Below are 576,716 nucleotides of genomic sequence, written 5' to 3' on the forward strand. Positions count from 1 at the left end.
CTTAGGATCGAGCCTAAACCTCAACAAATCGTTTATGTGAGAATGCTCCCTTGCTCATTCAACACCAATTATCAGACATTGAGAAAGAACTAGTCGACGAGAGAGCTAAAATGTTGGACTTAGAAGTTATGGTAGATGTGGAGGATTGGGTCCTCGATGGGGGCACACCAAGAGCCCATCACAATTAGTACCTTCACAGAGTGGATTTATACTAGAATATCATACACTTGCTGGTAAAGGTCTTGTTCGATCATACTGAGTGCATGGGTGAACTCCTCCTTCACACGTAGGAGGTCCACCCGCTTGACCAAATCATGGAAGATTGACTATAATGATTGGAAATAACACTACTCCAAGATATATATCTGCCACCTCTTGGCCTTCCTACTCGTCCTACTCGTGCTAGTTGATTGCATGGTCTCTTTATGGCACAACATCGCCATTGTTAGTAAGCCTAGTATAACCTTCATTTTATAGTTCTTGTGCATGATTAGATTCTTTTTTGACCTGGTTATCATTGCTTTACAACCAATTTGTATCTTTTGTAATGATCTCGGCTACCACCACTGAACCCATGGGTTTTTCAACATTATAGTCTGATTCACGACGATTCTTCTAAACTTGATTTAGGCTCAGGAAAGCTATAGTTTGTCAAGGATTCACTCCTTGGCATGGAGAGTAGCGTTGGGGAAAGAGGGAAGGTTCCAGAGGAGGGGAAGATACCACAGCTTTAGGAAGACACGAGTCTGTCGTGCCAATAGGTGTGGATCGAGGGGAGGAGGATAAGGTGACATGTGAGGAGGATGTTGGGTGCCCAGTCATATGCAAATCAATGGATGAGAGGTCAACGCTAGGTGAGTTACCTAAAAGAGTAGACTGATGTTTCTATAAATTCTGATCCGATCCACCATTTCCACAGGCGTGTCAACCATCTACCTCCCGATTAACACCACCCCTTCCATGAGCACGCCCACCTTCAACCTCCCTTCTACTGAGTCGCTAGGGACATCGAGTCATGAGATGCCTCGTGTGATGACATATAAGGAAACGAAATGGAATTCTCCTGTAATCTAGTCTCTGATGGGTGTGGATCTACTCTCAGGCCAAATCTATGTGCACTGGGAGTCCTCTAGAGAAGCTCAATTCTATCAAGATCCAAGCGACTCTTTTTTCTTGAGCCCCTAAACACTTTGGATCAGCGTATATGAACCTTCCAATAAAATTCCCAATGTTCGTCAAAACCCTTCTAGCCCATAATTCAACGGGAAGCCCAGGTTGCTTTACCCAGATCATTTTGTTCCTTGGAGTGTCCCTGAGAGGATTGAAACCAATGTACCATGGGTGGAGAAAAAGGAAACTACATCCCCGAACCCATGTTATTTGATGAATTTTATCCAAATCCTCTTGATGCAGGAAATGGAAACTATAACATGAGTTCATAAGCCGGCTGACAGTAGGAGTGTAGCCAAGAAACATCTTCCAATGAGCATATACCCATTCTTGTATCTCCTCTTCCTGAAGGTCCGAGAAATACCATCGTACCACCAACGCACATTTTTGCAAGCTAATCACTCAATCCATAAGGATTTCATAACAAAAAAATAGAAGCTTTGTCTGAGGAGAAGTCCTAATCCACCTGATTTGATGCTTTTCCTTAGCTGCTAAAGGAGGAGTGTGATGCAATTCAGGGTGTGGATGAGCTGCACAGTGTACAAGTGAACGATCCTCGTCAGGAGATTATACTTGGGTGTAAGTCGCGACGGGATGGGAAGAAGTTGCATGGGCGAAATATGACAAATGAATGTCGGGAGGGGTAATGTGGGATGTATATTTCCTACAGGATGTTGCCAAATTTGGTTTTGTTCTAGCCTTTGAGCATCCATTTGATGTTTTTCAAAAAAAAAAATTGGAGTTTGTACAAATAAGAGACTTCTATATTTTTTAGCTCTCCTCACCATTACATTATATTTTCCTGGAAATCCAGATGACGAAGCCATAACTTCTCAAAGTGAAAGGGCCTACTGCAAGTTCTAGGTTGAATGTCTATACTTAGGCATATAGGCCAGTGGTTTGAACCATGAATAGATAATATAGATGCTTCGAAAACGATGTTCTAGACCATGATAGATTATGTGACTAGCAATCGATCCAATTTTGAGGCCACTTGTTGTGCCCCTCCTGTATCATTTATCATCGCAAAATCTACCAAATGCAAGCATGTCATTATGTTTGGGAAGAGAGCAAAATATACCTGAGGCCACCAACACCCATCGACCAACTCGATTGAAGTTTTCCTCTAGATATTTTTATCTTAATTCATAAATTTACTTTTCAAATAATTTTCTATTTAAATTTATAATTTATTTCTTTAAATTTCTAATTAGTTTACTCTTTTTATTATATATATAAAATAACATATATATATATGAAATGATATTTTCTTGCAATATAATTTTCAAGCAAGATTATGATTTAATTGTTATTTAGAATATATTTTTTAGTGTATTAACAAAAAAAATTACTGAGATAAGACCATTTCATTTATTAGTTAGACTGTGTGTGAATTGGGGTTATTTCAGGTGTTGTAGGGGGAAGGTATATTGATTTCATGCCTATGCCAGGCTAATATAAATGGAAATGCCACATTATAAGCAACACACACACACAATGTTCCACCTACAGATATGTAGAGTGTTGGGCATCTTACAAATTGAGTGCTCCAAAGAAGTAGAATGTACGATTCATAAAAAGAAAAGGTTCCTTCTAATTATTTTCTGAGGTTGAGAGTTTATTTTTATTTTTATTTATTTTATTTATTTTTTTTTACAGAAAAAAATTCTATATATAATCAAATGGTCAAGTTAGACTATAAACTCATATAAACTTCTATTATGTCATAATAAGATTTGTATTTCATTTTTTTCATGGATTTCTCATAGTAAATATTTCTAGGTACACAAGTTGAAACACAATCTCAATTATAGACAGTTGTCTTTATATAATTATGGCACACCATAATTATGAGAGAAGCAAAGTTTAGGTTAGGCTCCAATTTTATTCATTTCAATATTTTTATTAGTTAACTTTATTTTTCAGGCAACCATGTTTTCCACCTCCCTTTCACACTAATGTGTTGACTAATTACAATTTTGACCAGCCATGCTTGACATGTGGTTGAGTGTTATCATCTTTATTTATGCTAAATGTCATGCAAATGGATGTCATATTCTTCATTGTTGATATATGGATGCTACCTTGTCATACAAATGAATGTAATAATCTTCACAATGGATACGTTTTCAATACTTGACCTTAAATTAGCCAAATACATGGATTTTCATTTTTCACATTTTATAGACATGTTGAAGTAGGGATTCATTGGCTTCGATCATTTAAACATGTCAAACAAGTTTTTTTTAAGAAAAAACTTTTTACTTCTTTTCACTAACTATGGAGACATTTGATTACTATTTTATTTAGGATTAAGAAGAAGTACATAGCTATAAAGGAAATATTATGTCCATGGAATTTATGGACTTAAAAGAAAAAGCATAAAAAAAAATTGAATAATAATAGTACAATTATAAATTTTATAAAAGAAAAAGAAGTTATTTTATAACATATTCACTTTTATAACATATTCACTTTGCATTATGTTTGACGTTCCTAGTTTATATAAACCTAAATAATGAGTTAATTTTATTCAATTAAAAACATAAAATTAAATTCAACAAATATAATATTATATGTTGTTCAAGGAAATATTAATAAAATTGGAATAATTTCCTTTTGCTTTTGAGGAGACAATTTGGGCATGTTTCATTGCTTAGAGTATGTTGGATTCTTTATTTCTCAAATTTCAATAGGTCAAATTTTACAATTGCAATAGTTGAATTTTATCAACACTATGACAACAATATACAAAGTAATGGAGCGAAATCAAACTATAACTTGCAATTCCACCTTAAATATTTTTCTTAATAGCATAGCCTCTTATTGAAAGATTTTATCTTTTTCCTTAAGTTGTAAGGATCTCATTGAAATGTTCTTTGTATAGATATTTTGATTTAATTAGTAAGACATGTTATTAAACAAGAACAAAGTAAGTTGCTATGAAAGAAAATTAATAACTTCACCCAAAGCTTCAAAAGTTTGACCTTAGAAATGTAGATTCCTCGAAACTTATAAAAATTTGACCAATAAAACAATAAGCTCCAAAATTGTGAAGTTGCATTCAAGCAATATTCTTTCACTGAATGAAGTAGATGCAAGAGACTCATTTTTCAATGAATTAGGCATTCTATTTAAGTTATTTCGGAAAACTCTAGTAGAACATCTGAGCAAAGGAACTACCTCAACAAACAACAAAATTTCTCTTAGCAAAGAACACACCAAACAACAAAATTTCTCTTAGTTGAGAACAAAACATAGTGGAAATCACAATGAAAAATCAAACAAAGCACTAACTTGCACTAAATATAGATAACAAAGATTCTTTAAGCTTTCATCATTGATTTACAAATATAAATCCCAAATAAAAAAATAAAGTTTTCTTTTCGTCTTTACTTGAGTAGTTTACATATAAATTATAGGGAAGATTTGAAAATAAAATAATAATCTGTAATAAAATCTCAAGAATAACTAGCCTTTTAAAACTACAATTTATCCTTAACCTACCTAAAAATGTGTAAATTAACTAATATTTTACAATAAATCTATATAATGAAGATTTGTTTTGAAGTTTTAAATGAGTTAATGTTAATTTAACAATAAATCACAAACCAATTAATCACAAAATTCTTTATGTAAAAATATTTACTTGAACCTTTAATGATTTAATAAAATACAGAACCATTAGTTTGGACTAAGACACGAGAAATAAAATTTTACTATGCTCCTAGTTATTTAATTTACATAGTTTGCTGTAAAACCGGAGAGAATGATTTCCTTAAGAAAAAAAAGAGGAACGTTTTGAAGCCTTCAGTTATTATTTAATTTAATCATAGAAAGCCTCGACGTTTTTAATAATTTGACTCACAATAGAATGAAATAATTTTACATATTTCACATTAAAATGAAAGCTATATTTATTTAACAATCTGAAATAGGTTTACATGCCTCACATTAAAAAATATTATTTTAACATAATGAAATAGGTTTACCTTGAAGGTATAGTAAGTGTACTACACTAATTTCTTGCTGAATTTGTCATTCTCTTGACTTGAAATTGGAGTTTTCGTCAATGCAGAGGTGAGAGCCCAGCACCGTGAAATTGGAGCTAAATTTCAAAAAATCCAATGAGAGCATTAACTTATGGATATCAAAAGTTTAATTGAGGTTTAGATTAGCAATTTCTTTATTTTTTTTTTATAAGGAAAAAAGTGTTGGTTTTTATTGTAAATACTAGTAAATCAAGTCACTATAATCTCTTAATACATGGTGGAAAAATAGGGGCAATATTGTGCCAAAAACTACAGTCGGATTAGTCTCAATTCCCATATTCATAAACATAATAATACTTTTATCTAACAACTTTCAAGTTTGATAGTTTAGATTTTCCATTCATGCAAGTGTGTTCAACCAGTGGATTGTAGATTTATCTAATTGTGTAATTTATGCTTGACAAAATATTCCAAGAAAGTAGTCTTCCTATTTTCTGATTGGTGAATTGGAGCATAGAGAACACAATAGATTAGTTTTTCTTTACATGTTCTTGCTTTTTGCTTAGTAGGATACTCATTACATAAGTTCATGTCTCATTGAGTCTTTTTAGTTCCTTAAGAACAAAATTGATGAGAAATATAGTATATCTGAGGTATGCAAAATAAAAAACAGGAGAGAGTGTCACCTTGTGTCAATGTGGGCTATGAACCATGAGACCATCCAGATTAAGCCAAAAATAAAGTAGACAAATGACATGGATTAACAACGGGGGAGGACGATGCCACCCTCAGCAATCATGTTGTTGTCGACCAACAAAGTGAAATGTAGCAATCCCACCGCAGAAGAAATGTCAATCTTTGATAAAGCATTTGCAATGGAGTTGTGTCCCCTATTGATGTGTTGAAAGGTAATGTGATGGAATGACAACTTAAGATATTAAATCTGGTGAATCCAGCCCTGTAGATTTGGATGAGAGATAGCAAAAATACCCTTCATGTTGGTTATAAGAGCTTGTGAGCCTCCATAGATATGGATGCTTTGGATGTCAAGAAACCTTGCAACCCATAATAAACCACATAGTGTGGTGATTTCAGCCGACATGTTTGTGCCACTTCCCCCTTACCAGAATATTTTATATTGTTGTTCTGTATTCACGCGAAGCCACGACCCACATCCACATGAGCCACCTTGTGCAGCGCCATCAAAATAACCTACAAGGTAAGTGATGTGTGGAGCATATTTTCTAGAACCTACAGCCTTAACCAATGTCTGCTTTTGCTTGAAGGACGTCATTTAAAAAGCAATTTTGTTGACAATATTATTTATATTGAGTGGCATATCTTAAAAAATGATGGAATTTCTGGCCTTCCAGATTTCCCAAAAACATACAAGGGGAATGACAAGTTGATCCCTGATTCTCCCGCTCCACTATAGCAAACAAGGATATATATAGTCATGGACAAATATAGCGAAAGTAAATTATATTTAGATTGTGAACCATACCTGAGCAATGATCGAGCAATCCAACAGGATATGGTAATTTGTTTCCGCTGCCTTCCTGCAAAGTACACATCGACTAGGTCCGTATACACCTCTTTTCTTCAAGTTCTCCCAATTCAGAGTCTTGTCCTTCCAATCAAACCGGGAATATAATATAATTTTGTACGGGACCTGTGTTTTCCAAATTTTTTTGAACTAGCATATGTGTTGTAGATTGTATGAGATACCAATAATGAAGAGGCATGTGTCTGCAACAGATATGGACCCCAGTGTAGTAGACCATCCCATGGGATTTGGTCTCCTCCATAATTTTTGCGTATGCCTGATCTGCATAAAACTTCAGAACATCTATCCCATGCCATGACCAAGACGCCTATGAGAGCAATTTCCTCATTTTTATTCCAGATAGGAAAGCTGTCGTTCCATGTTTTAATCGTCTGAGCAAGGTAAAATATCCTTCTGGTATTTCAACTAGAAATTAAATAACTTGTACGAAAAGGATCCTGCTCCACAACTTGAATGTGATCTCTGCCTATAATAATGTTGTTCCCCGAGCGAAATGACCAGTAACTGTGATTTAGGAGCCATATTTTGATTTTGTTGAAACTTGCCCAAATGGAAGATCTAGTCTTTTTCCCGGTCATGCCATATCGCATGCACACTTCCGCCTTAACGTCAGCGAAGTGTTTAGCTCGAACGATGTCTCCCCACATACAATAGCTCGAATGAGGTCTCCTAACACATATATTAAAATTAATTTTAAATACATTATAATAATAACTTAAAAGTTTTTTGTTAAGTTGCATTGATTTTCCAAATGTTACTCCCTTGTATTAAACATAGCCAACTATATTATAATTTGTCAATAAAAATTTGATGTTGTACCAAAAATTGAAAATGAAAACTAATTATATTCTTTAACCTAAAAGACACTTACTAATAAAATTTAAAGCCATGACCTCGATATCCTTACTATGAATTAAAAATATTTTTATATTTATATGAGAAATACATTTGTTTTGGTTTTTTGAGGAAATGCTTAAATCACAATGTTTTTAGCCACTCTGATGGGGTGACCCATCCCTGTGCATGAAGCCGTGAAGACATATATCAATACATCTTCAAGTTCTATGAGAATGACACAGATAACGAGGTTCCAACTGGAGCCATCTTACAGGTTTAAAGTGCAAGGTGTGGACTTGTGCATTGGATCACAAGGTGGGGATTGCATTGAAGCTGCCCCGAACAGAGGCATGTTGGGTATTTATTCTTGATGTATGGATAGGGTGAGTTGGGAAAGGTAGACTATTCTTGATTGAATTTATACCACTCTCCTGGTTAATTGAGGGATGTAGAATGGAAAATGCTTTAACGGTTCCAGTGTTTTCAATCTGCAAGTAGAAGGACTAGGCTCCCCTAGCTTTAACCCTTTGTCTTTGAAAGCAGTGGGTTACCCTCAACACTCCACGCATATTCCTTATGTTGGATGCCGAAGAAACAATTCCCTTTTCCTTGATTGCAACAATCCGCACTCATAGCTTTGTATATTGTTGTCCTCATCGATACTTCTCAGTTTCAACCTTCGGATATAGTTTTTATTACTTGTAAAGAGATAATTTTTGGCTTGTGAATCTCTATTTTAGAGCTTTCCCCCATTTCATGTATCTCCCTTTTTCTCTCTCAACTCATATTCCCTCGCCTCTCTTAACTGCTCCTTCCACCCTCCGCTCTAATTGATACTTTCTCACTTTTCATGCATTCTCACAAATGTTGAGGGAGAGATTCTATTTGAGAAGAGGAGGTGCAGGCTGAAGTCGTACAAACAACTCACGTGCTCAAGCCAAAGCCTAAGCCTCAACAAATTATTTCCATGAGCATTCTCCCTTGCTCATTCAACATGAATCATCACACATTGACCAAAAACTAATTGACGAGAGAGTTAAAATGTTGGACTAAGAAGTTATGGTGGATGTGGAGGATTGGGTCCTTAATGTGGGCACACCAAGATATTGTCACAAATAGTACCTTCACAAAGTGGATTTATACTAGCATGTTAAACACTTGTTGGGAAAGGTCTTGTTAGACCATAGTGAGAGCAGGTATGAACTCCTCCTTCACATGTAGGAGCTCCACCTTCTTGACCAAATCATGGATAATTGACTATAACGATTGGAAATAACGCTACTTTGGGATAAATATCTACCACCTCTTGGCCACCTTGCACATCCTGCCTGTGTTTTTTTATTGCATGGTATCTTTATGGCACAACGCTCCCACGGTGAGTAAGCCTAGTAACACCTTCAATTTATAATTCTTATGCATGTTTAAATCCTTTTTTTACCCTGTTATCATAGGTTTTGTAGCCAATTTGTATCTTTTGTAATGATCATGGCTACCGCTAGCTCAACCCATGGCTTTTTGGACATTATAGTTTGATTCATGACAGGTCTTCTAAGATTTATTTAGGCTTAAGCAAGTTAGTGATGGTCAATGATTCACTCCTTGGCATGGTTTGTGCATATATATTTTCTTAATATAAGATTGTGAATTTACTAAAGAAATTCTTAGCCATTAGAGGAAATATTATGGCTTAAACATATCATGAAAGAAGGAAAAAAGATATTTCTCCAATCACCCAAATTAAATATGATATGCCTACAATGAATGCAATACATTCATTTTTTAAGTTGATGGTAAAAAAATTGACACTCTTAGACCTTATTTAATATGTCGAAAACATCTCGTGGAAGACTATGCATTTTCTGTGTCATCTTCTGGAGCACATTTTGTCTTTCACAAGCCCATCTTAAGGAATGACAATGTGCACTACAAATCCCAGTCCTCTGACGTTACTGCGGAGAAAAGTAATGAGTGGATAGAAACTAAAGATTGCATGAATGCAAGTGGGGTGTACAAATTGGTAGTGTGTATGTATAGCAATGCTATAGTAGATGGCGGTTTTATGAGGAAACTATGCTCTCCAGATTTCTATAACAGGTGCCCAAACATCGAGCTATCCTTCGATCATGTTGTAGGGGGCAGGTATATCCTTTTCCTACTTGTGCGAGGTTAACATAAATGGAAACCACCACATTATAAGTAACATATGCATAGTGTTCCACCTACATATATGTAGAGTGTTGCTCGTCCTACAAATGGAGCACTCTAGAGGAGAAGTAGAATGCCCGATTCAAAAAAAAGAAATGAGTTAGCACAAGAGAAAGAGAGAAGTGATGGAGCCAATTTATACCACTATTGAAAATGGATCCATGTCAGTTCTAGATTAATCCAATGTTGTACATTGATCCACTAGGACAAAAGCCAATTATATAAATTCAAATTTAGGGGTCGATGGGATTATAATTAGGATCCCATGGGATATTTTAATATGAACAATAAATATTCAAGTTTAGCGATAGGATTATAGTTTCAATCCAATGGTTTTCAAGATATCCAAAGGTAGCACACATGGGAGAGGTTTATGTATAAGATCGACTTGGCATTTAAAAAATAAAATATGGCAACAATTCCATGGAAAATCCTTGGTCAAGGTGAAATGAATTGTGTTTTAAATTTATTTGGAGTTTGTAAAAGTAAACATACTGAGCCTAGCTAACACAATATGTGTTTTATGGTTGTGAGAATTAACAAGTCGAACAACTATTTCATGAAAAAGAAAAACTCCAATAATAAAATTGAACCGAGATGAAAATAAAAACATCAAAAATGAAAGGAAGTGGACGAGTGTAGCAGAGACAATGTTTTGCAAGTAGGTATTTTTTAAGGATTTCAATATTATGCCTATGTATAGTATTATTGGCGATTATTCTGATTTGACAAATTATACATCTAGAATGTAGGTGAATATTCAATAAAAAAAACATGTAATTTTCTATTAAAACTGGTAAATATTTGATTAATTTCATCAATGTAAACAAATATATGCAAAAAAGGCAATTTTTTTATCAAATTGGCAAATATTATTTTTTTTCTTTGGAAATCTAAAAAATTAGCCAATTTGTGAAATTTTGCCCCTAAATTGCCCCTAAATTTTCCCCTCTTTTCAAGGCAATATGGCTATAATATTGGTTGAGGCAAAAACACAGGTTGGAGTAGTAGTTGAGATTAGATGGTGGACAAATATAGGTAAATGTGTGCGTAGAATAATAGCATAAACATTACCGTATTGTTATGTGGGTGAGTCACACCTATTCTAGAAAGTCTATATGTTATGTTCTATGTTGATGTAGTGGTCCTAGATAATGTATGTAACTCATAACTCCATAACTTGTAGTGCGTATTTTTTGTCTCATTTGATGTAAAACTATCACCTCGTTGCAGAGGAGAAATTTCTATATATTTTCGTTGAACAAGTTGGAATATGATGCCACCTCATACTTGTTCTTCATGGACGCCTTAGAACGTTAGTTGTAGATTTGGATCAAAGTAGCTATGGCCATGAAAATCAATCCAATTTGGGATTCATGCCATTTTCCTATTGTGGAGCTCATGTTTTTCTCTGATCCAGTTGAGGTTGATCAAGAAAATACACACTCATAGGAGAAACAAGTTGATGATGTTGAGCTGTAAATTTTTTCTATTCAATCATCCCTCAACCTAAACCCTTTTGCAAGCATGGAATTAAGAGAGTGGGATAACTTAGATAAATTCAAAAAAACCTTAGAAAAATGATATTTTGGTCAAGGTAGGTTGAACCCTTTTGCAAGCATTAAATTAAGCAAGTGGGATAAGTTAGATAAATAAAAAACCTTAGAAAAATGATATTTTAGTCAAGGTTTTGGATGTCATGTTCAATTCATACTCAAAACAATGCTCATGAACTTAGACATTTTAAAACATTTTCCAAATGGTTTTGATTGAAAATTTACATTTTCTTTTTGAAAATTTAATTTCAATATTTTTCCAATTATGTAAATTATTTTTAAAGATGAGATAAATATGGATATTCATAGTTTTTCTACCTTTAAAAACAGAAGCAATTAGAGTGCATGCATTTGTTATCGTATGTGAGAGAGAATACAAAATGAAGTGCATTTATGTTAATATTAAATGCATTTAAATGTATATTAATACCAATTCTAAAGTGCATTTATGTGAATATTGCGAAGTAATTATAAAATCATATGTATTTTATATATTAATTTTTTGTAAAAAGTGCTTTGCATTTTCTCTCTGTAAGGACCTATATATATAGTTATTAAAAGATTAAAAAACTCTATATATAAAAAATGGTATCATTATTTATTTTATAATAATTTTATTAATTAACAAATTAATAATAATGATAATCTAATTTTAAGATTATGGTATGGTAAGTTGGACACCAAACTTTTATATAAGACCCCCTTGTTTGTGAGATAAGGGACCTATTCCTACCCAACAATTTGACTATGAAATTTATTGAAAGTGTGCATACTCTAACCTCTTTGAATTTGAAGAGTACAAGCTCTTAGCCATTAGGCCCACTCAATTTGTAAAGAATTTCAATTAAAATTATCTTTTGATCTTGAATTGAGATTTAAACTTATTTTTATGCACTAATAGCTAGTTTTTCTCACACATAAATATGCATGTTAACCTCCAAGACCTAGAGGCCTTTAGCAAGAGTAAAAATCTACATTGTATGTACCACTAATGGATTCTCTAAAGAGGTGTGATTTTTCTTAAACAAAAATAATGAGTCTGGTAATATTAATATATAATAGAAAATAATAATGGTCCTTAGCATTAATTGGACACTAAATTATAATAGATTTTACACCTAAAATAAAGTAGAAAATCATTTGTATCAAAAGTTAAAATGAATATATGTAACAAATGATTCTTAAAATCATTATAATGATTCAATTGGAACTAATAGCCTTTGAAAAACATGTAATATTTTAAAAAAAATCAAACATAATAAAATTTCACATAACATATGATTGCATACGCACTGAGCCAATTTCCATATCAAATTTGTGTGCATTGCTACTCATCATACCACGGTGAAAATACCCTCCTCATTGAGACCTAGACAATATACATTTTCTCCACATTGAAAGTAATTCCATTCTAAATGTCTAATACACCTATTCACATCCAGATTATTCCTTTTAATTTCATTTACTTGCAGATCACATATTTCTATCCATGCTTGATTTCCTTTAGGAGGATGTGAAATTGAATAACCTAGAGTAAGAAGCTTAAGAAAAATTGTAAGGTGAAAACTAAGTGGCAATTGTGAACTTCCACTACTATTATCCTTATTGGTTATAAGGGAAACCAATTCTTGTTTGATGAAGTGAGATATGCCATAAAATGTTTCTATGGTATTCCAGCTCATGTCACTAGTTTGGATACTATAAACATACTTCCTCATAATCTAACTCTAACTACACCCCACTTCTTTTTCAATTCAAGCCTAACAAATTACTTTTGTAATTCACATATAACATTACCTTGGTCAATACTCTCACAATACTCTAAGAAGAAAGTTTATTTCCATTGAGGGTCTCACATTGCGATCACTTCTTGGACCTCATTGCAATATTATTCTCCTCACCATTTTCAGTGAATAGGTAATATTGAACAAACAAATTGTCTCTACCTCTAACAAGATTAATGATAACAGTTTTGGCTTGTAAAATATATGAATTCACCATCATGTACTCGTCCTTATTTTCATAAGTTTTTATTCTATTTTATCTTGAATCTAATTTTGTGCCTCAGCTATAAAAGCTTCAAGAAAATAAATTTCCATAAAAACAACTAACACAAAAATGCCTTAAACTATTTGTGCATAATTAATCCAAAACATAAGAGACTATTAATAAACCTCTAAATAATATGATCCTAATTTCAGGATTTCAAAGATGCAATGGGGTCCTTGTGATTTTAAATTCTATTATGTCATTGATAATATTTTCATTTCATTATTTCATGGGTTTTTTTCCGAGTAAATATAACTAGGTACTCAAGTTGAAACAAAATTTCAATGATAGAAAGTTGTCTTTATATAATCAAGGCACAACATCATTATGAGAGAAACAAAGTTTAGGCTAGACTCATAGTTTATTCAGTTCAATATTTTTATTAGTTAATTTAATTTTGCAGGCAACCATGTTTCCCACCTCTCTTTAACACATATGCATTGTCTAATTACAATTGCGACTAAACAGGCATGACATGTGGTTGAGTGTTATAATCTTTATTTATGCTACATGTCATGCAATATTCTTCATTGTTGATATATTGATGCTACCTTGTCATACAAATGAATGTAATATTCTTCACCACAGATATGTTTTAAATACTTGACATTTAATTAGACAAATATTTGGATTTTCATTTTTCACATTTTTTAGACATGTAGAAATAGAGTTTCCTTAGCTCCATCATTTAAACATGTCAACGGAGAATTTTTTTGAGATTTTCTTTTGTTTTTTTAACTAACCATGATATCATTTGATTAATATGTTTTGTTTAGGCTAAGAGGATGTGCAATAATTATTATTTCGTTGTAATATATTTTTAAAGAAAAAACAAAAACAAAAAACAAAAATGAATAATAATAGTACAATATGTTATAGAAATTGAAGAAAAATGAAATTATTTTATTATACTTTTCATTATGTTTCGTGTTCCCTCCACATGCTATCCTAGAATGCTCATTTATATAAACATAAATAATAAGTTATTTTTATTTAATTAAAAATATGAAATAAAATTTTACAATATTAAAACACTTAGTAGGGAAATATTAATAAAATTGGAAGAACTTTCTCTGCTTTTGACTCTTGAATAGAAAATTTAGGTATTTTCCATTTCTTAGAGTATATTTAATTCCTTGTTTTTAAAATTTCAATAGGCATTGACTCTTGAATAGACAATTTAGGTATTTTCCATTGCTTGGAGTATATTTAATTCCTTATTTCTAAAATTTCAATAGGCATTGACTCTTGAAAATACTATTTAGGTATTTTGCTTAGAGTATATTTAATTCCTTATTTCTAAAATTTCAATAGGCATTGACTCTTGAATACACCATTTAGGTATTTTCCATTGATTAGAGTATATTTAATTCCTTATTTGGGAAATTTCAATAGGCAAAATTTTATAATTGCAATAGTTGAATTTTATCAACACTACCACAACAATCTACAAAATAACGCAGTTAAATCAAACTATAACTTGCAAATCCACCATAAATATTTTGATTAATAACATAAGACTTTATTATATTTTCTTTATTGAAGTTGTAGAAATCTCATTCAAACATTCTTCTTCATATAGCTATTTTGATTTAAATAGTATGACATCTTATTAAAGAGAAACACGTAAATTGCTATAAAAGAAAATTTATAGCATCACCCAAAATTTCAAAACAACTTGACGTCAGGACTGTAGAATCTCAATCTAACATGGAAGCACTATTGTGTTTTAGCAATATATAAAAGCAAGTTTTAAATGGAATATTCTTTTCCATAATGAAATCAGTGCAAGAAACTCATTTCTCGCCCAACAACACAATTTCTGTGAGCTGAGAGGAAATCGCAGCTAAAATCCAGCCAAAGAACTAACTTGCAATAAATATGGATAACAAAGATTTCTTGACCAACCAACACGAAACCGCAGTGAAAATTTCAACGAAAGCACTAACTCGCAGTAAATAGGCCTAACAAATATTTCTCGAATGAAGGTTTTGATGAGTAATTTACAAATAAATCAAGATGATTTCTCTTCATTTTTATTTAGGTAGTTTACATATAAATTATATAGAAAATTTGCAAATGAAACACTAATTTGCAAAAAATTTCAAGGATAACGATCCTTTTTAAGGTTAGAGTATGCTCTTTATGGGTAAATCATACAGAAAAATGAGCAAATTAACCAATATTTTGCAGTAAATCTATATAATAAAAAAAAATAAAAAGCTCATTAAGAAAGATAAGAAGTTATAAAAAAATTGACATAGAAACCAATGATAAATAATTTAACTCACAAGCAATAACTTACAACATTATAGATTCCGAGGATTATTCTTTTCATATTTCTCACATTAACTTACAGTCTGACATTAAAATGAAAGCGATATTTCTTTCCGCAGACTAAAATAGTTTACCACACGAATTTCCCGCCGAATTAGTCATTCTCTTAACAATTTTGCGTCAATGCAACGAGAAAAGTTTTCTTAAGGTGAGATCCAATCACGGCGAAAATTCAGAGAAAACACTTGCTTATGGATATCAAAGGTTTCCTTGATCTGGTTCAAATCAGAGATCTACAAATAAATCACAATTTAAATAGTAAAGGTTTTTTCAATTTTCATTTAGACAACTTTAAGAATAAATTATATGGAAAACATGTAACCATCCAACATAAAAATCCAATATCTCCTTCGGAGGTAAATCACATTGAAAATGTGCAAATGAACCAATTTTTTTTTTGCAGTAAATCTAAATGATCTAATTTACGGACAAATCACAAAAGTCCCTGCAAGTGTTTGCAAATTTCATTGATGAATCATACAAGGTCCAATAGGTTATAGTAAAACCAGAAAGAAAATAAAAAATAAATAAATCTATTACGCCTTTAGTTACTTGATTTACAGGTTAAATTGCAGGTGGTGGCAATAATTTGTAGCAAACTCAGAGTGATTGATTTCTTTGAGCATCATTTTTTATTTAAAGATAAAACGCATAATAGTTTATTGTAAAACCAGATGGAATGGTTTCCTTAAGCACCGGTTACTTAATTTAAGATTAAACCGCATAACACAAACAAGAGAGGAAAGATTACATTAAGCTTTCAGTTATTTATGAAATCCCCAAATCTACCCAACAAAGATTTATGAAATTTTTATCAATTATTTAATTTACGGATAATTCACAAAAAAAAAACCCCAAATCTACCCAACAAAGATTTATGAAAATCTTATGGACTTATGCCCTGATCCTACGTTTTTGAGAAATTCAAAGGAATCTTTGCCTCTGCGACTACCTGGTAAGTTTGATGCCTAGTACTTACAGATGATCGCAGAGCAACCAGGAGGCGAGGTGAAAGCGGGGGTGACTTTCATAATAACGCACCCTGACATAGTCTCTTTTCTCACTTATCATAAATACAAAAGAAAACAGATCACCAGACATACACACAAATGCAAAAACACTCCACACAGACCCCACACAATATATAGAGCACAGGGTGCACACAAATTAACACACAATATACAGGGCGCCTTTTAACACACAACTCTGTCGCCAGAAAGAACACAGAGCGCACACGAATTACAACACAGGGTGCCTTTTAACACAACTAACACAAGAGAGACAGAGCGCTTGTGGTAGGAGATAAAGAAATGGAGAGATGAGATCATGAGAGTGCAATATTTCTTCAACAGAATGAAATAGGCTTACACATTAAAATGAAAACAATGTTTCCTTTAATAAAATGAAATAGCCTAAAATGGAAGCACTATGCTTTTAACATGGTGATTTCCCACCAAATTCGGCATTTTCTTGACGCGAAACTCCAACAGAAGACATAAGCAATGCAACCAGCAAAGCTTTCTTAAGGTGACCGCAAATCAGGGTGAAAATTGCAGCTAAAGCTCAAGAAGTTTGCTATAAATTCCAAGATAAAGATCCTTTAAAAATAAATCATGACATTGAAAATGTGCAAATGAACCAAAATCTTGCAACAAACCTAAATGATTAAGATCATTCCAGCCGTGAGCAAGTTATGGACAAATCACAAAACTCTCTCCAAGAGATTGCAGATTTCTTTGAACCTTTAATTGATTAAATAAATACAAATAACTCACCCAAGGCCCAAATAAATCACGCAAGGCCTAATACTCTGTAGTGAAACCAACCAATCATAATTTATTAAACCTTTAGTCATTTGATTTACAGGTAAATTGCAGACGGTGGGAATAATTTGTAATAAAATCAGAGAGAATGATTTCTTTAAGCACTGGTTATTTAATTAACAAGGAACACGACAATAGTTTCATGCAAAACCAGAGAGTATGGTTTCTTTAAGAATCTATTACTTAATTTAAGATTAAGTCACAGAATATAAAAAAGAGAGAGGAAAGATTTCTTTATGCCTTCAGTTATTTAATTTAAGGATTAATTACAGAAATCGCCGAAGTTTGAAGTAAAGGAAAAGCAGAGAAAGAAAGATGTCTTTCAAAATCAGAAAAAGAATTTGAAAATTAAGTTATGTATTGCAATATATCCAGTGAACAAAGATCTATGCAAATTTCATGGACTTATACCCTGATCCCACAGAAATTTAAAGGAATTTTGGAAACTGCCATTACCTCGTACCTCGTAAGTTCGATCTCTAGTACAGACAATCGGTGAGGTGAACAATTTTGGAGAAGCACGGTGTCCTCACTTTCATAATAATGCATCCTGATCACTTTCGCCCTCTCCTCTCAAAGATTCAACAGAAAATACATCACCAAACATACATACAAATGCACAAACATAGCACACACATGTCACACGATATACAGAGCGCACACAAATTAATACACAATATAATATGCGCCTTTAACACACAACTCTAATACGAGAAAGAGCACAGAGGGCACACAAATTACAACACACAATATTCAGGGCGCGCACAACTCTAACTCGAGAGAGAGACAGAGAGCGCGTGGTAGGAGATAAAGAACTGGAGATATCATGCTCTTATATATAATTAGAGTAGCCTTCGTTTGATGAAATGCAGCCCTTGGATCAACAAAAAGCTATTTTATGATCCTACGGAAGCAATTGGTGTTCAGAAAATTTCAAGTTGAGCCCTGGATATGTCAGTATTTAATTCAAGTTGAACCGTTGCATGGCATTGTTATGATCAAACAGGATTGATTTAGGAGATGCTTTTTGGGATGATCCCTGCTGACAGCTTGCACTATTTTAAATTTTATTTGATTTCTTACATTGTGTTAATCGTGGAATTTCGCAAAAATTAATCAATATAGTTGAGTGGTTCTCTTTATTATATAAAATAGAAAATGGCATCGATATCCTTACTATCAATTCAACGCATTTTTTTAAAAATGAATTGAATAACCATCCATTCCATAATATATATATAGATAGATATAGTTTCTTTCAATATTTTTATTACGAGAAAAGCAAAGTTTAGGTTAGGCTCCAATTTTATTTATTTCAATATTTTTATTAATTAATTTTATTTTTCAAGCAACCATGTTTCCCACCTCTCTTTCACACATATGTGTTCACTAATTACAATTTTGACCACCCACTCTTGACATGTGGTTGAGTGTTATCATCTTTATTTATGCTAAATGTCATGTAAATGGATGTCATATTCTTCATTGTTGATATATGGATGCTACCTTGTCATACTAATGAATGTAATAATCTTCACAACGGATATGTTTTCAATACTTGACATTTTATAGACATGTTGAAGTAGGGATTCGTTGGCTTTGTCATTTAAACATGTCAAACAAGTTTTTTTTAAGAAAAAACTTTTTACTTCTTTTCACTAACTATGGAATCATTTGATTACTATTTTATTTAGGATTAAGAAGAAGTACATAGCTATAGAGGAAATATTATGTCCATGGAATTTATGGACTTCAAAATAATAATAATAATAATAATAATAAAATTATAAATTTTATATAAAAAAAGGAAATTCTTTTATAACATATTCAGTGTGCATTATGTTTGGTGTTCCTAGTTTATATAAACTTAAACAATGAGTTAATTTTATTCAATTAAAAACATAAAATTAAATTCAACAAATATAATACCATATGTTGTTTAAGGAAATATTAATAAAGTATGAATAATTTCCTTTTGCTTTTGAGGAGACAATATGGGCCTGTTTCATTGCTTAGAGTATATTGGATTCTTTATTTCTCAAATTTCAATAGGTCAAATTCTACAATTGCAATAGTTGAATTTTATCAACACTATGAAAATAATATACAAAGTAATGGAGCGAAATCAAACTATAATTTGCAATTCCATCTTAAAAAAAATTTCTAATAGCATAGGCTCTTATTAAAAGATTTTATCTTTTTTCTTAAGTTGCAAGGATCTCAATGAAATATTCTTTGTATAGATATTTTGATTTAATTAGTAAGACATGTTATTAAACAGGAACAAAGTAACTTGCTATAAAAGAAAATTAATAACTTCACCTAAAGCTTCAAAAGCTTCACCTTAGAAATGTAGATTCCTAGAAACTTACAAAAATTTGACCAATAAAACAATACGCTACAAAATTGTGAAGCTGCATTCAAACAATATTCTTTCACTGAATGAAATAGATGCAAGAGGCTCATTTTTCATCGAATTAGGCATTCTATTTAAGTTATTTCCATAAAACTCTAGTAGAACATCTAAGCAACACAACTACCTCACCAAACAACAAAATTTCCCTTAGATGAGAACACACCAAACAACAAAATTTCTCTTAGTCAAAAACAAAACACAGTGGAAATCACAATGAAAAATCAAACAAAGCACTAACTTGCACTAAATATAGATAACAAATATTTCTTCAAGCTTTCATTAGTGATTTACAAATATAAATCCCAAATTAAAAAATAAAGATTTCTCTTTGTCTTTACTTGGGTAGTTTATTTATAAATTATATGGAAGATTTGAAAAGAAAACAATAATTTGTAAAAAAATCTCAAGAATAATTAGCCTTTTAGATTACAATTTATCTTTTACCTACCTAAAAATGTGTAAATTAACTAATATTTTACAATAAATCTATATAATGAAGATTTGTTTTCAAACTTTACACGAGTTAATGTTAATTTACCAATAAATCACAAACCAATTAATCACAAAATTCTTTATGTAAAAATATTTACTTGAACCTTTAATGATTTAATAAAATACAGAACCATTTGTTTGGACTAAGACACGAGAAATAAAATTTTATTGTGCCACTCGTTATTTAATTTACATAGTTTGGTGTAAAACCGGAGAGAATGATTTCCTCGCTGTTTGCACTACAACCAGAGAAAGAAATAAAAAACATTAGTTTTTAATAATTTGACTCACCAACAATAATTTACAAGATTCCAGATTCGGAGCAATATTAATGAAAGCTATATTTATTTAACGGTCTGAAATAGGTTTACATGTCTCACATTAAAAAAAAATAAAAAAAATCTTTTAACATAATGAAATATGTTTACCTTGAAGGTATAGTAAGTGTACTACACTAATTTCCTGCTGAATTTGTCATTTTCGTGACTTGAAATTGGAGTTTTTGTCAATGCAAAGGTGAGAGCCCATCATTGTGAAAATTGGAGCTAAATTTCAAAAAATCCAAAGAGAGCATTAACTTATGGATATCCAAGTTTAATTGAGGTTTAGATTAGTAATTTATTTATTTTTATTTTTTGAGAAGAAAAAAGTGGTTTTTATTGTAAATACTAGTACATCAAGTCACTATAATCTCCAAATACATGGTGTAAAAATAGGGGCAATATTGTGCCAGAAACTACTGTCAGATTAGTCTCAATTCTCATATTCATAAACATAATAATACTTATATCTAACAACAACAGATAAATTTAGCATATATTTTATGGACAATAATTCGAGAAATATAGTATATCCAAGGTATGCAAAATAAAAAACATGAAAGAGTGTCACCTTGTGTTAATGTGGGCTATGAACCGTGAGACCATCCAGATTAAGCCAAAAATAAAGTAGACAAATGGCATGGATTAACAACCATGGAGGACAATGCCATCGTCAGCAATGATGTTGTTGTCGACCAACAAAATGAAATGTAGCAATCCCACCGCAGAAGAAATGTCAATCTTCGATAAAGCATTTGCAATGGAGTTGTGTCCCCTATTGATGTGTTGAAAGGTAATGTGATGGAATGACAACTTAAGATATTAAATCTGGTGAATCCAGCCCTGTAGATTTGGATGAGAGATAGCAAAAATACCCTTCATGTTGGTTATAAGAGCTTGTGAGCCTCCATAGATATGGATGCTTTGGATGTCAAGAAACCTTGCAAACCATAATAAACCCCATAGTGTGGTGATTTCATCCTGCATGTTTGTGCCACTTCCCCCTCACCAGAATATTTTATATTGTTGTTCTGTATTCACGGGAAGCCACACCCCACATCCACATGAGCCACCTTGTGCAGCGCCATCAAAATAACCTACAAGGTAAGTGATGTGTGGAGCATATTTTCTGGAACCTATAGCCTTAACCAATCTCTGCTTTTGCTTCAAGGATGTCATTTAAAAAGCAATTTTGTTGACAATATTATTTATATTGAGTGGCATATCTTAAAAAATGATGGAATTTCTGGCCTTCCAGGTTTCCCAAAAACGTACAAGGGGAATGACAAGTTGATCCCTAGTTCTCCAGCTCCACCATAGCAAACAAGAATATATAGAATCATGGACAAATATAGGGAAAGTAAATTATATTTAGATCGTGAACCATACCTGAGCAACGATCGAGCAATCCAACAGGAGATGGTTATCTGTTTCCGCTGCCTTCCTGCAAAGTACACATCGGCTAGGCCCGTATATACCTCTTTTCTTCAGGTTTTCCCAATTCAGAGTCTTGTCCTTCCAATCAAACCAGGAATATAATATAATTTTGTACGGGACCTGCATTTTCCAAACTTTTTTGAACTAGCATATGTGTTGTAGATTGTATGAGATACCAATAATGAAGAGGCATGTGTGTGCAATAGATATGGACCCCCAATGTAGTAGGCCATCCCATGCGATTTGGTCTCCTCCATAATTTTTGCATATTCCTGATCTGCGTAAAACTTTAGTACATCTATCCCATGCCATAGCCAAGACGCCTATCAGACCAATTTCCTCAGTTTTATTCCATACAGGAAAGTTGTCGTTCTATGTTTTAATCGTCTAAGAAAGGTAAAATATCCTTCTGGTATTTTAACTAGAAATTAAATAACTTGTACAAAAAGGATCCTGCTCCACACCCTGAATGTGATCTCTGCCTATAATAATGTTGTTCCCCGAGCGAAATGACCAGTAAGTGTGATCTCGGAGCCATATTTTGTTTTTGTTGAAACTTGCCCAAATGGAAGATCTAGTCTTTTTCCTAGTCATGCCATATCGCATGCACACTTCCGCCTTAATGTCAGCGAACTAGTTAGCTCGAATGATGTCTCCCCACAGACATTAGCTCGAATGACGTCTCCCCACAAATATATTAAAATTAATTTAAATATATTATAATAATAACTTTAAAGTTCTTCGTTTCATTGCATTGATTTTCCAAATGTTACTCCCTTGTATTAAATATAGCAAACTATATTATAAATTGTCAATACAAATTTAATGTTGTACCAAAATTGAAAATGAAAACTAATTATATTCTTTAACCTAAAAGACACTTACCAATAAAATTTAAAGCAATGACCTTGATATCCTTACTATGATATATATATATATATATATATCAATTAAAAATATTTTTATATTTTATATGAGAAATACATTTGTTTTGGTTTTTTGAGGAAATGCTTAAATCACAAGGCTTTTAGCCACTCTGATGGGGTGACCTGTCCCTGTGCATGAAGCCATGAAGACATATCTCAATACATCTTCAAGATCTATGAGAATGACACACATTACGAGGTTCCAACTGGAGCCATCTTGCAAGTTCAAAGTGCAAGGTGTGGACTTGTGCATTGGATCGCAAGGTGGGTATTGCATTGACGCTGCCCCGAACAGAGGCATGTTGGGTATAGGGTGAGTTGAGAAAGGTAGACTATTCTTGATTGCATTTATACCACTCTCCTGGTTAATTGAGGGATGTAGAATGGAAAATGCTTTAACGGTTCCTGTGTTTTTTCTCTGCAAGTAGAAGGACTAGGCTCCCCTAGCTTTAACCCTTTGTCTTTGAAAGCAGTGGGTTACCCTCAACACTCCATGCATATTCCTTATGTTGGATGCAGGAGAAACAATTCCCTTTTCCTTGATTGCAACAATCTGCACTCATAGCATTGTATACTATTGTCCTCATCATTACTTCTCAGTTTCAACCTTCCCATATAGTTTTTATTGCTTATAAAGAGATAATTTTTGGCTTGTGAATCTCTATTTTAGAGCTCTCCCCCATTTCATGTATCTCCCTTTTTCTCTCTCAACTCATATTCCCTCGCCTCTCTTAACTGCTCCTTCCACCCTGCACTCTAATTTATAATTTCTCACTTTTCATGCGTTCTCACAAATGTTGAGGGAGAGAGTCTATTTGAGAAGAGGAGGTGCGGGTTGAAGTTGTACAAACAACTCACGAGCTCAACCCAAATCCTAAGCCTCAACAAATTAATTTCATGAGAATGCTCCCTTGCTCATTCAACATGAATCATCACACATTGACCAAAAACTAATGGACAAGAGAGTTAAAATGTTGGACTAAGTAGTTATGGCGGATGTGGATGAATGGGTCCTTTATGTGGGCACACCAAGATATTGTCACAATTAGTACCTTCACAAAGTGGATTTATACTGGCATGTTAAACACTTGTTGGGAAAGGTCTTGTTTAACCATAGTGAGAGTAGGTATGAACTCCTCCGTCACATGTAGGAGCTCCACCTTCTTAACCAAATCATGGATGATTGACTATAACGATTGGCAATAACGCTACTTTGGGATAAATATCTACCACCTCTTGGCCACCCTGCACCTCATGCTCGTGTTGTTTGATTGCATGGTATCTTTTTGGCACAACGCTCCCACAGTAAGTAAGCCTAGTAACACCTTCAGTTTCAAATTCTTATGCATGTTTAAATCCTTTTTTTACCCTGTTATCATAGGTTTTGTAGCCAATTTGTATCTTTTGTAATGATCATGGCTACCACCAGCTCAACCCATGGCTTTTTGGACATTATAGTCTGATTCATGACGAGTCTTCTAAGATTGATTTAGGCTCAAGAAAGTTAGTGATGGTCAATGATTCACTCCTTGGCATGGTTTGTGCATATATATTTGCTTAATATAAGATTGTGAATTTACTAAAGAAATTCTTAGCCATTAGAGGAAATATTATGACTTCAACATATCATGAAAGTAAGGAAAAAGGGATATTTCTCCAATCACCCAAGTTAAATATGATATGCCTACAATGAATGCAATACATTTATTTTTTGATTTGACAGTAAAAAAAATCAACACTCTCAACCCTTATTTCATTAAAGGCATTTGAGGTGGGATAGTGTGCCAGACACATCCCATGGAAGTCTACGCATTTTTTGTGTCATCTTCTAGAGCACATTTTGTCATTCACAATCCCATCTTAAGGAACGACAATGTGCACTATGAATCCCAGTCCTCTGACATTATTGTGGAGAAAAGTAATGAATGGATAGAAACTAAAGATTGCATGAATGCAAGTGGGGTGTACAAATTGGTAGTGGGTATGTCTAGCAATGCTATAGTAGATGGCGGTTTTATGAGGAAACTATGCTCTCCAGATTTCTATAACAAGTGCCCAAACATCAAACTCTCCTTCGATCATGTTGTAGGGGAGAGGTATATCCTTTTCCCGCTTGTGCGAGGTTAACATACATGGAAACCGCCACATTATAAGTAACATATGCATAGTGTTCCACCTACATATATGTAGAGTGTTGCTCGTCCTACAAATGGAGCACTCCGGAGGAGAAGTAGAATGCCTGATTCAAAAAAAGTTAGCACAAGAGAAAGAGAGAAGCGATGGAGCAAATTTATACCACTATTGAAAATGGATCCATGTCAGTTCTAGATTAATCCAATGTTGTACATTGATCCACTGGGACAGAAGACAATTATATAAATTTAAATTTTGGGGCCAATGGGATTATAATTAGGATCCCATGGGACATTTTAATATGAACGATAAATATTCAAGTTTAGCTATAGGATTATAGTTTCAATCCAATGGTTTTCGAGATATCCAAAGGTAGCATACAAGGGAGAGGTTTAAGTATATGATCAACTTGGCATTTAAAAAATAAAATATGGTAACAATTCCACAGAAAATCCTTGGTCAAGGTGAAATGAATTGCGTTTTAAATTTATTTGGAGTTTGTAAAATTAAACATATTGAGCCTAGCTGACAATATGTGTTTTATGGTTGTTAGAATTAACTATTCAAACAACTGTTTCATGAAAAAGAAAAACTCCAATAATAAAATTGAACCGAGATGCAAATAAAAACATCAAAAATGAAAGGAAGTGGATGAGTGTAGCAGAGACAATGTTTTGCAAGTAGGGTATTTTTTAAGGATTATGCCTATGTATAGTATTATTCGCGATTATTCTGATTTGACAAGTTGTACACCTAGAATGTAGGTGAATATTCAATAAAAAAACATGTAATTTTCTATTAAAACTGGTAAATATTTGATTAATTTCATCAATTTAAACACATATATGCAAAAAAGGCAATTTTTTTATCAAATTGGCGAATATTATTTTTTTCCTTCAGAAATCTAAAAAAAATGCCAATTTGCGAAATTTTACCCCTAAATTTTTCCCTCTTTTCAAGGCAATATGGCTATAATATTTGTTGAGGCAAAAACACAGGTTGGAGTAGTAGTTGAGATTATATGGTGGACAAATATAGGTAAATGTGTGCATAGAATAATAACATAAACATTACCATGTTGTTATGTGAGTGAGTCACACGTATTCTAGAAATTCTATATGTTATATTCTATGTTGATGTAGTGATCCTAGATAATGTATGTACCTCATAACTCCATGACTTGGAGAGTGTATTTTTTGTCTCATTTTATGTAAAACTATCACCTCGTTGCGGAGGAATTTTTTTTTATTATATATATTCGTTGAACAAGTTGGAATACCATGCCACCTCATATTTGTTCTACATGGATGCCTTAGAACGTTAGTTGTAGATTTGGATTGAATTAGCTATGGCCATGAAAATCAACCCAATTTGGGATTCATGCCATTTTCCTATTGTGGAGCTTGTGTTTTTCTCTGATCCAGTTGAGGTTGATCAAGAAAATACACACTCATAGGAGAAACAAGTTGATGATGTTGAGCTATAAATTTTTTCTATTCAATCATCCCTCAACCTAAACCCTTTTGCAAGCATGGAATTAAGAGAGTGGGATAACTTAGTTAAATTAAAAAAACCTTAGAAAAATGATATTTTGGTCAAGGTAGCCTGAACCTTTTTGCAAGCATTAAATTAAGCGAGTGGGATAAGTTAGATAAATAAAAAAACCTTAGAAAAATGATATTTTAGTCAAGGTTTTGGATGTCATGTTCAATTCATACTCAAAACAATGGTCATGAACTTAGACATTTTAGAACATTTTCCAAATAGTTTTGATTGAAAATTTACATAGACATTTTAGAACATTTTCCAAATGGTTTTGATTGAAAATTTACATTTGCTTTTTGAAAATTTAGTTTCAATATTTTTCAAATTATGTAAATGACTTTTAAAAATGAGATAAATATGGATATTCATAGTTTTTCTACCTTTAGAAACATAAGCAATTAGAGTGCATGCATTTGTTATCGTATGTGAGAGAGAAAACAAAATGAAGTGCATTTATGTTAATATTAAATGCATTTAAAGGTATATTAATACCTATTCTAAAGTGCATTTATGTGAATATTGCGAAGTAATTATAAAATCATATGTATTTTATATATTAAATTTTTGTAAATAGTGCTTTGCATTTTCTCTCTGTAAGGGTATATATATATAGTTATTAAAAAATTAAAAAACTTTATATATAAAAAATGGTATCATTATTTATTTTATAATACTTTTATTAATTAACAAATTAATAATAATGATAATCTAATTTTAAGATTATGGTATGGTAAGTTGGACACCAAACTTTTATATAAGACCCTCTTGTTTGTGAGATAAGGGACCTATACCCACCCAACAATTTGACTACTAAAGTTTATTGAAAGTGTGCATACTCTAACCTCTTTGAATTTGAAGAGTACAAGATCTTAGCCATTAGGCCCACTCAATTTGTAAATAATTTCAATTAAAATTATCTTTCAATCCTGAATTGAGATCTAAACTTACTTTTGATGCACTAATAGCTAGTTTTTCTCACACATAAATATGCATGTTAACCTCCAAGACCTAAAGGCCTTTAGCAAGAGCAAAAAACTACATTGTATGTACCACTAATGGATTCTTTAAAGAGGTGTGATTTTTCTTAAACAAAAATAATGAGTTAGGTAATATTAATATATAATAGCAAATAATAATGGTCCTTGGCATTAATTGGACATTAAGTTATAACAGATTTTACACCTAAAATAAAGCAAAAAATCATTTGTATCAAAAGTTAAAATGAATCTACGTAACAAATGAGTCTTAAAATCATTATAATAATTCAATTGGAGCTAATAGCCTTTGAAAGACATGTAATATTTTAAAAACAAATCGAACATAATAAAATTTCTCGTAACATATGATTGCATACACACTGAGCCAATATCCATATCAAATTTGTGTGCATTGCCACTCATCAAACCACCGTGAAAATACCCTCCTCATTGAGACCTAGACAATATACGTTTTCTCCACATTGAAAGTAATTCCATTCTACATGCCTAATACACCTATTCACATTCAGATAATTCTTTTTAATTTCATTTACTTGCAAATCACATATTTAAATCCATGCTTTATTTTCTTTAGAAGGATGTGAAATTGAACAACCTAGAATAAGAAGCTTAAGAAAAATTATAAGGTGAAAACTAAGTGGCAATTGTGAACTTCCACTATTGTAATCCTTCTTGGGTATAAGGGAAACCAATTCTTGCTTGATGAAGTGGGATATTCCATAAAATGTTTCTATGGTATTCCAACCCATGTCACTAGTTTGGATACTGTAAACATACTTCCTCATAATCTAACTCTAACTTTGCCCCACTTTTTTTTCAATTCAAGCCTAACAAATTACTTTTGCAATTCACATATAACATTAACTTGGTCAATACTCTCACAATACTCTAAGAAGAAAGTTTATTTCCATTGAGGGTCTCACATTTCCATCACTTCCTTGGAACTCATTGCAATATTATTCTTCTCACCATTTTCACTGAATAGATAATATTGAACAAACAAATTGTCTCTACCTCTAACAAGATTAATGATAACATTTTTGGCTTGTAAAATATATGAATTCACCATCATGTACCCATTCTTCTTTTCATAAGTTTTCATTCTATTTTATCTTGAATCTAATTTTGTGCCTCGGCTATAAAAGCTTCAAGAAAATAAATTTCCATAAAAACAACTAACACAAAATGCGTTAAACTATTTGTGCATAATTAATCCAAAACATAAGAGACTATTAATAAACCTCTAAATAATATGATCCTAATTTCGGGATTTCAAAGATGCAATGGGGTCCTTGTGATTTTAAATTCTATTATGTCATTGATAATATTTTCATTTCATTATTTCATGGGTTTTTTTCTGAGTAAATATAACTAGGTACTCAAGTTGAAACAAAATTTCAATGATAGAAAGTTGTCTTTATATAATCAAGGCACAACATCATTATGAGAGAAACAAAGTTTAGGCTAGACTCAGAGTTTATTCACTTCAATACTTTTATTAGTTAATTTAATTTTTCAAGCAACCATGTTTCCCACCTCTCTTTAACACATATGCATTGTCTAATTACAATTGCTACTAAACAGGCGTGACATGTGGTTGTGTTATAATCTTTATTTATGCTACATGTCATGCAATATTCTTCATTGTTGACATAGTGATGATACCTCGTCATACAAATGAATGTAATATTATTCACCATGGATATGTTTTAAATACTTTACATTTAATTAGACAAATATATGGATTTTCATTTTTCACATTTTGTAGACATGTAGAAATAGAGTTTCCTTAACTCCATCATTTAAACATGTCAACCAAGAATTTATTTGAGATTTTCTTTTGTTTTTTTAACTAACCATGATATCATTTGATTACTATGTTTTGTTTAGGCTTAAGAGGATGTGCAGGAATTATTATTTCCTTGTAATATATGATCTTAAAGAAAAAACACAACAACAAAAAAATAAAATAAAATGAATAATAATAGTACAATGGGTTATAGAAATTAAAGAGAAAGGAAGTTATTTTACTACACTTTGCATTATGTTCCGTGTTCCCTCCACATGCTATCCAAGCATGCTCATTTATATAAACATAAATAATAAGTTATTTTTATTTAATTAAAAATATGAAATAAAATTTTACAATATTAAAATACTTAGTAGGGAAATATTAATAAAATTGGAAGAACTTCCTCTGCTTTTGACTCTTGAATAGAAAATTTAGGTATTTTCCATTTCTTAGAGTATATTTAATTCCTTATTTCTAAAATTTCAATAGGCACTGGCTCTTGAATAGAAAATTTAGGTATTATCCATTGCTTAGAGTCTATTTAATTCCTTATTTCTAATACTTCAATAGGCATTGACTCTTGAATAGACTATTTAGGTATTTTCCATTGCTTAGAGTATATTTAATTCCTTATTTCTAAAATTTCAATAGGCATTGACTCTTGAATAGACCATTTAGGTATTTTCCATTGCTTAGAGTATATTTAATACCTTATTTCTGAAATTTCAGTAGGCCAAATTTTATGGTGGCCTAGCCCTCTCGGTGACTTGGACAATACAATAAGTTTGATTGATTTCAATTATTAGTGCTCTGATTACTTATCTGTTTCGACAGTACTTGAGGAGATGGGTCTATATGTTACCACGTATGTTTGGCTTGCTAGAACAGGACACCTGTTCCTTTCTCGTTTTCTGTCCTCCCGCTCAATGTGTAACCCTAAACCCTACTTGGCTTGGTCATTTTCATTTGGTAAGTAAGAGTCTCTGTGCGACTGTATTCTGGTTGATTTCTCCCGAGGGTTATGAGCTCGTCATTCTAGCACAACGTTGGTCCTCTAGACTGTAACTTGCTCAATGGTAAATTCGATATGTTCTGTTATGCTCTCTGATGGGTTCTCTATTTGTTTGTTGGTCGTTTTGATGGCTCTGGGTCATTTTCCAATCCTCTGTGACTGTAAGTGGTGGCCATTGTAACTCTTTAGTTTGTTCTTCATTGGTAGTTGTTAAGATTCAAACATTCCTGGCTATTATTGTGGTTTTTTGGCTTTACCGTTGACCTAGTTTTGTTGCTTGTTTGCGCGGTCAAGTAGCGGCCACAAGGTGACCCCATTCTTGGCCTCGGTTCGTCGATTGTTCAGGTATGCACTCTCTCTGAGCTTCAGTGCATTTTTCGCTTCTCTTTCTGTTGCTAACAGTTGCGCCCCCTTGTGGTAAGGGTCGCTTACACCTTTGCTACTTGTGCGGTTTCTTCTCCAACATTTTCGAAACCCTTCCTCCCTGGTAAGCAAAACTTCTTTTAAGTAACCCTCTTCACGTTTCTTCTCCGCATGGGCTTCAACTTGTTGCCTAATCTTTTTACTGTTGGTGTTTGTAGGTGGAGGGAAATCATTGGGCACCGGTTTAGGCTCCTTTGGCACTCCACTAGACCAGGTAGGGTCTCTCCACAGTCTTGCTATCCGTCGACTATCTTTTTGTTATTTAAATACATTCTCGTTGCAACTGCTAGTAGTTTAGGTTGTCTGGCTGTAGGTTCCAGTTACTGTAATTTTGGTTGAAAGTCCAATTCTATAAATGAATTTGAGGGTTTGCAACTCGAGTATGTTTCCAAGGTTTGTTCCCGGGTACTCAACCTTCACTGTGTTGCTGTCCGGTTGATTTTATGTCTATAATATATTCGAGAATTCTGAACCCAACTCTCTATTCGCCTTGTATTTGAATCTTAACTTATCTTAGTTGGTTTCATGGCTTGTTTATTATGTGCCTGTAGACTTTAATAATGAATTTTACTTTTATGGAAAGAGATATAGTCTCATATATGAAATAGTGGACTTGTTACCTGGTTATGCGCGCGGTCTTCACATTTCTAGGTTCTGTATTTAGTGGTTGTGACACTCTCTGTTTTGTTGCTTGTGCTTTCGTTCAGGCGTCACTCGCTCTTGTTGTCTTTGCTCGGCCTTACGGTCTGTCACAACGTTTATTCAACATACGAATGTTTCATTTTGCCTTTTGAGATGTAATCAGTATCTTGTTTGGAAATGCACTCAATGAATTCAGTTAGAAACAGATAAATATAAAATAAAATAAGAAAAAAAAAACAAAACAAAAACTAGTTGCACATGGAAATCGGATTGTTGTAGAATAATACTTTTTAAATTATTTGTTGCTCTTCTATTATGGTGGGAATCCACCCTAAAATGATTTTCCTGTTTTCTTTTATATGACTTGTTAAACAGTGTTAGAAAACTGTTAACAGTTACATACAGTTACTCCAGAAACTGTCAATTTTTCATGTATCTAAATTCTAAGATTAATTAAAAAGGAAAATAGAGTTTTGTTTTTCTTCTGTAATCAAATAAAACAAAACCCCTTAACAGAAAAACAAAACAAAATCGAAACTGATGCAATTTGGAAATTAAAAAAAAACAGTTTAGGTACGATGAACTGTCAACCAACCAGCCTGTAACCTGTAAGACAAACACCTGTCATCTTGTTTACCCTAAGCTGGATGCTCCTGCATCAGGCTCCCGGGGTAACAAAATGTGATGGCTCTGTTCCATGAGTTCCTCAACACAATAGCCTTCTCGTTGTATCTGTGCTATGTTCAGCCACGAAATTTCCTCAATGGGACGGTTCTTCCACTTGACAAGGTACTGAAGGTACTCTTTCCTGCGAGTGTGTTTGGCCACCTATGTGTCAAGAATTCTCTCGATCTCAAGGGGCTGAACCATAAGAATTTGCCTCATCCAAGAACCATCTTCAATCTGGGTGTCCCGTTCTGGTCGTGCTGCACTGTCGTCTTCATGACTGGCAGAAAATGGAAACAGATCTGCCACATTGAAGATGGGCGATATGACTATCCCTGATGGCAACTATAATTCATAAGCATTAGCAGAGAATTTGCGAAGAATTTTACAGGGGCCAATCTTCTTGTATTTCAACTTGTTATATTCGCCCTTAGGAAAACGTTCTTTACGTAAATGCACAAGGACTTTGTCCCCTACATTAAACTGTACTTCCTGTCGCTTTAAATCTACATGTCGTTTATATCTCTGACTGTTGTCCTGCAATTTTGACTTTAACTGCTCGTGTAAGTCGTTCATTTCCTTGGCGAAATATTCCCCGTCAACACTCTCTCTTTCTAATTTTCCCAGATCTCGTAGCTCATTCACTCCATGAGGATGCATGCCATACAAAATTTGAAAAGGACTATAAATTGTGCTGTGATTTGGTGAATTGTTATAAGCGAGTTCCGCCTGAGAAAGCACACGATCCCACATTCGTGAGTTCTCTCAAACCAAACTTTGTAGCAGGTTTCCCAAGCTCCTATTCACCACCTTCGTTTGTCCATCAATTTGTGGGTGATATGCGGAGCTAAAATTCAACTGAGTGTCAAACTTCTTCCACAGTGTGCACCAAAAGTTCCCTGTAAATTTCACATCCCTATTCAATATAATGGACCTCAGTAAGCCATGCAACCTAACGATTTCCATGAAAAACAAGTGTGCTACGTGAGTGGCATCACTGGTTTTTCGACAAGGAATGAAATGCACCATTTTCAGAAACCGATCTACTACCACCATCATCGATTCGAAACCGTGTTGCATCCTTGGTAGACCCAAGACAAAATCCAAGCTGATTAAGTCCCACGGTCTACTTGGAATAGGCAATGGCATGTAGAGTCCTGCATTTTGGCTGTGTCCCTTCGCCAATTGGCACCCTTTACACCTAGTCACATATTGCTGCACGTCACGTCGCATCTTTGGATAGTAATAAAAGTGTCCTAATTGTTCTAATGTTTTGTCTAAGCCGAAATGTCCGGCTAGACCTCCACTGTGCTTCTCCCGAATGATATTCTCTCTCATCGAACAATCAAGAATGTATAATTGTCCCCCTTTAAAAAATAGTTTCTCCTGTAAATTATAGTCCAACCATGGACTATTGTTTCTCAGCAAAGGATTCTTATAGGCTTCATAAGCCTCTTTGAAGTCCACGTCGATCTGATACAAGTCTTTCAAATGCTCAAAGCCTAGCACTTGTATCGTACTCTCCTGCAAGAGCAACGCTCTTCTGCTCAACGCATTTGCCACCTTGTTGGCCTGCCCGCTAATGTGTTTCAACACAAAAGTGAAACTCTGTAAATATTCAACCCACTTGGCATGCTTATTATTTAGTTTATGTTGTTTCATCACGTATTGCAGTGCAGAGTTATCAGAAAATAAAACAAACTCACTCCCCAGCAGATAGTGTCTCCAGTGCTTCAGTGCTTGGACGACAGCATAGAATTCATTGTCATAAGATGAATACTTTTGCATGCTCTCATTCAACGTTTCACTGAAAAATGCAACAGGTTTGTCTTCCTGACTAAGTACAACTCCAATGGCCGTACCACTTTCATCACAGCAAACCTGGAAAAGCTTGTTAAAATATGGCAATCTTAGGATTGGTCTTTCGGTAATCTTCTTCTTCAGTAGCTGAAAGCTTTTCTCTACTACCTCGGTCCAATAGAAAGGCTGACTCGCCTTTTTTATAGTATCCAACATAGGTGCGTAGATCTCACTGAAATTCCTTATACTTTTGCGATAACAACTTGCGAACCCATGAAAACTATGTACCTCAAACAAACTTTTTGGGGATGGCCAGCTAATGATTGTTGCAATCTTCTCTGGGTCCATCTTCAACTCGTTCTCTGCAATCACAAAACCCAAATAAACCAGTTCCCTTTGAAGAAAAGCACATTTTTTTAGATTTATCGGCAACTTATTCTGCTGCAATTTCTCCAACACACTTCGAACATGTTGGAAGTGTTCCTCTTTAGTCCTGTTGAAAATTAATATATCATCAAGATACACTATCACAAACTTTCTGATGAACTCTTTCAGCATTTCGTTCATCAATCGCATAAAGGTACTAGGGGCATTACTTAATCCGAATGGCATTACTAGCCACTCATACAACCCTTCATTATTCTTGAAGGCTGTCTTCCATTCATCCCCTTCCCTAATCCAGATCTGGTGGTAACCGCTCTTCAGATAAATCTTTGAGAAGTATGCTACCCCGCTCAGGCAGTCCATCATATCATCCATCCATGGCAGTGGAAACCTATACTTGATGGTAATCTTGTTGATGGCCCTCGAATTTGTGCACATTCGCCATTCTCCTCCTTTCTTGGGAGCGAGAACTGTCAAAACTGCGCAGGGGCTCAAACTCTCCCTTATCAACCCTTTATCCAGCAATTCCTACACCTCTTTTTTGATCTCCTCGTTATCTTTGGGGCTCATTCAGTATGCTGCCTTGTTCGGTAGACTTGCTCCAGGTATAAAGTCAATATGATGACTGATACTCCTCTTAGGAAGCAGTTTATCTGGTAGATCATCCACTATGAAATCACTAAACTCCTGCAACATCTCTTGAATTTCCTATGGTAAATCTCAAATTTTAGTGTGTAGTAACACTGTCTTTGGCCTCCTTACTACTGCATAATTCACGTCGATGTCTTCGATCTGCTTTAAGAATTCCTTTCCTCCCACCAGTAACGCTTTTACACAACTAGTTTATGTTGTTTCTTCCTCCTTGATGGGCACACGTGTGTTCTTAATCCCATCCTTGAAAAACTTGTAACATTTTGTCTGCCCATCATGCACTACCTTCCGGTCATACTGCCATGGCCTTCCTAGCAGTATATGACATATGTCCATTAGCATAATATCACAAACAACCTTGTCCTTATACCTGCCAATATGGAACTCAACTTCACACTGTTCGTCAACCAACAGTCGATGGCCTTTTTGCAACCACGATACCTTATAGGGAGTGGGATGCTTTAGCCGCTTCAAACCCAACTTCCCTACCATCTCTGGGACAACCAGATTATCCATGCTCCCACTGTCGATAATCAACTTACAGCATTTTCCATGCGACTTACAAAATATCCGAAATAATGCCTTCCTTTGAGTTTGTTCAGCTGTCTCTTTTGTTGATTTCAACAACACTTTATTTAGAACTAAGGCTTCCCCTATTTCCGACACATTTTCTGCTTCCTGGGGGGGTGCCTCTGCTTCCTCCGGCTGTGCAACATACGCTCCTCTATGACCAGCTTGTTCCACTTCCAGACACTCAAAAGACCTGTGCCCCCACTTGTGGCACCTGTAGCACTGATAGGCAGCTCCTCTGCCTCGGCCATTTCCTCTTCCTCTCTGATATGGCCTTCTGCCTCTAGTGTGGTCCCCTTTTTCTGTTGTCCCTAAAGTCTTGGAACTGCTACCCTCTTCACTATTATTGGTAGTTCGTCCTCTGCCATAGGACTGTCCTCTTCCTTTGTCGGTTCCCCGTCCTCTCCTAGCATTTTGTTTTCTGGTGATCTTCTCCTCTACCTTCATGGCACTCTGGTAGGTTTCCTCTATATTTTTTGGGGAAGAATGCTTATCTCACCCAATATTTCCAATCTCAGACCATTTACATACCTTGTTGTTTTTCCGAGGTGTCCTCCATGTAACCAGCCCTTAAATTTACCCGGTAGAATTCTTCAGTATACTCTCGCACTGCCATCCCTTTTTGCCTCAGATTCTACACTTGCCAATGCAGTGCAATCTGGTAATCTTTGGGAAAAAATCTTCCCTTCATCTTGGCAACCATTCTTGGCCATTTCTTTATTGGTAACTTGTTCATCATTCTCCTTTCTACTTGGACACTATCCCACCACAAGGCTGCGTGTCCTTTTAGCTTGGTTGTAGTGAACTTAACTCTTCGATCTTTACTAACCTCTTCACACTCGAAATATTTGTCCAATTTGCTAATCTAGTCCAACAGAACTTCTGTGGACAAGCTGCCATTGTAATTTGGAATTTTTGGCTTAGGCTTGCTGCTAGCTAATAGGACCGACCTCAAAAATCTAATTTCTAGTCCTTCTTCATCCGATCCATCTGTTGCAACTATAGCTTCTTCATCACTATCATCTCCTACCTCCGGATCCCTTCTCCTCCCTACTTCAACTGCCTCCAAACGGGCAGTAAGGATCCTGATTTCCTCCCGCAATCCTTCCTCTGCTACTCTCCAAGCACCTCTTCCACGTCCTCGCTTTCCAACTTCCATTTCTCAGGAAATCTCCAAAAACTCTGCTCTGATACCAAAATTTGGTGTCCTAGCCCTCTCGCTGACTTGGACAATACAATAAGTTTGATTGATTTCAATTATTAATGCTCTAATTATTTATCTGTTTCGACGGTACTTAAGGAGATGGGTCTACATGTGACCGCGTACGTTTGGCTTGCTAGAATAGGACACTTGTTCCTTCCTCGTTTTTCGTCCTCCCGCTCAATGTGTAACCCTAAACCCTACTTGGCTCGGTCATTTTCGTTTGGTAAGGAAGAGGCTCTGTGCGACTGTATTCTGGTTGATTTCTCCCGAGGGTTATGAGCTCGTCGTTCTGGCACAATTCTGGTCCTCTAGGTTGTAACTTGCTCAACGGTAAATTCAGTATGTTATGTTATGCTCTCTGATGGGTTCTCTGTTTGTTTGCTGGTCGTTTGATGGCTCTAGGTCGTTTTCCAATGCTCTTCGACTGTAAGTGGTAGCCATTGTATCTCTGTAGTTTGTTCTTCACTGATAGTTGTTAAGATTCAAACATTCCTGGCTATGATTGTGGTTTGTTGGATTTACCGTTCACCTAGTTTTGTTTCTTATTTGCACGCTCAGGTAGTGGCCACGAGGTGACCCCATTCTCAGCCTCGGTTTGTCGATTGTTCAGGTATGCACTCTTTTTGAGCTTCAGTGCATTTTTCGCTTCTCTTTCTGTTGCTAACAATTGCGTCCCCTTGTGGTCAGGGTCGCTTACACCTCTGCTACCTGTGCGGTTTCTTCTCCGGCGTTTTCGAAACCCTTCCTCCCTGGTAAGCAAAACTTCTTTTAAGTAACCCTCTTCACGTTTCTTCTCCGCGTGGGCTTCAAATTGTTGCCTAATTTTTTTACTGTTGGTGTCTGCAAGTGGAGGGAAATCGTTGGACATTGGTCTCGGCTCCTTTGGCACTCAACTAGACCAGGTAGGGTCTCTCTACGGTCTTGCTATTCGTTGACTATTGTTTTTTTATTTAAATACGTTCTGGTTGCAACTGCTAGTAGTTTAGGTTGTCTGGATATAGGTTCCAGTTACTGTAATTTTGGTTGAAAGTCCAATTTTGTAAATGAATTTGAGGGTTTGCAACTCGAGTATGTTTCCAAGGTTTGTTCCTGGGTACTCAACCTTCACTGTGTTGTTGTCTGGTTGATTTTATGTCTATAATATATTCGGGAATTCTGAACCCAACTCTCTGTTCGCCTTGTATTTGAATCTTAACTTATCTTAGTTGGTTTCTTGGCTTGTTTATTATGTGCCTGTAGACTTTAATAACGAATTTTACTTTTATGGAAAGAAACATAGTCTCGTATATGAAATAGTGGACTTGTTACCTGGTTATGCGCGCGATCTTCACGTTTCTAGGTTCTGTATTTAGTGGTTGTGAAACCCTCTGTTCTGTTGCTTGTGCTTTCGTTCAGTTCTGAGTCACTGTCAACAATACTCTCGTGTTCCCGTCACTCGCTCTTCTTGTCTTTGCTCGGCCTTATGGTCTGTCACAACGTTTATTCAAAATACAAATGTTTCCTTTTTCCTTTTGAGATGTAATCAGTATCTTGTTTGGAAACGAACTCAATGAATTCAATTAAAAAAAAAAAAAACTAGTTGCACATGGAAATCGGATTGTTGTAGAATAATACTTTTTAAATTCTTTGTTGCTCTTATATTATGGTGGGAATCCACCCTACAATGATTTTCCTGTTTGCTTTTATATGACTTGTTAAACAGTTTTAGAAAATTGTTAACAGTTACATAAACTGAAACTGATGCAATTTGGAAAAAAAAAAGAAGAAGTAAAAAGTGTAGGTACGATGACTTGTCAACCAACCAGCTTGTAACCTGTAAGACAAACACTTATCATCTTGTTTACCCTGAGCTGGATGCTCCTGCATCATTTTATAATTGCAATAGTTGAATTTTATCAACACTGCCACAACAATATACAAAATAACGCAGTTAAATCAAACTATAACTTGCAAATCCAACATAAATATTTTGATTAATAACACAAGACTTTATTATATTTTTTTTATTGAAATTGTAGAAATCTCAAATTCAAACATTCTTCTTCATATAGCTATTTTGATTTAAATAGTAAGACATCTTATTAGCTATGGCCATGAAAATCAATACAATTTGGGATTCATGCCATTTTCCTATTGTGGAGCTCGTGTTTTTCTCTGATCCAGTTGAGGTTGATCAAGAAAATACACACTCATGGGAGAAACAAGTTGATGATGTTGAGCTGTAAATTTTTTCTATTCAATCATCCCTCAACCTAAACCCTTTTGCAAGCATGGAATCAAGAAAATGCATAAACATAGCACGCACAGATGCCACACAATATACAGAGCGCACACAAATTAATACACAATATAATATGCACCTTTAACACACAACTCTAATACGAGAAAGAGCACAGAGGGCACACAAATTACAACACACAATATACAGGGCGACCACAACTCTAACCCAAGAGAGAGACAGAGGACGCGTGGTAGGAGATAAAGAACTGGAGAGATCATGCTCTTTTATATAGTACGAGTAGTCTTCGTTTGATGAAATGCAGCCCTCGGATCAACAAAACGTTGTTTTATGATCCTACAGAAGCAATTGGTGTTCAGAAAATTTGTTGGGTCCCTATAATACTAGTGATTACCCCATTACTATTGTAGTTGTATCCCTTATTAATATTGTTGTGCCCCTATTTCCCCCATATTGTTATTACTGTGCCCCATAGAATCCCTCTATTGTTATTTTTGGGGCTTTATATTATTATTGTTAGGTCGGTTGGGTTATATTGTGACTCATTAGACTCCTATATATAGAAAGGAGGTTTTGTCATTTGAATCATCCAAGAATTGCTCATTTATGTAATGTAAAGGAGGTTTCCCCCTCGAAGAGGCTGAATTCTAAGGCGTGGAACTCTCTTTTCTATCTTTTTGTGAGCTGGTTTCATAACATTTGGAATCAGAGCTTTAGATTCTAGGGTTTCACTGCTCCAAACAAGTCATCGTGGAATTTTTGCTATAACTTTTTTTCTGTGATTTTTCAGAAGATAAACAAAAAACCCATTTGAGAAGAAATCACGCTGAATCTCGGGTCTGAATTTCAGAGCTTTTCGCACTATATTTACGGAGATATGATCTGAGAAAGATGGTCTTTTTGCAGACTCCTGAATTACATTCCAAACAGGTGACCTGGGGAAAATCGTCATAACTTTCTCTCTGAGCATCAGATTGATATTTCATAAGAAGGAACAGAAAGAGGACGGACTTTAGTTTCTTGTATATCTTTTTTAGATCCAAAGGTCAAAAAAGTTACTCGTGGCACGTCGTAAAAGTTTGCTCTACTGAACTAGTCTATAATCAGGTTATCTTGGGAGATTGTGCATAACTCTTCCTTGGAGAATCCAACTTGGATCAGACTGGTGGCATTGGAAAGAGTATACATAGGGCTACTACAGGTCACAATTTCAGAACTAGATGATCCGAAATTGCAGAGATAAATCAGATTCAATATCAAGCTTCTACAAAGTGAAAAAAGGTGTGTAGTTTTTTTTAAATTTTTGCATAAGCTTGGTTTGAAAAATTAGTTTGAATCGGTAATTGATGCCCCGAGGAAAGAAAATTCAAACACCTAGTAAGAAACCTGAAAGCTCTAGCATGACTTATGAAGAAGAGGAAGAAATGCAACATGATATATCAAAATTATGAGACCAAGTGCAACAAGTGTCACTTGCACAAAAAGCAACAGAATCAAAGATGGATGGTTTAAGGAAAGATGTAGAAGCTAAGATGGATGGTTTAAAGAAAGGTGTAGAAGCTAAGATGGATTGTTTAAAGAAAGGCGTAGAAGCTAAGATGGATGGCATGGAAGCTAAGATGAATGGCATGGGCGCTAAAATTGATGGCATGGATGATAAGATGGAAGAATTGAAGATAAATATGAATAAGTTGCTACAAGAAATGGTCACTAATGGTGAAAGGGTAGTAAAGGAAACTCATGATGAGAACAAAAGAAATGTTAATCATGATTCCATAGACTCTAATGTTGGATCGAAGACCCACCATATTCAAAAAATCGATATGAGGAAGTTTGATGGCAAGGATCCCGCAACATGGATATTATAGATGGAGCAATTTTTCGATCTCAATAATGTGCAAAACACACAAAAGGTACGTATTGCAACTTTATATTTGGAACCAAATCAGTTTGTATGGTATCAATGGCTTTGCTCTCATAAACAAATTATCACTTGGGCAATTTTTACAGAAGAATTGACAGCACATTATGAGGATACAAAAAGCAACACTTTTTTTAGCTAATTGATAAGTCTCAAACAAAAGGGTTCAATAATGGAGCACATTGAGGAGTTCCAAAAATTGAATATAAGGGTAAAAAATATTCCAGAGGAGCATAGGATTGATGTGTTCATAGGGACTTTAAAGGATAATATCCAACATGGTGTTCGCCTTTGGGAACCTGATTCATTAGAGAAGGCATTCAGGTTAGCAAGAAAAATGGAAAGCAAAATTATGGCAACCAGGAAGCATACCACTCACAACTATAAAGATGGAAGTGTTGTTGCCCCTAGTCTTCCACAACCTATAAGGTTGACATCACAATAATTGGAAGAAAAAAGAGCAAAAGGGCTTTGTTACAGCTGTGATAGAAAATACACTAAAGGTCATAAGTGTGTTGAAAAGAAATTATTCTACATAGATTGTGAAGAGGAAGAAGAAAAGGAGAAAGAAAGGTCAAAAGAAGAGGATATACTCCAGGAACAAAGCCTAGATAAAGAAGAAATGAATCTGACCATATCTTGTAATGCATTGGTAGGAATTACCACTCCTAAAACCATCAATATAGAAGGACAAATCAAGAAGAAAAAGGTAATAGTGTTGATTGATTCAGGAAGTACCCACAACTTTATTCATTGTAAGATAGAAAAAGAATTGAATGCTTCTTATATCCAGCACCAGAGTGTCAAGTGATGGTTTCAAATGGAGGAACAATAAATTGCTCCAGAAAGTGCCATAATATCAAGCTATCCACGAGAGAATATGTATTGACTAGCCCAATGCTTTCCATTCCAATGGGAGGTGCTGATGTTGTACTAGGAGTCCAATGGCTACAATCCTTGGGTACAATAGCTTTTAATTTTCAAGAACTTTTCATGAAATTTTCTGTGGAAGGAAATGAAGTTGAATTAAGGGGTATTGTAGGGAAACTGGGAAAGATAATTAGCTCTAACGGTATGACAAAGCTTCTAAAAAAGGAACAAAGAGGTGTAATTGCACAATTATGTTCGCTAGATGTTTCCACATTGGAATCATCTATTTCTCTAGATCTCCAAAAAGTCTTGGACAATCATTCCAAGGTATTTGAGATTCCCAAAGGTCTCCCACCTATTCGTGATCATGATCATGTTATTCATCTGATTCCAGGAAGTGTTCCTCCAAACATCAGGCCGTACAGATATCCCTATGCCCAAAAGAGTGAAATTGAACGTATGGTTGCAGAAATGCTAGAGGCTAGTATAATTCAACTGAGTCAAAGTTCTTTCTCTGCTCTAGTAGTATTGGTGCACAAGAAGGATGGATCATGGCGCATGTGTCCGGAATATAGGGAGCTCAACAAGCTCACTATTAAAGATAAGTTTCCCATTCCAGTCATTGATGAATTACTGGATGAATTGCATGGATCAATTTACTTCACCAAGTTGGATCTTCGTTCAGGATATCATCAAATCAGAATGAAGACTGAAGACATTCTGAAAATAGCAGTTAGAACTCATGAGGGTCATTATGAATTTTTGGTCATGCCTTTTGGCCTTTCCAATGCACCTTCAACATTTCAAGGTTTGATGAATTCCATTTTCAAACCATTCCTTAGAAAATTTGTGTTAGTATTTTTTGATGATATACTAATCTACAGCAATTCTTGGAAGGATCATGTTGAACATGTTGACAGGGTGTTACAACTATTGGAGGAGAAACGATTATATGCAAGAAGATCCAAATGTTTCTTTGGAGTTCAAGAGGTGGAATATTTGGGTCATATTGTATCTCGTGAAGGAGTTAAGGTAGACCCTAGCAAAATTAAAGCCATTAAGGAATGGAAAATCCCCACATCCATAAAGCATCTGCGAGGATTTCTAGGGTTGACAGGGTATTATAGCAAGTTTGTTAAGAATTATGGGAGAATAGCAGCACCTCTAACAACATTATTGAAGAAAGATGCATTTTCATGGACTCCAGAAGCAACAAAGGCCTTCAAGCATCTTAAAGAGGCAATGTGCCAAGCACCGGTCTTAGCTACACCAGACTTCACAAAAACCTTTATTGTGGAATGTGATGCTCCAGGAAATGGAATTGGTGTTGTTTTAATGCAAGATGAAAGACCCATTTCTTTCGAAAGTCGTCCAATCAAGGGAAAGTTTTTACAAAAAGCTATTTATGAGAAGGAAATGTTGGCAATACTCCATGCACTTAAGAAATGGCGACCCTACCTAATGGGAAGACACTTCAAGGTAGAAACGGATCATGATAGCCTTAAATACTTTCTAGAACAAAGATTATCCTCTGAAGAACAACAAAAGTGGGTCACAAAGATGTTGGGTTTTGACTTTGAAATCATCTACAAAAAAGGGAAGCAAAATGTGGTGGCAGATGCACTCTCAAGAAAGGATGAGGATGTGGAAGCATTGTTATGCGCCATTTCTATTATCCATCCAGATTGGATAAACGAAGCAAGGGAGGAATGGAAGAATGACGAAGAAGTGTGGGCACTTATTCGAAAGTTACAACAAGACTCCAGTACATCTGATACATTTAGCTAGAAAAATGATTCGTTATGGTACAAAGATATCTTATACCTCTGTAAGAATTCCCAGCTAAAAAAAAAGATTCTTATGGAATTGCACACTTCTCCCTTAGGAGGGCAATCAGGATTTTTAAAAACTTACCACAGGGTTAAGAAGGAATTTTTTTGGGAGGGCCTTAAATCAGATATTCAAAAGTTTGTGGCGGAATGTTTGGTTTGCCAACAAAATAAAGTTGAAACAATTAAGACACCGGGTCTATGACAATCTTTATCCATTCCAAGCCAACATTGGGAGGAGGTTTCAATGGATTTTATCACAGGTTTACCCAAGTCTGAGGGAAAGAGTGTCATCATGGTGGTAGTTGACAGACTTACCAAGTATGCACACTTTTGTGAATTATCATATCCATTTAAAGCCAGTATAGTTTCTACCGCATTTATGGAAACAATTCAAAAGCTACATGGAAACCCAAAGATTATTGTAAGTGATAGAGATCCCATTTTCACTGGAAATTTTTGGTCAGAATTATTTTCTTGTCTTGGTACTCAGTTAGCTCATAGCTCATCTTATCATCCTCAATCTAATGGGAAAACTGAGATAGTAAAAAAAAATTGGAAGGATATCTTCGTTGCTTTGTATCTGATAAATAGACACAATGGGTCAAATGGTTGCCTCTGGCTGAATGGTGGTATAACACTTCCTTCCATACAACAACAAAAATGACCCCATTTATGGCACTTTATGGTTATCAACCACCATCCATCACATCATATCTAAGAGAAAATTCTAAGGTTCAAGCAGTGGAACATCACATCGAACATCAACAACAGGTCCTCCAACTCTTAAAGGATAACCTCGTGTTGGCACAGAATAGAATGAAACAACAGGCAAATCAACATCGCAGCGAAAGAAGTTTTGATGTATGTGATTGGGTATTCCTACGGCTACAACCATATAAGCAAATGTCCCTCAAGCAAGCTAAGAAGGATAATAAATTATCACCAAAGTATTATGGTCCGTACAAGGTGTTGCAAAAGATTGGTACTATGGCATACAAATTGGAGCTTCCTGCAGCTTCTTGATTGCACCCAGTCTTCCGTGTTTCATGTTTAAAGAAGGTTAGAGGTGACAAGCTCCCAGTTCAAACAATATTTCCAGAACTTGACGAGGAAGGAAAAATTATATTGGAACCAGAAGCAGTCACAGAAACAAGAACTCGATAGTTATGAAATCGATCAATTTCGAAGTATCTTATCAAGTGGAAGAACTTATCCGCTGAAGATTCCACATGGGAGTATGAGAATTTTATACAGAAGCATCCAGAACTACTGAAGTGTTGAGGACAACACTTTTTTGAAGGAGAGGGGCATGTTGGGTCCCTATAATACTACTGATTACCCCATTACTATTGTAGTTGTATCCCTTATTAATATTGTTGTGCCCCTATTGTCCCCATATTGTTATTATTGTGCCCCATAGAATCCCTCTATTGTTATTTTTGTGGCTTTATATTATTATTGTTAGGTCAACTGGGTTATATTGTGACTCCTTAAACTCCTATATATAGAAAGGAGGTTTTGTCATTTGAATCATCCAAGAATTTCTCATTTGTGTAATGTAAAGGAGGTTGCCCCCTCGAAGAGGCTAAATTCTAAGGCGTTGATCTCTCTTTTCTATCTTTTTGTGAGTTGGTTTCATAACAGTCTCACTGACAACCCTACCAAGATGTGGTATGTAACCTCTTGCATGACCATCTTATCCATGGAAAACTACAGTAACACACGCAGAACCTTCTCTTCGTTGTACATCTGGATGAAGGTGCCAAGGGGTGAGGCATATGAATATGCTTTGTTAACCAATGCCTCCATTGCTTCCTGTGACATGAAAGGCAGATACTACTCAAAGAATAATCTTATACACCGGGGTGACGAATTGGTCTAATAGCTGTAGTATAACTCCATGGAAGTTGCTGTTGGAGAACAACATGCAATAGATGTGCAGAGAGGTTTCTAAAGGTGTCGATGCCTAATTCAAGCCAGGGAACTATTGACGGGTAGAGATTGCATCAAGAATGTAGGGAGACATGGATAGCTTTGCCTACTAACCCTTGGACAGATGTCGGGCATTTGCTACTTGCCCCTTCAGCTGGAGAGCCAACATGTCGGACCAATTGAAAGGTCTTCCTTCATTCGCTAGCAAATCCAACACAATCACCCAAATCTATTAGAATGTCTCTGTACTCTCTTGGCCATATAAGTAGCATGCGAAGATGACCAAGAACTGATAAGCCTTCTGCAGTGCCTTTGTCTTGTATACCTGGTTGGGTGTCATCCTGAACTTAGATGACTCTCTCACCCAGCTCTTCAAGATGTCTCTTGAGTTTGTGTTATTGTTTGGATTGGTGAAGAGTGCATCCATTTTGTTCACTGACTGCGGCAAGTGATACATCTCCTAAAATTTCTCTGCCCTGAAGGTAGCAAGTTCTATTCCACTGACACTACTCAGTACCATTGTCTCTAGATCAGTATGCGAGACAATCCAGTGGATCATGTCCACGCATGGAAATGTGGGATACTTGCATGCAACCCGGTACAAGCCAGACTTGTGTATGTTGACATAGACTCTACGGTCCTCCAGATTCTCCTCAAAGGTGCCTGAAAATATGTCATTGATGTCTTTCCATGTGATCTTGATCTCCTTGTCTATGAACAACTTAGTATCTTCATAGATGGGCAAGCTCATAAACACTTGCTCGACCACATCTCTAGTTGTGCTCTTTATGGTGTCCTTTGACCCTGCTCTCTTAGAAGCCATTGTACTTGTATTGCTGAGAAACTGATGAACACCTATGATACCTGGACACAGATAAATGCTCATGGTAAGCAAAATGTTAGTTGAAAACCAAAAGAAACTCGAGGACTGACATGCAACACACCTGGGTGACTGCTTGGGAAAATTGCGCAGTTTCTCTAGGAGAGGCTAGGAAACTGGCTGCTGGAACTGCGCAAAGCACAGTCTAGGTTGCCAGTGAGCTAACTGACTATTGAAACTTTGCAGAGCACAGTCCAACTTGGCCTACTGAGGACTAGAACATTCTGGGGGCCAACTGATGCACTATCTCTCAAAACTGCGCAGAGCACAGCCTGGGAATCCAGTGTGAGGCAACCTCTATGCAATTCCTGGGAACAATGCAAGGCCTTCATCTGAGAAATGTGTAGTGCAAGCCGAGAAAGGCAAGGTGTGGGCCAAGGCAGCTCAGACCTACCGACGGGTGACTGAAAAATTAGTAAGGACTTAAATCATGTGCAAATATGGGTTCATACATGAGTGAATAAAAATGCATGCAATCAGTAAGTGTGAGATTCAATAAAATGGGAAAACAACAAAGTATGTGAATTGAGTTGCTACAACGACACCATTAGTGAAGAAACATTATCATGCATGCGACAATAAGGAAATGCATTGTAAAACTTGAAACAACGCTTCTACAAGCTAAAATTCATTGAAATGACAACAAGCATTCAATAAAACCAATAAAATAACATTCATACGAACTGAAATGTAAAAAGTGACATAAAAGAAGAAAAGACATGAAAAGTTGATTTACCTAGAAAAAGTTGTGATGAGTGTGCCAAGAATTCCTAAATTCGTTGGGAATGCCAGAGCTCCAAGATCGAAAGTGAAGAGTGATATTTCAGGCATCGAATAAATAATTTTGACAAGATCAAGGCTTATGACGTGCATGCCACAATTCTAGGAAAAAGTGACACTTGGCGGGAGGTTTCTAAAACGGATTTTGCATGTAACTCCTAGCTGCCAGAAATGGATCCCTAAAATCTAGGGATGTTTTTTGCTTTTTTATTTTTTTCTTTTTCGAGAAAAGTTTCCCATGCATGCAAGGAAATATTGCATAGTCCTCGAGGGAACTGGTCAACCTGTGAGCACATGCAATGGTCAACAAGCCATGGGATGACTTCTGCGAAGTTTCTAGGCTAAGTGGCTCTAGCTGCCCCTCAAGTTCTGTGCAACTTTTTTACTGAAGCCAAGGCTTCCAGTCAAAACTGCGCAAATTCTAAGAGCAAGGCCAGTGATGAGCTTCTCTATGCAATTTTCTTGGGGAAGGCAGCCTGCCTGCTCTGTGCAATTCTGGAGAGTAGTGTTGGCTACCAAGATGCACTGCGCAATTCTAGAGAGAAAGGTTGGTTGCCCTCCAGTGCTGCACAACTCTCCAAGTCAGCACAAGAATTGGTTTGAGACCAAGTCATGGGAGATCAACTTACAGGTGAAAGACAAATAAGTTAGCAAACACAACTTTTTATGCCAAATAAACTCAACTAAGATCATAAGTACCTAGGCAGTGCAAGGCATGCTACTAAGGATGGTTTATAGGGAGGCTCCAAAATGAAGATAAGGAAAATTTTTGGAGGGAATGTTGTAGCCGATACAACATTGGCAACACACTGGTACAAATATAGCTCTCCGAATGGACCTTGTTTCAAGGAAAGCAAGTATAACTCCTCCAGAAGTATTGTTCGATTCTTTGATCATCGTGGTTTCCACACTAGCTTGAGTGAAAGATGTGGCACCTCCCATTCTCTTGATCGGTCAGAACACATTCCAAGACAAGTCAACTTAATTGTTTCGATTGGGGATGAGGGGTATATTGATGCACAAGCAATATAGTTGTTGGAGTTTAAGCTTCATCTCTGGTGTTGCTCCACTGCTAGTAGCCTCGACAGTACCCCGACGGAGTCATGTAGGAACGAAAGCATCGCTCTGCTACCAGTGAGCCTAGTTAGTACCCCAGCGGAGTTACTTGCATCACCTCTTTGCGTAGGAATCCTTTCTCTTCTTTCACCTTATTCATTTTTCATTTTCAAAGAACTATGGATAGGCACTTATTTATTTCAGAGGCGGAAGAGGGATCCTAAATTATTGAGAGCGAAAGAGATTGTTCCTTCATAGAAGTATGTTATATATACCTCTGTCATACATATTAAGGTTTCCCCCCCCACCTTACTCTACTTGACTGAGCTGACAAGGGTTAACCCAAAAACAACCGACTAGAGTAGGTGGTACTAGTTAGAGTGCAAGTGTTGTGTTTTCACCAAGATTCACTTTGAACAGAGAGTATTTTCCATTGGTGTATCATTGACTAAAGAGAACAGGTTCTTCATAAAGAGAGAGGACAATAGATAACCAAGTTTTGATATTTGTACAATTCCTCTTATACATTACCCTACTTGTCTTAAGAGTCGCACACAGTTTCATGCGAACTAACCTACAAACGTAAACAAGCAAACAAAACAATAAAGAAAAGAGAAGAAGCAAATGAAAAAGAAAAGTGAGTAATCAAAGCAAGCAAGAAAGCAAAGAAAGAAAGAAAGTAAACATGCATGCAAGCAAACAAGACATAAAGAAAACACTACTCCTACTCCTAGCTAGCGGTGCATGGACTTGATCACGTGAAGTGATATTTCCAATGCAGCCACTGGTGCATTGGTTGACCCACTTTGGTGAAGGCATGCTCCGCAAAAAGGATATTCATGCGAACCAACAAACATGAAAGATATAAAAATGAAGACCAACACACTCTCAGTTTGAATGCGTCCATAGAAAAGAAAAGAGTGAAAGCACAAGACAAACATTCATCAAACTTAACATGGTGTTGTGATACACTACATGCAGATGATAAACATGCACACTCTCTTGACTGTGACAGACAAGAAAAAATGAGAAAGAGAAACAACTTATTCTTTGCAAGTGTGCTCGCTGTATATGATTCCTCCAATGCATGAGCAATGGGATCATGTGATTCAGGTGGAGGAAGTGAAATCTGTGTATTGGATTGATCTTCAGTGCATACATATGAGTAATGAGGAGCCTTGGCTGTTTCAGAAATTTCCTGATCGAAAGTGAAACTAACCTCAGGACAGCAAGGGCCTAGCATAACCATCAGCTCGGGCTGAAGTGCCTCGATAGCCTGTGAGGTTTCGACTTCATCGATAGATAGATCATCATAAATGGGTGGCTTGGATAGATCAACAATGATTGAATCAATATCATGATCGAATACAGGAGTAAAGAGATCACGACAGTTGTGATCAGAAAAATCAATGAGTTCATTGACATCCTCATGATTTGATGAATAATACAGAGGGGTAGATGAGAAGCAAGAATGTTCACCCTCTACGTTTCTGGGAAAGGTAGATGAAAAATCAAGTGGATTCTCAATGAAAGATTTATCCTCTCTACTATCAAATGATGGATTGACATTAGGTGTGTTCTACAAATGATCAGAAGTAGATGCATCCGGGGATGAATTTACACAAGGAAAATAAGAAATAACAGAATCACCAAAGATGACAAGAAAAAGCGAAGGAGGCACGAACAAAAGGAGATCATCCTTCACCGTGAGTTCATGTTTAGATTCCAAATCATACTCACCATAAATGACAATGTAGGTTGGTTGTACAGCATCAACTTTGTCAATATCTTAATCCTTATTCACAACCAGTGTGGAGTCTGGAACGTAAGAACACAAGACAGTAAAATCTGGAGGATCAGCATAACGCAGGGACAAAATTTGAGGTAACAAGTGCATATGACAACCCATGGGACTCCCAACCAAATCTGTGCAAAATTTGAGAGTAGGTGGGGTGGGGGGAGGTGATAATTTAACAAACTTGTGTGCACAATATCCCACATCACTATGTGCTGGTGGAGTTGTTTGATGAGAGGAAGGCGGAAAGTCACTTGTGACAACAACCTTGTCTGCCTATATTGCGCAACTCCATCACCGAAGTATGTTGAGAAGGGGTTGAACTTTATTTTCGCTCTTGGATTGATCGATATGGTACAAACATACTTGAATCTTTCAAAAATATATTGGAAAGACATCTTACTGTTCGGAGCTTCAAAAGAGAGAATACAGAAGCGATCCCAAAATTCCATTACAGATTTGTTGTAACCTTTTCTTATCAAGTGCTTCATGATCAAAATGGTGAAAAAAAAATTCTATTTTTTCACTAAACCGTTTGAATGAGTGCACAGATCCATGAGGCAGTATGCCACACCATAGCAATGGGTAGTCGCGAAGTGTGTGTGCAAGCAGCATACAGGCCATAATTTCATTAGGATCTTCCAATATCTGCATGAGTGCATGGAATACATCTAAGTGCTCAGGACATGCTACTTCGACTTCATCATCATACGTTATTTGTGATAAGTCATCCTAGAACTCCCTCTCCACTTCAAAGATATATCTGTTGGACACACATTTCGGAGGGTGAACTATAACAAACTCCATGATAGATGCGTGAAGATTCAAAACAAATTGTGAGGACTCAACTTGTCATCTGGAACTTCTTCTAGCACCATAAATGTTGACGGTTTTGGACCCGCCAACATGTCAGGGGATCTCCCCAGTAAGAAGTCCCAACTAGACCTCAGACCGCTTAGAGTAGGAGTCCTATCAGTGGGTAGTACAGTATCGCCTTGACTGCGATTACACGTCGAGGTAAGAAAGATGTCTTTGTTGGAAGTAAAGGTGTGACCTTGCAACAACTCAGGGAAGATGCATGGAAAGGCTCTAACACATGGAAGGGGAGAGGAGTGCACCCCTTATAAACCTGTAATAGTACGTAGCTTGAAAGGGAATACACGATCTAAAATACATCACAAGATGGAAAGCAGAATAGTCGACAATCCAAAGTGATGAGTTAAACCAACAACAAGCTTTGATAAGATTCATACAAACATATACGAAATATTCCATACATACATGCGTAAGTTACAACTTCATACATTGTTAGAGTAACCATAATAGTCAAACTACAATAACAATACATGCATGAAACGCGTTAACTCTATTATATTAAAAGAGTGAAAGATATGATCATACATACAACCATGACAACCACTAGCCCCAGTAGTGGAACGTTACAGTCACTGTCGCATGCTCCTCCAAAGAGATGTACTCACTCTGCATTATGGAGAAGCCAAGGCTCATTACAATACACTTCAAGCTTTCTCTAAGTTATACCTATCAGAATCTTAGCTCCCAAAAGCCTCTACAATGAGTTATGAGGTTCTATATATAGCAAAGGGTGGGGTGACCCTTGACATTCCCCTTTGTGACTCTTCAACTACCCTTATGACTCTTCAACTTACACATGATTGTTTACATTCTACTATTGACACTTGGTATTTCACTTTACAACATGTTTACAATACATTCTATACATGTACCCATGTGAGACAAAAAGGGGGATGAGAAATCCATACAATACATCACTAAGACTTGGACAGTTGTGGGAAGACTAACTCCTCGACATCCTCTTGGTGATCGTTGGTGGTGAACTAATGCCAAGCTTGTAGTCTCCTATGGTCTCCACAAACTCCATGGTGACATCCTTCTGAAAGCAAACTCTTGCCTCCATAGCATCTGGGTACACTATTTTGGCACCTCTGTCCAACTCGTCATGTAGCATGCACACCATGGTTTGGAGTGCAGCCGGACCAACAATATACTTGTGCATAGTGTCTGCGCTCATCTGCAAATCTGCGTTGGTGGCTATGCGCATCAATTGCTCGAAGTACATGTCTAGCTCCAGTCAGACTTGGTTCTTTGATTTCACCTCGGTGAGTGCGCCAATGGATGGGATCTCATGCATGCACATAATGACATCCATGCTCCTGAACACTCGTTCATGTGAAGCATGTAAGTTGGTGATGAGTTGAGGGAGTTCCTCATAGTTCTAGATCTGACTCTAGATGCGTTCTTTCCACTCCACTACCTTTGGCTTCATCATCTTTGGCAAGTAGAATGGGGCTCCCTTGTACCTCATTATCCATATATGTACGTGATCAAGAGCAGTGTGTATGTCTGTCAGGATGCGTGCTCTCCTAGCACAACACTGTTGTCAAATATTAAGATGGACAATTGACTTATGCATAGTGACAAACCTAAAGTACAACTTCTGCATGATTGTCTCGAGAGACGATACTTCATAAAGTATCACCTTTTTCCACTCTTCCTAGTGGATTTTGTAACTTGCTCTTCTCTCTGCTTGGCCTCTTGCAATTCCTTAGCCATGCACTCGTTCTCAACTATCAAGAATCTCACACTTGAGCTGGTGGCTTCAGCATATGCCTTTGTAGCATTGACCAATGCAGCTGGATGTCTGTGCACATCAGACACGATCACTTGTTCTTGAAAATGCACAGGAGATGCATGGACATCTGGAGTGGGCACTCTACGCGACTGCACAACCCTGTGTTGTGACTTGTCAAAGGATATGTTGTGTGTGTCTGCTTCCAGATTGTCCTCAAGGATTTTAGTGTGTCCTTGATCACTTGGGACTTGCTCTGCTCCCAGATTTGGTGAAGCATGTGGCGTGACCTCTGGGTTCTTGGGCATGATTTATGTATCCTGATCTTGCTTCAGCTAAACCAAATCTGTGTCCATCTACTCCAACATCTATTCAATCTCTTGAGCGAAGTCCTGCTCCTGCGACTTCTCACCCTGTTTTCTATCTACCAGTTGTTCTGATTCATTAACCTGTATCTATGCAGTGTCCTCAATGTGTGCACTTTGTGCTTCCTGATGTTCCTATTCTTCTTGCGCTTCCTTCTCCATTCTGTGCAGCTCTTGTTCTTCCCTTAGTTGTTACTTCACCTCCTTTAACTTCTTCTCCGCCTCCTCGAGTCTCTGCTTCTCCCTCTTTCTTTGCGTAATCCTTCTATTGTGTTGTCGCTTATTTTCTTGAATCTCCATAGTTGCTCTTTCTACAAGTGGATAACTTGTAGCTTTTCTCCACCTCTGTGTTGTCAGAAATCTTCCTTTTTCCTTTGTCCAGCACAAGTTTGTTGCTCTCTGCTACTGTTGTTGTTGCTGTTATCTCAAGTGTTGCTGCCTTGTGCACTACTAACCATTCTACAGCCACTCTGACTGGTTCATTTAGTCTTGAGGAGTTATAGTAGTATCTCCATGGATCTTCCTCAGGCCAATGACATGCCTTGTGGATCTAAGGATGATACATTGTCGCACTGTGTTCCTACACCAAGCAATTTGGGTCATATGGATTGAAGCTTCTGGTGCCAAAGGTGAATCTCTTGAATTCCTCTGTCTCGTCCTCAACATGCTTGAGACTCTAGATATCATACAACCTGATCCGCAAAGGAAGAGGGGCCAAGGTTCCTTCTTCTTCCTGTGCAGTCTCGCTGACAACCCCGTCGAGATTTGGTATTTGCATGACAAAATTATCCATGGAAAACTTAGGTAACACATGCGGAGCCTTCTCCGCATTGTACATCTGGATGAAGGTGCCAAGGGGTGAGGCATACCAATCTGCTATGTTAACCAATGCCTCCATCATTGCTTGTGACATGCAAGGCGAATCGTGCTCAAAGACCATCTTGTACACCGGGGTGACGAAATGGTCTGATAGCTGTAGTATAACTCCACAGAAACTTTGCTCAGAGAACAACATACAATAGATGTGCACAAAGGTTTATGAAGGTGTCCATGCCCAACCCAAGCTAGGAAACTCTTGATGGGCACAGATTGCATCAAGCATGTAGGCGGATATGGATAGCTTTACCTGCTAACCCTTGGGCGGATCCCGAGCATTCACTACCTGCCCTTCAGCTAGAAAGCCAATATGCTATACCAATTAAAAAGTCTTCCTTCGTTCGCCAATTGATCCAACACAATCACGCAAATTCGTGGGAAGGTCTCCATACTCTCCTAGCCATATAAGTGGCATGTGAAGATGACCCAAAACTGATAAGCCCTCCGCGGTGTCTTTGTCTTGTATACCTGGTTGGGTATCATCCTAAACTTAGATGGATCTCTCACCCAACTCTTCAAGATGTCTCTTGAGTTTGCGTTGCTGCTGGGATTGGTGAAGAGTGCATCCATTTTGTTCACCGGCTGCGACAAGTGATACATCTCCTAAAAGTTCTCTACCCTGAAGGTAGTAAGTTTTGTTCCACTGACACTACTTAGTACCATTGTCTCTGGATCATTGTACGAGACAATCCAGTGGATCGTGTCTGCGCATGGAAATGCAGGATATCTGCATGCAACCGATACAAACCAGACTTGTGTATGTTGACATAGACTCCGCGGTCATCCAAATTCTCCTTAAAAGTGCCTGAAAAGATGTCATTGATGTCTTGCCATGTGATCTTGATCTCCTTGTCTATGAACAACTTAGTATCTTCATAGATGGGCAAGCTCAAAGACACTTTCTCGACCACATCTCCAGTTGTGTTGGTGTCCTTTGACCCTTCTCTCTTGGAAGAAATTATACATGTACTGCTAAGAAACTGATGAACACCTGTGATACCTCGAGACCAATTAATTCTCATGGCAAGAAAAATATCAGTTGAAAACCAAAAGCAACTCGAGGACTGACATGCAACACACCTGGGTGACTGCATGGGAAAATTGCGCAATTTCTCTGGGAGAGGCTAGGAGACTGACTGTTGGAACTGCACAGAGCATAGTCCAGCCTGCCAGTGAGCTGACTAACTGCTGAAACTGCACAGAGAATAATCCATCTTGACCTGCTGAGGACTGGAACTGTGCAATACGCAGTTTCAATCAGCATGACTGCTGCATGGGAAATTGCACTGCGCAATCCCGGGGGCCAACTAAGGAACTGTCTCTCAAAGCTGTGCAAAGCACAACCTGGGATGCTAGTGTGAGGTAAAATTTATGCAATTCCTGGGAGTGTCAGGCGGAAAGAGTCGATTGTGCGGACACAACCAACCTCCCTAGGAGCCTAAGACTCTCTAGTGACAAACAAGACAAACAAGAGCAATCCTTCTCTAAACATGCATTTACTATATGGGAAATCAAGTGTTTAGATCCTACCTGTAACCCAACGATGTTGTAGCAGTCCAGCTCCGCTGATCCGAATGAGCTCCTCCTTCACTTTGAAACCTGCATACACTAACAATCAAACGATTAAATAGCACTTGATAATCTCATAAAATAAAACATATTTAACACATAGACCAAGGAGTACATGAAACAACTCATAAATAACAAATTATTGAGAAGAATGGACTCATTTGCATTAATAGGTAACAAAAGGAACAAATACAACCTGAGCCTTGGTGTTGTGAAAGTCCCTCCCAGGGTCCATCAAGAGTTCTCCTTTACTTTGACAAAGCTCACCCACTTCAAAATAGAACAAGCAAAGATGGCAATCTCTCCTCACAAGCTTCTAAATGGGAGTCCTATTTCCAGCAGCATCTACCCATAGAAATGTATAGCTTCCAAACCCCCCCTCCTTCTGGCCCAATGCCTGTATTTATAGTGCTCAAGAGGAAGTTAATCAGGTCCACCATCAATGGGATAATCCCCTCTTTGGATGGGATAGCTCCCTTATTGATGGGATAAGTTCCTCTTTGGTAGGGGTGCATGAACCATCTGGAGGCGCTCAATACACGTCGAACAACCTTCTAGAATGCTCTAGAAATGACCACAAGTAACTTTTTAAAGATGAAACTTGCGCATTTTGACCTTTACAGGGGGACGCACCTGCCCCTTTACATACAGAGCGTCCAAAGACGCAACTTTTGTGAACATTGGGTGCGTACCCGCAGGTAAGGTTGAGAGAACCTGCGTACCCAGAGATAAATACATTTATAAAGACTTTCTCTCTTTTTGGAGTTTGACATGGAGAGAAGAGGCATAAGACTTGCCTAAGAGGATAGCATGACTGTTGATAGAGCCATACTAACTGTAAATAGCCAAGGTGACATTTTTTAGTGTAACAGATTGCCCCCTAAAGTGCGAAACCTGTAATAGATTAGGGTTTTGTATTAACTAGGAAGGGTGAAGCGCTTTATCATTTCAAGGATTATCTCGTGGAGAGCCTGGTCAGAACCTGCAATTTTCAACACAAAATACATGTATAAGATTATATCATCACTGAGGTAGGCATTCCCATACTCAGATCAAAACTTTAACTAACAGACTAACTACTCTGATACAGGAATGATCTTGCAGTACATCATAATCATAGACTTTTGTAGACACAGTATGGGCGCAGCCATCTGTTTATGATTAGTCTACTTAGATAATGAATACAAAACTCCTCGCAGCTTGGATGGTGGAAACTAGATCCAGGGTCTTCATTTCTACTTCCCAAATTGGCACGATTCTAGCCATGCGAATAAATGAGTTGATGTCGAACATGGTAGAAACCACTTGATTACCAGTCGATGATGAAAACTGTTAACAAGCACGAGAGAGACCACTAGTAATGTCAATGGTTCTCAAAGTACCCAGTACAATCCATGAGATGTGAATAAATGAGTTGATGTCGAACATTTCACGGAATCCTTCGATCGAAAGTCGATGATGTAAACTGACGTCAAAGGCGAGAAACCTGCCATTGATGCATGCAGACTTCAAGGTACTGACGATTTATAAGTCATCTCTCTAGATAATGTGCTGATGTCGATAGAAAGCGACCCGTTGCAGGCAAGCCCACAACACGAAGTCATTGTTCAAGTTGAAGAAATGTTGCTGTAAGGACTGACTTAGGGATGGTCAAATGGATGACAAGTATTTTGCAGATGAAAGTTTTTGCTTGCAGACCTCTTGAACACATAACGACACGACAGATGGCTCGGTGATAAACGACTCAAAGTTAATCCCTGGAACCCGGCTGAAGACTTTCAATGTGGTTTGATCAACTGTGAGGTAAAGGATTTCCCAACCCAGGTGAATGCAAAGTGTCGTGTCCAAGAGTGGTAATAAAGTTTCTTCTGAGACAAAAGATAACAAATAGGCTCATTCTTCTCTCTTTTCCCCCACCATTTCTGGCAAGTACCTCTTTATTTTTTAACAAGCTTGAGGAGGATAACATATGCTTGATTATAAGCTCATCCTTCGGATGAGTCCAACCTAGTTTTGATTCGAACCCTAGGAAGGAGTGGTTCGTTCCTGTTTGTAATTGAACAGGTCCTTTACTGTGAAATGTTTAACGAGCCCAGTATAGGAGAAACTCGGCGTTTTTCAATTTTAGAGAGTCTGAAAAACTTAAGAAGACTCCAAGTTGAACTTTTTCGTAGATTTGTGTCCCTCAAGCCCGAAAAAGTATAAAATAATACCTGGGGGAACCGCTTGATCTTGCGACCAAGGAGTACTTTCATAATTAGTGCCACTGACCTGAAAAGTAAAAAGCGATCAAGGACACGTCGTTTTATTTCCGTATCGAGTTTGAAACGACAAAAACCCGGCAATCTTTTCCTAATTTTACGGTCATAAAAGAGCTATAAGGGGACCGTCTTTTAATTCCGTTTTAACGAGTGTAAAAGAAACGCTCGGCAATCTTTTCATATTTTAGGAGTCAGAAAAGGGCTTAAAAGATGACTCTGATATTTTGGTTCGTGAAAAATGACAATTTTCCCTCTAAATCCGTTTGTCCTGCACAAAAACGACACATTACTCATACCTGTTTAAGATAGGCAAAAATACATTGAAAAATATCCTTCCATGGTGAAAAACGAACAAACCTAGCATTCATTCATCCAAAAAACCTATAAAAAGACTTTTTACCATGTCATTTTTACCATTTTACTGCTGAGGTTGAAAAAAGGGCTTTTGGCAAGAAACTTCTCGTGGTCGCTGCGGAGAATCCGACCGTCAGAATCGAACGCCGTCTCTTCCAGGTATTTCACAACATCCTCCTCTTCAATTTCATCCGATTAAAATTTTGTTTTAGGTTTTAGTTTTGATTTTTGGGGGGTTTTGGGTTTCAAAATTCGCTCTGCGGGGTACGCAGGTGCCCTTAGGGTGACCTGCGTCCCCCGACTTTTTCCTGTACAGGAAAAAGGTCGGGGGATGCAGCCCACCTTCAGGCTAGCTGCATCCCGACGCTCTGTGTCCTAAACGCGGGGTGCGTCCCCCGCGAAAGGCGAAATTTGAAACCCTAAACTCCACAAGCAACCATTTGAAATTTCCCAAATCAATTCTAATATTTGTTTCTTGGTGTGTAGGGCACTCACCATGTTGGATTGGAGAGAAAGAGAGCACGAGGACGTTGATTTAGCCGCAATTGAACATCAACCTTCCATTGATGCCCTAAAAGCATGCGGACTATATAAATACTGGGCCATACCTGGCATGAGGGCTCAGGTGAGATTCTTGGAATGGTTGGTTGAGAGATGGAACATTCATGAGCAATGATTTTACATCGGAGGGCACCAGCTCGAGATAGAGCCCTCTGACATATACTTTCTCACTGGCTTGCCAAATAGAGGCGAGCAACTCAATCTAGCCGGGACTAGGCCGGGTGGCCAATCCCTTGCTAGTCTCCGGGCAGATTGGTGCACACCCAATGCACACCATGCGAAAGGCGTAGAAATCAAACACATCTCTTTGCGTGAACTCAAAGTTATCGCTTTCACGGTTACCAGAATTTGCGGTGCAGCCGCTTTACATATTGCCACCGGGTCCCAAATGCGGATGGCGATTGACTGTTTCCAAGGCACCATTTTCAACTGGTGTGAAGCTGTGTCGGCTAATATGAAGAGCCAACTGACTCGGGCAAAGAACGGACAACTAAAGACCTTTGGATATGGGCCTCTAGTTGTGAGCTTTGCCTTAGAGAGAGTTCCGATGCTGATCCCTCAGCAACTCACTGTTGAAAACTTGGGTCCTCGGGAGCCAAAGCTGATACGATGGGTTACGGTGATGGCCCGGCATCCTGACGAGGGCACGGCGATTGTTCGATTCTCTGATAGTTATTTTCACTGGTTAGAGGACCAGGTTTTTTCGATCCAGGACTTTCCGTATGCCGGAGTAGATTTTCGAGGTGATCCGGACATGGTTCTTCCACAGGGAGAACAATGGGATGACAGAGGTACTTTATTTTTCACAAGTTTTCAAATTATGTATTTTTTTGTTTTTTATATATATCGTCTCAAAACTGACAGTAAAAATTTTCAAAATGCAGATGTTGGTCCACAGCGCCCAGCCAACCTCCAGCCTTTTGAGAGGAGACATCCAGTTGCACCGGTACCGGCCCCACAGGACGCGGCTGCAGAGTCACTAGCTGAGTTGGAGCAGGATCTAGAGCGTCTGACGGTGGATATACCTGAGACTACCATAGATGATATTCCTATCAGACTTCAGCGCTATGTAGTCGCAGTCACTGGACCGTTTAGGAGATTTTTGTGTAAGGTAGCCCGTGCAGTGGTGTCGTATAGGGAGCACCACCAGTGATTGGCTAGTCACTTTGTAGACACATGTGACATTTTTGACTTTTTGTACTTATCATTTTGCCGATCATAAGGTGTTTTTCAACCTATGATCGAAGACGATGTATATTTTTTGACACACTCCTATCTATATATATATCACTATTACCGGCTTATCTTGTTTAACATATATGATGAAATGTTTTTAAATTTACTTGCATGATTATCGTAAATGTCTGTCCAACATTCGAGAAGCAATTGCATCTGCTAATGTATTTAAAGACCTTGGAATATGCTGATATTCAATGTAATCAAATTCACGTTCCAAGAGACGCACTCTCAAAAACAACCTTAATAACACAGGATTTCTAATGGCATATACTCTATTAAGCTGCAATACAACAAGTTCAGAATCTAACCTCACTATCAAACGTCGAATTCCAAATGAAATAGATTCGGATAGTAATTCAACCACTGCACTGTATTCTGCAATGTTGTTCGTTGTTTGACCGAGGCTTACCCCATGCATAGAAACTAACTCGTCAGAGGGCGAATAGATAACCCAAGCTGCGGAAGAGATATTCCGTGTACTACGACAAGCACCATCAGCAAATCCGATGTATGTTTGGAGAGGCGTTGACATCTTCATATCAAGAGTAAAACCAAGATAAGCCAGAATAACGACGAAAAACACACTCTCTAAGCTAAGCACACTGACTAAACTAACAAACACGCTAGCTAGAAAGAAAATCTAACCTAACTAAAAATTCTCCATACCCACCATTTAAGCATAATACCTCTTTAGGTAAAGTCCATTTCTGGGTTTACCCAAAGAGTCCCCATCAAAATCTACCAGCTCATAAGCCCCTTTTGCTAGCTTTCGCTTTACAATGTAGGGTCCATGCCACATAGGAACGAATTTTCCAGCACCTAGCTTATCGTTAGCTTGATCATATAATAGCATTAGGTCTACCTCCGAAAAACTTCGAGGGGTCACATTTCTATCATACTGAGCTTTCATTCGCTTCGCGTGAGTCTCGATTGCCAATGTAGCGTCACGTCGAGTCTCATCTAATTTAGCTAAGTACAATAAACGTTTCTCCTCTTCGGAAGTAGCTGGAAGTAATTCGACAGCCATTTGAAGTGATGGGATTTCGCATTCAATGGGTAACACAACTTCCAAGCCATAAACTAGCTGGAAAGGAGTGAACCCTGTTGAAGTTTTCACTAAGGTTCGGTATGCCCATAGCGCTGAAAATAACATGTTGTGCCAATTCGACCGATGAATACCAATGGTTCGTCGGATCATGATAACTAGAACTTTGTTGATAGACTCAACCAAACCGTTGGCTTGCGGATAATAAGGAGTAGAGCTATCGTGACGCAAACCAAGCTGGCTTGTAAGCTCAGTCATCATGATGTTTCGAAAATGGCTCCCATGGTCAGTAATGATTGCTTGTGGGACACCAAACCTAGTTATAATATGATTGAATACGAAAACTGCAGCTGTTTTGCCGCTTGCGTCGAATGTAGGCATCGCCTCGGCCCATTTAGTAAAATAATCAACCGCGAGGATGATATACGCATGCCCCCCGGCCGAGTGAGGGTTACAAGTAATAAAATCGATACCCCATTTGGCGAATGGACCAACGGCAATTATAGGGTGGAGAGGAGCAGGTGGTGCGCGCATCTTGCGATCAAACACTTGACAGTTGTGGCATTTCCGGACTGCAATGATACAATCTTTAAACATAGACGGCCAGAAGTAGCCAGCGCGCAACACCTTCTGAGCTGTGGCATACCCAGACATATGACCGCCACATGCTCCAGAGTGACAAGAACCCGCTCAGCCTCTTCGTGAGTTAAACAACGTCGAAAAACTAAGTCTGCCCCCCGACGATAAAGTGTATCTCCAATAATCTTGTATTGCTGGGATTGAAACCGAATTTTTCGACGTTCCGACTTTGAAGCTTCAGGCCGAAAGGTTTGGGTTTGGAGATAGATGATTATATCCCCATACCACGGATCTACAGTACTGATAAGAAACAAAGATTCGTCCGCAATGGACTCCTCTGCCACAGTTTCTGTGTCAGCACGCGGGAAATCACACATCAATTCCGCAAAAACTAAGGATTTCTTAGACTTGGACTTCTCAAACTCCAAGTCGAACTCTTGCAGGATAACGATCCATTTAGAGTACTTGCCCCCTAGCAGTTGTTTTGTCATAATATAAATCATAGGGTTGCAATCCGAAATAACTGTAGTTTTACGGAGAAGAATGTAGTGACGAAAACGCTGGACAGCTTGAACGGCTGCCAGGGCCAATTTCTCCACATGCGAGTATTTTAGCTCAGTGGGATTTAAGGTCCTACTAAGATAATATATCACATGTTCCGCTCCGAATTCATCTTCTTGAACTAACACCATTCCAATGGTGGAATGCGAAGCTGCGAGGTATAAGAAGTAGTCTTGGTTGTAGTTGGGAGGATGCATCAACGGTGCATGGGTCAACGCGTGTTTAAGTGCATCAAAAGATTGTTGGGCAATCTCATCCCAAAAGAATTGAGCGTTCTGTTTCAACAACCGTGTAAAACCTTTAGTGACCTCAGCGTAGTTTGAAATGAATCGGCGTAAAAAGTTCGCTTTCCCTTGCAAACTTTGGAGTTGGCGCAAACTCGAAGGAGGAGGCAATTTGATGATAGCTTCGACCTTCGAGGGATCGACGCGAATGCCGGCTTTTGAAACAACAAATCCCAGCAATCGACCTGTTTCTATACAGAAAACACACTTGTGGGGATTCAACCGAATTCGATAATGCCTACACCTCATAAAGATTGCTCGTAAGTGGACAAGGTGATCAGCTCGGTTTAAAGAATGAGCAGGCAAATCATCGAGATACGGTTGCACAATGTGCTTGATGTGATGAAATGCATAAGACATCGCCCGTTGAAAAGTGGCCCCGGCATTCTTAAGCCCAAAAGGTAATTTGCAATAAGCAAATGTCCCCCATGGACAAATGAATGTCGTTTTTGGTTGGTCGGCAGGTAGAATATTGATTTGATTATAGCACGAAAAACCATCCATAAAGGAAAACATTTCACTTCCGGCACAATCATCAATAATTTGATCGATATAAGGCGTAGGATAGTTGTCTTTTGGACAAGCTCGATTTATATCCCTATAATCGATACAGATTCTTATTGTTCCTTATTTCTTGTTGACCGGAACAATATTCGATACCCAATCCGTTAACGGGATCGGATAAATGAAACCTGCTTTCAACAGCTTTTCGACTTCTGCTTTAATCGCAACCGCTTTTCGAGGGTGAATCTGACGCAACCGTTGTCGGACGGGTTTAGCATCTGGGTAGGTCTTTATTTCATGAACAACAATGGCAGGATCGATTCCCGGCATTTCCTCGTAAGACCAGGCAAACACATCGCGGAATTCTTGGAATAGGGCCTTGTAAGTTTGGATTTCATCTTCTGTACATGCGGCACCTATATGAATGTTCTCCTCAATTCCGGGCTTCACTGAAATATCAATGGGAATAGTGCGAGAAATATTCCCTAAATTCAACTCTGAATCAGAATGTTTCGTTGTATCCTGAGCGTCTTTGACATATTCAGCGGTAAAGATAGATGAAAAATCGTTTTCAAAAGCATCATCCTTAGGTAAAAACGAAGATCTGTGATGGAGATCTTCCCATGGTAGATCGTCTACACTTAGGATTTCGCGAAGTTGCTCGTCAGATGACACGACTTCGGGAAACGTTATCCGTTCTAAGGTTGAGGTGAAAAGTGATTCTTCACTGACCACATTCATTTGGTCGACTTGGGTTGAACACGAGTCGGTAAAAGACATGACAGCTTCATAAGCAATTTCATATGGACTCAAAGGCATAGCATCACCGAATGAGTCTATCTCAGATTCAGATGGGACAATCCAAGGATCATCGTAAATAATGTTTTCTGATGTAATCATATGAATTGATGCAAATGAAGGGTCTGCGTTGATTGGAGGGAGAGGAAAAGTTCCCAGTAAACCGGAATCTTTAACTAAACCTACGCCAACGTCCCTATAAGGGATTGTCGTCTTACCGACATGCTGGATACTCTCTGAAGAGGCTGGGTCGGATGAAAAGTATGTCAGCTGATCAATAGTCACGATCTTACCGTTATATGGAAACTTAATTACTCTGAAGACCGATGAAACAACCGCTGTCATAGCATATGACCAACTTCGACCCAAAAGAAGGTTGTAGTCTAGAGGGGCATCAACCACCTCCACATCCAGACTAACGGTTTTACCTTCTACCCCTATAGGCAATTCCTGTAGAATACCAAACGGACGGAACCCACGGCCATCAAAGGCCTTAAGGATGGTGGGGGATTGGTTCAACGAAGGAGAACCAAGCGATCTCCAACATTGAATCGACATAATACACGTAGAAGCTCCCTCATCAATCACAGTCCGATGAATAGGCCTGTTTTTGACTATCACTGGAATCTGGAAAGCCATTTGATGGGGGAGACGCGGTGTACTATTTTCTAGATCGAAGATTATCAGGTTCGGGTCCTGAACATCAACAGCTCCGATAGCCGATAAAAGTAATTTTCGCTGTGCTGGGCATGATTGCAGCACTTCTAAAGCCGACATTGCTGAGGGTGAAACAGCTAAGTCCTCAACAATGTTGTAATTCTGGGCCGCTCTCGCATGTGGATTGAAAGCAGACCTTCGAAGTACACCCTTGGCGGGCGGTTTGATTACTAGATCCGGGTTAGGTTTCTCGATCTGTAGTGGATCGGAACCAGGAGCTGAGGTTGATGGGTTAGAGTGAGAAGATTCTGCTTCCTTACCATCAACAAGAGCCTTACTACCATAATCTTGCGATCGAGTCGCAATCCTCACATGAGACATCATCAAAATGGGTTCTTCACTGGCATTCGAGGAAGAACCTATCATCTTATTCCCCTGCTCCGGAAATGGATTTTTTAACACAGCAGGAGTGGGAGAACCTTTGACTATTTTCACAACCTCGGCCCGATGAGGGCAATCTCTCGTAAAATGATCCTCTTCACAAATAAGACAAGGATATCGAGGTTTGCGCTTTTCGTCATTGGTTTCCAACTTTTCCGTTTTCTCCTTCGGAGCCTTATATGCTTTAGCCTTCTTCTTTCCTTTCTTCTTTCCACCGTTTTTTTATTTGGCCGTAGATGACTCTACAACATGAATATCGGCGGTAAGTTCAGGAGAAGACTCTCCTGTCGGGGAATCAGGCAAAGTGATTATAGGAGTAGTTGAAGCCTTGGAAGACTTCTTCTTGCTCTTTGTGTTCACGGTACCAATCATACCATCAGCGGCATGAGATCCCGAAGGAGCAGCAGCGATTTGATTCGACTTTGGAAGATCCGGAATCTTCTCGTGTAACGTACCCGACTGAGTGTAAACTAAGTCAAGGTATTGCGCCTGAGCAATGACTTGCTCCTCAGTAACTACTCCGGCCTTAGCTACATCTTCAGTAATCTTTGGTAATAATGATTTGACAAACCATTCAACTAAGATTTGGTCCGGGATAAAAACTTTCACTAGCCTTCTTCGACGTCTCCACTCATGAATGTGATCAGAAATATACGTGGACGTCGATTGTTTTAGTGAAGTTAATAACTCCGTGCCGTTATCGTATCTGACCGGCAACTGAAAGTGAGTCAAGAACGAAGTAGCTAACTGGCTAAAATTGTAAAAAGAGGCCCGTGGTAACTCAATGTACCACTTGGCCGCGAGACCAATGAGTGTACGCTGGAAAAGACGTAAGCGGATCGAATCATCCGAGATAGAATTTGAAGCACACCAGAGGTGGTAAGTCATCACATGATTGGACGGATCCTCTCCAGACTTACCTTCGAACTTGGGTATATCACTGGGCAACTTATTTGGCATTGGCGGCCAGAACTGAAGATATTGAATTGGATCATTCGTTAGGCGCGTCAAGTCTGGTAAATCCAAAGTTGCGATAAATGGTAACTTCCTGTTAGGATCTCTATAACTCTGGGTCACAAGACCAGTCCCAGGAGGAGGATATCCAGGATAACTAGGAACAGGAGTCGCATTTGGGATATTATATCCTCCTGGAAAACCAGGATTAACCGGACCGTACTGGGGTTGTTGAGGTTGTTGATAAGTGTACCCAGGATACGGTTGATACTGGTAAACTGGCTGTTGGACAGCTTGCCTAGGTTGGTACTGTCCCTGGTACGGTTGGTGAACAAATTGAGGTTGAGTAGTGACAACCGTACTTGTACCAGGCTGACCTGTAGGCATCTGGACCGTGGTTTGAATCGTAGATCCAGACAACGGTAAAGATGTCTGAGGAGTGGTTACGGAGACAGTAGAAACCGGAGCCGTCGATACTCCAGAAGTAAGTATGGTAGATGTGGCGGTAGTTGCAGCAGCCGTTTGAGATGGAGTACTAGGTGCAATTGGCGGCTGAGTAACTACCGAAGTTACAGAAGTTTGAACATTTGACTGGACAGGTTGCGGTTGCTGGGGTGGACCAGAAACTACGGGTTGTCCAGCTTGAGGTACCAACTGCATACTTGGCTGCAACACCTGTTGACCCTGTGATGGATCCCATACTAACATTCCGGGGTATTGACCCGTAACAGGTTGAGGATACTGAGATCCATAACCGGATTGAGGATAGGATTGATAATTGTAAGGTGCAGTTCCCATACTTGGAACATATGACTGACCTTGAGGCGGTTGATAACCTTGACTCGAGTATTGACCTTGAGGTTGATAACCTTGAGGTAAATATGGATACTGGGGTTGACCTTGACCTTGAGGTTGGTACCCTTGAGGTTGGTACCCTTGGGGTTGATACCCTTGGGGTTGCCATCCTTGAGGTTGCCATCCTTGAGGTTGATATTGATGCTGAGGTTGACCCTGGAGTACATATTGAGGCTGGGGTTGACCTTGAGGCATGTACTGCACCATAGGTGCATACTGACCTTGAGGTTGCCCCCCAGACACGATTTGTGTACCTTGAGGTTGCCCCCCAGGCGTTAACTGAGGTTGCCCCCCAGGCGGTAATTGGCCACCTTGAGGTTGGGAAACGGGAACTGAACCTGACATCATGTAAATGTCTCCTACACCCAATGGTATATTACCACTGTTTCCAGCTAATAACCCATGATCAATGGGTTGAGGGGATGCCCCCGCAAAGGTACCAGAAAGAGATTGATACCCGGTGGGAACAGAAGGACCGCCGTGTAAGAAAGATTCAGGACTTTGAGTAAACACAGACGACTGACCAGACATATTTACAGGAGTATAAATACCTCCAGGTGGAAAAGGAGTACGAGGTGTAGAAAAACCTACCCCTGAGTTGTCTAAATAATTGGTTAACGAAAGGTACCAAGTAGTAATTCTAGGAGGACTGTAAAAGATAGATTCACGCTCCCTTAGATCAATAGTAAGTTGATCTTCAAGGTTAGAGACACCTATTTCTTGCTCTGGAGCAAGTTCTTCGATAGCAATCAAACCAGTAGGAAGATTTTCGGTGATAACTCTTTCTATTCTTGGTGAATCTGGAACACTAGAAGTCGGAGTAACAGGTTCAGATATTTCAGGTTCTTCACCTGTATCACTAGCAGACGAAAAACTACCAACAAGTTCAGAAACTGTAACAGCTTCGGGATTATAACCTATCTCTAAGCCTTGGTAATCTGAATGGACTACCAAGGAAGATTCTCCTTCTTCAGGTGAACCTACTCTACTGCCACTAGGAGGAGTTACAAGGACCTTTAAACCTTCTAGATTACCGGGGTCGTCTCGAGGAGGTGATCCCCTAAGTCTACGGGATCTTCTCAACAATTCGGCCACAGAAACAACTTCAGGAGACTGGCCCCGAAGTCTACGGGACTGTCTCGGTAATTCCGCCACAGCTAAAAAATTTTAACTACTACACACGAAAACAAAGTAAAATCTCAAATCAAACCACCTAAAGTCTCTAAAGAACCAAACAAATTTGAATCACACGCCTAAAGAATCTAGGGCGTCAAACCAAGCACAAACAGTAGCCTTCCAGACCGAAAGCGCTAGTTGGTGATGAAGCCCAACATCGCTGGATTCAGTACAGAAGTGGCGGGTGGAACAGTTACCCCGGCAACCTGCTTAATGAATAGACCGGCACAAGTTCCTCCACTTTAACCGTCTCGAGTGAAGTGAACCCCCCGGAAAATCCAAGTGAGTCTAGCCGACGTCTGCTCCAGGTACAATGGGATCTTCCCTCCACCGTCACCTCGGTAGAATCCTAAAGATAATGGTCACTAAGGTTACCAACCGCAACAAATGCACCTGGGGGAACAGTCTACACTCCGACAGCACGCAAGGGCAGAGTATCAAGCTCAATCCCCTTGCCGGTTCCTTGTCAATAATCCAAGGTTTACCGACAAGTGACCCCTGGCTCCTCGACAATGGTTAATCCGAGGTTTACCGTTTGTAATACGTGCGTGTCTGGCGTCGTTCCCAACGAGGGGGGATTGATCCCCTCACTGGTTCGGACACGAGCTCGTGCTTCTCCTTTAAGAGGAGCTTTCCCAGAGTACAAATGAGACAATTGGATTTATTCTATCACAAGATAAGCTACTTGTTTGGTTTTGTTGTCTTGGAGAGTTAATTACTCACCTACTCTAAGACACTAGCATGATCTAAATTGGTGTTTCAGAGCCCTAGTAAATAAAAGTTACTACGTTGTTTTTACTTTAAGCGTTAATTTTATGGTTTTTCTTAAAGACAAAAGGTAGCGGAAGTGAAACCAATGGTGTGTAGACTCGACTCAAACCACTACAAAGATGCACCTAAGATGATTTACGTTACTTTCCCTTTTCCAATGAAATTCTTAACTAAGAGAGTTGAGAGATGCAAATTTTATAGAAAACAATTTTCTTAGTAAAGACAATCAAAGAAACAATTCTCTTTATCTTTCCAAGCATACAAACATGACCACTCCTTACGTGCACGAAAAACTCTTTTTCTTTCAAAACTCTTCAAAGCTACTTGAAACAAAACTTTTCAAAGGAGATGTTTTTGTATTTTCTCTTTTTAATAAATCATATAAATCTATTTTAACGAAAATCAATCTTAAAAGCTATAAAATCTATGAAAACTTGACTCACAAGCAAATCAAAAGGAAATTTACTCTAAGCAAACCTGACGAGGCAAAAGCCTACAAGGATGATTCTAGGTTGTTTTACTTGACCAAAATCAAATCAAGGACCAGCTAATGCAGAATCAAAAGACTAGTCAAAACAAAACTCAAATCTTTTTGTTCTTTTTGTAAAATGGAATTCAAGACTTAATCAACAAGCACTTCGAAATTTGCCCAAGAGACCAATCAAAGGTAAGTTGCTCTCACAGGTAGACTTTATGACAGGTCTGACTTCTAAGAATGCTGACAAAACCAGAGAGATCTAAGGCTTGACAACTTCTACCGCCAAAGTCACTACAAGACCTACTCAAAAATCAAACCCTAGGGCTTAAACTTCTATGAAATCCACTAAAACACTCAATGCTATCGAAACAAGTTCAGGTGAAGATCTTTGACAAGAGACTAATGGATCTGGGCAGTAAAAACTAAGAAAAAGCAAAATCTAAGAGAAAAAATGCAAAAAATGGAATTTTCTCAAATTTTAGCAGGGGACGCAGGCAACCCGTTAAGACAGGTGCGGGCCCGCTCTGTGCACACAGCGACAGTGCGTCCAGGGACGCACTGTGCAATACTCAGAGGGTGCGTCCTACTGGAAAATTCAAGAAAAACTAAAATGAATCTAACCCTAAGCTAACCCGCCCAAAAACAAAGTCACAGAGCCAAAAACCAGAAAAATAAACCAATTTTCTCAGAGCAAAGTTCATACAAAGGAAAAGACTTTCACATCAATGGAGTCCCCAGCGGAGTCGCCAATTTGTCAGGCGGAAAGAGTCGATTGTGCGGACACAACCAACCTCCCTAGGAGCCTAAGACTCTCTAGTGACAAACAAGACAAACAAGAGCAATCCTTCTCTAAACATGCATTTACTATATGGGAAATCAAGTGTTTAGATCCTACCTGTAACCCAACGCTGTTGTAGCAGTCCAGCTCCGCTGATCCGGATGAGCTCCTCCTTCACTTTGAAACCTGCATACACTAACAATCAAACGATTAAATAACACTTGATAATCTCATAGAATAAAACATATTTAACACATAGACCAAGGAGTACATGAAACAACTCATAAATAACAAATTATTGAGAAGAATGGACTCATTTGCATTAATAGGTAACAAAAGGAACAAATACAACCTGAGCCTTGGTGTTGTGCAAGTCCCTCCCAGGGTCCATCAAGAGTTCTCCTTTACTTTGACAAAGCTCACCCACTTCAAAATAGAACAAGCAAAGATGGCAATCTCTCCTCACAAGCTTCTAAATGGGAGTCCTATTTCCAGCAGCATCTACCCATAGAAATGTATAGCTTCCAAACCCCCCCTCCTTCTGGCCCAATGCCTGTATTTATAGTGCTCAAGAGGAAGTTAATCAGGTCCACCATCAATGGGATAATCCCCTCTTTGGATGGGATAGCTCCCTTATTGATGGGATAAGTTCCTCTTTGGTAGGGGTGCATGAACCATCTGGAGGCGCTCAATACACGTCGAACAACCTTCTAGAATGCTCTAGAAATGACCACAAGTAACTTTTTAAAGATGAAACTTGCGCATTTTGACCTTTACAGGGGGACGCACCTGCCCCTTTACATACAGAGCGTCCAAAGACGCAACTTTTGTGAACATTGGGTGCGTACCCGCAGGTAAGGTTGAGAGAACCTGCGTACCCAGAGATAAATACATTTATAAAGACTTTCTCTCTTTTTGGAGTTTGACATGGAGAGCAGAGGCATAAGACTTGCCTAAGAGGATAGCATGACTGTTGATAGAGCCATACTAACTGTAAATAGCCAAGGTGACATTTTTTAGTGTAACAGGGAGCAAGGGAAGGAATTCCATCCCAGAAATGTACAGTGCAAGCCAGGTAAGGCAAGGTCTGAGCCAAGGCAGCTCAGACCTGCCGACAGGTGACTGAAAATTAGTAAGGACTAGAAGCATGTGCAAAGATAAGTGCATACATGATTGAATAAACATGCATGCAATCAATAAGTGTAGGATTCAGTAATATGGGAAAACAATGAAGGGTGTGAAGTGAGTTGCCGCAATGGTGATCGTTAGTGCAGAAAAAATGTCATGCATGCAACAACAAGGAAATGCAATGCAAAACTTGGAACAATACTTCTACAAGCTAACATGCATTGAAACAACAATAATCATTCAATAAAACCAAGCAAAAAACATTCACATAAACCAAAATGTAAAAAGCAACAAAAGACATGAAAAGTGGACTTACTCAGAAAAAGTTGCGATGAGTGTGTCGAAAGTTCCTAGATGCGTTGGGAATGCTAGAGCTATAAGATCGAAAGTGAAGAATGAGCTCTGAGGCGTCGAATAAATAGTTTTGACAAGATTGAGGCTTATGATGCACATGCCACAATTCTAGGAAAAAGTGACACTTGGCATGAGGTTTCTAAAACTACTTTTGCATGTAACTCCTAGCTGCCAGAAATGGATCCCTAAAATGTAGGGATGTTTTTTTGCTTTTTTTCTTTTAGGGAAAAATTTCCCATGCATGCAAGGCAAGATTGCATAGGCCTGGAGGGAACCGATCAACCTGTGAGCACATGCAACAGTCAGCAAGTCATGGGATGACTTCTGTGTAGTTTCTGGGTTAAGTGGCTCTGGATGCCCCTCAAGCTCTGTGCAATTTCTGGACTGAAGCCAAGGCTGCCACTCAGAACTGCACAAATTCAAAGAGAAAGCCCGATGATGGGATTCTTTGCACAATTTTCTTGGGGAAGGCAGCTTGCCTGCTCTGCGCAATTCTAGAGAGTAGTCTTGGCTGCCAAGATGCACTGCGCAATTCGAGAGAGTAAGGCTGGTTACCCTCCAGGGTTGCATAGTTCTCCAAGCTACCACAAGAACTGGTTTGAGACCAAGTCACGGGAGGTCGGCTTGCGAGTGAAAGACAAGCAAGTTAGTGAACACAAGTTGTTATGCCAAATAAACTCAACTGAGAGCATAAGTACCTGGGCAGTGCAAGACATGCTACTAAGGATGGTTGGTAGGGAGGCTCCAAATCGAAGCTAAGGAAAAATTTTGGAGGGAATGTTGTATGTGCTACAACGCCATCCTTTCTTTAGGACTCTCTCTTCCACCCATACAATGTCAACCTATTGGAATTCAAGTACCTTCCTTAGGTTACATGGGCACTAGAAGTCTCTAGAAAGGGGGTAGATAGCCCATACACTTAGGGTGGTTTGGTACCACTTCCCCATTCCTCATAACTGATGGAAGTTTTGGCAATTCAATTAACAAATCAAGAAAAATCATGATGTTTAATTCAAGAATATAGGAAACTTCCCAATTCGCCCTTACACCTTTCCCCTTCAAACTCCCCTACTAGGCATCGAGATCTATGTTGCTTGCTCACCCCCCACCCCCACCCCGCATCCCACTTCTTCAGTTTTAACTATATATATATATATATATATATATATATATATATATATATATATATATATATATATATATATATGTATGTATAATATGATTGTTTTGGGTCTTTGACCCATTTACATTTACTTTACTCTATAAATTCAATATTAGTGGAGATTAATAACTAGGGTGTTATAGTTTGTGACTTATGAGACTAGCTTGTGGTCTATGAAATCATGACGCAAGGCATCTAAGCCACCAAAATCACCGAGGGATCACACTTAGCCTCGACCATGCCAACTCTAAACATGGATGGATTTATTTTGGTATCTCATCCAGACTATTGGGAGTTTCAAACCTTAGCTACCCTACATAACAAAACCCTCAAAATTGAATCACATTAATAGGATTTGTGAGTATTATTATAGAGATTAAGTGAACTTGTTTTATTGTATTTATTAATTAAAAAAATAGAATTTAGTTGTTGCAGTTAATTTTAGTAGTTGAACACTGTGAATTACAATTATGAGGTGGTAAAACAAAATGATCATTATCAATGTGGTTTAGTTAACCCCCATAGTTAAATTTCTTTGTGGAAATAGAATTGGTCATTGGATTAGTGTTGGATTGGTAGGGAAAACACACTAGAAAATAATAAAAGGGTAAATCGAGTGTTTAAATCACACCCATTCTAAAGCCACTCTGAGATACTTTATTTATATTTTTTTAATTCAAATATTTTATGTCAAGCAAAAATTATAGCAATTTCACTATGATAATATATCATAATTCAGTCTTAGTACTTTTATAATAGAATAAAAAAATAGAGCTAACTTCCAATATATAGCTATACATTGTTGGACACCTAATCCACTAAGGGTTTGGGTGTGTAATATGAAGAGTCATTGGAGTCCAAAAGACCTTGGAAGATGAATCCAATGGCCATGGAAAATATATTAATATATATCAATGTAGATAGAATGCATTCAAAGTTTTATCTTCCTTGTCTTGTCTATTATCTTTTACTGTTTAACATGGTATCATAGTGCATGTCTATCAAAAAAATTATATTTCGGTATGAACCATTAAAAGCTCTATTCTTTATGCAGTCGCTTTTCATAACCAAGAATTTATTTTACTCCCACCTATATGTGTAACATACCTCTATGTGGTTGTGAGTAATTTATGCAGTCGCTTAACGACTTGGGTGTGTTCTACCCATTTGTGTGTAGGTCTTCCCAAACATCTCTCTTACTCTAGCGTGCATTACTTACGCCTAGACCTATACCATGACATTGTTCGCGGCCTCTCGACCAACGCTCTGCTCTGATTTCTGCTAATTAATATCGTTGCCCTATTCCCCGATAAAGGGAAGCCCTAGTTGCAACAACCATGAAATTTGTTCGAACCACAATATATCTCCTCTAACTTATGCAGTTGAAGAAAGAGTGCTTTTAGTGTTGTTAAGTCCAGGTTGAACCAATGATTTGGTTTATATACAAGGTGGTAAAATAAAGTTGTTGTTCGATATTGAGTGGGTATGGTTGAAATTCCAGTTGGAATGCGAGAAGATAGATCCTCTACATAGTTTCCATACCGTTTGTTGGGAGTTTTCTTTTCCACTCCAATGGCACCTGCTCTCATGCTTAGAATTTCTCTTAGTTGAATAGATTGAATTCATTATATGTTGCATTGAATTGGTATTTTCCTTGTATATTCACTACATTATATTGGTAAGACTTAGTTCATTTGTTGTATGTTGCTTGTATAATACATTGAAAAGAATATTTCATGGTTTTGATACCATTAAGTTGGGTCAAATATGTAGGTTTTAATTTTGTATAGAAATTACCTACAAACGAATTCTTAAAAACAGAAAATATACAATGGAAAGAAACACAAAACAAATACACAAATATTTTCCCCTAGATCCTAAAACCAAGACGACTAGATTGATTTTTTATAATGTTCATTTCAAAGTTATAATACATATAATACATGTCGAAGCATTCATAAACCCCAATCCATTAACCCTAGATTAGAACATAACCATATTTCCCCTGACCGGATCTAGAAAATACAATGGGCAGAAAACCATCATGCCTAAAACCATTTGCAAAACGCATGCACAAAATCATAGGTAGGTCTACCCACCTAATATAAGGTCCAAAAAAAATTTCCTAGTGTGCTGCGCTGGACCCTGTACAAGGGAGCTGTGCCCAGTGCAACGAACAATGATTTGATAATCACCCTATGAGTGACCTCAGTGAAAGATTTATTAAACAGAAAGGTATTACAGACTCATGTGATGGTGTGTGTTCTGTGTTATTGAAACAACAGATCGATCAGATTGCCAATACACAAAAAATAAGTGGAAAGACAGCAGATAAATATAGTAAGCAACACAAAGACAAACAATTTTTAATAAGGAGTTCACCCTATTCTCCAGGGCTATGTCTCCGGTCCAGCTTCAGTGGTGGCCTTGTTTTATTGTGTCTTTCAACAGAGAAATTACAATACAGGGACTCAATATGAGTTCTCCTAAAGCAGATTTTGCTTGGCAGGGTGGTTCTTGGATTCCCCAAGCCACTCGGAGTACACAGACTCTTGTTCTTCCTACCAGCTCTGTGACCCTTGGTCTACAGTGGAAAGAGCCAATTGTGATGCTCAATCTAGACAGATTCCTCTATGCGAAAGCTTGATTCTTCAAGCTCTCTGGTGCTCGATGTTGCTTGTGGTCAGCTCAGCCCTCTGTCTCCTCTGCTTGGCTTTACTGCTCTCTGTGCTCAGTCCTCCTCTCAGGGTTCACTGTTCACTATCGCTCTTGGTCACTTGGACTCTTCGCTCTCTCTTGATCTCCATTTAGCTGTCTCTGTTCATGGCTTTAGCCATTCGACCTCCATGCCTGTTCGGTTCCTCTCCCGCCTGCATCGATTCGCCTACCGCCTGCGTACTTGGAGCTCCCTGTTTGGCGTCAGCATGAACACTCAGGAAGTAGCCACGTGTCCTCATTGGAACAGTGCCAGCCTATTCATCGATTCATTTCTTTGGTTATGTCGTGGATACATTTTTTCTCCACCGAGGCGGTCAATGAATTCCAAATCCCCTTAAATCGCGGCTTAATTCCCTTTCGATTCCGCTTCTGTCTATCGAGTGCAATCTCAGTCGTCCGATCTGGGCTCCTCCAGATCCAACGTCATACGCACGTCGAGCGCGATTGACTTGCTCGACTGATAACATGCGATCACGACGGTTTTTCTCTCACCTCCACTGCCACGCATCGATCGATGAGTGGGATCTCTCCACTCTCCTCCAAAACCTCTTACTGTTCAAGGGCGCCCTGATCAATATCGCCAGTTTTTAGGTTGTGGGTCCCACCTTCGTACGATGGTGCTTTTTGTTTCTCCGCCCACGTTCATCTGGCTCCCAAAGTGACCAAGTGCTTAAGGCTCTACCATTTCATCCCTGTTCGCCCAACGATGCTCAATTAGCGCTAATCGCACATCGAAAATCAGCTCCTTTTCCCTTTCCGGGGCTACATCGACCTCCTGCGCAGTCTCCATGGGCCTCGGTCAGCGCACTTTGACCGAGGTCCTCGTCGTTCCATGCCAGCTGCCATGGCCACCGGTTCAGGGTGTTTTCGATTGTTGTTTTGGATTTCATTCGAGATTTGTTTCGTCTCGATACAGTCATGGTTCTATGACAGTCATTTATGGATCCGATTTGGATCAGGTTGTTGCCCCGCCTATGACCCCCACACCCCGCCCCCTACGCGTGCATCTAGTGATGGAAATAATATAACACACACCCAAAAAAATAGTGGAGTTGCCAACATGCATAAGGGTTGTGGTGTCAAGTGAACTTAGAGGGAAAGGTTATTCAAGTCAGAGAAAAGGCCCTAGCAATCCCCAATAAAGGGGCATACTAAAGGATTACAATAAATGAAGGAATACTCAAACCACTTCTTGGTTTGTTTTAAATATATTTTGGATGGTTGTTATACATTTTGTATGTGATAAGAATGTTGGGACACATTTTGTATATGTGATATTGTCACATTATATCATCGCATATCGTGGAAGTGTTTGAAAATATTATACCTTTCATTTACTAAGTTTCCATTATTGTGAACTGGCTCAAATTAGCGAAGTATTAAAGCTATTGAATACTTTGATAATATTGACTATTGAAATCACGGTAAAAATTAGCAAGAACACCCTTTTGATGTTAGAATTTATTTACAGAATGCACAAGAAAAGATCAATTTTTTGCAACTTGAATCTCAACTACAACAAGAGGAGCTACAATAGTGTAGTCATCATTATGAACTTGTTTTTGTTGAGAAAAATCTCTTTTTTGGGACTGAAGTTGGATCCCATCAATAGCGAGATATTGATAAAAAGAACTAAAGTTGAGATTGATTCAGTGCCCAATTCAAGATCATATTTTCATGCATATGAAAAAGTTCAATTTTTCACTTCCTAATCCCATCATCAGACCTTGGGAAGAGCTTGTTAGTAGCAAGCACAAAATCGTTCTTGGATATGAGCAGGATGTGTCCTTTCATATTCCAGATTATTCCAAGACCATCAAATTTTATAGTGCTATATTTCTTCACGACAAATCATCTTCAGTTTCTCCTCTTCCAGATTCACCAAAGATTGCCAAAACTGTACTCGAGTTAGCTATGTGAAAGATGTTCTAGAAACAAGCCTCCTGCAAGGACGAATATTCACCTTGGATGGATCGCTTCTTTGTAATGGGCTCCAATAGCTAAGCTATTTCGCTCTTACCACATGATTTACTCTCGAGTATTGAAAATTCTTACAGTTGAGTTTTCTTCATCTTCTCACCTTGTATTTGATAGGGGGGGGGGATTTATGGTCATCTACAAGCTTTGAAGTTAAATAAATCAAGCTTGAGCCATAACCTGAACCTGCTTCCTGAGCCTAGAGCTAGAGTTAGCCATACCCATATTCAGAGTTGTAGCCAGAGACAAAGAAGGTCCTAAGCATGACTTTGGTTGGTGGCCTTCCTTAAACCACTGCAAGTTGGGACCTCAATGGTCTCCATTTTCAAAGCAGGTTGAGACCTCAATGGTCTCCCTTTTCATAACACTTCCTATAGTATAAGAATTTAGCTTCTAGCCAGATTTGTAAGAGTTCCAGGTAGCTCACTAAGCATTCCAGTGTTGGTGGTCAACCTTAAACCACTATCAATTGAGACCTCAAATTCTCCCACCTTATACCATCATCTCAAAGAGCACATTCAACCTATTTTTGTCATGCATTGTTGTATTTTTGTATTATAATTCTCTTCTTGGACCTATATATACCCCTTCGAATTAGGGGGGGATGTTGGACACCTAATCCGCTAAGGGTTTTGGGCATGGAATATGAAGAGTCATTGGAGTTGAAGAGACCTTGGAAGATGAATCAAATGGTCATGGAAAATGTCTTAATATGTATATCATTGTGAATAAAATGCATTCAACGTTTTATCTTTCGTATATTGTCTATTATTTTGTGTTGTTTAACAAGCATGATAACTAGTTCAGTAGAAAAACAACACATTATAGCTTATTGGTGTATATTATACACAATGAACCTAAAAATATGAACTTTGTAAAAAATATCTATTAAAAAAAGGCATGTTGTTTGGTTTCTTCTTCTAATGTCGCCTTGAATGGATTTGAGTCTTGATTAATAACTTCCACTTCCTCAAGGAGCTAATACACTATTTCACCCTTGCCCTCCCACAATTTGAATGAACTAATTTCACTTGATTTGATGCTCCAAATTGCTCACCCTTGGTCAAATTAACTACCATATTCTAAATCAAATTACATCATGCCTCTATAACATTGATCTAATGTGTCTGTTACACCAGGGTTCACAAAATTGTTGTAATTTGGGTGGTCACTTGGTGGCATTTCTCATGAATTTTTTTTATGGCATAAAGGATTGAAATTTTATTTCCCTAGATAGAATTATCATGGTTTCACAATGCATGCCTTACCTCCTAGAGCTTCGTATAATCCATTTTAATAAAGAAATAATCCAAGCCTCTATGAATATATAAAGACTCAAGATTATTAGCGAGGCCTTTTCCCTGATCCACTAACAAGTACCTTGCATTGAGTATGTGTTATATTATTTGAATGGTTAGATTAATGTGATGCAAATTGCATTGGGCGCATTGTGTGGGGGGGTGGTTGCAAGGTGGGGCAGCAAGCAGTCCCTTCCTAGGGATTTAGGAGTAAAGGCCCCAAAGGGAAGAAAAAGAAGAAGGAAGGAGGTTGTTTTTGGCCTATTATTGGTGTTTTTCACTAAGTGGTATTTCAAACCATTGTAATATAATTCTAGTTAAGGAACTTCATCTTGGTAAATGAATTATGGTTTTGGATGCTACATGATCCTATATATTTTATTGTAAAAATATAATGAGAGTTAAAGGTGCAACTCTAAATATTTGTCGGTTTTCCCAGTTAATATTTATAGGGTAAATTTTGAATAATGTGTGTGAATGCTTTCTTAATTTTCCATTTTATAAGGAATTTGTGTATTTATTTAATAAAAGGTATAAAACATACACCTCGATACCTATAATAAATTCTAGCTCAATTTAAGAAAATTGAAAAGAGAAACACTTAAATAAATATTTAATAGAGGAATCCAAAGTGATGATATAGGATTTAAGAATGAACTACTTGGGTTAAAAATAACAGGAGACAAAATAAAACTAACCACCAAAAACACAAAGAAAACTCATTCCTTGCATAGAAATCCCAAATTCAGTCTTGACAAGGGCCAAAACTAAAAGATGGCACACTTGAAAGGGATATATCTCCCAAAAAAAAAAAAAAAATCCTTTGAAAACAAAATAAGATCCCTAGAGGATGAAACTAAGACAAGCACTAAAACTCCATACCTGAAACTCAAGATAATCACATTCATTGCAATTTCTTTAAAAATAATTGGAAACAAGGATGGAAACTTACTCATTATATAGAGGACAATTAAAGGAAAACTCACAAGCTCGACTTGGTAACCATAAATCAATGAGCCCAAGCTTGAACATATAGATGAGGATCTTTGTGCGAGAATGTAAAACAACATATCCATATTCCTACAATGAAACATAGATTTATAATTTGCGAATTCAAATGTGTAAGGTAATATGTCGAGGAAAGAGAAATAGTGGGAGGTGTTGCTTCTCATAATGCATTCTACCATATGATACCTTACATTAAGTCGTGTGCCTCTTTCATTAGATAATACATGCCTTGTATTTTATTAAAAAACCATGGTATAGATTGGGTCGATACCTTACCATTGACAACAATATCCCCTCTTTTATTAAAGTAGCTTGATTAGTAAACTTATCTGCTAAGGTATTGTTTTCTCTTAAAATATGATATAATTGCACAAGGTTGAACATGTCATTTTACCTCTCTAGTATTCTTAGTTGAGGTCATTCAAGTTGATCATATAGATCATCTTTATTACTAATGGTCTCTATCAATTTCTTGTCCTTTGAATGAGGTAGGAAGTATTGTACCGTCAATGAGCTTTTCTTTGACATTGTTTAAGTTAGATGTTTGTCTAATGGTTAAGTTTGTAAATTTATGTACCGATGCATCTAGTATGTAATCCATGAATATATAACAATTGGCCTTTCTTGAATTTTTCTTTTGTGTAAGGTATTCACCCGTAACAACCATTGAGCCAATTGGAAATTCATTGCATTCACCATTAGTTAATGATCATGAAATTAGGATATAATTGAACAAATTAATGAGCAGACTCATGATATTTTCATCGTCCTTTCAAGAATCCATCCTAGGAAACTGATGTTGTTATGTTTTTTGCAAAGGGTTCCTATTATTTTTATTTTAAATATTTTTGTATTTGTACACAACTCATGTTTAAGTTGTCAATTTTTTTCTAAACCTTCGTGGATAATCATGTTAAGTTGTAAGCACGTGTCATCTATGTTTTTTACTTGTTATTTTTTCTTATCTCTTGCTCTCTATGGTGCAGAATCTGCTTGTTTGGGTTGGATTTTATGCCTTCCCCCTCAATATTTTTGTATTCTCATGGAAAGATTGATTTTATGCTCGAAACCTTATTTTTTCCAATTGTATTTGGCAATGTAGTTTTTCTTTCTTCACTGTTTTTTTGTGTATGACAAAATGTCTCAATCCATTTATGAACAATTGTACTCACAGGCGTGCTCTCAACGTATAGCCACTTGATTGGTGATATTCTGACAAATACACTCTAGAAGTGTATATGCAAAATGTAAATTCATCATTTAATTATGAATGAAATTATGGTTCTTTTTATTCATAAAAGAAAGATGATGATCATGAGTTGAAGGTTCACTTCCCCTCTATGCATCATGTTAATCAACCATCAATGCCCTACTCCTTTTATTTTAGAACAACCATTGCATAATGCATCATGTAATAATTCAATGCATGATCAAGTACAAGTGTGTAGGTGTTGGATAAGATAGATAAATTGTAAATTATCATATATAATTACCACAATATCTTGAATTACTTCCAGTCGTAGCATACATCGTTGCACAAGATTGTAGACACAAGCATAATCTAGTGAAATAGATGATTGATCATTCTCTAATTGAGTTGACGTAACAATTTTACAATTTGTTTTGTTGTAAGTGATTCACAATCCCATGCATCAACCTATTATTTTGATTCACAATCATTCCCTTTATCGCTGCTACATGGTCCATGAAAACAAGGGAGATTTCACATCCATATTTTGAAGACATAGTTGTTTGAGCTTCGAATTGAATGAACTCCACAAGTTCCATGTATTTTGTTGCAATGATATACATCTAATCGATCTACATCCACCATGTCCCAATAAATTATCTCCACTCCTATTATTGCAAAATCTAGCAACCTTGTGCAAATCCTCACTAGGTGACCTAGACAATGTGCAACTCATGGGAATGTCACCACTCTCACCTTAGAAACTACTCCCCTATATTTAGTGAAGGACACAATCCAACACAAGGGAGGCTTCCCCAATAGGGATTAGGGATCAAGTAACCCAAGGATCTTAAACTAAGATTCACCTAAGGATATTACATTGTAAATCCACCAAATGAATGTATAAAAATTTAGGATTTGAGGTAGATGAAGGAGTAAATTCCAGATTTGGGTTCAAGGGAGTTATGGGTCAATCTAAAGGCTAAGGTTAGCCTAATTAGTCTCACATAGGTTTCTAGAACACAATGAATCTAGAAAATTCTCAAAGATATTAAAAACTGTGGTTGTAAACCAAAAAATTGCAACAAAATTATAGTTTATAGAACTAAATTTAGCCATGAAACTAGTGATTTGAAAATATATTGCAATTTGAAACGATATATTATTTTAAGGTTTTTCTTTTTGTTAGTGGTTGTATGAATTGTAGAGTATATCTCTTCACGGGGTTCCCAAATTGCAAGAAAACTAATGTCATTGGACATTGCACATTTTAGAGCTTCAATTTAATAGGCTATAAGATTTATTTGATGCAAGAGCATCATTTAAATTCCTATTTTTCTCAGTATAATAAGATCTAGAGCTCTCTAGAATAAGCTACATATGGATGAGATGGTTTCTTTCATATATTATGTAATGTAACAAATGTATTGAATAAGCATATAATTTGAGAAGTTGAGAACTTTTAGGGATAATAGACATATTCAACGAATACGATTTGATATTTTTTAGGAATGGAGGATATGAACCATTCTCTCATGGTTCAAGCAATTCCTTATTATTTGTATAAATACTATTGTTGTGAATTGAATGGGTATGCATAAATGAAATTATAAATTGTATTACTATTTATGAGGAGGGGTCTACATTAGTTGGTATTAGAGTTTGGTTGGCTTTTGAAATTTTTGGATGTGCGTACGAAGTGCTCGTATGTGTAGGTTGGTGGTGGAGATGAGTTGATTTGCAGTGCAATAAATACAAAGACGTTATTCTTAACTGCATGTTGGATGGAGTAGACCATCTATTGGATCACTCAAACATAGTACAATCATGGTGAGATAAGAGAGCATATGTTGTGAATCAAAGCATTTGAAGAAAGATGTGAGAGTACTATTTAAAGGAGATGAGTAATATGCAAAGGAGATAAGCTACCTATGTGAAGTTTGTGGAGCATATGTAGAGCTATTAGTTTCAATAGGGAGACGAAACAAGCCTAGTCTACATGCTACACATCACCTAAGTTATTCATTAGTTTACAAAGGTGCATACTTGCATCATGGATTTCAGCATAGATTTGTAGCAGTTGGTCACCCCATAAAATTAGATCTTATGAAATTTTATTTTATCTACCTTCTTCATTCATCTAATGTATTGACAACAAAGAGCTTGATCGAGGTGGCATTATTGCTAAAAATGTGAGGTACGATTATGGGGAGGGGGGCAAGTGCACCTTCGTCACCCCACTCCATAGAGGGGGGAGGTGTGGCTATCCCATCCTCCACTTAGCCATCAAAATCAATCATCGATGAAACTTGCAGGATGTCTTTCACTTCTTCCATCACTAGATTTGATAGGAAGCTAGGAATTAATTTTAGTTGTTATGGTTGTTTTCACATTGAAGCAGGGAAGTAATCTTCCCATTTTTTTAGAAACGGTAAAGGTGACTTGCCACCTTGAGCATCATTGTTATGGACCTTATAATTGTTTCCATTTCATAGTACATGGAAGGCCCAGGTCCCCTTGACCTAGCCTCCCCTGTGCATCTTTCCTTGGAACCCAATTGGGCCTACATTATTTTGAAAACCTTCAGAGATTCCTTGTGGTTTTCTCTTCAAGCGAAAGGGGAATGGGAGGAGCACTTGTTTGTGGGGATATACTGGAAGTGGCATGACACGAACTTCTCTCAATGTCGGTTCTTGAGTAAGAAAGCTCAACTTTAACTTACTCTCCACTAATCTTAGTGTTGGGTGCTCTGTAACAATACTCCTATCCTGCATTAGTTTGTTTTGTCTCGAATTTTTATTTGGTTTATAGTTCAAATCCTTTATATGCTCTATTATTTTAGTCATATCATATCACTTAGTGCTCACCTCCTCTAGCCCGTGTAGCAGGGCCCTCTTTTGATTTGACATTTCCTAGGAAGTCTTATTGTGTCTCCATTCCTATCTAGACCTTACCTCCATTTCACGAGCCCAGTATTAGCCTTGTCACCTCTAACTTAGCCTTGTTGCACAAAATCGACTCTTTCTCCTTCCCTGTTTACTCAATCGACTATGTTTCTCTTTTGTGGCTCCACTTCATTCCTCTCATCCACCTTTTCGTTTTAGTTTTCCCACCATGCCCCAACAACGAATGACAAGCTAATGAGGCTGCTCTAGCAAAGGGAGAAGGAAGTTATAGGGCTCATTTTCGAGCTCATTCTACTACATAGAGATATCATGAACATACCCTTGATCATATTCAACTTGCCATGGACCATAGATCTTTTGAGGCCATGGCAAACATAAATGAGCACACGGATGTAGGAATTCTCACCTCGATTGATGATTGGCTTCCAGATCCTCACCATACCTATGGTAGAAAAAATTAGCACCTTTGTACCATGGAACTATACTATTATATCAAAGCCCTTATTGACAAAACTCTTGTGGAAAGATATGGCGCCAAAAGGGAGCTTTATTTTAAGCTAGATGCCATTTAAGAAAAACATAGAGAAATGTCCCTAGAATAGAGACACATGGCCCTTCGGCTAGTTAAGATTGATGCCATACTTTCTACAGGCAGTGATCCTATTTCACTTGGCACTCTGGCATTGATAAATGTTTCCACTTCAACTTAAACAGTGTTAGGAATTTCGTTTTTGTTTGTGGCACATCATCTATGAGCCTTTTTAAGTTTATTGTTACCATGGGTTATGATCAACATAATTGCAATTTAATTCTATGTATCTCCATAGCAAAGTTGAGGCTCATTATATGTCATGGTTAAGCTACAGTTTATGTCAGTTTCATGTCTCTTTTTGGACAAAAGAATTGTTTTTTTGCCACTGGTCTAGTTTCCCAAGTGGCAAACCGCGGCGAAAAACCTAATAATATAATGTACTTTTATGTCTAACCAATAAAACCTGAAAAATACTAATAATAATAATAAATAATAATGCATCGACAACATAAAATTATGTTTGGGCATGGAGTATTCCTTGAAACTCCTTTTTCTTGGCTAAGAGCTCATCTTCCTCAGACCTAAGGAAATAGGTTAACGACCCAAGACAAGAGGCATATGGTAGGAGTGAAATCTTGCCCCTTATGGACCACAAGCAGTTTATTCCAAAGGACGTGACTTTCCTTGGATAATGGTGATGAGTCAACCTACATTCGCGGATAGCAGTGAGTGATGGTTGTCCTCACTACTAGTTTGACAACTAAGTTATGATACGTTTTCCCACTCCGTAAAAAAAAACCACAGATTTATGTTTCTTTCTCTTCAATGATGCCTATGGTGACTTTTGAAAGCATGAGTTTCTTTGGAACACAAACCGAGAGAGAGCTTGTTGAGGGCACAAGAAGAATCTTTCCGAGATTTGTGCATGGATCTACGTGGAAAGCATTACTTGCACAAAGAACCTGAGTAGACTACGTGTGCAGAGTTGGAGCTGTGTGATGTCTCTACCTTGGAGAAACCCTATAGAGTGTGAAATTCGGGCCAACGAGTAGAGATTTTATAGAAGATCGAGGCAAATTTGATGCCAAAAATCTAGTACCAAAATGTATCAATTGTATCTCTTCCTATGAGCATTGACATCATGGAAATGATTTGTTGTCAACAAACATAAATCTAAAGGTAATGAATTTGTTGTAGCTTCATAGACTATGATTTGAAATAGGGACATTTTGATCTCTCAAGGGTTTGTGTGTTTCCTTCATATGCCACTAAAATCCAAGGTTCTGTTATGTTAGTAATATTAATCTGAATGTTCAAAGGAGGGGATTTCTAGCGAGAACTTAGCAATGGCATACAACAATAATAACATCAATAAAAAGTTCATTTGTTCATTTTTCAATGGCATACATCTATTTTGGATTTGTTATCAATTGTTGTGAGGCCTTTCCTTGATAATTTTACTCAATGATACCAATAAAGTACTCATAGAGGAGAATGCACTCATGGAAGGCTTCGGTAAGAGCAGGATTACTTGAGGATCATCAAATGGCGCAGACAGTAAACACTGTCTATAGTGTAGTCTCTAGTAGTGTTACTTTTGACTTTGGAACTTCTCACCATGCCTAATTATGTCTTTTTCATATATATATTGGCTATCTCCAAATTTAGCCACGTCCCTGTAAGGGAGGTTGTTACTGGTGGTTTCACATCGATTTCCTTAGGTTTCATTTAATGCAATGAAAAGAAATCCAATTGCACAATATCTTATTTTCTGAAGCAAAGGTTAGATTAGTTTGTGTTTCCTTCTGGTTAGAGGTGGGTTGTTTGCAAGTAACAATTTTGTGCAGAATTGAATTTTGGTTTTAGCCAAAGTCTTTCTTGGAGAAAAGTAGTGTCATGACTTTGTGAAGAGTCAAAGTCACCAATAAAGTAAATCTTGGTAAAGAGTTCATGTTGTTTATAAAATTAAGTCGTGGAAAAATCTATTAAGTTGTAAAAGGTGATATTAAGTTGTGAAAAGTGATAAGTGAAGTAGAAATTTGAAGTCAAAGATTTGTTGATGTCATCTTCTTGTTAAAGTCAAGTTGAGAGTTTGAACTAAAGTCCAGTGAAAGCTCTAGTTATGGAGAGGTCATCAATATGTTGTATGCAGAATGATGCATGATCAATGTTACCTCACATCTGATGAGCCCCAATTTTGGTGCAATTTGGGCTCATTTTGGCCTATTCTACTTGCTCAAACTATTCATTTTTTACTGCTTATGCATGCATTTCTTAGTTTATTCATGTTGTTTGTAGGAAGAAGGGTAGGCACTTTATCTACGTGACTAATGCATTATGATTCCAGGTTTTGGCATTAAAAGGGAGCAAGAGACAACGAAAAAGGAGATAAAGAGACAATGAGGTGGCACTACTGGTTTTTAGGAGAGGATGTCCACGGTCTTGGGACATTCCTCGTGATTCCCACCAAGAACTCTGAGCTCCAATCCATCTCCCCTCCGAGCCTAGAAGCAGCCAGCTGTTCTACAGGAACAGCAGTTATAAACTGCTCTACAGGAACAGCAGTTATGATCGTCCTACAGGATCAGCAGTTAAACTCTAGTTGGACAGCCGAGCTCCTAAAATCAAGGACGCTTGTTGGATCATCATTTTTGTATAAGTGTAGAGGCCTTAGCCTTGGATAGGTTGTTGAAACTCTCGTATTGCTATTGTAATTTTGGAGCACAGTTCAGTTTTCGTTCCTTTTTGTAAGCCAATTTGGCATGACATCAGATTATGAATAAAGAAGGCAGTTTGTGATCTAGTTCTGAGTTTCTTAAGGAGACTATAGCTCTCAGGTTAGGGCCCAACCTGAGAGCCATAGATCCCCTCTGCTGTAGTGTTGTTTCCATTTCATTTCAGCACTTTGAGCTTTTCATTTGCACATGCAATTCGAATTACAGGTTGTTAAGTTGGTCTTTTTCATGAGTTAGACAGGATTTGCTTATGGTGAGTTTGTTTACAGTTGTTTAGTGTAGCAGAGGATAGATATAGTCCATTGGAGCTCCAACAAAAAGGGTTGTTAAGGCTCACTGCCATCTCATCTGGGATTGGGGTGCAGTCCATGACTAACCACCAAAAACACGCATTTCTTTATTTCATGATTGCTGCAAACACAGTCACGTTATGTTAGATGCTTCCTTGTCATTCACACCTGCACCACACTCCTTTACCACAGCTTCATGCACATTCTCCTTCGCGTTTTGGATTGCTGTTCATTGAATTTACAAGCACAGGTAGTTTAGGTTAATGCATTTTCGGTTTGGTAACAGTCACAAGCATTTGTTTCACTTGCACTGCCCTCTCTCGTCCATTACTTCATTCTCCATCTTGATCACGCATGCAACACATCTCCTCGACCTTTACCCTGCTCTGTTATCTCCCAAAGTCTTCCACTCCTCACGTAACTTCATTTCCTAGCCTCTTGTTGACCTAGCCCTCTATCTTCCAACCTACTCCCTACACTCATTTCTCATCTCATTCCTCCACTTCTAGAGCCATCACCAGCCTCATTCCCACCTTGCACATCTCCCCCTACCATTCCATCACTCCTCCATCTCTTCAAACACTCACGGTAGGTCATCCTGTAGCAGTTTATAGACATCCTGTAGAAACCTCTAAGTATCCTGTAGGATCCCCTGCAGACATCCTGTAGGAGGCCACCCACTCGGTTGCTGAGCTTCTGAATGTGAGGAACCTCTGTGGATGGATGCTAAGGATCCCTAGGGACCTCTCCTAGCCTTCCCAACCTGTCCCACGTTCTCCTTCCTTCTCCATTCCATCTGCACAACCAAACCCTAATTAGCACACAATCACAATCATTCCACACACTTAAAGGAAAAATACAAAAACATGTCTTTTATGATGCAAGCAGCTTAGATCCATGCATTTTCACTGATTAGAGGTAACAGCAGCATTGGTAGAAGTTTCCTTCACATTCTTTGCATTATAGAGGTTAGACTAGTTAAATTAGGGTTTCCTAGGTTTACATGCTTTGATTTGCTTTCAGTTCATTTTTGTCAAGTAGATTAGTCTCCTTTGAGCTAGCTTTCGTCCATCATTGATAAAGCTTCTTTTGTGAGCCTATAGAAGTTGGCATGAGCCCTAGCGGACTTGTGCCAGCTGACCAAGTGACAGCTGCGACAAGAGCTAGTACTTGTGCATACAGCACCGTCGCTTCCAAGTTTGTACGAACTACCGGGTTGATAAAATGAGAGACAAGAAGCCCCAGGAGTTGTAGCATTATTGCTACAATACTGGAGCTCACCATCTTTTTGGCGCCGTTGCCGGGGAAGCGTCAGAGTATTAGTAATTGTTTCTTTTCTTCTACTTTCGTACTCTTACTTCTGCTCAGTAGTTTATTTCATTTCCATTCTGCAAAAGTAGCTTAGCATTTCCTGCTTTCCTAAGATAGCATTTCCTGCTTTCCTAGATTAATATTTCTTGCTTTCCTAGACTAATATTTCTTGCTTTCCTAGAGTAATTTTTCTTGCTTTCCTAGATTAGCTTTCTAATTCTGCAATTTCATTTGAGCAATATAGTTAGTTGTAGATCACTTTGTTTCAGTTTTGCAGGTACCAAAGAAAAAGCAAAAGCACTCAAAAAAAGAAAAGTCCTTTCCATTTCATGCCTCGTAGGAACCGAGATAGATCAGGCAAATTCCTACCTAACACCCCCACCACATCACTTAGTCACCCTTCACTCTTCGGTGGCGACAGTGATCCAGAGGAAACTATAGGTGAACATCCCGAGACATACCAAAATCCTATAGAAGAAGAAGAGTTAGAGACCACTCCATCCGAAGCTATGGCTGACAATAGAGAAGATGAGAGAATAGAAGGAGCTTTCCCCATCCGAGAGACCAATGGAGAGATGAAAATGAAAAACATTAGCCCCTCTGCTTTGCCTCACTTCCATGGACTGACCATTGAGGATCCTGATACCTTCCTATTTGAGTTTTCTGTCCTCTGTAGAACCTATGACTATACTGAAGATGAACAAAAGCTAAAACTTTTCCCTTCCACTCTCAAGGATGCAGCATTACGCTGGTTCATGGGTTTAGCTAGGAATAGCATCGCTACTTGGGCTCGGATGCAGCAAGCCTTCAATACCAAGTATAGGGATTATTGTAGGTCCAAGGAAACCAAGGGAGAGATCTTTCGAATGACCATATGGAACGATGAGTCTTTAGAGGATTATGAGGAAAGGTTCCAACTTAGTTACAAGCGGGCCAGGTGCACACTTGACCCTGAATCCCTTAAGTTGGTTCTGCTCCGAGGAGTACCTGAAGAACTCTTAGATACCCTTCACATGTTAGCTGGGGGGGACATTTACCAACTGCCTTATGAGGACATCAAAACTGTGTTTAGAAATCATTCTAGGGCAGCTAGGAAACGAGGTAGAGGAAATCTCCTCTCCACTGGTGTCCCTTTCTCCAAACATGAGTTTACAAACCAATTAGAAGATCTTAAGAGTGAGGTGAGACAGACCATTGCCATGCAGCTGGACACATTCAGGATCCAGCAGAAGAAAGAAGAAGCTGAGAGAGCCCTGGCTGTCTTCTGCCCTAGGTGCACAAGAAGACATCTTAAGAACGAATGCCCATTGCATTCGGTAGAAGTGTGTTTTGTTTGTGAGGAGGACCATCCTACCAATCAGTGTCCCACCTTACCTGGGTTTAAAGCCATGTACCAAGGGACTGAAGCCCCCACTGAACCTCTCTACTTCATCAACCAAAGGAGACCAGAAGGATCTAGACCCTATCAGCAGGGAATGCAAGGGGCACCACAAGCCTATTACAACCCCAACCAATCGACTCCTATGCCTTCCTGGGGTCCCCCTGCTCATCCTTCTTGGTCCATGCCTCCTCCATGGTCTTATCCACCTCAGTATCCTACTCAACCCACTACTCACTCATATCACTCACATGCCCAGTCACAACCTCAGTGGAGTGCACCTCAGTCGGGGTGGAGGCCCCAATACAACACTCCTCCTGCCATTTTGCCTCCACCACCAGTTCAACCTCAGCCTTTACCTCCTACTCCTCCAAGGCAACCTCAAATGCCTGCTCAACCGAACCCGAACCCCAACAATAGACAGGCTCAGCAGGTATATACTGGGGAGACCTCATGCCCTACCTATGCTGTGGAGATCCAGGAGATCAATCTTAGATCTGGAAAGACTCTTCCAGATCGCCAACCTCCTCTCCCAGAGGATGAGGAAGACCATCAGGAAAGTGAACCAAAGCCTTTTCCACCCTTTCCTGAGAGACTTACAGCCACTACACAACCCAACCCGGAAGAAGATGAGCTTCTGGGAGAGCTCAAGAAGTTGTGTGTGAAGATACCCCTTCTCCAGGCCATCAAGGATGTTCCAATCTATAACAAGCTGGTTAAGGAGAAGTGTTTCAAACATCCAGGCAGACGGAAGAAAGATGCTTCAACTATCAATGTCATAGGACAACTGTCTGACCTTATGCTAGGACAAGTCATCTGCCCAAAGTACTTAGATCCTGGAAGTCCTGTAGTAGATGTCCACATCAATGGCACCATCATACCCCACACCCTGATTGATCTGGGGGCTGCCATTAATGTAATGACCAGGGATACCATGCTCAAGCTCAATCTTCAAGGTTCCTTGAGGAAGACCTCGACAGTACTGCAATTAGCAGATTGCTCCACTGTGACTCCCGAAGGGATTGTGGAGGATGTCTTGGTCTCTATTGACTCTTGGGAGTATCCTGCAGACTTCCTGGTTCTGCAACCAAAGGCAAAGCTTACGGGATATCCCCTAATTTTGGGAAGGCCTTGGTTAGCCACTGCAGATGCCTATATCAGTTGTCGTGCCGGAAATATGACCATCAAAAATGGTCCTATGTCCAAGAAACTTGTCCTATACCCTCCTGCCCAACCCTCTTTGGAGCATGACTTACCACTCTAGTTGGAAGAAGGAGAAGAAGACGAGGTGTATTCAGCACCTCTGTGTACCATAGAAACCAATAGAAGAAATCCCCCAACCGAGGATGATTTGATCGAGAACTTGATCCAAAGCCCACCTACCAGTGCACTACCTTTAGAAAAATTGGTGGAGGATGCCCAAGCTAGCACCTTAGTGGATCTTTGTACAACCAACCCTGTCACTCCTAGAGTTAAGAGTGTGGAGTTCGGCCCTGAGAGAGCATTGAAAATCAGCTCCTCCCTATCTCCTTCTCAGGAAAAGGAGCTGTGCAACCTGTTGGCCAGCCACCTAGATGCTTTTGCTTGGAGCTATAAGGAGATGAAAGGAGTCCATCCCTCGGTCTGTACTCATCATATATACATCAAAGAGGACTGTAAACCGGTTAGGCAACCCCAGAGGAGAATGAATCCAGCCCTTAAGGACATTGTCAAGGAAGAATTGCAGAAACTGTTGGATGTCGGATTCATCTACCCCATCTCAGATAGTGAATGGGTGTCCCCTCTAGTGTTGGTTCCCAAGAAGAATGGGAAGTGGAGGATCTGTGTAGATTACCGTGAGCTGAACAAAGCTACCAAAAAAGACCATTTCCCTCTACCTTTCATAGATCAAGTGTTGGATGGACTGGCAGGAAAGAAGTTCTTCTCTTTCCTGGATGGGTTTAGCGGGTACAATCAAATCCAAATCAGCCCGGAAGACCAAGATAAGACTACCTTCACTTGTCCTTGGGGTACCTTTGCCTACCGAGTCCTTCCCTTTGGGCTATGCAATGCTCCTGCTACTTTTCAGAGAGCTGTCTTGAGCATCTTCTCGGAGTTGGTCCATGATGCAGTGGAAATATACATGGATGACTTTACTCCTTATGGGGCCAACTTCTAGGAAGCATTGTCCAACCTGGGGAAAGTCCTAACCAAATGCACCGAGATGAACTTGTCCCTCAGCCCTAAAAAATGTGAATTCCTAATGACTGAAGGGACCGTGCTAGGCCATACCATTTCTTCCCAAGGATTGCAGGTGGATCCTAACAAAATTGCTCTCATCAAGAGGGTTCCACCTCCTCAAAAAGTAAGGGATGTCCGGAGTTTCTTGGGATTAGCAGGATACTACCGGAGATTCATTAAGGACTTCAGCAAGTTAGCCTCACCATTGTTTGGTCTGTTGGCAAAAGATGTGGAGTTTAAGTGGACTGACGATTGTCAGAGGAGTTTGAATGAGTTAAAGGACAAGTTGGTGTCAGCACCAATCTTGAGAGGTCCAAACTGGGCCCTACCTTTCCACATCCACACTGATGCCTCGAAGAAAGCCATAGGTGCAGCTTTAGGACAAGTTGAGGAAAAACTTCCATATGCCATTTACTTTGTCAGCAAAAACTTGTCCAAAGCAGAGCTGAATTACACTGTAACCGAGAAAGAGTTCTTAGCTGTAGTCCATGCACTAAACAAGTTCCGTCATTACATTACCGGGTATCAAACATTTGTACATACTGACCATGTTGCTATTAGATATTTGACGAATAAACCAAATGTGAATGCTCGTATTATTAGATGGTTACTTTTATTGCAGCAGTTTGATCTAACCATTGTTGATAAACCAGGAAGAGAAAATGTTGTTGCTGACTTTTTATCTAGATTGGATTTGTCTGCAGGTGAAGATGGGACGGTGGATGACCAGATGCCTGATGAGCATCTGTTTGCTATCTCAGTACTCTCTCCATGGTTTGCTGATATAGCGAACTACCTTGTTTCAGCTCAGTTCCCTCCGCACCTCTCTTCAAAAGAGAAGAGCAAAATCATCAGAAAAAGTGCCTCATTCACTTGGATTGGGGGCAACCTGTTCAAGCTTGGCCCTGATTAGATCTTAAGGCATTGTGTAAGGGAAGAGGAAGTCTTTGACATCCTCCTCACCTGTCATGATGGGCCTTGTGGAGGACATTTTGCAGCAAAGAGAACTGCCTTCAAGATCCTGTAGGCAGGCTACTATTGGCCCACACTTCATCAAGATGTCAGAAGATATGTCAGCCAGTGTGACCAATGCCAAAGGATGGGGAAACCAACCCAAAGGGATGAGATGCCTCTCCAACCTCAAGTGACTCTTGAGCCATTTGAGAAGTGGGGCATGGACTTTGTGGGTCCAATCAATCCCTCTTCGAGGCAGAGATCCTACATCATTGTGTGTACTGACTACTTGAAAAAGTGGGCAGAGACTAAAGCAATCAAAGCAGCAACAGAAGAGAAGGTGGTCGAGTTCTTAAGAGAGAACATCTTCTACAAGTTTGGCTACCCAAGAGAGCTGGTGACCGATCAAGGGAGCCAGTTCACATCCAACTTGGTTGAAGATCTACTAGCTCATCACAAGATCAAGCATAGGACTTCCACCCCCTATCATCCTCAAGCAAATGGGCAGGTGGAAGTCACCAATAGAGCATTAGAAGGGATCTTGACTAAAGTGGTGAGCAGCAGCAGAAAGGACTGGGCAGATCGCCTGGTTGAAGCCACATGGGCTTACAACACCACTTGGAAGACCACCACCGACTTCACACCTTATGAGCTGGTCTATGGGAAGAAAGCTTTGCTGTCCATTGAGTTTGAGTATAACACTTTGAGGATGGCAGCTCAGCTGGACCTAGATCTCAGCCATGCACAATAAGAAAGGTTATTGCAGCTGAATGGACTGGATGAGCACCGCATGCAGGCCCTCCTTCACTCAGAAGTGGTTCAACTTCAGAGGAAGGTGTGGCATGACCAACATCTCCATGACAAGCAATTTCAGCCGGGAGATTGGGCTTTGTTGTATGACTCCAGATTCAAAGATTTCAAGGGGAAGTTGAGAACCAGATGGCTAGGACCATATGTAGTGGAACAGTGCCATGACAATGGATCTGTCCTCATTCGAACCATTGATGAGGAAGCCATTCCTATGCTTGTCAATGGGCACCGATTGAAGATCTACAGAAGACCTCTCTCAAGACAAGAGTTTATCAGCACTATGGAGAAATCTGTTTTGGTCATAGAGAAGGGTTCTGCCTCCACTTTGGGCATACCCTGAAGAGAAAAAAAAAAAAAGAGAAAAAAGAGAGAAAAAATAAAGATCCTTGGGTGAAAACCTCTCTGAGGCGCCCAAGGCAGGCAGTAGGGGTGAAAACCTCATTGAGGCGCTCCTATTGTCTTTCAAAAAAAGAAGAAAGTTAAAAAAAAAAAAAAAAAAAAAAAAAAAAGATCCTTGAGTGAAAACCTCTTTGAGGCGCTCAGGGCAGGTAGCAAGGGTGAAAACCTCTTTGGGGCGCCCCTGCTATCTTTTCAAAAAAAAAAAAGAGAGAAAAAAAACAATAAGCACAATAAAAGTTTTGCATGCAGATGTTCTATGGAGGAGAAGAAGCCTCTCCACTCCAAGCCAGGGGCCTTCATCATGCTATCAAAGGACGTCATCAACACCTCCTCCAAGAATAACAATGCTTTTCAAGGTATGTGCAATTTTTATCATGATTTGGATCTTCTATAGGAAGATACAGTTTTCTACAGGAACAGACTGTCTTCCTACAGGAAGACGCGGATCTTCTACAGGAAAGTGCAAAATTTCTACAGGAAGCTCTGTGTTCTACAGGAAACTTCCTGTAGAAGGTTGCGACGGCCGAACTGTGTTTCAAGTGAAGATCTAGCGACTGAGGAGTGGATTGAACGCATGCATGCCACTGATGGCACCCCTGAACATTGCTATTATCTTGCACCACCATCCTCATCGCCATGCAACCAAGATCCCTGCAGCAGCACAACAAAGCAATGAGTTCTCGTGAAAAAACATCTGTCAAAGAAAAACCAAGCACCGAGAGCCATACCACATCCACGTTATGCATCAGAAGCGCTGGGATCGTGATCGAGAAGCCAGAACCGCCAGCATGCAACATGTACCCAAGGAGAAAGGACTGTGACAAGACCCCTCGCGGGGATCCTGTAACAGTTCAACCTGCTTGAGTGAATACCGTCCACGGCACCGCCATCCGAGATAAAACACGGGCGCATGAACGCGAGACCATCCACTCCAGCGTCAGCAACCGGTAGCCATGTGCCTCCGGGTCTGTGTAAGCCGCGTGTAGCAGGTAAATCCATCGTCCACAAACTGGAAATCATGTGCAGCCGCGCGCAGGTAAGTGTTCTAATCCTTCTCTCCATCAAATCGCATGGATATTACTTTGATTTGTTTTGCATGGCATAAAGGTGAATGGTTGAGCGGCCGTAAGGACAGTTGACTGGCCACATCGGCTAGTGAAAGGATAGTCAGATGATGAGGTGGCAGCCACGACAAAAGACACACGTAGCACGCACGTGAAGATTAGTCCCGTCAACCGTGAAACGAGTTTAACCGAAAAGGGCGGCGGCAGATCTGTGGGAATGAATGCGGCAGCAAGCGAATGTGCAGGCGGATGATGGGTGACGTCACCCAACGGTCCGGCGGGGACAGCTCACCCCCCGCGCCACGAGCTGCGCCGATTCAAAATCTAATCGGCTCGATTAAGCGTGTATATCCATCAACCTCACTTCAAAACTCGAGTAGCTCCTCTGATTCCCTCTGCATGTTGATACGCCAAGCTCTCGGCTACCTGAACGCTGGTAAGGCACCTCTCGACCGCTGTCCAACTATAGCTCCCCCCGAAGTCTGCGCACTGCTCCTACAGGAACAGTTTCTACAGGAACGCAGTCCTACAGGAAGCAGTATCTACAGGAAAGCAGTCTCTACAGGAAGGTGAAGTCTTCGCGTAAAAAAAAGGTGGCGGAAAAGAGGTAACCCTGAAACTCCTTCCGCAATTGATTTTCAAAGGTGGCAAGGTCATTATTCACAGTCTGGTCATAAAAAAATATTGGATTGCCGTGCCTATACTATCGCTTCTACAGGATAGCAGTATAATTAAACTGTGGTCTGTGAATTCATTGCATGCTCTGTCTATAAGACCGAATTTCCTTTGTATCTACCGCCTTTGGTCAAAACCACTGTGTTCATCATGCCTGGTGGGTTTATCAGGCGAGAGCCCACTAATTCAAATACATTGAGGAGAAATCAGGCAGTGGTGGAGCTCTTTACACAAGCACAGTGGATGTCTTTTTGTGATAAGTTGCAGGGGTACGATGAGGAAGTGGCCGAGGAATTCTTGCAGGCCCTGAGGCCAAAATCCAAGGTGCTGGCCACAGTCAATTTCAGAGGCCTAAGCCTCAAGATAACCCCGCAGTCCATCAGTAGAATCACTGAGCTTCCTATGGGTCTCCCGTGGGATAAAGAAGAACGAAAACAAAGCCAGCAAGCGAAGAAGGAATTCTTTCCACCTGAGGAAGAATTCTCTGAAGATAAGAATGGAGGAATAGTTTGACACCACCTTGGAACGAGGTCAGCTTGCAGATTATGAAATATATTACATGTGAGGGGCGCTATAGCATCGTCTACGGGTACCATTTCCAATTGCTGAACGAGTTAAGGCACCGAAGTGAGCTTCCTGTAGAAAAGAAATTAAGCATTCCTTATTTCCTGTTGCAATCTTTAATGGAATGTGCTACGAAGCTGAAGGGTGGCGTCCCAGATCAGGTGGCACACCATGGGCTGATCAAGTTGCTTGTAGAGGATGCACTGCACTCCTATAAAGTTCCCCTCTCCTGGGAGTCATTTAGAAATCTAACACGATATGGGGACATCAAAATGCTGGTCGAAGATAGTGGCTCCTCCAGCAGTGAAGACAAAGAGGCAGTGGCCAAAGAAAAGAGGGAACCAGGTCAGAAGACCCCTGCCACGGTGCAGAGGAAGGAACAAAAGAGGAAGCAAGAAGAAAAGGAAGACGAAGAGGAGGGTGACACACCTGTTTTGACAGCAAGAGAACAGAGGATGAAGAGCAGAATGGACAAAGCGGAGGTGGTCCCTGTCAGCCCAAGCACCTCGTCAGCTCCTGCAGTCAAAGCCAAAAGCAAAATCCATGCAGCCAAGCAAGAAAAGGTGGTGACAGTTGCATCTACAGGGAAACAAACGCAGGCTTCTACAGGAAGCCCCAGAACAACGCCTACAGGAAAGCAGACGAAGGCTTCTACAGGAGGCTCAAAAACAGAGAAGGGATCTTCTACAAGAGACCCACAGAGCGTAAAGAAAGAGTCTTCTACAGGAGGGCCGAAAGTGGACAAAGTAGGGTCTTCTACAGGAAGCCCAAAACTGCTAAAGGAAAAAGCTTCTACAGGAAGCCCGAAAGAAAAAGAAAAGGCTCCTACAGGAAGCCCAAGAGCTAAGGAAGATGCTCCTACAAGGAGCCCAAAACCGGTCAAGGAAGGGTCTTCTGCAGGAAGCCCGAAACCAAAGGAGGAGGGGCCCTCTACAAGGAGCTCCGAGAGAGCAAAACGCAGGAAAGAGAAGGCTGGCATTCTCGAAAAGGAGGCAGCAGCGGCACTGGCTGCCCTCAGCACACCTCCAAAACCGAAAGAGAAAAGGGAGAGGGAGACCCCTCTACCACCTGAAGCCAGGAGAAGTGTTCGGATAAAAACAGGGAAGCCACAGCAGCAGTCCAGCAGCCCAATTGTCATTGAGGACACCCCTGCTTCGCCCAAAGAAAAATCCCCCTCTAAAACATCAGCTACCCCCGAAAAGGGGAGCCCAAAAATAACTTCCTGGACATGAAAGATAGGCCAGTCGCCTTCCGAAGCCCGACTCAAGGAAATAGGAAAGGGGAAGGAAGCATCACCCTCGTCACCACCAAGGGCAGAGAAGGCAGGGCCATCAAAAGCAGAAAAGAAAGAGCCTGTTCCGGTCCCGAGTCCTCGGCCAAGGACAAGGAGCAGGAACAAGGTTGCTCAAGGATGAGCAAATGGTTCAGCTGGGGGGTGATGATGAGCCCCAATTTTGGTACAATTTGGGCTCATTTTGGCCTATTCTACTTGCTCAAACCATTCATTTTTTACTGCTTATGCATGCATTTCTTAATTTATTCATGTTGTTTGTAGGAAGAAGGGTAGGCACTTTATCTACGTGACTAATGCATTATGATTCCAGGTTTTGGCATTAAAAGGGAGCAAGAGACAACGAAAAAGGAGATAAAGAGACAATGAGGTGGCACTACTGGTTTTTAGGAGAGGATGTCCACGGTCTTGGGACATTCCTCGTGATTCCCACCAAGAACTCCGAGCTCCAATCCATCTCCCCTCCGAGCCTAGAAGCAGCCAGCTGTTCTACAGGAACAGCAGTTATAAACTGCTCTACAGGAACAACAGTTATGACCGTCCTATAGGATCAGCAGTTAAACTCTAGTTGGACAGCCGAGCTCCTAAAATCAAGGACTCTTGTTGGATCATCGTTTTTGTATAAGTGTAGAGGCCTTAGCCTTGGATAGGTTGTTGAAACTCTCGTATTGCTATTGTAATTTTGGAGCACAGTTCAGTTTTCGTTCCTTTTTGTAAGCCAATTTGGCATGACATCAGATTATGAATAAAGAAGGCAGTTTGTGATCTAGTTCTGAGTTTCTTAAGGAGACTATAGCTCTCAGGTTAGGGCCCAACCTGAGAGCCATAGATCCCCTCTGCTGTAGTGTTGTTTCCATTTCATTTCAGCACTTTGAGCTTTTCATTTGCACATGCAATTCGAATTACAGGTTGTTAAGTTGGTCTTTTTCATGAGTTAGATAGGATTTGCTTATGGTGAGTTTGTTTACAGTTTTTTAGTGTAGCAGAGGATAGATATAGTCCATTGGAGCTCCAACAAAAAGGGTTGTTAAGGCTCACTGCCATCTCATCTGGGATTGGGGTGCAGTCCATGACTAACCACCAAAAACACACATTTCTTTATTTCATGATTGCTGCAAACACAGTCACGTTATGTTAGATGCTTCCTTGTCATTCACACCTGCACCACACTCCTTTACCACAGCTTCATGCACATTCTCCTTCGCGTTTTGGATTGCTGTTCATTGAATTTACAAGCACAGGTAGTTTAGGTTAATGCATTTTCGGTTTGGTAACAGTCACAAGCATTTGTTTCACTTGCATTGCCCTCTCTCGTCCATTACTTCATTCTCCATCTTGATCACGCATGCAACACATCTCCTCGACCTTTACCCCGCTCTGTTATCTCCTAAAGTCTTCCACTCCTCACGTAACTTCATTTCCTAGCCTCTTGTTGACCTAGCCCTCTATCTTCCAACCTACTCCCTACACTCATTTCTCATCTCATTCCTCCACTTCTAGAGCCATCACCAGCCTCATTCCCACCTTGCACATCTCCCCCTACCATTCCATCACTCCTCCATCTCTTCAAACACTCACGATAGGTCATCCTGTAGCAGCTTATAGACATCCTGTAGAAACCTCTAAGTATCCTGTAGGATCCCCTGCAGACATCCTGTAGGAGGCCACCCACTCAGTTGCTGAGCTTCTGAATGTGAGGAACCTCTGTGGATGGATGCTAAGGATCCCTAGGGACCTCTCCTAGCCTTCCCAACCTGTCCCACGTTCTCCTTCCTTCTCCATTCCATCTGCACAACCAAACCCTAATTAGCACACAATCACAATCATTCCACACACTTAAAGGAAAAATACAAAAACATGTCTTTTATGATGCAAGCAGCTTAGATCCATGCATTTTCACTGATTAGAGGTAACAGCAGCATTGGTAGAAGTTTCCTTCACATTCTTTGCATTATAGAGGTTAGACTAGTTAAATTAGGGTTTCCTAGGTTTACATGCTTTGATTTGCTTTCAGTTCATTTTTGTCAAGTAGATTAGTCTCCTTTGAGCTAGCTTTCGTCCATCATTGATAAAGCTTCTTCTGTGAGCCTATAGAAGTTGGCTTGAGCCCTAGCGGACTTGTGCCAGCTGACCAAGTGACAGCTGCGACAAGAGCTAGTACTTGTGCATACAGCACCGTCGCTTCCAAGTTTGTACGAACTACCGGGTTGATAAAATGAGAGACAGGAAGCCCCAGGAGTTGTAGCATTATTGCTACAATACTGGAGCTCACCAACATCCAACAAATTATGTGAAGTCATTAGAGTTTGTTGATAAGAGCCATTAAAGTCTAGCATGTATTGATGTAAAGAGTCAACAATGAAGTCATGATAGTGGTGTGCCAAGGTCATAGGTGTGTTTTTGGACCTTGATAAACTCCAACAAGAAACATATCGATGAAGACATTGTAGGTGAAAGATATGGAGACTCCATGAATGAAGTAGAATGATGAATATGTTTACTCCATGACAGAAGCAAAAGGCAAAGGAAAATGCAAACGAAGAGCAAAAGACTTTGGTCGTAAGAATAATCCCTCAAGTGAGTGAAGCTTGAGTACAAAATAGTGAGGAGTGGGTAAAGCTCAGAGAGAAGGTTGAAAGAAATTAAGAACCAAAAGAGATATCAATAGAGTAGGTTTAGAGGAAAACCTAGGTGAGGTATTGTGTTAGTAGGGTGAAACAGACTTGCTACAAAGGAGAGGCACATTGTAGCCTATAGTGAAGGTGAGCACAATAAATATAAGGAAGTGAAGGGCTTGGTAGAAGTCACTCGTCGTAGAGAAACGAAAGAAAGAGAAGAAAAAGTGGGAAGGAGAAGCTTACAATGATGGCACTTAAGATAATGGCTATTAGAAGAAGTCAAAAGAAAGCAACCAACAACAAAGGCATTGATGATATAGATGAGGAACATGAAAGAACATGTGTGGACCATGGAGATAGTTCAAAGAAGAAGAATTGACGCAGGTTACATAAGTGACAAAGAAGAACCACAAGAAGACACGACAGTGAAGAAGAGCGAGAAAGTGTAAAAGAAAGGATTGTAAAGGAAATCATGAAGGTATTCTCTAAAGCTTAGTTAGAAGTCCCTATTTATGAAGGAAGCCTTAATGTAGAAGAATTTATTAACAAGATTAAAAGGACATGTCTCATTATGGTCGGATATCATTCATAATGAAAGAAGAAAGAAAGGCAAGAAAAATATCACATCATGGGATAGAATGGTAGCTAAGTTGAAGTCCGAATTCATGTCAATGGACTATTACACATAATTGTTCAAGAGACTTCAAAATTTGTGGTAGAAGTAAATGAGTGTGAAAACTTAAGGAATTTTACAAGTTGACTACAAGAAATAGCAAGGTAGATAAATGGTATAAATTTCAACATTCAAGATGAGATTTGTTTGTTGTTTCCACAAATAGTGGAGGAAGCTTATCAACTTGCATTTAAGGCAGAGGAAAAGTTATCCAAAAAACAAACTTAGTATCCAACAGAAAGAAGAAGATATTTCAAAGTTAAGAGACAACATGATGACAACAATTCAATTTAAGTTTATGAAGGAAAAGAAGGAATTCCTCCAAGTCAAAGTTAAAGTCCAAGAGAAGATTATTCATAAGAAATAAAATCTTCACATTTAGAAGGTGAATATTTTTGGGGTAAGTGTTTTAGATGCAATGAATATGGTCATAAATCTTATTAATGCCCAAATTTTCTACACGATCATATTAATCAAATTGTCCAAGCTAAGTATGGAGAAAGTATAGGATCATCATTTCTAATGAAAAAGACACTTCTATTGCCAAGCATATAGATTAAAGAGAAAATACAAAGAAATGTTTTGTTTAGAACTACATGCAAGTCAAAAGGTAAATGTTGCAAAATGATTATTGATAGTGGTATTGTTGATAATCTAGTATCTCTTGAAATGGTTGATAAATTATGTTTGGAAAGTTTTATTCATCCCATACGTTATAAAGTGTCATGGTTACACAAAGATCATCAAATTTTAGTGAATGAACAATTCAAAGTAGAGTTTAAGATAGGAAAATATCATGATAACGTACTTTGTGATCTATGGCTTATGGTCATGTTTTATTGCATAGACATGACAATTTGATAAGAATGAAATGATGGGAGGGAAAATGCACATACCTTTGAGAAGGATGGTGAAAAACACACATTGCGACCATTGAAAGATGAAGATGCAACATAGATCAAATATAAAGTGTTGACAATGACAGAAAATGAGTTTTTGATGCAGGTAAAAGAAGATAAAAAATGATATTCATTGCCTGGAATGTCAACAACAATTTTTTTAGACATTGAGGTAATTTATTTGCCTTCAAATCAAATTTTATTAAATGAACATGAGAATATGATGACTAGTGAATTGTTGACGAGAACAAACATAGACCATCCAGTAATATCTATTGCAAAAGAAAATTTTCATAAAGATGTTATGATGGAAGGAAATAATGAAGAATCTGTAATGGGTGAAAAATAGGAGAATGGAGAGAAAGAGGGTTTTTTGTGTGAGAAACCTCAAGCTAATGTTGGAAATAGTACAAGAAAATATTATTGTGATATGGTTGTGGAAGAGAAAGTATTTGTGAATTTGAGACAGGAGAAGTAGAAACAGGAAAAGTAGGTACAATTTCATGCATACGAGGCACAAAATGAGGTAGTGGAATGCACATATGTTGGACAAAAGAAGGAAAAACAAAAGAATAAGAAGACAACTTTCTTTCAAGTTGTCCTAGTAGTTATCTACATGGCAGTCATTTTTGTAACTAAGGATGGGCTTCAAAAGCCTAATGAAAAAATATTTTCTTAACATGTTTTCTTCCTGAGGGGTGGCAAGAGGGGAAGGGATATTAATAAATCCAGAAGGAAATATTGTGAATGAATTCTCCTGGGGTCTTGGTAAAAAGTCTAATAATCAGGGTGAAATGTGTGGGCTCTTCCTGGGAGTCTTTCTTGCTTGAGAGCGTGGCATCAAAGACATAATTATCCCGAGTGACTCTTTCATAATAATTTGTTATTTGAGAACCAACTCTCCTCCCAAAGATAAAACCCTAAGTCTCTTATTTCATTGAATAAACAAAATCCTCCTCTCTTTTTCCAATACTTCCTTTTTCCACATCCTTAGAAACCTTAACTCCAAAGTTGATTCTCAAGCCAATAGAGCTTGTCTTATGCCTAAGGGACAATCTGAAACTAATGGTGTAACAGGAAAGGTTATAATCTCCTAAAGGTTTCCATGGTTATTCCCCTTATGACTCCCTGTTATTTGTTCTACCCTTTAACACCCTTGTACCCCTCCCCTCATCCCTCTCTTCTCTATAGTCTTGAATATACATGCATTGTGACTTTGATTATCCCCCTTGTCTCTGTTATGATGACCCCCTTTCAATTTTTGGTGGCTAAACCTAACTACTTTCTCCATGCAATGTGCTATCTTTAAATTCACTTGTACAAAATAAACTCTCACGTCGTCTTGACTATCAAAACAATTATGGTAATATCCCCTTGGTTTGTCTCACAATGGTTTCCCTGTCTAAGCATACTCGAAGAAATTATTTTGAGTTGATGGCTTGGTTGCAGCTCCAATGGTACGAGGAGAATAAATCTTGCTATGGGAGCCATGGTTTAATTGAATATTCTCGATGGAGTTGGTTTAGTTCCAAGAACTCTTGGCAAAAATAGGAGAGGTTCTTCCCTATCTCAAGGCAATGTCTAGACGTTGGCACTTTTAGAATCTCTACGATAAGCTTCGTGCTTGGTTGCAGGCTCTCCTTTGTCGTGTTAATCTGGTGGGGGCACAACATCACTACAATTGGGTTCTGTGGTGCTTTGGGATTGAGGGTAAGTCTCCTAATTACCAATCCATTGAGCATGATTTTCCATGAAAGTAAGCTTTAATCCTTTAATTTCATCACATTCCTCGCCCTGGTGGAAATTCGGGTCGTGGGTTGCCCCGCCCTCTTATTCTTTGAGTTTATAAACCACAATTCCCCTATCAATAGTCTCTATGTGTTGTCACGTGGGAACTTCCCTAGCTGAATGCTTTCCTTCTAAAATTATCAATAGATTTCTCTATGTAATTTAAATGTTGTAGCTCTTCTTGCCTAGTTCCTGCCTATTCTCGACACAACTATGGATTCTGATCCCTCATAGTCTCACTCTTCAGCTTCTACAATCTGTGATCTTTGTTGGAAGGAGCATGAAACTATTAATATGGAAATCTATGATTTGAATGTAAGGATGTATCAACAACAAATGTCTGAGTGTAGTTGGCTTGAGACAATTTTGGCTTTGTAACAAAAAGTATCTCACTTGGAAGACAAGATAGAATGCTCTGAGAAGCATTATCATAGGCCTTCACTTACAGGTGACTACTCCGACTAGCACTTCTCCAGAGACACCCCGTAGCATAGACCTAAACATGCCTCTGAATCTTCAAGATTAATTTGTTTTGTTTTGTTTGTTATGACTGGCTTCAAATGTAAATGTTTTGTATCAATTTTATCGAATATACATTACTCGGAAAATAAGAGTATCTGTAAGATTGGGACTTTTTGTTGAAATATGGGTATGGGTCATTAGAAGCAAATTTTCATTCTATATGGTTTTGGAAAAGTTGATCATGTAATTCTCTTGGGTATTTGTCGTGACCGGGCATAAATTTAATGAAATCTAGTAATCATTTTTGTTTAAAAAAAGACATGTTTGCTTCATGTTCAAGTGTAATCAAAGAAGATAAAGGAAGATTGAAGATGAAAACTAAAGAGTCGAGTAATGAGAATTCATCATTTGTTTAGAAAATACTGTTGTGTTTTTATGAAAATCAAGCTCAAGAAGAAATCAAGTTCAAGGTGAAAGGACTCGAGTACAATTAAGAAGCAAATCATGTCTATAAACTGACCAATAAACCTCTGGATTTATGAGGAGAATATTTAGCATTGTATATGCACCTAAATTTATTTCATGCTTTTGAGTGAAGGCTACAACAATGAAGAATTTATGAACAACACATAATTTTGTTCCATGGGAGTTTGATGTGGACGCACCATTTAAATGGGCAGGACAAAAGAACTAACATGGCATATGGCAGTGGGTATTATGGTGGGCACAGGTCAGATAGAGATGACACGGTCAAAGATGACAAGCTCTTGGATACTCCAGATATGAGAGATGATGGACACAGGTTATATTCTAGTTCTGGTTCTAAGAAGCACTATGATAGTCATCATTATCATCCTTACAGGAGGAGTGACAAGTGATATTTTCCAGATGAGTTCAAGAAAGTGAAGCCACCTACCTTTGATGGAGATTTGAAAAAGTCAGAGGATGCAAATGCATGTCTACTTGGGATGACAAAATTCTTTGAGTTGCATGAATACACAAAGAATATAAAGGCCAAAATAGCTATGTTCAGCCTCAAAGGGAAAGTAGACATTTTGTGGGAAGATGTGAAGTGAGTTAGAGACATCAGGACATAAGAGTTGAGTTGGCATGAATTCAAGAGATTTTTCAAGAAGAATTACTTGTCAGAGAGGTCCTACGACAGCAAAGCCAAGGAGTTCTATGAGCTAAAGATGGGATCAATGACATATGAGGAGTACACAACTAAGTTCTTGGAGTTATTGAGGTATGTAATGTATATTAAGGATGGGAAGGCCAAAGTTCAAAGATTTGTATGTGGATTTCCATTAGAATTTAGAGATCGGATTGAGTATGATGAGCCTCAGTCACTAGAGGAAGTTATTGCGAAATTGAAGCTTTGTTATGAGCAGTCAAAGCACAAGACAAAATCTCAGCAAGGTTGGAAAGGGAAAGACAAATATAAAGGTAAATGGCAGCTGAAAAGAACAATACCTCAGGATGCAGGTGAGAAAGAAAATGTTGCATCTTACAAGAAGTTTAATGGGTCACAACATGGAGGGAAACAAAATAAAAGTGATTGTACTAGACGGTTGCAGTGTTGGACATGTGGTAAGGAGAATCTTAAGAGGGATTATCCACAGAATCAGGGTGGTAGGCCTCAAATTTATAGTGCACAGGAAGCACAGACTATTGGGGATGTTGGGAAGAGTATTCCTCGTACATATGTAGCATTGGCTAACAAGCAGGCAGATCACCAGGAAAATTATATCGAGATGGATGGTAAGCTTTGTGATCAATTTGTTTCCATTTTGATTGAACCTGGATAAAATTATAGTTATGTTAGTCCTGACCTGGTGGATAAGTGTGGTTTGAGTAAAGAAGTGCATGCGACAGTTGGTTACAGGTACAAAGAGAGTGTATCACTTGGCAAGAGCTTGTGCATTTGATTTGAATGGTATGCCTACCTCAACACATTTGAATGTATTACCGTTGGGATCATGTAGTATGATTTTGGGTATGGATTGGTTGTATCTTCATAGGACCAAAGTGGATTGTTATGAAAATGCCATTGATTGTTTGGATGACAATGGAGAATAGAGAATTTTGCAGGTTAAGAAGAAGGCAACATCAGTTAGAATGGTGACAATATTGAAGGCAAAGTGCAGTGATAGAAAAGGGTGTGTGTTATTTTCAGTGCATATTTCTAATGATAAAGGTAAGGATGTTGAGGATGCAGAGGTATTGCGCAGGTACCCAATATTGCAACAATTTTAGGACATGTTTCCAGCAGAGATTTCAAAGTTTCCGCCTCATAGAGAAGTGGACGTTTCCATTGACTTGGTTCTAGGGGTAGCACCAACATCAAGGGATCTGTACAAGATGAACAGAAGAGTTGAAGGAAATGCTTGACAAGGGATACATTAGGCCAAGTGTATCACCTTGAGGTGCATTGATGTTGTTTGTGAAGAAGAAGGATGGTGCTCTTACATTGTGCATAGATTATGGCATTTGAACAAAGTGGGCATCAATAACATGTATCTGTTGCTGAGGATTGATGAATTTTTTGCTCAATTGAAGGGAGAAACAATGTTCTCAAATATTGATCTGAGATCGGGATACCATCAAGTATGCATCAAGGAAGAGGCCATTTACAAGACATATTTCTGAACCAGGTATGGGCATTATGAGTTTGTTGTAGTTCCATTTTGTTTGACTAATGCTCCAACTACATTTATGTGCTTGATGAATAGTGTATTTTGTCCTTATCTAGACAAGTTTTTTATTGTATTCATTGATGACATCTTGATATATTCTAAAAATGAGGAAGAGCATGCCGAGCACTTAGCATCAATGTTGAGATTATTGAGAGTGAATCAGTTGTATGCCAAGCTCAGTAAATGCAATTTATTTTAGACAAAGGTACATTACTTAGGCCATGTTGTTTCCAAGGAAGGCATAGCAGTGGATCTAGAGAAGATAAGATCTATCATGGAGTGGGCATCTCCTAGAAATGTGGATAAGGCAAGATCATTTATGGGGCTACCAGGTCATTATAGGAGGTTCATCAAGAAATTATCTCGCATTGCATATCCTATTACGTCACTGCAAAGGCAAGGTAAGAAACTTGAATGAAGAAAGGAATGTGCAACCAATTTTGAGCAATTGAAGTAGTTGTTGACAAATGCTACAGTGTTAAAGATTATAGATCTGGACAAAGAGTTTGTGGTGTGTACAGACGCTTGCAAGAGAGGACTTGGTGGAGTCTTTATGCAAGAAGGACATGTAGTGTGTTATGAGTCACAAAAACTGAATGAGCATGAGAAGAATTATTCGACACATGATCTCGAGTTGGTAGCGATCATCCATGGGTTTAAGATGTGGAGGCACTATATTCTTGGTAGGAGGTTCGTATTGATGAGTGATGACAGTGGATTGAGATACTTATTTGACCAACTGAATCTGAATGCCAGGAAAGCTAGATGGTTGGCCACGATCAGTGAGTCTGACTTTGAGATCATGTACATCAAGGGTAAGGAGAACATGGTTTCATATGATCTTAGCAAGAGAGTACAGGTGAATCACATAACAGTTATAAGCTCTTATGGTATAGACATACAAGATCAGATCTTACAGAAATGACAACAAGATGACAGGTACATGGAGCTTATGTATAGGTTATAACAGGGTACAAGTGGTTAGGATGTGGAATATCGTCTTACAACAAATGGTTTGGTCAGATTTAGGGACAATATATGTGCCAGGAAACATTGAGCTCAAGAAGACTATCTTGCAAGAGTTTCATGCAAAACCGTATTTAGGTCACCCAAGATACCAAAAGACATTGACAGTAGTGAAGAAATTTGATCATTGGTCGAATATGAAGAAGGACGTGACAAAGTTTGTGGCTAGATGTTTGCACTTTTAGAAGGTGAAGGTAGAGTGTAAGAATCCAAGTGGAACACTACATCCGATTTTGATTCCAGAGTAGAAATGGGAGGTCATTTCCATGGATTTCATCATAGGTTTGTCGAGGAAATCTAGACAACATGATTCCATCATGGTTGTGGTTGACAGATTAACAAAGGTAGCACACTTCATTTTAGCGAAGTCTACTTATTCAGTTAATGATGTAGCACAGGTCTTCATCAGAGATGTGGTGAGGTTACAGGGTGTTCCAAGAAATATTATGTCAAATAGGGATACTAAGTTTACTTCCAAGTTTTAGAAGCAGTTGTTTGCAGGTTTGGAGACAAAGTCAACCTTCAATACAACTTATCATCCACAAAAAGATGAACAAATAGAGAGGGTTAGTAGGATATTGAAGGACATGTTAAGGTTGTATGTGATGAATCAGCAGAGGAGATGGGAGGAGTACCTTATGTTGGTTTATATTTCTTATAACAATGGTATCAGGAGTCACTAAGGATGAGTCTATTTGAGGCACTATATGGGTGGAGTTGTAATACTCACATCAGTTGGAGTGATCCATTGAATAGGGTATTGATAAGATCAGACATGTTGTTATAGATGGAACATGAAATGCAAGTAATCAAGAAGAATCTAAAAGTAGCACAGGACAGGCAGAAAAATTATGCAGATCAGAACAGGATGTTTAAGGAGTTTTAGGTTGGGGAACAAGTGTATTTACGAATCAAGCACAAGAAGAGCTCCTTGAGGATTGGATCGTGTGCCAAGCTAGCACCTTAGTTTTGTGGACCTTTCAAGATCCTCGAGAGGATTGGACCAGTAGCTTATCAACTTGCATTACCTTCGATAGTGAAAGTCCACAATGTTTTCTGTGTGTCATTACTTAAGAAGTATGTTAAAGATGTTGATCACGTGATTAACTGGTCTGTATTGTAGGTGGAGCCAGATGGATAATTCTAGCCGAAACCTCAGTGTATATTTCATAAAAATATACTCATGCTCCAGAACCGAGCAATCGAGCTGGTTAAAGTGAAGTGGAAGCACTTTGGGCTCGATGAAGCTACATGAGAGATGGTGGATCAGATGCGGGCTATATATCCTTCTCTATTCTCTAGTTGAGCGAATGTTTTTGGTATATGTTTTGGCGTGATGTTTTAGTATATGTACATATGTATATGGATGTAAATACTGCCATGAGCTGTATTATGAAGCTCCAATAAGTAGTATGGGTGTCATGATTGTTATGGTTGTTATGTTTCTATGTTGTCATGTTGGTTTGCTTCTTAGCGGGTTGATTATTGTCAATACTGTATTGAGCTAAGTTATAAAGTTCCATGGGTAGTATGTTTTGCTTCTTAGCAGTGGTGTTGGTGGTAGGTGACATTGAACACCGAGGATGGTATTCCCCCAAGGGGGAGGGTTCTATAACAACCTTGGTCAGAAAAATTTGTGATAAAGGCAAAAAAATAACCAAGGTCACGGAACACATATTCCAAGTTGAGTGTTTGGAAAAACATCCTAGTGTGGGTGTTCATTTGGTTCATTATGGCTAAGGAAATTGGAAAAGGCAAAGGATTTGGGAAGGCATGAGGCATTAATTCACATTTTGTTTATGAAAATAATGGAAATTAAGAGAAAAGGAAGGTCAAATGTCATAGATTGCATGTGAGGAGGAAAATGAAGGAAAATAATGGAAAATTGAAGAAAATAGAGGCCTCATTAATAAAAAGGCTTTTGAGGATCAGTTGGTACCTTTTGTCAGTTCAGTTTTGGAGCTCTCTGTATTCTCTCTCTCTCTCACTCTCGGACACTTAGAGAAATCTTGGAGCACTCTAGCATTTGATCAAGGAAATCAAAGGAAGGACCAAGAAGGAAAAGTAAAGCAAAGATCGAGCAAGGAAGAGCAAAATCTAGCAGCTACATTGGGATTATTTGTAGTTATCGATTTGCATGTGTGATTTCCTTGCTAGATTTGGCATGCATGGTACATGCATGTCTATGTTTGGTTATCTTGTTGTCATTGGCATGGGTTTTGCCAAGTGTGACAATGTTCTTCAACCTTACCTTGCCATTTCCAGATAGTCATGGTGTGATGGTTTCTCTTGTATTTGGTTGAGATGGATTATTAGATGGTTTCGAAACTAAGTGAGGTGGTCTCTAAAAGAAATAACAAAAGGCCTAGGAATCCCTGGACCGAAGAAGGTGGGATTGCGGTAAAGCCGAATTTTTTGTGCCTCGGTGGGCCCACAAATCCTTGACTGGTGAATGATGGGATATACGGTAAAGCCTAGAGGTGTGTGCCCTCGATCAAGCCTAGGAATCCTCAACTGGTGAATGGCGGGATATATGGTAAATTATAGAGGGTGGAGTCTTGATTAGGCCTAGGAATCCTCGATTGTTGTATGGCAGGATATATGGTAAATTATAGAGGGTGGAGTTTTGATTAGGCCTAGGAATCCTCAATTGTTGTATGGTAGGATATACGGTAAAGTCTAGAGACTAGGAGACATGAAAATTCCTCATGGTGTAGGTGGAAAAATATGGTGGCATTCATGTTTATTTAGGACCTAGTGATCTGGTGGGGATTTCCATAAACCCTGATGAAACTTGGTTTGATTTGGTTTTAAGTCTCACATTCATGCTTGGAATATGGCATGGGGGTGATTGGCCAAAAGAAATATTTGGTTCAACCAATCTATGGTTGGGTGGTTCATGGAAGTCCCAAACCTGGCTAGATTTTGCATTCATTAATAAGAACTCCTTCTCGTTAGTATTTCATGTGTAAATGTAATAGCTTATATGTGGATTTTATAGATGTTATATCCTTGTTATTTTTTTTGGTTATATGTTGGTTATAAGTATGTTTTATGATAAACTTGATGTATGGATTTCATCATGTTCTGATTTGTAAATGAATGTACAATGAGTATATGACCTAATAGATGATAATGTAGTTATTTCGATAGAGAAACAATGCTTCTTTATGAATATCAAATAAGTATGAGACCCCTGTGCTTTGATCTATTGTTATGACCTGTAGACTACATATTTGTGACATGTTTGACGAAATGCATGTCATGGATAGTAGGGGTTAGATCAAGGACTTATACAAATTATTACATTAGTAGCCTTATTCCATGATCTGAAATGTTGGGAAAACTTGTTAATGCTATGCAAGCTCCCTCATTAGTATTAAAAATGTGTTTAGGATCTCTCAAATTAAGCAAAATGTGAAGGATTGAGTGTCTTTTAGGAGAAATTCACGAGGTTAATTAATTGTTTAAAACACATATACAACAAGTAAATTGCTGAGAAATAAAACACAACAAACTCATAACACAAAGCTGATAAAGGAGTTCACCCCTCCTAGGCTACATCTCCTTGGACTTGCTTCAATGGTTAGGCCCTCTTTAAATTAATGGTCAATTATCTGATTACATGCACCTACAATGATCCAATGGCTTTGCAACCTGCTCCATTGGATTCATAAGACCCAAAAATCCCAAAAATGACTTTCCAAGCTCTACAATTAGACTTCAGCTGATCTAGGCTTGACCTCCTCTCCTGGTGGCCCTAGGCTTCCTTAAACTTCAACGTAGAAAAATCATGTATAGAAGTGTCTTTCTACCTCTGCAACCTATTCCATTGTGTTTAGAGCATCCAAATCATCTAGGAATGACTCTTTTTGAGCCAAAATTGGTCGAAATATGCCAAATTTATGGCCTCTTCAGTTTCTCCTAAGAAATCTCCACTAAAATTAGAGAAACTCCAGTTAACTCCTCCAAATTTGGAGCAAATTCCGAATTTATTGAACCCGCCAAGTTAAACCCACCATTAATTAAAGATAAGCATGTGTTAATTAAGGGTTAATCCCACTTAGCACATTAATGGCATGCAATTAGCATAAGCACTTAATTATTGGATAAACATATTTTAATTAGCACTAAACTCCATTTAATCCACGTGGTTAACAATTAAATGTTAGCAGTTATGGGTTTTGGTCACATGGTGAATGTAGTGGTTACCGTTAGCACCCACCTCCCAAACCTCATCGGCATAACATTTAAATACAAACTCAAGCCCTTAGTGGTTAAGAAACGTTGTTGTGGTATCGTAGAAAACTCGATGCTTGTCTGGGCAAGGTCACAAGTTTGACAACCGGACCTGCCAATAAACTTTTATATGACCTTTGAGAGGGCAAGTGGTGGCCTCCTCGCTTGCCACGTGTCAGCGTCTCATTGGTCCACCAAAACTACCATAGACCAATCACACACAGACACTTGTGACAACCTCATTGAGCCACCTGTGGGAATATTCCTTGGAATATTCTTTTTTCTGATTGGGTTGTACAGATGCCTAGTCAGCAACACAGTCACAAAAATTTTCCTGTTTGACAAAACGGACACCAAGCTCTAACTTTCTCATACGAACTCCATTTTGAGTGAAACAAGTTGCATTGGCATCATATCGCCGAGACGGACACTGTCATTTAGGTTTTGATCAATTCATAGCACTTTTATTTTTGAGCAAATTTTTGCCCCTTCTAGATTCTAATCACTCGTTCCCACTGACATGTTTTTGGACCCACAAAAGTTGGTTATCTGATGCGAGATAATACTCTTCTCCTTCCCAAGTTCTATCAATTGATTCTACTTGGAAAATCTCCATGACAACCACTTGGGTTCACTGACATGCCTTGCCTTGCAAATGGATTGACACTTCAACCAATGTTCTCCTTTTGTTGCTGACCCAATACAACACTTGTTGAATGCTTGCTGATTAAACTCCCTGTTGTACCGAAGTGATTCCTCAGTGCTTGGAAAGCTGACTGATGGCATTCCCACTGAGAATCATGTTCCTCCTTTGCAACACATGCATTCGATGCAAGCTTCTCCTTGGAAACCACTTTTCCAAGTTAAGCCCATCTAAGTGAACTACAACAATGAGTTCCAATATCAGTAATAGTAAGAAAATAAATGACCATTATTTTATCTCCACGGTTCCAAATTCCACATCTAGAAGAATGCATTTGCCATATCTTTCGCTTCTTGGCGTCAAACCATCAAATTGCATTATAGACCATTTGATACTTTACAAGGGCCTCTTACTCAAGCGTGGACCTTCCAAAATCCTGCGACATCTTGTCACAAGAAACACCATTAACCTTGAAAAACACTCATGCAAGAATATAACTTGACGACCTCTTCCTTTTGCTTCTTCAAAGCAACAAATGTCACATCATGTGAACATCGCCATGTACTCTTACATCTTGGTGTATAAACCATCGACTAAACATAAGTCGAAAAAACATGCTTCTTCAAACAACTGACTTTCAAATCAAGCAAAAGCATGTACAACAACTTGATGATTTACAACAAGAATTCCACATTCTCATGAAACAATTCGTCACATCTCCCTTTCATCTTTGGAGACAAAAGCAACTCTTCCAAGTCAATATAACATACATGTAACAATCAATCGATTATACAAGCTGACACTCATGCATGTGCAAATGATCAACATTCTCAAGTTGACAACATACATGTTAACAAAACAATCAACCAACACAAGTCAATCACTCATGCATGTTCAAGCACAATGAAACTATTAAAAATTACATTGTTCACACACACAAACTCTCATGCATGTGTAACAATTCTCAACTCTCTCACAAGTACAAGAATCCCATTGGTATGTACGAGTAATTAAAGAGATGAAATGACCAAATTTTTTGCAATAAAGTGAGTCAACATACTCCACTTTCGAACACCTCCCTGGCGTAAACATGCAAGTTCAAGAATGCAATGCATACAAATTTGTAGTTGCAAATTTCCATCTTTGTTGCATCTAAGTGAGTCAACATAACTCCACTTTTCCAACATCTTGCTTCATGCAATATGCAACATACTTTTAGCAGAAAAGAAATGCATCCAAATAAAAAAGAAATGCATCAATAAGGCAAGATTTGCATCAATTATCAAAAGTAATGCAAGGCCTTAATTGGTTAAGAAATCTAACCATCTCTTTCCAAACCATTTCAATGGCGCTTCTTTCGGTCACACTTCATCATGTGTATCATCCTCACCCACATCAATTATGGAATCCTCTTTTCCATTCTTGCCAAAATCTCTCTCCACCTTCTTCAAATGTCGTGGATGACTTGTTGGATGAAAAGTCCAACACTTGTCTACAAGATGACCCTGCTTATGGCAATGAGTGCAAAATAATTGCATCTTCTTTTCAACATGGTTTCCATTATCCAATGGACCTTTGGCTTTCTGTCTCTTTTGTTTTGAAAGTTTCCTATGTATGGCTATCCTCTTCCAACACCTCGAAATAGTATGGTTATTCAAACCACAAAAGGAACATGTAAATTTTCTCCAAATCTTATGTGAAGATTTACCATGTTTATCATAATCAAAAGAAACTTAATTAAGGGCAGATTTATACCTTGCACATTCACATTTGTCGCCTTCTTGAAGTGGTGAATTTGATGAGGTAGTGGCTCTATTCGAAATACCAACAATAGTTTCAATGACCTTAGAGCTTTCAACATCCTCTTGTTTGACATTTCCACTAGTTGCATGCTTATGAGCATCTTCTTGCAAAGTGGGTATAGAACTTTTGCATTCCTCGTGAACACAAACTTCACAAGCTTGAGGTAATGAATATGTAATGAAAGTCCTTCTTGGAACACCTTCATGTGCCTCCTTGGATTTGGAGCATTTTCCATCATGTTGTCCATAAGACCCAAATACCTAGGCCTTTCCTCAATAACAATTGGCTCAACTATGCCTTGTGCATGTTTTCCTAACCCTTTACCTTCATAGCCCATCTTCATCAATAATTTGGACCCTATTCCTCTAGTGTGTCTTTCAAAAGCACTAAAACACTAAATTTGAGAGGAAATTGAAGATAAACTTGAATTTCATACCTCATTTTCATGCACATACTTGGATAGGGTTTCCTTGGCATCATGGAGTTGAATCTCCATCTCATGCATATTTTCAAGAAGCTCTTTCTTCTCCTCCTTCATGACCATCAACTTCTCTTGAAGTATAGTGTTCTCCTTCCTATCTTCTGACATCTCTTGCACCCCATCTCTTATGATGATAAGCTCTTGCAACATCTATTTATCAAAGAGTCTTGCTAAGAAAGATGGATTAGAAACATCATTTGTTGAAGCTTCCATCACATAAACTTGCACACAGTTAAATTATTCTTGCACAAATACAAAACCAATAGCTAATTTTCTAGCTAACCTTGGAAAACCATCTCAGGGTTAAGATGAGCTAATAGTGATCTGATGCCAACTTGTTCTGAAATGTTGGGCAAACTTGTTAATGTTATGCAAGCTCCCTCGTCAGTATTAAAAATGTGTTTAGGATTGTCTCAAATTAACCAAAATGTGAAGGATTATGTGTCAAGTATTGAGTGTCTTTTAGGAGAAATTCATGAGGTTAATTAGTTGTTTAAAACACATATACAACAAGTAAATTGTAGAGAAATAAAACACAGGAAGCTCATAGCACAAAGCTGATAAAGGAGTTCACCCCTCCTGGGCTACATCTCCTTGGACCCACTTCAATGGCTAGGCCTTCTTTGGATTAATGGTCAATTCTATGATTACATGCACCTATAGTGCTCCAATGGCTTTAAAACCTACTCCATTGGATTCAGAAGACCCAAAAACCCCAAAAATGACTTTCCAAGCTCTGCAATTGGACTTTAGCTGATCTAGGCTTGACCTCCTCTCCTGGTGGCCCTAGGCTTCCTTAAACTTCAACGTAGCAAAATCACATATAGAAGTGCCTTTCTATCTTTGCAACCTGTTCCATTGTGTTCAAAGCATCCAAATGATCTAGAAATGACTCTTTCTAAGCCAAAATTGGTCGAAATATGCCAAAGTTATGGCCTCTTCAGTTTCTCCTAGGAAATCTCCACTAAAACTGGAGAAACTCTAGTTAACTCTACCAAATTTGGAGCAAATTTTGAATTTATCGGACCCGCCAAAAGATTCGCCAAGTTAAACTCGCCATTAGTTAAAGATAATCATGGGTTAATTAAGGGTTAATCCTACTTAGTGCGTTAATGGCACACAGTTAACATAAGCACTTAATTAGTGGATAAACATGTTTTAATTACCACTCAATTCCATTTAATCCGTGCGGTTAACAATTAAAATGTTACGGTTAAGGGTTTTGGTCACATGCAGAGTGAATGCTAGCGGTTACCGTTAGCACCCATCTCCCAAACCTCGTCGGCATGACATTTAAATACAAACTCAAGCCCTTAGTGGTTAAGAAACATTGTCGTGGTATGGCAGTAAAGCTCGACACTTGTGTGGGCGCGGTCATGAGTTTGACTCGCTGGCCTGCCAATAAAATTTTATATGACCTTTAAGAGGGCACATGGCAGCCTCCGGGCTTGCCACATGTCAACCTCTCATTGGTCCACCAAAAATACCATAGACCAATCACGTACAGGCACTTGTCACAACCTTATTGAGTCACCTATGGGAATATTTCTTGGAATATTTTTTTTGAAAAAAAGGACAACAGGCTCTAACTTTCTCATACGAACTCTATTTTGAGTGAAACGAGTTGCATTGGGATCGTGTCGTTGAGACAAACGATTTCGTTTAGGTTTTGATCAATTCCAAGCACTTTGATTTTTGAGTAAATTTTTTCCCCTAATCCAGATTCCGATCATTCCACTGTCATTTATCATTCCTGAAAGCTTCATGAAGTTCTCGGCAATGCCCTGGGTCCTAGGCCTAGAAAGTGGCACAAAATCTGGGGATATTGGCTTATAATTGTCTAGAAAAGTCCATAGTTGCTGGCATGCCTTGCCGTGGGAGAGACTGCAAGGACTTAGTAGCATGCATGCCTTTTCTTGGTAGCGACTGAGGCTCTAGGATAGTAAAAAGATAAGTTGTCTTAGGGGTTAAGCACCTGGAAGGGTTGGTTACCTCTTGAAGGGTTTGTAGCTCCTCGGGAAGGTCAATTTGGTTGTGTTTTGTCGGTTCCACTTCCTTAACTATACTTGGGGAGTTGAATCACATCATAGTAGCCTTTTATAACATGTTTACCCTAGTGGACTGGTAAGCTTGGGTAAATGTGGGAGGAGGGTGTTACACTATCTATTACAACTATTCATAATGTCTTCTCTATCATCCTCGACATGGAACTTTTATTCAATAACTTTGTTGTTTGCTTTTATATTTAAGAGTTAGTGGTGATCAATGGGCAACTCAACAAAGCCTGCGCATACATTATGTTTTGCAACTCTGGTAGTAGTGGTTTTGCAGAGCTCATGTGTGGATGCACAACCACTTGTTTATTTTTGGATATAGAACAACCACTTTAAGGACATAATGCCAAATATGAATTGCAGGACTCCATAGTCTTCATCAACCTAACAGAGTAAATGAAATCTTGTAATCGCAGGTTGCAGTCTCTTGTACAAGGACAAAAAACAAAGTAACATGCTTCTTATGCACATGTCCCTAAGGTTGGAAATAATGAACAAGGGATTTTCTCGACATTCTGATTCAACATAAAGATTAAATTCCAGTAAGTGCCAAAGTTGTTGGCCATGTCTTCTCTTAGTAGAGAACCCATGTTTCTCATTCTCCAGTTTCTAGATGAGGAAAAGTTAAAGGAAATGGTCCACAAGTAGGTAGATCTTTAGCTATTTTATTTTTATTTATAAAATGTTCTTGATTTTCTATGGTTTTATAAGATTTTTTTGCTCATGCTTTTCTTTGTCATGTTGTTTTGTGTTGGTTTTATTAAGCACGAATACGAATTTTGCTTTTTATTCCATATGAAATATTTTGAATACTAGGTCCTCAACATAGAGTGGGAAGAGGGGGAGAGATAGAAAGTAGATGATAATCAATACTCCATGAAGATATTCTTTGAAATCGGGAAGCAAAAAAATGTATAAGCATTGGACAAGTAAGTTAAGAGAACACAATCAAGTTCATTAGTTTTTTTTTTATGCTTTATAATCTGTCTGTTTCTCTGGAAAATTGAGAAGTGTTGATTGTATCATATAAATATAGATGCCTATGATAGAGAATATATTGCTCGAAGTTATCAATTTTGTAGGGTTTATGTTATGTGTTGGATGCATCTGTTAGTGAGATAGATGGGCAATTTTTGCAAGTGTAGATGGGTTCAAATACAAATCATAATGATATGCTAGAATAACTTGCTTATTTCCTTTTAAATGCTTAGACGTCCTTATCAGCTTGACAAAACTTTCTAAATTTGTAGTTTTAAACCTTCTAAATTATTTTTGCACCCAGTGCTATTGAACTATTGCGAGTCATTTGCATGCTCAATTCCTATTGTCCATACAAGAGTTTTAGTTCGGATTTTTTTTAGTCTACTCAGGGTTGGAGTGATCACTCTCAATGCCCAATTGCTAGATAACTTTAGCCATCCAAAATAAAAATACAACACAAAAACCGAAACTTGTTTAGCATTAATGTGAGATATTTTATTTATTAATTCGATAATTTTGAAGTCCATTGTCTGCTTTAATCATGTCGTAACTTGTTTAGCATTAATGTGAGATATTTTATTTATTAATTTGATAATTTTGAAGTCCATTGTCTGCTTTAATCATGTCGCAAATTCAATTGTAGATAACTTATCTTGTTTTGCATGACAGTGTACGCTACCTAGGGTGATGAAATAGAAGTGAGGTTATTACTTTGATATCAAAGTAGATCTAAATACTTGTACTAGCTTTTGTGACTAGACCTGCAAACGTAACCAAGGGATTGTTTAATTTGTTTTTTAAATAAATATTTTTTAGATTTTTTTAAAATGTTAGTCATTATTGCACAATAAACAAAAGCCACGTGGTGGGAATGTGTAAAAAAGAAAAACCAGTGACATTGACACCTTGTGGCTCTTGTTTAAAACCAAAATAATTTTTTTTTGTATTATTTGTGGCTAGAATATTAAAATATTTTAGAAAGAGTACGCTTGTTATTTAAAACAAATCTCTAGTATATGGATTTATAGTATAGTTAACATATTTATTGTTGTAGATTTGGATTTGGAAGAATAGAAGGCTATTCCACTTCCATTGGTTCCTTATGTTGCTCAAATTGCTCTTCCTTGGCTTTGCCCTCTAACTAACTTGTAGTTTGTCCTATAGATATAGGGTTTGAAATAGATGCTTCACTTGTGTATTGAACATAAAACTTTCTCTTGTAGTAATCCATTTTAATTTTCAAAAATTTTCTTATATTCTCCTAAAATGCCCATAATGATGTTGTATTGCTTTTGCTATTTTCTTTTCATTTTACATAAAATTGCAAAGAAGAATTTGAGAGAAATGTCATTGTTAGTTGAGACTCTTGATGTCTCTTCAATGCCTTGCAAACATTTCTAATACCTTGGGGATCCATTATATGCCAAGTTCCAAAAGGATTCTTTTTCTTTGTATTAAATTGTATGAAGAATGATATCACTAGAGAAACACCAAGAACTCTCTTGACAAACTTGTGGTGGATTGAAGAAAAATATAGCATAAAATCTAGACCGGATGAGGTGTTCCAAATCTAATCCAAAGTGAAATATTGTTTCTCATAAAGAAATATATCCCACCAGCGGAACAAATTTAGAAAAAAAAACCACAAACCCCAACAAGTCAAAACACATGGCTTATAAAGCCCAATCTACGTTAGAGGAGGGCACCACACCAATTTAACATAATAGGAATACCAACATGCAACAATAACAAGATGAGAAACCCATTTGGAATAGAGACACTCAACCATAATGGGGGACTCGGAAAGGTTTTCCCAAGCCCTCGTCACTAAATACAGAACAAAAAAATAACCTCCTAACGAGCCGACATTAGACGAATATACCAAAGAGAGTTTGAGTGAAGACAACCACTTTGTTGCACCATGAAATAACAAAGCAAGTGTGTTGAACACTTATCTAAGACAAAGGGTGCCAAAAAAATGTAGGCATAAGAGTAGTATCCTCCCACACAATTGACAAGAGGGTTACCATCCGAGTATGATCCCAAGGATTGTCAAACGCTAAACACAATGATCCATGAATCTTCCTATATTCATGAGTATCCTCCCAGACTTGACTGAAGTAATCCTACTGTGCATAATGAAAGTGAATATAGGAAATATAACATAATAACACTCCCATGTCAAATTAAAGCCGCACTTTTAGAGCTTTGTAATTGGAGCTCCATCCCACATGCTTGACACATGTATATCTTTAATGTTTATCTCATGATCTATAATTACCACACCCATGTAATGAAATTATAAAGGGCATGCTCAAGGGATATAAAACAATGTTACAACCCCTTTTTTCTTTAAAGTTCCTTGAGGTAATTTAGATACTTCAATATCCATTTAAATACCTTGCTATTATGCTCTCTCAAGACATGTTAGAAGAAGATTTTTCCAAACTTCTATGTGAACATTGCACAATTCTAGGAAAAATTAAAGCTAGTAGAAAATATTCAAAGTTATTGATGAGTTAATGACTCAATAAAAATCTTTGATCCCTAAAAACTACCAATTTTGTTATTTCCAAACTAAAAATAAATAAAAAATCATTTTAAATAAAATATATATATCTTTACTTGATTATTTTTATTACAATTCCCAACCTCTAAACATAACCAAATTCCTTATTTCCTTTGAAATCATAAATAATCCTTCACACTATCTTGAAATGGTGAAAATTGCGATTACACTTGGAAAATTTTATTTTTATTACCGTTCCCAACCTCTAAACATAATAAAATTCCTTATTTTCTTTGAAATCATAAATGATCATTCACACTATCATGAAATGGTGGAATTTTGAGGTCTACAATGGGCCTCCTAAGAAAAATGTACAACCAAAATAAAATTTACAAAAATCAATAGGATTCAAGATGATGATGTCAACCATGGGGGATGATTCACCATTTTTGGAGTAAAAAAGTAAAAATATTAAAAAATAATAAAATAATAAAACTATTTTTTCCACTCGTGTTTTAAAATTATCTCCCTAAGGTTTTACTCAAATTTCGAGTGGGAGTACTAGTTAGATGCAAAATTTCATTCTTCATCCAAGGAGTACCCATGTTGCATACTTTTGATGGACCCTACTACACAAAAAATGCAAAATACATGAAAAACACGATTGCAATCACGTTTTTCATGTATTTCTCATTTTTCGTGTAGTCGGGTCCATAAAAAGTATGCACATGGGTACTCCTTAGATGAGGAATCAAATTTTGCATTCAACGAGTGTTTCCTCTCGAAATTTGAGTAAACCCATAGGGAGATAAGTTGAAAATACGAGTTGAAATAATAGTTTTTTCTTTTTTACCTCTAAAATTTGATGATGTAATCTAATTTTATTTTATTATTTCCACTATTATTTTATAATTTCCTTAGGAGGCCCATTTTAGACCTCAGAATTCCCCTAATGATATGATTTTTACCCCAACAAAATCATTCCTTCCTCCCACATATGTTTAATTACACGGAAGGAATTTTTTTAAGGGTAGGGACCTCTAAATCTTTCGTTGTCTTAAAATTCTGTAGAATATACTAATATGCCACTTGTTTTCTATCCAAAAACTTGCTTTTAGAATCCGTGATGTTCCAACCGTTATGGCACTCGCCTCCTCCTCCCTAGATCTCCAACTCATCGGAGACAAGTTCTGCAACTTCGCCAAGCCGTTTAACATCCCCTTCGATTTCAATTTCTCCACCTCGACCACATCGAGACTCTAGCGCTCTGCCAATGGGTGGTTATTGCGGTGAATCTCTAGCAATTTCGATCAACTTTCAACTCTCTAGATTTCATCTTATCACTGCTCGAATCTTCGCCTCATCAAGAACATCATCGCCCAGGGTAGTGGTGGTGGTAGAAACTGTAGGAATATACAGGGTAAGTTCCTCAGACAGAACACCAAAAGGACACCGCTCACAACCAGATCGCAGATCAATACACCAGTATTTTGACGTGGTTAAAACCCTCAAAGAGGGAAACAGTCCACGGCCTGAGCCAACGCGGCCACTTCAGGCAATTTATTAATAAAAGAATGAAAATTTACATATGTTTCTCTCATGCACGGATTACCCTACAAATGACCCTCCATGCGCTTTAAATAGAATTCATGGACCAATCGAGTGTCAAGCCACGGATCAAGTGTCGGTAATACCGAGGAGAGAATGAACCGTCGGATCACTACATATCGTGACCGTCGGATTGTAAGTTACAAAATGTACAACGGTAAAGAAACACACTTTACCTAACTCTACACTAGACCAAGTTGTACTTAACTATTTCCTATGTGTCGGAATATCCTAACATCCCCCCTTAAGAACAACTTGGGATAGGATTGAAGGATTTACAAATATGACACAATAGGAGAAGGAAGGAGGCACTAGAGCCTATCCCCCCTTAGTGACAACTTCCTGAACTCCAACTAGAAATCGAAGTTTAGTGAACTTCGCCTCTGTGAGAGCCTTTGTAAAGATGTCTGCCACTTGATCATCTGTTGAACAATATTGCACTTCAAGAACATGGTCATGAATGAGCTTTCTGATGAAGTGCATGTGCAGTTCAATGTGTTTGTTGCGCTGATGTTGGACTGGATCTTTGCATAGCTGAATGACACTTTGATTATCACACCAAAGTGTAGTCGGATGCTGCTGCTAAAAGCCAAACTCTGACAGGATCTGACGAAGCCACAAGGCTTCCTTACTAGCTTCTACGACACCACGATACTCTGCTTCTGCTGATGAAAGAGAAATGGCAGCTTGTTTCTTACAAGCCCATGTAATAGGTCCTGAACCAAGAGTGAATACATAACCGGCAGTAGACTTCTGATCATCAGGGTCACCAGCCCAATCGGAATCAGTGAAACCAACCAATAGAGGAGCTGCTTCGGCACTGTAATGAATCCCAAACTGAACTGTACCTCGAACATAACGAAGTATTCTTTTAGCTGCTTTCCAATGACTTTCACGGGGGTTTTGCATGAACCGAGCAACAAGGCCAACAACAAAGGAAAGGTTAGGACGAGTATGGGTTAGATACAAAAGTTTTCATACAAGTTGACGGTATAAGGTAGCATCAACTTTAGGAGAATTACAAGTGACTGAAAGTTTGACTCCAGAATGAAAGGGAGAAGGGGGTGGCTTACAGTCTTCCATGTGAAAATGGTGTAGAATATCACAAGCATACTTGGACTGGGAAAGGGAAATTCCCTCCTTGGATTGCAAGACTTGAAGACCGAGAAAATAGTGTAAGTTTCCTAAGTCCGTCATTTCAAATTTCCTTTTAAGGCTAGACTTCACATGGTTTATAAGGTTGGGATCACTACCAGTAAGGATAAGATCATCAACATAAAGAACAAGGATGATGAGAGAGTTGCCCACTTTCTTGGTGTAGACAGTATTGTCAGAATGACACCTAGAAAAGCCAGATTCTAAAAGAAAGCTATCCATTTTGGCATACCAAGCCCGAGGAGCTTGCTTGAGACCATAAAGGGATTTCTTAAGTCGACATACAAGGCTGGAGTCTGTTTGTATGAAGCCAATGGGTTGTTCCATATAGATTTCTTCATGCAAGTCCCCATGCAAGAAGGCAAATTTAACATCCATCTGATGGACTTCCCATTTGAAAGAGGCAGCAAGGGAAAGAACAAGGCGGATAGAGTTCATTTTGGCAACAGGGGAGAAGGTTTCAGTGTAGTCAATGCCTTCAACCTGTGAAAAACCTTTAGCAACAAGACGAGATTTATATTTATCAACTTTCCCATCTGGTCCATACTTGGTTCTGTAAACCCATTTGCATCTAACAAGTTTTCGTCCCTTTGGTAGAGGAACAAGATCCCATGTATCATTTGCCAATAATGAATGATATTCTTCATTCATAGCTGCTTCCCAATCTGGATGGCCTGAAGCTTCTGCAAAGGTGTCAGGATCATAATTTACTGGAGCTTGAGCCAGTAAAGAAGAGGCTCTCTCGAACTGAGAACGTGTGCGTCGCTGATCTGTAGGATCACCTGCAAGGTCACCTGCTGCATCTCGAGTAGCACGAACCCATTTTGGAAGCTCAGGAGCTGAAGGAGGATCCTGAGATGGTGGGGGAGGATTGTCATCCTCACTTTCATCATCTGAAGAAGAAATGTTTTCAAAGGTAGAAGAGATAGGGAGAGGTGGCACATCCACCGGACTAGGCTCGCAGGCCGATATATTTTCATCAAATTTTACATCTCTTCTAATGATAACATTTTTGGACTTAAATGGAATAAGTCTATAGCCTTTGACATCTTCAGAATATCCAACAAAAGTACATTTTTCACTCTTAGGTTCTGTTAGCGCTTGAAATTTCACCTCAGGCTGAGAAAGGTAAACCTCAAGGCAACATCAAACCACTTAGCCTCGTAGCTAGCCCTACGGGGCTGGAGAGGGCTCTCTCCGGTCTATCTCGGTGAGATCTTCAATGGATGAGATGACCAATAGGGTAACACTGATTTTAGGCTAGTAAACTGATCAAAAAGGTTGATTTAGGGTTTTTAGGGTTTTCGGTGGCAAATTGAGGGGATGGCAATTTTGGGTGCGGGGATTGGACACAGTTTCTGCAGGGGGTTCTTTGGGGCGAGGTAGGAGACATTATTGATGCCTTTGATTGAGGTGAATGGTCAGGAATGACAGGTGAGGAGCTAAGGAGAGCAAACATTAACTTTGAATTCTCCTTAAACAGTAGAAAACATTGAAATTAAACAAACTTAAAAGCAGAGCATGACAGTCATGAATTCTTACTTTAACACTTCGTTTGCTTAATGTGCAGAAGGAAAAGAAAGGAAATGATTCAAATAACACACTTACAGGTACATAAAGAAACACACCATCAATACATGTAACCACAAGAATCCCAAAAAAGACTGCAAAACCCTGGTCTTCCTTAGCCAAAAATTGCAGAGATACAGTGAATAATACAATGGTAGCTTCTCCCTCAAGAGTCCAACCATGAAAATGAGCAAGAAAGTACATAATATAGATCATCTAACCTCTTTACCTGCCTCCATGGGTCGAGCTCACTATCCTAGGAGCTGTTTCAACCACTTCTAAACTAAGCACTACAAACTAGGCAGTCAAAACAACTTGCCTCTATAAGCTAGGAAACCAATTCATTCATTTAATTTTCACCTTTTTCATGAATGAATCTTCTAGAAGAGGTACATAAGAGTAAAAGTGTCAATAAAGTACAATAATTACATCAAATAAGATAATAATCCACCCCAAAAAGTCAAACAGGGTCAAACTGCGTTTTTCTGAGCTGTACAGTGAAATCTGGAGAAGTTTGCCTGACGGGTCGCGCGCCTTTGGGACCACATTTGGGGCACTTCCAGGTGGCCAAATTGAGCAAGAGTAGGCTTTTTGGAAAGGTATGTGAGTCTACTTTCCAACCCAACTAGAATTTCTGAATTTGGTGGTCATTTGCCCCTCCAAAATTGCAATCTCCCAAGACTGCTTTCTGCAACTCAAAAATGTGGCAGAAAGTCAATTTTTGCTTGTTTTTTGACTTTCTGGAGGCCCAAAACTTCATAAAATATCAAGTCCATTGATGAGAATATGTAACTTCTCATGAAAAATCTGGAAATTCTGAGTTTTTGCAAAATGGAGTTGCCATGATGTAGGGTCGCGCGGGGGGTGAGACCCGTTAATGGGGAAAAACCTGTAAATTGCCTGAAAAACCAAAATTTACCCAAAATGCTCAAAATTTCTTGGGATTTGTGCTGTGGCTAGGCTATTTAGTGCCTTGGTCCTTCAGTGAAGCCTCGGCCAAGATATGAAGGGGATCAGGCCTCTTTCTCCCTTTTTGTGCCTTGGCCAATCGCCTTTGGAACATCTTCATTTTTGCCTTGCACACGTGCATTCTTGCCCAATAATGGTTCTTCATGTTCCTCAGCAGTTTCTTCTCTTGGTTGGCCCTAGCCAACAGCCTCTCCAAGTGTGAATTTACCCGGATGAGCATGGACTCTCGCTCAGCGGGCAATAGATCACCGGGTCTCCTCCGGTTCAAAATGCGGTCACTACGAATCGTCCACAGCTCATCAAGAGCTTGTTCATCCTCCAACTGTTTGTTGCGCTGCTCAAGATATGTGATGGTCCATTGTGCCCCCTCTAATCTCCTCTGCAAGGCATCATTTTCAGCTATAAGGTGCTGAATGATCTCCTTTGACTCTCGGCTAGGAGAACTGACATCAATATCAATAAGCTCTATATCCGGAACACCTGATGGTCCCTCATCAATCTTGGGCTGTTTGCCCCTCCCTGGTACCTGTGCTGCTGAAGAAAGCGAGGCCCCTTCCACCTGATGTGGATATAACACTCGCTGAGCCGATGAAGAAGGCGAGACCCCTTCCACATGCTGTGGAGAAAGTACTCGCCGAGCTGCTGCAAATAAGGCCCTCTGGCCTCTCTGATAAGTAACCACAGGTGAGGAGCTGACATGTCTAGTGACGGGGATGTCATGCTATTGTGATGGTCCTCCCTCCTCATGAATAGTCTCAGGATGTGGTGGTGGTGGTGTGAAAAGCTCACGAGAGATGAACTCCTCCCATGAGATGCCCTGCTGAGCCAACTGATGTAATACCACTAGCTGAATCAAACCATAATGGTAAAGGCTCCTGTACTGCTGTGCCGGGCTCTTCCTCTGCATCATGGAAACCATCTTCTCAATGTTCTGATAGAAGAAAACAGAGATGTTCATCATCCTCACTCGGGTGAAGTGCATCAAGAGGCGAATATGGTATGAATATAACTGTGAAAATCTGCCCTCACAGGTAAAATAGAGCATGATGAGCCTCATCATGGGAGCATACTCACTCCTGAGAAATCTGAAGGGAAACACTCCTGTCAAGTGTCTCATGAGTGCTGGTCTAACGAAAGGCTCAAAATGAACACTGTCCAGCACTTTGCGCTTATTCCATACCTCTCCTACATTAGGTATCCCTGTGGCCTGTGCAATCACCTCAGGTGTCAATGTAAAGTCCACCCCAGCAAGGTTGACATGTCCATCATGCAAGTGTAAAACAAACAGGCGAGCCAACTCTCTGTGGTGCTGAATCCGAGAGATCCTCTCACAAAACTCATAACAAGACATGTACTGGAAACATGAGACTGCCATAGGACAAGCTTGTAAATCTGTCAAATAGGTGGGCTCCTCTCGCCTATGATGACCACCCTTTCCACCCTTATGAGGCCTCCTCTGTATCTCAATCTCTGAAGCTGATGCCTGGTCATCACTCTGCTCATAGGTTTCGGTTTCTGACATTGTTTAAGGAGCAGAGTGGACAAAATGTACTGCTATTTCTGCTTTGTAAAATGCTGATTTATATGTTGTTTCAAGGGGGACAAGGAGCATGAAGGGAATGTTAGGGGAGGGACACTTTTAAAGGGAAAATGGGAATAAATATATAAAACAGGGATTTAAGGGAAAAACATTGCAAAAATCATTGCACATGCATCATTATTTACATTGTTTACATGAGTAATAAGAGGTAGGGTTAGGGCTTAATTTTTCATTTTTTAGGGAAAAGGGGTAGGGTTTGAATTTTTCTTTACAAATTCAAAAGAGAAATTTATATAGAAAAACAAGGAAATGACATGGGAAATGGGGAAAATGATTACAAGGGGAATACCTTCAAACAGCATAAAACCCTAGGCATATTTTACAAATTTACAATGCAGCGACATGGAGCTTTTCTCTTGCACATGGAGATCCTTTAAAAATGCCATTAAGATTCCCATTGACCATAACAAGCAACCATTCTTAAGTTTGGAGAACCTACCTTGGCAATTTGGCGATTTCGGAGGGTCCTTGGATAAACTTGCAGTCGATTTGGTAAGGAGGGCGCTGACGGGTCGCGCGCCTCACCCAACGGGTCGCGCCCGTTGAAAAAATGCACTGCCGGAACACTGCTGACGGGTCGCGCGCCTCTGACGGGTCGCGCACCTGGTCTGACGGGTCGCGTGCCTGTCCAGCTCCCAAATTCGCTCAAACTTTCACTCAATTGCTCTTGCAAACAACTTGGATGCACAATGAGGGTCGATGGAGGGAGATTGGGCCTTTATAGCTTTGATTTGAAATAATTTCATGCCCAAACCCACTTTATAATGTTTTACTTTGACACTTTATAAAATTGTCTTTTTGGTTTCCTTTGTCCTGAAATTGACTCATTTAATGCTTTTGCTTGATATTTTTTGCAGGGACATCATCTGAGGGATCTTGGCAAGGGAGCCAGGGTTTCATACTGTCCTTGGAAGCTTTTTGAAATTTCATCACTTTTTACAAAAATTTGAAAAATGACCTTGGCTTTAAAAACAGAGTTTTTAAATCCAAGGTGAACATTAACTGTACAAGATTGAAGTTTGCGAAGAAACACCTTTAAAATCATCCCTCTGGCTTGCTGAGCACTTATTGACCTTCAGAGACATGACCTTGTAAACCATCTTGACCAAAACCCTAGACCTAGGAATTTGACCTCAAGACAAGACAAGACAAGCTTAAAAGTGACTAAGGACTGAAATGACTTGATCCAGCAATGCCAAGAGGGGCACAAAGACACCAGCTCCTCCATCAGGGTTATGGCATGCCTAATGGGATGCAAAAAATTGACACTGATGAGACACCTACTTATGCAAATGCAAAGAGCTTTGATCGCTAATGGAGGGCAACAAGACCGACTCTAACAGGTTCTAAAGCTTTATGCTTTTCATCTGGAATATGGGCCCACGCTTCACTTCCAAAAACACGAAAGTGACTTACATCTGGTTTGATTGAGCTCCATGCTTCTTCTGGAGTGATATTCTTTAAAGCCTTAGTAGGAGTGCAATTTATTATGTAATTTGCACAGTTAATTGCTTCTGCCCAAAAACTAAGACCAAGTCCTTTAGATTGTAGCATACAATTAGCCATTTCCTTTAAGGTGCGATTCTTCCTTTCAGATACACCATTTTGTTGTGGAGTATATGGAACAGTATGTTGCATTTGAATTCAATTCTCAGTGCAATAGTTGATGAATGTGTTTTTAACATATTCTCCGCCATTATCAGATCTTAACTTAAGAATTTGATGTCCAGATTGTTTTTCAACAAAGGCCTTGAAGGCCAAAAAAGTGTTAAATACTTCACTCTTGAGTTTTAAGAAGTATACCCAAGTGCGTCTGGAGAAATCATCAATGAAAGTTAAGAAATACTTGCAGCCAGAGAATGACACAACTGGAAGTGGACCACATAAACCACTATGCACAAGCTGTAAAGGGGCTGAGGCGTGCCAAGAGGCACGTTTTTCAAAACTGTCCCGATGATGTTTTCCGAGTACACGTCCGGAACAAACACCATCTCTGCAAGATACCATAGGAAGACCTGTCACCATATTTTCTTTACATAGATGCTGAAGGGAGCGATAGTTTAAGTGACCAAATCGCTCATGCCAAAGTTTTCTCATTTCATCGTTATGAGCAACAAATACTAAGGGAAGATTTGATGACCCAAAGTTGTGAAACTTATACAACCTTGTAGAATCATCAGCAATGCCAGTAGCCAAAATCTGTTTAGGATCTTTTAAGTCCTTGATTACAACATCATGAGGTGAAAATTCAACAATTTTACCTTCACCTGAATGAGTTATCGGATATACAAATAGAAGGTTGCAGGATAAGGTTGGAACACATAATACATCATTAAATTGACCATTGTCTAGATGAACAGTTCCAGTCCCTACAACATTAAGAGATCCATCATCACCAACATATATATTTTTGGTGTTACAATCATTTAAAGAAGAAAACATGGCTTTGTTTTTGGCCATGTGATAGGAAGCTCCAGAATCAATGAGCCACTCATGAGAATGAGAAGAAGAAGATACATTTAATGCATAGCCAGACCAAGATGCTTGACAACCACATGCAGAAAGTGCCATTCCTGAAGATGAAGTTGAAGTTGAAGATTGCCCCAAATGGATGTTATGCTTCTTCATTGCTGCTTCCAAGGCTTCCATCTTCTTAAAGCATTTTGATTCTAAGTGACCATCTCGATTACAAAAATTGCAGTGTCTATCAGTCTTCTTCCCTTTGTTTTTATTTGTCTTATCATTTTGTTGAAATGATTTTTCATTTTGGGGCTGAAATTGCTTAGGACCCTTGTTTGGTTTAGGACCATTCTTTTTAGGATATGACTTCTTAGGATTCTTTGAATTTGGTTGCTGCTGGGCGGCTAATGCTTTCTTGGAAGAGTTTCCAAGATTAAGAAGACCAAGGTGTAAGAGTTTTTCTTGTTCTCTTATTAAAGAATCACAAAAAGAGTCAAAGGAAGGGGACTTGTAGTTTGTTCCTTGAGAAATGAAGGCTTCTCTTGTAGAATGGAAGGTGGAAACAAACACAGAGTAGGTTGGTCCCAACTTTGTAAGAATGGAATAGATAAGGTTACTATTTTCTTTCTTAACTTTAACACCTTCCAAAAGATATCTAAGGGTCTTGAACTTGGACAAGAAATCTTCAATGCAAGAAAAACTATTAGGGTCCAATGTAAGCAACTCATTTTCAAGTTGATGGGCTCTAATTTCATTTTTAATCCCAAAAACTTTATTGATTTGTTTCATTGCTTCATCAGAGAATCAATTTCTGCAATATGGAATCTAAGATCTGGAGAAATAGACATCCCTATCAATCCACGTGCTTGATCTTGTCTATTTTCCCATTTAGCAGCCTTATCTTCATCCTTCGGTTTCTTTTCTTGGCCTGAGGCTATTCTGTAGAGACCTTTACTTCTAAGTAAATCATCAATGTAAGCCAACCATTGGAAGTAGTTGGTGCTGTCAAGGGTAACTTGGTATTGACTTTCCATTTCAATGGAAACTGAAGCTAAAGATGCTGAAAGTAAGTATTCCAATGGATAGATCTCGAAAAATTAGGTTGGTTTAAAAAAAACAGCTCTGAAAACGGCTTCCGGATGAAGAAGTTATGGCTTTTTGAAAAAAAGTTGTTGAAGTTGTCGACGAAGTGCGGGAATGTGCGGAAATGAAAAAGTCCGCCCCCACAAAATGGCGACTTGAACCCAAGACCTATACTTTCTTAAAATAGCTTTGAACCAATTGATCTATACAAAAAATTTTGAGAGAGAGAGAGGGGGGGGGGGGGGGTGCTTTGGGTTGCGTGCTTGCTTTGAGAAAGCTCTTTTTCCCTACAAAACAAAAAACACAAAACCCAACACGGACATGCAAAGAAAACGAACCTTATGGCTCGAAGTTAGCTTTAGCCGAAAAACTAAATATTTAAAAAAAAATGAACCTTGCGGCTCAAAGTTAGCTTTGGCCGGAAACTAAATATTTTCCTCAATGTTTCTGATTTTCCGAGATCACCCTAAGGCGCAGGGAAAAGAGCATACGCATGAGAAAAATCTTTCCTTTCTGTTTCTGATTTGCCCAGATCGCACAGAGTCGCAGGGCAAAGAGCATACGCAGAAATGAAAGGTATAGATCCGGTGATAAAAAAGGCTAAATAAACCGAAACCGAAATAAACAGAGAGAAAATAACAGTAAACTGCAAATAAACACTGTATACCTCCAGATCTTAAAAATGACGCAGCTAGGGCTACCGGAAAGCTTTTCGCGTGAAACGAAATGGGTTCCTCACTGGAACAAATGCTCCCAACACAACAGAGCAGTCCTCTCGGCCCGAAAGCAGTCAGAAACAACAGATCTAGGAAACGGCAGTCGGATGCAGTTCTACCGGCTTCAGATTTGGATCACCAACGGACGCGGCCCTCAAATAGCTCTGATACCATGTAGGAATATACAGGGTAAATTCCTCAGACAGAACACCAAAAGGACACCGCTCACAACCAGATCGCAGATCAATACACCAGTATTTTGACGTGGTTAAAACCCTCAAAGAGGGAAACAGTCCACGGCCTGAGCCAACGCGGCCACTTCAGGCAATTTATTAATAAAAGAATGAAAATTTACATATGTTTCTCTCATGCACAGATTACCCTACAAATGACCCTCCATGCGCTTTAAATAGAATTCATGGACCAATCGGGAGTCAAGCCACGGATCGAGTGTCGGTAATATCGAGGAGAGAATGAACCGTCGGATCACTACATATCGTGACCGTCGGATTGTAAGTTACAAAATGTACAACGGTAAAGAAACACACTTTACCTAACTCTACAGGTCTAGTTGTACTTAACTATTTCCTATGTGTCGGAATATCCTAACAGAAACTTAGATGGTTGTTGCATCCACCTCCTCCGTCTCTTTCATGCACCACTTTCTACCACTCCCTGGAAGCACCACAACAAAATAAAATAAGATAAATAATAACACTCCCACATGCTGGAACATCACTAGCAGATATTGAATATCACGAGTTAGATTGCTTCAAGAATCTTATGTTAATAATACTCACACGGCTTGTGTCACAATTATATATCGGGGAGTAATTAAATTAAACTGAGTTGCGTAAATGCTTATAACTTATTATACCTGTCGTAGGCCAGAAATATTGGGTTGAGTTTTCTATTTGACTAGTTATTAGTTTGTTTTGACAAAAAAAATTGCACTTTTGTCCATAGTTAAACATTAGAAATTGAATTTTATTATTTTTTTATAATATTTTACTATATTTATTTCAATTTTGATGGGCTCACTTCTTATTTTACAATGATTACATTGTACCACAAAATTTGTGATTGGTTGTACTATCAAATCTTTGGTTATACAACGGTTTAGTAAATGGTTTAGTAAATGGGATATTTGCTTGAACGTGTGCCCCATAAACAACAAAGAGATAAAAGCTTTTGTTATGGAAAAGTTCCACAAATGTACTTGGGAGAAGGCGCTAGGAAGAAAGAAAAAATACTATATTGAAGTGTTTAATCCCACTCATAATCATTAACCAAAAGCATACATAGAGGCCAATATCTCTTGGAGAGCCAAAATTCTTATTGCTCAGTTAAGGACTAATTCTCATCAACTCCGTTGTGAAACAGGGCGCTGGAAAAGGCCAAAGGAGTGTGGGAGGAAAGAGTATGCATTTTTTGTTCTTCCGGAAAAGTGGAAACAGAAAAACATTTCATTTTAGAATGTGAGGCCTTCAAAGACAACAGGGAAAGTTATCCAGATACGTTGGCAGCTAGCTCTTGGGATAATCTATTTAACGAGGGGTTTGTCGAGAAGATGAGAGCATTTATTGTGAAGCTTCACAAAAAAGGGCCGAATACATCAAGCAGATGAAGAAGCAATCTGTCCCATAGACTATCTTTAGCCTCGTAAATGTTAAAATAATTTCTTTTTCTTCTTCTACATAATGACATTAAATCACTATTTGTAACATCAATTTTTCCAAGTTGATAGGGCTAGGTTTGCCGATACCAATATGCATTTCTACTGAAAAGCTAAAGAGAAGATAGACATTTATGAACCATGAGAAGATCAACGAATAAATTATTTCGACGGCAGACATTAAACAAATCACGGTGAGGATGATCTAGAACGACACACCGCTGCATCAAAGAGAATCACGATCACATGACTAGCTATCAACGTCCATACAACGAATCACGATCACGTGACTGGCTATCAACGTCCATTCAACTCACCGCCAAAACGAAGTTATTGGATCACTCGCTTCGTGTATTAAATTGAACAATAATATTCTTGTGGATTTTGTAATTTTTGGAGAATATTTGACCTATGGTTTCCTGAGCACAATTTGCATTATAAAGTTGAATGGTTTAAGTAAGAATGCGAATATAAAATTTTTAATAAATAATTTTGATATTTTAAAATATTTATAAATTTTTTAATGGAATAGGCTAAATTGTTTATAGGATTTTAAAAATGTATTTTTATTTTTTTAATACAAAGTAAAGTATTATATAAATTAAATGATTGATGCAATCATTATAAACATCAAAATAATTATTTTAAAGCACATTTTTTTTATTTCAAAATATGAAAATTAAATACATTATATATATAGAGAGACAAAGAGGGACAAAAAAAAAATTAGCATTATAAGTAAAGAAAAATTTCAACCCCTATTTCATAATTATTATTAAAAATATTCTATAGATATTTCATAAAGGTTAAATTCCCTACCATAATGCAACCACATTTTTTTTAACCATGATTAGGGTGCTTTTTAAAATCATAAAATAATATTCTTGAATATTTATTTTTAATCTTAAAAAATATAAGACATTACTATATATTTTGATTTTATATAGTTAATTATATCCCCAATTATTTTATTAATTTTATTAATTTCTTGTTTTCGATTTTTTCCTTTTTTTTCTTCTAGTTTTGGTTTCTAGCATGCACTTATGCACTTATATAGGCTTCCATTTTGTCAAATCTCCAGTCTTTTACTTTAATTAACTATATTTAAACTAAGCGTCATGCACTTATCTAGGCTTCCATTTTGCCAAATCTTCATAGTCTTTTACTTTAATTTAATTGTATTTAAACATCTTTTACTTTAATTTAACTACATTTAAACTAAGGGGAGGTACTTGCTACTATGTAGCTTGTTTCCTTCATTTTGGTGTAATCATAATTGCACTCGAGGTTAACTCATGTACTATATTTTTATAGTAAAATGGAATATTACTTATATGTGACAAATTTCTTAAACTTATCTTCTCTTACATGGTAAGGGTTTTAGATCTTTTTGGATATCTACTTATGGAAATACATGTGTTACGTATGTTGTGTGTGAGTGTGTTTAATTAGGAACATGACTATTTTTTCCTATGAATTCACATTATTTCATGTTTGTTTAATTCTATTGTATTTTTTTTATGCACCAATGCATGCATTTCAATGGTTTTGGGCATATTTAGGAGACTAGTCCCTAGATGGATAAAATTTTAAGGCCCTAGATGTGGCTACTTGCTCTAATTTAAGATTGTAGAATGGGGATCCCATCGGTTGGTTGAGAAAGGATGTATGCAACAATAAGTTGGTTGGGAATAGAGTTAATGGCACAACTAGTCCTTAATATCAAGTGAATGTGATCAAACTTAGTTAAGTAGGATCTCTAGGTTGGGAGGAGAGATATCAGGATTTGTTAAGCTAATGTAGTGGAATATCCCAAGATTGTCAAGAAATGGGTTATGAGAGATAAAGTGGGATAAAGAGTCATTTGTGAACTACATGTCTAGGAGGGAGAAAGTTGAAGGACGGTTGAATTTACAAAATGGGTTGGAATAGAGGTAAGAATGTAATTATCAAGTGTGAGCATAGTGAGACAAGTACAATAGAAAAGGGAATGAGGTAGGATTTTCTCTATTGGGAATACCAAAGGGGAACCATAGAGAGTCAAGCTTTCAACATTCTTAGAGGTCACATACTACACCCATTGTCTTATGATTTTATAAGTGAAATGCCAATCTTTTTTAATGTAATAAAATTTGAAAAATGTAGTTGAACAAATGAAAATCCTTCAAATATGATGAATGCAACATCAAAAGGTCAAAGTTTATTTTCTCCATCATTGCAAGAGAGAGTGGATATAGATTTGGGTTGACATTGCAGAAAAGGAGAAAGGGAGAGAGGGTGAGTTGAGAATTTGAGCATAGAGGAATCTCCATTTCTCTTCATGTCTTCATATCTATAGAGAATTGAATCAAATTTGGAACGTTTATATTTGACAAGAACTTTTCAACACTTCCTGTAAGATACCTTAAAGGAAATCCTACCCCAAGTTAAGATATTTTGTCCTCTTATTTTATTTATCTAATAAATTATTCATTTATATGATGATCATAAATAATTTGTATTCACATTGAAATGTCTTTTATGGTGTTATCAGTGTATTCTATAAGAGCTCCTACTCCCCAATGCACTAAAGCATCTCACCCTATAAAGGCACAACAAAGAAGACATAAAAAATCCATTGAAGGATGATGTGAATTCAATTTCATTTTTTCATTATTGTCTAAATACGAATGGCATGTGATTTATATTATTGAGTTTTTCTTTTAAGGATTTGCAGCCTTGCAACTTTGTGTTATTGTTGGTTGTGCAATATATTGCAATGATTAGATTTATAATGGGGGGGAATAATTGAGATTATATAGTTGTATCATGTGATTTTATATAAGTGTGTTTTATGATTGCTATAAATAATTGAATTCACCTTGTAGTGAAAAAATGTCTCTATTTATGTCTCCATGGCTATTTGGTAGCACTTTGCCATTAATCTATGGGATTTATATAATACATTGGAAAATATTCTTAAATGTGAACTTGGTTTAAATATAAGAAAATAAGATAAATTCATATTGTATGGGGTCATGTTGTGTAGAAGTTTCTTTATTTTGGTATTGACTTCAAGATTATAATTGTCCATTTTCAACTTAATTTAGATCCACTTCACATTAAAAATTATGTAAAGTGATTTTGGGTTTTCAAATGATGATTGAGAAGAATAGAATGGTGAAGTTGACTTAAATTCTCTTACATTAAAGTGTAGCATTCCATGAATATAATAAAATTTTAATATTAATGTGTGCTCCATTTCCACCTCCAAACACACCCTCGAATTGGAACAAAATGGATTGCTTTAGCCATTAAAAATAAGAACCTTTCCAAACAAGCTGAAAAACAAATCAACAAAGAGGTGCATACAAGAAAATGGACCTAGAAGCTCCAACCAAGGTAGTTAGTGTGCACCTGAGTACTTGATAGTGTGCTTGAACCTAAATGTTATAGGCGAGAAACTATAAAACGTGATAGACTATGACATCAAAGTTAAACAACAAACATACATAATTTGAAACCAAGTCCTAGTGAGAATTTAAGGAATTGATAATAGGTTTGATGGAAACATACTTATGGAAAAAGGGAAGATGTACATCAATTAATGGATCATGGTTTGTTGAAACCTCCATTACACATGCAATTTAATAAGAATTGTATTGAAATTCCTCACAATTGGATAAGTTCTCAACTTCTCACTATGTTTTTATTTGTATGTATTACTATAGGAACTACATGCTATATTTTGGGAAGCGATCAAGTTCCTAAGTTTCTTACATTGATACTTGGTTGTAGCTTACTTAAATTTATTCACTTTGTAAAATGAGCTACCAACAATCATGCATCAAAGACATGTCTTTCAAAATGCCTAATGATTTCAAATGAAAAGAAAGAGTCATGTGACAATGTAGATGGAAATATAAACCCATGAAATGAAATAATTAGATCCTAAAAAAAGTTTCCCATGGAAAGGTGCATTTTTTCCTTATAAATCTATGGGAGTTGGTACAAGTGGCAATTGTTTTTTTATTTGCAATTTTAGTGTATTTTTTGTCTACAAACAAGAAATCATAATAATTTAGTGTGTATTCATATATTTCATAAATTCATCTGCTAGTCAAAATGTGATCTCCTACATCCATTATCCAATCTATGATATAGAGTGTCTATCACTCACACATTCAAACACGTACAACTTAACCAATGTCAACTCAAATCTCTATCCACAATTTTATTTTTAGATGGCGTCTCTTTGAAAATATCCTTGTTCTCATTATTTTAAATTAACTGTTATCTTGCTAACATTTGAAGGATAAACATTAAAATGAAGTTTACCTATCCCTCCATTAGTGTTGTTTTGGTGTTATTTCCTTAACTCAATATCACAATGAAAAATAATATAAGAGTGCATTGTGTCCCATGACATTGTTAAAAGATGTATAAAACAATCACCACAAATTTTCTATTTGGTTGACCACATAGTGTAAGTTTTCAATAGAGAAACTCACACCATTAGATACAAAGTACAACATGTGACATATTGTTTGAAGGTATTAGGGTTCCCCAATTCTTCTTGCTATTATTATTTTTTTAAATTGTAAATGGATATTTATAAATATTATAAAGACAATCAAGTGGACATCCATCATAAACATCCCACATCTACCATAAGCATCTCATTCTTTGAAATAATAAAAATTCTATATAAGGGGAAGGAAAGTGAATGTTTAACAACTCATTATAGGGCGTTAGAAATAGTTCAAGATTTATATTTTTTTTAGAGTGTTGGTAGCATGCTTTTGTTTAACTTTTTCCACACAAAGAATATTTAGTAAATTTCATGCATTTCTCAACATATCCTTGCTTTGTGTGATCAATGCCCCCTCTTAGTGTTTCACATTTCATATAGATTTTTCTTGTTTCTTATTGTTTTGATTATTTCATCTTTTTTTATAGCATATTTCAAGTTGTTTTAGGGTTCAACCCCTTTTGATGTATGCTCGTCTACCCTCTTACAACAAGTTTATACTTGACTTTGCACATTTTTTCTTTTATAGGTTATAGGTTAAGTAGCATAGTAATTGTCCACATCAACAAGTAAGATTATTGGAGTAGTAATAGTATTAGGAAAAATATTGATGTGAGAGATGATAAAGAGTTTCCATTCTAGATTTAAAATCTACCATTTATACATAGAGACAAAACAATTCATTTTTCCCAGTTGGTGAAAACTAAAGTAGACAAGTTCCTTCTAGCCCACAAATGTTTCATGTATAATTATATTGTCTTTAATGTAGACTAAGAGGTGACATGGACTTCACATGCTAGATCCACATGGAAACAACATAAACATCACATATTTGGTAAACACAAGTATTCATTGATGTTCTTAAAAAAATATCACCACCACCTCTTTATTCGTAATCTAACAATCCATTGCTACATCTCCTCAAACTATTGGAATCTAGAAAAATTAAATGGAAGCTTGGTGAAGACTATTCATTTTTTTTTAAATTCATCATACATTTCCAACTTTAAATAATGAAATGGTGATCAAAACATCAATATTCCATTAAAAATTTGTTTTTTAAACAATAATCAACACTATTATCTGGTTTATGTTTTTATATCCATTTGTCACGAGAATAAATGACACAACTAGTCTTTGTGTTCAATCTTGAATTGATATTATTTAAAAGCGAGAACATCCTTTCTCTTGGAAAGTTTTTCCATATACATTTAGAAACCAACGGTTAACCATTTAAAACCGAATTCAATAAATCTTCTATCAACTATCCATAAGCCATCCAACACATTCTCCTGAACTATTAACCATCCTTAATTATCTTCAAATAATATATCCTTATTCACTTTGGCGTTTCCTTTGCCCTTGGGGGTACGCCGGTTTGAAGAAATACTACTAAAACATTTCATACCATTTATACTATGTAATGTGGGTATGCTAGTTTAAAAACTATTAAAACATTTCATACTATATACATTACATTTAAAAAGGTATATACCTGAAACAGAAAGTAGTTACTCTCGTCGAATGTCGCTATATAGACGGGGTTTTGAACGTACCGAGACGGGGTGGTGCATATTGTTTTTAGACAGTATGCCACTTCACCCTGAGATGTGCGCATGTTTTCTCTAGATTATTGCTCGCTGGACGTCTTGCGCATCTTGGCACTATAACTGAAGACCTTTGCGTCAAAATGAAAGACGACAGAGAGAAATCCAGTGGCCCTTTCGTCGTCGACCCGAGCATCCCGAAATGGCTGTGCCAGAATTGTCGACACCCTCTTTCTGTCGTCGGGGCAGAGTCCTACCCACAAAAGTTTGGAGCAGGACCCTCAAAATCAGGTCAGGCTTTCTAAATGTATAAGCCTTTTGAAGTTTTTTTATCTTCGACCTTCAGAAATCCATCGATTGCGTAGACTTTTATGCGATCATGGCACAGCGCTTACGTTTTGCTGTATTGAATTTCAATAAACGCGTATAAATTCAGTTCTTCTCAGCCCATCAAATTTATTCTTACAAGCACGGGTGCTGATATCTTCTATTTGAAGTTTGTAATCGGGATTCTCCTCTGGGAGAAGAAAATATTTTGTTGATATTCGTATTTTATTCTGAATTATTAAGGATTTTACAGAATACATAAGTTTTGGCCAATATAGCAGGGCATTACTGATCAGTAAATTCTATTAGCTTATAGATGAATTTTAAGGATTTATAAAAAAATTAGTTCAATTATAGTGCGTTATGGCTTGTTCAGTGTAACTGGTTGAAGTTGGCAAAAACCAGCGCAGATTTGTCCAACAACCCTCCTTTTATTTTTTAAAGGACGTAAAAACCTAAAATACTCAGGGTTGGCAGTGTAGTTTTTGTTAATTCTATCTCAAGACCCTGATGTACAGCTGCGCAGTGACATCATTGAGTGCAGTCAAAACCTGGCCACCTAAAATAATTTAGTACCTAGTGGTGGTCTGTGAGGGAGTTCATTCGTAATCTTGGGCTGGCCACCTAAAATAATTTAGTACCTGGCTATCTAAAGTAATTTTGTACGTGGTTTATGAGGGAGTTCACTCATAGTTTTGGATTTGGGTGGTTAACCTGTTTTCTGGAAAATGAACTTTTAGCCCATAGCAAACAGTTTTAGATATAAGCTCTTAGTCAATAACAAACAGTTTTCAGTGATACTGTCAGAACAAACAAACAGCTTTAGCCAATCACTAATATCCACCAGATACCCAATATCCCATCTGATCGTTGATTCATTGAGAGGTTACCTGAGGGACTTCATATCATATTCACAAAAACCTAGCCTTTAGCCCCCATACACGAAGCCTGGAATTATTGCAGTTTATCTCAACCCATCCTCCTATTTGATGAAAACCCAGTTTTAAAATTGAAGTCAATTATTAAAGCACTTGCGAAAATTTGGGTGATTATAGTTACAGAAAAAACAGGACAGTACAAGGCCTTGTGTTCATGGACTAAAAAAAGGCTATAGAATAAAGGGGTTAAGAAAATAAATATAATTCTCTTAAGCTACAAGGCCTTATGGTCATCGACAACAGGTCAATCTTTTTGCTGAACTATATTCCAATAAACACGTATAAATTCAGTTATGCCCATCCCATATAATGATCAATCTATTCTTACAAGCTCCTGTGCTGATATGTTCTATTTCAAGTTAAAAATCGGGATCCTCCTCTCGGATAAAAGAAGTGAGAGTAGTATGTTTCCTTAATATTTGTATTCTATCCTTCATTATTCAGGATCATTATTCAGGATTTTACAGTATTTTTTTTTTTTTTCAACAGAAAAAAGCATGATGTAATTATATTAAGATGATATAATTTGTCGAGATACAGTTATCTCCGTGGAGACATAAAACAGAAGGCCATTCCCTCATAACAGAAAAACTGTTGCTGTTACAACATCATACCAATGAGAGATATATTGCCGGATTGTAAACATATTAGGAGTAATACAGAAGAGCCGTAAGAAGGCGATAAGAGACAGCCTGATAGAAAAGTATGAGCTACGAGCTACGCCGAGGTGGGCACAAATCCTGTAATGGAGACCAAAATTGTTTGCAGAGGCGTGTTGGATTCCTGGAAAATACGGTGATTCCGCCAGGTCCAGATGTGCCAGCAAGTTAAGATGAAGAGTGCGCGCCAGGAGGGCCGTTGTAACAGGATTTTACAGTATACATAGCTTTTTTCCAATTTTCAATTTCGAAAGATGAAATTGTATATGGTTATGGATGGATTTTAATTATTAAGGAAAGTTTTAGATTAATGAAAGATGAAATTGTATATGGTTATGGATGGATTTTAATTATTAAGGAAAGTTTTAGATTAATTGGATCAGAAAATGAAGTTATATATATTAGTAAGTTTTTCTGATTAATCATATCAGTATTATTTGTTTGTTCGGGACTAGCTAATGTGGTTCATCCTCAAGATAAAGGTGAAAAAATCTATAAATCCTAATGAATATATAGCAAGGAACCTAATGAATAAATAGCAAGAAAGCATAGAGTCCAGAACTAATGTGTTTCATCCTCAAGATAAAGGTGGAAAAATCTATAAATCCTAATGAATAAATCAGTATTATTTGTTTGTTCGGGACTAGCTAATGTGGTTCATCCTCAAGATAAAGGTGAAAAAATCTATAAATCCTAATGAATAAATAGCAAGGAACCTAATGAATAAATAGCAAGAAAGCATAGAGTCCAGAACTAATGTGTTTCATCCTCAAGATAAAGGTGGAAAAATCTATAAATCCTAATGAATAAATAGCAAGGAACCTAATGAATAAATCGCAAGAAAGCATAGAGTCCAGAATTAGCAGCATAGAGTCCAGAATTAGCAGCTAAAAACTAGCGGTTAGGAAATTAGTTATTTAATTAATAAATTAATGTATTTTTAATTTTTAAATAGCAGGCTGTTAACTGCTATTAGTTATTTAATTACTAAATTAATGTATTTTTAATTTTTAAATTCCAATTAAAACTGCTATTAGTTATTTAATTACTAAATTACTGTATTTTTATTTTTTAATTCCAATTACTATTAGTTATTTAATTACTAAATTAATGTATTTTTAATTTTTAAATTCCAATTAAAAATAGCTAAATTAGTTATTTAATTAATAAACTAATGTATTTTTAATTTTTAAATTCCAATTAAAAACTAGAACTAGCTGTTAACTGCTATTAGTTATTAATTACTAAATTAATGTATTTTTATTTTTTTAATTCCAATTACTATTAGTTATTTAATTACTAAATTAATGTATTTTTAATTTTTAAATTCCAATTAAAAATAGCTAATTCTAGACTCTGATGCTTCCTTGCTATTTGTTATTTATTCATTAGGACTCTTCTTTGCTATTTGCTATTTATTCATTAGGACTCTTCCTTGCTCCTTGCTATTTATTCATTAGGACTGGATGTTTCCTTGCTATTTATTCATTAGGATCTATAGATTTTTTCACCTTTATCCTCAGGATGAACCACAACCACATCCACATTGGCTGGTTTGAACACATTAGCTGGTTTGAAATGTGGTTCGAAACGTCGACCACATTAGCTGGTTTGAAATGTGGTTCGAAACGTCGACCACATTAGCTGGTTTGAAACATGGTTCGAAACATCGATCACATTAGCTGATTTGAAACGTTGACCACATTACGTCGGTGATTAATCCAAAAAACATGCTTACTAAATTATAAATTGCAAAAAACTAAAATCTAACATCATTACGTTGGTGATTAATCCAAAAAACATGCTTACTAAATTATAAATTGCAAAAAACTAAAATCTAACATCATCTAAAAAACATGCTTACTAAATTATAAATTGCAAAAAACTAAAATCTAACATCATTACATTGGTGATTAATCCAAAAAACATGCTTACTAAATTATAAATTACAAAAAACTAAAATCTAACATCATTACGTTGGTGATTAATCCAAAAAACATGCTTACTAAATTATAAATTACAAAAAACTAAAATCTAACATCATTACGTTGGTGATTAATCCAAAAAACATGCTTACTAAATTATAAATTGCAAAAAACTAAAATCTAACATCATTACATTGGTGATTAATCCAAAAAACATGCTTACTAAATTATAAATTACAAAAAACTAAAATCTAATTAATCCAAAAAACATGCTTACTAAATTATAAATTGCAAAAAACTAAAATCTAACATCATTACATTGGTGATTAATCCAAAAAACATGCTTACTAAATTATAAATTACAAAAAACTAAAATCTAACATCATTACGTTGGTGATTAATCCAAAAAACATGCTTACTAAATTATAAATTGCAAAAAACTAAAATCTAACATCAACTTTTATAGCGGTGATTAATCCAAAAAACATGCCTACTAAATTATAAATCACAAAAAACTAAAATCTAACATCATCATCTTTTATAGTAGTCTATATTCAATGGCATGACCAGACCACCAAACTGGTCATCGCGATTCAACCAACTGCATCTTCTTCGGGCTATCACGGGGAAACCCAGATGAGTGCATTAGTATTTATGGTTTGTTCAATAAAACTAGTCGAAATTGGTAAAAACAACCCCATATTTCTCCACCCAACCTCATATTTGATGTAAGTTTTAAAACTGAAATTGACTATTGAACCCTTGTGGAAATTCGGAGTGTGGTCACTGAATGGTAGCACAATACAAGGCATTGATGTAAGCCAAGTTTTAAAACTGAAATTGACTTTGAACCCTTGTGGAAATTCGGAGTGTGGTCACTGAATGGTAGCACAATACAAGGCATTGTGGTCATGGACTATAAGTCTATAACAAAACCGTAGAGAAGATAGTTTTGTTGATAAAATGCTAAAACCGTACATCCAGTGTCAATATAGAGTGGGAGTGGCAGGGCGTCTAGTAGAACAATGCTAGAAACAGAAAGTAGAACAATGCTAGAAACATAAAATTATTGATGTTAAAGATCTAAGGGCTGGATAGAGAATAGAAATAAAGTATTTAGACCTGTGCTTTTGTGAATAAAATGGGCTGGGGTTTAACAGTTAACTAACTTTTTTTTTATTGAAACCCTAGCTTGGAATTGATTTCTGGAATGCTAGTTTATAATTCTGTGTGAGGATCATGGTTTTGGAATTGCTTCTGAAATGCTATTTTTGAAATATGAGCTGCAGGGGTGCCAGCAACAGCTACTTCAGTGTATAGAAACAGGAATACTCCTGAAGGAGACAGTCTGCCCTTTCCGAATGTTGTCGGAGATTCCAGTAGTGCATTGCAAACAAACAGTGCAATTAACAATTCCAGTCGAACTGTTTTGAAGCGGGCCTTTGATATTGTATCTTCCCAAACACAGGTGTGTGCACACGTACTTGTTATCTAACAGTAGTATGGCAAATTTACTGAAACATGGATATTCTGCTCTTGAATTAAATCCATTGGGATTCATTTACTAGGAGTTTGATTCCCATGGTCTTGCATCCTTTATGCTACAATTCTATGTCGGCTGGATTTAAAGATTTATTATTTTTGACCTTCAAGATCCACATTTTGAAATCTGTTGAATATCTTATAATTTGCAGGAGCAATTCTATTGATCCAGGATACTCACAAATTTTATTCTTTTAATTTCCATGGGAATGAATTCACTCATTCATAATACGTTAAGCAATTTAATAAAATAGGATTTCAGAACTTACGACATATGTGATTTGTAAATGCTTTTGAGATTACAGTGCTTTCACAAATCTATCAGTTGCCACTTGCTAGTTTGAAAATTATGAGAGTGAAACTAGTCTTCATGCCTCATAAGTTTGAGATAAAATAGACCTAGAGTTGATTGAAATTTTGACACTATGATTTGTAAATACTCTTGAGATTACAGTTCTTTCACAAATCTATCAGTTGCTACTTGCTAGTTTGAAAATTATGAGATAAAATAGACCTAGAGTTGATTGAGATTTTGACACTATGATGGCTTCCACTATTTATTGCCCAAAGTGGCCCCTCTAGGAATCTTCTCAAATGGCCATAAGTGAGCAGCTAAGGAATGCTGCAGCTATCACCAACAACAAACCTTTCACTTTGGAATCCGTTCTTGCTGATTCTAGGAGGGTGTTCCATGAAAATCAAATCTATAATCTTCCAAATGAGCAACGAGATCTGTTAGATGTGCTCTATATATTTTCTGGCCTGCAATCTTAGAAATATAAATCTATGTATAAAAACTAATTAGTGAACTAAAATGTCAAATCAGCAAATAAAGTCTCTGATTTGCAATAAGTATGCTCTGAAACAGCTGTTATAACTTGGAAAACAGCAACATGTCTGATTTTTGCATAACTTTATCTCATGATGGCTGTTGCCTTCTTCCTTGGGAAATGGAGCCACCTTAGATGAACACAAGGAATGGAGGAAGAAAAAAGAAGACACTTTGTATGTGGATGGGCCAGATTAGGACCAAATTTGCTGGTCCTAAGGCCAAGAATCCAAGAAATAAGATGAGTTAGATTTGTTTCTCTAAATCAATTTATAGTCAGCGTAACTAATTGCTCCAATCCGACTCCGACTCCGACTCGACTCTCTAGTTGATTTCAGTGACTACATTAAATATTTATTTTTTTATAAAAAAACATAATTTTAAAGATTTTCATTCACAAAGCATTAGAAGACAACATATGATCAAAGTAAGCTCATGAATATATCCATTATATCAAAATGGCACCCAGTCTATAGTCCAATACATGTAATATATAGAGATCAGAACAAAAACTAGTGATAATTGAAAATCACGATTTTATCGTATTATCGTGATATTTATAAAGCAATGATATAATTGCCTGATTTTATTTATTTATTTATTTATATTTATTATTATTATTATTATTATCATTATTATTATTTTGCGATTTTTTTTTTTTTTTTTTTTCAGAAAAAATCACAATAATTTCATTTTATCGCGATTCGATAGCGGTTTTATTGTCGGGCCGACGGACAGCGGGTTATAACACCAAAAAAACGATTTTTTTATTCATTTCTACAAACAGTGGCAGCGGTGGATTGGGAGTGACCTAGGAGAAAAACCTTGGTCGATTGGGTGCTGATTGGAGGAGAAAACGACTCAAAAACCCTGGTGGATTGAGAGTTGAGGAGGAGAGGATCAATTTTCTCTGGCAAACCGGTATGGACACCAAATTTATGTGTTTTGTTTTGTTTTTTGTTTGTTTGTTTTTGGTTGGGTTTGGATAACCCATTGGTTTATCAAATATTTTTGAGTTAATTTGATGGTGTTTTTGTTTGTTAAATTATAAAAAATTCAATGTGTTTTGTCATGTTACTCATGTATGTAATTTTTTTAATTTCAATTTTCTCTAGCAAACTGGTATGGACACCAAATTTATGTGTTTTGTTTTATTTTTTATTTTTGTTTTTGGTTGGGTTTGGATAACCCATTGGTTTTGTCATGTTACTCATGTAGGTAATTAAAAACTCAAGAATCAAGAGTTCAACCAAGTTACAAACGTGCCAAGGAAATTGGATCTTCTGTGGGAATTTGGTGAACCTGATGGAGGGTTTAATAGAATAAACTTAAGTTTAAGTTGTGTGGGCATCATATATCGGGGGGGTTTATAGATTGAAGTATCACTTTGCACAAATCCCTGGATTTGATATAGGGTCTTGCTCAAATACAAATCCATAAATCATCCGAAGAGCCATGTGATCATTGGAAAATTTAGAGCACGATAGAGAGGCCAAAGCAAAAATGAAGAAGAAACTAGAAAATAGGGTGTTAGGCTCAGGTGAACAAGGAAGTGGCACTGGTTCTACTTCAGCATCAATATCTACAACCAACCCGGTAGCTGCCTCATCATTTTTTGTTCCTAGAACCACGCCTGGTTCACAGCCATCTATCACTTCAATGCTTAAAAAAACTGAGAAAGAACAAGCTGACAAATTGTTGGCCAAATTTTTCCTTTGGAGTGATATTCCTTTCAGCGTTGCAAGGAATAATTCATATTTCCAGCCTGTTGTTGATGCTATTGCAATTGTTTGCCGAGGGTACAACCTTCTTATGATGACTTTAGAGGCCAAATTCTTCAAAATGAAAAGGTTGACTACACCAAAAGATTGGAGGAGTTTAGGGCATCATGGGCACAGATAGGATGCACTGTGATGTTAGATGGTTGGATCGACCAAAAAGGGAGAATCCATATAAACTTCTTGGTTAGTTGTCCCAAGGGGACAATGTTTATGAAATCTATTGATGCATTTTCACATATCAAAGATGCAAAAACTTTTTGTGATTTGCTGGATGTGTTTATTTTGGAGGTGGGGTCATAACATGTTGTTCAAGTCATAACGGACAATGCTTCAAATGTTAGATGGTTGGACCGACCAAAAGGGGAGAACCCTCATAAACTTATTGGTTAGTTGTTCCAAGGGGACAATGTTTATGAAATCTATTGATGCATCTTCACATATCAAAGATGCAAAAGCTTTATGTGATTTGCTGGATGTGTTTATTTATGAAATCTATTGATGCATATTCACATATCAAAGATGCAAAAGCTTTATGTGATTTGCTGGATGTGTTTATTTTGGAGGTGGGTGCAGAACATGTTGTCCAAGTCATAACGGACAATGCTGCAAATTATGTTGCTGCTGGCAGGATGCTTATGGAGAGGCATCCTACTTTATTTTTGACACTTTGTGCTGCACATTGTATTGATTTGATGTTGGAGGACATAGGGAAAATTTCCTTTGTCAAAGATATTGTTGAGTCATCAAAAAACATTACAAAAGCTATATATAATCATACATCTGTGCTTAGCTTGATGAGAAAATTCACCAACAACAAAGAGTTGGTGTGCCCCGCCATTACACAGTTTGCCACTAGTTTCATATTTCTTCAATCCCTCCTGAATTCTATGTGGGATGTGAAGAGAATGTTTCTTTTAGAGGAGTGGCGTGCTTTGACAATGAGCTGCAAACCAGAGGGAGAGGCCATATGCAGATTAGTTTCATACCAGGAAGGCTTCTGGGCGGGAGTGCAGCAGGTGTGCACCGTTACTGAACCTTTGGTAAAGGTTCTTCGATTAGTTGATGGTGAGAAGTCCGCAATGGGCTATTTGTATGAGGCCATGGACAGGTCCAAAGAATCTATTTGGGCCTACTATGATGATAAGGGAGATGAGGGGTTCCAGAGACAACTCCTCCTATGGGAAGTGATTGATGAATGATGGAACAACACACTCCATTGTCCCATTCATGCTGCAGGGATCTACCTGAACCTCACATTTTTTTACCCATGTGGGTTCGTATTTGATGCTGAGATCATGGATGGATTCTTAACTTCTATTCAGAGGATGGTGCGATCTCCAGCAGAATGTACAAAAATCTCCAAAGAAATTGAGACATACAGGATGGCAGGTGGCACATTTGGCTTTGACATGGCCGTAACTGATGGAAAGTGATCTTCTTGGTATATATCTAGAACCTTATCCATCTGGCTACTTCTTTCTTTTTCATGCTTCTTTTAGGAATTTCCATCCACCACATGAATGCTAGTTGTCATGGCACTTACAACTCTTGTTCCAGTAGCCTTGCATGAACTCATCCAGACATTATTCAAGAAATCAAGGCATAACAATAAATCAAATCGTACTTTTTGAGATGGATTTCTATCATGACATTATTTTTGTAGGTATTAGCATCTTGCATGCATGTTGACTCATTTCCCAAATATATATATATATATATATATATATTGTTGAAATTTCTAAGTCTAATCCGTTAGAAATTTTATCTGTATTCTCTAGTTTATTTCTCCTACTTGTTAATTACGAACAAGTTATTTAAACATATAAATATCGAAATAAACACAATGCAGTCTCAACCATCTACAGATCAACAGCTGAAAGAAATAGCAAACACATAAGTGACACCATTATTTTTGGACAACTCGTCCACAGAAAAACTCAACTTGGGAAAATTAGTGTAGCAATTTAGAGGGTTATTTTATTATGCAGTATTTCCTTGAGTACAACTGGGTGCCAAACCAGCTTAGCCTACAGAGAAAATAATCTGGCAATAATTCCTCTCTATTCAGAAGTAGATATTTATAAAATCTGTCCCACAAAACCCCCTCTAGCACAACTGAAGCACTGTGTCAGCCCTCCTAGCCTCTGCATCAGCCTGAAAACCCCTCGCGTCAGATCTCTGAGGCTCTGCGCAGCCTCTCTGGCTCTCTGCGTCACTCCAACAACCTTTGCATGGATGACACAGGCCCTCCTGGCTTCTACGTTGTCTTTGCTAGCCTTTACGTGGCTCCCTCTGGCTTCTGCGTTTGCCTCTTTGCCTCTACGCTGGTCTTTCGACACTATCTTTGCCTCTGTTTCTCGTACTGACTGCCACTCACTACAAAATGATCACTGATTTGACTTCTCTTAGCAAACCCAGCTCTAGAAAATCGAATGACTAATCACTCTGGTGTATTCTCCAACTGACCTTCAAGCCTCCTCTTATACTTTTCCTGTTGGTCCTTCAACGGTCGATATTACATCTCTAATCAATGACTAAGATTATATTTGGCTTGATCCATGTCTTTTGGAACCTTCTAACCCATTTTTATATTAATACCCATTAATATTTATTTTTCTTAAGTTTAGACTTAGGAACTCTATTAAAAATATTAATTATTTTAATATCTCCCAAACCAGTTAGAATCTTCCCAAACCATTTCTGGGTCATGGATATCTCATGTGCTTTAGCCTCTCCACCAATTTTCATGGCTAGAGCACATATGATGCTACCCCAAATCAACACTCCCTCTTAGCGAGGATTGTGCTCTAGTAATACTCCTCACTGAGCATCACTCTGATTATACAGCACTGGTACCTGCGCTGATGCTAGGCCTCCCCACCTAACATCCTCTGCACTGTTGCATCCTGTATTGCTGCCTATGGCTCTATCACTGCCATTGCTGCATCCGTACGACAACTCCCTCTGCATCCCTGCTGTTGCTGGTCCTTTCTCCCAACACTGCATCTGCATTGCAACCCCCTCTCATCAAGCTGCATCGTGCTACTGCTACCCGCTATTGCATTGCAACTCAGTGACTGAGAAGTAAGTAACTGATCCACACAACCACTGACATCCCTGTTAGGCTAGAAACATTCCCGTTGTTGAATCTTTCTCTGCTGCTATCAAGTGCTCCCTCTACTGCCTCTATGCTCTTGCAACAACTTCCTGCATCTCGCACCGCTGCAAAATTCTCTGTGCCATCTTGCATTGTTGCAACACTCTCTGTGCCTCTCGCACCGCTGCAGCCTACTAGCCTTGTGTTGCCCGGGGACTCCTACATTATAGCACTCTCTACTGCTTCATCCTCATCCGTCTCTATCGATATTTTCCAATCCTTCTACTCTCTCTTCGGGGCTCTCGTAGCAAATTATAGTCCAAGAAGTTGGGTACCTCAAGGGTCCTGCCCCTCATCATTTGTAGTTTGCCTAACTCACTGATCCACCCAACAACTGACATCGTTGTCAGGCTAGAAACACTCTCGATGCTGAAGCTCTCTCTGCCACTATCAAGTGCTCCCTCTACTGCCTCTGTGCTCTTGCAACAACTCCTTGCATCTCGCATCACTGCAAACCTCTCTGTGCCATCCTGCACTGTTGCAACACTATGCGTGCCTCTCACACTACTGCAACTTGCTAACCTCGCGTTGCCTGGGGACTCCTACACTGTAGCACTCTCTACCGCTTCATCTGCATTCGTCTCTATTGATATACGCCAATCTTGCTACTCTCTCTTTGGGGCTCCGTAGCAAGGTATAATCCAAGAAGTTGGGTACTTCAAGGATCCTGCCCCTCATCAACTGTAGTCCTCTTGACTACAGCTTGATGTCTCCCCACCTCTTCTCTAGAGGTACATGAGCACTCATGGCTAACAGAACAGACAGGATCCTGGCCTTCCAGATGACAAAGTTGGATGTCCCATCCAGCTTGTCCTGATTCTTCAGTACATTCATGGTCATCTCTCTGCTCTTCCTTTCGACTCCTTTGATTCTCTACTTCCCTCTGGAAGTTCTCTTTTCGACTCCCTTTGGGTCTCTACTTCCCGTCTGGAAGTTCTCCCTTTGACTCCCTCTGGGTCTCAATTTCCTTCTTGGAAATCCGTCTGCCAACTGTTGAGTCACACCTCTATGATCACCTATGCACCTGCAACACTGATCCAGATTCCTTGGCTAGAAATCCGCCTCGGTAGCGACTCCCTCTACCTTGGTTTTTCCTCGTTAAGTACTGTTTTGTCTCGGTAGCAACAACACCCCACCAGCTTCACTCCTTGCAAACTGCCACAGCTTCCTAAGCCCTAGCAACTGAAGGACTGAGGTTCTAGGCTCTGCACAATCCTAGCACTGGCTGAAATGCTCTGAAAGCCAACCGCGTCAACCCTCTTCGTGAGCCTTTTTCTTCCCTCCTCAGCCTTTGTGTTGACCTCTCTCTGGCCTGAACTGATGACACAGCCCCTCTACGTCAACCTTTCTCCGCCGCTTTCTGCTAGGAACAACTTCTGTCACTAAGGACAGTTGTTTCTGGTGCAAATGCTCTGCTTCAGCTCTCTTGTGATCTGCAACCACGCTTTGATACCATGTTGAAATCAGTGTTGTTAAAATCGCGATAAAATCGCGATTTTATCGGAAAATCGCGATTTTTTCCTCTGCCCGATCAAATCGCGATTTTTATACCAAAAAATCGCGGACTTTTTTTATAGCGATTTTTTCGGAAAAAAATCGCGATGTTTTCCCAAAAATCGCGATTTTTACAGAAAAAATCGCAGAGGCACGGGGCAGCGGGCTTTTAATAGGCGAAAATCGATTTTTTTATGTCATTTTGCTGTTTGCGCGCGGAGGAGGAGAAGAGGTGAGGGAGAGGAGCTGGAGGAAATCAATAGGATTAGACTTTCATTTTATTGTATATGACATTATGACATGATGAGATACATTATCATATTTTTTGTTGATATTTTGAGGCTGAGTTGGGACTCAGGACTTACTATTCAGGACATGATTCAATGTTATGTGTGATTTTAGCGCTAGAAATGATATTAAACATCTTATATATTAGTTTTTTTATCATATTTATGTGTCAATGTATTTATTTTATGTTGTAGATGGTTTAGATATTAAAAAAATTGAAAAAAAAATGAAAAAAAATGATTATTTTTGTGCCAAACGCTTTTTTCCCGCTTTTTCCGCTTTTTTCCCGCTTTTAACGATTTTTTCCGCTTTTTTCCCGGCGGATTAAATCCCGATCGCGCTTTGTGCAACATTGGTTGAAATTTCTAAGTCTAACCCGTTAGAAATTTTATCTGTATTCTCTGGTTTATTTCTCCTACTTGTTAACTACGAAAAAGTTATTTAAACGTATAAATATCGAAATAAACACAATGCAGCCTCAACCATCTACATATCAACAACTGAAAGAAATAGCGAACACACAAGTGACACCATTATTTTTGGACAACTTGTCCCCGGAAAAAACCAACTTGGGAAAACCAATGCAACAATTCAGAGGGTTATTTTATTATGCAGTCTTTCCTTGAGTACAATTGGGTGTGCCAAACCGGCTCACCCGACAAAGAAAATAATTTGGCAGTAATACCTCTCTATTCGGAAGCAGATATTCAGAAAATCTGCCCCACGAAATCCTCTCTAGCACAACTGAAGCACTACGTCAACCCTCCTGGCCTCTGCGTTAGCCTGAAAACCCCCTGCTTCAGCTCTTTGAGGCTCTGCGCAGCCTCTATGGTTCTCTGCGTCACTCCAGCGACCTCTTCGTGGATGATGCAGGCCCTCCTGGCTTCTGCGATGTCTCTGCTAGCCTTTGCGTGGATCCCTCTGGCTTCTGCGTTTGCCTCTCTGCCTCTACATTGGTCTTCCGACACTATCTCTGCTTTTCTGTCTCGTACTCACTGCCCCTCGCTGCAAACTGATCACTTATTCGACTTCTCTTAGCAAACCTCGCTTTAGAAAATCGAATGATTGATCACTTTGGTATATTCTCCAATTGACCCTCAAGCCTCCTTTTATACTTTCCTTGTTGGTCCTTCAACGATCGAGATTACATCTCTAATTAATGGTTAAGAATATATTTGGCTTGATCCATGTCTTTTGCATCCTTCTAACCTAGTTTTATATTTTTTTTTCTCGGTAAAGACTAAATCTATTAAGAAAAATATAGTACAAACAGGAAAAGCAAAATACCGACAGACTGGAAATGATGGATTCATCAACCTCGGTCCCGGAGGAAAGAAACAAACTCAGCGCTACATCAAAAAATTTGAGAGCAAAGACTGACTAACAGGCTTTTACCCCAGAGGGTCAGTGACTACAACACAGTGCTTTTTCCCTTTCTTTTTGTTGACTTTTGTCCAGCCAACTTGGGGAGAATGAGCTAGAACAACTTGAAGACTGGAATTTTCTATCTTCGGGAACTCCTTCTCTGATTCAGAGGATGAAGTCTCATGGGCTCGTTTCTGGGAGCTTGCTGTGACATGGGTGTGCCCCATAATGTCCGTGGGCGGAACCATTGGCTGAGGCGCCTGTTCTGGTTCTGAATCGCTTTCCTCCTTCTTCATACTTGGGGAGCTAGAGCTCCCAGCTGGCGGCGGTGGACACGGAGCCCAACGCTTGGGCTTGGGTTTTGCGAAGATGCCTTTTTTCGTTCTTGCTGTCAGCGAAGGGCAGGAGTTATGCAGGTGCCCTGTTAGGTGACAATGGCGGCATCGGAAGGCAGTTTTTTCGTACTCTATAAACTGGGTCCAGACAAAGTCATTGATCTTGAGATTGATATACTCTGGCAATCCCTTGCTTAAGTCAAGCTCCACACATACTCTAGCGTATGTATGGAGACCTTGCCGTTCCCTCTTGTAGTCTCCCATTAAAAAGCAACCCAAGGTATTGCCTATTAGCCTGTATACTTCTGTGCGCCACAGGTGTATTGGGAGATTTGGAAGTCTGATCCATACAGGAGCTTTAGTGATGGCTGCTGAAGCTGGGTCAAAGTCAGGAAACCATGGAGTTAAGAAGAGGCCTGCTGAACCCATGAACCAAGGGCCTTCTTCTAATGCATTTTCGTAGTGCTCAAGGTTATCGAACAGCACTATAAAATATCCCTTTGCACAGAAATAAACCTTGCAACGGTCGGTCCAGTTGTCCTTGATTCAGTCATAAAGATCCTTTGAGCGTGGCCAGAGCCCATTGAATCTGCAGATGATGGCCCTTTCAGCAAATTTTTGGGTTTCGTCTGCTAGATCAGAAAAGGAGATCTCAACCGAGGGAACTTCCTCCAATTTATCAACCAAAAAAGGTTTGGGTTTGGGAAGTTCCGGGGTTGCGGGAATCTCAGAGCGGACTGCATCTTTGTAGGAGTTTGGAGGAGCAGAAGAGGATTGCCCTGCAGCTCCACCTCTCAAGCGAAGGGAAAATACTAAAGAACTGTTGCTTTTTATGTTGTAAAAAGAGAGAGGAAGAGGATCTTCGAGCTGTTTACCTTGGAAAATAAGTCTCTGAAGGGCTGAGGGGATCCCCAGTCTGAGCTCCAGATTTGCTTTGAGGTTCTGCACCAGATCTGTAGGGTTTACCCATTGCAGAATGGTTTTGCCAGATATCTGTGCTATTTGAATCTGAAAGGGGGCAGAGGAGTTTGCAAAAGATTTCTGGAGCAGCACGGGGCCAGAGTCTTTTGCATCTTCCAGCTCTTGACGCAAAGGAGGCCGCAGGTGAGAGGAAGTCTTCTGCCTGAGGTATTTTTTGCTCCAACGCGGATCTGCTGCAAAGGGATCTGTGATTCCTCTACTGAAACGCTGTGTCAGGGTGAAAAAGGCCCAGATCTGCGCAGCCGAGAGCAGAGAAATCTCTAAACATCGAGGATCCAGGTCCATATTCCGCCCCCAAACTCGATCTTCGACCTTGTCATTTGAAATCGACCCTAGCTCGTCCGATCGGAACCGCGTCTTACCAAAATGGGGCACGGAAACTATGCGCCTCTGTATTTCATAGACGCAAACGGATCTGCCATGCCTGAGCAGTGCGATCACGGAGGGGAACGCAACTAGACAAGGCTGGGTGAGGATCGGTTGAATTAGAGTGAAAACCTCTGGATGAGAGGCTGGTGCCGCCCTGAGGTAATCGACCTGTGCCCAGAAGAAAGGGAAACACGCCGGACTCTTTTTGCTGTAGTTCGAATCTTTTAAATCCTTCCCTTCAGTGAATCCGATCCCGGGCAAGAGGGAAGCTTCAAGAGTTGAGTAACCAGTGTACAGGCTTCTGGCCGTTCGAGAGCAGAGCAAACCTTCAGGAGCTGCGGCGGCGCAGTCTTCTGAAACCCTAATACCGAAGAACACCTCCATCGCTCCGTAACTCTTTAAGATTTCCTCTTCGCCTCTGAACTCTAACCTAGTTTTATATTAATATCCATTAATATTTTATTTTTCCTAAGTTTAGACTTAGGAACTCCATTAAAAATATTAATTATTTTAATATCTCCCAAACCGGTTAGAATCTGCCAAAACCATTTTTGGGTCTTGGAGATTTCATGTGCTTTACCCTCTCCACCATTTTTCATGGATAGAGCACATTTGATGCTACTCGAAATCAACATATATATATATATATATATATATATATATATATATATATATATATATATATTGTCAAGGGTCTTTCACTTTTCCAGACTTCCATCAAAGTCTTCATATCTCTCCAGAAGATTTCCTAGTCCACTCTTCTTGGTCCTGGGATGTTGATTGTCTCTACCATGGTTAGTCAACCACGTCATATTTCGTATGAGGACATATTATGTTGATTTCATCTAGTGTGACTTTATGTTTTTTTGCATCCTTTCAGAGGAGGAGATCCTTTTCCTTCGATCATGCTTCTCAAGATAGAGGTATTGATCTGTAACCATACGACATGACATTATAAAAATTAAATAAAAGTATACATACCTCATTTTACCTTTAGGTTGTCCAGGCTTCTTTTAGCAGCTTCCTTGATTGAAAGATATTCAACCCCTTGAACTTCTCTTAGGTCATCTAGGTCATCATATCATTATTCATGAAATCCACAAGTTGGAGTTTCTATTGAAACACTTGCTTCATCCCTGGATCAATGAATCTTCTAGTGAAGATTCCATCAAAGAATCTTGAGGATCTTAAAGATCCCTATCCAATAGATGTTTTCCTTTTGTTGTATGATGAGCCTTATGTAAATGTTTGACTTCTGCAAAGTTGATGCCTACAACTTGCCTTCTTTCATAGAAACCCTAAGATGTTGACTAAGGTATCTTACTTATCCTTGAACATTTAGTCACCCTCGTGATGATGTCATGAGATGATGTTACACCACATCCTATATTGTAGTCACATTCTATGTAGGATCTAGGAGCCCAAAAAGAGACTTATAGAGAGAGACTTAACTTAAAGATTTCTGCTCCTTCTTATTCAACTCCTTCCATCCTCTCTAGTGACATGAATAATGTTCATGATTCCTCTACTAGCTTCCTTAAAGCCTATCTTCATTAACTCAAAGGAGACCTTATTCAATGACTTCATTCTTCTATGAGGACCATAACTATCATCCTTATTTCATGCAAGGACCTTTTTATGAGGATTATGATTATCCTCTAGCATTTCCATTACCTTGCAAACCAAATTCATTAAACCAAAAATAGATTAAACATGAAAGATATTTACTTGGCATGTGAAGAGGAGATCTTCACCTTGCTTCCTTTGCTTGAGCTGCCCATCATGAGCCATATCCTTTTACCAAAAACTTCTTTAGAGACCTTCTAGCATTATGACGTTTGTGATCTTGACATCACCGGAATTTCTTTATGATCTTGAGATCATCTTCTCCTAATTCATCTTCGAGGTACTTTCGACTCCTACATTTGAACACATTGTTGTCATGCTAGAGATATTGCTCTTCCACAAGTGAACTTTATCCTGCTTAGATCTTCACCCTACTTCCTTTGCTTGAGCTGCCCATCATGAACCATATCCTTTTACCAAAAATTTCTTTAGAGACCTTCTAGCATTATGACATTTGTGATCTTGACCTCACCGAAATTGCTTTATGATCTTGAGATCGTCTTGACTCCTAATTCATCTTCGATGTACTTTTGACTCCTCCTACATTTGAACACATTGTTGTCATGCTAGAGATATTGCTATTCCACAAGTGAACTTTATCATGCTTAGTATTCCCAGGAGTGTATCAACATACTTCTATATCGAGCATCATCCAAACTATGATATAGATAGACTCATTCTAATCCGAGTGCCATGCCATTGAGATCATGTTCATAGACAAGATCTGAAATTATGAAAAGTATATCGTGGTGACATTGTGCTTATGAGCACTGTACATACAAAGAATCTAGAGAGGCACTGTGATGTGAGTCCGAACTTGCCACCAAATAACGTAGATAGAGATGGTAACTGGATTGTGTATAGAGAGTTTGTCTTATTACTGAGACTGTCTTTTTCAACAATATTTTGTATCGAATAACATAGACAGAGATGGTAACTGGATTTTGTATAGAGAGACTGTGCTATTACTGAGACTGTCTTTTTCAGCAATAGACAAAGATAGTAAATGGATTGTGTATAGAGAGACTGTCTTATTACCGAGACTGTCTTTTTCAACAATATTTTGTTTGACTGAGATCATGGTAGTAAGGAACTTGAGACTTACTCTTGTAATTTAGCATCAAAACTAAGATTATAATTTATGCTGAGACTATGAGTGCTTTAGTGATCCTCTATATCTATGCAAGACTGTATAGTCTGTGCCCACCAAAGCTTCATTACTGTTGCAACATCATTGCACTTTCAACGAGGACTTCATTATATTACTGAGGTCTTCATGAGGCCTGTACCTAGATTCAATAAGATCATGATTGTTTCATCATACCATCATCATCATATTCATGCTTAAGATCAGGACTACAGAGGATGGTACTAAACAAACCAACTCTTCAATGCTGCTCCAATTACTGCCCAAGAAGCTCCCCACTGCTGCTCCAATGATTGCCCAAGAGACTCCTCACTACTGCTCCAAAAACCAACTCCACAACTCTTCACAAACTCCTCACAAATTCTCACACAAATGCAATGAGATAGTTGTGAGGAACTGTGTGGGGATTGGGTAACTTTTATAGGCTTGGGAGAGGTTAGATGGACATGCAAAAAACCAAAAAAAAAAACTTAATTTGGAGTCTGCTTTCCCTCCCTTTTTTGCTGCTAACCAGGATTGACTTGCTCAATCGGTTTATGTTGGACTCGTCCGAGCTGATCTGTTTGTTACCAAGTCGGCTGGTTTGTTACTGAACTGGTTGAGTCGGTGACTGGCTGGCCGATTTGGTAAGAGACTGACCTTTGGCCCGGTTTTTGTACTGAGTTGGCCCAGGTAGGGTTTTGGCTCAGTCGGCTCAGCTGATTTTGAATTTGTTCAACCATTTTTTAAAACACTGATATATATATGCTAAAGTTGTGGCCTTCGAAATTTATGTGTGTTTGTGGTTGCATAGATGGGTGCATATACAACCTAGTATGGGGTAGATTTGGCCAAACTTTAATGGGACCATCATTGCGTCGAGAGGTTCTCTCCTTCCCAGTATGGAAGAGATGTTGTAATGTCATGTCCTATCTTGTTATGTAAACATTTTGACTCAGTCAAATTACACAAAAATAAAAATAAAACAAAAAAATAAAATAAAACGAACTAAATAAATAAAATTAATAATTAAAATAAAATTGAGGTAAAATATTCAAGCTACCATTGGCGATTTTTGTGTCCAGGTTTTGATAACCCATGGTTTTGCCAATGGTATTTTTATGTAAGAAGAAAAATATATATATTCTACTAGCCTAGATCCATCTTATCTGTGGATCTACCAAGCGCCGAGAGGAATCAAATCCCTTGAGGTGTAAACCTCTTTTAGAGTGAAAAGATATTTGATTCCTCTCGATGATTGGTAGGTTTGGAGTTAAGATGGATCTAGGATGGTAGCCCCTCAAGTTAAGTTGAAACCCCAATGGACCACAATAACACCTAGTGCAAGCCATGTCATTGTTGAGTGATCAAAGTTGACATTGCCTTGAAAGAGATGAGTTAGTTATTCCTTGGTGAGTAAATCAAGGACATTTAATGTGAAGTTTTGGTTGAGTGATTATTATTTGTGGATCTACCAAGCGTTGAGAGGGATCAAATCTCTTGAGGTGTAAACCTCTTTTAGAGTGAAAATGGATTTGATTCCTCTCTCTTGAGGTGTAAACTTCTTTTAGAGTGAAAAGAGATTTGATTCCTCTTGATGATTGGTAGATCTAGAGTTAAGATGGATCTAGGCTGGTAGCCCCCCAAGTTAAGTTGAAGCCCCACGGTAATGGACCACGACAACACCTAGTGGAAGCTATGTCATTGTTGAGTGATCAAAGCTGACATTGTCTTGAAAGAGATGAGTTAGTTATTCCTTGTTGAGTAAATCAAGGACATTTAATGTGAAGTTTTGGCCGAGTGATTATAAAAGTTGAAAAGTGTTTACACCATGTTTTGGGGTGTTGCATGAAATTTCGGGTATGTGGTGTATGATCAACCCCTTGATGGTATGTGATGAATTTGCAAATGTGGGATTGTTTGTAATGGATTTGCACATTGAACATGGCTTACTTAATGGTTTCTTGAGCTCAATTGGGTGTTTGCATGATATTCTTCCCTAGGGCATTAGAGATCTCTAGATAGGTTAAGTGACATTTTAAATGATGGTCACATGGATATGGTTACTTGCTTGGAAAACACCTTGCTTAGGAGTAGGAGTGTTTTGCATTTTGGAAGGCATCAGGCCCTAGACAACATAGGGTAACTCGAATGCTTGCATGGAGTCTTGAAGTTCACTTGAGGATGCCTGGGTTGCAATAGTGTTCATGTAGGGGGAATGGTCCTAGTTGAATACATGGCTTAAGAGGTTTGTTGGAGTCTTTGGAGGCTTGTAGGAGGAGCATTGGACACACCTCATGGAGTGGAGCCTTGCTTGTGGACGACATCACCTTAGAGCTTGACAAGTGTATTCTTGGAGTGTAGTGATCCACATGTGTGAGCCTACATGTTTTATTGTGGGTTTCTTGTAAGGGCGTAAGTTGACATGAATTGTTGGCTTCCCTCATATTTATAGAGGGAGGAGAGAGTCCTTCACTCTTTGTTCTTATGTAGAGATGTGATCAAGAGGAGCTTATTACTGCTCTTTCTTTTGGATCTTCTATTGTACTTAATGTCTCTCTTAGAGATGCTTGGGTTTCTTGAGCTTCAAGGAGCATCTCAAAGACTAGGGTTAGGGTTTCATCCCTTGGAGATTTTGAGATCAGGGTTTTGAAATGAAATCTTAAGTTGTACTCATTGAAGAGAAGAAGAGGAGATGTTTATTGATTTGGGGTAGCATCGGATGTGCTCTAGCCACGAAATTTGGTGGAGAGGTTGGGGCACATGAGATCTCCAATACCCAGAAAGGGTTTGGGCAGATTCTAAACAGTTGAGGAAATATTAAAATAATTAATATTTTTAATGGAGTTCCTAAGTCCAAACTTTGGGAAAATAAAATATTAATGTGTATTAATATGAAACTGTGTTAGAATGGTCCAAAAGACATGGATCAAGCTAGATCTAATCTTAGCCGTTGATTAGGGATTTAATCTCGGTCGTTGATTTGTCAACAAGAAAAGTATAAGAGGAGGCTTGAGGCTCACTTGGAGAATACACTAGAGTGATCAGTGATTCTATTCTCTAGAGTGGGGTTTGCTAAGAGAGATAGAGTGAGTGATCAAGAGGATGCAGCTGAGGGGCATTTGAATATAGAGAGACAGAGAGGCAGAGATAGTGCCAGGCGAGCAGCGCAGTAGCCGGGGAGAGTGATGCAGAGCCAGCTAGAGCTCACGTAGGGCCATATAGAGGTAGTCGAGAGTTGCGCAGAGCCTCAGAGAGGCCAGCGTTGCTGACACAAGGCCTCCTAAGGTTGACGCAGACCCATCCAGGGTGACGCAGGGCCAACGCTGGGTAGAGAGGAGCTGATGCAGTCCAGAGAAAGGCTAACGCTGGGGTTTCTAGGGCAGATTTGTGTTGAGTAGCTACCGGGAGGTTTTTCCGAGGTTTCAACTAGGAGATTTGTCAAAAACTGAGGTATTACTGCTAAGGAAATTCTCTGTTGGGTAAGCCAGTTTCGGTACCCAGATTGTACTTTGATATTGCTTAATAAGAAAATCCTCAGATAGCTGCACCGATTTTCCCACAGTGGGTTTTTCTGGGGACATTAGTCCAAATATAATGGTGTCATATGGTGTGATTGTTTCTATTTCCTTTTAGTTTCTGATCTGTAATATGTTGAGCATGCAATAGTGTTTATTTTCAGTGTTTACATTGTAAATAACTTGTTAAGTAAAATAACAAGTAGGTAGGAATAAATCAGATAAAGTGCATGGATGGTTTCTAACTAAGTAAACTTAGAAACTTTAACATGGTATCAGAGCGTGATTGCAGATCACAGAAGGACTAAGGACATCAACCGAGCGGAGCAATAGCAGCAAAAAACAACTGTCCCGAGGTGACAGAAGTTGTTTCTAGCAGAGCAACAACAAGGGAAGGGTGATGCAGTGCCTGTGTCATCAAGGGTGAGCTGAGAAGAGGCAGCGTAGAAGCTAAGGAGGCAAAGGGAGCCTCATGCAGTAGCTGGGAAGGCTGATGCAGTTGGCTGAGGAGGCTGGGTTGCTAGTGCCAGGATTGAGTAGAGCCTAGGAGCTCTAACCTTCAGGTTGTTGGGGTTTAGAAGGTTGTGGGAATATTGCAGAGTGGAGCTGGTGAGGTACTATAGTCATAACAGTACCTGACAGAGCAAGGCCAGAGGAGCTACTACCGAGGGTTTCTAGCCGAGGAACCCAGATCAATAGTGCAGTTGCACAAGACGATCAGAGTAGGGGGCATCTCGATAAGCGACAGGAGGATTTCTAGGAGGGAAATCAAGACTCAGAGGGAGTCCAAAAGAGAACTTCTAGACGGGAAGTAGAGACTTAGAGGAGTCGAACAGAGAACTTCTAGGAGGGAAGTAGAGGAGTGTCATGGCACTACACGGGGTAAGAGACTAGGATAGGTTGGACGGAGCATCGAACTTCGCAGATTGGAAGGCCAGAATCTTATCTGTGCTTGACAGGAATCGTGTCAAGAACTTCGCCTTGGAGGTTATAGCTATCCCAGTCGACCCAAATGATAATGACAAGTACGAGGAGGCGATGGTGAGGGCCAAATGCATTATCCTTGACGGGGTCAAGGATCATGTGGTACCACATATAGCCGAGAAGGAAATAGCAGTTGAGATGTGGGAGGCTCTCAAGAACCTGTACCATCATACTTCTGTGCAGAGAAGAATGTTGCTCGAGAACTAGATGAGGTCGTATTAGATGAAGAAGGGTCATTATGCGACCCAGTGCCCAAGGAAGAAGAGTAAGGGAGAGTCTTCCGAGACTAAGGCAGCGCCAGCACGGGCAGAGAAGGAAGTTTTGACAGACGATGACTATGCCAAGAGTGCACACACGCCACTTGAGCAGAAGTGGGGAGACATCGAGTTGTAGTCAAGCAGAATACAGGCGATGGGGGGCAGGATCCTTGAGGTACCCAGCCTTTTGGATTAGACCTTGCTACGGGAGCCCCGACGAGGAGTAGCAGGACCGGCTGAGTGGGTAGAGACAGATGCGGATGGAGCGGCAGAGAGAGATACAATGCAGGAGTCCCGAGACAGCGCAAAGCTAGTAGGCTACAACAATGCGAGAGGCACAAAAGTGTTGCACCAGTGTAGGAAGGCACAGAGAGGTGTGCAATGGTGCGAGATGTAGGGAGTTGTTGCAGCAGCGTAGAGGTTAGAGAGGGAGCACTTGTTAGCGGTAGAGGGAGCTTTAGCATTAGAGGGTGTCTCTAGCCCAACAGGGAGGTCAGTTGGGAGATCAGTTACTTGCTTCTCAGTAACTGAGTTGTAGTGCAGTAGTTGGCAACACAATGCAACATGATGAGAGGAGGTGCAATGCAATAGTGGGCAACACGATGCAACATGATGAGAGGAGGTGCAGTGCAGAGGCAGTGTTGGGAGAAAGGATCAGCAACAGCACGAATGCAGAGGGAGCTCTCGTACAGATGCAGCAGTGGCAGTGGCACTGGCAGAACCATGGGCAGCAGTACAGGAGGCAACAGTGCAGAGGATGTTGGGCAGGAAGGCCTAGCATCAGCATAGGTACCGATGTCGAATGGTCAGAGTAATACTTAGTGAGGAGTATTGCTAGAGCACAGTCCTCTCTAAGAGGGAGTGTTGATTTGGGGTAGCATCGGATGTGCTCTAGCCACGAAATTTGGTGGAGATGTGGGGGCACATGAGATCTCCAATACCCAGAAAGGGTTTGGGCAGATTCTAAACAGATCAGGAGATATTAAAATAATTAATATTTTTAATGGAGTCCCTAAGTCTAAACTTAGGGAAAATAAAATATTAATGTGCATTAATATGAATATGTGTTAGAGTGGTCCAAAAGACATGGATCAAGCCAGATCTAATCTTAGCCGTTGATTAGGGACTTAATCTCAGCTGTTTAGATGTCAACAAGAAAAGTATAAGAGGAGGCTTGAGGGTCACTTGGAGAGTGCACCAGATGATCAATCATTCTATTATCTAGAGTGGGGTTTGCTAAGAGAGATAGAATCAGTGATCGAGAGAGTAGTTGAGGGGCATTGAGTACAGAGAAACAAAGAAGGCAGAGATAGTGCCGGGAGAGCAGCACAATAGCCGGGGAGAGTGATGCAGATCCAGCCAGAGCTCACGCAGGGCCACGCAGAGGTAGCCGGGAGCTGTGCAGAGCCTCAGAGAGGCCAGCGTTGCTGACACAGAGGGCCCGAGGGTTGACGCAGGGCCTCCTAAGGCTGATGCAGACCCATCCGGGGTGACGCAGGGCCAGCGTTGGGCAGAGAGGGGCTGACGCTGGGGTTTCTGGGGCAAATTTGTGCTGAGTCGTTGTCGGGAGGTTTTTCCGGGGTTTCAGCCAAGAAATTTGCCAGAAACTGAGAGGTATTACTGCCAAGGAAATTCTCTATTGGGTAGGCCAGTTTTGGCACCCAGATTGTACTCTGATATTGCTTAATAAGAAAACCCTCAGATAGCTGCACGGGTTTTCCCACATTGGGCTTTTCTGGGGACATTAGTCCAAAAATAATGATGTCATATGGTGTGATTGTTTCTATTTCCTTTTAGTTGCTAATCTGTAATATGTTGAGCATGCACTAGTGTTTATTTTCAATATTTACATTGTAAATAACTTGTTAAGTAAAATAACAAGTAGGTAGGAATAAATCAGATAAAGTGCATGGAGGGTTTCTAACTAAGTAAACTTAGAAACTTCACCGGATGTTGCTTTCAAGGACATGCCTATGTGATGCATGCTTGTTAGATCTTTGGTGTGAGGTTTTCGTTCTTTTCCCTAGCTAGGGATTTAGAGAGCTACGAGGTTGTGCTAGCCTTGTGATAATGCTATGCTATGTACATGAACTTCATATTTATGCATATTTTTGAAGTTTCCATGAGAGAATTTCCATAAGACAAGAGTCCATTTGAGTTGATCTTCGGATTGGATGTGGTTCTTTCAATGAATTTGAGACTACTAGTATATAAGCTTTTGGACACTTCACCTCTAATCAAGATGCTATACAATATCACATTGACATGTTGGTCCAAATAGAGGAAGATCGATAGGTGGCATTCACTTGGTTCACAGAATATTAGGCACAGGTCAAGAGGCTGTTTGAATGTAAAGCAAAGGGAAAGGCATTTTAGATTGGAGATATCATACTATTGTGTGACTAAAGTAATGAGAAGTTAGAGCCTAGGTGACCACAGTAAGTTTGATAGCCTATGGTTGGGCCTTTATCTCATTGATGCGACTGTGGGACCTAACACCTTTCAACTGACCAACTTGGATGGAGATCATGAGGGGTTTCTTGTTAATGGGAAATGTTTGAAATATTACTTTCTGTGATTATTTGATAAAAAAGGAAAAGAAAAGAAGAAAAAATGATGATTTTTTGGGTCTTTGGTAAAGGATGAGTTGCTGATTTCTAGTCTCATTTTCAAATTTTTACATTGCTGGTTTTCTTTTTTTAGGACAGCAAGTTGGTGTATTTACCTTGCAGTTTTTTCCTTTTTCTATTTGATAGTTGGTCCTAGTTAGTAATAAGCTGATCCTCTTTCTTCATATCAGCATGTCATATGGTGTCATTGCATAATAAAAGCTTCTTGTGAGGTTGGTATGCCTTTCTTTTGGGTTGCATGTGTCAATAAGCTTGCTGTCCATCTTTGTTGAAAGTTAAATTTTGAGTGCCTTGTCATTTGTATATTCGGTCTTTCCTTCAGCTCATGCTTAGGTCAAGCGTGAATGGGGTTACTTATTTCTTATCCTTGAGCGTTGTGTTTGATAGGTGGGTAGTGTTGGAGAGACTATAGCTTGAATAGGGTGTTTTGTCTTTACTTACTAAGGTAAGTTAAGCTCTTACTTCCTTTATCAACCCGGGAAAATACACTTAGATGTGCTTATCTAAAATATATAGATCTAGAAGGATTTAAGGTTCTAATGACAGCCTAGTGAAATGAAATTAACAGTGCTCTCTTACACGAGGTCTTTCATTGTTTTTTCAATCACCCAAGCGTCAATATAGATGAAACAAATTTTATGCAATTCTGATTGCCTAGGTAACAAAACAGAGCATTAATGACTAGTTAAAAATCCTAGCATTCCCTTACAAGAATCTTGCTCAATAGAATCCTTTTCCAATCATAACAATCCAAGGTAATTTCAATAACTAACTAAATCAAACAGTGAATAAGATGAGTAATGTTGCAAACCAATAACAGTTGAATCTTTTTACAAGAATCACTTATCAAACTGAAAATTGGATTTAACAATTACAATCTGAATCACTTGGAAATCAAACCAGAACTATCTTCAAATTTAAAGCCAATAAGCAAATATGGAAATTGTATGACAACAAGCATATACATCAATTTTCAAGATCAGAATTGGTTGAATCCTTTTACAAGGTTCTTTTCACAATGAATGCAAGTCCTTTTCAATTGATAACTTTAATAACATAACCTTTCCTACAGCACATAAAATAACTTCTAACTTTCAAATCCGAATATGCAACTAGTAAGGAAACTTGAAAACAAAGTGTACCAGCATAGTGATGAGGGCCCTTCAACACTTCACAAGCACATTGAAAAATGATTCAGAAGAGTATGAATATTGGATCTGGAAGCATAAACTTGATAATGAAGTCTGTATTAAATCTGGAGATTAAAAATGCACAAACTGTACTTTCATATGTTCACAATCTAGCTGAAAACATAGTCTTCTCCCATAGGTTATTTATCATGAATCCTATAACAAAAGAAGTTATTCCTCCTCCATATTATCCTAACATAATTCTATTAATTACATCCAAGAAGGTCGAAATTGAATCAGTTCCTTCATTTATGCAAAAATTCTCAAAATAGAAATTATTTTCTTCACAAAATCTGGAAATCTTGCTGAAGTGGCTGGGTTTGACCAGTGTTGACCGGACACTTATTTCCTTCAAAACCGAAAGTGGATAGGTAATCCACCATCCGTGTACATTTTACTTCATGCCCATAATCTTCAAATTCGCTCACCTTCTATGCAACATGTCAAACAATGGAGCATTTACAGGAAGTCACAACTTCTTGTAATTTTATGAAAAATGTCATTTTTAACATAATAATTTCAAGCTAAAAATAATGATAATGCCATCATATCATTTAGTTTCTAAGGATTATAGTTGGAATATGAAGGTTAAATGGTAAAAAATGATAATCAAAAGAGGATTTTAAGTGGAATGTATAGTCATAATTTGATACCAACATGGGGTTACTTATTTCTTATCCTTGAGCATTGTGTTTGATAGGTGGGTAGTGTTGGAGAGACTATAGGATGAGTCTCTCGAGTCATTATTGTCTTGTTTCCTTTGTTCGCATTGAGTCATTATTTTAAGTTAGTTGTCCCCCCTCATTTAGCACTAGGGATATTGTGCCATATCTCTTATACTTCTTGTTGATCACTTCGTGTGGAGAGAAGGGAACCAATGATTTCCTTTATTTTCAGCAGGTTCCCCCTCATTTACTTTGACATCTTATCTTGGTGGTAGCCTAGAAGTTGAGCACCTTGGTGCTTGTTAACCTCATTGGCAAGGACTTGGCATCTGACATGGTCAACCATCATTGGCCCTGTATAATCTTTGCCAATTGTTTGGGCCTTTATAATCTTTGCCAATTGTTTGACTCCAACGCATTTTTCACATTGGCAATTTTTGCTTGTACCTTAGGGCCTATTAGCCTCATTGGTGGGTTCCTTCATGCTTGGTACGTGCTTCCATTATCGATATTTGACTAAGTAGCTATCTCCCATGTGTTGAATTGAGCACATCATCCACTAGGAGTATTGTACAAATTATGTGGTAGTAGGTTTTAGTTTAGAATGGGCATGTGTATATGGGTGAGACCCCCTTTTAGCTGATCAGTCAGGGTTCCATACTTGTTAACTCCATTGTCCATTGGATAAGCACATTGGATTAGGGATCATTCTTTAGATCATAGTCTTCTTGATACAAGCACAAGTTTTGATCTACAGATTGGCTATCATAGGCTCTCATTCATGGATAGAATTTATGGAGATGAGTTGGTTCTCAACATCCCTTATGGGATCCCATCCCCTTTAGTTGCCATTGTTACCCCTTAGATTTGCTCCCTTGCAAATTTGGAGGGTTAATGACTAGCACATTTCATTAGGTTGGAGGTTCAGAGACGTTTAGATACAACTTTGTTTGAGCCAGGGGTTGCCTCCCATGTACTTTAGCTACAATATGGATTTGTTGATGTTATGGTTGTTCAAATATAGATTTTGCATGGACTTTCATTAGATTGGAGAAAAATGCTATTTTTAGTAGTACACCTATTTTCTAGGAGACATTGTTTCGGGCCTCGCCTGTTAGTTGTTATGGTATATTTCAGATCCCTGTGAACTCATGATTCCAATGAGCTAATTTTGGGTGATATGCAAGGCAAGGATATTTTTAGCAGGGATTGCGTGCTAGAGTTGATCACATATTTGGAATCCTTACTGAAAATTAAGTTCAATGAGTGTGGTTTCATGGGAGTGAGTTGCTATTTTTAGTTGTACCCCTATTTTCTAGGGGACATGGTTTTCGGACTTGCATGTCAGTTGTGATGGTATATTTATGATTTGAGATACTTACAAACTCATGATATTGACAAGCTACTCTTAGGCAACATGCTAGTAGGGCTATTTTTAGCAAGGGTTGCATGTCATATCCGGTCACATATTTGGACTCCCCACTAAAAATCAAGTCTCCCCATTGAAAATCAAGTCCATTGAGGGTGGTTTCATAGACTATGAGATATTTCTATGTTTTGTTGGTGTTGCATGGCGACTCTCATGACATACTTAGTCTTGTCACTAAAAGCTAAGTTTAGTGAGTATATTCTTGTGCACATAGAGAAATATTTTCTATTTTTAGCAATGGTCATGCATGGGTGATGTGGTAGCATGTGAAGGTGATACATCATAGGATTTGGATACATGCATGTGCTAGAGTGAGGTGGCAAGTCAATTAAGATGGACTGGTTGTTTCATTGACTTAATTGGGTTGCTGGAGTGAGTTAATTGCACATTACTAGGATGCATGCATGGTTCTAGGAGTGATGTGGCATCTAAGTCACATGCATGCATGGAGGAGTCTACGAAGTCTTCTCTCGAGTTAACTAGATGCATGCTTTCTCTTCTCTCAACTTTGCTTTAGTCTCTCTTTCTCTCTAGTTCGACCTCAATTGGACTAAATTTACTCCCTCTTCACCCATGTGCATGGCTTTATCCTTCCTTCACTTTTCTTCTAGATCTACTCCATCTCACTCTAGTCTTTTCATCTTTAACATTAGCATGTTTCCACTTCACTTGCCTATTCCATTAGCCCTTTAGTTGGCTAATGCGCACATCTACTTAGTCATGCAAATTAGTCTCTTATCCCCATCCCCTCCTCACTTCACTTCACTGCACATCTACTTACTCACAGACATTAGTCTCTTATCCCTATCCCCTCCTCACTTCACTTCACCAAACCCCCATGGTTGTTTTAGTTCGTCGCTAAGGAATATCTTATTCAAAGGATACGGATAATCCCAAGAACGAAGCCAAGGAGATGGCACGTAAGTGTCTAGGTTCATACTGAAAACAATATGACTTTCTGAAGCGGCCATCGAAGCCAATACAATTTCTTGATAATTTAGCTCCAATGGACTTAAAGGCATAGAATTGCCAAATGAATCAATCTGATTTGTGGTAGGGATAATCCAAGGATCCGTAGAGTCCAAGATCATATTGACCGAATGAACATTCAGAGGTGGGAGAGTGAAAGTACCCATTAAAGCAGAGTCTTTGAAGAGACCTGTCCCCATGCTCTCGTAAGGAATACCAATGTTTCCCACTTAGGGAACGTTGTCGTTCGATGAGCCAGAAGAAAAGAAGGACAGTTGATCGACTATGACAATTTTTCCTTCATGAGGAAAACAAAGTACGCGGAACAAAGGAGACACCACACAAAACATGGCATGGGTCCAACTTTGCTCGAGAAGAAGGTTGTAGTTGAGATTTGCATCTACAACTTCCACTTCTAATTCAATAGTATTTCCTTCTAACGTAATCGGCAAGTTCGTGAGAATGCCGTATGGACGTGAACCTCTGTCGTCAAAGGCTTCCAAGGTGTTCGAAGACTGGTTAAGAGGAGAGCCAATGGCTTTCCAACACGAAACTGACATGATGCAGGTAGAGGCACCTTCATCAATAACCATTTGATGAATTGTCTTTCCTCTGATAAGAACCTGTATCAGAAATGCAATCTAATGAGGAAGATGAGGTACGTGATTTTCTAGATCGAAAGTAATCAGACTCGAATTAGAAGGATCGATAGCACCTATGGTAGACAACAGTGACTTCCGCTGCGTTGGACAGGATTGGAGAACCTCCAAGGTAGACATCATCGAAGGTGCTTGAGCTAAATCCTCAACAATATTGTAATGTTGCGCAACTCTAGCATTCAGATTAAAAGATGACTTCCGAAGAACACCTTTGGGAGGTGGTCGGATGACGGACTCATTGTTAGGGCGCTCAATATGGAGCGGACCAGAACTAGATAGAGTAGAAGTAGAAGGAGCATTGGTAGCTTCTTTCTCTATAGCCTGCTTAGGCGTGGTCTAATAGTCCTTAGTTTAAGTAGCGATCGAGATAGGTGAGGAACCTTGCATCATGAACACTTGAGAACCTGAGGAAGCAGAGGATTGCGGTTGGTCTACCAACTGCATCTACTGTGATGGAAAGGGTTCTTTTAAGACAGCCGGAGTCCCTTTCAGCAAGCGACTAACTTCAGATCGTCGGGGACAATCTTTAGTGTAATGATCCTCCTCACAGATGAGGCAAGGATATTTTGGCTTTCTTCTAGAAGCATCATCAGTAGATGATTTAGGAGGGTCTTGTTTTGGGGCATTGGCTTTGGCCTTACCTTTTCCCTTCTTTTTACCTTTAGAGGCCTTATCTGTTGCGGTAGACTGGACAACATGTACCTCAGAGGTTTTACCAGGACTGGATGAATTTTTGGAGGGATTATTGGAACCAGTGTTCGAGACAGATTTCTGCTTCGAAGAATCTTTCGCGGAAGTTTGAGACACATAACCAATTACATCGTCGACAGGTGGTGTATTCGGAGACTCTGATGTTGTCAGATCCGATGATGGTCTCGGAGCATCAGGTAACATCTCGTACAATGTTCCAGATTGCGAATAGACCGAGTCTAAATACTGGGCGTGTGCGATAGCTTGCTCTTCAATAACACATCCACCCATAGCTATGTCCTTAGCAATCTTGCTTATAGATGATTTTGTGAACCATTATGTCAGCAACTCATCAGCGATATAAAACTTGATGAGGCGTTGCCGACGTCTCCATTCATGGATATGATCGAAAATGTTGGTCGCGGTGTCTTGCTTAAGGGACGTAAGCAAATGAGTGAGGAAAGCCATAGCGAGAGAGTTGAATTCACCATAGGTACCTCGAGGCAATTCAATGTACCATTTAGCGGCAGCACTTGTGAGAGTTCTCTGAAAGAGTTGAAGACAGGTAGAATCATCGACATACGAATTGGTGGAGCACCAGAGGTGATGTGTCATCACGTGAGCTTGTGGATCCTTGTTAGCTTTTCCCTTGAATTTGGGGCAATTGCTTGGAATTTTCGTCGAAACTGGAGGCCAGTAAGGCGAATGAATAATGGGATCATTCGTGAGCCTCGAGACATCGGGCAGTTCCAATGTAGCCAAGAAAGAAAGTTATGTGTTAAATGGCATATAGGGCCTTTGAGGAGACCCAAACTACGGAGTCCATCCTTGTTGGTAAGGATTTTGCCCCCACAGTGGAGGATTTTGTCCATATGGAACCTGATTTTGTCCCCACTGAGGGTTACCTTGACCGTAAGGTGGATTCGGTCTAGGGTAAGCTTGGTCTTTCCCTACCATAGGTCGTTGATAAGCATTGTACGCGGCATACGGGTTATAAGGTTGTTGAACTTGTTGACCCTGGACGTAAAGAGGTTGACCCTACTGCTGCAGGGGTTGACCTTAGCCTTGCAAAGGCTGACCTTGCAGATATGATTATAAAGTTTGTTGTTGCCAAGGCTGACCTTGTTACTGCAAAGGTTGACTTTGCTGCTGCAAAGGTTGACCTTGCTGCTACAACAGTTGGCCTTGCGAGGACAAAGGTTGGGAAGACTGCTAAACAAACTGAGTTTGTGGCTACTGCGACTACGACAAAGATTTCCCTAGCTGCTGTAGCAGTTTCCCTTGCTACTGCAATGCCTACACTTGCTGCTACAAAGATTGCCCTTGCTGCTACGAAGGTTGCCTTTGCTGCTGCAAAGGTTGTCCTTGTTGCTGCAAGGGTAGCTGGACAGTTCCTTGGGTTATACCTTGAGGGTATTGATAGTTCCCGAATTGAATTTGGCCATATCTGTTGAAATTTCTAAGTATTACCCGTTAGAAGTTTTATTTGTATTTTCTGGTTTATTGCTCCTACTTGTTAATTACGAACAAGTTATTTAAACATATGAATATCGAAATAAACACAATACAGTCTCAACCATCTACAGATCAACAAATGAAAGAAACAGTAAACACACAAGTGACACCATTATTTTTGGACAACTCTCTATTCGGAAGTAGATATTCAGAAAATCTGCCCCACGAAACCCTCTCCAGCCACCTTTAAAGCTCAGTGTCAGCCCGAAACCCCCTGCGTCAGCCCTCTGAGGCACTGCACAGCCTCTACAGCCCTCTGCGTCACTCCTATTTCCTCTGCATGGATGATGCAGGCCCTTCTATCCTCTTCGCAGTCCCTGCTAGCTCTGCGTGGCTCTCTCTGGCTCAGCGTCTGCCTCTCTCTGCTTCTGCACTGGTTTCTCGGCACTATCTCTACCTCTTTCTGCTTTTGTGCTGGTCTCTCGGCACTATCTCTGCCTCTTTGCCTCGTATTCACTACCCCTCACTGCAAACTAATCACTGATTTGGCTTTTCTTAGCAAACTGCGCTCTAGAAAATCAAATGACTGATCACCCTAGTGTGTTCTCCAACTGACCCTCAAGCCTCCTCTTATACTTTTCTTGTTGGTCCTTCAACAACCGAGATTATATCTCTTATCAACAACTAAGATTAGATTTGGCTTGATCCATGTCTTTTGGAACCTTCTAACCCAGTTTTACATTAATACCCATTAATATTTATTTTTCCTAAGTTTAGACTTAGGAGCTGGGTAGAATCTACCCAAACCATTTTTGGGTCTTGGAGATCTCATGTGCTTTAGCCTCTCCACCAATTTTCATGGCTAGATCACATCCGATGCTACCCCAAATCAACAATATCCACCAGGAATAGTGGATTGACTAGGCTGGACATAAGGTCCAACTTGAGGAATGTAAGGCGGATTAACCAAGGCTTGTGAACCATATGGGACATAATTCGGTTGGAGTGGAACTTGAGCCATGTAAGGCTGCTGATATTGGACATTACATGACCCGGATGGACTAGTAGGGTTAGGAACAACACACTCCAACCACGTGATTTTGTAATCCACTCACATTAGTTTCATCTGACACAAAAAGGGGTATTCGGATCTTTCCCCCCAGGCGGTGGCACATTCTGTCCACTTGATGGAGGGGTAGAGGAACTTACCGAGACCTGACTTGAGACAGTCAATTGCACTGGAAGAGTCGGTTGAAACGATGAAACAGGTTGTGACGGAATGGTAGGTTGAATAGGAACTGAAGTGATTGCAGTTTGTATAGTAGTTCGAGAGGTCGTGTTCGGAATGAACGGACTTAATGTAGGCATAGCATTGGAAGACCAGATGGGGTTCTGATACAATGATGAGGCACTAGGAGTGCCCGAAACTAACTGAGCTAGAGTGGTATAGCCATGTGGCAACATGGGTCCACTAGTTTCAGGATAGGTGAGAGACAGGACTCTTCTTGTATAAGGAAATCCTTCTGGAGGAAATTCATATCCTTGCTCATCATCGACGTGAGGAGTATGGGTAGCAGAAACTTCCGAATGACTCGAAGAAGAGATTGGAATTTCACCTTCTGACTCCATAGATGGAAACAATTGGTGACGAGGAACCCGAGATGTACGAGGAGATAATTCCAAAGGAATACCAGGTTGATTGTATGGGCTATAAGGACGTTGAGGAGATATCACAACAGGATCGAACAATGGATTTCACGAATAGACAACAAGCCTCTGCGGACTCTCAGGAGTCTGCGGACTCTCAGGGGTCTGAATAGGATTATCAGAGGAATCCGGATTATATTCTTGAGGTGACCAGGAATCTGATGGAGGTAGACGAGAAGACAAAGGTTGGATGCTCATAATAATTCCAAGTTCAAAACTTTGATCCTCAAGTGATTGAGGAAGTTCCGGATGAACTCCTTTGGAGGACCCTTCAGTATCAGACAATGAAGGGGAACTATGAGATGAACTCAATGGTTCAGCCACGATGACTTCCTCTCAACAACAAAAGAGGAAAGGAGATTCGTTTAGGGTTTTTAACAGTCTTGAAATTAACAGGGAATTACTCAATTTTGGTCTAAGAAGCAACTGCTTGGGTTCGACATGTTTATCGTGGGCAGCTATTTTTAGAAACAAAAAATTTGCCTTTCAACCTTTTAAGAGTCGAGAAAAGGGTGAAAAGATGACTCTAGTCTCTTTCGATGATTTAGCAAGCTTGAAAGGACAAGTTGCTCGATGATCTTTTCAAATTTAAAGAGTGACAAAGATCGAAATGACTGCTCAGGTGAATCTCGGTAAAAGGAGTACCAAGTAATCATGAACTGCAATATACAGCTCAACAAATGAATTTACCAAGGACTTTACGTACGTGCAAGCAATCTCCCCGAATGTTGTGTTCGGTGTATCACGTTTACAGGGTGGCAGACTGAGCTTCATATCGATAAAAGTTTGCAACCTATGGGTGTCTCCCTTTATATACGCGATGGTACGGGGAGAACAAGTCCGTGCTAGCGTTGTCTAATGCCGAAGCGAATGACAGCTACTAAGTTTTAAAGACGCCGGAACACGTCTCTAACCTAGACCACTAAATATGAACGTTAATGTTTCAAATGCTCCTTAGATTAATTGATAGATTTTAAAGTTGATCTTGGAATTATGTTTCAATTTCAAGGCCTTAACAATGTTACCTGTTCCTAAAATGCAAACTAGATGATGAAATGAAATCTTTCAATTCGATGAAAGCTATCTATGTAGGGAAGAAGATCACTCAAATCATGCATCAAACCAAATGCAAAAGTGCATCCATGACAATCTTCAAACGCTAAATGCAAAATATGAAATCTAATCTTTCATATGATAAGCAAATGCAATGCCAAAACAAACCTTAAAGCAAAATTTCCTTAAGATATAATGATGATTTTTTCTCTTTTTCAAAATGCAACTAATGTAATCTAGTGCAAAAGTAAAAGAGAATGCAAGCAAGCCAACAAATATGAAAATCTCTTTCACATCAATGATTTGAATGCAACTCAAAATGCTTTGAAAACTATGAAAAGAATAACACTTTCACTTTCACTTTTCGAAACACAAAAATCAAAGAAAACACTTCCTTTTGATTCCAATGAGACAATCGATTTGTAATCTATCGTTTGTCAAAGAGAACTTAAGCAACTTCCACAATATCTACTAAGGAAAACAACTTAAGACGCAAGAACCAAAAAGTGATCTGCAAAGTATGTCTGAACACACAAAGACTCTTAACACAGGCTATTGATCTCTGATCTTTAATGGAAAGACCAACGAGTGGACGAAGGTTGACCTAGAAGACCTAGAAACCCTAAAAGGCTAATCAAACTTCAAGGACACTCAAACCAAGTTAAAAGACAATTGCAATCAGAAAACAAAAGAGTCAATGAAGATCACACTGGTAAATCACTGGGAGAAGGTACACAAAACTGAAAATGAGAAGAAAAACCCTAAATTTCTTAATCCTCTGCAATCATCGCACATGTCAGGAGGAAAGTAGCAATCATCGCTACTATAATTAGCAAACCTACGATATCATCGCGACTGCCAGGATCAAACCGGTGATGGTCGAGGAAAACAAAAAATAAACTCAAAATCTTCAAGAACAACTCAAATTAACAACCTTTAGACATCTACCAGAAAGTGACACTGACTACAGACAAGCAATGAAGTCTAAAAATGAATGGTTGATCAAACTCGTCAAAAGACAAGGTGAAGAAAGGGAAGGAAAGGGTCATAGGCTCCCCAGTGGAGTCGCCATTTTGTTGACAAGGTTAATCCTCTCTGCGGATAGAGACAATCCCTCTAGCCCAATGAGTGGGTCTAGCAACTGAAGTGACAATCAACTAGACATCTTCCTAGATTATAATTGAAAAGTAGAACGAGAGAGATGACCTACCTCGTTTTGATGCTATTCCGATTTCCTTTGTTGAGATCCTCGAACCGCTTGTGTCACGGACTTGTTCCTACTTCTCTCAGCGCTTATGTACCTGCACAAGTAATCAAGAGACAACAAAGCATGCCAAAACCAATAGCAAATCCAATAATAACCTACTTAGCTGATCAAGGAATGCCAAGCTAATACATACATGAACATATATATTTTGGGAAGATGAACCAACAATTGTATATTATTTAAAGAATAAAGGGAAGCTTACAACCATAGCCTTGATGTTGAAAGGCTCTCCTTGAGTGGTAATCCAAGTCCAAGCCAAGAAACTCTCTAAACACTTCTTCTCCAAGTCTAATGAATAGCCTCTAAGCACAAGCTGAGCATAGGGATGCAAATGGACATCGACCAACCATTTGGGAATGGGAGAGGAGGAATTTATAGGTTGGGAGAGGGAGTTAGGACTCCTCCAAAGATAGGATTAGGCCCACATCTAAAGGAGGTAGCTCATAGGGATAAGGCAAAGAGGTAAAGTTAGGAGGATTCAACCTCATCTATCCGAAACCACCTCCAACTCATCGTTCTGGAAGCTTCTAGATCACAAAGCTTCTCATCCTCTTTGGGAAAATTACCTTTTTGGGTTCATAGTGGGTATGACGGGGAACAGAGCGATGCCATCGTGGGTCAAACATGGTGTAACAGGCGACCATTGCGGTTTTGAGCTTCATAAGAGCGACGACCCTAATTTTAGGGTTTTAAGAGCTTTTTCTTCAAGGAAAGATCCACACATTTTCCAAGCAAAGTTAAAGGAGGGATTTGAGTTGTATACATGGATGAGTATACTGTATAATGATCATGTTTCGGGCACTTCAGGGTATGTCATAGGGAAGTGTAGGAGGCATGACAAAATACTGTGTAATAGGGGGTTTACATGCTAATACAATAAAATCGCTAAGATGGGAAACTGACCTCACGAATCTACTCCCATATTGTGCTGGCCCTCCAAAACTGAACTGAAATATCACTGTTGAGCTCTCTTGTGAATTTTGGATGAATTCACCAAGGGGAGATGGGTACTCGCCCAATCTCACTGAATCACCCGAGGATTTCCATCATGGGGCTACTGCTGGAGCAGAGAACCAAGTTCTCAACCTCTCATACAAGAAGGAATATCACATCCAAGATGTCCTCTAATAGCTTCCTCCTCTTTTATAGATCTGATGAACTCCTCTAGAAGCTCCCATTTTATTATTATTTTAATCATTGATCACAGTTCCCTTAATTAAAATATTCTTTTTAATGTGGAAAAATTGTAAATTGGCCACCATGCTTCCTCAAGCCACCGGAGATCACTTTTAGCCATCCCATCTTATAGGTCTTCTTGTTCTGGTTTGAACGAGCTATTACACTAAGGTGTTGTACCAAGTATTCTTCCTGAAATGCCACCTTAAGCATAATTAATGGAGTTGGGCCCATTAATAACTCATCTTTTGAAAGTTGTTGGAATGCAACAGAACGAAAGGCAAATTGTGCGGATGATGGAATATACCAAGTGGATGCCATTGGACCTCATAAAAACTCCTCAAAACCCCATGAAACACCTCCTGAATCCATTGGGCCTGCTGATGAAGTAAACCTGCACTTGTGACCTATTTGCCTCAACCCTGAAAGTCCATCCTAACCATGCCACGAGGAACACCAGAAAAAGGAACATTACATATAGGCCATCTAGAGCCTCCTTGGTTATGTGTTTTTTGTTCCAATCTCTATATATTACATGTAGTGGACAGTGCGTTGGTGCCATTTTGATATAATAGATATATTCATGAGCATACTTTGATCATATGTTGTCTTCTCTCTATATTCTAATGCTTTGAGTTTGGAAACATGAATGAAAATCTTTAAAATTATGTTTTTTCATAAAAAATAAATATTTAATTTATTTTTTACAAAGACCTGAGTCATTGAAATCAAATAGGCCAAGTCGATACCGAGTTGGAGTTGAACCTTGGCTGGTTCAGAGTCAGAGTCAAAGTTTTAAAACTATGGTACCAACTATCATCCTCAAAAATATGGTCCGATGGAGAGTGTGAATAAGTGGATTGAGAGGTATCTGTGTAACTATGTGACAGGGCATCAGAAGGCATGGATCAAATGGTTGAATCTCAGTGAACACTGAGATAACACCACTTATCATCTATCTATTGGGTTGACCCCATTTAGGGCACTGTATGGGTGTGATGCCCCATCTTTTATCAATTTGGCATTCAGGGATAACAACACTCCAAATGCTAAAGATTGGATACAAGAGAGCTAGAACATCCCTAAGGTCCTCAAGGAGAATCTACAAACCTCCCAGAACCAATAAAAGATGTATGCAGACTGGCACAGAACAAAGTGCAACTTTGCATTGTTAGACCTAGTTTTCCTAAGATTATAACCATATAGACAGTCTTCACTCAAGAAGCGGTGTAGAAAAACTAGAGCCAAGATTTTATGGACCTTGTAGAGTGCTCTGACAGATTGGTGAAGTAGCATATGAGTTGGAGCTACTAGAAGGAAGCAAAATCACAATGTCTCCCATGTATCATGCCTTAACAAGGCCATCGGTCAGCAGGGTATGATGTCCATTGAGCTACCTCCTTTGGATGAGGGAGGGCAGTTATAATTGATTTTGGAGGCAATCATGGCAATTCGAGAGAGAAGATTGAGGGGAAAAATGATTCTAGAATACCTCATTAGGTGGAAGGAATTACCTAAAGAGGACGCCACATGGGAAGGAGAACAAAAATTATAGCACCCGAATTTGCAATTGCTTGAGGGCAAGCAATGTCAGGAAGGGGTGATTGTAATGCCTTATTCTAATTAAATTTCCCAAGGGAGGACGAAGTAGCCTATTCAACCTCGTAGGCTATAGTCATTTATAAAGGGGGAAACCCATTTTTCTATGTTATTGGTGTAATATTGGGTAAATTGGGGTAATTGGAGGAAAACTTGTGAAAGAAGACAAATTTGCGGAAAAATGGATGGAAACTTGTTATCCCTTCATTAAAATTAGGTGAAGAGACCCCAAAGGGAATCTACAAATAGGAGAGGAGAATTTTTTTTATCATCCTGGATTGTGGATCTTTCTGATTGGTGAACTGAGGCTCTTGGAGGGTTTTAAGACCCCTTTTCTCTGTGGTGAAAGATTCCACCCAAGCCAATCCCTTCTCTCTTCGCTTAGTAATTTTTTTGAGGCAAAACTCATCTACCTTGTGACAATTTTGAGGCAACAAGTGTGGAGCAACAAGGGTTATGAGGCATTGTTTGAACAATGAAGTATATTTGAGGCAGAGAAGGAGTTTTCCTGTGGTTCAAGGGCACTAATTACTCCTGATTCTCTCTCCCTGAGGTTGTGACCCATTTGAGTGATATCTCCTGTGGCAATGCATTGACTTGAGGATGTCTCCGTGGTAGCATAGGGTTTCTGAAGTGGCAGCGAGGGTGAATGGTTCAGTTTGGCAAGAAAATTATTGTCCAAGCTAGCAGCCCATCATTAATTACTTACTTGTGGAAGTAGATAGGGTTTGAGGCCATTTGTGACAACGATTTACTGTCTGAAGCAATTTTGTGGCAAGCCCCAGTTTGTGGCAGTATTGGAGAGCAGAGGCTTTGTTGGAGGTAGAAATCCCTTCGAGGCTCACTTTGTAACAACAAATCCAAGCTGAGGGGTTACTGAAGACAGTGGATCCTTTCAGATGCTCTAAGGATTTTTGCTGTGGTATCTCTTGTGACAACGACTCCTTGTTGAGGATAAATTGTTGCGACAAATCTCTACTGAGGTGGCAGATTCTCTTTTGTAGTTTGGTCTGGACAACGAGGTCCGTTAGGGCACCCTGAACATCAGTAAGGTGAAACTGAGCAGTAAATGGTATTGCTAGAAGGTTTCCCAAGGTAGTTAGGAATCTAATGGTCTTGTAAGTTAGTTGTTGTGTATTAAAACAGTCCATGTGCAGTGCCTTGATGTGTTATAATTATTGATAAAGGTTGTCATTGTTTGTTGGTGAATACTATGCCACAAGATTGGCTGGTGTAATGACACTAGAAGTACAATTATAGATTGGTAATCAACTACTTGTTTACATTATTGTGCATTCAATATTACCTATGTTTAAAATACTCTGATGCAATCTTAGGATACAATTTTGTCATGTGTTGTTTCCATCCCTAAGGGTAAAAAGTTCCTAAGGGCTATTACACTGCATCACCAGAAACTCGTTTCCTCAGTAATCTACCTCGGTGCCCCCTTTCCAGCCTTGGATGCTTTAAAAATCAGCCTTACGCTGCCTCAGAAGGACGAATCCAACTCTCGTTGCTTCAGGGGAGTAGAACCCAGCGCTCGCTGCCTCAAATCCAAACCTTGTTGCCTTAACAGCCCAATCCGTTGCTTCAGAAAGATAATTCCCAGCCATAAGCTGCCTCAGAAAATTAGATTCACTGCTCCAGAAGGATGATCTCTAGCCCTCGCTTCCTCAGAAAGATAAACGTTAGTCAGAACTCGGCCCTGTAGCCAAAAAAGTAGAGAGATTTGCTAGGGTGGAAACAAATTAGAAAAAAGGGGTCTTAAAACCCTCCAAGAGCCTCAGCCCAAAACCAAGAAGTGTAACAATCCATGATGATCATAATGACTTTCCTTCCTTTTATAGATTCTCTTTGGGGCTTTTCCTTCCTGATTTCAATTTTGAGTGACTAGCAAGTTTCCCTCCATTTGCCCCAAATTCAACTTTAATTATCTAATGTTACCTAAATAACATTAAATAATATTTTTTTCCTTTTTAAATGACTATAGCCTATGAGGTTAAATAGGTTACTATGCCCTTCTTGGGTAATTAATTTGAATTTGACAGTACATTTTGTGTTTTTGTTTTTGCAAATTTATAGGGAAAACATTGCATGAGAGGCTAGGTACACCCCCCTGTGGTTGGCAAGCACCAACCTAAACAGAGAAAAGAGGTTGTATGTGACACAATAGGGAAAATTCTTGTAGATGTTGCACTGGGAATTTTTTATTACATATCTACCAAGATTTTCACCTTTAAAAGGGGCAAATTTCTGTGCTAACATGATCTCGACTTCTCATGCAAGTTTTTTCAACTTGTATCAGAGGCAGGGGTATTGATCACACTTGACATCTCTTGTTGCGTTGAAAAAGCCTGACTTAATGTCAATAGTTCTGATAGCGAATAACACCTATCCCCCAAGGAAGTGGGCTTGGGGGATAAAATTTATGTAGTCGATTTCTTAATAGGGCAAAGTTGAAAATAAATATATAATACAAATGTTTGGGGGCAAGGAGGCTAGCTATTGAGATCTGGAAAATCCTATCCCTAGTGGCGGAGTAATCCTGTTGTTTGGTCGGTTCTGTTCATGTTATGGTATAACATTCCTTGGGATTAGTAGTAGTGAAGAGGCTACTCTTTTATTTCTTCCAATTGAAGAAGAGTTTTAACTATACGAAATGGAGGAATGATAGGGAGCCTATTTTGGTGTTTAAAATACGAGTGGGCATTTTTTTGTGTTACGAGTTTGTCTTCATTTGTTTAAGCAGGGGAACTAATATTGGCAATAGCTAACCTAAGCTAATGTTAGTTTCTTTCATCAGGTTTCATCCATCATGCTGAAGTTGGGGCTTATTCAGTCAGCCTTCCATTGATTTCTCAATTTTCGAAAGACAAAATTGACCAGAAATGAAAACAATTCTTTTTTTCATAGAATGAAATGATTTGAATAGGAAGGAATTGGAAGCTTTCTAGGCCCACCTGTCACATTAATATGTATATAATGTACTTGACCTTGCTGAAGAGAGTGAGAAATTCGATAGGATAGGAAAAGGTGGATCTCCTTGCCTGGATATATTTACTGAGCAGCTTGCCTGGGACAAATCAGTCCAGGAAGGGTGAGTATGTTACCAGTGGGAATTGAATCTGGGTGGGGAGGATAACAACCCCTCGCTTTAACCACCCAGGGTAGACCCCATTGACCATCACTGCTCTTCTGTTTTTCATATGTATTAGCACGGTCCAAAACACTATTTTTTACATTGATTTTTATAATTTTGTTTTTCATGGCAGAGCCTTTTCACCACTAACGACATATGAACATTTTGAACCAATTGTGTTCTAACTTCTTAGAAGAGAATTTTATGCATACAGTGATTTCTTGTATTCTGTCTTGTATCTTTTGTCTGTAATAATGATTATTGCAGATATCTTACAATATTTGGACCAGCTGCTGGATTTTATAGTACTGTCCTTAAACTTCTGTCCACTATCTGTAGTACTTCATGTTGAATCTTTTGTGCAGATTGTATTTACCCACACTGATAATATTTGTTGTCTGCAATTTAGTGAAATTTTTGTGAAGAGATTTTTTTTGGACATTCTTTTGCAGGTTGAGCAACCCTTATGCTTGGAATGCATGCGGGTTTTGTCTGGAAATATTGCTAGAGAACTTGAAGATATTAATCGGGACACCAAGGCTTATGAAGCATGTCTTAAACAGCTTGAAGAGGAGTCTCCCAGTGGTCTTAGTGGGGCCAATTTTCTTCAAGAAAAAGAAAAGGTGTGTAGCATAAATAGCAAAGCTATGTTCTGTTGGTGTCTCTAGAGAGGTTGACGTGAATTTGCATGCAACTGTCTTTTTCTATTGCTTATTTAAGATTACAGTGGTTTGAAAGTTTGAATTATGTATAAAGCAGTGTGGTCTACCTTGCAACCACTATGAAGCCTGTTTGTTTTTCTCTGTTGTAACTCTGATAATAATGCATTCATTTATTGATATTAAAGCGAAATATTTATTTTGATGATGTGGAAGTTTCATTCTTAATCAATGCTGAAGGTTGAAGAGGAAGAGAAGAAATTAAAAGCAGCTATAGTGGAAATTGAAAAACAGTGCATGGATTTCAGACATCAACTTCAGGAACTGGAACTAAAGTCGAAAAGATTTGAAGAACGAGAAGAGAGGTATTCTTCCTCCAGCCCTGTTTATCTACTCGACACCAATGCTCAGGATTTTTACCTTGGACCACATTGAGTTCTTGTGTTTTCCAAGTCTCTTTTATGTTTGATTGCTCATCGTAATGGAGAACCACATCTGAAAGTAAACTTGTATGAGACAATAATTGTATTTTTGTCAGTGTTTCAGATATTATAGAGAATTACATGTGCAACAGATTTGAAAGATCATTCCAGCATCTGATGCTTTGTTAACTAGTTGACATTTTACAAAGTGCAGGAAAATGCATCTCCTTTTCAAGCACCTAGACCTGTATTTGAAAATTGGCTTATTCATAGGAGAATTGGACAATTCAGTACGGGATATGTCATAGCTATCTTACACTACTACAGTTCAATATTTAATACTGTGATTTGTTTATGGTATTGTCTTTTGTGAGTTTATGGATTAGATTCCTTTTTGGAATTAGAAGGTGACTCTTGAGATTTAGTTAAGCAGTTTTGCTAGTCGTGATATGCTTTCTGTTCAAATCAGTAGCCAAAAAAATAACCTAATTCCTAGAGTGGTGAAAAATAAGTAGAGGGGAATTGGATCTATGGGGAATTGGAAATTCCCAAAAAGCCTCTTTTAGGTAGGTCCAGCTTGATTTGTGGTTTCTTACAGGGAATTCATTGTGAACATGTAGTTCATTGCAAAGTGAAGTGTTACCTTCAACAATTGTACACGGTGTTTTGGCTTCAGAGCATGCCATTATTGCTATAAGCCCACCCTTAAATTGGTGAGAATCTTTCCTAATGCTAAATGGCAGGCATTAAATGAGCAAGTACAATATTTATTTTTTTGTAGAGTATATGGTGTTTTGGTTTCAGAGCATGCCATTATTGCTATAAACTTATCCCTAAATTGGTGAGAATCTTTCCTACAGGAGAATACTTGTTATAGAAATATAGAATTTCTTTGTCTAATCTTCTTCCCTATGGGGAGCATATCTATGTTGTCAAATTTACCCAGGTCTTGCACCTGATCTCATCTGTAGCCATGCTGGGTTTTGAACATGGGTCTCCATGTTAATACAAACCTGATCACAAATACAATCCCATGGGCAAGTACAATGCAATATTTGGTAGCTGCTTAAGTCTGTGCCATGTAATGAATTCTAATTTACTATCGATTTTAGCTGCTCTTTTTTCTTTACATTGTAAATAATTTATTTTCTTTGGTAGCAAGCAGTGGAAATATCTTGATCTAGATTGTTTTGTTTGAAGTAATCAGTTCTCTCTTTTGAAAGTTGATGTATCCTTTTTCTTCACAGTGCTTGTAGAAAGAAGCCTTTGATTTGCTTGTTAGTTTTGCAGGTTTTGGCACGAATTCAATGACTACAGTTTGCAGCTAACTACACACCAGGTATAAGGAAGAATTTGTTTTCTTGACAACCCCTTTTAATCATTTAAAATTCTCTGAGTCCTAGTGGTTTTCAATATTGTCCAAACTTTTTCATCCCATAATGATTAGAGAAGTAAAATGATGCAAATTTTCTACCAAGGTCAATTTTTACTATTTAGCTATGGCAGATAGGCTATGCATGATTCTTTACCTTCCTCCCAAAGTCCTAGGAAACAATATTTAGATAAGTGACAAGAATTTGTGCATCCTAGGTCAATGCTTGGAAAATAGAAAATGTGTAAGTTGAGCTCTCTATGATAGAGTTCTCAGTTAAATACTAAATAGTTCCAACGTCCCTACCTAAAATAGTTCCAGCATCTGTACCTGGAAGACCTGCTTGCGAATTGTTTCACATTTCCAAGTTGATGTGTTTATAGGAATTTTTGTTCTTTCTGGAAGAAGCTTTCTTGTATCACGATCTAGAAAGCATGTGTTTCCCCAAGTTTGGAATATTATAATGAATTTAATTGGCTTACAAGTTACAACACAAGGAAAATTCCTTCAGCTATGAAGCCATGGCTGGGGGGATCTATCATGACAAAGCTGCCTAGGACTTGAACTTGGTCCCAATTGCATGCATGGGTAATATGTCCTGCAAGTCTCTGGGGCATTTGAACCTTGGTGAGGGAAATATCACCACCGCTACGTAACCATCAAACTGAGATCTGGATGACAGTTATAGTGGAATGAAAATTATCTGAAAATGATGACCCATATATTATTCATGAAAACAATTTCTTTGTTTTTGGAAATGCAACTGATTATACATTCCTAAACAATAAATATATGCATAAATAATTAGGGAGCCATAGAGTAATCGGACAAGTGCCCCTTCCTGACATATAAGAGGGCATGCATGTCCGCTTTGGCTCACGTCCAAACAGTTTCCTAACAATAACTATATTGGCTAAGATCTGCAGAGCTAAGTCCGATCTGAAGGTTGTTGATTCTCCCACCGGGAAAGAAGTAGATGCCCCATGAAAGGTTTCTCAGCATGGTCTCTTCTAGGAGAAGATGCCCACCTGTCTCAAATTCACACCAAAGGTTCCAAAGTCCCACGTCACTAGATGTGAACTCAAGGATAACATGGAGTGACCACCCACTGTCACCTCAGTGATGCACTCCCACAGCTAATGCTGGATCGATCTCCAACAAAAGTGGGCTTCCCTAAGCAACTAAGTCTCTATAAAGGTAAGGAAATAGGGAGACATGGAGACTTGTAGAAAATCTGGTTTATATTTATACATGGAAGGGTAATTTCCAGATTTAAGGTACAACAATAGAATGAATGGATATGGGTTTGAAGTGCTTTCAAGGTTCTATGAAAGTGCTGGAAAGTATAAAATTTGAGGTATGTTCCAGTATCTATATGCTTCATAACCTATGATATTTGAGCATGCAAAAGGGTTAATTTTCTGAATATTATTGGTTTACTTTGCCAATGAGAAGGTTATGAATTTAGACTTCTAGAGGCTAAAAAGCGATTTCTAAAATCTAAAATAAGGACCAAAGGTGAGTATATATAATTGTGAAAATTCTTGGTCTTTTACAACCAACAAATGGCAAGAGGATGGTTGAAAATTAATCTGGAATTTGAATATCTGAAATATGTGTTTTCCATAATTTAATTTCATCCAAAGAAAAATTGGGTGGAGGAGATTTTAATGGTGTTTTTAGGAGATTAATGCCTAAATTATTTGGGTTATGGGCTTTTTCGAAGCAAAATTTGTAGTTTTGAATTCACTTGTTTTAGCCTTTAGGGCTGTAAGTGGCTTGATAAAACATGCTACAGCCACTAAATACTTCTTGCAATGTAATTTTCAGAATTTATTTTACTCTCTACTGAAGAAGAAATGACCAATTTATTTGGAGGAAATGCCTTTTTCATATAATTAGTGAAGTATGCAAGATTTCTGATAAAGAAAACCAAATTTACTTCATTCCATTCACCATTTGCTTTGGAAATTAAATGAGATTTGTCATATAAATTCTCACAATATGGTTAACAATACTCAGTTTTGTTTTTCCGATATGCTTGATATGCAAGAATGATTCATTACGTCAATGCTCCAAATCTCCAATAACAAAAATAATAAGTCCCAGAGTTTATCCACCTATCAGTAACCATTACAATAACAGGATCTCTATTTATATAGAGAGAGCACTAGAGCCTCTTACAGTAAAATATTATTTTCCATGCAAAAGTCCTAGCAAACAAAAACAGTTTTTTAATCCAGGGTTACAACAGCTATTTGGAATGGTAAAATAGAGTGGATTATTTGGAATGGTAAAATAGAGTGGATTAATTACTCATGAGGCCGATCTCTCTCTATAATTTGACTCGTGCTAAAAATAGTTGGATGTATGTCAAAATAGTTACTAGTATTTCTTGTCTCTCAAATCTCTAAGAGCTGAATTGGTCTTCTAGATAGTCTAAGCTTGCCAAGTGTCATTTGCTTCCCCCTATCTACATCTGAATCATGAGAGTAGACAACTCAATCAAGCTACATATATGTACCATTCAGAACAGAAACAACACGCTGATGTTCCAAATAATATTGAAGTAACCTCAATCCAGTTCTATGATGACAATTCGTTACAAAATTCTAGTGATCAGAATATTCTATTGATTTGGGGTAGCATCAGATGTGCTCTAGCCACGAAATTTGGTGGAGAGGTTAGGGCACATGAGATCTCCAATACTCAGAAAGGGTTTGGGCAGATTCTAAATAGATTAGGAGATATTAAAATAATTAATATTTTTAATGGAGTCCCTAAGTCTAAACTTAGGGAAAATAAAATATTAATGTGTATTAATATGAATCTATGTTAGAGTAGTCCAAAAGACATGGATCAAGCCAGATCTAATCTTAGCCGTTGATTAGAGACTTAATCTCAGCCATTGAGATGCCAATAGGAAAAGTATAAGAGGAGGCTTGAGGATCACTTGGAGAGTACTTAGATGATCAGTCATTCTATTCTCTAGAGGGATGTTTGATAAGAGAGATAGAATCAGTGATCGGGAGAGCAGTTGAGGGGCATTGAGTACAGAGAAACAAAGAAGGCAGAGATTGTGCCGGGTAGCAGCGCATCAGGCAAGGAGAGTGACGCAGAGCCAGCAAGGGCTCATTCAGGGCCACGCAGAGGCAGCCAAGTACTGCGCAGAGCACCAGAGGGGCCAGCGTGGCTGACGCAGAGGCTCCCAAAGCTGACACAAGCTAAGGAAGGCTGATGAAAAGGCTCCCAAAGCAGGCGCAAGCCAAGGAAGGTTGATGCAGGGCCAACGCTGGGCTAGGAGTGGCTGACACAATCCAGATTGGGCAGATGCTGGGGTTGTAGAGCAGTTTTGTGCTGAGGAACTATTGGAAGGGTTTTCCAGGGTTTCAGCTAGGAGATTTCTCTCAAACTGTGGGGTGTAGCTGCTAAGGAAATTCTCTGTTGGGTAGGCTAGTTTCGACACCCAGATTGTACTGTGATATTGCTTAATAAGAAAACCCTCAGACAGCTGCACCGGTTTTCCCACATTGGGTTTTTCCGGGGACATTGGTCCAAAAATAATGGTGTCATGTGGTGTGTTTGTTCTTGTTTCTTTTAGTTGCTGATTTGTAATATGTTGAGCATGCATTGGTGTTTATTTTCAATATTTACTTTGTAAATAACTTGTTAAAGAAAAATAACAAGTAGGTAGGAATAAATCAGAAAAAGTGCATGAAGGGTTTCTAAACTAAGTAAACTTAGAAACTTCAACATATTCCATAGAAGATTAATCTAGGATGGTCTGATTCCTTCTTAGTGTGACAGTTTTGTTTGTCACTTAGAAGATCATATCAACTTGTATCGACGAACATGACAGTGCCGAGATGAGAAGACATTTGAAACCGAGAAAGAGATCAAGCCTTTTGCATCGACAAGCTTTGAGGACAAAGTTTTTTTGAGGAGGAAGGCAATGTTATGAATAAAATATATATAAATAATATAAATATAAATAATTGTAATAATGATTAGTTAATTAATAATTAGTTAAGCGAAGAGGCATGTCTAAGGAGACATCACTTCTTGTGAAAGGGTGTTTACCTACCTATATAATACAGGACCTTCATTATCAACTGTAACATCATCTTATTCATACATTTTAATATATATATTCTTGTATCTCAATGGAAATCTTTATATTCCAAGTCTTCTGGAGTATTTAACTTGAACGAACTTTGTTCACTTCAAAAAAGCTTCAAAACTTCTCACTCACTAGGAGGTCAAGTATTATCATATAATGTACAATTAATCACCCTGTGAATATTGGAGTATGCCATATGGTTTAACAGAAACCATACTTTCAAAACAGTGATACAATTGCTACTAAGAGATTATGACATCCACAATGTTATGGTTAGATTTGCAAGTTATTTGGAACATTTAGATATTGATATTGATATCCATCTATCAACACAATTAGTCATATGTACAATAGTGGGTGGATCTGAAATGTCACTCATTAAACATCACCTCACCATCCTCTCGATTATACTTGAATTCCACAATATATAATTTAGTTCTTAATTTATGAAATGTGACTAATGTTATGTGTATTAATGTCCATAAACCATCATCAAATGATGAAAGAATAACATGGTGCATTTAAGATTTGTTTGAAATATTACTCAAAAAGTAAACCAATTCTTGTGTCAAACCCAATGTTGCAAAGATCCCGATTTTGTCGCAATAAAATTGCGAAATCGTGATTTTTTGGCCTAGCCGATGTTTACAACATTGGTCAAACCCATAGGCACAAGTGCTATACCAGCAATTGCAAGTGTAATGTTGGTTTCCAAAACAATTCCTTTGAGCATATTAAGCATAAGTTTGATCCTTAAATGTCTTTACAACGTGGACCAAATGAATCATACCAAATATAGATTTGCATCAGCATATTCTAGCATGATCAAGGCATGAAACTGAGATGTCAAGCTCTTAGGGCAACATCCTTTAACACATATCGTTTAACACATTTGCATTGTTTTAATCATTATGAGAGTGATATCATGGATCAAATAGAATGTTTCAATATTAAACCTTCATCAAGACAAATTTTTAGCAAAAAAATTGCAAAGATGGATGAAATGTCATTGCCTTTTGTGCAAATAGTTGCAAGATTTATGCCGTCGATTTAGTGTGTTTAATAACTTAGATCATCAATTTCATGAAACGTTCGGTTAAGAAAATTTAAATGCTTTCAAGCCCTCTCTCAGTGATGTATCACCAAAATAATAGACTTAACATCAAATTAACCCTTCAAACTTCAAATCGTTAGGCCCTTACATCATTGTTTGAGTGCAAATGTATGATTAAGTATGGATTAAGCATAAACTTTCAAGATTTAAGAATGCCACAACTCTTTATATGTTTTTAGCATTTAATAAAAATGAAATAGGCTCAAATTAAAATTAACTTGGTTTGGGCACAATTATATCCATTCATTGATTTCACTTAGATATATCTAAGGAAAAGTTCATTTTTAACTCAAAGGTTTGAGTTTGATTGTTAAAGGTAAAAGACTAGTAAAACTTGCCTCCAAAATGTTAATAGATCAAGCTTGTAAAACATGATTTTCATAATCATTCAATTCTGAATTAGATATAAACGTTAGGCTCAAAGACTTGAAGAGAGCAATCTAGATCTAATAAGTAAAACATTAAACCCTAGATTGCAAGGGAAAACTAAGTAAATGGAAAAAATAAAACTTGTGGTGCAAAAAATGGAAGGAATAGACTAGTGCCTATTCCACTCCGGCCATGGGGAACACTTGGCTTGAGTCTTTGTTCATGTATCTTATGTGTTGAAGTCATATGTACCATTTAAGGATTTCCCTGCCAACATCAACTATGACACTGGAACGATTGCAAGCAACTAGGGGAGATTAATCATAGAAGAATCTAATATAAGCATTACAAGATGAAATTAGTCCTAAAGCAAAAGTTAGATTTCCTAGATGTATAAACTTAATGTTATAAATATTAAATACTAATGATCAAAGAGGGTAAGGTAAGAGTGAACTATACCAGACTCCTTCAACATGGCATGTTTCCTTTCATTGGTCTTGTAGCAGCTCCTTCCTCCTAGAGTATTTGCAAGAACAAATGTCTTCAAAATAGTTTTTGAACAAAATCCTCAAGTAAGACAGGGCTTCAAATAGTTTGGCAAATAAAGACTAGGCTTGTAATAACAAATTTCTTCAAAATAGTTCTCCAACAAAATCCTTAAGCAAGACAAGGCTTCACAAATAGTTTGGTCTTGAAATACTATACTTTGTAATAAAAATGTCTTCAACATAGTTCTCAAACAAAATTTTTAGGTGGGATGACCTCACAAATAGTTTGGCAAAGAAAGACTAAGTTCCTCCAATTATTTCTCAACTAGATACAAATGAGTGAGCAGTGTTTTATATAGGACAAAATTCTTGATGTTCGTAGCTCAAACTAGGAACTTTTCCGTTTGTTTAGTGTCAAATGTGTGGAAAGCCATTTGAGTCAAATCTATTTTTGTAAGTTCACTATATTTAGTGAAAGACTTTTATTGAGTTAGAATTTAATAAATTGTATTTTAAATACACTAATTTAGATTAAATCTCAATCGTTGATCTCATCATGAGGTTAGGGTTTGGTATTCAACTAAGTATAAAGCTATGTTGCAGGAAACGTGGTATAGAGGTTCTTTTCCGTACGGAAACGGGTACGAAACGCGGAAATGCGTTTGGTACGGCCTTGAAACACGTTTCCGGCTGTACTGCCTTGTTTCCCGAAACGGAAACGTGGCCAGTACGGCCGGAAACGCGTTTCAGGGCCGTACGACCCACGTTTCCTCATTAACTTGTGTTTTTTTTAATTTGTTTTTTAATTTACTTTTAGGGTATGTTAGTGACTTCTTGTTGCTTCTAGATGCGTGTCTAAAGTTATAAAAGTGAATTTTTGCCCTAGTGTTGATATGCAGTTCATCAGGAAGTTTGAGGGATATGCAGTTCATGGTAATGTTAAATTCTTAAAGTAAAAGTGATATTCTCCTTTATTTTTCATTTTCATCCTTTTACTTAAATTTTTAACATTACCATGAAATGACTCAGGATGTTTGAGAGTGGTTTCGCCCTCATTGGATTTCATATGGAGAAAGTAGAATTTTAGATTTCACTCAAAATCCAGCAGACTTATTTGTTTTTCAGGATTGGAGGGATTGCAATGTTTCCATTGGATTTTATCATGTACTAGGGTATAGAACTTGTATTTAATCAAGAGAACCAAGCCCTCTATGCAGGGGAAACTCCCAATAATCAAGATCATGTAGGGCACTAGAGTATGAAACGTGTATTTAATCAAGAGCACTAAGTTCGTTCGACTATGTAGGAGGAGACTCCCAGTACAACAGTGGTCCTTCTAAAGAATGGGATGTGGATGCAGAAAATTCTGATTTGGATCTCTCTCTTGCAGCCTTATAATCTTTATTATACTTGCAGCCTCATATATTAATATAAATAAAGGCTGATTTTGAGATTTGGATATATAATAAAGGTTGCTTTTGGATATTCTGATATTTTTATTTTCATTATGTGATCATTCATGAGTAAATGTGATGTAAATTAAATCTTAATGTTTAAGTGTAATAGATTATAATGTATCATTTATGCTTTATGATTGCACACATATATATATATATATTTAAATATTTTCAATATATATATATATATTTGCGTTTCCCTGTTTCCAAAATTTGGGGAGGTCGCATTTCGTATCGCTTCCCGTTTCGGAAACTCGTACCCGTTTCCCCGTTTCGTGCAACTTAGGTATAAAGGTAAGGCAAGGTAGAGGCTAAAGACATTCGTTCTTCACAAGAAGGTGAAGAAAATCATCAAAGGAAGAGAATGAAGCAGTGTAATGGAGGAAGAATAGTAGGCAAGAAACTTAGTAGGCCAAGATCAAATCTACAACAATGCTCATATAATCATATGGACAATTTTGTATAGTTCCTTTAACCTTACTATTATGGACATGAATGTATTGCACTTTCTTAGATCTGTTCTAGTAGTTTTCGTTTTCAATAGGATGAACATCTCAGTTTGAGGTGTCCTTGTAAATTTTGATCATTATTGATAATTTGATTTGAAGGACAAAAATTTGCGTGTACCTGATAAATTATTGTTTTTCTTCTACTATTTATTTTCCAACTATATGGGAGACTGTTGCATGTATAGAAATTAACCTCTACTATTGAATAAATTCAAGATTTGATTTATTTAATTAAGAAGCACATGACAACAGTCACCTAGGGTTTGGAAAACTTACATGGTATCAGAGCATAGTCTTTGATTGAGCACCTCGAGGGTTTACAATAGTAGATCAAATGCCAGAATCGAGAACCAACAATTAGAGGGTTTCATGATTGTTGCTTGAAGGACTAAGCACTCTTGTATGGTAGATTTCTTGTGTGTTTTCAGATTTGGGAAGTTTATGCATGTGATCATAGAGATGGAAACATCTAATCTCATATTTGAAAATAGATTGGATGATGCGTCCAACATTTTTCCTTGGAAAGTTAGGGTAACATTTCTATTGGAAGAAAGTGATTTGTAGGATATCGTCAAGGATGTCATGCCTACGCTTACAGAGTCACAAAAACTGATAGCCACAAGAGAAAAGAAGTGAAGGCTAAGCAACTCATCTTGGATTACATGAAGGGTGAACTAATTCCTCACATACCTGCGAAGACAACGACGAAAGATATGTTTGTTGCTCTGGTTAGTCTCTACTAAAGTGCGAACATTAACACAAATATGGTATTGTGGAACAAACTCAGATCCATAGAGATGAACAAATTAGACATCGTTACCGGTTACTTAATGAAGATCATGTAGATTTGTGATCAACTTGCTACAATGGGTGTGAAGGTGGCTGATGCAAATTTGGTGAACATGCAACCAAATGGATTCTAAATGTCATGGGAACCATTTGTCGAAGGTATATGTGCTTGTGAATATCTTCTTAACTTTGAAAGGCCGTAGATGAATATATTTAGGAGGATGCAGTCAAAGGGCAATAATAATGGTGGTGACAAGAACCTGGCCCTATTCGATCACATGACTTATGGGCAAAGGAAAAGGTTCTAGTAAGGGTAAGGGAAAGAGTAAGGAGTTAGCCTCAGCTAAGAAAGAACTTGAGTAAAATCAAGTGCTTTATCTGTCATAAGTTTGGAAATTATGCATCATACTGTATGGAGAAGAACAAAGGCAATGGGAAGCAACAACAAAGGCAGGTAGCAACCTTTATAGAAACTCAAACGAACGAGTTTTCTACGAAGTTTGAGAAGTATTTCTCAATGGTATCTTGCATTTCTACTAGCATGGTTCAAAGGAATGCATGTTATGTGGATAATGGAGCATCTCGTCACATGACATCAGCCTGATATTTGTTTTCTAGTCTAACAAAGTAGGACTTAGGACTACAAGTTGAGTTTGGTGATGGTGCCAAGTATTTAGTACTAGGAGTTGGAACTATTTCTTCTAGCTTAAGTTAGGTAACTCTTTAGAGTTTGATGATGTGTTTTGTTTGTTTTAGGTATGAAGAAAAAATTGTTTCCAGTTTCCATCCTAGAAGATAAGGGCTTTATAGTAGAGTTCAAGAACAAACAAGTCTATCATGCTAGAAGAATCTAGCCTAGAACTAGCACAATTGATTGGGGTTAGAGACCTTCAACCCTAAATCCAAGTGTAAATGCATCTTTAGGGTTTCTTTGCCAAATATTTATCTTTCCATCAATGAATGCTTACCTTGAAACCTTTATCTTCCATCACAAAAATAGACACCAGGTTCTTCTTCAAATCAAGTACATATAATAGTTCTTGTAGATGAAGGGTTTGACCTTGATTTAAGTGAAGAGTGGCAGTCCCTATCCCTTTCATGGGGTAGGTGGCATTGTCTGCAAGTATCATCTCCAAATTAGTCTTCTTTTCAATCAAATTTGAGAGGCCTCCTTGTACCCAGTGAAGTGCATTGAGGCACCACTATTAATTAACCAATGATCCAAAGTTTCCGAAGGAGAGTCAGTAGTGAGGGAAGAAATAAGATAAATTCTTTTTTTTTTCTACAACATTAGTTTCCTCACACTTGGAATTTCTTGTCCTTTTGGGAGGTCGACCATTACCATATCGAGCAGTGGGAGCATTCTTCTTTCCTTTGTTGTTGAACCTGATGTTCCTTTGATTGCCATTGCCTTTGAAGTTTGAAATAGTTGTGATTATTGTTGTTGTCGTCATCCCATGGAGTATCCTTCTTGTGAGGACACTCTCTAGCATAGTGGCCAAACTGTTGCAATTGTAGCACCTTCTTTTTCTTCCTTCTTTGAATCCCTACTTGAATCCTTGACCTTGTTTTTTTGGACCAACATTGTTCTTCCTCTTTGCATGAGCGGAGAAAGGAGTAGGTTCATTTCTATTTGAAGGCTCGTCTCTCTCCATCTTGTCTCTTTTTGTGTGCATCTAGCTAATAGTTCATCGAAACTAGGAATCCTGTCATTGTTAAGAATAGCGGTGTTAAACACATCCCATGCTCTTGTGAGAACTCCAAGAGCAATGAGAGTGAGCTCCCTGTTAGCAATAACTCCTCCAATAGATAGAAGATCATTCTTGATTTTTGTAATCCTCATGAAGTAGGATTGGATAGACTCCCCTCTATCCATCTTGATGTCCTTGAGAAAGAGGATTTGATTTGCATTGTTTACCTTGAACATCCCAACCAACTTATCATACATTTCCTTAGATGTTTCCAAATCAGAAATATAGAAAACCAAATGCTTTTGAATGGAATCAATGATAATTCTTTTAGCTTTGACCTCACCTTTCTTGTATTTTGTCTTTGCAGCAACAGGGGCATTTGAAAGAGGCGCCACCACTCTTCCCTTTACATAGTCCATAACATCATTCTCGTCCAAAGTCAAATCCAAAGTCATCTTCCATGCATGATAGTCGGATTTGTCCTTGAGCTTATTCTCAGATTTGAAGTATGAAGTAGTCGCGATTGACGCTAGACTAATATTCTTGTTCAACAAATGTTTTCTTAGTGATTCCTTTTCTCTCTCTTGCTTGGGCTTTGTCTTCACCTGGGCTCTGATACCATGTTAATTTTAGTTAACAATGGTACGTTCTATGCTTAGCACAATTTACTTCAATGTTCCTTAGCATCCCAATAACAATTTCCAATTTCTAATAGAAATCACAATAATAACATTGACAGTAAAAGCATATAGAACATGAAATAAAATGTAGAGGACAAGCCAAGACAAGAGGACACTAGATTTGGCGGATGCCAGGGAAAAACCCCAATGAGGTGAAAAAACTTTGATCAATTATTCATATTATATAGAACATGAAATAAAATGTAGAAGACAAGCCAAGACAAGAGGACACCAGATTTGGCGGATGCCAGGGAAAAACCGCAATGTGGTGAAAACACTTTGATCAATTATCCTGATTATTATATCAAAAGTTCAGCAGAGAGAGAGAGAGTGCAAAATTCAAATTGACTTGCCCAGTTCAAAATCAAAACAATCCTGTCAATTTCCACTGTCAACTGTAGTCAAACTTCAGCGCTAACCATAATGTCAATGTTGGTCAAATCAACAATAAATCATCCTCAAAAAAACTCGATTTTCCCCAGTCAAACTCGGCCTCGGCCTGATCAGGAGGTCAAAGTCAACCGAAAAGAACTCGATCAAACTCAGTCAAAGGAGAGAAAATTGCTGTAATTTTTTGCAGTCAAACTACAGTCAACGCTGGTCAAACTACCTAGATTCTCTTGATTCCCATGCCTAGAAATGCAGCCTAAAAGGACAAAAAAGATGCTCCAAAAATCAGTCAAAGATGGTCAACAAACCCTTGGTTAACGTTTGTCAAACTTGGTCGACTTCTTGAAATTTTCGGTCCTGCAACTCAACCCAAAAAACTCGTCCTTCTTGCCACACGTGTAAGAGGGAGAAGTTGCCTAATAACTTACGAACCAATAAAAGGAGAGAGAATAATGTCAGTGATGATGATGCCAAATGAGGTGTGAGGTCACTTGTATTTATACAATTTACTGTGGGTGAAGAGACACATCCATTGGGCTTCTTGAGCTTATATGATGATGTGGCTGACCTGAACAATTTGCACATATGTGGGCATAAATTCTAAACCACACTTCGACTTGTCCAAATTGGATGATCTTTATATCAATTTTGGTCTTCTTGAAAAGAGTAATTTAATGCATTCATCATCTCCATCAAATGAGCTATCCTAAGGTGGAATTTGGCCCTAGTTGCCAATTTAACACATTGATCTATTTGTGGTCATTTGTTGGACATTACTAAAATTAACTTACCTTATCCTCCTAGGTCTCAATGTAACTAGTTTGGAAATATTTTTCCAAGCCATCCATATTCTTCAGAGAAGATTTTAACCAAGAATATTAAAAGCTTTGATCACAACAATGATGTCACAAATACCATAATGGCTTGGTATGTTGTTCAAGTGGATATCACTCTAGATATGATGAAAAATAAGAATTTTCCATGGTATGGTCCTTCATGTCCCAAATAACCCATCTAGCTTTCGTCATTTCTCCCATGGGCATGCATATTAGTTAGATCAAGCTGGCCATAATCCATGGTTAAAGTGCAAACCTCCCAAGAAAGTAGTGGCATGTCCCTATTTGAGCCCCACTTCCTCTAGAGAAAATGATGAGGAAGATCATGTATCCTAATCTAAAGGAAAGAAAAAGAATAATAGAGAGCTATTGTTGATTTGGGGTAGCACCAGATGTGTGCTCTAGCCATGAAAATTGGTGGAGAGGCTAAAGCACATGAGATCTCCAAGACCCATAATGGTTTGGGAAGATTCTACCCGGTTTAGGAGATATTAAAATAATTAATATTTTTAATGGAGTTCCTAAGTCTAAACTTAGGAAAAATAAAATATTAATGGGTATTAATATAAAACTAGGTTAGAAGGTTCCAAATGACATGGATCAAGCCAAATCTAATCTTAGCCGTTGATTAGAGATGTAATCTCAGTCGTTGAAGGACCAACAAGAAAAGTATAAGAGGAGGCTTGAGGGTCAGTTGGAGAATACAATAGAGTGATCAGTCATTCGATTTTCTAGAGTGGGGTTTGCTATGAAAAGTCGAATCAATGATCAGTTTGCAGCGAGGGGCAGTGAATACGAGATAGAGAGGCAGAGATGGTGCCAGAAGACCAACGTAGAGGTAGAGAGGCAGATGTAGAAGCTAGAGGGAGCCACGCAGAGGCTAGTAGAGACAACGCAGAGGTGAGAAGGGCCTGCATCATCCACACAAAGGCTGCAGGAGTGACGTAGACGGTCGTAAAGGCTGCGCAGTGCCTCAGAGGGCTGACACAAAGGCTAGGAGGGCTGACACAGTGCTTCAGTTGTGTTGGAGAGGGTTTTGTGGGGCAGATTTTTTGAATATCTGCTTCCGAATAGAGAGGTATTACTTCCAGATTATTTTCTCTGTCAGGTGAGCCAGTTTGGCACCCAGTTGTACTCAAGGATAGATTGCATAATAAAATAACCCTCAGAATTGTTGCACCGGTTTTCCCAAGTTGGGTTTTTCCGAGGACGAGTTGTCCAAAAATAATGGTGTCACTTGTGTGTTTGCTATTTCTTTCAGCTGTGATCTATAGATGGTTGAGACTGTATTGTGTTTATTTCGATATTTATATGGTTAAATAACTTGTTCATAATTAACAAGTAGGAGAAATAAACTAGAGAATACAGATTAAAATTTCTAACGGGTAATACTTAGGAATTTCAACATGGTATCAGAGCATTGCAGATCACAGGAGAGCTTAAGGCACCAACTGAATCAAAGAATTTGCAGCAGAAACAATTTTCCCAAGTGACAAAAGTTGTTTCTAGCAGAAAGTTACAGAGAAGGGTTGACGCAGAGGGACTGCGTCATTAGTTCGAGCCAGAGAGAGCTCAGTGCAAACGCTGAGGAGGGAAGAAGAGGCTCACGAAGAGCCACGTAGAGACCAGGAGGGTTGATGTAGTTGGCTAGTGGAGCAATTCAGCCAATGTCGGGATTGCGCAGAGCCTAGAGGCTCAGTTCTTCAGTTGCTGGGGCATAGGAAACTGTGGGCAGATTGCGAGGAGTGAAGTTGGTGGGGTGTTGTTGCTGCTGAGACAGAACAATACCTAACGGGGCAAAACTAAGGTAGAGGGAGTCGCTACCTAGGCGAATTTCTAGCCAAGAAATCCATATCAGTGTTGCAGGTGCATAGGAGATTAGAGAGGTGTGACTCGACGGTTGGCAGGCAGATTTCCACGAGGTAAATCGAGACTCAGAGGGAGTCAAGAAGAGAACTTCTAGGAGGGAAGTAGAGACTCAGAGGGGGTAGAACAGAGGAGCGGAGATGGCCGTTGATGATGATTGTGCCATGAGTGCTCACATACCTCTAGTGAAGAGATGGGGAGACATCAAGTTGTAGTTAGGAAGACTACAGGTGATGAGGGGCAGGATCCTTGAGGTATCCAAACTCTTGGATCAGATCCTTGCTACGAGAGCCCCGAAGTGAGAAGTAGCAGGACTGGCGGATGTCGGTAGAAACGGATGCGGATGAAGCGACAGAGAGTGCTACAGTGCAGTAGTCCCGGGCAGCGCAGAGCTAGCAAGTTGAAATAGTGCGAGAGGCACAGAGGAGATTGCAACACTGCAGGATGGCACAATGAGGTTTGCAGCGGTGCGAAAGGCAGGGAGTTGTTGCAGCAGCATAGAGGTAGTAGAGGGAGCACGAGATAACGACAGAGAAAGCTTCATCATCGGGAGTGTTTCTAGCCTGAAAGGGATGTCAGTAGTTGGGTGGATCAATTACTTACTTCTCAGTAATTGAGTTGTAGTGCAATAGCAGTTAGCAATAGCACGATGCGGAATGATGAGAGGGGGTTGTAGTGTTGGGAGTAAGGACCTGCAGCAACAAGGATGCAGAGGGAGCTGCCATACGGATGCAGCAGTGGCAGTGGCAGGTCCATGGGCAACAGTACAGGATGCTGTAGTGCAGAGGATGTTGGGCTGGGAGGCCTAACATCAACACAGGTATCGGTGCCATATAATCAGGGTGATGCTCAGTGTGGAGTATCACAGCTGAAAGGAATAGCAAACACACAAGTGACACCATACCTTCTAAGAGGGAGTGATCTAAGAGGGAGTGTTGATTTGGGATAGCATCATATGTCCTCTAGCTAGAAAAGTTGGTGGAGAGGCTAAAGCACATGAGATCTTCAAGACCCAGAAATGGTTTGGGAAGATTCTACTCGGTTTAGGAGATATTAAAATGTTTAATATTTTTAATGGAGTTCCTAAGTCTAAACTTAGGAAAAATAAAATATTAATGAGTATTAATATAAAACTGGGTTAGAAGGTTCCAAATGACATGGGTCAAACCAAATCTAATCTTAGCCATTGATTAGAGATGTAATCTCGGTCGTTGAAGGACCAAAAGGAAAAGTATAAGAGGAGGCTTGAGGGTCAGTTGCAGAATACACCAGAGAGATCAGTCATTCGATTTTCTAGAGCGGGGTTTGCTAAGAAAAGTCGAATTAGTGATCAGTTTGCAGCGAGGGGCAGTGTGTACGTGACAGAGAGGTAGAGATAGTGCTGAAAGACCAGCGTAGAGGTAGAGAGGTAGACGCAGAAGCCAAAGGGAGCCACGAAGAGGCTAGCAGAGACAGCGCAGAGGCCAGAAGGGCCTGCGTCATCCACACAGAGGCTACAGGAGTGACGTAGAGGGCTGTAGAGGCTGCGCAGTGCTTCATAGGGCTGACGCAGAGGGTTTCGTGGAGCAAATTTTCCGAATAACTACTTCCGAATAGAAAGGTATTACTGCAGGATTATTTTCTTTGTCGGGTGAGCCAGTTTCGCACCTAGTTGTACTCAAGGATAGATTGCATAATAAAATAACCCTCATAATTGCTACACTGGTTTTCCCAAGTTGGGTTTTTCCGGGGACAAGTTGTCCAAAAAATAACGGTGTCACTTGTATGTTTGCTATTTCTTTCAGTTGTGATCTGTAGATGGTTGAGACTGTATTGTGTTTATTTCGTTATTTATATGGTTAAATAACTTGTTCGTAATTAACAAGTAGGAAAAATAAACTAGAGAATACATATAAAATTTCTAACGGGTAATACTTAGGAATTTCAACAATTACAACTAAGATTCCATCTATTAGGTGAATACACCCACAAAAGGAATGCCTTGGGAAACTTATTGTTATCTTCTAAACTTGTACCTGAAGATAGTCAAGCCCTTGAATGAAGTTCAACCCTATGTGTAGGTACATGGGAATGTTGTTAACTTTACCATGACAAATATTCTTCTTATTTTAGGTCATCTATCCTCTCATATTGTGGAGGAACTAGTGCCTATCCAATTGGGCGACAGATTTAAGATCAACAGTCAAGCGGATTCGGAAAATATGAAAGGAGCACGTAGTTAGATTGTTATAAACATTCTTTAATTAACCACATGGATCTACTTCAATATGCACAAAATTAGAGGTTGGATCTCCCGAAGTGTAATATCCCAAACTAAAAAATTTGGCAAATTCTCGGAATTTAACTCAAGAAAGATGCTACATATAAAAATCCATTCATTTAACAAAAGATTGTCATGTAAAATATAGCAAATAGAGTTTTCCAATTCAAAAATACAATGAGCAGAAAATAATCTCAGCTTTTATTATAATAGATAAACTGGGGTTTACATGTTGATCCAACTAATATCGTTGAGATGGAAAGTTGGCGTCAAGAATTTGCTCCAATGTTGCACTGACCCTATGAAACTAAACTAAACTTCAAATGCTAATCTCTCTTGTGAATTCTGGATGAATTCACTAAGGGGAGAGATAGGTATTCCCCCACTCTCGCTGAATCACCCAAGGGTTTCTGTCTGGAGGCTACTTCTGAAGCTGGGAACTCCCGGTTCTCAAAACCTCTCCACAAGAGAAATACGCAACTCCAAGTTGCCCCAAATGATCTCCTCCTCCTTTTTAATGACTCCATAGATAGATCTCAAAGGCTCTAGAAGCATCTTATTTTGATTATTTTAATATTATTCTAGATGCTCCCATTTCAATTCCTTTAAGTGACTTTTAATTTTATTTTATTTCACTAAGTCACTTTTGGCTTTTTTCCTTCAATTAATTATTTTCGCCTCTTCTATTTATTTAAGCGACTAATTAAAGTTACTTTTAATCTCGGAAAATTGTAAATCACTCACCATGCTTCGTTTGGCCACTAGAAGTCTCTTCTCATTATCCCATCTTGTAGATCTTCTTGTTCTGGTTCTAATGAACTATTACGTTGAGGTATTCCATCAAATATTCCTCTTGGAATGCCACCTCAAGCGTAATTAATTAAGTTAGGCCCAGTAATAACTCTGTTTTATGAAAGTTATCAGAATGCAACAAAACAAAAGGTAAGTTGTGCTTATGATGGAATATGCCAAGATAATGCCATTGGATCCCATAAAAACTCTTCAAAACCCCTTCGGGACCCCTGATGATGTAATCTTGCTCCTGCGGCTTGGCCATCACATACCTTGGAAACCCATCCTGGTTGTACTATAGAGGAAAACAAAAATGGGGACATGATTATTTCTCCCCCCAAGATTGCTTTCCCTCAAGCAATCTGCACCTGTCCACTGTAGAGGTATCTGCAAACTAATACCAAGATCCCATATGAACCATTGGACCACATCATGCCTCCATGCAATCCAAACATGAATAGATCCCCCATTACTTGGATCCCAAGCACATCTACTTGACCTGCTATCAATAGATCCACGTGTATCCTAATGCCACCATGGTCCATCTTCATCCATGCCCCATGGCTCTGGTTGTGTTCTGTCTCTAGTCATAAATGTTGCTCCACCTATAAAATACCAACTCATAATCTCTCTCTAGTCGAACTCTTGGCATAGGCCAAGGTCAACCTCACTATGCTGATACAAGCCTAGTGCAACTGGTATGCTGATAAACTGTTGGCCTACATCCCACTGTTGACTGGAGCATGTAGTGTCCCTTATATCTAAGGGCGCTAGTTGTACTATGCCTTTGACTAGGAATGATCCACCATCAATAGGATACCAACTCATGATCTCTTGCCAATCCATCCTGTGGGAAGGATCAAATGCATAGGAACCTGCATATGGGATAAGTCCTCAATGTTGCACCATGCCCAACTCATGCAACTTTTCCTAGGCAATCATCAATATCCATCTAGAAAACCCTGCCTCTCTGCTATAATGGGTACAAGTGGGAAAACCGTGTTGCACACCCTATTTGTGTACTCTTGTAGAGGGTTGTTGCTTGAAAGTACTATAGCGTTGTTAGCTGCATGTGCATCTGTTCGCTCCTCATCAATTGTTGGTCCAAAAGATGGCTACTCATCCTCCTTTATCATGGGCTTAGCATGAACGTCTAACTAGCTCTCAACAAATGGCTCATCATGCACATTGTGCATATCCTCCTCCTTAGTTGACTCATGCTCCTCTATGTGCTCTCTACGCTGAATCATCAGTCACTCATCTACTCCCCAATCTCCTTACCTCACGGGGACAATTTGTTGCTCATCATACTCCTCTACCACACATGGATGCATATTTGGGCTACTGTCATCAACTCTACATGACTGCTCATGCTCCTAAAAGATATCCTCGTAAGAACCCATGGACTCAACTATAAAGGAAGAATCCTCATCCAAAAAGTTAGAAAGAACCTCCTCTTGCTCTAACTCTGCCATCTCCTCTGTGTCACTCATGCATTAGTGGTCAAGTCCCCAAGGTTCTTTGTAGATGAAAAAAAGACCCTTCCTCCTCAGTTTATTCTTGTTGCATGGTTGGTCATCGCAATCCCTCCACAACTTCTCCTGGGTCAACCATCTCTTGAAAATTTTTATGTTCTGCTCAACCAAACTTTCAGCTAGTTCAAAAGCAGTAGGTGAGACCAACTGTTCCCTCCTCCAAATGGGCAACAATCTAAACTGTAACTCCCTGCTGTTGAATTTTCCAAGTCTATCTGTTAGAAAATTAATCTGTATTTTGCTGGTTTAGTTCTTCTAGTTGTTTAAATTTGAACAAGTTATTTAAAACAATTAAATACCAAAATAAACACAATACAATCACAACATCTACAGATCAACAGTTGAAAGAAAACAAACACACTAGTGACATCATTATTTTTGGACAAATGTCCTCGGAAAAACCCAATGCGGGAAAACCGATGTAGCTATTCTGAGGGTATATTATTATGCAGTATTTCCTTGAGTACAAATGGGTGCCTAACCGGCTCACTCGACATAGAAAAATACATGATAATAATACCTCTCTATTCAGAAACAGGTATTCAGAAAACCTGTCCCATGAAACCCTCTCCAGTGTCTCTAAAGCTCAGCACTGGCCCTTTTGGCCTCTGCATCAGCCTCTTGCTACCTTGCGTCAGCCTCAAGCCTCTTTGCATCAGCCCTCTGGGACCCTTTATGTTACTCCAGCTGCTCTCTGCATTGATGATGTAGTCCTCTGGCCTCTGTGCTGTCTCTGCTGGGCTTTGCGTGGCTTGAACTGGCTGCTGCCTTTTGCTCTCTGCTTCTCTGGTCTCTTGGCACTATCTCTGCCTCTCTGCCCCATACTCACTGCCCCTCGTTGTTGATCACTGATTCACTTTTGCTTAGCAACCCCGCTCTAGCAAAATGAATGACTGATCACTCTGGTGTGTTCTCCAACTAACCCTCAAGCCTCTTTTTATACTTTTCTCGTTGGTCCTTCAACGACCGAGATTAAATCTCTAATCAATGACTAAGATTAGATTTGGCTTAATCCATGACTTTTGGAACCTTCTAACCCAGTTTTATATTAATACCCATTAATATTTTATTTTTCCTAAGTTTAGACTTAGGAACTCCATTAAAAATATTAATTATTTTAATATCTCCCCAACTGGGTACAATCTATCCAAACCATTTCTGGGTCTTGGATATCTCATGTGCTTTAGACTCTCCACCAATTTTCATGGCTAGAGCACATCCGATGCAACCCCAAATCAACACTGCCTCTTAGCAAGGACTATGCTCTAGTAATACTCCACACTGAGCATCACACTGATTATCCGGCATTGGTACTTGTGTTGATTCTAGGCCTCCTGAGTCCTTGCCCAACATCCTTTGCACTGTTGCATCATGTACAACAACTCCATGGCCCTGCCACTGCCATTGCTGCATCCGTACAACAGCTCCCTCTTCATTCGTGTTGCTGCTGGTCCATCCTCCCAACACTACATCTACATTGCATCCCCCTCTCATCATGTTGCATCATTCTACTATTAACCGTTACTGCACTGCAACTCAGTTATTGAGAAGCAAGTAACTGATCCACCCAACTACTGACATCCCTCTTAGGCTAGAAACACTCCCGATATTGAAAATCCATCTACCAGTAATAAGTGCTTCCTTTATTGACCTTTGTGTTGCTGCAACAACTCCCTGCATCTCCCACCGTTGCACACATCTCTGTGCCATCCTGCACTGGTGCAACACTCCTGTGCCTCTTGCGCTGTTGCAGCCTGCTAGGCTTGCGCTGTCTGGTGACTCCTGCGTTGTAGCACTCTCTGTCGCTTCATCGGCATCCGTCTCTACCTACATCTACCAGTCTTGCTACTCCTCTTCGGGGCTCCTGTAGCAAGGTATAATCCAAGAGGTCGGGTACCTCAAGGATCCTACCCCTCATCGCCTATAGTCCTCCTGACTACAGCTCGATGTCTCCCCACTTCTTCTCTAGTGGCACATGATCACTCATGGCACAATCGTCATCCTCTTCGACTTCTTTCTCCGCCTTCGTTGGTGCTCCCTTAGAGTCAGAAGCCTCTCCCTTGTTCTTATTCCTCGGACACTGGTTCGCATAGTGACCCAGTTTCCCACAGTGGAAGCACTTGCCTTGGAGAGGTCCTTCTTCTTCCTCTTCTCCTGCTTTCTCTCAGATGCCAGCGCTGCATCCTCTTCTTATTCCTTCTTGATCCGGACTCCTTTGCTGCTACTTCCTGTCTTGGTCAGCCGTTTGATATCTTCTTGGCGAAGAGCCGCACACAATTCTTCCCAATCTGGAAGACTCGCCCTGCCAAGTATGCTCTGGACAAATGTCTCCCACTCCTCGGAGACTGCATTTAGTGCGGTCCTCACCATCAACTCCTAATTCGCCGTGGCCCTTATGGAAGTCAGTTGGTCCCAGATCTCCTTCAATTGATTGAGGAAGAGATCTATTTGCTCTTCCTTCTGCATATGGTATGACCTTATCTGATTCTCAAGTAACATCTTCCTCTACACGGAAGTATGCTAGTACAATGTCTTCAAGGTGTCCCACATCCTCTTTGTCGTTTCCTTCTCGGCAATATGTTGGACCACATGATCCTTGACCCCATCAAGGATGATGCATTTTGCCTTGGCCATTGCTTCCTCGTACCTTTCATTAGCTATTGGGTCAACTGGGATAGCCATTACTCTCAAGGCGAAGCCCTTGATGCGATGTTTGTCTAGAATGGACAAGATCCTGGCCTTCTAGACCACAAAGTTGGATGCTTCATCCAGCCTATCCTGATCCCTCAGCCCATTCACGACCATCTCTTTGCTCTTCTTTGTCGACTCCTCCAAGTCTCTCTACTTCCCGCTTGGAAGTTCTCAGTTCGACTCCTGCTGAGTCTCTCTACTGCCTGTCTGGAAGTTCTTGGTTCGAATCCTCTGAGCCTCTCTACTTCTCGTCTGGAAGTTCTCTTCTGGACTCCCTCTGAGTCCCAATTTCCCTCTCGGAAATCCTTCTGCCAATCGTCAAGTTGCCCCTCTTCGATCATCTATGTAACTGCAACACTGATCTGGATTCCTTGGCAAGAAATCTGCCTCAGCAAAAACTCCCTCTACCTTGGTTTTGCCCTGTTAGGTACTGTTCTGACCATAGTACCCCAGCAGCTTCGCTCTCGCACACTGCCCACAACTTCCTTCACCCCAGCTAATGTAGGATTGAGCCTCTTGGCTCTGCACAAACCCAGCACGGCAAAACAACTCCTTCGGCCAATTGCATCAGCACTCTTGGCCTCTGCGTCGCTATGAGTGAGCCTGTTTCTGCCCTCATCAGCCTTTGCGCTGGCCTCTCTTAGGCCCGGACTGATGACGCAGTCCCTCTGTGTCAACCCTCCCTTTGTCGCTTTCTTCAAGGATCAACTCTGTCACTTGGGACAACAGAATCTACTACAAATGCTTTGCTCATCTGATGCCTTCAACTTTTTTGTGATCTGTAACCATGCTTTGATACCATGTTGTATTTTCTAAGTCTATCCGTTAGAAAATTAATCTATATTTTGCTGGTTTATTTCTTCTACTTGTTTAAATTCGAACAAGTTATTTTAAACAATTAAATACCAAAATAAACACAATACAATCACAACATCTACAGATCAACAGTTGAAAGAAAACAAACACACAAGTGACACCGTTATTTTTGGACAAATGTCCCCAGAAAAACCCAATGCGAGAAAACCAGTGCAGCTATTCGAGGGTATATTATTATGCAGTATTTCCTTGAGTACAACTGGGTGCCTAACCGGCTCACCCGATAGAGAAAAATACACGGCAGCAATACCTCTCTATTCGGAAATTGGTATTCAGAAAACCTGTCCCATGAAACCCTCTCGAGCGTCTCTAAAGCTTAGCGCTGGCCCTTCTGGCCTCTGCGTCAGCCTCTTGCTGCCCTACATCAGTGTGAAACCTCTCCGCGTCAGCCCTTTGAGGCACTGCACAGCCTGTGGGACCCTCTGCGTTACTCCTGCTGCCCTCTGCATGGATGATGCAGTCCCTCTGGCCTCTGCGCTGTCTCTGTTGGGCTCTGCGTGGCCTGAACTGGCTGTTGCCTCTCGCTCTCTGCTTCTGCGCTGGTCTCTTGGCATTGTCTCTGACTCTCTGTCCAGTACTCACTTCCCATCGCTGCTGATCACTGATTCACTTTTGCTTAAAAACCCCACTCTAGGAAAATGAATGACTGATCACTCTGGTGTGTTTTCTAATTGACCCTCAAGCCTCTTCTTATACTTTTCTTGTTGGTCCTTCAATGACCGAGATTAAATCTCTAATCAACGACTAAGATTAGATTTGGCTTGATCCCTGACTTTTGGAACCTTCTAACCCAATATTATATTAATACCCATTAATATTTTATTTTTCGTAAGTTTAGACTTAGGAACTCCATTAAAAATATTAATTATTTTAATATCTCCCAAACCGGGTACAATCTGTCCAAACCATTTCTGGGTCTTCGAGATCTCATGTGCTTTAGCCTCTCCACCAATTTTCATGGCTAGAGCACATCCGATGCTACCCTAAATCAACACCTGCAAATGGCATCACGACCTCCCAGACATGATGAAAAAATGGACTACATGTGTGTTTTGACCATGTCAAGATGGTGTTTCCTAATGCTGTAAAAGCATTGGAACATTTGGAGAATCAAGTCATCACACTCTAAGTCAAACATGAGGTCATAATATTTAACCATGGCCATGACTTCTAGAATCTCAAGCTTCTTCTCAAAGGTAGGACCCTCATTGTTATCCAAGTCCCACAAGGTCTCCACTATTAGCCTGAAGACTCTGCTAAGAATGTCAATATTCTAAGGGATTATAGGTGCGGTCAACATCGTGATACTACTGAGATAGGAGGAAACTCAAAGTTTGATCCCTTCACAAGGGTGCTCCAAAAGCTTGTGTTGTACTAGGGCAATCATCGTTGGTTTTAGAGCCCAAGTTAGGCTCTTTATATCTGACTGGTCCATTTTGGAAAGGAGTGAGTCTAGTTCCTCCAATTTGAGGGCTTTTGTTGTAACCCTCATGAATCTCAGATTTTCCCCGAGTGCAAAGAGTTTGTATTCCATCTCATGCTCTTCCTATCGCTGCTTTTGGTAAAGAATAGTACACATCTCCTTTGAAAAGGGTTTGCTATTTGCTGTTGCTAATTTATTAAGGTAATTTATGAAGGTTTGATCCTTGTTTTACTGAAATGATGGAAAGTACATCAAGTTGACTTATACAATGGTTTGAAAACAAAAGTACACAATAAAAAGATCTCTCACATTTTACTCGTGGAATATATGACACAAGACTCAACCAAATAGTACAACAGGGACAAAATATGATAGTCCCTGCAACCCACAACCATGTTAATTTTGCATGCAAACCCATAAGTGGGCATACGCTCACAAGTTTTTGTTTAGTGACCCAACCATGACATACCTTTGACACATACACAACTATGTGGACAACAACATACTAACAATAGTAGCAACAATATTACTTGACTCAAATACAACAATACATTTTGATATACGACTAGATGGACTAGATGACCTTGCAGGGCTTCAATCTTAGTGAAAGTCTGATGAATGAGACTAATAGCATGACTATTATGCACACATTATAGAGATTATTAAGATGTAGGAACCAACCCTTTAAAATATTTCAAATAAGGATTTCAATAATCAGCTTGCAAATAGAGTTTTTGAACACCTGGTGGTCAAAGTAACAAGGATAAATGATCTGGAAGCTGGTGAAACTGGGTTGATAGAGAACTTGAAGCTTCAATTTGATCCACTGGGGAAACTCTAATTGGAAGAGAATCAACCTGTCTTTTCATCACGTTAGCGTATGAAACTTTTGTCAGCTATCTCCTTATGCTGCTCTGACTCGTCCATGCATAGGTTGACTAGCTCCTCTGCTATTCCACATGCAACAACTTCAAATATTGACCAAAAGATCCTTTGTTCTAAGCTCCCGAGAAGATAGATTAGCCTTTCAAGATTGAATAGCTTGTCCACCATAGCTTAGTACTTAGCCAATATACTTTGTGAGACAACACGATTTCTTGAAAATTTGGCTCCATTATACATGCATCAATATTTTAACCACACATATCAGCTACATGTGAATGTGCATAGACATTGTTACAATATTTGCACAATGTCCCCACTGGATAGCACAATAGCTCAGGTGTATTGGTATTACCACAGGTGCCCACAATGATTGCCAACGATCAGCCTGGATACTCAACATCCAAATTCCATAGCACAATGAACTCTCATTGATTTTACAATTGCACGACAATTCACAGAAATGCCAATTCGTATTAAAGGAATCTGCCTCGACAAATTGAAAAGTTGGCTCCAATCCCTTATGATCACAATCTTATGAAATGACACACACCCTACAAGTCAAATAATTAGTGGGCACTCTAGACGGACGCATGCATTTTGTATACAAGATTGCTCTTCCTCCTTGAGATTTGATTGCACTCAGGTCCTGTTCCAATTCAGACAGAACACATGAAGAAATGCCACGATTGCTCAACACTCATGCCAATTGCACAATATCTCAATCATCATAGCTAGCGCAATGGACCATAATAACATTCTAATCGCGTTGGTTCACTTGACCAATTCTTTTGTCTGGTTATTACATAGTGAATTCTTCCCCACAAATATGATGAGCTTAGTCACTGCGCTAGTGAGCTCAATTTGATTTGCTCGATGAAGTTTTGGAACGTGGCTCTGCCTAGATTTGTCATGGTACATTAGAATATGATCTTGGAAACTCGACGACACTTGATTAATGACTTGATCCAACAAATCGATGATTGATACATGTATTTCACAATGGACCATCACACAACAATCAATCTTTGTCACGACCTTTTGTGTGTTCTCAGTGGTTTACCTGACCTACAACTACTGATACTTCATCGATCTATCTTCTGGGATAAGATGTCTCGTTCTTCGAGGTACCTCCAACTAGCTATAACAATGTTGGTTACTTGCTGCAATCCCGCCTGTCAGTTGTACAAAATCCCCACAGCTCTGCACGACTTCAAATTGGCACCTAGATCGTTGTCCTCAGGCACTTGCGAACTTAGTCAATGAAATTGTCCTCTGTCTGGTCAATCTATTAACTCACGATTCGACAATTCGATTTAAGAAATACTTGACTCGATATTGGCTTCTGGTAACGGTTTGATGTTTGGGACGGACCCCTTCGTAGCACTGGCTCTACGCTTTAATTAAACACTTATCATCATTGTGATAATTTGATCCAATGAGCTGAAGGAAAAATCATTTCCTTTGAAATAAATTTGGTTCCAGTTCAACTTTTGAGTGATATCTATATTTTGCACAGTATTGAGGACACAGTGATTTGATCACCCAACAACTAGCACAATGGCCTTGAGTATAACGATTGAACTTGAGGGTTCGACCTCTTCAATAAGCTCGTTCTGTCATAACTACATTTCGCTTGCAATTTTCAATCAGAGTCGGCCTGATGACAGGATAAATCGTGGTCCAATAAATTGACCCTACATAAAAATTCGGCTATGACAAAGACCAAGGAGATTATCTTTTGTTAATTTTAGGCAACAATGGTATGTTCTATGCTTTAGAGCAATTTTACTTCAATTTCTTTATTAGCCCAGTATCAATATTCAGATTAGCAATCACATCAACATGATAGTAAAATGCAGATAGAACATAAACCTAAATTGTAGAAGAGAAACCAAGACAAGAGGACACAAGATGTGGCACCAACCAGGGACAAACCCCAATGTGGGGAAACCCTTGATCAGATCTTCTTTTAGTCTTCAATAGTTCAGTAGAGAGAGATAGTACAATTTACAAATCTAATAATTTATAACAGTAGCAAAAGAACCCTAACTAGAAAAGTTAACGCTAGTCAACACAGTAGATTTGACCCTCAGCAAATCGGTTAACTTTAGTCAACTTTGGCCTCCAAACAGCAAGATAAGATAGCCCTCAAAACAATCAAATTCAGCCCAGTCAAGGTCTGGTCAAATAGCGCACCTGTCAGCCCTAACTGCAGTTAACGTTGGTCAACAGTCAATGTTTAGCCTGTGCCCAAAAATGCGTGCAGCCCAAATAGAGATAGCTCTCACAAAAATGCAGTCAAAGGAGGTCAACACATGCTGGTCAATGCTTCGTCAAACTGTCCAGAAATTCAGTCCCTGAAATTTCAACCTTTTGAAATTTCGCTCTCTAAAATTTCGGCCTCCTGAAATTTCGGCATCCTGGAACTTCGACATCCTGGAACTTCGACATCCTGGAATTTAACTCTCCTGAAATTTTGGACATATGGAGAGAGAGAGGCCCAGGAATCCGTACCCAATCAATGAGGAGAGAGAGAGAGAAGTGTGAAGATGATTGTGTCCAAATGATGCTAAGTCACCTTCTATTTATATTCAATGTTGAGGATGAATAGACGTGATTGTTGGGCTTCTGAGCCTACATAAGTTCGCTGGCTGACCTTGACAATTTCACCATAATCAATATAAATTCATAACTTCATTTGTACATGTCGGAATCAGATGATCTTTAGATCAATCATACACCTCTCGGAGAGAGGAATCCAAGAAAAATATCAGCTGTCATAAATAAGATGACCCATGTGGAGTTTGGCCCTAGTTTCCAATTTTAAAACTCCCTCTCAACTTGGGAGAACTCCATCTGCTAATCCATTTGCTAATATGTACTATCTTTGCCATCAATGCACTGCTCTGCACTGCACTTCTCTGTTGAACTATGAAGAAGAAGTGATCGAGAATGTATAATACCATTCTCTACTGACCCGAAGTCAGTTCCAATTGATCCCAGATCAATATCAGTCATCCTAACATGGGGAGTATGGTAGTACACGATGCGTCCATCGGTAGTACTATGGTCCCTATCCTCATTTCCCTACTCATTGGCCAAACAAGAGGTACTTCCCATGAGTGCCAGACTGCATGGGTAGGATGTCTTAGCAGGAGAAGGATGAACCACTCATCCCGCCTACATGTCGCCAAGGTGTATCGCAGCGGAAGGCTGAACCACTCACCCTATGGTTGCTCATCGCTCCAAGAAGTACCCCAAGCCCCCCCGGATCTCTTGGAGCTCAATATCCATCTCATACAGGGCCCTCATAAGAGGGTCTCTCCACGACTCCAAGTTGTTCTCGGAAGGCCAAGAACTTGACCTTCGCCAGGGGCTTTGTCAGAATATCGACGACCTTCTTATCAGTCCCAATGTGATGGAGCCTTATTGTTACTCGTTGTACCATGTCTCGGATAAAGTGGTACCTGATATCTATATGCTTGGAGTGATCATGAAACATGGGATTCTCTGATAATCAGATCCCACTTTAGTTGTCGCAGAGGATCACGGTGGTATCCAACACATGTCCAAATAGCTCATTGAAGAGCTTCATCAACCAGACAACTTCACGGGAGGCCATACTAGCAGCTATGTATTCAGCCTCGGTGGTGCTCAAGGCAACCGATTTTTGCTTCTTGCTCATCTAGGATATTGAAGCAGAACCCAAAGAAGAATAGCATCCATAAGTGCTCTTGCGATCCACCACACTGCCAGCCCAATCAACACCAGAATAACCATGCAGCCTCACATCTCTGATAGTGTATCTATGACTGATTGTGCCCTGAAAGATATCTCAGAAGATTCTTGGCACCAATCCAATGTATATGATGAGACTCAACCATATATTGCCTCAATGTGTCAACTGCAAAACATATGTCCGAATGGGAGTTCACCAAGAACATCAGTGCTACTATGAGTTGACGATACTCAAAAGAATTTCCCAATTTAGGTCCAGCAACACTAACACATAACTTCTTAAAGTTAAGTTCCATCGGAGTAGTAACAGGCTTGCAGTCCACCATCCCAAATCTTACCAATATCTTCACAACATATTTTCCTTGAGAGAGGAATTTCACCTGGCTTTTGCCAGAACTCCAACCCTAGGAAATAATGCATCGATCTTAGGTCCTTCATGTCAAATTCAGAACCCAACTTCCTCTTACATTTGTGAATGAGAGGGTTTGCACCTGTCAGAAAGAGGTTGTCCACATAAAGTACCAGAATGAGAGGTTCATCATTTTCAACCTTAAAGTAAAGGTTTGGATCGGATTCACTTCTAGTGAATCTCATCTTCATCAGATAGCTATCAATCCTCTCATACCAAGCTCGACGTGCTTGCTTCAATCCATAGAGAGATTTCTTCAACCTGCATACATGAGATTCTTGATCATGAACCTCAAACCCCTCGTGTTGTTCCACGTAGACTTATTCTTTGATTCAACCATGCAAGAAAGCAGTCTTGACATCCATCTGATGCAAGTTCCATCCTTGCGAGGCAGCAATGGTGGTGTATCAGGCAATAGGTGCAAATATCTCATCATAATCTACACGTTCCTTTTGAGAGAAGCCTCAAGCAACAAAGCGAGCCTTGAACTTTTCTGCACTTCCATCAGCTCCATTCTTGATTTTGTAGAGCCACTTAGAGGTGACAATCGATTTGTCTTGGGGTCTAAGGACCACATTCCAGAAATCATTCTTCATAATTGACTCGTATTCTTCATTCATAGCATCCTTCCATACTTGATGCTTCACGACTTCTTCGAATGATGAAGGCTCATTTTGAATGATAGTGCTCATAGCGGTCAAATATCCTTGATACTTGTTCGGCTTCTTACTTGCATGGAAAGTCCCCCTTGGCGCAATGTGTCTCTCGGCATCTTTGAGAGTCTCCCTAAGCCATGAGGGTTTCCTTTTGGAGGAGGGGTCATGAGGAGGAGGATCAATAGGATCCACAGGATCCATAGGTTCATCAACATCAAACATCGTTTCGTCTTCTTTTGCACCTTGATTTCCAGTGTCAGCTTCTTTGTCCTTCCTTAGGTTAGGAAGGTTGTTGATCTTTCTAAGGACCATATCTTCATCGAAGGTGACATCTTGACTTATCTCGACTTCCTTTTGACCAGCCACATAAATTCTATATCCCTTAGAATTTTCACTATAGCCCACAAAGATTCCTTTCTTCCCAAATGCACCCAATTTGCTTCTTTTCTCTTTCAACACATGAAAAATACTAGACTTCTAAAAATTCTAAAATGAGAGACATCGGGTTTCTTACCAGTGAACATTTCTTCGGGAGTCTTGGAGTCCAATGCTTGATGAGGGCATCGGTTTTGCACGACGGTATTTGCAGCTTCAACCCATAGGAACTTCGGAAGCCCTTGATCATGAAGCATGGCATGAACAACTTCTACAATAGAGTGATTCTTCCTTTTAGCCACACCATTCTGCTCAGGAGTGTATGACGTTGTAGTCTCCCTTTGTTAAAATTGGCAACTAGGGTCAAACTCCATGTGGGTCATCTTATTAATGGCAGCTGATATTTTTCTTGGATCCCTCTCATCGAGAGGTGTAGGATTGATCTAAAGATCATCCAATTCCGGTAAGTATTCATGGAGAAATGAATTTATTTGTGTTATGGGACAATTTGTCAAGGTCAGCCAGCAACCAAATAAACCCCACATGTGCTCAATGTTTTAGTATATATAAATAGAGGTGCCTTGAAAGTCATTTGGATACACACAACTCTCTTGTGATCTCTTCCTCTCCATTCGTTTTGGTTTTAATGGAAGGAAGAATCCCTAAAGAGAATACACTGATTTAGGAGGTTTGCCCTAGCCCTAGACAAAGAGATCTATATGTTGCCCTCATCTACATTCATGGAGAAGAATCTTCGCTGCCCTATCGAGAAGCCCTAACGCTACCCTACGGTCAATCCCTAACGCAATGATGGTGAAGAGACCTATGTTGTCCTTACAATCCCTAATGCTTCCCTAACGCTGTCATAAAAGATAGCCCTTATCTCAATTACAAGAAGCCCTAACGCTGCTCTATCTAACGCAGCCATGGTAGAAGCCTAAGTACTCTACATGGAGGAGAAAGAGTCCACCTACGGTAGCCCTAATCCCTAGCCGCAGCAAGAAAGGGAGATTCTAAGACAGTGTGAAGGAGGCTGAGTTCATCAATGGAGGCCGAGTTAACTGTTGGAGCTATAGTGACACTTTGGTGCAGGCCGAGAGACTGTCATGGATGCCGCAGGCTATCTAGAGGGTCGAAGGCATAGTTTTGTTGGGCTATAACCCTTGGAAAGGGCTACCGCAGCAAGAGATAGGTTTGTTGTAGCAAGCCATAGTCCTTATCACACCTACAGGTCTACGTTAGGAGGACATAAGGCCTGCTGGGGTGTGACAAGCCAACATGGGAGGTAGGAGTGCTGAAGAAGGGTGACTATAGTCTTGGTAGGGATGTTGGCGCTGAGGTGTGAAGGCTGGCAGGATTTTCATTGATGCCCTAACCAGTCCATGACCACATTGTGAAGGCTATCCAAATTACTGTTTAAGTGATATGATGTGACAACATTGTGATGATGATGGGTATAGTGATGAAGTGTATCATAGCATAATGAGTGCAGCACAAATATAACAAAGTGCAGCATTGTGATGATGAATGTTGCAAAGAAGTGCAGCAGTATGATATATTGCAGCAGTATGATATTTTGTAGTAGTATGATATATTACAGCAGCATATGTATTGCAACAACAACAAGAAGTTCATGGTGCTTAGTGCAACAAGAACACAAAGCAGCAATGGCAGAGAAAGCACATGGGTGACAACATGGTGCAGTTGTGGCACTAGGTACAACGGTGCTAAACACCAAGACAACAGTGCAACATAAGGTGCAGCAAGGTCCAACATTGTCATGATGAGTGCAACACGGTGAGGTGCAGCATGATGATGAGATGTATTGAAATGATAGGTGAAGGAGTCACCTTGGAGAATCAGTTGAAGCAGAATGTCTTCAACTGATCTCATGTACCATCTTTTTAGAGATGATCATTGCTCTTATCTAGATAAGTCAAAGTGTTGACTTCTGTTGTAAATGTACTATCTCTCTCTCTCTCTGCTGAACTATTGAAGAACATATAAGAAGAATTGATCAAGGGTTTCCCCACATTGGGGTTTGTCCCTGGCTAGCGCCACATCTTGTGTCCTCTTGTCTTGGCTTGTCTTGTACGATTTATGTTTATGTTCTATCTTAGTTTACTTTAATGCTGATGTGATTGCTTATCTGGAAAAGATATTGAGTTAGCTGTGAAAATTGAAATAAATTGCTCTGAGCATAGAACATATCTAAAATTAACATGGTATCAGAGTTGAGGTGAAGACAATGCCCAAGCAAGAGCGAAAGAGCAATCACTGAAGACAGTTGGGAAAGGACAAAAGGATCAATGGATTCCTCATCCCTCTTCAAATTCACCAAGGGTGAAGTCAAACCAAAGAATATTATCAAAATGGCGCAGTGGAAGCTTCTGATGGCCTACCTAAAGATCACTTCAATGTGAAGTCCGGATCTAAGGTTGGAAGGGAAGGCAGATGCCTTGCTTGCAATAAGTTCAGCCATTATGCGAAGGAGTGTCTGAATGGAAGGGACACATCTCTTGATGAAGATAACAATCATTCCAGGGACATCTTCAATGATTCAAGGAATGACAGGTAATGCAGGTCATCAAGGAAACGACTGACTCTTCAAGAAAGCAAGGAACCCCAAGTATGAAGAATCAAATGTTGTTTCTTATAAGATAAAGAACCGTTATCTTGTACTAGTCCTCTCCTTCAGACTCTTTGGGAATCTGGCTTATTGATTGTGGTGCTTCAAGGCATTTCACTAGATAGAAGGATGCTCTCTCTAATTTGGTAGAGACAGAAACAATCGTGGGATTATACTTGGAGTCGATGCCACCTATCCTGGAAAGGGTGTAGGGAATGTTACCCCTCAATTGAATGAGGGTAACTCGATTCATTTACAAAATCTCTTTTATGTACCTGATCAAAAGAAGAACCCGGTGTCCATTTCGGGAATGGAAGTCAAAGGTTTCAGGGTGGCATTCATTGATGGAAAGGTACGTGTTTGAAAATAGAATTTTCTAAGATTTTTTTTCTCATGGGCTCAGGGTTGGCAATTTGTATCAAGTTGCAAGATGGTCCATTGGGGATCATGTCAATTGACATATCTCATCTATAACACGGAGGTCTACTTATGGGTCTCTACCCGATGTGAGTCAGATGGTGACAGGGATGCCTGAATTCAAGAAGAGAATGAAGGTACATGTCTGAGATGTATCGAATGAAAATCTTACAAAGGAACCATTTCCCTTATGTAGCAGGTCCACAGGTTTGGAACAACCCGAGGGGTTTGAGATTCATGATCAAGAATCTCATGTATGTAGGTAGAAGAAAGCCCTCTATGGCTTGAAGCAAAACACCCTGGGCGTAGTATGAGAGGATTGATAGCTGTCTGATAAGGCTGAGACTCACTAGGAGTGAAGTCGATCCAAACCATTGCTTGAAGGTTGTGGATAATAGACCTCTCATACCGGCACCTTCTGAGGACGACCTATTTCTGACAGGTGCAAACCCTCTCATTTGCAGAAGTAAGAGGGAGTTGGATTCCGGATGTGGAATGGTAAACTGCAAGCCCGTGACTACCTCGATGATCTTAACTTTAAGAAGTTATATGGTAGTGATGCTGGACCAAATTCAGGAAATGCCTCTGAGATTCATAAACTCATTCACGCTGATGTTCTTGGTGAACTTCCGTTTGGACATATGATTTGCAGTTAGTATGATGAGCTCATACATGGTTGAGCCTCACTGGATTGGTGCCAAGAATCTTTTGAGATATCTTCGGAGCACAAGCTCTCATGAATTGAGATACACTGTCGGAAATGTGAAGCTGCATGATTATTCGAATGCTGACTAGGCAGGTAGTGTGGAGGATTGCAAGAGCACTTCTGAGTGTTGGTTCTCTTTGGATTCTTCTTCGATATCATGGATAAGCAGGAAGCAGAAGTCAGTTGCTATAAGCACCATCGAGATTGAATACATAGCTACGAGTATGATCTCGTATGACGCTGCCTAGTTTTGGAAGCTCTTCAGTGAGCTGTTTGTACACATGATGCATACCACTGTGATCTTCTGTGTCAACCAGGGGGGATTCGATTGTTGAGGAATCCTGTATTCTATGATTTCTCCAGCAAATAGACATCAAATACTACCTTATCAGGGATATGGTACGTCGATGAGCGAGGAGGCTCCATCGCATTGAGACTGTTGTACAGGTCGTAGGCATTCTGTCAAAGCCCCAGGGAAAGGTCAAATTTGTGACTTTCCTGAACGACTTGGAGTCGTTGAGAGACCTTATAAGGGTCCTGCATGATACATGCTTTGAGCTCTGGGAGCTCCAGGGGGCTTGGGGTACTGCTTGGAGAAACACATGACCATAGGGCGTCTCACCCTACCCTAATGGTACGCTGTGTACAGGGTGAATGGCTCAGCCTTCCCTTTGTTGAAATTTGGTACCGGAGGACAGGTGGTTCCCTTAGGCTTTGATCTTTGGCCTAGGGAAAAGTGTCCAAAAGAATTTAATTTTTCTCCTAAAGTGACTTTATAATTTTATAAAGTTAAATCTAATTTAAAAGTGACTTTAAGTGATAAAGTTACTAAGTCTAATTTTAAAGTAAATGAAAAATTAGAAAGGAAAAGTGACTTTGGAAATAAATGACTAAGTGGGTCTTTATTAAAGTGGGGTGAATTAAAAAATAGAAAGTGAGATTTAAATGAGCATTTAATCTCAACCATTGATCTAAATCTATTTCAGCCATTGGATTTAGAGATCACCCAAAAGTCACTTGGATCACCCAAAAGTCACTTGGAGTTATATTAAAGGAGGAAAAGGTCATTCATTCTTTCATGAGCAGATTGGGAGAAGGAGAGCAAGAGAGCAAGAGAGATTTCTGAGCAGGGAGGAGAAGGAGACAGCAGCTTGGCACACATTCCAAGGCAGCAGTTGAGCAGATTTGTACAGCTGATTCAGCACATAGTGAAAGGTAGATTTTTGCACAAAAATCGAGGAGCAGTATGCTGATTTTTCTGCACACAAAACGGAGGCCGTACAACATTTATTGCTGTCCTGTTTGTTGTAATTTCCAGATTGCTGTGAGGCATGGGAAATGAGATAAGTTGTAAATTTGCTTGCTGATTTTTTGCTGAATAATTCTCACTGTAAAAAGACAATTTTCAGAAATAAAGAAGAGCTCTCAAACTGGTTTTCCCCAAGAGTTGTAGGGGGTTTTTCCAGGGTCAAGTTGACCAAAAATATCAGTGTTTTAATGTGTTTTAATGGCTGTTTTTGATTGCTGATTTTTAATTCTACAATTTCCAGCATTCTGAAAAATTTCCAGAATTTGTGTTTTCAGCAATATTTATTTTTTTCAGTTTGTTAAATGTATGGTTATGGGAATGGGCATTTAACTACATGGGAGAAATAAGGAGAAACTGAAAACCGGGGTGGGAAAACAGAAATTTTTACACCCTTGCGATACCCCGTGACGACTTAGGGACAAGATGATTAGTTCTCCTGTTGAGGCATCCTACCCATGCAGTTTGGGACTCATGGGAAGTACCTCTCATCTGATCAATGAGCAGGGAAATGGGGTTAGGGACCATAGTAGTACTATTGATGGACGCATCGTTGTATTTACCGTACTCTCTATGCTACGATGACCTCATCTGGGATCAGTATGAGTGGTTTGAGACTCTCTTGTGATATTGATCTGGGATCAATAAAACTGACTTCGGGTCAATGGAGAATGGTATGAGACATTCTCGATCAATTATTCTTCTTCATAGTTCAACAGAGAAGAGCAGGGCAAGGCACTGATGGCAGAGATAGTACAGTCCGACATATGGATCAGCGGATGGAGTTCTCCCTAGTTGAGAGGGAGTGTTGAAATTGGAAACTAGGGCCAAACTCCATGTGGGTCATCTTATTAATGGAAGATATTTTCTTGGATCCCTCTCATCAAGAGGTGTAGGATTGATCTAAAGATCATCTGATTCTGATAAGTATTCATGGAGAAATGAATTTATTTGTGTTATGGGACAATTTGTCAAGGTCGGCCAGCAACCAAATAAACATAAACCCCACATGTGCTCAACGTTTTAGTATAAATAGAGGTGCCTTCAAAGTCATTTGGATACACACAACTCTCTTGTGATCTCTTCCTCTCCATTCGTTTGGGTTTTAATGGAAGGAAGAATCCTTAAAGAGAATACACTAATCTAGGAGGTTTGCCCTAGCCTTAGACAAAGAGATATATATGCTGACCTCATCTACATTCATGGAGAAGAATCTTCACTACTCTATGGAGAAGCCCTAACGCTGCCCAATGGTCAAGCCCTAATGTAGTGATGGTGAAGAGACCTACGCTGTCCTTACAATCCCTAATGCTACCCTAAACGCTATCATGAAAGACAACCCTTATCTCAATTACAAGAAGCCCTAACGCTGCCCTATCTGACGCTCGCATGGTAGAAGCCTAAGTACTCTACGTGGAGGAGAAAGAGTGCACCTACAGCAGCCCTAATCCCTAGCCGCAACAAGAAAGGGAGATTCTAAGACAGCATAAAGGAGGTTGAGTTCATCAATGGAGGCCGAGTTAACTGTTGGAGCTGTAGTGACACTTTGGTGGAGGCCGAGAGACTGTCATGGATGTTGCAGGCTATCATGAGGGTCGAAGGCATAGTTTTGTGGGGCTATAACCCTTGGAAAGGGCTACTGCAGCAAGATATAGCAAGCCACAGTCCTTATCACATCTACAGGTCTACGTTAGGAGGACATAAGGCCTGCTAGGGTATGACAAGCCAATGTGGGATGTAGGAGTGTTGAAGAAGGGTGACCGTAGTCTTGGTAGGGATGTTGCAGCTGAGGTGTGAAGGCTGGTAGCATTGTCATTGATTTCCTAACCAGTCCATGACCACATTGTGAAGGCTGGTAGCATTGTCATTGATTTCCTAACCAGTCCATGACCACATTGTGAAGGCTGTCCGAATCACTGTTTCAGTGATATGATGTGACAACATTGTGATGATGATGGGTATAGTGATGAAGTGTATCACAACATAATGAATGTAGCACAAATATAACAAAGTGCAACACTGGGATGATGAATGCTGCAATGAGGTGCAACAGTATGATATTTTGCAGCAGTATGATATATTACAACAACATGATGTATTGCAACAACAACAAGAAGTTCATGGTGCTTAGTGCAGCAAGAAAACAAGCTGCAATGGTGCAGCAAGCACATGGGTGATAGCATGGTGCAGTTGTGGCACTAGGTACAACAGTGCTAAACACCAGGACAACAGTGCAGCATAAGGTGCAGCAAGGTCCAGCATTGTCATGATGGGTGTAGCACGGTGAGGTGTAGCATGATGACGAGATGTAGTGCAATGATAGGTGAAGGAGTCACCTTGGAGAATCAGTTGAAGCAGAATGTCTTCAACTGATCTCATGTATCAGCTTCTTAGAGATGATCTATGATCTTATCTAGATAAGTCAAAGTGTTGACTTCTGTTGTAAATGTACTATCTCTCTCTCTCTGTGCTGGACTATTGAAGAACATATAAGAAGAGTTGATCAAGGGTTTCCACACATTGGGGTTTGTCCCTAGCTAGCGCCACATCTTGTGTCCTCTTGTCTTGGCTTGTCTTCTATGATTTATGTTTATGTTCTATCTACAATTTACTTTAATGCTGATGTGATTGCTAATCTTGAAAAGATATTGAGATAACTATGAAAATTGAAATAAATTGCTCTAAGCATAAAACATACCTAAAATTAACACCCTCTTAATGTCAGCTTCTCTCCAATAATCTTAGAATTCATTGGATTCATACCCGGTCCCATTATCAGTCCTCAATATCTTGATTTTCTTCTCGGATTTGTTTTCGATCAAGGCTTTGAGCTGTCGGAACCAGGTGAACACTTCATCCTTCTTCTTCACGGAGTAGATCGAGGTTTTGCAAGAATAATCATTCGTAAAGGTGAGATAATATATGTTGATTTGGGGTAGCATTAGATGTGTTCTAGCCACGAAATTTGGTGGAGAAGTTGGGGCACATGGGATCTCCAATACCCAGAAATGGTTTCGGTAGATTCTAAATAGATCAGGAGATATTAAAATAATTAATATTTTTAATGGAATCCATAAGTCTAAACTTAGGGAAAATAAAATATTAATGTGTATTAATATGAGTTTGTGTTAGAGTGGTCCAAAAGACATGGATCAAGCTAGATCAAATCTTAGCCGTTGATTAGGGACTTAATTTCGGTCATTGAAATGTCAACAGGAAAAGTATAAGAGGGTGGTTGAGGGTCACTTGGAGAGTACACCAGATGATCGATCATTCTATTCTCTAGAGCCGGGTTTGCTAAGAGAGATAGAATCAGTGATCGGTGGAGCAGTTGAGGGGCATTGAGTACAGAGAAATAGAGAAGAGGCATAGATTGTGCTGGAGGAGCAGCGCAACAGCCAAGGAGGGTGACATAGAGCCAGCAAGGGCTCACGTAGGGTCACGCAGAGGTAGCCAAGTGCTGCGTTGAGCACCAGAGGGGCTAGCGCAGTTGACGTAGAGGCTCCTAGAGCTGACGCAGGGCCTCCTGGGGCTGACATAGAGGCTCCCAAAGCTGACGCAGGGCCTCCTGGGGCTGACGCAGGCCTAGAAAGGCTGACGGAGGGCCAATGTGAGACAGAGAGGGGTTGACGCAGTCCAGTTTGGGCAGACGCTGGGGTTGTAGGAGCAGTTTTGTGCTGAGGAGCTGCCGAAAGGGTTTTTCGGGGTTTCAGCCAGGAGATTTCTCTCAAACTGTGAGCTATAGCTGCTAAGGAAATTCTCTGTTGGGTAGGTTAGTTTTGGCACCCAGATTGTACTCTTATATTGCTTAATAAGAAAACCATCAGATCGCTGCACCAATTTTCCCGCATTGGGTTTTTCAGCGGCATTGGTCGAAAAATAATGGTGTCATGTGGTGTGTTTGTTCTTGTTTCTTTTAGTTGCTGATCTATAATATGTTGAGCATGCACTGGTGTTTATTTTCAGTATTTACTTTGTAAATAACTTGTTAATGAAAAAAATAACAAGTAGGTAGGAATAAATCAGAAAAAGTGCATGAAGGGTTTCTAACTAAGGAAAATTAGAAATTTCAACATGGTATCAGAGCGTGATTGTAGATCACAGGAGGACTAAAACACATCAATCGAGCGGAGCAATAAGCAGCAAAAATACAGCTATCCCGAGGTGACAAAGTTTGTTTCTAGAAGCGCAGAAGCCAAGAAGGGTGACGAAGAGCCAACCAGAGCCACGCAGAGGAAGCTGGGAACTGTGTAGAGCCTCAGAGAGGCCAACGTTGTTGACGCAGAGGGCTAGAGGGCTGACGTAGGGCATCCCAGGGCTGACGTAGACCCATCTGGGGTGATGCAGAGCCAGCGTGGGGCAGAGAGGGGTTGACGCAGTTCATAGAGAGGCAGTTGCTGGAGTCTAGAAGGCTGCATAAATATTGCAGAGTGGAGCTAGTGAGGTACTGTAGTCAGAACAGTACTTGATGGAGCAGGGCCAGAGGAGTTGTTACCGAGGGTTTCGAGCCGAGGAACCTGGATCAACAGTGCAGTTGCGATAGCTATCCTAGTCGATCCAAAGATAATGACAAGTACGAGGAGGCGATGGCGAGGGCCAAGTGCATTATCCTTGACGGGGTCAAGGTCATGTGGTACCACATATAGCTGAGAAGGAAACACAGTTGAGATGTGGGAGGCTCTCAAGAACCTGTACTAGCATACTTCTGTGGAGAGAAGAACGCTGCTCGAGAACCAGATGAGGTCGTATCAGATGAAGAAGGGTCAAACGATTGACTCCTTCCTCAGAGGATTGAATGAGATTTGAGATCAGTTGACTGTTATAGGAGTGACAATGGATCAAGAGCTTATGGTGAGGACAACCCTGAATGTTGTCTCAGAAGAGTGGGAAGTGTTTGTCCAGAGCATCTTGGGCAGAGGGACTCTCCTACCTTGGGATGAGATGTGGGCAGCTCTTCGCCAGGAAGAGATCAGATGGCAGTCAAAGATAGGTAGCAGTAGCAAAGGGATCAAGGTTCAGCAGGAGGAGGATGTGGCCCTAGCATTTGAGGGAAAGTAGGAGAAGCAGAAGAAGAAATATCCCTCCACGATCAAGTGCTTCCACTGTTGGGAGATGGGTCATTATGCGACCCAGTGCCCAAGGAAGAAGAGTAAGGGAGAGTCTTCCAAGACTAAGGCAGCGCCAGCACAGGCAAAGAAAGAAGTTTTGACAGACGATGACTGTGCCATGAGTGCGCACATGCCACTTGAGCGGAAGTGGGGAGACATTGAGCTGTAGTCAGGCGGACTAGAGGAGATGAGGGGTAGGATACTTGAGGTACCCAGCCTCTTGGATTAGACCTTGCTACGGGAGGCCCGACGAGGAGTAGCAAGACTGGCTGAGTGGGTAGAGACGGATGCGGATGGAGCAGCAGAGAGAGCTACAATGCAGGAGTCCCGAGATAGCGCAGAGCTAGCAAGTTGCAGCAGTGCGAGAGGCACAAGAGTGTTGCACCAGTGCAGGAAGGTACAAAGATGTGTGCAACGGTGCGAGATGCAGGGAGTTGTTGTAGCAGCGCAGAGGTCAGAGAGGGAGCAGTTGTCAGTGGCAAAGGGAGCTTCAGCATCAGAGGGTGTCTCTAGCCCAACAGGGAGGTCAGTTATTCTCAGTAACTGAGTTGCAGTGCAGTAGTGGGCAACACGATGCAACATGATGAGAGGAGGTGCAGTGTAGATGCAGTGCTGGGAGAAAGGACCAACAGCAGCATGGATGCAGAGAGAGTTGTCGTACAGATGCAGTAGTGGCAGTGGCAGAACCATGGGCAGCAGTACAGGAGGTAGTAGTGCAGAGGATGTTGGGTAGGAAGGCCTAGCATCAACACAGGTACCGATGCTGGATGGTTAGAGTAATACTCAGTGAGGAGTATTGCTAGAACACAGTCCTCGCTAAGAGGGAGTGTTGATTTGGGGTAGCATCAGACGTGCTCTAGCCACAAAATTTGGTGAGAGGTTGAGGCACATGAGATATCCAATACCCAGAAAGGGTTTGGGCAGATTCTAAACAGATTAGGAGATATTAAAATAATTAATATTTTTAATGGAGTCCCTAAGTCTAAACTTAGGGAAAATAAAATATTAATGTGTATTAATATGAATCTGTGTTAGAGTGGTCCAAAAGACATGGATCAAGCCAGATCTAATCTTAGTCGTTGATTAGGGACTTAATCTCGGCTGTTGAGATGTCAACAAGAAAAGTATAAGAGGAGGCTTGAGGGTCATTTGGAGAGTACACCAGATGATCAGTCATTCTATTCTCGAGAGCGAGGTTTGCTAAGAGAGATAGAATAGTGATCTGGAGAGCAGCTGAAGGGCATTGAGTACAGAGAAACAGAGAAGGCAGAGATTGTGCTGGGAGAGAAGCGCAGCAGCCAAGGAGGGTGACATAGAGCCAGCAAGGGCTCACGCAGGGCTACGCAGAGGCAGCCAAGTGCTGCGCAGAGCACCAAAGGGGTCAGCGCAACTGACGCAGAGGCTCCCAGACTAATGCAGGGCCAGTGTGAGACAGAGAGGGGTTGACGGAGTCCAGTTTGGGCAGACGCTGGGGTTGCAGGAGTAGTTTTGTGTTGAGCAGCTGCCGAAAGGGTTTTTCGGGGTTTCAGACAAGAGATTTCTCTCAAACTGTGAGGTATCGTTGCTAAGGAAATTATCTGTTGGGTAAGCCAGTTTCGACACCCAGATTGTACTCTAATATTGCTTAATAAGAAAACCCTCAGATAGATGCACCATTTTTCCCGCATTGGGTTTTTTCGGGGACATTTGTCGAAAAATAATGGTGTCATGTGGTGTGTTTGTTCTTGTTTATTTTAGTTTCTGATCTGTAATATGTTGAGCATGCACTGGTGTTTATTTTTAGTATTTACTTTGTAAATAACTTGTTAAAGAAAAAAATAACAAGTAGGTAGGCATAAATCAAAAAAAGTGCATGAAGGGTTTCTAACTAAGGAAAATTAGAAACCTCAACAATATAAGAACCCCCCCAAAGAGTTTACGGGCATCATACCAGATATGTCGGAGTGGATCAAATGCAATATATCTGTGGTCTTGCTATTACTTGAGGGGAATGGTCCCCTTGTAAGTTTACCTTTGGCACATCCTCGACATACACCTTCATGCTCTACTTTGAACTCGGGCATACCTCTCACCATTTGTCTCACATCGGGTATGGCCTTATAATGAAGATGGGCAAACCTCCTGTGCCATAGTTTAGATTGTAGAGATGTGTCGCAAGACATGGCTCCTAATGGAATTCCTCCAACTTGATACAAAGTGTCAACCCATAACCCAAGAGTAAAAGCATCTTTAAAATTTCTTTTCTAAACACGTACCTTTCCATCGATGAATGCCACCTTGAATCCTTTGTCCTCCATGGCTGAAATGGACATCAGGTTCTTCATGAGATCAGGTACATATCTTACTTCTTGCAAATGAATAGTGTTACCCTGATTCAGTTGAAGGGTGGCATCGTCTCCATGGATGATCTCCAAGTTTGTCTCATTTCTAATCAAATTAGAGAGGGCTTACTTGTATCGGTGAAGTGCCTGGAGGCACCACTATCAATCAACCAATTTCCCAAAGTGTCCGGAGGAGAGGCAGTGGAGAGGGCTGATATAATATAATACTCTTTTTGCTTATTGTTAACAAAATTTGATTCTTCATACCTGGAGTTCCTTGATTTCTTGGAGGGCCGACCATTTCCTTGATGTCCTATATTTCGTTTTCCTTTTCCATTGGATCTGCCATTCCTTTGATTGTTTTTGTTTAAGTTTCCCCTGGAATGATTGTGATCATCATCATGCGATGTGTGCCTTCTATTTGGACACTCCCTTGCATAATGGCCAAACTTATTGCAAACAAACCACCTGCCCTTCCTTCCTCACTTAGATCCAGACTTTCCATGGAAATGACCTTTAGATCCTGCATTATTTCTCCTTTTGGCATGAGCGAAGAATGCAGTGGGGTTGCTTCTATCAGAAGGCATGTCTTTCTCCACCATTCTTGTTTCTTCTTGAATGCATCTCGACATCAATTCTTCAAACCTTGGAATTCGATCATTGTTGAGGACGGTGGTTTTAAATACATACCACTCAGGTGGGAGTCCTCCAAGGGTGGTGAGAGTAAGTTCCTTGTCAGGAATGACTTCTCCAAACGAGAGTAGATCATTCTTGATCTCAGTAATCCTCAAGAAATAGGATTGAATATCCTTGTCCTTGCCCTTCTTAATATCCTTCAACTTATTCTTGAGAAATAGAATTTGATTAGCATTACTAACCTTGAACATGTTGTTCAACTTGTCGTAGATCTCCTTGGAGGTCTTCAATTCGGATATGTAGGCCACCAGATGCTTGTCATTGGAATCCTTGATAATTTTCTTTGCTTTGAATTCAACCCTATTGTTCTTGGTCTTCGCAGTAGCCGTGCATTTGAAGGAGGTTTAGGGATTTTACCCTGTACATAGTCCATCACTTCTTTTTCTTCCAAGGTCAAATCAAGAGACATCTTCCATCCATGATAGTCAGATTTATCATGGAGCTTGTCTTCAGCCGGGAAGTAGGATGAGGAGCCCATTAAACCTTTTTTCGTTGTGCAACTGTCTTTGGTGATTGCTCTTTCACTCTTTCTTGAGTTTTGTCTTCATCTCAGCTCTGATTCCATGTTAATTTTAGGCAACAATGGTATGTTCTATGCTTTAGAGCAATTTTACTTCAATTTCTTTATTAGCCCAGTATCAATATTCAAATTAGCAATCACATCAACATGATAGTAAAATGCAGATAAAACATAAACATAAATAGTAGAAGACAAGCCAAGACAAGAGGACACAAGATGTGGCCCCAGCCAGGGACAAACCCCAATGTGGGGAAACCATTGATCAAATATTATTTAGTATTCAATAGTTCAGCAGAGAGAGATAATACAAATTTACAAATCTGATAATTTATAACAGCAGCAAAAGAGCCCTAACCAAAAAAGTCAATGTTGGTCAACATGGCAGATTTGACCTTCAGCGAATCGATTAACTTCAGTCAACTTTGACCTCCAAATAACAAGATAAAACATCCCTCAAAATAGTCAAATTCAACCTAGTCAAAGTCTGGTCAAGCAGCCCACCTGTGGTCAGCCCTAGCTATCGTCAACACTGGTCAACAGTGAATCTTTAGCCTCGATTTATGTGCCCAAAAATGCGGCTTTCCCAAACAGAGATAGCCCTCACGAAAATGCAGTGAAAGGAGGTCAACGCATGCTGGTCAATGCTTGGTCAAACTGTCTAGAAATTGGGCCTCTTGAAATTTCGGCCTCTTGAAATTTCGCTCTCTTGAAATTTCGGCCTCTTGAAATTTTGGCCTCTTGAAATTTCGCTCTCCTGAAATATTGCTCTCCTGAAATTTCGGACGTGTGGAGAGAGAGAGGTCCAGAAATCTGTACCCAATCAGAGAGGAGAAAGAGAGAGAAGTGTGAAGATGGTTGTATCCAAATGAGGCTAAGTCACCTTCTATTTATATGCAACGTTGAGGATGAATAGACGTGGCTATTGGGTTTTTGAGTCTACATAAGTTCGATGGCCGACTTTGACAATTTGACCATAATCAAAATAAATTCATAACTTCATTTGTACATGTTAGAATCGGGTGATCTTTAGATCAATCCTACACCTCTCGGAGAGAGGAATCCAAGAAAAATATCAGTGGTCATAAATAAGATGAGCCATGTGGAGTTTGGCCTTAGTTGTGAATTTTAACATCTTTTAATCCCTTGGGATCGCAGGAAAACCATCTTTGATACCACTGTAATATTCAAATTGAAAACTTTGGCAAATTCTATGAATTTAACTGAAAAAGATGCTACATATAAAAATTCATTTATTTAACAGAAGATTTCCATGTAAAATATAACAAATAGAGTTCGGCAATTCAATAATATGATGAGTAGAAAATAATTTCAACTTTATTATAATAGATAAATTGGGGCTTACATTCTGATGCAGCGAAAATAGGTGACATGGAAAGCTGACCTCAAGAATTTGCTCCAATGCTACACTTGCTCTCTAAAATTGAATTGAACTGCAATTGCTAAGCTCTCTTGTGAATTCTGGATGAATTCACCAAGGGGAGAGATGGGTAGCCACCCACTCTTGCTGAATCACCTGAGGGTTTTTGTCCTAGGGCTACTGTTGAAGCAGGCAACTCCCGGTTCTCCAAACTTCTCCACAAGAAAAATACTAAACTCCAAGTCTACCCACATGGTCTCCTCCTCGTCCTTTTGAAAACTTCATAGATATATCTCCAAGCCTCCAGAAGCATCTTATTTTGATTATTTTAATATTATTCTAGAAGCTCCCTTTTTTACTCCATCTAAGTGACTTTTAATTTTATTTTATTTCACTAAGTCACTTTTGGCCTTTTTCCTTCAATTAATTATTTTCCCCTCCTTTTTAATTGACTAATTAAAGTCACTTTGCTCACCATGCTTTGTTTGGCCATTGGAAGTTTGTTCACATCATCCCATCTTGTAAATCTTCTTGTTTTGTTTCCAATGAGCTATTACATTGAGGTATTCCATCAAATATTCCTTTCGGAATGCCACCTCAAGCATAATTAATTAAATTAGGCCCAATAATAACCCCATTTTATGAAAGTTATTAGAATGTAACAGAACAAAAGACAAGTTGTGTGGATGATGGAATATGCCAAGCAAATGCCATCGGATCTCGTAAAAACTTCTCAAAACCCCTTCTGGGCCGCTGATGATGTAATGCTGCTCTTGTGGCCTAGCCATCACATCCCTTGGAAACCCATCTTAGTTATACTATAGAGGAAAATAAAAATGGGGACATGACACAAAGAAAATCCTCGCAGTCAATAATGACATGCAACCGTGAAAAATTAAAGAACAGCCATGTAAGAAAATGATGTAATGCTGCTCTTATGGTGTAGCCATCACATCCCCTGGAAACCCATCTTAGTTATACTACAAAGGAAAATAAAAATGGGGACATGACACAAAGAAAATCCTCGCAGTCAATAATGACATGCAACCGTGAAAAATTAAAGGACAGCCACATAAGAAAATGATGTAATGCTACTCTTGTGGCCTAGCCATCACATCCCCTGGAAACCCATCTTAGTTATACTATGGAGGAAAATAAAAATGGGGACATGACACCAAGAAAATCCTCGCAATCAATAATGACACGCAACCGTGAATCATTAAAGGACAGCCACATAAGAAACTGTAAATGAAGTAGACGAGTAGGAAGCCGCCCTTATAAAATGAATAACCAATAATATATCATTCTTGATGTGTGATCTCACCCAAAAAACAAGTGGGGTTTAAATGTGCCACACACAACCTTCAGCCCTAGCTATGGTAGCCCTCAAAAGAGAGAGAACAACTCTAACCAAGACATTACAGCAACAAATATCTTTCAATAAAAACAGTGATTACAAGACATTGAGTGTTTCATATATACCTTAATGTCATCTTTTTGGAGCAAAATTGTCCTACAAAGATGATTCCAACAGATTTGTACTAATAATTTCCAGTGATCGATTCAACTGAAGAAAACAAAAGAAAGATGAGGAGCCTTACATTGAAAAGCCTCTTAACTTCTTCCTCTCAAAAAATCTGCAGCTAGGCTTGGAGTATATCTCCCACACTTCAACCATCCCTTTTGAAAATGAATATTTCCCCTATTTATACCTTCCAAATCTAGCCCAAAGGAATAAATACTAATAACAAAGAGCTAGAAAGCCTAAAATTGGGGCACTCCTCTTAGGGTGCCTTTTAGACTTTGTTTTTTTTAACTTTTAACTACAAATGATGTGTCATCTTTTGCTTTGAGGTTACTACAAATATATGTGAATGCACCTCAATCCATGTGAAATGCGTCATAAACCCCCTTTAACATGAATTAAATCCCCTTTTTGGGAGGACATCCCTCTTTTGAAGGGTGAATTCATCATCAAGCTAGCCAAAACTATAACTCTTTTCACTTTTGTTGTGGAATGCACCTCTTTGAGTGACCTTCCATGCCTATTCAAGCACTTCCACTGCCACATGGCACCACTTTAAGTTCGGGCATTCTTCCCCTAATGCTTTCTTTTACCACATGTCATGTTCCAAGGGTTTCTTCATATGGGACATTTTGCTTCTTTTTCCTTTGAACTCTTGCAAATGGTATGTCACACCACTTGGCACCTCCTCATGCAAAGAGTGTGCCTCCAAATATGTAGAATAGACCTTAAACAATATATCCTTTCCCCAAATATCTCGAAAGGTGAAATATTTCTCCAATTGGGTGGAAACCCTTCCATTATGGTTTCTTCTTGTCTTCAACATGTTTTCACCACCTTCTTGAAGAGGGTGTTCAACCTTAGATTCTCAATAATGCATTTCCTGCCTACCTCGTGCCATGCTTTGATCCCAAACAAGGTATGGTGTTCATCTTCTTATGCTCTGTTTGACCCTACTCTTGCCATAAACCATACCGTGGGCATCTCATGAAATAGGGGTGTTCATGTTCGAGTGCCTCCTTCCTCCACTGTTCCATGTGTGCCTACATGGGATCTCTTGGTGTTATGTGTTTCCATCCACCTGTAACTATCCTTGAACTCCAAGGGTATTCTTTGGTGCTCAGTGAGAGAGGAAAGGCCCAAGAAAATGTCGAATGAACTATGCATTTTCAAGGGGTTAACACCTTATGGTTGAAGCTTTTCTTCGCAATGTTTTACAAGATCTGTCATGGGAAACTGTAACGAACAAAGTTCGTATACTTCAACGGTATGCTCTGATACCAATGTAACGAATAATGTTCGTATACGCAGCGGAGTAATCTTCAGAATACTTGGAAGACGTAAACATCCATAGTAGGACAAGTAATGTATATGGAATTGATATGAGATGATTACAATGAGGGTGAGGGTCTGCTTATATACCCTAGGCAGGTACCTCTTCACCAACGGTTATGTCCTTGGGGACATACCTTTTCATTAACTAGTTACTAGTTACTAATTAATCATTATTTATTATTATTATTATTGTTTTACATTATTTGTATTATTATATATATATATTTTTATTCATAACATTTCCTTCCTCTCCAAAAGGCTTTGTCCTCAAATCTTATTGATGGAAGGGCTTGATCTCGTTTTCCGTTTCGAATACCTGTCTCTGAAGTTCCATCTTCATTAATACAAGACGCTCAAACAAAATTGTTGGGCTGAGAATGGGTCGGACCATCCTAGATTAACCTTTTGTGGAATCTTTCGATCATTGGAATGTTGTAATGAATTGTTATCATAGGACTGGATTCTGCAAAATTCAGTATTCCTTGGAACATAAATTTGTTGTTTATGTTCTGAATGGTTCAAATATGTAGACTAACTTAGTTGTCTGCTCTTGTGATTCAGATGTTGATAAAGAGTTCTTCTGGTTGGACTTTCCCTTATCATGTGTGTGGTAATTTCATCATTTACTTCAGGTACTATTGTTGTTAAGTTGGCTACGGAATCGTCACTTGGAATTTCCATTGTTTGAACTGCAACATCTAAATATGTTTTAACTTATGTTGGTTTTTCATTTTCTTGAGTTGTGATACTGACTGGATCAGTATTTGTTCCTTTATTTTCAACTTGGATTTTTCTTCTTGAGTGAGTTGTTCTAACTTGTTATTTAGTGACTTCTTGTCACTTTTAAGCTTCATTATTTGTGTATGAAGGTTTTGGTTATGATTCCTTAGACATAAAATTTCGTCATTTTCTGAATTGTTGACTTTTTCCTTAGTATCCTTCTCTTTATCTTTTATACTTTTGATTTGTTCTAATAGCCTTTGATTCAGGTCTTTTAAGTGCAATTTTTCTTCTGCCTTCTTTGATGGATTCTCATTAAATTCCTTCTTAGAACTTTCATTTTCTTGCTTTAATTTTTGCTTCTTAACCTTGGACTTCTTAATCTGTTCAAGTAATTTCTGATTATGGTCCCTTAGGCGCAAAATTTCTTCATCCTTTTCTTTTGACTTATTGTAAAATGTGTCTTTGAGATCTTTATGTTTCTTTTTCGAAGCCTTGTTTTTTTGTTCAAGCTTCGCAAATTCTTCCTCTAATCTTTTTATTTCTGTTTGTGTATTACCTGGATGCTCTTCGGTACTAAATATTCTTCCACATGCTAGACAATGTAAATTGATTTTTTTTTTTAATATAAGTATATCAAATTTCGTTTAGACAACTTGGACATTAAGTCCAAAATAATGATTGTTGTGTGGAACTCATCTTTCCTTTTTTCATTTGCTGAATATAATCCATTCATTTTGGTTCAAAAAGTGACTTCAACTTGTGTTCGTTGATATTTTGTTGTCGATACTTTGGCGAAGAGTAACGAAATAACAATCTATTCCTTTTTCCTGATATTTGATTTACTCAAATCCTTTATATACATGGAACCTTTATATTTTTTTTATTAGACTTTCTTCAGAAATTTGATGAATTTATATTCTCTGTATGAAATAACAATCTATTCCTTTTGATTTTTTTTTAAACTAATCTTACTCTTTTTTTCCCAATATTTAATTTACTCAAATCTTTTATATATATGAAACCTTTATATTTTTTTATTAGACTTTCTTCAGAAATTTGATGAATTTGGGCCTTCCTTTTTTTTAATTGCCTTTGTTATTATATATTTTTCCTCTTATATTTGTTAGAAAATCAGAAAGGCAGAAAGATTTTATACTTGATAATTACTTGGACACCAGATATAGGCACTATGCCAGGTAAAAACCCCATTGAGGGGAAAACCCAGTCAAAATTTTCTTCCTTTCAATAGTATTCTTTGAGACTCTTCACCCTAGACAAAGACCAAACCTTCCCTCTACACCAAGTTAGCCTCCCAGATCTTCGACCTCTCTTCCAACAACTTCGACTATGTAGCAGCTTCCGGTATCAGCCAAAACCCCATTGAGGGGAAAACCTAGTCAAAATTTTCTTCCTTTCAATAGTATTCTTTGAGACTCTTCACCCTAGACAAAGACCAAACCTTCCCTCTACACCAAGTTAGCCTCCCAGATCTTCGACCTCTCTTCCAACAACTTCGACTATGTAGCAGCTTCCTGTATCAGCCAACTGCCATCATCAACAAAACTTGGAAGAGTTCGATATCCCAAACTAGGGCATGAAACAAATAGAGAGAGGCACCAAAAGTTCTTTTTTCTTCTCCTTAGACTCCACCCTGCTCGCACTTCCTTTGGCTTCCTTAGACCCACTTCGCACTTCCTTAGAGATATCGAACTTGCTTGATATGTTATGCTCCAAATGAATTCGCCTTGCTTCTATTTATAGGCTTCAAGGGAGGTCGAATTGATGTCCTTAGGCCGACTTGATCGCTTCTAGGACAACGTGGTGTGGAGGATACATAAATTATATTTGACTTTATACTAAAACTTTTTACATATGGGGAATTTGACCTAAAACATAATGACCCAAGCATGAAACCCATTCTTTAATTAGTCATAATAATAATAATAAAATTTCTATTCTTTATTCCTTTGAAGACCGAACCTAGTTACATTTTCCAACAATATTCTAATAAGGTAGTTTAATATTACGTTCACAATTCTCAACTCTCTCTATTTGATGTTTCTCTAGATATAATTCTTCTCCTTGCTTCGGATTAGTGCCCTTTTTAACCTTAATAACCTACTCTTTTAATAACTTTTTACTTAAACTTATTAATTATTTTTATATATTTCCAGTATTATATACGTTTTCCAATTTTATATGTTCAACTTCTTAATTCCTTTTTGTTTTTATGGAATACTAAATCTCAAGTGATGTTTAAAGGTGACTTATCTTTGGGTTGGGTAATTGATTAATCAACTAAATGATCTTTAGATTAGGGAATGACTGTTGAAAACCTGGATACGATGTACGAGGTTCTAATTTTTTGCAACCCTTTAGGGGGTATGATATTCGGCGATAAACTTGAAATGGTGTCGGTGTCTACAACGACGTGCGATTGGATGGAGTGACGACTCTAGGGAATAAGGCAACAGTGAAGGGAGCGACTGAGAGATTTGATGGCAGTAGATTAACCATGCAGAGAAAACTAGAGTGGTTGTTTGTGGCATTGAACAATGGTTGAGTGAGATTGAGACGGGGTTGATGGGGGACTGTCGGGGCCGATAGGAATCAACAATGTTCGAAGGTCGAAGCCACAACTGTGGATGTCGACAGTTGCGAATGTCAAGCCCGGTTGATGTGTCAAGCTGCTTCATGTGCCTGCTAGGAAAACGCATAGCTCAATAGCTTTGGCCACTACGAAGGGCGTAAGGTATGTTTATTTTTTTGTTTATATATATATATTGTTTTAATATATTTTTTTATATAATTTTTTTTTATGAAGTTTGTTTTCTTTCTAATTTTTTTTTAAGAATTTTTTCTATAATATTTTTTAATTAAATTTTTTCACTCTTATTATTATTTTTTTTTTTAATGTAGTTTTTTTTTATATTTTTTTTCTTTTTTTAATATATTTATTTTTTTTCTTTTATGGCCAACGACCAATTGGTGAAAATGTAGAAACTCCAACTTGTGTAGCGAAATGCTTCAGTTGCGACGACAACAAGGCCAACGAAGGATTGATGGCCAAAGGCTGGGATTGGAGAACTTGCCTTTGATACCAATGGAATGAACAAAGTTCGTATACTTCAGCGGTATGCTGTGATACCAATGTAACAATCAAGGTTTGTATATGTAGCAGAGTAATCTTCAGAATACTTGGAAGATGTAAACATCCATAGTAGGACAAGTAATGTATATAGAAATGATATGAGATGATAACAATGAGGGTGAGGGTCTACTTATATACCAAGGCAGATACCTCTTCACCAACAGTTATATCCTTGGGGACATACCTTTTCATTAACTAGTTACTAATGAATCATTATTTATTATTATTATTGTTTTACATTACTTGTATTGTTTTATATATAATTTTATTCATAAAAGAAACCCATCATGGAACGTTTCCTTCTACATTTTACAAGATCCTGCCACCGGGTTGTAAGAAATACACTAATTCCAAAGAGGATGCCTAAATATTGGAACAGATGTTCTTCCTGAACAATTTTATTTTCCATATTGAGCCAATTTGGAATCTCTTCATGTCTAAATGATTTTTTTTCCTTCTACTCACACAAGGATTGCTCCAACGGCTTTAAAATTTTCTGGTCAACTCATTGTTCTTTCCATTAAGTTGGAGGAAAGTGTCGGAGTGAGCATTGAGTCATTAGCAAAATGCACAATTAATAGTTGTTCGACATTGCAAAGAAGATATGCCTTGGATTTGGTGGTGGCCTTCAAGATGGCATCTTGGCACATTAGCTACAATAACTTATTAGGGAACCGATATTGAATAGAGATGCTCCTTATGGATTGTTGTAGTGGAATTACATTTGACTACTCACCATTGACACAAACTTGGGTTGTGGCAATAGATAAGAGAGATCTTAGCACTTTTATCATAAAGCTCCTAAATTCCAACTAGGAAATCAAGCATATCAAGAATGATATTCCACTTAACTTATCTAGAGTGGACCGACTTGTAGTAAATCGTATTGGTTTGTGTCAAATAATGCTGGAAACCCTATCTTTGATCCAATTAGGAAGAACTTAGTCAATATTTTCTAAGAAACAATAAGAAGAGTTACTGCCCTCGAGCTACCTGTTGTTTCCTTTTATGGTCCCTCTAGGATTTAGCTTGATCAATTCTGCATTCAAATGTCCTCCTGTATGATGGTTGGCCTGTCCCCAATGCTACTTGATACATCTTGAGAAGGTACTCACCAATAGCGGGTCATATAGATAAATATAACTTACTAGGATACCCATCCAGTCTTCACAATTTTCCCTTGGCTTTGTCATTTAAGGCTTGAATTAGTTCTTGTTTGGCCAATGATATAGAAAGAAAAGGCTTCTGTTAAATTTGGTATGTTCTATGCTTAAGAGAAATTTACTTCAAATTTCGTATTAGCCCAATGTCAATTTCCAGATTAACAATCACATTAGCATGATAGTAAAATGCAGATAGAACATAAACATAAACAGTAGAAGACAAGCCAAGACAAGAAGACAAGCCAAGACAAGAGGACACACGATGTGGCACCAACAATGGACAAACCCCAATGTGGGGAAACCCTTGATCAATTCTTCTTATATTCTTGAATAATTCAGCAGAGAGAGAGAGAGATAGTACAAATATACAATTCTGATCTTTTATCACAGCAACAACAAACCCTAACCAGCAAAGTCAAAGCTAGTCAAACAAGTCAGATTTGACCTCCAATCAGCTCGGTCATCATCCCAAACAACTTGGCCTCCAACAGTAAGGAGAAGCAGCGTAAAATAGTTCGAAAATCACTGTCAAACTTCGGTCAACTGCAGTCAGCCTTGCGGCCAGCCCTAGCGCACTCAACGTTGGTCAACACAGGGTCAAGGAGGGGTCCAGAACTGCGGCCTCCTAGGAGAAAGCAGCCTAACCCAATCCGCACTCAAGGAGAGAAGATGCTGTCCAAAACGCAGTCAAAAACCCTTCTTCAACTTTGGTCAACCTTAGTCAACGCTACCCTAACAGAAATTAGAATTCGGCCTTCCACACATGAGAGAGAGACAACTCCATAAATGTGTACCCAAACAAGAGAAAGAAGGATGAGATGAGATGATGAAATGAAGCCATGAGGTCTCCTCCTTTTATAGAAACGTTGAGGTTAAGTTGGGGGTGAAAAATAACTAATTTGCCTGCTGGCTGACCTTGACAAATTGTCAAGAATATAAATAAATTCATATCTCCATATATACATGTCAGAATCGGATGATCTTTAGATCAATCCTACACCTCTCGGAGAGAGGAATCCAAGAAAAATATCATCTGCCCCAAATAAGGTGACCCATATGGAGTTTGGGCCTAGTTGCCAATTTTAACAACTTCACATACTTATCACTGAGTAGTTTTGCAGGAACAATGTGATTAATGAATTGATGGGAAATTGTATTATCAATTTCATGCTTTCCAGAAGCAAAAGTTTCTAAAAGTGAGTGTGAGACGCCTTTGATCCAAACTTGGTCCCTTATATTACTCTATAGAATCTGCCAGGGATGCTTGGGAGTGGGAGTGGGAGCAGGAGTGAGGAGTGACATTTTGAAAATCTCTTGGGTCGGGAGCGAATCAAGAGTGAATTTTTATATATTTTGATGCATATATGTTAACAAAAGCATGTAGAATGATGAATTAGATATAAAAAAACATAAAAACATGGATTAAACCATACAACATCAATCATCTAGAAGTTATAATCTTCATCAACCACATGTTTGCAAGTTAGAAACATACAACATATGGAGTCTCATGATTCATCAATTGTAAAGTGATTCATCAATCTTAAAGTTTCAAGCTTTGAAAATTCAATATATAACATTTGTCATCATTGATCACTAAAGTTGTACTTGTAACCATTACCATTACCAAGTAAGCAAACTATAACAAGGAATATCTAACATGAAATGAAAATTTTTAAATTCCAACTTTCACGAAGTATCATATTCATAATTCATTACCAATTAGTTATAATTGCCAACTTCAAACTTTAAACTTAAATTGTCATATATTATTTACAAAAAATATCATAATAAATATGATAGAGTCAACAGTGATAAAAACTACTAGAAACTAGAAAAGACAAGTAAATTTATTATCTACTACTTCTTCAAGAAATGTCTAATTTTATAAAAACTACTAGAAACTAGAAAAGAAAAGTAAATCTATTATCTACTACTTCTTTTGGCTCTTGCCACAAGAAATGTCTAATTTCTGAGAAGCTCGTGGTCTATTGGGAGTCTCCTCCCAGATAGTCAGACGACCATGTCCAAAACCTGAACCAGAAGGCACATGACCTCCACATGAGGCTCTAGATGGAGGTGGCAGAAACAAAGCTTGTGGAACTTGAGAACTGCTATTGGATGATGGGGGTGGCATTATTGTTGTTGTTGTTGTTGCTGCTTCATTATCATGTTTCAAAAGTTCCGCTTCCTATTATTCTAAATATATAGATCCATCCTCCAAATTATCCTCCTCTCGGTTGTTGTCCCAAGTCGTATATGATGTATCAACATGAGCCCGCTCACAATAATGTGTCAACAACCTCAAGTTGTAGTGAACAAAAACTAAGCTTTTGCCCTGGTTTTCATTGAGGTTGTGTCTTCTCACATTGTGGATGAAGCTATAGGTGCTCCAATAGCTCTCTGCAAAAGAAGTATTAACAATCTGTGAAATTACTTTTATTGCCAATTTTTCCAAAGGTCCCCCCGCCACCATACATGTCCCACCATGTAACATTCATTTTGTCCCTATCTTCCATTGCATGCAAATAACGAAACACTCTAGTTTGAGTGAAGTATTTGCCTAATTCTCCATGCAATCTAGCACACTCCTCCTTGTTAGGGACTAGACTATGTAATGTTATCATATACCCATTTTCTACCTCTGGATCTGTATGGGGTTTGGTCCCAACCACCCCCCCCTCCCCCACAGGTGTAGGTTATCCCAACCAAGATGGAGAGTAGTATTTTGGCATAAGGATATATGCCAAGTCATGTAGTGAAGCATTAAGTTTATCCCACCGCGCACTCACACAATTGTAAATAATATCATACAAGTTGGGATCTTTTGGCTGAACAATATTTTTTATTTTTCCCAACATGTTATCCATCGGCTCATACACCTCCCCAATCACTAGTGCATCTATATTTGCAAAACCAATCATGTTATAAATGGGCTTGGTGTATTGCAAAACATCCCTCACATGTCCCCAAAATAGATAGTAAAACCTTCCCTGTCAGGTGCAGTTGGAGACCTATCCTTTAATACCTGCCAGTGTTGACTTGATACCATTTCATGCCAATAAGGTGAGCGAAGAACACTGAATGATATCCCACATGCATAGAGAAACCGGTAAATTTTTGTATCCACATCATCCCTACACCCTTGATCAAAGAAATTTGATATGGTTCTACTCCTTAAGGGGATGTCTGTGCCTATGCCGTATCCACTACTATTGGTGGATGATCAAGGAGTTTTTAGTCTATGTGATTGTGGGCTAGTGGTGTCATGTTCAAAGTCACCCTTTGATCTTTTAGATTTGTATTGGGCTTCCTACTCTTTCCTGATGTATTTGGCTCTTTATTGTGTTGACACATTTCCACAAGTTTTGATTCCTATTTTCTTATTTCCATCCCAAGGCATTTTCCCAAAGAGATGTTTTCTAGCATATGTGTATGAACCTGTGAAACTGATTTTGCAATGGGGGCATGTAAATTTAGCGGTTCCACCAGCTTTCCCTCCAAGCATAGTAACATATTTCCACAAGGGGTTTTGGTCAACTTTGGTTTTCTTGCCATCATCATCTCCACACTCATTATCCTCCTCCTCTTCCTCTTGGTACTCCTCTTCAGGGCTTCTTAATCCGCCACTACCCACTTCTTCGTCATCTTCATCATTCCTTCTCATCCTGCTCCCCAACACCATCATAACAAAAGAAGAAACCGACAAGAGAATGCCAAGCCATATACCCACCATGTTTGGTGGAGTTATAGTTTCTTGCTTGCAATAAAATGGAGGAATGGGAATGGGAAAAAGAGGAGAACATCTTTCATTCAACAATGAACATATAAAAAACACAAATGCTGCATGGAAAAATAAAAAGAATGGGATTAGACCTTACCTCTTTGGCTCTCCAATGGTTCCTTCAATCCCAAGCTCCAATCTCCCTTTCAAGCTCCTCAAACAACCCTCTCAATCTTCCTCTCACTCACCTTCTCAACTCAAGCTCCAAATGCCCTCTCTTGCTCTCTTAAAATGAAAATGCTGCATTGTGGGAAGGGAGGAGGCCTTTTGTTTCTTTTGCCCCCTCCTCTCCCTCCACCACAAAAAAATTGTGCATGCGCTCTTTACTGCAAGGAGTGAATTTTTGCAAGGGGGACCGGTCGGGAACGATCACTCCCGTAAAGGCAGGGAGCATGCTCCCAAGGTCGCTCCGGATCTACTCCTGAGCGGAGCGTGCTTCAGGAGGGGATTCACACACACCCAACCAGCATATATGTACTATGCATTATTCCACGCTCACATCAAATTTGTAAGCCCATGCCAACAACAGAAAAATATTGAGATTTCTGTGTAATTGTAACTAACTTTCATTGTTGACTTGAAGTGATGGTTGTCCAAATAAGAAATTCGTTCTGTACACTCTACAAGTACACTATCCACAACAAAGGTGATCCTTTTGGTAGCTTTGAATATCAAGTACACTGTCCAGAATCTACATGATGCTTTTGATAGCTTTGTATATCACAACCAATGTGCTAGCAAAAAATTATGGATTAGCATGTTTTGATATTTTAAATGCTACTTTCTTTAATATCAGTTTTGCATATCACATTCAATATGCTAGCAAACAAATTTGAACTGGCGTGTTGTAATGGTTAAAAAGGATATTGTAGTGGTTCTTAATACTGATGTTTTCCAGTGATATTTCAAATTCTACTTTCTTTAATGCCTTATCAAAATATAGTTTTTGGTTTTCCTGATGATATTGCTAAGTGCTGCATTTCTGGATTATGTCAGAAAGAAATAGATGCTATTTTGGCAAAGATTGAAGTGACCCAAACACAGTTGGAACAATTGAAGCATACAAATGTACTATATGATGCCTTTCGTATTTCGTATGATGGTGATTTTGGAACAATAAACAACTTTAGACTCGGCCGTCTTCCTAAGATATCTGTAAGTTTACCTTTAAAGCAATGCCTAATATGATAAAGGAAAGGAAATGGAACAAAAAATAAGCATGCTAAATTTCATTTATGATGATATTGTTCTTGTTCTGGCTCCTTCATTTTTAGCTTATATCGAAATCTATCTGTTAAAACATTCTAATTTCCTAACTTCTTCTAATTTAAATACTTGTTGGTCAAATTGTTTGTACATAAATAGTAAAGTAAGCTATGGAAGAATTCTAGCACCAGCTAATGTCATTGAGAGATCAATCATAATAGTTGATCTGGAAAGCAAGGTCATATATGGTTGAGATGGTCTTTAAAATCCTGGATTTGATATTATGATGCTCAAATTGTAGTAGGGGTTAGAATTTTGGAAGAAGCTATTTCATTATATGGTTAATCCTCGCAGGTTGAATGGGATGAAATAAATGCAGCATGGGGCCAAGCATGCCTTCTACTTCATACAATGGCCATGCATTCTGAAGCCAAGTTTTCGTATCCTTAAATATAACTTGGTGTTATGTTTCCATTATTAAAATTTTATTTTCATGGGCCAATAGTTGCATGTTTAATTTTGGTTTTATATCATTCTCATTGCATTTAAAATCCAATGGAATTGACTTGTGCTCAAAGAAGTGTCTTATAACCACATATGGTGCAGTCCAAACTATGTGTCTCTACCTGTGTTTCTACAAGCACAGTTAAACTTTGCAATTCTTGTGGATGTATAACACCCTGGGTAAGATTGGATTTCCTAGCTCTACAATTGCACTGTATTTGTTTCTTTCTTGGAAAAAGAACTATGTACTCTACCTGTGCTTCTACAAGCACAGTTAAACTTTGCAAATTCTTGTGGATGTATAACACCCTGGGTAAGATTGGATTTCCTAGCTCTACAATTGCACTGTATTTGATTCTTTCTTGGAAAAAGAGTATGTGTATACAATATTACAGTAGCAATATAAAAATTTGGTTGACTTAGTAAAATTTAATACAACATTTATCCAACTGATTATATTCAGCCAGCTCAACATCCCATTGGTTTATGCTTTACTGATTCTAACCATGGAGCTCAGCTATCTGTAAAGGCTTACAAACCAATTATGGGTGTCGGATTATAATACTGTTTAGTAGTGAAGAAAGCTGAACAAAATATAAATTGAAAGCACATTGTTGAAATATGTAACTAGGTTCGGTCTTCATAATGTGTAATGTACTCTTGATTCTTGTATATTGTAAAAAAAAAGAAATTTATTATTATTTTTTTATAACATGGGTTTCATGCTCAAGGTTGCTGGAAAATCCATAGAGTTGGCAGTTAAAACGATTTCCCTTATTATGACATTAACTTGTGATGTTTTCATTATTAGTATTAGATCTCTTTAATTATCTTTTCTCATCATCAAGTTAATGCCAAGAAACAAAAGAAGAGAACACAAGATTGTAGGCACCCTGCCAGGGCAAAAACCCCCTTGAGGGGAAAACCCAGTCACAAATTCTTCCTTCAGTAGATTCAAGATGAGATGACCAAGACCCTTACAAATTAGACACGAGACTACCTCCATCCATCAAGACAACCTTATCATTCTTCAGTTCTATAGCTCCTGTAGCAGTCATTCATCTTCACATTTTTGATCCTTTGAAGAGATTATGTTTGCGCCTAATCTGAGCTCCTTCATCCATTGTGATAGCAGCATTATAATAGCATCAAGACACGAATGACCTGTGGAAGCACCACTGTAATAACATCAAACTGAAGTCACTGTACTAGCATCGAGATGAGGTCTCTGTGGTGATGTGAAAGCATCGAACAAAGGTCATTGTAATAGTGTCTAATCCTGTGAGAGCATATTGAATTGTGGAAGCATAGCACTGAAAACGTGGAAGTATAATACTGAACTGTGGGAGGCCTAACACCGATTTGTGGGGTCATGGAGATCATCTTGATGCCCTATCTAAACTCCCTGAAATAACACCGAAATGTTTTGTCCTTTGTAATGACCCATTTCGACTTATAAACAAAAGAGTATTAGCATGCATATGATAGCTACATATACACACATCGCACACGTTGAACTAGTATACGTATTAAATAATTAGGAAAAATGTTTAAAATGAATGAAAAGGGGACTAAAACACCTAAATTATCGAGAAGAAAAATATTACCTAAAATACGACATTCAAAAGATACATATATAAAGTTTAAAGTTATAAGTTAATTATTATTAATATGTATGAATATAAATATACAATTATAAGTTAAAGTACCTTGTTACCATAATTAAAATCATATAAAAGATAAATAATAAAATAAAACATTAAAGTGTAAAACATATCTAGCCTTTTTAAAGATATATATACTCATACCTTCACCTCACCTTAGACGTAACAAATAAATTTGCTGAACAAAATTTGATGATGGCGGTGATCACATGGTACTTATCCCAGGCACGCAGAGGAGAAAGGGGGGTATTTTTCGAGGTGGAAGAGGAGGATGGGGATGAGAGTTAGAGATTTGAATCATAGTTGGGATTCCATTATTCTTGAATCTTTTGGGCACGAGGGACCAAAATAATCCAATTGGGAAGTATTTTGGAGCTGAGTACTAAGGCTGTGCTCAACTTGGCTGGGTGGTTTTGGTCTTTTGGTAATGGAATGGAAGCGGGAGAAAATTGAAATTGTCTTCAAGCTGTTTTCCAGGTATTCCTCTGTACTTAATTTCTCAAATTCTATTTTTGATTCATGATAAACTCAAGGCAAATCAAGGATGCTAATATAATTGTTAAGAAAGATTTATATTAGGCGAATTAGGACCTCACACCCTTATCCGAACTTGTAGCACCAAAACTTGTGCTCTGAAATTTTGATCCGAAAATCTGTGTTAGTAATGCGAAGTCCTCATCCTTATATATATAGTTCTCTTTCCATAAATGAGCCGACATGATACTTTGAAGTGTAGTGTCACTGCTTTTGAGCCGACATGAGTTCTCTTGAGGGTTGCTAACTTGATGAGGATTCTTTTGAAGCCAACAAGGAGACGATGGAGGAGGAGTCTTCAAACAAAATTGACTTTGACAATTAACCTAAAGCCTTCAATGGCAATTAAATTAAAGCCTTCAATGAAGGCTTGACCTATGACAATTGACCCAAGCATGAAACCCATGCTTTAATAAGTCAAATAAAATAATAATAAAATTCTTTTTGCTTTGTTTTGACAAATATATTACGTTTGACTCAAGTACAATAATGAAGGCCGAACCTAGTTATATTTTCCCACACTCCCTCTTAACTAGGGAGGTATTCATATTTACATATTATCAAAGAGGTACATGGAAGATCTCAAACCACATCATCTATGAAGAAGTTTAGGCACTGCAATGCCATGGACTAGATTCCTGACTAGGGCAATCTATCCATTGGTCTCTCAACAATTTAGGCACCGCAATGCCATAGACTAGATTCTTGACCAGGGCAATCTATTCGGTTAGGACTAAGATGGACTCAAGCTTTCAGGCTCTAGGTATCATCAGGCTTACTTGCTAACCATCAACCCATAGATCTAGGTATGATGTGTTAGAGTTCAATGACCAACACCACCCTTCCAACTTCGGGACCTAGACATCAACACAAAATGTCAGCCAAATGTCTTCCCAGGCAATGCTTCACTCACAAATCTTCAACACCCCTTGGTTTAGCAGATCAAGGACAACAAATCTATCCCGATCAAACTGATCAGTAACCAACGCTATCAAAACCTTTGAGAGATTTACCTGTACAAACACAACGCCAATCAAAAATATATTTTCATATAAACAAATACGAACCTTCGGGGTTGTTGTAGATGTTGCTTCTCAACTTAGTAGGACTATCAACTGAATATTTGACAGAAGATTCCTCAATCATACACTTTCCTTTCCTACTTTTCATGCAACAACATATTCATCAACCGGATCCAACTTTCTTTCTTTCAGTAGCACCCCAAAATGCATTCTCCAATTTCCTTCTCTCACTCATGGCCTTCACTAAAACATACGGATGTTAGTCTTAGTCTAGTGCATGACACATGAAGTAGAGAACCATATCTGTTCTGAAGAGAAATCTGACCAGCTTCCATGTCCTTCATCATTATGTTATGATTTACTTGAATAGTACTCATTCCTTTCTCATGATGATTCTACATGTTGGTCCTCATAGCCTCCATCTTTTGAGCACACTTTTCTACTATGGTGGCTATGTGATTAGAGTGATTAATTTTCATGATTTCTATCTCCTCATCATGTTTTTTTATTTGGGTGTACAAATTTCTCATATCCTTGGCATAATCAGCTATAATTTTTTCTCGATTAAGCTCCATGTTTTTTACCAGTTTCTTTAGTTCTTTGATAAGACACTTATCATTTTCCCTTTCATTCTTGATATTGATTTGACATCTTGTTCTTGCTTTTCCACAATCATGGATTTATCTTGCAATGGTACAATTGGATTCATCATGATAACATTCATAATTCCTGCAATATGGCATATTTTGATATGGAAAATTGTCCTAAAATCTTTCGTTGATAGTTGGGTTCTTTACATGATCACTTTCATCCTTTTGCATAGTACTAGGGACACAAGGCGAGCCACCTTGATCTCCATATCTATCTTTAAAAGCATTGATGATCGGAGTGATTAATTTTCATGATTTATATCTCATCACGTTTTTCTATTTGGGTGTACAAGATTCTCATATCCTTGGCGTAACCAGCGATAATTTTTTCTTGATTAAGCTCCATGTTTTTTACCAGTTGCTTTAGTTCTTTGATAAGATGCTTATAATTTCCCCTTTCATTGTCTATACTGATTTGACAACTTGTTCTTGCTTTTCCACTATCATGGATTTGTCTTGCAATGGTACAATTGGATTCATCATGAGAACATTCACAATTCCTGCAATATGGCATATTTTGACATGGAGAATTGTCCTGAAATCTTCGGTTGATAGTTGGTTTCTTTAGAAGATCACTTTCATCCTTTTGCATAGTACTAGGGGCACAAGGCGAGCCACTTTGATCTCCATAACTATCTTTAAAAGCATTGATGATGTGTTGTAAAGAAGCGAAAGAATCCTTAGGACAATTACGAAACCAAATCAAAGCATCACCTTCTAAAGAGAAGGCAAATAGACACATCTTGACATCTTCATGATTATATTTTGAAGGAAGACAATATCTGGTTATTATATGAGTAACCCTGGAGAGATGCTTTCTAGTAGTGGCTGAATCACCACCAGAGAACAAAGGCAGTTTATGAATAGCCTCTTTCGGCATATCATGAAGAAAGTTAGTAAAATGACATGAGGCAAACAAGACATCCATGATGACTTCCTGAAAACGATAAGGAGGGACCAAATGGATGCTAGAGAGAGACCCCTGCTCAAGAAAATCAAGAGATCCCCAAGAAGCGAACTTCTAGCAGAAATTCTTGTACGAAATGAAAGAAGTGGAGTCGCCACTTGAACATGAATCTAGCTCCAAGATCCAAAAGGAAAAAACCGAAAGGAACACGGGGCAAGCAAGTCATCCATGATGACTTCCTTAAAAGGATAAGGAGGGACCAAATGGATGCTAGAGAGAGACCCCTGCTCAAGAAAATCAAGAGATCCCCAAGAAGCGAGCTTCTAGCAGAAATTCTTGTACGAAATAAAAGAAGTGGAGTCGCCACTTGAACATGAATCTAGCTCTAAAATCCAAAACCAAAAGGTAAGTTAGGGAGAAGCGAGCCACCTTGATCTCCATATCTATCTTTAAAAGCATTGATGATGTATTGTAAAGAAGCGAAAGAACCCTTAGGACAATTACGAATCCAATCCAAAGCATCACCTTCTAAAGAAAAGGAAAATAGACGCATCTTGACATCTTTGTGATTATATTTTGAAGGAAGACAATATCTGGTTATTATATGAGTAACCCTGGAGAGATGCTTTCTAGCAGTGGCTGAATCGCCACTGGAGAACAAAGCCAATTTATGAATGGCTTCTTCTGGCATATCATGAAGAAAGTTAGTAAAATGACACGGGGCAATTAGGTCATCCATGATGACTTACTTAAAAGGATAAGGAGGGACCAAATGATGCTAGAGAGAGACCCATGCTCAAGAAAATCAAGAGATCCCCAATAAGCGGGCTTCTAGTAGAAATTCTTGTACGAAATGAAAGAAGTGGAGTTGCCACTTGAACATGAATCTAGCTTTAATATCCAAAAGGCAAAAATTGAAAGGTTAGTCAGGGAGAAGCGGATGGATATAAGGGAAGGTTTCTTGTATGAGAAATAATGGATGAATAAGTGAATTCGCTACCCAAATAGGAAACCAACCGAAATTTCCAAGTGCTAAAAGTGCAGATGAAAGGATTAATGAGATGACGAAAGATAAGGTGATGAAAAGGTGCAAAGATAGGCGCCAAAAAATGTGGCGTTAATGGGATAAGAAATGATTAAAAGATTGAAAAGATGAAGATGAATGTCATAAAGCCAAGGTTCAATAAATTGGTCCCCGGCAACAGCGCCAAAGGATTAATGAGATGATGAAAGATAAGGTGATGAAAAGGTGCAAAGATATAATGGCGCCTAAAAATGTGGCGTTAATGGGATAAGAAATGATAAAAAGATTGAAAAGATGAAGATGAATGTCATAAAGCCAAGGTTCAATAAATTGGTCCCCGGCGACAGTGCCAAAAAATGTTGTGTCGTTTGATGAGCTAACGAATGGTGTAAAATATTAGAAGATTAGAAAAAATGTCATGAGGATCGAGGACAGAAAAACTCTATCCCCGACAATAACACCAAAAAATGTTGTCGCACAAAATCTCTAGGCATCGCGACAACGGCTCAGATCGGGGGCTATCACACTGTTCCCAATCACTCCATTTGAGTTGTCTCCCTATAGTAAACAAGGGGGGTAGACACTATAGAAATGGGATGAATGAAACTAGTTGGGAACCAACTAGTTCAGGAGGCAAAGCTAAGAAACCAATACTTGTTTAAATTGCGCAAGATTTTGAAGGAGTTAGTTTAATTGAAGGGAAATGATACTAGTACCTTCTGGAGTCAACTATCTTGCGAAGGAAATAAATTCCAAGTAAAGGATGAGAAACTGTTGCTGAATGATTTGATTGTCTTATATTCAGATGAAAAACTTAACACTATGTGAAATGTATGGACTTGGTTGATTTTAGTTAAATGAGAGCCTAAAATATTATTTTGAGTTATGATGTGAGTGTTCTTAAGTCTCAGAAAAATGGCGATCTTAATGTGAAAGCAAATACTTATACCAACAATGTGAAATGTAAAATCTGCACAAGTAATTACTGAAATGTACAATAGGAAACCAATGTAAAATGTTGGAAATAAAACACTTTAAATTTAGAAATCTATTTGCATGAGGTACACAATCAAAGATCATTAGATGCATAAGCAAAACTTGCATGAGCATGTAAAAAACAAATGTATTTCAGAAATTAAATTAAGTGGTTAAACTCAGATTACATCAATGAAGTATCAGTCTAGAAATCTACTCTTAAAGCAAGTGTTAACACCAACAATATATTTTAAATTCGCAGTCCTATAACCATGCAATATTCATATTTTTCTATGTATAACATCAAAAATTAACATGAAAAATTAATAATTTAACAATTCAGAAAATTTCTGAGTTTAACTATTTCTGATCTACTAATGCATTTGATCTAAAAAACTCAGAAATAAATGATTGAAAAGTAGTGAAACAATGTTAAGAAATTTTTCAATTAGCATGCAAAAAGTCACTGAAGATAATTTATAGTTCTGCAATGTACAATAGTAAAAAATGTAAATTAAATTTGCTGCTAAACTCCAACTAATTGCAAATCTATGCCAGTATTAGCCTTGCTTTCAATTAGATCAATGAAAGAGGCAGGGGTTTAGGTGATGTGCACTAGTCATCCCTTAGGGGCTTGAAGACGCTTGAAGATGAAGATGCTTGAAGATGAGCTGCCCAAATCAATGAAAATCTTCCAATTCCAAATGCCAAACTCATAAAAACATTTGAGAAGTTTTTTTGTTAAAATTTGTTAATTTTTTTGGGAATTTTTAGGAAAAATTTAGTGATGAAGTTTAGGTGAAGGAGGGAAGGAGGCAGAGAAAGAAGGGAGGTCGAGAAGGAGGCTGGAGATGGTCAGCGTAGGGCCTCAAGGCTTATTTTTTTATTTTTATTTTATTTTATTTTTTTATATCCCACGATCTTCTTGAGATTTTTTTCAACCTGCAAACAAAATGGAGATGCCCTCCGGGGCTTAAATATCTCTCCAGAATCCACAAAAATCACCCGCAATCTTCATGTTTGTTCCCGCACAAACAAAAGATAGAAAACCCCAAAGCATGTATATACAAAAATATGAAATACCCAAAACGCCAATGAATTAGAAATTTGATATTTACAAATCTACAATAATATTTTACAGATCTAGTAGATTTGCAGATCAAAGCTCTCTATTAGCTATATTTAAACAAATTTTGCACAAATTTGGAAATAAATTTGAAATTTTAAAGAGGCACATGCACAAGAAAGGTCCTAAAAATAAAATGTTTTGTAAGATGACTTCAGAGATTAAAAACAATGGGCTCTTTAGATTCTGTAATCTAAGAGTTTGTTGATCCAACTGAGGATTTCCCCAAATGCCCAATTCCTAAATGATAACTTCTGCACACTTAGATATGATTATTAGATTAAAAATGATCATAAAATCATCAAGAAATAGAGATACTTGCTACTTCTATCAAATCAAAATGATATTTTAAAACCCAGAAATTTGTGCATGATACCTGTACATAGATCAATCCTCAAAGGCTATTATCCAACAAATATAATTAAAAACGATAGAGTATTAAGAACAATATTACCACATAAGTCTGAAAGAGGAACACCATGGTCTGAAAACCCAAAGTCTTTGTATTTTATTAACTAGAAAAAGTTACAAGAGCTTTCTTAGAGCAAGTACACGATTCAGAAATCAGATCCAAATAATGGAGAGAGACCCCTCATTTATAGAAAAATTCTCCAACAACTAATTGGCTTGATCCACGTCAAAGCAATCTCAACCATTAATGAAGATCAAATGATATTTTAATCATCAAGGTTAAAATAAAGTTACTTTTAAGGAAATTCAAATTTCACTTTTAATTCAAAAATGATTATTTTGAGCTAATTGCCGCAAAAAGTTAACTTTAACTTAACTACTATGGCCCAAGGGTCCAAAATATCTTGAAATTTTCAATATTCCCTTCGCCGAGAACGTCCAAAATATAAAAACTTTAAAACCCACGAATTTTAAATGTTAGAGAATTTAATTTTTTCTGGGTCTAAATTAATTAAATTTCTGGCTTTAGCATTTTAATTTATTTTAGTCAGAAAATTTAATTAATTGACTGATAAGGGAATTATTAATTTTTCCAACCCTCTAATACTTTAGCATTAAAGTTAAAATATTATTTATATGAAATATTACATTTATAACCCATGAAGGGGGAACACCTGTTCATTATAGACCCCCAATAATTACCTACTTCTGCGACAAAATATGATCTAGTAGACTAAGTGACTTGTAATAAAATAATCTAACCAAATAGTTAGAATTATTCCCAAATCACTTTTACAAAGGCTCGATAAATAACAATAGGACACATTTAAAATCTTGATGACAAAATCCCCTCTAGTTTTGGGGTGAGGCTGGAGGGAAAAACTCTGCCGATCATCCGTGTTTAGATACACACATGAATTGGTGAGACTAAAAACCTCCTAGGATAGAAATCATCATTAGAAAAATAAATTTACTTAGGTTGTTACATACATTTGTCTTATTAGGATCATTTACATTACAAAATGCAGAATGGGTTTACAAAACTCCAGTGTACATATAGTTGATAATGATGAATCTGTGGATCATCTAAGTACTCAGACATGATGGAAATCGATGCGCAAAAAAACGTACAACTATGGGGTAGTTGACATGGAGTGGTCATCAAACTTGATAGATCTCCACAAGCAGTTGTACCAAGTTCCATCCCTTCTCACAGTGGTGAACCCCTCACATTGTAGTGACACAAAACCATTGTGCGGCACCAAACTCCTTTTATCTATAGTTATACCGAGACAATGATTGCACCAAGACTATGTTATTGTAGTAACACCAAAATCTACTCATTGTGGAAACATTGAATCCTTCACTGTGATGTATCACTGAGATATTTTTTTGCTGATGTCAATGTGAGTCTATGATATTGAAGTCATTGTGACAACTCCGAACTGAGGTCACTATAGTGGCATCGAACTAAAATGGAACCCATACTGTGAGACTGAAGTAGCATTGAGTCTTGTGACATATAGAAATTATAGTTACTGTGAAAGCATTGAACTATGATAACACTGAGCTTATAGTAGCACCAAACTATCTTGTAATAGCATCGACTTGTGGTAGCATTGGAACACCACAGTTGTGATAGCAGCGAAATCATTCATGTGCCTAATCTGAGCTCCTGTAGATCGAACTTCTCACTATGATGACACCACGACTTCCTTTCTGAGATTACACTACAACTACCTTGATGAGATCCGAACTTCTTGACTGATACCGAAACTTATCTTTGTACTATCACCGAAGTATATCTACCATAGCATCAATCTGAGTTCACTCATCCAAACTCCTTAAGTGACATCGAAACTTATCTCTGTGGTAGTATTGAAACAATGATTGTATTTACCAAATTGACCTCATATTTTATGTGGAGTGAGGTATACCCTCCTTAAGTTGATCTTCAATACAAAACTTTCCTAAAAAATTGTGTAGGTAGTCTTTAAACTGTGTTTGACCTTGACCATAACTATGATATCATGTTGGAAAATCCATAGAGTTGGCAGTTAAAACAATTTCCCTTATTATGACATTAACTTGTGATGTTTTCATTATTAGTATTAGATCTCTTAATTATCTTTTCTTATCATCAAGATTAATGTCAAGCAACAAAAGAAGAGAACACAAGATACATGCCCGCTGCCAGGGGAAAACCCAGTCACAAATTCTTCCTTTAGTAGATTCAAGATGAGATGACCAAGACGCTTACAACTTAGACTCGAGACTACCTCCATCCATCAAGGCAACCTTGTCATTCTTCTGTTCTATAGCTAGTCACAAATTCTTCCTTTAGTAGATTCAAGATGAGACGACCAAAACCCTTACAAATTAGACTCGAGACTACCTCCATCCATTAAGGCAACCTTGTCATTCTTCAATTCTATAGCTCCTGTTGCAGTCATTCATCTTCACATTTTTGATCCTTTGAAGAGATTACTTTTGCAACTAATCTAAGCTCCTTCATCCACTGTGATAGCAACATTATAATAGCATCAAGACATGAATGAACTGTGGAAGCACCACTGTAATAACATCAAACTGAAGTCACTGTATTAGTCTTGATTTTTGGTAGCATTGGATGTACTCTAGCCATGAAAATTGGTGGAGAGACTAAGGCACATAAGATCTCGAAGACCCAGAAATAGTTTGGGGAAATTCCACCTGGTTGGAGAGATATTAAAATAATTAATATTTTTAATGGGTTTCCTAAGTTTAAACTTAGGAAAATTAAAATATTAATGGGTATTAATATAAAACTGGGTGAGAATATTCTAAATGACATGGATCAAGCCAAATCTAATCTTATCTGTTGATTAGGGACTTAATCTCAGCCGTTGAAGACTCAACAAGAAAAGTATAAAAGGAGGCTTGAGGGCCAGTTGCAGACACACCAAGATTGATCAATCAGTTCAATTTTCTAGAGCGGGGTTTTGCTGAGAGAATCGAGCTAGTGATCTGCAGCGAGGGGCAGTTCGGCACGAGGCCAAGAATACATAGCAGAGAGGTAGAGATAGTACCAGAGAGACAATGCAGAGTTTGGGGAGGTTGACGCAGAGGTAGCTGGGACTTACACAGAGGGCCAAAGGGCTGACGTAGAGAGCCAAGATGCTGATGTAGAGGTATCAGTAGCTGTGCAGAGGCTAGCAGAGTTGATGCATGGCCAAGAAGCAGTGTTGGGTGATTTTTCGTGGGGCAGATTGAGTGCTAGTGAGTTGGGAAGGGTGACGCAGTCCCTGCAGAGTGACACAGAGCAGTAGAGAAGCTTGGTGCAGCTTTCGCTATCCAGCTAAGGAGCTACCATAGTTGCTGTGGGATCGTTCATTTGGTGACTGATCAACCAGAATATTTGTCTGCGAGGAGAGGTATTATTGTCGAGGACATTCTCTGTTGGGTGAGCCATTTCTGGCACCCTAGTTGTATCTAGAAACTGCATAATAATAAAACCCTCATATCTGCTGCACTGGTTTTCCTGCATTAGGTTTTTTTGGGGACGTTTGTCTAAAACTAACGGTGCCCCTTGTGTGTTTGTCTCAATTATTTCAGTTGTTGATCTGTATATGTGTTAAAGCTGCATTAGTGTTTATTTTCAGTATTTATATTTTTAAATAACTTGTTAATGAAAATAACAAGTAGGAGAAAATAAACCAAATAATGCAGTAGGGATTTCTGACGTGTTAGACTTAGAAATTTCAACAATTAGCACGAGGATGAGGTCACTATGGTGATGTGAAAGCATTGAACAGAGGTCATTGTAATAGCCCCTAATCCTGTGAGAGCATACCGAACTGTGGAAGCATAACACTAAAAACGTGGGAGTATAATATTGAATTGTGGGAGGCTTAACGCCGATCTGTGGGAGCATGGAGATCATCTTGATGCCCTATTCGAGCTCCCTGAAATAACACCAAAATGTTTTGCCCTTAACTGAACTTGTAGCACTGAAACTTAACTTGTACTTTGAGATTTTGATCTGAAAATTTGTGTTAGTAATGTGAAATCCTCATCCTCATATATATAGTTGTCTGTCCATAAATGAGCCGACATGTACTTTGAAGAGCAATGTCAATGTTTTTGAGCGGACATGAGTTCTTTTGACGGTTGTTGACTTGATGAGGATTCCTTTGATGCCAATAGCAAGGAGACCTTGATGGAGGAGGTGTCTTCAAACAAAAATTGACTTTGATAATTAACCTAAAGCCTTCAATGGAGGCTTGACCTATGACATTTGACCCAAGCATGAAACCCATGGTTTAATAAGTCAAATAAAATAATAATAAAATTCTTTTTGCTTTTCTTTTGACAAATATATTACATTTGACTGAAGTACAATAATGAAGACTGAACCTAGCTTTATTTTCCAACAAAGGTCAATTTATTTTAGGTCAAGCACCCATTGTGTTATTCTAGGGTTTTTCATAGAGTTAAAGAAGTCAATAAAGTCATTGGCATATGTAAAAGGCCCCATTAGGCATCTTTTAACAAGTCAAAATAATTAATTTGAGTCAAAGAGTGTCAAGTTACCCCCCCAAGACAAAGTTGGCCTGGCAGTGAAGAAGTCAGCCTAATTAGGGCTATTTGTCCTCCTTGAAAGCTTAGATATAAGACACCATTCGACCTGATTTGAAGATCACTCACTCATTCACTAAACGAAGAAAGAACAAGAAGGAAGAAGCCAAAGGAATAAGAAAGACAAAAATTTCTGATTTTACACTCTCTTTCCCTTTCTCTCTCACATGTGCGAAGAAGGCTAGGGTTTTTGCAATTACAAGGTCGAAGTCTTCAAGTCATCAAGGGCCGAAATTGGAAGAAAGGAAGTCTATTTGGTCACCTAGAATCCTTTGAAGAGGAAGTAGCCCAATTGAAGGAAGGAGGAAGCCTAAAGAAGCCTAATTCACCCACACGTGCAAAGTTGTAGCTCGCTGTAGGGGGCCAAAAATTTTAGACCTGCAATGAGAGCTGAAATCTGATGCTGGGTGTCGAATTTCTGCACTTGGAAGATATTTGACTTGGTAAGAAGAAGCACATCCTCCAAAAGGTTTGACTTGATCTTGGAAGGATCTTGGTGTAGAGGTCTTGGAATTCGTTATTTGAAGAATCTATAAGAAGAGATTTTTGTGGGTTTTCCTCTCTAGGAGAGGTTTTGGCCCTAGCTAGCGGCTTATATCTTGTGTCCTTGTGTACTATTGATCTTCATGTTTTGGTAGTTGTTTGATGATAAGAACAACATAATAATAAGAGAAGAAGAAGCTAATAATAAAGAAAAATAAAAAATATCACAAGCAGTTATGAAGCCTAAGAGAAATCACTTGAATTGTATCCCTATTGATTTCTCAACATGGTATCTGAGAAAGGTTGATGAAGGGCATAATGAAGATCACTACATCCTTGAAGGATTTCTCATTGAAGCAGTTCTCCATGATGACAACACATCTCAAGCTAGGCATTAAAGCATTTGGGGATCTCTTATTATCTATCAAGAACTATATGACCAAGATATCCACTACAAAGAACAAAGGATTATTCTCAACACTAGGTACTTATGAAGATGACAACATATGGGTAATTGATAGTGGGGCTTCTAGACACATGACAGGTAAACATGGACAAGTAAATACCCTATCAGAAGGAATATATTCTCATATATATTCTCATCCAATTGAGACTGGAAGATGGGGGGAACAAACATCTCAACAACATCCTATATGTCCCAGGTTTCTATTTCTTGCCTAGAAGATAAAGGAGATAGAATTTCTTTTGTAGATGGAAAAGTTATGGTATGGGATAAGGGCTCTAGCATTAATAATGAAAAAATCATTTGGATTTGTGAGGAAAGGCTATATATATTACTTACACCTCTCTCTCAAGCTCTGGTTCACCTTGAAATCAATCCATGTGAACTTTGGCATAAAAGGTTTGGACACCTTCATTACAAAATGTTACCTTAAACTCTATTGGAAATCGAGTCCTTGAACTGAAGGAAGAGCATGAAGGAATTTGTAAGGGATGTGCACTAGGTAAAAATGTCAAGAAATCCTTTGGAAGCAGTGCTTGGATCTCATTCACTTTGATGTTTGTGGTCCTATGGCTAAAAATTCTCTTGGAGGTCATCTGTACTATGTGACTTTCATTGAGCTAGTCAAGAAAGACTTGTATATATTTACTTAAGTCTAAGGATGAAGTATTTGGGGTTTTTTATGAATTCAAAGCAAAAGTGGAGAATCTTAAAGAAAGAAAGATAAAAGTGCCAAGATCTGAAAATAGAGGGGAATACACATCAAAAGAACTCATAGATTTCGGTAAGGAGGTTGGAATTAAGAGGGAGTTGATAGTTCCATGTAATCCAGATCAAAATGGAGTAGTAGAAAGGAAGAATCATAGTATTGAAGAATGCATTAGAGCTATGCTAGATGATCAAGACTTACCTCAATTCCTCTGGCGTGAAGCATCCAAAACAACAGTCTATATTCAAAAGTGAAGTCCTCATAAGATACTTGACAACATGACTCCTAAAGAAGTGTTTAGCAGAAGAAAAACTAGTGTAGATCATCTTCGAATATTTGGCTACCCTGTCTACATTCACATTCCAAAACATAAAACGAAGAAATTGGATCCTACAAGCATGAAGGGTATATTCACATTCCAAAAGATAAAACGAAGAAATTGGATCCTACAAGCATAAAGGGTATATTTGTTGGCTATAGTACCTCGTCAAAGGCATATATGATCTACATCAAGGAAGGTCGTTGAATTGAAGTAAGTAGAGATGTGATTTTTTATGAAAACATTGCCTAGAAGAAGTCTAAAGATCTCTCTATTGATTCTGATGTTGAAGAACTGCCTATATTTGAAGTATGTCTAAGGGAAGAAGAAGATACTATACCTAATCATGAAGAAGAAGGTCCCAGTGAACCTGTGCAACAAGTCATAATCCCTAAAACTCGTAAGAGACCTACTTGGTTAACATCAACTCTTTAAGAAGCATAAGGACATGCTGCAACTAAAGGAACATTCAGGGAAAGTAAAAAGCCTAAAAAATATTCTGGGAATGCATCTTATATAACAAAATTGATTGAAGCACAACCATCCACTTTTGAAGAAGTTGTCAAACATCAGGAATGGAAAGATGCCATGAAAGAAGAATATCAATCTATAGTGAAAAATGGAGTTTGGGAAATCGTTACTAGGCTGAATGACAAATTTGTTGTAACTTCCAAATGGCTCTACAAGATTAAGCATACAACCAATGGAAGCATTGACAAGTACAAAGATAGGTTTGTGGCTAGGGGTTTCTCTCAACAAGAAGGCATCAATTATGAAGAAACATTTGCACCAATAACAAGATATACAACTATAATATCGTTGGTCTCTTTGGCAGTAACTATGGGATGGAACATCCATCAAATGGATGTCAAGACAACCTTCTTGAATGGTACCATTGATGAAGAAGTATATATTGAACAACCCTTGGGATTTGAAGTACATAATAGAGAAACTCATGTTTGTAGGCTAAAGAAGGCACTTTATGGCCTTAAACAAGCCCCAAGGGCTTGGTATGCTAGGATGGATACCTATCTACAAAGAATGGGTTGTTCGAAGAGTTTTGCAGAACCAAATATTTATATCAAAGTAGTGAAGGATGAACCAATGATCATTCTTCTATATGTGGATGACCTTCTCATAACAGGTGTAGAAAATCGTATTCAAGAGTGTAAGAAACAATTGGTAGCAAAATTCGATATGAAGGATATAGGGCTTATGCATTATTACTTGGGGTTGGAAGTTTGGCAAAAACTGGGCGAAATATATCTAGGTCAAGGAAAATATGTAATTAAGATGCTACAAATGTTTGGCATGATGGATAGAAAACCGATGAAAACTCCCATGGTCACAAATTTGAAGAGGTTAAGAATTTCAGAATCAATCCGTGTGGAGCCTACAAGTTATAGACAATTTGTTGGCTCTTTGATGTATCTTGTGAATACACGTCCAGATATTTGCTTTGCAGTGAATATTCTCAGTCAGTTTCAGATGGAGCCTAGACGTGACCACTGGATAACAGTCAAACATATTTTTAGATATTTGCAAGGGACAATACATTATTGCCTGAAGTATGGTGGAAAGAACAATATCAAACTAATGGATATACTGATTCAAATGGAGGAGGCAGTGAGAAAGATGGAAGAAGTGCTACCGAAGGATGTCCTCTATGATCTCATGGATTAGTAGAAAGAAAGAATCAATTGTATTAAGTAATGGTGAAGTTGAATACATTGCAACATGTGAAGTTGGTAGAGAAGTTGTTTGGTTAAGGAAGCTGCTATTTGATTTATTCAATGGATCGTTGGACTTACAATTATACATTGTGACAACACAAGTTGCATAAGGTTGCCTGAAGACCCCATATTCCATGCAAAGACAGAATATAACAACAAGTATCATTACATTACGAAAATTGGTGCAAGATGGGGTGTTGCAACTAGAGTATATCTTCATTGATGAATAGGTAGATCCTCTATGGTCTCATAAATTAGTAGAAAGCGATAATCAATTGCATTAAGTAATTTTGAAGATACATTGCAGCATGTGAAGTTGGTAGAGAATTTGTTTGGTTAAGGAAGTTGCTATTTGATTTATTGAATGGACCGTTGGACCCTACAATTATACATTGTGACAACACAGGTTGCATAAGGTTGTCTGAAGACCCCATATTCCATGCAAAGACGAAGCATATAACAAGAAGTATCATTACATTACGAAAATTGGTGCAAGATGGGGTGGTGCAACTAGAGTATATCTTCATCGATGAATAGGTAACTGATATCTTGACAAAATCTCTTCCTAATAAGGAGCTTGTGTAGTTGAGAAACAAGCTTGGACTGGTTGATATCTCCTCCCTAGTTGAAAGGGAGAGATAGGTGTTTGTTCCTCTGTGGAGAGGTTAGAATACATGAGATCTCCAAAACCCATAAATCGTTTATGGAAATTCCACCTAGAAGTGACTTAATTAGATTATTAACTAGTTTTTAAATATTTCCTAAGTCTAAACTTAGGGAATATGGCTAATTAATCAATATTAATTAAGTCAAGGTGTGAATCATCTAGAAACTCACACGGATTGACTGCAAGATGATCCTAGCCATCGATTATGTTTTAATATTGGTCGTTGGTGCTCCAACAGAGGATTATAAGAGGAGGTTGATGTGGTGATGGAGAAAGCACTTGAGAGGTTCGATTTCATGAGCAGATCAATTTCCAAAGGTGTAGCAGTTAGTTGTCGAAGAAAGAGCCTGATATTGAAGTAGCGAGAGGGGTAGAGACAATGAAGTTGGAGGAAGGATTCCAAATTCGGTGAGTGCATTTGTAGAGAGGCAGAAGAGCCACAGAGAGGCTGATGTTGGGGCAACGCAGTAGCCTCTAGAGGCAAAGTCGATTTGCTGAGAGAGATTGACATTTTCAGTTCTAGAGGTCAGGAAGGAGTTTTAGAGTGCTGGAGAAGCATCTTAACAGTTAGCAAAAGGGATAATGGCTTCATCAGAGTCCAGTCCGAATCTAGACGTCTAGTCAGGTATGCAAAGCAAGGTAGAGGCTGATGCAGAGGCTAAGAGGGCCAAAATTTCTTTTGTCCAAAAATAACTGTTATTTTTATGTGTGTGCTAGCATTTCTTCTAGTTTTTATTCTTCCGCAATTTTATTTGTGTAGATTGTAGTGTGATTGATTCAGTATTTGTTGTAGCAAACGGTAAATAAATTGTTAAATTAAATTAATAATTAGGAGAATAATTTCCAGTTGCTGCAATAGGATTCAGGTATTGGAATTTTCACATGGTATCAAAGCGTAGTTGATCAATTGGAGAGCTCAGAGGTGAAGAAAGAAGGAATTTCGTTGCTCATTGTGGAAAGTAGGCTGAAATTTCCAAGCATAGCGTAGTCATTCTGTTAGGAGGCCGAATTACTTGAGGAGGTTTGATTTTCTTGAGTAAGGAGAAGAAAAATTCGATCTTTCTAGATCGAGTGATTCCAGAGGCAGAGGGAGCAGCCCAAATTTTTTTCGATGAGTAGATCTCTAGTTGTATGCAGTGGTCTTTATAGCGGTAGTGGAAGGAAGAAGAGCACACACAGAGGGAAAATTTTCCTCAGGGAACTTCTAGTCTCTAGAAGTTCGATTTTTCCTTGCAGATCAACAGTCGTTGTGAGCAGATCTTCTCACTCCTGAAGGGAGTGCGAGAAATTGAGTAGAAGGAAAGAGGAGATTTTTAACATTTTGTTGAGATGGCCACTACTGGGCTTCATGATCAGGACAAGGTTGGATGGGGCTTCCAAATATGTCATTTGGAAGGCAAGGATGTGCTTCCTTCTAGATGAGTTTGGCTTGGAGATGTATATTGATGCAGTGGTATTAGTTCCTCAGGACGCAGATTAGCTGAAGGAGTACAGAAAGGAGATGGCATGGGCGAAATGTTTGATCCTAGATGGTGTCTAGGATCATGTGGTTTCACACATAGTTGGCAAAGATACTGCGAAAGAGATGTGGAATGCCCTCTCTACGCTGTACCAGGGTACTTCCAAGTAGAGAAATATGTATCTAGAGGAGAAGTTGAGGTGTTTCAGGATGTAGAAGGGGACCAGGATTCAGGAGATTCAGGACCACTTGCAGTTGTTGGGGCAACGCCTCAACCCATAGAGCTAGTGCGATTGAAACTAAATAGTGTCTTAGAGGAGTGGCAAGTATTCGCCCAAAGTATCTTGGGCAGAGATACGTTGGCAAGGTGGGACAGGATGTGGGTCGATTTGCAGGAGGAGGAGTTGAGACGATCTCTATTGAAGAGCTCCATCAGTGGCAACAGCAGTGGATCAAAGCAGGTGAAGGAGGAGGAGAATGTGGCCCTCGCATCGAATTGTCTCGGTTAGGGACAGGGGGTGTAGAGAAAGAAGAAGAATGACCTGTCGAAGGTCAAGCACATCAAATGTGGTGAGCTTGGTCACTATAGTACCCAGTGTCCTCTCCGAAAGAAGGACGAGGAGGAGAAGCAGGACCAACAGGCAGCTTCAACAAAGATCGATAGTCTATCCTCCAGGTTGAAGGAAGACTTTGCCATGTTTGATGATATACCTCTTGGAGTGAGGTGGGGATATTTAGTGCTATAGCCCCAGAGAGCTACAGAGATTGGGCAGGATCCTTGAGGAATCCACCTCATGGATCAATACCTTGCTACGGGGGCCCATAGTTTTTAGTAGCAGGGTGGATTAGTGAAACTTGATGCAGTCAGATGCCAGAGTGATAGTTGCAGAGACTATTGGCAGTCAGATGCTGGGGAGCGCAATGCAGAGTTGGCACAGTGAGAGTCAGCAACAGTGCAAATTATTTAGCGATAGTGCAGATACTAACAGTGGTCAGAGACTCAGGGGACAGATGCATTATACAGATCATAGTTGATTCAGTGTTTTGAATGCTTTTCAATTGCAGATGTTGCAGTTGCAGCAACAACAGGTGAGAGGAAGTTCCTGTGTAGATGCGGTGTTGGCAACAGTATGGCAGTGTTAGCAGCAGCACATATGCAACATATATCAAATTTTGTGGAGGGGTTAGAATACATGAGATCTCCAAAACCCAAAAATTGTTTATGGAAATTCTGCTTAGAAGTGACTTAATTAGATTATTAACCAGTTTCTAAATATTTCTTAAGTCTAAACTTAGGGAATATGGTTAATTAATCAGTATTAATTAAGTCAAGATGTGAATATCTAGAAACTCACACTGATCGACTCCAATATTATGCTAGGAAATTTTGCTTAGAAGTGACTTAATTAGATTATTAACCAATTTTTAAATATTTTCTAAGTCTAAACTTAGAGAATATGGTTAATTAATTAGTATTAATTAAGTCAAGATGTGAATATCTAGAAACTCACACTGATCAACTCCAATATTATCCTAGCTATCGATTATGTTTTAATCTTGGTCGTTGGTGCTCCAACAAAGGATTATAAGACGAAGTCGATGTGGTGATGGAGAAAGCACTTCAGAGGTTCGATTTCATGAGCAGATTGATTTCCAGAGGTGCGACGGTCAGCTGCTAGAAAGAGGGCCTGAGATCGAAGCATTGAGAGAGGGGCAGAGAGAGTGAAGCCAGAGGAAGGATTCCAGATCTAGTGAGTGCATTTGCAGAGAGGTAGAAGAGCCACAGATAGGCTGATGTTGCGGCAGCGCAGTAGCCTCTAGAGGCAAAGTCGATTTGTTGAGAGAGATTGACGTTTTCAGTTCTAGAGGTTGGGAAGGAGTCCCATAGTGCTCGAGAAGCGTATTTCCAGTCAGCAGAAGGTAGAACGACTTCGTCAGAGTCTAGTTTGAAGCTAGATGCCTAGCCAACTATGCAGAGGTTGACGTAGAGGCTTAGAAGGCCGGAATTTTGAAGGAAAGTTGTGCTGGGAGATTGCCTGTGGGGTGAGGAAAATTCCTCTCCAGATTTTTGCCAGTATTTTTTTGTAGGATTGCTAGTATTCGACATCTAGTTGTACTCAGATTATTTTATTGCTGCTTAATAATAAAACTGTAAGGACTTAGCTGATGTAAAGGTCCATTTTTGAAACTATAAAGGTTTACTGAACTATAAATATTGTAAGGAGTTTTTATAGAGCTATCTATTTTAAGCAGAGTATGAAACATTAAGAAAATTTATGTTCTAAATTTATGCAAAACTTCATATGACTAATTACTTGATTCAATGATAAGTACTTACTTGGTCTGTTGTGAATGTCTGTTGTGGATGGAAATGTTTCAAAACTCCTCCAGTTTGCTCTAGTTTACCAAAAGACCGAAACCATCCAGCCAAACTGAGCAGAATCTCGCTACTTAGTGCAGTAAGCTTCTCAGTTGAAGCAGACTATTCCCCTGTGCCCAGAAACCTCAGAACAACCAGCTCTCCTTTCGTAAGTAACTCAAATTTATTTCTACCATATCCCCTTCGTTCTTCCTTCTTCCTCCTGATTCCCCTTCCCAAACTCTTCCTTCTAGTTTATAAACATATTCTTGGCGGTGGTCGTCCTTCCTCCAGCACCCACCGCTTCATTTCCTCATGACACCCTTCCCATGTTGTGTCATATACATTCCTTTTTTAAAAAGGGTATATTTGATTTTTTTTGATTAACTTTCCTTTTTTTGATAAAGTTTAGACTTATATTAAAATATTTGATCATTAGTTTATTTTTATTATTTTATTAATTGATTAATATAATTTATTTAATATTAATTTTACAAATAGGTTGTTACATACATCCCCCTTCAGAAAACTTCGTCCCGAAGTTAGAGTTTTATCTTATATGAATATTTATGATAGCGATTAGTACATTTTTCTTAGGATTGTGAATTGAGGTTAAATTCTTACTTGATGTAAGGGCACTACAAATTTGGTGTTTTGAATACTTTAGGTTTATAACTTCAATGATCATGTTTTATTTTATTAGGTTCCCCAGCTATTTACAAAATCATCCTATCCATCCTCTACTGGAGTATGTCATGGCGTTAGTTATACTGGCCTAACCATTTATAAACTCCAAGGATGACAACATCGGTTATATCGACCTGATCCCTAGTAGGCATCTGGCAATCATTATCACACGTCTAGGGGAGCGTGACTCGCACAGTCCTCCCATGACTCCAGGTTTCGGAGGATACACAGTGGGCAACACCTCCACCCCTCCCAATAGAATCAGGGTTAATACCCTATCATGGGATCTCTTTGAGCCTTAGTTGTTCTGAGGTTTTTGTCATCATGTGGTCATTTTGGTAATGGATATTATTTGCAATCATAAACACTTGTCCATGCATTTATAAAATATGCATTAACATATTCAAAAAACAAATAGCTTATGTATAATTCACACATGTCAACTATAGTGTAACATACTTTGCCATGTTCTATTCATGTCATTAACTTTCATATTAAAATGGAATCATTTTTTTGATTTCTATCTCATCAATCATATTGATATGCATAAATGAAACAAAATTATAATATCTTAATTCCCATCAGAAGCAAAATCACTCAAATATTTAAACTTTACTTTGATAACTATAATTTAGTAGGATCAATAACATGTTCCGTCTTGGTATCCATGTACTAGCGGAATTAAATAGATATTGTCATAAAATTTCACGTTTATATATGATCATTTCAAAATGATTTTGAGTGTCCGATTTAAAGTAAAGCAAATATATACAAAACATGGTTTAAAGTTCTTCAAAATTGACACAAGTTGGGGTATTTTTGACATATAATTTCCGTATCTTCCCAAGTAGTTGATCCAGGACTATACTTGTCCCATTGGACCTTAACTTGGTCTACTAGATGATTTCTAAGTTGTCGAACTCTACGTTCCAGTATACGTAATGGTTCGACCAATATTGTTTCTTCGTCCGATACCTGTAGTTCCTTCCATTGAAGGTTATGAGATTGGTCAGCTATGTAATGCCTTAATACAGATACATGAAATGCATTATGAACTTTATGCAAGTGAGGTGGCAGTGCAAGACGATAGGCGACAGGTCCAACTCTTTCCATGATTTTAAATGGTCCAATAAATCGGGGTGATAATTTTGTTCATTTTCCGAATCGGATAGTACTTTTATTCGGTTTGATGCGGATGAAAATCTGATCCCCTACTTCATACTTCCTATCAGTTCTGTGAGCATCAGCATAACTCTTTTGTTTATCCTGTGCTTCCTTGAATTGTTGTCTAATTTGTTTTACCTGCTCTTCCATTTCTTGGATTAATTTTGGTCCTATTATCACTCGATCTTCTAATCTGTCCCAACTTAATGGTGTTCTGCAAGGTCTGCCGTATAATGCTTCAAATGGAGGCATTCCGATTGAACTGTGATAATTATTATTGTATGCAAATTCGACTAAAGATAAGTACTTTTCCCATTGTGATTGCTGATCCATAACATACATCCTCAACATATCTTCAAGTATTTGATTTATCCTTTTTGTTTCTCGTCAGTTTCAGGATGATAAGCTGTGCTTAAATTTAATTGAGTTCCTAAGGCTGATTGCATGCAAGTCTAGAATCTTGAAGTGAATCGAGAATCTCTATTTGATATAATCTTCTTAGGTACTCCATGAAATCCGATAATTTCATTTATGAATACTCGAGTTACATCAGTTACAGGAATGAAATGGGTGCTTTTCATTAATTTATCCACTACTACCAAAATGGCATTGTGTCTTTGAGAAGTAAGAGGTAGCCCAGTGATAAAATCCATAGAAATAATCTCCTATTTGGTCATAGGAATGTCGTGAGGTTGTAAAAGACCCGCTGGATGACAATGATTTGCTTTTACTTGTTGACATTCCAGACATCTTGCAATGAATTGAACGATATCATGTTTCATGCCTGACCAGAAGAAAAGTTTCTTGGTATCCGTATACATTTTCTTTACCAGGATGTGCACAATATACTGCTCTGTGAGCTTCCTTAAGAATAGTATCTCGAAGATCCTTATTATTAGGAATATACATCCTCCCATGAAATCGTAAGATTCCATCATCTTCTAGTTGATATCCTTCAAACTTAGATTCTTTTCGCTTTTTACTATCAAAACTAGATCTTACCTTTAAATACCAGCGATCCTTTATGAGATGTTCTAGTACTCGCTGCCTTAAGTCTAATTTGATAGGTATGAGGGAGAATATCCATGGTCTTCTGCTTAAAGCATCTGCTCCATGGTCTTCTGCTTAAAGCATCTGCTACTACATTATCTTTTCCTTTAATATATGATATTCCAAAGTCATATTCACTTAGGAATTCATTCCATCGTCTTTGTCTGGCATTTAAGTTTCTTTGGGTGAACAAATATTGAAGACTTTGATGGTCGCTTTTAACTGTAAAAATTCGCCCTACCAGATAATGTCTCCAAATCTTTAAAGCTAGTACTACAGCGGCTAACTCTAAATCGTGAGTAGCATATAGTTCTTCATGAGGCTTGTTGTCGCGCGGATTGACACGGCAACGCTCAGATCGGGGGCTGTCACTCTGATCCCCGATCCCTCCGTTTAAGCCTGTCTCCCGTGGCTAAGGGGGGTAGTCCCTGTGAGATGATGAGACCAACTGTCGACCAGTTGGTTGGGAGACACGAGATACGATATAAAAAAGCACTCGATGGATTTGATTAATTTAGCAGACCAGTGCCTTAAGAGATTGTGGTTAAAACGATTACTTGTTAAATGATATAAAAATATGGACCATGAACAACAATCATCTGTTATCAGCTAAATCACAATGCTCTTAGAATGATGAAAACGATATCCAGCAACTGAAAATTTAAAAAGATGAATGCTTTAAACCACCACGAATCATAAACCATTAACCGGATATCCATTTCGCATCTCGACGTGAAAATTTTAGATCTCAGTGTGAAAGATAATAATTCCCGAAAATGACTGGATTTGACGGAGAAAAAATTCCACAAAGGCTTTATATTTTTTTGAAATTTTTTTTATTTTTTTTTATTATTATTATTTTTTTTTTATACTAAAACAAAAATTCTAAATCTAAACTAAAACCCTTTTTTATTTATTTTTATATATTTTATGAAAATGAAAAATTAAAAAAAAATCTAACCCTTAAAAATTTAATATTAAAATATGTACAAATCTAATTTTAAAACATTCTAAATTCTAACTATAAAACTAACACATTAAAAGTGAATTAAAACAAATATAAATAAACAAAATAAAATCTAACTAAACAAAAATCTAAAACATAAACTAAACCTAAATTAATTCAAATATAAACAAACTCTACGCTATCCCTTTTTTTATTTTCATATATATATTAAAAGAAAAAAAAAACAAAAACGAAATGAAATCAAATAACTTAAGTCTAAACTATGCAACATATATATACATATATTTTTTTCATTTTTTATAAAAAATAAAACTAAAAAAAATCTGAAATGCGAATATGCCTATATGGTAAAACCTAAAATAAAATACGCTGAACGATGATCAACACAGAATAATCCTACTGCGAATTCCGATTTCTGCATAATCATATCACGACGTCGGATCTATTCACAAAAATGGCATCGAAACCCTGAATGTGTGATGCGATAGAATAAGACAGCGACAGGGAAGATAGAAATCGATTTAAGCCTGTAAACATACCTGAAGACGGCGGCAATGGTAAATATAAAACGGTGCGAGACTTACCCGAAGATTTCCGCTGCGATTTTGATGTTTTATGCACAAAACGCCACTGATCCTGGCCCGAAATGATACCTCATACAATCATTCGCACGAAATATTGGAAACACGATGCTGCACTGGGCGTGGTTACCTCAGGATTTCTCGAAATGATGCTGCGTCGCAAGACTTCGGTTCAAACTTTCTTACCTGACGCGTTCACACATTACGTCTGCATATTCTGCCTTAATCGATGCCTGAGATTAAATCAGATTTCCGTTTATCGTTTGCGGGCAAGAGGGGAATACGACGGCAGCAATCTGATTAACCCGAAGATCTCATGCTGAATAAAACGATAGGCAGACTCTACCAGATCGATTCGAGCTCAGAGATATGCGTATTTTCAGTGGAGATCGAAGATTTAAAATCGTCCTGAGGATGCTGATGATTGATATCGGCTTTTTTACCTAGCGTTTGAACGATTCACGCTTTGCAGACATTACCTGTTACTCCCATGCAGGATGCTTGCAACGATGGGTTCAATCACATAAAACCTGAGACAAGTCCGCAGGTATGCGAGCACCAGACAGAGTCGATTTGAAGAAAATGATGCGATTTCAGGCTTAAAGACCACCGCAACAATTTACGCTACCTCGCTGATACCCAAGCAACGCAGGTAGGTGTGACAGCTGATCTCTGAGGCTGGCAGTCGATACGCATCACTCTGTTGATGGTAGGAAACTATTGGAGGATACCTCTGGAGAGACCTTGTTCCTGCAATTGCAAAGAGACAAAACCCTAATGAAAAATCTGAAAATTTTGAAACCCTAGATCCAGAAAAATTCGAAACCCTAAGACAGCTTAATGTACAGATTTGGCCCCTGAAATGCCAGATTTAACAATAAGAGCAGCAATATTTTCAATATATCAGAAATTTTGAACTTCACTGTGAACAGAAAGAGAATCTCTCAATGTAAAACAGAAAAAGAAACTTTGAATGATTAACCCAGGGAACAATCAGCTGGGCTCTGCACAGAAAAGCCAGTGGGAGTCGGCTGGTTCAGCCTAGAACTTCCCCAAACGCCCACCTGTACCTTTTACCTAAAGATCTCCTGCACACCTCAAGCAAACATCAGTAAAGAGGGCAAGAAATGCTGCTAGAATTCAAGGAATAATGGAGATACCTGCCATTATTCCAGAAACCCTACAACATTCAAACCCTAACACGTGAGCAAGATACCTGTACTCACAATGCTCTAAAAAAAAAAAACCAGCTATTTTAACTGCTGAAAACTGAAATATGCAGAAAAAGCAAACATCTCACAGCAATTCCAGAGAGTAACACCAGCCAGTTTGAACCCCAAAGTCTTCTTTATTAATTAGAAATCAGATTACAAGAGAGCTTTCAGTACAGACTCACAGATCAGATAAACTGAAATGACCCCCTAAGACCCTATATAAAGGAAATGATCCTAACGGCTAGTTCGAGTGATCCATGTAGAAATGATCTCGACCGTTGATGAGGATCAAGACATCTCTTGATCTCATCCGTCGATTTATTAACTTAAAATATTATTATTTTATTAGTTAGGGTTTTGCTTTATTTTTTTATTATTTTATTATTTTTATTCATTTTTTAACTTTTTTAATTCATTTTAAAATGGATCACTGAACTAAGCTTTCGGAAACATCACCTAGGACCTAGGACTTAGGACTCATGAGGGGATTTAAAACATTTTTCGACCCTCAGGACACATTACATCATGACTTTTACAAAATTACATCTTAAGGGACAAACCCATTTAATACAGACCCTCACAAAACACCCAGTTCTGCGACACAACTATAATCTAGCAGATTTAACACACTAGGATTTTCCTAAAGTTCTAATGACGAAATCCATCCCGGCTTTGGGGTCAGGTTTGAAGGAAAACTCTGCCGATCGTAGATCGGTGAGACGAAAAACCTCCCGGGACGCAGATCATCATTAGAAAGTTAGGTCCACCTAGGCAACTTTACATACATGACTCTGATCTGCTTAGATTATTTACAACTTATACATGCAGACTGGGTTTACAACAAAAATGATCAAGCTGTCGATGACTGTAGGCTGGCGCGGACATGTCGCTTAGGAGCTACCCCTCTCTACCAACAGAAAGGAGGTGCACTGCATGGGCAGTTGACCAGTAGAGGTCAACAAGGCTTTAACTTTCTGGAGACATATGCTATTACTCCTCTATCCTGCATTAATACTGCACCTAACCCATGTTTAGATGCATCAGTAATACCATAAAGTCTTTGTCCATATTGGGAACTCTTAAGATTGGTGCATTAGTCAGTAGTCTTTTGAGTTTAGAGAATGCTTTATTACATTCCTCCCATTCATACTTAACATCTTTACGTTGAAGGGTTGTAATCGGCTTTGCAATTTTGGAGAATCCTTCCACAAATCTTTGGTAGTAACTGGCTAAACCCATGAAGCTTCGTACTTCATGTGTGTTTTTTGGTATTGGCCATTCCATGATTGCTTTTACCTTCTCAGGGTCTTCTAAGATCCCTTCACCTGATATGATATGACCTAAGTAATGAATCTTTTCCTGAAAGAACGAACACTTAGATAATTTTCCATACAAGTGATATTTTTTGAGGCAGGACAACACAATCCGTAAATGATCTTCATGCTCTTTCTCATTTTCGGAATAGATGAGTATATCATCTAAAAAGACTTGTACAAATTGATCAAGATATTTGTGGAAAACACTGTTCATAAGATTCATGAATACTGCTGGTGCATTTGTTAATCCAAATGGTACCACAGTAAATTCATAATGCCCAAAGCGTGTCCGGAATGTAGTCTTAGAAATATCTTTTTTAGAAATCCTTAGCTGATGATAGCCTGATCGAAGATCAATTTTTGAAAAGATAGCAGCTCCTTTCATTTAATCGAAAAGATCATCAATTCGAGGCATAGGATATCGATTCTTTATCGTAGCTCGATTCAAGTCTCGATAATTTATGCATAATATTAAGGATCCATCTTTCTTCTTGACAAAAATTATAGGAGCACCCCAAGGGAATATACTGAGTCGAATATGTCCTATATCCAATAGTTCCTTCAGTTGAATTTGTAATTCTTGAAGTTCTGGAGCTATCATTCTATAAGGTGTTTCAGAGATTGGTTGAGTACCAAGTTTCAATTCTATTGTGAGATCTAGCTCTCTTATAGGGGGTAATCTTGGTAATTCCTTTGGAAATACATCCGGAAATTCGGTTAACACCAGATATTGTTCTAAGGATGGTCCTTTTTCGTTACTTACTTCTTGAATTACATATGCCTGACAACCTTTTCTTAAGCAACGCTTCATTTTTATTACTAATATGTAGCGTAAAGATACTTTTCTCTTGATTCCTTGAATTTGGATCGCTTCTCCTTCATCATTTATACCAATGTGGAAAATGTCGAAGTCGGGATTAATTCGGCGAGGGTCCAAAAGTTGAAAAACTCGGCAAAGTCGGGAGTTTTTTGAAAAAGTCGGCAAAATTAAAAAAAACACAAAATTATTCATTTTTAATATTTTTTTTAACATCTAGAGTATCCACAACATCAAATAAATGCATTTCCACATAAACATGTAAAGAAAGCTAATATATAATATGTATATGAAGTCTAGTGCTATATCACATATCAAAATAGTGAATCAACTACTGAATTTTGAGTCTTGTCTGAGTCTCAACTCTCAAGAGTCAAAATATCAACAAAAAATACAGTAAATGTACATCATGAGTCATCTAAAAGTCATCAAGTAATCAGTCATTGAGATCCTCTTCCCCTTTCACGGGAATAGGGAATGGCTTTGCCTTTTCCTCTAGAGGAAGAAGGACCTGCCCCTAGGGATACAAAATCAAATGGATTCAATCGTCCTCTATAAGCTGATGGAAGAGGTGGCCTCTGTGCTATGTTGCTGCTGCTGCCCATCCTAGATGGTGTCACCTACTCCTCAGCATCCTCATCCAGCTCTGCTACTGCCTCCTGACCCTGATGTTTCTCCTCCTCCTCTATCTCCAGCTCTCCCTCCCCTACAACTGCTACATCCTCTAGATCCACACCTAACAAATCCGGGATCGAGTCCATGATCGGCCTCTCAGTCTCGACTCTCCATCAAGAGGTGGTATCAACATTGTCCAATGAGATGGCTTCCACATTAGTAGGTTTCTCAAGCTGTCTCACCCACAATCGAAGATTGTAGTAGATGTAGACCATGTTATTGAGGCGTTGGGACTCCAATTTGTATTAGGGTCATAGATTGTAAATAAGTACTTAGAAAATTTAAATATTAAAATTAATCAAATGAATTCAAAAAATTTAATTTGAAATCTTTTTACCTGTTGCGCTTTTTGTTGTGTATTTTGTCAAATCACACCCAGAGGAACTGCATGTTTGGCTGAGCACTCGAATGGCAAGCTTTTGGAGATGGGGTACTCTGGGACCATAGCTTGTCCACCAAGCATCTATAAGTTAAAAGAAAAATGAGAAACATAAAAAAAAACATTGAAATTCTAAACTTGAAAGTTTGAAACAAACTGAAGCTTACCTGGCATTTTAGTCGTCCTATTCTTAATAGCCATGTTAAAAACAAATGTGCCACCTCCCATCCTGTAGAACTCCATTTCTTTAGAAATCTCCTCGCGTTCTTGCTCAGATGACACCATCCTCTCGACACAAGTGAAGAATCCATCCATCACCTCGGCATCAAATCTGAAACCACAAGCGTAAGAAAATGCAGGGTTGAGGTAGACACCTGTAGCATGAATGGGGTGATGGAGGGTATTGTTCCATCGCTGAACAATCACTCTCCATATGACCTGTTGTTTCTTTAACCCCTTGTCTCCCTTATCTACATAATAAGCACGAATGGCTTCTTTGGCCCTATCCATGGCCTCATACAAGTAGCCCATTGCGGGCTTGTCTCCATCAACCAACTGAAGAACCCTCACCAAAGGTTTTGAAATGGCACACACCTCCTCTACTCTTGCCCAAAAGCTCTAATCATATGAAACTAGTCTACATATGCCCTCTCCCTTCGGTTTGCGGCTAATAGATAAAAAACGCCTGTTGACACCTAATCCTCTGCGGTTGGGTGAATCTGGAATGTGAACAGTCATTAGAAGATGAAATGAGCAGTCACATTCTTATATATAACAATAGCTACCTAATGTAATAAATCGAATCATCTTTTCTGCCTAATGGAGTTACTTCTTGGCATGACATGGTATCAGAGCCAGCTCCATTTTTTAGCCTTTGTGTCTTTGTAACTCCTAGTCTGCTCCACTGCTCCCCTGTAATTCAACCACTTATTACCTGCATTTTGTCTGCCATCCCTGCGCTGTACCTGTGCTCTGCTCCATATTCCATTACCTGCACCATACAGTACGCTGCCCTACTGCTACGTAACCTGCGCCCTGCTCTTCTGAAAGGTTGTCCTGTTCAGCGCTGCCCTTACTGTTCTGACATTTACGCTGTAGATATATTTTCGTTGTTAGTTTGCAGCCCAGGTTCAAATTATTCACTATTTACACAGCTATCATGCTGCTACCTTGGTGGCTGCCGCTGCAATTCCCCACATCCGCCATCTGAATGAGCCTGAGCCTGTCTTTACGTTCCTGACAATGGTATGGAATGCGATGGAGGTCGGTAATTGTACCGGTGCCACTCCAACATTCTTTGCTGCTTCTCCATGAAGCTTTTCTGTGTGAATAATCCTGGGAGATAAACTGCTCTAGCAACGTCTTTCTCATAGTTCGCCTAAAGCTTCAACACTTCTCGTCCCTTTTTATCATAGTTTTTGTCTGCCTGGAGCTTTGGCACCCATCGTGGGGCTCAACACGACGACCTCCTGTAACGTCTTGAATGTAAAAGCTTATGACAAATCGCAGCATCTTCCCAAACGTTTATAGCTCATGACAAATCGCTGCATCTTGTGTTTCCTTTAGATATAATTTTTTTTTTTGTCTCAAATGCCTGTCATCTTCGTCGCCGGTTCGAATCCACCATCTTAGTCGCCGGTTCAAATCCATCGGCCCACGTATTGAATCAATGGTGGCCTATGCAGGTCGCCGGCCCACGTATTGAATCAATGGTGGCTTATGCAGGTCGCTGGCCCACGTATTGAATCAAGCTCCCCACGTATTTTATGGTTCAGAACGAGGCTCTCGACAATGACTCGCTGCAAAAAGAAATAGATTTAGACAGAGTTAAGACATATTCAAGGGTTCAGGCCTCTGGAAAGGAGAGCTTTTGTTGAGGAATGTCAAATGGGCCGTGCGCTCATGGTATTAAGATATTGCTGCGTTTTTTATTGTAAAATGATGTAAACTTATCTTTGTTGGAAAGCTGCATATATATAGTGAACGCTGCCCACTTTGTGCATTGCATATTAAACAGTGAATTTACCCATGTGCACCACATTGAGTTCTGTGTAATTTACACTGATCAAGGAATGCGAAGGGTTTATTATGTGCATTAAATAGTCTATGCAATGGCGTGTTGAATTTGGGATGAATTCATGAAAAGCATTGGTCCGATAATTTTTTTTACATGAAAACATTGGTGCAGTGAGCGTGGAATGAAAATTTATTTTTATGGCGATATGTTATATGGTTGAGAAGTGGAAGGTATAACATATATATTGTTTTTCTATCAGTAGAAGTTTTTTTTCTCTTACAAAATGCATTCAATCATCTCCATGGTAGGGATAGTTCTCACTGGCAAGGAGAACTATCCTGAATGGTCTCAGATGATAGAACACACCCTTATCTTCAATGATTTGTGGAAAGGAGTATGTGTCGGAGGAGACAAAGACCCAGTACAGCCTACCTCAGACAAAGAGCTCGTCATTTGGGAAAACAAGAACAACAAAGCTTATGCATTAATCGCAGCATCTGTAAATGAAGAGGTGAGTTGCCATATTTCGTCATATTCAACTGCCTTTGAAGCTTTACAAAAGCTGAAAGAACTCTATGACTCACATTCTGCACTTGAAGTTGTTCAGCTCATGATTAAACTCTTCACTCTTGAATTGAAAAATAATGATCCTCTTGCTCTTGCATCTAAAGTAAAGTCTATAATGCATGATATCAATTCCACTAAGGTTGAGCTGGATATCCCTCTTATTGCTTTTCTCAAGGCACTCTATCCTACCTACTCAAATTATCTTGAGTCTTTACAAGCAAATGGAAATCTTAAAGATATAACCTTTGACTCTCTTGTGAAAAAGTTTGCTGAAAGAGAGAAAGTCTTTGGAAAGAAGACAGCCCCTGAATCTTCTGAAGAGACTGTGTGCCTTGCCCATAAAGAAAAGCATCCTGCTCAAGATTCTACAAGAGGAAGAGGTGGACGAAGAGGAAGAGGAAGATATTTTAGAGGCAGGGGGGGCAAACATTCTCAAGGAGAAAAGGCAGACTTACACTGCATTCGCTGCAAAAGAAATGGATCACATGATGTCTCTACATGCAAGCTACCATGGGACAAAATTGAGCAGAAAAGAAACCAACAGAAAGGTAAAATTGATGATACAAATAAAGGTAAAGAACTTGAATCCACTCACTATATTGAGGCACAATGTAACATTGGAGTAAATGAAGATTTGTTTAATGCTTCACTTGCTTCTTCGAAAAATGATTGGTTGCTTGATTCAGGAGCAACCTGTCACATGACTCATAGAAAAGATTTTTTTGAAGATTTCACTGACAATGTTGATGGAGCAGTATACTTTGCAGATCAGTCAAAAATCAAGCCATCATGGCTTGGCACAATTAGGCTTAAACTGCCTGGTCTTCCAGACTTTCTTCTGGATCATGTTCTATATCTCCCACAACTCAAGAGAAACTTTCTGTCCTTGGTCCACATCCGCCAACAAGGTCACTCCATTCATATGTTTGATGGCAAGCTTGAGGTAAGAAAAGCATCTGACCATTCACTTGTCATGAGGGGAATAGAAGAAGAAAGGCTTCTCAAACTGCAAGGAACCTCTGCTCATGCACAACATTTCTCATATATTTCTCATCATGAAGAAGGTACACTTCCATCAAGTTTATTATGGCATGTTAGATTTGGACATTTAAACTATGACAGTCTCTGCTTATTGAAGAAAAATGGTGTTACTGGTTTGTATACAATTCCTAGGAAACATAAGCAATGTGATGCTTGCATTCTAGGAAAGCATAGCAAACAGTCTTTTCATGATTCACATTCAAGAGCACATAGGAAGCTTGAACTCATTAATTCAGATTTATGTGGTCCAATGCCTGTTCCTTCTGCAAATGGAAATAAATATATCATGACATTTATTGATGATTACACCAGAATGTGTTGGGTTTATTTATTGAAGAACAAATCTGATGCTTTTCAAACATTCAAGAATTTTCATAAATGGATTGAAAATGATGCACAATCTCGTATTGGGTCTATTCGCACTGATAATGGAAAAGAATATACATCAAATGAATTTGAAAACTATTTTCGCCAACATGGGATAAAACATCAAACAACTGTGCCTTATAATCCCCAACAGAATGGTGTAGCTGAAAGAATGAATAGAACAATCTTGAATATGGTACGATCCATGCTTTTCTTCAAAAATGTAAAGATAATGTTTTGGGCTGATGCTGTTCTATGTGCTGCATATATAAAGAATAGATGTCCATCTAATGCTATAAGAAACAAGACTCCTTATGAATTGTGGTATGGACATGTTCCTTCGGTAAAACATCTCAGGATCTTTGGTTCCACCTGTTATGCTTTGATACCAAAGGTACATAGAAACAAACTTGGTGCTAGAAGTCGTAAGTGTATCTTCCTGGGGTATTCAAACACCTCTAAAGCATACCGCCTCTATGATGAAGCAAATAAAAAGTTTGTTGTATCTAGAGATGTCATTTTTCTTGAATCATCCAAATCTGAAAATGTTGTTGAGCGACAACTTGATTGCTTGGATAGATTTGCAAAAACGAAATCATTTCAAGAATTTGATAATCAGATTCCACATCTTGAAGGGGGATTCCTATACTAGATCAACATGTGGAATCTTCTTCTGAAAAACAATCTCCCCTGCATGAAATTCCAACAACGGATGATGCTTTAAGTGATGTAATTGATAGAATTGGGAGACTCAATCTTGATTCAGTCCCAACTCAATCAACAAAGCAGCCCGGACCATCTCAGAAAGGTCCCCCAAAGTGGTTGACAAAGACACTTGAAAGTGTTCATCCTAATGAAATTGGAAAAACAGGCCCAGAAATTCAAACCGACAAAATGGAGGTGATGTAGATGACTCTAATTCACCAGTTGATATGGATGTTTCTTATGATTGTGAATTGAACTTGTCTACAGATTTTGAACCAACTTCTTTCAAAGAAACAGCTTCTCATGATGAATGGAAAGAAGCAATGCAAAAGGAGTATGATGCCCTCATAAAGAACGACTCTTGGAAGCTGGTTGATCCTCCATTTGGAACCAAACCAATTGGCTGCAAGTGGGTCTACAAGAACAAGTACAAAGCTGACGGCTCACTTGACAAGCACAAAGCTAGGCTTGTGGCAAAAGGTTTTGCACAGAAGGAAGGGGTCGATTACGAGGAAACTTTTGCCCCCACAGCAAAATGGGCCACCATCCGGACACTCTTTGCACTAGCAGCTCAGAACGGTTGGAAAGTCCATCAAATGGATGTAAAAACTGCCTTCTTGAATGGAGACCTAAAAGAGAATGTTTTTATGTCCCAGCCTGAAGGATTTGCTGTGAAAGGACATGAACAAAAAGTACGCAAACTTGTGAAGTCCTTGTATGGCCTTAAACAAGCACCGCGAGCTTGGTATGAAAAACTAACTGAGCATCTTCTGAAACTCAACTTCAATCATTTTGATCTTGATGATGCAACTTTATTTGTCAAGAAAGTTGGAAAAACAGTTGTATATCTTGTGGTATATGTAGATGATCTTTTAATGACAGGGAACAATGAAAGTTACATTGCATCCATAAAGAAGGAATTGGGGAAAAGTTTTGAAATGACTGATTTGGGCTATGTTCATTACTATCTTGGCATTGAAGTAACCCAACATCCAAAATCCATATTTCTTTCTTAAAAGAAGTACATTGGAGATTTTTTAAACAGATTTGGCATGACAGAGTGCAATCCTCTTTCTACTCCAATGGAACAAAACTTAAAGCTCACATCTATTGAATGAAAGGAATTTGAGGATGCAACAAAGTATAGACAGCTTGTAGGAAGTCTCATCTACCTCACTACTACCAGACCAGACATTTCATTTGCTGTTGGAATCCTCTCCAGGTTTATGCAAAAGCCTTGTGAGAGACATTGGTCTGCTGCAAAAAGAGTTCTAAGGTACTTGAAGGGAACTCAAGACCTTGGAATCAAGTATACACAGGTGGACGACTTCAGCTTGATTGGATACTCTAATTCAGACTTCGATGGAGACAAAGAAACTGGGGTATCTACTTCAGGATATGCTATGAGTCTTGGATCAGGAGCTGTCTCTTGGAGATCACGCAAACAATCAGTTCCAGCAGATTCCACAACAGTAGTAGAATACGTGGCAGCAGTTGAAGCAACGAAAGAAATTGTGTGGCTCAGGAAAATTCTTGAAGATTTGCAGGTAAAACAAGTACAATCAACTCCACTCATGATTGACAACACCTCTGCAATAAAGTTGGCCAAGAACCCAAAGTTCCATGATAGTACAAAGCACATCAATACTAAATATCATCTGATCCGACATCATGTTGAGGCCAAAACAATCCATCTCCGTCATTATTCCACAAATGAGCAAATTGCAGACATCTTCACCAAAGCGCTTGGAAGAGAAAAGCTTGAAAGATTCAGAATGATGCTTGGACTCTCCAACATCCCTTCAGATTAAGGGGGGGAATGTTGACACCTAATCCTCTGCGGTTGGGTGAATCTGGAATGTGAATAGTCATCAGAAGATGAACTGAGCAGTCACATTCTTGTATATAACAATAGCTACCTAATGTAATAAATCGAATCATCTTTTCTGCCTAATGGAGTTACTGCCTGGCCTGACAATGCCAATCCGCTGAGAGAAACATGTTCTTTACATCCCACATAGAATTCAACAGAGACTAAAGAGATATGAAAATAGTGGCAAATCGTGTAATGGCAGGACACACCAACTTTTTGTTGTTGGTGAATCTTCTCATCAAGCTAAGCACAAATGCATGATTATATATAAATTTTGTTATGCTCTTGGATGATTCAACAATATCCCTTACAGTAGGAATCTTACCTATATCCTCCAACATCAAGTCAATGCAATGAGCAGCACAAGGTGTCCAAAACAAGTTAGGATACCTCTCCATAAGCATCTTGCCAGCTGTAACATAATTTGCAGCGTTGTCTGTTATGACTTGGACAACATTGCTTGGGCCTACTTCTTGAATGAAGATGTCCAACAACTCACATAATAAACATGCATCTTTAATGTGTGCAGATGCATCAATAGATTTCATAAACATTTTCCCCTTGGGACAACTAACCAAGAAGTTAAGAAGGGTCCTACCCTTCTGGTCAATCCAACCATCTGACATGACTGTGCATCCAGTGTGTTCCCATGATGCCCTAAACTCTGCCAATCTAACAGTGCAATCAGTCTTTTCATATTGAAGAAGAGGCCCTCTTAATTCTGCAAAGGTGGGGGCTTTGTACCCCGGGCCAACAATAGCAACAACATCAAACATAGGCGGGTAGAATGGGTTTGTCTTGGCAATGTTGAAAGGAACATCACTCCATAGAAGACACTTACTGACCAACCTGTCAGCTTCTGCCTTTTCCTTTTTTTTCATTGATGATTTGATCCCAGGTTGTGAACCAACTGTTGTTCTAGGAACAAAAAAAGATGAGATAGAAGGATGAGTACCCATGGGTGATGAAGGTGATGTTGCTGAAGAAGCACTGCCACTATCAATTCCCCCCTCTCTTGAGCCCCCTACAAGTTGGTTTTTTAGTGCTGCCTTGGTGTCTTTTCTATCCTCTTTATCCATCAATGATTGAATGGTCCGTTGGATGATTTCTGGAGTTGTATTTGTACAAAGTTCAACATTTTGACCCAGAATTTGCCCCAAATGGAATTTTAATCTATTGATGCCTCTTGACATATGCTTGCCACACAACTTGCAAGTCAAATACTTTCTATTGACCCCCCAGTTTTGGGTGTAGTATCAGGCTCACCAAACTCTCACATAGCGTCCAAAATCTTTGGCATTTTGTTTTAATCTTTGAGCTTGAATTTAAAGTTTAAACCTGGGCACAAAAAAATTGAAACAAATTAAATTGCTTCAGCCTTCAAATCAGCAAAATATAATTTGTATTGCACTCAAAATTTCAATTTAGAAACAAATTAGTAAATTTAAAATTTAAATTACAAATTTACAGTAATTTTAATTTTTTAAATTTTTAGACCCACCGAACAGTGAACACTTAAGCCATATATATTTATTATTATATGTTAACAGCTATACTGTTTTGGGCCTTCCACTGATTGTCCATTGTTGACGTAGTCAATGTATGCAGTTTTCACTGTTCATTGATATGTCTTGAGTGACAACGTTGACTGTGCTTTGAAAGAGACAAATTACTTATGCAGTGGAGAGTTGATTAGGGACATTTAAAGTCAAAAGGATAGTGATATCTCTATAATAGATTTATTAAACAAGGCCCTCAATGGGTTGATTTTGTCAAGGTTGATATCTTTGATCATATTTGATCTAGTCCCAGAACTGAGAAAAGTTCTATAAAAGAGCAAAAACACAAAATAGAAGGGGGCCTGCATATTCTAGGCAGTGTCTGGACGTAGACCATGTAATTGTTTGGCAGCTGGCTTATTAAAAAACCCAATAGTTTCTGTTTGGACAGTGTGTTAAGGGACTTACAAGTTACAATCTCTTGTGAGCATAATAGAACGATGTGTTTAAATTATACATATAAGTTTATAACGAATTTTGTATGTTAACAGTTATACATAATACATATAAGTTATAATGAATTTGGAATTTTGGATAATGGCTTTCTGCTGCACGCAATGTGCATAGCCATATGTAATATTAAATATATATTATATATTAATCATAGTGATATTACATAATACATATTACATATATGAACATTGAATAATGATATTACAAATTTATTACAAACAATCCGCTGAAACTTGAAAGATTTTCATTTAACTGTTAAGAAACATTTAAGTTTTAAAGTTTTAACAGCCTACAGGGAACAGGTAGAAATCTGAAGACTGAAGTCTGAGCATACCTTGAGGCTTGCGGGCTCCTCTTGAGTCTTAACGCAATGGCAACGTTGCAAATGCAAATTGAAAACTTGAAACCCTCGATTCTCTACAGCATGGAACAAGCCAAAACAGATAGTGAAAAATTAAAATGAATCGAAATGAACGATTTTCGGCATTTTATCCACGTGGTCATAATGTAAGCCGATTTTTTCAATCGACTCTCGATTAAATCGGGATTAATTCGATAATATCGCGATTTTTTCGTTTGTGAAAAAATGGCCAAAAAATCGCACGATATAATTGTTTAGCCCAAAAGATCGTGATTTTAGGAATAAATCGCGATTTTTCGGGACTTTTTCCACACTGATTTATATCTAGAATTCTTTTCCATAATAGTGTACTCAAGCTTGATGAGCTTCTAGCCAATCCATACCTATGACAAGATCATAAGTTCCTAAGGCTGTGACATAAACTTTCAATTTAGTCGAATAGACCCCTAGGTCAATTTTGCATTGATCCACGCTTAAGTCTACGGATTGGAGTTCTCCTGAGGCCATTTCTACCTGTCTGAAATCATTTTGTCTGCGAGCTGCCAACCCACATTTGTTTAATGCATATGACGAAATGAAACTATCTGTGGCACCAATATCAAATAAGATTTTGAGTTTTATACCATTAATAATACCTGAAGATTCCACTACTGTGGATTGATGTGCTGCTTGATCGTTGTTGACTAATGCATGAATTCTATGATCACTTTGGGTAATTGGTATTGGTTCCTTTCCAGTCCTATGCAATATACCTGATGAAGCTTCTGAACAATCACATTGAAAATGCGATCCTCCACATCCCCAACAATTAACCTGTGTTGGTCCTCTTGAATCAGGATGTGAATTTCTAGATAAAGAGCTTCGTCCTCTTATGTTGCTTCCTCCCGAATTTCATCCTCTATTAGTAGTTCCATGAGATTTCCATTGACTGGTGTTTGATGATTCAACGACTATAGTATTAACTGCCATGGGAGCTCTTGTTCCAACATTTATTGAGATAAATCTATTACCATAAGGTGGCCTTGAGCGACCTACCCTAAAGAAATTTCGGGGAGTCTTTCCTGGAAATCCTGATTGTAAAGGTTCTGCTGGCCTACATCTTTTTTGATTCCTAGATGTTCTTCTGCATAAAGGCCACATTCTACCGCCTCAGCTACTGATGATGGTTTCCACATGCTCACCAAGGTCCTGATGCGAGGACTTAATCAAATATGAAGTGTTCAGCTTGACGTTTATCAGAATCTAAATAGTGAATGTATTTTACAAGCTCCATAAACCTTATCTCGTATTCTTCCACTGTTTTATTACCTTGAACTAATGTATGAAAGGCTCTGGTTTGTTGTTGTTGAAAATATGGAGGTAAATACTTTGCGCGGAATCTTTCCTCGAACAATTCCCAAGGGATATTATCCATTGTAAGGTGTAGTTGTTTTTCCAGATCTCCCCACCTAATCAAGGCGCTTTCCTTTAATTGAAATACAACGATTTTTGTTTTTGCAGAAGAAGAATATTCTCTTAATTTAAAGCATATGTTCGTTCCTTCTAACCATGCCTCAACACGTTCTCCAGCTCGACCTCCTGAAAATTCTAGGAGTTTAATTTTCTGAAGCTCCTTAGAAATATCTTCCTTTGATCTTTTATACTCAAAATTCTTTGGTTCCACTGGATTGGTTGCTAAGGGTTGAAGTTCTTCTTTAGTCTTAGCCATAGTTGACCCTTTTAATGTTTCCAATAAGGCTTCCAATGAGTTCATTATCACGGTCAACTCCGATGCTGGAGCTGTTGGTGTTGATGATGGTCTCAATGGAGATGATGATGATGGTGGTGGTGATGGAGATGATGATGACGACGGTGGTGGCATTAATGACGGTGATGCTGCCCGATCACATTGCTGTCGCTCATATGTCCTTACCATTGTATTTTTTCCTGTATACATAATAAAATTTTATAAACATTTGAGGTATACATTCGTATTTAACATATAGTTTTTGCAATTTCACATTTATAAACGGGTATAGTTCTTTTTGCTATTTTTATCTGCTACGCAGATCTTACTGGTACCGAGGTCAAGGAGGGTGGTCTCGCAACCTCCTTGTCCTAATGCAGGGTTTTTCTATCCTAATGCGTAATAGTACTTATCTTAATGCATGCATTTTTATAAACCACAATTTTTTTTTTTGTTGGTAAGTTTCATTCATAATATTCATTCTCTTAGTAAACATTCTCCACTAACTCGCATATCAGATTATACTATGTTTTTATTTAGTTAGGCATAAATCAAAATCCCCAAATAATCAAACAATCAAAATCACCGTGTTAAAATAAAATATATATAGATTTTATTATACAAGACATTATGCCAATATTAATAAATTCCATACAAAAAAATTATGAGTTAGCTGAAATCGTCAAGAGGCCGAATTTATTTTGTTACATCAATGTTGACAATTTTCTATATTCGTTCACTAAAAAAATTATTTTTACTCTTAATTCCTAAATAAATTATAATAAATATAACTTCCTATAGAAATATTATTAAATTTTTTTTTATAGAAGAGAGAAAATAACAATAAAATCATTAAAGACCCCGCCCAAAAAGAAAGAAGATGAGAGATTTCTTTTCGAGAACATTTTAAAACTCATTTGGAAGACTGCGGGGAGGTTTTGAAAACACTAAGAATCTTACCTAACTTATTCATGAGTGTTTGACGCGTGGAGCGCTGTTTCTGAAACGAGAATTTGATTATTATTTATGAGCATTTGACGAGTGGAGAGTGGCTTCACGCGTGGAGAGCTGCTTCTGAAACGTAGGCATGCCATCTGATATGACTGACAGCGATGAAATCCTAATTCCATTTCCTCTTTACCCTGTGTCTCCATTCCACATTCCTATTTTATAGGCGGAGCAGTATGTTAAGATAGGTCAGTTATTCCGGTAGCCTTCAGAAAATATGTAGTGTGTTCAATTAGCCACGTGAGCACAGTTGAAGAGTCCTTTCGGTGGCCTTGAGACCTTGAATCGATTGTGGGTTGGCCTACCTTGGCAAATGAATAAACATCTGTACGTATAACCGAGGACTTCTTAGAAATATGCCACAGATTTAATGTACAACTTTTAGAGTAGAAAAGCATTATTCTACAATACCCATCATTTACGTAAGATTCCTTGGGGTTTTATGCTCGACATGTTGTGTTAATTTACTTTACAAACGTATATTGATTTTCATAGGTTTATGCTATTGTAGCTGTAGGTCCGGATTCCTATCCCTTTTCTCGGTGTGAAAGTTTCTAAATGGATTTCTACTGTTTGAAAGTCTCAATCGTAATTCCACTGATCCAGGTCAAGGCAGTGCCTCTCGCTTTTTCACTCCAAGGCTTCAAAAGAGCTAGCAGATGAGATCCTTCATAAACTGAATAGTGAACATTTTGATATTTGCATAGTTGAAGACTGTCTGTTGTGGATATGAATAATGTTGTAAATATGAATACGCTGTCTCATTTCAATAATATAAATTTGAATGATTTGCAATTTTTAATTTATTCTTGCATGTGTATTAAAAAAACCCTAAAATGTTGCTTATTGTGAAACTTCAGAGTTATGATTTCCCATTCTTTGCTTGTTTCTTGTTTCTGGTAAGTTGGTCACATAGAAGAAGGTCACTTCCCAAAGCTAAGCTTCTTTATTGACGATATAAATTTTCTTATTACATGCCCAACGGGTATATACAGGGAAGTTCTGATAATTCTAGTTGAGATGTCAGAGAAATTTCAACAATTCTATATACGGTCCTCCTCTTTGATAAACATTCCAAACAAGGAAATGTAGCCATATGCGTTAAGATGAAAATTATGAAGTCACTACATAATTGAATTTCATAAATTAGAAACAAAATAATTGGGGCTGGTTAAAATAAAGAAGCTTGAAAACGAGATTTAATGGGCCTGTAAGGTCTCACAGGGTTCTAACCTGTGCTCTGATACCAAATGTAAGGATTGAGCTGATGTAAAGGTCCATTTCTGAAACTATAACGGTTTATTGAACTGTAAATATTGTAAGGAGTTTTTGTAGAGCTATCTATTTTAAGCAGAGTATGAAACTTTAAGAAAATTTCTGTTCTAAATTTATGCAAAACTTCATATGACTAATTACTTGATTCAATGATAAGTACTCACTTGGTCTGCTGTGAATGTCTGTTGCGGATGAAAATGTTTCAAAACTCCTCCAGTTTGCTCCCATTTACCAAAAGACAGAAACCACCCAGCGAAACTGAGCATAACCTCGCTACTTAGTGTAGTAAGCTTCTTAGTTGAAGCAGACTGTTCCCCCATGCGCAGAAACCTTAGAACAACCAGCTCTTCTTCCGTTCTCTTCTTCCGTAAGTAACTCCAAGTTTGTTTCTACCGTATCCCCTTCGTTCTTCCTTCTTCCTCCCAAATCCCCTGCCCAAACTCTTCCTTCTGGTTTATAAACTAATTCTTGGTGTTGGTCGTCCTTCCTCTAGCACCCACCGCTTCATTTCCTCATGACACCCTTCCCATGTCGTGTCATATACATTCTTTTTAAAAAAAGGGTATATTCGATTTTTTTTAATTAGCTTTCCTTTTTCTGATAAAGGTTAGACTTATATTAAAATATTTTATCATTAGTTTATTTTTATTATTTTATTAATTGATTAATATAATTTATTTATTAAAATTTATTTAATATTACTTTTATAAATAGGTTGTTACAAAAACCCTCAGCTGCTGCATCGGTTTTTCCAAGTTGGGTTTTTTCGGGGACTTCTAACATTTCTTCCAGCATTTATTCTTTCGCAATTTAATTTGTGTAGATTGTAGTGTGATTTATTTAGTATTTAATGTAGCAAACAGTAAATAAATTGTTAAATTAAATTAACAATTAAGAGAATAATTTCTAGTTGCTGCAATAGGATTTCGTATTGGAATTTTCACAATAGGCACATCATTCTTGTCTTCACATTATGAAGAAAGAATGGAGAATTGGGTAAGCATCTGAATTCTGATACTCTCTGAGGATGAGGTAAGGCATCCAATAGGTAAGAGTAGTCTGAGAGGAAATTCCTTGAGGATGTGTAAATCTAAGATAGGAATGGTCCTAAAAGGACATACCTTGTGAACATTCGGATGGGCTATGTGCCTTGAGAGACAATGATGAAGGTGTGTATAAATCATTGTCTTTTCGTATTGGAATTTTCACAATAGGCACATCATTCTTGTCTTCACATTATGAAGAAAGAATGGAGAATTGGGTAAGCATCTGAATTCTGATACTCTCTGAGGATGAGGTAAGGCATCCAATAGGTAAGAGTAGTCTGAGAGGAAATTCCTTGAGGATGTGTAAATCTAAGATAGGAATGGTCCTAAAAGGACATACCTTGTGAACATTCGGATGGGCTATGTGCCTTGAGAGACAATGATGAAGGTGTGTATAAATCATTGTCTCCCCAGCATTGTGCTCTAATCTAGTGGAGAGATAGAGCTGTTAGTCAAGGCCTTGCTATATGACAATGTTGGTTGATTGACAAGATGCACTGATATAAGTTGAAAAGATAGCCTATGAGATGGATTACTAATCTGAGGAAATTCCTTGAGGATGTGTAAATCCAAGATAGGAATGGTCCTAAAAGGACATGCCTTGTGAACATTCAGATGGGGTATGTGCCTTGAGAGAATGATGAAGGTGTGTATAAATCATTGTCTCCCCATCATTGTGCTCTAATCTAGTGGAGAGATAGAGCTGTTAGTCAAGGCCTTGCTATATGACAATGTTGGTTGATATGATGAGATGCACTGATATAAGCTGAAAAGATAGCTTATGAGATGGCTTACCAATCTGACTCTTCTTATGATATCTCTTCAGTATGAGAATGTCCTTGTACCATTATGAATACCTCCCTAGTTAAGAGGGAGTGTTGAAATATGTAACTAGGTTTGGTCTTCATAATATGTAATGTACTCTTGATTCTTGTATATTATAAAAAGGAAAAAAAATATTATTATTACTTTGTATAGCATGGGTTTCATGCTCAAGGTCAATTTATTTTAGGTCAAGCACCCATTGTGTGCTTCTAGGTTTCAATGGAGTCATTGTCATATGTATAATACCCCATTGGGCATCTTGTAACAAGTCAAAATAACTAATTTGAGTCAAAGTGTCAAATTACCCCTCCAAGACCAAGTCGTTCTGGGAGTGAAGAAGTCAGCCTAATTAGGGCTATTCGTCCTCCTTGAAAGGCTATGTAAGACACCATTTGGCCTCATTTGAATATCACTCGCTCATTCACTAAAGGAAGCAAGAACAAGAAGGAAGAAGGCAAACGAAGATCTAGAAGTAAGAAGAGAGACAAATTTTTTTGTTTTTTACACACTCTCTCTCACGTGCGAAGACGTGTATGGTTTTTGCAACTACAAGATCGAAGTCTTTAAGTCATCAAAGAAGGGCCGAAATTGGAAGAAAGGAAGCCTATTTGGTCACCTACAAGCCTTTGAAGAGGTAGCAACCCAAGCAAAGGAAGAAGGAAGCCTAAATAACCCTTATTCACCCACACGTGCGAAGTTGCAGATTGTTGCAGGGGGCCAGAAATTTCAGACCTGCAGTAAGTACCGAAATCTAAAGCTGGGTGTCAAAGTTTTGCACTTGGAAGAGATTTGACTTGACTTGAATTGGTAAGAAGAATCACATCCTCAAGAAGGTTTGACCTGGTCTTGGAAGGGTATTGGTGTAGAGGTGTTGGAATTCGATATTTGAAGAATCTATAAGAAAAGATGTTTTTGTGGGCTTTCCTCTCTAGGAGAGGTTTTGGCCGTGGCTAGCGACCTATATCTTGTGTCCTTGTGTACTATTGATCTTCATGTTTTGGTAGCTCTTTGATGATAAGAACAACATAATAATAAGATAAGGAGAAGCTAATAATAAAGATAAATAAAAAATATCACAGGCAATTATCAAGCCTAAGAGAAGTCACTTCAACTGTAGCCCTATTGATTTCTCAACACACATATCATACCAGTGAAATTAGATAGATAGCATGGAACACTCATCCATCTCGAAGCACATCAAGAACTGAAGGAAGGACTTCCATTTTAGTGATGGAAGTTATGCTTTAATACGCTGAGTTGGTTTTGAGATCTGACTATGGAGCTCTATTCATTCATAGAGAAGCACATGTTATGATTGAGTTTTATTTCCTCAATTTGCCTTTGACATTCATTTTGGCTTTTTTCCAATCTCATCCCCACGAGTTAAATGTGATAGTCAAACCTGGCTCATAGTTAAATATTCAAAATATTTGGAATATTAAGTAACCCATTTAGGATAAAAATAATAATATGTTGAATGTTAAACTTGTTGAAACTTGCACACTACTTAGATGAATTACTGAAAACAAGGAAACTGAAAACTAAAACGAATTTTACTTTCACATGCTTGTTTTACCCAGGAAACCCAAAACGGGGAAAACCTACTTACTTTGTTGTGGTACTTTATTGATTGTTCTTTGAGCAAATGGATCTATTACAATTCACGCTGCCTACAATCTGTATCTGAGAAAATGCTAGGCTTCTTCTCACTATTCTCAGCTATGCAATTGTTCTCAACCCTAATCTTGATCTTGGCCTTGCACAATTGTTCTCTGTTAAAGATAGTCTCGACCTGCTCTATGTATCCTGATCCCTTGCTCCATAATCCGTGCGCACTTCTTGCTCCTAAATCCTTGCACACTTGGGCTCCTAAATCTATGCGCACTATTTCTTCTTAATTATGCGCACTATTTTTCCTCGATTATGCACACACTCCACATAAAGAATGATCTATGTTCTTGTGCTTTCATTCTTCTTTTTATAGATAGAAATCGATGCATGCAAGGAGGCTTAGTCGAATATCAATTCACACTAGTGTCATGAGTTTCCTTTGCTAGTTGATCGAAGCAAGTTCTAGTTACAGTTGGACTAGCTCTTAGTGAATGAGCTCAAGTTCCTCCTTGATTTACTCTAGTTGTGATTGCGAGTTAACTGAGAACACAATTCGTTCTCTCTCCAATCAACATTGAAGTTTTAACTTGTTCTAACTCAACTTGTCACTGCCACGTCATCCTGTAGTGTAATTGAAGAAGAGTCCAACGAATTGAAGCTCCAACACTACGCATGCAAACTTGATGACCATACTAGTAAAACTGGAAATCAACTCATCATAACTGAATTCTATCTCATGAATTTGCAATCATGTGATAGAGACTAATTCAAAGTCTTCACTGGCTAAGGCACAAGCCAGAAGACCTTCCATCACTACATTTTCAACAATACCTCTTAGAGAGGAAGGGATTCTGTACAACTACCAACTTTTCTCTCAAAAACATGAACTTGCCTTTGACGAAGGCCTTCGTCAAGATATTCACAACCTACTCATTTGTTGGAATGTACGATAGCTTTACTATCCATTTCTGCACACAGTTCCTGTGATGATGGTAGGTGATCTCAATGTGCTTGGAGCGATCATGAAACACTGAATTCTCCTAGAGCTTAATGCAACATTAATTGTCACATGTATCAAAGAAAGACAAATGAAGAAGGGTGGAAAAACAAAGGCCCGGGTAACTCATGCACCATGATTGCTCCCTCCTACATTCATATACCCAAGGTGTGGGTTTTCCTCGTTATAACTACCTTTGTACCATGGCATGTGGCTTGGAGCCTTCCCTTTGTCCCCACTTCGTTCCATCATTATTTCACATGACATCTGCCATTTGAAGGATGTACCTTGGATCTGTCATTCCCTTAAAGGTTGAAACCTCCTACTAAGGTCTTTTATTAACCACTCCTATCCAGGGAGGTAACACTATTACATGTTCAAAGCCCTGAATTTTGAAGGGAAACCCACTATGAAGTTCTCATTTTTGCTCTTGATTAACAAGCTTATTTACTCAATTGCACTAATGAATCATTTCATTTGAAGGTGAGGAGACACATTGGATCTTATACAAGATTGCAGGTGGGTTTTCATCTTGGGCTTGGCCTCTCGACACGGGATCCAAGCTCTTGAGAGGATCACAATAGCATTTGTAGGGTGAGTGTTGAGAGCCATGGGCCTTCATTCATGTAGAGCAGTGATTGCCACATCATGGGCTTCTTTAGTACCACTATTTTCTTGTTCGTTTCCTCAGTTATTTGAGATGATGATGCACTTGGACTAGGATGCCCCAACCGACTACACATTGCACTCGACACTTGGTAGTTGATCCAAGGCCCAAAAGAGGTTATGTCTTTCCTAGGGAGACATGGGAGGGCATGTGTCATCTTCTAGCGCTGATTAATGGAGAATCAACTTGATTTTGAGGCATTTGGAGACCCATGAGACCCATTTTGGAGCCCCAAACCCAAAATAGGGCCCCGGAGATATTTTGCAGCATACAGAGGGCATCACCCTCTTCGTCATGATTATTGAGGCCCTCTCCCACATTTCGATGACAAGAGGCCTTGACGCTACCTCTCTAGTCCTCCACACATGCATGATATCAGCCTTGCGTGGGCTTTGGAGAGAGATTAAATAATTTTAAAAGCTCTCATGGTTGGCTTGTAACCTTGAGGGGTTACTTTGCACATTAGACATGTAGAGGGGATTTTTCATTTATAATTTGAACTCATAACACTTGTATAAATAGATGAGACCGATTCTCATGTCAAACCATCACACTTGGGATTTTTGTATGCCTCATTAGAGATTTCAGACCTGCAATTAGAGGAGATTTTTGGATGAGCTTGGGATGAACTTTGATGTTTGGATCTTTATTGCAAATTTTTGGAGCCTCCAATGTATTGTTGATGGATGGATATACTCTACTTTCTTTGTAAGTGTTTCTTTATGGTGAAATTATTTTGCAAATATTGTCCAATTCATGGATTTTTTTCTCATGATAAGAATTCTCACTTTGTTTTGTTGAAGATCTTACAAAATTATAATCTTGGTAAGTTTTGCATGTGTTACTCATTGATGACGTGGAAAGAATGTTCCTAATCGATAATGATTGCATTTAATCCATGAAACTCCATTAACTAATGCTAAAGAGGGTAATTGTTGTAAGGGGTAACTAGGGCTTCCTCTTTTAGCATCCTTGAAGGTCAATTTTTCCAATTATAAGTACCCATGATGTAGAAATTCTATGTAGATTTGAAACTGCACAAAGTTTTAACCCACATTCATAGAGATTTATAGGGGAAAGCAACTGCTCAAAACCCCTTACTCTCTTTATTGCATTAATCAAAGAATACAGAAGAAATACAATGCTTTCTCAAGTCTGAGCAACCTCTGCAAGTGGATAGTCTGTCCCTCTCTTTGACTGATTGACCCTGGCCAACACTTAGCAAATTTCTCAACTTGCCAAGATCCCATTTCCTTGCACTATTCCCTTGGTAAATTGCCCCTATTTTTTAGGAATTTCACACCAAGGAATTACGCAATAGAGTTAGGTCAATCTATGACTGCATGCACCACCTGTACACATGGGAATATGCTACAATTGATAATACACTACCTTGGAATCTCCATCTCAACTGGGTATCTCGAATTCTATGCATACAACAATTATTTTGCGTTGATCGATCACTGAGTGTGGTTGAAGTTCCACTTCCACAACTTGACCTCCATTAGTTCTTTTGATAGTTAGAACTAGTTAAACTGGAAATAACTCAAAGTAGCTGAAATAGATTGCTAGAAATTAGCAATCAATCATACTGAACTGAACTCAAGTGTCTCCAACTCGAATTAACTTATTTAATTGAGTGACAAGTGCCATATCACCTTAGTTAACTACCTCCATGTATTTTGCTGAAATTGAAATTGAAATTTTAATCTAGTTTGACCAAGGCAAAGTCAAAACTAGATTTTCTTGCTGTATTTTCAACACTCCCTCTCAGTAAGAAAGGGATTATCAACCACCCCTATTAGGAATTTGTGGAACTCGAATTTTCCTCTTGACAAAGCCTCTGTCAAAATATATGCATCTTGTTCCTCTGTTGGAATGTCGGAATGTACTGCAACAACATAATCCGCCTTCGCACACAATTCCATAGATGTTGATACCGAATGTTGATATGCTTGGATCAATCATGAAATACATGATTCTCAGAGAGTTTGATACAACTCAGATTATCACAGTAAATCAAAGTAGGATCCATCATCTGACCAAATAACCCAATAAGAATCTTTCTCATCCAGATTGCCTCACATGATGCTTGACTTGTAGCCATATACTCTGCTTCTGTTGAGCTAAGTGCCACAGATTTCTTCTTCTTGTTGTACCAAAGAAATCGCTGTTGACCCAGCACTGAAAATTCCTCCTGATGTGCTCATCCTGTTTGATGGACTCCCCACCCAATTTGCATCTGTGAAGCCTTGCATCTTCACTCCCTCTGTCTGTCTGTACCAAAGACCAAACTGAGTAGTGCCTTTGAGGTATTTCAACACATGCTTTGCTACCTTCCAATTCAATTTGGTTGGCTTAGTCATTGCTTGACTAAACTGGTTAACTGCATAAGGCATGTTTGGTCGTGTGTTCACCAAATACATAAGTGAACCCACAAGTTGCTGTAAATGGTAGCCTTTGTTGATTTGTTGCCACAAAAATTGGTGGAGAAGCTAAAGAGCATGAGATCTCCAATACCCAGAAATGGTTTGGGCAGATTCTAAATAGTTGGGGAGATATTAAAGTAATTAATATTTTTAATGAAGTCCCTAAGTCTAAACTTAGGGAAAATAAAATATTAATGTGAATTAATATAAAATTGTGTTAGAAGCATCTACAAGTCATGGATCAAGCCAGAGTTAATCTTAGCCGTTGATTAGGGACTTAATCTCGGTCTTTGATTTTAACGAGAAAAGTATCAGAGGAGGCTTGAGGGTCACTTGGAGAATACATTTAGGGAGACCAGTCAGTTCAATTTCTAGAGTAGGGTTAGCTGAGAAATTTGAACTAGTGGTCTGGTGAGCAATTAGGAGGCAGCAAGTACGGAACAGAGAGAAGGGATCAGCCACTGGAGAACAGCGCTGAGGTAGGAGAGGTAGACGCAGGGTATTTCAAGTAGACGCAGAGGCAGCAGGAGATTGCGCAGTTACTAGAGGGCCTGTGTGGGTGACACAGAGAGGCCCAGGGCTGACGCAGTTAAGTAGGGGCTGACGTAGAGTGTCTGGGAGCCATGCAGAGGTCAGCGAAGATGACGCTGGGACTAGGAGAAGTGCTGGAGAATTTCTCTCTTTAGGTAACTGCGCAGTCACTAGAGGACCTGCGTGGGTGGCGCAGAGAGGCCCAAGGCTGACGCAGTTAAGCAGGGGCTGATGTAGAGTGTCTGGGAGCCATGGAGAGGTCAGCCAAGATGACGCTGGGACTAGGAGAAGTGCTGCAAAATTTTTCTCTCTATGGGTAAGCTAGTTTGGCACCCTGTTGTACTGAAGAATTGTTGAATAATAAAATCCTCCCTTGCTGCACTGGTTTTCCCACATAGGGTTTTTCCGGGGACTATTGTCCAAAATATTTGTGTCAATGTGTTGATTCTTGTACATGTGTTTGTTTCTGTATTACTGTGATATCTGCAACAAAATTTATTTTAATGTTTGTTGAAGGAATTTCATAAATAACTTATTGAAGAATAAGTAGGAAAAGTAAATCAGATGTTGCAGTGATAGAATTTTCAGATGGTATCAGAGCGAGTAATCAGAGACAGGAAGGGAAAATCAGTTATGGATCGAGACTATAATATAGAGGCATCCATGTTAGGGGACTCGCACAGATTTTCAGAAGATTGCACAAGAGAAAGAGACTTCGATTTCTCTATGTTGGCTTCCAGGTTGGAAGAAGAAGTGGCTTGTATGACTAGTTTTGCATCATCAGAAGTGTGGTATATAGACAGTGGAGTCTCGTGGCATATGACTGGAATCAGGGAATGTTTCTCAGAATATCGAGAAGAGAAGATGAACTTTCAGATCACCATGGGGAACAAGGCAAAGTGTACTCCAGTAGGGAAGGGTACCATAGTTTTTCAAACAGAATTGGGAGAACAGTTTTGTGCTACAAATGTGCTGCATGTACCAGGATTGGGGATGAACTTACTTTTAGTGTCGCAACTTGAAGGCAAGGGCTATGACATCTACTTCATCAAGAAGAAGGTATATGAGTAGTGCCTTTGAGGTATTTCAACACATGCTTTGCTGGCTTCCAATACAATTTGGTTGGCTTAGTCATTGCTTGACTAAATTGGTTAACTGCATAAGGCATGTTTGGTCGTGTGTTCACCAAATACATAAGTGAACCCACAAGTTGCTTGTAAATGGTAGCCTCTGTTGATTTGTTGCCACAAAAATTGGTGGAGAAGCTAAAGAGCATGAGATCTCCAATATCCAGAAATGATTTAGGCAGATTCTAAATAGTTGGGGAAATATTAAAGTAATTAGTATTTTTAATGAAGTCCCTAAGTCTAAACTTAGGGAAAATAAAATATTAATGTGAATTAATATAAAATTGTGTTAGAAGCGTCTAAAAGTCATGGATCAAGCCAGAGTTAATCTTAGCCGTTGATTAGGGACTTAATCTCAGTGGTTGATTTGTCAACGAGAAAAGTATCAGAGGAGGCTTGAGGGTCACTTGGAGAATACATTTAGGGAGACCAGTCAGTTCAATTTCTAGAGTAGGTTAGCTGAGAAATTCGAACTAGTTGCCTGGTGAGCAATTAGGAGGCAGGAAGTACGGAACAGAGAGAAGGGATCAGCCACTGGAGACAAGCGCTGAGGCAGGAGAGGCAGACGCAGGGTATTTCTGGTAGACGTAGAGGTAGTAGGAGATTGCACAGTTACTAGAGGGCTTGCGTGGGTGACACAGAGAGGCCCAAGGTTGACGCAGTTAAGCAGGGGCTGACGTAGAGTGTCTGGGAGCCATGCAGAGGTCAGCCAAGATGACGCTGGGACTAGGAGAAGTGCTAGAGAATTTCTCTCTTTGGGTAACTATGCAGTCACTAGAGGACTTGCGTGGGTGGCGCAGAGAGGCCAAAGGCTGACGCAGTTAAGCAGGGGCTGACGTAGTGTCTGGGAGCCATGCAGAGGTCAGCCAAGATGATGCTAGGACTAGGGGAAGTGATGGAGAATTTTTCTCTCTATGGGTAAGCTAGTTTGGCACCCTGTTGTATTGAAGAATTGTTGAATAATAAAATCCTCCCTTGATGCACCGGTTTTCCCACATAGGGTTTTTCCGGGGACTATTGTCCAAAATATTTGTGTCAATGTATTGATTCTTGTACATGTGTTTGTTTCTGTATTACAGTGTGATATCTGCAACAAAATTTATTTTAATGTTTATTGAAGGAATTTCATAAATAACTTATTGAAGAATAAGTAGCAAAAGTAAATCAGATGTTGCAATGATAGAATTTTCACATGGTATGAGAGCGAGTGATCAGAGACAGGAAGGGAAAATCAGTTATGGATCGAGACCACGATGCAGAGGCATCCACGTCAGGGGACTCACACAGATTTTCAGAAGATTGCACAAGAGAAAGAGACTTCAATTTCTTTATGCTGGCTTCCAGGCTGGAAGAAGAAGTGGCTTGTATGACTAGTTTTGCATCATCAGAAGTGTGGTATATAGACAGTGGAGCCTTGTGGCATATGACTGGAATCAGGGAATGTTTCTCAGAATATCGAGAAGAGAAGATGAACTTTCAGATCACCATGGGGAACAAGGCAAAGTGTACTCCAGTAGGGAAGGGTACCATGGTTTTTCAAACAGAATCGGGAGAACGGTTTTGTGCTACAAATGTGCTGCATGTACTAGGATTGGGGATGAACTTACTTTTAGTGTCGCAACTTCAAGGCAAGGGCTATGATATCTACTTCATCAAGAAGAAGGTATATGTCAAACACCCGAGCTGGAAAAAGAAAGTGCAGATCGGGATCAAAAGTAACAGGTTGTATAGATTACAACTAGAATCATCGATGGCACTAATAGGCAGTCATGGAGACAAGGACTTGAATTAACTATGGCATAGAAGAATGGGTCATTTGCGCCATGGAGCTCTAAGAATTCTTGGGAACACTGTAACAGGAGTTCCAGATCTGAGTAAGGAACAAGATGATGTATGTAGAGGATGCACTCTAGGAAAGTATGCCAAGGCAACATTTCCTAAGAGCAAACACAGGGCCAAGAGAGTACAAGGATTGATACACTTAGATATCTGCGGACCTATGTTCGTCAAAGCTCTCAGTGGTGCCGAGCATTTCCTTACCTTCATTAATGACCACTCAAGGAAAACTTGGATTTATTTTCTAAAAACCAAGGATGAGGTTTTCTGTCGGTTCAAAGAGTTCAAGGCTCTGGTGGAGAATCTGATTGGGAAGAAAATAAAGTTTTGCACTCAGATAATGGTGGAGAGTATGTCGATAAGGACTTCACTAATTTTTGTGTTAAGGGAGGGCATAAGAAGAGAGTGGACAGCTCCCTACAATCCGGAGTAGAATGCAGTAGCAGAAAGAAAGAACGGGACTATTGTAGAAGCAGCTAGGGCCATGATGTATGATCAGGATATGTCGAAATTCCCGTGGGCGGAAGCATGCAACACAACAGTGGATGTTTAGAACAGGACTCCTCATCAGGCATAGGGCAAGATTACTTTAGAGAAAGTTTTCATAGGGAAGACACCTGTATTCAGTCATTTTAGGATATTTGGGAGTTTAACATATTGCCGCATACCAGAGGAAATGAGGAGGACGCTGGATCGAATTTCGGAAAAGGGATATCTGGTGGGATATAGCGAGAATGCTAAGACATACAGAATCTACCTTCCAGGGAGCAGGAAGATAGTAGTTCGATGAGCTGTAAAGTTCATGGAGGACAGGGCTTTCAAAAAATCTTGTGAGATGCCTTTCGAGGATCAGTCAAAAGAGGAGCCGTTGGTTAAGCCTCTTCAACCAATGGAAGTAAAAAATTCTTCCTCGGGTCAGGAAGATTCTCAAGATGAGGAGGAGCTAAAAGAAGCACCTGTTGGCAGAGGAAGAACTAGCAGGGAACTTCGTCAGATTTTGCGAGATCTAGAGGACTTCATCGGTGCGCCAAGATACAATAAGAGGGATTGAAAACAACCAGATAGATATCAGGCATTAGTAGCTCAGGATGGGGTGTTTGCCAATTTCAAGGATGCAACTCAACATCAGGTTTGGCTAGACGCGATGGTAGAGGAGTACAACTCCATAATGCTGAATGATGTCTGGGAGGTAGTGCCAAGGCCTCAAGACAGATCAGTGGTAGGTTCGAGATGGATCTACAAGATCAAATACGTTGCAGATGGAAGTGTTGATAAATACAAGGCCAGGTTTGTGGCTAAGGGGTATTCTCAAAAGGAAGGAATTGACTACGAGGAGACCTTCGCTTCGGTAGCCAAGTATACGTCTATTATGACCATGAAATCTCTTGCAGCTCAGATGGGATGGGAGATTCATCAGATGGATGTCAAAATCACTTTTTTGAAGGGGGTAATAGAAGAAGAGGTATACATTGAACAACCAGAGGGCTTTGAGACACATGAGAAGAAGTCTCATGTATGCAGGTTGAAGAAAGCCTTGTATGGGCTGAAACAGGCACCTAGAGCATGGTATGGTCGAATCGATGGCTACTTGCAGAATATGGGATTTGTTAGGAGTGATGCAGATCCAAATCTCTACTATCTGGTTGTAGAGAATGAGTCGCTAATCTTAGTATTGTATGTAGATGATCTCTTTTTGAAAGGATCATCCAGGCTCATCGAGGACTGCAAGAAGAATCTAGCCACAAAATTCGATATGAAGGATTTGGGACGAATGCATTATTTCCTAGGGTTGGAAGTTTGGCAACAAAAGGGAGAGATCATCCTTGGGCAAGGGAGATATGCTACAGAAATCTTGAAGAGATTCAGGATGGAGGACTGTAGACCCATGGCTACTCCAATGATCACTGGCTGGAAGAAGATTGATGCATTAGAAGACAAGGATGTTGATCCCACCTTATATAGGTAGCTCACAGGGTCCTTGATGTATCTAGTCAATACCATGCTAGACATTTGCTACGCTTTCAACACCCTCAGTCAGTTCATGGTGGAACCGAAGAGGGCGCACTGGGCAATAGCCAAACATGTTCTTAGGTATTTACAGGGAATAGTCGATTATGGACTCTTGTACACCAGGAGTAAGGATATCAGATTGAGTGGATTTACTGATGCAGATTGGGCAGGAAGTTTAGTGGATCGGAAAAGTACCTCTGGGTATCGTTTCAACATTGGATCAGGAATGGCCTCCTAGTGCAGTAGGAAACAAAATTCCGTGGCTCTGAGCTCATCTGAGGCAGAATATATGGCGGCAAGCACAGCTTCGTGTGAGGCCATATGGTTTAGAAAACTTCTTGTGAACCTATTCAGAAGGAATACGGAGGCGACCAGGATCATGTGTGATAATCAGAGTTGCATCAAGCTCTCTCAGAATCAACTGTTTCATGATAGGTCAAAGCATATTGATATTTGGTGTCACTTTGTTAGGGACTGTGTCCAACAAAGAACTGTACAGTTGAGCTACACTCCTACAAGAGAACAGGTGGCGGACATCCTCACCAAGGCCCTTGGAAGGACAAAGTTTGACTACTTCAGGGAAAAGATGGGGATGGTAAAGAACCCATTTCAGTAGCAGAAATGGGAGTGATAACAACACAGATGCAGAGGGAGTTGCAGTGCGGATGTAGTGTTTGGGACAAAGGACCAGCAATAGTACAGATGCAGAAGGAGTTGTCGTACACATGCAGCAGTGGCAATAGCAGAGCCATGGGCAACATTACAGGATGCAACAATGCATAGGATGTTGGGTAGGGAGGGTTAGCATCAGCACAGGGATCGAAGCCGGATGATCAGGGTGATACTCAGTGAGGAGTATTACTAGAGCACAATCCTCGTTAAGAGGGAGTGTTAATTTGGGGTAGCATCGGATGTGCTCTAGCCACGAAAATTGGTGGAGAGGCTAAAGCACATGAGATCTCCAATACCCAAAAATGGTTTGGGAAAATTTTAACAGTTTGGGAGATATTAAAGTAATTAATATTTTTAATGAAGTCCCTAAGTCTAAACTTAGGGAAAATAAAATATTAATGTGAATTAATATAAAATTGTGTTAGAAGGGTCTAAAAGTCATGGATCAAGCCAGAGTTAATCTTAGCCGTTGATTAGGGACTTAATCTCAGTCGTTGATTTGTCAACGAGAAAAGTATCAGAGGAGGCTTGAGGGTCACTTGGAGAATACACTTAGGGAGACCAGTCAGTTCAATTTCTTGAGTGGGGTTAGCTGAGAAATTCGAACTAGTGGTCTAGTGAGCAGTCAGGTTGCAGCAAGTATGGTACAGAGAGAAGGGATCAGCCACTAGAGATCAGCGCTGAGGCAAGAGAGGCAGACACAGAGGCAGCATGAGACTGCGCAGTCACTAGAGGGCTTGCGTGGGTGACACAAAGAGGCCCAGGGCTGACGCAGTTAAGCAGGGGCTGACACAGAGTGTTTGGGAGCCATGCAGAGGTCAACCAAGGTGACACTGGGACTAGGAGAAGTGCTGGAGAAGTTTTCTCTCTGTGGGTAACTACGTAGTTATTAGAGGGCCTGTGTGGGTGACGCAGAGAGGCCCAAGGCTGACGCAATTAAGTAGGGGCTGACGTAGAGTATCTGGGAGCCACGCAGAGGTCAGCCAAGATGACGTTGGGATGAGGAGAAGTGCTGGAGAATTTTTCTCTCTATGGGTAAGCTAGTTTGGCACCCTGTTATACTGAAGAATTGCTGAATAATAAAATCCTCCCTTGCTGCACCGGTTTTCCCACATTGGGTTTTTCTGGGGACTATTGTCCAAAATATTTGTCAATGTGTTGATGCTTGTACATGTGTTTGTTTCTGTATTACAATGTGATATCCGCAACAAAATTTATTTTAATGTTTATTGAAGGAATTTCATAAATAACTTATTGAAGAATAAGTAGGAAAAGTAAATCAGATGTTGTAGTGATAGAATTTTCACATGGTATCAGAGCGAGTAATCAGAGACAGGAAGGGAAAATGAGCTATGGGTCGAGACCACGATGCAGAGGCATCCACATCAGGGGACTCACACAGATTTTCAGAAGATTGCACAAGAGAAAAAGACTTTGATTTCTCTATGTTGGCTTCCAGGCTGGAAGAAGAAGTGGCTTGTATGACTAGTTCTGCATCATCAGAAGTGTGGTATATAGACAGTGGAGCCTCGTGGCATATGACTGGAATCAGGGAATGTTTCTCAGAATATCGAGAAGAGAAGATGAACTTTCAGATCACCATGGGGAACAAGGCAAAGTGTACTCCAGTAGGGAAGGGTACCATGGTTTTTCAAACAGAATCGGGAGAACGGTTCCATGCTACAAATGTGCTGCATGTACTAGGATTGGGGATGAACTTACTTTTAGTGTCGCAACTTCAAGGCAAGGGCTATGATATCTACTTCATCAAGAAGAAGGTATATGTCAAACACCCGAGCTGGAAAAAGAAAGTGCAGATCGGGATCAAAAGTAACAGGTTGTATAGATTACAACTAGAATAACCAAAGGCACTAATAGGCAGTCATGGAGACAAGGACTTGAATTAACTATGGCATAGAAGTATGGGTCATTTGCACCATGGAGCTCTTAGAATTCTTAGGAGCACTGTAACAGGTGTTCCGGATCTGAGTACAGAACAAGATGATGTATGTAGAGGATGTACTCTAGGAAAGTATGCCAAGGCAACATTTCTTAGGAGCAAACACAGAGCCAAGAGTGTACTAGGATTGATACACTCAGATATCTGCGGACCTATGTTCGTCAAAGCTCTTAGTGGTGCCGAGCATTTCCTTACCTTCATTGATTACCACTCAAGGAAAACTTGGATTTATTTTCTAAAAACCAAGGACGAGGTTTTCTGTCGGTTCAAAGAGTTCAAGGCTCTGGTGGAGAATCTGACTGGGAAAAAAATAAAAGTTTTGTGCTCAGATAATGGTGGAGAGTATGTCGATAAGGACTTCACTAAATTTTGCGCTGAGGAGGGCATCAGAAAAGAGTGGACAACTCCTAACAATTCGGAGCAGAATGGAGTAGCAGAAAGAAAGAATGGGATTATTGTAGAAGCAGCTAGGGCCGTGATGTATGATCAGGATATGCCGAAATTCCTATGGGCGAAAGCATGCAACACAACAGTCTATGTTCAGAACAAGACTCCTCATCGGGCATTGGGCAAGATTACTCCAGAGAAAGTTTTCACAGGGAAGACACCTGAAGTCAGTCATTTCAGGATATTTGGGAGTTTAACATATTGTCGCATACCAGAGGAAAAGAGGAGGAAGTTGGGTTGAATTGCAGAAAAGGGATATTTGGTGGGATATAGTGAGAACGCTAAGGCATACAGAATATACCTTCCAGGGAACAGGAAGGTAGTAGTTCAACGAGATGTAGAGTTCATGGAGGACAGGGCTTTCAAAAAATCTCGTGAGATGCCTTCTGAGGATCAGTCAAAAGAGAAGCCGCTGGTTAAGCCTCTTCAACCAACGGAAGTAAAAAATTCTTCCTCGGGTCTGGAAGATTCTCGGGATGAGGAGGAGGAGGTAACAGAAGCACCTGTTGGCAGAGGAAGAACTAGCAGGGAACTTCGTCATATTTTGCAAGATGTAGTGGACTTCATCGTTGTGCCAAGAAACAATAAGAGGGATCGAAAACAACGAGATAGATATCAGGGATTAGTAGCTCAGGATGGGGAGCCTGCCAATTTCAAGGAGGTAACTCAACATTAGGTTTGGCTAGACGCGATGGTAGAGGAGTACAACTCCATAATGTTGAACGATGTTTGGGAGGTAGTGCCAAGGCCTCAAGACAGATCAGTGGTAGGTTCGAGATGGATCTACAAGATCAAATACGTTGCAGACGGAAGTGTTGAGAAATACAAGGCCAGGTTTGTGGTTAAAGGGTATGCTCAAAAGGAAGGAATTGACTACGAGGAGAGCTTTGCCCTGGGAGCCAGGTATACGTCTATTATGATCGTGATATCTCTTGCAGCTCAGATGGGATGGGAGATTAATCAGATGGATGTCAAAACGACTTTTCTAAACGGGGTAATAGAAGAAGAGGTATACATTGAACAACCAGAGGGCTTTGAGACACATGAGAAGAAGTCTCATGTATGCAGGTTGAAGAAAGCCTTGTATGGGCTGAAACAGGTACCTAGAGCATGGTATGGTCGAATTGATGGCTACTTGCAGAATATGGGATTTGTCAAGAGTGACGCAGATCCAAATCTCTACTATCTGGTTGTAGAGAATGAGCCGCTAATCTTAGTATTATATGTAGATGATTTCTTTTTGAAAGGATCATCCAGGCTCATCGGGGACTGCAAGAAGAATCTAGCCACAGAATTCGATATGAAGGATTTGGGACGAATGCATTATTTCCTAGGGTTGGAAGTTTGGCAGCAAAAGGGAGAGATCTTCCTTGGGAAAGGGAAATATGCTACAGAAATCCTGAAGAGATTCAGCATGGAGGACTGTAGACCCATGGCTACTCCAATGATCACCGGCTGGAAGAAGATTGATGCATCAGAAGACAAGGATGTTGATCCCACCTTATATAGGCAGCTCATAGGGTCGTTGATGTATCTGATCAATACCAGGCCAGACATTTGCTACGCTTTCAACACCCTCAGTCAGTTCATGGTGGAACCGAAGAGGGCACGTTGGGCAATAGCCAAACATGTTCTCAGGTATTTACAGGGAATAGTCGATTATGGACTCTTGTACACCAGGAGTAAGGATATCAGATTGAGTGGATTTACTGATGCAGATTGGGCAGGAAGTTCAGTGGATCAGAAAAGTACCTCTGGGTATTGTTTCAACATTGGATCAGGAATGGCCTCCTAGTGCAGTAGGAAACAAAATTCCGTGGCTCTGAGCTCATCTGAGGCAGAATATATGGCGGTAAACACAGCCTTGTGTGAGGCCATATGGTTTAGAAAACTTCTTGTGAACGCTCATCTGAGGCAGAATATATGGCGGTAAACACAGCCTTGTGTGAGGCCATATGGTTTAGAAAACTTCTTGTGAACGCTCATCTGAGGCAGAATATATGGCGGTAAACACAACCTTGTGTGAGGCCATATGGTTTAGAAAACTTCTTGTGAACCTACTCAGAAGGAATATGGAGGCGACTAGGATCATGTGCGATAATCAGAGTTGCATCAAGCTCTCTCAGAATCAAGTGTTTCATGATAGGTCAAAGCATATTGATATCTGGTGTCACTTTGTCAAGGATTGTGTCCAACGAGGAGTTGTACAGTTGAGCTACACTCCTATAGGAGAACAGGTGGCGGACATCCTCACCAAGGCCCTTGGAAGGACAAAGTTTGACTGCTTCAGGGAAAAGATGGGGATGGTAAGGAACCCGTTTCAGTAGCAGAAGTGGGAGTGATAACACGGATGCAGAGGGAGTTGCAGTGCGGATGCAGTGTTTGGGAGAAAGGACTAGCAGCTGCACGGATGCATAAGGAGTTGTCGTACAGATGTAGCAGTGGCAGTGGCAGAGCCATGGGCAGCATTACAGGATGCAACAGTGCGTGGGATGTTGGGCAGGGAGGCTTAGCATCAGCACAGGGACCGATGCCGGATGATCAGGGTGATCCTCAGTGAGGAGTATTACTAGAGCACAATCCTCACTAAGAGGGAGTGTTGATTTGGGGTAGCATTGGATGTGCTCTAGCCACGAAAATTGGTGGAGAGGCTAAAGCACATGAGATCTCTAATACCTAGAAATGGTTTGGGAAAATTCTAAACAGTTTGGGAGATATTAAAATAATTAATATTTTTAATAAGTCCCTAAGTCTAAACTTAGGGAAAATAAAATATTAATGTGAATTAATATAAAACTATGTTAGAAGGGTACAAAAGTCATGGATCAAGCCAGAGTTAATCTTAGCCGTTGATTAGGGGCTTAATCGCGGCCGTTGATTTGTCAACGAGAAAAGTGTAAGAGGAGGCTTGAGGGTCACTTGGAGAATACACTTAGGGAGACCAGTCAGTTCAATTTTTGGAGCGAGGTTAGCTGAAAAATTCGAACTAGTGGTTTGGTGAGCAGTCAGGAGGCAGCAAGTATGGAACAGCGAGAAGGGATAAGCCATTGGAGACTAGCACTGAGGCAAGAGAGGTAGACGTAGGGTATTTCAGGTAAAAGAGGCAGTGGGAGACTGCGCAGTCACTAGAGGGCCTGCGTGGGGGACGTAGAGAGGCCCAGGGTTGAGGCAGAGTGTCTGGGAGCCACGCAGAGGTCAGCCAAGCTGACACTGGGACTAGGAGAAGTGTTGGAGAATTTTTCTCTCTGTGGGTAACCCAATTTGACACCCTGTTGTACTGAAGAATTGCTGAATAATAAAATCCTCCCTTGTTGCACCGGTTTTCCCACATTGGGTTTTTCCGGGGACTATTGTCCAAAATATCTGTGTCAATGTGTTAATTCTTGTACATGTGTTTGTTTCTGTATTACAGTGTGATATCTGCAACAGAATTTATTTTAATGTTTATTTAAGGAATTTCATAAATAAGTTATTGAAGAATAAGTAGGAAAAGTAAATCAGATGTTGCTGTGATAGAATTTTCACAGCCTCCACTACACCTAAAGTAGCATCCTCTTTCCTCTAGTTTCCTGCTAGAGGAGTATCCATGGGTTTTCTCTTCTCCAAGTGGAACTTATTCAGTATCTCATTGGCATACTTGCCTTGAGAGACAAATAGTTCCCCATCTCCTTGCGATACGTCCAAACCAAGAAAGTAATGCATGAGTCCCATGTCCTTCATCTAGAATTCTCTTGCAAAATCCTCTTTGCAAGATCTGATAAACTTCTCATCACCAGTTAAAATTAAATCATCGACGTACAACCCAATAATCAATAATTTACATAAAACCACAATATGATAAAGCTTTGCATTTGCTTCACTTTTCGTGAAGCGCAACTCGGTGAGATAGGCGTCGATCTTGGTGTACCAAGCACATGGTGCTTGCTTGAGTCTGCACACATCTGACTCTCTTTCAAAGGTCTCAAACCCCTCCAGCTGCTCAATATACGCCTCCTCCTCAATAACTCCATTGAGGAATGTTGCCTTGTCATCCATCGGGTGGATCTTCCACCCCATCTGCGCTTACAGTACTAGAATTGACTTAATGGATGAGTACCTTGCTATTGGAGCAAAGGTATCCTCATAGTCAATTCCCTCAACCTAAGAAATCCTGGGCCACAAATCTAGCCTTGTTTTTGTCTATTCTTTCGTTTACTGCATGATTTACCTTGTAAAGCCATCTTGAACCAACCGCTGATTGTCGGTTGGTATTGGGTGCACTTCCCAAACACTTTTTTGACAATAGAATCATATTCCTCTACCATAGCATCAACCCATATTGGTTGCTCTACAACTTCCTCGAATGAGGATGGCTCAGTCTCTACAATCTCACTCATCAGAGCCATGTACCTAGTGTATCGATCTGGTGACTTCCTCTTCCTGCTCTGTGATGTGGGTGCTCCCACATTCTCTCTGGCATCATGCAATAATTTGTCAGCTTCCCTGGTTCGCTTGCTTTCTTCTCTGGGTGTCTTTGCTTGAGTGGATGTCTCCAGTCTCTGCTCCTCTGGCTGCTCCACAACTTCTTGAGGTTCTTCCTTTGGAGCCAAAATCTCTTGATTAGGCTGCAACTGAAGCTCTCTCTCAAGAGAATATCTCATTGCCATCTCCTCATCAAATTTCACATCCTTTCTGACGACTGTCATCTTAAGGGATGGCAACACGATAGTTGTGAGGTGTTTTTGTGTACTGCACAAATATGCCCAACTCTACTGTTGGCTCTAGCTTTTTCCTTGCTTCCTTGGAAACATGACAGTAAACTAATGATCCAAAGATCATAAAGTGTGACACATCTTGTTTCTTCTCTGAAAAATATTCCTTCGGTATACTCATGCCAAGAATCTTGTGAGGACTCCTGTTCTACAAATAGATCGTTGTGTTGCATGCTTCAACCCACAAGTGCAGTGGTAGGCCTTGGTCATGCAACATCGCCCTTGCTTCTCCCACAATACTTTTGTTCTTCCTCTCAGCCACCCCATTTTGTTGTGGGTTATGGGGTGCTGTCAACTCCCGTCGAATGCCTTCCTTTGCACATAAATTTTTAAACTCATTCGACATGTACTCACTTCTGTTATTGCTCTTGAGAGCCTTCACTTTCTTGCCAGTTTCTTTCTCAACAAGTGCTTTAAATTCAACAAATTTGGAGAATGTCTGGTCTTTCTTCTACATGAAGTAGATCCAACACTTCCGTGAGAAATCATCTACAAATATAACATAATACCTGTGCTTGGCAGTGGAGGCTGTCGAGAAAGGTCCACAGACATTAGAATGGATCCTTTCAAGCGCTGCATGCACTTTTCTATCCCAATCATTGAAGGTGGATTTTGTGTACTTCCCCAATGTACACCCTTTGCATGTATCCCACTGCTCTAGTGCTCCTTTGGGGAGGCCTGTAGAAATTTGTTGCATGATCTTCAAAGTGCCATGATGCAAATGGCCAAGTCTTCTATGCCATAATTCGTCGATATCTCAACTTTGCACCTTCTCTGCTTTTGTGCTCAATGTGTAGAGGTTCTTCAGTGGAACCCCGATCTGCTTCACTTGTCCCGTGGCGATGTGTCTCAGGAATGCCTTTCCTTTGTTGAATATCACATCGTAGCCACAATCTTCCAACACAGTTACGAAAACTAGATTCTTCTTTAGACTATTGATCTTTGGGTAGCATCGGATGTGCTCTAGCTCCGGAATTTTGTGGAGAGGCTAGAACACATGAGATCTCCAAGCCCCATAAATCATTTGGTGAAATTCCACCTAGATTGTATTTTATTAAAATAATTAATATTTTAATGGGATTCCTAAGTCTAAACTTTGGAAAATTAAGATATTAATGGGTATTAATGAATATATGGGTGAGAAGCTTCTAAGAGATGAGGATAAGTCTAATTTAATCTTAGCTGTTGATTAGAGACTTAATCTCGGCCGTTGATTTCTCAACGGGAAAAGTATAAATGAGGGCTTAGGGTCAGTTGGAGAAGACACAGAGAGAGAGAGAAAATCGATTTTTTGAAGTGAGAAGTTCTCAGGAGGAAAATCGATTGAGGAGATCTCTAGTGGAGAGGGGAAGTTCGGCAGAGGGACTTCAGTCCAAGGCCTAGAATACATAGCAAAGAGGCAGAGCAGCACTAGGAGAGACAACGCAGCTCCAGAAAGGGTGACATAGAGGCTAGAGGAGCTGACACAGTCACTTAGAGGCAACGCTGGGATTTTTGTGGGGCAGATTAAGCAACAGTTTAACATATTGAATTTCTGAGCCGGGAAGGCTCACTGGGAGGGTGACACAGCTCCTAGAGGAGGTGACACAGTTCCAACGTAGGGCTGGGAGCAACCATGGCTGCACAACACTGGGGACATCATAGTCACCTGTGGGGTTTGTTCATCCAGTTGTTGGATTTGCCAAAATATCTGTCTCTGGATAGAGGTACTTCTGCCAGCTTTATTCTTTGTTGGGTGAGTCAGATTTGGCACCCTAGTTGTATTCAAAAATCTACTTAATAATGACACCCTCATATCTACTGCACCAGTTTTCCCGCATTGGGTCTTTTTGGGGACTTTTAGTCCAAAAATAACTGTGTCCTTTGTGTGGTTGTCTCATTTATTTTTCAGTACTTGATTTGTATATTGGTGTAGGCTGCAGTGCATTTGCATTAATATTTTCTGAATAATTATGAAAATAACTTGTTAAAATGATGAACACAAGTAGGTAATGCAAATCATTTTAGGTTCAGTAGGATTTCTGATTTGTTAGATTCAGAAATTTTCACATGATATCAGAGCGATTGCAGATCGAGGAGGATTGAAGCCATTAGCAAAAGAACAGAAGAAAATCTGTGTGCGAAGGGAGCTGTCTCGAGAGACAGTGCAGTTTTTGGTCGAGAGAGCAGAGGAGGGGTGACATACTCAACAAGGGAGGCTCATGCAGAGCCTGCATTAGCCTGATTGGGTGATGTTGCTGCTGTAGAGGGAAACATAGTGATTACTGGGCCAGCGGGGAGACTACTGAGTCTTGTTTTTCCGGTTGCCGAGGCTAAAGGTGTAGCACAGACTTCATCTGGAGTTGCTGGTGGGGTGTTGATTTTGTTGGTGCAAAATAATGCCTAGTGGGGTAGAGGCAAAGTAGAGGGAATTAGTTCCTCGGAATATTTCTTGCCAAGAAATCTAGATCTAGTGCTGAGTAGCAGCGAAGAGAGATCAGAGGGGTGGTTCGACGGTGGTTGGCAGAAGGATTTTCGTGAAGGAAATCAAAATTCAGAGGGAGCTTGTTCCGTAGAGAATTTCTAGCGCCAAAGAAATCTAGATCCAAGTTTTGTTGGGGTAGCAGGAAAAGAGGGAGAAGAGAACCAATTCGACACTCATTTGAGCAGAGATGGTTGTTAACGGATTGAGGGACCAGGACAGGTTGGATGGAGCATCCAACTCTGTCATCTGGAAGGCCAAGATCCTGGCAGTTTTGGATAAAAATCGCATCAAAAATTATGCCCTGAAGGCGATTGTTGTTCCGGTTGATGCTCATCCTTTCAAGAAGTACAACGAGGCTTAGGCTAAAGCAAAGTGCATGATCTTGGAAAGGGTCAAAGATCATGTGATATCACATATTGCTGAGAAAGACACAACAAGGGAAATGTGGGAGGGCTTGACCACATTGTATGAGGAAACTTCCATTGAACAGAAGATGTTGCTTGAGAGTCAGCGAAGACAGTTTCAGATGCAGAAGGGAGAAGAAATCCATCCCTTCCTTCTCAGGTTGCAAGGGATCACGAGATCTTGAATTTTGGTCAGGACTGCCTTGAATGCAGTCACTGAAGACTGGGAAACCTTTGTCCAAAGCATCTTGGGCAGGGCTTCTCTTCCCAGTTGGGAGGAGATGTGGGCAGCTGTTCAACAGGAAGAGATCATGCGGTTGACCAAGGGGGGAAGCAACAACAAATGGATCAGAGTCAAGAAGGAGGAAGAGGAGGATGCAGCTCTCGCATCAGCGGGACAACGAAAGAGAAAGAAAAAGGACATATCTAAAGTCAAATACTTCAGATGTGGAGAAATGGGTCATTTCGCAATGCAGTACCCTCAGAAGAAGGGCAAAGAAGACAAGTTTGACTCAAAGGCTGCTCTAGCCCAAGCTCACAAGGAGGACGAAGAGGATTGCACCATGAGTACTCATGCACCTCTAGAGAAGAGGTGGGGCAATATTGAGTTGTAGTCGAGAGGACTACACAAAGGGGTAGGATCCTTGAGGATCCCAAACTCTTGGATCACATACGGCTACGGGAGCCCTTAATGACAGTAGGAGAATGACGGGAGTCAGTTGGTGTAAGGGATGATGGAGCAATAGTGGAAGAGCTAGAGTGCAAAAGTATGGAGCAACGCAGTGGAGTGTTGCAGCAGTGTGTGAGGCACAAAGTAGATACAATAACAACGCATTAGTATTAGAGGGTCAACACAGATTAGCAACAGAGCTAGCTTCAACATCCAGGGACACCCCGACTGATTAGCATGTCAGCTTTTGGCTGACTTTTGAGTTGCTTACTTCTCAGCAACTGAGTTGCAATGCAACAGTTAGTAGTGGTAGTGCTATGGGCAGCATGATGCAGCATATTGAGAGGGAGTTGCAGTACAGATGCAGCAGTGACAGTGGCAATGTCATGGGAAACATTACAGATTGCAGCAACGTAGTGGATGAAGGGAAGCAGGCTGAGCATCAGGAGTGCAAAGGATCGATGTCGTGGATCAGTGTGATACTTCTGCTGAGAAGTATTGCTAGAGCACATTCCTCGCTAAGAGGGAGTTGATTTTTGGGTAGTATCGGATGTGATCTAGCTTTGAAATTTTGTTGAGGGGCTAGAACACATGAGATCTCCAAGACCCAGAAATCATTTGGTGAAATTCCACCTGAATTGTGTTTTATTAAAATAATTAATATTTTTAATGGGGTTCCTAAGTCTAAACTTAGGAAAATTAAAATATTAACGGGTATTAATGAAAATATGGGTGAGAAGCTTCTAAGAGACAAGGATGAACTCTAATTTAATCTTAGCCGTTGATTAGAGACTTAATCTAAGCCATTGATTTCTCAATAGAAAAAGTATAAATGAAGGCTTAGGGTCAATTGGAGAAGACACACAGAGAGAGAGAGAAAATCGATTTTCTGAAGTGAGAAGTTTTCAGGAGAAAAATTGATTGAGGAGATCTTTAGTAGAGAGGGGAAGTTCGGCAAAGGGATTGAATTGCAAGGCCGAGAATACATAGCAGAGAGGCAGAGCAACAACAAGAGAGACAACTCAGATCCAGAAAGGGTGACACAGAGGCTAGAGGAGCTGACACAGTCACTTAGAGGCAACATTGGGGTTTCTGTGAGGCAGATCAAGCAACGGTTCAACATATCGAATTATTGAGCTGGGAAGGTTCACTGGGAGGGTGAGGCGGCTCCTAGAGGAGGTGACGCAGTTCTAGCACAGAGTTGGGAGCAACCATCGCTGCACAACACTGGGGACAACATAGTCATCTATGGGGTTTCTTCATCCAGTTGCTAGATTCGCCAAAATATCTGTCTTCGGATAGAGGTACTTCTACCAGGTTTATTCTTTGTTGGGTGAGCCAGATTTGGCACCCTAGTTGCATTCAGAAATCTGCTTAATAATAACACCCTCATATCTACTGCACCGATTTTCTCACATTGGGTTTTTCCGGGGATGTTTAGTCCAAAAATAAGCGTTTCCTTTGTGTGGTTGTTTCGTTTATTTTTCATTACTTGATTTATATATTGGAGTAGGCTGTAGTGTATTTGCATTAATATTTTCTGAATAGTTCTGAAAATAACTTGTTAAAATGATGAACACAAGTAGGTAATGCAAATCAGTTTAGCTGCAGTAGGATTTCTGATTTGTTAGATTTAGAAATTTGAACATAGATATGATACAAATGCATCACATCCTTGAGCTTGACAGGGGAGCCAGACTCCCTCTAAAAAGTGATTGTACCAATATCGGTCGCACTATACCTTCCATCATCTCCCATCTATCCATATACCACACACTACCCATCACTATGATTGCCATGCATGCAATGAGGGTGAAGTCCAACTCGAATTATGAAGCCAAAGCTTCATTTTCCGCTCCTCTTGAGGGCTTCTTGCCCGCCTTCTTGTGTGGACACTTTGTGGCATAGTGTCCCAGTTCATGACAGTGAAAGCACTTGATTTTGAACAAGTCTTTCTTCTTGCCCCCTTGACCAGATTCTACTTTGGTTTGTGATTTCTTCCCTTCCCCTTCTTTGCCTTTTCAGCCAAGGCACAATTCTCCTCATCATCACACTTGGATGAGGTTCCGTCTCTCATGCTCTGCCTTATCTCCTCCTGTACCAAATCGGACCAAAGGCATTCCCAGTTGGTAGCTTCTCCCTCCCATTTACTGAATTCTGGTTGTTGTGCCGGCTCTTGGGAAGGCCAAGAAGTGCTAGGCTTACCAGATCATCCTTTGATACAGTAACACCAACTTGACCAAGTTCATCACAACATTGTGTGAACCTGCTGAGGTACTGTGGTCTTGTGTTGCCCTTTGGCATCTTGATATTCCGAAGCTTGTCCTTGAGTGCCAGCTTGTTGTGGTCACTACTGTTCTGGAATAGATCTGTCAATGCTTGCCACATTGCATATGGAGTCTCTTTCCCATGGAGATTTGAGACAATATGGTCTCGTACTCCCTCCATTATGATTCTCCTCGCCTTGACAACACACTTCTTCCATTCTACTAGATCCTTAGCATCAGATGCTGCTAGTTTTGGAATATCATTATCAATGAATTCCTTCAACCCATTATCCTCCAGTACTGCCTCCATGCAGTCCTTCCTTGCAACATAATTCGAGCTTCTCTCAAGGGCATACTCAAGCCTTAGTCCATTGAAATGCATCTTCTCAGTCCTGAAGAAAACCTGCACCACTGATCTTCAACTTCAAATCTCTTGCAATGACAACTTCCACCTCTGATACCATGTAGAAATTCTATGTAGATCTGAAACTTCTCATGAAATTTACTAAATCATAAGATTGAAATCTACTCTGCTCATCAGCGGAAAGAATTTCACGATCGATACCACATATCATAAACATGCACAAAGTTTTAACACACATACACAGAGATTTATCTAGGGGAAAGCAACTGCTCAAAACCCCTTACTATCTGTATTGCATTAATCAAAGAATAGAGAACAAATACAATGCTTGCTCAAGCTTGAGCAACCTTTGCAAGTTTATAGTCCATCCCTCTGCTTGATTGGTTGAACCTGGCCAACACTTAGTCGATTTATCAGCCTGCCAACCCCCTGTTTCCTTGTCGTTCCCTTGGGAAATTGCTCCTATTTTTTAGGAATTTCACACCAAGGAATTGCGCAATAGCCTTAGGTCAATCTTTGATTTCATACACCACCTGTACACGTGGGAATATGCTACAACTTATAGTACATTACCTTGGAATCTCCATCTCAATTGGGTAACTCAAATTCTCTGCATGCAACAATTATTTTGGGCTCACTGGTCAGTTAACTAGTTGATCACTTAGTGTGGTTGAAGTTCCACTTCCACAACTTGACCTCCACTAGTTCTTCTAACGGTTAGAACTAGTTAAACTGACAATAACTCAAATTAACTGAAATAGATTGCTAGAAATTAGCAATCAATCATACTGAAATGAACTCACATGGGAATATGCTACAACTTATAGTACACTACCTTGGAATCTCCATCTCAATTGGGTAACTCAAATTCTCTGCATGCAACAATTATTTTGGGTTGACTAGTCAGTTAACTAGTTGATCACTTAGTGTGGTTGAAGTTCCACTTCCACAACTTGACCTCCACTAGTTCTTCTAACGGTTAGAACTAGTTAAACTGACAATAACTCAAATTAACTGAAATAGATTGCTAGAAATTAGCAGTCAATCATACTGAACTGAACTCAAGTGTCTCAAACTCGAATTAACTGAGTTAACCGAGTGACAAGTTCCATGTCACCTCAGTTAACTACCGCCAAGTATTAAAATTGAAATTCGAATTTTAATCTTCTAACGGTTAGAACTAGTTTTTTCTTCGGGAACGGTTAGAACTGGTTAAACTGACAATAACTCAAATTAACTGAATCAGATTGCTAGAAATTAGAAATCAATCATACTGAATTGAACTCAAGTGTCTCCAACTTGAATTAACTGAGTTAACAGGGTGACAAGTTCCATGTCACCTCAGTTAACTACCTCCAAGTATTGATATTGAAATTCGAATTTTAATCTAGTTTGACCAAGGCAAAGTAAAAACTAGATTTTCTTGCTACATTTTCAACACATGACTCCATACTCCCAATGGTCCTAGCATTGATCAAGTCTCTTGGTGCTCAAAACTTGGATTTAATCCATAAAATTTCCTCCTTTCTTTCTCTAAATTTCGTCCCTTCAAGGATAAGGAGGCTTCCCCAGGGCTTGGTGCAAAATCGTTTGGAGGAATTTTCAGATTTCGTTTGGATAGATATTTTCTTTCGTGCCTCCTCTAGGGGTGCTCAAGTTTTGGTGAAATTCCTACAATGAATTTTCCATAAATTTTGATCCCCTAGTTGTCACATCAAGAGGGAACCCTAGAACCTAATCCTTCAACTTAGGGATTCTTTGAAGGAAATCTCTTTAGTACTTGGTGAAGTAAATCATTCATTGCCTTTTCTCTCTCCTACCTTGACCTTGGATACAGATGTACTCTGTCAAATTTCAACCCTAGGTCTTGTGTAGTCTCTTTTTTCCAAGGGGTTTTTCGTGGAAAGTCATTAATAGGTTCTCCCAAAGCCAATGCTTTTGTTGAACCTTTCCATTGAATGACCCACCTTGCCTCACTTCAAACCTATTATAGAAACATATATTACAAGTGAGTAATTCTGTGAATCCTCCCGTCGGTGAAAATCCGAGAAGAGTAGGGGACTTCGGTTGTGGTGACAGTGGGCCTTTGTCCTAAGTGTTGTTGTGCCCTCTAATTTTTGTCTCTTTTCAAGGCCTGTTAGTTTCTGTAGTAATAGGACCTAAAGATGTGGGCTTGGCACCCAAGGAAACTATTATTATATTCTAATTGGATGTTGAGGAGGCTCTTAATGGATAAAGAGGGCTCCTAAGGCACCTATTAGAGAGATAATATAGAGGGCCAATTCAGAGGCTAGTCACAAGAGTGAAGGACTACATCTTGTGGAGAACATTTTACCTCAAGAGCCACAACCTAGAAGGACAACGTAGGAGCAATAGGAAGGATGTCTAAAGTTTGCAATAGAGGCTGCAACAAAGGCTAGTTGGAAGGTCAATTTCTGTGTCTGTATAAGGCCTAGTTTGGAGGTTCCTTTTGTGGTTTGGAGGAGTGATATATAGCTGAAAGGGTCGTAGGAAGGCCATTGTTGGTCACAGACTTGTAACAACCCTAGAAGTTGGACTGTAGAGTGGTTAAGGCAAGCCAAGGGCCTTAGAAATAAAGGTCAAGTAGGTCGAGGGTATTGAGGAGGATCGAGGTCGAGTATAGATTGGACTATGGTTGTGTAATGGCTAAACCAAACCCTAGAGAAGCAGACCTAGGATGTTGACAACAAGAGCAAGGCTGCTAAAGAGGGTATAATAGTAGTTGTTATGAGCAGTAGACTGAAGGAGTAGTTGTTGGAAGCTACAACCTGTGGATAGAGGTCTAAAGGAGTTGATTTCTATGGACAAGAGGACTGAAAGGACTTCCTGCAAAGGACAGTAGAGAACAAGTTGAGATTGTTTTGTTTTTGTTTTATGGGCAGACAAGGGTCCGAAGGATAAGACTTCAAACCTAGTTGTAACAGTTAAAGGACAGATTGTATTTTGTGTTGAATTTTCTAAGTCTATCCGTTAAAAAATTAATCTGTATTCTACTGGTTTATTTCTTCTACTTGTAAATTTTAAACAAGTTATTTAAAACATTTAAATGCCGAAATAAACACAATATAGTCACAACATCTACAGATCATCAGCTGAAAGAAAACAAAAACACAAGTGACACCGTTATTTTTGGACAAATGTCGCTAGAAAAATCCCAATGCGAGAAACTGCTGCAGCTATTCTCAGGGTTTATTATTATGTAGTATTTCCTTGAGTACAACTGGGTGCCTAATTGGCTCACTAGACAGAGAAAAATAAACAACAACAATACCTCTATATTTGGAAACATGTATTCAGAAAACTTGTCCCACGAAACCCTCTCCGGTGGCTCTGAAGCTCAACGCTGGCCCTTATGGCCTCTGTGTTAGCCTCGTGCTGGCGTCAGCCCTAGGACCCTCTGAGGCATTGTGCAGCCTCTGGGACCCTCTGCGTCTCTCCAGTAGCCTCTGCGTGGATGACACAGCCCTTTTGGCCTCTGCATTGTCTCTGTTGGGCTCTGCCTAGCCTAACCTGGCTGCTGCTCTCGCTCTCTCTGCTTCTACGTTGGTCTCTCAGTACTGTCTTTGCCTCTCTGTCTAGTACTCACTACCCCTCGTTGCTGATCATTGATTCACTTTTGCTTAGCAACCCCGCTCTAGCAAAATGAATGACTAATCACTTTGGTGTATTCTCCAACTGACCATCAAGCCTTCTCTTATACTTTTCTCGTTGGTTCGTCAAACAGTCGAGATTACATTTCTAATCAACGACTAAGATTAGATTTGGCTTGATCCATGGCTTTTGGAACCTTCTAACCTAGTTTTATATTAATATCCATTAATATTTTATTTTCCTAAGTTTAAACTTTGGAGCTCCATTAAAAATATTAATTATTTTAATATCTCCCAAACCGAGTACAATCTGTCCAAACCATTTCTAGGTCTTGGAGATCTCATGTGCCTTAGCCTCTCCACCAATTTTCATGGCTAGAGCACATCCGATGCTGCCACAAATCAACACTTCCTCTTAGCGAGAACTATGCTCTAGTAATACTCCACACTGAGCATCACACTGATTATTTGGCACCGGTACTTGTGCTAATGCTAGGCCTCCCTGCCCAACATCCTCTGCACTGTTGCATCCTGTACTCCTTCCCATGGCCCTGCGACCGCCACTGCTGCATTCGTACGACAGCTCCCTTTGCCTCTGTGCTGCTGCTGGTCCATCCTCCCGGCACTGCATCTGCACTGCAACCCCCTCTCATCTAGTTGCATCATGCTACTGCATACTGCTACAACACTGCAACTCAGTTACTGAGAAGTAAGTAATTAATCCACCCAACATCTGACATCCCTGTCAGACTAGAAACACTCCGATGCTAAAGCTCTCTCTGCCGCTAACAAGTGCTCCCTCTATTGACCTCTATGTTGCTGCAACAACTCCCTGTATCTCGCACCGTTGCACACCTCTCTGTGCCATCCTGCACTGGTGCAACACTCCTGTGCCTCTCGCACTGTTGCAGCCTGCTAGCCTCGTGTTGTCCGGGGACTCCTGCACTGTAGCGCTCTCTGTCGCTCCATCTGCATCCGTCTCTACCTACATCTGTCAGTCCTGCTACTCTTCTTCGGGCTCCCGTAGCAAGGTATAATCCAAGAGGTTGGGTACCTCAAGGATCCTGCCCCTCGTCGCCTATAGTCCTCCTGACTATAGCTCGATGTCTCCCCACTTCTTCTCAAGTGGCACATGAGCACTCATGGCACAATCGTCATCCTCCTCGACTTATTTCTCTGCCTTCACTGGCACTGCCTTAGAGTTAGAAGCCTCTCCCTTACTCTTCTTCCACGGACACTGGTTCGCATAGTGATCCAGTTCCCCACAATGGAAGCACTTGACCTTGGAGAGGTCCTTCTTCTTCTTCTTCTCATGCTTTCCTACAGAAGCTAGAGCTGCATCCTCTTCCTCTTCCTTCATGATCCAGACTCTTTTGCTGCTACTTCCCATCTTGGTTAGCCGTCTGATCTCCTCTTGGCGAAGAGCTGCCCACAGTTCTTCCTAATTTGGAAGACTTGCCTTGCCTAGTATGCTCTAGACAAATGTCTCCCACTCCCCAAAGACTGCGTTAAGTGTGGTCCTCACCATCAACTCTTGATCCGGGATGGCCCCTATGGAAGTCAGTTGGTCTCGGATCTCCTTCAACCGATTGAGGAAGAGATCTATCTTCTCTCCCTTTTGCATCTGGTATGACCTTAGCTGTTTCTCTAGGAGCATCTTCCTCTGCACGAAAGAATGCTGGTACAATGTCTTCAAAGTGTCCCACACCTCCTTTGCCATTTCCTTCTCGGCAATATGTTGGACCACATGATCCTTTATCCCATCAAGGATGATGCACTTTGCCTTAGCCATTGCCTCCTCGTACCTTTCATTAGCTACCGGGTCAACTAGGATAGCCATTACTCTCAAGGCGAAGCCCTTGATACGATGTCTGTCTAGAATGGACAAGATCTTGCCCTTCCAAACCACAAAGTTGGACGCTCTGTCCAACCTGTCCTGATCTCTCAGCCCATTCATGACCATCTCTCTACTCTTCTTTGTCGACTCCTTTGAGTCTTTCTACTTCCCACCTGGAAGTTCTCGGTTTGACTCATGTTGAGTCTCTCTACCTCTCGTCTGGAAGTTCTCTTCTGGACTCCCTCTGAGTCTCGATTTCCCTCCTGGAAATCTTTTTGCCAACTGTCAAGTTTCCCCTCTCCGATCGTCTGTGCAATTGCAACAAGGATCCAGATTCCTTGGCTAGAAATCCGCCTCAGCAAAAACTCCCTCTACCTTGGTTTTGCCTTGTTAGGTACTGTTTTGACCACAGTACCCCACTAGCTTCACTCCCACAAACTGCCCACAGCTACCTTCACCCCAGCAACTAAAGGATTGAGCCTCTTGGCTCTGCACAATCCCAACACTGACAAAATAGCTCCCTCAGCCAACTGCGTCAGCCCTCCTGGCCTTTGCGTGAGCCTATTTCCGCCCTCCTTAGCCTCTGCGCTACATTTGTTTGGCCTAGACTGATGACACAGTTCCCCTACGTCAACCCTTCCTCTGTCGCTTTCTGCAAGGATTAGCTCTGTCACTCGGGACAACTGAATTTGCTGCAAATGCTATGCTTAGCTGATGCCTTCAGCTTTCCTGTGATCTGCAACCAAACTCTGATACCATGTTGAATTTTCTAATTCTATCCGTTAGAAAATTAATTTGTATTTTGCTGGTTTATTTCTTCTACTTGTAAATTTTGAACAAGTTATTTAAAACATTTACATACCGAAATAAACACAATACAATCACACCATCTACAAATCATCAGCTGAAAGAAAACAAACACACAAGTGACACTGTTATTTTTGGACAAATGTCCCCGAAAAAAACGCAATGCAGGAAAAACGGTGCAGCTATTCTTAGGGTTTATTATTATGTAATCTTTCCTTGAGTATAACTAGGTGCCTAACCGGCTCACCCGACAGAGAAAAATACATGGCAACAATACCTCTATATTCGAAAACAGGTATTCAGAAAACTTGTCCCATGAAACCCTCTTCGGCGATCCTGAAGCTTAACATTGGCCCTGCTAGCCTCTGTGTCAGCTTCCTGTTGACCTGTGTCAGCCCTAGGACCCTTTGCGTCAGCCCTCTGAGGCACTGCGCAGCCTCTGGGGTCCTCTGCGTCACTCCAGCAGCCTCTGCGTGGATGACATAGTCCCTCTGGCCTCTGCGTTGTCTCTGCTAGGCTCTGCGTGGCCTGAACTGGTTGCTACTCTCGCTCTCTCTGCTTTTGCGTTGGTCTCTCAGTACTGTCTCTACCTCTTTGTCGAGTACTCACTGCCCCTCGCTGCTGATCACTGATTCATTTTCGCTTAGCAACCCTGCACTAGCATGAATGACTAATCACTCTGGTGTGTTCTCCAATTGACCCTCAAGCCTCTTCTTCTACTTTTCTTGTTGGTCCTTCAACAACCGAGATTACATCTCTAATCAATGGCTAAGATTAGATTTGGATTGATCCATGACTTTTGGAACCTTCTAACCTAGTTTTATATTAATATCCATTAATATTTTATTTTTCGTGAGTTTAAACTTAGGAACTTCATTAAAAATATTAATTATTTTAATATCTCCCAAACCAGGTACAATATGTCCAAACCATTTTTGGGTCCTTGAGATCTCATGTGCTTTAGCCTCTCCACCAATTTTCATGGCTAGAGCACATCCGATGCTACCGCAAATCAACATTTTGTAGTATTATAACATCTGTATCAGGGTTTCTAAAGGGCCATGAACCTTGGTAGGAGAGCCCTATGAATTTATTATTGATGGAATGATAAGGAATGTTGTGGGACATATAAATCTTGTGTACTTTTGTTGATTTCACTACTGTTATATTTAATTGTGCAAAGTTGTTCATTGTTGAGCACTGCTAGTCTAGTCAGAGACCAGACCTAGAGTGCAAGGGAATTTCAACAGTTACAATGGTTGTAATAATCCCTTTTTTGCAAAGAGAAATGTTATGGGTTCCTTCTGGGTGCTTGAATGGTCCAATTTGATGAAAATCGGGAAGTACCTCCTCTTATATTTTTGTGGACCTGCAAAAACCAGCATGCAAAAATGGTGAAAGATGCCCCAAAATAGTCTACAACACTTGCAATTGTTAATAGAAAAATACCAAAAAATTCCAAGTGAAATTTGCTTAAGAAAGAAGTAAATTCCTACTCTCAAACAACCAAGAAATGCCAAGTTTAATCAACTTTTCTTAGCTAATTTTGTTGCTGTTAGGACAACAGAAAAATTAGCCTTTAGAATGCTAGATTTGACAATAATATTTAATGAACGAACCAAGAATTTTGAGAAATTTTATTGAGTTTGTGAGTAAGAAGAGAAGGGAGATATATTGCGGTGGAATCTTCCGGCAAATAGAGACTAGACTTGGTGCATGGTGGGAATGTAGCTTCAAGTGTGTTGAAGAAGAATGGATACTCCACCCAAGGAGGATCCAATCCTTCAATTTTGAGGCACCTATAACTTTTCAAAAATTTTTGCCAAGAAAATAGTTAAATAGGTGAAATTTTGGATAAGAAATGTGGAAAGGACATGACAATCAAACTAGAAGCACATGTATCTTTCACTTTCAAAATGCAAAACAACAAGAAATCAACTGACTTTGTTTATCTCCTCCTATGGACAACAATGCCCCTATAAAAGTCTATAATAACAATTTTCAAAGAAATGCATTAAAAAGAACAAGATTACCTCACATGAGATTCAAGCAACCACACAAATCAAAGACACCATTTAGCCTCCAAAGCCTTTTTATTCCAAAATAATAGAGCAATTACATTAGCAACAAAGCTTCCCCAACCAGACCAACTACTAATACTAGCTCACAAGAGAGGGGGTTGCTTTGATTTATAGGAAAGGGGAGGAGATCCCAAGGAAGAACACTTGATCCCAAGAAAAACGAGAATCCCAAGGAAGAGCACGAGTCCACAAGAATGGCATGTGTAGCTCCAAGAGGGCATGTGTATCCATCAAGAGGAAGTGCGTAGGCTCAAGGAGTGAGTGCGTAGGCTTGAAGGGGGAGTGAGTAGGCATGAAGAGGGAGTGAACTCCCAATGCTCTAGTTAACTCCTACAACTCACTTAACATGGCCTAACAAATTTGCGAACCCAACTTCGCATCAACTTGGCCTCAACTCATCCCTTGACTTGTGGGCCTTGTCTTGGCATCTTAACTTAGCCTCTTTAGTGAGCTATCGCCCAAGTCATGAGCTAACTCGACCTCCAATTCAGGAAGACTGGAGATAAGTAAAAACATGTCTCCTAAAACATAGGGAGCTGTTTTATTCACCTTTTTGAGTAAATAATTGATTTTCATGAAAGGGGGTACTAAGGTAGGATGAAAAACAAGTGTCCACATGCCATATGAAACTTTCTGGTCCCACTTTCTTATTTGTTAGATGAAAAATAACAAAGCGGGAAATTTTTAATTATTAAAAATCCTATAAAAACCTAATGCAATTCCGTGGGATTGGAGATAATGCCTAGCATAGTTATTTACATTGACCCAAGACTTAAACAACACCTTTGACCCAAGACTTAGACAACACCTTTGGGGCCTAGTTATTAAGCAGACTATAGCTTTGGAGTATGTGAGTGAAAAAATTCTATTAATTATTAATCACTAAAAAGAAAATAATAATTAACGAAGTGAAAAAAACACTCTGGAGCAACTTCCTTAGTAGCTAGATCCCAACAGGCTAAGCGTTTTACGTAAGTTCATCATGCTAGTAACATTTTTCACAATTCCCCCATGGGGTACGAAAATTGCTTAGAGAAAGAAGAATGTTAAAATTGGCAACTAGGGCCAAACTCCATGTGGGTCATCTTATTAATGGAAGCTGATATTTTTCTTGGATCCCTCTCATCGAGAGGTGTAGGATTGATCTAAAGATCATCCAATTCCGATAAGTATTCATGGAGATATGAATTTATTTGTGTTATGGGACAATTCGTCAAGGTCGGCCAGCAACCAAATAAACCCCACATGTGCTCAACGTTTTAGTATAAATAGAGGTGGCCTTCAAGTCATTTCTACACACTTGGGATCTCTTCCTCTCTACTTGTCTTTGGGTTTTAGTAGGAGGAGAGATCCTAAGGGATAACGCTGCCCTAATGGAGAAAGGATCTACGCTGCCCTAATGAAGAAGCCCTAGACGCAGGAAGGAAGGGAGATCTAGCATGGTGAAGGAAGCCTAAACAACAAACTCTAATGCAACCTATCATGCCCTAATATATACGTTGTTCTGGAAGGGTTTGGGACAATCCTTAGAAGCAACAAAAGGGATACCCTAACAGCAGTAAAGAAGCTTCCATAAACACGGCCCCAATACGCAGTCCTAGCCACATGTTCTAGCCTTAGTCGTAGGCAAGGGAGAGAATTGGCCGCAGTCAAAGGAGAGCTCTAGTAGCATTAAGGAGGAGATAATCCACAGTCCAATAAGGTGCCCTAGCCGCAGTCTAAGGAGACCTAACGAACAGCGAACAAAGGCCCTAATCTGCTGTCCAATAAGGTGCCCTAGCCGCAATCTAAGGAGGCCTAATGAACAACAAACAAAGGCGTTAATCTGCAGTCTAATCAAGGATATCTAGCTGCTGTTTCGTCTACAATACACAGTGCTTATCAACAGCACAAGGAGGCCTAATATATGATGTAGGTGGCAGCACGTCTAAGTGATGTAGGTGCCTATTGTGCTAGAGATGACAACATGGACTAAGTGCTATAGGTGCCTAGGTGTGTTGTAGGTGACGGCATAGTGTTGTAGATAAAACAGTTACAAGGCATGAGTTAAGGATTGGGAATTCACTGTCCTAAAGAAGAAACATTGAAGTCTTCTCTCTAGCTTGTATGTTATCTAGTGAACACATGAAAATGACATCTTCAGTCTAATGTATGGCATGTCAGATATATACATGCTGATAAATGGAGGACATTCTTGTGGAAGGCAGTGACAACCTTCCCTTAGAGGACAATTGCAGACAAATCAAGGCAGACATTGTGACTGTTAGTTGACTGCACTTTGGAGGAGTCTACTTGCTTTGCTAGGCTGTAAGCCATAGCAAGCAGCTAAGACTGGCAAGTGTAAAGTAGCATATTGGATGCAGTAATGAATGCAACATGATGAGTGTAGCATTGGGTGCAGATCAGTGATGAGTACAACATTGGGTGCAGATCTGTTTTTAGAGCAACTTAGTGATTGGAGCAGCGCAGTGTCAGGGGCAACAACATGAAGTGCATAGCATGGTCATTAGGTCCAGCACTGTGATGATGGGTGCAACATGGTGTAGCATGGTGAGGTGCAACATGATGATGAGATTTAGCATGGTGATAGGTGAAGGAGTCACCTTGGAGAATCAGTTGAAGCAACTTGTCTTCAACTGATCTCATGTATCATCTTCTTAGAGATGATCTATGCTCTTATCTAGATAAGTCAAAGTGTTGACTTCTGTTGTAAATCTACTCTCTCTCTCTCTCCGTGCTAAACTATTGAAGAACATATAAGAAGAATTGATCAAGGGTTTCCCCACATTGGGGTTTGTCCTTGGCTAGCGCCACATCTTGTGTCCTGTTGTCTTAGCTTGTCTTCTGCGACTTATGTTTATGTTCTATCTGCATTTTACTTTAATGCTAATGTGATTGCTAACATGGAAAAGATATTGAGCTAACTGTGAAAATTGAAATAAATTTCTCTAAGCATAGAACATACCTAAACTTAACATGCTATCAGAGGTGAGGTGAAGACAATGCCCAAGCAAGAGTGAAAGAGAAATCACCGAAGACAATTGGGAAAGGGAAAAAGGATCAATGGATTCCTCATCCCTATTCAAACTCACCGATGGTGAAATCGAAGTAGAGAATATTATCAAAATGGCGCAACGGAAGCTTTCTAATGGCCTACCTAAAGATCACTTCATTGGGAAGATCGTATCTCAGGGTGGAAGGAAAGGCATATAACTAGTTCGACCATTATGTGAAGGAGTTTCCGAATGGCAGGGACAAATCAGTTGATGATGATAATAATCATTCCTGGGACATCTTCAATGATCATAGGAATGACAGGTAATGTAGGTCATCAAGGAAATGACAGACTCTTCAGAGAAAGCAAGGAACCCCAAGTATGAAGAATCCAATGTTGTTTCTGATAAGATAAAGAAGTGTTATCTTGTATTGGCCCTCTCCTTCAAATTCTTGGTGAATCTGGCTTATTGATTGTAGTGCTTCAAGGCACTTCATCAAATAGAAGGGTGCTCTCTCTAATTTGGTAGAGATAGAAACAATCGTGGGATTATACTTGGAGCCGATGCCACCTATCCCGAAAAGGGTGTAGGGAATGTTACCCCTCAATTGAATGAGGGTAACTCGATTCATTTACAAGAATCTCTTTTATGTACCTGATCGCAAGAACCTGGTGTCCATTTGGGCAATGGAAGACAAAGGTTTCAAGGTGGCATTCATCAATGGAAAGGTATGTAAATAGAATTTTCAAAGATGCTTTTTCTCATGGGTTCAGGGTTGGAATTTGTATCAAGTTGCAGGATGGTCCATTGAGGATCATGTCAATTGACATATCTCATCTATAACACCGGAGGTCTACTTATGGGGCCCTACCCGATGCGAGTCAGATGGTGACTAGGATTCCTGAATTCAAAAGGAGCATGAAGGTACATGTCTGAGATGTACTAAAGGAAAATCTTACAAGGGGACCATTCCCCTCATGTAGCAGGTCCACAGGTTTGGAAAAACCCAAAGAGGTTTGAGATTCATGATCGGGAATCTCATGTGTGCAAGTGGAAGAAAGCCCTCTATGGCTTAAGGCAAAACACCCCGCGCTTAGTATGAGAGGATTGATAAACTGTTTGATGAAGCTGAGATTCACTAGAAGTGAAACCAATCCAAACCATTGCTCAAAGGTTGTGGATGATAGACCTCTCATACCGGCACCTTCTGAGGTTGACCAATTTCTAACAGGTGCAGACCCTCTCATTTGCAGAAGTAAGAGGGAGTTGGATTTCAGATGTGGAATGGTAAACTGCAAGCCTCTGACTACCTCGAGGATCTTAACTTTCAGAAGTTATATGGTGGTGATGCTGGACCAGATTTGGGAAATGCCTCTAAGTCTCATAAACTCATTTGCAGTGATGTTCTTGGTGAACTTCTGTCCGGATATATGTTTTGCAGTTAGGATGGTGAGCTCATATTTTGTTGAGCCTCACTAGATTGGTGCCTAGAATCTTCTGAGATATCTTCGAGGTGCATTCTCTCATGGATTGAGATACACTGTCGGAAATATGAAGTTGCATGATTATTTGAACGCTGATTGGGCAGGTAGTGTGGAGGATCACTAGAGCACTTCTCAGTGCTAGTTCTCTTTGGGTTTTGCTTTGATATCATGGATGAGCAGGAAGCAGAAGTCGGTTGCTATAAGCACCACCGAGACCGAATAGATAGCTATGAGTATGATCTCGTATGAAGCTGCCTGGTTTTGGAAGCTCTTCAGTGAGTTGTTTGTACACATGATGAATACCACTGTGATCCTCTAGGACAACCAAGGGGGATTCGATTGTTGAGGAATCCTGTATTCGATGATTGCTCCAGCAGATAGACATCGGATACTACCTTATCTGGGATATGGTAAGTCCATGAGCGAGGAGCATCCATTACATTGAGACTGATGTATAGGTCGTAGGCATTTTGTCAAAGCCCTGGGGAAAAGTCAAATCTGTGACTTTCCTGAACGACTTGGAGACGTTGAGAGAGCTTCTTATAAGGGTCCTGCATGTTGCATGCATTGAGCTCTGGGAGCTTTGGGGGACTTGGGGTACTTACTGAAGCAACACACGACCATAGGGCGACTCACCCTCCCCTAATGGTGCACTATGTATAGGTTGAATGGCTCAACCTTCCCCTGTGATACCCCTAAGCGACTTTGGGACAGGATGATTAGTTCTCCTGTTAAGGCATACTACCCATGCAGTCTGGGACTCATGGGAAGTACCTCTCATCTGATCAATGAGCAGGGAAATGGGGTTAGGGACCATAGTAGTACTATTGATGGATGCATCATTGTATCTATTGTACTCCCTATGCTAGGATGACCTCCATTGATCTGGGATCAGTATGAGTGGTTTGAGACACTCTCTTGTGATATTGATCTGGGATCAATAAACTGACTTCGGGTCAGTAAGAGTGATATGAAACACTCTCTTCAGATGAAACTGACTTCGGGTCAGTAGAGAATGGTATGAGACATTCTCGATCAATTCTTATTCTTCATGGTTCAGCAGAACAGAGTAGAGCAGAGCAAAGCAGTGCAGGGCACTGATGGCAGAGATAGCGTTGTCGCGCAGATTGGCACGACAACGCTCGGACCGGGGGCTGTCACTCTGATCCCCGATCCCTCCGTTTAAGCCCGTCTCCCGCGCCTAAGGGGGGTAGACCTTGCGAGATAGTGAAGACCAACTGCCAAACAGTTGGGTGGGAGACACGATACACGATATGATAAGCACTAGATGGATTTAGAGATTTAATAGACCAGTGCCTTGTGGAGTCAATGTTTAAATGATTACTTTTTAAATGATAAGAAAACATGGACCATGAACAGCAACCATCTATCATCAGCTAAATCATGTGATCAAAACGATATCCGGCAACTGAAAGCTTTGAAGAGATAAATGCCTTAAACCACCATGAGCATCATGAATTATTAACCAGACATTGGATTTCGTGTTTCGACTTGAAAATTTCAGATCTCAGCATGAAAGATATATCGCGAAAGCAACTGAAACTGGCAAAATGATTTTCCACAAAACTTTATTTTTTATTTTCAAATTTTTTTTTAAATCTTTTTTCAATTTTTATTTTTCAATGTTATGGAAATTAAAAATAAATCTACAAAAATTTAAAATTCTAAAATTAATCTAATTTTAAAACTAAACTAAACAAAACTTAAATTAAAATTAAAAAAATCTAACAAAAACATTTTTATTTTATATATATTTTTTTTATTATTAAATTAAATCTAACAAAATATAACTAAGGCTAACATAACACATTAAACAAATCTAAATAAAACAAAAAAAATTAAATCAAAATCTAATTAAAACTAAGAAAAGTTAAATCTAAAAAAAATGAAAAAAGGGAAAATCGCATTTTTTATTTTTACTGTTCATAAAATCTAAATGTGACAAAATATCCTAAATCTAAAGTCTAAATATTAAACAACTATAAGAAATCATAAAACAAATCTTAAATTCTAAAACTCAGAAACAAAATTACGCTAACCTATGCTATGAAACAAAATCAAAACGCATCAAAAGTCAAAGATGGGAACGAATGTTACGGTGAAACCCTAGCAGAATAGACATCACTGCGCGGAATGACCAGAACCGTAGACGCAAACCGCACAACGATTATCTCTCAGCAGAATTTGAATAACGATTCACGTTTTTACCTGAGGCTCTTCGACGGCAGAATAAACGTTTAAACTTGAGGAGTTTCAGTCAACGTGCCTGCGTGAAATACAATCTGAGCATCGATCATCTGCGTAATGAAGGGAATGCACTCATGCTGCGGGCGGACAAAAAATATTTGAAGCGGTTCGATGTTTTCCTGGCTTAACACTCAGAGATACTCGCTCAAGCCATCAAAGGATATACGCTGTATGCTCCTTCAGCTTTCCTCCTGTTGCCGGCGTAAAACAATAAATTTTTTTTTTGATGCCCACGCAGATATACGCCGACGGTTTCGATGGAAGCTGTAGCACTTTAAACAACCAAAATGACACCTCCCACAGTCGACAGACAGAGCAGTGTTGAGGCAGCACCCGCGCAGAAGGATGAAATGTTCATGAAACGTGAGTGATAGATGACGGCTGCGTTTATGGGTCGGCCCTCCGATCAATATCTGGTGTTTGCTTCTGCCACCTGAAATCACCCAAAATATGTACATAAAAACAAAAAATCAAAACCCTAAATAAACCTGTCCTAAGCGAAACTGAAAATGAAACCCTGGATGAGAAAATTTTGAAACCCTAGATCAGCTAATTTAATGTACAGATTTAGCCCCTTCACAGCCAGATTTAACAATAAGAACCGGAAAAATTTTTAAGAAAAGAAATTTTAGATTGTCACTGTGAAAAAAAAACTTCAGAAATTCTCTCATGCAGATCAGTGAAATAAAACCGAATGATAGACCCAGGATCAAATCCACTGGGCTCAGCAGAAAATGCATGTGGGAGTTGGCTGGTTCAGCCGAGAACTTCCCCTAACGCCCACCAAATCTTCTTCAGCAAGGGTTTTTCTGCACAGCTCAGAAACAACCATCAGTAAAGAGGGCAAGAATGCTGCTAGATCTCAGGAAATAATGGAGATACCTGCCATTACTTCAGAAACCCTAACAGCACCCAAACCCTAGCAAGTGAGCAAGATACCTGTACCCACAATACTCTACAAAAGCTATTATTAACAGCTGAAAATAACACATGCAGAAAATTAAAACAATCTCACAGCATTTCAAGAGAGTAACACCAGCAAGATATGGACCCCAAAGTCTTCTTTATTAACCAGAAACAAATTTACAAGAGAGCTTCTTCAGTCTTTGACTCACAGATCAGATCCCTAAAATGACCCCTAGCACCCTATTTAAAGGAAATGATCCCAACGGCTAGTTCGAGTGATCCACGTAGAAATGATCTCGACCGTTGATGAGGATCAAGACATCTCTTGATCTCATCCGTCGATTTATTCACTTAATTTTTTATTATTATTTTTTAAATTTTTAAATTTTTTATTATTTTTTTATTAAATTTTATTTTTAAAATTTTTTATTTATTTTATTATTTTTATTCATTTTTTAATTTTTTAATTCATTTTAAAATGGATCACTGAACTAAGCCTTCGGAAACATCACCTAGGACCTAGGACTTAGGGCTCATGAGGGGATTCAAAACATTTTTCGACCCTCAAGACACATTTCATGATGACTTTTACAAATTGACATCTTAAGGGGGAAAACCCTTTTAATACAGACCCTCACAAATCACCCAGCTCTGCGACACAACGATAATCTAGCAGATCAACACACTAGGATTCTCCTAAAGTTCTAATGACAAAATGCATCCCGGCTTTGGGGTCAGGTTTGAAGGAAAACTCTGCCGATCCATGGATCGGTGAGACGAAAAACCTTCCGGGACATAGATTATCATAGAAAGTTAGGTCCGCCTAGGCAATTTTACATACATGACTCTGATCTGCTTAGATTATTTACAATTCATACATGCAGACTGGGTTTACAACAAAAATGATCAAGCTGCTGATGATGGTAGGATGGCACGGACATGCTGATCAGGTGCTGCTTCTTTCTGTCAAGAAAAACGGGATGCACTACATGGGTTGTTGACCAGTAGAGGTCAACATCTGGCTCTACTTGGGGACACGTTGCTGCTTGCAGGAATGTGAGAATCCAGAATCTGCATCCATACAACACAAAAATAAGTAGCGTCCATCCCAAAAAATCAGCATATACATTAAGCACAGGAAAGATAAAAGCTCTTCATTTATTAACTATCTAAAGCAGAAATGAAAATGCGGAAAAAACAAGGAGTAGGGTTAGAAATACGCTACAAAGGATGCCCTACGGCATCAGATGTGTTCAATATAGTGCATACTGAGCATTTGCCTGCTTTCAGGCAAATCTGTCGGCTGCTTGTCGGATGTGCCATGTCCAATTTTGCATATGGTAGGACTCTTTCCTATCCGAAAATCAAGCTGCTCACGGCCGTCTGATGCATCAAATCTTCGTCTAATCTTCTTCCTCTTGCGCTTCTTCTTTCTGGCAGGATGAATTACTGATGATCTGAAACTTTCTGTTTCGAAACTATCAGATGAAGTGTGTAAGATATGCATGCTAAGTCCTTTTGTGTCTTGCATCTGATTTTTATCGTTTTTAAGCTTATCTGGATCACCTTCAATTATCCACCTAATGACCTCCTCATAGTAAGATGGAACTTGTTGCAGCAAATGAGAAGGCTCCTGGTTTCTCTTATCATCTGACCATTGTTGAGTCTTTTGAACTTGTATTCTAATGGCATCCATCTGACTAGAGCATTCATCCCTTATAGCACTGATTTGCATGGCATGGTGCTCTTGCATGTGTTTTATTACTTTATCATTCTTTTCCTCTATGTCCATCAAGCAATGTTGCATGAAATTTATTTCTTCTTTATGATTCGCTTGCATGTCAGCCAACTGATTGTTATGATTGAATGTCATAGAGTCAATTTCCCTATCATGATCAGCTTTCATGGTCACCATATTCTCCTCTAGGACTGACATCTTGCTTTGCATGCTTCTAATTTCTGTTTCATATTTAATTTTCATGGCCTCAATTTCCTTAGCATGCTGATTTTGCGTAACCTCCAACTCCCTATTACGTTTTTCCAGGTGGGTGCCTAAAGTTTTAACATCATTGATAAGACTAGTTTGATTGCTTTCCATGTTTCTTACCAGCATCATTAGATCTTGTATAATTTGCTTTTGTTCTTCCCTTTCACTATTATTTGTCCCTGATTTTTCACTATCATGAACTGCAATATTTCCGGCTGATGACATATTCTGATCTTGAACTCTTTCTTCAACAGCTTGACCTTTAATATGATTACTTTCTTCTTTTTGCACAATTTTAGAGGTAGAAGGCAAGCTGTTTGGACTATTATATCTATCTTTAAAAGCATCGAGAATGTCTTGTAAAGAAGTGAAAAAATCATTAGGAAAATTATTAAACCAATTCAAGGTATCACCCTCTAAAGAATGGACAAATAGACGCATCTTGAAATCTTCATGATTATATTGAGGAAATCTGCAATATAAGATCTTTACACAAGTGAACATGTTTAAATGATGTTTAACAGCGACCGGATCATCACCCGAGAACTTAAATAATTTAGAAATGGCCTCTTTCGGAAGATCATGGAGATTATTAGTAAAATGACATGGTTTACATGAATAATCCATGATGAACAACAGGGGATGAAATGGATGATAGAAAGAGATTTCTGCTCAAGAAAATTAAGAAGTGGAGTCACCACTTGAACAACGAATCTGATTCTAGGATCCAAAAAGTAAACACAAGCAGATATGAGGAAAGCTTCTTGTCTGGGAAAAATGAGAAAAATGGAGTCGCCACCCAAACAAGAAACAAAACCGAAGAGATGCTGCTGATATGTGATGAAAAGATGCCAAAATATTTGAATCTGCCAGCTCAAATGAGAGATGAGAAGATGAGAAGCTGAATGTCGATGAAACCCCAAGAACAGAAAAACTCTGTCCCCGGCAACGGCGCCAAAAATGTTGTCGCGCAGATTGGCACGACAACGCTCGGACCGGGGGCTGTCACTCTGATCCCCGATCCCTCCGTTTAAGCCCGTCTCCCGCGGCTAAGGGGGGTAGACCCTGCGAGATAGTGAAGACCAACTGCCAAACAGTTGGGTGGGAGACACGATACACGATATGATAAGCACTAGATGGATTTAGAGATTTAATAGACCAGTGCCTTGTGGAGTCAATGTTTAAATGATTACTTTTTAAATGATAAGAAAACATGGACCATGAACAGCAACCATCTATCATCAGCTAAATCATGTGATCAAAACGATATCCGGCAACTGAAAGCTTTGAAGAGATAAATGCCTTAAACCACCATGAGCATCATGAATTATTAACCAGACATTGGATTTCGTGTTTCGACTTGAAAATTTCAGATCTCAGCATGAAAGATATATCGCGAAAGCAACTGAAACTGGCAAAATGATTTTCCACAAAACTTTATTTTTTATTTTCAAATTTTTTTTAAATCTTTTTTCAATTTTTATTTTTCAATGTTATGGAAATTAAAAATAAATCTACAAAAATTTAAAATTCTAAAATTAATCTAATTTTAAAACTAAACTAAACAAAAACTTAAATTAAAATTAAAAAAATCTAACAAAAACATTTTTATTTTATATATATATTTTTTTTATTAAATTAAATCTAACAAAATATAACTAAGGCTAACATAACACATTAAACAAATCTAAATAAAACAAAAAAAATTAAATCAAAATCTAATTAAAACTAAGAAAAGTTAAATCTAAAAAAAAATGAAAAAAAGGGAAAATCGCATTTTTTATTTTTACTGTTCATAAAATCTAAATGTGACAAAATATCCTAAATCTAAAGTCTAAATATTAAACAACTATAAGAAATCATAAAACAAATCTTAAATTCTAAAACTCAGAAACAAAATTACGCTAACCTATGCTATGAAACAAAATCAAAACGCATCAAAAGTCAAAGATGGGAACGAATGTTACGGTGAAACCCTAGCAGAATAGACATCACTGCGCGGAATGACCAGAACTGTAGACGCAAACCGCACAACGATTATCTCTCAGCAGAATTTGAATAACGATTCACGTTTTTACCTGAGGCTCTTCGACGGCAGAATAAACGTTTAAACTTGAGGAGTTTCAGTCAACGTGCCTGCGTGAAATACAATCTGAGCGTCGATCATCTGTGTAATGAAGGGAATGCACTCATGCTGCGGGCGGACAGAAAATATTTGAAGCGGTTCGATGTTTTCCTGGCTTAACACTCAGAGATACTCGCTCAAGCCGTCAAAGGATATACGTTGTATGCTCCTTCAGCTTTCCTCCTGCTGCCGGCGTAAAACAAGAAAATTTTTTTTTGATGCCCACGCAGATATACGTCGACGGTTTCGATGGAAGCTGTAGCACTTTAAACAACCAAAATGACACCTCCCACAGTTGACAGACAGAGCAGTGTTGAGGCAGCACCCGCGCGGAAGGATGAAATGTTCATGAAACGTGAGTGATAGATGATGGCTGCGTTTATGGGTCGGCCCTCCAATCAATATCTGGTGTTTGCTTCTGCCACCTGAAATCACCCAAAATATGTACATAAAAACAAAAAATCAAAACCCTAAATAAACCTGTCCTAAGCAAAACTGAAAATGAAACCCTGGATCAGAAAATTTTGAAACCCTAGATCAGCTAATTTAATGTACAGATTTAGCCCCTTCACAGCCAGATTTAACAATAAGAACCAGAAATTTTTTTAAGAAAAGAAATTTCAGATTGTCACTGTGAAATAAAAAACTTCAGAAATTCTCTCATGCAGATCAGAGAAATAAAACCGAATGATAGACCCAGGATCAAATCCACTGGGCTCAGCAGAAAATGCATGTGGGAGTTGGCTGGTTCAGCCGAGAACTTCCCCTAACGCCCACCAAATCTTCTTCAGCAAGGGTTTTTCTGCACAGCTCAGAAACAACCATCAGTAAAGAGGGCAAGAATGCTGCTAGATCTCAGGAAATAATGGAGATACCTGCCATTACTTCAGAAACCCTAACAACACCCAAACCCTAGCAAGTGAGCAAGATACCTGTACCCACAATACTCTACAAAAGCTATTATTAACAGCTGAAAATAACACATGCAGAAAATTAAAACAATCTCACAGCATTTCAAGAGAGTAACACCAGCAAGATATGGACCCCAAAGTCTCCTTTATTAACCAGAAACAAATTTACAAGAGAGCTTCTTCAGTCTTTGACTCACAGATCAGATCCCTGAAATGACCCCTAGCACCCTATTTAAAGGAAATGATCCCAACGGCTAGTTCGAGTGATCCACGTAGAAATGATCTCGACCGTTGATGAGGATCAAGACATCTCTTGATCTCATCCGTCGATTTATTCACTTAATTTTTTATTATTATTTTTTAAATTTTTAAATTTTTTATTATTTTTTTATTAAATTTTTAAAATTTTTAAATTTTTTTATTTATTTTATTATTTTTATTCATTTTTTAATTTTTTAATTCATTTTAAAATGGATCACTGAACTAAGCCTTCGGAAACATCACCTAGGACCTAGGACTTAGGACTCATGAGGGGATTCAAAACATTTTTCGACCCTCAAGACACATTTCATGATGACTTTTACAAATTTACATCTTAAGGGGGAAAACCCCTTTAATACAGACCCTCACAAATCACCCAGCTCTGCGACACAACGATAATCTAGCAGATCAACACACTAGGATTCTCCTAAAGTTCTAATGACAAAATGCATCCCGGCTTTGGGGTCAGGTTTGAAGGAAAACTCTGCCGATCCATGGATCGGTGAGACGAAAAACCTTCCGGGACATAGATTATCATAGAAAGTTAGGTCCGCCTAGGCAATTTTACATACATGACTCTGATTTGCTTAGATTATTTACAATTCATACATGTAGACTAGGTTTACAACAAAAATGATCAAGCTGCTGATGATGGTAGGATGGCACGGACATGCTGATCAGGTGCTGCTTCTTTCTGTCAAGAAAAACGGGATGCACTACATGGGTTGTTGACCAGTAGAGGTCAACAGATAGTACAGTCGGACATATGGATTAGCGGATGAAGCTCTCCCTAGTTGAGAGGGAGTGTTAAAATTGGCAACTAGGGCCAAAATCCATGTGGGTCATCTTATTAATGGCAGCTGATATTTTTCTTGGATCCCTCTCATCGAGAGGTGTAGGATTGATCTAAAGATCATCCGATTCCGATAAGTATTCATGGAGATATGAATTTATTTGTGTTATGGGACAATTCGTCAAGGTCAGCCAACAGCCAAAAAAACCCCGCATGTGCTCAACGTTTTAGTATAAATAGAGGTGGCCTTCAAGTCATTTCTACACACTTCGGATCTCTTCCTCTCTACTTGTCTTTGGGTTTTAGTAGGAGGAGAGGTCCTAAGGGATAACGCTTCCCTAATGAAGAAGCCCTAGAAGTAGGAAGGAAGGGAGATCTAGCATGGTGAAGGAAGCCTAAACAGCAGACTCTAATGCAGCTTATCATGCCCTAATATATATGTTGTTCTGGAAGGGTTTTGGACAACCCTTAGAAGCAGTAAAAGGGATACCCTAACAGCAGTAAGGAAGCTTCCATACATGCTTCCCTAATACGCAGCCCTAGCCACATGTTCTAGCCTTAGCCGCAGGCAAGGGAGAGAATTGGCCGCAGTGAAAGGAGAGCTCTAGCAAGATTAAGGAGGAGATAATCCGCAGTCCAATAAAGTGCCCTAGCCGCAGTCTAAGGAGGCCTAATGAACAACAAACAAATGCCCTAATCCACAGTCCAATAAGGTGCCCTAGCCACAGTCTAAGGAGGCCTAACGAACAGCAAACAAAGGCCCTAATCTGTAGTCTAATCAAGGATATCTAGTTGCTGTTTTGTCTACAATACGCAACCCTTATCAATAGCACAAGGAGGCCTAATGTATGTTGTAGGTGACAACATGTCTAAGTGCTGTAGGTGCCTAAGTGTGCTGGAGATGACAACATGAACTAAGTGCTATAGGTGCCTAGGTGTGCTGTAGGTGACAATAGAGTGTTGTCGATAAAACAGTTACAAGGCATGAGTTAACGACTGTGAATTCACTGTCATAAAGAAGAAACAGTGAAGTTTGCGCTCTAGGTTGTATGTTATCTAGTGAACACATGACAATGACATCTTCAGTCTGATGTATGGCATGTTAGATATATACATGCTGTAATAAATGGAGGACAGTCTTGTGGAAGGCAGTGACAACCTTCCCTTAGAGGACAATTGCAGACAAATCAAGGAAGACATTGTGACTGTTAGTTGACTGCACTTTGGACGAGTCTAGCTGCTCTGCTAGGTTGTAAGCCATAACAAGCAGCTAAGACTGGTGAGTGTAAAGTAGCATATTGGATGCAGTAATGAATGCTGCATGATTAGTGCAGCATTGGGTGCAGATCAGTGATGAGTGCAACATTGGGTGCAGATTCGTGATGAGAGCAGCTCAGTGATTGGAGCAGCACAGTGACAGGGGCAGCAACATGAAGTGCACAGAATGGTCATTAGGTCCAGCACTGTGATGATGGGTGCAACATGGTGCAACACGGTGAGGTGCAACATGATGACGAGATGCAGCACGATGATAGGTGAAGGAGTCACCCTGGAGAATCAGTTGAAGCAGCTTGTCTTCAATTGATCTCATGTATCATCTTCTTAGAGATGATCTATGCTCTTATCTAGATAAGTCAAAGTGTTGAATTATGTTGTAAATGTACTATCTCTCTCTCTCTCTCTCTGTTGAACTATTGAAGAACATATAAGAAGAATTGATCAAGGGTTTCCCCACATTGGGGTTTGTCCCTGGCTAGCGCCACATCTTGTGTCCTATTGTCTTAGCTTGTCTTCTGCGATTTATGTTTATGTTCTATCTACAGTTTACTTTAATGTTGATGTGATTGCTAATTTGGGAAAGATTGAGCTAACCGTGAAAATTGAAATAAATTGCTCTAAGCGTAGAACATACCTAAACTTAACAAAGAGTGAAAAAGAGAGTAGAAGGCGCAAAATTGCCTTGCAGGACTTCTGGACTTTAAACTTTGACCAGTGCGTTGTCCAACTTTGATGGGTCTTCTTCCTTTCTTTGTTAGGTACATCTATCAGGTAACACCTTCGATTTGGATAGTCAACTGTCACAATTAGATAAGAAGTTCCCTTCCCACCTCGTTACTGAACCCCTTCTTTTGTTCCTACAAGAGCTTTGCAAACATAATGTCACTCAATTCAAAATACTGTTTTTGCCTTCTCATGCAGCATCTTAGGAATTTTTAGAAAGAGGTTATTATTTAGTGGTTTATTGTTTCCACCTAACTTTTTAGGGATATAAGTTTACTCTTAAAACCATGCAGAAGTGGTAAGTGCTCATCTTTCGTCTTCTTGTATTATCAAAATGCATTTAGTTGATTTGGAATATTTGGCTTGCATGGAACATGTTGGTTGGTTTTATCATGTTGATTAAAATTTTCCTCTTTATTTATCTCATTTAGTGCACCATATTAATTTACTTTCAAATGCCCTTTTAATCTGCTTCAGTTAATGCTAATGCTATGGCAATATGTAGAAAGCTCTCCTATTTTATGTATATTACAATATAAAGCCAGTTGTTGATGTCATGTTTCTGATCAATCATGTTTCTTCTAACTTATACTTTTTCTCATCCTTTTATTCTTTCCATTGTTGGCTATCTCCATATGACATGTTTTACAGAGAATTGTGTAAAGAATTTGTACCATGCGTTTTTCCCAAAATAAAGAATTTGGAATATAGCTTTGCAGTTCTTCCTTGATTCAATTATGAAAGATATCGAATCATTCCAATGGGAAGTTATCCAACTATTGTTGACAGTCAAAATAATAAATATGAACTGTAAGGGATCTATCACTTGACAGTTTCATTAACTCAGTCACATTAATTCGATTTGACAATTAGTTCAGAATGTGAAGTTTGTATTAAAACTTTCTTTTTGTCACTGCTGGTTGGTGTTATAGTTTACTTTTGGTTGAAAGTAGTAAATCAATATTTAAGAATTGAACATATTTTAGGTGAAAAGAGGTTCATGATATCCACTTTTCCAAATAATACATGTGTTTATGTTGGAATGCAAATTTCACTGTAATGACCGTTTTCTTTTCTTTGACATCACAACTCTCTGAATAGTAAAAAAATGTCTTTATAAATGCTTTGCACGTATATCTGCAACTGGATCTTCAGTACTTCAACAACTGTTTGTTCTGGACCTCCTCTTCAATATAGTGTTAAACTGGATTATTGGAGAGCTGGATTGAATTTTGATTTTTTGCAATTTAGTGGTCTTGCTGGCATCTGTTGTGGTCTGAGATCTTCAAGAACTACTTCAAAAGTTCAACCAGACTGTGTTGCATGATGGTGCACCTGCTATTCTGTGTTCTGCTTTTGTGGATGATAGGAATATTGCAAGCTGCTCCTTAATGCTCAAAAGGACTGCTGCTGTTCCAAGACTGAATGCCTAACTTGATTTTTATTTTCTGGTGTTACTTACTTTTTTCCAAATGGAATACACATCTTGGGGAAACCCTAGCAGCAATTGCACTCATTTTGAGGATGGGTACCCAGGGTAAACATGTGGTTGCAGTTTTGGCAACCTAACCCAATGGGGACATCGAGTGAGGCCAAATGATATCCAGAAAGGAAACCACCCTAGGGAGTTGACCCTATGATCTCCCACATGTAATTCACAGCACTTAACCACTCGAGCTAACCCACAGGGCCACTAATTCCAAATTTTTCGAAAAGTGTAATATTTCCTAAGTGGCCTAGGAAAATTGGGGATATTACATGATTTGTGAAATAGGTCCCCAATGTTTGTAGCCTTTCAACTCCCAAGACAATGTCTACTCCCCCCAAGGGCATTATGTAGAAATTAGACTCCAATTTGTAGTCTTCTATATGTAGCTTGACTTTTGTTACACTTCTTGACTCCGTCAATTCTTTTTCCACATCACTATTATATCTGTGGTTGGATATACAAATATATTTAATATTTTTATCAAAATTATGTGTGTTTCTTGTGTCTATAAGAAAGGTTACATTCTCTTTTTTTCACGTGGCCCCTATTACTGATGAATTTAGCGGGGTCTCATGAAGGTCCTTATGAAGGATTAGTTGGTACCTCATAAAACAAATTCCCATTGTCATCTTGGCACAAGTTCTACCCTTCAAGCCCAACTCTACAAAAGGTTGTGGGAGGGCAATGCCTAGTATACGTATCTAAGGTGAAGATAGTAGTTAATTGTTTTAATTTTACTGATCTTTGGATGAAATTAAATGCAGAAATAATGTACACTAGGAAGTAGAATATCAATCTAACTTCAAAAACTAACTCTAGAAATAGTACAAAATTGAGTGATATATGATCTTGAGCCTCGGGGAATGATTTTGCTTGAGTTACCTCTTGGTATCTGGCTAAGAATGGACAACTATGTCACTGTCTTGCACTTTTTAGACGTGCAAAAGTAGGGAAAAAACACAGAAAACAACAAGTAAAACGCCCTTTGCAAGCTATCCACAAGTGTGGAAACACACTAAATTGATGGATTTGTGGGTGGAAATGCTTGGGAAGGAAATTAATATTGATAAAAATTGTTGAACACTTCAGATTTGCAACTATTTTACAGTTTCCAACAATCCGGAAACTACCTGCAGAAAACAGGGGCCAAATCCCCCTAAATGTAAGACCTAGGAAAGTTCAGCGAGAAATTTCACTCTATGACAGTTGCAAAATGTGTACTTTTACTCCCAAGAAAACTTTGCAATATAACTTGTCATTAAATATGGAATAAGTAAAGGGGTTCCTGGTTGAAGGCACTTACTTGGGTAAGCCCCCGGTATGTATTTTTGTTGGATTTGCTGTGAATATGGCTGTTGCAAATTGCACATTTGCAAAGTACTTCTAATTCCCTCGTGACATATAAAATATTATTGCAGAAATCAAGAGAGCAAATTGTCTTGGGATGTAAAAATATGCTAATTTCCAAAAGCTTGAAGATCTACTAGCTAATGAGATGGAAATTAAAGCAAAGCTAGGATTTTTTGTTTTCTTGAATTTTTATTTTTTATAAAACGAAAAAGAAAGAGAAATTTTGTAAGTTTTGAGATTGGTTTCTATATTGAGGCTTGCGATATAACATGTTATTAAATATGGAATAAGTAAAGGGGTTCTTCGTTGAAGGCACCTACTTGGGTAAGCCCCCGGTGTGTATTTTTGTTGAATTTTCTGTGAATATGGCTGTTGCAAATTGCACATTTGCAAAATACTTCTAATTCCCTCGTGACATATAAAATATTATTGCAGAAATCAAGAGAGAAAATTGTCTTGGGATGTAAAAATATGCTAATTTCCAAAAGCTTGAAGATTACTAGCTAATAAGATGGAAATTAAAGCAAAGCTAGGATTTTTTGTTTTCTTGAATTTTTATTTTTTATAAAACGAAGAAGAAAGAGAAATTTTGTAAGTTTTGAGATTGGTTTCTAGATTGAGGCTTATTGCCTTGTTTACCTTCCAAATGAGGGATTGCGATCAAAACACACTTTAAGTCAGCTATTCACCTTAGATTATAGAAAGGATTTGGAGTTTAGCAACTATTGCACTCAATTCTAGTATAGAATAGTTGTACTAGCTCCCAAATTCTATTGAAAGATATTCTAGTTTGAGATGTCTCCAACCATAGGGCCAACTATGAAAACAAGTTAGATTTTCACCCTTACTCAAAGTACCCCTGATAAGGGTCTGTCCAATACTTGGGTTTCATTGGGTTTTGATGCCAATAAAAGGTGAGATGAGGTCTAGCACCCTGATCTGCCTTTCAATGTGATTAGGGATCAACCCAGTTGCCTTGTGACTTCATATGGAGTGCTTGTATCTATTCTATGAAGAAATATTGTAGCATAAGAATAAGAAGAGAAATAGAAGAGTCAACCCACAAAATAATTTTATTGAATGGCATATAATCTCACAGTTCAACAACAACTAAAGGGAGGAGTATATGTTTTGCTTGAGGGAGGTAGGACACATTATGAGGATTCCACTGAGCTATCACTTGCCCCATTTGGACCTAAGACATTGTTTGAACATGGCATGTTAGGTATGTCTCTTGATGAACATTTTGAGCCATTGTTGAATTTTTGGTCTCAAGAGCTTTATGCATTGGGATTTATGTAGTTCCCCATAAAAATTGGAATGTTGTGCACTGGAAGACTACCATGTGGAGAAATTGAATTATAGTATACCATGGCCAAATGAGATGCATACAAACTCTATGACACGTGACCATGTGGAATAGCCATAGGTGCACTAAAGACATGGGTTTGACAGACCCTATATAGTGTGATCTCCCCTACAAAACCAATGGTTTCTATAAACCATCTGTCCAAGTAGATCCATCCCAAGGCTTCCAATCCTATTCAAGATGAAAGGACTTAAGAGTGGAGACTAAAAAGATTAGGCACAACAAACCATAATAGGCCTAGGTTACCACAATACACAGTCATCGCATGGTCTATAAGTTTTTTTACTTGCATCTCTTTGGAATTACAATGGTGTTGTTATGAAAAATACTAGGGTACCAATTGGTGCCAACTGGAGGACACATGCTATCCCAAGGAGTATGTGAGAACCCCAACATCTCGACACTTGTATGTTTAAAACAATCTCGCTAGATTTTGCATAAAATATTAGGAGGGAATAGGATACTAGGTCTTATCCCTTAGAGAGAGAAATCAAAATGGAATTTCATATCTAACCTAAACATGGAAATGATAGTCAATAAATTAAATAAAACAAACTATTCTAAGACAAGCAATTGCACTAAAATAAAAGAACATGTAAGATAAACTAATGCTAATGCGAAAAAGCTTACTCATCTTATCCTAATATAATCAAGCGAACAAAACATATTAGTTAAAATCACACTTCCGATGTAACCAACATCTTAATTCATAATTACCATGTATTTTACTCTGTGTTTGGTTGCCAACCAAAAATATGAAATGTTAAACCTACAACAAATAAATGTTGGAACCTCCTTCATGGCTCAGACAAATCCTATAGTGGAATCCTCATGATGTAGAAGAAGTGCCAAGGTTCAACTATATTACTATAGGCTTCTTTGATCCATAGATCGATAGGGCTAATATAGTTGTCTTTTGTATTGCAGGCATATAAGTGCTCGTCTCTATTCTTTGTCAAATTGGTAAACAAGAGAGTTTTTTATGGTGACTTCAATTGGAACTTGTATAAATATTGGTGCCCTCTTTGGCTGCCCTTCATCACATGCACACACATATGAAAAGAAAAATTATGACAACTAAAAACATATTAGAACTCACAACATACAGCTACCTATTTCAGTAAGGGAGGCTGAGAGCTCATAGAATATGTCTAGAACTCAAAATTTTGTGGCCTTCCCACTACCACAAGGTTCCTATCCTTCTTGTTGAATGGATCTTTATAGACATGAGAACAACATATTAAGGACATCCACAACTAAAAAGTTCTTGTAGTATCTTGAACATGGAAACCCCCTTTTCGCAGTTGTACATATGCCTACTCTTGTATGAGTTGATATGTCTGCTCATAATCCATGGAACCAGCATGGGAAACTTTTGTTCCAAAAATTGTGCTAAACTCCTTGAATCATGATTTTTTCAGCGGAAAAAGTTGACATTTCTTTCACTGCAAAAAAATATCATGAAAAATTGTAAAAGTAGCACCACTGGGCAAAAAATCTGCCCACTATGCCTAGTTTTGAATTTAAGTGGGTTTTTGTTTTTTTGCTTTTGTTTTTACTCATTTTGCAAACAATGAGCCCTGTTTGGAGAGTAGAGGACAATAGGGTTTCCTGATTGGAGGAGGGCCATCACTATCAATTTTTGTAGTGGGAATCAATTTTTGTCAACAATGGGTGCACTTGCAGGTATGAGCATCAATTTTTGTCCAATTTTTGTTTTCTGTTTTTTAGAATTTTTTCTTGGGGTTTCAGTCACCCATTATTTTCCAGGATTTTCTAGGGGGAGATTGATTTCTTTTTCCATTACCAATTTATTGAGTGGAGAGGGTTTCCCAATTGGTGGCTAGTTTCCTATAGCCACTGGTGTCCTTGCCATTTGGCAATTTGCAGCTAATAGGTATGCCCCTCTATTGTTGCAAAATTTTGTCATTAAATTTGTTTTTTTTTAATGCATTTTTTTTTTTTTAATTTTGAATGTTGATTGTCAAAATGTTGATTTTTATTCTTTTCAAAAAACTTTTGTGCCCTAGGCTCAATCATTACATTGAAGAGTCAAGACTACAAATGTCGGGAAATTTGGATCCTATGTGGGAATATGGTGAAACTGAGGTGGTTCAATAGATAAAATCTAAATTGTAAGTTGTGTGGGAAGTGTTATCTGCTCATATGTAAATGACAGGAAACAAAGACCCCATTGCCCAATGGATAGGACACCTGCATTTTTTTTGAATATCAGAAGTCTAATAGGGCATTTTGCCCCTTTTCACTCTCTATCTTCTCTCTCTTCCTCTATGCAAATTTCTTGCCACTACGGGTGAATTGTAATAAATGACACTAGCATGATGAGCTTATGTAATAGACTTGGACCCTTGGGACCTGATTACTAGGGAAGTCACTCTTGAATGTTTTTTTCTAGAGTGAGGGAGGGGATGCACCCGCGTAGTAGCCTATAGGAGACCAAAGTTTTTCCTTGGGTCAATTCCCAAGAAATTGATGTCCTAGGTAAAATAATTTGGCTAGACTTCGGGAAAAAGGGGAAAATAGTAAAAGAAGGTTAAAATGATCACCCATTTAAGGTACCAGTGCCTGTAGTAATCATAAAATTGAAAGCGGGAACCACAAAAAAAATGAATTTCACTTACCTGAACTGCAATCTGATTCCGTGAAGTTGACGATGCTACTGCTGTTTCGCTCCAATTACCCAGGGAGACCAATTCCACCCAGCCTGATTGAACAGAGATTGGCTGCTCAATCCAGCAAGCTTCTCACAGAAGCCCACTGACCCCCGTGCCCAGAATCCTCAGACCGATTGAAGCTCTTCCAATGGTAGACCTCTTTCACTGCTCAATTTCCTCCTCTTGGTTTCTCATTCCCCTGTTCCAGCCCCTTTCTCGGTTCAGACCTTCGGTTTTTATCTGTGGGCCTGGCGGTGGCCGCCCTCCCGCATGACACCACCGCCTTCCTCCCGGCTGCCACACTTCTGTCCACGTCTCTCAGACCAGAAGCTACTCCTGTCGTGCTGTATGGCTCACTCTATTACGTTTTATGTATTAGACTTTGGTTATCTAATTTATAAAGTTTGTTTTTTTATATTTTTATTATGATTTACATATATATTTTAAATATGATGTTTCATTAATTTAAATATAAGGTTTATAACTTTATGTTAATTATTATATATATTTATTTCTTAACATTTATAAATGGGTCATTACATACACTCCCCCTTCAGAAAACTTCGTCCCGAAGTTAGAGTTTTTATCTTATCTGATTACTTATGATAGTAATTAGTACCCCCCTCTTAGTTTTAAAATTTTATTTTATTATTAAGAGTTTAAAATAAAATTAGAATTTTAGGTTTATGATTTTAATGGATATATCGTGCTCCATCCAGGTTCCCAAGCTATTCTAAAATCAACCTGTCCTTCCTAATCTCTTCTGCTCCCATCCTATCCGTCCTCTACTCGAGTATGCCATGGCGTCAATTCTACTGACCCGACCATTCATAAACTCTAAGGTGATAGCGTCGGTTATACCGACCTGATCCCTAGTAGGCATCTGGCAGTCATCATCACACGTCTAGGGGAGCGTGACTCGCACAGTCCTCCCATGACTCCAAGGTTTGGAGGATAAACGGTGGGTAACACCTCCACCCCTCCCAATAGAACTCAGGGCTAACACCCTATCATAGAATCACTTGGAGCTTCAATTGTTCTGAGGTTCTGTCATCACGTGGTCATCCCGGTAACTGTCTATTACCTGCAATCATACACTTATCCATGCATCGGTAAAATGTGCATCAGCATATTCAAAATAACTCACATATTATTCCCTTATTAATTCATTTATGATACTACAGTACAACATATTTTTCCTTATTCCATGCATGTCTTTTGACTTTTATCTAGAATGTATTCTCTTCCTGATTTCTATCCCATTGATCATATTGACATGTATAAATAAATCAGATCTATAATATCTTAATTTCTATCAGAAGTAAAATCATTCAACTGTCTTAACTTTACTTCGACAACTATAATTTAGTAAAATGAACCATATATATTGTTTTGGTATCCATGTACCAGCAGGAATTAAACATGTATTATGCCACAAAATTTCACGTTTATCCATAATCATTCAAAAAGTTTCTGAGTCTCTGATTGTAGTGAAGTAAATATATACTAAACATAGTTTAAAGTTCTTCAAAACTGACATAGATTAGGGTATCTTTGACATATGTCCTCTGTATTTTCCCAAGTTGCTGATCCAGGACTATACTTGTCCCATTGGACCCTAACTTGGTCCACCAGGCGGTTCCTCAACTATCGAACCCTACGTCCCAGTATACGTAATGGTTCGACCGTTACGATTCCCTTGTTCCATACCTGAAGATCCCGCTATAGTGGGTTGATGCGCTGCTTGGTCGTTGCTGATTACTGCATGAATTCTATGATTATCTTGATTGTTTGATATTGGTCCCTCTCCAGTCCTATGCGACATATTCGACGAAGCTTCAGGGCAATCCCGTTGAAAATGCGGTCCCCCACATCCCCAACAATTTAGCGGCATTGATCCTCTTGACTCAGGACGTGAATTTCTAGAGAACGAGCTTCGTCCTCTCATGTTGATTTCTCTCGAATTTCTTCCTCTGCTGGCAGTCCCTCGAGATGACCATGACCTAGCGTTTGATGATTCCGAGGCTATAGTGTTTACTGCCATGGGAGCTCTTGTTACTATATTTCTCGAGGTAGACTTGTTATCGTAAGGTGGCCTTGAGCTACCTCCGTTGATAAAGTTTCGAGGAGTCTTTCCAGGAAATCCTGATTGTAAAGGTTCTGCTAGCCCTATCTCTTTTTTGATTCCAAGGTGCTCTTCTGCAGAACGACCACATTCAACTGCCTCGGCTACTGATGACGGTTTCCACATGCTTACCAAGGCTCTAATGCGAGGATTTAACCCAAATATGAAGCGTTCAACTTGACGTTCATCAGAATCTAAGTAGTGAATGTATTTTACAAGCTCCATAAACCTAATCTCGTACTCTTCCACCGTTTTATCTCCCTCAATTAATGTATGAAAGGCTCTCGCTTGCTGTTGCTGAAAGTATGGAGGTAAATACTTTGCGCGGAACCTTTCCTCAAACAGTTCCCAAGGGACATTATCCGATGTAAGGTGCAGCTGCTTCTCCAGATTTCCCCACCAAATTAAGGCACTCTCCTTTAATTGAAACACAACAATTTTTGTTTTTGCCGAAGAAGAATATTCTCTTAACCTAAAGCATCTGTTCATTCCTTCTAACCATGCTTCAGCGCGTTCACCTGCTCGACCTCCTGAGAATTCTGGGAGTCTAATTTTCTGAAGCTCCCTGGAAATGTCTTCTTTCGGTCTCGCGAGCTCAAAGTTCTTTGGTTCTGCTGAACTGGTGGCTACATGCTGAAATTCCTCTTTGGTTTTAGCCTTAGTTGATTCCTTTAATGTCTCCAATAAGGCTTCCAAAGAGTTCATTATCACAGTCAACTCTGGCGCTGGCGCGTTTGATGTTGACAATGGTCTTGGTGGTGACGAAGGTGATGGGGATGATGATGGCGACGGTGGCGGCATTAATGGTGATGATGCTGCCTGGTCACGTCGTCGTCGCTCATACGTCCTTACCATTGTAATGGTTCCTAAACACGAAATAAAATTTCCATAAAATTTTTGAGGTAGACAACCGAATTTAACACATAATTTTCTTTTACAACTTCACATTCGTAAACGGGTATAGTTTTGCTATTTTTACCCGCTAGGCGGATCTTACTGGTACCGAGGTCAAGGAGGGTGGTCTCGCGACCTCCTTGTCCTAATGCAGGGTATTCTATCCTAATATGAATAATGCAGAAGTGTATGGTTATTAGCTCCTAAGGTAAGACATCTAAAGTTTATTTACCTATTAACATCCGCAAAATGAAAATGGTAAAATGCCTCGTTACAATGAACATCGGCAACATACCCGTTATACCCCAATCTAGCTATTACCTTTAAAGAAAGGCATACATATTTATATTTTGAATATATTACTTAGATAGGGATTAAAGCTATAATATATATAAATGAAGGATTGCTTCAGTTCCATATTAGATTTATATGAATGACGGATTGCTTTGGTTCCATATCAGATTTACCTTTAGCCGAAAAATTTATCATAGACATGTCATGATTAAAATCTAGAAGAAATACAGTTTAGCAGTATACCATTCATCTCTATATTTTCTGTAATTACTCTTTCCAGGTTAGTTTTCTAACATTGGTATCTGACCCAAGCATATAATTGGATTCTGTAAATTGTGTTGAGGTTTTTGAGAACATGACAAAATGTGAGAGAAAATTTCAGTATTCGAAACTTGAGATGAAAATGATTAACTAGAGAAAATCAGGGAAGTTTTTAAAGTGTTACTCCAGACCATCGGACTGAAGTAAGGTTCACCGGGATATAGAGATTACAAGAGACAGGAGGTTGTTATAATGTTTTTAGAATCATGAAGACTCATGGTTATTCCATACAAGTGATGCAGAATCTGCCAAAGATGCACGGGACATGCTGAGCAGCATGTCTGAGACAATTAATGGAGCAAAGAAGTCTCTATTTTGAAAAAAAAAAAAATTCTTTCTACCAGAGGATGGCAGGAGATAGTTACCCTTATAGGTGATGTCAGGTCAATAGTTTATCAACACGCGACAGTTGGCTCAAGAGTCAAAACTATCCAAGGAAGATATTGTTATGGCTCTGATTAGTAACCCACGTGTATTGTACAAGAACTTAATGGCCTCTGTTGGAAGTCAAATGGAAAATCTCACAATGGGAATTGTGAGTAGACAACTACTTCAAGAAAAAATAAGGCACAAGAAATAATGAAGTTAGAGCAGCAATCGGTTTCTTTTTTTTTTTTTTTGGGCTGAGTCATGAAAAGAAATCAACGACTCAAATTTAGAAATTTTCAGATGAGAAGTTGGACGAAATCATAAAATTGAAGCTAAAAGATGAAACAGCCTCAAAATAAAGTTATGATTGACCACCACAGTACTCACTATAGTTTCGAGATGGCCAAAATATGAGTATAAACTGTATAAAGCTTCCAGTGTTCAGTCTAGAAAAGGAACGTTCCAACAGCTATGAATTAGAAAAAGAAATGAACGGTCAGACTTAGGAGATTAAACTGTGATGCGGAATTTCTCATGAAAAAGGAAAATTGTATCAACGAACTTTTGGTAAAATCCCTGACTCATGCTCGGTATTGTCTACCATTGGAATGGGCATATAATAGCAGATGAGGTGATATTAACAAAATATAATAAAATCGAATCTCACCAGAGTTAAGTTATCAAATTAACAAAACGACAGACCAACATCTTGTTCGTGATTAATCATTATACCACTTCAGTGTATTGACTCGATCTTTATTTGACAACAGGGATACGGTTGAAACAGGACATTATTAGCTATGGTTCTTTGGTAAGATTTCGTGATGCGTTGTGAGATGTCGCGAGTTCGACCCTAAACCTGCTAGTTTGACCTCTGACCTGTGCATTGACTTTGAATTTCCACGTGTCCTGCTGAGACACTGTCACATCGCTTGCAAATGCCGTGTTTGACAATAACTTCATAACGCATTTTGGATGCGCCCTCGATGATACTGTTAAATCGCGTAATTTGACAGAAGTTACCAATGGAAAAATTAATTCCACAAATTTCCCGGCTATCCGACGTGCCTGCTGACAAAATATTCCCCAATTTTATTATGACCGCCGCTACTACCCGCCAATTCTAGAGTTTCATTTTTTTTTTAAAGAATTATGGCAGAAATCTCTACCAGGCGTCTTGGTTCTAACGAATTTTGGTAAATCGGCAAGGTTTTCGACAGAATCTACAATAAAACATGTCGCTTAAGCCCGCACTCCAAACTGTTCCGAATTTATGAGCAATTAAACGCGTTTACTTATTCAGATATTCCTTCAACTAATTTTCTCAGACGTCTAACGAGCTTTTCCCTCTAAAAAAAATTCGCAACCAAGAAACCAGAACCTGATTTCGTCATTATTTCTAGAGCTTCTAACGAAGACTTGGAATATCTTGCAGATAAGGGTTTCGGGCATCAAATCTGGCACCAGGAATCTTGCGGAACGCTAGGGCACCGAGATTTCGCCTTGAAGATGATTCGCAGACGGGGTCCATAAGGTCGAAAGGGTTTGAACACTAGCTCTGATACCATGTGTAGTAATCATAAAATTGAAAGCGAGAACCACAAAAAAAATGAATTTCACTTACCTGAACTGCAATCTGATTCCGTGAAGTTGACGATGCTACTGCTGTTTTGCTCTGCTACTGCTGTTTCGCTCCAATTACCCAGGGAGACCAATTCCACCTAGCCTGATTGAACAGAGATTGGCTGCTCAATCCAGTAAGCTTCTCACAGAAGCCCACTGACCCCCGTGCCCAGAATCCTCAGACCGATTGAAGCTCTTCCAATGGTAGACCTCTTTCACTGCTCAATTTCCTCCTCCTGGTTTCTCATTCCCCTGTTCCAGCCCCTTTCTCGGTTCAGACCTTCGGTTTTTATCTGCGGGTCTGGCGGTGGCCGCCCTCCCGCATGACACCACCGCCTTCCTCCCGGCTGCCACGCTTCTGTCCACGTCTCTCAGACCAGAAGCTACTCCTGTCGTGCTGTATGGCTCACTCTATTATGTTTTATGTATTAGACTTTGGTTATCTAATTTATAAAGTTTGTTTTTTATATTTTTATTATGATTTACATATATATTTTAAATATGATGTTTCATTAATTTAAATATAAGGTTTATAACTTTATGTTAATTATTATATATATTTATTTCTTAACATTTATAAATGGGTCATTACAATGCCTAATTCACTTGGGGAAATGGAATCAAAGATGATAATGAGTAAAAACTTGGTTTCTTAATCAAGGAGGCCTAGAGAGTCAACTTCATCCAATGTTGAGGGAAAGACAAGAAAAGTGACCTTCAAGCATTTATACTTCAAAGAAAATGATGCAAGCTTATCGAGACAAATAATCTCTAGGACATTCATTCTTATAACGTTATCCCATACATTAAACTAAAACATGCTCAATTTCAAATTTCAATTATGCTAGCAACTAGCCCTAATTTTAGCAATATGCAGCAACAAGAATAATAACATCAAAATTCGCTTACAACGTTATAGAGTATATCCAACCAACATTTCTTTCACAAGACAAAGCTCCAAGACAAGATAAATAGCCCAAATCCATACATCAAAATTCATCCATCTCTAGAAAATATTCTCCATGGACAAAATGCGAAGCCATCTATGATTAGAGAGAACCCAAGTCAAGTGATGATACAAATGAATGTATCTAACATCAATATATAGCCTCCTAAATAGTTTAAATTAGTCTATGGGCCTACATTAGCCCATAATGATAAAATAATGTGCAAATAAAACCCCTATTGGTGACAAGCCCACCAAATCAGCTCACAAATGTAAAAATAAGCCTCACAGGTGGCCAAATAATAATATGTGCATATCCTAGGGCCCTCCAAAGGCTAAATAATACCCTGTAGTGTCATGTTGAGAAATAAATTCCTTGGAATATGAGGGATAAGGGGGTGGCCCCTTGTTCTCCAAGTAGTAGACCTGTGGTGCTCTTAGTGGGTCTGAGGGCACATCAATGACCCCATGGGTCTCCATATGAATTGGAGATGCCTGTAGATCCTTTGTGATGGTCCAAGTGGTGGAATGAAAACTGGCATGACATTGTACAAGTGCTGGGACACTTGCCAAGCGTGTGGGGCTCCTGTGGGGGCCTGTTGGGCATAGTGTACCAAGCATATCACCATCATCCCAATAGTGGATCGCAAGTAATCGTTGAACATCCATGAAGACCTGTGGAGTACCGTCTACTACTGTGGAAGCCCATGGCTCTCTGTGCACACCTTACATGTGCCAATGTAGACCTCTGGGGGTTAGCATCCCATATAGGAAAACCAAACTCGAATGGAAACCACTTGCAATCCTGCATAAGATTCAATGCGTCCCCTAGGCTTCCAATACAACCACTCATTAAAATAATCAGGTAGGAAAGCTTACAAATCATGGATAACAAAGCGGGCACTTCATAATGGCATTCCCTTCCGTAGTGGGCTTTGGCATGTGCTAGTGTCTCCAAGCTCCAAAGGGGGTTAGCCAAGTACCTTATTAGGTGGTTTCAACCCATAGAGGGGATAGTATGTCCAAGGTACACCCCTCTAATGGGGGTGGCAAGTGACAAATAAGTGAGATAGAATAGGGAATGAGAATGGCAGTCTTGGGCCACATATTGGGGCATAATGGTAGCTAGATAAGGGGAAGCCTACGCTTGGGTATGTAATGTGTAGGAGGGAGCAGTTGTGGTACATGAGGTGCCTCAACCTTCATTTTTCCACCCTTCTTTATATGCCTTTTGCCTTTTATGAATTTTCTTTAATTAACTGCTTGGTCCTCAAAGGACAAGAGCATGATGTGTAAGATATAGCAGTGATTACTCCCTTTAAGGCAGGGCGGTTCATTGCCCTCTAGGGGTTGGGACAATCATGGGTTCTTGAATGATAAAGGAGGCTCATCTAGGGCCTATGGAACCAGGCTGATGGCCATGGATTGGGGTAGAGCTCATGTGTTGGCTTTTGCCCACTGTTTTAGCTCATTTTAGTTTTATCTATGTTAAGAAGCAATCTATATATGTAGTTGTAAAAAAATTATAAAAAAATCAAAAGAAAAAGGAAAGCAAAACAAATAATTTTGATGTTAGACAATTAATGTATGATGGTGAATTAAAATTTTAATGTTGCATTAAATGTAAAGGCAGGTGGGTCCCTAGTCAGCAGTAATAAGTCGGAGCTTAAATGTTGAACAAGTCTTTGAACACAATGAGGAAAGGTAGTGGGGCCCGTGGGATCGATCAAACTTGATGACACTACATGCCCGACAGTTAGCTCTCCCAGTCCACTCGTAAAGACTTTTCAACATCTCATTTGCCCATAGGTCAACGACTAATAATGATTGCGGGGGGACTTCGTTGGGTTTCTTCCATATTGGAGTCTGCCCCTGTATTATGTCGGTAAGTGAGCATGTTACATTAGCAGGCGAGCGCGACTATGGTTTGTCCATTCTGTCATTTGATTATCATAACTTCTCATCATACCTTTCCACCACCTCATCGTCCACATCATCCATCACCTCATTTGTCTTTTCGCCAACTCATTTTTTTGAATTTCCCACATTTGTCATTAATTCTGTTTTCCCATCCATTGCTCCTTTTTCACAATAAAATCTCGTTTTATTATTCATTTAGCTCACCTTTTTCCTTTGCTCCTGCTTTCAAAGAATTCAATAGTACAGGGTGTGAATCCAGTCATCATCGCCTGCCATTGTTCAGATATTTGCGCAAACTATTGGCTTCTAGAATTAGCAAAATGTCGAAGAAGATGGTTGTAACAGGTTCCACTTTTCATATTCCATTGATGAACACTGAAAGAGACATTTTTGACCTAGTTTGCTCAATTAATTATACATAAATTTATCATCAAATTTTACTTGACCAAACTGAGTCTCTTGTATATGTTGTTGCTGTTAGGTCAGGTGTCCTAGCTGCTATGATTCCTCAAACTTACATTTTCCCAGAGTTCATATATTGGCTTGTTTCTGCCCTCTACCCTCAAAAGTGTTTTGTCATGAATAAATTAGGGGAAAATGTTTTTCAAGTGTCTTCCCTATTAATTCAACAAGCCTTATGCTTTCCATCTGCAAGTTCTTACACCCCTTTCTCAGAAGAAGCTTTTTTTTCCACTTTTCAAGATTTGTTTGCTTCCAATTATGCTCAATTGACCTTCTTTTTGATGCCTACTGGGAAGTAGCTGCCTATGGAGCCTGCTCATTTTCCTCTAGACACTTTTGTTGAAGAAGTTAGACCCGTTCTAAAATTTTAACCAAATTTTTAGGAAGGGAGGATACAAATACTGTGGACAAGGCCATTTTAGGAATGTTTAGTTTGATGATGAACCCAAAAACAATTTTTGACATACCTATTTTTTGGGAGAAAATGGTTAATTCTCAATTAACAGATCTTCCCCTCACTAGTTGCTTTAGATTTCCATCTCTTGTTACTTATCTCTTTTTGTACACTCATGTTGAAAGATTCATGCACTTAGGGTTGAATATCATGGACCCTCATAAAAACAAGCAATTAGTGATATTTTGGACTGATGTGGTAAGAAGCACTGAAAGTAACCAAGGGTTGATGTATTTTGCTACTTCTTTTCTATCAGTTGTTTATTCAATATTGAACAGTTCTCCTCCACCTTGTTTTCTACCAAAGGCTCAGTCTTTACTTCAGCTCAATAAAGATGTTAAAGTAGGTGATTGGTTTCAATTTGAAGATTATTTAGAGATTAGATTATATGGAGCAAAAATTGCCCCTTACAGACTCCCAACTTTTGTGCCTATGAGACTATTTTCATTGGAGTTCATTAGACAAAGTTTGAATGTAGATCAAGTACATTTTGTACCAGCAAAGAAGGGGTATTTATTTAAATTGCCAAAGATAGTGGGACCTTTCATTGTAAATAACATGCAAGTTGTAGGAGAAGTGCAGAAAGCACTTGAAGAAATGAAGTTGGCATATGACCCACATCATATTATTTCAAACAGGAGGGTCTGAAAATGCCTATGCTCCCTTTATACATGAAGCTTGACCGGAGATGGAGAAATTAGCCAACATACGACGAAACTGAAGAATTTCAAGAAGAATAATGAGACAAAAAATTGCCTTTAAAGAATTCCACAGGAGGTCAGAAAATAATGCAGTTGAAGAATAATGTGATCCTTAAAGGTTTGGTACCCTTGGAAAGATTATTTAATGCTAATGATGTTGCTGTCAATATTAAGAAAACAGATTCAGAAGATGACCTTGAAGACTGCAACCTTGGAATAGAGCAGCAGCCTAAGATGGTGATATTGGAAAAAGATGTTCCAAAGGAGTTTAAACAGAGGTATGTAGATCATTTCAAGGAATATGTTGATATATTTGCATGGGATCTTTCAAGGAATATGTTGATATATTTGCATGGTCTTACAAAGATTTGAAGACATATGATACTAGCATCATTCAACATAAAATTCCTTTGAAGCTAGGGATTAAACCATATAAGCAAAAGTTGAGGCAGATAAATCCTTTATTGTTGCCATCAAGTGAGAAAGAAGTCAAGAAACTATTGCAAGCTAAAATAATTGTTCCTCTAAGATATTCTGAGTGGGTGGCTAATCTAGTATCTGTGAGGAAGAAGAATGGGGAGATTTGATTGTGTATTGATTTCCAAAATTTAAATAGGGCATCACTGAAGGATAACTATCCTCTTCCTGAAGAATGGGGAGATTCGATTGTGTATTGATTTCTAGAATTTAAACAGGGCATCACCGAAGGATAACTATCCTCTTCCTAGAATGGATCACATTTTGCAAAAGGTGATAGGATCTTCTATGTTATCAATGATTGATGGCTTTTTTGGTTATAATTAAATCTCAGTGCAGCTATATGATCAAAAGGCATTGCCTTTTCTTTTTTGGTTATAATTAAATCTCAGTGCAGCTAGATGATCAAGAGGTTTTTCCTTTTCTAAATTATAATTTAAGGGGTTTGAACAATGGGAAAACAAACTCATCTTTTCACAGTTTTAAACAAATGTCTTGCGCATTGACCTCTCTTCAGTCGGAGGTTGTCTTCCAAGGTACACCACAAATTTGCTAATTATTTTTGTCCCACGATCTTTTTCATTGTGGTACAATTTCCTGTTAAATGTGGCCAATTGTGCTTTCTCTTTTTTTTTAGTTGCTTCAACCTTCGGGGCATCATTCTAGGCCCGACCCAAGGTGGGGGCAAGGGGATAGGGAGGCTAGCCCTATGTGGACCCAGAATGGGAATGCAGACCCAGGTGGGAGAAATGATGAATGGGGGTATAATGAGTGGGAAGGGAGTAATATATGCGGGTAAAGGAGTGGGACTACACACCCAAAGTCGGGGTTTTCCAAGTAGTACCACCCTAGAACCAAATGATCAATAAAGGAGATCCCACGAGACTAAGATTCAATGGTAACTACCAAAAGAGATCAAGGAGACAGGAGTACAAATCAATCCATACCTAGAAGTATCCATGATAAGTAAACCCAATACTCAATTATCAAATGACAAGAGATACCTTTAGATTCACAAGGCCCATGTTCCAACATACGATCAATGCAGGTGGGTGAGGGGCCAAATGGTTGGCTCAGGTGGCAGAGAAATGGCACAACGAGCTAGTAGGAGGCATCAAGAGGCTGTCAGTTGAGGCTCATCATGGAGAAAAATTTCTCCCGGGGATATAACCCACAAAGTGGTGGGTAACATTTGGCTCCAACTGGGACATGATCTCTTGGAGAAGTGGACGAGGCTGCTCGGACGAGAGGTCACGAGAACTCCAACAATCCCTTGGTCACTGTAGACCTGTTATCTGCACATGTCAAAGATCAAAGCCACGGGACAACATGTTTTCTCACGGTGTCTAATGATTACCGATGCTTAATGTTAGCCCATAAACCAATAAAATATGTGATTTTTTAATTTTTTAATTAATTTTTAATTTTTTTATATATGCAATCTAATCTATCATGAGAAACATCATATGCGGTTAGTTCTAATGCAAAAATCATCATGCAATGCATCCTACCCTAACATGCATATAGTAATGTTAGTACTAAGTGTAATCATAAAGCCAGTGCAACTAATATATAATCACATCAATATACATATGCCTACTAGTATGATTACTCATGTAGCAACCGCCAAATCGAATGTGGACATAATCACATGGCGGATGAGGTGGGTGGGAGGCACGAAAACATGATCTCCATTTGAGGTAGAGGGAGGTCATTGGAGAAAGAAGACTAGTCATTCTAGAGGTCTAGGGCTCCCCTTCTAGATACGAAATGGAGGAATGTATGATTACTCTCAAGAACTCCTCATCACAATCATTGCTTGTAATATCATGCTTTGAGGATGCCACATGGTTGTGATGAGAGGGGAAAAAAGGGTGAGAGAAAGAAGGAATGCAACAAATAGGTCTCTTAATGTGATGGTCACGATAGGGAGGTGAGGTCGCAGAGTGATCATAATCCTGAGGATGGGTCAAAGGGGATAAAGTATATTCAATGAAGGCTTCCTCCTTGACACCATATTTAGAAAAGGGAAAAAGGGCATGGTCACTCGAGGAGATACCAAAAGGGATGAGTGACTTACTTGAGGAAGACTCAAGGTGATGAACAAGAGGAAAAGGCAAAGGGGAGGGTGAAATATCATATTCAATGGGTTTTCCTTCCCCACATCCTAAAGGCTCAAGTGATTCGAATAAAGAATCATAAGATGGGTAGGTAAGAGCCTCACTACTTTCCTCATTATAAGTATCAGAGATTTGTCTTTCATTAAAAGGAGAGTCAAAGATTGGGCTTTCATTTAAAGGAGAGTCAATCACTTCCATCAAAGGTTATCCTTGTTTATGCAAGGGAAAATAATAATTCTCTTTGCCAAGGGTATCAATGAGTATGTCATTATAAATAGCGCTTGAGGGGAAGGGAAGACCAATCTCATCCTCATCCTTCTTGTCGATGTCATAAATGGGAGCAAAATCAAATTGAGGATCAACATTTTCCCATTTCTCCCTTTCAATGTGGAAATAATCTTCAATGTTATTTTTCAAGGGGCTAATGGGGTCATCTCTCTCAAGGTTTACAAAAGAGGATTCATCGGGAGTAATATCCTTGAGAAAGGTAGGGTTTGTCTCAATTTCACTTTCCATAAATTCATCCTTCCGAGCACATGTGCCCTCAAAATCATCATGCCCATATTGTAGTCCCAACGAGGACTCATCTTCCTGTTCATCACTAAGGTCCTTGAGTTCATCTTCATCTTGGCTGGTTGAAAAGCGGGACCTTTCTTCTTCTCTCTTCTCTTGAAGAACAATGTCGGAGGTATTTTTCACATGATTTTGTTAGTATGCTTCTAGGAAGAGAGAATTAGTCAGGTTCTCCTTATATTTACATCTCATCTTATGAAGCTTCACTTCTTCATCATATAAGCAGGAGAAGACTTCATTAGAATCATATTCCCTTACTACCTCCCTGCATGATCTGCTATATTCATCCATTCTTTCTTGTGTGATTTGGACCATTCTTTCTTGTGTGATTTGGAGGCTTTCAGAATCCAACTCTTTGTCATCTTTAGAGGAGAATTTTTTCAGTCCATTGCTATTCACACTCAATTCCATAATTGGTATTTTCATATCATCCTCATCTTTTGGTCATCTTGGTCATCCAAATCCTCATCTGGTAATGAGCCATATTTTTCCTTGATCTTGTGAGACAAGGAATTAAATGCACCAGTATAATAGGCAAACTCCAAGAAGCGATAATTTGTGGGCCCTTCTTCATAATCCTTATGTTGTCGAGGTTGGACCTGCTCTTGTTATAAAAATTGAGTATGAAGTCCTCATTTTTGTGCTCTATCAGATGATCACAAAGCTTAGACCACGAATCCAATCTTTCCCATAGGTCTTGTTCTTCTTCGAGGCTAATGTCGTGGATACTTTCTTCAACATTTTTCATGATCTTACATACAATGCGAAAATAGAGTCGCCAATGTGAATTAAAATGCCTTCACAAATGCTTGCTTCACCCTACAAGCATTGACTTTGAAGTTCAATGAGGAACTAGAACTTTGTTCCTCTAATGGAGTCGCCAATAATGATATGTCAATATGTTGTACGGGGAAAAAAGCACACGTCTCGTCCCCGAAAACGACGTTGGAAATGTTACCACTCAAACCAGTAGGGGACCTAAAAGGGGTTCCTAAAAGGGCAACTGCTAGGTCAAGGGCAACGGTCGAGGCTTAGCCCACTGTCACCACAGCTAGGTCTCCCTTCTCTTTAAGGACTTTCACCAATGGGAGGAGTCCCGATAGTGTGGGGATCACTTTGTAAAGTAAATGGATAAGTGAGTGACCCTGAAAACGCTTTCCCAAGGATGGAGTGAGGAATGGAATTTGCTTGCTCTTTAAGCAAGGGACTTGGTCCACCAGGGGTAAGGGGTGAGGATTGAAGGGTTGAGGGAGAAAGGATAGGCTTATAAAGGAGTTTCTCAATCCCTATGATCTTCGGAAACTTGGATTCCCAAATGGTCCTTGACAAATAGTCTTTATGGAAAAGTGGGACCACGTGGGGCCAAGTGGACCCAGCCCAGGTTTAGGGATGGAATGCAACAACCAATGATGTTCCTATCCTAGACAAGGTTAGGGGAAAGGACCAAACAAGAATATTTACTTCAAAAGGTTGAATTGATCCTATTGAGGTCTAGCCTTGGGGATGCATAGGCAAAATTCGATCCTAGAGCTAGGGCTTGGGATTCCCAAAGATTCCACGGTTAGAATAAGATCTATTTATGTTCCAGAATTTTAGTGATTTCTTAAGTGTAATATCTCATATAACCAAGCCCTAGAGTATCTATATTCCTACCAGTATATAAGATATCACTATGAGTAAGTTTCCAGCGTCATTGACTAATACAACATGTAAATTATGGAGTATACGAGCATTAAATTTAGCATAAACTGCGTTCCAGAATATCCAATACCAATAAAATCACACCTGCAGAGATTGTCTATGAAAATTACAACGAATGTTTTTGGATTTTGTTGTTATAACATGAAGTGTGTTGAATTAAGGAGCAACAAATTTTAAAAAATAATGATTTTAAAGTTGAAATATGTGGACAAGGGAAACCCAGGTTAACGGACACGCAAAGTGAAGGGGCGAATTACTGGATCAAAAGCCCTAACTTAAAGCAAAACATATAAACATGGAGCAGTCATTCGACGAACGGACCAGCTCATTCATAACCCCATAATGAACATGTGATTATTTTTCTGTTCAATTCATCAACTCAAAAAAAATTCAACTCGACATTCAGTGATAGTAAAAAAAGAAGAAAAAACGCATTTATACAGACTATAAAAGCACAAAGTATAACATCATTTTCGCAGGTCCGAGAGTTGTTAATGCTTCGTAAGGTTCACTAATTTACTCATACATGAATGTAAAGCTTTAATTTATTCAACAAGAACTTAAGGTTTTGATTTACTCATACATTTTCCTTTAACAAAATATGGAAACTATTTTATGAACTTAACAAAATTCATAACATCAAAATTTCATTGATTTGTTGTTGAGTACTTACCTAGCTTACTGTGGTTGAAGATGCCTCAAAATTTGCTCTTGGTTATCGTTCCTGCTCCCATTACCAAAAGACCAAAACCACCCAGCTAAACTGGGTACAACCTAGGTACTCAGTCCCAGAGTGCGACCTGTTGTCACACAGAATGTCTAGGCACCGCGACAACGCTCAGAGTAAGGGCTGTCACTCTTGATCCTTACTCTCTCTGTTTAGATTCTCTCCTAGGCAAGTCAAGGGGGGTAATCCCTAAAGTAAATGGATGAGAAAACTGTGGAACACGGGCTCTAGGAGATTTTAATGATGGACAACTTAACAAATTTAAATGGGTTTTGATTTAACTCAGATGAATATATTAAATGCTAATGTAACCAAGACACGACCACCAACTGGAGATAGTTATAGACTAGTGCCTTTTAATTTGAATTAACCATAGATTAAGTAAGAACAAGTCATCCAGAATAATTTTCCAATATGTGACGAACAGAGACAATCATGAATGATCAATATAAATGCTCGAAACTTTAACATGCAATAAATTCCAGATCTAAAATGATTTTCGCTAATGACCCAGATCTAGAATTAATTAATTTTCTCCAACAATCAACATAATTTACCACATTTATCGCACCTTGACCATAGAAGAATCATGAAAACTTAAGATTTAGCATTTAACATCAGAAACACCAAAGAATTTTAAATTATCACTTTAATTATTCTTTAGACGAATTGAAGGAGTAAAATAAATCAAAAGAGTTAATAAATTAAAATTTTAATGGGCCATAGGCCACATTAAAATTTTTAATGTGTTTTCGCGAGTCCCTTTTCGATCTAACTCTAATTACAAAAATTTAAATTCTTTTATTGTTAAGATTTTTTTTATTTTTATAATTTATAAATTATAAATTTTTATAACTTTTAATCTTGTAAAAAATAAAGAACCAAAATAAAAAAAAAAAAAAATCAAATGTCAAACAAAATAAAAACAATTTTTCAAAATGTTTTAGATTTTTTATTAAATGAAATCAAATGAAACTTAAAAAGAATGCACTTAAGCTAACTATATACAAACAAAAAAAACTATATACAAACTAAAAAACAAGAAATTTGATAAAAAGAAACTAACCATAAGATAAAATACAAAACCAAAAAGAAATCGAAGAAATAATAAAAAAAATTATAAGAATTAAAACTATACGTATACAAGCCTAAATAAAAAAAGGTCGAAGTGTGTTTTGCAGTTGCAGGTCAGCCTGATAGATGGATGGAGGGGAAAGATGACAGGAACGCGTAGTTTGGAGGAACAGCATGGATGGACGCAGCAAATGGATGGAAACGTAAGGCAACTGCGGGTTGACGAGGAGGGACAGTGGAGAGGTAATGAGCAGCTCAACGAGGTTTTGAGAAGGACACGGGTGCAGCAAGGAGGCAGTGAGGAGGAGCCGCGGATCTGGACACAAAACATAGTTTTAAGGGGCTGGGCAGCAAAAGGAAAAGAAGGGTTTTGTTTGCTGTGCAGGTGGAGCAAAGGGAAATGAGCGATAGAAGCTAGATGAGGCAGCTGCAGAGGGATTTTGAAGGTGACAACAACAATGAGAGAACGCAAATAGAGGCTTGAGGGCTAAAAGAAAAATTTTGAATTTTGCAGTAAACCCCAAAACCAAGGCAGCAGATTAAAAAAAAATACAATTGGACAAATGATAGCCAGAAAACCTCAGCAATCCTAAAAAAATTGTCAAATTCTTCTGCTTCAAAATTATTAATGAAACCATTAAAAAATGATTCTTTAGATTTAATTTTTTTTTATGGAATCCACCTGCCTCAGATTTGTTAATGAAACCCTCACGAAGTTTCCAGATCCGACAATAAAAAATAAATAAATTTAAACCCTGGGTTGCAAAATATCTTAATAATATCCTTGGAAAATGATTTTGACAAACCTAAGAGATCCATATCTTACCCTCCAGGGCCTAGATTTGGACTCTATCCTTGAGATTTGTAGCTGCAAGACAGCAAAAAACACCCAAACAATATATACAATGACCCAAAAAAACTAAAACCCAGAAAACGCAAGTCAAAAAACTGAAAATAACTACAGATCTATGTACATGAATGGCAGATCTATCAGATCCAGGGAGTGTGAGTCCAACTTTGCTTCCAGATATAGATCTAGGGAGTGTGAGTCCAACTTCGCTCCCAGATCTGATAATTTGAGGTTCTCAACAGCGAGATCTATCGATTTAGCACACAAAAAAAGATTAAATTTTTTGAATTTTAAAGGAGGTACTGAGCTCAAAACCATTCATGCATCACCCATAAAAAATATCTTATGATAAGCCTGGGATCAAATTAAGCTGGGCTCTTCAGAAAACACGGATCAAGAGTTGGCTGGTTCAACCGAGAACTTCCCCGAATGCCCGGTGATCTAATAATCAAGAATTTCTTATAAAACTCAATTCAATCATCAACATAGAGCGAGAAAACGATAATAAAATTCAGATAAATAGGGATACTTGCTATTATATTCAAAACTTAAATTATCATTCAAACCCCAACAACTGAGTAAGATACATGTAGTCAAATCACTCTTTAGAAAACTATCATCAATAGCTAAAAAGAAATCTATGCATGAAAATGACACATCTTACAGTATTTCCACGAAGAGTAACACCAGCATAAATTAACCCCAAAGTCTTTTTTTTTTTGCTCATAAAAATATTACAAGAGAGATTTTCGCTTAGCACGCAATCAAAAGATCGGATAAACTGACTGACAAATGACCTCTTATTTAAAGATAAATCCTTCAATGGCTAGTGTGAGTGATCCTCATTAAAGCAATCTTGACCGTTGATGAGGATTAAAATTTCTTTTTATCTCATCCGTCGAAATTTTAAATTATGTAGGAAATTCAAAATTTTCAACTAAATGCATTTTAATTAATTCAAAAATTAAAATTTTGAATTAATTTCATCAAATTTTGATTTTGACTTAACCCCAGGGACCAAAGGCTTAAAATAATCAATTTACCTTAGTCCATGGACCTCTTAAAATTTAATTTTTTAAGGACCAACGAATTTTGCCTTTGGAGAATTTAAAATTACCTAGGACCTAGAATTAATCAAATTTCTGGCTGAGGATTTTAATTAATTTTGGTCAGAAAATTTAATTAATTAACCTATGAGGGGATAAATTATTTTTCCAATGCTCAAGACACTTTACATCATGATTTTTACATTTCTTACATTTCAAGGGGGAAAACCCATTTGTGATAGACTCTCACAAACTACCCAGTTCTGCGACACAAATATAATCTAGCAGATCAAACAATTTATAATAAAATAACCTAACCAAATAGTTAGGATTATTCCCAAATCACTTTTACATAGACTCGATCTAGAACACTAGGACTCCCGTAAGATCCCAGTGACAAAATCCATTCCGGCTTTGGGGTAAGGTTGAAGGAAAAATTTGCCGACCATCAGAGAATGGATCGGTGAGACAAAAAACCTCTCGGAATGTAGATCGTCACCAGAAAGTTAGGTTTACCTAGGTAATTACATACACGACACAGGTCTGCTGAGATTATTTACATTATACACATGCACAATGGGTTTACATTATAACATGATCCTCAGGCTGATGATGATATCTGGATGGCAAGAACATATCGATCAGGGGCTATCTCTTTTGCGAAAAAAATGGGGTGTACTACTATGGGTCGTTGACACGTAGTGGTCAACATCTGGCTCTACTTGGGGACATGTTATTGCACTGGAGGAATGTGAGAATCCAAAATCTACATACACGCAACACACAACATAAGTAGCATCCATTCAAAAATCATCATATAATGTTAAGCATAGGAAAGATATAAGCTCTTCATTTATTAACTAGTCTAATTATATGAAAAACACATCTAACTACAAAATGAAATACTGAAATAACAGGGTATAAAGTTAGAAATACAATACAAAGATGCCGCATGGCATCAAATGTGTTCAATATAGTGCATACTGAGCATTTGCCTGCTTTCAAGCAACTCTGTCGGTTGTTTCTCGGATGTGCCATGTCCAATCCTGCATACGGTAGGATTTTTTCCTATCCGAAAATCAAGCTGCTTGCAACCATTTGATGCATCAAATCACTTTCTCATTCTCTTTCCCTTGAGTTTTTTCTTTGTGGCAGACTGTATCACTGATGATGTGGAACATTCTGCTTCAAAACTCTCAGATGAAGTATGTAAGATATGCATGACATGTCTTTCTTCATTCTTCATCTGCTCTGTCAAGAATGATGGATTAGTCTCACAGGTGTCATGAGTTATAACTTGATCTTCTATGATTGGTGGATTAACCATGTGAGCGTCAACCTGATTCTTATCAATTTCAATTTTATCCGGGTCACCTTCAATTAACCACTTTTCAATGGAACAAATGACTTTCTCATAATAAGATGGGGCTTCTTGTAGCAGATAAGGAGGCTTATGATTTGTTGGCATTTCCTTATTTCTTTCGTCCTCTGACTGATGTTGAAGTTTCTGTACCTGTATTGTTATGGCATCCATTTGGCTAGAGTGTTCAACCTTCATAGCACTGACTTACTTGGCATGGTTTTCCTCCATGGCCAATAACTTATTCTAAAGACATATTTGACCAACTTCCACATCTTTTATTACTTTTTCATTCTTTGCTTTCATGCCCATGAAATAGTTTTGCATATAGTTGATCTCTTTCTTATGATTTACTTGCATGGTAGCTAATTGATTATTATAATCGAATCTCATGATGGCCATTTCTTCATCTTAATAACTTGCTTTGCGTAGAATTAATTTCTCTGCCATGATTAGTTTTCATGGTTTCCATTGCCTTCTGCACGTCGGTCCTCATATCCTCCATATTCTGAGCACAATTTTCTACTACGGTGGTTATGTGATCGGAGTGTTTAATTTTCATGATTTCCATCTCCTCATCACGTTTTTCCAGTTGAGTGTATAAAGTTCTCATATCCTTGACGCAATCATTTACAAATTTCTCTTGATTAAGCTCCATATTTACTGAACTGCATGTCTTTAACCAACTGCTTTAGTTTTTCTATAATTTGCTTATCATTTTCTCTTTCATTGTCGACACTAATTTGATAACTTGTTTCTGCTTTTCCACTATCATGGATTTGTCTTGCAATGGTACAAGTGGATGGCACATCTTGATATGGGGAATTGTCTTGAAATCTTTCATTGACAGTTGGATCCTTTACAAGATCGCTTTCATTCTGCTGCATAATTTTAGGGGCACAAGGCGAGCTACCTTGATAACCATATCTATCTGTAAAAGCATTGACGATGTCTTGTAAAGAAGCGAAAGAATCTTCAGGACAATTATTAAACCAATTCAAAGCATCACCCTCTAAAGAAAAAACAAATAGATGCATTTTGACATCTTCATGATCATACTTGGGAGAACTAAAATATCTGAGTATTGTATGAGTAAATATGCATAGATGCTTTCTAATGGCGACTAAATCACCACTCGAGAACAAAGACAATTTATGAATGGCCACTTCTGGAATATCATGGAGAAAATTAGCAAAACGACACGGGGTAAACGAATCATCCGTGATGAATTGCCTGAAGGAATAATGAAGGACAAAATGGATGTTAGAGAGAGCCCTGCTTAAGAAAATCAAGAGATCCACAAGAAACAAGCTTCTAGTAGAAATTCTTGTAAGAAATGAAAGAAGTGGAGTCGCCACTTGAACATGAATCTAGCTCTAAGATCCAAAAGGAAAAAAACAACTGGATATAAGGGAGGGCTTCTTGTCTGAGAATAAATGGATGAATAAGTGGAGTCGCCACCCAAACAAGAAACAAACCAATGTGTTTAGGTGCTAAAAGTGCAGATGAATTGATTAACAAGATGACGAAAGATAAAGCGATGAAAAGATCAAATGACACCAAAAAATGTTGTGCCGCCTGAAAGGCTAAATGGCGAAAAAGATGAGATGATTAAAACGATGTCGAAGAAACCAAGGACATAAAAAACTCTGTCCCCGGTGGCAATGCTAAGAAGTGTTGGCTTTGTCGGCTTGAATGAGAGATGAGAAAGATGAATGATGAATGTCATAAAGCCAAAGCCCAATAAATTGGTCCCTCGCAATGGCGCCAAAAAATGTTGTCATTGCCCACTCAAATGAAGAGATGAGAAATGAGAAGAATGATGACGAAATGTCGTTGAAATGGGGAGAAGAAAATATCCCCGACAACGACGCCAAAAAATGTTGTCGCACAGAATGTCTAGGCACCGCGACAACGCTAAGAGTAAGGGCTGTCACTCTTGATCCTTACTCACTCCATTTAGACTCTCTCCTAGGCAAGTCAAGGGGGGTAGTCCCTAAAGTAAATGGATGAGAAAGCCTGTGCAACACGGGCTATTGGAGATTTTAATGATGGACAACTTAACGAATTTAAATGGGGTTTTATTTAACTCAGATGAATAGATTAAACGCTAATGTAATCAAGACACAATCACTAACTAGAGATAGTTATAGACCAGTGCCTTTAATTTGAATAAACCATAGATTAAGTAAGAAAACAAGTCATCCAAAATAATTTTCCAATATGTGACGAACAAAGACAATCATGAATGATCAATATAAACGCACGAAAATTTAACATGCAATAGATTCCAGATTTAAAATGATTTTCCCTAGTGACCCAGATCTAGAATTAATTAATTTTCTCGAACAATCAATATAATCTACCACATTTATCGCACCTTGACCATAGAAGAGTCATGAAAACTTAAGATTTAGCATTTAACATCAGAAACACCAAGGAATTTTAAATTATCACTTTAATTATTCCTTAGACGAATTGGAGTAAAATAAATCAAAAGAGTTAATAAATTAAAATTTTAATGGGCCATAGGCCACATTAAAATTTTAATGTGTTTTTGCTTCGATCTAACTCATTTAATTACCAAAATTTAAAATTTTTTATGTTTAAGATTTTTTTTTTTTTTTTTAATTTTTTTAGATTTTAAATTTTTTAAAATTTTTTATGACTTTTAATTTGTAAAAAATAAGGAATCAAAATATAAAAAAAAAAATCAAATGTCACAAAAAAATAAAATTATATTTTCAAAACGTTTTAGATTTTTTATTAAATGAAATCAAATGAAACTTAAAAAGAATGCACATAAGCTAACTATATACAAACTAAAAAAAAAGAATTTCGATAAAAAGAAACTAACCCTAAGATAAAATACAAAACCAAAAAGAAATCGAAGAAATAATAATAATAATTTTTTTTATAAGAATTAAACCTATATGTATACAAGCCTAAATAAAAAAAGGTCAAAGTGTGTTTTGCTCGATGGATGGATGGAGGGGAAAGATGACAGGAATGCGCGATTTGGAGGAGCAACGTGGATGGACGCAGCGAATGGATGGCAATGTAAGGCAATTGCGGGTTGATGAGCAGGGACAGTGGAGAGGTAATGAGCAGCTCGACAAGGTTTTGAGAAGGATGCGGGTGCAACAAGGAGGGAGCGAGGAGTCACGGATTTGGACAGAAAACACAGTTTTAAGGCGTTGGGCAGTGAAAGGAAAAGAAGGGTTTTGTTTGTTGTGCAGGTGGAGCAAAGGGAAATGAGTGATGGGAGCCAGAAGAGGTAGTCGCAGAGGGATGTTGTAGGCGAAAACAACGATGAGAGAACACAGATAGAGGCTTGAGGGCTAAAAGAAAAATTTTGAATTTTGCGGCAAACCCCAAAACCCAGAACCCAGGCAGCAGATTAAAAAAAATCAATTGGACAATTGATAGCCAGAAAACCTCAGCAATCCTAAAAAAATTGTCAATTTTTTTTGCTTCAAAATTATTAATGAAACCCTTAAAAGAAGATTCTCCAGATTAAAAAAAAATATGGAATCCACCTGCCTCAGATTTATTAATGAAACCCTCACGAAGTTTCAAGATCCGACAATAAAAATAAATAAATTTAAACCCTGGGCTGCAAAATATCTAAATAATATCCTTGGAAAATGATTTTGACGAACCCAAGAGATCCAGATCTTACCCTCTAGGGCCTAGATCTAGACTCTATCCTTCAGATTTGTAGCTGCAAGACAATGAAAAACACCCAAACGATATATACAATGACCCAAAAAAAACTAAAACCCAGAAAACCCAAGTCAGAAAACTGAAAATAATTATAGATCTATGTACATGAATGACATATCTATCAGATCTAGGGAGTGTGAGTCGAACTGCACTCCCAGATCTGATAATCTGAGGCTTTCAACAGCCAGATCTAACGATTTAGCACAAAAAAAGATTAAATTTTTTGAATTTTAAAGGAGGTACTGAGCTCAAAACCCTTCATGCATCACCAATGAAAAATATCTTATGATAAGCCCGGGATCAAATTAAGTTGGGCTCTTCAGAAAACACAGATCGAGAGTTGGCTGGTTCAACCGAGAACTTCCCCGAATGCGCAATGATTTAATAATCAAGAATTTCCTGCAAAACTCAATTCGACCATCAACATAGAGCGAGAAAACGATAATAAAATTAAGATAAATAGAGATACCTGCTATTATATTCAAAACTTAAATTATCATTCAAACCCCAACGTTTGAGCAAGATACCTGTACTCAAATCACTCTTCAAAAAGCTATCATCAATGGTTAAAAAAAAATCTGCATGAAAATGACACATCTTACAATATTTCCATGAAGAGTAACACCAACAAAAATTAACTCCAAAGTCTTTCTTTATTGCTCATAAAAAGATTACAAGAGAGCTTTTCGCTTAGCACATGATCAAAAGATCGGATGAACTGACTAACAAATGGCCTCCTATTTAAAGATAAATCCTCCAACGGCTAGTTCGAGTGATCATCGTCAAAGCAATTTCAATTGTTGATGAGGATTAAAAATTCTTTTAATCTCATCCGTCGAAATTTTAAATTATTTACAAAATTCGAATTTTTCAATTAAATGCATTTTAATTAATTCAAAAATTAAAATTTTGAATTAATTTCCTCAAAATTTTGACTTTGACTTAACCCCAGGGACCAAAGGCTTAAAATTTAGCAAAATAATCAATTTACCTTAGTCCCTCGACCTCTTAAAATTTAATTTTTTAAGGATCAACGAATTATGCCTTTGGAGAATTTAAATTTACCTAGGACCTAGAATTAATCAAATTAATGGCTTAGGATTTTAATTAATTTTGGCTAGAAAATTTAATTAATTAACCTATGAGGGGATAAATTATTTTTCCAACCCTCAAGACACTTTACATCGTAATTTTTACATTTCTTACATTTCAAGGGGGAAAACCCATTTGTGATAGACCCTCACAGACTACCAAGTTCTGCTACACAAATATAATTTAGCAGATCAAGCGATTTGTAATAAAATAACTTAACCAAATAGTTAGGATTATTCCCAAATCACTTTTACATAGATTCGATCTAGAACACTAGGACTCCCCTAAGATCCCAGTGACAAAATCCATTCCAGCTTTGGGGTAAGGCTGAAGGAAAACTTTGCCGACTATCCGAGAATGGATCGGTGAGACAAAAAACCTCCCGGAATGTAGATCTTCACCAGAAAGGTAGGTTTACCTAGTTAATTATATACACGACATGGATCTGCTGAGATTATTTACATTATACACATGCATAATGGGATGCATAATGGGTTTGCATTATAACATGATCCTCGGGCTGATGATGATAACTGGATGGCAAGAACACATTGATCAAGCGCTATCCCTTTTGTGAAAAAAGGGGGTGTACTACTATGGGTCGTTGACACGTAGTGGTCAACACGGCTCAATTGATGCAATTTGGTGCTCCATGCCCAGAAACTTAAGAGCAATTGAGCTCTTCCTCTCAGTAAGATTGATTCTTAGAAATTTCCCTTTCTCAACCTCCCAACAGTCTCAATGTTAATATCAAACGGAGTCTTAGAGGGAACTTGAAACCTCTTTTTCTTGCAACGGCCTACTAGCATGGGAAGGAAGACTATATAAAGGAGGACTTGGCCTCACTTGAAGCATCAATCAAACATCCACGAAAAAGGAAGGAGTGTGAATAAGGGAGGAAGAAGACCTCTTGAGAAGCAAAGAGAAGAAGAAGAGGATCGAAGCCTTCTATTATTGTTTTTTGGGTCCCTCCACTCACACGTGTGACTGCAGCTAGGGTTTCAACAGTCCTTAAAGAAGCCGAGATACAAGTCAAGAAAGAAACATTCTTGCTAGCCAAATTCTCAAGGAAAAGTGTTTATTTCAAGCGAAGGAGAGGAGACTCACCAATCCTACTCCAATCAACCCACATGTGCAGAATTTTTGTGATTACAAGAGGCTGAAAATTGAAGGCTTGTAATAAAGGCCGAATTTGAAGAAGCCGAAATTAGAGGTGAAGCAATCAGTTTGACTAGTATTGACTTGGAAGGAAGAGAACATCTTCAAGGAAAGAATTGAGGCTTGGTCTTGGAGGGGTTCTTGGTCAAGGGTCTAGTTCTTGGAATTCGTCAATTGAAGATTCTATAAGAAGAAGAAATCTTGTGGGTTTTTCTCTCGCTTGGAGAGGTTTTGGCTGGCCTATATCTTGTGTTCTTTGTTTCATTGTTCTTTATGTTTTGGTAACTGTTTGATGAAGAGAACACAATATTAATCAAGATTCAAGCTAAAGAAGAACCCAATTAAGAAAAGTAATAAGTCTTTACAAGTAGTTGTCATAAGCTAGAGAAATCATCTAATCTCACTGCCCTAGATTTCTTAACATGTAGGTGTTTTTTTTACAGATCCATCTTGTTAATGGTATGAAGAAAGATTAAGTTTCATCAAGTTTTTTTTAGCAGAAATCATTTTAAAGGTGTGAAGTGCTAAATAGACTATATTGAAATGGAGGAGCTTAAAAGTGTAAAACATCAAATGTAGGTGAACAAACTAACTTTAAATATCAAAGTATTCCATCCAGAAATTATGTATGAAAGGATTAATGGAGTGGAGAGAACTTTTGATTTTGTCAGTTGTATGACCGACCATTCCCATGTTGGCTTTCAGATTTTTAGTTCTCCAAAAACAATTAATGGCAAAAAGGGGAATCACTAGTGGCTCTAGTCACTTTTATGTGTCAAAGACTTATAGTTTGATGTTATGAAAGGCAACAACCTCGTCCTGATATTTTGTTTGCATTATTGATAAACTGCCAATTCCTCAACTTACAACTGCTCTGACTCCTGTGCCCTTATTTGTTGGCCAAGAATAATATCTATAATAGTATGCCTAACACATTGACTACAATGCTGTGACTGTTCGAGCCAACAGGCTTATACAAATATGGTTTGTCTCTTAACAAAGGGATTGCAATAATGTATTCCAGAGGGTGTGCTATAGCTTTGTGCAAAAAGATGGCAAGGACAACAAAGAAGGGAATCACCGGGAGAGTTTGTAAGAGAATTATAACACAGCGAGCAAAAAAGCGGAGCACATGAACATGTTTATTAGTACAAGAAACAAAGTAGGAATATAGGAACAGCAAATCAAATTCGATGCCTCAACTATGCTCACCACAAAATGAATCTTCATATAAGAATGATTCAGATTATGGTCTATCATCTGTCCTTTAGTATGATAGGTGCCAAATGAACAAAATTAATGCTTAGTTGGTCACATAATCACCTCTGCATAACTGTTGAAATTATCACTTAAGTTCCTATCATCTATATGCTACATCCTGTTGGTTGGCAATGTAAAGAAAATACTTTTGTTATTTAAATAATATTTCAATAAATTGTTTACTAAAGATGACTAATAATTCTATATCATCTTAGTATGAAATATTGTTAGTTTAGCAGTGAAATGCTGAGATATACTTCAGATTTGTATTTGAGGAACTTTACAGTGGTATCATTATCTATGAAGTAAGGGATACAGTTTGAGAAGATCAAGCTATGGTAGAGGTTGCAATGGTTAGGAGGAAGAAAAAAGCAGAAAATTTATTAACTTGGATAGCATTTATGAAGTAAGCATCCATTTAATATGCTGATCAGTTATGATAATTTGATGGTGGATTATATTTGGTTTCAGGTTTGGTCCGGTAAACCAGTTCTGGAGTACTCACTATGATAAAGCAATGACATTATTTTTAACATGTCTGAAGGAGTTTGGAGACTATGCAAGTGAAAAAGACACAGCTGCAAACGTTCCACCAGAAAAATGCTTTAAATTTCCAAAGAAGTGAGTTTTCACTAATAGAATCATCAGTACATTGGATGGTTTACCTCAGTTTAATTTCTGCATAGCTTTATTTATTTCTTCCTTTTACTGTCGTGCATTGAGTGTTCTTGTTCTCAAGTCATGCTATTATTTTATTTATTATCTTTGTTGTGAAAGGCACAAAAATGAGGCCTTAGTGATCTATGTAAAGTAATACTGTCGTTTCTTACCCATTTTGGTAAAGAAAATAGCTTCGACCATGTGGAGGAGCACTTTGCAGTCTTGGCACACTTGTTTGATGCATGTTCCCATGAAGAACACCTTATAGATCAACTGTTTATTGGTTTCTGACTATGATAACCTCATATCACTTGGTGATCCTAGTGTTGCACTGCTATTCATGCTTCTCATCTGTCCAATGTTTTATGTCTGGCTGCTCTATACTAGAGGCTACATGGAAAAGTAACATTGTAGAATGGCTTAGACCAATAATAGAACAATGATAATGAACAGCACAGAATGAAAAATGCCAGTGAATCAGCAAAGGATATCTGTGATCATAGGATATTTTAAGCTGTACGAGGACAACTAAGCCTGAAGGGGAAGTCAGTCAAACTGCACAACATTGTTGCAATTGAACTGAAAAATTGCAGTTGTTGCTAACCATTGTATGGAAAGATTCAGACTGTTGCAATATATATTCCATTAAAAGGTATAATTGGAATTCTTCGAAACACAATGTGTTGAATTCTTCAAAACACAATGTGTTGCACGTAGATGGATGTGTAGTTTTAACCCTATTTTGTGTACATTATCTTTTCATATTTATAGGGCTTAATAATATTTATGGTGGCCTGGTTGACTTTTTTGGTTAGTATTTCCCGTAATCAACATCTTTATTATTAAAAATATTATTCAGTATGCCCTAAACTAGAAGCTGACTGTCTTTGTAAGTCAACAAATGACAAGAAATTGTAGGCCTCAATGGTACACCATTTATAGCACAATGATAATGAAGAGAAAGAATAGAAAATGGTAGTGAATCAGCGAAGGATCTCTGTAATCATAATATTTGAAGCTGTTTGAGGATAAGCAATTCTTCAAAGAACATGCATGACTCATCCTTGAGGGGAGGTGACTTGGAAATACTAGTTGTTACTAACCAATGTAGAGGAAGAGTTTGACTGTATACAGAACTGAATTGACTTGATCGAGTGAGTCCTAGGTTCCTCCACATAACGCCTATATATGGTGTGTCTGACCTCCAAAATTAGGGCTAACTTGTGTACTGGATGGGCTGACTTCGCAGATTGTATAATGAATATTCAAACAATAATTTCTCTTCTATCGTGAGGAGTTAGAGTGAGTGCCATATACCATTGGAAAGATCTCGAAATATGCTTTCCCACTGTATATATTATTCCTCCATTTGAGCTAGGTAATTGGAGTAAAACTGCATTCAAAGATAGGGTATCTAAATGGCACATCAAAAGGTACAAAAGCAATATTTGCAGGAAGGATCAAAATATGCTATTTGACTATGTAACTTTATCTTCCATTTGGACAGCCTTTGACGTCAATAACAACCATTTTAAACAATGTATCCCTTTATTATTGATGGTGATACTTTCATATCTGCTTTTTTTTGACAACTGCTCACCCTTTCGGCATTCTCTCCGTCTGCATTCTCTCCCCCTTTGATATCAATAGCAAAGAGTGCTTGCTCTGTCTGCATTTTGCAACACTCCCTGAAAGATGTTCCTTTTTTTTTTCTATGAGGACTGCCCCCCCTAAGTTTTATATCAATGTCGAATATGGATGTCTTGCTCCATAGCTTAGAACATCATACCTAAGTTGCAGGAAACGTGGCCCTAGGGGTCGTTTCCCCAGGGGAAACGAAACGAAACGCGTTTCCCCATACCGTACGGCCTGGAAACGCGTTTCCGGCTGTACGGCCACATTTCCCGAAACGGAAACGTGGCCGTACAGCCGGAAACGCGTTTCCAGGCCGTACGGGCCACGTTTCCCCAAAAAAAACAGTTGTTTTTTAATTTTTTTTTTAATTTGTTTTAAATTTTTTTTAGGGTTTCCAGGATGTTCTAGAATTTAGGGATATGCAATTCATGGTAATGTTAAATTCTTAAAGTAAAAGTGATATTCTCCTTTATTTTTCATTTTCATCCTTTTACTTAAATTTTTAACATTACCATGAAATAACTCAGGATGTTTGAGATTGGTTTCGCCCTCATTGGATTTCATATGGAGAAAGTAGAATTTTAGATCTCACTCAAAATCCAGCAGACTTTTTTGTTTTTCAGGATTTCAGGATTGGAGGGATTGCAATGTTTCCATTGGATTTTATCATGTACTAGGGTATGGAACTTGTATTTAATCAAGAGAACCAAACCCTCTATGCAGGGGAAACTCCCAATAATCAAGATCATGTAGGGTACTAGGGTATGAAACGTGTATTTAATCAAGTTAGCACTAAGGTTGTTCGACTATGTAGGAGGAGACTCCCAATACAATAGTGGTCCTTCTAAAGAATGGGATGTGGATGCAGAAAATCTTGATTTGGATCTCTCTCTTGCAGCCTTATAGTCTTTATTGTACTTGCAACCTCATATATTAATATAAATAAAGGCTGATTTTGAGATTTGGATATATAATAAAGGTTGCTTTTGGATATTCCGATATTTTTATTTTCATTATGTGATCATTCATGAGTAAATGTGATGTAAATTAAATCGTAATGTTTAAGTGTAATAAATTATAATGTATCATTTATGCTTTATGATTGCACATATATATATATATATTTAAATATTTTCAATATATATATATTCGCGTTTCCCCGTTTCCAAAATTTGGGGAGGTCGCGTTTCGTATTGCTTCTTGTTTCGGAAACTCGTACCTGTTTCCCCGTTTCGTGCAACTTAGCATCATACGTATATAAATCATGTAACTATGCTCCATCTAGTCGACCATTATATTATCTTCAGAGTGTCTTCAAGACTAGACATGCCTAACTCCACTGAGGCCAAACTAGGTGTCTCCAAAGAGGCTTGCTGAACAATAGGTTGTTGAATCATGGATTGTTGTGCTTTATCTGAACCATCTTCGTCATTGATGAATCCGTCCTTCTGGGTCTCTGAAGCCTCATTCTCATGGACTTGCCTTCGTACTGGGGTACTGGGTTTGTGAGGATTTGACCCATGAAAATGAAGCTTTGTCGGCAATGTACCCAAGTGGTGGGCTTTGTACCCAAAGTGGCAAAGACCCAAGTGGAAAATTAATAGTTTAATCACTGAAAGCATGTGGGGCAACCTTGAAGGACTAAGGGGCACCTAGGGCTGCAATGGAGTGGCAAAAGGCAAATGAAAAGGAATTTATTTCGAATGATAGTAAGGTTTCTATACGTAGGCTCAAGTTGGCTTGGCCTACAAGACACAACCCTTGTGGTTAATGTGCACCCCTAGGATCACTATAAGAAGAAAGGAGCTCAAGTTCATTTGTCACATCACAAGAGAAATCATCTATGAAAAGAAGAGCGTAAGAAGGATGTCTACCTCAGAATATAGCCGAGTTGGAGAAGGAGGATGAACGAAGTTTGTTCTGTGCTATTAAGTTTTGAAAGAGGTTGATCTTACCCGTGTGAAGTAGCTGAGTTTTCTGTGGAGGAAGGACAATGTCCTTATGTGGTTTTGGGCTAGAAGGATCTGTATTTTTCTCTCTAATGTATTCTAAGTATAGACTTCTCTAGCAAGGATGTTCGAAACCCTTAGGTGACTGATAAAGAAGGCCGAGAGGCCTGTGATGTACCTGGTATAAGGGTCAAGTTCCCTCAGACTGATGCACTGGAGTTTAAGGGCCAATAAGGGAAGAAAAGGGTAGAATTTTTGTGATTGAAGTGACCACAAAAGTCTGAACTATGGTGTCAAAAATCTCAATCAAGTTTTCTACCCTAGACCGGGTTCTTGTTGAGTTCATATCAGGTATGTGATCGTGTCTTTATGTTCATGATTTCTTGGTTGATGAAGTGTTGTAAGTCTAGTTTTGGATAGTGATTGTAGTAGCCCTAAGTACGATGAATTCAAGTGGTTGTTCTGTGGTGTGAGGGCTGCTTGGATAAGCCCTAAGTTCAATGAGTGGATATGGCATATCGTTGATGTGAGGACTACTAAATGAAGCCTTTTGGACAATGATCCTTTGAGTAGTAAAGGTGTTGTTAGAAGGTAAATTGAGAAGGCATAGGCTTTGTCATCTTTGGAGCAGCCAAGAGATAGTTAGAGGGCAAATTTGATATTCCCTAAGTTCAGTGAGTTCTGGAGGGAATTCATTAGTACGAGGGCAGCATGCTGAAGACCCTAAAATAAGAAACCTTTGGAGCATCAGAGGATTTTTATAGGGAAGCCTATGTTTAGTCTTCTTGGAGCAGTAGGAGGATTGATAAAAGGAAGTTTTGATCAGTTGAAGATGCAAGCAATTCTGGAGCAGTGGAAGCACTTGTGAGCAGTAGGAGAGGTGGCAAACGACCTACCAGGTGTTCAACGTAATTTGATTGAAAGGGATGAGTTGAGTGCTCCTTCACTAAGTCAACTATGTCTTGTTCATGGGCGGATTGATGGTCATGTGTTGTTGACAAGCCCTACTCTTTTCCTTGTATCAGGGCTAATTGTAAGGGCCATGATCCTTGGTACAAGAGCCCTATGTTTGTTGTATTAAAGTTATAATATAAAAATCTTTGGGTTTGCAAAAATCTATTATGTACTACATTGATTCACTATTGTCGATTTTCTATTGTAGAAAGTGCTTGTGTTGTTGCATTTTAGTGTGTTCGTGATCGTGTTTTAGACATAGATCTGATTTTGAAGTACTTAGGAAAAATCAACGTGGAACCAAAGTTACTTTGAATAGACTGTTGAATCAAAGTGTGCAAAATGAAGCAACTTACAAGGGAGTTGTGAAATTGTCAAAAACATGTAGAAGGTTTGGCTTAGAATGTGGAAATGCGGTCTTGATTAACTAGGTGACAAGATAGGCTGGGAGTTCTGGTGGATTTGTGGTGAACTTGGTGAACAATAGTTTGTTTTGTGGAAGATTGCAGATCATGGACTTCTTATGACTTGTCAAAGATTGTTGGGACTACTCAACGGGTGCTTTGGAATGAATGAGTTAGCTCTATGTGAAGGACGAGATGATGGCAAACTAGTATCTTCATAGGGTTGTGAAGTTTCACATCAGACATTGGAGTCATGTGCACATGAGGTGTTTGATCCAGGAGGTTGAGATCGCTTGCTAAGCTTAGTTGCAGTGGTCTAGAGTGATTAGACCTTGTGTTCGGCTGCAACTCAGACTAACCTTGGAAGGGCAAGTTTAGTAGCAGAACTTTCTAGGAGGGAAAGCAAGGAGAGCTAATAGAGGTTGTGTAGAAATAGAGGGAGTCTAGTTTTAGAGGGAGACTGCGAAGGATTGTTAGCTGCCCTATGGAAGCTTGCATCTTCAGGTTCCTAACAAGATTGAGGTAGGGACACTATCGAGGATAGTGTGGTTCATTCTATAGTGTGTTGTAGTGATGAATGCCAAAGATTGGGCTACTATTGTTGACGATGAAGAGATGCTTCCGAGCAGTGGAAGTACCTCCCTTGCAAAGAGGGAGCATTGAAATGTCTATCTTGGGAGGTACTCCCTCAACTCCTGGGGTATTTGGTTTGTGAGGAGGTGACCCATAAAAATGAAGCTTCATGGGCAATGTACCCAAGTGGTGGGTTTTGTAGCCAAAGTCATGGACAAAGTCCCAAGTGAAAAATTATTAGTTTAATCATTGAAAGCATGTGGGAAAACCTTGAAGGACTTGTTACCGCTCAAACTAGCAATGGTCCTAGGAGGGTTCCTATAGAGAAACTACTAGGTCAGTGGCAATAATGGAGCGATAGCCCACTGTCACCTTAGCTAAAGCTTCTTGCTCTTTACGAACTTTCATCGATGGGAGGAGTCTCGATATTAGGGAAATCACTAGGAGAAATATATCAATGGTGTGTAGGTAGTGTTTCCAAGAGCCTATTCAACGGAGAGACTCTAATGATAGGGATCACTTGCTTTAGAAACAAGATGAATGGCTTTCCAAGAGGAATAGAAGGAGACCTAAACTTAGGTTTGAGGAGTATTTCTTGACGTGAAGTTCCCTAGACCAAAGAATCCTAGAAGAATAAGGTTTCTAAACAATCCTTTTGAAATTGGAGTGACAAGGTTGCGGGACCACAAAGAAGCCCTAGTGGACCCAAACATGGTCAAGGATTTGGGGTGAAGCTTCAAACAAAGGGTCTTCACCAAGATAGGGACAAGAAAAGGATCAAAGAGATAATATTTGACTTTAATCTTTAATGCAATGATCCTTGAAGAAGCTACTAAGAAAGTGAGACCTAGGGAGAATGGCCTTTGAACTAGGGCTTGGCAAAACTTGAGATTCAACCGTCAGAATGGATTCAAATTTGGTGGACTCTCAAGGATACACCAACGCAATTTTTGACCAAATTTTATCAATTTTGGATGGCCACAATAGATATTGTATGATGCCTTAGGAGACACTCGCGTTAGGGCTTAGAAAAAAAGAGAGTAGTTGAGAAAGATTTTCGTTTGGTGATCACTTAGGACTAGACCCGTGCCTATCCTACTGGGAGAGCCTAGACTACTGGGAGAATGGAGTAAATGAGATTTGATGTTTAGAGATTCTTATACCCAATGGCGGAGTTCCCTAGCAACTTTGCATGGCCTTAAGGGAAACAATTAGGCTACTAGGAAAATTTATACTTCTTTGATGCTACAATTGATGACTTATCAAGGAAATTATGAATAATCATATACCCCTAGGACATTCATTCACTATACTTTGCATGAAACATATGAAAAACCCTCACAAAGATTCAATAAATTCACATTTCATTAGGGCAACTATTCCAACTTCATGAGCGAAAATTTCCATACATTATACATGTGACATAAATGAGAAATAGATCATGAAAAAGACACTTACAAGTATAGTGAAATCATCCAATCATCAATAGAGACAAAAATCGAAGCTCCAAGATTAAAGACAAGCCTTCCAAACATCAAAATGCATCAAGATATCCAATTCGTCCTTCAATAGGTTTAGCGAAATTCTCAAGAAGAGATAATGCTACAAATCCAAGTGATGATCAAATGAAATGATCATCACATCAATATCTATCCACCCTAAGGGGTTCGATTTGCCTAATTAGGCCTTAATAATGCCCCAACTAATAAAATAATGTGCAAAATTACATTACTTGGTGACAATCCCACCAAGATAGCTCCATAATACAAAAATAAGCCTCTCAAGAGGGAAAAATGATAGATACAATAGGTTGAAGGGTCGTTAAAGAGGCCTAGTGGAGTCCAATGTGTGCCAAGATGAATGAATGAGCTCCAAACATAGTGATAAAGGGGGTGGACCCTTGATATCCAAGCAAATGACCTGTGGTGCCCCCATGTGGCTATGGGGGGCACAAGGTCTCCAAATGGATCAAACAAGCTTGTATCCCATCTAGAAGGACTAGAAGAATGATGCAAGCCCTCCCATTGTCTCCCATGGCATGACACATCCTCATCTCGGCCTTGGATTAGTTGCCAAGTGTGTGGCGCAAGAGTGTAGTCGGTTCAGAAAGGTGGTCCAGGTGCATCATCATTGTCGCAAAGGTGGAACATGCAAGCAGTGAGTGGACATGGAGTGGCAATCTGCTCTCTGCTATGGTGGAGGCCCATGGCTCTCAATGTGCTAGGAAATTAGAAAGGCAGAAATATTTTCTTATGTTCTTATTAACTTTCTTATGTTCTTATTTTATCTTTGTTTCATCAAGCAATTATCAAAAGCAAAACATGAATATCAGGCGTACCAGATATAGGTGGACATCCAGGGCTAAAACCCTTATATAGGGGAAAACCCATTCAACGAACTCTTCCTTCAGTAGATTCAAAAACAAGATGAGATAGACCAAGACTCTAGACCCACAAAACTTTCTTCTCCACCATGTCAACCCTTCATCCTTGTAAATATCCTTTTCTTAGTCTTCCTAATGTCAACCCTTCAAAGCGCAGCTTCAATCTAGAGCTTCATTCCAGTAGCAGAATTTTTGGCGTAGCTGCTCCAGAATCTCAGCCTCCCCAGCAACTGGAGGATTTCAGCCTTCCAGCAAAACTCTAGAACTTCGCATGAGTGAGATGAGAGAGGTAGAAATCGAATTATTAACCTTGAAAGAGACCTTCTTCTTTGCCCTTAGACTTGTCATCGTCTTTCTTGGAATTTCACACTTTTCCAGCTACAATTTTCTCGAACTTTCTTGACTTACTCCACAAATGAGGTTGAGTTGCTCCAATATATAGGCTTCTTGTGAGGTCGAATTACCCTGTTTGAGGCCAACTTGTCCTTCCTTGAGGCCAACTTGGTGGAGCAGGCCTAGAAGACGTAAAATACAATACAATAAATTTCTTCTTTGATAAATAAATCCCAAGAAGGGTTATTTACATTATGACATGGACAAGGACACTTGAAATAAATCCTAGAAGCATTCAATGGAGGCTTTGACCTAAAAATAGTTGACCCAAGTCAGTTTAATAATAAAATTTCATTTCTCTTTCTTTTGACAAATATATTATATTGTGACTTAAATACATTTATGAAGATCGAACCTAGTTACATTCTTCAACCTAGGTATATATATATATATATCTATATCTATATATATATATATATATATATATATATATATATATATATATATACATGGAAGATCTCAGAAACACATGAACTATGAAGAGTTCAAGCACACTCAGTGCCATGGACTAGATACCTGACCAGGATTATCTATCCATGTGGGACTAAGATGGACTAAAGTTTTTAGCCACTCTAGGTACCATCATGTTTACTAGCTAACCATCAACCCACGGATTTAGTTGCGTATCCAAGGTCAGACCTCCAAGACCAATGCTACTCTCCCTCTTCGGGATTAGGACATCAAACAGACATAGGCCAGACATATATCCTCCCAAGCATCCACCATTAGATGCTTCAACTCTCCTTATCAAAGTAGATATACTCATTTGTCCAAACATTCTTTCAAAGTGTTCAACCTTTTTATGGAGAGATTTTCCTGTACAAACACAAGCCCCAATCAATAATAAACTTTCAAATATACATACAAGTAGACACAAACCTTCAGGGTCTTCATTTATTTAGATGCTGCTTATATCAAGTTATCCAAATACATCTTGTTGGAAGCTTTCTTCTACCACTTCTTCAATAGCACCAAATATAGCCTCAGTACTTCTCAATTCCTTTTGTTTGCGACTTAATATACATCAATAATACTTTTGATTACTTTAAAGAATTCATTGTCATAATATGCCCTCCCTCTCAATTGGGAGATATACGCTTTCTTCTATCCCGACTCCCTCCTAATTTAGGGAGATCAACTACTTGCTTCCACTATGGCATCATAGAAGCTTCGAACTTTCATAACTTCATCAAGGTTATCTTGATTATGCTTATAGAGACATCATTTGTACCTGCAAAACTTTAACATGTACAACCACACACACACACACACACACACATATAGAAGCATGAAGTTAACAGTATCAAAATTATGTCAATATAATCAAAACAATCAATTACTTTAGATATCAAACACCTAAACGTGGATTGGTTCATAATGAGTAACAGACATATACTTATAAACTTCGACTTCTTGCTAGGGTTTTGTTACAAACCCTAGTAACTTAGATCAATATCATTCTATCTAGGGCCTCAATATTCTTTTTTCAGAGATATATGATAGATTCTACTATGATCCATTGCAAGCCCTAGATTCCATCTTAGAGACACAAGGCCTTAGATATCAACAATTCAATTAAATAACAATTCTACTATACAATTTAGACTTTACTAGGGTTTGTTGCAAACCTTAGATCACATCGGAAACAATATCAACATATCCTAGAATATCAAACTCCTACGAGGGCTTAGTTAGAAACCCTAGAATTCATCAATAATTAGGTTAACATATATACATATCTAGGATTTCATAATCATGCACAAGCATATCACAACAATATCTACTAGGCAAACCCAAGACACAAATATTAAAGTTAGACATATAACAATTTTGACCAGAAAGACAAACATACACCTAGGGCTCCATTCCTAGGATCTTACTATAGATAATATAAGGGTTTTTTTGATAAACCCTAATTCATTAGACCATAAAGATCTAGGGATTCAATACATAAATTTGGATAGTAATCCCTAAAGAAATAGGGTTTTTATTATAACAATACCAAGAGTCTAAATAAGAGAATATGATTTCTAGACTTCATCATTAACCCTAAGTAGACTAGGGTTTCATAACTATATACATACCCTTAGGTTAAGGTTTTATAGAGAACCTTTTAGGGTTCCATTCAAATTATATAATGAGGGTAGATTCAATCTAGTTATTAATCACCCAAACAAGAATCTCTTACGATTCAAAATCTTAGACATGACGATGTTACTAATCTAGAGAAAAATTTAAAAGAAGAATGATTGTACCTTTATATGAAGAGATATTTGTGACAAAGCTTATAGGCTAAGACATACCGGTTGTTTCTTAACAAACCTTGTAGGACATCATTGCTTGAAGGTTTTCAATAGAACTTGTTTTACACTTCAACTCTATCCTGTGAAGTCTTCTCCATGATCCTTGAGCAATTAACAAGCTTTCCTAGCCAAGGAAAAATATAAAGAGTAAGGTTATCAACATATAATACAAACACATCTTGATAAGAGAGGGAAACCAACCATAAAAGATGAGACAAGGAGTAAGATACTTATCTTTGGTAAAATGGTGAGGGCTCCCTCTTAATCCAATCTTGAGGGATACCTACAACTTTATCAAAATAAAAGGTGTTTTAACAATACCTGTTAGACCTACAAATTTTAGAGATCATATGTATGGAATTAAGTTATCCTTAACTCCATCCACTATTAGATTCATAGCCATGATTTCAAGTTCTCTAAACTTCACTTTATCTGCATTACTTGATTCATCAGTAGGCTTCTTTTTGACTCTTCCTTGAACGATATCTAAGACTTTATTCTTTTTGAGAATGAGTTCTATTCTCTTTTTCTAGGCCCTATAGTTGGAGGCTCCTTCTAGTTTGGTCTCTACTTTCATTAAGTTTGTCATGTTGATATCTTCTATTTAAAACCTTGATACTCCTAATTCTCCTTTCAATAGATCCTTAGGCTGCAGAAAGGTAGAATTTTTCTCTTATGTTGATAATTAGTTGTGATATTATTATGTTCTTATTAACTTTCTTTTGTTCTTCCTTTATCTTTGTTTCATCAAACAATTATCAAAAGCAAAACATCAAGATCAGGGATGTAGGAATTTACAGGGTAAGTTCCTCGGACAGAACACTAAAGGACACCGCTCACAAACAGATCACAGATCAATACACCAGTATTTTTGACGTGGTTAAAACCCTCAAAGAGGGAAACAGTCCACGGCTTGAGCCAACGTGGCCACTTCAAGCAATTTATTAATAAAAGAATGAAAATTTACATAAGCTTCTCTCATGAACGGTTACTCTACAAATGACCCTCCATGCTCTTTCAAATAGGAAGTCGATCAGATGGATGTTAAATCTTTCTTCATGCAAGTCCCCATGCAAGAAGGCAAATTTAACATCCATCTGATGGACTTCCCATTTGAAAGGCGCAGCAAGGGAAAGAACAAGGCGGATAGAGTTCATTTTGGCAATAGGGGAGAAGGTTTCAGTATAGTCAATGCCTTCAACTTGTGAAAAACCCTTAGTAACAAGACGAGCTTTATGTTTATTAACTTTTCCATTTTGTCCATACTTGGTTCTGTAAACCCATTTGCATCTAACAAGTTTTCGTCCCTTTAGTAGAGGAACACGATCCCATGTATCATTTGCCAATAATGAATGATATTCTTCATTCATAGTTGTGTCCCAATCTGGATGGCCTGAAGCTTCTGCAAAGGTGTCAGGATCATAATTCGTTGAAGCTTGAGCCAGTAAAGAAGAGGCTCTATAGAACTGAGAACGTGTACGTCGCTGATCTGTAGGATCACCGGCAAGAACGCCTCCTGCATCCTGAGTAGCACGAACCCATTTTGGAAGCTAAGGAGGATCCTGAGAAGGTGGGGGAGGATTGTCATCCTCGCATTCATCATCTGAAGAAGAAATATTTTCAAAAGTAGAAGAGATAGAGAGAGGTGGCACATCCGCCGAACTAGGCTTGTAGGCCGATATGTTTTTAGCAAACTTTACATCTCTTCTAATGATAACATTTTTGGACTTAAGTGGAATAAGTCTATATCCTTTAAGTGGAATAAGTTATAGTTGTGGATATGCCTTTAAGGTGGGGTAGTTCATTGGCCACTAGAGGCTAGAACAATCATGGGTTCCTTAATGATGTAAGGGGTCGATATGAGGAATGTTGGGAACGAGGGTGATGGGCATAATGATAGGGGTAGAGCTCATGTTTGGTTTTTGCCCACGTACTAAATTTGTTTGTCATGACCATCTTTTTCATTTTATGATACATTTCCTATTGAGAGTGGCAAAATTATGTTTTTTACTTTCTTTTTAGCTACATCAACCTCTGGGGCATCGTTCCAGGCACAACCCAAAATGTGAACAAGGGGAGGGGGAAGCTAAGTCTTTTTGTACCCAGTGGACAAATGTGGACTCGGATGAGAAATATATGAAAATGGGTTATAATGAGTAGAGGGGAATGATGTATGTGATGTTAGACCGCGCAACCAAAATCGGGGTTTCCCATGTAGTGCCACCCCTAAAGCTAGTAGCCAATAAAGGAGATCCCATGGGACTAGGATAAAAGGCTAACCATCAAATTGGACATAGGAGACAAGAGTACAAACCAAGCCTATTCTTCCCGCCAAATCGCCCCACTAATTCATGCCCAAGCGTAACCACAATAAGCAAACAAAAGTACCCAACTACATAAATGAAAAGCCATGCCTTCAAGGTTAGAAGACCCACCTTCAAACATACGATCATAATAGATGGGCGAGGGAACATATGGCTGGCTCAAGTGGCAGAGATAGTGGCATAGCGAGCTATTTGGTGGCTGCAAGGGGTTGCTTTTTGAGGATCATCTAGGAGAAAAAAATTCTATGGATACTACCCACAGGTGGTGGGTAACAGGATTAAGGGGCATGTAAGGCTTTAATGGAGTGGTGAAAGACAAATGAAAAAGAATTTATTTCTAATGATAGTGGGGTTTCTATGTGTAGGCTCAAGTCAAATTGGCCTACAAGACACAACCCTTGGGGTTAATGTGCACCCCTAAGATCATTATAAGAAGAAAGGAGCTCAAGTTCATTTGTCACATCAGAAGAGAAATCATCAAAGAAAATAAGAAGAACCTAACAAGCACATCTACCTTAGAATATAGTCGAGCTGGAGAAGGAAGATTAAAGTCTATTCTATGCTATTAAGTCTAGAAAGAGGTTGAGTTTTCCCCTGTGAAGTAGTTGAGTTTTTCTATGGAGGAAGGATAGTGTCCTTGTGTGGTTCTGGGCTAGAAGGATCTTCATTTTTCGTACAATCTGTTGTAACAAGGATGGCCGAAACCCTTAAGTCACTGGAAAAGAGGGCCGAGAGGCCTGTGATGTACCTGGTATGAGGGCTAAGTTCCATAAGATTGTTGCGTTGGAGTTTAAGGGCAAATAAGGGAAGAAAACGACAAAAGTTTTGTGACTGAAGTGACCACATAAGTTCGAATTGTGGTGGTCGCAAAGGTCTATGATAAAGGCTGAAAATCTCAGACAAGGTTGCTACCCTAGACTGACATCCTGTTGAATTCAAAATAGGTATGTGGTTGTTCCCTTATTTTGATGATTGCTATGTTGATGAAGTGTTGTAAGTTTGGTTTTGGAAAGTGGTTGTAGTAGCCCTAAGTACAATGGATGCAAGTGGTTGTTCATTGGTGTGAGGGTTGCTTGGACAAGCCTTAAGTTTGGTGAGTGCATGTGGCATATCATTGATGTGAGGGATGGTAAATGAAGCCTTGTGGAGAGTGATCCTTTGAGCAGTAAAGGGTATGCTAGAAGGTAAATTGAGAAGCCCTAAGTTATGTCATCCTTGGAGCAACCAAGAGGTAGTTAGTGGGCAGATTTTATATGCCCTAAGTTACCAATAGTTCGTTCCTTCCTTATGTATAGAGATAGGAAGTGGAGTAATAGTTCGGTCCATTCCTCAAATAGCAAGTCTGCTATAGTGACCTTATCACTCAATTTGATCCCTTGTTTGTGATTGGAAATCGTGTTCTTCAGTTGAATACCTACTTTGGCTTCTTCAAATAGAAATGTTGGGAATTTTGATGGTCCAACCCCTCCCTTACAAACAGTGAAAGGAAGGTAATACACTGCTAGATTCACCCTTGGAGCAAAGGCTATGCTACAAGAAGAATCAAACAGTTAAGAGATATTAAATCTGGAGCGAAAGATCAATATTCAATCAATCGACCTTTCTTAATGATGGCACAATAATTTGTTCTCATAAATTCCCTCCTAAAACATGGAAGAACATTGGCCTCTTGGATTTGTCCTTGACTGCCAAAATAAATTGAATTCCTACCCTATATTCAACTCGACCTTGTTGATGGTTTTTTGGAATGGTGTATGGCTAGTAATACTGAAGTCCTAACCCTTGGAGGAGAATCACAACATCTCTACTTTGTTGTTCGTACCCCACAATAGTAATTGTATTCGGCCTTCAAAATTGTGTAGAAGAATGGTCCTCAACCCCTTGTAGACTCATCCCAGCTTAGGACCTTACCTCCTATTCTTATTTGCAACTCGACCCTTCTTAAAGATGGAATTCTGGCCTATGAATTTAACCCTAAGAACAATCTCCAAAATTGGTATACCACCTGTTGGCATTATGACATAGGTTTGGCATAGGTGTTGTCCTTGATGGCAACTCACTCAGATGACAGATCACAGTTCAGGCTCACAGAATGAAAGAAAAAGAAGTATATGCAGGTTCTCCTTGACCAAACTGCGTATACACGCAGGCTAGCAGAGAAAAAGGCGCGTATGCATATACACGCACTTTCACGCAAGGAAAAGCGCGTACATGTTGGAAAACTTGGTTTTGGTCTGTGGTATTTGGTCCCTGCTATTTTGACCCATGGTACTGATCCAAGGTATCTTGACCGAAGTGTTGACCCTAGGTATTTGGTCCTAGGTATTGCTTCTAAGTGGTTTTGGACCATGGTATTGAGTAAGGCCTAAGACTATAAAAGGAGAAGGAGATCATTAGGCAAAGGCACTCAAGCATTGAATATCTAATGAAGAGCAAGATGTAGACTACTGGTCATTGGGTTATGGTGCATAGTTGGATTTGAATAAAGGAGGAACCTGAGCGCTTGAAGAAGGATAAAGTTCTATTGATGGGTCAAGATCTTTAGGTGTGAAGAGAAGTATCTTTGTGTGGTTTTGATCTTTTATTGGCACATCTGTAAATCTGATGATCTGGGTATAATTGATGTCTGAACAGTTGTACAGGTTAAATCCTCTTTTACAGATCTGTATGCAGGTTCAGTGTAGAAAAGGCGCGTATACACGCTGGTTCGACATTTCAAAACAGCGTATATGCAGGTTGGCCTTCAGATAACAGCGTATGAACGCAGGTTCGACACATTGAAGTAACGTACGTCTCATAAAATATGTTTTAGCTACTTCTGTTTGTTGTTGCAGTGTTCTGAGTTCTGCGTTGGGTTCTAGTTACTGTTACTGTGTTCTGGTTACAGCTTTCAGAAAAGTGATTGTTTGATTTAGTTTTGGTAAGGAGATTTATTGATGCAGATATATTTGATGTTATTGATGGATCCAGTCTGAAAATTTATGAAACATGGTCCCTGGAAGAAAAGAGAAGGTTGTAGCCTTTTGTAGGTCAGCACCTACGTACTAGTACATCAACTAGTACAAGAGCTAAGGGGGTTGTAGCTTCCTTCTAGGAGAAGCTGGAGAACGAGAGAAGGTTGTAGCCTTTTGCAGGTAGAAGCCTGCGTGCTGGTATAAGACTGCGCCAGTATAGAAATATTGTAAAAAGAAGTTTCTTATTAAAAGAAGATAGAGACAAATTGCAGCAGGTGGTTTTCACCCACATTGGGTTTCCACCTTATATCTTGTGTTCTTGTGTGTGATTATCTGCTCTGTTTTTACTATACCTGTTACTGCTTATATGGTTTTGATACACAGAACTGACTAAATAATAAGTTTACAAGGTATATGCTGGTTGCTCTAAACACAGTTGTGTATACGCAAGTTGCATTAACAGAAGTAGCGTATACAAATCTGTTTATGGAAATGAAATATTGTTAACTTGCTAATACTAATTCACCCCCCCTCTCAGTGTTATTTCCAACAATTGATATTGGAGCAGGTCCTTCAGAAGAAGCTTGATCGCTTGAAGGAAGATCTATCATCATGAGCAACTACGAAAGAGAGGCATCCATCAGGCCACCAATCTTTGATGGGAGAAACTTCGTCTATGGGAAGGTAAGAACCACAACCTATCTTCAATCTCTTGGAACAGAAGTTTGGGATATCATGGAAGGAGGATACACATTTCCATCAGCGACTTCTACAGATACGGCAGGTAAAAAGCAGTATGAAACAAATGTAAAGGCTGTCAATACTCTATTGGGGAGTCTGTCACAATTAGAATTCGTCAAGGTTATGCAACGCAAAACCACCAAAGAAATATGGGACAAGATCATTCTAAGCTATGAAGGAGACGATTAGGTAAAACGTGCAAAACTACAATTGCTCAGAATTCAATATGAAACTCTTAGAATGCACAACGATGAAAGTGTAGCTAATTATTTTTTACGTATAGATGAGATTGTTAATCGCATGAAAAACTTGGGTGAAAAGATAAAAGAAGTTACTTTAGTTGAAAAGGTTCTAAAATCCTTGTCTTCTAAGTTTGAATCAAAAGTTTCTGCCATAGAAGAAAAGCAGGACCTTCAGAGTATTACTATGTCACAGCTGAACGGAATCCTAACTACTTTCGGAATGAGAAAAGGGCGTCCATCAGAGATGAGAGAAGCCGTATTCAAAGCTTTAGGAAAAGAACTCAATGAGTCAGGACATACGTCAGAAGGAGAGGAAGAATCAAACTTTGTCAAGAACCTTCAACGGGGTTCTGGAAGATTCAGAGGTAAACTACTTTTCAAATGTTTTTCTTGTGGAAGAGTAGGTCATTATGCTGCCAAATGTCCTCACAAAGATAAGCTTGATAAAGGTAAGGAATCAGCAAAATGGAATAGAAAACAAAGTGTAAATAGAAAGAGCTACTATACGCATGAAGATAGTGATGGTTTATCAAATAGTGATGAAGATGAAAATAATAATGATTATAGACTTCTGATGGCTTTTGAAGATGATGATTTCTTGGATGCTTTAGATGAAGATGGTCTCTATGAAGAAATTTCTAAACTTAAAGTCTTTAGAAGAAAAGAATATGATTATAGATACTCTTACATTCCAACTTGCTGAAAGGGAAAAACACAATGAAAAGTTAGAATGTGAAATTGTGGGTCTAAGAAAAGAAATTGAGAAAACAAAAGCTCTCAATCTTAAGTTTGCTAAAGGATTAGAAACTTTAGATGAAATTATCAAAGTGCAGCGTTCTCCTCTGATAAAGACATGTCTTGGATATACTGAAGAACCATCTCAAGCACAGAAGCCATCAACCTCCAAAAGCTATCTTGATGCAGCAAGGAGAAATGAATAGGTTGACAATCGTCAGCAGAGGCTTAAAGTAGATCACCAGGTAAATCGAGTTCAATCTACTTCAAGGATGAACAGAAGCTATAACCAACCACAGGTAAATCATTCTCAATTTGCTTCAAGAATGAATGTCAATGGAAACTACAATCATCAGGTTAGTAGATTCGATAATCGCAGGAATTTCTTTAATGGCCAATGTTTTTCATGTCATAACTTTGGACACAAAGCTGCTCAATGTGTTTTTCTTACAAGACCATCGTGACTAAAGAAGTACGAAATCAAAGGAATGTGACTGGGATCATGAAAATGACCTACAATAACTTTTCTGCTCTTGAAAATGAAATATAATGCTCTATCTGTAACAACTTCGGTCATGAAGACTTTGAATGCAAAAGTAAATTTCGACAAACATATCAGAAGGAGCAAGCTTCATTGGGTCCCAAAACATGGAAAAAGAAAGAACTGCAAACTGAAAGATGTGGCATAGCCTTATATGCAGAAGGACAAGAAAATCAATGGTACATCGACAGTGGATGCTCGAAACACATGACAGGTGATAAAGAAAAACTTTAGTCATATAGTGCTTTAGAAAAGGAAAGGAAGGTCTCATTTGGAAATGACACCCCTGCAGTCATAAAAGGTAAAGGCTTTGTTCTCTTAAAAGAAAAGGTCAAAGCTGGGAATGTTATGTATGTTGATGGTTTAAAGCATAATTTGTTGAGTGTTAGTCAAATGTGTGATCAAGGAAATGAAGTAGTATTTCGATCAAATGGATGTGTTGTTCGTGAGCTTGATACAGGAGAAACAGTGATCAAAGGCATAAGAACTCCAAATAATTTATACATACTCAAGGGAGGACAACAACAATTCTTTCTAAGCAAAAATGATGAACACTGGCTATGGCACAAAAGATTGGGGCATCTAAGCTTCCCTCAGATAAGGAAAGCATGCAAATTCCAGGCTGTTTGCGATCTTCCTGACATCAGAATTCCAGAAAATACAATATGCAAATCATGTCAATTTGGTAAGCAAACCAGAACACATTTCTCTAAGAAAGAAGGATTAGCTAGTAAGCCGCTTTAACTTGTCCATACTGATTTATGTGGTCCATCAAGGAAAAAGTCACCTCGTGGGGAAGAATACTTATATTGTTTATTGACGATATTTCCAGAATGTGTTGGATAGGACTTCTAAAGCATAAAGACGAAGCATTTGAAAAGTTCAAAGCCTTCAAAGCTTTGGTTGAAAATGAATCAGATCGCAAAATCGAATGTCTCAGATCTGATCAAGGAGGGGAATTTACCTCGGATGAATTCTTCAACTTTTGTCAAGAACATGGAATAAGAAGGGAATTCTCTACCGCAAGGACTCCTTAGTGAAATGGAGTGGTAGAAAGGATGAACAGAGCTGTTCAACAAATGGTTCATGCTATGTTAGATGAGTTTGGAACCCCTGCAACCTTCTAGGGTGAAGCTGCATTTGTTGCTGTCACTATTCACAACAAAACGAATGTTTGGGTAAACAACACTCAAACTCCTCATGAACTTTGGTATGGTAAGACTCCTACAGTAAAATAGTTCAAAGTTCTTGGCAAGTTTGAACCTAGAGCAGATGAAGGCATTCTCCTTGGTTACTCTTCCCGAAGTAAAGGATACAAGTGTTATAATAAAAGACTAGGAAAAATTATTGAATGTATTGATGTTTTGGTTGATGAAGTAGGCGAAAATCCAACGCAGGTAAAAACTGAGGAGTGGGAAGATGATGAGGATTATCCTTCAACATCCAATCAGACTAATGCTAAAGAAGAGGAAACCAATGAAGCACCAGAAGAGCAGATAACGGCAAAAGAAAAGACTCCATCCAGATATGTTCAGAAAAATCATCCAGACTCAAATTTTGGGATAGAAAGAGGCAGGTGTGCAAACAAGAAGAACTATTACAGAAGCTTCAAGCTATCTAGCATTGCTCTCTTCCATAGAACCACAAAATTTACATGAAGCATGCAAAGATGAATGTTGGGTCAAGGCCATGAATGAAGAGCTTGAGCAAATTGAAAAGAATAATACTTGGGAATTAGTTCCTAGACCTCATGATAAGAATGTCATAGGAACCAAATGGATATTCAAAAACAAGCTGAATGAAAATGGAGAAGTTATTAGAAACAAGGCCAGACTTGTTTGTAAAGGGTATGCTCAACAAGAAGGTATAGACTTTGAAGAAACTTTTGCACCTGTCGCTAGACTTGAAGCCATAAGAATGTTCCTTGCTCTTTCTAGCTTTCAGAAGTTCAAAGTATATCAAATGGATGTGAAATCTACCTTTCTTAATGGAGACCTAGAAGAAGAAGTATATATTGAGCAATCAGACGGATTCATCCTTGGAAATGATCCAAAACTTATCTGCAGACTCAGAAAGGCTCTCTATGGTCTAAAACATGTTGGAAATAATACTGAGAGGGGGGGGGGGGTGAATCAGTATTATCAAATCAATATAACTTTTTCATTTCCATATTCAGATTCATATACGCTACTTCAGTTAAGGAAAACCGCGTGTATACGCAACTGTGTGTAATGCAACAAGCGTATATCCAGTAAACTTATGATTCAGTTAGTTGATCCTTAATGAGTGCATCAGAACATTATTAACCATATGAACAGTAAACAGGAGCAGTAAAACAGAACAGATCATCACACATAAGCAACACACATGAACACCATGATATAAGGTGGAAACCCAATGTGGGTGAAAACCACCTGCTGCAATTCGTCTCTATCTTCCTTTAATAAGAAACTTCCTTTTACAATATTTATGTACTGGAGCAATCTTGTACCAGTATGCAGGCTTCTACCTGCAGAAGGTTACAACCTTCTCTCGTTTTCCAGTTTCTCCTGGAAGGGAGCTACAACCCCCTTAGCTCTTGTACTAGCCGATCCATTTACTAGTACGTAGGCGCCGGCCTACTGAAGGCTCCAACCTTCACTCGTTTTCTAGCTGCTCCTGGAAGGGAGCTACAACCCCCTGGCTCTTGTACTAGCCGATATGTTTACTAGTACATAGGCGCCGACCTACAGAACTCTACGATCTTCTCTCTTCCTCCAGGGACCACGTTTCATAAATTTTCATACTGGATGCTCCTGAAGCATAACACCATAATCTGAAGGCCACGTTTCATCCAATTTTCATACTGGACCCATCAACAACATTGAAGCACAAAATCAATCACCATTGCAAAACACTCATCCTGCATCATCGATCTCTGAATCACCCAATACTGAAACACTGAAACCCTGTCAACAGCACAGTCACCAGAACACAGAACAGGCAATAGAACTCTGCAACGATAACCAGATCCAACTACAACTTCAAATATCATATTTCATAATGTATACGCTACTATGAAGAACCAAACCAGCGTACACACGCGCTTTCACCAAAGCCAACCCGTGTACAGATCTGCAAATATTTACTCATAACTTTGCAGCTGTTCCAGACATCAGTCATACCCAGATCGTAACATTCATACAATAAAACATGTGACAATAATTCAGATCTAGTCTATCCATAATCAAACCATATAATGATAAACATTCCAAGCCTTAATATCCCAATTCATCGTTCATCATCAACCGCATGAGTGCATCCTTGATTCAGATCAAGCAAAGCATCACAAACCCATAACCAACATATCAGATATTCATCACTTCCACCCTCCAACTTGGCCTAATGATCTTCTCCTTATATAGGTTTAGGCTTCTCTCAATACCATTGTTCAAAACCATGTTGAACCAATACCTTGGACCCAATACCTGGGGTCAACACTTCAGACCAAATACCATGGACCAATACCAAAATACCATGGACCAAATACTATGGACCAAAACTTAGTTTCCGACATGTACACGCCTTTACTTCTGTGAACCTGCGTGTGTACGTATACGCATCTTCTGTTATGATCATCCGCGTGTATACGCACTTTCATCAAGATTAACCTGCGTATACCTCTCTCTTGTTCTGCTTCCATCTGATTGAGTTGTCATCTGTATCATACCTCTGAGTGAGTTGCCATCAAGGATAACATCTGTATCATAATGCCAACAATCTCCCCCTTTGGACTTGATGGCAACCACCACACCAAGTCACTCTCCCCCTTTGACATCAAGGGCAAAGGGCGGACCAAGATATTCTCTTCTTTGATATACATTCTACTGTCCATGCTCCCCCTGAGTACATGCTGAAGTTTCTGATTGAGCTCCCCCTCTGTACATGCCAAGATGTACCAATCCGTCCATGCTCCCCCTGAGCACATGCAAAGTCTGCAAAAGCATAACATGACTCTATACATACATGAATCTCCCAACCAAGAGGGGATACACGGACACCATTTTTGACTCAAACACAAGAATCATTACATCATCCATCCTATGCATAGTGGGGTAATAAGATACATCATATGACTCACAAAGACCAAGGACCTAAACAAGACCATGATAGTTATCAACAGCTATCATACACTATATGATTTGCACTATAAGCATCTTAACCTACAATCCATTCTCTTGGTCAATCAACAATCAGTAGTAAGATATGTCAATAAGCATCATCACCAAGGACTTCTAACCATAATGCCAACAATGCATTATTCGAGGCATATGCTCCCCCTGACCCTGTGCCAACCATCATATACCACAACAGAACCATTTCCTGAGTTTGTTCTGCTGTTTTTCTTCAGAGCTCCATATACGCGACTGTGCAGCATCTAACTTGCGTATATACGCGACTTGTCTTCATGATACTTGTGTATGAGATTTAGAACACTGATGTTCCACACTTTTAGCTTCCTCTGAGTCTGTCATGTCTGTGTACTCTGCTATGCCACATCTTTCTGGCTGTACTTCCTTTTTCTTCCATATCTTCAACTGTGATGATGTTTTCTTCTTTTGGTATGTTGCCCAAAATCTTCTCCTGCATTCCTTTGCTATGTGTCCAAGCTTGTTACATGCATAACATCTTACATGTTTCACATTCCTCCTAAAACAGTCAATGGCTTTGTGACCAAACATATTGCAAGCAAAACAATATTCCTTAAAGTACCTGGAACGTGATGATCTTTCTGTGTGACGGTCTTGAACCATTCTAATTCTGCATCTGGCTGTGACATGTCCAAGATTATGACATACATAACATTCAACATTATTCATCGGAGGAAATAATCGTCTATCATTTCCACAGTTAGGAGCAAAAGATTTTCTTTGAAGAATTTCTTTCCTTGGCTGTTGATGTGGTTGTCCTCTCATCTCCTTGTTGATCATTTTAGATTTCTCATTAGAGTTCCTTGCCTCACCTTGTGAGCTAGATTCACCTTTAGCAGATTCATAAAAACCAAGACCAGTTTTGATAGCAGGCGACCTTTGACTACTAAGAATATCATCCAAAATCTTAGTACTATCTTGAAATCGTAATAGTTTATCCTTTTCTTCTAATTTACCTTTCAAGATATTTACCTCAACCTGATGTTTTTCTTCCTTTTCCAGACATTGCTTCTTTAAAATTTCCTCAGACTTTCTTCCTTCTTCAATTTGTTGCCTTAGTTTGAGAATCTCCTTTTCTTGTTCTTCATTCAGCTCCTGCAGCATTTGACGAACTCTGAAGGCACATTCCAGCTGAGCTTTTAAGCTGATAATTTCTTCTTTGAGGGCACTCTCCCTTTTGCTAGGTAGATCTTGTTGATCTATGATTTTATCTGATGCTTCATTTGCTTGTTCATCTTCAATCTGAGGTGATTCAGGATCTGAATACTTGCTTCCACTCAACGGCAGGCTGTCATTGTTCCTTTGAGCTGTCTTCTTCTTTTGACGCGCTTTCTTTCCCATTGTTCTACGGATCTCCTTCAAGCAATCAAGCTTCTACCAAAGGACCTACTCTGATACCAATTGTTGGAAATAATACTGAGAGGGGGGGGGGTGAATCAGTATTATCAAATCAATATAACTTTTTCATTTCCATATTCAGATTCATATACGCTACTTCAGTTAAGGAAAACCACGTGTATACACAACTGTGTGTAATGCAACAAGCGTATATCCAGTGAACTTATGATTCAGTTAGTTGATTCTTAATCAGTGCATTAGAACATTATTAACCATATGAACAGTAAACAGGAGCAGTAAAACAGAACAGATCATCACACATAAGCAACACACATGAGCACCATGATATAAGGTGGAAACCCGATGTGGGTGAAAACCACTTGCTGCAATTCGTCTCTATCTTCCTTTAATAAGAAACTTCTTTTTACAATATTTATGTACTGGAGCACTCTTATACCAGTACGTAGGCTTCTACTTGCAGAAGGCTACAACCTTCTCTCGTTTTCCAGTTTCTCCTGGAAGGGAGCTACAACCCCCTTAGCTCTTGTACTAGCCGATCCATTTACTAGTACGTAGGCGCTGGCCTACTGAAGGCTCCAACCTTCACTCGTTTTCTAGCTGCTCTTGGAAGGGAGCTACAACCCCTTGGCTCTTGTATTGGCCAATATGTTTACCAGTACGTAGGCGCCGGCCTACAGAACTCTACGATCTTCTCTCTTCCTCCAGGGACCACGTTTCATAAATTTTCATACTGGATACTCCTGAAGCACAACACCATAATCTGAAGGCCACATTTCATCCAATTTTCATATTGGACCCATCAACAACATTGAAGCACAAAATCAATCACCACTGCAAAACACTCATCCTGCATCATCAATCTCTGAATCACCCAATAATGAAACACTAAAACCCTGTCAACAGCGCAGTCACCAGAACACAGAACAGACAACAGAACTCTGCAACAGTGTTGCACGAAGCGCCCCCCCCCCCCACAGTTCCAAGCCCCGAAGTGCGTCTCGTACGGAAGCGCCTAGGAAGGTTGGCTGGAAGCGGCGCTTCCGAATTCGAAGCGCCGCTTCGGCTTTTTTAGTCGCTTCCTGGAAATTTGGAAGCGCTGTATGGAAGCGCCGCTTCCGAAGCATCGAAGCGCGCTTCGTACGGCGCTTCGGGCGTCGGAAGCGTGGCGCTTCGGAGGAGGAAGCGTACGCTTCCAGAAAAGCTTCCGGAAAAGCATTTAGAAAATCGTTTTTTTTCATTTTTTTTTTTAATTTTAGGTGAGTTTGCTTGTTGGGGGTGGGTCCACCTTGGGTTAGTGTGACGAATGAAGGCAAAAAAAATACAAATATAGCAGATGCTCCCTCATGGTAATGTTAAATTCTTAAAGTAAAAGTGACATCCTCCTTTATTTTTCATTTTCATCCTTTTACTTAAATTTTTAACATTACCATGAAATGACTTAGGATGTTTGAGAGTGGTTCCAGCCTCATTGGACTTCATATGGAGAAAATAGAATTTCATATCCTATTCAAAATTCAGCAGACTTAACAGTTTTCAGGAATTCAGGATCAATGGGATTTTGGCATTTCATTAGATTATATCAAGTATGAAGGTATGCGATTAGCATTTAATCAAGAGCACCAAGCCCTATATGTACCCTAGTGTTGGTGGTGTTAATTGTTGAACTCCTTTGTCACACGGCACACCCTTAGCAAAAAATTACCTTTCAATCAAGTCAAAATCATCGATAAAAAATGTTAAGCTTTTTCTACTATATTTTAAGTCTTGAATTAGGTAGTTTGATCAAAATTGGGCAATGTTGACTAATATCCCTAGACAATCGAGGTAGAGGCAAAGGCTAGACAAGAGGAGAAGAATCTAGATTCTAGATCATTAATGTACAATGGATGTTATATCTATCTTGATTTATGCAAAAATATGTATGTTTTCATGTCTTCTACAATTAATTTGGTATTTGGGATGTTTGTTTTGAGTATAAATGCTATATATATATATATATATATATATATATATATAGCAGACGCTTCCGTGGACGTTTCGCTTCCTAGATTTTTGGAAAATGACGCTTCGGCGTCCCCGCTTCCAAAAAACGCTTCCGCTTCGTTCAACATTGCTCTGCAACAATAACCAGATCCAACTGCAACTTCAAATATCATATCTCATAATGTATACGCTACTATGAAGAACCAAACCAGCGTACGTACGCGCTTTCACCAAAGCCAACCCGCATACAGATCTGCAAATATTTACTCATAACTTTGCAGCTGTTCCAGACATTAGTCATACCCAGATCATAACATTCATACAATAAAACATGTGACAATAATTCAGATCTAGTCTATCCATAATCAAACCATATAATGATAAACATTCCAAGCCTTAAGATTCCGATTCATTGTTCATCATCAACCGCATGAGTGCATCCTTGGTTCAGATCAAGCAAAGCATCACAAACCCATAACGAGCATATCAGATATTCATCACTTCCACCCTCCAACTTGGCCTAATGATCTTCTCATTATATAGGTTTAGGGTTCTCTCAATACCATGGTCCAAAACCATGTTGAACCAATACCTTGGACCCAATATCTGGGGTCAACACTTCGGACCAAATACCATGGACCAAATACTACGGACCAAAACTTAGTTTCCGACATGTACGCGCCTTTATTTCTGTGAACTTGCGTGTGTACGTATACGCGTCTTCTATTATGATCATCCGCGTGTATACGTACTTTCATCAAGATTAACCTGCGTATACCTCTCTCTTGTCCTGCTTTGCTTCCATCTGATTGAGTTGCCACCTGTATCATACCTCTGAGTGAGTTGCCATCAAGGACAACATCTGTATCATAATTCCAACAAAACAAGCTCTAAGGGCCTGGTATTATCATCTTGAAAAATACCTTCATCAACAAGGTTTTTCAAAAGGATCAGCTGATAGCAATCTATATATAAAAATTGACAATGATAAATTGATAATACTTGTTGTGTATGTTGATGATATCATTTTTGGGAGTAATGAAGAAGCCACGAGTCAAAACTTTGCTTTGGTAATGAAAAAAGAATTTGAAATGTCCCTTCTTGGTGAGCTCACGTATTTTCTTGGTTTACGAGTTCAACAAAATAAAGATGGTATTTTTCTATCACAAACCAAGTACCTCAAGCAGATCTTGAAGAAATATGGAATGGAAGATTCTAAACTAGTATGTACTCCTATGGTAACAGGATGCAGCCTTAGCGCAAATGATGAATCAGCAGTACATCAACCAACCTACAGATCCATGATTGGTAGTTTGCTCTATCTAACAGGTACCTGACCAGACATCATACATGCAATGGGAATAGTTGGAAGATTCTAAGCAAATCCAAAGGAAGCACACCTTCAAGCAGTCAACAAGATTTTTAAATATCTTCAAGGGACACAAAACTTTGGCTTATGGTATCCCAAAGATACAGATCTCACACTTCATGCATATACAGATGCAGATTGGGCAGGAAGCGTGGATGACAGAAAAAACACTAGTGGTGGTGCATTCTATATGTGTTCCAGATTGGTGTCTTGGTTCAACAAGAAACAAAGTTCAATTGCATTATCTACAGCTGAAGCAGAATATGTCGCTGTTGCATCTTGTTGCACACAACTCCTTTGGATGATGCAAACATTGCAAGAGATTTAGATCACATGTACTCCACCTATCTCTATTCTATGTGATAATAGAAGTGCAATCAGTATTTCAAAGAATTCAGTCATGCATTCCAAGACCAAGCACATACCTATCAAATATCATTTTCTCTGGGAACAAGTATTTGAACAAAAGGTCAAATTGGAGTATGTTCCCTCCAAGGAACAGGTTGCTGATATATTCACCAAACCACTACCCAAAGAGACATTTGAATACCTCAGACAGAAGCTGGGAGTAGTTGATGCATCATCTTGCTGTTGACACTTATCTGTTTCAGAGAACAATGGTTGTACGCAAGTTTCATGAAGCGTATCCGCGTACATACGCCGGTTGCTGTAGATACAACCATGTATATGTTGGTTTGAAGAATATCAGTGGGCCAGAATTAGGATGAAAAGAGTCTGATATGGGTCTGACAGTGATCATCTGGCACAGGTTCAGGGGGAGCATATACTTCTAATAATGCATTGTTGGCATTATCTTAGAAGATCTTGGTACAATTTTACAATTGTTTTTGATTCAAGCACAGAGGGACATCATGGTTGCTGGTCTAGACGGTGATTGATAGATGTTGCTGATGATAGTTGCTGATGACTATCATAGTCTTGTTTTAGATATTTTGTCTCTATGTCATGCATATATTTTATTGTTAAGGTGTAATGACCTATTTTGTTTCCCCACTATGCCTGGGATGGATGATGTAATGTTCGTGTTTTATCATGTATAAACTTTTGGTATATCCCCACTTGGTTGGATGGATGAGTCAATCTTGGTATATCCTCACTTGGTTGGGAAATGGATGTATGTATGAGTCTTTGTTGATAGGAAGGTCATTTATGATGCATAGAGTCATGTTCTTTTTGTAGAACATCTTTTTGCAGACCTTGCTTACAGTCAGGGGGAGCATGATCAGCACACTTCAGCATATCAGAGAATTCAGCATGTACTCAGGGGGAGCATAACCCTTTGCCCTTGATGAAAAAGGGGGAGAATGACTTGGGGTTGCCATCAAGTCCAAAGGAGGAGATTGTTGGCATTATGACACAGGTTTGGCACATGTGTTGTCCTTGATGGCAACTCACTCAGATGACAGATCACAGTTCAGGCTCATAGAATGAAAGAAAAAGAAGTATACGCAGGTTCCCCTTGACCAAACTGCGTATACACGCGGGCTAGCAGACCAAAAGGCGTGTATGCGTATACACGCACTTTCACGCAAGGAAAAGCGCGTACATGTTGGAAAACTTGGTTTTGGTCTGTGGTATTTGGTCCCTGGTATTTTGACCCGTGGTATTGATCCAAGGTATCTTGACCAAAGTGTTGACCCCAGGTATTTGGTCCTAGGTATTGCTTCTAAGTGGTTTTGGACCATGGTATTGAGTAAGGCCTAAGACTATAAAAGGAGAAGGAGATCATTAGGAACGACACTCAAGCATTGAATATCTAATGAAGAGAAAGATCTAGACTACTGGTCATTGGGTTATGGTGCATAGCTGGATCTGAATCAAGGAGGAACCTGAGCGCTTGAAGAAGGATAAAGTTCTATTGATGGGTCAAGATTTTTAGGCTTGAAGAGAAGTATCTTTGTGTGGTTTTGATCTTTTATTGGCGCATCTATAAATCTGATGATCTGGGTATAATTGATGTCTGAATAGTTGTAAAGGTTAAATCCTTTTTTACAGATTTGTACGCAGGTTCAGTATAGAAAAGGTGCGTATACACGCTGGTTCGGCATTTCAAAACAACGTATACGCAAGTCGGCCTTCAGATAACAGCGTATGAACGCAAGTTTGACACGTTGAAGTAGCATACGTCTCATAAAATATGTTTTAGCTACTTTTGTTTGCTATTGCAGTGTTCTGGGTTCTGGTTATAGCGTTCAGAAAAGTGATTGTTTGATTCAGTTTTGGTTGGTGCAAAGGAGATTGATTGATGCAGATATATTTGATGTTTGATTGATGTTATTGATGGATCCAGTCTGAAGATTTATGAAACGTGGTCCCTGGAAGAAAAGAGAAGGTTGTAGCCTTCTGTAGGTCAGCACCTATGTATTAGTACATCAGCTAGTACAAGAGCTAAGGGGGTTGTAGCTCCCTTCCAGGAGAAGCTGGAGAATGAGAGAAGGTTGTAGCCTTCTGCAGGTAGAAGCCTGCGTGCTGGTATAAGATTGCGCCAGTACAAAAATATTGTAAAAAGAAGTTTCTTATTAAAAGAAGATAGAGACAAATTGTAGCAGGTGGTTTTCACCCACATTGGGTTTCCACCTTATATCTTGTGTTCTTGTGTGTGATTGTCTGCTCTGTTTTTACTATACCTGTTACTGCTTATATGGTTCTGATACACAGATTAAAGATCAATTGACTAAATAATAAGTTTACAAGGTATACGTTGGTTGCTCTAAACACAGTTGCGTATATACGCAAGTTGCATTAACAGAAGTAGCGTATACAAATCTGTTTATGGAAATGAAATATTGTTAAGTTTCTAATACTGATTCACCCCCCCCCCCTTCTCAGTATTATTTCCAACACCACCCTCCTATGAAATCCTAATAAACTGAGCCTCTAGATGGGGAAATGAATAAACCTACAAATAAATCACAATACAAATAGTCTTCTGCAATAAAATGTCATTAGATCTTAAGGAGATGAATCAAACACCTTGCTGCTGCACAAACTAGTAGGCCTAGTTTGTAGGCTAAAACTATAGGGTACAACAACACTTTGGGACTAAGGCTTGTTGTTGCCCAGATTGTACTGGCACCGTGACAATCGCTCAGGGGGGGTTATCAGTGTGATCCCCGCCCACTTCGTTCTAGCTGTCTCCCAACAGTGGGCTATGGGGGGTAGTCCCTATGGAAATGAGATGAAGGAAAACAAGTTGGGAACCTACTTGTTTGAGAGACAGATGAGTGGCCTAGCTACTTGGTTAAATTTAGCAAGATTAATGATTAAATTAGATTTTAAATATGAGACTAGTGCCTTATGGAATGACAATTCTTGCTTAATGTAAATTAATGCCAAGTAATCAGATGGAAACTTAATATGATAGGCTATCCTATATGATATGCAATTCCTAAGAGCTAGTTGTGATGCAAGGATGTTGGTTTTTAGCTTAAATGCCTAGTCTATGTTGAACCTCTCCCTTAACTGTTTTGAGAAACAATTTTCAGAGTAGGTTGTGAATGGAAGCCAACAGAAAGCCAAAAGTGGCCTGATTAACGATACCTCCCTCTGTGTTCCACCCACCCAGTGCCTCCAGCATTGCAGAGACTGTGGCTCTAGCCACTGCAAGGTCACTATGTTAACCACTAAGAAGAGTTGAATCCCTTAAGCTAATTGGAAAAGGGTTTCTCTAGGAGTTTATCAACTAAGCTTATGCTTGGAGATAAATTATTAATGCAAGCTAAGTCCTAGGATGCTTGTGTGAAGATGATGAGTGAAATTACTTGAGAGTTAAGATTGTTTAAGTGTTGAAGTATTTAAATTATGATTACTCCTTATGACAAAAGTATTTAACAACAATTAGAGGACAATCTTAAGGGCACAACTGCCAATGAATCAATCCACAAGATACTTAGAATAAATTATCCAATTTGTCAATTAGCCAATGATTACATGATGCCAATAAAATTTACTCAAAATGTTCCTATCAAAATGCGAATTAGATTCCAAGTGTCAAAGCAACTTAACCAACCATAAGAATAAATTTAGAGCTTAAATGTATGAGTGCTTTAAGTGTAAAATTCAAAAATCCTTGTAACTCAGAGCAAGAAAAGCAAGTGTTAGATCTCAAATATCCAAATCAACAGTGTGATAGTTTAGAAAATTCCAACGCTTATTATAGTTATGACAACAACTAGAAAATCAATTTAGATCATGGAATTTACCAAATATATGAAACAATTTTTTTTTTGGTTGCTTTGTTCCGAATAATTAGCAGATGTAAATTTATAAACAAATCATCAGATCAACAAGTTAATGACGCTACAACAAATGCCCAATATGCCCAAAACTAGGAAAATTTATCAAGACTTGAGAAAATGAAGCTTTTAAGGCTTTTAGAGTGTGATATTCAGAGATTATCAGATCTAAATAACTTTTTACAACAAGAAGAAGCAAATGAAGAAAGAGATCAAGCATGTGAAGAACACCATGATCACTGCCCCACTCAGACCTGACGCAGTGGAAGCTCAAGCCTTAGAGGGAGATCGAATTCCTATTGAGGAAATCGAGTTTCAGTAGCCAGGAGCCAAGCTATGAGTCTGGGAGGTAGAAATTCGGATTTTCCAGCCAGCAGAGGGTCCGGAGAAGGAGCAATGTGATACCCAGCAAGGGTGACCTAGGAACTGCGTGGGAGTGACACAATTCTGCGCAGATGTTGCGGAGAGGCTCTAGTTTAGCGTGATCAGATTCAGATTCTCCTAGTGACAAGGTGAGAGCACCTCATCATTTGTTTTGTCTAGTTTCTCTCTATATCGGATTGCTAGTTGAGCATCCAAGAATTGTACTCAGATTAACCATTGCATAATAATAAAACCCACAGATTTGTTGCACCAGTTTTCCTGCATTAGGTTTTTCAGGGACATTTATTCAAAAATAACGGTGTCATTTGTGTTGTATTTTATTTCTTGCTCAGTGTCTTGTTTCCGCATAATATTTAATTAAGTGAAGGCTGCAGTGTATGTATTTCAATATTTGCCGTAGGGAACTGCAAATAACTTGTTCATGTAAATCTAACAAGTAGGAGAAATATCATCTGTCGCTGCAGTAGGGGTTCCATTTTAGGAATTTTCACAGCTAGGTTGTAAGTAAAGGTACCGGCTATGATACTAAATGTTGGAACTACTGATGGGGGGGTGACTCAGTATTTCCTTTTACATTTGCCACTTTTATGCCAGGTAAGCTCACTTAATAAAATTAGAACACAAAATGCACAATAAAAATAATTTTACTAACAAGAATTGATGACTCCAATCCTCTTTACAACGAATCAAGTACAATAATTGATTAGTGCTCCAACCCTAAATGAAGACTCCAATCTTCAAATCAACCAGGCTCCAACCTATATTTCACTAAGCACCAACTTGGTCTTCTTGAGGACTGCAATCCTCTAGGGCTCCAACTTTGTCTTTTTGAGGATTCCAATCCTCTAAGGCACCAACCCTCTCCTTGAATTCTTCAATATAGGTACAAATGGTTCTTCAAGTCTTCCAATATTTTCTGCAACAAGCCTTGATAATCTTCAACAATTCCCTCAATTAATCTCCAATAACTCTTCATTCATCAATGACAACTTTAGCATCCACAGAAGGTGTCTCCGAGACTCTTCAGGATACCCAAACAACTTCCGTCAAGGTTACTCCATGAGGACTTTAGTCATGCATCAATGTCACCAAGAATATCTCCAAGTTCAACCTCTACAAGTGTCATCAACAGGGATTCAAAAATGCAGGATGTCTTCAATAAGCTGCTCCAAAAAGACTTCAATGGGTCGTTTTTCACTTTCACACCATGAGGGCTTCAATTGTGCATCATGTTACCTCACAAACTTCTCCAATGTTCCAGCTATCAAGCCTGCTCTAAGACTACCAACCACTGTCCTCAATAGATCTCCAGCAAAGTTCTGCAACTTTCAAAGTCTTCAAAGGGTATCACTGTAACTTCACCATAAACCTGCTTCAAATGATCCAAAGTCTGCTAGAGTTTCCTTCAATCTTGTTCCAACCAATATCCAAAAATCTACTAAAGATGAGCCACAGAGCCACAGATTCGTGCTCCTCTACTACAGAGAAGGATTGATAACCTTCTCCAAAGATATTCTCCAAGGTGTCTGAATGCTCTTCAATATGTCTGCACAGTGAACTTCAAGGGATCTTCGACAATGTGTCACAAGGATGTCTAAAGCAGTGTTGTTAAAAGCGCGCTTTTTTCAAATTTTTTCCCTAAGCCGATTTAATCGCGCTTTTTATGGGAAAAAAGCGCCTAAAAATTTTTTTGCCGCTTTTTTTGAAAAAATGCGCTTTTTTTAAAAAGCCCGCTTTTTTTTTTGAAAAAAGCAAGTTTTTTTTTTGAAAAAAGGCCTCTTTTTTCGTAAAAAAGCTCGGAGGTCCCTGGCAGCGCGATTTATAATGAAAATTGAAAAAAAATGAAAAAAAAATGAATATTTTTGTACCAAACGCTTTTTTCCCGTTTTTTTCCGTTTTTTTCCCGCTTTTTCCGATTTTTTCCGCTTCATTCCCGGCGCCGATTTAATCCTGCTCGCGCTTTTAACAACATTGGTCTAAAGGGCTTCAAAAGTCTGCCTTAACAAGGACTTCAAGATGCTTCAAACAAGTCTTCAATGTTGTCTCCAATAGGACTTCACAAGGGCTGTACTATAAGTTCTTAAGTCGACCCATTGAGGCTGCTCCAGCCAGTACTTCAACCGCTGCTTCCAAAGAGGGTTCTCCACAGGCTTCCCAAAATTACTTCAGGTCTGCTTCGTGTTTTTAACCTTGTCACATAAGCCACATATCTGAATTGTCCTTTGGCCGTAGGTCTTCAATTATGTCTTCAAAATACTGCTGCTCCAGAATTTTGTTTTGCTGCCCCTCAATCTAAGGTCAGCGGTCTCAAAACATCTCAAGATAAACTTTAACAAGTTAAGTTTTCACAAATGTGAGTTCCAGTGACAAGCTACAGGTTTGTGCTACAGAAAGGGCTGAAATTGCAGTCTTGAGGTGGTTGGATTAGAAGTTACTTTTGTGTATACAAGTCTGTATTTTTTTTGGCTCAGATTCAAGGTACAAGCTTGCCACAAGTTTGTGAGTCTTTTTTCTACAGATCTAAAGTGTTTGGTCAGCCACAAGTCTGGATTAGGCTAAGGTATGACGTGTTATCTCAGATCCACAATTTTCAGAAGTTTTCTACACGTATGAAATCTCTAACTCAAATTATCCCCAAAAAATTGTCCCAGATTTACTCCAAAAGTATTCTATAGGAGCAACCCAAAATTCTCTTTTTCTCTCACTTTTTCACTTAATCTTTTCTGAAATTCCTGAGCTGTTTTTCATGCTTCACCGAACTGCACATTTACTTGTTTGTCTATTGTGAAGAGACACAACGGTTGAAGAGACACATTTGCACATGTGAGGCTTCTTAAGTCGGCTTTGCAAATTTTTTTTATTTGACATATGCATATTTCAAAATTCAAGAACTCTTCAATGGTAAAGATTTATAGGGCATATAAATACTTTTTAGAAAGATCTTGACCTCCTCTACAAGTTGGTGAAAGAACCATTTTAAGGTAATGTGTCTAATGTCAAAAAAATAATTTTTCTTTTATAGCAGTCCCTAGAATTCGTGACAACCCATTGGAATTTTATGTTATGATTGATTAGGGGATTAGGATTAGGGCTTTATTCATGCATAGGCTTAGGGTGTGCAAGGCTTCTAGATTAGGGCTTCTTCTACATGGGTTCTTTTATTCATTGGAATTAGGGCATCTTCAAATGGGTATTTAGGGTTTTAGGTCAATGTGAGCATCTTTAGGGTTTCATCTTATGAATGAACCTTGGTAGATTAGGGAATCATTGTAATGTAGTGCTAGGGTTTCATCATTTAGGACTTAGGGCTGATGCTATATATATTTAACAAGGATTCATATTAGTAAGGGTTTCTTGTGTATCTAGGGTTTGCACTCAACACTGCTAGTTTTTACTCTTTTAACACAAGGGGCTTCAACAAATGTACCAAAATTGGCATCTTATTAACATCAATGACAATTTTATCCAACAATCTCCCCCTTTGTCATTGATGGCAATATTTTCCCTTTTTCAGCATTCTCTCCCCCTTGACATCAATGGCAACTTCTTCATACGATGCTCCCGCTATCGTTGTACCACTCCTTGTCATCATGCTAGCCCCCCCATCTTCATTACGGATAACTCTCCCTGACAATATGTTGGTCTTCAAATCATAGAGCTGCCTCTGCTATCATAGTGTTTGACATGTGCTCCCCCTAACAGTGCATGATCTTCTTAAGAGGTAGAACTTTGGTGGATTGCCAGTTTTCAACATCCAGATTGTACTCACAATTTCACTGTTGCTTAATAATGCACCGGTTTTCCCAAGTTGGGTTTTTTTGGGGATTTGTGCAAGAATAAGTGTGTCAATTTTCATGTGTGTGTGCTAGCATATTTCTTAGCTTCTAGTGCTACTATTTTCCGCATAATTTATTTGTGAAGATTGCAGTGTGTTTATTTCGTTATTGTCGTAGCAATAAACTGCTAATTTAATTAACAGTTAGAAGAAATAATACCAGTTGCTGCGATAGGATTTCAGACTTGAAATTTTCACAAATATCACTCTAGATTTCAGTGCAAAGAGAACCTTAGAGATGCTTCTTCAAGAGGAGATAAGTTGAATTTATTGTTGTATTTAATGTTGTAAAAAAATTCTAAAGAAGTAAATAAAATCCTCCTAGAAGATTAATTCCTATGGCATATCAACCTTTGCACTAAACACTCACCTTATGTAGCCCACAAGCCTATCACAAAAAAAATCCACAATAGCCCTATTCTTGCTGCGCCTTTGTCCATAATAGGGCTTGGCCCTATCATTGCCTTAACTTCACAACTACTTTAGCTAACATCTCTCTTAATGCTGCTTTAGCCAACTAGACTTCGCCTCCAAAGATCCTTGCAACAACTCTCGAATAGTGCTTGGGCACTTCATAGATCAGACCAGAACTTGGTCTATAATAGAACTGCAACTTCAGCCATAAACCAAACTTGAACTTGGCCTTCAACACACCATAAACCAGCCTTCAAACCAGCCCTGAAATCAGCCTTCAAAACTCCAAGACTTGGCCTTCAAATTAGGCATGAAGTTGACCTTCCAACACCAGAATTTGGCCCCCAAAACTAACCTGAAAATTAGCCTCAATAGGACTGAATTTCGGCTTTCAACAGGGCTAAAAATAGCCTTCAATAGGGCTGAAACTTGGCCTCTAGAACATCTTTGCAACTTGCCTTCTAACCAAGACCAAAACCTTCCCAAAGAGTACCAAAACCCCTTTCAAAAATGTGCTCAAATCCCTTCCCACAGAAAACCTCTCCACCTCAGCTTCACCTCACTTGGTTCATGAGGTGTGGACCTCATAACTGCTCCTTCATTTGCTTAGATAGACCCAAATTGACTTGAGCGAATGAGTCTTAGGTTCATCCACATAACACCTATATATGGCGCAATTGACCCCGAAAAGCAGGGTTGACTTGCCTATTGACTAGGCTGACTTGGGACACTGTATAATGAATATTCCAAAAATCATTTCTCCTCAACTGTGAGGATTTAGAGGGAGTGCTACTTGCCCATTGACTAGGCCGACTTGTGCACTGGCTGGGCTGACTTGGCACATTGTATAATGAATATTCCAAAAATCATTTCTCCTCCAAAAATCATTTCTCCTCAACCGTGAGGATTTAGAGGGAGTGCTACTTGCCCATTGACTAGGCTGACTTGTGCACTGGCTGGGCTGACTTGGCACATTGTATAATGAATATTCCAAAAATCATTTTAATGAATATTCCAAAAATCATTTCTCCTCAACTGTGAGGATTTAGAAGGAGTGCTACTTGCCCATTGACTAGGCCGACTTGTGCACTGGCTGGGCTGACTTGGCAAACTGTGTAATGAATATTCCAAAAATCATTTCTCCTCAATCGTGAGGAGTTAGAGGGAGTGCCATATATTGTTGAAAAGGTTTCAGAATAAGTTTTCCAATGATATATATTATGCTCCCATTTGAGCTAAAAATACATTCAAAGATAGGGCATGTAAATGGGGCTTTGAAAAATACAAAAACGAAATCATTTCTCCTCAACCATGAGGATTTAGAGGGAGTGCTACTTGCCCATTGACTAGGTCAACTTGTGCACTGGCTGGGCTGACTTGGCACACTGTATAATGAATATTCCAAAACTCATTTTAATGAATATTCCAAAAATCATTTCTCCTCAACCATGAGGATTTAGAGGGAGTGCTACTTGCCCATTGACTAGGTCGACTTGTGCACTGGCTGGGCTGACTTGGCACACTGTATAATGAATATTCCAAAAATCATTTCTCCTCAACCGTGAAGAGCTATAGGGAGTGCCATATACTGTTGGAAAGGTTTCGGAATAAGTTTTCCAACGATATATATTATGCTCCCATTTGAGTTAAAAATACATTCAAAGATAGGGCATGCAAATGGGGCTTTGAAAAATGCAAAAACGATATTCCAAAAATCCTTTTAATGAATATTCCAAAAATCATTTCTCCTCAATCATGAGTATTTGAGGGAGTGCTACTTGCCCATTGACTAGGCCGACTTGTGCATAGGCTAGGCTGCCTTGGTACACTGTATAATGAATATTCCAGAAATCATTTCTCCTCAACCGTGAGGAGTTAGAGGGAGTGCCATATATTGCTGGAAAGGTTTCGGAATAAGTTTTCCAATGATATATATTATGCTTCCATTTGAGCTAAAAATACATTCAAAGATAGGGCATGTAAATGGGGCTTTGAAAAATACAAAAACGATATTCCAAAAATCATTTTAATGAATATTCCAAAAATCATTTCTCCTCAATCATGAGTATTTGAGCGAGTGCTACTTGCCCATTGACTAGGCTGACTTGTGCATAGGCTAGGCTGACTTGGTACACTGTATAATGAATATTCCAGAAATCATTTCTCCTCAACCGTGAGGAGTTAGAGGGAGTGCCATATATTGTTGGAAAGGTTTCGGAATAAGTTTTCCAATGATATATATTATGCTTCCATTTGAGCTAAAAATACATTCAAAGATAAGGCATGTAAATGGGGCTTTGAAAAATACAAAAACGATATTTCCAGAGGCTCGAAATATGCTATTTGACTCTAACTTTTTCTTCCATTTGAACAACCTTTGACATCAATAACAAGCATTTTCAACACAATTATTGTTGAATGCTTGTATGTCCACTGTATCAAGTCTTTTCCCATTCGTTATTGTTGTGATTTGATTTCAGATCATAGAAACTTATCAGTAGATTACTAACATCATTAAACTATGTTACCGGATCCGTTAGGCCCAGCCGCTGGATCCACGGATCCCCGCATCAAAGATGGATTCGCATCCGGATCCACGACCAACATTTGTTTGTGTAAAATGGTTTGACGTCAGCACATATTTCCAAATTAGATTTCAGCGTATAATTTTAGAATGAAAATGTCAGCGGATGAATAACGCGATATTGGAAAATTCAGGGGCATGAAATGGACTCTATTCTCCGGCTCCTCCATCCTTATTGGTATAGACCCCACTCTATACAACCTGGAGTCCATGATCCCCCCTACATTGCTCCTTTTTTTCCATTCTAGAGGTTTTTTCACTTGGAACTCCCTCATAGACTCCTGGTCTTCTCTTCATCCGATATGGAAAACCGACCTCCAGCTCGCCATCCCTCCCCCCCTCCGCCCTCTATGGCTATCCTTCACTACCCGTTTCTCCCACCATGGGATTGTCCAACATGGCACAAAAGATTCCCTCATTTGGTCCATCGACTCCAACATTCATCTCATCTCTGTCCGGAAAATATACTCCTCCATCATTGCTGATCTCCCTCCCCTTCCCTTTGTTTTTCCAGTTAAGTTCTGGAAGGCCCCTTGCCCTCTAAAAACCATTCTTTTCTCTTGGCTGCTCTTCTTCGATAAGAACCTCACATGGGATGTTTTACAGAGGAAAGGTTGGCATGGTCCTGGCAGATGCCTTCTCTGCTTCCTGGAGAATGAATCCAACTCCCACATGTTTCTCCAATGCCCTGCCGCCCAAGCAATCTGGTATGAACTCTCGACACTCTTCGGTTTTCCTCACTGTTTATTCTCCTCTGTACAGGATGCTTTTTTATGGTGGGCAGATCAAAGTTCCGATAGACAGGCTCTTTTCTGCCTCACATGCTGGAATATCTGGACGTGGAGGAACAGGCGCATCTTTCAGGCCTCCTGCCTGCCGCTGGTCTCCATTCTGCCTTTTATTATGGGATCCATGCCCTCTCAGATCTGACTGCTGAGACCTTCCTGCATCAGCGCATTGAAGCTCGGTTTTTTCTTATATGTCAATGATTCTCTCAATATTATCCAAAGGCTGTAATATTTTGTTTCTCTGGATCCCTCTTTATTTTAGGCACACTCATTATCTTGGCGCAGTTTCAATCGCACAGTTGCTCTCTTTTTTGATATCCATGTCTTCATGCGCACATATACTATTTTTATGCTCCACATGCTGCTGTCTCCTTCTACGCAATCATATGCGCTCATCCGGATCCAATTATATATGTATTTTCTTCCCTCGTCTTTGTGACCGAGGACTAGATGCATTATATTCAGAACATTACACCAAGACTGCGGTCTTCAAATTGTATCCACGATCCATATATTACTCTCAATATATAACATGATGATTTTTTCTTACTGAAAAAAAGAATAATTAACAAGGGAGTTCGTTAATTTTTGCTTGGTTGACCATATTATAAACTTTAATTCAAGATTATAAGTTACATATTTCCAAATTTATGAAAATGTTAGTGGATGAATAACGCGACATTGGAAAAATCCGCTGTAGTAACAAGGGAGTTCGTTAATTTTTGCTTGGTTGATCATATTATAAACTTTAATTCATGATTATAAGTTACATATTTCCAAATTTATGAAAATGTTAGTGGATGAATAACGCGATATTGAAAAAATCCGCTGTAGTGCATCAATTTTTGCTTGTTGATCATATTATAAACTTTAATTCAAGATTATAAGATGCGGACGTTTGGATATTCTAATTAATTTTTAGCTTGGTGGACCATATTATAAACTTTCGTTCAATATTGGAAAAATGAGCAATAGTGCATTAAAATTTGCTTGGTTGACCATATTATAAACTTTAATTTAAGATTATAAGATGCAGGCATTTGGATATTCTAATTAAAAATCAGCCATAGTGCATTAATTTTTAGCTTGGTTGACCATATTATAAACTTTCATTCAATATTGGAAAAATCAGCAGTAGTGCATTAATTTTTGCTTGGTTGACTATATTATAAACATTAATTCAAGATTATAAGATACGGACATTTGGATATTCTAATTAAAAATCAGCCGTAGTGCATTAATTTTTTTTGCTTGGTTGACCATATTATAAACTTTCATTCACAGCCGTAGTGCATTAATTTTTTGCTTGGTTGACCATATTATAAACTTTCATTCAAGATTATAACATGCATTTGGATATTCTAATTAAATTTTAAATTTTATGTTTATTTTAAACATAAAAATGGTGAGTTTCATAAAGTAAGTTCATTTAATTTAAATATAATAACTAGTAATTAATGTCTCAATATTATGATACATTAATTTTAATATTATTAAATTAATAATTATTTTTTTCCACCTGAAATTAATAATTATTTAAAAAATATTATATAGAAGTTTTATATTTAAAATTTTAAACAGAAATTATAATTTTTTTTATTTTATATAAATTTAATTAATTTTGATTAATATTTATAAATAATACATTAATTCTGATATTATTTATCTAATATATATTTTTATAAGTACTATATATTTAAAAATTAATATATGTTTTTATTTTATTTTTATATAAATTTAATTTTTAAAAATTATAAAATATTTTATGGCTTTTCAAAAAACTTGCTTATCCGAATCCGGATCTGTATCGCATCCCGATCCGAATCCTGGTAACTTAGTTAAATATGAATTATTTAACTCATATTTTCCTTTCCTATTCTTTAACATTAAGTATGATGTTAATCATAAAATATTAGCAACATTTCATGGTATCTTAGTTAAATATGAATAATTTTAAATCATATTTTCCTATTCTTTAACATTAAGTATGATGTTAATGATAAATATTTCATATATGCTGGAAAGAGCACAAGGGGTTGAACTTGTCTTTTTTGCATTAAAATTCAACCATTCAATTCTTCACATTTAGATTTCAATTATATTTATCAAATGCATTTCATAGATGAAGAATATAATTTTCCATTGATGAAAGCCTGCCCCCCTTAGAGTTTGGGTGTCTTCTGGTATACACTAATATTTTCAATTTTGTGTAAAATTCTTGCAATCTGTGCTTCAAGGGTTTGCTGGGTGGTGGTTTTGTATTCCATTTTTTCAGATATTTTTGTACCTTATTCCATCCAGACGTGAATAAAATTGTCTTAAATTGAGGCCTTGGTTGGGATTTGCAATTTGAGGGATTTTTCGTGCATTTTTTTACCCTTGTTTGACGTTTTTAGCCTTTGGTGATGCAAATGTTCCAGTATTTCAGAGTTTTGTCTGATTTTTAATTTAATCTATGCACCGAACAAAGAACGATGTTATTGCTGGGTCCCTGTTTTTTTAAACTACGGATTTTTTTAGGGTTATTGTGAATTCCTGTTATACTGCACAGTACCGGAAAATAAGAATGTAACATATTCTTTTATAAGGTCGTCCTGTATGGCTGTATTTGATAAGTATTGTTTTTACCATATGAAAGTTTTAAAAGCTTCCTTAAGAAGGGCAACATTTTGTTCTTCATCTCTATTTTTGTTTGACCAAAACGTGTACTGAAGGAGATGCATGCTATCTGTGTTACTTTCAACTAAGTCTTATGACTCTTTAATCACAAATGGATCTTTACTATTTTCATCGAACCACTTCATCTAGCAGAGAAAGTAACGATCATGTTACATAGAGCAGATAATCTTTATCTGGCAGTACATCCTTTGTAATGAGTATAAGAAGTGCCCTAAGCAGGTAAGCTGGGATTTTGTTCGTGACTTGTGTTTTATATTAGATTCTTAAGGTTATGAAGAGAAAACTGTAACATCTGGCCAAGGGTGGAATTATTCATTCAGATTACCCTACTTTGCTGCCATGAATCATTCCTAAAGTTGATATGGGGAAAACTGCTAAATGCAAACTTAGTCTCCAATTTTTCAGTGACCTTAGCAATTTTGCAATCAGTCCAGCATGTCAGACATAATTCTCTTCCGTCCAGTCGTTTTTATACTATGCTTCACAGGCTGTTATTCTTTAGTGCTCTTGAATTATTCCGAATCATAATCTGCAGAATTGTAAAATGGAATTTGTCTCAGCATGTTGAACGCTGATTTTAGATTTATCATATTGAATGAATCTTGTATCTTGTTTTGAGTTTCATATTGAAGGCATTTCTTGTTCTGTTGTTTTTGAGTTAACAATTTAGTTGCGGTTGCTTCTGTGCTGCTTTTCCATCAGCTTGTTGAACACAGTATGAACTTCAATAATTGAGTGTTGATCTCTCTGGCACACTCCTGCTATATTCACTTGAGAGAAAACGCATTCTGTAAGCTTTTTTAGAATGAAATCTGACTGCCCCTAGGTCTCTGAACCAAATGTTACGCAATTTATGCATCAAGCTTTCTATATTGGGATGAAGTAACATGACCACGTCAAATAAGAAGACCAGATTTCTTGGCAAATGCTAATATTTTATTATATATTATTGGTTATGTTTTAAGATTGGAAATTATAGAGTTCTTCAAAAATGTTAATATTTTGTTATATCTTATTGATTGTGTTTCAGGATCGAAAATGATAAGGTGGGCGATTTAACCATCCATCAAAGCTTCAATACGACAGAAAATTGGGCGAAGGCCTTGAAGTATATGTTGTGTGATCTCAAATGGGCTCTACATTGGTTTGTTGCTCACTCTGATTTTAAGCGTCCGGGTACCGTTTCGATGGCTTCAGGGTCAAGCTCATTGCATTCAACAGATAGTTCTCTTACATAGATATGAAAATGAATATCATGATTTTATGAGGAAAAATTGAACATGAGATAACAAGGCGATTGTATATATGATTTTAAGTCGGTTAATGCTTCCAAGACAGTGCTACTATAGCAAATCAAGCAACTCTTCCAAGACAATGTTACTGTAGCAAATGAAGCAACTCTTCGAAGACAATGCTACCGTGGCAAATCAAGCAAGTCTTCCATGATAATTATACATTGTAGCACAATGTTTGGGCATAACCAAAAGGAAATATAATTAGCGAGTTCAATAATCTGTGGTACTTGCATGAGCGATGATAAATTTGCAAGTAAATATTGATATTGCATTTGTTTCTAGTATGAACAATATTTCTCTATTACATTTTATCTATTTTGGATCAACATTAATATCTTTAACAGAAGACTACAAAACCAGCAAAAGTGGACTGCTTGTCTTGAAATGCAGAAGTTTAATATAATATTATAAACATAATTTTTCTATCTAAGATCACCTATTTTCATTTAAACAAAACTAGTCGTAACTAAAGTGGGTTGACATCATTCATGATGCGTTTTTCCTATGGTGCACCATGTACTACTCACAGTTTTTCTTTCAAAAAATGTTGATACAATAGAACTTTTGGTGACTATAAGTTTGTGTGGAAAAAGTTTCGATAAGATCGGCAAAGTCTGAGTTTTTTCCGGTTTTTCTGAAAACGAAAAAATTGCGATTTTATCGAAAAATTCAGGATGTTATCGGGAGTCTATCGGAAAACTCGTGAAGCCCACCCAGGCCACGGATAAGTCAGGGAAAAGGCCGAAAATCACACTCGTATTTCACTCTTCTTTTTGCCATTTGTCCCTGTGGAGAGGGGAGGTGTTTGTTATTGCCCAAGAGGAGGGGATTTACTAGTTTGGTGGTGTGGATTTGGAGATTTACCTATTGTTCAACATGAGAGATTCAATGTGCTGATTTTTTGCTGCAAGGTATGCATTTTAATTTTTCTCTTAGTGTTTGTTACACAACTGGTTTCTTAAATCTTTCTATTAGTTTTTTTTAGCTTATTTTTGCTTAGAAATTTGAATCAAAACATTGTTTAGAATCTGGATTGAATCAAACTTCAAAATGTCCAGATTGTTTACATGTTTCAAGAATAAAGAATTCAAACCCTTGTTTAGTGAATGAGTGTGTTCAAATGAGTGAGAAGAGACATTTAAAATTTAAAATTAAGAATTACATTTGTGTATGCTTCTTATGTGATGGGAAACTTTTTTTTTTTTTCAATTTTTTTTTGTGCCCTAGGTTCAAATTCAAGTTCAAAGTTTCAAACAAAATGTTGAGAAATTTGGACCCAATGTGGGAATATGGTGAACCTGCTCGTATACTCAACAGTGGCGGGCGGGGTTAGTAGACAATATTTGGCTTGCAAGTTGTGTGACAAGCATATGTCAAGGAGTGTCAACAGATTAAAATTCCACTTGGGGCAAATTCCCAAGCAAAATATAAAACTTTGCCAAAATAAATCTCAAGAAATCATCCACAGACCATTAAATCATTGATTGATAAAGAGGAGGGAAAAGACAACAAGTCAATGGTAAAAAGCCAACTTGTAGGGGCCTAAGGAGTGCGGGGGAGTGAGAGCGGTTCTTCAACATCACATTTCACACCCACGTGACCAAGACCAACCCATTCTACCAACCCATATTTGATGTTGTTGTTGGCTCGAGGTACAAAGCCCCTACCTTTGCAGAGTTGAGAGGGCCTCTTCTTCAAAAAGAAAAGGTTGATTGCGCTACTAGATTGGAGGAGTTCAGGGAATCATGGGAACACACTGGATGCACAGTGATGCCAGATGGTTGAACTGAGCAGAAGGGTAGGACCCTTCTTAATTTCTTGGTTAGTTGTCCTAAGGGGACAATGTGTATGAAATCTGTTGATGCATCAGCACACATTAAAGATGCACATTTATTATGTGATACACATTGTCCCTTGGGATGAAGTAACATGACCATGTCAAATAAGAAGACCAAATTTCTTGGAAAATTCTAATATTTTATTATATCTTATTGGTTGTGTTTTATGATAAAAAATTATAGAGTTCTTCAAAAATGTTAATATTTTGTTACATCTTATTGATTGTGTTTCAGGATCGAAAATGATAGGTGGATGATTTTACCATCAATGAAAGCTTCAATAAGAAAGAAAATTGGACGAAGGCCTTGAAATATATGTTTTGTGATCTCAAATGGGCTCTACATTAGTTTATTGCTAACTTTGGCTTTAAGCCTCTGGGTATAGCGATGGCTTCAGGGTCAAGCTCATTGCATTCAAAAAGTGTTTGCTTCTTATGTGATGGGAATTTATTTATTTTTTTCAAAAATAAATTATGCCCTAGGTTCAAATTAAAGTTCAAATTTTCAAACAAAATGTCAAGGAATTTGGACCCTATGTGGGAATATGGTGAACTTGATCCTATACCCGACAATGTGGGGGTCAATAGACAATATTTGACTTGCAAGTTGTGTGGCAAGCATATGTTAGGGGGTGTCAACAGATTAAAATTCCATCTTAGGATAATTCTCGGGCAAAATATAGAACTTTTCCAACATCCATCTCTAGAAATCATCCGCGGGATATTAAATCATTGATTGATAAAGAGGAGGGAAAAGATAACAGGGCATTGGTAAAAATCCAACTTGTAGGGGCCTTAGTAGTGGGGGGAAGTGAGAGCGGTTCTTTAGCATCACATTTCACACCCACATGACCCAACCCCTCAACTTTCTCATATTTTTTTGTTCCTAGAACCACCCCTAGTGAACAACCTGGCATCAAATCGGCAATTAAAAAAAGGAAAAGGCAGAAGCTGATAGGTTTGCTAGTAAGTTTATTCTATGGATTGATGTTCCTTTCAAGATTGCCAAGACCAACCCATTCTACCAACCAATATTTGATGTTGTTGTTGTTGGCTCGAGGTATAAAGCCCCTACCTTTGCAGAGTTCAGAGGGCCTCTTCTTCAAAATGAAAAGGTTGACTACGCTGCTAGATTGGAGGAATTTAGGGCATCATGGGAACACACTAGATGCATAGTCATGTCAGATGGTTGGACTAACCAGAAGGGTAGGACCCTTCTTAACTTCATGGTTAGTTGTCCTAAGGGGACAATGTGTATGAAATTTGTTGATGCATCTACGCACATTTCTTATGTGAGTTGCTGGACAAATTGTCCTCTGGGATGAAGTAACGAGACCACGTCAAATAAGAAGACCAAATTTCTTGGCAAATGCTAATATTTTATTATATCTTATTGGTTGTGTTTTAGGGTAAAAAATTATGGAGTTCTTAAAAAATGTATAACTTTTTGTTATATCCTGTTGATTGTGCTTCAGGATAAAAAATGATAAGGTGCATGATTTGACCATCAGTCAGAGCTTCAATAAGACAGAAAATTGGATGAAGGCCTTATGTTGTGTGATCTCAAATGGGCTCTACATTGGTTTATTGCTAACTTTGGTTTTAAGGCTTCTGGTACCGTTGCGATGACTTTAGGGTCAAGCTCATTGTATTGAAAAAATGTTTGCTTCTTATGTGATGGGAATCTTTATCTTTTTTTTCATTTTTTTTGTACCCTAGGTTCAAATTCAAGTTCAAAGTTTCAAACAAAATGTCGAGGAATTTGGACCCTATGTGGGAATATGGTGAACCTGATCTTATACTCGACAGTGGGGGTGTCAATAGACGATATTTGACTTGCAAGTTGTGTGCCAAGCATATGTCAGGGGGTGTTAACAGATTAAAATTCCATTTGGGGCAAATTCCTTGGCAAAGTATAGAACTTTGCCAAAATCCATCTCGAGAAATCATCCCCAGGCCATTAAATCATTGATTGATAAAGAGGAGGGAAAAGACAACAGGGAAGTGGTAAAAATGCAACTTGTAGGGGCCTCAAGAGTGGGGGGAAGTGAGAGCGGTTCTTCGGCATCACATTTCACACCCACATGACCCAACCCCTCAGCTTTCTCATCTTTTTTTGTTCCTATAACCACACCTGGTGCATAACCTGGCATCAAATCGACACTTAAAAAAAAAGGCGGAAGATGACAAGTTGGCCAGTAAGTGTCTTCTACGGAGTGACATTCCTTTCAACATTTCCAAGACCAACCCATTCTACCAACCTATATTTGATGTTGTTGTTGTTGTTGGCTTAAGGTACATAGCCACTACCTTTGCAGAGTTGATTCAAAATGAAAAGGTTGATTGTGCTGCTAGATTGGAGGAGTTTAGGGCATTATGGGAACACATTGGATTCACAGTGATGTCAGATGGTTGGACTGACTAGAAGGGTAGGACCCTTCTTAACTTCTTGGTTAGTTGTCCTAAGGTGATAATGTGTATGAAATTTTCTGATGCATCTGCACGCATTAAAGATGCACATTTATTATGTGAGTTGTTGGACACCTTCATTCAGGAAGTAGGTCCACAAAATGTTATGTAAGTCATAACAGACAACGCTGCAAATTATGTTGTTGGTAGGTTTCTTATGGAGAGGTATCCTAACTTGTTTTGGACACCTTGTGTTGCTCATTGTATTGACTTGATGTTGGACAATATAGGTAAGATTCCTTTTGTGAGAGATGTTGTTGAATTTTCCAAGAGCATAACAAAATTTATATATTCTCATGCATTTGTGCTTAGCTTGATTAGAAGATTCGCTAACAACAAAGAGTTGGTGCATCTTGCCATTACATGATTTGCCACTACTTTCATATCTCTTCAGGTGCTGTTGAATTCTATGTGGGATGTGAAGAGCATGTTTATTTCACAAGATTGACATGCTTTATCTATTAGCCGCAAACCAAAGGGAGAGGGCATATGCAGACTAGTTTCATATGATCAAAGATTTTGGGCAGGAGTAGAGGAGATGTGTGCCATTTCAAAACCTATTTCACAAGGTTTATCTATTATCCGCAAACCAAAGGGAGAGGGCATATGCAGACTAGTTTCATATGATCAGAGCTTTTGGGCAGGAGTAGAGGAGATGTGTGCCATTTCAAAACCTTTGGTAAGGGTTCTTCAATTGGTTGATGGAGACAAGCCCGCAATGGGCTACTTGTATGAGGTCATGGATAGGGCCAAAGAAGCCATTTGTGCCTATTATGAAGATAAGGGAGACGAGGGGTTAGAGAAACAACAGTTGGTATGGAGAGTGATTGATGAGCGATGGAACAATACCCTCCATCGCCCCATTCATGTTGTAGGTATCAACCTCAATACCTCATTTTCTTACTCATGTGGTTTCATATTTGATGCTGAGGTGATGAATGGATTCCTCACTTGTGTTGAGAGGATGGTGGCATCTGAGCAAGAACTTGAAGAAATTTCTAAAGAAATGGAGCTATGTAGGATGGCAGGTGGCACATTTGGTTTTACCATGGCTATTAAGAATAAGACGACCAAAATGCCAGGTAAGCTTCAGTTTGTTTCAACTTTCAAATTTCACAACTCGTTGTCTCATAATTTGCTTCAAGTTTAGAATTTCAATGTTTAAATTTTTATTTTTTATTTATTTTTTATTTATTTTTTGTATGTTTTTCATTTTGATTTTAACTTGTAGATGCTTGGTGGACAAGCTATGGTGGCAGAGTACCCTGTCTCCAAAATCTTGTCATTCCAATGCTCAACCAAACAGAGAGTTCCTCTGGGTGTGAGTGTAACTGGAGTGTATTTGACAAAATACACAACAAAAGACACAATAGGTAAAAAAAATTCAATTAAATTTTTGAATTCATTTTATTATTTTTAATATTTAAAATTTCTAAGTACTAATTTACAATCTATGACCCTAATACAGATTGGAGTCCCAATGCTTTAATTACATGGTCTACATCTACTACAATCGTCGATTGTGGGTGAGACAACTTCAGAAAACTCCTGATGTAGAAGTCATCTCATTAGACAATATTAATACCACTGTTGCATGGAGGGTTAAGAATGAGAGCCCTGCCATGGAATCAATCCGTGATTGGTTAGATGTGGATCCAAAGGCACTAGAGGCAGAGTAGGTAGCAACTGCAGGGGACGGAGAGCTGGAGGTAGAGGAGGAGGAGGAGGGTCAGGAGGCAAAGTAGGGGGAGAATGAGGAGGAGGGTCAGGAGGCAAAGTAGGGGGAGAATGAGGAGGAGGTGACACCATCTAGGATGGGTAGTAGCAGAGGACAGAGGCTACCTCCTTTTTTTCTTCTAGAGGACGACATAGTCCATTTGTAGCCCCAGGTGCAGGGCCTTCTTCCTCTAGAGGAAAAGGAAAACCCATTCCCTCTTCTCATAAAAGGGGAAGAGGATATCAGCGACTGATTACTTTATGACGTGTAGATGACTCATGATATACATGTATTATATTTTTTGTTGATATTTTGACTCTTGAGATTTGAGCCTGAGTCCAAGCTCAGGATTCAAGAATTGTTTCACTATTTTGATATGTGATGTAGCACTAGAATTTTTATACATATTATATATTAGATTTCTTTTCATGTTTATGTGGAAATGCGTTTATTTGATGTTATGGATACTTTAGATGCTAGTTTTTTTTAAATGAATATTTCTGTATTTTTTTAATTTTTCCTAATTTTTTCCAATTCCAATTTCTGGACACTTGTCGATTTATTCCCAAGGTTGACATTTTCCCCATTGGAAATTCAACTTTGAACATAAACAATTGGTGTTAATGCTACCTCAAGCAAAAATAGATATTCGAGAGATGTTTTAAAGGAACCTCTCATCTTTTCTTTGTCGATTTATTCCCAAGGTTGACATTTTCCCCATTGGAACTTCAACTTTGAACATAAACAATTGGTGTTAATGCCACCTCAAGCAAAAATAGATATTCGAGAGATGTTTTAAAGGAACCTCTCATCTTTTCTTTCATTATCTTCGTTGCAGTTTAGAGGTTCAATTCACTAAACTCCAGTCCATAAAACACTGTTGCCTTTTTTGGAACAATCTTTTCATATAAACTAATCAAGCACCTTTAGTAAATGCACTTGCATAATCTTTACTATTTTTCTATGATAGAATGGATCAATATAAGTGCCAATATCAGACACCAATACAATTTCATTCATTTCATTTCATTTTGATCATAATTATATAGTAGAACTTACTATGTTCTCCTCTTCATAGTCATGGATTGAGTAATGATAGAGTTAACAATACTTACAAGTATGATCAACACCCCTATAGTTTCTTATAAACATACACTAAGAAATTAGTGGTGATTGGGAACGCATTCATGTAATAATTATGTCAAATAATCCCTTGTCTTGTGAATACATTAGATGATGCACCATATTCTATCCATTGTCTTGTGTTTACAATTTGTTTATAGAATCAAACTTCTGAGGATTTGATGTTTAAACATAAATCAAAAGTGGCAATTCCACCTCGAGGAAAAAAATATGAACCTCTTATCTTCTTTTGTTGAAGGAAATGTAACTAGATTCGGTCTTCATAAATGTACTTTTGGTATTTGTATTTATTCAAGAAAAGAAATATTATTTTTATAATATATGTCAATGAGTTTCTTTCTCATTGAAATAGGTCTAGCACAAGTTAAAGTGCTACAGGTGAGTCAAATAGTCAAAAGAAAATGTTGAAAACCTTAAGGGCATGTTGCATAATGAGTCAAATAGTCAAAAGAAAATGTTGAAGACCTTAAGGGCATGTTGCATCATATATATGTTTAGAAGTCAAAGAAAACTCCTCCAATCAAAGTCAATTCTTCTCCAAATAAATGCACCATCAAAGAGTCTCCTCCAAGTATGTGACACCAAAGAAGAAGCCATCCAAAGTAAGCATGACAAGTTGGCCTGCAAACAGTCTTCAAGTCGGCCTAAAAGAAGGGGCAATTCGCTGTAAATAGAGGTTGTCCACTCCATTACAACGTAAACCAAGTAGCGTTGAAATCTGCAAAGAAAACAGGCTAGAGAAAGGATAACGAAGGACAAAGAAGAGGTATCCTAGTGCAACGAAGGAAGGAGGAGAAAAGCCGAAGTGAAGAGCACTGTTTCTAGGGCTAGAAACAGTCACACGTGTGAAGAAAGGGTGGTCAAGTCTATGGGTATGACAGTAGGGACAAGCAATCCATGAATTAGTGTTGTTTTGGTTTGAAACTTAGCCTACAAGGCCTCCCAAGTCAAGCGAAGAAGCCTATCTCTTTAGCGAAGGAAAAGGACCCTAATTCTCTAGGGTACCTTTCACACGTGCGAGAATTAGGGTTGCAGTGTTGTCACACTAAGCCTACCACTATACATCGAGAAGGAACTTAGATGATCAAGAGAAGGAAGGAGTATCCCTAGGTGAAGAATATCATAAAGATAAGGTATCCCTTCTAGAAGGTCTACTAATAGTGGAAGGGAGAATGAAGTGCCAGAAGAAGGACGAAGTGCTAGGGAACGAATTGTTGGAAGGAGGTGGACAAAGTGCTAGGGAAACATAGTGCAGAGAAAATGAAGGACTTGACTTGTGCTTGGAGGATCTTCTAGTCAAGGGTCTAGGGTTTGGCATTGATCAAGAAAGAAGCTTCAATTATAGAAAACTTACCGAAGGGTTTTCCTCTTAAGAAAAGAGAAGTTTTGGCGAGCCAACATCTTATGTTCTTGTTTTATGTTTTGGTAGCATTTTGATGAAGCACACACACATGCATTCATAAGAAAATAATAAGATCAAGCTAACAAAGACAAATTGGAAAAAGACTTCACAAATTGTTATCTAGTCCAAAATAATCACTACACATAATTTCCCTAGATTCTTGAACGTGGTATCAGAGCTAAGGTGACATATCAAGGAAAGGGCATCTTAAGAACACTCATAAGGTGACTCATCAAGGAAGGACATATACAAAAGTTGAAGCATCAAGCCAAGAAGTCTCTATCACATCAAGGACAAGGTCTATCATCTATCATTCATGAGAGGAGACTACATAGCTAGAAGAAGAGCCTTATATAAAGGCACCTACAAAGAAGAGCAGATCAAAGAGGGAGGTAGATCAAGCCACAAATCATCAAGCAAGCCCACTTGGAGAAGACACCTTGAGGAACATCAAGATTCAAGGAAAGAAAGCCATCAAGACTTCAAGGAGAAAAGAAGTCAACTACATTTTAAAATATATCAAGTAAGGATATGTCCCCTTCTGAGTATACATCAATGTCTTCTTGCAAGGAAAGCAACAAATTGGTATGTACCAATAAAGTTTTTGCATGTAAGAAGAGAACCGATTTACTTGTCAAAGAGAATGAACTTCTAGAACATGTCAAAGGGAATATCACTATCCCTGCGAAGGAATAAACCCAAGCCTTAGACAAGTACAATAAGAATGAGACAAGAGCTCAAAGGATTCTAATAGAATCTATCAAGGGCTTTCTCATTCCTTATGTCTCCAAATTTGAAACATCAAAAGAAATTTATGATAAACTAGTAGAGCTATTCTCAGTATCCACAGTCGAAGAAGTGATATCTCTAATAAATGAATTGTACAATATGAAGATATCTAAGGAATAGCTCCCTACTTCATGAAGATCTCTGAGATGAAGGATCAACTTCAAGAGCTTGGGGAAGTCATGTTTGATAGAGAAATGACAACTATAGTACTCAATGCTCTACCTGAGGATTGGGGATCAAGCATATATGCTAGGAAGGAAGCAACCACACTCAGTGAAATGTGGTCTGTATGCAAGACAGAGGAAACTAGACTTAAAGCAAAAGAAGATGTGGGATCAAAGGAGAAAGCATTTTCTACCATGGCCAAAGGGAAAATTTGGAAAATTTGGTCCACAAAGAACAAACAACAAAGATATGTCCAAAACCCAATTCTATGGATGCCAAGAATATGGAAACTACAAAAGGAATTTTCCCAAGCTTAAGAAAGACAACAACAACAAAATAAAAAAGGAGGAAACTCACATGACTCAAGAGGTGAAAGAAGAATAAAACAAGCAAAAGAAGGAAGATCCTTCGGATCTCTACTATGACTAAGTAAAACTCTTTACTTAAAGTCTTCTTTCAAGGTTTTGAGTAGGATAGGAGCATATAGGAATAAAATAAAAATTGCATTGCTAAAAACATCTTCTAGAATCTAGAAACATGAAGTACATAGAGTTCTAGATACTCATGTAAAATCATCAGTTATAATGAGAACAAAATGCATGGTTAGAAATATCTTCTAGAATATAGGAGCATGTTAGGCCCCTATACTACTAGTGTAACCCCTTATAGTTATTTGTACAACCCACTTATTATATTGATGTACCCATGTAGTGCCCATATTGTTACTATTGTGCCCCATAGAAGCCCACTATTGTTATTATTGTGCCCTTACATTATTATTGCTATGTTGGCTCTGATTATGTTATGACCCCTTAGACTCCTATATATAGAAAGGAGGTCTTTTCATTTGTATCATCCAAGAATTGTTCATTAATGTAATGTAAAGGAGGTTTCCCCCTCGAAGAGGCTGAATTCTAAGGCATTGATCTATCTTTTCTATCTTTTCTTCAGCTGGTTTCATAACATTTGGTATCAAAGCTTTGGATTCTAGGGTTTCGCTGCTCCAAACAGGTCATCGTGGAATTTTCGCTATAACTTTTTTTCTGTGACGTTTCAGAAGCTAAAAAAAAAACCCATTTGAGAAGACATCGCGCTGAAGCGCGGGCCCAAATTTCAGAGCTTTTCGCGCTATATTTGCGGAGATATGATCTGAGGAAGTTGGTCTTTTTGTAGACTCTTGAACTACATTCCAAACAGGTGCCCTGGTGAAAATCGTCATAACTTTCTCTCTGAGCATCGGATTGAAATTTCGTAAGAAGGTACAGAAAGAGTACAGAGTGTAGTTTCTTGTAGATATTTTTCAGAGCCAAGGGTCGAAACAGTGACACGTTGCACTTCATACAAGTTCACTCTTCTGGAAAGGTCTATAATCAGGTCATCTTGGGAGATTGTGCATAACTCTTCCTTGGAGAATCCAATTTGGATTATACTAGTGCTATTTGAAAGAGGGCATAGAGGGCTACTACAGGTCGCAATTTTAGAACTTGAAGATCTGAAAGTATAGAGTTATAGTCGTTTCAAGATCGAGCTCCTAAAATCAAGAAAAAGCAAGAGGAAGTTGTTTGATGGCAAGGATCCGGTAAATTGGATACTTCAAATGGAGCAATATTTTGATCTACATGGGGTACCACTGTTACAAAAGGTATGTATTGCATCTTCATATTTAGAACCGGATCAATTTTTATGGTATGAAGGGCTTTGTTCTCATAAACAACTTGTTACGTGGTCAATTTTCACGGAGGAAATGATAGCACATTATGAGGATACAAAGAGCAACACCTTCTTTAGAGAAACACCACAAAAATTGGGAAGAGTAAAAGGGCTTTGTGACATAATGGAAAGCAAAATTATGGAAACCAAGAAGCATTCCCTTCACAACTATAAAGATGGAAGTGTTGTTTCTCCTAGCCTTCCACAACCTACAAGGGTTACACCACAACAATTGGAAGAAAAAAGAGAAAAAGGGCTTTGTTACAATTGTGATAGCGAATGCACTAAAGGTCATAAGTGTGCTGAGAAGAAATTATTTTACATAGAATATGAAGAGGAGGAAGAAAAGGATCAAGAAACATCAAAAAAAGAAGATATACGCCAGGACCCCACCCCAAAGAAAGAAGAAATGAATCAGACGGTATCTTGTAAAGCATTGGCAAGAATTATTACCACTCCTCAAACTCTCAAGATAGAAGGACATATCAAGAAGAAAAAGGTGCAAGAAGTGAAATATCACATCGAGAAAGAAGAAATGAATCCAACCATATCTTGTAATTCATTGGTCAAAATTACCACTCCTCAAACTATCAAGATAGAAGGACATATCAAGGAAAAAATGTTCAAAGAAGTGAAAGATCACATCGAGCATCAAGAAATGAATCCGACCATATCTTGTAAAGGATTGGAAGAAATTACCACTCCTCAAACTCTAGAGATAGAAGGACATATCAAGAAGAAAAAAGTTCAAGCAGTGAAAGATCACATCGAGCATCAACAACAAGTTCTCCAACTTTTAAATGATAACGCCATTTTAGTGCAAAATCAAATGAAACAACAGGTAGATCAACATTGTAGTGAAAAATGTTTTGATGTAGGTGATTGGGTATTTTTACTGCTACATCTCAAGCAAGCTATTTATGAGAAGGAAATGTTGGCAATACTACATGCACTTAAAAAATGGTGACCTTACCGAATGGGAAGACTCTTCAAGAATGAGGATGTGGAAGCATTGTTTTGTGTGATTTCTATTATCCAACCAGATTGGATAAACGAAGCAAGGGATGACTAGAAGAAGGATGAAGAAGTATGGCCACTTATTCAAAAGTTGCAAAAGATCCTAATTCAAACAATATTGCCAGAAATTGAAGAGGAAGGAAAAATCATATTGGAACCTGGAGCAGTCACAGAAACAAGAACTCGACATCTACGACATCGATCAATTTCAGAGTATCTCATCAAGTGGAAGAACTTACCCGCTGAAGATTCCACATGGGAGGACAATAATTTTATACAGAAGCATCAAGAACTACTCAAGTGTTGAGGACAACGCTTTTTGAAGGAGAGGGGCATGTTAGGCCCCTATACTACTAGTGTAACCCCTTATAGTTATTTGTACAACCCACTTATTATATTGATGTACCCATGTAGTGCCCATATTGTTACTATTGTGCCCCATAGAAGCCCACTATTGTTATTATTGTGCCCTTACATTATTATTGTTATGTCGGCTCTGATTATGTTATGACCCCTTAGACTCATATATAGAAAGGAGGTCTTTTCATTTGTATCATCCAAGAATTGTTCATTTATGTAATGTAAAGGAGGTTTCCCCCTCGAAGAGGCTGAATTCTAAGGCGTTGATCTATCTTTTCTATCTTTTCTTGAGCTGGTTTCATAACAGAGCATGGTAGATATAGCTCAAGATATTCATGTAGAAGGAGCATACCTAGTATAGGACCTCATCTACGATGAAAGAAAATTGATCATGATTAAGAATCTTAGAAGACATCCATCATCAAAAGAAAAGAAACATTTTCAAGGAAAGGGTCTTTAAGGTCCTATGATGAAATCTTCAAAAGAAGGTTCATGAACCAAAGAAAATGTCTCATTGTGAATCCCATTCATGGGATTCAAGAAAAGGATGATATGCAGGCAAGCTAAGATGAAGCAAGAAGGGCCACACCAATCAAAGGAGAATCAAGATGAGGTATGTATGCATCAAATTTTAGTTATGTTATAATATGTATATTATTGAGTCATGGGAATAGTTATATAACATGATCAAGTATGAAATAATCTCTTTCACCAAGGACATGCTCGAAGGCATGTACTACAATGCAATGAAGGTCAAAAAAAGGATATTCTCACATAAGGAGTATAAGATTGTTGACTAAGAAGCAAGAAGAAATGTTGACTAGTCCAGGAATAAAGCAACGAAGAAGTGCTCTGACAAGGAGCATAAGGTGGTTGACCAATCTATCCAAGAAGAAGAAAATGAAGAAAGAGATCAAGCATGTGAAGAACACCATGATCACAAAGAATCACTATCTGATGAAGAACCATTGAAGATATTCCTCGAAAGAAGGCAGGACAACTCTAACAAAGGAAGGAATGACCCTTGACACCTATGAAGGCCTTGGAGATATGAAAGATGCAGATAATTGATTCTACTCTACGAAGATGTCATGATGAAGAAGCCATCCAGCGAAAGAACCATTTAATGTTGAAGCAATATCAGGATGAAGTCATGATGGGATACTAGGTCGAAGCATGTAAACAAGCAAGTACAATGAAGCATTCATGAGACAAGTACTCTGAAGCATGGACAAATGACAAAGGAGTAGCCAGATGACAAAAGAACCTAATGTATGACAAGAAAGCTACTTTCCACGAAGGAAGCAATGACATGACAAACCAGGAAGGAAAGTGATCAATGGATGGTGCCCTACCTAGAATAAGTTTGAACAAAGACTTCATGACATCAAATAAAGGAAGGAGATCAAGCAGCTAAAGGACCCACGAAGAAGAAGTTGTTGATGAATGAAAGAGTCCCTAGTTAAGAGGGAGCTCTGACAGATCCCTAATCAAGAGGGAGCTTTGGATCACCCCTGATTACAAAGGAGTGACAATTGTGTTTTTCCATTTCATGTGTCATGCACTAGACCAAGACTAACAACCGTAAGTCTAGATGAAGTCCATGAATGGATACGTAGACACAAGATAGACACAACATTCTTGTCTTCACTTGGGAAGAAAGAATGGGAGGATTGGGTAATCATCTGGAATCCGATACTCTTTGAAGATGTGTAGGGCATCCAAGACAAGAGTAGGCAAGAGGACGATATTCTTTGAGGTCTAGGAACCCAAGACAAGAATAGTTCTAGAAGGTCATACTCAGTGAACACCTGGGTGGGTATGTACCTTGAGAGACAATGACTAAGGTGTCTATAAGTCATTGGTCTCGCCAACATTGTGCTTTGATCTATTGAGAGATAGAGATGTTAGTCAAGGCCTTGCTGTGAAAACACTGTTGGTTATTATGATGCTATAACAAATGGATTGCAAATCTAATTTCTCTTATGTGAATTCTTCAAGATTGAAACATAGCCGAACACCTTGTAATGTTGTATGAATACCTCCCTAGTTAAGAGGGAGTGTTGAAGGAAATGTAAGAAGATTCGGTCTTCATAAATGTACTTTTGATATTTGTATTTATTAAAGAAGAGAAATATTATTTTTATAATATATGTCAATGAGTTTCTTTCTCATTGAAATAGGTCTATCACAGGTTAAAGTGCTATAGGTGCTATAGGTGAGTCAAATAGTCAAAAGAAAATATTGAAGACCTTAAGGGCATGTTGCATCATGTATAGTGTTTAGATGTCAAAGAATACTCCTCCAGGCAAATTCAAGTCTTCTCCAAAGAAAAGGCACCATCAAAGAGTCTCCTCCACGTATGTGACACCATCGAAGAAGCCATCTGAAGTAAGCATAACAAGTCAGCGTGAAAATAGTCTTCAAGTCGGCCTATAAGAAGGGACAATCCTCTATAAATAGAGGTTGTCCACTCCATTACAACGTCAACCAAGTAGCTCTGAAATTTACGAAGAAAAGAGGCTAGAGAAAGGGTAACAAAGGACAAAGAAGAGGTCTCCTAGTGTAGCGAAGGAAGGAGGAGAAAATCCGAAGTGAAGAGGATTGTTTCTAGGAATAGAAACAATCACACGTGCAAAGAAAGGGTGGTCAAGTCTGTTGGTATGACAATAGGGACAAACAATCCATGAATTAGTGTTGTTTATGTTTGAAACTAAGCCTACAAGGCCTCCCAAGTCAATCGAAGAAGCCTATCTCTCTAGCGAAGGAAAATGACACTAATTCTCTAGGGTACCTCTCACACGTGCAAGAATTCAGGTTGCAATGTTGTCACAGTAAGCCTACAACTATACATCAAGATGGAACTTGGATGATCAAGATAAGGAAGGAGTATCCTTAGGTGAAGGATATCACTAAAGATAAGGTATCCCCTCTACAAGGTTTACAAACAATGGAAGGAAGAAAAAAGTGCCGGAAGAAGGACAAAGTGCCAGAAGGAGGTGGACAAAGTGCCAAGAAAACATAGTGCAGAGAAAAGGAAGGACTTGACTTGTGCTTGGAGGATATTTTAGTCAAAGGTCTAGGGTTTGGCATTGATCAAGAAAAAAGCTTCAATAAGAAAAAAATAACCAAAGGGTTTTCCTCTCAAGAAAAGAGAGGTTCTGGCCCTAACAAAGAGCCAACATCTTATGTTTTTGTTTTGTGTTTTGATAGCAATGTGATGAAGCACACACACATGCATTAATAAGCAAAGAATAAGATTAAGCTAACAAAGACAAATTGGAAAATGACTTCACAAATTATTATCTAATCACAAAAAATCACTCTACACCTAATTTCCCTAGATTCTTCAACACTTTTAACATGCTTTATGTATTTTACAGTTTATTTATTCAATCCACTGAACTCCAGTCCATAAAATGCTATCACCATTGGTGGAACACACTTTTTAGACCAATTGAACAATCTTTAGTGAATGCACTTGTTTCTCCACCTTTCCTTACTTGTGCGTTGGATAACGCCAATATGCTTTCATCCATTTCATTTCAGTTCGGTAATAACTATGTGACAATGCTTTCTACTTCTTTCATCCATTTCATTTCAGTTCGGTCATAATTATGTGACAATGCTTTCTATTTTCTTCTTGTTTGAGAAATAAGAGTTGATAAGATTTATTAGTGTGATGAACAAGCTTAAAGTTTCTCAGTGACATATAAACTAAAATAACTAAAATTAATGGCGGTTACCTGAACATTCAAGTAATAATAGTATGAAAAGATTAACATGCAGTCGTGTTCATACATTAAAAGTCTTTTTATCTTCCACTACGACACTAATATTCTCTCTCATATGAATCTATTGTTTTGCCATGCTTAAAATAATATATGTTCATTTAGGCATGGATTAGTTTATCCTTTCAAGTAATTGTAAAAATCCAATTATTAGATATACAACATGGGAAAGTGTCATTTGATAAACCTTTCAATATGAAAAAAGGAAGATAAATAAAATACTATTCAGAACTCTTCATGTTTAAGTTTCATAAAAAAAATAAGAGAAAATTGAGAAACTCTTCAGAATTCATAATGTTTAAGTTTCATTTTGATATTGGATAAATTTAAAGTGTCGTACAATAAACATAAACATAATTGATTGATTCTTTTGTATTAAATTTTAATTAAAAATAGATTTACAAATGTTGATATTTCTCAACAATGTAAGCAAGTTTAGAGTAATGATAATGAAATAGAATAATAAGAAGTATATATTTATATTTGACTGACTTTAATATGAGTAGAAATCACAATATTATCATAATATAGAAAATTGCATTATTAACTTAATAGTATATTTTTGTGCTCTTTCCCATGGATGGTGAATATGGTAAATTATTGGCTATGATTATAGAGCCGAATTTTAAAGGGGTCAAGAGAGTTGAACATGTGACCTCCTCAACTTTTAGGAGATATTTCACATTCGTTGATGACCATTTGAGCTAACCTTGGTGTTAACTTGATGCTACTATACATATGTACAAGTCTCCAACAATACTGATGTATAAAGCACAATAACCACTCCCTACCCTACCTTGCTCCTAACTCAATGTAATAATCTTATAAACCACTTCTCTCTCTCTCTCTTAGGAGAGATTTCACATTTCGTTGATGACCATTTGAGCTAGCCTTGGTGTTAACTTTATGCTACTATACATATGTACAAGTCTTCAACAATATCGATGTATAAAGGGCAATAACCACTCCCAACCCTACCTAGCTCCTAACTCATTGTAATAATCTTATAAACCACTTCTCTCTCTTTCTCTCTTTCACACAGACACACAGAAAGATGCGAGAAATTATATGTATATATATTTATACATATGTGTGCATATTAGCCTTTTTATGCTTGTTACATCCTTGTACTAGTATAGTTGCTCTCATTGATATCACTATTGTTGTTGATGTCTTGGGAGAGAAAATGATCCAACACTATTTTTTTCTTTTGTTGATTCCATTACTATTGTTGATGCCATGGGTGGTGAAGACACTCCTTCAATCTCCTTTTCAAGTTTTTCTAGTATTGAGAAACCAATAACAAGTAGATTATGATGATTTTTCTTCACTTGATAATTACTTGTGAATGTTTGTTGACTTCTTATCACTTTTATAATTCAATGTGTCATCAAATATTTCATCAAATGCCTTATGGAGCCGAACATCTTCACTATTGATTGCACAAGCCTTTAAATCTTCTTCCTTCGTAACAAAATTTTGCTTTCATGTTTCCTTCGTAACAAAATTTTTCTTTCATGTTTTCCAAGTAATTATATCAGCTTCTAATTATTAGTAGTATCTCTATCATTATCATGGGTGGTGAAGGCACTCCTTCAATCTCCTTTTCAAGTTTTTCTAGTGTTGAGAAATCAATAACAAGTAGATTATGATGATTTTTATTCACTTGATAATTACTTGTGAATGTTTGTTGACTTCTTATCACTTTTATAATTCAACGTGTCATCAGATAATTCATCAAATGCCCTATGGAGCCGAACTTCTTCACTATTGATTGCACAAGCCTTCAAATCTTCTTCCTTTGTAACAAAATTTTTCTTTCACGTTTTCCAAGTAATTATATCAGCTTCTAATTATTAGTAGTATCTCTATCATTATCAGTATTGTCAATCAATGTGTTCTTGGATCAAACCAATCCACTGCTAGTACAATGATACAAAACTCTTCAAATTATTGCTGAAGGATCTTGTCATTCATCTGTAATCTTCTCTTTTTGACCATAATATTTTCTGGAATTTCCGCTAAACTTTAAGTAGTACTGTTGTTGGGTGTAGTTTTTATACCTATTTCCTATACTTTCTTTCCCTAGTTTTGATCCTTTTTCCCTCTAGGCCAACAAAAATTTACATGTTAATCACCTTTTCCTTATTAATAACAACCTATTTTGCTATTTTTGCTATATATAACGATGCAATATTCCTTTTTATGACTAACTAGGGTAAGCATTGGAGAAGTCTTTTGGATCCTCCTCTTTTTCAGGTGTTGCTTGCGAGAACAAGGTTATGGAATGAGCAGTTGCGCTAATCAGCCTGAGAGTAGGATGGAACAGATTCGTATTACACTCTGTGTGTTGTTATAGATCTTGTTGTTACACCATGATGCTATTACAGGTGTTGTTGTTACACTGTGTTGCTGTTACAGGTTACTGTTGTTACACCTCAGGTGTCGTTACAAGGTTATTGTTACCCAGTGATTGTTGTTACATCCCAAACCGTCATTTGACAACAGGATGTTACATCATAGATGGTAAAGTCATGGGTACTATTCCACGCAACAACTATTGGAAGTTATGAATTGTTTATTTAGAAAGTGACAGATCTAAGTGATTATGATATTAATCGATGTATTTGAATAGAATTCATATTTAGGAACTAGTTATAATTATTTCTATTTTATGATGAACATGAGAATCATGAGATTCTCATGACTGATCTATTCCTGATTTTGGGTATGTAATAACTATAAGAGAAACTTAATCTCTTAGGTATGGGAGATGACATAGAGAGTACTATTATTTTGATCTTGTAATTTTTAATTGTTTTTAATATCAAAGACACTGTGGTGATGTTGTTGTTGTTTCTAAGTTGGTTCTTTAAGTAATCTCGTTTTCATTCTTGCGACCCTGCTAGGGAGGAATGGTCCTCCTATTTAGCAGGGACTACAATGGTAGAGTAGTTGTATATTATTGTTTCTCTCTTTTATTGTTTGTATGGTTTTCTGTTGTCGCTGTATAATTTGAAGAATATATCTGCTTCGGTTCCAGCATTATGATATGATGTTACACCGACCGATTTGATTAGCAGTATGGTAGTTGACCAACTGGTGTAGTTATCAATACCGTGTGTAGCGTGTCTTTGCTCTGGTAATTGTGAAGTGTGATTTCATTTCTGTAGAGTGTTTTAATTTCTACATGAATGATTTAGTTTTTGCAATTGATTCAACGACATTCTTTACTATTTTCTATTTTCACTCTTGGCTATAGTGTATCAGCCCCAGATAGTGCAAACTCCATTGAATTAACAGACCTACCCTGGGTTAACAATTAAATGGTTGCAGTCTTGTTGTTTGTTTGATGATAGAGTGTTCCTAGTCCAAAATCATTGGGTGGTAAGATGAGAGGTAAGAACCTTTACATCACTCTAATATACCTGGGCGGGCTCATCGTTGTGATCACTAGGGCACTTAGGGTGTGGCATTTTGGTGTTTTCTTAAAGCGTGTCTTCATCTCTTTAGTTGTTGGGTGGTAAAACGAGAGGTAAGAACCTGCGCATCACTCTAACATACCTGGGCGAGATCACCACTATTTAACAGGGTCTATGCGTGCAACTGTAGGAATTAAAGAAATACCAAAAATACCCCTCCACTCTAATTAGTCACAGGAAAAAGGGGTCATAAAAGGAAAGGAAGAGTGTAGATTTGGGAAGGAAAACATTTATCCATGAATTGATCTCAAGGGCAGAAAAAGAACAGTCAATTTTTCAAAAGGATGCAAGGAAAACATGGCCACAAAAAGTTGTTACTCCCATAACAAGGACAAAAGCCTCCAATTCCTCTGTCTCGGGACCATACCATTCTAAAGCTAGTGAAAACACTCCCAAGATTAAGCATCCAATTCAGGAGCAACAGGGGGAAGCTAGTAACCAGAACCTTAGGACTGAGGGACAAGGGGAAACTGAAGGGGGGCATAAAAAACCTAAAACAAGAGAGCACTTATTGGTTTATCAATATCCATATTCAGGCAGCATAGTGAAACAACTAGCCTTGAAGCCGCCTGAGCTACCAATTTCACCTGCAAGACAATCACAAGAACAATTTGAAGAACGTCTGTTATAGTGACTATCAGAAGGGCTAACAATGAGGGACAACAATAACAACAACAATAAAAAATATGCTATTATCACCACCTTTGAGTTCCCAATTGGGAATATCAGAGGTGAGGCTCCCATGAAAAATATTCCTTTATCATCCTTACCATCTTTCCAAGGAATGACTGTAAAAGACCTGACACTTTCTTATTTGAATTTGATGTCTTGTGTAGGAGTTATGACTATGTTTCAGATGCTCGGAAATTAAAATTATTTCCTACTACTCTAAAAGGAGCAACCCTGAGATGGTTCATGGGGTTAGGCTCTGCTTCTATTTGAGCATGGAGTGACATGAAGGAGACATTTTTATCAAAGTATCAAGACTATTGCAGAACCGGGGACTTAAGAGAGGAAGTGTTCAGGATGACACCGAAGGAGGATGCGAGCCTGGATGACTACGTTGAGCGGTTTCATTATAATTTGCAGAAGTCTAAGCATAATGATTTAGATCACGAGATCTTGAAGACCATATTCATAAGAGGAATGAGGGATGACTGCCTTAATACCCTGAATCTATTAGGAAAAGGGGACATATCTCAGGAACCATTCGTCGAAATCATAAAGTTCTGTTTGAGATGCTCTAGAGGATCATCAAAGGGAAGAAGCACAATATGAGATGCCTCCACCCGAATACAAAAATATGCAAGTGGAGGACTAACCAGAGCAAAGATCGGGAATTTATTTGAAAATTTCAAAATCGACATCCTAGTACTTTATTTGCCCAGATAACGACAACGCTGATCAAGAAGACACAAGGAGACGCTGATACACCTCTGGCTGTGTTTTGTTCGAATTTTTGGAAGAAACATCCCTTGAGGGAGTGTGAAATGAACAAAATCAGCTTGTGCAATATTTGTGAGTTGAAACATTCTATAGGTCAATGTCCAAAGCTTCCTAGACTAAAAGAAGTACTCAGAGAATCGAGTGAAGAAGTTCAGTCCTCTTATTTCATCGCACTCAGGAGACCATAGCAGTCATGACCTCCAGGTATGTCCCAAGATTTTTGTTCTTTTAATTCATGGAATAATGCATACAACGCTCAACAATATCCATGGCAATACTATGCTCCTTCTCCAACACAGTTTCCTTTGCCCTAGAACCAGTGGTCCCCCTCTCCATCTATTCAATATCCTCCATCTCAACCATATCCTTGGAATCAAAACTAGAGGGGGAATGCCCAAAGTACAATCCTATTTGGATTACTAATGCAACAGCAACTAAAATTGCCCCCTTTCCAAAATCTTGTTCCTGTACCACCTGTGCAACCCCAATTACCTGTGCAACCTAACCCTAACCCGAATAATAAAGCAGCCTAGAGCATAGAGGCTCCAACTACCTTTGAGACTTACCTTATCACTACCATTGGACTTAATGGAATTCAACTATGGTCAGGTAAGTGATTAAACCAAACCACTCCCCTATTATTACTGAGGAGGAATGTGAACCTTCCAAATGAGGTACAATGGATATTGAAGCAAATGTTACACGTGTAACAACTGATACAGAGCAAACTATTATGCCTGTAACAGCCAACCCGAGAAGAATTGTTACTCCTATAACATCCAACTCAAGTAAGGCTGATACACCTGTAGCAGCCAATTCGATTGTTATGACTCAGGATCTTCCATATATTAAGAGATTAACTGAGATTAGAATGATCTCACAACCCGAATCCAATTTCTTTAGGGAGTTGCAAAACTTTCATGTACGAATTCATCTATTGCAAGCTCTTAAATAAGTACCTATTTATGCCAAAACAATACGAGATCTGTGCATTAAGAAACCTGGAAGGAAGCCTAAGGACCCTGCTACCATACACGTGATGGGGAAATTGTCTAAATTAATGACTGCTCAGCTTCTTTTAACCAAGTATAATGATCCAGGAAACCTTACTATTAATATCTATATTGATGGCCAACCCATTACTAATACATTGATTGATCTTGGGGCAGCCATTAATGTGATGACAAAGGACCTCTTTACCACCCTGGGGCTACATGAATTTAGACATACGCCTACTGTACTTGAATTAGCATATAGGTCTCGTGTTAAACCTAAGGGGGTATTAGAAGACATAGTAATCACAATAGCTTCCTGGAGGTATCCGAATGACTTTCTTATCTTACAAACCAAATCCAACCTGGGGGGACATCCTTTGATTCTAGGGAGACCCTGGTTGGCCACTACAAATGCATTTATAGGATGCAGATCCGATCTATGATGATTTCAGATGGCCAAGCTACAAAGAACCTTAACCTTTACCCCCCAATACCAAATATGGATTTGAACAATCCCTGGTGGGATGAATTTGAGCCTAAATCAAAGCTTTCCTTACCGCTCCTCACTTTGGGAAAAGCCCATATTTTCAAGGTTGAGACAAAAGATGATATCATTAATGGCTTTATTACTAACTCGTTTTTTGTCACTTCTATTGAAAATTCAAGGGAGGAAAAGGAGGTAGAATATATAAACTTTGAACAAATGAGAACCACTCCGCATACGGATAGCACTCTAGTTGAAATAGAACCAGGAAAGTATCTGAACATTAATCCCAACCTGACTGCTGAGCAAAACAAACTGCTATTACAACTGTTACAGAAATACAAAAAGGCATTTACATGGGGCTATAAGGATATGAAATGGATTCATCCCAACCTGTGCACTTACCAAATTTATTTGAAAGATGGCTGCAAACCAATTAGACAACTGCAACACCGCATAAACCCTGTGCTGAAGGAGGTAGTGAAAGAAGAATTACAAAAACTCTTGAATGATAACTTTATTTATCTAATATCTAACAATCAGTGGGTGTCTCGCTTGTCATTGTCCCTAATAAGAATAAAAAGTGGAGAGTTTGTGTGGATTACATCGAACTCAATAAGGCCACTCAAAGGACCATTTTGTTTTACCATTTATAGATCAGGTCTTTGACACTCTTTCTGGGAAAAAGTTTTTTTCATTTTTAGATGGGTTTAGTGGCGACAACCAGATACAGATTGTCCCAGAGGAAAAGGATAAAACAAACTTTACTGGCCCTTTGGTAACTTTCGCCTACAGAGTACCCCCTTTTTGACTCTGCAATGCGCCAACAACTTTTCAGAGGGAAATACTGGGAATTTTTTATGATTTGTTGAATGAATGCCTTGAAATCTTCGTGGATGATATTACACCTTATGGTGATGCTTTTTGAAACAACATTAGCTAATTTAGAAAAAAGTGTTGGAACATTGTGTACAGACTAATGTTGCTTTGAGCACTGAAAAATGTCAGATGATGATGACTGAAGAGATTATGTTGGGACACTACATTTTTGCTGACGGGATCAAGTTAGACCCTGCCAAAATAGAGGTAATTCTGAAAATTCCAACTCCCAAGACGCAAAAAGAGGTATGTAGTTTCTTGGGGCATGCAGGGTGTTGTCGCACAAAATGTCTACGCACTGCGACAATGGATCATATCGGGGGCTGTCACCCTGATCCCCAATCTCTCCGTTTAAGTTGTCTCCCTACAACAGGCTAAGGGGGGTAGACCCTATGGAAAAATGGAATGAAGAAGAACTAGTTGGGAACCAACCAGTTCGGGTGTCACAGTGAAACAATCAAGTACTTGATTAAGATTTAGCAAGATTTATAGGATTTGATTAGATTTTGGATGATTGATATTAGTGCCTTATGGAGTCAATGATCTTGCTAGTGAAATTAAGACCAAGTAATCGATTAGAAATTGTTTCTTAGATGAATGACTATATTATATGAAATGCAGATCCTAAAGCTAATGTGAGATGCAAGAATCTTGATAAATTTTAGTTAAATGCTTATCTAAATGTGAATCCTTCAATCCTTTCCGTGTTGAGCCTGATTTTGTAGTAATTGGCAGAGAGAAGATAAGGTGAAGCACACTAAGGTGTGATTAACGATACCTCTTCTAAAAATCTAACATACCCGATGCCTCCGGCATTGCAGAGAGCTGTGGCTCTGATGACTGCAAGGTTATTGTTTTAAGTATTATTAAAAGTAGGTTTCTCAAGCAAAGATGAATGGATACTTATCTCTCTATCGACCAAGCTTATGCTTGGAAGTAAATTTTATTTATGCAAAACTAACCCATATGCGAATGCTCCAGATGATGGGATGGAGTTAGACTCGAGGATCAGAAACACTTGTGCCGCAGAAGCCCTCAATCACCAAAATTAAATGTTCGCTTTATTAGATGAAGACTCAAAATTAAACCCATGAAGATATTACAATTATAACACAAGCTTATTTCAAATCTTTCTGATATAGTTATAGCTCAAAGAGAATAAAAACTTCTTTGCAATTAATATCAATGTCAACAGATGCTCAAAAATATGCTCAGCTTAGGAAACAAAGATATACGATCTATCATAATTCCACAATGAGTTCTTTAATAATCGTTTGAAAATATTCCTAAAATGTCTAACATGTAGCGAGTATTAAATAATTCAAGCAATGACGATCAATTTCAGTGGATCCAAGATATTCTAGCAGTTAAATTTCTAGAGATCTAAATACTTTAAAACACCATGAAACTTAAATGCTAATCAATTTCGATCCTAGAATTAAAAGATTTATGCTTAGTGATCCAAATTTAGGAAAATTTACCATTTTCCTATAGTTAATCTTTAGATATAAAAAAAATTTCAAGCTTGTTTAACTATAGAGAAATGAATGTTAATACCACAAAAGTTTTCTTTAGATTTTACCCCTAGCACAAAAGGACACCAAAAATGCAGTTTAAATTGACAACTTAGTTATTCCTTAGAATTTCTCAATGTGCTAAGTTTTATGAAGCAAGACTTAATGCGGTAAATGATCAATTAGGACTTTTTAAATGTGACCAAAGTAAATCAAAATAAATAATTTTTTAATGGGCGAGAGGCCACATAAATTTTTTTAAAACCTTTTAATGCTAAAAATTTACTTTTGATTTAAAAAATTTAGGATATCTCAAAGTCACAATAAAAATGAAACTCTTTCTTTCATTTTTTTTTTTAGTTTTTTAGAGTTTTTAGGTTTTTAGGATTTTGTATATTTTTTGAATTTTTGAATTTTTAGATTTTGATTAGAAATTTTAAATTTTTATGATTTTTAATGTTTAGAAATTTTTTAATGTTTTTAGATTTTTAACTTTTAGGATTTTTTAAAATTTAGATTTTTTAATTTTTTAACGTTTTTCAATGATTTTTGAATGAAACATAATAAAATCAAAACCATAAAAAAAAAAAAAAACAGAAAATCAAAATCAAATAATCAAAAAAGAAAAAAAGAAAGAAAAAAGGTCAAAATAGCTAATCTAAAATAACAAAATGAAAAATAAAATCGAATTTAAAAAAACATAAAAGGCCTAACCTAAGTCGAAAATCAAATGAAATAAAAAAAGAGAGTATATACAAGTAACCCTAATCATAAAACAATGTAAACAAATAAAACTCAGAAAAAAAATTCGTAAGTGTTTGTTGTTGGTGCAGGTTAGAGGGCGACAGCAAGGAGCAGCAACGAAATGGAGGAAGGAGTAGGTCGAGAAGGGAGGTTACGATGGGAGAACTGTTTTGCAAATATGGCAGTGTGGAGCATGGACGATAGAGAGAATGATGGAGCTGCGGATCTAGAGAGGAAAACCGCAGTTTAAAGGAGAAGAAAATGGACAATGGTTTAGAGAAGTCGGTTTGCAGGCAGCGATCGATGTGCGGATCTGGAGAGGGTTGTAGGAAGAGCAGTGATGACAATGTTTGGCGTGGGTAGCGCTGAGAAGTTAGCAAAGGAGGTCGCATGAAGGAATGGAGCTATGGATTTATGGAAGAAAATGCAGTGAAATGATGGCTGAGGGTTGTTCAACGTGCAACAGACAGAGTCGCGGGTTAGGGAAAAGGGTTTTGGTTGTGGTGACGGAAACACACAGTAGAAATGGGAACAACGTGCAATAAAAAATTGACGGATTGGAGGTAGCGTGTAGGGAATGAAGGCAAATGAGCAACGAAAGGGTTGGATGGAATGAAGATCGGGTGAATGGGACTATTGGATATGCAGAAGAATGGCAGCGAACAACCAAGAGAGAAAGCAGACAGGGGTTTGATGGCTGAGAGGGTAATTTTTTTTTCGAATTTGCACAATGAAACCCAAAAACCAGGCAAAAAATCTCAGAAACCCTTTGAAAGCTTTCTGGAAATTTTAATTAAAATTTTGAATCCACCTGCTTTAGATCTAACCATGAAACCCTCACGAAATTTCCAGATCTTATAATTTTTTTTTTTTTATGTTTTAGACCCTTGGACTGTAAACATCTGGATAGAATCCCTGCAAAAAATGATATTGACGAACCGTAGAGATCCAGATCTTACCCTCCAAGGCCTAGATCTAGAGTCTACATAGTTTTCTCCTTCAGATTTATGGCTGCAAGACAACAAGAAACACCTAAATGATATATACAATGACCCAAAAAACTAAAACCCAGAAAACCAAGTCAGAAAAATAAAAATAATTACAGATTATGTACACGAATGACAGATCTATTAGATCTAGGGAGTGTGAGTCCAACTCCGCTCCCAGATCTGATAATTTGAGGCTCTCAACAACTAGATCTATCAATTTAGCACAATATCTATATATATATATATATATATATATATATATATATATATATATATATATATATATTTATTTATAAATTTTAAAGGAGGTGCTGAGCTCAAAACCCTTCATGCATCACCAGTAAAAAATATCTTATGATAAGCTCGAGATCAAATTAAGTTGGGCTCTTCAGAAAACATGAATCAAAAGTTGGCTGGTCCAACTGAAAACTTCCCTGAATGCCCGATGGTCTAAAACTCAAGATTTTTCTGCAAAACTCAATTCACCCATCAACATAGAGCGAGAAAACAATAATAAAACTCAGACAAATAGAGATACCTGCTATTACATTCAGAATTTAGATTATTATTCAAACCCCAGCGACTGAGCAAGATACCTGTACTCAAATCACTCTTCAGAAGCTATTTTCAATGGAAAAAAGAAATTACGCATGAAAAAGGACACATCTTACAGTATATCCATGAAGAGTAACACCGACGAAAGTTAACCCCAAAGTCTTTCTTTATTATTCGAAAAAGTTTACACAAGAGCTTTTCGCTTAGCACACGATCAAAAGATCGGATGAACTAACTGACAAATGACCTCCTATTTAAAAATAAATTCTCCAACGGCTAGTTCGAGTGATCCTTGTCAAAGAAATCTCGACTGTTGATGAGGATAAAAATTTCTTTTAATCTCATCCATCGAAATTTCAAATTCTTGAGGAAATTCAAAATTTTCAATTAAATGCATTTTAATTAATTCAAAAATTGAATTTTTGAATTAATTTCCTCAAAATTTTGACTTTGACTCAACCCCAGGGACCAAAGGCTTAAAATTTAGCAAAATAATCAATTCACCTTAGTCCTGAGACCTCTTAAAATTTAATTTTCAAGGACTGACGAATTTTTCCTTTGGAGAATTTAAATTTACCTAAGACCTAGAATTAATTAAATTTTTGGTTTAAGATTTTAACTAATTTTGGCCAGAAAATTTAATTAATTAACCTATAGGGGGATAAATTATCTTTCCAATCCTCAAGACACTTTACATCATGATTTTCATATCTTTTACATCATAAGGGGGACAACCCATCTGAAATAGACCCTCACAGACTACCAATTTCCGCGACACAAATATAATCCAACAGACCAAGCAATTTGTAATAAAATAACCTAACCGAATAGTTAGGATTATTCCCAAATAAATTTTACATAGACTCCATCTATAACACTAGGACTCGCCTATGATTCCAGTGACAAAATTCATTCCGGCTTTGGGGTAAGGCTGAAGGAAAACTTTGTCGACCATTTGAGAATGGATTAGAGAGACAAAAAATGTCTTAGAATGTAGATGATTACCAGAAAAATAGGTTTACCTAAGTAATTACATACATGACATAGATCTGCTGAGATTATTTACATCATATACATGTAGAATGGGTTTACATTATAACATGACAATCAAGTTGATGATCAAAGCTGGATGGCATGAACACATCGATCAGGCGCAATCCCTTTTGCGAAAAAAGGTGGTGTACTGCTATTGGTTGTTGACATGTAGTGGTCAACACAGGGTATTATAGAAGGTTTATAGAGAATTTTTAAAAATTGCATTGCCATTGTTCTCCTTACTTATGAAAGATGTAGAATTTTTGTGGACATGAAAGTGTGAGTAGGCCTTTTTGAGGTTGAAATGTTATGTATCAGGAGCTCCGATTTTATGTGGACCTAATTGAGAATTGTTGTTTCATATAGCTACATATGCATCTGATATTGCTGCAGGTGCTATTTTGGGCCAGCTGGAGGATAGGAAACCTTACGCTATTTATTATTTAAGCAAGAATTTTACTCTGGATGAGCTCAATTACATAGTGACCGAGAAGGAATTCTTAGCAGTAGTGCATGCCATCAATAAGTTTCGACATCATGTTACTAGGTATCAAGTATTTGTATACATTGACCACTCTACCATTCGTTTTTTAATGAATAAGCCAAATACCAATGGTAGAATTACATGATGTTATCGCTGTTACAGAAATTTGAGATCACAATTGTAGATAAACCTGGAAAAGATAATGTAGCATTTGATTTTATTTTTAGGTTAACTATTGATGACAATTGCATTCCTACTGAGGATTCTTTCCCTAATGAGTATGTCTTTGTTATTACTACTTACTCACCATGGTATGCAGATATAGCCAATTAGCTTGTTGTAGGGAAGTTTCCACAATACTTGTCCTCTAAGGAAAAGAGAAAGGTCATATAGCAGAGTGCTACCTCTACCTGGATAGATGGTAATATTTATCACACTGGACCAAATTTTCAGATCAGACGTTGTGTTAGGGAAGATGATATCTTTAACATACTTAAGGTTTGTCACGAGGAACCTTGTGGAAGGCACTTCGCACACAAGTAGACATGATACAAAGTCATTTCGACGGGATATTATTGGACAACAATATTTCAAGATGCCAAGAAGTTCATGAAAGGATGTGATAGTTGCCAAAGGATGGGCCAATCGTTGCAATCATATGAGATGTCGTTACAACCTCAAATAGTGTTAAAACCTTTTGAGAAATTAGCCTTGGACTTTGTGGGGCCAATTAATCCTTCATCTAGACAGAAGTCCTACATCTTCGTCTGCAATGACTATGTCACAAAATGGGTTGAGGCAAAAGCACTAACCAGAGTACGGAATAGGCTATTTCATACTTCCTGTTTGAAGACATCTTCATCCATTTTGGGATACCCAGGGAGATAGTGACGGATGGAGGGCCCCAATTTACATCCCATATGATCCAAAAGTTGGTTGAAAAATATAAATTCCATCATAGAATCACAACACCTTATCATCCACAAGAAAATGGCCAAGTGGAAAGCACCAACAAGGTCATTGAGGGGATTCTTACCAAGATTGTGGCTAGTCATTGAAAGAATTGGTTTAATAAACTTCCAGAAGTGATGTGGGCATATAGAACTACATGGAGGAATACTATGAGATTCTCACCATACGAACTTGTGTATGGTAAAAATCTCTTATTCCCCATTGAGTTCAAAATCAAGACATTGAGAATAGCATTGCAAGTGAATTTCGACATGGCTACAACACAAAAGCAAAGGTTGAACTAGCTCAATGAATTGGAGGAGAAATGACTGGGTTCTATCTAGAAAACAAAGATGATCTAGCAACAGAGAGCTAAGTGGCATGACAAGTTCATCAAGAAGAAGAAGCTTCAGAAAGGAGATTGGGCTCTCTTATATGATTCAAGATTCATGGACTTCAAGGGTAAGCTTTACACCAGATTTCTAGGTCCCTATGACGTAGATGCAGTCTTTGACAATGGCACTATGAATTTGGTTACCATTGATAGTGCAAGGACACCATTGCTTGTAAATGGGCATCGTCTTCGGTTATATCATAAACCTGCTTCAAGGGATTCATTTGTTAACATTGTCACGAATTTGGGCATTCATATTACAGGAGCAAGGGAAAACCCCTTTATGCTGCCAAAATTTCTAATTTTTCAATAAGTGTAACAACTAAAAACCAACCTCTGTCGGTGGCTGTTACACTTGCTAAAAAAAAAAAAAAAAACAAAAATAAGAAAATAAATAATGAAAATAATCTGGCTGTGAAAACATCTTTTGGGCGTAGATAGAAAATTTTTGTAATAGTTGAAAACCACTCTATGACGATTGTTACACATTTTGAAACAACATTTGTTATTTCAGGGATATCTTACAATAATGTTGTTACATGATTGTTTTTTTTTTTTTTTAATATCTTTTGAGGAAACCAAAATATATAACAATTGTCTTAGTTGTTACATCTATACCAATTGACGACTTTTAGAAATAATCCAAGTAAATTATCTATTGTGATACACAACACACATCACCATGACTCGACAGCAATTGCCTTGACCACTGGAATTAATTCCGCACACATCGTCACCAATGTCTTCTCTCCACATCACACCAGGTACGTCATGAAATGGTAATATCACTATCCTCTTTTATTTAGTAATTATGACAATCTAATGTGATATCCTTTTGATGGACTAGGACGGTCGTCACATTTAAGCCGGGGGGAGGAAGAATTACATTATGACATGACCTTTGCATCACCTGTGAGCATTTAAACCAACACCAAATTATGATGATATTGTACTCATTATAATTTAATGATCGATCATGCCGTAAAGGTAATTGTACCTAAGACTAGACCTTCCATAACTTAGCATTAATAAGGAAACATTATTGTGCAGTACAAATCCTGATTTGAAATCCCAAACTTTAACTTCATTACGTCACCCTACCATTTACCCACTGCTGAAGCATTGCATCCTCATTCAGAACTCTCAGAAAGAAGTGGAGGAGAACAATTTGTAGAGCTAGAACAACTGAGCATTGTGCTGATCACTTCGGAATTTCTCAAGGAGGAGAAGAGAGGAGAACAACGTTGAAACAATGTAGCAATGGGTGGGGCGGAAATTCGACATGAACCAGGATCAACAGAGGCATTGGAAAACTGCCTCGAAGCATGCCAAATTTTTAAAGACGCAGGTTGGTTTGAGTTTTTCCAAAGGCTGGAAGGATCAGACAGGGCAATTGCTATGGAATTCGCTAAGAATTTAAAGAGGAACCAAAAGGAGGTAAGGGGATTACAGCTGGAAGTTACAAAGGAGGTAATTGCATGTGTGAAGGCATCACCAACAAAGGGAAAAAGGTGGTTTAACAGAAAAATTAATGACCCCTCTTTGAAGGAGGATTTTCTCTAAGGGGAGGAATGGTTGGTGAAGAAAGGAAGAGGAATTGACAGGGTGTCGCTTCCCCAGCCATGGGAAGATGTCACCCTTTACCTCATTAAGTATATCACCTGTGATAGAAGGGAAAAATTGGTATTCAATTACCACTTCTTGTTGTTAAATCACCTTCACATCGACAAATGATAAACCTCCTGTAATTTTTGCTGGAAAATATGATGCATATGGCCGCAACCGTGAAGACAGTTGCACATCCAGAGACTTGCATCACAAACCATGACCTCATCAAGCTTATTGTGCTTGATGCCATAAGTCACCAGGGCAAAAGCTGGGATGATTTCATGAGAAAGAAGGCTACAACTAATCGTAGGAAGTGAGCTGGGACGTCTGAGGAAGCTCCGACAGAAACCAAGGAGCATCCCCAACCCTTGAAAGTAAGGGTTGGAAAGAGACCAGTTGGCAAGCCAATTGGTGATAAGCGACTAAAATAGAGAGTAAGGGTTAGTGGGTACCCAGAGTCCCCATCCATGTTTGAGAAGAACAAGGAGGAAGTGAGGTAGGAAGATGAAGAGCAGGCTCGGTTGGAGGAACCTTCCTCACCAGGTAAGAATGAGACCCAATCCTTGCTGCTTAAAATTGAAAGTTTAGAAAGAGAAAATGAAAAGTTAAGGAAGCAGTTAGTAGAGGATAAGGTAGAGGCAAGGGCCCTGGGGTTAGATACTTTGGTTGAGGCTATAGATAGGGTCGGGGAGGAAAATGTTCTGGGTTTTGTGTGCATGGCCTGTGCTAAGGAGCTAGTGGCAGCGGGGTATAGAGTCTGTGTAGTGGAAACTGTTTTAAGGGAAACACAAACTGAGTCCTGGGAAGCTGACACACAAAAACCTGTTGAAGATGTTGCTATTACATAAGAACTAGCAGCTGAGACAGAGCATTCCACAGAGAGTAATTTGGTAGCTGATACACAAGAACCCTTGGATGACACTGCTGTTACACAAGAACCAACAGTGGAAGCAGAAGCTAACCAAGGGGAAAAAGAAGAAGCTGATATACACGAACCTGTGGTTGACATTGCTGTTACACAAGAACCAGTAGTGGAAACATAAGCTAACCAAGGGGAAAATGATACACAAGAACCTGTGGATGACACTGCTGTTACACAAGAACCAGCAGTGGAAGCGGAAGCTAACCAGGGAGAAAAATAAGTTGTTACACAAGAACCCATTGATGACGTTGCTGTTACACAAGAACCAACAACCGAAATGGAGCAGTTTCACCCTCAGGAGGCTGTTACACCTTCAATTGTTAGTGCATGTGGGAGAACACTGGGTCCTGATGAAGGATGGTGTTTTGAAAGAATGTTGTTGATACCAGAGTTACAAAAATGGAAGTAACATGCGCTCTCTCTGTAAGAGGGGACTATTTTTCTCAAGGCACATAAGAAGATGATGAATTCACTTAGGGAGAAATGGTTAAAGGAAGAATGGGTGAGAGAATGGGAAGAGCAGAGGCATAAGGAAGCTATGAAGAAGAAAGACGAACAACTATAATTGTTACAGCAACAGGTTCTAGATCTAACAAATGATAAGATGAAGCTTTGTGAGCTTGCCTTGAACTTTCTAGGCTGCAGGAGGCTTTCCCCATCATATCCAGTGTTCCTATGGGAACGTTATTATTTGTTTCAATTAAAAGTAGTGTTTGAAAATAAACCTTATTTGGGTTCTTCTACCCGTACTTTTCTTGAAATTTTTTGTGCTTGTGATTTTGATGAACAAAGCTTACTTTGTGAGTTGTTTTTGCATAACATGATGTGTGAATATGTCAGTACAAAGATGGTGCCAAGTGTTTTCTCTCATATGGGGGATTTTTAGTTGCGAGCCTTCATTTCTTTTATGAGGAATCCAATCGAATGTCATTTGTCCATGAAGTTAGTGAGACCAATGAATAAAGGGAAACATTATGGATTAGGGAAGAACCATGAATGGTTTATGAATTGAAACGTGAGTTCAAGTTGTTTCTGAGTACCCTGGAAATCAGGGAACAATCAACCACTTACAGAAAAATGATTGTGGGGATTTTCCTCAATCTTTATGTAAAAATAAGAAGTTGAGCACTAACAGGGTTCTTTAAGGGCATCGAGGCCTGTAGTGCTAGATTACAAGAAGGAGATCCTTTTGAGTTCAGGAATTTTGTGGTTGCTGTTACACGAGTACCAGAATATGCCCGAGTGCTACAAACATTGTGAGCCTTCTGGATCAGACTTATATTCAAATATCCTCTACTTTGGTTACCGGTGGAGGAATACTAGTCGTATTACCACTTGTGTGACTATGTCCGCAACAACTGATGGCTACTCAGGGATATAGGTCTCCTCGTGAAGACACTGTTGGTGCCTATAATTTTACGGACTTGCATCGGAGGTATAACAGGAGAAACTGAGGTTTTGCATGAGGACATGCAATTGCTTCAGTTGGGGGGAGATGTTAGGTGTAGCTTTTATACCTATTTCCTATACTTTCTTTCCCCAGTTCTGATCCTTTTTCCCTCTAGGCCAACAAAACTTTACATGTTAATCGCCTTTTCCTTATTAAGAACAACCTATTTTTCCATCATGTTATTTTACCATTTTTGCTAAATATAATGATGCAATATTCCTTTTTATGGCTAATTGGGGTAAGCACTGGATAAGTTTTTTGGATCCTCTCCTCTTTTTCAAGTGTTTCTTGTGAGAATGAGGTTATGGAATGCAAAACCGCGCTGATCGGTCTAAGAGCAGGACGAAACAAATTTCTTTTACACTCTGTTTGTTGTTATAGATCTTGCTATTACACCATGATGTTGTTACAAGTGTTATTATTACACCACGTTGCTATTACAAGTTATCGCTGTTACACCTCGGGTGTCGTTACAAGGTTGTTGTTACCTAGTGATTGTTGTTACATCCCAAACCATCATTTGGCTGGAGGATGCTGTTACACCCTAGCTAGCAAAGTTGTGAGTACTATTCCATGCAACAGCTATTGGAAGTTATGAACTGTTTATTTAGAAAGTGACATATCCAAGCAGTTATGATCTTAACTGATGTATTTGAATATAATTCGTATTTAGGAACTAGTTATAATGATTTCTATTTTATGATCAGCATGAGAATCGTAAGATTTGATGACTGATCTATTCCTGATTTTGGGTATGTAATAGCTATAAGAGAAACCTAATCTCTTAGGTATGGAAGATGACATAAAGAGTACTGTTATTTTGAACTTGTAACTTTTAATTGTTTTTAATATCAAAGACATTGCGGCAATTTTGTTGTTGTTTCTTAGTTGATTCTTTAACTAATCTTGTGTTCATTCTTGTGCCCTGTTAGGGAGGAAGGGCCCTCCTCTTTAACAAGGACTGCAACGGTAGAGTTGTTTTATATTATTGTTTCCCTCTTTTATTGTTTGTATCGTTTTTTGCTGTCGCTGTATAATTTGTAGAATATATCTGCTTTAGTTCCCGAAATATGTTATGTTGTTACACCAATTTGATTAGTAGTATGGTAGTTGACCAATTGGTGTAGTTATCAGTATCGTGTGTGGCACACCTTTGCTCTAGTAATTGTGAAGTGTGATTTCATTTCTGTAGAATGTTTTAATTTCTGCATGAATGATTTAGTTTTTGTAATTGATTCAATGACATTCTTTACTATTTTCTATTTTCATTCTTGGATGTAGTGTATTGGCACATATAGTGCAAACTCCATTGAAATAACATACCTACCTTGGGTTGACAATTAAATGGTTGCAGTCTTGGTCAATTAGGATTGATTAAAATAACACAATAATTGTATCTGTTTAGAATATGTCTAGTTGAGATAGGTAAACTTCTTCCCCTTTTATTGAATATTTCTTTCATGTTGCCATCTAATTGACTTCCTTTGATGCATACTTAAAATTGATTTCTTTCTGTCTTCTTGCTTTGCTACATTCCACATCTTCTATTTGTTAATGTAGCTTTGATAGATCTTGTCTTGATCAACAACTTTTGTTAGAAGATGTGAAAGAAAAAACGGCAAAGTGTATAAACAAAGTAGCAACAATAATAATTATAAAATACTTATCCTTTTGGGAAGAGTTGGCCCCCTCTTAATCTTGAATCTTTTTATCAAACTTGTCCTCGCATTCAGCATGGATACATTCTTATTCTCAAGAACTAGATATTTCATTTTATAGCAGAAACAACTAGTTAGGTTTTTATTTCTAGGGTTTCCTAACTTGAACCTTTGATAAGGTTTACAAACCCTAGATCCTATATAGTCACCAAAATTGTTAGGTCCTTATAATAATAGTGTATCCCCCTTATTTTTATTGTTAGTGTAGCTCCCTATTGTTATTGTTGTGCCCCATAGAAATCCACTATTGTTAATTGTTATGCCCTTACATTATTATTGTTATGTAGGGTCTGATTATTTTGTGACCCCTTAGAATCTTATAAATAAAAAGGAGATCTTATCATCTATCATTGAAGAATTATTCATTTATGTAATGTAAAGGAAGTTTCCCCCTCTAAGAGGATAAATATAAGTCGTTGATCCATATGTCCTTTTGTTTTGTTAGTTTGTTGCATAACATTTGGTATCAGAGCTTCAAACAAATCATCTTGGAATTTTCGCTATAACATTTTTTTCTTCAAGGAATTTAGAAGCTAAAATTTTGAACACATGGAGTCAAAATCATGGTGAACTTCTTGTAAAAATTTCAGATATTGGTTCACTATTTTTTTGAGATATGGTCCGAAGAGGTTAGGGTTTTTGTAAACTCAAAAATTCAATCTCAAATAGGTGACCTAGGGAAAATAATCATAATTGTTTCTCCAAACATCAAATTTGAATTTCGTAAAAAGTGACTGAAAGCATAGAGACTGTAATTTTTTGTATATAATTATCAGGTTTGAAGGTTGAAAGATTGAAACAGTGGTATTTTGTACAAGTTCACTCTACTGAAACAGTCTATAATAAGGCCATCGTGGGAGATTGGGAATAAATCTTTCTTGAAGTATCCAATCTCGGTCTGAATTGTGGGGTTGGAAAGAAGATTTAAAGGGCTACTACAGGACAAAATTTCAGAGGTTGGAGAGTCTAAATTACAGAGTTACAATCATTTCAAGATCAAGCTCCTAAAAAAAATGTGTATTTTTTAAAAATCGCATAACATTTGTTTGAAAAATCAATTTGAAGTGATTCCAAGGGAATATTGAAGCAGTGATATCAGTATTTGGTTCTAAAATTCTTCCCAAACAAAAAATTCAACACCCTTTAAGCCCTCAAAAAACTCTACTATGAAGCATGAAGAGAAAGAATTGCAACATGATATATCCAAATTACGGGACCAAGTGCAACAAATTTCGCTTTCACAAAGAGCAACAAAACATGAACTAAAAGGGGACATGGATGGTTTAAAAGCATAAATAAAATTTGACATGGATGGTTTAAAAATAGAAATAAAAGGTGACATGAATGGTTTAAAAGAATACATGGAAGGTTTGAAGGAATGTTTGACAAAGTTGCTGCAATAAAAACTTCTCAATGGTGACAAGGTATTCCATAAAAATCATAATGAGGACAAAATGAATATGAATTATGATTTTAGAGACTTCAATGTTGGGTTTAAGACCCACTACATTCCAAAGATATGTATGAGGAAGTCTGATGGCAAGGATTTGTTGACATGGATATTATAGATGGAGCAATATTTTGATTTCCATGATGCACAACACACACAAAAAGTATGCATTGTATCTTTGTATTTAGAAACCAATTAGTTTGTATGGTATGACTAGCTTTGTTCTGGTAAACCACTTGTCACTTACTCATTTTTAAGGCGTAAATGATAACACATTATGAGGATACCAAGAGAAACACCTTCTTTAGCCAATTGATAAATCTCAAACAAAATGGTTCAATGGTGGAGCACATTGAGGACTTCCAAAAATTGAATATCAGGGTAATTGATATTCCATAGGAACATAGAATTGTTGTCTTCATAGGGACTTTAAAGGATAGCATACAACATGAGGTTCACCTTTGGGAACCTGATTCATTGGAGAAAGCATTCAAGGTAGCAAGAAAAGTTGAAAGCAAAATTATGGTAACAAGGCAGTCTACCACTCACAACTATAAAGATGAAAGTGTTGTTGCTCCTAGCCTTCCACAACCTACAAGGTTGACACCACAACAGTTGGAGGAAAACATAGAAAAAGAGTTTTGTTACAGTTGTAATAATAAATATACTAAAGGTCACAAGTGTGCTAAGAATACATTATTTTACATAGATTGTGAAGAGGAGGAACAAAATGAACAAGAAACGTCAAAATAAGAGGATATACACCAAGAACCAACCTCAGAAAAAGAAGAAATGAATCCAACCATACCTGGTAATGCATTGGCAGGAATTACCACAACTCAAAATCTCAATATAGAAGGATATATCAAGAAGAAAAGGGTAATAGTGTTGATTGATTTGGGTAGTACCCATAATTTTATTCATTGTAAAATAGCCAAGGAATTGAATTGCTTCCTATATCCAACACCAGAGTGTCAAGTGATATTTTCAAATGGAAGAACTATAAATTACTTTGGAAAGTTCCATAATATCAAGCTAACCATGGGGAAATACGTGTTGAATAGTCCAATTATTTCCATTCCAATGGGTGGTGCTAATGTTGTATTAGGAGCCCAATAGTTACAATATTTGGGGAGAATATCTTTTAATTTTTAAGAACTTTTCTTGATTTCTTTTTTTGGGAAGGAAAGGAAGTTGAATTAAGGGGTATCACAGGGAAACCAAGAAATATAATCAACTCTAGTGGCATGACAAAGCTTCTGAAGAAAGAACAACAAGGCATACTTGCACAATTATGTTCACTAGAGGTTCAAACATCAAAATCATTTTTTTCTCCAGATCTCCAAAAAGTCTTGGACAATCATCCCAAGGTACTTGAGACTTCCAAAGGCCTCCCACCTATTTGTGATCATGATCATGATATTCATTTGGTTCTAGGAAGTGTTCCTCCAAATATCAGGGTTTACATATATCCCTATGCCCAAAAGAGTGAAATTGAACATATAGCTGCAAAAATGCTAGAGATCAGTATAACTCAACCTAGTCAAAGTTCTTTCTCTGCTCCAGTAGTATTGGTGCATAATAAGGATGGATCAAGCATATGTGTTTGGATTATAGGGAGCTCAACAAGCTCACTATTAAAGATAAATTTTCCATTCCTATCATTGATGAATTGTTGGATGAATTACATGGAACAATTTACTTCACCAAGTTAGATCTTCGTTCAGGATATCATCAAATTAGAATGAAGACTGAAGACATGCCAAAAACAACATTCAGAACTCATGAGGGTCATTATGAATTTTTGGTCATGCCTTTAGGCCATATTAATGTACCTTCCACATTTCAAGGTTTGATGAATTCCATTTTAAAACCCTTATTTAGAAAATTTTTGGTAGTATTATGATATACTAATCTATAACAAGTCTTGGAAGGATCATGTTCCAACATGTTGATAGGGTGCGTAAACTATTGAAGGAGAAACAATATGAAAAAGCCTCCAAATTTTCTCTGGAGTACAAGAGGTGGAATATTTGGGTCATCATGAGGGTGTTAAGGTAGACCCTAACAAAATTAAAGTCATTAAGGAATGGAAAATCCCCACAACCATAAAGCATCTTTTAGGATTTGTTGGGTTGGCAAGGTATTATCGCAAGTTTGTTAAGAATTATGGGAAAATAGAAACACCTCTAACAACATTACTGAAGAAAGATGCATTCTCTTGGACTCTAGAAGAAACTAAGGCCTTTGAACATATTAAAGAGGCAATGTGCCAAACATTGGTATTGGCTACGCCAAACTTCACAAAAAACCTTTATTGTTAAATATGATGCCTCAGGAAATGGAATTGGTGTTGTTTTAATGCAAAAGGGAAGACCCATTTCTTTTGAAAGTCATCTAGTCAAAGGAAAGTATTTACACAAACCTATTTATGAGAAGGAAATGTCAACAATACTACATACACTAAAGCAATGACGACCTTACCTAATAGAAATACACTTCAAGTTAAAAACAGATCATGATAGTTTTAAATAATTTTTGGAGCAAAGATTATTTTCAAAAGAGTAGCAAAAATGGGTCACAAAGATGTTGGACTATGTTTTTGAAATCATCTACAAAAAAGGGAATAAAAATGGTTTTACAAATGCACTCTCAAGAAAGGATGAGGATTTGGAAGAATTGCTTTGTGTCATTTCTATTATCCAACCTAACTGGATAACTGAAACAAGGGATTAATGGAAGAATGACGAAGAGGTGTGAACACTTGTTAAAATGTTGTAACAAGATCCTAGTTCATTTGATACATTTAGTTGCAAAAATGATTTATTATGGTACAAAGATCACTTGTATCTTTGTAAGAATTCTTAGCTTAAACAATTTTTTTTTTTTTAATTGCACACCTCCCCCTTAGGAGGGCACTCAAGATTTTTAAAAACTTACCACAGAGGGAAGAAGGTTTTTTTTTGGATGGTTTTAAATCTGATATTCAGAATTTTGTGGCTGAATGTTTGGTTTGCCAAAAAAATAAAGCTGAGACAATTAAGACCCCAGGTTTGTTACAACCTTTAGTTATTCCAAGTTAGCGTTGGGAGGAGGTCTCAATGGATTTTATCACATGTTTACCCATGTCTGAAGGAAAGAGTGTCATCAAGGTCATAGTTGATAGACTTACCAAGTATGCACACTTTTGTGCATTATCTCATCTTTTTAAAGCTAGTATAATTGCTACTGCATTTATGGAAGCAATTCAAAAGCTACATGGAATCGCAAAGATTATTGTAAGTGACAAAGATCCCATTTTCACTAGAATTTTTTGGACGAAATTATTTTATTGTCTTGGTACTCAATTAACTCATAGCTCATCTTCTCATCCTCATCTGACGAGAAAACTGAGATATCGAATAAATGTTTGGAAGGATATCTTTGTTGCTTTGTATCTTATAAACAAACAAAATGGGTCAAGTGGTTACCTCTAGTTAAATGATGGTATAAAACGTCCTTCCATATTGTAGAAAAAATGACCCCATTTATGGCACTTTATGGATGTCATCTACCATCCATCACATCATCTTTAAGAGAAAATTCTAAGGTTCAAGTTGTGGAAGATCACATTGAGCATCAACAACAAGTTCTCCAACTCTTAAAGGATAAACTCACTTTGGCATAGAATCAAATGAAACAACAAGCAAATCAACATCGCACTGAAAGAAGTTTTGATGTAGGCTACTAGGTATTTTTACGACTACAACAATATAAACAAATGCCCCTTTAGCAAGCTAAGAAGGATAATAAATTATCACCCAAGTACTATGGTCCTTATAAGGTGTTGCAAAAGATTGGTACTATGTCATACAAATTGGAGTTGCCTACATATTCTCGAGCACACCCATTTTTCCATGTTTCATGCTTGAAGAAGGTTATCGGTGACAAGCTCCAAGTTCAAACAGTGTTGCCAGAACTTGACGAAGAAGGAAAAATCATATTTAAGCCTGAAGCAGTCATGGAAATAAGAACCTCACAACTACGAAATCGATTAATTTCAGAGTATCTCATTAAGTGGAAGAACTTACCTATTGAATATTCCACATGAGAGGATGATAATTGTATACAGAAGAATCCGGAACTACTCAAGCGTTGAGGACACCACATTTTTTACGGAGAGGGGCATTTTAGGTCCCTATAATACTAATGTATTCCCCCTTTTGTTATTGTTAGTGTATATCCATATTTTTATTGTTATGCCCTTACATTATTATTGTTATGCAGGCTCTGATTATATTGTGAACCCTTAGGCTCCTATATATACAAAGGAGGTCTTATCATTTGTATCATCCAATAATTACTCATTTATGTAATGTAAAGGAGGTTTCCCCCTCAAAGAGGATAAATTTTAAGTCATTGATCTATCTTTCTTTCTGTTTTGTGAGTTTGTTCCATAACAAATACCTGTTATTCAAGAATTGAAAAACTCTACAAGCATGCTATGAAACCCTAACGATACTATTGACATGCCTTTTATCCATTTCATTTCTTAATTAAAAGATTTAGTCTTCACATGCAATGAATTGCTTGGCGTGCTAACATACAACAATCTAAAAAAAAAGTTTTTCTAACACATCTTTATCTTTCAAGAGAGCAACTCATTCATGACCTCTTGAAATTGTAGCAAGAAAAGGCTTCATTTGACATGTGCCTTATTCAAATGGAGAAATTCAATTTTCCACATCAGCAGGATGACTTGGGTTGTAGTTAGCTAGAGTGGCGTGGCCTTGTCTACTAGTTAAGTCAGTAAATTTGAGTTTGTAGGCTAGAAGTAGAGTTGTACATGATTTTATTGCTAAAATATAGCAATCTAATTGAGTTATTGTTAGCTGGACTCAATTAACTGAGCTCTAGTGTTGAGTCAGTTGAGTATTTATAACAGTTGTTAAGTCACTGATCTCTCAGTTAACTAGTCAATCAATTAAAAATACACCGAGTCATGAATGGAATTTGAATTTTCGAATGGATGGAAAAGACACATTTGTATTTATAATTGTATATTGTTGAGTATATAGTGATTTTGAACTGATCAGGTGATCAATTCCCCTTGGATTTGCACAAGGAAATAGGGAATTTACCTATTTTTTAGGAGCTTAATTTCTCCAGGATTACGCAATGAAATAGGAGGTTGGATGAGGCTTGAATTGGATAAGTGTTGGCCATATTAGGTCAGGGAGAAGGAGAATATTTTTATAGTGCAGGGTTTGTTTCAGAGTTAAAGAAAGACATTGTAATTTTTTCTCCTTGTCATCTGAATTAATGCAAAGCAGCGGAGGGGTTTTTCCTAGTTGGGTTCCCTATAAAATCATTGTGTTACTTGTGTTTTGATGGTTTCATGTTATTTCATGTGTTTCTATTGTTTGTTTTACTTTCCACAGATTGGGTAGAAGAAATTTGTCTATTGTTTTCAGTTCAAATTCATTAGAAGCTGCAAATTTCGAGCCATTTCTACATGACCTAGGAGACTTGAAATTATATGTACTAAAGTTAGTATAGGTCATTAAAGAATATACATACCACAATAATTACTTGTCCTTCCTTGCAAAAATATTCTCTTTGACATGTGTCCTTTTCTTCCAACAGAGATACAAGGAAATTCCTTTTGGGTTGATTGCTTTGACAAACTTCATAGATAGGCCGACTTCATGTAGTACTTCATCCTTCTTTTAAGTGTAGGTTTCGATGGAATAGTGGCACAGAGAATAGCTTTACATGCCTTTTAGATGTATTATCATAATCTTCAAAATTGTAGCTAGTCCTTTTATGTTGCCTCATACATTTGTGTCATGGGGATGATCCTTAAATATGTCTTCATTGGAATCCTTCATCATTCCATGTCTTAGAGATGTTGTTATCAAATTTTTATTCATACTTTGATACGAATCATAGAGATGAATCTTGGAGGGAATCAATCTTAAATATTATGTCCACTTGAATATTCTAGAGGTCGTAATAGGATTGAATGTTGTAGGAAAACATGTTTCTATAGTAAGTGTTGCCATATAGAATGAACTGGTTCATAGAGATGGTTAGTTAAGACATAGATGTATAGATGCCAAGAGAGGAATTTGCATCACTTCCTTTAGAAAGTATGGTTGCTTCACATATTATATCTTCGCATCATGGATTAACATTTTTTACTAAACTCAAATTACTCCAAATGATTCAATATTTTGGATGCCTTTAGATCCTAAATCTTCAAGGATGTGTTTCAGATGTCTTAGTATAGATAATGGGTTTCACATATATTAGTTGCTAGAAATTTTTTGATAGAGGCTTCAAACTTCGTTGGATACTCTTTGTCTTTCTCCAGTAATCTTAGAGAACATTGTAGACTATAGTGATCTAGATGTCTTGTAGTTATTTGATATCATCATGAATGCTTGTTCCTGTAGCTTACATTTCTTGTGACTTGCACCATAGTGTCTCTATACAAAAGATGTTGTCACTGTCATAGCTGTCTCGGGTGTCTATAGTATAATATTCGAATGTCTCACAGAGAGTTCTGATATCTCTTCTTTACCTCAGTCTCAACTTTTTATATTAATGCAGACCTCTTGTTCATTGTGTACCACAACCTTGCCCTTTTTAAATAAGATGTGGATCATTTTGTTTTTAATGTATAATTCAGATCACCACAACGTACAAGTGTTACCATAGGATCAAATCTTGAAACTTATCTAGGGTTACCGCAGTGTCTTCGCATGTCATAATATTAAGGAGAATTTGTATTGTTGTAGAGATCATATCTGCCACAAAATTATAGAAATTAGATAAAGAGCATACCACATACCTTTGCACTTTGTTCACAGAGTGATGACCTTAAAATGATACATGTCTCAGGAATATAAAAGTACTTCACTTTAGAATGCTTCAACAATAAACTTTAGTCTTCAATGGATGTCAAAGTTTATGAACATACTCTTTCTTGAGCTCGAATTCCAAACAGAGAAAAAAATGATAGCAATTAGGATCATAAATATAAGTTTTCAGAGTTTCTTGATTGAATGTTGCAGACTTCGGATCTTTTTGAATTAGCCTTTGAGTGGGAGTTGTATTATAACAATTTCAAGAGTCTTCAACAATGTGATAGTATGGACTTCGAGCCTTTCTTATTTTTTGATGATAGAGAGATAAATGTTGTAAGATTATCTTCAAATTAGCCAACTAGAAGTGATATTCAATCTGCCTTCCCTTCACCTTATCTCTGATACCATATTGCTTTTATTATGTTATCTTCATTAAGAAATTATCAAAATATACAAAATTTGAAGATCACAAGAGACAAAGAATAGGGAGATGTAGTCTCGAAGACAGGGAAAAACCCCACAAGGGGGAAAACCCAAGAAATCCTCTTCTTATAGAATCATATCAAAGTGATATATCCAAGACCCAAGACCAAGACAAGTCTCCAACCTTCAAGATGCCAAGTTAAGTCCTCTCTCAAAATATCCTTCCAGTAACAAGTATAACAAGAACACACTTCTGGAATAATTTTTGCATGCGTGAGCACAAGAAAGCCTTCTCCTTTACACATGTGAGCTTTTAGATAGATCATATTTTGGTCTCCCCTTTCTCTCCTTGACTTAACTCTTCTTTTTCATTCTACTATAGAATAATGATGATGAGATAATGTAAATTCTTGTCTCCAAATGAGCTTAACTTGACCTTTTTTTATACTTGTTCAGAAGGAGTCGAATAGGTGTCTCTTCCTGGGCAGGGCTGACTTGGATTCTTGAGGTGAATTAACCCAAATTGCATCTTTTGAAAATTCTTTTTTCTACTCTATGAATAAGCCTTGACTTTGAGCAATACAAATAATAACAAGCATGAGGAACATGATTGAATAAAATAATAATTTGAATTGAGCATGAAACCCATGCTTGAAAAATAAATAAATCTCAGCATGAAAAAGAGAATGCTAGTAAAAATAATCAATTTATTAATTATGAAAAAATTGCATTATGAAGATCGACACTAGTTACAATTTTTCAACATATAGGCCCTATTTTGTCCTTTAATTTCTTTCACTACTTTCCTTCTCTACCTCGGTATATCATTTTGCATCCTAATATCACCATTTTATTTTGGAACCCCTAATTTTAATTTTACTATGTTTTTATTTTTTTTTGGCAAAATTAACTATGTTTGGTCTTCAATAATGTACTTGAGTCATTATGTAATGTACTTTTCAAAAGAATAAAGAAAAGAATTATTATTATTATTATTGTGACTTATTAAAGCATGGGTTTCATGCTTGAGTCACCATGTTGTAGGTCAAAGTCCCCATTGAGAACTTCTAGGATTTATTCTAAGTCTATATAATTATTGTACATTTAAAGAGACCCTTTTTGGGCTTTTGAATCATGTAAAAATGTTAAGTATTGAGTCAAATATGAATTATGTAACCTCCACACCATGTCAGCCTAAGAGAATATCCAGTCAGACTAACGACCCATTCGACCCCACAAGAATCCTATAAAGAGAAGCACATCAAATTCATTTGGAGCATCACTTCTCATCAAGTTCAAATTCTCTCTACTGGGCAGAAGTGTGAAAATTTGTCTGTTGGGTAGAAGTGCGAAGTGGGTAGCTGAGAAAGTATGTTGCTAGGAAGCCAAAGTGAATGCGAGTTTGGTTGAGTCTAAGGAGTCAAGTAAAATCAAAATTTTGGTGGTGGTATCTCTCTGTTTTGTGCTATGGATTGGGAGATCGAAGTCTTCCAAGTTGGACTACTGCTGGAAGCTGTTAGCTGCTGCAATGATAGTCGAAGTTGCTAGGAAGAGGTCAATCTTATAGAGGCTGACTTGGTGTGGAGGGAAGGTTTGGTCAAGGTCTAGGGTGAAGAGTCTCAAAGAATACTATTGAAAGGAAGAATTACTTTGATTGGGTTTTCCCCTTGAGGGGAGTTTTTCCCTAGCATGTGCCTATATCTTTTGTTCATTGTTTTATGTGCTACTACTTTTGGTAATTCCTCGATGAACTAAAGAAAGAATATATAAAGAATGGTAATAATAAAAAACATCAAGTAATTATCAATATTGAGAAAATATTTACTGCCTTTTTGATTTTCCAACATGGTATCAGAGCTTCGGTGAAGAAAGAAGAAAAAGGCAAATCCATTCATAGGCACGATCTCAGGGAAAGAGTCTATTATATTCAAGGAGGATGTCTTACTCAAACAAGGGTGAGAACAAACTTGAAGGAGCATCTAACTTTAGATCCTGGAAGAAGAGGATTGAGTTAATCCTTGAGAAGAACAAGGTGTTGGACTTGGTGAAAGGAAATGTAAAGAAATCCACAGAAGAAGCTAGCGATGCTGACAAAGAAAAATTCAGAGATCTAGAATTGATGGCTATGAATCTGATCGTAGAAGAGATAAAAGACAATCTTGTCCCATTCATAGCTAATATCGATCATGCTCAAGAGATGTATGAAGCTTTAACGAAGATGTTCACTATTAAGAGCATCGGTCAAGTAGCTAGTTTGAAGAATGAGTCAAGGAATACAAAGATGACAAAAGAAGATACTGTGGCAACCTTCTTTGTGAAGATACTAGACTCGGGGAAGATCTTTTGGTCATCGATGAGATTTTTCTGGACAAAGAATTGGTGATCACTTCTATATTAGGATTTCCACCCTCCTGGGGTGCATTTTCTTTAGGTCTCAACAGTTGGAAAGTGGCTCCCACCTTTGAAGAATTATGGACCACATGTAGTCAAGAATAATTAAGGATCTCAATGGTTTTCAATCCTAAAGAAGTATCAAATTCTTATGTTGCTCATCATAAAGGAAAGAGATCAAAGGGATCGAGGAAGAAAATTGACATGTCTAAGATAGAGTGCTATCAATGTCATAAGAAGGGTCACTACAAAAGTGTTTGTCCCGAGAATCCAAAGAATAAGAAGAGAAGAAGAGATCAAGCCAACTTTGATGAAGGAGGAGACTCAAAGAAAGTCAAGCCTAAAGAACCCGACATTAGGGACTTACACTACTAAGTCCTTTGCTTATAACCGTACATATCTTGTTTTATATGTTTTAGAATTTGTAGGATTTTAACATATTTTGGAGAAGACATTTTTATACTGTTTCGTTAAGGGAATTTTGAAGTCTAAAATGGGCCTCCTAAGGAAAATGTACAATCAAAATTCACTTTATAAGAACCAATCACATTTTAGGGAATGACATCATCCCCAATGGTTGAGGTGGCATTGCTCGAGTTAAATGTACTTGTCACATTCTCAATTGTGTATAAAAACTCATAGTTAACCATGGTAGTGATCTAAGTACTTTTAAAGTCACAAAATAAAGTACTCATAAGAAAAGTCATTTCACACTTTTTGAATAAAATATTATTATTGTCCTTTCATATATTTTGAAAGAAACAATGCATATCTCTATACAATTTTCATGTATTTAAATATTTTTCAATAAATATTATATTTGTATATTTTCATATATTTATTTTTAAATTATATATTCATTTCATTTTATTTAATATTACAATTTCAAATTAATTATAAGTTAATATCTATACATGTATATATTATACATATGAAATCAAAATAAAATAAAAATATACTATTTTTGTATGATTTTTTTTTAATAAATTGATCTTACAAATTCTACTTAATTTCAAGTTATATTATACATATGAAATCAAAATAAATAAAAAGGTGACCTTGTAATTTTAGGATAAATCAAATCTATGAATACTCTTATTACAATATTAATATCAATACAAACATATTAAAATTAATGAAAAAACACTATTTTTGTATGATTTATCTTTTTTTTTTAATAAATTGATCTTACAAATTCTACTTAAGTTCAAGTTATTATGTCCCAAACAAAATTTTAATCTTTATTTTTTATAAACTATTTGATAAACTCTTACACAATTTTGTGAAAATTGTAACCGGTTTATAAATTAACACATAAAATTATATATTACATTTATTATATTATATTATTTGACTTTTATATAGTAGATTAATTAATTACATGTTATTATATTAAGTATATAGATTTTAATTGTATAATTCAAATAATATAAATTTTAATTAATAATATATTGTAGAATTAAGAATTTATGAATTTATATTTATAATATATTTTAAGTTATTTAAGTACAAAGGACAAATGCATTAGTTGTTCAATGATAATGATTTTTTCTTGAAAAACTCATTCTTATTTATAGTCACATCAATACAATTTTTTTATTAATTTTATTTTGGTACAACTTTTCAATTGAATTTAACTATGGTTACATGGATTGTGGTGCAAAAAGTGAATTGCAAATTCATAAATATTATTTTATTGGTTTAGCTATTATTTTATTATTTCCTTAGGAGGCCCATTTTAGACCTCAAAATTCCCCTAATGTAAGTTTGTAGGTTTCCTTTAAGCTTTGGAGGGAGCTCCCAACAACTCTCAAAGATAAGTATCTCATGCCATTTCAGTTTTGGGTTCATGTACTCATTTAGTTTTGATTATATTAAATACTAATCACCTTTCTCCCTCTGTTGTCTTGGTTAGGGAAAACATCTTCAAGAAGGAGGATCTTTGAAGATAAGGTTAGTCAAGAAAACAAAGAACCTTAGACAGGTTCTGGAAAACCCTAAACAAAGGGTATGCTAATATGAATGTCTGAAATCCTAAAGTTGCTTAGGGTGATTATGAAATGCTAGTACAAGTTTTATTAATGATACCTTGTTTGGGATTTTGGTGTGATCTAGAAATCCTAACTTGTTAGGGTTGAATGCTGAGGTCTAAAATCCCGAACCTTCGAAGTTTTGATAATGTTGGGTTTTCTATGTTTCTACATTTGAACCCTAGCTCATTAGGGTTTGGTGGAATGTGATTCTGCATTGGAACCCTAGCTCATTGGGGTTTGGTGGAACGTGTGAGCAAGACCCTTACATTGTCTTAAAAATGTTTCTCTTTGGTATGAGTGTGTTTGTTTGATCAAACCCTAGTGTAATCAAAATGATTGTGTGTCTAACTCTTATTTGTTTTTGTTATGAAGTTCGGTTTGACTAACACATGTTATGAAATTTATTTTTCATGGTGAGAAAATCTAGGCATATATATAGATATGTCCTTTTGGTTGAAGTCCTAGGTTGGTCTAGGTCAAATGTATTTATGTTATTGGACATATGATATTCTTATGTATGGTTATGAATTATTAGATATGTGTGCTAACCTAGTCATTGATGGTCATGAGTCTTAGGATTTAATGAAAGTCCTTGTCTGAGATTCTAGGATGATGATCTAGGGTGTTATAGCTAAACCCTAGTAAAGTTAAAATTGTCCAGTATATATAACAATATGAAATCCGTTATATGATTGTTGAAAATGAAAATCTAGGGATTTGCAGTTAAATCCTAGCAGTGACATTGTATAGTAAAAATATGAGATCTTTGTATGTAATGATTATTGAAATTGCGAAAATGAAATTCTATGGTTTTTTAATTAAACCTTAGTTAAAGGAAAATATCTGGAATATGATAATTTGAGATATGCATAAGTTTGATGAATTTGTGAATTCTAGGGTTTTGGAGTTGAACCTTAGTTGAAGTAGAAATCTCTGATGAATGTTGACTATGTGATTTGAGATTTATGAAGAAATTGTTGAAATTTGAATTTTTGGTTGAGTTTGATGATTTCTCGGAAATCTAAGGGTGGCAAACAACCCTAGTAGTAGTTGGTCATGTTAGTGATTGTTTGATGGTTGATTGAAAATCTAGGGGTTAGAACTAAGTCTAGTGGAAGCTGGTCAAATGACTAAGCTGATTTGTTTGTATGAAATATAGGATTTGTATTAATCCCTATTGAGAAGTCTAACATATATGTTTTGAAAGGTTGTTAGATACTGTGAAGATCTATATTTGTGTGAATGGTTTCTAGGGTTTGCTATATGTTGTAGTAAGGTATGTCATACCTTTGGAAGACATATTGAAACCCTAGATGGAATGAATGTTGTTATGAAATAGTTTAGGGTGCATAAGAAAGTCCCTAGCAAAATGTTGCAAAATATATATCTCTTATTTGTAATTAAGTCTGGGTATCTGATATGAATAAAGTTAAAACTCTTCTGTGATTTTGATATGGCTAACATCATGCTTCTATAGTTTTGGTTGTACTTTCTATTGAAGTTATGCAGGTACACAATCTTCAACTTGGTGAAGATGCTCATTGATGTGATAAGCATGATGGGGATGATGATAACTCTAATAAAATGGTTGGAAGCCACGAAAGATTCTCTGATGTCGAAAAGAAGAAGTTGATCTTCCAGAGGAAGCATGAGTAGAAGAAATCTCCCTAAGATTAAGAGGGAGTCTAGATAAAGAGGTGCTCCCTGGTTGAGAGGGAGGACATAACTTGGTATCAATTGAAGAATGAATTTCAAAGGATATGTTGTTGCATGAGAAGTAGGAAGGAAAGCATATTATTGAGGAATATTCTATCAAAGATTCGGTTGATAGTCCTACTATGGAAAGATGAGAAGAAACATTAAGTTGTCTATAAGACCCTATAGGTTTGTATTTGATTATGTACATGTGAAATTATATTATTGATTGGGGTTTTATTTGTGCGAGTGAATCTCTCAAAGGATTTGATAGCATGTTGGTTACCAATCAGTTTGATTCGGAGAGATTGGTAATTATTGATCCGTTGGATCAAGGGGTGTTGAGGTTTTGCGAGTGAAGAATTTCTTGGGGAGACATTTGGCTAGCACTCTATGTTGATGTCTGGAATCCCAGAATTGAAAAGTGGTGTTGTTTATTGAGCTTTGTTTTTGATACACACCTATATGTTTGGGTTGGTGGTTAGCAAGTAAGCATGATCGTACCTAGAGGGGTTGAAAGCTTGAGTCCAGCTTAGTCCCACTTGGATAGATCTCCCTGGTCAAGAATCTAGTCCATGGCATTGTGGTGCCTAGATTATTGAGTGACTGGTTGGAAATATTGCCCTGGTCAGGAACCTAGTCAATGGAATTGCGATGGCTAAAGTTCTTCATGGTTCATATAGTCTAAGATCTTCCATTATATATGTACATTATGAATACCTTCCTAGTTAAGACGGGGTGTTGGAAAAAGTAATTATGTTCGGTCTTGAATAATGTGCTTGAGTCAATGTAATGTACTTGTCAAAAGAATAAAGAAAAGGATTATTATTATTATTATTATTGTGGCTTATTAAAGCATGGGTTTCATGCTTGGGTCACCACGTTTTAGGTCAAAGTCCCCATTGAAGACTTCTAAGATTTATTCTGAGTCTACAGAATTATTTTATATTTAAAGAGACCCTTCTTGGGCTTTTGAATCATGTAAAAAGGTTAAGTATTGAGTCAAATATGAATTATGTAACCTCCACACCATGTCGGCCTAAGAGAAGATCAAGTCGGATTAAGGACCCATTTGGCCCCACAAGAATCCTATAAAAGGAAGCACATTGAATTCATTTGGAGCATCACTTATCATCAAGTTTGAATTCTCTCTATTGGGTAGAAGTGCGAAAATCTGTTTGCTAGGCAGAAGTATGAAGTGGGTAGCTGGGAAACTTTGTTGCTAGGAAGCCGAAGTGAATGCGAGTTTGGGTGAGTCTAAGGAGTTGAGGAAAATTGAAATTCTGGTGGTGGTCTCTCTTTATTTCATGCTCTAGATTGGGAGATCAAATTCTTCCAAGTTGGACTACTTCTGGAAGCTATTAGCTACTGCATGTTGCTGCATAGTCGAAGTTGTTGGGAAGAGGTCAATCTTTTGGAGGCTGACTTGGTGTGGAGGGAAGGTCTAGTCAAGGTCTAGGGTGAAGAGTCTCAAAGAATACTATTGAGAGGAAGAATTAATTTGACTGGGTTTTCCCCTTGAGGGGGGTTTTTCCCTGGCATGTGCCTACATCTTGTGTTCATTGTTTTATGTGCTTCTTCTTTTAGTAATTGCTTGATGAACTAAAGAAATATATATAAAGAATCATAATAATAAGAAACATCACAATTAATTATCAAGATCGAGAAAATCTTTACTTCCTTTCTAATTTTCCAATGCTATGTAGATTCAATTTTTGCAAATCTTCTATCGATTGCTTGGTTTTCTTTCTCATGGTAATTATACTATAGTATGAACCAATTTCTGAACCTTTCTTATTAATAAGTTTTACTATAAGTTTGGCGGGAGTATTTATTTGTTATCTACTATATAGTTCTTCCAATTCTTCATCATAATTCTTCTAGTGGTTTTAGAGTGCTAATACTTGGTATACTTTCGTAGGGCTTATTTTGTCCCAAAATCTATGGTATTTATTGCATTGACAATTTCTTTATAAATATTGTTCACTATTTGTGTCAAATGCAACACCCCCATAAAACTCGATACCAAGGGCGACTATCCGAAGGATCAGCTCCAAGTGCAGTGATTCCTGGGCACCAACAATTGTTTTGACATGAGCACATCCCCTCAGGTCGCGCTACAGTACAACATCTTATTGTCAAGAACCAAAGGGCATGCCTGGGTGTGGGCACATCGGGACGCAAAAAAACAAGGCCATTGGGCGAAAGCGGCACTAGCGAAAGGTGTGTGTCGCTTAGATCTAATGGTCGGGATGTTTGTAGATTAGACGACACACAATGCCCCGTGCCCTCAAGCTGCGCACATGTTAATGCATGAAGGTCATGTGGAGGAGGCCACGTGTCAACATGACAAGCTTCTCGGGTGTGGGAGCATTGTGCTACAATAAACAAGGTCCGCAGATGAAGGGGCACTAGTGAAAGTTGCATGCCACCCATATCTAATGGTCGAGATGTTTGCAGATCAGATGCTGCACAATGCCCCATTTCCTCAAGCTGCGCATGGGTTAATGCATGGAGGTCATGCGGAGGAGACCATGTGTCGACATCATAGGCCTCCTGCATGACCTTCCAATTTTAAAAACCCGTCGCCTACCTCATGTGAAAAGCTAACACGTGTTTGGTCCACACCAACTTGTCATGTCACATCTCACTAAGTCACCATCCTTGCGTCCTCCTTCCAGTCAGCCACCACTTGACACGTCACCCCGACATTCTTGGGTGTGGGTGCATCGGGCCGCAACAAAAAAGGCCATCGGGTGAAAGGGGCACCAATGGAAGGTGCGTGCCACCTAGATCTAATGGTCGGGACGTTCATAGATCTGACGAAACACAATGCCCTGTGCCCTGAAGATGCGCACATGTTAACACATGGAGGTCATGTGGAGGAGGCCACGTGTCAACATCATAAGCTTCTTGGGTGTGGGCACATTATGCTGCAACAAACCAGGTCAGCGAGTGAAAGGGCGCTAGCGGAAGGTGCATGCCACCCATATCTAATGGTCGAGATCTTCACAGATCAGATGCTACATAATGCCCCATTTCCTCAAGCTGCACACTGGTTAATGCATGGACGTCGTGTGGAGGAGGCCATGAGTTGACATCATAGGCCTCTCGCATGACCTTCAAATTTTCAAAACTCATCACCCACCTCATGTAAAATGCCAACATGTGTTTGGTCCACACCAACTTGCCATGTCATATCTCGCTAAGTCACCATCCATGCATCCTCCTTCTAGTCGGACACCACTCGACATGTCACCCCGACATCATCGCTCTGCCTCCCTTTCAGCCTCCACATTGGCCCTCCATATTCTCTACTTCCATATTTTCCTCATTTTCCATGTCATTACCACATTAGAAGCCACGTCACCTTACTTACCTCATCACCTTCCACGTGGCTTGGACTCACCATTAGTGTGCATCAACTTGACATCACGAAATTCTCATCAAAGGTTGGAGGCATATTGATCTGACGGTAGAGAAAACTTTACATAGGATGTAAAGATGACCCCACTCCAGAGACGTGAGAAAGTTAGCGCCATGAAGACATGCGACTGGTACTATTAAATTATGAAACTACGGTCAAATTCCACTTTGGATAGCTTATTTTATGGAGATAATGATTGCAATGAATTCCACTTTTCAAGAGGACCAAAATAGACCTAAATATCATCAAATTTGGACAAGGGAAAGTGTATTTATGAAGAAAATCCCACATATGCACATTTGGACAAGGTCAACCCTAAAGCAAATTGGTCACCCATGGAAGCCTATAAATACAAGTGACCTCAATCTCATTTGGATATCACCAACTATATTTTTCTTCTCTTATTCGTTAATTAGCTCGCACATGTTTGAGACAGGGACGACAACCAATGTTCACAAAAGTTCGTAATTACAGGATTTGAGGCTCACATTTATTTTAGGGTTTTTGGGTTACAGTTGCAGGCATGTCACAGGGAAATTTCAACCATAGTCACTGGCTTTCAGGCATCAAGGGAGTGACCCAAATCCTTTAGTTGTTCGAACAAATTCTCTTGCATGCGGCTGGGAAGTTTGACTCAGATTTGATCGAAGACCGAAGTTGACTACAGTTGACTACAAATGGGAAAAGTTGACTCTCATATATTTTTATGTTGGAAACTTATTTCTGAATGGTATTGGTTTTCTTTTCTGATGATATTATATTAGACTCATTGTATTCACTGTTGAACATTTTTTGACAATCTAGTAGAAGAAGAATTTCAAAGGATTTTCCCTAGTCTTTGACCAAACCTGGTGTCTCTTGTTGATGTGTTGATTGACTCCTTTGTCATTGCATTTATTGTTCTATCTTCAATTACCGTTGATGAATGGAAAGACTAATTGTAATTGGAAGATTGCTAATTGAAGTATTTATTTGGGCTAAAGTAAGTAATACACCATAGAACAATCTGAAAAATTTAACATGGTATTAGAGCTAAGGTGAAGAACAAACCCAAAAGGAGACAATCATTGAAGGAATCATCTTTGGAAGGTTGAAAAAGTCAATCTATCCAAGTCAAGATGACTTCCTTCTTCAAGGAAAATGAGAAGTTGGATGACTCATCCAATTTTTCTGCATGGAAATTGAGGTTGGAGATCATAGTTGATAACAATGATGTTTTGGACTACATTCAAGGAAAAGTACTTGAGCCACCAGAGAATTCTTCCACTACTGTCAAGAAAAAGCACAATAAAGGTGAGTTAAAAGCAAAGAAAATAATAGCTGATGGTTTACAAGATAATTTACTTATATATGTTGGAAACTTGAGAAGGTCTAAGGACATGTATGGTAAGGTAGTTGGCATGTATGAAGTCAAAAATTTGAATGAAATCATCTCCTTGAAAGATCAAATCAAAGACACCAAGATGAAAAAAGGATAATCTGTGAAAAACTACATAATGAGGATATCTTGCCTTAGATATCAATTGCAAAGAGTTGGGGAATCTGTGCTTGATAGGGAATTGGTGATTGTGACTCTAGGAGGTCTCCCTCCTATTTGGAGAACCTTTATTACTACTAGGTTATTACAACAATGTCCTCTCTTCATTCCATGAAATTGTTGGAAAGCTCACTCAAGAAGAATTAAGGATGATATCAAAAGGAAGGATTCAAAAGCATGAAGAAGGAGATCTCACTGCATTCATCATTCATGACAAGAAGAAGAAGAGAGGAAAAGGAGGTCCATCAAATTCAAGAAAGTATCCTTCTTGAAATCTAAATAGAAGAAAGGAATTTTTGAACATCGAATGTTACAATTGTCATAAGAAAGGCCATTATGCTCAAGATTGCACCGAGAAGAAAAATGGACCATGCTACAATACTAGAAGCAACAAAAACAGGTTCAATCATCAAAGAAGGAGAGATGTTCGAAGGAATGATTGCAATGGAAGAGATGAAAGAAGAAGAAGATCTGCTCCAAGTGATCATGAAGAAGATATTCATCCACAAAATAATTCAAAATTCTCCAAGAATGAAAGCAATGTTGTGAATCAATATGAATATATCCTTATTTCTCCCCTTACTAGTTCATCTCCTCCAAATTCACGGGATAGTTGGTTTGTTGATAGTGGGGCCACTCATCACTTCTTTGGTTATAAGGAATTTCTCTGTAATTTGGTAGAGAGGGAGTCAAATTTCAAAATAATCCTTGGAGACAACTCCACTCATCCCGTTAAAGGTTTTGTGTCCGTCAAATTTTATTTGAATTCGGGAGAATCTATTTTTCTCCATGATGTCATGTATGTGCTTGGATTAAAGAAGAATTTGGTATCAATATTTGCTTTAGAAGAAAAATGGATAAGGGTTGGGTTCATCAGGAGAAAGGTTCTTACTTAGCATGTTGGATTACCTATGGGAGATGCATTCACATTTGGATTAAGATATGGACTCTACAGGATTACTGGAAGACCACTTCTATTATTTCTCCATGATACTAATCATCTAAGAGAGCTATGGCACCGAAGATTGAACCATATACATTATGATGCTCTTTCAAAATTGGAGAAATTGGTCTAAGGGATTCCCAAGGTTCAAACCCATCATGAGGGAGTATGTCCATGTTGTGCCAGTGGAAAGAAGACAAGTGGATTACAGGAAGACCACTTCTATTATTTCTCCATGATATTAATCATAAAAGTGAGCTATGACACTGAATATTGACCCATATACATTATGATGCTCTTCCAAAATTGGAGAAATTGGTCTAAGGGATTCCAAAGGTTCAAGCCCATCATGAAGGAGCATGTCCATGTTGTGCTAGTGGAAAGAAGACAAGGAGACCATTTCCCTCTAGCAAGAATAAGACAAATGACATCCTCCATGTCATCCACTCTGACATATGTGGTCTGATGCCCGTGCATTCTATTGGTGGCCATCTATACTATATCACCTTCATTGATGACTTATGAAGAAATACATGGATATATTACTCGAAGCATAAGGATTAAGCCTTTGAAATGTTCAAAGAGTTCAAAGCTTTGATTGAAAATAAAAAAAGGAAGAAAATCAAAATATTTAGGTCCGACAATGGTGGAGAGTACATATCAAAGGAGCTCATTGATTTTTTCAAGAACGAAGGAATCAAGAAAGAAACAAGTGTGCCCTATACTCTTGAAAAAAATGTAGTTTCTGAAAGAAAGAATAGGTCCATTATAGAAGCTACCTGTGCCATGCTCCACGATCAAAAGTTGTCGAAGTTCCTTTGGGGAGAAGCAACGAATGTCGTCGTATATGTTCAAAACAGTGTACCTCATCAAGCATTGGACAACAACGCCCCCAAGAAGTATCCACAAGTGTCAAGCCTGAAGTTGGTCATCTCTATATCTTTAGCTACCCCGTATACCTTCATGTGACGAAGGACAAAAGGAACAAGTTGGAAGCCTTGGGAAGAAAAGGTTTGTTGTTGGATATTGTGAAAATTCTAAAGAATTTAGAATATATATTCTTGGTCAAAGGAAGGTTGAAATTAGCAGGTTTGTTACATTCGATGAAGATGCCACCCTTGGAAAAGAAAGGGCCTTTTCCTCCTCCTCCTGAGAAGAATGATGACATGGATATTTTAGATGGTCCTTACATGCCTGAATCTGAGACAGATATTTTCAATGATCCCATGGAGCCCATGGATCCCTTAGATCCTCCTCCATGTGATCTTCTCTCCAAAAAGAGGTCACTTTGGCTTCAAGTCACATTAGAGGATGATGAGGGACGAGCTCTCATTCAAAGATCATTTAGAGAAAGGAAGAAGCCATGCAGGTACCAAGGATATGTTGCAACCATGAGCACTATGGTTCAAGCAAAACCTCCCACATTTGAAGAATTCGTAAAAGAAAAAGTTTAGAGAGATGCTATGGCCAAAGAATATGAATCAATTATGAGCAATGACATATGGGATATTATGTCGAGACCGAGAGAGAAATATGTTGTAAATTCAAAGTGGTTACTCAAGATAAAGCATGGAGCAAATGGTACCATTGAGAAATACAAGGCAAGGTTTGCAGCTCGAGGATTATCCTAGAAAGAGGGAGAATATTATGATGATATATTTTCTCATGTGGCTTGATATGCAACCATTCGTTTGATAGTTTCCCTTGCCGCAAGTCAAGGTTAGACCCTTGATCAAATGGACATAAAGACGAAATTCCTCCATGGCATGTTACAAGAAGAGGTGCACTTTGAGAAACCACAAGGATTTGAAGTAGAGGATCAAAAGACACATGTTTGCAAGTTGAAGAAGACATTTTATGGTTTGAAGCAATCCCCCAGAGCATGGTATGCCCACATAGACAATTATTTGGTGAAGTTGAAGCAATGTTGATCCCAAAATCTACTTCAAGGTATTCCAAGGTATGTTGTTGACTTTGGTTTTATTTGTTGACGATTTATTCTTGACATGCAATGAGCCCCTGATGATTGAGTGTAAGAGGGAGCTAGCCTTTGAATTCGAGATGAAGGACCTTTGAATCATGCATTACTTTCTAGGCTTTGAGGTGTGGCAAGGGCTCGGTGAGAGATTTTCCTTTCACAAGGAAAATATGTTGTGAAGCTGCTGGAAATATTTGGAATGACAAAATGCAAGTCACTACCCACACCAATGGAAATGAACTTCAAGAAGCTATGTGGAGAAGTTGCAGGACCCGATTTGGCTAATCCATCCGAGTATAGACAACTGATTGGGGCTCTAATGTTCCCAATGAACACCCATCCAAACATATGCTATGCAATGAATACATTGACTCAATTCAATACTGAGCATCTCCATGCACACTGGATCGCTGCCAAACACATTTTGATATATTTGCATGGGACGATCACACCTGGTTTGAGATATTCTGCCGGATGTTCGACTTCATGGATACATCGATGTTGACTGGGAAGGAAAGGTTTTCGACAGGAAGAGTACATTTGGATGTTATTTTAGCCTTGGATCTACGATGATATTGTGGATGAGAAGGAAGCATAATTCTGTAGCATTGAGTATCACCAAAGTAGAGTATATTTCCGCTAGCATGGCTAGTTACGAAGCAGTTTGGTTGAGGAAGCTCTTTGGAGATCTATTTTAGTAGGTCCTAGATACTACAATGATATATTGCAACAAAAATAATGGGATCTATCTGGCATAGAATCATGTATTTCATGACAAGTACAAGAACATAGAGACTTGATATCACTTCATTCGAGACATGGTGTAGAGAGGAGCTATTAGTCAACATCACATATTTACAGATGAGAAAATTGCATATATTCTCACCAAGGATTTTCTGAAAGGGAATTTCTTAGTCTTTAGAGAGCAACTTTGACTGATGGATGTGACCCCTCCTAATAAGGGGCATCGTTGATCGAAGACACTAAGAGAACTCTTCCTCCCCTTGTTTGAGCTCCTAGGGTGTGGAATTGAGATAAAGGTATCCTATGGTTGAGGGATCTATGGACATTAGGGTATCACCCCTATTTGTTACCTGTAGGGTTGGAGTAGTATCTCCCATAGCTTGGTATTTGTATATTATACACCATTTGGAATCATACCCACAAGTTGGGCCTATTGGGATTGTCCCTCCCTGACTGGTCTACAGGTTGATGAAGCTTGGGGGCATGTGATCCTTACCTTTAGGTAAGTTGGTTATCTCGACCAAGCTCATATTATGATGCAGGTGTTATACCACATGATTCTTGAGCCTCATTGTTGGGAATATCGATAAGAAATAGGATGGGTTGTGATGTGCTCCCTTATATCACCTATTGCTTGATTTGGGGTCGGAGATATTTAGCTCCCCCATGAGATTTCAGGTTGAGATGTACTCCTCGATGACGTTTCGGATTGAGACATGATCTCTGACGATGTACTGGGTGGAAGCGTTAGCTCCCTGATGATTCTTCGTCTTTAGATTTGAGAATGTCTTAGTAGATATAGTTGAGGAGAGATGGGACATTTTTTTTTCCAAGGAAAAAAACGAACTTTTTTATTAGGAATAAAAAAGTTACATAGTATATGAGTAAACATTCTGCAAAAAAATGCATGGTCAGGAGCAAAAAATCCTCTGAGTAAGAGCATCAGCATACCTACAGAAGTCTATAAGACTCCTGTACCCGGCCTAAACAACCATACCAAAAAGAAACTGAAAATCCAAAGTGTCTCCTGGGTCTCCTTTCATGAGGAAAACAACCCAGAAAAACACATACAGTAACACAGTTTACAACCCGCTCTATCAAAACAGAGCATCATAGTATATAAAAGAAAGAACAGTTTTTATATGCCACCATTTTCATATAAAACCACTGATAAAAACTGGTGCATATAAGTATAGACAAAACAAAAACATTATATGTTTGGAGGGAGATCCGACACACGGATCTGATCTTGAAGCTGTTCTGTTACTCTCCATGCACCCACATCTTGTTGCACACCTTCTTTAGAAAGCCGGTCGGCCTCTTCATTGCTGTCCCTGTAGATGTGATCAATTGAAAAAACATTAAACTGCAATTTTAAAGATTGGATTTCCTCTAATAAAGGCAACAACATGTAATGCTGACATCTGTATTTCCCAATGACCCAATTAACAACATTCATCGAATCTCCAAAAATCTGAACTGCAAGGATATTTCTGTGGATGAGCCAAAGGAGAGATGGGACATGATATGAAGACATGATATACATAACATATTTATCAAGTGGAATTATCCCTAGTTTAGAGGGAGTGTTATATAATGAAACTATGATCAAATTCCACTTTGTACAACTTATTAGATGGCGATGATGATTTCATTGAATTTATCTTTTTGAGAGGACCAAAATTGACCTAAATATCATCAAATTTGGACAAGGGAAAGTGTACTTATGAAGAAACACCCACATATACACATTTGGATAAAGTCGACCCTAAAGAAAATTGGTCACCCATGGAAGACTATAAATAAAAGTGACCTCAAGCTCATTTGGATATCATCAAGCATCTTCTTCTTCTCTTCTTCATTGATTGGCTCATATAGGTTTGAGGCAGGGACGACAACCGAAGTTCGCAAAAGTTTGAAATTATAGGGTTTTTGGGTTATAGTTGTAGGCACATCACATGAAAAATTAGACTATAGTTGCTATCTTGCAGTCATCAAAGGAGCAATTTAAATCCTTCATTCACTCTCACAACTCCTCCTTCATGCGACTGGGAAGTTTGATTTGATCGAAGACTGAAGTTGACTGTATACGAAAAAAGTTGACTCTGATATATTCTGAAGTTGGAAACTTATTTCTGAATGCTATTGGGTTGTTTTGCTAATGATATTATACTGGGCTCATTTTACTCTCTACTGAATATTTTATGAAAAAATATAATATAAGAAGAATTCCAAAGGGTTTTCCCCCTTGGGGGGTTTTTCCCTGGTCTTTGACCAAACCTGGTGTCCCTTGTTGATGTGTTGGTTGTCTCCTTTTTCATTGCATTTATTGTTCTATATTAAATTATTGTTGATGAATGGAAAGACTAATTGTAATTGGAAAGATTGCTAATTGAAGTATTGATTTGGGCTAAATTAATTGATACAACATAGAACAATCTAAAAAATTTATCAGGTGCCACACATCTTTTCCTGATAAACTTAGCATATGTTCAAAACTTCCAAGAGCCAATCTCCCAGCCATGTGAAATCCTACCATGTGGCCCCCAAGCCAGCCAACAACCCACGTGATTTCCACACCATCTCCACTCCTCACCTAAACACATTGTTATGAATCATATCATGCCTCGAATGAGTTGTTATGCCCCATCAGCAGAGTGCGTGGTCAACCCCATGCCCTACCAACGACACCGTGATGTCACCATTCTGCCTTGCCCAAGGAGGTCTCCACATGTGGTAAGCCTACTATAAAAGAATGCAAAGGAGGCTCATTTCAAAATATAATCATGCAAGTTTGGTTCCCACACTCTAGCCTCTAAAGCTACCACATCCAACAATATTCGTGTGCTAAATCTACAAATCTAGGCCGCAACTCAGGTATACCAATAATTCCTCTTCCCAAAGGCTTCACATCGTAGTTTTCAAGCAAATTCTATCAACTTCGAGCCTCTATCCTCTCGAATAAGGAAAAGCATACACCACTCCAAGAATCCTCATCACCAGGGAAAATTTTTGTAATTCTTGAGAATTTAACATTTCCAATGTGGAGTTAGGCTGAGGTAACTCTCATACCTACTAGACTACATCAATTAGACATAAAATCCTGAATTTTTTTGCCAGAGATTGCAGTGTCACCTTTGGAAGCATAACCTAAAAGTTTGGTTTCCATATAATCCTGTTGTATCAAGATGCTTGGCACTCTGTTATCTATCATTTCAAAGTTCTAAGATTGACAATTTCAATGAGATCCTTTTCTCCTGCAAGAGATTATGAAAATGCAAAAGAAGAATTTGAAGAAATGCAATGCTTCAATACTAATTTCAGAACCAAGAGATCATCTGTGTCACCTCTTGAACTAAATAAGTTCTTCCATAGCTTAATTGAATGGATGTATATATTGGCCATGCCTGAGGAATGTGGACGAGCATGGTCCTCATCTCTAGAGTTGAGGCAAAAATTGAAGAAAATGGAAGTGGAGCTCTATCAAGCAAAAAAGTGTATCATGAGATGATAGATTCAATTATTCCTACAAGCAAGAGAAGACACTGACAAAATCTCTTTAAATATGGACAAGGAGACAATATGAGAAAAAAATATTAAGCTAATAAACAAGCATTGGGAGCAATTAGAGTTGGTGCAAGAAAATATTGATATGATCAAGGCAGCTCAGAAAGAGGTAGAAATGCTTAGAGAGTATATTGGAAATACCTCACACAAAGTCAAAGTAACAACTGATTTCCTTAATCACATGAGTAAATAGGAAGTTAGAAGGGGAAACCTCAACCACTCGCATTCGACAACTAGAGTAAGTTAGCAAGAAATGAAGCATAAAATGATAGCATATATAGAAGAGAAATCAGGTAGCACAGTTGAGGAGATGGAAACTTGTTCCCCAAGGATCCTTTCATGGATGGCTTACGTTGTATCAATGATTATCAAAGCGATGTTGAGGGAAGAGATGATGTTAGAAAATCAAGGATGTTATATTAGGTTTTGATTCTCCTTTCTTGATAATTACTTGTGAGTGTGTTAGCTTCTTTTACTTATTTATTATCTTATCTTTCATCAAGAAATTATACATATATGAAGATCACAAACCAAGAGACACAAGATATAGGCACATGACAGGGAAAACCTCCCCTCGAGGGGAAAAACTGGTTGTTATAGACATATTTGGGCACTGCAACCCCAATCACATATGTCCATAAACCAAGGGCTTCTAAGTCCCTAAAGTGTTGTTTCGTACCCTAAAGGAGCAAGGTAAGCTGATTACATCATCTCCCAGAAGTTCTCCATGAAAAACCACTTAGAACCGGTCAAAAGAGGACCATACAGACTGCCCCAGTGCTAAGGGTGTGATGCATCTCACCTGCCACATGCAAAAAGTGCGATGCATACTGGAAAACCCTTTTGTAGGGTGCGATGAGCGAGAGTAGATAAATGGCACAAGCAGTTTGCTAGGTGGAAACCCTGAGAATCTTCTAGAAGCTGCTCATTTGACACTTGCCTCCCTGAATTCGCCCAAGGATGAGTAAGAGATGATGAAATCTCCAAGTGGAACCAAGAACTATCAGAGAGATGACACTAATCAAAATCCCAGAAACTGACTCACCCCCCTGCAAATATATATATATATATATATATATATATATATATATATATATATATATATATATATATATATATATATATATATATGGATCCCTCATCCCAGACATCCAAAGGTTGTAATTTGGTAATTTGCAAAGAAGTGTTGTTGGTTTCTCTTTGAAGACATTGTTGGGTGATCTTGCTTTGTATGAGGTGAAGAGGGATTTCAATCTGGGAGGATGGCGCTGGGTCAAACCAAGTGGTTGTAATCCTCTCTTCTACTACTTTTATCAATAAAGCTATTTGATTTTTCCTCCATATTCTTGTGTATCTCTAAATATTGTGTTGATATATGCATTTGTATGGTCAATATATATCTGATCCTACATTGTTTACAGTGATAGATCTCTATGCTTTGATGGTATTATGCTGTTGTGATTCTACAAGTGCTCTTTAAAGCAGTACAAGTAAGGAAGCAGTGGCGAGATTCTGTCGAAGGGGAAAGGAAACAAGCAAGGAGCCAAGCGAAAGACTGAGGTTGGTACTCTCTGCTTCTTTCTCATTCATCTCTCGTAAAGGAAAACACAAGTGACTTTAGTTTGTTGTTTCTAAGATAGCTACCCGTCTTAGTGGGACTAGTAGTTCTGAATAGACACTAGTTTTCCCAGTAAAAAAATGGCAACTCCACTGGGGGCGAATTAGTTTGATTGCTTGTCTCTATTTGTTTGATTCATAAACCACAGACGGAGCCTGAATTTAAGCCATCTAGCCTTCGAACTGCATTGGCTATGCAAGTGCAAAGTAGATCAACGCTGCTTCAGTTAATCTCCGGGTTTGTTTATGAACCGAACAATTGACTTGCAAACATCCTAAGTGCCCTAGAGGTAGCTCAAGTAGCCTCATTAGATCAGCCCCTATACTTTGTATTTATTGACTATCATTAGCTCGACCTAGATCCTTAAACTAAGCTGCAAACTATGACCGAAAACCAAGTTAAAGTCTCGTCCCTAGACCATCGCACCTTCTCTTCTTGGCAATCTGGATGCATCGCACCTCCCGTGTGCATTAGGTGAGATGCATCCCTGTTTCCCTATGTTACAGGTGCGATGATCAGGTAAGACTGTTTCTGCCTCCAGATTTTGGTTTTTTCTTCACTGTCTTCAGCTTTATTAAGGAGTTTTGCTATCTGTGATCAGTAGACCACTGTTGAAACCCCCTTCCTTTACATCATCCAGCCTCCATTGTACAAAGATTTGTGAATTTTTTTTTATGTATTTTTTGCCATTCACAGTTCTCATTTACAAAATGGTAGCTTAATCAGACTGTTGTCTTTTGATTTGAAAGTGTCACAAGGGTCGTTTTCAGTCAAGGAAAAGAATCCTTCTCTTTGTGATAGTTGATTACACTGTTACTCTTGTATTTGATCTGAATTAATAGTATTTCAAGTGTCAAAAGCAGTTTTCAATTCAAAATCGCAAAGTGTCGTCTTGTCTCCTTTTCGTTTTTTGAAAAGAAAATCGTTAGTACTGTCGCTTTGAAAGAAGATATAATTCAGATTTGTACTTAGCATTCTTTTTGTCATTCACACATTAAGAAAGCGGAAAACAAATACATGCATGTGCATTTTCATTTAGACTGCTTGTTGATTTTGATTTAGGATAGTGCATCTAGTGTGTGCTCTCTGCTCTATGTTGAAATGATTTCATTTCTCTTTCCTTAGTAGCTAGGATTTTCATTGCAAAAAGAAGAGTAAACGACTGTTTATCATCTTAGATTGCATATTTAGGAGTTGTATATCTACATCACATGGTGAACCTTAAAGGCAAACTTCTTAAGAAAGATTATGTTATGAACCAGCTCAAGAAAAAGATAGAAAAGATAGATCCTCACCTTAGAATTCAGCCTCTTCAAGGGGGCAACCTCCTTTACATTACATAAATGAACAATTTTTGGATGATACAAATGACAAAACCTCCTTTCTATATATAGGAGTCTAAGGAGTCACAATATAACCCAGCTGACCTAACAATAATAATATAAAGCCACAAAAATAACAATAGAGGGATTCTATGGGGCACAGTAATAACAATATGGGGATAATAGGGGCACAACAATATTAATAAGGGGTACAATTACAATAGTAATGGGGTAATCACTATTATATAGGTATCCAACATGCCCCTCTCCTTCAAAAAAGTGTTGTCCTCAACGCTTGAGTAGTTCTGGATACTTCTGTATAAAATTCTCATCCTCCCATGTGGAATCTTCATCGGATAAGTTCTTCCACTTGATAAGATACTCCGAAATTGATCGATTTCGTAGCTGTCGAGTTCTTATTTCTGTGACTGCTTCCGGTTCCAATATAATTTTTCCTTCCTCGTCAAGTTCTGGCAATATTGTTTGAACTGGGAGCTTGTCTCCTATAACCTTCTTTAAACATGAAACATGGAAAACTGGGTGCAATCAAGAAGCTGCAGGAAGCTCCAATTTGTATGCCATAGTACCAAACTTTTGCAACACCTTGTATGGACCATAATACTTTGGTGATAATTTATTATCCTTCTTAGCTTGCTTGAGGGACATTTGCTTATATGGTTGTAGCCGTAGGAATACCCAATCACCTACATCAAAACTTCTTTCGCTGCAATGTTGATCTGCCTGTTGTTTCATTCTATTCTGTGCCAACACGAGGTTATCCTTTAAGAGTTGGAGGACTTGTTGTTGATGTTCGATGTGATGTTCCACTGCTTGAACCTTAGAATTTTCTCTTAAATATGATGTGATGGATGGTGGATGATACCCATAAAGTGCCATAAATGGGGTCATTTTTGTTGCTGTATGGAAGGAAGTGTTATACCACCATTTAGCTAGAGGCAACCATTTGACCCATTGTGTCTGTTTATCATATACAAAGCAAAAAATATATCCTTCCAATTTTTTTTTTACTATCTCAGTTTTCCCATCAGATTGAGGATGATAAGATGAGCTATGAGCTAACTGAGTACCAAGACAAGAAAATAATTCTGTCCAAAAATTTCAAGTGAAAATGGGATCTCTGTCACTTACAATAATCTTTGGGTTTCCATGTAGCTTTTGAATTGTTTCCATAAATGCAGTAGAAACTGTACTGGCTTTAAATGGATGTGATAATGCACAAAAGTGTGCATACTTGCTAAGTCTATCAACTACCACCATGATGACACTCTTTCGCTCAGACTTGGGTAAACCTGTGATAAAATCCATTGAAACCTCCTCCCAACGTTGGCTTGGAATGGATAAAGGTTGTAATAGACCCGGTGTCTTAATTGTTTTAACTTTATTTTGTTGGAAAACCAAACATTTCACCACAAACTTTTGAATATCTGATTTAAGGCCATCCCAAAAAAAATTCCTTCTTAACCCTGTGGTAAGTTTTTAAAAATCCCGAGTGCCCTCCTAAGGGATAAGTGTGCAATTCCATAAGAATATTTTGTTCTAGCTAGGAATTCTTATAGAGGTATAAGCGATCTTTGTACCATAACAAATCATTTTTCCAGCTAAATGTATCAGACGTACTGGAATCTTGTTGTAACTTTTGAATAAGTGCCCACACTTCTTCGTCATTCTTCCATTCCTCCCTTGCTTCGTTTATCCAATCTGGTTGGATAATAGAAATGGCGCACAACAATGCTTCCACATCCTCATCCTTTCTTGAGAGTGCATCTGCCACCACATTTTGCTTCCCTTTTTTGTAGATGATTTCAAAGTCAAAACCCAACATCTTTGTGACCCACTTTTGTTGCTCTTCAAAGGATAATCTTTGTTCTAAAAAGTATTTAAGGCTATCATGATCCATTTTTACCTTGAAGTGTCTTCCCATTAGGTAGGGTCGCCATTTCTTAAGGGCATGGAGTATTGCCAACATTTCCTTCTCATAAATAGCTTTGTGTAAAAACTTTCCCTTGATTGGACGACTTCCAAAAGCAATGGGTCTTTCATCTTGCATTAGAACAACACCAATTCCATTTCCTGAAATATCACATTCCACAATAAAGGTTTTTGTGAAGTTCGGTGTAGCTAAGACCGAAGCTTGGCACATTACCTCTTTAAGATGTTTGAAGGCCTTTGTTGCTTCCAGAGTCCATGAAAATGCATCTTTATTCAATAATGTTGTTAGAGGTGCTGCTATTCTCCCATAATTCTTAGCAAACTTGCGATAATACCCTGTCAACCCGAGAAATCCTCACGAGTGCTTTATGGATGTGGGGATTTTCCATTCCTTATGGCTTTAATTTTTCTAGGGTCTACCTTAACCCCTTCATGAGATACAATATGACCCAGATATTCCACCTCTTGGACTCCAAAGAAACATTTGGATCTTTTTGCATATAATTGTTTTTCCTCCAATAGTTGTAGCACCCAGTCAAGATGTTCAACATGATCCTTCCAAGACTTGCTGTAGATTAGTATATCATCAAAAAATACTAACACAAATTTTCTAAGGAATGGTTTGAAAATTGAATTCATCAAACCTTGAAATGTTGAAGGTGCATTGGTAAGGCCAAAAGGCATGACCAAAATTCATAATGACCCTCATGAGTTCTAAATGCTGTTTTCGGAATGTCTTCAATCTTCATTATGATTTGATGATATCCTGAATGAAGATCCAAGTTGGTGAAGTAAATTGATCCATGCAATTCATCCAGTAATTCATCAATGACAGGAATGGGAAACTTATCTTTAATAGTGAGCTTGTTGAGCTCCCTATAATCTGGACACATGCGCCATGATCCATCCTTCTTGTGCACCAATACTGCTAGAGCAGAGAAAAAACTTTGACTCGGTTGAATTATACCAGCCTCTAGCATTTCTGCAACCATACGTTCAATTTCACTCTTTTGGGCATAGGGATATCTGTACGGCCTGATGTTTGGAGGAACACTTCCTGGAATCAGATGAATAGCATGATCATGATCACACATAGGTGGGAGACCTTTGGGAGTCTCAAATACCTTGGAATGATTTTCCAGGACTTTTTTGAGATATGGAGAAATAGATGATTTTGATGTGGAAACATCTAGCGAACATAATTGTGCAATTACACCTCTTTGTTCCTTTTTTAGAAGCTTTGTCATACCATTAGAGATGATTATATTTCCTGGTTTCCTTGCAATACCCCTTAATTCAACTTCCTTTCCTTCCATAGAAAATTTGATGAAAAGTTCCTGAAAATTAAAAGCTATTGTACCCAAGGATTGTAGCCATTGGACTCCTAGTACAACATCAGCACCTCCCATTGGAATGGAAAGCATTGGGCTAGTCAATACATATTCTCCCATGGATAGCTTGATATTATGGCACTTTCCAGAGCAATTTATTGTTCCTCCATTTGCAACCATCACTTGACACTCTGGTGCTGGATATAAGAAGAAATTCAATTCTTTTGCTACCTTTACAATGAATAAAATTGTGGGTACTTCCTGAATCAATCAACACTATTACCTTTTTCTTCTTGATTTGTCCTTCTATCTTGATGGTTTGAGGAGTGGTAATTCCCGGCAATGCATTACAAGATATGGTGGGATTCATTTCTTCTTTTTCTAGGATTTGTTCTTGGAGTATATCCTCTTCTTTTGACCCTTCTTGCTCCTTTTCTTCTTCCTCTTCACAATCTATGTAGAATAATTTCTTCTCAGCACACTTATGACCTTTAGTGTATTTGCTATCACAACTGTAACAAATCCATTTTTCTCTTTTTTCTTCCAATTGTTGTGGTGTCAACCTTATAGGTTGTGGAAGACTAGGGGCAACAACACTTCCGTCTTTATAGTTGTGAGTGGTATGCTTCCTGGTTGCCATAATTTTTCTTTCCATTTTTCTTTCTAACCTGAATGCCTTCTCTAATGAATCAGGTTCCCAAAGGCAAACATCATGTTGGATATTATCCTTTAAAGACCCTATGAAAACATCAATCCTATGCTCCTCTAGAATATTTTTTACCCTTATGTTCAATTTTTGGAACTCCTCAATGCGCTCCATTATTGAACCCTTTTGTTTGAGACTTATCAATTGGCTAAAGAAAGTGTTGCTTTTTGTATCCTCATAATGTGCTATCAATTCTTCCGTAAAAATTGCCTAAGTGATAAATTGTTTATGAGAGCAAAGCGATTGATACCATACAAACTGATTTGGTTCCAAATATAAAATTTCAATACGTACCTTTTGTGTGTTTTTCACATTATTGAGATCGAAAAATTGCTCCATTTGTAATATCCATGTTGCGTGATCCTTGCCATCAAACTTCCTCGTATCGATTTTTGGAATATGGTGGGTCTTCGATCCAACATTAGAGTCTATGAAATCATGATTAACATTTCTTTTGTTCTCATCATGAGTTTCCTTTACTACCCTTTCACCATTAGTAAGCATTTCTTGTAGAAAATTTGTTAAATCTGTCTTCAAATCTTCCATGCCTGTCTTCAAATCTTCCATGTTTGTCTTCAAATCTATCTTCAAATCATCCTTCTTAGCTTCCACGTCAATCATCTTAACTTCTACGCCTTTCTTTAAACAATCCATCTTAGCTTCTACACCTTTATTTAAACCATCCATCTTAGCTTCTACATCTTTCTTTAAACCATCCATCTTAGATTCTGTTCCTTTTTGTGCAAGGGACAGTTGTTGCACTTGGTCTTGTAATTTTGATATATCATGTTGCATTTCTTCCTCTTCTTCATGAGTCATGCTAGAGCTTTCAGGTTCCTTACAAGGTGTTTTCATTTTCTTTCCTCAGGGCATCAGTTACTGATAATAATGCTCTACTATGCCCTTTCAATTCCTTCAAAATAAATTTCAAACCAATCTTAAGCAAAAATTTAAAAGAATCTACACACCTTTTTTCACTTTGTAGGAGCTCGATATTGCCTCTGATGTATCTCTATACATTCAAATCATCCAGTTCTGAAATTGTGACCTATAGTAGCCCTCTTTGTCCTCTTTCCAATGCCACCAGTCTGATCCAAATTGGATTCTCCAAGGAAGAGTTATGCGAAATCTCCCACAGTGACCCGATTATAAACTAGTTCAGTAGAGCGAACTTGTACGATGTGCCACGAGTCACTGTTTCGACCTTTGGCTCTGCAAAATATATACAAGAAACTACAGTTCGTCCTCTTTCTATACCTTCTTACGAAATTTCAATCTGATGCTTAGAGAGAAAGTTATGACGATTTTCCCCAAGTCACCTGTTTGGAATGTAATTCAGGATTCTGCAAAAATACCAACTTCCTCAGATCATATCTCTGCAAACATAGTGAAAACATCTCTGAAATTTGGACCCGAGCTTCAGCACGATGTCTTCTCAAATGGGTTTTTTTTTTAGCTTCTGAAACGTCGTAGAAAAAAGGTTATAGCGAAAATTTCACGATGACCTGTTTGGAGCAGCAAAACCCTAGAATCCAAAGCTCTGATACCAAATGTTATGAACTAGCTCAAGAAAAAGATAGAAAAGATAGATCCACGCCTTAGAATTCAGCCTCTTCGAGGGGGAAACCTCCTTTACATTACATAAATGAACAATTCTTGGATGATACAAATGACAAAACCTCCTTTCTATATATAGGAGTCTAAGGAGTCACAATATAACCCAACCGACCTAACAATAATAATATAAAGCCACAAAAATAACAATAGAGGGATTCTATGGGGCACAGTAATAACAATATGGGGATAATAGGGGCACAACAATATTAATAAGGGGTACAATTACAATAGTAATGGGGTAATCACTATTATTATAGGGACCCAACATATCAACTGTAAAATAAATTCAATGAACATAAAAACGCTTTGGAACCTAACACACAACGTCTAGAAGTCTAGGCTAGAGACGTATTCCGGCATCATAAAGCCTGGTAACTGTCGCTTTCATCATAGGTTGGGTGATTCCTCCTCTTCGAGATGACAAGTGCCAGTACGGACTTGTGCTCCCACGTACCGTCAAGTATATATTGGGAGAACAGAATAGGCTATATCCTTTATCCTTAGGAAACCATGTCTGCCGCCCTATCGATCGCAATGCACTGAACACAGCATTCAGGAAGATTGATTGTCATACCGTAAAAGGTATTCTGCAGTTTTGTTATTGGTTTGGTAATCCCTCTGTCTAGATTTCCAGAGTAGTCTCTTTCGTTCCTTTTTAGACTCCTTAAAGGAAAAGGTCCATCTGAGCACTTGTCACTTCAGGCTCATTAAAAATAGAAGGCGACTAGAGTCATCTTTAACTTTTCTCGAATCTTAAAAATTGAAAAAGCAAGTTGTGTCAAAGCGTATAAAATTCATTTTAATTGGAATAATGTCATTGTTCCCTCGTTGATCTTAGGTTGAGAAAATGGAGTCCACCAACCAAGGATTTCCCGTTGGGGGGAATCCTAGTCCTTTCTCCTCTTGGGGAGATGTTGGTGCGCCTCATATGGCCACATTGTCCCTTCTAGGACTGACAATTGGCCTACTGGTATGGCTTTTCTTGACCTCTGTTGTTCAAAGCACCGTGATTCATGAGCAATCAAATTAGCAACTAGATGATACGAGAGTTACCACCCAACCTTCTACTTCGTTTGTTTCTTCCTCTCCTTCTTCCTCTTCGCTTGGTGAAGATAGTAAAACTAAAAACCAAGTAACTGAGAAGAAGAAGAAAGGTGTTGTTGGGAAAAGTATCCATTCGGAATGCCCCTATCCCACTCTAAGGTGTGATAGTGCCTTAGCAACAAACAAGGAAAACTACTTGAGTATTCTTCTTTATGAGATGTAAATGAGGAGAAAGGATGTAACTAACCTGTGTCTTTCGCTAGTTTGTTGATCCAATCGCTCCTCTCTTCAATAGCTCCCAGCTCCCTGCTCCCTTACCGGCCCAGCTTCACTGAATTCCTGCAAGATCACAAGAGAGAGAAACTACACGAAGATATAGATATACATTCATAAAAAGCTCAGGATCAGATTAAGCTAAACATGCAAATATAACAAAACATCATTGATACACAGCATGTAGGAGAAACTCAAATAATTTTATTGATAAGATAAGAAAGTCCAAGAGGAGATACAACCAAGTGAGTCCCGATCCAGCATCTACCTCCCAGCAAAGGAATCCCTTCCTCTCCTCCAACAAAGCATAAATCACCCAATGTACTAATCTTAATCTCAAACCAATAACAATTCTCTGCAAAGTACAAAATTCCAGCCTCTGGATCTCTGGGATGAGGGATCCATATATAGATGTAAGCAGAGAGGATGAGTCAACTTATGTTTTGACTTGTGGCTTCTCTCTGTCATTTCTTGCTTCCACTTGGAGGCTGAGAGCCTCTTACTCATCACTGGTCGAATTCATTGAGGCAAGTGTCATTGAGGAAGATTTTGGAAGCTTCCAGTGTCTGTACACCTCGCGGAATGATACTGCCATTTGGCATTTCTCGCTCAGCGCACCCTGGTAGTGCATTTAGGTGCGTTGCAACGCACCTAGCTAGTGTACTGGGGTGCATTGCAACGCATGTAGCTAGTAGAGCATCTGAATTGATCCTGAATTGACTGTTTCTGAGTAGTTTTTGGTGGAGAACTTCTGGGAGAAGCTGTCATTGGTTGACCTTGTTCCTTTAGGGGCAGGAACAACTCTTTTAGGGACTTTGGATCCCTTGGATTATGGACATTTCATTCTCAATGCTGTAAGGCACAAAAATGTCTATAACAGTTACCCCCTAAAGTATGAGTCCGTTTATCGGGTGAAATGCTTTATTAGGAGGATCCGAAGTTCTTTCAATGCTGGGAGGAGACCTGTAATAAGATACAATACAATACATTATTTTTCATACTGTTTTCATGATTTAGCTGAGGCGGGCATTCCCGTGCTCAACTTTATAAATTCATTTTTATGTACATAGGACAGACAATCGTCTGATGGTAGACTGATGATCCTGCTGAAATCATCATCCTTTTGGTAGGATGATTATCTGTGCTGTAATGATGTACATGTCAATCTCTTTATTTTTCCTGAATATATGTCGCGGCCCGGATGGATGAAACTAGATCCGGGGTCTTCAATCTCGTCCGATATTCACTCTAAGTACAAGTCGATCCATGTGAGAAATGTTCTGAAGTCGAACATGGAAAGACATCGCTTGATTACCAGTCAATGATGTAAACTGTTAACAAGCGCGAGAGGAATCACCGATAATGATAATGACCCTCAAGGTACTGCAGTACAATTCACGTGGTGTGAATAAAGGACTTGGCGTCGAACACCACGCAAAATCTTTCGGTCGAAGGTCATTGATGTATACCTGTCACTGGAAGTGAGAAACTTGCCATTGAGGCATGCAAGCTTCAAAGTACTGAAGGGGTTGTTCCTATATCAACTTCTTGGATAATGAGCTGATGTCGAAAAGAAGCGATCCGTCAAAGGAGGGCCTTAATGTATCCCACATCAGTGACACGGAACGGAGCAAATGATTTTGATAGAGGTGAAAACGATCTGATGATATATGGTTCAGAGTGGCGGTCATGAAAGAATGAAATATAATGTATGGTAGTGGATGGGACACGGGTGACTTCTCTGGATGACTTCTCTTGAACATATCGGCGACACTTATATGATGGATTGGTAGCATTTACCCCAAAGGTGGATGGTATGGCGAGACCATGGTGATGTGACCGGTGAATGAAAAAACCCAACCCGACTCAGGCACGGAGCGGAAGTGTCATGTTCAAGAGCGACTTGCTACCAATAAAGGTTCTTTGAGTTTCTCCCAATTTTCCCCAGTCATTGCTGACCAGTACCTCTTTATTTTTGTCAAGCTTGAGGAGGATAACATATGCTTGTTCTATAATTTTCCCTTCGGGCAAACCCATCGCTATGTTTTAACGAGCCTAGCGATAGTGAAACTCGTTCTCGTCTAAAGACAAGTTTGTCGCTATTAATCTTTTTAACGAGTCTAACGACAAAGATAACTCGGTCCTTTTCATTTTTAGAGAGTCTGAAAAGGTACGTAAAGATAACTCCGGAAGTCCTTTTTCGTCATCTAATCCCTTGAGTCCGAAAAAGTATAAAACAATACAGAAGGGATGAATTTTCGATAGTTTTAACAATCTGAACAAAATAAGCGCTCTATCTTTTTGTGCAATAATCCCTCAGGTCCAAAAAGATTAAAATCTAGAGGAGGGATAGCTCTTCCTGTCGCTTTAACGAGCTGGAAGGCCAAAACTCGGCAATCTTTTCATATTTTACGAGTCAGATGAAAAGTGCTTAAAGAAGACTCGTCTTTTGAGGAACGAGTGATAAAACGGGTAGCAGCTGATTCCAGGTAAGGGTTGGAATTTTCCAATCACGGCAGTGTCACAAGGATGGCTAGTGAAATCACTCTTTGCAGCTGTTCCTCAAAATGGGTAAACAAGCAAATGGAGGTGAATGATCGGCCAATGGAAAAGTGGAGGTGACGGTGCAAACACGACCAAGGCTTTAATGGCTGATAATGTTACATTCATGGTGGTTATTTACCGGAGGATAGTTCATTTTTTAACGAGCTTAAACGCGGGTTGAAACACTTGCTCGATCTTATGTTTATTTTTTAACGAGCATGAACTATGTGCTAAAACTGCTTGATAACTTGGTCTATTTTTGATTTTTTACCATAAATAGCTTTGCCTTTTCAAAGATAGTGCTGTACCCTCAATTGCTGCATCAAACTAGTTAGAAATGAATAACATTTGCTTGAAAATGAGATTAAAACGCTAATATTTCACTTTGAACTACGTAAAAAGCAATTACAAAGTGTTTTTACCTCTCATTTTACCATTTCATTTGAACTTGGTTTGTTGGAGCTTTGGAGGTGCCTCTTCCCCCTTGATTTTCATCAGCTGATTTCGGGAGATTCTGTGGACGATTCTCGGCGCCGTCTGGACCAGGTAGGAACTAAACCTGAGCTCTTTCATTTCATGGTTTCCTTTCTGCATTCTGTGCTTCTTTCCCCGCTTTTCTGAGCCCCTGAGGTTTGATGGGGTCGTTCTGCGCCTTGACTCGTTTCTTATGGGCTTCGTTAGCCAAAGTGGCATCACGACGGGTTTCATCCAATTGGATTAATTCCAAGAAACGGGCCTCTTCTTCTGAAGTTCCGGGGAGGAGATCGATTGCGAGTTTAAGAGACGAGATTTCGCACTGGACTGGTAGGACTGCTTCCAGGCCATATACCAGTTGGAAGGGTGTGAACCTGGTTGCATTCCTTACCGATGTTCGGTAAGCCCACAAGGTTGAGTACAGGATTAGGTGCCACCTTCTCTTGTGAACTCCGATCATCCTTTGCAACATACGCTTCAAGACCTTGTTGATCGCTTCAACTTGTCCGTTGGCTTGCGGATAATACGGAGTAGAGCTGTCGTGAGATAGCCCTAGCTTGGCAGCTAATTCAACCATCATGTGATTGCGAAAGTGCGATCCATGATCTGTGACTATAGCCAGTGGTACGCCGAATCTGGCGACTACATGATTGAAAAAGAAAAGGGCAGCTGTTTCACCAGTGTTATCTAATGTAGGCATCGCCTCGGCCCATTTGGTAAAATGGTCCACGGCGACTATAATATACCCATGCCCCCCGGTCGAGGTGGGGTTACATGTCATGAAATCGATGCCTGTAGAGGTGCGGGTGGTCTTCTGGTTTTGCTATCAAAAATTTGACAAGCATGGCAACTTCTGACTGCAGTTATGCAATCTTTGAACATGGTTGGCTAGAAGTATCCTGCTCGTAAGATTTTTTGTGCTGTAGCATATCCAGATTGATGTCCCCCACAAGCTCCTGAATGGCACTCATTCAGGGCTTTCTCGGCCTCCTCATGGGTGAGGCACCTTCTCAGAACTGTATCGATACCACGACGGTAAAGTGTATCACCAATGATCATGTAGTCTTTTGTTTGGTATCGTATACGTTTCTGTTCCGAGTGAGAGGTGTTAGGTCTAAAATTTTGGGTTTGGAGATAAATTATTATATCTCCATACCACTCATTGCTTGTAGATATCAGAAACAGATTCTCATCCATGATTGATTCTTCGGATGTTTCATCGTTGGACGACGATGGGAGATCGCATAATAATTTTGCAAAAACTAGAGCTTTCTTTGATTTGGATTTTACAAATTCCAGATCAAACTCTTGAAGGATTGCTATCCATTTTGAATATTTGCCCCCCAGCAACTGTCGCGACAATATATAAGTCATGGGGTTGCAATCAGACAAAATGGTAGTTTTCCGGAAGAGGACATAGTGTCGAAATCTTTGTATCGCTTGAACAGCTGCAAGCGCTAGTTTTTCAAAATAAGAATATTTACTTTCTGTATCATTTAAGTTTCTACTTAAATAATATATAGGGTGTTCAATTCCATCGACTTCTTGAACTAAAACCATTGCGATGGTTGCATCTGCTGCAACCAGATACAGGTTAAAATCTCTCTGATAATCGGGGGCGTACATTAATGATGCTTTTATTAAGGTATCTTTTAAAGCATCAAAGGAAGCTTGCGCAACCTGATCCCAGACGAAGGGTACCTCCTTTTTCAAAAGACGTGTATAACCTTTAGCAAGTTTGGCGTAATTTGGAATGAACCTCCTCAGAAAGTTTGCTTTCCCTTGGAGTTTCTGAATCTGAAGCAAATTTGAAGGTGGAGGCAAATTTATGATTGTCTGTACCTTGCACGGGTCGAGACGAATCCCATCCTTGGAGACTACAAAGCCAAGTAAATGACCAGAACTGACGCAAAATACACATTTGTGTGGATTGAGTCATATCTTGTAGTGTCAGCAACGTAGAAATATCGCTCTTAAATGCTACGGATGATCAGTCCGCTTTCGTGAATGAGCTGGAAGGTCGTCAAGGTATGGTTGAACGATGTTCTTGATGTCATGGAAGGCATAATTCATTGCCCTCTGAAAGGTCGCCCCTGCGTTCTTTAAACCAAAGGGTAATTTTCGATATGCGAATGTGCCCCACGGACAAATGAATGCAGTCTTTGACTGGTCCTGTGGGCGGATATTTATTTGATTATACCCAGAAAATCCATCCATGAATGAAAAGATTTCGCATCCGGTGCATTCATCAATTATCTGGTCGATGAAGGGTGTAGGGTATTTGTCTTTTGGACAAGCTTGATTTACATCCCTATAATTGACACACACTCTAATTGTCCCTTGTTTCTTCTTAACAGGGACAATATTTGATACCCAATCGGTTAGAGGAACCGGGTAGATGAAACCAGCATGGAGAAGTTTTTCAACTTCTGCCTTAATGGCAGCGGCTTTCTTGGGGTGCACCTGCCTGAGCCGTTGTCGTACCGGTTTGACATCTAGATACATCTTAATTTCGTGTTCAACAATACTCGAGTCGATGCCTGGCATTTCACTATATGACCAAGCAAAGACATCTCTGAATTCGCGAAAAAGAGCGTTATATATTTCCAGTTTTGAAGGAGAACAACCTTTGCCGACATAAATATTCTCTACAATATCCGTTTTAGTCGATATATTTATGGCTATAGTCTCTTCAATGTTGGATAAGTTTCGCTCGGAATCCACCGTATTTACAGTATTTGAAAGGAATTCAAAGACTGAAGGATGATAAAGGTCATCTTGAGTATCTTCTTCATAATCCAGAAGAAGGGAACGATGGTGGCAATCATTCCATGGTGTCCCTTCAATCAACATTGATTGTACAATTCCTTCGTCGGTTCCATGCACTCGCGACCAAGGATTTGAAGGGGTACCATATTCTCTAGACCTATCTATCCAAACGCTTGATGAGCATTGATTCGGGTTTGCCTCCCATGCTAGAAACATTGATTGCTATAATACTTCTATTGGGCTTGGGGGCAAAACCATTGCATGATCCATGTTGATATCGTCTTATGAAATCTTTGTGGAAGATATCATATTGCAGGTTCCTATCGACGCTACTTCCGCCAGATTGATTGGAGGTGGAAGAGCGAAAGTTCCCATTAGTATAGGGTCTTTCAGTAGGCCTACTCCGATATTCTGAAGCGAATGGGGGCTTCCATGGATCATGGGAATGCTTCCTGTAACTTGTGAGCCATTGGGGAGGAAGTTTTGTTGGTCGACGATTGTAATCCCCCCCTGAAAGGGAAATGTAATCTTTCTAAAATAGGTCGATAAACAGCTGCCATGGCATATATCCACAGTCTTCCTAGTAGGATGTTGTAATCAAGATTTCCATCGATGACTTCAACATCTATTTCTACTGCTTTTCCCCCTAGTTCAACCTTCAAGTTATTTAGGATACCATATGGGGTATATGACCTTCTGTCGAATGCTTTTAATGTCGTCGAAGATCGCGACAAGGTTGGAGATCCTAAAGTTTTCCAGCAACTCATCGACATAATACATGTAGATACCCCCTCATCAATAATTGTTCGATGAACAGTTTTGTTGAGGGCTTTCACTTGAATAAGGAAAGCTAGTTGAGCTGGTAACTGAGGATCGTATCCTTTGTGGTCGAAGGATACAAGATTGGAATCCTTAGGATCAACCCCACCAATGGATGATAACAAAGCCTGCCTTTGGGATGGGCAATTTTGTAGCACCTCAAGAGTCGACATAGCGGATGGCGATTGGGCCAAATCTTCCACTATGTTATAATGCTGCGCCGCTCTAGCGCGGGGATTAAATGTCGACTTGTGTACTACTCCCTTTGGCGGTTTTATTGTTAATTCAGGAATGATGGGTGGTACAACTTCTGTCGAAGTTGTTGTCGAACTACTTGGTTGATCTTTACCTTTGTCGTTCGACAGCTGCGGATTCCCGTAATCTTTGTTCCTTGTCGAAATCAAAGCATCATTTTGTTGCTTCAAAATCGACAACATTAGCACTTGAGACGGGGAAGCATTTCCACTTTCAACCAGATTTGTTCCTGGATTTGGAAACGGATCAGTTAACACAGCTGAGGTTTGCGAACTTTTAAAGAATCTTTTAAGCTCAACTTTGTATGGACATTCTCTCGTCCAGTGATTCTCATCACATATCTGACACCCAAAGGGGGGTTTCCTATTTCCAGGAGGGTCTGAAGAAGTTTTTTCAGGAGATGACTCACCCTTTTTCTTCTTCTTCCCTTTACTTTGTTTCTTCTTGCTTCCTGGTTGTTTGGTTTCTTTGCCCTTATCTGCTGATACGACATTTACTTCCGAAGCAAGAATTTCGTCTTTTGCATTTTGATCTGAAATCTTACGGGCCTTCTTGGAGGTGGCCTTTGTCGATTTCGCGTTTGTCGTGCCAATCACACCATCGTCGGCGTGAGAGTCATTGTTTGATTTAGGAGGAGGAGGAATTGAGAATTCCGGTCTAGGGGCGTCAGGTATTTTGTCGTAGAGCGTGCCAGACTGAGTATAGACCAAGTCTAGATATTGCGCACGAGCGATAACTTGCTCTTCCGTTACGACCCCCCCCTTTGCCACATCTTCCGTTATGGTAGGAAGTAACGACTTGATAAACCATTCAGCTAATAGCTGATTGGGAACGTACGTTTTTACCATCCTACGACGACGTCGCCACTCATGTATATGATCAGATATGTGAGTGGCGGTTGTCTGTTTGAAGTTGGTTAGGATTTCCGTTCCCATTTCATACCTTATTGGTAATTGAAAATGGGTTAAGAAAGTCGTGGCTAAGGTGCTGAAATTGTCGAACGAAGCTCTAGGCAATTCAATATACCATTTTTCCGCTGGACCCGTTAATGTCCTCTGAAAAAGGCGAAGCCTTATCGAATCATCGTTTAGGGTGTTTGATGAACACCATAGATGAAATGTCATCACGTGATTCGATGGATCTTCACCTGGATTTCCATTAAATTTAGGAATATCTGATGGAAGTTTATGAGGTATCACTGGCCACCAAGGGGCGTAAGCAATTGGATCATTTGTTAACCGGTGTAAGTCAGGTAACTCTAAAGTTGCCACGAATGGTAACTGTTGATTCAGGTTAGGTGAAGCATACCCAGGGTATGATGGAATTGCCTGAGCAGTTGGCCTTTGCATACCAGCATAATGTAGTTGATGCTGGTACGACTGATACGGTTGGTGGACATGACCATTGTAAAGTGGTTGATTTTGACCGTTTTGAATGTACGGCTGTCCACTGTTCGCAAAGATCTGCTGCTCAGAACCTTGGTATACTTGTTGGAATTGTGGTTGCTGGTATTGCACCAGCCATGGTTGTGAAGCCATGTTCTGTTGCGCTATACTAATCGTTGGACCAAGGTGTGGGGTAATTGTACCTATTTGGAGCTGTGTCGCCCCACCAGTCGGCGATTGTGGTTGATTCACCGGGTCAAGGGGCTGTTGCATTACAACCTGAGAAATCTGAGGTTGAAATACAACAGGCAGCGTTTGAACTTGTGACACTGTTACAATAGCTGGTGTTGTCGGGATGTTCGACATAGGTACACATTGTTGCATAGAATACACAACCCTTGGTTGTTGGGGTAGCATAGGTACCCAACCATTTGACGTAACTCCAGTATAACCTGAATACTGTTGTAAACTCCCGTATGGATATCCTCCCGGAGGGGGTAATGAAAGGGCATACTGCCCCCCATACGGTGGTAATCCGGAACTCAAGGGGATTGTCTGCCCTTGGGGATTGGATTGCCCAAATTGACCTCCAAATGGATCAATTTGTCGAGTCTCAACATAAGAGTTGCCGGATATTATTCCGGAGGAACAAACAGGAACGGACCATACTGTTGAAATAGCCCCTGGATGGACTCCTTCTAGCGGTTGTGAGCTAGTCGGGATAGATGGTACGCCGGCAAACATTGTCAGAGTGACGGCAGGGAGTTCCGCTGTCGCTGTGTCAGTCGACACAGTCCTAGATGTTGACGGTTGTTCAGACATTTTGAGTCTGTCCAAAATATTACCTAGCGATTCTACAGGAACTTCCACTGGTGGTAGACTAACTTCTGATGTCGAAGGAAATAGAGTGACCCCGACTCCAAAATGTGTTGGAGTACTTGCTTGCGGATCTTCTACAATTTCCTCTATCGCAATCAAACCAGGTGGAAGGGGAAGACCGTCAGGTCCGTAAAATATTTCTGGTGCCGAAGAAGGGGTTGAATCGACAGCGACAGATGTTTGAGGAGCAAGACTCTTCGAACCGGTTGCAGATGGAACTGGTTCAGTAACACAAGTGTTTACTCTCAGACTAGGATCAATATCACTGTCCCTCTTTGGCTGTTGAACTTCTTCTGTAGAGGCAGGGTTTCTAGAAATGTTTGGAGTAACCGGAATCTCGGATATTGTTGGAACACTTGTTCTAACTTTAATAGGAGATTTGGAACCGGTTAAACGAGTTCGCTTTGTTCGTACTGTTTTCGATTCCGGAGACAAAGACAGTTGACTCATAAGCCTCCGCGAACGACGGGGTTTCAATTGAATTTCTTCCACGATTGCGGATTACTTGATCAACTAAAATACAAAAGGGGAAATGTGTTTCCGAATTAAATGAATTGCAGACGCTTTAGACACAACTTGCTTTTTCAATTTTAAAGAGTCGCGAAAAAGCAAAAGATGAATCTAGTCTCCTTCGATTTTTAATGAGCCTGAAGTGACAAGTGCTCAGATGGAACTTTTCCATTAAGGAGTCTGAAAAGGAACGAAAGGGATTGCTCTGGAGTTCTAGGTAGAGGGTGTGTCAAACTTTTCGCAAAACCGCAGAATACTTTTTAAGGTACGGGCGGTCAATCTTCCCGAATGCTATGTTCAGTGCATTGCGATCAGTAGGGCGGCCGACACGGCTTCCTATGGATAAAGGTTTTATGCCTATAGGGGTCTCCCAATATATACTCGAAGGTACGTGGGAGCACAATCCGTACTGGCACTTGTTGTCTCTTAGGAGGAATCATCCAACCATCAGTGAGGCAACAGTTACCAGGTTTTACGACGCCGGAACACGTCTCTAGCCTAGACCTCTATGTTGTGCGTTAAGTTACAAAGCATTGTTAAGTTCATTCAATTTATTTTAGGTTGATCTTTCTTAGAAGTTTGCCTTTTTGGATCACCACGAGATGTGGATACAATTCCTAAATGCAGTCTAAAGATGATAAGCAAGCATTTATCTCTTTTCAACAATGAAAATCCTAGCTACAAGGGGAAAAGAAAGACACAATCTTTTCTCAAAGGGAAAAGAGCACACTGTAAATGCACTTTTCCTAAATCAAACCATACAAACTATCAAAATGCAAATGCACTTGTGCATGTATTTGTTTTCACTTTCTTAATATTGATGCCTAAAAAGAAAGTTGTTGTACAAATTTGAATTCGATTTCAAGTGAAAAACACAAACAAGCTTCTTTCGAAATCAAAAAGACGATTACGACACTTTATGATTTTGAAGTAAACACTTGTTTCGACACTAGAAATTCACAAATTCAAACCAAAAGACAAAAGTAAAAGCGTAATCAACTGTGAACAGTAAACAAACTCACTCCTAAGATCAAAACGACACTTACGACAGGTCTAGATCTAAGGGTGACAGTATGACTAGTTTACTTTTGTAATGGGAAACTGCAAATGATGTAACAAATACACAAAAACAAATACAGTTTCTTTTATACAACTGAGGTGGAATTAAGGCAAAGAAAAGGGTTTTCAGATAGGTACACACACTGATAACAGGCTGCAGAAAACAGAGATAAAACAGAGCAAAAAGAAGCAGAGAACCACAACTGCACAAGGCAAAGGCTGATCAGCGCACCCCTTGCACAGAGAAACTAAATTGCAGCGCAGGTAGCCCTCTCGGGACCTGCGTTGAAATGCAGAACCTCTTCACAGAGCCTGCGCTGAAGCAGAAACGAGAATTGTCTCTGGGTTCTGGGTCACGGTTTGCAGTTTAATCTACGGTTTTTGGCCGGATAAAAGCTATCAATAAGGTACAATTAGAAGGATGATTTAAAGGAGGACTAAGAGCTATCACAAAGGGCTGTTAGAGCATTTGTGGATCAGCTGTTCAGATCATAAACAGGCCCAGTAAACGAACTAGAGTAGCAGATCTCTACTTTGCATTTGTAAATGGCAAATGCAGTTCGATTCGACACTCCTGAGTTTATGAGATGAAACACAATAGAAACACAAATAATCTAACTAGATACGATCCCCAGTGGAGTTGCCAATTTGTTGTTGGGAAAAGTATCCATTCGGAATGCCCCTATCCCACTCTAAGGTGTGATAGTGCCTTAGCAACAAACAAGGAAAACTACTTGAGTATTCTTCTTTATGAGATGTAAGTGAGGAGAAAGGATGTAACTAACCTGTGTCTTTCGCTAGTTTGTTGATCCAATCGCTCCTCTATTCAATAGCTCCCAGCTCCCTGCTCCCTTACTGGCCCAGCTTCACCGAATTCCTGCAAGATCACAAGAGAGAGAAACTACACGAAGATATAGATATACATTCATAAAAAGCTCAGGATCAGGTTAAGCTAAACATGCAAATATAACAAAACATCATTGATACACAGCATGTAGGAGAAACTCAAATAATTTTATTGATAAGATAAGAAAGTCCAAGAGGAGATACAACCAAGTGAGTCCCGATCCAGAATCTACCTCCCAGCAAAGGAATCCCTTCCTCTCCTCCAACAAAGCATAAATCACCCAATGTACTAATCTCAATCTCAAACCAACATCAATTCTCTGTAAAGTACAAAATTCCAGCCTCTGGATCTCTGGGATGAGGGATCCATATATAGATGTAAGCAGAGAGGATGAGTCAGCTTATGTTTTGACTTGTGGCTTCTCTCTGTCAGTTCTTGCTTCCACTTGGAGGCTGAGAGCCTCTTACTCATCACTGGTCGAATTCATTGAGGCAAGTGTCATTGAGGAAGATTTTGGAAGCTTCCAGTGTCTGTACACCTCGCGGAATGATACTGCCATTTGGCATTTCTCGCTCAGCGCACCCTGGTAGTGCATTTAGGTGTGTTGCAACGCACCTAGCTAGTGTACTGGGGTGCATTGCAACGCAGGCAGCTAGTAGAGCATCTGAATTGATCCTGAATTGACTGTTTCTGAGTAGTTTTTGGTGGAGAACTTCTGGGAGAAGCTGTCATTGGTTGACCTTGTTCCTTTAGGGGTAGGAACAACTCTTTTAGGGACTTTGGATCCCTTGGATTATGAACATTTCATGCTCAATGCTGTAAGGCACAAAAATGTCTATAACAAAAGGGAAGGAGAAGAAGAAGAAGGAGCCAATGACAAAAAGGGGCAATCGTGCATCGTCTAGTAAAAATCCACACACTGCACCATCCAGAACTAAATCTCCATATGTCATCTGCAAAGGGGACCACTATCATCGAGATTGTCCTTACATCCCACGGATCTTAAGGGACTGGTCTCCTCGCTTGCACAATCCGGTGTCATCAACCTCTGACGATCATGTTGAGAGTACACTGTCAACTAGTGAAAATGAAGTCAACAGAAAAAAAGGAAAATCTAAATTTCCTTGCAGACTGTGTGAAGGCGATCATGCCCTCCACCGTCGTCCCTTCCTGGACGAAGCTAAAAGAGTCTTGGATAATCGTCCTGCGTCACCGCAGCGACACCCTCCTCGATACAAGAAACCCTTGCCAAGTCCATTGCTAGTTGAAAATCCGACTGACGCACCTTTGTTGTCGGTTGAAGCACCTATCATTGAAGATAAACCCTCTGAGTCCACATCGAACCAACGTCAATAGGTCAAGATAGCAGTCGACCCCATCTTGTCTTCAGAGGATTTACCTTCAGATGATACAGTCACCAAAGAGAATGAGAACGACATCGTTCAAATTCTTTTCGTAAACACAGACTCCGATGAACATGGGGGCAATTTACCCGTTCCTTTACCGCAGGAAGGAAGTTCGTCAGAGATGTATCCAGTCGTTTATTCGGTCCCACCTCCAAGCAACCTAGTTGTCTCCTTCGATTGGAATCTACTAGGCAGACCCCGTTTACCATCTAATGTACCATTCCGAATCATAGTGCAAACTTACAGAATGGTCATGGTTGGTACCATCATAGATGAAGGGGCTTCTGTGAGTATCCTTTCCTCAACTTCTTGGAAAGCGCTTGGTTCGCCATCACTTTTGCCTGAGATGCGAAATCTGACAGGCTTCGACAAAGGAACCAGTCGACTGTTAGGGATCCTTCCAAATTTGCCTATAACTTTGAGAAGGAAAACCGTTTATCTGAATGTAATGGTAGTCCAAGGACCTTTAGATTACAATCTACTCCTTGGGTGTGACTACATTTATAGCATGGGAGCTATTGTTTCCTCACTCTTTCAAGTGATGTGTTTTCCGCATGAAGGAAGAATGGTGCAGCTCGTAGACCAACTTTCATTCCTCGGTTCACACATAGCTAATAGTCAAATTCCATCCCTAATAGGTATTTTTGTGCAAGGAATGTCTCATCAATATCCAATCCGTCCACTTGATGAACGCGAGTGATTCGGTGGTTGTGACTGAAACCTAGGGGGCATGCACCCTGGTCTGCTTCGGCAGAAGAAATTTAGGTATAGGGTAGGTTTCCGCGGAGGATATATGACTAGTCTGACAGACCTGTTCGTTTAGGAAAATGGGATTAGACCGGAATAAGATACCTCTGTCAGAAGGTATGCCTTTCCCGATAGAACTTGTTTTTTCTGCAAATTGAAGGGTAACTTGGGAAACTCTACTTCGCTATACCTAGGGGCATGTAAACCTTTTTACGTGAAAGTGAAAAGCGACCATTTATTTTCTTAGTTTGTAGGTTCTTAACCCTTTAAAATCATAGGATTGGTCATTCCTATCTTACATAATAAAAGGAGTCGGAGCATAATTTCGAATGATGCAAGCTCCCTAAAAAATGAACCTATCAATGATACATCCTTATTATACCACTGGCACGAGTAGTTTTACGCAAAGTTCAAGCTCGTTAAAAACTAAACCTAGCAATGAGCATATGTTCCACCAGAGTTTAAGCTCATTAAAAAATGAACCCACCTCCAGTAAATAACCATTACGAATGCATTATCATCAGCTTTTGAGCCTTGGTCGTGTTCTTACTATCACCTCCACTCTATTTTAGACAATCATACGCCTCCATTTGATTGTTTACCCCTTTCAAGGAATAGCTGCGATGAGTGATTCTATTAGCCATATTCTTAACACTGTCGTGATTGGAAAGTTCCAACCCTCACCTGGAACCAATTGCTATCTGAAATATCACTCGTTCCTAAAAACGAGTCTCCTTTAAGCTCTTTTCATCTGACTCGTAAAATATGAAAAGATTGCCGAGCAATTGGCCTCTCCAGCTCGTTAAAGTGATTGGAAGTGCCATCCCTCCTATAGATTTTAATATTTTTGGACCTGAGGGATTATTGCACAAAAAGATCAAGCGTTTGTCTTCTTCGACTCGTTAAAACTATCGAAAAGTTATCCCTTTCGCATTGTTTTATACTTTTTCGGACTTAAGGGATTATACTACGAAAAAGGAATATTGGAGTTTCCCTTCCGTCTCTTTTCAGACTCTCTAAAATTGAAAAGGACCGAGTTATCCTTGTCGTTAAACTCGTTAAAACAATAGCGACAAACTTGTCCATCAGACAAGAGCGAGTTTCAATGTCGCTAGGCTCGTTAAAACATAACGACGGGTTTGCCCGAAGGGAAAATTATAGAACAAGCATATGATATCCTCCTCAAGCTTGACAAAAGTAAAGAGGTATTGGTTAGAAATGACTGGGGAAAATTGGGAAGAAAACTTGAAGAAAATTTATTGGTAGCAGGTCGCTCTTGAACATGACACTTTCACTCCATCACCATGATTGAGTCGAGTTGGGTTATTCCATTCACCGGTCATATCACCATTGGTCCACCGTACCATCCACTTTTGGGGTTAACACTACCAATCCATTTCATTGTCACCGATATGTTCAAGAGAAGTCGCTCAGAGAATTCACCTACCCAGCTTGTGTCTCATCCGCTGCAATACCTCCACGCTTCATTCTTTCATGAACACCACCCTAAACCTTGTATCATCAGATTGTTTTCACCTCTACAAAATCATTTTCTCTGTTCCGTGTCATAGATGTGGGATCCATAAATGCCCTCCTACGATGGGTCACTTCTTGTCGACATCAGCTCATTATCCAAGAAGCTGACCTGTGAACAACCCTTTCAGTACTTTGAAGCTTGCAAGCCTCAATGGCAAGTTTCTCACTTTCGGTGACAGGTCTACATTAATGGCCTTCGACCAAAAGATTTTGCGTGGTGTTCGACATCGACTCATGTATTCACACCACGTGAATTGTACTGTAGTACCTTGGGGGTCATTATCATCATCGGTGATTCCTCTCGCGCTTGTTAATAGCTTACATCATCGGCTGGTAATGAGGCAATGTCCTTCCATGTTCGACATCAGAACATCTTTTCACATGGATCGACTTGTACTTTCGGGCAAAGATTGAACGAGTTTTGAAGACCCCAGATCTAGTTTCATCCATCCGGGCTGCGATATATTCAGGAAAATAAAGACATCAAATGTACATCATTGCTGCACAGATAATCATCCAAACTAAGGGATGATGGCTCTACCAGAATCATCAGTATGCACACAGACGGTTGTCTGTCCTATGTACATGAAAATGAATTTATCAAGCTGAGCATGGGAATTCCCGCCTCAGCTAGATCATGAAAATATTATGAAGATAATGTATTGTATTTTATCTTATTACAGGTCACCTTCCAGTTCGAAAAACCTCGGATCCTCATTATAAAGCATTTCACTCGACATCAAAAGATTTACGACCTCATGCTTTAGGGGGAAACTGTTATAGACATATTTGGGCACTGCAACCCCAATCACATATGTCCATAAACCAAGGGCTTCTAAGTCCCTAAAAATGTTGTTTCATACCCTAAAGGAGCAATGTCAGCTGATTACATCATCTCCCAGAAGTTCTCTATGAAAAACCACTCAGAACTGGTCAAAACATGACCATACAGACTGCCCAGTGCTAAGGGTGCGATGCATCTCACCTGCCACATGCAAAAAGTGTGATGCATACTGGAAAGCCCTTCTGTAGGGTGCAATGAGTGAGAGCAGACAAATGGCACAAGCAGTTTGCTAGGTGGAAACCCTGAGAATCTTCTAGAAGCTGCTCATTTGACACTTGCCTCCCTGAATTCGCCCAAGGATGAGTAAGAGATCATGAAATCTCCAAGTGGAACCAAGAACTATCAGAGAGATGACACTAATCAAAATCCCAGAAGTTGACTCACCCCCCTACAAATATCTATATATGGATCCCTCATCCCAGAGATCCAAAGGTTGGAATTTGGTAATTTGCAAAGAAGTGCTGTTGGTTTCTCTTTGAAGACATTGTTGGGTGATCTTGCTTTGTATGAGGTGAAGAGGGCTTTCAAGCTGGGAGGATGGCGCTGGGTCAGACCAAGTGGTTGTAATCCTCTCTTCTACTACTTTTATCAATAAAGCTATTTGAGTTTTCCTCCATATTCTTGTGTATCTCTAAATATTGTGTTGATATATGCATTTGTATGGTCAATATATATCTGATCCTATATTGTTTACAGTGATAGATCTCTATGCTTTGATGGTATTATGCTGCTGTGATTCTACAGGTTCTCTTTGAAGCAGGACAAGTAAGGAAGCAGTGGCGAGATTCTGTCGAAGGGGAAAGGAAACAAGCAAGGAGCCAAGCGAAAGACTAAGGTTGGTACTCTCTGCTTCTTTCTCATCTATCTCTCATAAAGGAAAGCACAAGTGACTTTAGTTTGTTTGTTTCTAAGATAGCTACCCATCTTAGTGGGACTAGCAGTTCTGAATAGACACTAGTTTTCCCAGTAACACCGGTCAAGATAATTATTCCTTTCAATAATATTCTTTGAGACTCTTTACCCTAGACCAAGACCAGACTTTCCCTCTACACCATGTTAGCCTCCAAGATATTTGACTAGGCAACAACTTTCAACAACATGCAGCGTTCGGAAATAGCAAAATCTTGGGAGACTTCAATCTCCCAACCCAGACACGAAATAGAGAGAGAGAGGCACCAAAAAATCGATTTTCTTCTTCTCTAGAGACTCCCCCAAATTCACACTTCTTTCATCCTCCCGACAACAAACTTCACACTTCTCCAGCTCTTATTGAGATATCGAGCTTCCTTGAGAGAGAGTGATCCAAGTGACTTCGACCTCCTTCAATATATAAGCTTCTAGTGGGTCGAATGGGGGTCTTTAGACTGACTTGAGCTTCCTTAGGCCGACATGATGTGGAGGACACAATTCATATTTGACTTGATACAAAACATTTTTACATGATTTGAAAGCCCAAGAAGGGTCTCTTTGAATATACAATGACTCTATAAACTCAATATTAATCCTAGGAGTCCACAATGGGTACTTTGACTAATATAATGATGACTGAAGCATGAAAACCATGCTTTAATAAGTCATTGTTACAAAAATAAAAATTATCTTCTTTATTCTTTTAACAAGTAAATTACATAATGACTTAAGTACATTATTGAAGATTGAACATAGTTACATTTTCTAACACTCCCTCTTAACTAGAGAGGTATTCATAATGTACATATACAATGGAGTATCTCAAACTATATGAAAACATGAAAAAAATTTAGGCACTGCAATGTCATGGACTAGATTCTTGACCAGGTAAATCTATCCAAGTGGGACTAAGGTGGACTCAAGATTTCAACCCCTCTAGGTACCATCATGCTTACTTGCTAACCACCAACCCAAACATACAGGTGCGTATCCAAATCAAAGCTCAATAAAAAACACCACCTTTTCAATTCCAGGATTCCAGACATCAACACGGAGTGCTGACCTGATGTCTCCCTAGGAAATGCTTCACTCGCAAAGCCTCAACAAATCCCTTCCATTTCTTTATCATCAATAAAATAACCAATATCTATCAAACCCAGTATGTTTCTTAGATATTAAAACTTCTTATTAGGAAGAGCCTTTGTCAGTATGTATGCTACCTATTCATCTGTTGGAACATACTCTAACTTCACAATCCCATCTTGCACCAAGTTCCTATTAAACTAGAACTTATTATTTTCGCCCTCGAATGAAACACAGGATATTCAAACATCTTGATACAACTTTGATTATCACAATTAATCACAGTAGGACTGTTGGGTCTAAAATGCGGATGCAAATTAGAGTTCCATTTACTATCAACTCGAGAAAGTAAAACTTCGAGGAACATCCACCGTATGTGGACTTAGAGACAAACTAAATTAAGCTAGGTGAAGAAATACCAAAGCTCCCTTACAGGAGGTCTTTCATTGGGATCTCCAACACCTATTTAGTCATTTAACAAAATGAAATCTAAAAATTAAAAGACATTATGACAAGTGTAAGAAATATTGAAGCTCCCTTACAGGAGACTATTCATTAATATTTCTAACCATCTTAATCAATAAACTAAGAAATGAAGGCATTTAAACATAATTCAAATTGATTACAGGAAATATTAAAGCTCTCTTACAAGAGACTATTCATTTATATTTCCAACATCAAGATCTTTAAACTAATGAAATTAAAAACATAAATGAAAGCTTACTATACCAAAAAAAGTATGCAAGTGAGGCAATGGGGGCCCTCCATAGCTCCACAAGCACACCTAGAAAGAAGTCAAATGTAGAAGAAAATCCAATCCACTTTATTTATCATCAATTGCAAATTTCAATTACAAGCTCCAAGTTCTACATTCCAAGAGATTCTAAATCTCCATTACAATGATCCCAAAATCTAAAATTAGAAATAAAGGACTAAGTTTCTAAATTATAAGGAAAATTAAGATTACAAATGAAGGAGATAACACTCCTATTTATACAACAAGATGAGATAACAAACTCATAATGATGATCCACTATTCCCTCCTTTGATCCACATATTTCTCAACCAATGGTGACACATAACCCTATCCTCCATGAGGTCCATGATCTCCTCAAATTCGAATTTTAACATAGAGTGCCACATAAGGGTGCCTTAGAAGCTTCCTTTGTACCTACACATGTCAACAAACTAAAGTTTAGCCACAAATTCTCTTAAAAATACTAAGAATTAATAATGTTTTGGAAAACACAATGATAACCCATTTAATGATGAAAGTGAAGCTAATGTGATGACATGGTGGTGGAATAGAGATGAGAAAATGTGTGAATGGAGAGAAAGTGGATGTTGAATGGAGTGAAAGTGGATGTATTTTAAGGATAATTCTTAGGCCCAACATACCCCCAAATTGAAGGTATTGCATGTCCTCATGCAATCTATTACATTACTTTTGATACTTGAGCTTTGGCTTAAACTTTGCATGATATCATTTACTTAACTTTTGCAAAGTGGTTTTGATGAATTGGAACTTGGTTGGTTCTTGTGTTTCAACCATATTTTGTTTGTTGCATTCAATTTTAATGTATAATCTTTGCGTATTGATAATGTGATTTTTATTGTGAAGTATTTTGTTGGAATGCATCATGGTTGGCTCTTGTGTAACAACCATGATTGTGTTGGCATCCAATTAACTTTTAAATACTTTTTACAAAGCCATTTTTATGCTCATGATGATGTAATAGTAAATATATTTTGAAAGTATGTGGGTTTTAGAATGTGATATATGAATATGGAAGAATACGAAGGTGACAAAGTATGAATGTAAATGTATCCCACCCCCCCCCCGCAAACTAATGGTTTTGGCAATTTTGTGAAATGAGGAAAGGAAGTTTTTTTCCAAAAAGTATCATTCTAGTTTTTCAAGGAATTAAATGGCTAAAAGTTAAAATAATATCATACCTCAAATTACCCTTTCAAAAATGGATGAGAGTTGTGCATGCGTGGCTGCAAAATTTTGATCATAGTCTTCTTCACTTGCGTGTGAAAATGGTGGATAAAGTCGAAGAAGTGAATCTTTTATTGTTGTTGCATCTGTTGCTAAATCTGTTGTTGGATCTTCTGTTAAATGTTCGGATTCTGCTGCTGAATGCAGCTGAAAATGTATAAGGCTCGGAAGGTATACAAAAGTCAGAATTTACACTTTCCCTCCCCAGCCTTATTTATTGACTTTTCCTCAAGTCATTTATATCAAAAACTGAAAAGTAATGAAAGTAAATCTGCTGCCTCTTCTACAAAATGATGGTCTTCAAGTCTTCAACACTTGTTGGCACAATTCTTGTCATGTGAATAAATGTTTTGTTGTCGAACATGACAAGAAATTGTTAACTTAGTAGCCATTAATGGATGCCACTAGTTAACACGAGAGCTCCCATCTTTGATGTGGATGAGAGTCAAGATGCCCCTAACACATCTTTCTAAGTATGAATGAATTTGTTGTTGTCGAATACTTAGATGATCTAATGAACAAGGGACATTGATGTATTCCCTTGTTTATCGGCATGATAGCTTGCCCTTAAGGCATGTAAGCTTCAAGGTGTTTTTAGAAAAATATTTAGACTTAAGGACTATGGACTCAATGGTGTATGGAAACAAGGTTTTATTTGTAAGGGTAGGAAAAAGGAAAGTGACAATGAATATGTAAAGTGGAACAAAAAGCTTGTAAGTGAGCTTCATTGGTTTTATGGGTGGGTTAGGATTGAAGAAAATGTAATGAAGTGTATGTGGGTAATGGGAAATGGATAATGAATCTTCCTGGGAAAAAGTGAATTATGGCATACAAAATCTCAAAAATAACAAATCTTCTCATTAATTCCTGACTTTCTGCTAAAATAGTTGAGTTTGACCAGCATTGCACCATCCTTGGACATTTAGGAACAACCCCTAGATTTTCGAATTTTCTAATCTGTCATGCAACATGTCTAACCATTAAGCTATTATAGGAAGTTGCAAGAACTTGTAATTTTATGGAAATTTTGTTTTATGATCATGGACTTGTTGTTTAAAATTTCTCATGAAATTAGTCTTTTGAAGACCAATCGCCGGCATAATTTAGTCTCCTTAATGAGCAATTGATCACCCAAAACCTACAAAAAAAACTTGGTATAAAGAACATATGTGTGTTCAAGAAATGGCCATTCCCTTCCTGATTCTTACGCAAAAATTGTATGCCAAAATGAAACATATTAAGGAAAATCAAAAGCGTAATTTTAGTCCAATTCATGATGTTGATAACAATCCATTTTTAATAAATACCCATGAAAAATAAATTACTTCCTGTTTGTGTCAAATGGCTCATGGAATGTGCATGGCAAAAAGTTGGGCATTAGAGATTTGTTGTGTCCTGCAGATTAGTATGCTACATTAAAAGCATACAACAAGAAAAAGTTATAATTTTAATGCCAATTATAAGCTATTGAAACAAGATAGTCATCATTTGTATAATCCTCCAAATGTTCGATAAATCAATCCTCCAAATTCGCTTCCGAGTGTTCAATAATTTTTAAAAGGTTCATGGCACATATTTATAAATCTAGTGTTATTTATGTGATGCTGCGGAATCCATCTGCGTTAACGGACAAAGGATTGGTGCAAGATTCATTTGCAAGAGAGCATGAACAAATATCATTGAACTCGTTCCACCCTGGTCAGCAAAAAAAAACGTAGTGGCCTTGTGGTATGCACCACTGATTTGTCAAACATAGAAGTAGGGAGTTGAGTGTTAATAATAGGGGACCCTATGACCTTAAGAACATAATCGTAAAACTTCCCTTGGATGACTGTTGCCAATATGAATTGATTTGAAACTTTATTTGGTGAGTAGCCCGAACCGGATCTTGTAAAGCAAGGCTGTCCAATGCCCATCCATGTTCTGACACTTACGCAACACTCTACTCAGGTAATGTTCGTGGAACTTGAAAATGCTCCTAAAGTGGTTACAAGAAACACTTACATTCAACGCATAATAGAGCTTATAAAGAGTCGTTAAAAATAAGATGTGGACATATCTTGCATTATTCATGACACAACAATTTCAAAGAGAAAGAAATGCCACCCAATATCGTCTTCACTGTACTTATGCTTTTGGATTTAAGACTTCTGTGGTTAATATCTTCTAACTTTGTAACCAGAGAACCCACAGTAAAAACCATTTTTTTGGGATTTGAAACATTGACAGAAAAATGGTTTTTACTGTGGGTTCTCCAATTACAAAGTTAGAATGTACTTATGCTATTGTTGATGGGGTTGTTTTCAGGGATGTAAACAAAACAAATCCTGTATGTTGATAAGTATACAGGCTTTTAACAAGCATACATCAGAATTTTAGTGAAACTTTTGAAAAGGCATTTAGCATTGATAAGGTTTGTAGAATATGAGGCTAAACTAGAAGCCATGCAAAGGTTGCATCTAGATGTATCGAAAGTGCAGGTTGATCTTGATACTATTTGGAAGGCAACACAAGGTGCTTTGTTCCAGTAAGTACTTTCTTTTAGTTCCCGAATTCCAGGTTAAAACTAACAGTAGATGCCAAGATCGATATCTTTTCTAATTAATAGCTTCACAAAATCTGCATGCAATCATCAAATCATCAAATCCCTCAAATCGTGCCACAAAATCTGCATGCAAAATCGCTCAAAATCGCTCAAATCACTCAGATTGCATAACGCATGTACACCAGTTTGATTGAGATAATTTAAGAGTATGTCTCCACTTGACTCCTCACATATGCGTAGATCTACAGTTCAGCTCCTACGCATTACAGTTGGTAGCCTGTACATAGAGATATGCACAGTAGTTTGGGACAATTCCCTTGTTCATACACAGCTGTATTTAAGAGGTATCATTGCATGGGATTGTGCTGCTGATGTTATGAAGTTTCAAATGTGCAAATGTTATTCATGCTGTAAATTTAGAGTAATTTTGGTGCCAGAAACAAGACCTTTAATCTTAAACCAGTCATGCTCCCTCAAATTCAGCCGCATCTACTCAAATTTATCCTTGAAAGCTTCACGAAAACATACAAAAGAAAAAGAAGCGTCAAAACAAGCCTTCAACCTTTGAAGAGAAAAGACAGAATCTTGGTTCACATTCTAATGTGGTTCTATGATTTGAAGGAGTTGTTGATACTCTGACCTTTAGTCATTGTCAAAGGTGCCCAAATTTTTAAGAAGCGGGAAACTTAGATGATGGTTTTTAGCTTGTAAAGAAGACTGGTTGCAATTCCGAGAGAATATCAAGATGTTGGTCTTATTTGAAACTACTGTTGTGTTTGCACTATTCAATGTACTTGATGAGGGAAAACTCGATAAAGTGGAGGACTTGTGGAAGGAATTTCAGACGTCGGATTCTGCCAGGAAGGTAGTCAAGCGTTGGTTTAATACAACGGTTCCTTCTGTTCCTTAAGATTGGCTAGGGACATGAATGACAAGTATAGTGGTATTGATGCTTGTCAAGTCCAACTTCTTTCACTTGTATTTCAAAACATGCATATATGTTGGACTTCCAAATATGCGAAAATGATCCACACTCGAATTCTTTCCTATGGATACTTCTTTGGGTGTATTATTATCAAGACTCTTATGATGACTTCTATTTTTAACGTACATCACATTCATTGCTACTTCACCCCATAAGAACTTACGTAGATCTTGATCAAGGAGAATAGTTCGAATGCCTTCTTCAATTGACCTATTCTTTCTTTTGGCCAATCCATTTTGTTCTGGATAGTAGGGAACAATGAGCTCCCTCTTAATACCCGCATCCTTACAATATGAAATCAATTATTTGGAGGTGTATTCCCCACCATTATCAGACCTTAGAGTCTTTATCTTTCTTTTGGTTATGGTTTCCACCTCAACCCTGAACTCCTTGAATTTACCAAATACTTAATCTTTAGTTTTGATTAGGTAGAGCCATGTATTCCTTGAATGGTCATTAATGAATGTTACATAATACAAATTTCCTCCAAGTGTTTTGTCAGACATGGGTCCACATACATCAGAATGGATGATATACAATATTTATTTAGATATAGATTCACTATGATGAAATGTATTTCTAGTATGCTTCCCCAAAGAGCATCCCTTTCACACACCCTCATGACAGACTTCATATCAGGAATACCATGAACCAATTGACTAAGAGTAGGGATGACCCTATAATGAAGATGGACATACCTTTGATGACATAGTTCAATGGAACTTATTTCCATATGAACCAGAGCTTGAGGAGATGGAGTGATAACTAGGTAAATACTTCCTTCACGAACTCCAATAAACCTAGATTTATCAATACTAGAGTTCTTTCCCCAAACCATTACTTTTCCATCAACAAAAGAAATACTTTCCCCTTTATCTTCTAAACAATAAATAGAAAGTAAAACATAGAGAATGTTGTTGAGATGAAGTTGTGATCCATTATCTAATTTCAATGATGTAGATTCCAGGCCTCTAACAACATAGATTTTATTGTCACCTAATTCCACTGCATGAGAGGATGAATTCTTTGATAGTGTGTGTAGTTTCTTTCTTTCACCTGTCATGTGTCTCGATGCTCCACTATCAATGATCCATGCATTGTCATCAGTTAGAGAACCTGTAAGGGAAACTAAGAATCCTTGACTCTTGACTTTGTTGAATAAGTAATAGGTGATCCTCTTGATCCATCTTCCAGTAGAGTTGAAACCCAATCTTATGTAGTTCACCATAGAGGGAGAATCCATGCCAACAAAGTGATCTTCAACTTCTCTTGACCTTATCTCTGATGCCATGTTGGAAAATCAAGGATATTATATTAGGGTTTGATTCTTCTTTCTTGATAATTACTTATGAGTGTGTTGGATTCTTTTACTTATTTATTATCTTATCTTTCATCAAGCAATTATACATATATGAAGATCACGAAATAAGAGACACAAGATATAGGCACATGCCAAGGAAAAACCCCCCTCGAGGGGGAAACCCAATTAAGATAATTCTTCCTTTCAATAGTATTCTTTGAGACTCTTTACCCTAGACCAAGAACAGACTTTCCCTTAGGGTTTGATTCTCCTTTCTTGATAATTACTTGTGAGTGTGTTGGCTTCTTTTAATTATTTATTATCTTATATTTCATCAAGAAATTTTACATATATGAATATCACAAAATGAGAGACACAAGATATAGGAACATGCCAGGGAAAAACCCCCCTCGAGGGGGAAACCCAGTCAAGATAATTCTTCCTTTCAATAGTATTCTTTGAGACTCTTTACCCTAGACCAAGACTAGACTTTCCCTCCACACCATGTCAGCCTCCAAGATCTTCAACCCCTTCCAGCACCTTTGACTAGGCAGCAGCTTCTCGCAACATCGAAATCTTGGGAGACTTCGATCTCCCAAACTAGACCACGAAATAGAGAGAGATAGGCACCAAAAACTTGATTTCCTTCTTCTCTATAGATTCCCCCAAACTCACACTTCTTTCATCCTCCCGGCAATAGACTTCGCACTTCTCTGAATATTCTTGAGATATCTAACTTCCTTGAGAGAGAGTGATCCAAATGAATTTGACTTCCTTCAATATATAGGCTTCTAGTGGGTTGAATGGGGGTACTTAGGCCAACTTGATCTTCCTTAGGCTGACATGATGTGGAGGACACATAATTTATATTTGGCTTGATACAAAACATTTTTACATGATTCGAAAGGCCAAGAAGGGTCTCTTCAAATATAAAATGACTCTATACACTCAATATTAATCCTAGGAGTCCACAATGGGGACTTTGACTAATATAATGATGACCCAAGCATGAAACCCATGCTTTAATAAGTCATTGTTACAATAATACAAATTCTTTTCTTTATTCTTTTGAGAAGTACATTACATAATGACTCAAGTACATTATTGAATATCTATCATAGTTACATTTCCTAGCACGCGACTCAAAAGAAAAGGGAATTGTAAGTCTATATAAGAAGCACTTTGAACTTATATTCATGTTAAAACAATTCTTCAAAGAGCAGGGCAGAATTAACTATAAATACATTATGGATATGGAAGTGGAAATAATGGAGGCATGGTTGTGCGACATACCAATGGAAGACAAATGGAGAAGTATGTGGAAAATATATAAATTAGTCATACATGCAGGGTCTACATTATAACAAAAGGAAATTTCTACACAAGCTGGCACAAACAACAACACCTCCAGCAACACTACCAGCAACACGTTCACTGTAGTGTTGGATGCATTGTAGCGTTTGGTCCAATTAGCATCCAAGAGAGAGAAGGAAGGAAATGACCAACTAAGAGAGAAATAAGTGCTACCAAAGTTGAATCTAGAGGGGTCCACTCAATAGTCAACAAATCCTTAAAAAAACTTGTAGAAGAAGTTAGTTACAATACAACTGGAAATTTTGACTGTAAAAAATTTTGGGTGTTTTTTCAAATACAACTAGTGATTAAGAGTAGGCTCACCCTCTTGAGTGCCTATATATAGGCCTCATTTTTTTTTATTTTTATTTTGTGAACTTAGGCATTACTTCCTTCTATATTACGAAAACAAAATTCTTACAGCAAGCTTCTGTTTTAGGTGGCTAGCCTACCCGCAGGAAACCAGGCTGCCACGTATCAGCATTATACCCAGACCAAAATTTGAAAATGTTTTTCTCCTTGATATTGTCATATCTATTCTTTCGAATACTACTAACTATTCTATCTATGAGTCTATTAACAGAACAAACAGAACAAACAGAAACAGTTCATATCCTTAAAAGTTTAAAAAACTATCCAAGAACCCAGCATCATCAATCCTTGTCTGAAGAATTAACCGGGGTGGGCGCCATGGTACTTGACCCTGGGGTCACATTTTTCTGCTCCATAACCCATTTCATTTCCTGCATCATTTGTTCCAATTTTCCTAGCATCAGATTGTTGCTCGCTGCCTGTATCTGGACCGCCACAATTTCTTTCAGAAATATGGACTTTAAATTGTCCAATTCCTCCTGTGTCTGGCTCCTTAGCTGCTCCTCTCTCTGCTTTCTTTCCTCTTCTTCTTCCTCTCGGACTGCCTGGTTCATTTCCATAGCACGGGCTACCACGTGCTTCATAATCCAATAATGTTGGATCGACTTGTTAAACAGTGAATTGCAGCTCCTGGTATTTCCTGGGTCTGGAACCAAATCCTCCCACTCCCCCCGAGGAATCTCCTTATTCGAGCTAATGGATCTCAGCTCCCGTTCCCACCCATTAATTTGTTCTCAAATTTCAGGGGAATTCCCGGCCATATACGCATTGATCATGTACATTCTTTTCTCTGACTCTGGTTGCCTTCCTCGCCTCTTCGGGTTGCTGCTCGATCCTTCTTCCCGGGTCCGAACTTGTTTTTCTTTCTTCGGAGCCATCTTGCTATTTACCTGGAACCTTTTGCTGATTGTGTCTTGCCTACCTATCAAGACAACAGACCACAAGTCAGTACCTCTAATTCGAATTTCTGCTTCAACCCACTCACTTACCCCCCTTGTAATAGACTGATGTTCCCAATTTTTCTTCTGGTACGAGGCCCTGGGCCACTCCACGACCTACCCTGCCAATCAGCCCCTTATCCTCACTCCACTCTCTACTTCTCTGGAATTTCCTCGAAGACCCTCGTGATGGCTCTCTCTGTAAGATGCCATCATGCCTCGTCTCCCCGACTGATGGGGTAAACTACTTTCCCACCTGGAAACCGGTGGCGTTCTGCTCTTGGCCTTCAGGGATTTGCCTAAGTAGCAGAGATGTAAGTGGTTCCTACGGCCAGCAGGGAACCCTTCTTTTCCTGACTTAGCTACCCTCCCCACCCAACAGTTTTTCCTGGACTTGGGTTTTTCCCTCCTCAGAGGTCCGTGTTTCTCTCTGCCTGGAACACCATCATCTCTGATGGGGTAACGATTTTTCTTCCCATTTCTGGGATAACCTTCTCCCTTCCTACTACTGGCGATCAACTTCCTTTTCCTGGACATCTCTGAGAAATAACAGAAGTTTCGACCTCTAACTATCACGAGAGCTGCAATGAAGGGAAGTGAATATACATACCACCTTTCCTCGCTAGAACCGGAGCTATGGGCTGATCGCTGCGCCTTGCTGCCACCTTTTGTCGTTCCTTCTTGCTTCATGCTATGCTGCATGTAAACTCCTGCTGCCACCTCAGGCCCTTGTTTGTATAATCCCCTTCGTCCTTCCGTCCTTACCTCCACCTGTCCTTTTGATTTCCCTACTCTCATCCCCGCGTCCCTTCCTCGGGATTTGCCGCTACTTGTCTGACCTCCTTTACTTGTCATAACTACTACATTCTCCTGGCTACTCCTGCCGTACCCTTTCTGTACTGCTGATGCCACTTGCCATCCCTACGTGACCTCTTGTCCTGGCTCCCCACACTCCCTCCAAATCCTTCCTTAATGATGCCTCGAATCTTTCTTCTTCCCCCTCAAGTGACCCTATCCTTCCCTGCCCCATCAGCTACCCTCCTCCGTCACTTGTACCATCCCTGTCCATTCTCACAATTATACTATCCATCCCTACATGCTGTGATCTTTCCTCGCATCTACCACGTACTAGCATTTCCTAGCCATTCTCCTCGAAGTTTCCATGGCCACTCCGAGGAGTAACAACTCCATTCCTTCACTGTTTATCAACTTTCCCCTGTTTTGACTGCCCCAGTTCGCTAACTAGTCTGTCGGTTGGTTGCCCGAGCGTCTTACATGGGTGGGGATCAGATAATCGATTTTGGTAAGTAGCTTCCCTATTTCACCGATGAGCCACGCTGTTCTCCAACTCTTACTTATTTTTTCCGCTGATTTTTTCTGTTGCAGCTGCCTTACCATATCCACCACCAATTTTGAGTCGCCTTCAATTTGGAGGCTCTTAACCTTATCCTGAATCGCAATTTCAAGGCCGCGCTTCAGCGCGTGAAGTTCCGCTTCGTTATTAGTCGCCTCCCCGTAGTCCATCGCGAAGATTCTTAAGGTTTTTCCTCTGTCATTCCTAAAGACCCCCCCGATTCCTGCTTCTCCCGGGTTGTTTTTGGCTACCCCATCGAAATTTAATTTCGCAAATCCCTGTGGGGGGTGCCTGTACTGTTTAATTTCTTCCACCTCTCTGACTTGGTATTTTCTTCGGTCACTGTATATCATGATCTAGGTTAATTCTATCCTCTGCAAAATCTTTGCCTCTATTTGTAAAACCTTCCAGTCCTCTTCCTTCTAGCGTTCCGTTAAAATTGTTTCTCTCGTGTTCCTAATTGTTTGGTCCCATATGTCTGCCGGGGTGCGGTTTTCTTCTTTGAAGATCACACTGTTCCGGGCCTTCCAGATGTTCCAGAGTAGGAACCCAATGGATAGCAGCCAAGCACGATTTACCACCAGGTTTTGGTAAGGTTTCCTCGGCCAGTTTTCTAAGGTATTATTGATGTTTTGGTAATTTCTGTGACGACGCTCAAACATCTTGTAATGGTTGTCCCACAGGGTGTTGCTGACAATGCATCTGTTCATAAGGTGTTCCATCGACTCCTCCTGTGCATTGCAGAGCGCACATCGTGATGGTCCCTGCCTCCCTTTCCTCTGTAATTGATCCCAGGTAAGCGCCCTGCCATGTAACAGAATCCATAAAAATAAAGTGACTTTCGGCCAATGCTTTATTTTCCATAAGTTTTTCCATTTCTTCATCTCTGTCTGTTGATTCTGTTTAGCTTTTAAGTAATACCCTTCTGCTATAGAAAAGGTTCCTTGTATTCGGGTTCCCCATCTTAGGATGTCTTGCCCTGTTTTGCTCGCCACTTTACAGGATGCCATTTCTTTGGTTGGCTTGCTTAACCACTCCCAAGATAGTAAGGCCCATTTTCTGGTTTTGCTGGTTCCCTGCCATAGAAATTTCTTGAACATTTCTACTAGCATTTGACTAATGGACTTGGGCACAGCTTGGCTCAATATCTGATAAATTGAGATAGCTTGCAGAACTGCTTTTAGGAGAATTAGCCGACTAGGAGTGTTCAATGACCAGAAGGTCCAATTGTCCATATTTTTCCTGATTTTATTTATTAGCGACCATGTATTGGTGCTCATTAAGCATGATACCCACGTACTTTGTTGGAAAGGTTCCAATTCTGAAACCCATTGTTCGCGCCAGAAATATTTGGGCCGCTAGCTGTGTGTTGAAGAAAAATATTTCTGATTTTTCCTTATTGATCTCAGTCCCGGATGCTTGAGTGAACTCAGATAAGGTTTTAACAATCTGTTGGGCTTCCTTAAGCGTGGCCTGACCATAAATCATTACATCGTCTACGAATTGCTGGTGAGTAACAGGGAGGTCATTCCCACAGATTCTTAGCCCCTTTATCTGGTCCCTAGCTACTTGAGCTTTTACCAGCCTACCCAGTCCTTCTGCTACTAGGATGAAGAGAAACGGAGACAGGGGATCCCCTTGTCTTAGCCCTCTCAAGGGGTTGAAAGCTTCGGTGGGGGTTCCATTCAACAGGACTGACATTACCGGTGAACTCACCATTGACAGGATCCATTTCACCCATCTCGCATCAAAACCATGGGCTTTGAGGATGCCTTCCAGGTACGCCCAACTCAGGCGGTCATAAGCCTTAGCCAGGTCTAATTTGATTAGCATGCCTGTATTGCGAGAGTTTTTCAGGGAGTGGATTACTTCCTGGGCAACTATAATTCCGTCTGTTATCTGCCAGCCTTTTACAAAACCTGTTTGTTCCTGAGCTATGAGATCAGGCAGAATTGGCTTGAGTCTATTCACCATAATAGTTGCTAAGATTTTGTACACTACATTACAGAGGGATATTGGTCTGAAACCCTGCGGTTCGTTCGAGTTTCCATTCTTTGGAATCAAAGCCAAGAAGGTAGCATTCAGACCTTGATGCATGCACTTTGTACACCTTGATTCCTCCACTAGGTCCAACAGGTCGTTACCCATGAAACTCTAGGCTGCTTGGTAAAATTCAATGGTAAATCCATCAGGTCCCAAGGCCTTATTCTTTGCCATTCTATTAACCAATTCCTCTACTTCTTCCTTTGTGATTACCCTGAGGAGAACCAGGTTTTTTTCTCTAGTTACTTTTTTAGGGATGTGTTGACAGACTCTGTCAATTTCCTCCTTCCTGTTAATGTTTGGTTCTGTTAGGATCCCTTTGAAATAGTCCACTAGGAGCTGCTCCATTTCTTCTTGTTGCAGCACTCTGTTTCCTTGACTATCTTTCAGTGAAAAAATTATATTGTGATGTCTGTGGTTCAACATCGCTTTATGGAAGAATTTGGAGTTCTTTTCCCCGTCTTTCAACCATTGGACATGTGATTTCTATTTCCATAGAATTTCTTCCTGCTTTTGTGTTTCCTCCAATTGATTGATTATCTTGCCTTCCTCCTCTGCCAACTCCTCGCTTCTTCCTTCCTCGATGATTTGTTGTTGTATTCCTTCCATTTTGGTCTGTAGTTTTCCTCTCTACTACTGTATGTTGCCAAATTCCTCCTTGTTCCATTTTTTAATTTTGCCCTTCATGTCTTTGAGTCTAAGTTGGAACGTGTGCATTTTGTTCTGACCTTCTGTTCCCATCTTGCTTTCCTGCCACCAATTTTTTACTTTGTCTAAGAATTCTGGATCTCTTAGCCAAAAGGACTCAAAACGAAAAGGTCTCTTTTTATTCTGATTATTCATAGCTATTTCCAGTTTGATTGGCCAATGATCTGACCCTATAGAGGGGAGGATAGAGGCTTCATAGAAAATGTCCATTCCTATTATTTGTTCAGAGACTAGGAATCTATCTAATCTTGATGCTATTTGTTTGTTCCCTCCTCTCCTATTATTCCAGGTGAATTTCCCATTGATTGTTGGTATATCTACCATCCTTAAGTCTGTTTGGACATCTCTGAATCTTTCCATCTCCGGGTCTTCCCTGCTGATTCCTCCTTTCTTCTCTTCTTTAGAGGTTATCATGTTGAAGTCTCCTGCGATAATCCACCTTTGCTCCTGGTGCATATTTTTTATTTTTTCCAAATGACTAAGAAATAGGCCTCGATCTGCCGGGGTATGGGGCCCATATACTGCTGACACAACCACCCATTCACTTTGCCCTATGAGTCTGAATCTGCCGGTCAGGATTCTGGGCATTCCTATCCACTAGTCTAATAGGACTTCTGCTGGATTCCAAATTATTGCTATCCCTCCCGCACTTCCTTTAGCGTCTATGGTTACTTGCTCATATCTTGGGTTTATTTTATTGAGTATTTCCTCCATCTTCTGGCCGGAAATTTTAGTTTCCTGAATAAGCATTATCTGTGGTTTGTCTTTCCTCAGTCTTGCCGCTAAATGTCTCTGCTTCCCTTTGCTGTTTAGGCCTCTAATATTCCATGATGTCAAAATCATTGAGGGGTTTGAGATAGGTTTTGAAACACCGCTGATAGCGGAACCACTCTCCCTGTGTTCACCAGCATTTCTCCCATTAGTTGGATGGAATCTTTAAGATTTTTCCTTCCTCATTTTTTTTCCCTCCCTTGCCTTGTCCTTTCTGATCTGTTCTGCTTTCCTTCTGGCTCTCTTGATATTCTTCAGGCGCTACTTTACCTTTTTCCTGCTTAGCTTTATACTGCTGAAAGGTTTCCGCATACAACCTCTTCTGGTCTTCCGGGATAAATCTCTCATCCAAATTCCTCCATTCATTTAATAATTTTCTTAGAACTTCTTCCTCTTTACTAAGGTCATCCCTTATTGTCTCCATGTCTGTCTCCATCTGTGCTGCCAGTTCTTCCTGTTCTTTACCTTTGTCCGTGAACTCACTCGGGCTTTCCTCTTTATGTGAGCTCTTTCACTGCTGGAACTATTGTCTGACTCTTTGTCTTCTTGATTTTCCATGGTTTGATCCTCCTCTTCTCCCTCTTCCTGTAATATTTCAAAGCTATTTGATTTCCCTGGGAATGGTTGTTTTTCCTTTTTGTCTTCCTTGGAGTTTTCTTTGGTTGTTCTTCGTTTACTTTTTACCTCTTGGAATCCTTCCTGGTCTACTGGCCCTCTCTTCTGCAGTTTACTTCTCCTTTCTTCCTCTTCCATTGTTATGGGGCATTCCTTAACCAGATGTCCATGTTCATGGCATCTACGACATCTAAATGGAATATGCTCATAGTCTAAGTTTTGCTGCCAGACTTCTTCATGATATTCTAGTTCCACAGAATCTGGGATAGGGTTCGCTAAGTTCATATACACGCATATCCTGGCATACGATGTATACCTTCCTTTCTTCGTAGTTTCTGCTATTTTCACAAAGCTTCCTATTGTGTTTCCTATCCCTTCCAATATTTCCGGGTCCCAAAAGTCTGTAGGTAACCCAAATAATCGAACCCAAACTGGAGCTGCTAGAAATTTTTCCTTATCGGGGTTATAGCATTCTTCCCAATATCTCATAAAAAGACCAACATTATAATAAAAATAAGGGCCATTTTCAAACACTTTTTCCTTATCTTGCAGGTTAGAGAAGATTACCGTAAAGAAGCCTTTCGCTCCCAACTTTAGCTCAATGTGTCCTTGGGGCTGCCATTTTTGCTGAATCCACTTGGTAAGGTCTCTTTCAGACGGCCATACACCGACAAACTTGCAGATAAGGGCATGATCTTTCATGTAGCTTCTGTACCTTTCCAGTTTATTTGATGGAATCACAAACCTAGGTTTCTCCTCCGCACATGGCAGGCATCTTCCCCTTCTGCCCGCCTGCCATGTCACTCCCAGAACTGGACCTGCGTTCTGTTTCTCCTTTGCTGACTGACTGTTCTGACCTTCACCTACCGCTGTGTCCCGATAGGAGGGGATCTCTCCCCTCCTGACTTCTTCTGTCATGACTGTGTCTCTCAGATATCTGCCTTGTCTATTGCTGTAGCTCACTGTTTTCTGCACCCTAGCCTTTCTTGGTTGCTCCTCGTCGAATTTACCAGATGGACACCATTAGGTTTTTGGTTGCAGAGATCGTAACATCATCGCACTTCCATAATGGTTGGAGCAATCTTACTTGGAAATCCCCATTGCAAGAAAAACCTCATTTTGAAACTTAAAATGGGGGATAAATCTTGGTTGTAGGGGAAACTCTTCCAAAATTTTTTGTGAATTGTTGGGAGGTAAGCAATTTTGGGGAAGAATTCTGAACTCTTGGTGTGTTTATTTTTCTTTTCATGTATGATCCAAGTCACCTTATTTTTTGAAATTTATTACCAATGGAATGCAAGTTTATGCAATTTTCATGGCATTTTAAGCTGTGCACATGATTTGTTATGCAAATTGTGTAGAATTATATGAAGATTATTAGCTGAAATGAATTTTGGCATCAATATAATGGTTTGTTTCAGTTTTGTAAGATCTATCAAGTTAGTTTGAAGAGTATATTGAATTTATTGATATTTATTACAAGAGTTTTGCAAGAAAACGGTAAATTTGAAAATTATGTGTTTCTAATGGTTGAATTCTTAATTGCTTAGTTATCCACCAAGTTTTATCTAGTTTAAAGGAATTATTAATTGCTCCTTTAAATTGGGTAAGGTTTGATTCTCCATCCTTCATCCATATTTTACATTATAAAACTTTTTATGTCAAACCCAAGGGTTTTGAATTCTCTTAGTCAAAATCAATAGAAATGCAACCCAACAAAAGAAATTAATGTCTACTGTTTTTCCCTCAACCTTGATTCCCAAACAGTTTTTGATTAACAATAGATTTGAACATAATTTAAAGGATTTTCATGCACACTTCATATTGTCTTGAAGAACACATAATGAAGGTTGAATGTGAATGATGAATAATTTATTGGATTACTTGTGATATTGATTTTTTTGCTTTCACTCATTCACATTTGGCTACTGAGAAGATTATATTTGCATAAAAAAATTGAATTAATGGATATGATGAAATTATTCATGTCATTTCCTTTTCTTGTGACACTTAAAGGGGAAAATGAAATACATGCATCTTGAACATGAAATAAAATTTTGTTATATTAACTTATTCAAGTTTGAATTACACATTCATTTACATAACAGATTTACAAAGACAAATTAAATACATGATTTTATCTACTTGCTTTAATTTCATTGTACTCTTGACTATCCTTGGGTTAAAATAACACAAGCCAACATAACATAGTCAAGTGTTTCTAAACATAAGGAATATATCCATAACGATGTGATGACCACTAATAGATATGATACCGAGTTTTTCCATAAACATAGCAACAAATAAAATCACACTTAGATGTTCCCAAGATCTGCATTACAACACAACTTAGTGTGACTCTATGGAACCAACTGTTGGAAAATGCTTGGGGGGGGGGCAGGGGGGGTGAATCAATATTTCTTAGCAATTACCACTTTTAAATCTTTTCAGAGCATTAGTTAATCTTCAATTATCATTAATGTTTATGCAGTAACAACAGTGAATAAAAGAACACATAAGGCACACAAGTTTTAGGTGGAAAACTCCCTCCGGGTCAAAAACCACCAAACACGTTTCTAATAATTCTTTAATCTTCAACTCCAATTGAAAAGAAAGCTCCGACTTCCTAGAATCTAGAAAATTATTCTTCTCTAGATCCCACTGGATGGACGCTCCAATGCCTGATATTATTCAGTAGTCAACTGAACCGTTGCCCCAACACCCAATGAGATACAACTCACCCTAGCACCCTAAATTTTTCACAGGATTGAACCTGTTGGTGACTTCATGCACTAGCCTAGCACCACCCTACCACCTATAGAAGAATAAAAGAAGAATGGACTCTTGTACCAGGGAAAATGGTCCACTTTACAGTGATATAGAATGATGTAGAAGAAGAAGACACACTAGACCATAACCCCAACTATGACACAACCACCTAATTATGATCCTAGACCTCCCGACACTGCCTTTTCAACTCTTGGTAGATAGACACTTATACAAAATTTTCAAAGATGCTTTTACAGTGACTCTATACAATGATACTTTTACAATGTCTGTATGCAGTGCTACCCACTTGAAGACTTCATGTGGTGAACTTCTTGCTATTGTTATGCACCTTGATTGCTGCTCTTGTCATGCTACCCTTTCTAATTCTTCAGAACATTAGATTATAATACCTACAAAAAGTCTTCAAGAAAATACCCATGACATGATAATAGCAAAACTTACCTCATCCTGCAGAGCATATGTTAATGCTAAACAAAAACAACAAATTATAATACAAAGAACTTAATGCAATTAAGAGATGAAAATGCATATACAAAATATACTTACCTGTAGCTTACCTTTTCTGCATCATTTTGCTGCACCTTGCTCTTTTTTGCCCTAGAAAGTCTGGTCCTTTGCATCCCTTGACAACACTTGATCTAGTTTTTCTTGCCTTCTAGGAGCATGATTTTTAATCTGATGTATCTCTGCGATTTTAGATCTCCAACTTGTGATCTTCAGTCCCGTAGAAGTCCTCTGAGTCTTCTTTCCAATGCCACAGGTCTGACCCGATTTGGACTCTTCAAGAAAACGTTATGCCTAATCTCTCACAATGACCTAATTATGGACTAGTTCAGTAGAGCAAAATTGTACGACGTGCCAAGTCATTGTTTCCTCCTTCAGCTCTGAAATTGATACACAAAAAGCTACATTTCATGCACTATCTTCCACTTTTTATAGAATTCCAATCTTCTCAGAGAGAGCGTTATGAAAATTTTCCCAAGGTCACTTCTTTGAGATGAAATTCGACAGCCTGCAAAAACTCGAACTTCCACAGATCTTATCTCCGAACATATAGCGAACCAATATCTTAAATTCGGTCATGATGTTCATCCAGATTGCTAATCAAATGGGTTTTAATGTCAGAATCTAAGACTTTTCAGAAATGAAGTTATAGCGAAAATTCCACGATCACTACATTTGGAGGATATATGAGACTTCTTTTTATAGAGTTGAGAGGGGCTTCTACACAGAATGTTGGAGGGATTTTAGGAGCTTAAAAAATTAATAATTAATGACTATTCAATGACCAAAACCAATTATTAGTGCCATGCCACAACCCCATACGGTTTTAGCCCACTAACTGGGGTTACTAAATTCAAACATGAATATCTCGCAAACAGTGAAGAATTACTTGGCGTGCCATATATCAGTGGAAACATCTCAATGAGTAGAATCTATCGAGAAGATCCTTGACTCAAAATAGAGTAAGTTTTCAAGTCAAAATTCCCTTGCAAGATTAGGGTAGCCCCTGGTGCTGCTTGGGTTGACATTAATGACAACCTCAAATCATCTTTAGATCAACAATCTCCCCCTTTGGCATTGATGGCAACATAAGTACTCCCCCTGCGATCAGGGCACCTCTTCCTACTTCCTTCTCTCCCCCTTTGACATCAATGGCAAAGGGTAACTCCCCCTGACACACAACCATCCTGCGGACCTATACACACTTCCACTCCCCCTTTATTTTCTGAATAAGGAAAATCTAATGAGAACTTGGGAGAATCCCAAGCTTCTGGCGAAGATATTCAAATGCTTCACGAGGTAAAGGTTTAGTGAAGATATCAACGATTTGTTCTTTTGTACCAACATATTCAAGTTTGATATTCTTTTCAGCGACTTGTTCTTTAAGAAAATGATATTTTATCGGAATGTGTTTTGTTTTTGAATGCATGACAAGATTCTTGGAGATGCTGATGGTACTGGTGTTATCATAGAAGATGGGAATAGGCTCATTGAATTGTACTTGAAGATCTTGCAAAGTGTGTTTCATGCAAAGGACTTGGGTACAACAAGTTGCCGTTGCAATGTATTCTTCTTCCACTGTAGATAACGAGATTGAGGTTTGTTTTTTGCTCAACCATGATACGATACAACCACCTAGATAGAATGTTGCTCCACTAGTACTCTTACGATCATCAACACTTCCTGCCCAATCTACATCTGTAAAGGCTTGAATAATGAGATTGTTTCCCTTGGGATACCACAAGACATATTCTGTTGTGCCCTTAAGATATCGAAGAATTCTTTTGATGCCAATAATATGTGATCCTTTTGGTGCTGCTTGGAATCTTGCTACTTTTCCAACTGCTTGGATAACATCTGGTCAGGAGGCTGTTACATATAGAATACTACCAATCATAGATCTGTACAACCTCTTATCCACATCCTTAGATGAGTCATCTATGCTCAATTTGCAACTTGTTACCATCGGAGTAAGGATGGGTGTGCAATCTTCCATTTGAATTTCTTGAGCATTTCCTTGATGTACTTGGCTTGACATATAAATATTCCTTTCTCTTGTTGATATATTTGAAGCCCTAAGAAGTATGTCAACTCACCAAGTAAAGACATCTCGAACTCACTTTGCATATTTGTAGCAAAGTTCTTACTTAGTCGATCATCATTTCTACCAAAGATTATATCATCCACATATACCTCAACAATTGTTAAATTATCCTTATCTATTTGTACGTAAAGATTGCTATCAACGGTACCTTTCTTGAACCCTTGTTGACATAGATATCCGTCAAGATGAGCATACCATGCTCTGGGAGCCTGCTTGAGACCATACAGAGCCTTCTTTAACTTGCAAACATAGTCTTGTTTTTCTGATAGTAGAAAACCTTCAGGTTGTTCGATGTAAACTTCTTCTTCTAATTCTCCATTCAGAAATGATGACTTGACATCCATTTGGTAGACTTATTTTTCTTAAGCATGCATCGGCGAGAAACATCTGGATGGATTCCATTCTGGAAACTGGTGCAAATGTTTCGTCGAAATCAATTTCTTCCACTTGTGCATAGCCTTTGCAAACCAATCTTCCTTTGTTTTTGGTAACCTATCCATCTTCATTCAATTTGTTCCTAAACACCGATTTAGTCCCAATGAAATTTTTATCTTTTGGTCATGGAACTAATTCCCATGTGTTATTCTTCTTGATTTGATCCAATTCTTCATTCATAGCTTCTACCCAATGTTCATTCTAGCTGGTTTCCTAAAAAATACTAGGCTCAAAGGTTGCTAGAAAAGCAATGTGAGCTTGTTGTGATGAATGAAGCTATCGACCTTTTCTTGTTCCAATTCCTTCATTTATGTCACCACTGTTTTGATTTGATGGATGGTTCTTTTGAATCCATTCTTCTGTTCTCTTTGGAGGAGCTTCTTGTTGTTGTTCTTGTATATCTTGTTGATCATTATTTACTTCTTCCTGGTTGACAGTTGCTTCTTGTTCTAGAATTTTCTCTGTACCTTTTCATCCTTTGTCTCAAGTTTCAAAGATTCTAGATCCTCATCATTATTCGTTAGAACACTATCTTTGTCAAATGTAACATTTATGCTCTCCACTATCTATTTTCACCTTAGATTATAGCATTTATATGCCTTTATTTTGCGTGAGTAACCAACAAAGATACCTTCATCAACACACAATTCAAACTTACCCAACTTTTGATATTCTCTTTTGATATAACATTTGCTTCTGAAGATTCTGAATTCTTTTACATTAGCCAATTTTCCTTTCCATAATTCATATGGGGTATTATTGCAATTATTTATGAGAAGACTTCTATTGATAATGAAGACTTCTGTATCAATTGCTTGAACCCATAATTTTTCATCCAATTTTGAGTCTTTCAACATTGTTTTACCCATTCCCTGTACAGTTATGTTCTTTCTTTCAGCAACTCCATTTTGCTGAGGTGTTCATGCTGTTTAAAATTTTCATTTTATTATATTTTTGTCACAATATTGCTGAAATAATTTGGAAGTGAATTCTCTACCATTATCTGATCTTAGACACTTTATTTTTAAATCAATTTCATTTTCGATCAACTTCTTGTAGATCTTAAAGCACTCAAATGCTTGAGATTTTTTCTTTAGGAAACTGACGGTTGCCATCCTGATATAGTCATCTATCATTAACATGAAATATAATTCTCCATCTAAGCCTTTTGTTCCCATAGGACCACATAGATCAGTATGTATCAATTCCAATGGATGTGATGCAAAGTGTTCTTTTGTTTTAAATCCGCATTTTGTCTACTTGTCGTGTCGACATGCCTCACATAGTGTGTTGGAAGGTTTTGATATTTTCGGCATTTCTCATACTGCTTCCATTTTTCTTATCCTGATAAGATTGTCAAAGTTTATGTGACCCATTCATTTGTGCCATAACCAACTTTCATCTTCTTTAGCTAGTAGACATGCTTTAGTTGCTTCATCCAGAACATATATGTCATTTGGAGCTCGACTTGCTGTAGCCACAATTTTACCATACCTGCCTTTCCTAATTTCACATTTTGTGGAGTTGAATAGCATTGTGTGTCCTTGATCACACATTTGTCCAACACTGAGCAAATTGTGATTCATGTTTTCAACCAATATAACATTCTTGGCTAGAGCATCTTTTCTTCCGAGACTGACGGTACCTGATCCTATAACATTTGAAGATCCATCATTTCCAAAGGACACGGTTCCATCCTTCTTCTCTTTTAGAGATACAAATTTCTTTCTATCTCCAGTCATATGCGTTGAGCAACCGCTATCAACATACCACACATCTTTGTTGTTTTGAGCCTTGAGAGTGAGAGCACAATTATCAATGTTCTTCTTCTTCCATGTTCGTTCATTCTATGGCTTCAAAGATTCTTTTGGAGGATTTTCAAGTCTGCAATCTCTGGCTATGTGTCCAAAGTTTCGACATTTGTAACATTCAATATTACTTCTTAAATGTTCAAATCTATTGATGTTTCGTTGAGCCTTGGGAGGTTCATATTTGACAGATCTCCTGGAATTGTATTGGTTCCGAGGGTATGTGCGACATTCTATAGCTCTATGACCAAATTTTCCACATGAATAACATAGCCATGAAAAATATGTTGATCCCTGGATGGAAATCTTCATCGGGGAATTGTCTTCCAAGGCTGTTCTTGCAAATCTTGTTCAATGAAGTCTACATGTCTGTCAGATCTCATAGGTTCATTGTATGTTGTTGTAGAAGGTCCTACTTCTTCTTCTTTGTAGTCAAGGCCAGTTCTGTTGTTGTAAGATCGTTGATTGTTGACGAGTTCTTCCAACGCCCTTGAGTTGTTGGCATAGTTTTGGACAGTTTTTCCCTTCTTCACTTCCTTACACAATGAGACTACTTCGGCTTCTAATGCTTCCCTTTCTCGGTTGCTTTCTTCCAACTTCTTTTGAAGTGACTCTTCAATACATTTGTGTTCTTCAACTTCAATTTTGAGACCTTGAACTTGTTCTTCAAGAGTATTGGAACGGATCTTCTCAGCCTTGAGCTCTTTTATAAGCTTGATTGCCTCCTTAGAAAATTCTTCTATGGTCAACCCTTCTTCTTCATTGTTTGATACCTCTTGTTTATTGTGCTTGGCCATAAATAATACTCTCTCATTGGCTTCTTCTTCACTATCACTGTCTTCATCAGATGATGAGCTATCTTCTTTAGAGAGAAAGTTCCTTTTGAATCCTTTCTTCTTGCCTTGCTTGTTGAATTTCTTAAAGCCTTTCTTTCCTTTTGAGTTTCCATCACTTTTGTTTAGACTTTTTGCCGCGAAATGCCCAAACTCACCACAACCGAAACATATCGATGAAAGTTTACCATTGAATTTTCCCTTACCAATTTTTAGTTTTCTCGTAAAGTAAGCATATTCTCCATCTGAAAAACCTTCTTCATCATCTTCCTTTTCTTCACACTTGTAGGTGCAGGTGCAGGTCTTTGCCTTTGAAGGTTGTTTGTCCTTATTGGTTTTCTTAGATGTAGTGAACGCAATTTCTAGATGCGAAGTACCCTCTTCTTCATCAAGTCTCATTTCATATGCTATGAGAACTCCATGTAATTCCTCTTTGCTGAGTTTGTCCAGATTTTCACTGTATTCTAAGATCGATACCTTTGGGTTGAATCTTCCTGGTAACGTTCTAAGAATATTTCGTATAATAGTCTTCTCATCAACAGGCTCTCCCAATCCTTCCAGAGTGTTGGTTATTTCATCAACGTGTTGGAAGTATGCAACAATGTTGTCATCTTCTTTCATTCCGAGTTGCTCAAATTTTGCTCTGTAGATTTGAAGCTTTGCTTCTTTGACATTTGAGTCACTTGCATATATATTCTCAATCTTGTCCCATACATTTTTGGCGGTTTTACAACCCAACACCTTATGATAAGTAGATTCAATAAGTCCATTGATAATAATATTCTTTGCTTTTGCATCATTTACCAAATTCTTCTTACCTTGTTCATCCACGGTTGGTGTAAATCCATTTTGAACAGTGTCCCATACTTCGTAACCTTGTGCCAAGAGATAGACCTCCATTCTTCCTTTCTAGAGTGCATAATTATTTTCATTGAATAGAGGTACACCATTCTTGGTATGCTCCATGATCTCCTTCCAGTTGTTAAACTGCTATTGAAGGAACCAAGCTCTGATACCAATTGTTGGAAAATACTGGGGGGGGGTGAATAAGTATTTCTTAGCAATTAGCACTCTTAAATATTTTCATAACATTATTTAATCTTCAATTATCATTAATGTTTATGCAATAATAAAAATGAATAAAAGAACATAGGAGGCACAAAAATTTTAAGTGGAAAACCCCCTCTGAGTAAAAAACCACCAAATGCTTTTCTAATAATTCTTTAATCTTCAACTCCAATTGAAAAGAAATATCGAACTTCCTAGAATCTAGAAAATCATTCTTCTCCATCTCCCACTAGATGGATGCTCCAATGCCCGAGATTCTTCAGTAGTCAACTGAACGGATGCCCCAACACCCAATGAGATAAAACTCACCCTAGCACCACCCTACCACCTTGAATTTTTCACAAGCTTGAACCTGTTGGTGATTTCATGCACCAGCCTAGCACCACCCTACCACCCTATAGAAGAATAAAAGAATAATGGACTCCTATACCAGGGAAAATGGTCCACTTTACAATGATATAGAAAGATGTAGAAGAAGAAGACACACTAGACCATAACCCCAACTATGACACAACCACCTAATGATGATCCTAGACCTCCCGAAACTGCCTCTTCAACTCTTGGTAGATAGACACTTGTACAACATTTACAAAGATGCTTTTACAATGACTCTGTACAATGATACTTTTACAATGTCTGTATGTAGTGCTGCCCACTTGAAGACTTCATGTGGTGAACTTCTTGTTGTTGTTCTACACCTTGATTGCTGCTCTTGTCATGCTACCCTTTCTCATTCTTTAGAACATTAGATTATGCATTGATTCTTCTCTTGATGAATATATAATACTTGCAAAAAGTCTTCAAGGAAATACCCATGACATGATAATAGCAAAACTTATCTCATCCTACAGAGCATATGTCAATGCTAAACAAAAACAACAAATTAGAATACAAAGAACCTAATGCAATTAAGAGATGAACATGCATATACATAAGATACTTACCTATAGCTTACCTCTGCTACATCATTTTGCTGCACCTTGCTCTTTGTTGCCCTAGAAAGTCTAGTCCTTTGCACCCCTTGACAACACTTGATCTAGTTTTTCTTGCCTTCTAGGAGAACGATATTTAATATGATGTATCTCTACGATTTCACATCCCCAATAGGTGATCTTCAGTCCTGTAGAAGCCCTCTGAGTCTTCTTTCAAATGCCACAGGTCTAACCCGATTTAGACTCTTCACGACAAAGTTATGCATAATTTCTCACAATGACCTAATTATGGACTAGTTCAGTAGAGCGGACTTGTACGACGTGCCACATGTCATTGTTTCCTCCATCGGCTCTAAAATTGATACACAGAAAACTACAGTCTGTGCACTATCTACCATTTTTTACATAATTCCAAACCTCTTCTCAGAGGGAGAGTTATGATGATTTTCCCAAGGTCACTTCTTTGAGATGAAATTCGACAACCTGCAAAAACCCTAACTTACACAGATCATATCTCTGACAATATAGTGAACCAATATCTAAAATTTGTTCACGACGTTCATTAGGATTGCTAATCAAATGGGTTTTAGTTTCAGAATCTAAGACTTCGAAAAAATGAAGTTATAGCTAAAATTCCATGATCACTACATTTGGAGGATATATGAGATTTCTTTTTATAGAGTTGAGAGGGGCTTCTATAGAGAATGTTGGAGGGATTTTAGGAGCTTAAAAAATTATTAATTAATGACTATTCAATGACCAAAACCAATTATGATTGCCATGCCACAACCCCATAGGGTTTTAGCCCACTAGCTGGGGTTACTAACTTCAAACATGAATATCTCTCAAACCGTGAAGAATTACCTGGCATGCCATATATCAATGGAAACATCTCGACGAGTAGAATCTATGTAGAAGATCCTTGACTCAAAATAGAGTAATTTTTCAAGTAAAAATTCCCTTGCAAGATCAGGGTAGCCCCTGGTGCTGCTTGGGTTGACATCAATGACAACCTCATATCATCTTTAAATCAACACCATCTCCTAGCTTCATTGTCGAGGATGATTTGATTTCGTTCCCTGGGAAAGATTACATCCACTTCAGATATTTATGGTGGACAGAGTCGAAAGGTATTAGTTGTGCACCCTAGCAACTCCACTATCCAAACTCCTCTTTCCATATCAATAACATTCTAGCCATCTTAGTCACCTTATCCTACAACGACCAATCAACTTACACATTCCATTGTACATATTTCACTTACCGTACTTTTTGTAGCAATCATTCTCCCATAATTTTAGCACTTTTCTCCCTCATACATATGTTTACACTCTAGTTTCATGAAGAAGACGTACCCGAAGTAATCTAGATCAAGTTTTAACACCTCTTATTTTTAACCCTGAGCGTTTCATGTACACTTCTAACCAATGACATAAAACCATATTGGATGAAACCTCAAGGACTTGATTAACTGGCGTTACATCTCTACTATTAGCAACAATAATCATTCAACGGTCGTGCTCTGAGGCTAGTCATACAAGCACCACACCTTCATGGGTAGCACATGAGCGTCTTGAGTCACTCAGCCTTAGAAACAAACTCGAAAAGGAGACTCCACAAACAACCAAGAAAACCAAAACCTTGATTTAATGTCCTGCTAGGGACATGATTCTACAACACATCATGGATGGTTAGGGTTAGCTCCGCAATCATCCTAATCAACCTAATCAACCATTGGCTTGGGTGGTAGCATAGTATGCCCCATTGGATTTGCCTTGGGTGCTACACAACATGCCTAAAAGTTACTTAAAGCTTCTACCTTAGTTTAGTGGCAAAAAGAGAGGCACCATTGAAGAACATATCAGTGTGTTCTAAGATTTTGCTGACAACTTCATGGTCAAGAAAAAATATGTCTTCATAATATTATTTGTACATACTCTTGAGGGAGATGTATGAAAATGGTTCCACAATCTTCCTGCTAACTCATTGCACTCTTGGGATGATTTGGAAAGAACATTCCGCACCTAATGGGGTGAGAAATACTTTCAGTACTATCTCATGAAATTTTTAGCAATGAAGAAAAAGCCATAAAAAATCTAGAGGAGTACACAAAGAGGTTTAATAAGCTGTACAAAAAAATATCCAATGAGATCAAACCTACTCCCATTACTACCATGGTGAACTATGCAACTAGTTTTGAGTTAGATTTCTCTATTATGCTCAAAGAGAGACGAACCCATAATTTACCTCACATGCAATATGGCACTGCTAAGATTGAAGGAAATCTAACCACAACAGGACAACTTAGAATGGAAGATACACATTAAAACCATGATCCTAGCTTTTACATCATCGAGGGTGAGTATGCATATTCTCCTGCGATGCAAGAAAATTACACACCGTACGATTGTGAAGGGTATGAAGACTACGAAATCCCACCATATCAATATCAAAAAATTATAGACTCTGTTATGGAAGAAATCAGAAATATTTATGACCTACGACCAAGGTCTGGAAGACCTGTTTGTATGAGTTGAAAGAATAAACCAAGCAAACATATAGTGTCATCACCTGATCCTCGACCAACTCAAAATGACAGTCTCCTAACTCCTAAACCCTTATCGGTAGTGCAAGAAGTCCCATTTAAGACGAGAAAGAATATTCAAGACCAAAACCCAACTTCTACGTGAGAAACATAAGTAATTAAGAATCCCATTCCTCCACCACCATAGAGTCAACCAAATAAGGAGATGCAGGGAAACTTAGTCCATCTTTTCAACCTTGAGCAAGAATTGAGCAAGATAATTGTCTCCAACCTTTGTTAAAATTAGCACAAAAGTCGACATACCATCACTAATATAGAAAATCATGACCCCACCTAAACATATCACCCACAATGATGCTCTAAACATCCAAGAAAGACTACCCTCTTGTGGATTGTGGGCCTCACGTGGAAGAACAAGATGACTATAGTCCTCCTTTCTACATTACCCTGAATGTTCACAATAAATTGTTGCACAAATGTATGCTAGATTCAGGGGCGTATCATAACCTCATTCCCAATTCAGTCATGGTAGAATTAGGACTGGGCATCACCAAACTGTACTGTGACCTCTACTCGTTTAAGTCAAGGACAATAAAGTGCCTTGGTCTCATCAACAATCTAGTGGTTTCCCTCACCCAAATACCAAACGAAAGTTTAGTCAAGGATATAGTGGTGGCCGATATCCCATCCTCAAATGACATGCTCCTTTCGAGATCATGGGATGGGAAATTGGTGGGAACCCTCCAAATGGACATATCATACGCTACCGTGCCTGTCTTTTGTGGGCAAAAATGTAGACTCTATAGGGAGGCGAAACTCGTATATGTCATGAGTGAGACAAAGAAGTCCAAGAACATATCGGTTTATGCTGTAGAAGAATCGATGGGATGTTATAGCTTATAAATAAGCCCTAAATTTATGGTTGAGATGAAATAGACTAGATTCAGTATGGAAATTATTTTTTGATAGAGCATGTTCCCGAGTAGGTACGGGAGTAAGAGTGATTTTGATACCACCCATAGGAAAAAACATTTCACTCTCCTATAAACTAGAATTTGATGCCACCAACAATGTTTTTGAATATGAAGCATTAATTCTAGGACTGGAAATAACTTGTAAAATGGTGGTAAACAAATTTGCAGCATTTAGGGATTCAAAATTAGTAGTTTTGCAATTAAGAAATGTCTACACCACCAAACATCCTGAAATGAGATTGTATCAGAATGTTGTATGGGATATTTTTGAGAAATTTTTTGATGCTTTTAACATTAGAGTTGTGTGCATGGAAGACAATCAATTTGCAAATGTTGTAGCAATTGCAACAAGCAGCGTCAGGAACCCTCCTAAACCAAAGTTGAAATATGAGGTGGAAATGCACTACAAACCATCTATTTTGGACAATGTAAAACATTTCCAAATCTTAGAAGACGACAAACAATTAAGAAGATTCCTGGAGTTGGTGAATGCGTTTTCAACTATTAACATCGACTCAAATGAAGGAATACCCAACAATGAACAAGAAGAATAATGTAGTCAATATGACAAATGAAAATTCCTAAACCAAATCAAAGGTCATGAGGTAATACAACTTAAGAAAAACTTCATCCCCAGGGAATTGGTACCTCTCAAACATCTTTTCAATTAGAATGATGTACCTACTAAGCCATTGTTTAGGACAGTGGATGAAAATGTGGAGGAACATAACCCCAGTACAGAAGAGAACCTATAGAAAGGTAAAACTCGTCAAGTCTTTGCAACCCGCTTATAAAAATAGGTACATTGAGTTATTTAAGTAATTTAAAGATGTTTTTGCATGGAATTACGAATATTTGAAAGCTTATGATACTTCTATTATTCAACATAGAATACCATTGAAAGAAAATACTAAGCCTTTTGTGTAGAAACTCACGAGTTTCAAACCCATCTTATTTCCTACAATATAAAAGGAGATCAGAAAGTTGTTGGATAGAAAGACCATTGTATCGCTAAGATACTCCCAATGGGTGGAAAATTTGGTGTTAATTCGAAAAAAGAATGGAGATATATGACTTTGTGTGGACTTCATAAACCTAAACCAATGTTCGTTGAAGGAAAACTATCCCCTCCCTAAGATGGACCACTTATGACAGAAAGTCATAAGAGCATCCAAAATATCAATGATGGATGATTTTTAGGTTACAATCACATCACGATGGACCTAGATGACAAAGACAAGACTACATTCACAATACCATGGAGTACCTTCATGTACGATAAAATGACTTTTGGGTTGATGAATGAAGGAGATATATTTCAAATGGATATGGACATCACATTCATGGGAGAGAGTGATCGATTTATAGTTATCTATCTAGAAGACATGATTGTTTTCTCAAAATTGGATGATGAAAATTTGGTTATCATTAAATCCTAAGAAATAATTCTTTACATTATAAAAAGGGAAGTTGTTGGGAAACATTGTTTCAAAAGAAGTTGTCAGGATCAACCTGAAGTAGGTAGAGGCTATTTCAAAGATTGGTCTCCCACAAAATAAGAAAGAAGTTCAATATTTCTTAGGCAAGATCAATTTTCTATGCAGATTTATTGCAAATTATGCAAAACTCTTAAAGCGTATGATAGGACTGCTTAGGAAGGAAAGTAAGGTAAGATGGACTCTGGAAGCATGAGAATTATTTGAGAAAATAAAGAGGGCCATCATGGAAGCTCCATTCTTAGCAAGCTTTGATTTATCAAAATAATTTCATATTTTCTCCTTTGCATATGAACATACCATAGCTCAGTTTTGTTGCAAAAAAACGATGAAGGGTACGATAAACCTATAAAGTTTTTTAGTCCTGCCTCAAGAGATGCAGAGTTGAAGTGCATTATCCTAGAGAAGCAACCCTATGCTATGGTAAAATATTTCAAGGCATTTCAGGAATACATGCTACACTCTAGGGTGATAGCATATGTGCCATCTGCAACAGTAAAAACAATACTTATTCATCGTGATAGTGATGGTCGACGAGGTAAATGGATAACAAAGTTACAAGAATATGATCTAGGGATTAAGCCAACCAATTTGGCCAAGGGATAAGGGTTAGCCAAATCGCTGGATGAGTCAAATTACGCTGCATTGGAAATGTGTACTAATGAAGATCTTTTCAATATCATTGGAGAGGATAATCCACAAGAACCTTGTTCTTCGGACGAAGAGAATCCATAAGAAACTCTTCATCTTGGAGAAAAGAACCTCCCTTTCTAGTAGGAAGAAATCCACAAGAACCCTTCCCATCGGATGAAAGGAATCCATAAGAGCCCTTCCTGAAGGACCTCCCAAAGTTCCCAAATTCTCCATGGTATCAAGACATCATGTTCTTCCTATAGAATTTGGAAGGTCCACATGAATTATCTAAGGCCAAATTCATATCTTTGAAATTGAAAGAAATCAAATACTGCATTTTGGGTGAAGGTCTTTTTTGGATAGATCCTATTGGAATCCTTCTCACTTGTGTCACTGAAGACCAAGCATCAAAGATCATATCAGAATTTCATCGAGGTGTATGTGGGGGACATCATGCATGGAAGGTAATGGCTCATAAGATATTAAGAGTAGGATACTATTGGCCTTCCTTATTCAAGGATACCAATGCTGCTATTCGAGCTTGTCCAAAATGTCAAATGTTTGCAGGGAAGCAGAAGCTCCGACCTTTGCCACTGAAGTCGATCAATGTTGAAGTTCCTTTCTAGCAATGGGGATCGGATTTCATCAAAGAGATACATCTGAATTCAAGTGGACAACAAAAATACATTCTCACGACCACTGACTATTTTACCAAGTGGTGGAAGCTATCCCAACTTGCAAATCCAATGAGAACACTATCATAGCCTTCTTGGAGGGAAACATTCTCTCAAGATTTGGATACCCGAGAAATATAGTCACAAACAATGCTCAAGCTTTCAAATCTCTCAAAGTAATGAAAAATTTTCAATATTACAGTATAGAGTTGTTTCATTCCAGAACATATTATCCCCAAGGTACTCAAATTAGCAGTATCACTGAATAAAAATATGATAAGAATTATCAGCAGGATGCTAGATAAGAACAAAAAGAATTGGGATGATAATCTCAAATATTATTTATGGTCAAACAGAATCAACACCAAGAGAGCTATATGCACTTCCCTGTACAAGTTGGTGTATGGGATGAATGTGGGTTTTCCTATGAATCTGATTGGATGAATAATGAAGTTGCCACACTATGAGATGACAAACATCAGTACGATGCAGAAAAGGATCTATCAAATCATAGAAGTTAAGCAGTAGAGAGAAGAAGCCTTGAGTAAGCTAAAACCCACCAACAAAGGGTATAAGCTATCTTTGATAGAAAGGCAAAGGCATGTGCCCTGCAAAATGGAGATCTCGTACTGAAATGGGATTCAATCTGAGCTAACAAAGGCAAACATGGAAAGTTTGATAATCTATGCAGTGGCCCAATTTGAGTACGAGAAGTTCTTAACAATACTACTTATTAGTTGGATACACTTGATGGATATTTCCTGGGGAGCCTTGTCAATGACAAGTCCATGAAGAAGTTATTCACTTGAGAATTTTCATGTTTAAAAATAGATAAATCTTCTTTGACTCTTTTACCATTATGCATAATAGTTGTATTTGTTTTTCAATAATTCATGAGAAGAACCAAACACTGCCCTCAAGGGACCCATAGCCCAATGACAAGAGGGCACTCAAATTACAAAGTTCTCAATAGACCACAAGGGCCTGTTGTCCCCCATGGAGCCAATGTTGGTGTCAAATGCAACACCCCTGTAAAATTCGATACCAAGGCTGGCTGTCCAAAGGACCAGATCCAAGTGCGGTCATCCCTGTGCTCCAATAGTTGTTTTGACGTGAGCACGTCTTCTCGGGCCATGCTGCAACACAACTTTTGACTGGTTGGCACGCCTAGGCATGGGTGCATCAGGCTACAATAGATGAGGTTGGTGGGCAGAGGATTGCCAGCAAAAGGTGCATGCCACCTAAATCTAATAGCCAAGACGTCCGTAAATCAGACGACACACAACACACCAAGCCCTAAAACTACACACTCGTTAACACACGGAGGTCATGTGAAGGAGGCCATGTTTCAACATCACAGGCCTCCCATATGACGTTGCAAGTTTTAAAACCCATCGCTTATCTCATGCGAAATTCTAACATGTGTCTGGTCCACGTTAGCCTGCCATGTCACATCCCGCCAAGTCACCATCCACACGTCCTCCTTTCATTCGGCCACCACTCAATATGTCACCCCAACATCATCACTCTACCTCCCTTGTCAGTGTCCACGAGGGCCCTCTGTACCCTCTTCTTCCATATCTGCCTCATCAGCCATGTCATTTCCACATCAGCAGCCACGTCACCCTGCCTTCCCTGTCACCTTCCGCGTGGCCTGGACCAACCATTAGTGTGCATCAACCTGACATCACATAAGTCTCCGTGAAAGTTGGAGGCACATTGATCCGATGGTGAAGATCCCTTTCCATCAAACGGTCAAGATGGTCCCACTCTAGAGAGATGGAGTAAGTTAGCACCATGAAGACATGCCGTTGGTGCCACACATTGTTTCTTGGGACACTACGCATATGTTCTGAACTTTCAAGAACTATCTCCCATCTGTGTGAAATCTTACAACATGGCCCCCAAGCGAGCCAACAACCCACGTGTCTACCATGACATCTCCACTCCTCACTCAACCACCTGTTATGAATCATATCATGTTGTGAATGATTTTTCATGCCTCGTCAGTGGATCGCATGGTTGGCCCCACGCCCTACCAATGACAACGTGATGTCACTGGTCCGCCCCGCCCAAGAAGGTATTCACACATGGTAAACCTACTATAAAAACAGGCTAAGGGGGCTCATTTCGGAAGATAATCATGAAAGCCTGGTTCCCGCACCGTAGCCTCTAAAACTGCCACATCCAACAAAATTTGTGTGCTAAATCTGCAAATCTAGGCCGCGGCTCAGGCATACCAACAATTCCTCTTCCCAAAGGCTTCACGTCGCAGTTTTCAAGAAAATACCGTCATCTTCGAGCCTTTGTCCTCCCGAATAAAGAAAAACATATTCCACTCCAAGAAACCTCATCCCGAGTGAAAAGTCTTGTAATTCCTTAGAATATAATGTTTCCAGTGTGGAGTTAGGATGAGGTAAATCTCATGACTGCTATACTACATCAATTAGACATAAAATCGCAAAATTTCCCCTCAGAGATCGTGGTGTAACATTTGGAAACGTAGCCTTAAATTTTGGTTGCCATCCACTCCTGTTGTACTGAGACACGTGGCACACCGTTACCTATCATTTCAAAGGAGCATGGTCCTAATCTCTAGAGCTGAGACAAATATTGAATAAAATGGAAGCGGAGCTCTATCGAGTAAAAGAGTGTATCAGGAGATTAGAGATTCAGTCATTCCTACAAGAAAAAGAAGATGCTAACAAAATCTCTTTCACGATGGCCAAGGAGATAATCTGGGAAAAAATTATTAAGCTAATAACCAAGCACTAGGATCAGTTAGAGCTGGTGCAAGAAAGGATTGAGATGATCAAGAAAACTCATAAAGAGGTAGAAATGCTCAGAGAGCATAATGGAAAAGACTTCACGCAAAGTCGAAGTAATAACTGATTTCCTTGATCACATGACTAAAGAGGAAGTCAAAAGGGAAAACTTTGATTTCTCCCGTTTAGAGTAGGTCATCTAAAAAGGAGGCATAAGATGAATCATTATAGTGACAATAGAAGATAAAGCAAGCAACATGGTTGAGGATGTGGAGAAGTTTAAAAGAAAATGCGAAGAATTATATAAGAATTTAGTGTCACTATTTAATGACTAAGGAAACTTGTTCCGCAAGGAGCCTTTTATGGATGGCCTACATCATATCAAAGATGATCAAAGTGACACTGAGGGAAGAGATCATGCCTCACAAGAAAAGGGTATTGTGAGTCTACATGAGGAGAAATTTAAACTTCTATTCATTGTAAAACAATTTTTCAAAGAGCAGGGAAAAATTAACTATAAATATATTATGGATATGGAAATGGAAATAACAGAGGCATGGTTGGGCGACATACCGACAAAAGAGGAATGGAGAAGTATGTGGAAAATATATAGATCAACCATAAATGCAGGGTATATGTTAGAACCAATGATTATTTCTACATGAGCATGCATAAACAACGGCACCTCTTGTTGCACTATCGACAACATGTTCACTACAACATCTGACACATTGTAGCACCCGACCCAACTACGAGAGAGGGAAGTGCTACCACAGATAAATCTAGAAGGGCCCACTCCACAACCAACAAATCCTTCAAAAAATTCTAGAAGAAGTTAGTTACAATACAACTAACAATTTTGTAACAAATTTTGGGTGGTTTTCCAAATAGCACTAGTGGTTTAGAGTAGGGCCAAGCTCTTGAGTGCCTATATATATGCCTCATTTTGAAATTTAAAAGGGGGGATCAATCTTGGTTGTATGGAAAACTATACCAAAATTTTTGGTGAATTGTTGGGAGGCCTTGAAGCAATTTTGGGTTAGAATTCTAAAGTAACTCTTGGGCTATCTATTTTTCTTATCATGTATGCTCCGGGTCACCTTATGTTTTGATGTTTCCTACTAATGAATTACAAGTTTTGCAATTTTCATGGCATTTTAAGTTCTGAATCTGATATGTTATGGAAATTGTGTATAATTGTATAAGGATTATTACTTGAAAAGAATTTTGGCATCAATGTGATGGCTTGTTTAAGTTTTGCAAGATCTATCAAGTTAGTTTGAAGAGTATATTGACTCTCTTGATATTTCTTACAAGGGTTTTGCAAGAAAATGGTAAATTTCAAAATTGTGTGTTACTAACGGTTGAATTCTTAATTGCTCAGTCATCCACCATGTTTTATTTGATTTAAAGGAATTCTTATTTGATCCTTTAAATTGGGTAAGTCCCAATTCTCCATCTTTCATCCATATTTTACGTTTAAAACTTTTTGTGTCAAACCCAAGGGTTATGAATGCTCCTACTCAAAATCAATGGAAATGCATCTCAGCAAAAGAAATTAATGCCTTTTTTTTCCCTCAACCTTGATTCCCAAACAATTTTTTATTAACAACAAATTTGAATAGAATTCAAAGGATTTTCATGCACGCTTCACGTTGTCTCGAAGAACACATAATGAAGGTTGAATGTGAACGATGAATAATTTCCTAGATTACTTGTAATGTTGATTTTGTTGCTTTCATTCATTCACATTTGGCCATTGAGAAGATTATATCTACATAAAAAATTGATTTAATGGATGTGATGAATTTCTTCATGTTATTTCCTTTTCGTGTGACACTCAAAAGGGAAAATAAAATACATGCATCTTGAACATGAAATAAAATTATTTTATATTAACTGATTCAAGTTTGATTTACACAGTCATTTACACAACATATTTACAAACACAAATGAAATACATGATTTTATCTGTTTTCTTTAAGGTCAACCTACTTTTGACTATCCTTGGGTTCCAATAACACAAGGCAACATAACATATTCAAGGGTTTCTCAACATAAGGAATATATCCATAACGATGAGATGACCAGTAACAGAACTGATATTGAGTATTTCCATAAACAAGAAGCAAATAAATCACACTTAGATGTTCCCAAGCTCTGCATTATAGCACAACGTAGTGTGACTCTGGGGAAGAAACACTTACCATTGTTGTTATAGTTCAAGGTTGTTTCCTGTATAAGTTTATTTTTATTGGAAAGTAAACAACGCCATACACAGTGCTAAGAATCTATTTTTGACACATTATTTATTGATTCACGTTTGTAATAAATTACTCAATATTTTCTTGGCATCTTCTCATAAATATGATATAATCAATGTTAGGTTGCATCCTTTACTTATGGAGGGTGTTACAAGACAAAATCCCCTTATTTCTCCTCATTTTCATCATTCCTCTCTCTCTATTAAATGGGAATATTTTCCAAGTATGTTATCTTGGTTTCTTTGTACCTTGAGATCAAGGAAAAATATCCTCCTCAAGTAGATGCGTAAAATCATTAATTGTGGATATCCTCCCACCACCACTTTTTGTTGGATATATCCCTTTGTTAATGAGTCCAAGGAGATGTGTTATGAGGTTAATTAAAATACAAACTCTCGCTTCAATTCATCTAGAGATTTCTCTTATTTGAGATGAAAGTTTCTTGATTATAAGTTGATTATAAGTTTTCTTTTATGATAAACCTTTAACATTGGGAATGGATTTTATAGACATCTTATGATATCATTGCTCATCTATGAAATTTGAGAAACACAATTATGTTGAGTCTTTATGTTGTTAAATTTATTAATCTATGATTCTTTTATATTGGATACTATTTTAGATTAAGAACTATTTTATCAAATTTAGGTACATCCATTAGTTTTACCATGTAGTTAGGAAAACAACTAATGATCTTTCCATTGTTTAACTTGTTTAATCAACAAGGATGTGACATATATCCAAGGTGTTATTTCATAGTGCTTGGAAGTTAAATGGTCTAATCTATTCCCAGTTTCTCTTATATGCTTCTTAGTGTACTATGGGGTCCTCATGCTACCTATATATAAATTTAAATAATTTTTTGGAAACATGTTCTTACCAAATCATTCAATTTCATTTTTTCCATGCAAATTAGGGGTTTTCCTTTAACCTTTGAATTGCCAACATATATTGTTGGCCTTTAATTATAAGAGTTGGGAAGAGATGGCATGCATATTAAAAGATATTCTTTAATACTTAGGATTTAATGATTTCAAATGGTTTTAGCAACATAAAATTCAAGTTGGCTGATCCAAAATGCAACAATGATAAACAAAATGGCATTAGATGCTCAATTCTAAATCTTAGAAGGAAGAGATAAAGGGCTATGAAAATGGCATGGGGAGAAGGAATGCATGTAGCTTATGGTTGAGTCCCAATCTTGTTGGGATTATGATGCATGTGTTGTACTTGATGGCAGCCCACTTGTAGCAGAACAAGTATATGGTAACTAGATGAATTTACAGGAAAACAATGAAATTGAATAATGGTCAAAGGTTTGATACAAGGAGATTGTTAGTGTGTGTTGTCCTTGATAACAAATGTTATTTGATGAATGAAATAATTGATAAAAGTTTAAACAAAATGTGACAGAATGCATGGCAGTTGTGTTTACATATGTGACAAAATGCAGGGCAGTTCAAAGGAATTAGTTTAGAAGTAATATACAATGGAAAATCACATTATAACAGGTCTATTTAGAGGTAACAGAGTAATGGTATAGAAGAACAGGATGATGGAACAAAGGACTATAGATCAAAATCAAGAAATTGAGGAAAAATAATGTTTTTAGGTATGTTAAGTTGTATACGTGGTTCACTGTACAAAAAGAACATATACAAGCAGGTTTGTTATACAAAAGGGTGTATACGTATGCATGCACTTTCACAAGAGGAAAAGCATGTACGGGTTGGAAAATAAAGTAAATTTAAGGTTAAAGAATACTAAGGGTCAATACCATGGTATTAGCCCGCAATATTGAGTGGAGTAACGGTTATTTGATCCCATCCAAGAATACCACATGTTCTAAGTGTTGTTTTGGTCCGAGGTATTGAGAAAGGCCAAAACTACATAAGGAGGAGAAGATCAAAGGGCTAAGTGCACAAGTAATGAATATCTTATGAATTGTTAGATCAAAAGAAAATATGCATGTTATGGGTTTCTAATGCTTTGCTTGATCTGGACTAAGTATGCACATGAGTGTTTAATGATGGATGAGATCTAATGATGGATAAGGATCATAATGAATTATCATTATGTGATCTGATAATGGATAGGCTAGATCTGAGTACTGACAAATGTTTTGTCCTTTAAATGTTATGATATGGGTATATCTAAACTCTGGAATAGCTGCAAAGTTATAAGTTTTTTATTTGCAGATCTATACATTGGTTCGCCTTGGTGAAGGCGCGTATACATGCTAGTTTGGCACTTCCAAGTAGCGTATGTAGAAAAAAAGCTTGTTTTTCAGGGATGACTGATCTATCTGATCAGTGTTGCTGTTTGACTATTGTTTGTCAATGATGTCTTCATTAGATATGAAATTAAAATTGATTGTATAAGGAGATTGAGTCTGGTTGATTGATTGATTGAGTAATAAGGGCGATCCTTGCTGCTATCTAGTTATAACTCTGTAAATTTACAGTAGACCTTCAAAATGTCACTGATTGGTACAATTTGTGGTTAAGAGGTTTTATGATTCAGTATCTTTAGAGGTATATGTAGGTTGGGCTAAAGGAAGTAGCGTATACATGTAGGTTGGCTTCATTGAAGTAGCATATGCATTATGACATATGATTTTTGAGGTTACAGTTGGTTCTGGTTCTTGATGCAGTGTTCTAGGTTTAGATTTATGTTCTAGTTATAATGATATGACTGTTCCAGTTGATTGGTTGTATTTTGATTAAGTATCGGTTGATTGGTTTTGAATGAATGGTTGATTCAGTTGTGTCATAGGTTCAATGATTGTTTGATTTCGTTGTGTCAGAGGTTCAGTGATTGTTTCAATGATTGGTTGATTCAGAAAGTGATGATTGGGTTTCAGTTATATCAGAGATTGATGATTGAGTTTCAGTGATTGGTTGATGTAGATTGTATTTGATAGTTATATTGATGGTGATTGATTTTGAGCTTCAATGTTACTGATGGGTCCAGTGTGAAAATTTGATGAAACGTGGCCTTCATATTGTGTTGTTGTGTACCAGGAGTATCCAGTATGAAAATTTATGAAACGTGGTCCCTGTAGGATACTGAGGGTTGGAGCCTTTAGTGAAGAAGTCGAAGTTTCCTGCCAGTAGTGGCTGGTGATTAGATCAGGGGGTTAGAGCTCCCTTCCAGTAGCATTTGGAGAACGAGTGAAGGTTGGAGCCTTCTGTAGGCCAGCGCCTATGTATTGGTAAACATATCAGCTAGTACAAGAGCTAGGGGGTTGTAGATCCCTTCCAGTAGAAGCTAGAGAATGAGAGAAGGTTGTATCCTTCTGTAGGTGGGTGCCTGCGTACTGGTCTGAGTCTGCACCAGTACAATATTGTAAACAACTTATTCGTTATATTAAAAAGAAGACAAAGACAACAACAACAGGTGGTTTTTCTCCCGCATTGGGTTTCCACCTTAAATCTTGGTGTTCATGTGTGTTGCTTATGTGTGATGTTTTATTCTATTATTAGTGCATACGGTTACTGTTTAATGTTTAATAAAGTATTGATGCACTAATTAAATATCAACATATGATGAATTAACTGAATCATAAATTCATTGGATATACGCTGGTTTCCTTAATAACAATTGCTTGCACAAGCGAATTCGCTTCACTGAAGTAGCATATATAAATATGATTATGAATTGGAAAAAGTTATTGATTTGTAAATACTAATTCACCCCTGTTGGCTGATAAAAGGTGCCTTTTTAAAAATCCTAATTATCCCACATTAATCATCAACCCGGGCAAGTCCTCTTATTTCAAGAGTGTACACAGTATGTGCATGCTATAAATTCAGAGAGTAATGTTTCTTAAATTGTAGTATAGATCTTTGACACAAAAGTAAATGGATGCATCTAATAAACTCAAATTGCAATGATTAAAGGAAATATGACATCTAGCTTCAAAACTCAATCCTCTGATGAAATCAAATCTTATAGCAATTCAAGTAACAACAACATCAGTTGAGAGCACAGTAGCAATAACTCACCTCTTCTTGGCTGATTCAATCTAAACTATACTCAATCTCTATAAAGCAATCAAAATAGAAATGATATCAATTCTGAGAGTCCAATAGCGATAATCAAACTCTTACAGCTGATTAAATCAATGTGATTCACTATCTAAATAATTTACTCTGTAATAAACATAACTCAAATCAAATGATAGCGCTGTAAAGATATAAAGAACATATACTACTTCAATACAGGGAAGCGATAAACAACGAATAAAGTAAACTCATAGAAACAGGAAAATTATCAAACCAACCAAACTTTATGAGAATCAGAAATATAACACAAGAAAGTAGTTCAATCCACCAGAGGCCGGGCCCTTAGCCACCAGTGAACACTGCTGAGCTACTTTAGATAATGCGAGGGAACAACAACTTCAATTATATATTAATCATCGAACTTAAGTAGTGTTACAATATAATCGCGTTCTCCAATAGCGCGAGTCTGTAATTAAATTTACAATTTGAAAAATAACAAAGATTCCCCCCCTTTCTTCCTACAATTGCTTTCTTTTATAATCAGAAAGGGGTAAAGGGTAAATGGTAAATGCGATCCCTCAAGATCTCCCGATCCTGAGGGATTCGCAACCGATTGCTAACTTCAGACACCTTTCCTATTTCGCGTTGATCCTTCTGATTCGCCTTCAGCCTTGTCCGCAACCGACGCGTTCCTTCCTTTGTTTGTCGGTTTTTGTTGTTCCATCGTTAGGGAACAACAATCGTTCCTTTTTGTCACTTTCCTGCATAAAGAAGGGTAAAAGTTAGCTAAATCGTAACTGCAAATAATTCATCCGTTTCTTACCATAATTCCTCAATATATTAGTGCATTAAGATATGAAAAAGATAAGAATCAAGGAAAACGATGATGAAATTAATAGTAAATACATACCCATTTCGTAACTCAACAACCCCCCCTCTCAGTATTATTCCCAATAATTGGTATCAGAGTAGATCCTTTAGCAGAAGCTTGATCGCTTGAAGGAGATCCGTAGTAACAATGGGAAAGAAGCAAAAGAAAAAAGCATCTCAAAAGAAGAAGACATCTCAAAGAAACTGTGACAGTGGGAGAGACGATTCGCTATTATGTGGAAGCAACTCTTAAGATTTAGAATCACCTCAGAATTAAGATGAACAAGAAAAAGAATTATCAGGTACGAATTTGTTGTCCTTTGGTGATACATTTCTCTATTCATTTGAAGATAATGAATGTGACAACGAAACAACTAAATTTTCTCTTATGGGTGAAAGAGAAAGAAATCGAATAGAGGCAGAATTTAAAAAACACACAAACAAAATTAGAGATCAAAAGGATCTAATTGATAAAAGGGAATGTGCCTACAAAGAAGAAGTTACTAGGTTAAAAGCCCAATTGGAGGAAGGAAACAAAACAAGAAATCAATACAAAGAAAAGGAAGATCAATGTGAAAGGTTGCAGGATGAAGTGACATCATTGAGAAATGAAGTAAATGAGAAGGATACAACAATCAAGAAACTTATAGAAAGATCCAGTTACTATAAAAGTCTTGAAGATGAGATATTCTCTCTAAAAGAAGATATTGAAAATTCAAATAAGCAAAATAAAGAAATACCTCAAGAAGACGAAGAACAAGAAAATGAGATTCTCAAATTAAAAAAACAAGTGGAAGAAGGAAGAAAAGTTGAAGAAATCATGAAGAAGCAATCTCTGGAAAAGGAAGAGAAATACCAGGTCGAGGTAAATATCCTAAAAGGTAAATTAGAAGAAAAGGATAAACTTTTACGATTTCAAGATAGTACTAATATTTTGGATAATATTCTTAGTAGTCAAATGTCTCCTACCATCAAATCTAGTCTTGGTTTTCATGAAATTGTTAAAGGTGAATCTAACTCACAAATTGAAGAAAGGAATTCTAATGCAAAATCTGAAATGCTCAACAGGGAGATAAGAGGTCAACCCCATCAACAACCAAGGAAAGAAAGTCTTCAAAGAAAATCATTTACTCCTAACTATGGAAGTGTTAATCAATTCTTTCCTCTGATGAATAATGTTGAATGTTTATACGTCGTAATTTTGGACATGTTGCAGCTAGATGCAAAAGGAGAATGTTTCAAGCTAATAACCATCTCACAGAAAGATCATCAACTTTGAGGTACTTTAAGGGATATTATTTTTCTTGCAATATGTTTGGTCACAAAGCCATTGATTGCTTTAGAAGAAATATGAAACATATAAGATGTTATGCATGTAACAAGTTTGGGCACATAGCAAAAGAATGCAGGAGTAAATTTTGGCCAACATACCAAAAGGAGCAAACATCATCACACTCCAAGGTATGGAAGAAGAAGGAATTACAGTCAGAAAAATGTGGCATAGCTCAGTATACAAACAGAATAGACTCAAGAGGAACTGAAAGTATGAAACTTCAGTGTTTTAGTTCTCATATGCAGTTATCATGAAGACAATTCGTGTATATACACGAGTTAGAAGCTGCATAGTTGCGTATATGTTGGTTTGATGTAGTAGTAAGAAAAACTCAGGAAAAGTGGTCTGATATGGTTCAAACAATTATCAATTATCCTTTCTGTTATGATTGATGATGATTACAGTCCATTGATGATATGTAGAAGTGATTTTGACCCCCATGAGTTGTTGATGATTTGATGTATAACTAGTTGATGATGATGCATTGATGATTCATACTAATATATGAAATGATCATATCTGACAATGAACAATTGGCACAGGTTCAGGGGGAGAATATGCTATGCTTACATTGTTGGTATTATGTTTAGAAGTCTTTGTTACATAAAGGTTCTTATCGATGATAATGATGCTTATGTTGTTGAAGTGTTTAAATGATACATCATGCTACAGTCATGGGTTTCCTATGATAAAGTGTCAGATGATACTTATATTGCTTGATCCACATAGTTGTTATTTAGATCCCATTTATGGATGATTGTGGATGACACTTTTGATGATGCATACAATACATATGGTATGTTCCTTACATGGTGATATTCATAAGGACAAGGAGAAGAACAAAGTTTGAGTACACAACTTCATTATTTGATAAGTGTCATTTCTTTTATGTTGTTGTCATCATGCCTTCAAAGATGCATAAAGTTCATATGGTGCAGTTATGATGTAGGATTCCCATAGTTCTTGGCTCTCACATGGTATATTGGTTGAGGATTGTTGCTATTGATGGTATCAAGAAAGTTTGACAAATGATTGTGAGCTCATGGTTTTCTTTTCACATTGATGAGAAGATAGATACATATTTCTATCTCTACGATGGATACCTATTATTTTGGATACATGGATGATTACTTAAGCTGCATATTGGTAAATATTTTTGGTTGGCCAAAAGAATGGTATTATTGCAGGTTTCATGAAGAAATGGCTTACTTAGTCACATAATGATGATGACTTCTTACTTTATGATGATAGGCATGATTCTCATATATGTTGATTATCATGGTGGATGCCTATGAGAGATGGGATGTTGGAAAAATCCCTAGTGAAGAGACATGGTTGATATATTGAGGGTTGTTAAGGAAAGATAATGTAGCTCTTGCTATGATGTTATGGTCATAGATGATGAATATGGTGTTTTTACATAGATATGATATGATGTGAATAATTTTGTATTACTGCTTGGAGATATGACATATGATTAGTTGATTCATGGAAGGCTATGTTAAGGATTCTTCTACTAAGGAAACAAAGCAATTTGATCTTGATAAGATCAAGAGGATGAGTTGATATGCGACATAATTTGTCACAGGTTGATGATATTTACATTGTCATATCTTACGAATTGATGTTGGACATATACAGGTTGCTGGTTTGGATGCTGCTGACATATGCTTATGGTGCAGATCATATATGGTGTATGATAATTGCTGATGACTATCATGATGTTGTTTAAATACTTTGTCTTTGTTATAAATTTCATGTATATCATTTGATGTAAAGGTTATGTAAAGACCTATGACGTAATAATTGTTATATTCAGTCATGTATGGACTTTTGAGATCATGTCAAATATGTAATCCCACTTAGTTGAGTGGTTGAGTCATTTGGTATATCCCCACTTGGTTGGGAGATTGATGTATTGGTGATAGGAAGGTCATACTCACAAAGTTGAGTTACAGAGTCATGTTATTCTTTTGGAAAATATTTCTGCAGACTATGCATGTGCTCAGGGGGAGCATGGACAATATAGTGCATCTCAACATGTCCTAAGGGGGAGTTTGATTAGAGAATTCAGCATGTGCCTAGGGGGAGCATGATCAATTTTCATATTCAACAGTTTAGATATGGAAGTATTCATTTAACATTGGTCAACCAACCCTTTGCCTTTGATTTCAAAGGGGGAGAGTATCTTGGTGTTTGGAGAGTAGCTTGATGTTTAGGACAACTTGGTGCTTGTCTTGATGTTATTTATAGGTTGTGGTGACCAAACACCAAAGTAGTTGCCATCAAGTCCAAAGGGGGATATTTTTGGCATTATGATGCATGTGTTGTACTTGATGGAAACCCACTTGTAGCAAAACAACTATATGGTAACTAGATGAATCTACAAGACAACAATGAAATAGAATAATGGTCAAATGCTTGATATAGGGATATTGTTAGTGTGTGTTGTCTTTGATAACATATGTTCTTTGATGAATGAACTAATTGATAAAAGTATAAACATAATGTGATAGAATGCATGGCAGTTGTGTTTACAGACGTGACAAAATGTAGGGTAGTTCATAAGAATCAGTTCAAAAGTAATATATAATGGCAAATCACATTATAACAAGTCTATTTAGAGGTAATAGAGTAATGGTACAGAAGAATAGGATGATGGAACAAAGGAATATAAATCAGAATCAAGCAATTGAGGAAAAATAATTTTTTCAGGTATGTTAAGTTGTATACGCGGGTTCACTGTAAAAAAAGAGCATATACAAGCAGGTTCACTATGCAAAAAGAGTGTATACATATGCACGCACTTTCACAAGAGGAAAAGCATGTATGGGTTGGAAAATCAAGGAAATTTAATATTAAAAAATGCAAGAGGTCAATACCATGGTATTAGCCCACAATATTGAGCTAAGTAATGGTTATTTGATCCCTTCCAAGAATACCACAGGTTCTGTTGTGTCCCTATAATACTAGTGATTACCCCATTACTATTGTAGTTGTATCCCTTATTAATATTGTTGTGCCCCTATTGTCCCCATATTGTTATTACTGTGCCCCATAGAATCCCTCTATTGTTATTTTTGTGGCTTTATATTATTATTGTTAGGTCGGCTGAGTTATATTGTGACTCCTTAGACTCCTATATATAGAAAGGAGGTTTTGTCATTTGAATCATCCAAGAATTGCTCATTTGTGTAATGTAAAGGAGGTTGCCCCCTCGAAGAGGCTGCATTCTAAGGCGTTGATCTCACTTTTCTATTTTTTTGTGAGCTGGTTTCATAACATTTGGTATTAAAGCTTTGGATTCTAGGGTTTCGCTGCTCCAAATAGGTCATCGTGGCATTTTTGCTATAAATTTTTTTTCTGTAACGTTTCAGAACCTAAAAAAAAAACCCATTTGAGAAGAAATCACACTGAATCTCAGATCCAAATTTCAGATCTTTTTGCGCTATATTTGCGGAGATATGATCTGAGGAAGTTGGTATTTTTGCAGACTCCTGAATTACATTCCAAACAGGTGACCTAGGAAAAATCGTCATAACTTTCTCTCTGAGCATCAGATTTAAATTTCATAAGAAGGTACAGAAATAGGACGGACTGTAGTTTCTTGTATATATTTTTCAGAGCCAAAGGTCAAAACAGTGACTCGTGGCATGTCGTACAAGTTCGATCTACTGAACTAGTCTATAATCAGGTCATCTTGGGAGATTGTGCATAACTATTCCTTGGAGAATCCAATTTCGATCAGACTGGTTGCATTGGAAAGAGGACATAGAGGGCTACTATAGGTCGCAATTTCAGAACTGGATGATCTGAAATTGCAGAGATACATTAGATTCAATATCAAGCTTCTACAAAGTGAAAAAAGGTGTGTAGTTTTTTTTATATTTTTGCATAAGCTTGGTTTGAAAAATTAGTTTGAATCGATAATTGATGCCCCGAGGAAAGAAAATGCAAACACCTAGTAAGCAACCTGAAATCTCTATCATGACTCATGAAGAAGAGGAAGAAATGCAACATAATATATCAAAATTATGAGACCAAGTGCAACAAGTGTCACTTGCACAAAAAGCAACAGAATCTAAGATGGATGGTTTAAGGAAAGATGTAGAAGCTAAGATGGATGGTTTAAAGAAAGGTGTAGAAGCTAAGATGGATTGTTTAAAGAGAGGTGTAGAAGCTAAGATGGATGGCATGGAAGCTAAGATGAATGGCATGGACGCTAAAATTGATGGCATGGATGATAAGATGGAAGAATTGAAGATAAATATGAATAAGTTGCTACAAGAAATGGTCATTAATGGTGAAAGGGTAGTAAAGGAAACTCATGATGAGAACAAAAGAAATGTTAATCATCATTCCATAGACTCTAATGTTGGATTGAAGACCCACCATATTCCAAAAATCGATATGAGGAAGTTTGATGGCAAGGATCCCGCAACATGGATATTACAGATGGAGCAATTTCTCGATCTCAATAATGTGAAAAACACACAAAAGGTACGTATTGAAACTTTATATTTGGAACCAAATCAGTTTGTATGGTATCAATGGCTTTGCTCTCATAAAAAAATTATCACTTGGGCAATTTTTACGGAAGAATTGACAGCACATTATGACGATACAAAAAGCAACACTATTTTTAGCCAATTGATAAGTCTCAAACAAAAGGGTTCAATAATGGAGCATATTGAGGAGTTCCAAAAATTGAACATAAGTGTAAAAAATATTCCAGATGAGCATAGGATTGATGTGTTCATAGGGTCTTTAAAGGATAATATCCAACATGATGTTCACCTTTGGGAACTTGATTCATTAGAGAAGGCATTCAGGTTAGCAAGAAAAATGGAAAGCAAAATTATGGCAACCAGGAAGCATACCACTCACAACTATAAAGATGGAAGTGTTGTTGCCCCTAGTCTTCCACAACCTATAAGGTTGACATCACAAAAATTGGAAGAAAAAAGAGCAAAAGGGCTTTGTTACAATTGTGATAGCAAATACACTAAAGGTCATAAGTGTGTTGAGAAGAAATTATTCTACATAGATTGTGAAGAGGAAGAAGAAAAGGAGAAAGAAAGGTCAAAAGAAGAGGATATACTCCAGGAACAAAGCCTAGATAAAGAAGAAATGAATCCAACCATATCTTGTAATGCATTGGCGGGAATTACCACTCCTCAAACCATCAAGATAGAAGGACAAATCAAGAAGAAAAAGGTAATAGTGTTGATTGATCCAGGAAGTACCCAGAATTTTGTTCATTGTAAGGTAGCAAAAGAATTGAATTGCTACTTATATCCAGCACTAGAGTGTCAAGTAATGGTTGCAAATGGAGGAACAATAAATTGCTCTGGAAAGTGCCATAATATCAAGCTATCCATGGGAGAATATTTATTGAGTAGCCCAATGCTTTCCATTCCAATGGGAGGTGCTGATGTTGTACTAGGAGTCCAATGGCTACAATCCTTGGGTACAATAGCTTTTAATTTTCAAGAACTTTTCATGAAATTTTCTATGGAAGGAAAGGAAGTTGAATTAAGGGGTATTGCAGGGAAACCAGGAAAGATAATCAGCTCTAATGGTATCACAAAGCTTCTAAAAAAGGAACAAAGAGGTGTAATTGCACAATTATGTTCGCTAGATGTTTCCACATTGGAATCATCTATTTCTCCAGATCTCCAAAAAGTCTTGGACAATCATTCTAAGGTATTTGAGACTCCCAAAGGTCTCCCACCTATTCGTGATCATGATCATGCTATTCATTTGATTCCAGGAAGTGTTCCTCCAAACATTAGGCCGTACAGATATCCCTCTGCCCAAAAGAGTGAAATTGAACGTATGGTTTCAGAAATGCTAGAGGCTGGTATAATTCAACTGAGTCAAAGTTATTTCTCTGCTCCAGTAGTATTGGTGCACAAGAAGGATGGATCATGGCACATGTGTCCGGATTATAGGGAGCTCAACAAGCTCACTATTAAAGATAAGTTTCCCATTCCTGTCATTGATGAATTACTGGATGAATTGCATGGATCAATTTACTTCACCAAGTTGGATCTTTGTTCAAGATATCATCAAATCAGAATGAAGACTGAAGACATTCCAAAAACAACATTTAGAACTCATGAGGGTCATTATGAATTTTTGGTCATGCCTTTTGGCCTTACCAATGCACCTTCAAAATTTCAAGGTTTGATGAATTCCATTTTCAAACCAATCCTTATAAAATTTGTGTTAGTATCTTTTGATGATATACTAATCTACAGCAAGTCTTGGAAGGATCATGTTGAACATGTTGACAAGGTGCTACAACTATTGGAGGAGAAACAATTACATGCAAAAAGATCCAAATGTTTCTTTGGAGTACAAGAGGTGAAATATCTGGGTCATATTGTATCTCATGAAGGAGTTAAGTTAGACCCTAGAAAAATTAAAGCCATTAAGGAATGGAAAATCCCCACATCCATAAAGCATCTGCGAGGATTTCTCGGGTTGACAGGTTATTATCACAAGTTTTTTATGAATTATGGGAGAATAGCAGCACCTCTAACAACATTATTGAAGAAAGATGCATTTTCATGGACTCCAGAAGCAATAAAGGCCTTCAGCCATCTTAAAGAGGCAATGTGCCAAGCACCGGTCTTAGCTACACCAGACTTCACAAAAACCTTTATTGTGGAATGTGATGCTTCAGGAAATGGAATTGGTGTTGTTTTAATGCAAGATGAAAGACCCATTGCTTTTGAAAGTCGTCCAATCAAGGGAAAGTTTTTACACAAAGCTACTTATGAGAAGGAAACATTGGCAATACTCCATGCACTTAAGAAATGACGACCCTACCTAATGGGAAGACACTTCAATGTAAAAACGGATCATGATAGCCTTAAATACTTTTTAGAACAAAGATTATCCTCTAAAGAGCAACAAAAGTGGGTCACAAAGATGTTGGGTTATGACTTTGAAATCATCTACAAAAAAGGGAAGCAAAATGTGGTGGCAGATGCACTCTCAAGAAAGGATGAGGATGTGGAAGCATTGTTGTGCGCCATTTCTATTATCCAACCAGATTGGATAAACGAAGCAAGGGAGGAATGAAAGAATGACGAAGAAGTGTGGGCACTTATTTGAAATTTACAACAAGACTCCAGTACATCTGATACATTTAGATGGCAAAATGATTCGTTATGGTACAAAGATCGATATACCTCTGTAAGAATTCCCAGCTAAAAAAAAATATTTTGATGCAATTGCACACTTCTCCCTTAGGAGGGCACTTAGGATTTTTAAAAACTTACCACAAGGTTAAGAAGGAATTCTTTTGGGAGGGCCTTAAATCAGATATTCAAAAGTTTGTGGCGGAATGTTTGGTTTTCCAACAAAATAAAGTTGAAATAATTAAGACACCGGGTCTATTACAACCTTTATCCATGCCAAGCCAACGTTGGGAGGAGGTTTCAATGGATTTTATCACAGGTTTACCCAAGTCTGAGGGAAAGAGTGTCATCATGGTGGTAGTTGACAGACTTACCAAGTATGCACACTTTTGTGCATTATCACATCCATTTAAAGCCAGTATAGTTTTTACTGCATTTATGGAAACAATTGAAAAGCTACATGGAAACCCAAAGATTATTGTAAGTGACAAAGATATCATTTTCACTTGAAATTTTTGGACAGAATTATTTTCTTGTCTTGGTACCCAGTTAGCTCATAGCTCATCTTATCATCCTCAATATGATGGGCAAACTGAGATAGTAAACAAATGTTTGGAAGGATATCTTCGTTGCTTTGTATCAGATAAACAGACACAATGGGTCAAATGGTTGCCTCAGGTTGAATGGTGGTATGACACTTCCTTCCATACATCAACAAAAATGACCCCATTTATGGCACTTTATGGATATTAGCCACCATCCATCACATCATATTTAAGAGAAAATTCTAAGGTTCAAGTAGTGGAACATCACATCGAACATCAACAACAAGTCCTCCAACTCTTAAAGGATAACCTCGTGTTGGCACAAAATAGAATGAAACAACATGCAGATCAATATCGCAGCGAAAGAAGTTTTGATGTAGGTGATTGGGTATTCCTATGGATACAACCATATAAGCAAAAGTCCCTCAAGCAAGCTAATAAGGATAATAAATTATCACCAAAGTATTATGGTCCATACATGGTGTTGCAAAAGATTGGTACTATGGCATACAAATTGGAGCTTCCTGTAGCTTCTCGATTGCACCCAGTTTTCCATGTTTCATGTTTAAAGAAGGTTATAGGTGACAAGATCCCAGTTCAAACAATATTGCCAGAACTTGACGAGGAAGGAAAAATTATATTGGAACTAGAAGCAGTCACAAAAACAAGAACTCGACCGTTACGAAATTGATCAATTTCGGAGTATCTTATCAAATGGAAGAACTTATCCGCTGAAGATTCCACATGGGAGGATGAGAATTTTATACAGAAGCATCCAAAACTACTCAAGCGTTGAGGACAACACTTTTTTGAAGGAGAGGGGCATGTTGGGTCCCTATAATACTAGTGATTACCCCATTACTATTGTAGTTGTATCCCTTATTAATATTGCTGTGCCCCTATTGTCCCCATATTGTTTGTGCCCCATAGAATCCCTCTATTGTTATTTTTGTGGCTTTATATTATTATTGTTAGGTCGGCTGGGTTATATTGTGACTCCTTAGACTCCTATATATAGAAAGGAGGTTTTGTCATTTGAATCATCCAAGAATTGCTCATTTTTGTAATGTAAAGGAGGTTGCCCCCTCGAAGAGGCTGAATTCTAAGGCGTTGATCTCTCTTTTCTATATTTTTGTGAGCTGGTTTCATAACAGGTTCTAAGTGTTGTTTTGGTCTGCGGTACTAAGAAAGGCAAAAACTATATAAGGAGGAGAAGATCAAATGGCTAAGTTCACAAGTAATGAATATCTTATGAAGTGTAAGATCAATAGAAAATATGCATGTTATGGGTTTCTAATGCTTTGCTTGATCTAGACTAAGTATGCACCTCAGTGTTTGATGATGGATGAGATCTAATGATGGATCAGGATCATAATGACTTATCATTATGTGATGTGATAATGGATAGGCTAGATCTGCATGCTAACAAATTCTTTGTCCTTTAAATGTTACAATATGGGTATATATGAAGTCTAGAATAAATACGTAGTTATAAGTTTTTATTTGCAGATCTATACGCTGGTTTTCCTTAGTGAAGGTGCGTATACATGCTGGTTAAGAACTTCCAAGTAGCATATGCAAAAGAAAATCTTATTGTTCATGGATGACTGATCTATCTGATCAGTGTTGCTATTTTACTGCTATTTGTCAATGATGTCTTCATTAGATATGAAAGTAAAATTGATTGTATAAGAAGATTGAGTCTGCTTGATTGACTGATTGAGTAAGAAGGGTGATCCTTGCTGCTATCCATTTAGAACTCTGTAAATTGACAGTAGATCTTTAGAATGTCACTGATTGGTACAGTTTGTGGTTCAGAGGTTTATGATTCAGTATCTTTAGAGGTATACACAGGTTGGGCTAAAGGAAGTAGTGTATACATGCAAGTTGGCTTCATTGAAGTAGCGTATGCATTCTGACATATGACTTTTGAGGTTATAGTTGGCTTTGGTTGTTGATGCAGTGTTCTGGGTTCAGATCTGTGTTTTGGTTATAGTGATCTGATTGTTCCAGTTGATTGGTTGTATTTTGATTAAGTATCAGTTGATTGGTTTTGAATGAATGGTTGATTCAGTTGTATTAGAGGTTCAGTGATTGTTTGATTCCGTTGTGTCAGAGGTTCAATGACTGGTTGATTCAGAAATTGATGATTGGGTTTCATTTATATCAGAGATTGATGATTAAGTTTCAGTGATTGGTTGATGCAGATTGTATTTGATAGTTTTATTACGGTGGTGATTGATTTTGAGCTTCAATGTTATTGATGGGTGAAGTGTGAAAATTTGATGAAATGTGTCTTTCATATTGTGTTTTTATGTACTAGGAGTATCCGGTATGAAAATTTATGAAACGTGGTCCCTAGAGGGTACTGAGGGTTGGAGCCTTCAGGGAGGAAGTCGAAGCTGGCTGGTGATTATATCAGGGGGTTGGAGCTCCCTTCGAGTAGCAGCTAGAGAACGAGTGAAGGTTGGAGCCTTCTGTAGGTCGGCGCCTGCGTACTAGTAAACATATCATCTAGTAGAGGAGCTAGGGGGTTGTAGCTCTCTTCCAGTAGAACTTGGAGAACAAGAGAAGGTTGTAGCCTTCTACAGGTGGGTGCCTACATACTGGTATGAATCTACACCAGTACAAGAGAGTAAACAACTTATTATTTATATTAAAAAGAAGACAGAGACAACCGAAGCAGGTGGTTTTTCATGTGTGTTGCTTATGTGTGATGGTTTATTTTTTTACTACTGCACATGGTTACTGTTTAATGTTTAATAAAGTACGAATGCACTAATTAAGGATCAACATATGATGAATTAACTGAATCATCAGTTCACTAGATATACACTGGTTTCCTTAAGAACAATTGTGCGCACACACGAATTCCCTTCATTGAAGTAGCGTATATAAATATGATTATGAATTGGAAAAAGTTATTGATTTGTAAATACTGATTCACCGGGCCCCCTCCCGCCCCCCCCCTCTGAGTATTATTCCAAACAAATCCCACAAGACCATTTTTACTCTTCAAAAGGTTTGATAGTTTAAGAATTTGGCAAGAATGTATCAATTGTGAGTCCATGTAGAATATCAAAGTCAAAAGTAAGCTTGGAATTGTGATTACAGTAGAGAATAAGTGGAGGCTAGCATTGGATGTGGAAGAGTCTAGATGACAAGGTGTAGGTGTGCAGTAGAGATTAGATCATCTTATATGCATGATCATAGTAGGTTCAATCAATGATTTGCAAATTCACATTATGTTTTTGGATTTCAAACCATGGTAGTGCTCAAACCATCCAATCTAGAGAGACCAAAATATTCACATCCACACATTGTATGAACCCATGGTAATTAAGCGGAATCGTAATGTTTAGAAACACTTTTAAACAACGAAGCACATATTCATAAGATCATAGAGAGAACAATGCATTGTGTTTTGAATGAGGCTAGTTCCTCATGAATAAATAATTTTAGGGCATACTTCTAGGACCCTAAAGGATGGGATTGCAATAACCAGTAAATTGTTTAACCATAAATGGAGTGATAAAGCCCCCATTGGGCATCTCACTTGGAAAAGCATGTAAACATGTTACGTAAAATATTATGAGGTCGTCGGTTCAATTTGCACAAGTAACCCATGTCCACATTAGGGGCATGCATGGTGCACCTAGTGGTTATAGTGGTTGCATACATAATTGAACTTGTGTCACATGAGTACGTGATTTCCCTAGTTGTTGATTCCACTATTGACCAAAATAAAAAATAAAAAATGGAGTGATAAAAAGGTTCCAAAATCCAAATGAACACCTTAAGTTGGATTGACATTAAATATGCTTACATACTCAAATAAAAATCCAACATTAAAAATATAACATGGATCTAATCTCGATTTTGGTGGCAAGGAATCCAAGTGAGTAGATTTGGTTTCACACAAAGTTACTTGATGGTTAATCATTGAAATTGACTCGAAATTATTAGATGGTATGTAATCCACCAATTTGATGGTACAAAGATATTTTAGGTTAGATGTTTCTAAATAGATATTGTTGTTTCACTTTGAAAATATCCAATGATGGTTCATTTCAGAATAAAACTAAGACAAAATCTCTTTCACGATGGCCAAGGAGATAATCTGGGAAAAAATTATTAAGCTAATAAGCAAGCATTGGGATCAGTTAGAGTTGGTGCAAGAAAGGATTGAGATGATCAAGACAACTCATAAAGAGGTATAAATGCTCAGAGAGCATAAGGGAAATACTTCACGCAAAGTCGAAGTAACAACTGATTTCCTTAATCCCATGACTAAAGAGGAAGTCAAAAAGAAAAACTTTGATTGCTTTCGTTTAGAGTAGGTTAGCTAGAAAGGAGGCACAAGATGATAATGACAATAGAAGATAAAGCAAGCAACATGGTTGAGGAGGTGGAGAATTTTAAAAGAAAATGCGAAGAATTATGTAATAATTTAGTGTCATTCTTTAATGATTAGGGAAACTTGTTCCGCAAGGAGCCTTTTATGGATGGCCTGCATCATATCAAATATGATCAAAGTGACACTAAGGGAAGAGATCATGCCCCACAAGAAAAGTGAATTGCGAGTCTATATAAGGAGCACTTTAAACTTCTATTCATGTTAAAACAATTCTTCAAAGAGCAGGGAAAAATTAACTATAAATCTGTTATGTATATGGAAATGGAAATAATAGAGGCATGGTTGGGAAACACACCAACAGAAGAGGAATGGAGAAGTATGTGGAAAATATATAGATCAACCATACATGTAGGGTCTACGTTAGAACCAAAGGTTATTTTTGCGTGAGAATGCACAAACAATGACACCTCTTGTTGCACTATCGACAACATGTTCACTACAACACTTGACACAATGTAGCACTTGACCCAGTTAATGTCTAAGAGAGAGAACGAAGGCAATACTCAACTACGAGAGATGAAAGTGCTACCAAATCTAAATCTTGAAGGGCCCACTCCACAACCAAAAAATCCTTCAAAAAAATTCTAGAAGAAGTTAGTTACAATACAATTAGCAATTTTGTAACAAATTTTGGGTGGTTTTCCAAATACCACTAGTGGTTTAGAGTAGGGACAAGCTCTTGAGTGCCTATATATAGGCCTCATTTTGAAACTTAAAAGGGGGAATAAATCTTGGTTGTATGGAAAAGTCTACCAAAATGTTTGGTGAATTGTTGGGAGGTCTTGAAGCAATTTTCGGGTAGAATTCTAAAGTAACTCTTGGGCTATCTATTTTTCTTATCATGTATGCTCCAGGTCACCTTATGTTTTGAAGTTTACTACTAATGGAATACAAGTTTTGCAATTTTCATGGAATTTTAATTTGTGAATCTGATATTTTATGCAAATTGTGTATAATTATATAAAGATTATTACTTGAAATGAATTTTGGCATCAATATGATGGTTTGTTTTAGTTTTTCAAGATCTATCAAGTTAGTTTGAAGAGTATCTTAACTTTCTTGATATTTCTTACAAGGGTTTTGCAAGAAAATGGTAAATTTCAAAATTATGTGTTCTAATGGTTGAATTCTTAATTTCTCAGTCATCCACTAGGTTTTATCTGGTTTAAAGGAATTATTAATTGATCTTTTAAATTGGGTAAGTTCCGATTCTCCATATTTCATCCATATTTTACATTTTAAAACTTTTGTGTCAAACCTAAGGGTTATGAATGCTCATACTCAAAATCAATGGAAATGCAACTCAACAAAAGAAATTAATGCCTTGATTTTTCCCTTAACCATGATTCCCAAACAATTTTTTATTAACAACAAATTTGAATATAATTTAAAGGATTTTCATGCACGCTTCACATTGTCTTGAAGAACACATAATGAAGGTTGAATGTGAGTGATGAATACTTTCCTGGATTACTTGTAATGTTGATTTTGTTGCTTTCATTCATTCACATTTGGCCATTGAGAATATTATATCTACATAAAAAAATGATTTAATGGATGTGATGAATTTCTTCATGTTATTTCCTTTTTTTGTGACACTCAAAAGGGAAAATGAAATACATGCATCTTGAACATGAAATATAATTATTTTATATTAACTGATTCAAGCTTGATTTACACAGTCATTTACATAACATATTTACAAACACAAATTAAATACATGATTTTATCTGTTTTCTTTAAGGTCATCCTACTTTTGACTATCCTTGGGTTAAAATAACACAAGGAAACATAACATATTCAAGGGTTTCTCAACATAAGGAATATATCTATAACGATGAGATGACCACTAACATATCTGATACTAGGTATTTTCATTAACATAGAAGCAAATAAATCCCACTTAGATGTTCCCAAGCTCCGCATTACAACACAACGTAGTGTGACTCTAGGGAAGCAACAATCACCATTGTTGTTATAGTTCAAGGTTGTTTCCTGCATAAGTTTATTTTTATCGGAAAGTAAAAAAAAACATATAGAGTGCTAAGAAACTATTTTTGACATATTATTTATTAATTCAGGGTTGTAATAAATTACTCAATATTTTCTTGAAATCTTCTCATAAATATGATATAATCAATGTTAGGTTGTATCCTTTACTTATGGAGGGTGTTACAAGACAAAATCCCCTTATTTCTCGTCATTTTCATCATTCCTCTCCCTCTATTAAATGGGAATATTTTCCAAGTATGTTATCTTGGTTTCTTTGTACCTTGAGAGCAAGGACAAATATCCTCCTCGAGTAGATGCATAAAATCATTAATTGTGGATATCCTCCCACCACCACTTTTTGTTGGATATATCCCTTCGTTAATGAATCCAAGGAGATGTATTGTGAGGATAATTAAAATACAAACTCTTGCTTCAATTCATCTAGAGATTTCTCTTCTTTGAGATGAAATTTTCTTGATTATACGTTTTCTTTTATGATAAACCTTTAACAATGGGAATGGATATTATAGACATCTTATGATATCATTGATCATCTATGAAATTTGAGAAACACAATTATGCTGAGTCTTTATGTTGTTAAATTTATTAATCTATGATTCTTTTATATTGGATACTATTTTAGATTAAGAAATATTCTATCAAATTTAGGTACATCCATTAGTTTTACCATGTAGTTAGGAAAAAAACTAATGATATTTCCATTGTTTAACTTGTTTAATGAACAAGGATGTGACATCTATCCAAGGGGTTATTTCATAATGCTTGGAAGTTAGATGCTCTAATCTATTCCCAGTTTCTCTTATATGCTTCTTGGTTTACTATGGGGTCCTCATGCTACCTATATATAAATCGAAATACTTTTTTGGAAACATGTTCTTACCATATTGTTCAATTTCATTTTTTCGATGAAAATTAGGCATTTTCCTTTAACCTTTGAATTGTCAACATATATTATTGGCCTTTAATTATAAGAGTTGGGAAGTGATGGCACGCATCTTAAAAGAGATTCTTAAATACTTAGGATTTAATGATTTCAAAAGTTTTTAGCAACATAAAATTCAAGTTGGTTGATCCAAAATGCATCAATGATAAAAAAAAATGGCATTAGATGCTCAATTATAAATCTTAGAAGGAAGAGATAAAGGGCTATGAAAATGGCATGGGGAGAAGGAATGCATGTAGCTTATGGTTGAGTCCCAATCCCACAAGACCATTTTTACTCTTGAAAAGATTTGATAGTTTAAGCATGTAGCAAGAATGTATCAACTGTGAGTCCATGTAGAATATCAAAGTCAAAAGTAGGCTTGGAATTGTGATTACAGTAGAGAATAAGTGGAGGCTAGCATTGGATGTGGAAGAGGCTAGATGACAAGGTGTAGGTGTGCAATACATGTTAGATCATCTTATGTGCATGATCATAGTAGGTTCGATCAATGATTTGAAAATTCACATTATGTTTTTGGATTTCAAACCATGGTAGTTCTAAGACCATTCAATCTAGAGAGACCAAAATATTCACATCCACACATTGTATGAACCCATGGTAATTAAGAGGAATCATGATGTTTATAAACACTTCTAAACAATGAAGCACATATTCATAAGATCATAGAAAGCACAATGCATTGTGTTTTGAATGAGGCTAGTTCCTTATGAATAAATAATTTTAGGGCATACTTCTAAGACCCTAAAGGATGGGATTACAATAACTAGTAAAGTGTTTAACCACAAATGGAGTGATAAAGCCCCCATTGGGCATCTCACTTGGAAAAGCATGTAAACATGTTACGTAAAATATTATGAGGTCATTGGTTCAATTTCCAGAAGTAACCCATGTCCACATTAGGGGCATGCATGGTGCACCTAGTGGTTATAGTGGTTGCATACATAATTGAACTTGTGTCACATGAGTATGAGATTGCCCTAGTTGTTGATTCCACTATTGACCAAAATAAAAATAAAAAATGGGGTGATAAAAAGGTTCCAAAATCCAAATGAACACCTTAAGTTGGATTGACATTAAATATGCTTACATACACACTTAACGAAAATCTAACATTAAAAATATAACATGGATCTAATCTCGATTTTGGTGGTTTGTAATCCACCAATTTGATGGTAAAAATATATTTTAGGTTGGAGGCTGCTCAATAGATATTGTTGTTTCACTTTGAAAATATCCAATGATGGTTCATTTCAAAATAAAACTAACACAAAGGTTTAAAATTTATTTTTTTGGAAATATATTTACTATTTTTTGTCATGATCAACAATATCGACTGATTTTGGAGTTAGATGTGTGCAATAGCTAATTTTTCTTTTGTTGTCCAAAATATGTAATGGCCCATATGATACTAAATCTAATGGTCGATAAGGATTTCATAATCATACATATATTGCTGGTTAACATTAACCATTACGCTCAAAGTGAATAGTTAATGAAAGTTATGTTCATGCGAATAAATGGGAATGATTAACCAATGGTTTAAAGGAAAAAAAGTCTTGATTTGGCATCCATTGTGTCCTATCTCATTTAATTGTGCACATTTCAAAGTAATTCTTGATTAATTCAAAGAAATATTCATGTGTGTAGCACATAAGGCTTTGATATGCTATGTTTTCGAGGATGTGTTTTCATTATTGCTTGGTCCTTTTCACGTGGAATACTTAGACATTTGAATGTTAGTCAAGCTAGATAAAAAAAGTGCATTTTTGAAGGGAAATCAATAAGTTCCTATACCCATTTCAAGATTAATTTCCAGTACAATGAAGAAAAATGATCTCTAGAATAAAAGTGTTGTTTGCATCAACCCTTGCTAATAGCCTCATTGAACCAAAACCTATGGACTTGTTATTTGATGTTTTTGATACACATAAGGGATCTAGAAAATAAGTTGATGGATGATGGGTTTGGTTCCTTTTTCCTTTGGAAAAGTTTATTAACTCAGGTTTTAGTGTCCAACACTTTCAACAAGATTAACTTGGTCGAGTCACTTGATAAGTTATATAACCCAAAAAATTGGACCATTATATTTGTAGATGGTTCTAAGAAAATTATGGTTGTGAAAACAAAGTCTATTGCCAATATGTTAAGTTTAAAAACTCTTGGAACACCCATTCATGATTCAAGCCTTTTTGTAAAGGTTAACAACTAGCCACCACAAGAAAAGAATGTTGTCATACATCATTTTCTACTTGATGCTACTTCTCTTCCTAATTTATTTTGTATGTGTTAGGGTCCTTTAATTTTTATGGGATTGCTTGATTATCGTTGATCATTATTATGTTTGAGATGTTGTAAATAATATTTCATCCTACAAATTATTTCCAAAGCGACACCAAGTATTAGGATTTGAGGATATTTTTTGTATGACAATGTTTAGATCAGATCAGATTGCAGGTGTTTTCATCAGAAATTTCCCAAAAGCATCTTTCCAATGGTATGTCCTGCACCCAAATTCGATCCATGGATTAAAAGATAGGCCAGAAAAAAGTTTTCACTTCAGAAAGCAGATAAAGGCCTGGGAACTTTTTTCGCTACAGTTTAAATTATGTTTGCATCTATCCTTTGTGAAAAATATTTCCCCCCATCATGAATACGAATTATGATTTTTAACTCTAGCGGAGACCCACATAACCATCATCCCATTTCCAGATTTCCATTTACCCATCATGCCCATTTTACAACTTTTTCCATAAACCCTAGCCTTAATCCATTTTCCCTTTGTTAATAATAAATACCCAAACTCTAGTCATTTTCCATTTTTATTTATACATTCCAAGTCTAGCCGCATTCCCATTATTTAACCTAATTACCAAACTCTACCCACATTTCTATTTTTATTTATACATTCCAACTCTATCCGCATTCCCATTCGTTACTCTAATTACGAAATTCTAGCCATGTTCCCTTTTGTATACTTTTATATCATAAATCTCCCATGTAATACATAACCCCTCCAAGACGTTGTTAGAGTCGGTCTAGTAGCCCTCCATCAGCGATCAAAGCTCTTTGCATTTGCATAAGTAGGTGTCTCATCAATGTCATCTTATTGCATTCCATTAGGCATGCCATAACCCTGATGGAGGAGCTTGTGTCTTTTATTCCCCTTGGCACTGCTGGATTAAGTTTGTTTCAGTCAATAAATTCTTTACAGGGTCATTGGTCTTGTCTTGAAGTCAAAGTAGTAGGTCTAGGGTTTAGTCCAATTTTGTCTTTTAAGGTCATGTCTTTTAAGGTCAATAAGTGCCTAGCAGGCCAGAGGGATGTCCATCAAAGCATCACTTCAGATGATTTCATATTGTATAGCTAATTTTTACCTTGAGTTCAAAAATCCTGTTTTTGAAGGCAAGGTCATTTTCTCATTTTTGTAAAAATTTGTAAAAAATTCAAATTCTCCAGAAGTTGGCATGCGGCCTTGGTCTCCTTTGCCAAGACTCCTCATTTAAATCAAGCTTATGAAAGCCCCTCTCTCCTCATTTTGCAATTCATTTGCCTCCAAGACTCCAAGAGCAAGTGTGAAAGGCGATTTAGTGTGAAATTGGGCGAATTGAGCGACAGCACCTGCGCGCTACGCATCAGGGCCTGCGCGCTACGCGTTGGGCGCGCGCTATGCGTCAGGGCACACTCTGCAGTGGAAGATTTGGTCACGCGCTACGAGTTGGGCGCGCGCTACGCGTCAGGACCCGCGCGCTACACGTTGGGTTTTCACCTACAGAAACCGCCAATGAAGCTTCAAAACAACCTCAAATCTCCTAAGTTTACAGGTAGGCCTCCAATCATCAATATTTTTTGCTTGCCTAAAGAAAATGAGCATGGAAAATGTGTCAAATACCAGCAAGTGTGAAGTATGATGAAATTCATATATATTATGTTTAAAAATTTCAAATTATAAGTGAAGCTAGGGCTTTGAGTTTGCTGCCCAAGGTCATCTTTTTCACTCCCTCATTTCCTTACATTCCCATTATCACCTCCCTTGTCATCTTCACCCAATTTCCCTAACAAAAAATCGAAAGCCCTAAAACCCTACCTATCCCTAAAATTCAATAAAATCTCCCTAAATCCTACCTCCTATCACACCCCTGCAAACTGTGATTATGTGATGGTGTATGTGTCATAATTCCTTCCCTAAATTCCCTTTTATATATATTTTCCCTAAGTCCCCCTCCCTAACATCTCCCTTGTGTTTTTGTCCCCTTGGAGCAGCATTCAAACAGTCAAAATAGCAGGTCATTTGAGCAGAAGCAGCAGTACATTTCAGCCATTTTGTTCTTGAAACCATGTCAGAAACCGAAACAGACTATGAGCAAAGTGATGACCGTGAGTCAACACCGGAGGTTGAGGTGCCAAGGAGGCCTCACAGGGGTGGTAAGGGTGGTCAGCATGTGAGAGAGGAGCCCACCTCTTTGGCCTATTTGCAAGCTTGTCCACTTGCAGTCACATGTTTCCGTCATCAATCATGCTATGAATATTGCGAAAGAATTTCTCAAATTCAGCACCACAGGGAATTGGTCCGCTTGTTTGTATTACATTTGCACAACGGGCATGTGAATCTTGCAGGGGTGGATTTTACATTATCACCTGAGATTGTTGCTCAAGCAACATGGATACCCAATGTTGGAGAAGAGTGGAACAAGCGCCAGCTGTTGGACAGATTTCAGTATGAGCCCTACATTAAACCTGTATATATGAGGCACATGTCTGGTGTATTTCCTTTCAGATTCTTGAGGGATGAGTATGCACCTTTGATGAGGGTCATCATTCGCTATTTTACCTGTGAGGGCAGATTTTCACGTTTGTATTCGTACCATATCCGCTTGTTGATGCATTTCACACGGGTACGGATGATGAACATTCCTTTCTTCATGTGCCGGAATATTGAGAGGATGGTGCCCTTGGTGCAGAGAAAGAGCCCAGCACAGCAACACAGGAGCATCTACCATTATGCTTTGATCAAGATTGTGGTCATGCATCAGCTGGCACAACAGGGTATTCTGTGGGAGGATTTCATCTCTCGAGATTTCTTCATAGTGCCACAGCCACCCCCTGAGGTTGTTCATGAGGAGGGAGGACCTTCACAGCAGTATGACATCCCTGAGCCCAGACATGTCAGCTCCCCTTCATTGATCACATATCAGAGAGGCCACAGGGGCTTATTTGCATCAGCTCGGCGAGTATTTTCTCCACATCAGGTGGAAGGGGTCTTGCATTCTTCATCAGCACCGCGAGTGTTACCTCCACACCAGGTGGAAGGGGCCTCGTTTCTGACAGCAGCACAGGTACAAGAGAGAGGCAAACAGCCCAAAATTGATGAGGGGCCATCAGGTGATCCAGGCATAGATGTTGTTGACCTCGATAACAGTTCTCCTAGCCTAGAGCCAAAGGATATCATCCAACAACTGAGGGCTGACAATGACTCGTTGCAACAAAGGTTGGAAATGTAAAATTGGACAATCACCTACTTAGAGCAGCGCAACAAGCAACTAGAAGATGAACATACTCTTGATGAGTTGCGGAGGATCCATGAAGACCGCAACTTGGCTCGTAAGAGACCCGGTGATTTGGTACCCATTGAGCGAGAGGCTATGCTTCTCCAGGTCAATGCTCATTTGGAGAGGTTGCTGGCCAAGGCTAACAAAGATAAGGACATGCTCCGGAACATGAAAAATCATTATTGGGCTCGAATGCGCGTATGTAAGGCAAAAATGAAGGTGCTCAAAGGACGGTTGGCCAAGGCACTAAAACGAAGAAAAAGGCCCGATCCCCTCCACATCTTGGCTAAGGCTTCCTTGAAGGAGCATGGTGCTAAATGACTTACCTACAGCACAAATTTAAAAAAAATTTGAGCATTTTTGGTCATTTGTGAATTTTTTGGGCAAAAACAGGTTTTCCTCCCCAACGCGTAGCGCGCCGCGCGCTACCCTGAATATGGGCAACTCCTTTTCATGAAAACTCAGCATTTTTGGATTTTTCATGCAAAAATACACTTTCTCAGCAATTGCCAAGAGATTTCATCAAGTTTTGAGCCTCCAGAAGGTCAAAAAACATGCAAAAAATGACTTTCTGCCACTTTTTTGACACACAGGAAGCAGTCCTGGGAGATTGCAATTTTGGAGGGTCAAATGGTCACCAAATTTAGACATTCGACTTGGGTTGGAAAGTAGACATCTAGACCTTTCCAACAAGCCCACTTTTGCCTCATTTGGACACCGGGAAGTGCCTCAAAATCAGGCCCAAAGGCGCGCTACACGTTGAGATTGAGGGCGCTACGCATCAAGCTATTTTCACAGAAATGCACCTACAGCTCAGCAAAACGTAGTTTTGACTAGGTTTGACTTTTTGGAGTGGATTTTCATCCTCCTTGATGTAAATGATGTAATTTTATGATACTTTGACACTTATTTATCTCTTCTAGAAGATTCATTCATGAAATAGGCAAAAATTCAATGAATGAATTGGTTTCCTAGCTTATAGAGGCAAGTTGTTTTGACTGCCTAGATTTTAGTGCTTAGTTTGGAATTGGTTGAAACAGCTCCTATGATAGTGAGCTCGACCCCTAGAGGCAAGGAAAGATGTTAGATTGCCTATATTATGTACTTTCTTGGCCATTTTCATGGTTGGACTCTTGAGGGAGAAAGCTTCTATTGTATCACTCATTGTATCTCTGCAATTTTGGCAAAGGAAGAAAGACCAGGGTTTTGCAGTTCTTTTTGGGATTCCTGTGGTTACATGTATTGATGGTGTGTTTCTCTTTGTACTTGTAAGTTTTTTATGTGAATCATCTTCTTACTTTTCCTTCTGCAAATTAGGCAAATGAAGTGTTAAAGTAGAATTCATGATTGCCATGCTCTGCTTTTAAGTTTGCTTAATATCAATGTTTTCATCTGTTTAAGGAGAAATCAAGGTGTTTACTTGCTCTCCTTAGCTCCTAACCAGCCATTCTCGCCCATCTGACTCTTTCAAAGGCATCAATACGGTCTCCTACCTTGCCCTAAAGAACCCCCTGCAAAAACTGTGTCCAATCCCCGCACCCAAAATTGCCTTTCCCCGATTTTCCACCAAAATCCCAAAAATCTCAAATCAAACCTTTTATCAGTTTACTAGCCTAAAATCAGTGTTCTTTATTGGTTATCTCCGCCCTTTGAAGATCTTTGCTGAGATATACTGGAGAGAGCCCTCTCCTGCCCCGTAGGGCTAGCTACGAGGCTAAGTGGTTTGATGTTGCCTTGGAGTTTGCCTTTCTCAGCCTGAGGTGAAATTTCAAGCGCTAACATATTGGCGACCATACTGGGGAGAACAAACTTGTTTGTGGATTGATGTGTTTGTTTCATAAGTCTTAGACGGAGCCTGAAGTTATGCCAGGTAGCCTTTGAAACGCTTTTGCTTTGCATAAGCGGAAGTAGATAAACGCTGCTTCAGTCCATCTCCGTGAGCTTGTGAATACAACACTTCATTTGCATTTTACCCCAGTATATTTGCAAACTCTGAACTTTTGGATGATTAGTTAAGAGTTTTCACAGGCTGATTGATTATTTGTTCCTCGATATCCAAGCTGGCTACAGATCCTAGACCTTTTTTCAAATCTCATTCATGTCCAGCTATTTTTGAGTATCTTGAAGACATTGATTTTGACGAGAGTTTTGAGTTGTCCTTGTTCAAAACCAAATCTGAAAGCGCACTTGATTCTCTAGTTCCAAACCCTGATTTTGCTGCTGCCCTTGAAATTGAGAGACACAATAAATTGGTTGACAATTTCATCCTAAGATCTCTTCATTCAGATATTCACGCTACTAATCTTGCTGAGTTCGTGGAAACTATATCTGTTCATATTGGATCCACTATCACGGCGCATGAGCAGAGCAATCCTCCTTTTATTTTTGTTTCTCCTATAATCACTTATCCAGAATCTACAGTTGGTTCACCTTCCACATCCCATACCACTTCTCCTCCTCATACTCCTCATACTATAGCTACACCTACTCCACCTGCTACTCCTAGACCCAATCTACCTAAAGCAATGGCTGCCCGATTTGCTCCCCTTGCTCTTCCCCAAAATTTGCATGATATGCCAGCCGATTATCAGAGTAAAATTCCAATGTTTGATGGCACTCCACAAAGTATCTCTGCTCAGCAACATATAGACAAAATGACGACTTTCTTTGATCTATATGAGATAGATGAAGAAGATGTCACCATGCGATTGTTCGTGCAAACATTTGGAGGAGAAGTTAGAAAGTGGTTCAGAGGTTTGACAGCCCGGAGCATTCCTACCTTAGAAGAACTTCAAAAGCAGTTTTTAGATCGTTGGGAAATCAGAAAGGATCCACTTCAGATTAATGCCGAGTACAACAACCTCAAGCGTAATCATGGTGAGTCCGTTCAAGATTACATAATTAGATTTAATACAGTTTACAATGTTGTTCCAGATGATTTAAGGCCATCTAGAAAATCAGCACTTCTCAAATTCCCGGATGGTTTTGATCCGGAGATGGCTTATTCATTGCGAGATAGAGATCTGCCTACCTTGGAGGATATGCAGAAAATTGCTGTTAGTTTTGAAGTGAACTTGAATGATAAAAGAGCAAGGACGAAGGCGGAAAAGCGAGTCACAATCAAAGAGGAAGCTTCTACATCAGATCAGCTCCTCCGTAAGGTTGAAAAGATTGAAAGGGCACTTGAACATACTCATCTCAGCAAGCTGGAACCGCAGATCCGTAATCCTAATTTTCGAGGTCCACAGCAGCCACAATACAGAATCAAACAGCGTGAAACAAGGGCACAAGAGGTAGCAGTTCAGCAGCAAATTAAACCTCCTTTTCAGCAAAATTTTGTTAGCCAAGAATCTGAGGATGAAGGTGATACTATAGGAGAGGAAAATCACTTTTTCACTCCTGATGATCTGCCTACCTATATTACAGAAGAAGAAGAATTTGTGAGAAATTCAGTCATACATCAGGATGAGAATTATATCTTATCAAATGAGGCAGTACTTGAGGAAGAATCGGAGGAATACCAAAGAGGATATCTCAATGCTTTGTCCGCTCAGCAGAGACAATTAAGAAACCGAGCTGTTCCCATAAATCCCATTCAGAAAAGGAAAGATACTTCAGCAAAAAATGATTCAGCTTCCCCACAGACAAAAGGAAAAGACATAATTGATCCCTTAGCAAGTCAATCATCTTCAGCAGATAAGATAAATCAGCTACCAGGTACAATGAAGGATAAAATCGAAAGAAGAGAAGTTCCGGCCAAAGAAGGTGAGAAGGTTTCAACTTTCAGTTTGGAGAATGAAATTTCAAAGTTGAAAGTGTCCATTCCTTTGAAGAAAATCATGAAGAACAACACTTACCGAGGCCAAATCTCCAAGATGCTGAATTTTGATCCAATGCTAGACACGGTGAATGTAGAAGATGATCAGGCGGAATTGATTTTTGGGCCCGCTTTAAATGGTGAGTCTCTCGAAAGTGATGTTCCTCCATTCTATATCAGTTTGTGATTGCATGAGTATGTTTTACATAATGCCATGTTTGACTCGGGAGCTTCACATAATTTGATGCCAAAAGCAATAATGGAAAAGCTGGGACTAGACATCACGAGGAAATATCATGATTTTTATTCGTTTGATTCCAGTCAGGTAAAATGTATTGGTTTGATCAAGGACTTGGTAGTGAGCCTAGATCAAATCCCAGCAAAGAATGTTTTGATGGATGTGGTGGTGGCGGATATTCCTCCGCGATTCGGAATGCTGCTTTCGAGATCTTGGGGAGTTAAGCTCAAAGGTACACTTCAGCTCGATTTTTCTTATGCTACAATCCCGGTCTTCGGTCAGATGAGGAAATTATATCGGGAACAAAAGATGAAATACATGATCACTAGTAAGGAAAAGCCAGTTAATCATCCTGTAAATTATGTACATACAGATTTAGAGTCATTTGTTTTGTTTGCGGATAATTTTAATGAGATAGATAGTCAGTTAGTTCAAGCAGAAGATATACCAGACATTATAGAAAATTTTAGAGAAATTTTGAGAAAGGAAAGCGAAGAGAGGTCCGTTGTCATGGAGCCAACAGCTGAAATCAATGGGCAGCAAACAGAAAATGCAGAGACATCACATTTTCAGCACTTAGAAGACGATGAGGATGGTCTTTGGACCATGGATTTTGATGGCGCTGTGGGCAGCGATGGTGCTGGTATAGGTGTGTGGATTCGAAGTCCATTTTCTGTCCGAAACAAAGTCCCAAGCAAGGTACGAGTATGTTCTTACAAATTGGCATTCGATTGTTCAAACAATGAGGCGGAATATGAGGCTCTCATTGCTGGCCTGAAAATCCTTCGGAAGCTGAAGGCAAAGAAGATAGCAGTATATGGCGACTTCGAGTTGGTTATAAAGCAAGTGAAAGGTGAGTTCCAGGCCAAGCATCCTTGTATGCGAGCATATCGAAATGTTGTCCTAGATATCTTGAAGTTGTTTTCAGAACATACTTTGACATGTGTGCCCCGTATCCAAAATGGTGTTGCGGATGCATTGGCTAAGGCAGCAAGTAATCTAAAAATTCCCATGAATTCCAGCAATAAGTTTGAGATTTATGTGAAGCACCATCCTACAGTTCTAGACAATCAAAGATGTTGGCAAGTTTTCCAAGATGACGAAGAAATCAAGGATTTTCTGCAAGTTGAAGGTGAGTTCAAAGACATCTCCATAGATACAGAACCTGAGGAAGTAAATCAAATGGATGTATTGCAACTTAAAGATAATTTCATTCCTAAAGGATTAATTCCTTTGGAAGAGCTCTTCGATCAAGATGACGTGGCTCGCAAACCAACTTTGAAGCCAACGGAAGAAGGTGTTGAAGAAGTGAATGTCGGAACAACTGAAAATCCAAAGATGGTGAAGCTATCAAAGGCATTGTCGCCAAAGGTAAAGAAAGAATATATCAGATTGTTGTCTTCGTTTTCTAATATTTTTTCATGGGATTATTCAGATTTGAAAACTTATGACACAAGTATCATTCAGCATACCATTCCCATAAAGCCAAATCAAAAGCCTTTCCGACAAAAGTTGAGAAGAATTAATCCTAAGTTGCTGCCTTTGATTGAGAAAGAAGTTAACAGGTTGTACAAGTCTGGAATTATAGTGCCAATCAGATTTTCCGACTGGATTTTCAACTTGGTGCCCGTGAGAAAGAAGACCGGTGAGATCCGCTTGTGTATAGACTTCAGAAATCTGAATAAGGTGTCACTAAAGGACAATTATCCGCTGCCCAAGATGGATCATATATTGCAGCGGGTAGTTGGGGCATCTAGGATGTCGTTACTTGATGGGTATTTCGGGTACAATCAGATTTTGGTGCATGAGGATGACCGCGACAAGACTGCATTCACAACTCCATGGGGGACATTTCATTATGCCAAGATGCCGTTTGGATTGAAAAATGCAAGTACTACCTTTCAGCGGGCTATGGACATGGCCTTTGCTAATGAGAAGGATGTCTTTTTGGTCGTTTATCTTGATGATTTAACTGTGTTTTCTAAATCTGATGAAGAACATTTGTATCATTTAACAATGGTGTTTCAAAAGTGCAGAAAATATGGCATCTCATTGAATCCGAAGAAGAGCCTTTTTTCCATGAGTGAAGGCAAGCTGTTGGGCCACATCATTTCCAAAGATGGCATTCGTATAGATCCTGCATGTGTGGAATCTA

The 576,716-nt window shown here is 38.3% G+C and overlaps 1 protein-coding gene across 1 annotated transcript; it reads left to right on the plus strand.

Annotated features, from left to right (window-relative positions):
* The first annotated feature begins 144,104 nt into the window (after positions 1-144,104).
* On the plus strand, positions 144,105-416,066 carry LOC149160591 (beclin-1-like protein). Its single transcript, XM_089435385.1, has 10 exons — positions 144,105-144,230; positions 144,835-145,013; positions 183,278-183,448; positions 183,725-183,849; positions 185,197-185,245; positions 242,986-243,144; positions 243,550-243,635; positions 338,513-338,578; positions 372,396-372,545; positions 415,587-416,066. The coding sequence occupies exons 1-10, from the start codon at positions 144,182-144,184 to the stop codon at positions 415,792-415,794; spliced, it is 1,242 nt and encodes a 413-aa protein (XP_089291511.1). The 5' UTR covers positions 144,105-144,181; the 3' UTR covers positions 415,795-416,066.
* The last annotated feature ends 160,650 nt before the right edge of the window (positions 416,067-576,716 follow it).

The sequence above is a fragment of the Pinus tabuliformis genome, chromosome 5_2, assembly GCF_031772625.1.
Source record: "Pinus tabuliformis cultivar Carrire ecotype Pingquan chromosome 5_2, CPIR1, whole genome shotgun sequence".
NCBI classification, from domain to species: Eukaryota; Viridiplantae; Streptophyta; class Pinopsida; order Pinales; family Pinaceae; genus Pinus; species Pinus tabuliformis.

Bases quoted from the DNA above. Each gene is read 5' to 3' on its own strand.
- LOC149160591 (XM_089435385.1), top strand. From the start codon at position 144,182: ATGAGTGCATTAGTATTTATGGTTTGTTCAATAAAACTAGTCGAAATT. The intron at 145,014-183,277 runs GTGTGTGCACAC...ATTCTTTTGCAG, and splicing joins TTGTATCTTCCCAAACACAG to GTTGAGCAACCCTTATGCTT. The intron at 243,636-338,512 runs GTATCCTTAAAT...CAATTATGAAAG, and splicing joins CATTCTGAAGCCAAGTTTTC to ATATCGAATCATTCCAATGG.